The sequence below is a fragment of the Mucor velutinosus genome (assembly GCF_035048745.1).
Source record: "Mucor velutinosus strain NIH1002 chromosome Unknown tig00001553, whole genome shotgun sequence".
NCBI classification, from domain to species: domain Eukaryota; kingdom Fungi; phylum Mucoromycota; class Mucoromycetes; order Mucorales; family Mucoraceae; genus Mucor; species Mucor velutinosus.
Genome location: NW_027041930.1, coordinates 746,450 through 1,225,397, shown reverse-complemented (window position 1 = coordinate 1,225,397; position 478,948 = coordinate 746,450). Strand labels below are relative to the sequence as shown.

The 478,948-nt window shown below is 40.9% G+C and overlaps 173 protein-coding genes and 1 non-coding gene across 174 annotated transcripts; 98 read left to right on the top strand and 76 right to left on the bottom strand.

Moving 5' to 3' along the window:
- Positions 1–1,769: 1,769 nt before the first annotated feature.
- On the bottom strand, positions 1,770–2,763 carry ATC70_007763 (t-SNARE coiled-coil homology domain-containing protein; the record flags this gene model as incomplete). Its single annotated transcript, XM_064827021.1, has 2 exons — positions 1,770–1,997; positions 2,065–2,763. The coding sequence occupies 2 exons, from the start codon at positions 2,761–2,763 to the stop codon at positions 1,770–1,772; spliced, it is 927 nt and encodes a 308-aa protein (XP_064676078.1).
- A 167-nt stretch (positions 2,764–2,930) lies between these two features.
- Positions 2,931–6,491, bottom strand: ATC70_007762 (uncharacterized protein; the record flags this gene model as incomplete). The annotated part of the gene is made up of 11 exons (XM_064827020.1): positions 2,931–3,256; positions 3,317–3,914; positions 3,981–4,187; positions 4,246–4,781; positions 4,841–4,956; positions 5,013–5,315; positions 5,374–5,574; positions 5,630–5,740; positions 5,796–5,888; positions 5,943–6,120; positions 6,182–6,491. 11 exons carry the CDS (start codon positions 6,489–6,491, stop codon positions 2,931–2,933), a joined length of 2,979 nt encoding a protein of 992 aa, XP_064676077.1.
- Positions 6,492–6,720: 229 nt separating this feature from the next.
- Positions 6,721–9,095, top strand: ATC70_007761 (uncharacterized protein; the record flags this gene model as incomplete). The annotated part of the gene is made up of 4 exons (XM_064827019.1): positions 6,721–8,053; positions 8,110–8,395; positions 8,463–8,728; positions 8,788–9,095. The coding sequence occupies 4 exons, from the start codon at positions 6,721–6,723 to the stop codon at positions 9,093–9,095; spliced, it is 2,193 nt and encodes a 730-aa protein (XP_064676076.1).
- Positions 9,096–9,133: 38 nt separating this feature from the next.
- ATC70_007760 (uncharacterized protein) lies at positions 9,134–10,587 on the bottom strand (the record flags this gene model as incomplete). Its single annotated transcript, XM_064827018.1, has 6 exons — positions 9,134–9,339; positions 9,392–9,676; positions 9,731–10,186; positions 10,248–10,366; positions 10,422–10,477; positions 10,534–10,587. The coding sequence occupies 6 exons, from the start codon at positions 10,585–10,587 to the stop codon at positions 9,134–9,136; spliced, it is 1,176 nt and encodes a 391-aa protein (XP_064676075.1).
- A 4,369-nt stretch (positions 10,588–14,956) lies between these two features.
- ATC70_007759 (Plasma membrane ATPase) lies at positions 14,957–17,891 on the bottom strand (the record flags this gene model as incomplete). The annotated part of the gene is made up of 3 exons (XM_064827017.1): positions 14,957–17,182; positions 17,249–17,283; positions 17,345–17,891. The coding sequence occupies 3 exons, from the start codon at positions 17,889–17,891 to the stop codon at positions 14,957–14,959; spliced, it is 2,808 nt and encodes a 935-aa protein (XP_064676074.1).
- Positions 17,892–21,825: 3,934 nt separating this feature from the next.
- Positions 21,826–22,848, top strand: ATC70_007758 (Queuosine salvage protein; the record flags this gene model as incomplete). The annotated part of the gene is made up of 5 exons (XM_064827016.1): positions 21,826–21,956; positions 22,015–22,091; positions 22,148–22,277; positions 22,338–22,686; positions 22,744–22,848. 5 exons carry the CDS (start codon positions 21,826–21,828, stop codon positions 22,846–22,848), a joined length of 792 nt encoding a protein of 263 aa, XP_064676073.1.
- Positions 22,849–22,899: 51 nt separating this feature from the next.
- On the bottom strand, positions 22,900–24,006 carry ORC3 (Origin recognition complex subunit 3; the record flags this gene model as incomplete). Its single annotated transcript, XM_064827015.1, has 3 exons — positions 22,900–23,768; positions 23,825–23,948; positions 23,998–24,006. 3 exons carry the CDS (start codon positions 24,004–24,006, stop codon positions 22,900–22,902), a joined length of 1,002 nt encoding a protein of 333 aa, XP_064676072.1.
- A 1,907-nt stretch (positions 24,007–25,913) lies between these two features.
- img2 (54S ribosomal protein img2, mitochondrial) lies at positions 25,914–28,271 on the top strand (the record flags this gene model as incomplete). Its single annotated transcript, XM_064827014.1, has 9 exons — positions 25,914–26,147; positions 26,201–26,349; positions 26,412–26,460; positions 26,516–26,797; positions 26,866–26,973; positions 27,060–27,099; positions 27,154–27,288; positions 27,347–27,877; positions 27,934–28,271. The coding sequence occupies 9 exons, from the start codon at positions 25,914–25,916 to the stop codon at positions 28,269–28,271; spliced, it is 1,866 nt and encodes a 621-aa protein (XP_064676071.1).
- An 829-nt stretch (positions 28,272–29,100) lies between these two features.
- On the top strand, positions 29,101–30,594 carry SPE1 (Ornithine decarboxylase; the record flags this gene model as incomplete). The annotated part of the gene is made up of 5 exons (XM_064827013.1): positions 29,101–29,149; positions 29,202–29,269; positions 29,328–29,414; positions 29,477–30,350; positions 30,404–30,594. The coding sequence occupies 5 exons, from the start codon at positions 29,101–29,103 to the stop codon at positions 30,592–30,594; spliced, it is 1,269 nt and encodes a 422-aa protein (XP_064676070.1).
- A 398-nt stretch (positions 30,595–30,992) lies between these two features.
- COQ1_2 (coq1 putative hexaprenyl diphosphate synthase) lies at positions 30,993–32,373 on the bottom strand (the record flags this gene model as incomplete). Its single annotated transcript, XM_064827012.1, has 6 exons — positions 30,993–31,484; positions 31,546–31,616; positions 31,678–31,843; positions 31,896–31,945; positions 32,015–32,114; positions 32,173–32,373. 6 exons carry the CDS (start codon positions 32,371–32,373, stop codon positions 30,993–30,995), a joined length of 1,080 nt encoding a protein of 359 aa, XP_064676069.1.
- Positions 32,374–32,589: 216 nt separating this feature from the next.
- On the bottom strand, positions 32,590–34,007 carry ELO2_2 (Fatty acyl-CoA elongase/Polyunsaturated fatty acid specific elongation enzyme; the record flags this gene model as incomplete). Its single annotated transcript, XM_064827011.1, has 4 exons — positions 32,590–33,657; positions 33,723–33,749; positions 33,812–33,871; positions 33,933–34,007. The coding sequence occupies 4 exons, from the start codon at positions 34,005–34,007 to the stop codon at positions 32,590–32,592; spliced, it is 1,230 nt and encodes a 409-aa protein (XP_064676068.1).
- A 319-nt stretch (positions 34,008–34,326) lies between these two features.
- ATC70_007752 (uncharacterized protein) lies at positions 34,327–35,828 on the bottom strand (the record flags this gene model as incomplete). The annotated part of the gene is made up of 3 exons (XM_064827010.1): positions 34,327–35,280; positions 35,344–35,559; positions 35,610–35,828. The coding sequence occupies 3 exons, from the start codon at positions 35,826–35,828 to the stop codon at positions 34,327–34,329; spliced, it is 1,389 nt and encodes a 462-aa protein (XP_064676067.1).
- Positions 35,829–39,232: 3,404 nt separating this feature from the next.
- On the bottom strand, positions 39,233–40,650 carry ATC70_007751 (uncharacterized protein; the record flags this gene model as incomplete). The annotated part of the gene is made up of 5 exons (XM_064827009.1): positions 39,233–39,238; positions 39,303–40,149; positions 40,205–40,297; positions 40,356–40,545; positions 40,611–40,650. The coding sequence occupies 5 exons, from the start codon at positions 40,648–40,650 to the stop codon at positions 39,233–39,235; spliced, it is 1,176 nt and encodes a 391-aa protein (XP_064676066.1).
- Positions 40,651–40,843: 193 nt separating this feature from the next.
- ATC70_007750 (SCP2 domain-containing protein) lies at positions 40,844–43,097 on the top strand (the record flags this gene model as incomplete). The annotated part of the gene is made up of 8 exons (XM_064827008.1): positions 40,844–40,867; positions 40,930–41,244; positions 41,295–41,672; positions 41,726–41,984; positions 42,042–42,100; positions 42,157–42,305; positions 42,361–42,557; positions 42,610–43,097. The coding sequence occupies 8 exons, from the start codon at positions 40,844–40,846 to the stop codon at positions 43,095–43,097; spliced, it is 1,869 nt and encodes a 622-aa protein (XP_064676065.1).
- A 588-nt stretch (positions 43,098–43,685) lies between these two features.
- ATC70_007749 (uncharacterized protein) lies at positions 43,686–44,852 on the top strand (the record flags this gene model as incomplete). Its single annotated transcript, XM_064827007.1, has 4 exons — positions 43,686–44,060; positions 44,128–44,370; positions 44,425–44,518; positions 44,572–44,852. 4 exons carry the CDS (start codon positions 43,686–43,688, stop codon positions 44,850–44,852), a joined length of 993 nt encoding a protein of 330 aa, XP_064676064.1.
- Positions 44,853–45,167: 315 nt separating this feature from the next.
- ATC70_007748 (uncharacterized protein) lies at positions 45,168–45,548 on the top strand (the record flags this gene model as incomplete). The annotated part of the gene is made up of 1 exon (XM_064827006.1): positions 45,168–45,548. The coding sequence occupies one exon, from the start codon at positions 45,168–45,170 to the stop codon at positions 45,546–45,548; it is 381 nt and encodes a 126-aa protein (XP_064676063.1).
- Positions 45,549–51,877: 6,329 nt separating this feature from the next.
- ATC70_007747 (uncharacterized protein) lies at positions 51,878–52,153 on the bottom strand (the record flags this gene model as incomplete). Its single annotated transcript, XM_064827005.1, has 1 exon — positions 51,878–52,153. One exon carries the CDS (start codon positions 52,151–52,153, stop codon positions 51,878–51,880), a length of 276 nt encoding a protein of 91 aa, XP_064676062.1.
- A 930-nt stretch (positions 52,154–53,083) lies between these two features.
- Positions 53,084–53,848, top strand: ATC70_007746 (uncharacterized protein; the record flags this gene model as incomplete). The annotated part of the gene is made up of 2 exons (XM_064827004.1): positions 53,084–53,722; positions 53,780–53,848. 2 exons carry the CDS (start codon positions 53,084–53,086, stop codon positions 53,846–53,848), a joined length of 708 nt encoding a protein of 235 aa, XP_064676061.1.
- A 558-nt stretch (positions 53,849–54,406) lies between these two features.
- On the bottom strand, positions 54,407–55,644 carry EAF6 (chromatin modification- protein eaf6; the record flags this gene model as incomplete). Its single annotated transcript, XM_064827003.1, has 4 exons — positions 54,407–54,603; positions 54,658–54,959; positions 55,019–55,266; positions 55,318–55,644. The coding sequence occupies 4 exons, from the start codon at positions 55,642–55,644 to the stop codon at positions 54,407–54,409; spliced, it is 1,074 nt and encodes a 357-aa protein (XP_064676060.1).
- Positions 55,645–57,913: 2,269 nt separating this feature from the next.
- Positions 57,914–59,514, bottom strand: ATC70_007744 (uncharacterized protein; the record flags this gene model as incomplete). The annotated part of the gene is made up of 5 exons (XM_064827002.1): positions 57,914–58,045; positions 58,099–58,174; positions 58,231–59,045; positions 59,103–59,299; positions 59,358–59,514. The coding sequence occupies 5 exons, from the start codon at positions 59,512–59,514 to the stop codon at positions 57,914–57,916; spliced, it is 1,377 nt and encodes a 458-aa protein (XP_064676059.1).
- A 1,103-nt stretch (positions 59,515–60,617) lies between these two features.
- Positions 60,618–61,769, top strand: ATC70_007743 (uncharacterized protein; the record flags this gene model as incomplete). Its single annotated transcript, XM_064827001.1, has 3 exons — positions 60,618–60,794; positions 60,853–61,195; positions 61,249–61,769. The coding sequence occupies 3 exons, from the start codon at positions 60,618–60,620 to the stop codon at positions 61,767–61,769; spliced, it is 1,041 nt and encodes a 346-aa protein (XP_064676058.1).
- A 272-nt stretch (positions 61,770–62,041) lies between these two features.
- On the top strand, positions 62,042–64,014 carry APL4 (clathrin associated protein complex large subunit; the record flags this gene model as incomplete). The annotated part of the gene is made up of 7 exons (XM_064827000.1): positions 62,042–62,433; positions 62,487–62,811; positions 62,865–63,314; positions 63,380–63,436; positions 63,489–63,798; positions 63,868–63,882; positions 63,947–64,014. 7 exons carry the CDS (start codon positions 62,042–62,044, stop codon positions 64,012–64,014), a joined length of 1,617 nt encoding a protein of 538 aa, XP_064676057.1.
- Positions 64,015–66,175: 2,161 nt separating this feature from the next.
- ATC70_007741 (uncharacterized protein) lies at positions 66,176–67,289 on the top strand (the record flags this gene model as incomplete). Its single annotated transcript, XM_064826999.1, has 3 exons — positions 66,176–66,317; positions 66,383–66,544; positions 66,706–67,289. The coding sequence occupies 3 exons, from the start codon at positions 66,176–66,178 to the stop codon at positions 67,287–67,289; spliced, it is 888 nt and encodes a 295-aa protein (XP_064676056.1).
- A 774-nt stretch (positions 67,290–68,063) lies between these two features.
- Positions 68,064–69,346, top strand: ATC70_007740 (uncharacterized protein; the record flags this gene model as incomplete). The annotated part of the gene is made up of 2 exons (XM_064826998.1): positions 68,064–68,354; positions 68,411–69,346. 2 exons carry the CDS (start codon positions 68,064–68,066, stop codon positions 69,344–69,346), a joined length of 1,227 nt encoding a protein of 408 aa, XP_064676055.1.
- A 261-nt stretch (positions 69,347–69,607) lies between these two features.
- ATC70_007739 (uncharacterized protein) lies at positions 69,608–70,754 on the bottom strand (the record flags this gene model as incomplete). The annotated part of the gene is made up of 5 exons (XM_064826997.1): positions 69,608–70,072; positions 70,151–70,389; positions 70,443–70,556; positions 70,617–70,676; positions 70,736–70,754. 5 exons carry the CDS (start codon positions 70,752–70,754, stop codon positions 69,608–69,610), a joined length of 897 nt encoding a protein of 298 aa, XP_064676054.1.
- A 646-nt stretch (positions 70,755–71,400) lies between these two features.
- On the bottom strand, positions 71,401–71,793 carry ATC70_007738 (uncharacterized protein; the record flags this gene model as incomplete). Its single annotated transcript, XM_064826996.1, has 1 exon — positions 71,401–71,793. The coding sequence occupies one exon, from the start codon at positions 71,791–71,793 to the stop codon at positions 71,401–71,403; it is 393 nt and encodes a 130-aa protein (XP_064676053.1).
- A 612-nt stretch (positions 71,794–72,405) lies between these two features.
- On the bottom strand, positions 72,406–74,297 carry ATC70_007737 (uncharacterized protein; the record flags this gene model as incomplete). The annotated part of the gene is made up of 8 exons (XM_064826995.1): positions 72,406–72,422; positions 72,523–72,976; positions 73,035–73,123; positions 73,184–73,250; positions 73,305–73,414; positions 73,467–73,592; positions 73,653–73,826; positions 73,880–74,297. The coding sequence occupies 8 exons, from the start codon at positions 74,295–74,297 to the stop codon at positions 72,406–72,408; spliced, it is 1,455 nt and encodes a 484-aa protein (XP_064676052.1).
- Positions 74,298–74,413: 116 nt separating this feature from the next.
- Positions 74,414–74,955, bottom strand: ATC70_007736 (uncharacterized protein; the record flags this gene model as incomplete). Its single annotated transcript, XM_064826994.1, has 2 exons — positions 74,414–74,682; positions 74,742–74,955. 2 exons carry the CDS (start codon positions 74,953–74,955, stop codon positions 74,414–74,416), a joined length of 483 nt encoding a protein of 160 aa, XP_064676051.1.
- A 173-nt stretch (positions 74,956–75,128) lies between these two features.
- Positions 75,129–78,942, bottom strand: ATC70_007735 (uncharacterized protein; the record flags this gene model as incomplete). The annotated part of the gene is made up of 9 exons (XM_064826993.1): positions 75,129–75,476; positions 75,534–75,658; positions 75,712–76,992; positions 77,047–77,148; positions 77,196–77,283; positions 77,339–77,476; positions 77,536–78,115; positions 78,166–78,585; positions 78,644–78,942. The coding sequence occupies 9 exons, from the start codon at positions 78,940–78,942 to the stop codon at positions 75,129–75,131; spliced, it is 3,381 nt and encodes a 1,126-aa protein (XP_064676050.1).
- A 221-nt stretch (positions 78,943–79,163) lies between these two features.
- ATC70_007734 (uncharacterized protein) lies at positions 79,164–81,932 on the bottom strand (the record flags this gene model as incomplete). The annotated part of the gene is made up of 5 exons (XM_064826992.1): positions 79,164–80,832; positions 80,896–81,037; positions 81,109–81,312; positions 81,371–81,463; positions 81,521–81,932. 5 exons carry the CDS (start codon positions 81,930–81,932, stop codon positions 79,164–79,166), a joined length of 2,520 nt encoding a protein of 839 aa, XP_064676049.1.
- Positions 81,933–82,655: 723 nt separating this feature from the next.
- ATC70_007733 (uncharacterized protein) lies at positions 82,656–83,699 on the top strand (the record flags this gene model as incomplete). Its single annotated transcript, XM_064826991.1, has 4 exons — positions 82,656–82,721; positions 82,781–83,150; positions 83,212–83,601; positions 83,677–83,699. The coding sequence occupies 4 exons, from the start codon at positions 82,656–82,658 to the stop codon at positions 83,697–83,699; spliced, it is 849 nt and encodes a 282-aa protein (XP_064676048.1).
- Positions 83,700–85,557: 1,858 nt separating this feature from the next.
- Positions 85,558–88,185, top strand: ATC70_007732 (uncharacterized protein; the record flags this gene model as incomplete). Its single annotated transcript, XM_064826990.1, has 7 exons — positions 85,558–85,894; positions 85,952–86,092; positions 86,146–86,271; positions 86,324–86,376; positions 86,443–87,276; positions 87,324–87,715; positions 87,774–88,185. 7 exons carry the CDS (start codon positions 85,558–85,560, stop codon positions 88,183–88,185), a joined length of 2,295 nt encoding a protein of 764 aa, XP_064676047.1.
- A 119-nt stretch (positions 88,186–88,304) lies between these two features.
- On the bottom strand, positions 88,305–89,838 carry RPL33B_2 (60S ribosomal protein L33B; the record flags this gene model as incomplete). Its single annotated transcript, XM_064826989.1, has 9 exons — positions 88,305–88,407; positions 88,460–88,547; positions 88,607–88,953; positions 89,012–89,096; positions 89,158–89,224; positions 89,283–89,392; positions 89,455–89,556; positions 89,617–89,653; positions 89,707–89,838. The coding sequence occupies 9 exons, from the start codon at positions 89,836–89,838 to the stop codon at positions 88,305–88,307; spliced, it is 1,071 nt and encodes a 356-aa protein (XP_064676046.1).
- Positions 89,839–92,873: 3,035 nt separating this feature from the next.
- On the top strand, positions 92,874–94,183 carry GPX2_1 (Glutathione peroxidase 2; the record flags this gene model as incomplete). Its single annotated transcript, XM_064826988.1, has 2 exons — positions 92,874–93,085; positions 93,142–94,183. The coding sequence occupies 2 exons, from the start codon at positions 92,874–92,876 to the stop codon at positions 94,181–94,183; spliced, it is 1,254 nt and encodes a 417-aa protein (XP_064676045.1).
- A 1,538-nt stretch (positions 94,184–95,721) lies between these two features.
- Positions 95,722–97,544, top strand: ATC70_007729 (uncharacterized protein; the record flags this gene model as incomplete). Its single annotated transcript, XM_064826987.1, has 7 exons — positions 95,722–95,907; positions 95,956–96,042; positions 96,098–96,193; positions 96,242–96,420; positions 96,474–96,589; positions 96,641–97,216; positions 97,273–97,544. 7 exons carry the CDS (start codon positions 95,722–95,724, stop codon positions 97,542–97,544), a joined length of 1,512 nt encoding a protein of 503 aa, XP_064676044.1.
- A 3,287-nt stretch (positions 97,545–100,831) lies between these two features.
- ATC70_007728 (uncharacterized protein) lies at positions 100,832–102,351 on the top strand (the record flags this gene model as incomplete). Its single annotated transcript, XM_064826986.1, has 4 exons — positions 100,832–101,000; positions 101,054–101,480; positions 101,534–101,658; positions 101,717–102,351. The coding sequence occupies 4 exons, from the start codon at positions 100,832–100,834 to the stop codon at positions 102,349–102,351; spliced, it is 1,356 nt and encodes a 451-aa protein (XP_064676043.1).
- Positions 102,352–102,571: 220 nt separating this feature from the next.
- On the top strand, positions 102,572–104,841 carry PST1_2 (protoplasts-secreted; the record flags this gene model as incomplete). The annotated part of the gene is made up of 14 exons (XM_064826985.1): positions 102,572–102,602; positions 102,661–102,748; positions 102,814–102,829; positions 102,885–102,900; positions 102,961–102,995; positions 103,047–103,184; positions 103,245–103,471; positions 103,526–103,649; positions 103,701–103,801; positions 103,863–103,904; positions 103,957–104,107; positions 104,164–104,400; positions 104,453–104,655; positions 104,715–104,841. 14 exons carry the CDS (start codon positions 102,572–102,574, stop codon positions 104,839–104,841), a joined length of 1,536 nt encoding a protein of 511 aa, XP_064676042.1.
- Positions 104,842–105,095: 254 nt separating this feature from the next.
- On the bottom strand, positions 105,096–106,795 carry ATC70_007726 (uncharacterized protein; the record flags this gene model as incomplete). Its single annotated transcript, XM_064826984.1, has 3 exons — positions 105,096–106,222; positions 106,288–106,474; positions 106,529–106,795. 3 exons carry the CDS (start codon positions 106,793–106,795, stop codon positions 105,096–105,098), a joined length of 1,581 nt encoding a protein of 526 aa, XP_064676041.1.
- Positions 106,796–106,907: 112 nt separating this feature from the next.
- On the bottom strand, positions 106,908–108,143 carry PHO91_2 (low-affinity phosphate transporter; the record flags this gene model as incomplete). Its single annotated transcript, XM_064826983.1, has 4 exons — positions 106,908–107,618; positions 107,675–107,803; positions 107,865–108,017; positions 108,078–108,143. The coding sequence occupies 4 exons, from the start codon at positions 108,141–108,143 to the stop codon at positions 106,908–106,910; spliced, it is 1,059 nt and encodes a 352-aa protein (XP_064676040.1).
- Positions 108,144–108,893: 750 nt separating this feature from the next.
- Positions 108,894–109,481, top strand: ATC70_007724 (uncharacterized protein; the record flags this gene model as incomplete). The annotated part of the gene is made up of 1 exon (XM_064826982.1): positions 108,894–109,481. One exon carries the CDS (start codon positions 108,894–108,896, stop codon positions 109,479–109,481), a length of 588 nt encoding a protein of 195 aa, XP_064676039.1.
- Positions 109,482–109,509: 28 nt separating this feature from the next.
- On the top strand, positions 109,510–110,010 carry ATC70_007723 (uncharacterized protein; the record flags this gene model as incomplete). Its single annotated transcript, XM_064826981.1, has 1 exon — positions 109,510–110,010. One exon carries the CDS (start codon positions 109,510–109,512, stop codon positions 110,008–110,010), a length of 501 nt encoding a protein of 166 aa, XP_064676038.1.
- A 1,705-nt stretch (positions 110,011–111,715) lies between these two features.
- Positions 111,716–113,179, top strand: ATC70_007722 (uncharacterized protein; the record flags this gene model as incomplete). The annotated part of the gene is made up of 2 exons (XM_064826980.1): positions 111,716–112,231; positions 112,292–113,179. 2 exons carry the CDS (start codon positions 111,716–111,718, stop codon positions 113,177–113,179), a joined length of 1,404 nt encoding a protein of 467 aa, XP_064676037.1.
- A 215-nt stretch (positions 113,180–113,394) lies between these two features.
- ATC70_007721 (uncharacterized protein) lies at positions 113,395–115,687 on the bottom strand (the record flags this gene model as incomplete). The annotated part of the gene is made up of 4 exons (XM_064826979.1): positions 113,395–114,342; positions 114,411–114,597; positions 114,691–114,712; positions 114,790–115,687. The coding sequence occupies 4 exons, from the start codon at positions 115,685–115,687 to the stop codon at positions 113,395–113,397; spliced, it is 2,055 nt and encodes a 684-aa protein (XP_064676036.1).
- Positions 115,688–116,211: 524 nt separating this feature from the next.
- On the bottom strand, positions 116,212–116,917 carry ATC70_007720 (uncharacterized protein; the record flags this gene model as incomplete). Its single annotated transcript, XM_064826978.1, has 2 exons — positions 116,212–116,783; positions 116,851–116,917. The coding sequence occupies 2 exons, from the start codon at positions 116,915–116,917 to the stop codon at positions 116,212–116,214; spliced, it is 639 nt and encodes a 212-aa protein (XP_064676035.1).
- A 470-nt stretch (positions 116,918–117,387) lies between these two features.
- ATC70_007719 (uncharacterized protein) lies at positions 117,388–119,649 on the bottom strand (the record flags this gene model as incomplete). The annotated part of the gene is made up of 6 exons (XM_064826977.1): positions 117,388–118,046; positions 118,100–118,190; positions 118,251–118,296; positions 118,350–119,131; positions 119,259–119,314; positions 119,370–119,649. The coding sequence occupies 6 exons, from the start codon at positions 119,647–119,649 to the stop codon at positions 117,388–117,390; spliced, it is 1,914 nt and encodes a 637-aa protein (XP_064676034.1).
- Positions 119,650–120,815: 1,166 nt separating this feature from the next.
- ATC70_007718 (uncharacterized protein) lies at positions 120,816–122,283 on the top strand (the record flags this gene model as incomplete). Its single annotated transcript, XM_064826976.1, has 5 exons — positions 120,816–120,915; positions 120,973–121,242; positions 121,310–121,362; positions 121,422–121,773; positions 121,829–122,283. 5 exons carry the CDS (start codon positions 120,816–120,818, stop codon positions 122,281–122,283), a joined length of 1,230 nt encoding a protein of 409 aa, XP_064676033.1.
- Positions 122,284–123,088: 805 nt separating this feature from the next.
- Positions 123,089–125,254, top strand: ATC70_007717 (uncharacterized protein; the record flags this gene model as incomplete). Its single annotated transcript, XM_064826975.1, has 1 exon — positions 123,089–125,254. The coding sequence occupies one exon, from the start codon at positions 123,089–123,091 to the stop codon at positions 125,252–125,254; it is 2,166 nt and encodes a 721-aa protein (XP_064676032.1).
- Positions 125,255–125,707: 453 nt separating this feature from the next.
- Positions 125,708–128,342, top strand: ATC70_007716 (uncharacterized protein; the record flags this gene model as incomplete). Its single annotated transcript, XM_064826974.1, has 6 exons — positions 125,708–126,020; positions 126,080–126,442; positions 126,502–127,220; positions 127,289–127,685; positions 127,738–127,931; positions 127,998–128,342. 6 exons carry the CDS (start codon positions 125,708–125,710, stop codon positions 128,340–128,342), a joined length of 2,331 nt encoding a protein of 776 aa, XP_064676031.1.
- Positions 128,343–129,626: 1,284 nt separating this feature from the next.
- Positions 129,627–130,278, top strand: ATC70_007715 (uncharacterized protein; the record flags this gene model as incomplete). Its single annotated transcript, XM_064826973.1, has 2 exons — positions 129,627–129,886; positions 129,942–130,278. 2 exons carry the CDS (start codon positions 129,627–129,629, stop codon positions 130,276–130,278), a joined length of 597 nt encoding a protein of 198 aa, XP_064676030.1.
- A 9-nt stretch (positions 130,279–130,287) lies between these two features.
- Positions 130,288–131,069, bottom strand: ATC70_007714 (uncharacterized protein; the record flags this gene model as incomplete). The annotated part of the gene is made up of 2 exons (XM_064826972.1): positions 130,288–130,970; positions 131,033–131,069. 2 exons carry the CDS (start codon positions 131,067–131,069, stop codon positions 130,288–130,290), a joined length of 720 nt encoding a protein of 239 aa, XP_064676029.1.
- Positions 131,070–131,493: 424 nt separating this feature from the next.
- On the top strand, positions 131,494–135,595 carry ATC70_007713 (uncharacterized protein; the record flags this gene model as incomplete). Its single annotated transcript, XM_064826971.1, has 16 exons — positions 131,494–131,532; positions 131,591–131,779; positions 131,837–131,989; positions 132,043–132,115; positions 132,170–132,485; positions 132,541–132,667; positions 132,724–132,846; positions 132,899–133,006; positions 133,070–133,171; positions 133,231–133,570; positions 133,624–133,781; positions 133,831–134,371; positions 134,423–134,549; positions 134,606–134,750; positions 134,807–135,308; positions 135,363–135,595. The coding sequence occupies 16 exons, from the start codon at positions 131,494–131,496 to the stop codon at positions 135,593–135,595; spliced, it is 3,276 nt and encodes a 1,091-aa protein (XP_064676028.1).
- A 179-nt stretch (positions 135,596–135,774) lies between these two features.
- LEM3_1 (alkylphosphocholine resistance protein lem3) lies at positions 135,775–136,141 on the bottom strand (the record flags this gene model as incomplete). The annotated part of the gene is made up of 3 exons (XM_064826970.1): positions 135,775–135,834; positions 135,889–135,992; positions 136,060–136,141. 3 exons carry the CDS (start codon positions 136,139–136,141, stop codon positions 135,775–135,777), a joined length of 246 nt encoding a protein of 81 aa, XP_064676027.1.
- Positions 136,142–136,789: 648 nt separating this feature from the next.
- On the bottom strand, positions 136,790–139,968 carry ATC70_007711 (uncharacterized protein; the record flags this gene model as incomplete). Its single annotated transcript, XM_064826969.1, has 2 exons — positions 136,790–139,328; positions 139,391–139,968. The coding sequence occupies 2 exons, from the start codon at positions 139,966–139,968 to the stop codon at positions 136,790–136,792; spliced, it is 3,117 nt and encodes a 1,038-aa protein (XP_064676026.1).
- A 509-nt stretch (positions 139,969–140,477) lies between these two features.
- On the bottom strand, positions 140,478–142,049 carry ATC70_007710 (uncharacterized protein; the record flags this gene model as incomplete). The annotated part of the gene is made up of 8 exons (XM_064826968.1): positions 140,478–140,691; positions 140,745–140,821; positions 140,878–141,192; positions 141,255–141,422; positions 141,479–141,622; positions 141,691–141,710; positions 141,776–141,832; positions 141,887–142,049. 8 exons carry the CDS (start codon positions 142,047–142,049, stop codon positions 140,478–140,480), a joined length of 1,158 nt encoding a protein of 385 aa, XP_064676025.1.
- A 190-nt stretch (positions 142,050–142,239) lies between these two features.
- SKY1_1 (serine/threonine protein kinase, CMGC) lies at positions 142,240–143,412 on the top strand (the record flags this gene model as incomplete). Its single annotated transcript, XM_064826967.1, has 8 exons — positions 142,240–142,248; positions 142,302–142,354; positions 142,407–142,576; positions 142,642–142,944; positions 143,003–143,085; positions 143,148–143,189; positions 143,246–143,326; positions 143,386–143,412. 8 exons carry the CDS (start codon positions 142,240–142,242, stop codon positions 143,410–143,412), a joined length of 768 nt encoding a protein of 255 aa, XP_064676024.1.
- Positions 143,413–143,535: 123 nt separating this feature from the next.
- On the bottom strand, positions 143,536–144,039 carry ATC70_007708 (uncharacterized protein; the record flags this gene model as incomplete). Its single annotated transcript, XM_064826966.1, has 1 exon — positions 143,536–144,039. One exon carries the CDS (start codon positions 144,037–144,039, stop codon positions 143,536–143,538), a length of 504 nt encoding a protein of 167 aa, XP_064676023.1.
- A 2,068-nt stretch (positions 144,040–146,107) lies between these two features.
- ATC70_007707 (uncharacterized protein) lies at positions 146,108–146,938 on the top strand (the record flags this gene model as incomplete). Its single annotated transcript, XM_064826965.1, has 2 exons — positions 146,108–146,341; positions 146,390–146,938. 2 exons carry the CDS (start codon positions 146,108–146,110, stop codon positions 146,936–146,938), a joined length of 783 nt encoding a protein of 260 aa, XP_064676022.1.
- Positions 146,939–146,942: 4 nt separating this feature from the next.
- Positions 146,943–147,871, bottom strand: ATC70_007706 (uncharacterized protein; the record flags this gene model as incomplete). The annotated part of the gene is made up of 4 exons (XM_064826964.1): positions 146,943–147,149; positions 147,207–147,633; positions 147,694–147,802; positions 147,862–147,871. 4 exons carry the CDS (start codon positions 147,869–147,871, stop codon positions 146,943–146,945), a joined length of 753 nt encoding a protein of 250 aa, XP_064676021.1.
- A 1,062-nt stretch (positions 147,872–148,933) lies between these two features.
- URG1 (Uracil-regulated protein 1) lies at positions 148,934–149,807 on the top strand (the record flags this gene model as incomplete). Its single annotated transcript, XM_064826963.1, has 2 exons — positions 148,934–149,201; positions 149,254–149,807. The coding sequence occupies 2 exons, from the start codon at positions 148,934–148,936 to the stop codon at positions 149,805–149,807; spliced, it is 822 nt and encodes a 273-aa protein (XP_064676020.1).
- A 1,485-nt stretch (positions 149,808–151,292) lies between these two features.
- On the top strand, positions 151,293–152,381 carry ATC70_007704 (uncharacterized protein; the record flags this gene model as incomplete). The annotated part of the gene is made up of 1 exon (XM_064826962.1): positions 151,293–152,381. The coding sequence occupies one exon, from the start codon at positions 151,293–151,295 to the stop codon at positions 152,379–152,381; it is 1,089 nt and encodes a 362-aa protein (XP_064676019.1).
- A 141-nt stretch (positions 152,382–152,522) lies between these two features.
- ATC70_007703 (uncharacterized protein) lies at positions 152,523–153,135 on the bottom strand (the record flags this gene model as incomplete). Its single annotated transcript, XM_064826961.1, has 3 exons — positions 152,523–152,926; positions 152,975–153,026; positions 153,079–153,135. 3 exons carry the CDS (start codon positions 153,133–153,135, stop codon positions 152,523–152,525), a joined length of 513 nt encoding a protein of 170 aa, XP_064676018.1.
- Positions 153,136–159,375: 6,240 nt separating this feature from the next.
- Positions 159,376–160,130, top strand: RPL20B_3 (60S ribosomal protein L20B; the record flags this gene model as incomplete). The annotated part of the gene is made up of 2 exons (XM_064826960.1): positions 159,376–159,489; positions 159,549–160,130. The coding sequence occupies 2 exons, from the start codon at positions 159,376–159,378 to the stop codon at positions 160,128–160,130; spliced, it is 696 nt and encodes a 231-aa protein (XP_064676017.1).
- A 162-nt stretch (positions 160,131–160,292) lies between these two features.
- On the top strand, positions 160,293–166,404 carry ATC70_007701 (uncharacterized protein; the record flags this gene model as incomplete). The annotated part of the gene is made up of 12 exons (XM_064826959.1): positions 160,293–161,010; positions 161,066–161,584; positions 161,644–162,304; positions 162,375–162,519; positions 162,571–163,473; positions 163,542–163,688; positions 163,749–164,102; positions 164,158–164,382; positions 164,438–164,666; positions 164,723–165,568; positions 165,625–166,087; positions 166,149–166,404. 12 exons carry the CDS (start codon positions 160,293–160,295, stop codon positions 166,402–166,404), a joined length of 5,466 nt encoding a protein of 1,821 aa, XP_064676016.1.
- A 333-nt stretch (positions 166,405–166,737) lies between these two features.
- On the top strand, positions 166,738–166,977 carry SMC4 (Structural maintenance of chromosomes protein 4; the record flags this gene model as incomplete). Its single annotated transcript, XM_064826958.1, has 1 exon — positions 166,738–166,977. One exon carries the CDS (start codon positions 166,738–166,740, stop codon positions 166,975–166,977), a length of 240 nt encoding a protein of 79 aa, XP_064676015.1.
- Positions 166,978–172,381: 5,404 nt separating this feature from the next.
- HOF1_1 (formin-binding protein) lies at positions 172,382–174,123 on the bottom strand (the record flags this gene model as incomplete). The annotated part of the gene is made up of 4 exons (XM_064826957.1): positions 172,382–172,556; positions 173,405–173,507; positions 173,556–173,849; positions 173,907–174,123. The coding sequence occupies 4 exons, from the start codon at positions 174,121–174,123 to the stop codon at positions 172,382–172,384; spliced, it is 789 nt and encodes a 262-aa protein (XP_064676014.1).
- Positions 174,124–174,467: 344 nt separating this feature from the next.
- ATC70_007698 (uncharacterized protein) lies at positions 174,468–174,879 on the top strand (the record flags this gene model as incomplete). The annotated part of the gene is made up of 2 exons (XM_064826956.1): positions 174,468–174,528; positions 174,722–174,879. The coding sequence occupies 2 exons, from the start codon at positions 174,468–174,470 to the stop codon at positions 174,877–174,879; spliced, it is 219 nt and encodes a 72-aa protein (XP_064676013.1).
- Positions 174,880–177,740: 2,861 nt separating this feature from the next.
- TUF1 (translation elongation factor Tu) lies at positions 177,741–178,148 on the top strand (the record flags this gene model as incomplete). Its single annotated transcript, XM_064826955.1, has 1 exon — positions 177,741–178,148. The coding sequence occupies one exon, from the start codon at positions 177,741–177,743 to the stop codon at positions 178,146–178,148; it is 408 nt and encodes a 135-aa protein (XP_064676012.1).
- Positions 178,149–179,023: 875 nt separating this feature from the next.
- ATC70_007696 (uncharacterized protein) lies at positions 179,024–179,764 on the top strand (the record flags this gene model as incomplete). The annotated part of the gene is made up of 1 exon (XM_064826954.1): positions 179,024–179,764. The coding sequence occupies one exon, from the start codon at positions 179,024–179,026 to the stop codon at positions 179,762–179,764; it is 741 nt and encodes a 246-aa protein (XP_064676011.1).
- Positions 179,765–179,971: 207 nt separating this feature from the next.
- On the top strand, positions 179,972–181,051 carry TIM8_2 (Mitochondrial import inner membrane translocase subunit tim8; the record flags this gene model as incomplete). The annotated part of the gene is made up of 1 exon (XM_064826953.1): positions 179,972–181,051. The coding sequence occupies one exon, from the start codon at positions 179,972–179,974 to the stop codon at positions 181,049–181,051; it is 1,080 nt and encodes a 359-aa protein (XP_064676010.1).
- A 90-nt stretch (positions 181,052–181,141) lies between these two features.
- ARE2_2 (Sterol O-acyltransferase 2 (Sterol-ester synthase 2)) lies at positions 181,142–181,684 on the top strand (the record flags this gene model as incomplete). The annotated part of the gene is made up of 1 exon (XM_064826952.1): positions 181,142–181,684. One exon carries the CDS (start codon positions 181,142–181,144, stop codon positions 181,682–181,684), a length of 543 nt encoding a protein of 180 aa, XP_064676009.1.
- A 75-nt stretch (positions 181,685–181,759) lies between these two features.
- GYP7_2 (GTPase activating protein) lies at positions 181,760–182,062 on the top strand (the record flags this gene model as incomplete). Its single annotated transcript, XM_064826951.1, has 1 exon — positions 181,760–182,062. The coding sequence occupies one exon, from the start codon at positions 181,760–181,762 to the stop codon at positions 182,060–182,062; it is 303 nt and encodes a 100-aa protein (XP_064676008.1).
- A 114-nt stretch (positions 182,063–182,176) lies between these two features.
- ATC70_007692 (uncharacterized protein) lies at positions 182,177–183,673 on the top strand (the record flags this gene model as incomplete). Its single annotated transcript, XM_064826950.1, has 1 exon — positions 182,177–183,673. One exon carries the CDS (start codon positions 182,177–182,179, stop codon positions 183,671–183,673), a length of 1,497 nt encoding a protein of 498 aa, XP_064676007.1.
- A 2,678-nt stretch (positions 183,674–186,351) lies between these two features.
- Positions 186,352–188,165, top strand: HOG1_1 (MAPK protein hog1; the record flags this gene model as incomplete). Its single annotated transcript, XM_064826949.1, has 6 exons — positions 186,352–186,592; positions 186,646–186,730; positions 186,793–187,571; positions 187,632–187,734; positions 187,787–187,921; positions 187,979–188,165. The coding sequence occupies 6 exons, from the start codon at positions 186,352–186,354 to the stop codon at positions 188,163–188,165; spliced, it is 1,530 nt and encodes a 509-aa protein (XP_064676006.1).
- A 1,272-nt stretch (positions 188,166–189,437) lies between these two features.
- ATC70_007690 (uncharacterized protein) lies at positions 189,438–190,810 on the top strand (the record flags this gene model as incomplete). The annotated part of the gene is made up of 4 exons (XM_064826948.1): positions 189,438–189,822; positions 189,888–189,908; positions 190,025–190,111; positions 190,173–190,810. 4 exons carry the CDS (start codon positions 189,438–189,440, stop codon positions 190,808–190,810), a joined length of 1,131 nt encoding a protein of 376 aa, XP_064676005.1.
- A 524-nt stretch (positions 190,811–191,334) lies between these two features.
- Positions 191,335–191,610, top strand: ARB1 (ABC transporter ATP-binding protein arb1; the record flags this gene model as incomplete). Its single annotated transcript, XM_064826947.1, has 2 exons — positions 191,335–191,406; positions 191,467–191,610. 2 exons carry the CDS (start codon positions 191,335–191,337, stop codon positions 191,608–191,610), a joined length of 216 nt encoding a protein of 71 aa, XP_064676004.1.
- Positions 191,611–191,906: 296 nt separating this feature from the next.
- ATC70_007688 (uncharacterized protein) lies at positions 191,907–193,695 on the top strand (the record flags this gene model as incomplete). Its single annotated transcript, XM_064826946.1, has 2 exons — positions 191,907–192,048; positions 192,104–193,695. The coding sequence occupies 2 exons, from the start codon at positions 191,907–191,909 to the stop codon at positions 193,693–193,695; spliced, it is 1,734 nt and encodes a 577-aa protein (XP_064676003.1).
- A 449-nt stretch (positions 193,696–194,144) lies between these two features.
- ADK2 (Adenylate kinase 2) lies at positions 194,145–195,823 on the bottom strand (the record flags this gene model as incomplete). The annotated part of the gene is made up of 5 exons (XM_064826945.1): positions 194,145–194,264; positions 194,327–195,143; positions 195,196–195,473; positions 195,525–195,596; positions 195,647–195,823. The coding sequence occupies 5 exons, from the start codon at positions 195,821–195,823 to the stop codon at positions 194,145–194,147; spliced, it is 1,464 nt and encodes a 487-aa protein (XP_064676002.1).
- A 740-nt stretch (positions 195,824–196,563) lies between these two features.
- Positions 196,564–199,288, top strand: ATC70_007686 (uncharacterized protein; the record flags this gene model as incomplete). Its single annotated transcript, XM_064826944.1, has 4 exons — positions 196,564–196,965; positions 197,025–197,204; positions 197,264–198,044; positions 198,126–199,288. The coding sequence occupies 4 exons, from the start codon at positions 196,564–196,566 to the stop codon at positions 199,286–199,288; spliced, it is 2,526 nt and encodes an 841-aa protein (XP_064676001.1).
- Positions 199,289–199,497: 209 nt separating this feature from the next.
- On the top strand, positions 199,498–201,384 carry ATC70_007685 (uncharacterized protein; the record flags this gene model as incomplete). The annotated part of the gene is made up of 3 exons (XM_064826943.1): positions 199,498–199,663; positions 199,710–200,140; positions 200,203–201,384. The coding sequence occupies 3 exons, from the start codon at positions 199,498–199,500 to the stop codon at positions 201,382–201,384; spliced, it is 1,779 nt and encodes a 592-aa protein (XP_064676000.1).
- Positions 201,385–208,038: 6,654 nt separating this feature from the next.
- On the bottom strand, positions 208,039–212,595 carry ATC70_007684 (Mediator of RNA polymerase II transcription subunit 21 (Mediator complex subunit 21); the record flags this gene model as incomplete). Its single annotated transcript, XM_064826942.1, has 1 exon — positions 208,039–212,595. The coding sequence occupies one exon, from the start codon at positions 212,593–212,595 to the stop codon at positions 208,039–208,041; it is 4,557 nt and encodes a 1,518-aa protein (XP_064675999.1).
- A 5,102-nt stretch (positions 212,596–217,697) lies between these two features.
- On the top strand, positions 217,698–220,157 carry ATC70_007683 (uncharacterized protein; the record flags this gene model as incomplete). The annotated part of the gene is made up of 3 exons (XM_064826941.1): positions 217,698–217,860; positions 217,922–219,022; positions 219,079–220,157. 3 exons carry the CDS (start codon positions 217,698–217,700, stop codon positions 220,155–220,157), a joined length of 2,343 nt encoding a protein of 780 aa, XP_064675998.1.
- A 147-nt stretch (positions 220,158–220,304) lies between these two features.
- ATC70_007682 (uncharacterized protein) lies at positions 220,305–222,404 on the top strand (the record flags this gene model as incomplete). The annotated part of the gene is made up of 5 exons (XM_064826940.1): positions 220,305–220,799; positions 220,863–220,971; positions 221,031–221,577; positions 221,677–222,099; positions 222,158–222,404. 5 exons carry the CDS (start codon positions 220,305–220,307, stop codon positions 222,402–222,404), a joined length of 1,821 nt encoding a protein of 606 aa, XP_064675997.1.
- A 1,565-nt stretch (positions 222,405–223,969) lies between these two features.
- ATC70_007681 (uncharacterized protein) lies at positions 223,970–224,785 on the top strand (the record flags this gene model as incomplete). The annotated part of the gene is made up of 1 exon (XM_064826939.1): positions 223,970–224,785. The coding sequence occupies one exon, from the start codon at positions 223,970–223,972 to the stop codon at positions 224,783–224,785; it is 816 nt and encodes a 271-aa protein (XP_064675996.1).
- A 213-nt stretch (positions 224,786–224,998) lies between these two features.
- On the bottom strand, positions 224,999–225,284 carry ATC70_007680 (uncharacterized protein; the record flags this gene model as incomplete). The annotated part of the gene is made up of 2 exons (XM_064826938.1): positions 224,999–225,113; positions 225,172–225,284. The coding sequence occupies 2 exons, from the start codon at positions 225,282–225,284 to the stop codon at positions 224,999–225,001; spliced, it is 228 nt and encodes a 75-aa protein (XP_064675995.1).
- A 903-nt stretch (positions 225,285–226,187) lies between these two features.
- ATC70_007679 (uncharacterized protein) lies at positions 226,188–227,979 on the bottom strand (the record flags this gene model as incomplete). The annotated part of the gene is made up of 6 exons (XM_064826937.1): positions 226,188–226,196; positions 226,262–226,592; positions 226,649–227,625; positions 227,692–227,715; positions 227,777–227,819; positions 227,876–227,979. The coding sequence occupies 6 exons, from the start codon at positions 227,977–227,979 to the stop codon at positions 226,188–226,190; spliced, it is 1,488 nt and encodes a 495-aa protein (XP_064675994.1).
- Positions 227,980–228,249: 270 nt separating this feature from the next.
- Positions 228,250–229,418, bottom strand: ATC70_007678 (uncharacterized protein; the record flags this gene model as incomplete). The annotated part of the gene is made up of 4 exons (XM_064826936.1): positions 228,250–228,349; positions 228,409–228,561; positions 228,622–228,918; positions 228,976–229,418. 4 exons carry the CDS (start codon positions 229,416–229,418, stop codon positions 228,250–228,252), a joined length of 993 nt encoding a protein of 330 aa, XP_064675993.1.
- A 1,015-nt stretch (positions 229,419–230,433) lies between these two features.
- ATC70_007677 (uncharacterized protein) lies at positions 230,434–231,834 on the top strand (the record flags this gene model as incomplete). The annotated part of the gene is made up of 1 exon (XM_064826935.1): positions 230,434–231,834. The coding sequence occupies one exon, from the start codon at positions 230,434–230,436 to the stop codon at positions 231,832–231,834; it is 1,401 nt and encodes a 466-aa protein (XP_064675992.1).
- Positions 231,835–234,748: 2,914 nt separating this feature from the next.
- On the bottom strand, positions 234,749–236,909 carry ATC70_007676 (uncharacterized protein; the record flags this gene model as incomplete). Its single annotated transcript, XM_064826934.1, has 8 exons — positions 234,749–235,638; positions 235,698–235,857; positions 235,916–236,064; positions 236,120–236,200; positions 236,263–236,362; positions 236,419–236,500; positions 236,560–236,703; positions 236,755–236,909. The coding sequence occupies 8 exons, from the start codon at positions 236,907–236,909 to the stop codon at positions 234,749–234,751; spliced, it is 1,761 nt and encodes a 586-aa protein (XP_064675991.1).
- A 486-nt stretch (positions 236,910–237,395) lies between these two features.
- Positions 237,396–238,556, top strand: ATC70_007675 (uncharacterized protein; the record flags this gene model as incomplete). Its single annotated transcript, XM_064826933.1, has 1 exon — positions 237,396–238,556. The coding sequence occupies one exon, from the start codon at positions 237,396–237,398 to the stop codon at positions 238,554–238,556; it is 1,161 nt and encodes a 386-aa protein (XP_064675990.1).
- Positions 238,557–241,105: 2,549 nt separating this feature from the next.
- Positions 241,106–245,527, top strand: ATC70_007674 (uncharacterized protein; the record flags this gene model as incomplete). The annotated part of the gene is made up of 15 exons (XM_064826932.1): positions 241,106–241,479; positions 241,547–241,672; positions 241,726–241,840; positions 241,899–242,190; positions 242,251–242,511; positions 242,568–242,684; positions 242,736–242,839; positions 242,899–243,373; positions 243,436–243,686; positions 243,748–244,424; positions 244,494–244,608; positions 244,660–244,730; positions 244,788–244,838; positions 244,890–244,960; positions 245,016–245,527. The coding sequence occupies 15 exons, from the start codon at positions 241,106–241,108 to the stop codon at positions 245,525–245,527; spliced, it is 3,612 nt and encodes a 1,203-aa protein (XP_064675989.1).
- Positions 245,528–245,646: 119 nt separating this feature from the next.
- ATC70_007673 (uncharacterized protein) lies at positions 245,647–246,279 on the bottom strand (the record flags this gene model as incomplete). The annotated part of the gene is made up of 1 exon (XM_064826931.1): positions 245,647–246,279. One exon carries the CDS (start codon positions 246,277–246,279, stop codon positions 245,647–245,649), a length of 633 nt encoding a protein of 210 aa, XP_064675988.1.
- A 776-nt stretch (positions 246,280–247,055) lies between these two features.
- On the top strand, positions 247,056–249,061 carry ATC70_007672 (uncharacterized protein; the record flags this gene model as incomplete). Its single annotated transcript, XM_064826930.1, has 6 exons — positions 247,056–247,146; positions 247,213–247,397; positions 247,452–247,886; positions 247,945–248,117; positions 248,172–248,950; positions 249,015–249,061. The coding sequence occupies 6 exons, from the start codon at positions 247,056–247,058 to the stop codon at positions 249,059–249,061; spliced, it is 1,710 nt and encodes a 569-aa protein (XP_064675987.1).
- A 35-nt stretch (positions 249,062–249,096) lies between these two features.
- Positions 249,097–249,654, bottom strand: ATC70_007671 (uncharacterized protein; the record flags this gene model as incomplete). Its single annotated transcript, XM_064826929.1, has 2 exons — positions 249,097–249,243; positions 249,295–249,654. The coding sequence occupies 2 exons, from the start codon at positions 249,652–249,654 to the stop codon at positions 249,097–249,099; spliced, it is 507 nt and encodes a 168-aa protein (XP_064675986.1).
- Positions 249,655–249,790: 136 nt separating this feature from the next.
- Positions 249,791–251,851, top strand: ATC70_007670 (uncharacterized protein; the record flags this gene model as incomplete). Its single annotated transcript, XM_064826928.1, has 11 exons — positions 249,791–249,979; positions 250,039–250,240; positions 250,309–250,370; positions 250,429–250,481; positions 250,542–250,626; positions 250,686–250,846; positions 250,903–251,007; positions 251,071–251,225; positions 251,282–251,363; positions 251,417–251,455; positions 251,518–251,851. The coding sequence occupies 11 exons, from the start codon at positions 249,791–249,793 to the stop codon at positions 251,849–251,851; spliced, it is 1,467 nt and encodes a 488-aa protein (XP_064675985.1).
- A 151-nt stretch (positions 251,852–252,002) lies between these two features.
- On the top strand, positions 252,003–253,521 carry GLC7_2 (type 1 serine/threonine-protein phosphatase catalytic subunit glc7; the record flags this gene model as incomplete). The annotated part of the gene is made up of 2 exons (XM_064826927.1): positions 252,003–252,702; positions 252,788–253,521. The coding sequence occupies 2 exons, from the start codon at positions 252,003–252,005 to the stop codon at positions 253,519–253,521; spliced, it is 1,434 nt and encodes a 477-aa protein (XP_064675984.1).
- A 3,079-nt stretch (positions 253,522–256,600) lies between these two features.
- On the top strand, positions 256,601–257,689 carry ATC70_007668 (uncharacterized protein; the record flags this gene model as incomplete). The annotated part of the gene is made up of 2 exons (XM_064826926.1): positions 256,601–257,182; positions 257,231–257,689. 2 exons carry the CDS (start codon positions 256,601–256,603, stop codon positions 257,687–257,689), a joined length of 1,041 nt encoding a protein of 346 aa, XP_064675983.1.
- Positions 257,690–257,792: 103 nt separating this feature from the next.
- On the bottom strand, positions 257,793–259,122 carry PTP4A2 (Protein tyrosine phosphatase type IVA 2; the record flags this gene model as incomplete). The annotated part of the gene is made up of 3 exons (XM_064826925.1): positions 257,793–258,841; positions 258,914–258,995; positions 259,048–259,122. 3 exons carry the CDS (start codon positions 259,120–259,122, stop codon positions 257,793–257,795), a joined length of 1,206 nt encoding a protein of 401 aa, XP_064675982.1.
- Positions 259,123–260,454: 1,332 nt separating this feature from the next.
- ATC70_007666 (uncharacterized protein) lies at positions 260,455–265,325 on the top strand (the record flags this gene model as incomplete). Its single annotated transcript, XM_064826924.1, has 3 exons — positions 260,455–261,237; positions 261,296–262,752; positions 262,805–265,325. 3 exons carry the CDS (start codon positions 260,455–260,457, stop codon positions 265,323–265,325), a joined length of 4,761 nt encoding a protein of 1,586 aa, XP_064675981.1.
- A 143-nt stretch (positions 265,326–265,468) lies between these two features.
- ATC70_007665 (uncharacterized protein) lies at positions 265,469–266,778 on the top strand (the record flags this gene model as incomplete). The annotated part of the gene is made up of 2 exons (XM_064826923.1): positions 265,469–266,063; positions 266,123–266,778. The coding sequence occupies 2 exons, from the start codon at positions 265,469–265,471 to the stop codon at positions 266,776–266,778; spliced, it is 1,251 nt and encodes a 416-aa protein (XP_064675980.1).
- A 3,889-nt stretch (positions 266,779–270,667) lies between these two features.
- Positions 270,668–271,507, top strand: VTS1_3 (Flap-structured DNA-binding and RNA-binding protein; the record flags this gene model as incomplete). The annotated part of the gene is made up of 1 exon (XM_064826922.1): positions 270,668–271,507. One exon carries the CDS (start codon positions 270,668–270,670, stop codon positions 271,505–271,507), a length of 840 nt encoding a protein of 279 aa, XP_064675979.1.
- Positions 271,508–271,916: 409 nt separating this feature from the next.
- Positions 271,917–277,034, top strand: MET13_2 (methylenetetrahydrofolate reductase (NAD(P)H) met13; the record flags this gene model as incomplete). The annotated part of the gene is made up of 1 exon (XM_064826921.1): positions 271,917–277,034. One exon carries the CDS (start codon positions 271,917–271,919, stop codon positions 277,032–277,034), a length of 5,118 nt encoding a protein of 1,705 aa, XP_064675978.1.
- A 1,757-nt stretch (positions 277,035–278,791) lies between these two features.
- Positions 278,792–278,864, bottom strand: ATC70_007662. The gene has a single exon. It is a non-coding gene; the product is annotated as a tRNA-Thr (tRNA).
- A 2,032-nt stretch (positions 278,865–280,896) lies between these two features.
- ATC70_007661 (AMP-binding domain-containing protein) lies at positions 280,897–285,172 on the top strand (the record flags this gene model as incomplete). Its single annotated transcript, XM_064826920.1, has 11 exons — positions 280,897–281,280; positions 281,340–281,454; positions 281,595–282,203; positions 282,252–282,396; positions 282,446–282,554; positions 282,608–282,732; positions 282,787–283,420; positions 283,476–283,592; positions 283,664–283,783; positions 284,626–284,719; positions 284,784–285,172. The coding sequence occupies 11 exons, from the start codon at positions 280,897–280,899 to the stop codon at positions 285,170–285,172; spliced, it is 2,841 nt and encodes a 946-aa protein (XP_064675977.1).
- A 300-nt stretch (positions 285,173–285,472) lies between these two features.
- On the top strand, positions 285,473–286,293 carry ZRT1 (high-affinity Zn(2+) transporter zrt1; the record flags this gene model as incomplete). The annotated part of the gene is made up of 2 exons (XM_064826919.1): positions 285,473–285,594; positions 285,651–286,293. 2 exons carry the CDS (start codon positions 285,473–285,475, stop codon positions 286,291–286,293), a joined length of 765 nt encoding a protein of 254 aa, XP_064675976.1.
- A 2,312-nt stretch (positions 286,294–288,605) lies between these two features.
- ATC70_007659 (uncharacterized protein) lies at positions 288,606–291,153 on the top strand (the record flags this gene model as incomplete). Its single annotated transcript, XM_064826918.1, has 5 exons — positions 288,606–288,734; positions 288,801–288,947; positions 289,018–290,650; positions 290,736–290,863; positions 290,923–291,153. The coding sequence occupies 5 exons, from the start codon at positions 288,606–288,608 to the stop codon at positions 291,151–291,153; spliced, it is 2,268 nt and encodes a 755-aa protein (XP_064675975.1).
- Positions 291,154–291,256: 103 nt separating this feature from the next.
- ATC70_007658 (uncharacterized protein) lies at positions 291,257–292,433 on the bottom strand (the record flags this gene model as incomplete). The annotated part of the gene is made up of 3 exons (XM_064826917.1): positions 291,257–292,185; positions 292,239–292,274; positions 292,337–292,433. The coding sequence occupies 3 exons, from the start codon at positions 292,431–292,433 to the stop codon at positions 291,257–291,259; spliced, it is 1,062 nt and encodes a 353-aa protein (XP_064675974.1).
- Positions 292,434–293,944: 1,511 nt separating this feature from the next.
- ATC70_007657 (uncharacterized protein) lies at positions 293,945–294,295 on the bottom strand (the record flags this gene model as incomplete). The annotated part of the gene is made up of 1 exon (XM_064826916.1): positions 293,945–294,295. One exon carries the CDS (start codon positions 294,293–294,295, stop codon positions 293,945–293,947), a length of 351 nt encoding a protein of 116 aa, XP_064675973.1.
- A 186-nt stretch (positions 294,296–294,481) lies between these two features.
- On the bottom strand, positions 294,482–298,965 carry ATC70_007656 (uncharacterized protein; the record flags this gene model as incomplete). Its single annotated transcript, XM_064826915.1, has 7 exons — positions 294,482–294,540; positions 294,598–294,906; positions 294,972–295,369; positions 295,430–297,863; positions 297,927–297,947; positions 298,005–298,137; positions 298,195–298,965. 7 exons carry the CDS (start codon positions 298,963–298,965, stop codon positions 294,482–294,484), a joined length of 4,125 nt encoding a protein of 1,374 aa, XP_064675972.1.
- Positions 298,966–300,399: 1,434 nt separating this feature from the next.
- ATC70_007655 (uncharacterized protein) lies at positions 300,400–302,121 on the bottom strand (the record flags this gene model as incomplete). Its single annotated transcript, XM_064826914.1, has 1 exon — positions 300,400–302,121. The coding sequence occupies one exon, from the start codon at positions 302,119–302,121 to the stop codon at positions 300,400–300,402; it is 1,722 nt and encodes a 573-aa protein (XP_064675971.1).
- A 1,830-nt stretch (positions 302,122–303,951) lies between these two features.
- On the top strand, positions 303,952–305,418 carry ATC70_007654 (uncharacterized protein; the record flags this gene model as incomplete). The annotated part of the gene is made up of 1 exon (XM_064826913.1): positions 303,952–305,418. One exon carries the CDS (start codon positions 303,952–303,954, stop codon positions 305,416–305,418), a length of 1,467 nt encoding a protein of 488 aa, XP_064675970.1.
- A 191-nt stretch (positions 305,419–305,609) lies between these two features.
- ATC70_007653 (uncharacterized protein) lies at positions 305,610–307,982 on the top strand (the record flags this gene model as incomplete). Its single annotated transcript, XM_064826912.1, has 3 exons — positions 305,610–305,771; positions 305,834–306,080; positions 306,133–307,982. The coding sequence occupies 3 exons, from the start codon at positions 305,610–305,612 to the stop codon at positions 307,980–307,982; spliced, it is 2,259 nt and encodes a 752-aa protein (XP_064675969.1).
- Positions 307,983–308,254: 272 nt separating this feature from the next.
- ATC70_007652 (uncharacterized protein) lies at positions 308,255–309,721 on the top strand (the record flags this gene model as incomplete). The annotated part of the gene is made up of 1 exon (XM_064826911.1): positions 308,255–309,721. The coding sequence occupies one exon, from the start codon at positions 308,255–308,257 to the stop codon at positions 309,719–309,721; it is 1,467 nt and encodes a 488-aa protein (XP_064675968.1).
- A 15-nt stretch (positions 309,722–309,736) lies between these two features.
- On the bottom strand, positions 309,737–310,039 carry ATC70_007651 (uncharacterized protein; the record flags this gene model as incomplete). The annotated part of the gene is made up of 1 exon (XM_064826910.1): positions 309,737–310,039. One exon carries the CDS (start codon positions 310,037–310,039, stop codon positions 309,737–309,739), a length of 303 nt encoding a protein of 100 aa, XP_064675967.1.
- Positions 310,040–310,465: 426 nt separating this feature from the next.
- On the bottom strand, positions 310,466–311,574 carry ATC70_007650 (uncharacterized protein; the record flags this gene model as incomplete). The annotated part of the gene is made up of 4 exons (XM_064826909.1): positions 310,466–310,772; positions 310,837–311,143; positions 311,211–311,318; positions 311,412–311,574. The coding sequence occupies 4 exons, from the start codon at positions 311,572–311,574 to the stop codon at positions 310,466–310,468; spliced, it is 885 nt and encodes a 294-aa protein (XP_064675966.1).
- A 926-nt stretch (positions 311,575–312,500) lies between these two features.
- ATC70_007649 (Aa_trans domain-containing protein) lies at positions 312,501–314,736 on the top strand (the record flags this gene model as incomplete). Its single annotated transcript, XM_064826908.1, has 2 exons — positions 312,501–313,284; positions 313,349–314,736. 2 exons carry the CDS (start codon positions 312,501–312,503, stop codon positions 314,734–314,736), a joined length of 2,172 nt encoding a protein of 723 aa, XP_064675965.1.
- Positions 314,737–317,289: 2,553 nt separating this feature from the next.
- ded1_2 (ATP-dependent RNA helicase ded1) lies at positions 317,290–319,308 on the bottom strand (the record flags this gene model as incomplete). The annotated part of the gene is made up of 5 exons (XM_064826907.1): positions 317,290–317,947; positions 318,005–318,379; positions 318,445–318,687; positions 318,744–319,218; positions 319,278–319,308. The coding sequence occupies 5 exons, from the start codon at positions 319,306–319,308 to the stop codon at positions 317,290–317,292; spliced, it is 1,782 nt and encodes a 593-aa protein (XP_064675964.1).
- A 714-nt stretch (positions 319,309–320,022) lies between these two features.
- Positions 320,023–320,945, bottom strand: ATC70_007647 (uncharacterized protein; the record flags this gene model as incomplete). Its single annotated transcript, XM_064826906.1, has 7 exons — positions 320,023–320,071; positions 320,137–320,162; positions 320,225–320,350; positions 320,406–320,489; positions 320,545–320,604; positions 320,688–320,775; positions 320,836–320,945. 7 exons carry the CDS (start codon positions 320,943–320,945, stop codon positions 320,023–320,025), a joined length of 543 nt encoding a protein of 180 aa, XP_064675963.1.
- Positions 320,946–321,503: 558 nt separating this feature from the next.
- On the bottom strand, positions 321,504–322,314 carry UTR2_2 (putative glycosidase CRH2; the record flags this gene model as incomplete). Its single annotated transcript, XM_064826905.1, has 2 exons — positions 321,504–321,896; positions 322,312–322,314. 2 exons carry the CDS (start codon positions 322,312–322,314, stop codon positions 321,504–321,506), a joined length of 396 nt encoding a protein of 131 aa, XP_064675962.1.
- Positions 322,315–322,600: 286 nt separating this feature from the next.
- ATC70_007645 (uncharacterized protein) lies at positions 322,601–323,706 on the bottom strand (the record flags this gene model as incomplete). The annotated part of the gene is made up of 2 exons (XM_064826904.1): positions 322,601–323,532; positions 323,589–323,706. 2 exons carry the CDS (start codon positions 323,704–323,706, stop codon positions 322,601–322,603), a joined length of 1,050 nt encoding a protein of 349 aa, XP_064675961.1.
- A 2,182-nt stretch (positions 323,707–325,888) lies between these two features.
- Positions 325,889–326,260, bottom strand: SAC7_3 (GTPase activating protein (GAP) for Rho1p; the record flags this gene model as incomplete). Its single annotated transcript, XM_064826903.1, has 2 exons — positions 325,889–326,118; positions 326,185–326,260. The coding sequence occupies 2 exons, from the start codon at positions 326,258–326,260 to the stop codon at positions 325,889–325,891; spliced, it is 306 nt and encodes a 101-aa protein (XP_064675960.1).
- Positions 326,261–327,010: 750 nt separating this feature from the next.
- On the top strand, positions 327,011–327,929 carry ERF2_3 (Eukaryotic peptide chain release factor GTP-binding subunit; the record flags this gene model as incomplete). The annotated part of the gene is made up of 4 exons (XM_064826902.1): positions 327,011–327,040; positions 327,092–327,150; positions 327,217–327,597; positions 327,659–327,929. The coding sequence occupies 4 exons, from the start codon at positions 327,011–327,013 to the stop codon at positions 327,927–327,929; spliced, it is 741 nt and encodes a 246-aa protein (XP_064675959.1).
- Positions 327,930–328,863: 934 nt separating this feature from the next.
- Positions 328,864–329,475, top strand: ATC70_007642 (uncharacterized protein; the record flags this gene model as incomplete). Its single annotated transcript, XM_064826901.1, has 1 exon — positions 328,864–329,475. One exon carries the CDS (start codon positions 328,864–328,866, stop codon positions 329,473–329,475), a length of 612 nt encoding a protein of 203 aa, XP_064675958.1.
- An 842-nt stretch (positions 329,476–330,317) lies between these two features.
- On the top strand, positions 330,318–331,253 carry NOP4 (RNA recognition motif-containing protein; the record flags this gene model as incomplete). Its single annotated transcript, XM_064826900.1, has 5 exons — positions 330,318–330,407; positions 330,465–330,665; positions 330,727–330,843; positions 330,915–330,979; positions 331,046–331,253. The coding sequence occupies 5 exons, from the start codon at positions 330,318–330,320 to the stop codon at positions 331,251–331,253; spliced, it is 681 nt and encodes a 226-aa protein (XP_064675957.1).
- A 369-nt stretch (positions 331,254–331,622) lies between these two features.
- On the top strand, positions 331,623–332,970 carry ATC70_007640 (uncharacterized protein; the record flags this gene model as incomplete). The annotated part of the gene is made up of 6 exons (XM_064826899.1): positions 331,623–331,633; positions 331,686–331,865; positions 331,924–332,177; positions 332,246–332,436; positions 332,493–332,635; positions 332,700–332,970. 6 exons carry the CDS (start codon positions 331,623–331,625, stop codon positions 332,968–332,970), a joined length of 1,050 nt encoding a protein of 349 aa, XP_064675956.1.
- Positions 332,971–339,634: 6,664 nt separating this feature from the next.
- ATC70_007639 (uncharacterized protein) lies at positions 339,635–343,225 on the bottom strand (the record flags this gene model as incomplete). Its single annotated transcript, XM_064826898.1, has 1 exon — positions 339,635–343,225. The coding sequence occupies one exon, from the start codon at positions 343,223–343,225 to the stop codon at positions 339,635–339,637; it is 3,591 nt and encodes a 1,196-aa protein (XP_064675955.1).
- Positions 343,226–348,530: 5,305 nt separating this feature from the next.
- On the bottom strand, positions 348,531–349,073 carry ATC70_007638 (uncharacterized protein; the record flags this gene model as incomplete). The annotated part of the gene is made up of 2 exons (XM_064826897.1): positions 348,531–348,980; positions 349,071–349,073. 2 exons carry the CDS (start codon positions 349,071–349,073, stop codon positions 348,531–348,533), a joined length of 453 nt encoding a protein of 150 aa, XP_064675954.1.
- Positions 349,074–351,129: 2,056 nt separating this feature from the next.
- On the bottom strand, positions 351,130–354,059 carry MYO2_2 (Myosin type-2 heavy chain 1; the record flags this gene model as incomplete). The annotated part of the gene is made up of 5 exons (XM_064826896.1): positions 351,130–351,856; positions 351,919–352,273; positions 352,325–352,612; positions 352,665–352,725; positions 352,782–354,059. The coding sequence occupies 5 exons, from the start codon at positions 354,057–354,059 to the stop codon at positions 351,130–351,132; spliced, it is 2,709 nt and encodes a 902-aa protein (XP_064675953.1).
- A 273-nt stretch (positions 354,060–354,332) lies between these two features.
- Positions 354,333–354,829, top strand: ATC70_007636 (uncharacterized protein; the record flags this gene model as incomplete). The annotated part of the gene is made up of 3 exons (XM_064826895.1): positions 354,333–354,457; positions 354,521–354,636; positions 354,696–354,829. 3 exons carry the CDS (start codon positions 354,333–354,335, stop codon positions 354,827–354,829), a joined length of 375 nt encoding a protein of 124 aa, XP_064675952.1.
- A 1,044-nt stretch (positions 354,830–355,873) lies between these two features.
- Positions 355,874–357,521, top strand: ATC70_007635 (uncharacterized protein; the record flags this gene model as incomplete). Its single annotated transcript, XM_064826894.1, has 5 exons — positions 355,874–356,084; positions 356,138–356,574; positions 356,636–356,878; positions 356,933–357,127; positions 357,186–357,521. The coding sequence occupies 5 exons, from the start codon at positions 355,874–355,876 to the stop codon at positions 357,519–357,521; spliced, it is 1,422 nt and encodes a 473-aa protein (XP_064675951.1).
- Positions 357,522–357,558: 37 nt separating this feature from the next.
- ATC70_007634 (uncharacterized protein) lies at positions 357,559–358,364 on the bottom strand (the record flags this gene model as incomplete). Its single annotated transcript, XM_064826893.1, has 3 exons — positions 357,559–357,815; positions 357,880–358,023; positions 358,085–358,364. 3 exons carry the CDS (start codon positions 358,362–358,364, stop codon positions 357,559–357,561), a joined length of 681 nt encoding a protein of 226 aa, XP_064675950.1.
- A 187-nt stretch (positions 358,365–358,551) lies between these two features.
- On the top strand, positions 358,552–360,062 carry ATC70_007633 (uncharacterized protein; the record flags this gene model as incomplete). The annotated part of the gene is made up of 5 exons (XM_064826892.1): positions 358,552–358,829; positions 358,896–359,015; positions 359,070–359,255; positions 359,314–359,397; positions 359,459–360,062. 5 exons carry the CDS (start codon positions 358,552–358,554, stop codon positions 360,060–360,062), a joined length of 1,272 nt encoding a protein of 423 aa, XP_064675949.1.
- A 127-nt stretch (positions 360,063–360,189) lies between these two features.
- RIB5 (Riboflavin synthase alpha chain) lies at positions 360,190–362,491 on the top strand (the record flags this gene model as incomplete). The annotated part of the gene is made up of 5 exons (XM_064826891.1): positions 360,190–360,315; positions 360,379–360,653; positions 360,706–360,814; positions 360,871–361,354; positions 361,413–362,491. 5 exons carry the CDS (start codon positions 360,190–360,192, stop codon positions 362,489–362,491), a joined length of 2,073 nt encoding a protein of 690 aa, XP_064675948.1.
- Positions 362,492–362,674: 183 nt separating this feature from the next.
- ATC70_007631 (uncharacterized protein) lies at positions 362,675–363,493 on the bottom strand (the record flags this gene model as incomplete). The annotated part of the gene is made up of 3 exons (XM_064826890.1): positions 362,675–363,198; positions 363,254–363,343; positions 363,409–363,493. The coding sequence occupies 3 exons, from the start codon at positions 363,491–363,493 to the stop codon at positions 362,675–362,677; spliced, it is 699 nt and encodes a 232-aa protein (XP_064675947.1).
- Positions 363,494–363,743: 250 nt separating this feature from the next.
- Positions 363,744–364,794, top strand: GLO2_3 (Cytoplasmic glyoxalase II; the record flags this gene model as incomplete). Its single annotated transcript, XM_064826889.1, has 3 exons — positions 363,744–364,500; positions 364,565–364,645; positions 364,703–364,794. 3 exons carry the CDS (start codon positions 363,744–363,746, stop codon positions 364,792–364,794), a joined length of 930 nt encoding a protein of 309 aa, XP_064675946.1.
- Positions 364,795–366,138: 1,344 nt separating this feature from the next.
- On the top strand, positions 366,139–367,614 carry ATC70_007629 (uncharacterized protein; the record flags this gene model as incomplete). The annotated part of the gene is made up of 4 exons (XM_064826888.1): positions 366,139–366,217; positions 366,271–367,334; positions 367,393–367,491; positions 367,552–367,614. The coding sequence occupies 4 exons, from the start codon at positions 366,139–366,141 to the stop codon at positions 367,612–367,614; spliced, it is 1,305 nt and encodes a 434-aa protein (XP_064675945.1).
- Positions 367,615–367,947: 333 nt separating this feature from the next.
- On the bottom strand, positions 367,948–368,780 carry ATC70_007628 (uncharacterized protein; the record flags this gene model as incomplete). The annotated part of the gene is made up of 2 exons (XM_064826887.1): positions 367,948–368,474; positions 368,537–368,780. 2 exons carry the CDS (start codon positions 368,778–368,780, stop codon positions 367,948–367,950), a joined length of 771 nt encoding a protein of 256 aa, XP_064675944.1.
- Positions 368,781–369,325: 545 nt separating this feature from the next.
- ATC70_007627 (uncharacterized protein) lies at positions 369,326–371,128 on the bottom strand (the record flags this gene model as incomplete). Its single annotated transcript, XM_064826886.1, has 4 exons — positions 369,326–369,389; positions 369,443–370,151; positions 370,207–370,361; positions 370,419–371,128. The coding sequence occupies 4 exons, from the start codon at positions 371,126–371,128 to the stop codon at positions 369,326–369,328; spliced, it is 1,638 nt and encodes a 545-aa protein (XP_064675943.1).
- Positions 371,129–371,790: 662 nt separating this feature from the next.
- ATC70_007626 (uncharacterized protein) lies at positions 371,791–373,228 on the bottom strand (the record flags this gene model as incomplete). Its single annotated transcript, XM_064826885.1, has 7 exons — positions 371,791–371,891; positions 371,948–372,035; positions 372,085–372,350; positions 372,411–372,648; positions 372,704–372,865; positions 372,925–373,064; positions 373,117–373,228. The coding sequence occupies 7 exons, from the start codon at positions 373,226–373,228 to the stop codon at positions 371,791–371,793; spliced, it is 1,107 nt and encodes a 368-aa protein (XP_064675942.1).
- A 462-nt stretch (positions 373,229–373,690) lies between these two features.
- On the top strand, positions 373,691–375,180 carry RPS28A_1 (40S ribosomal protein S28; the record flags this gene model as incomplete). The annotated part of the gene is made up of 3 exons (XM_064826884.1): positions 373,691–374,216; positions 374,277–374,486; positions 374,543–375,180. 3 exons carry the CDS (start codon positions 373,691–373,693, stop codon positions 375,178–375,180), a joined length of 1,374 nt encoding a protein of 457 aa, XP_064675941.1.
- A 939-nt stretch (positions 375,181–376,119) lies between these two features.
- Positions 376,120–379,830, bottom strand: TYS1 (Tyrosine--tRNA ligase cytoplasmic; the record flags this gene model as incomplete). Its single annotated transcript, XM_064826883.1, has 1 exon — positions 376,120–379,830. One exon carries the CDS (start codon positions 379,828–379,830, stop codon positions 376,120–376,122), a length of 3,711 nt encoding a protein of 1,236 aa, XP_064675940.1.
- A 169-nt stretch (positions 379,831–379,999) lies between these two features.
- On the bottom strand, positions 380,000–381,553 carry ATC70_007623 (uncharacterized protein; the record flags this gene model as incomplete). Its single annotated transcript, XM_064826882.1, has 1 exon — positions 380,000–381,553. One exon carries the CDS (start codon positions 381,551–381,553, stop codon positions 380,000–380,002), a length of 1,554 nt encoding a protein of 517 aa, XP_064675939.1.
- A 234-nt stretch (positions 381,554–381,787) lies between these two features.
- On the bottom strand, positions 381,788–383,375 carry ATC70_007622 (uncharacterized protein; the record flags this gene model as incomplete). The annotated part of the gene is made up of 2 exons (XM_064826881.1): positions 381,788–383,120; positions 383,170–383,375. The coding sequence occupies 2 exons, from the start codon at positions 383,373–383,375 to the stop codon at positions 381,788–381,790; spliced, it is 1,539 nt and encodes a 512-aa protein (XP_064675938.1).
- Positions 383,376–387,606: 4,231 nt separating this feature from the next.
- ATC70_007621 (uncharacterized protein) lies at positions 387,607–388,240 on the top strand (the record flags this gene model as incomplete). Its single annotated transcript, XM_064826880.1, has 4 exons — positions 387,607–387,675; positions 387,729–387,859; positions 387,914–387,974; positions 388,034–388,240. 4 exons carry the CDS (start codon positions 387,607–387,609, stop codon positions 388,238–388,240), a joined length of 468 nt encoding a protein of 155 aa, XP_064675937.1.
- A 232-nt stretch (positions 388,241–388,472) lies between these two features.
- On the bottom strand, positions 388,473–390,825 carry ATC70_007620 (uncharacterized protein; the record flags this gene model as incomplete). The annotated part of the gene is made up of 6 exons (XM_064826879.1): positions 388,473–389,206; positions 389,261–389,450; positions 389,507–390,178; positions 390,240–390,384; positions 390,437–390,581; positions 390,648–390,825. The coding sequence occupies 6 exons, from the start codon at positions 390,823–390,825 to the stop codon at positions 388,473–388,475; spliced, it is 2,064 nt and encodes a 687-aa protein (XP_064675936.1).
- A 2,913-nt stretch (positions 390,826–393,738) lies between these two features.
- On the top strand, positions 393,739–394,354 carry ATC70_007619 (uncharacterized protein; the record flags this gene model as incomplete). The annotated part of the gene is made up of 2 exons (XM_064826878.1): positions 393,739–393,994; positions 394,161–394,354. 2 exons carry the CDS (start codon positions 393,739–393,741, stop codon positions 394,352–394,354), a joined length of 450 nt encoding a protein of 149 aa, XP_064675935.1.
- A 252-nt stretch (positions 394,355–394,606) lies between these two features.
- Positions 394,607–397,230, top strand: ATC70_007618 (uncharacterized protein; the record flags this gene model as incomplete). Its single annotated transcript, XM_064826877.1, has 5 exons — positions 394,607–395,020; positions 395,076–395,770; positions 395,832–395,991; positions 396,055–396,567; positions 396,631–397,230. 5 exons carry the CDS (start codon positions 394,607–394,609, stop codon positions 397,228–397,230), a joined length of 2,382 nt encoding a protein of 793 aa, XP_064675934.1.
- Positions 397,231–397,857: 627 nt separating this feature from the next.
- Positions 397,858–400,279, top strand: ATC70_007617 (uncharacterized protein; the record flags this gene model as incomplete). Its single annotated transcript, XM_064826876.1, has 9 exons — positions 397,858–397,875; positions 397,938–398,010; positions 398,077–398,100; positions 398,160–398,239; positions 398,296–398,445; positions 398,510–398,574; positions 398,636–399,707; positions 399,767–399,891; positions 399,982–400,279. The coding sequence occupies 9 exons, from the start codon at positions 397,858–397,860 to the stop codon at positions 400,277–400,279; spliced, it is 1,905 nt and encodes a 634-aa protein (XP_064675933.1).
- Positions 400,280–401,569: 1,290 nt separating this feature from the next.
- Positions 401,570–402,085, top strand: ATC70_007616 (uncharacterized protein; the record flags this gene model as incomplete). The annotated part of the gene is made up of 1 exon (XM_064826875.1): positions 401,570–402,085. One exon carries the CDS (start codon positions 401,570–401,572, stop codon positions 402,083–402,085), a length of 516 nt encoding a protein of 171 aa, XP_064675932.1.
- A 3,460-nt stretch (positions 402,086–405,545) lies between these two features.
- ATC70_007615 (uncharacterized protein) lies at positions 405,546–406,182 on the bottom strand (the record flags this gene model as incomplete). The annotated part of the gene is made up of 2 exons (XM_064826874.1): positions 405,546–406,116; positions 406,169–406,182. The coding sequence occupies 2 exons, from the start codon at positions 406,180–406,182 to the stop codon at positions 405,546–405,548; spliced, it is 585 nt and encodes a 194-aa protein (XP_064675931.1).
- Positions 406,183–407,087: 905 nt separating this feature from the next.
- Positions 407,088–407,693, top strand: ATC70_007614 (uncharacterized protein; the record flags this gene model as incomplete). The annotated part of the gene is made up of 1 exon (XM_064826873.1): positions 407,088–407,693. The coding sequence occupies one exon, from the start codon at positions 407,088–407,090 to the stop codon at positions 407,691–407,693; it is 606 nt and encodes a 201-aa protein (XP_064675930.1).
- Positions 407,694–407,711: 18 nt separating this feature from the next.
- On the top strand, positions 407,712–409,511 carry ATC70_007613 (uncharacterized protein; the record flags this gene model as incomplete). The annotated part of the gene is made up of 3 exons (XM_064826872.1): positions 407,712–408,672; positions 408,728–408,902; positions 408,980–409,511. 3 exons carry the CDS (start codon positions 407,712–407,714, stop codon positions 409,509–409,511), a joined length of 1,668 nt encoding a protein of 555 aa, XP_064675929.1.
- A 254-nt stretch (positions 409,512–409,765) lies between these two features.
- On the bottom strand, positions 409,766–411,048 carry ATC70_007612 (uncharacterized protein; the record flags this gene model as incomplete). The annotated part of the gene is made up of 4 exons (XM_064826871.1): positions 409,766–410,090; positions 410,141–410,502; positions 410,549–410,721; positions 411,021–411,048. 4 exons carry the CDS (start codon positions 411,046–411,048, stop codon positions 409,766–409,768), a joined length of 888 nt encoding a protein of 295 aa, XP_064675928.1.
- A 2,145-nt stretch (positions 411,049–413,193) lies between these two features.
- ATC70_007611 (uncharacterized protein) lies at positions 413,194–413,949 on the top strand (the record flags this gene model as incomplete). Its single annotated transcript, XM_064826870.1, has 1 exon — positions 413,194–413,949. One exon carries the CDS (start codon positions 413,194–413,196, stop codon positions 413,947–413,949), a length of 756 nt encoding a protein of 251 aa, XP_064675927.1.
- A 2,381-nt stretch (positions 413,950–416,330) lies between these two features.
- On the top strand, positions 416,331–421,610 carry ATC70_007610 (uncharacterized protein; the record flags this gene model as incomplete). Its single annotated transcript, XM_064826869.1, has 6 exons — positions 416,331–417,890; positions 417,948–418,093; positions 418,149–418,224; positions 418,273–419,113; positions 419,173–420,087; positions 420,148–421,610. 6 exons carry the CDS (start codon positions 416,331–416,333, stop codon positions 421,608–421,610), a joined length of 5,001 nt encoding a protein of 1,666 aa, XP_064675926.1.
- Positions 421,611–422,218: 608 nt separating this feature from the next.
- ATC70_007609 (uncharacterized protein) lies at positions 422,219–424,973 on the top strand (the record flags this gene model as incomplete). Its single annotated transcript, XM_064826868.1, has 10 exons — positions 422,219–422,306; positions 422,372–422,576; positions 422,775–422,842; positions 422,915–423,071; positions 423,151–423,383; positions 423,441–423,494; positions 423,553–423,623; positions 423,692–424,009; positions 424,069–424,208; positions 424,271–424,973. 10 exons carry the CDS (start codon positions 422,219–422,221, stop codon positions 424,971–424,973), a joined length of 2,037 nt encoding a protein of 678 aa, XP_064675925.1.
- Positions 424,974–425,137: 164 nt separating this feature from the next.
- On the bottom strand, positions 425,138–430,041 carry ATC70_007608 (uncharacterized protein; the record flags this gene model as incomplete). The annotated part of the gene is made up of 13 exons (XM_064826867.1): positions 425,138–425,218; positions 425,272–426,312; positions 426,369–426,428; positions 426,482–426,738; positions 426,792–426,880; positions 426,940–427,031; positions 427,098–427,306; positions 427,358–428,834; positions 428,889–429,335; positions 429,397–429,494; positions 429,562–429,849; positions 429,901–429,946; positions 430,003–430,041. The coding sequence occupies 13 exons, from the start codon at positions 430,039–430,041 to the stop codon at positions 425,138–425,140; spliced, it is 4,224 nt and encodes a 1,407-aa protein (XP_064675924.1).
- Positions 430,042–430,467: 426 nt separating this feature from the next.
- ATC70_007607 (Protein kinase domain-containing protein) lies at positions 430,468–431,624 on the bottom strand (the record flags this gene model as incomplete). Its single annotated transcript, XM_064826866.1, has 5 exons — positions 430,468–430,901; positions 430,972–431,131; positions 431,192–431,295; positions 431,354–431,406; positions 431,464–431,624. 5 exons carry the CDS (start codon positions 431,622–431,624, stop codon positions 430,468–430,470), a joined length of 912 nt encoding a protein of 303 aa, XP_064675923.1.
- Positions 431,625–431,799: 175 nt separating this feature from the next.
- On the bottom strand, positions 431,800–434,408 carry ATC70_007606 (uncharacterized protein; the record flags this gene model as incomplete). The annotated part of the gene is made up of 7 exons (XM_064826865.1): positions 431,800–431,807; positions 431,863–433,143; positions 433,201–433,384; positions 433,438–433,534; positions 433,585–434,064; positions 434,122–434,243; positions 434,322–434,408. 7 exons carry the CDS (start codon positions 434,406–434,408, stop codon positions 431,800–431,802), a joined length of 2,259 nt encoding a protein of 752 aa, XP_064675922.1.
- Positions 434,409–434,819: 411 nt separating this feature from the next.
- On the top strand, positions 434,820–435,560 carry ATC70_007605 (uncharacterized protein; the record flags this gene model as incomplete). The annotated part of the gene is made up of 3 exons (XM_064826864.1): positions 434,820–434,877; positions 434,936–435,280; positions 435,526–435,560. The coding sequence occupies 3 exons, from the start codon at positions 434,820–434,822 to the stop codon at positions 435,558–435,560; spliced, it is 438 nt and encodes a 145-aa protein (XP_064675921.1).
- Positions 435,561–437,184: 1,624 nt separating this feature from the next.
- Positions 437,185–441,378, top strand: MCM1_4 (transcription factor of the MADS box; the record flags this gene model as incomplete). The annotated part of the gene is made up of 7 exons (XM_064826863.1): positions 437,185–437,245; positions 437,313–437,318; positions 437,380–437,494; positions 437,558–438,240; positions 438,297–440,565; positions 440,622–441,278; positions 441,360–441,378. The coding sequence occupies 7 exons, from the start codon at positions 437,185–437,187 to the stop codon at positions 441,376–441,378; spliced, it is 3,810 nt and encodes a 1,269-aa protein (XP_064675920.1).
- Positions 441,379–441,596: 218 nt separating this feature from the next.
- ale1_1 (Lysophospholipid acyltransferase) lies at positions 441,597–442,987 on the top strand (the record flags this gene model as incomplete). The annotated part of the gene is made up of 6 exons (XM_064826862.1): positions 441,597–441,637; positions 441,698–441,786; positions 441,852–441,902; positions 441,976–442,024; positions 442,084–442,399; positions 442,451–442,987. The coding sequence occupies 6 exons, from the start codon at positions 441,597–441,599 to the stop codon at positions 442,985–442,987; spliced, it is 1,083 nt and encodes a 360-aa protein (XP_064675919.1).
- A 124-nt stretch (positions 442,988–443,111) lies between these two features.
- Positions 443,112–443,676, top strand: ATC70_007602 (uncharacterized protein; the record flags this gene model as incomplete). The annotated part of the gene is made up of 2 exons (XM_064826861.1): positions 443,112–443,265; positions 443,321–443,676. 2 exons carry the CDS (start codon positions 443,112–443,114, stop codon positions 443,674–443,676), a joined length of 510 nt encoding a protein of 169 aa, XP_064675918.1.
- A 241-nt stretch (positions 443,677–443,917) lies between these two features.
- ATC70_007601 (uncharacterized protein) lies at positions 443,918–445,901 on the bottom strand (the record flags this gene model as incomplete). Its single annotated transcript, XM_064826860.1, has 5 exons — positions 443,918–444,327; positions 444,386–445,005; positions 445,055–445,110; positions 445,167–445,435; positions 445,499–445,901. 5 exons carry the CDS (start codon positions 445,899–445,901, stop codon positions 443,918–443,920), a joined length of 1,758 nt encoding a protein of 585 aa, XP_064675917.1.
- A 609-nt stretch (positions 445,902–446,510) lies between these two features.
- HDA1 (Histone deacetylase hda1) lies at positions 446,511–450,631 on the top strand (the record flags this gene model as incomplete). The annotated part of the gene is made up of 11 exons (XM_064826859.1): positions 446,511–446,816; positions 446,880–446,973; positions 447,031–447,527; positions 447,586–447,616; positions 447,665–448,395; positions 448,449–449,004; positions 449,060–449,292; positions 449,353–449,563; positions 449,618–449,702; positions 449,771–450,241; positions 450,307–450,631. 11 exons carry the CDS (start codon positions 446,511–446,513, stop codon positions 450,629–450,631), a joined length of 3,540 nt encoding a protein of 1,179 aa, XP_064675916.1.
- A 1,024-nt stretch (positions 450,632–451,655) lies between these two features.
- Positions 451,656–452,127, top strand: ATC70_007599 (uncharacterized protein; the record flags this gene model as incomplete). The annotated part of the gene is made up of 2 exons (XM_064826858.1): positions 451,656–451,823; positions 451,906–452,127. 2 exons carry the CDS (start codon positions 451,656–451,658, stop codon positions 452,125–452,127), a joined length of 390 nt encoding a protein of 129 aa, XP_064675915.1.
- Positions 452,128–454,030: 1,903 nt separating this feature from the next.
- On the top strand, positions 454,031–454,871 carry ATC70_007598 (uncharacterized protein; the record flags this gene model as incomplete). The annotated part of the gene is made up of 3 exons (XM_064826857.1): positions 454,031–454,208; positions 454,266–454,367; positions 454,426–454,871. 3 exons carry the CDS (start codon positions 454,031–454,033, stop codon positions 454,869–454,871), a joined length of 726 nt encoding a protein of 241 aa, XP_064675914.1.
- Positions 454,872–454,943: 72 nt separating this feature from the next.
- Positions 454,944–458,680, bottom strand: PRE4 (Proteasome subunit beta type-7; the record flags this gene model as incomplete). The annotated part of the gene is made up of 4 exons (XM_064826856.1): positions 454,944–457,269; positions 457,324–457,656; positions 457,714–457,903; positions 457,978–458,680. The coding sequence occupies 4 exons, from the start codon at positions 458,678–458,680 to the stop codon at positions 454,944–454,946; spliced, it is 3,552 nt and encodes a 1,183-aa protein (XP_064675913.1).
- Positions 458,681–458,840: 160 nt separating this feature from the next.
- Positions 458,841–459,706, bottom strand: ATC70_007596 (Aldo_ket_red domain-containing protein; the record flags this gene model as incomplete). Its single annotated transcript, XM_064826855.1, has 8 exons — positions 458,841–458,858; positions 458,920–458,981; positions 459,035–459,134; positions 459,195–459,236; positions 459,292–459,328; positions 459,382–459,446; positions 459,502–459,570; positions 459,632–459,706. 8 exons carry the CDS (start codon positions 459,704–459,706, stop codon positions 458,841–458,843), a joined length of 468 nt encoding a protein of 155 aa, XP_064675912.1.
- A 255-nt stretch (positions 459,707–459,961) lies between these two features.
- LAP2_2 (Leucyl aminopeptidase yscIV) lies at positions 459,962–460,781 on the bottom strand (the record flags this gene model as incomplete). The annotated part of the gene is made up of 2 exons (XM_064826854.1): positions 459,962–460,617; positions 460,682–460,781. The coding sequence occupies 2 exons, from the start codon at positions 460,779–460,781 to the stop codon at positions 459,962–459,964; spliced, it is 756 nt and encodes a 251-aa protein (XP_064675911.1).
- A 2,735-nt stretch (positions 460,782–463,516) lies between these two features.
- On the top strand, positions 463,517–464,458 carry ATC70_007594 (uncharacterized protein; the record flags this gene model as incomplete). Its single annotated transcript, XM_064826853.1, has 1 exon — positions 463,517–464,458. One exon carries the CDS (start codon positions 463,517–463,519, stop codon positions 464,456–464,458), a length of 942 nt encoding a protein of 313 aa, XP_064675910.1.
- A 2,386-nt stretch (positions 464,459–466,844) lies between these two features.
- On the top strand, positions 466,845–468,128 carry ATC70_007593 (acidPPc domain-containing protein; the record flags this gene model as incomplete). Its single annotated transcript, XM_064826852.1, has 1 exon — positions 466,845–468,128. One exon carries the CDS (start codon positions 466,845–466,847, stop codon positions 468,126–468,128), a length of 1,284 nt encoding a protein of 427 aa, XP_064675909.1.
- Positions 468,129–468,433: 305 nt separating this feature from the next.
- Positions 468,434–469,545, top strand: CWC23 (U2-type spliceosomal complex subunit cwc23; the record flags this gene model as incomplete). The annotated part of the gene is made up of 4 exons (XM_064826851.1): positions 468,434–468,481; positions 468,537–468,621; positions 468,675–469,297; positions 469,360–469,545. The coding sequence occupies 4 exons, from the start codon at positions 468,434–468,436 to the stop codon at positions 469,543–469,545; spliced, it is 942 nt and encodes a 313-aa protein (XP_064675908.1).
- Positions 469,546–469,752: 207 nt separating this feature from the next.
- Positions 469,753–471,362, bottom strand: ATC70_007591 (uncharacterized protein; the record flags this gene model as incomplete). The annotated part of the gene is made up of 6 exons (XM_064826850.1): positions 469,753–469,887; positions 469,939–470,271; positions 470,335–470,780; positions 470,835–470,970; positions 471,032–471,088; positions 471,207–471,362. 6 exons carry the CDS (start codon positions 471,360–471,362, stop codon positions 469,753–469,755), a joined length of 1,263 nt encoding a protein of 420 aa, XP_064675907.1.
- A 155-nt stretch (positions 471,363–471,517) lies between these two features.
- Positions 471,518–474,005, bottom strand: CWC21 (RNA-splicing factor; the record flags this gene model as incomplete). Its single annotated transcript, XM_064826849.1, has 4 exons — positions 471,518–472,721; positions 472,789–472,889; positions 472,951–473,038; positions 473,095–474,005. 4 exons carry the CDS (start codon positions 474,003–474,005, stop codon positions 471,518–471,520), a joined length of 2,304 nt encoding a protein of 767 aa, XP_064675906.1.
- Positions 474,006–478,948: the final 4,943 nt, after the last annotated feature.

The following is a 478,948-nucleotide window of genomic DNA, read 5'->3' as shown; positions in this document are numbered from 1 at the left end:
TAGGCAAAATTAAGCTTTAAAAAAAATCACATGTAAAGTAAACAAAAGGACATGAATTGAAGAGAGATAAGCAAGTAAATGGCCAATTTGTGGTCAAAGAGAGGATATTTTATTAGAAAGTATGTACATCGTTAGAAAGCAAATCGCTTGATGGATCCAATGGTACTATTTTCAGGGTCCAAAGTAAAGTACACATCGCGAAATTCAAAGAACAAAGCCGTGGGATTTCTGAAGTTTTTAAACTAACAACAGGCACTTAACCTTTCTTTTTATTCTCATCTTTTATGCGAAACATCCCTTTGTTTGTACGCTATTCTGTTGCCTTGGATTGGATCAACTACTTCCTATGGCACTAACCCGTTTACAGTTCTCAAGCAATTAGCCAACTGTTCACAGCGGTGGTAATGTGGAGTGACATATCTCTAACCATGCACTTTGGTCGGTGATTTAGTTGATGACAGATGCGATTACGCGAGTACATGGGATGTGTTATTGAATTCCAAATGCATGATTCGAGTTGGCCTTTAAGTAAAATGTATTCATCCTGACTGCCTTTATAGCATATGGTTGCCCAACATGGTCAATCTGCAAGCAGAACCAACTGGTCATATCCCAGCATTGCTTTTTAACTCTATGATTCCCATTTGATCAGCATCGCAACCATCATTGTTATCACTGTCATTATTAGAAAGGCAGTTGGGCCAGCCAGCAGCAGCGCCACCCGCTAAAATTGATTCAAACTCAGTGTTTTTTTCTGTTCAAGATTGGACAGATGTCGTTTTTTTCGACTTCTTTAATCTACTTTGTGATGTTCGACTATATAAGTTGTAATGATCACCCTACGCTTCCTAATACATTCTTGGAGTACTTTTCAAGGCGCATCCAATGGTACCAAGTAATATAGATGTTTTGAATAAACTTATCGAATGATTTATGAAAATATGAAAAGAGGCTTCTGGCAAAAATGTCGAAATTTTACATATCAAAGTCCCACAAAGATGATTTCAGAGATTGCTTTGGATCGATAGAAACATTTTGATTCAAGATATACCATAGTAAAAGTCTTCATTTTCAAGGTGAAAAATGCGATCGTTTGATTTTCGATGAGAAACTATGAGGGGTACCTCATGCTTTTTGGTCGATTTTTGGCCATGTTTTTTTTTTGATCCCCAAAAAGTTGAGCAATAGTGGTAATAAGTAACCGCCAGATGAGAGTAATTGTTTGGTGCTACTCTACGAGCTAAAACAGCCTATAGCACCAGAAAACGCGGCTCAAAAGCTTCCAAATTTCACCGTGTTTTGCGTATATTTGAGAACTGAAAAGTAATGCAAGTACACCGTCTACTCTTATATGGATTGTTTCCGCTGATGTATACGTGGAACATTCCAGGAGGTGTTAGATCTGCCGCTACAACCCGCTTATTATGAAAGGTTCTCATGCGATTTAAAGCCTTAGAATGAGAATAAATGGTCGAAACATATTCTGCGAATGATGCTTATTGTTGAATTCAGAACACCAGACATCCATGACCAATGTGGCCGCAAGAAGGTAGCAGACCACTATTATTATGCAATGCGTTATGTAATACATGCCTACAATGACTGAAAATCTGATTCGATAAATTACGAAAATACATTGTCCAAGCACAGTAACGATAGCATCTTCTGTTCAACCCAACTATACCAACACTATTGTGGACACTTGAAAGATCTAAAGACAGCCGAAAAGCTCTAATAAATAAATACAGGGGTTTTTTTTATTGATGCAATCATGCAAGCTCATTGATTAAATCCAAAGACACTTGACTTTTACGAAGTCCATGCCAGCAGATCATAGGCTTAGTAGCAAGCTCCTTCATTGTATAGGTGGTTTCTCGAGGATGCCAGTCCTCTGGGAAGGATTCATTCAATAGGAACGATTTTAAATGAGGTAAGCTAATGCTTCCATCACGACCGATAATATCCAGCAGCAAGGAGCATTCTGTACTGGAGGCAAACTAAAATGCAAGGTGCAAAGTGATCAGTCTATTTGTTTGGATCAAAGACATGCTGTTTCCTATTTACCTGTGAGAAGAAATTCAAATGCATGTGTCTGTTATCTCGAATAGACTCCATCCATCTCAACTTGCGAGCATCATTCTCATTTTCACGAGTAAATGTTCCCTTCAATTCGCCTTGGTTCTTGGTCTCAGCTAGTCTGATCATTCTCTCTACATATTCAGGTACGACATGAGATGTATCCAAGTGTCCCAGCAGAGTAGAATCAGGTCTTGTGAGTGATACATCATGTTCCAAAACGCCAAATACGGTGAGTCTATCCAGATCCAATGTTTCAAGAGGCTTGAATTGCGCAAACAGCGAGTCTTGAGGGTTGGCTTCTTGTAATTGAAAGTAGACAAAGTTGAGAATGAGGACAGTAACTGTTGGAGGTGCACCCATCAACATGAGAGCATCAAACAGCTCCTCGGACTTGATATTGCGGCCATCTCGGGCGATAAATCCGTGATTGGCAAGTGTGTTCAACATGGGACAAGGAGAACGGAGATCAGTGTCTCTTCGTTGATAGGGATGTTCCTTTATTAACTCTTTCCATTCAGCTGTAGACTTGAGTCCTCGTCTGCCATTGATTTCAATGCGGATGATGGCAGACACCAGATAGGCCGCAATGAGGCCAAGTACCACAGAAATGATGGTGGATGCAGTGGATTTAAACTTCTTTTGAGGAGGAGCTTTCGGGAGTAAGGTTTTGTTCTTTTTAGACATTTTAATATAAGAAAGAGGGTGAAAGAAGAGAAAGAACGCTAAAGAAATTTAAAAGCTCTTTTTATACACCTTTCGAGAAGAAATATGGCCAGTTTTTGTGAGACCTGAGCCACGTCGTACTATTTATTACATGTTGTATAAATGCTCTATAAAGTCTTGACTCAAATCTACTCTCTCTTTGACCAACCACATTCCGCATTGGGGTCCTTGACCATGTCGACTAGTGGAAAGTAATGATTCACCATTTTGACGGAAAGCATGATGGGGACATTATCGAAACTAAGACAACGCACACGAACATAAGTGTTGTCCTCGGCATCTTTCACTGCAGCAATGAGATCATCCAAGGTAACCACCTTTTTCGAATTAATGTGCGTAATCCACATGGTGGGCACTAAACCGTACATGTAGGCAGGGGAGCCCTTTGAACGAGCAGAGATGTAAATCTGTGATGGCAATGTTTTGCTTTGCTGAAGTACGGCCTTATGGGGTTCTAATCAAAATAGGAAATCAGCATTTTTGCAATCCCTGGTGCATTTGAGAATCTTCTTACCATGTAACGCTGCGCCTGCCCAAAAGATGACTCTACTGGTACCATCTCCAGAAACAGGACTTGTCTTGACCTTGACAACCATCTCCTTTTTAGCACGCAGAATGGTCATTTCAATCTCTTCCAAGTCGTATTGCACATCCATTTCATACATGCGAGTAATCACTTTTCCGTTCACGGACAGGATCAAATCAAGCTCCTTCAGCACTTTGGCGCTCTCGGATGCGGCTTCGGTTCGTCTGATCATGAACAACTGATGCTTTGCTGGATTCGCTTGCTCTACTTTACTGATCCAGTCATCAGACAGGCCCATGGCTGCAGCTTGAGCCATTTGAACGGGCATTAGTTCAGCATTGATACTGCGAAGTGCGACGTGTTCTTCTCCGTTTCTCAAACGGTCCAATACAGTGCGCACAGTCGAGATGTGGATGCCAAGGTGGTACTCGTTGTCGTGGCCATTCATGTTGCGCTCACCCAAGAAATTCATCCATAAGCCTTGCACAAGGCCCTCTGCATCTGCCAAAATACCAGAAGAGCATTGGAGCGCTAAGGGCGTGTCGAGTGTGATGGCGTCCATGTTGATACTACGGAAACGAGGAGTCTATCAAGCATAAGAATTAGCATTTCGGATATCGCCATAATAAGGAAGAGGCAGAATATACTTTACACCATTATGTGGGATGGTGACACATGTGACATCGGTTACAACAGTGTTTAAACACACAGGTCTTTGGTTGTGGTTGTGGGCAACCAATGTTACTTTGTGGCCCTGTGATAGCGTCTTATCACTGAATGGTGCACTGAGAACATCTGTCTCGCCTAGAAGCTTGGGATCGTATTGAACAACTGCAAAATTGTGTGTAGGATGCAAAAACTAGGTAAACAATGAGGCGTGTGTTTTTTTTCTGCTATGCCCTGTGAGTTGTACTTACCAGCACCTTGGCTGGGATGACCAGCGAGTCGGCTACATTCAATGTCAAATCACCCATCGATGTAGGCACAATACTGCGGCTGACAATGACAAGGCCCTTTTCCTTATCCACAATAACACCAGTGCCTTGCTTACGACTACGAGGGAAGCCATCTAAACGACAGGGCATGTAAAAGTTGACCTTGACCAAACAACGAATCAAGTTCTTTGCAGGGCCCAGACTATCATCCAGTTGAATAAAATGCTTGGTGGAGGGCTTGAGAGGTTTAGGAGGCAGTGCTTCTCCCAAATCAGTGAAATCCCACAGTCCAGTGTTATCGTTTCTAACGGCTAATCTGAAGCTGGACCAATGTCTCTCTACCTGAACCACAGCAACCAATGTAGTGTGTGTATCTGCAATGGAGTAATACACAACAGGCACGCGAGCACGGTCTGGGATGGTCTTCATGACTTGAATGAATGTGTCGAGGTTGGGTGTGTCCTTGTCGTCTACAGATTTGATGATCCAGCCATTATCAGGTCCATCGAGACGGAACACTACAAGCACCGTTAGGTATTTGCTTTGTACAAGAAACATGGCCTATAAATATACTTACTGCCAGAGGGTTCAGCAACATAGACACCCTTACAAGGGATGCAATAAGCTCTGGCCAATTGATATGACACTTCGTTCAACTTGGAGCCGCCAATTTCAACATAGCGATCAGGGGTACTAATTCACATCACATTAACTACACGGGCCACCAAAACATCCGTCCCGTTACTTACATAGCGTGAAGATCTCCCACCTTGACAGTCATCTCAATAGGCTTTCCTCCTCTTTCAACACAGATAGACACCTCGTTACCGACATTGGAATCAAGCATAGATTCAAAAGGCACAAACTTGGTGATGTATTCGCCATTGATGGTCAGTAAAATATCGCCCTCCTCCAACTTTTTATGTGCAGGACCCTCAGGCAATACGGTTTCTGCTACCAAAAGACCAATCTCGTCGGGATACAGCTTTCTCAACTTTTCCTCGGTTTCTGGACGTAAGCCTAATCGACGTGCTTCATCAAATGGACGGTATCTATGAAATAAAAAGAAATCAATACGAGCCCCATTCTAGATACACAGCATCTACTCACGTAAATTGTGTTTGGATGTCGCCACGAGGCACAATTTCACCTCTTTGAATGAAGCCTAGTGCACGCTTGATTCTATCCAAAGGCAAAAAGAAATCGGTGGCAGCTTTGGTATGGCCGCCTGCTTGCAATGCAACAGCATTACCGTCAATGTCAATAACAGGCGAACCTGAACTTCCGCCACTCGTGCTTGAAGCAGCTTGCCTACAGTAATTATTAGTTGCCGCAGCAGCATATTGATTCTCCATAGCAAACTTACAAGTAGAATGTGTTGAAATCATTGTACGTCAGATCACCGTATTCAGGTGTGTTACGATCCAGTCTCGAAATAGAACCAGCCAAAATACTGAGCTTCTCACCAGCATCGTTACTATGGCATGGCGTCAATTTCTCTTTCACTCTCTATACCAGCCTAGGATGCTTACCCTACAACTCGAATATCCAAACCCACTTTGGCCAATTCAGGTCTCAACTCGACTTGGGATAATGGCATGTACTTGATCTTCTCGGGATTGAACCTGTAGAAATCACTTAGCGTTTGGGATTCGACTGACACATGAATCATACGTTACTTTAAGAAACCAAAATCATGAACGGGATCACGGTAGATGGGGTAGACATCGACTTCTTCATGATCATGGCAGATGGCCTCACCGACAAACGGACCAGCACAAGCAACATGTCGATTTGTCAAAATGATGCCATTCTTTGCATCCACAATGAAACCAGATGCTTCAGACGTCTCAGGGCCTATGTAATTTCATTTGTTTAATGTCTCAGTGCCTTCTTACATATGGATAGTCATATAAACCTTCTGTGTCAAATGCAGCCACCTGGCTGAATCGAATAGAGACAATGGCTTTCACTACATTGTTGATGGTGCCCTGCCATTTGGATGGTTTCAATTCAGGGATGATGGGCAAAGCGTCTGTCATGACAGCATCGTCAGTAGACAACGCGTCTTCCTCTTTGTCTTGGCGAAATGATGATTCCACCTTTCTACGCTTGGCTGGATAGGTTGATGGGGTGGAGGCAGGTGAATCGCCTCCTTCAAAATTGCGATCTTTAGGCAGCAAAGGCAAAGAAGAAGCCTTTTCTGGGGACAATGGAGTATTACTCATGGTTGGCTAATATATGATAGAGAAATATGAAAAAGAAAGAATAAAGTAAAGTATGCTTCATCCATTTTGCTTTGCTTCAGTGCGTTTACTGTCGACATTTGGACCTTTTTCAGAGAGTATTACCGGTCACGAGAAGCAGTTCACTTCCCCTCATCGCGCTTTAACATGTGGAGAGCGTGTTTGGTCTCTCCTCTCATTGTCTTGTAATCCAAAAGAGATACCCTTCGATATGAAAAGAGCGAGCGAAAAAGAAGGAAATTCCATCCACAAGAAAACCAAGAGCGATACCGGTTCATACAGCGTAATGAAATATTCCCAAAAGACCCCTCGCGGTTCATCTGCAAGCAATCCCAAGCCTAATGGAGCAGTAGCATCTCCAACAGCATCTCCAGCATCAGCAGCTTCTAGTAGCGCTCCAGTCGAGACCATCGTCTTGTCGTCCGACGAGGAAACGGATGATTCTGCACGCACATTCAAGTACAAGCCAAAATCACTCAAAACATCATCCGTCAGTGCATCTCCCTCAAGCCAGGATTTAAGGAATATGGGATTCACTGTTTCAAAGCCGACGCCATCTCCATCCAAGCAATCCACCTCAAAGAAGGCATCTCAAGGCCTAGGCGCCATACCAGTCCAATCACCTTCCAATTCGCCTAGCGGCTCAGAGACGAAATCAAACAAGCCTGACAGACAACTGAACGCCACGCTCACATCCAAAATATCGTTCGCTAAAAAGAAGGAGAAGAGCGTAGACCAACCCTTGAGCGACAAGAATAACGATATAGATATTATGTCAAATGAACCACAATCTAACATCAGCATGGGATTGAGCGATGAAGACAAGGAAGAAATTGATGAATTGGAGTCTGATTCCGATGTCGAGGTAGATGCTCAAGCCCAGCAGCAGCAGCAGCAGCTCAGGCACGGCAAGATACTGCCCATCACTACCTTACAGACGCAACCATCACATAGCTTATCCTTCCCTGAAACATCCACACTCAATGAGATCCTTAAGCGCATGGACAAAACCGCTTCTTCTTCCAGATCACCTGAGTCCACCTCTAGCAGCCAACAAAATGACACTCTCGCGAGAACTGTAGCAGCCATGAGAAGACTTCCTGCGCGAGAGAGCCGAAGCAAAGTAACCACTTACAGCGATATAGCTAATTCACTTGATCCCAGTCAATTTGCAGTGGATTATTTATCATCAGCAGACGATGAAAGCGAGGTTGATTTGAGCAGCTATCCCTACACATTTGCGCGCCATCGCGACAACCAGACAGCCACCGTGGTCAAACACAACACACTAGCCAATTTAGCTCGTCCACGCAGATTACTGAAAACAGGCTTTGTGTACGATACGGCCATGTCCTATCATGCGACACCTGATGACACTGAAATTCATCCCGAGGATCCTCGCCGTATTTTCAAAATCTTCAACATCATGGAGCGACATGGATTGTTGACAGAATGCAAACGTATCAAAAGCAGACGCGCTACCAAGGACGAAATTCTGCTTGTACATAACATTACACATTACAGAACATTGAGAAATACGTCAGGTTGGTGGATTCGTCTTGGAGGTAGCGGTAGAGAGGCCTGTCTAACAATGATTTAGATTTGAAAACGAGAGCCGAATACATGAACATGGAGAAGGATTACGATTCAATATACTTGAACTCCAATTCATTCGAAAGCGGTCTGTACGCTGTGGGGAGTCTGTGCAATCTGGTGGAGGCTGTTGCTCGAAACGAAATCAAAAATGCGTTTGCCATCATTCGACCTCCTGGCCATCACGCTGAATCAGATGTGCCAATGGGCTTCTGTCTGTTTAACAATGTTGCTATTGCTACACGATACTGTATGAAAAAGTTGAATGTCAAGAAAACGCTCATCATCGATTGGTAAGTGTGCTTTATATATATATATGTGTGTCCAAGTTGGCGCTTATTCATCAGACCATCAACACAGGGATATTCATTTCGGTAATGGCACACAGAGCATCTTTTCTGATGATCCCAATGTATTGTATATCTCGTTGCATCGATACGAAGACGGCTCGTTCTACCCTAGTGATTTAAAAGGATGCGCCTCCTACACTGGACATAACAAGGGCGTCGGAAAGACCGTGAATATACCTTGGCCCTGTGCAGGCATGACCGACGCAGATTATATTTACGCATTCCGTGAGATTGTCATACCCATTGCCATGGAGTTCGATCCTGACATTGTCATTGGTTAGTGTGCTCATATTGTGCATGAAAGAGACCGTAAGCTCAGCCTTCTTTTGTCATAGTGTCTGCTGGATTCGATGCAGCCATCAACGATCCCATCGGTAAATGCAAAGTGACACCAGCAGGTTATGGACAAATGACACATTTGCTGAAAAGTGTGGCCAACGGCAAACTGGCTATTGCGTTAGAAGGAGGCTATGATTTAAATTCAATTGCTATTTCAGCGCTTGCTTGCATGAATGTGTTACTGGGAGAAGCACCCGAGCCTATTCGACCCGACTTGTTTCCTCAAAAAGCATGCATACAAACAGTCGAAACCGTAAAACAATATCAACGACATCACTGGAAATGTATCTCGGAGCAGTTTTAGCTATAATAATATAGTTTTATCCTGTTTTAATAGTTTTATCAAGCCTTCTTAAAGAAACTCAACAGATTAGATTGACCCGTGGGTTTTTTGGCATTTTTGGCATTTTTGGCATTTTTGCTGTTTGGTGGTTTGTTGGCTACTGCTGCTGCTGTTGAGGGTGTCTTTGATTTGAAGGGTGTGGTAGGCGTTGTTAACTCAACTTGGGCTTCATCAACCACTTCCCAATCCCAATATTCTTCTGTCACTGTTTTTTGGTGTAAGATACCATTGCAGAAATCAGCTACCATCTCTCTTACCTAAATGTCCACGGCTATTCTTGGTAGTTCTCTTCTTGAGTACCTTTCTTCTGGCTTTTCCAAGAGGTGCAGGTACCGAGGGTTCTTCCTGAACAGACTCGTTTTCCTTGACAGATTCAACCACTTCCATATCCTCAACCTCATTGTCTATCTCAACGATGTCCAAATCTTCAGCTGGTTGAGGTTCCTTCATTTGATCCTGTTCCTCCTCTTCCTCTTCTTCGTCATCCGAGAATATATCAGAGGCTTTGATGGACGTCTTGGCCATACGCACATCTAGATCATCTTGATCGGTGTGAGTTCCTTACTATACATGCAGCATGTACCCGTAATTCTTACCTTGCTCGTTCCTGGCCTTCATTTTATTGATGCTCTTCTTGGGCACTGGTTTTGAGACGGGCACTTCACTCTTTGGCGATGCAGTAACGATTTGTTTCTTGGTGGAAGCAGGTCCAAAATTGAGAGCACCCTTTCTTTTGGCAGTCGTAGTGGTGGAGGTTGTTTTAGATGTGCTGTTGGGAGGTGTGATAGGCTTAGTTGATGTATTAGATGTCAAAGATTTGGTATTAGATATAGAGACGCTCTTCTGCTCTCCAGATACTGTGCGGTTTGTGGGAGTGATGTTTCGTGAGACGACATTTGAGTTTCTGAGGATACCGCATTTTACTCGATCTTCGATAGCAAGCTGAGGAGCGTCTTTGCATGCAGTGTAAAAGATGGAGAAATCGTCAGGGTCAAATGAAGTGATGCTGTAAACGTGAATACCAGAAATCTCCTTGTAACCTTTCTTTGCGTCTGATTGAAAATCATTGTTACTATCTGCAAACAAATGCCGTAATGACCTATATTGGCTTACCATCTAATTCAGCATCTTTGACGAGTTGAATAGTGAATTGGTTGCTTTTGAGAGAGGTACCAGTAATACAATAGACAGCTCGAACATTGGATCGAGACTCTGAGAATTCGTATAATGCTCTTACATTCAGAATGAGTCATTGAAAGTCTGCCTTGAGATGAGAAGCATACTTACTGCTTGGCCTTGTTGACATGGATACCAAGGGCTCTCGCTAATGATTTGTAGGTCACCTGTGTGTATTGAGATTAGATGGCATCTTTCAAGCTGTAGAAGTAAACCAACTTACAGGTTTGTTCTCTTGGAGCACTGCAATGTTCAAATACTCATTGTAGTCTGACATGGTTGCTTAAAAAAGAAGCGTTTTAAATACGCGGAATTGGATTCGAATGTTAAATCCGTTTAGATTTCACGCGTTTTGTGACGCTACAAATGAGCATGCATCAAGTTTGAGAATAGATTACACCTGCCAAACTGTATCAGAGTGCTATTCCAACTGTCATGCAGTAGTTAATGACTACAAATAACGAAATAAATTAGCATAGGATGCAATAAGTAGTTTAATTTCTAGTTGAATGCCATTTTCTCGTATTAGGATTGGGACCATTGGTGTCAGGGCTCAAAGACATCATTCGCTCAAAATGCCCCTAATGCTAAACGGATATGATACGGACTACCTAGTAATTTGGACTAGCGAGCTGTAAACCACATATTTCAGCCGATTCTGTAGCATAGTTTTTACTCGGTGATCAATCTTGTTACGCTCGATGACGGCGCCGCACTGCGGGCTCTCGCCGAAGACATTTTAGATCAGAGATAATAAAAATCTGGCATATCAAGTAGGTTTTAAACAATCAATTAACAGTAAAAATAAAGGTTATATCAGAGCCAGGAGGGGGAGGTATTCATTCGCTGATGTTACTCTTGAGATAGCGACATAAAGTTGGCCATGCGTAAATACAGGACGTGTGTAAGATCTACAGCGACTTTTTTAAGAGATTGTCATTGCAAAAGACACCTTCATAGTAAGGAAAAGCTCCCAAGAAAAAAATGTACTCGAGCTAAGCAATCGTCTATACAACTTCACGATATCCACCTAATCAGCATCGCAACAATCGTAATCATCATCATTATTGTGATCATCAGAAATGCATTTGGGTCAGGCAGCAGCAGCGATGCCGTCGCCAAAATTGATTCAAGTTCAGCTTTTTTTTTTTGTTCAAGATTGGACAGATTTCAACTTTTTTCGACTTCTTTAATCTGTTTTGCAATATTCGACTATATAAATTGTAATGATCACCCTACGCTTCCTAATACATTCTTGGAGTACTTTTCAAGGCGTTTCCAATGGTGCCAATTGTAATAGGTGTCTTGAATGCAACTATTGAGTAATCTAATAAACACAAAATGAGGTTTTTAGTGAAAACACCCAGATTTGTACGTGAAGACCTCACAAAAGTGGTTTCAGAGGTTGCTTTGGATCGAGAGAAACATTTTGATTTGATATCATAACATAATAAATGTTCAGTACTTTTGCACTTTACAATCCTAATATGGAACCTGAGTTTCAAGGCATCTATCAGACCTGGCTCATATCATAACATAATAAATGTTCAGTACTTTTGCACTTTACAATCCTAATATGGAACCTGAGTTTCAAGGCATCTATCAGACCTGGCTCATATCATAACATAATAAATGTTCAGTACTTTTGCACTTTACAATCCTAATATGGAACCTGAGTTTCAAGGCATCTATCAGACCTGGCTCATATCATAACATAATAAATGTTCAGTACTTTTGCACTTTACAATCCTAATATGGAACCTGAGTTTCAAGGCATCTATCAGACCTGGCTCATATCATAACATAATAAATGTTCAGTACTTTTGCACTTTACAATCCTAATATGGAACCTGAGTTTCAAGGCATCTATCAGACCTGGCTCATATCATAACATAATAAATGTTCAGTACTTTTGCACTTTACAATCCTAATATGGAACCTGAGTTTCAAGGCATCTATCAGACCTGGCTCATATCATAACATAATAAATGTTCAGTACTTTTGCACTTTACAATCCTAATATGGAACCTGAGTTTCAAGGCATCTATCAGACCTGGCTCATATCATAACATAATAAATGTTCAGTACTTTTGCACTTTACAATCCTAATATGGAACCTGAGTTTCAAGGCATCTATCAGACCTGGCTCATATGAGAATAATGATTTTACAATCAATCAACAAAAACCACTGTAATTTCTACCCTCTTTCCTCTGCTCAGTGCTGTCAATGTTTTATTTGAGCGACGTCTCAGAGCCTCAGAGATTTCATTACTTACTGCAGACATTTTATGCAACCCATGCATTGTCAATGTCCAGACTAACGTTATTAAATATAGAATGCAATAAAATATCATTATGAACGATATAGAAGGCAATAAAATATCATCATAAACGATAGTGCTATGACCTGCCATCTACTTTCTATACGCTTCAAGGGCATTTACTACTGTATTGCCTTATGAAAAGGGCATGAGTTTTCCAGCTGGCCCTACCAGCCAAAATTAATTCAAACCCAGAATCATAGTCTGTTCCAGATTGGACATATTTTGATAATTTTGGACTCGATCGAGCTATTTTTGCAGATTCGACTAAGTGAAGTATGATAATCACCCCATGCTTCCTTAAGCTTTCCTGGAGTACTTTTCAAGGCGCTTCCAATGGTACTAAGTAAAATAGATGTTTTGAATTCACTTATTGAATGATTTGTAAAAATATGAAAAGAGATTTATGGCCAAAATGTCGAAATTTTACATATCAAAGTCCCACAAAGATAATTTCAGAGGTTGCTTTGGATTGATAGAAACATTTTGATTCAAGATATACCATAGTAAAAGTCTCCATTATCAAGATGAAAAATGCGGTCGTTTGATTTTCGATGAAAACCATGAGGGATACCTCATGCTTTTTGGTCGATTTTTGACCATGTTTTTTTGGTCCCCAAAAAGTCGAGCAAAAGTGTCAGAAAGTAACTGCCATATGAAAGCAACCATTTGGGGCTATTCTGACGATCTAAAACGGCCTTGAACGCAAGAAAATTCAGCTCAAATGCATTCATACATTGCTGTATTAGGGACACTAAGGACTAAAAAGTGGGAATACCAGTATGCTGCTTGCCCGTATATGAAGTAGCTACGTGTATATGGATGTAGAACATCACATAAGAATCAGATCCACAGATAATATGAAGGGTTACTATGTGTAAGTGGAGGGTCAAAATGAAAGTAGCAGTATTTTGATAAAATACGCAAGAGCAATCAGTAGCACGAGCTGCCGCTGCGCAGGTTGGTTCTCTACCTTTGCTACGCTTCGGTGAGAACCATCCGAAGCATAAACACTCATACGATTAGTGATTACATATCAATCAACAATCAGGGTTCCTCTTCTAACATTTTAGCTATATTAATTTTGGGATGTTAGCCAAAGGCCCGCGGCAGCGCGAGCCGTTTGAACGTAGGTTGGTTTCCACCGAAGCGAAGCGTAGGTCAGGAAACCACCCGAAGTGCTGAAAGGCTCGTATACCATAGTAAAAGTCTTCATTTTCAAGATGAAAAATGCAATCGTTTGATTTTCGATGAAAACCACGAGGTACCCCTCATGGTTTTCGGTCGAATTTTGGCCATGTTTTTTGGGTCCCTAAAAAGTTGAGCAAAGGTGTCAGGAAGCTATTACTACTCGAATACAATTGTTTGGCACCATTCCGGTGGCTCAGGAAGGTCTACATATCAAGATATGATGGCCCGAAAGCTGTCAAATTTAGCTGTATTCCATACATTTGATTGCCAATAGACGCGTTTTTATTATGATACAAAGGCGTAAAGACATCATATGCATAATCTTGATTCAGAGCATCCTTTTACATCTAAATATTTAGCTGGAAATATTAGGTTGAGTGGCACTGCATCGCATTATCATATCACAGTGATACAGCTTATTAGTGAGGTGATGACGGCTATAAGACACGCGGAACATTTTAGACGTAATTGGTAGTTTACAGCTTCTAATCCTTTTATAATATACTAGAAAACTATGAAAGAAATGTTCCCGTAGACAATCAGATGTCAGAAGTCCCTATCCCAAGAACATGACGTATTTAATTCAAGTGATTTCTTGCCACCTATTTGGCTGTGGATTGAGCGATTTCTGGTTTCAAGGCAGCATTTAGTAACACTGACCTTATTAAGAGGGTAATACAGTAGCCAAGGATTCGTGCAAAACTATAGTATTCAAGCAGTAAGTTTGGTTTCTCCTTGTCATTTTATAAGCTTACCCACAACATAACGCATCAAATTTGCATGAATTAGCTTTACCAAAATCAATATGCCTCCTATTCGAATTAAACATTGCACAGGCTGCAAAACTGCCCTTCCATTAAACTGCAGCTACCAAAGATATGATTTATGCAGCATAAATAAAAACTATAAAGCAAAAATGCAACCAAATTTGACAGCTTTCGGGGCCATCATATCTTGATATGTAGACCTTCCTGAGCCACCGGAATGGTGCCAAACAATTGTATTCGAGTAATAGTAGCTTCCTGACACCTTTGCTCAACTTTTTAGGGACCCAAAAAACATGGCCATGGAATCATTACTTTTTATTTATTGAAAAAATGAGTTAAGTGGCATAAAACTTGTTCACGCCTCGTTTAGATTATAATGCCCTTTTGTCGTCTGAAACTATTCTTTTGGTAGAATCCCTTCTTCTTTTTGATCGTTCTATTATTCTTGCTATAATGTTGCAGCCGAATGTCGCCAGTAGATATATGAGAGGTAGTAGTGGGAGCAATAACACCCTCAGCGTTGTCGTCTGATGCATTTGTGGACAACACAATCACATTTTGCGGTTGATTTGATTGACGTTGGGCTCTTTTGTTGCCTGAGGTAAGGGATTGGAGCCAATGGCTTAATGTCGACTGCTTCATGGCTCTCAGCCATAATTGCTGCTTGGTCTCTTGTCGAACGAGCAACATGAAAGATGTTTCTCGGCTACGTTTTCGAAGCAGATACTCCTCTGGCGTCAGATTAGCGGATGAAGTAGGTGTAGGCTGGCTGTAGCGACTTTTGGGTGTCATGGTGTAAGATCTTGGTTGGCCCGTAGAGGAGCCCTGGTGTATGGGTTGATCATACTCATCGTCATAGTATCGGATGCGACTCGTAGTGTTGGAGGTGGGTGTGGATTGAGCAAATATGTTTCTGTATATGCTTGCATAGACCTCTTGTTTATCCTCAAACTGCTGTTGTATCTTTCGCTTGAAAGCCTCTGCTTCTGTGATCTCGGGCGTTGCAGTAGTATCTCTGATGTTTGCTTCTTTCTTGGGAACCGGGGTCAGTGATCGAGAGAAAGAAGGTGCTGGTGAAGCTGTCCAATCACTGTCATCACCGCTGCTGCCAGAAGGAGAGCTGCCGCTTTGATGATGGTGCTGCTGTGAGTGGTGTGTTTGAAAGCTCTGCATGGGAAGCTTGCCTAATTTCTTTGCGGATAGGACTGGGAGTGGTGGTATGATTTCTTCATTGGACGGTATGGATTTAAGAGATCCCACTGGTGTGCTGTATCGACTATTAGAGTCCATACGTAGATCGATGTTGGCTATTTCAATGGGCACATCGCTTTCGTCTGAATCCTTTTGCAAGTTGTATAGCTTGAGATTGCCATCGAGCCATTGGGATTTCTGGGGTTTGTTTATAAAAGGGGTGAGTATTCTAGGCGATTCTTTGGGTATAGGGTGTGGTGTTCTGGTAGGTACAATGCTGGATATCAGCACATTGTAATTTGTATTAGAGTCCTGTTTTGATGGTGTGTCCTGTACATGGTTTTCTTTTGATGGTTTTGTATCGGTAAATGCTGTATGCTTGGCTGGATGCTCGACTACTGTATCAACTGAAATGTTATCCAGGCTGTTAACGAGCTCTATCTTCCATTGATAATCCACTGTAGTGATTCTGGTGGCATCGACTCCTAATTTCTCCATGAACACATCAGTGCCGTTAAACATGGATTGGCTTGTGATACTGCTGCACCTGTAGTCAGTGATGCTATGCTTGCCGAGCTGTTGGCTACTGAGTGAATTGCAAGTAGGCTGTGTGCTGTTTGATTCAGATCGTTCTGCTGATGAAAAGTTATATCTGTCATCGATGCTCATGATGCTGATGGGTGATTTTTTGAGCATCCCACCTGAACTGTTATTCATTGGGCTATTGCTGTTGGAAATAGGGGAGAATGACGTAAAATGGTGGGAGTCCGTGCGCAAATAGTGTGAGTCTTGGCTCATAATCACGCTATCACCGTCTTTTAAGTAGACCAGACTTGATATCACGTCGTCTATATGGAAGGCACCTGCTTTTTTGCCTGTTTTGAGCGAATACCTAGATGGGTTGATACGCCAGCTGCAGTCATCTCTGTCTTGTTGATAGTCCATCTTGAGGGCATACCTTGAGTTGGATAAAGAGCCTTGTTTAGTCAGAATAGAGTCATTGTTACGGTCTGAACACAAGAGCATCTCAGTTCCTAGAAACACATATGATAATGTGTCTGAATGTGATGAGCCCGTCTCCCGAAGCTTCCACAATGAATGCTCGTTTGTGTCACCCGTACCGCATTGATCGGAAACCATAACTACTGTATCCTCATCATCACCATCAGCCACGGATTGACGGCCCAAGCACTGGTGCGTCCTCATGTTCTTGAGCTTGAACAAAGAGCCATTGAAGACGACAAGTGATGAAATATGACGAATGATATCAGCAATATAGGCTTTTTTGTCGACATGTGTTTCTGGGAAAAATTCGTAAATAGGCCGTAATTTTGTTCTCCAAACAATGGTATACGTCTGTGGGCTGTGCTGCTGTAACTGGTCTTGTGATATTGGCCCTTTCTATCATGATCAGAAAAAGGTACGTTAGTTTCTTGTACAGTGTTTATTGTGCTGATGTCTGCATACATTTTGCATTAAATCATTGTAATTGCGCTTGTAGCCTAGTAGTTCAACCAGCTGGTTAGACTCCATCATTTGAATCTAATCGATGATGCACGTTACCTAAATGTAGTTTTTCTGGCCACAAAAACCCGTATTTATTCCAGATTCGGCACAGCTTGTCCCATGATACCTGCGGGTGTTGAGGCCAGTGCTCTTGAGCCTTGCTTATATCATTCTCGAACTCGGTTGTTAATCTTGCAATGTTGTCCAGCCTTACGCATGCATTGGTAGTGATACTGGTATAGTGGATCTTTGGCTTTTGTTTGGATTGCAGTCGAGTAAAATCCACGTCGTTCCTGAATATCGAGGAACAGATGGCCAGTGATTTCACGGTTGTTGCGTCATTTGGATTGGATGCACCTGATTGTATGAGATTCTCTGTCCATTCGGATCTTGTGATGATGGGTGAGTAGCCATCGATAGCCATGTCAGTGAGCGTAGCACTGTCTCCATCGACTGTGTCTTCTCGAAAGATGTCTGGCACTGCTTGATGAACGAAACTGTGTTCCTGAGCCAGGTTACCATTGGGCGCTATTCCAAAATTCCAATTCTCGATCTGGCCAAGGATGCGGCGTCTTTCAGGCTTGTCGAGTAGTAAACGAACCATTTGATTCAAGTTTGCTTGAGATACGAAAAAGGTGAAAACGCAAAAAAAAGGAAGAGAAAAAAGAAAGAGAGGTTTAAGGTTTTGTGGAGACGGTACAAGCTAATGATAATGGCTATGTGGAACCATCAATGTGACCGGACAAAGCATCGTCTGCGATGTATAACGAGCAAATGTTTGATCTGTTTGAGCCATTTGGCACTGCATTGGACATTTTGATGTCTATAGCCTTGACAGCACTCTTAAAATCTTGATTGCATGTTAATTTACAGCATGGATATCCATCTCTAATGGAACAGCGATGCATTCCAACATTTCATTTTAAAATTGCCTGTGCCACTTAAGATTCAAGCATTCCTATTTCGTATAGAAAAGCTAATAATCACCATCACGGAATACTGATTATGGTAATCCCTTTGATAATCACATTCTTAATATTTAGATAGCTGTTCGCAGTCTGTGAGTTCTATGATCAACAGCAGTAGCCCAAATTAAAAGCACCCATCATCATTAACCCATGACAGTGTACAACGTAAGATGACCATATATCATTTAACTGCAGATAAATACTTGGATCACTAGCAATTTTATTCTCACAAAAACCTGTTTGTGTGTTTGTTTGTCGCTTTTGCTCATGATACTCAAAGCTGCATCATTCATCTTTCTGTCAGCAATCATCAAATATCTATGTAGGCTTTCACTGTAATCGGGAGGTTCAATCGTTTATATATCGTGCTATACTAAGTATTCAGAGGTGATGTCTTTTTCTTTTAAAGTGTGTGATATATTGACATTGCCATCTCTTGATGCCGGACAGGTTTCTTTTAAAAAGACGAATATAAACGGAAGGTAGCGGGAGCATCAATTCAATGCATTCTCGTATGAAAATGCTATCATTCGATCAAGAACATCGAATGCTCATGACGAAACAGCAAGTCGTTTTTTTTTTTTTTTTTTTTTTTTTTTTTTTTTACTAAATCGAGAAGCATTCATTGGGATAGTTCGGTAAATGTCTGTGGCTCCTTTAAATATCATGGATAGTACTTCCACATTAGGATTTAGCCAATAATTATTGATACTAACAATGACTGAATGAGCATTGTAGTATCAACTATCTGGTTATTCAATCATTCAGCAGAGCCATCAAAGCTAGTACTTGCTGTTTTTCTCTTCAATACCTCACATTTGATGACTATAAACCTCACGAGCAAAAAAAAAACAAGGGAAACAATCAACAATCAAGTTTCATCCAATATTTTAGCTATAGATTTTGTATTATTAGCCAAAAGGCCCGCGACAGCGCGAGTCACCTAAACGTAGGTTGGTTTCTACCAAAGCGAAGCGTAGGTCAGAGAACCAACTGAACAGTCGAAATGCTCATCATAATGTAATAAATCTATGGTCACTAGACACTTTCAAAGCCTCAAAAGGGAAAGAAATTGATCTAATAAGTATTTCAATAGACTGGCGTTATTGAATATAGAATTCAAGGAAACAGCATGGCTAACTATCGTGCTATATAATTTGCCACCTACTTTCCATACGCTTCAATAATACCTACTACTGTATTGTTAAAAAGGCATTGAGTTTGCCAGCCAGCCCCACCACACAAAATTAATTCAAACCCAGGCTTACAGTCTGTTCCAGATTGGCCAAATCGCGATGATTCTCGACTCGATTGATTTATTTTAGCAGATTCGACTAAGTAAAATATAATGATCATCCTGTGCATCCTTAAGCTTTCTTGGAGTACTTTTCAAGGCGCATCCAATGGTACCAAGTAGGATAGATGCTTTGAATAAACTTATCGAATAATTTACGGAAATATGAAAAGAGGTTTCTGGCCGAAATGTTGAAACTTTACATATCAAGATCCCACAAAAATGATTTCAGGAGTTACGTTAGGTCAATAGAAACATTTTGATTCAAGATATACCATAGTAAAGGTCTTCATTTTCAAGGTCAAAAATGCGATCGTTTGATTTTCACTGAAAACCATGAGGGGTACCTTATGCTTTTCGGTCGATTTTTGACCATGTTTTTTTGATCCTCAAAAAGTTGAGCAAAGGTGTAAGAAAGTAACTGCCTAATGAGAGCAACTGTTTAGTACTATTCTGACGATCTAAAACGGCCTTGAGCGCGAGAAAACACAGCTCAAATGCTCTCAGATTTTGCTGTATTAGGCACAATCTTGACTAAAAAAGAGATAATATCTGTATGATACTTGCCCGTATATAGAGTAGCTACGTGTGTATGGATGTAAAGCATCACATAAGGACCAGATCCGCTGATAATATGAAGGTTTTCATGTGTAAGCAGAAGGCCAACATGAAAGTAGTAGTTTTTTGATAAGATACGCAAGGGCAATCGGTAGCGCGAGCTGCCGCTGCGCAGATTGGCTCTCACCGAAGCGTAAACACTCATTGGGTAGAATGATTTATCATAAATTGCTAGTCAAATGTCATTTAAGCAAACCCTTCAACATTTGAGTTGAGCATTGCGCTTGAACAATATAGAAATGCTCAATCCAGGGCTAAACATTGTACCTGACTACGATGATTTGAACTACAGCGTGCTACTGCGTCGCGTCAAGCTACTGACTCGCCAATCGCATTAGGTAACCATATGCTAGCATTGGTGCGATGAACGAAACAGTCATGTGGAATGCGATGGAACCTTGTCACAATTTGAAAATTTCCAGCCATGAAAAAGTATAAAAAGGCACTCAAAATGCAGAAACTATTGCATCTTTATCCTCTCAGGCCTTTTGGCTAAGATCAAGTGTAGTATCTGTTCTTTATAGTTTAACAACTATAATGAGGGACAAGTTCCCTCACGTTGTTAATCTAATTTTTTCCGCCCGGAATCCAGAGCTCTGGCTTGCTATCTCTGGAATCCACAGGTGTCCTTTGCCTTACACTACCTGCAAAGTGACGCCGACCCTCTTTTTAATTCAAATGTAAATGAAAAAAAAACAAGAAAAGCTTTTTGGGTTGTATATGCCTTGAAGAAAAGTTTAGATAGTTTTGTCTGATGCGAATAAAGGCCTTTGATTACTGAAGCCCTCTCCAATGTTATAAGTTCATTTGCTATATCGAGTTTTATCAGATTCATGTTGCATGTGGGTACTAAATGTTGTTGTGCATGTTTGCTTGTGCTTTATATGTGTACGATAACCACATGAATGAGAAGATGGATATTGCCAGAGACAACTCTTCAAATTTGGGCTTTTGCTTATGATGTATAGCCTCATCAGCATCATCTGTATAGCAGATGCCCACCTTTTGTCCATTAGACTGATTCCCTTTACATTTTTGGTCATGTTTAGTATCGCCGTGTCATTGATTGCTTAGTTCGTGATAACTGCTCCATAGTTTTACATATATCAGAGTTGTAAATACCATGACAGAGTAGTGGTTCTAAAGTTTCGAATGGCATGTCTTCATTTTTCATTCAAAAGCTTTCGTTCACAATGTTGAGAAGCATGCGCAGATGTTGTAATTGGCCGTCTGTCATAGCTCCAGATATGAAATGGAGGGTTTCCAAGAAGCAGTGTCGTTTGATAGAGAAGAGAAACCAATCATTGATGAATGCGGCCATGCAAATGGCGAGATGTGTGGCTATAGCGCTTGCTTTACAAAGAATGCCCAAGAACTCTGATAGTAACAATCTCTCCTCACAAGGGCAAACTTCTTGAGCAATGTCCATAGACCGTAGTCAAGGCAAGCACAGATTAGAAAGTGTCGCAAGCCCGGCAAATCAAGGCTCAACTCACATGTTTGATTGGCTTGTAGTAGTAGGACGTCATGATCAAGCGCAATAGGGCGACGCGTCAATGTTCTTGAGTGTGTGTGTGCACTATATTACGTTTTTCAACAGCAAAGCACCTTTGCTATTCTTTTTTCTACACTACTCACCAATTTACAACTAAATCATCATGGACCATTTTCCTTCAAACTGGGGCAAATCTCGTTCCGAAAACACAGATGCATACAACACTGTTCCCATGTACCAAACCGTTCCCGATCATCTTGCTGAATCTGCTTATGGACCTATGACGAGAACACAGTAAGATAAGCAAGCCAGTATACATGGATGGCATTGATTAATCGCAGTACATCTCTAGGCAACCCTTGGTCACAGGTACATCTGTTCTTGCTTTCAAGTATAGAGACGGTATCATGATGGCTGCAGATATGCTTGGTACGTGTGTATGCAACTTCAATGGCATGAGCAGGATGATTTATAGGTTTGTACAGGTTCATACGGCTCTTTAGCTCGTTTCCGTGATATCAAAAGACTATATCCTGTTGGAGAGAGCACTATTGTTGGCGCCTCTGGCGATATTTCAGATTATCAATACATTCAGCATCTATTGGATTCCCTCATGTAAATACCTTGAATGAGTATGCAATTACACACATCTACTAATCTGGATGTATCTCATAGGGTCCAAGAGCACTGCGCTGACGATGGGCATGTTTTAGGTACTCCACATATCTACGAATATTTATGGAGAGTCATGTACCAGAGAAGATCCAAGTTCAACCCTCTTTGGAACTCTCTAGTTGTTGGTGGTATCAACAAGGGAGAGAAATTCCTTGGTTATGTTGATTTGAGAGGCACAACCTACCAATCTACTACAATTGCTACTGGATTCGGCGCACATTTAGCACAACCTATTTTGAGAAGAAGAGTTGAGGGAAGAGAAGATGAATTAACAGAGGAAGAGGCTATTGAAATCATGAACGAATGTTTGAAGGTATTGTTTTACAGAGATGCTAGATCCATGAACAAGGTAAATGTCCCGCATACACGCCTACTGCAAATTGTTGTATTGATGAGTGTTTGATAGTTCCAAAGAGCAAAGATCACCGAAAGTGGTTTAGAGATTACTGAACCATACGTTTTGGAGACTGAATGGGCCTTTGCAGAGAGCATTCGTGGCTATGGTGCTTAAAAAAGATATTGATGATAATAAAGAAACGCAACTAAAAACATTTTATTCGATTTAAGCTTTGCATAATTCTTTATCAGTGGGGCTTTGCCATGAGAAGTTCTTATAAGGCTCAAAGTAACTATGAATCTCTTCCAAGATCTTGTCTTCCAGTTCAGAATTCTTGCGGTTTTTGACATCCTTCCAGCAACGGATCGCATCTTGCACTTCAGACTTTCTAGCGAGGCCAATGACAGTAGAGTCCAGTTGGAATTCATCTCTGCCTTGGAAAGAGAAGCGAGATGCCAAATCAGAGATGGATAATCCGTTTTTAGCAGCCAGAGCAGCTGCTTTATCGGCAGCTTCACGAATACCAGCATGAGCAGGATGCCAGTCAGGTGTTTTGGCATCACGCAACAAGGCCATACAAAGAGGAGAAGCATTCATCAAGTACTTGACACCAGCAGCTCTGAATTTAGGAGCATACTCTGCGAAGAGAGTGTTTTGGAGTGTGTAATGGCAGTAAGAGAGAATGATATCCAAAGGTTGGCCCTTGGCGTGTTGGTATTCAGCAACCTTCAACAAAACATCCAAAGGATAGGCAGAACAGCCAACGTACTTGATCTTGCCCTGGGACTTCAGATCGAACAATGCTTCCAATGCTTGGTTGGGACCAACGACTTCTTCAAACTTTACAAACTCAACATCATGGCAGTAAACAACATCGAGATAGTCCGTGTGCAAACGCTTCATACTCTCAGCAACGCTCTCGTATGTCTTCTTTGCGCTGTAGTCCATTTCCTTGACAGTGTAACCAAAACGGCCTGTCTTGGTGGCTAGATAGTAGCTTTCTCTAGGAAATTCATCGCGAATTTTGAGCAAAGCATCGCCGAGGATATACTCGCTTTTGCCATAGTAAGGAGAGGTATCAAATGAGTTGATGCCTACGGGTCTATGCGTTTAGGCAATGGATTTGATCAGAAGCGTGTTTCAAGCTTACCAGATGAGAGAGCTTCTTTACAGGCCTCAACAGTGTCTGATTCAGTAAATTCATCATAGTTGCCTGACAGTGCACCAGCACCAAAGGAGACTTCAGATGGTTCGAATTTGTCTTGATTGACAGGCTACGTAATGGATGAGTGTCATGAAATGATCGAGTTGATAGCAACTTACCTTGGCCATAATGCTTAAATGATGAGAAAGGAAAAGAGAGGGGATATGCGTTGCTTGGAAAATCGCGGAGAGGTAAAAGAACTATGATGCCCATGGGGATGACGGAATATAGTCAACATCTTTGTATTCTCCTTGTTTCCTCGATTGGAGCTGCTTAAAAAAATCCCGGCATAAATCGTCAAGAAGTTTGTACACTATTATGAGAATAGCTTAATTACAGTAGTTGAACTAGTAGAAAGAACTATCACTGCAGGAAACAACGATTTAAGCCGATTGGCCCCCAAATCCAAGACAAAAATCAGCTCTTACGCACTCAACGCTAAGTTTTCTGCGAAACAAAAAATACCAACATAAACTAGACATCAAAGAGTATCCAAAACAAAAGAATGAATATCTATCGTGCTCCAGCTACAGTCAAATCAAGCCTTTGAAATTATCTCAGGGCTTAAAATTTGCGACTTTGGAGGCATATCTTATACATTTTTTGGTCGATCCAAGAGCTCAGAATAGCACCAATTTGCTTTTCAGAGTTGGCAACTGATATCTGATGCATTTTCTGCAAAAAAAAAAACTCCAAAAATCGACCATTTTTCATGAGGGTATACACATCCGGATGGATGGAGAATCCTATTTTCCGAACTTTAGCCCCAAAAACGGCAATTTTTATATAGTATATATTAATCCAAAATATGCGCAAATAATCGAATTTTCACATAGAATTGCTCTTTGAGGCATTTATTATGCAAAAAATACACTTGTGCGCGAAAAACACGATTTCCTTCAGGTGCAAATTATTCCAAATTTTTGGTGACAGAGTTTCACAAAAGTAGTACCATTAAAAGCAAAATCTTATGAAGCACATATTAGCTGCTGGCAACCTCAAAATTTAACATATTAAAAACTGCAGATATCAACCAAAACATGTTAAAACATGTCCCAGAAAGTTCATTTTTTTTTTGTCACGAAAAATTTCAGACTGTATAGAGGAGTTTGAATATTTTGAATAGCAATGCCTATGCAAACTGTGTCTGGAGGGCATGGTGCTCTTTGGTAAGGTCTGTTTGAGTATTTGACGTTTACAGCTGGATGAAATAACGTTTATATTATCCAAATTGATGTATCGAGCTATAAGTAAACAATTTGAAACAGATTCTATTGACTTGAAGCAGTCGATTAGAACGTAAATACCTTTTTGGCGTCGATGCTGTCATCAGATGTTATTTCCTTAAAGCAGCCTCAAGCTGGTACCTTGATCGTCGCCAAATTCAGCGGTCATCATTGCCAATGGCTATTCTGTAACCACTTTTTGAATTAAACAATCCAAGCAAAGATACTATTTTACAAGGACTTGCGGACCAATTGCCCCGCTATTCATTATGAGCCCGTACGATCCAGTGTGGATTGACGGGAAGATTTTGAATCGAGATGGCGCAAACAGCGCAAAAAGTAGATTTGATTGTACAAGTTAGATCAGTGTAACATTCACACCTTGAGAGGAAGATTTTTTGGGGGTACTATACATTACATAAATTTGGTAGAAAATGCCCATTCAGGCACATTCATCTCGTTTCTACAACACACATTGGAGCACTTGTTCATGGCTTTCTCAACCATTCCAAGCCTCGAAAAAGCGAATAAACTACTTGTACCCAAGACTTTACGCCGTTGTGCAATCCGACATTCAATTGCAATATGAATCAAGCCAAGAAAAATATACAGTTGGACATCTCTGTGTAATTTCTAATGTATTTTTTTTTCCACGGCGACCTAAAAGTTTATTCTCACGGGTGATTGAACAAGCCCAAGATAACGAACATTGATAAGTGTTTCAATTGGCTCTTTTTCTATTTTGCACAAAAATTTCTTCCTTCTTTCACATCCTTCTTTCTTTCTTTTTTTCCTTACATTTATTCATCATGGCAGCCACCAACTTTAGCAGCAAAGTCATTGATCCTAGCAGTCTTGCCAATCTCTCAGAAGTGCTCACTCAACATGTTCATTTCGACTGGACCATCTCCTTCATTGAAAAGAAGATCTATGGTCACGTTCTTTTGGATTTGATCACCTTGGTACCTAACGTATCCAAGGTTGTTTTGGATACCAGTTACCTTGATTTGAAGGACGTTTCATTGAATGGAAAATCTCTCAAGGTAAAGTGTGCAAGACATGGGGACGAGTAGGGCAATATTAACGCGTTCTATAGTACACTGTTGCTGAACGCCATTTGAGTCTTGGTTCTGCCTTGACCATTGAGCTCCCCGAGACATTGGCTCAAGTAGGCACCAAATTCCAAATCAAGATTGAGTACTCTACTACTGACAAGTGTACCGCTGTTCAATACTTGGAGCCAGAGTAAGTTTACGGATTGAATGGAATGGTCTACTGTGGATGCTAATGTGCGAGGTTGATGATAGACAGACTGTTGGCAAGAAGCATCCTTACTTGTTCTCTCAATGCCAAGCTGTAAGTTAGATTGGGTACAGGAGAGGGTCGATTTGATTATTAATGGACCTATTAGATCCATGCCAGAGCTTTTGCTCCTCTTCAAGACTCACCATCTGTCAAATTGACCTATTCTGCCTCCGTTACATCTCCTTTGCCTGTGGTCATGTCTGCTCTTTTGTCATCCACTGACGACAACAATGACGGTACCAAGACCTACAACTTTAAGCAGAACACTACTATTCCTTCCTACTTGATTGCCATTGCTGCTGGTAACTTGGCTGGTCGTGAAATCGGTCCCCGTTCCACAGTTTGGTGCGAACCTGAAGTTGTTGAGCAAGCTGCTTGGGAATTCGATGTAAGTAAATTCAAGAGGAGTAACCTTGCTGTTGGATAAGGAATCTCATGTGTCGTTCAATTGTATAGGATACTGAAAGATTCATTGCTACTGGCGAAAGCCTTTTGACTCCTTATGAATGGGGACGCTATGATCTCTTGGTCTTGCCTCCTTCTTTCCCTTACGGTGGCATGGAGGTATGTGGACTATCTAAAGTGTATCCGGTCCGATCCGGTTTGACTTTAAATCGAATGAACAATGAACTGACTTTTATGGTAAAAAGAATCCCTGCTTGACTTTTGTTACACCCACTCTCTTGGCTGGTAAAGTATATCCGTAAGCTGTATTTAGATAATTCATACTAATACGGTCTGCAGGCGACAAGAGTGCTGTTGATGTCGTTGCTCATGAAATTGCTCACAGCTGGATGGGTAACTTGGTCACCACATCGAACTGGGAACATTTCTGGTTGAATGAAGGCTGGACCGTGTTCATCGAGCGTAAAATTGCTGGTAAGTGGGTTGAATGGTTGGATCAAAAAGGAGTTTGCATATTGAAGATGCTTTATAGCTCGTCTCCACGGCGAGCCTGAAAGACAATTCAGTTCCATCATTGGTTGGAAGGCATTGAAGGAGAGCGTCGAGCTCTTTGGTGAGGATTCCCCTGCTACCGTCTTGAAGCCTGATTTGAGTAGTGGCATTGACCCCGATGACTATTTCAGTTCTATTCCTTATGAAAAGGGTTTCAATTTGCTTTATCACATTGAAAAGACTGTTGGTGGCCCTGCCATCTTTGAACCTTACATGAAGGCTCACGTTGAACGTTTTGCCTCCAAGTCTATTACCACCGATGATTGGTTAGCTCACATTCACGAATACATGGAAAAGAACCATGGTCAAGAAGTGCTCGATAAATTGAAGTCTATTGATTTCAACCTCTGGATCAACGGCGCTGGTATGCCTCCTGTTGACCCCAACTTTGACACTAGCCTCGCTGATGCTTGTTATAATCTTGCTGCTCGTTGGGATGCTGCCCGCGACAAGGAAGATCTTTCTGAATTTTCTACCAAGGATGTTGAAAGCTTCACCTCCACTCAAAAGAGTAAGTTGTCTGATCTGCTCCTTTGTTATTGCCATTGAACTAACATGTAACAATAGTCGTCTTCTTGGAGCGCTTGACTGATTGCAAACCATTACCCCACAACTTGCTTAGCAAGATGGACGAACTCTATGAAATGAGCCCTATCCGTAACGCTGATATCCGTTTCCGTTGGGAGCAACTCTGTGTCATGGCTAGCTACGAAAAGATCTACCCTAGTGTTGTCGAGTTCATCACTGAGCAAGGTCGCATGAAGTTTGTTCGCCCTCTTTACCGTTATCTCTACACTGCCAAAAATGGTGCTGAATTAGCTCAACAAACCTTCTTGAAACACAAGCACTTTTACCATCCTATTGCTGCTCAACTCATTGCAAAGGATATCAACTTGAAGCAATAGATTTCTCTCATAATATATTACTCATTCCTTTCATTTATTTGTACCATAATTGTCACTGTTTCCAATGATGGCACTACTGTTTGTATCAATATATGTTTTCTGACAAACATTGGAATCATCGATATTACTATATATGTGCTTGTATCTTCTGCTCTAACGTGTTTATGCTTACAAAGCGCGATTTGACAAGATTTGACAACAATTGACTCAGATTCAAACTGTACTGTATGTTACTGTGATACAAGCTACATTATGACTTTTGAACAAGTGGACAAAAGTTGCTGATTTGTTCGCTCAGAGACACGTCAGTAAGACCTTGCTTTAGAAGGTTCCAAGCGCCGTGGTCAACTGAATTCTTTCCAAGAGCATTGACATTGGAAGTTCAACGTGTGCTTCTGTTTAGAACCCCGTTAGCCTCCCAATGTTGAATAGCCTTGCAATATAGTTGCATTAACCCGTTCAGTCGCTAGATGGAACCGGTGCATTGCCAATTGGAGTCCACTCGTCAAGTGTAGGATGCTCTTCCTGTTATATTTGAGTGCTCATCAAACTCCAGTTTCAGTTCGCAGTGTTTCAACGTCAAAAAGCTCTTAATTGACAGTGGTCCTCTACCAGCTTGGAAGTAGAATTACGGGGCCATACCATTTTGTAGCTATATAGCTTACAAAATCACCAAATGGCTGGATTTCTACCTGCTCATCACATGTGAAATCCCAACTAAAACCCGCCTCACTGTCGTATGCGGACACTGATCTCATAAAGTCGGTGAAACTCTCTCGATTCTATCTCGTTCTCCTTTTCCATTACAATTCTACTTTTTGAAAATATAATGGCTGCTGCTACTACTACTGATTACGACCAGAGAAAATATGACTTGGGTAACATCTCTCTCATTGCAATGGTGAATGATGGCTGATAGATGTTGATTAGTTGTCTTTGGTGCTACTGGATTTACTGGTGCATTGACTTGCGAGTATTTAGCAGAGATTCAAGACAAGGTAAATGGGATATACAACCGACGGCATTCGCCATCATGTGCCAACAAGCATGCAACAGGATCTTAAATGGGCTCTTGCTGGCCGCAACTTGGCTAAACTCGAGAAAGTGAGAGAACGACTTACCGAGCTGGATTCTTCATTAAAGGTAAAACCAATCTACCATTGAAGTGACTAATTCATGCTGATGTAATGATATACAATAACCAGGACATTGATCTCCTCATCGCCGATTCCAGTCAACCTGACACACTGGATCAAGTGCTATCACAAACACGAGTTGTCATCAGCACAGTGGGACCTTTCATAAAATATGGCACGCCTCTTGTCGAGGCTTGTGTTCGTCAAAAGACGCATTATGTAGACACTACTGGCGAGCACCCTTGGATTAAGAGAATTATCGATACTTTGGATGATAAGGCAAAGGAACGTAATGTGATTATTGTGCCTACGTGTGGCTTCGACTCTGTGCCCAGTGATTTAGGTGTCTACATGCTTTCAGAATACGTTCATAACAAGCACAATCTCGATTTGGCCTCAGTAAAGATGAGTGTCACCAAAATCGTTGGAGCTGCTTCTGGTGGTACTATTCAATCCAGCATTGGTGTCTTGATGGATTCTTCCATCACGCGACAACAGCAAATGGATCCTTACTTGCTAGCTACTCATCGTGGTGTTGATAAGCCTGCACTGCCTATCATGAAGCGTGATCACGATTTTGGCAACACATGGCAAGCCTTCTTTGTAATGTCTGCTATTAATGAAAAGGTGGTCAGACGCAGTTGGTCTATTTGGGCTGATCGTGGCAAGAGTTATGGTAATCTGTTCAGCTACAGGGAAACTAGCTCTGCCTCGTTCTTGAAGGCATTCCTTATCACTTCCTTCTTGTATACTGTATTCCCTATCTTTGGTATGTTGCTCAAGGTGCCCTTCTTGCGTAAAAAGATCATCAATGCCTTGCCTGGCTCTGGTGATGGCCCTAATGCTGAGGCTAGAGCCAAAGGCTGTTTCGATTTTGAGTTTGTTGGTATAGCTGAAAGTGAGCCTTATGACGAACCTGTTCGTGTCAGGGGCATTGTAAAAGGTATATGACAGAGAAACGTTTGATTCAACTGTATACTAAGCTACTTCTTACAGGCTTCAGAGATCCTGGTTACGGTGATACTTGTCGTATGGTGGCAGAATCAGCATTATGTATTATCAAATCATTGAAAGATTTACCTGGTAAAGAAGGCGGTATCTTGACACCTGCCACTGCCTTTGGCAATGTCTTGTTGGATCGTTTAAGACATAACAACGGTATGGTCTTTGAGGTCAAAGATATCTAAATACCATTCAAACATCCAATCATTCAATAAAAACATGCCTATTTGCATAAATGAAACACAAAGGTCCATCAAGGACATGCTCAGATTGATGGGTTGTGCTGATAACCTCCTTTTTGTATCTATCACCAGAAGCGGTATATAAGCGAACACTCTTTCTCATACAACAAGACAACGTAGATCACACAGCCATGCTCTTTCTTCAACTTTTCACTCTGATCCAACAACACTGGATGAGCTCTGTTTTGAGTGTCACTGCTGTACAAGACTCTTTCTTCTGGTGTGGTTTCTTCTTGACGCTGACATGCATTTTTTCTCTGGGTCCACTGTCTACAGAAAGAATAGAATTCATGAAAGAGTTCGACGATTTACTGTTATAGAATAAAAAATACAAGCAGCATTTATTGATTTCTCCTTGGTGCACCCGTCAATGGAGATGTGCTATTATTTGAATCCGTATGATTTAACATTAAGTTCTCTGTTGCGTAATCTAGTGGCACATGTTGATGATGGTTGTAATCGGATTGACCTGATGCTTCGCTGTTGAAATCATCCTGTTGATATTTACCTAGATTTTTGGGCATGCCAGGTTGCTTGTGTGATTGCGAGTTGAGTAATGCAATGGTGGAATCAGCTCCGTTGCTGTTGCCGCCGCCTGATTCAAGATCAAAACCTCGCTTGCAGTAGGCCACACGAGTCAAAAACGGGTCTCGGCACGAGTCTTGTGAAAGCCCTGGATAGTATTGTCTATAGGCGAAATAGGCACAGAATGTACCCAATAAGGCTCCAATGGTGACATCTTGCCAGTGATGACGGTAATCTTCTGTGCGAGAAATAGCAACAAGTAGGGCTCCAATGATGGGAAATGCAAACAAGAAACCTTTGTAGGTGTGCTGTAGGGTAGATGGTCAAGATGGGCCCCTCATCAAACGCCACCACACTACGACTACTTACTCCCTTTTCATCAAACATCTTGATCTTACCAGCAATATAAAATGCCAAGTAACCCAAGCCAGCAAACGAAACTACAATTAGAATAGCCATATTAAATGATGCTACATCACGCCTATTGCATATGAAATTTACATGATGAGTGTCCACTAGGAAAACTCTTGAAGCCATCAATCATAGTATGAGAATAAATATCGGTTGTACAAATGTTTACACTAGTTAATCCGAATCTAGGATCGACGGCATCTGCTGGTGGCTGGCAACGAGAAAGCATATCTGGTCTTGGCCTTCCAGCTGTAACCTGTTGTTTTTAGTTAGTAGCTGGGATATGATCAGCATAATCTCCACTGTACCTTGATCACATCTGTCAACATGATTGTCATGGCTAAACCCAAGCAAAGGCCTAATTGTATACTGATTAAATAAGGAGCACACTTGGCAATTAGGGGGAGGGGGGGGGTCTATACAATACCTAATACACCACTATGAAAATCATGAAGACTTCTCCTGTAACCATATCCACTGAGCGAGATGCCAGCTATGACAATAATGGGTGCAACAAAGCAAATAATCTATGACACACTCTACAGTGAGCACGGATGTTTATTGCATATTAGTCATCTTACATACCAGCAACATCCACACTGGCACAGATTCTTTCTCGGCATATGGAAACATGATGGTCTTGTCCTCAAGCGAGAACATTCTATGAAATGGTGTGATTTGATCAATAGCAAAGAATGCTGCTGTCATGATAATCACCAGCACCCAATCCCACAAGTAGGATATCGCAAGTCTTCTTTTGAAAGGATCTTGAAACACTTTCAGCATATTAAAGAGAAAAAGGTAAGCAAAAGCGAAAGAAAGAAGGATGGAATTTACAGGAACCACAACAGCTATAAATAAGTTAAATGGACATGGAAGTTTGGGAACATTTTTTCGGTAGTTTATTAATGGAAGACTGAGGGCAACCAGAGGCTGACAGCCAAAAAAGTACAACACCAGCCTCACAGTGTGTAATGTTGCCAAGGTTTGTTTCTCTGTTTTTTAGTTGTCTGTAATGCGTCTGCTAGAGTGCACACGTGGCTGCTGCTGTGATGAGGCTTGTTCGTTCTCTACATCTTCTTCCATTGGCATAGACGATACAATCAGCATACAGGGGAAGCAACATCCAGTACAGCATAGAACAATGCTCAAAATGATGAACACGGGAATCAGAATCAGCCCTAATTTGATATGCGACGATCCATCCAGACGTCGAATAATCAACCCCAACACGGTGTAAAACAAGACAGCGAGAATACCATACACAATGGAGGCTATCATGACCAGCATTTGTCCTTGTTGCGCTTCTTGTCGCTGAGGATAACTTGCAAACACTCTGTATTGTCTCCACAGCTTGTACGCATAATACAGACCCAAGCAGTAGACGGGTATAAACACAATAGCCCACGATGCCTTGTCAAAAGTCAATTGCAGTAAGATGGCCGTCATTTGCACTACGACAATACTCCTTGAATACCAGCCCTTTCTACCATTGCGGAGTGTGTTGACGAGTTCATACACGTAGAATGGTACAAACACATAGATCATCTTCCATTTTATCACGTAGTCCAATCGTAGTACAACCAAGATTTGAAATAGTGTCAATAGGCAGCAATGAATAAACGGTACGTATTGGTTAATGGCGTGCTGTAATCTGGAAATGTGTTTTGGCGAAGATCCTAATAGTCCATCATGTTCGTCCCTCTCGCCATCCTCATCCTCATCTGCTTGTTGCTGTTGATTGGCGTGTCCATTCAGTTCCTCGTTCTTTTCTGGATCATAGTTCTTCATGCGATACATGGTAGCCCACAATACCAATGCATTCACCAACCACAGTGGGATGAACACCACTGACCAAGGCCAATGTATGGTATCATCTACTCTTAGACACATGAAAATCAGCCATATCAGCACGGATACAATCACAATCGATACGAGACAAAAGAATGCCAACACGATGGCCTCCACTTCTGGATCCAAGAACATGGTGCTTCCCATTGTATCGGCCATATTCAGTCCTACTGAACCATACTTGTCATAGATTCGTCTCTTTTGAGGGTCTGAAAGGATCTATGCTAGACTTTATATGGTTAAATCTCGACCCAATATTATGCTTGGCTCTTTTCTCTTGGTACCTCGTAAGCATGATTGACACTTCGAAACTAAGGGGGGGGGGGGTTTATGTTAGTTGTGTGCATACTATCAAGTATACAGGGTAACTCACTTGGTCTTCGCAATTTGGGTTCTTGTCCGGATGATAACGGAGAGCTAGCTTTCTATAAGCCTGTGGAAGTAAGTGATCAGCTTTTCATGCCTCGGTATCATAGAAATAAGCTGGTGTCTACTTTTTTGATCTCTTGTGGGGTTGCTGATTTGGCTATTTCCAATGTAGTATATAGACTGGTGGTATCTCTTTCCATTATGTGTTGTCCTGTCGAGATGTGGGTAATGAAAAGTGAAAGAAGAGGGAAAAAAGAAGCATCTATTTTAGAGTAAGCAAAGGTCTTTTTATCTTACATGAAAAAATGGCTGGCTGAAAAAACCCCCTACTCCTTCACGTGGTGGCATTTGAATTGGAAATCTTTCCTCTGTGATGTGTGATACCTCGAGCAATCTACTAGGATGAATGGCAGCAGCCGCAACAACAATTAAAGAATGAAACGCACAATGATGACATCTGAGGTAGTATTATATAGATGGGTTTATTCAACAGAATAAGAAAATGCATGATAATAGAGTCTATGGTTTATTCATATTTCCAGAGGGCGCACGTTGATAATCTGGATGCAATGGTGGATGTTGAGGACGAGGCAGTTGCTGTTGATGTTGAGCAGCAATGGGATATTGTTGAGGGCGAGGTGCAGGGCTACGATGACCTTGAGCAGGGTGAGGAGGAAAGGGCTGATTAGTGGGACGATATTGCTGTTGTGGTTGTCCATGAGGAGGATATGCTTGGCCATGTGGAGGGAATTGATGTTGTTGTGGTCTCACAGCGCTTGGATACGGCTGGTGATGTTGTTGCTGTTGCTGTGGTTGTTGAGGGTAGGGTTGGTGCTGTTGATGTGGTACATAGTGTTGCTCTTGTGGAGGCGGACGTTGTGAGGGAGATGGCATGGCCTGACGCTGCTGATATAGTTGAGACGGAGGCACTAGCATGTGTGCGTTATTGGGATTGGGGTTTAACGGTCTATACACTTCTTCCACTGGTGTGCTGTTCTTTGCAGGTGGTGTAATGTCCATTTTACCCAGAGGTGTAGCATTCACATACGAAGGTGGAGGTGGTAACTCATCGTCTGGTAATTCCGTGATTTCGCCCTTCTTTTTGTTCTTCTTCTTGTTCTTTTTCTTTTCCTTCTTCAAAGCGTCCTTTTGCTCCTCCGTCAGTGGCACGCCATTTTCATCGACTAATGGGTCCTCTTCTGCTGAATCCTCCTCTCCGTCAGACTTGTTCTTCTTTTTCTTCTTTTTCTTGTCCTTCTTCTCCTTTTTCTTGCCCTCATCGCTCTCATCGTCGTCTACCTGTTCTCCCATGGCCGCTTCCTTGTTCTTCTTTTTCTTTTCCTTTTTCTCCTTCTTTTTGTCTGTTTGCAGGGATTCTGGATTTGGATGCACAAGAGGACTGAGGCTGGACATGCTGAGTGCATCGTGGATGTAGTTTGCCTTCACTACAAGCACAGCTTCGTCATAGGTAAACTAAATGAGTGTGTATGTGTGTGAACGACCACAAATGCATACAAACAAATACACGAGACTTACCCAACGACGTTCTCTCTTCTTTTGCTCTGGGAACTTCTTGGTCACTTCCTTGATCTCCATTTCATAGATCCAGTGGTGCGCTTTCACACCCGTCTTTGATTTCTCGGCAAACACACCGATATGTCTTGTAATGACGCCTTTTACACCTGCTTCCTCCCATGTCTCTCTCATGGCTGCTTGCTTTTGTGTCTCGTCCTTTTCCCAACCACCTTTAGGCTATGAAGAGAGTTAGCGTGGGGTCCACACACTAGCTTACAAGTACTTACAATCACCCATGCACCAGGATTGCTTGAGGAGGACACCAGCAAGAATCGCTTGTGAATGGGGTCAATGGGCAGACAGCCTGCCACTTGACGCACACCATTCTCATCAAAGATATCTTGAGCATGGCCATGTCTTGGGGTCATGCTATACACCATCTCGGGCTCTTTGGGTGCGCCAGGTGTGCTAGGTGGTGTCTTGCTCTTCTTTTTGAATAATTTCATGTTGATGATAAAAATAGGAAAAGGAAAAAAGAGAAAAGAGGAAATAAATATAGCAATTGCAAAGAATTGGGGGTCTTTTATAGCTTTTTTCCAGAGCCGAGGTAAAAAAAAAAAAAAAAAAAACGAAAAACAACACTAAATAAGGCATGTAAGCATCATGTTTTTCTATCCATCAATGTATTTGCTTTTGTAGATTTACATTGATTTCTTGCCATTCCATCTCTCTGTGCTCGTTCTTTCTAGTGTGCGGATTTCAATACGATATGCCATAAATAGCCATCTTGCTCCTTGTTTTCCTGGACCCTTTCTCTCTTTGCTACCTTTTAAAGAAAGCCAGGCGACCTCACATGTCCTCTGTGTTATACGCAGCATAACACAACATTGGCAAAGTACGCATCTTTCCATAGCATCATTTTGTATACATGCATCTTTGGGATTTCAAGCACCGTAGAGATAAAGCGGGACGCATTGTATGACAAACAAATAGTCAATCTTGCCTATTTATACATTGATTTACGTACTAAGATGTATATAAAAGGCGTCCATGTCCCTCTGGATTTTTTTTTTTTTGCTGGTCGATCATTTCATATTGGACATGTCATTTCTTTTTGTTGAGGTCAACGGAGTGCTATTTTTCTCTTCGGTGAAATAGGCGATGCTTACCGAGATATCTTGAGTCATCAACAAAAAGTCAACAGCCTGGCTGGGATTGCTCAGTACATTTTGCTTGGCAAAAAGATAATACAGCTAGTTTGGAGCCATGCATGCCAGTATGCATGAGGTATGATGGCGCAGTGTCATGATAGCATTGTTGGACAGAAAGCACTATGATATCATCTGTTCACCATCGTTTTGAGTACGGAGTTTATGCCGATGGGGTTCTTTTGACACTTTTATATGTCAAGTTTTTCAATTACATATGGAATATGATGCAGCAAGTAATAATCCTTTAGTAGAACCATACCAATGAGACGATCACCAAATGCCATAGGTGTGATTATTGCCTCTCAATGGACCTCATTGACAGCGCTTTGCATATACACATTGGGACGTCCCTTCTTCCATTGAGATACAACTGTTTGAATCAAATAACTGGAAATCAGCGTTTGACATGTATCAAGAATTCAGGCTATACAATACATCATGCATTGCCAAGGGCACTGCTGTTTAATCACGGGCACGTCTCCTAACAAGCTGAATGACATTCATTTCAGTGGCAACTGGTTTGATGTTATTTTTAGTATCCATGACCAAAAGTAGTATGTCTCTATGCGACGGATTTTGTTGGCTCAGTGAGCCAGCTTTCTACTACCGATATAAAATGTCGCTTTTACTTAATGCTATCCCAATGAGCTATACATTAAATTGCTCGTTCGTTGATCTAATCCAGCATGCGCTCTAAAATTGTGAGCACGTCATTGCAGATACCACTCATTGACATCTACTTGCTCAATACACCGGAATGAGTCATGTCAAACACCTTTTTGACAACGAGATGCTGAAATATATGCCGTATATGACTTAGCTGAGACATTATCTGTCTTAAGTTTGCATCCCCACTCTCTGCTTTGCGTGCGGATGTGATCCAAATTAGTCTATGAACCAAAGGGAAGTGCATGTCTGATGGATGCTAGGTTTTATGGCTGACATCAAACGGCCTGGCAATAATCCTATTAGTGCACTGTCTAACCTACCATTTTCACGTCAGGACCTTCCATTACTGTGAATATTTCTATTATAAGATGCTGTACGTCTGTTTCAATGGGAATAATTCCTATACAGAGCTGCAGTATACTCTGGATTGCCTCTTACTAATCAAAGCACATAAAGCCCAGTGAAATCTAGACATATTTGAAGCATGATTTCTCACGTTAGAAGCTGTTTTGAGCCGCTGGAATGGTGCCAAACACTTGATCTCACCCAGCAGTTGCTTTCTGACACCTTTGCTCAACTTTTTAGGGACCCAAAAAACATGGCCAAAAATCGACCAGAAAGCATGAGGGGTACCTCATGGTTTTCATTATATATCACACGATTGCTTTTTCACCTTAAAAATGAAGACTTTTACTATGGTATGTATTGAATCAAAATGTTTCTATCGATCCAAAGCAAGCTCTGAAATCATCTTTGTGGGACTTTGATATGTAAAATTTCGACATTTTTGCCAGAAACCTCTTTTCATATTTTCATAAATAATTCGATAAGTTTATTCAAAACATCTATATTACTTGGTACCATTGGAAATGCCTTGAAAAGTACTCCAAGAATGTATTAGGAAGCGTAGCGTGATCATCACAGTTTATATAGTCGAATATCGTAAAACAGATTAAAGAAGTCGAAGAAAGACGATATCTGTCCAATCTTGAAGAGAAAAAAATAAGCTGAATTTGAATCAATTTTGGCAGCGGCATTGCTGCTGGCTGACCTATATGCCTTTCTGTTAATGACAATGATAATTGCGATGCTGGTTAAATGGGGATCATGGAATTGAAAGGTCAATTGAATAGCTCAAATGCTTTTTTTGGGAACTTTGCCTCATAAAGATGTCTTTGGCAATAACAATGTCTCAAAAAAAATCGCTGTAGATCTTACACAAACCCTGTATTTACTAATGGCCAGCTTTATGTCGCCATCTTATTAAGAGCATCAGCAGCAATGAATAATATGACAATTCTATTATCAGAAAATGACGATTGTGATATACAAATGCTGCATAAAACTTGGATTTTCTTTCATATCGTCTCAATAATAGGCTTCGTTTGACATCAATGTAAGCAAAAAGAATGCTGAGGGAGATACCTCCTCCTGGTAGCTCTAATATAACCTTTCTTTTTTTTTTTTTTTTTTTTTTTTTTTTTTTTTTTTTTACTAATAATAAATTGTTGATATATCAAACTTTTATTATATCTGATTTAAAATGTCCTTGGCAAAAGCCCACTGGGCGACGCCGACATCGAGCGTAGCGAGATAGATCGGTTAGTTTGTCTCAATATACAGTATAACATCAAAGAAAATCGCGAACGCCGCTTGATTACAGTCTTGCTTCTATAGTTTACACATAGCAATAGAAACCTTTAAGCTGAAGGTAATTGTTGATTTTGAAGGCTTGTGACACATGCCGTATTGTGATTGAGGCAGCTTTATGCATTCTTCAGACGGCCTACAGGGAGCAGCTGCCAGGCGCCGAAGGAGATGTACTGACTCCCTCAACAGCTTTGGGCGATGCCCTGATCCAGCGCTTGACACAGGATAAGAAGATGGTATTTGAAGTCAAGAATATTGAATCATAATAAACATCATATACAATTGGTAATTTATTCTCATATCTTTTTTTACCATGGATAACGTTAAAGAAGTTAAATGACATCTTCTTTACTCCACCTACGTAATTGCATTCAAGAGCCTTAATCCTATATCCAACATATATTAATATTCGCGGCCCTTTTCCATTAAATAAGAGATGGTTTTACTTACACTATAGCTACGGCTACGGCTGCGGCTACGGCTACGACTCTGGCTTGAAAAATCTCTGCTATCGCGACGGCCACGAGATGGAGGTGATCTACTACGACTGTAGCTACGGCTATAGCTACGTCCTCTACGTCGGATAGGTGATCTACTACGACTCATGCTAGATCGAGAAGAACGGCTGAAGCTACGACCACCTCTACGACGCACAGGCGATCTATTACGACTGACACTACTCTGACGACGACGGCGAATGGGTGATCTACTACGGCTGACTGAACGGCTGTAACTTCTACTGCGAGATCTGCGACGAGGACTAGGACTACGGCTGTAGCTAGAACTTTGGCTGCGACTACGACTACGACTACGACTACTATCACTATAACTCGATCGGCTGACACTGCTTCTGCTGCTGCTTCTGCTGCTTGTGCTTCTGCTACGACTGCGACTGTAACTAGGGCTGCGTTTGCGAGATTTGCGAGGAGGTGGAGAATGACTCACATCTCTGGCTCTCTTGGATGTCTTTTTATCATCAATATCCATGGTTTCCTTATCGTCTGTCGATGCACTTGATTTCGCCTTCTCTGATTTACGCTTAGCTGCCTCCTTTTGGCGCTGTTCTTCTTCTTTTCGTCGTTGTCGCTTCTGTTTCTCCAACTTTTCTTGACGAGCAAACTTGGCTTCCAGTTCTGCTTCTCTTCGTGCCTTCTTTTCTTCTTTGATTTGAGCTTGCAAGTCGCGATCAAAAGCAGCGCCTTCAACGTACTCTTTCTTGATATTGAGTGCTCTCTTCATCTTTTCGTTGGCTTTTTCTTTAGCAGCAGCCAACTGATGCGTCTCGTACTCTTTGAAACTGCTTGCCATGACGATGAGTAGGGGGCCATTTCAGATGGAAGAGCGCTACTTACTTTTTGCTATCATTTTGATCTTGCTTTTCAATGTCTGCCATGAGTTGATCTCTCAGTTCTTGCACTTTCTCCTCAATTGCTGCTTCATCCATGCTAGCAGGTATAAGCTATTAAGTCAATTGAGGGAGCATCGCTTGATTGCTCAACTTACCCTTCGTCTTCCAACTTGATTGTGAGCTCCATGCATTTCACTTCCACTTTTCGCTTGCGATCATGATCCAAAATGGCCATGTTGGCCTTCTTTACTTTAGGGTTTGACTTGAAGTCATTGGTGTTTCTTTCTCTGTCGGATGGAGGTGGTTTGACAAAAGACAAGTTGCGAATAACGTAACCGTTGGTACCTGTAATTGTATATCAAGGTCAGTTGAGTACATGGATCGCTGAGTAGCGTATGTAAGCAGCTTACCAGAACCACGAGGAGTGCTCAAGCCAATACCGTTATACATGGTAAATGAGTAAAATGTATATGAAAGGGTAAAACGTGAAAAGCTTTCAATGTGTAAGCCTCTAGCGCTGATATTGCTCCTCAAATCCTAGTCGAACCAGAGTCACGACATGATGGCATAATCATATAAACCCCCTCCTAAATCTACATGAGAGCACTTTTAACCTCTGATTTTTCAATTGGGACCTACAACAATGAATATCGACGATCTATTCAAGGTATGTATATGAAGAGTTACGGGAGTGATTTACCTCTGAAACGCGCGTACCATATGTTGCAGATGCCAGCCATCCCAACTGGCCGTAACAAACGAAAAATGCCTGCTACACCCGATATGCAGTTCTTTGACAAGTACAAGGAGGCATCCACATTGCCTGGCGAGCAAACTGGAGACAACTCTGCTGAAGAGCCCTCGTCTAAGAGAAGAAACATGGGAGGGGATTATGACGATGATGAAGACGCACCCTACACAGCTGAACGGTACCAAGACGAAGACACTGAATTAGATGATGAGGAAGGCCGATTTTTTGGCGGCGGATTGACAAGCGAGCAGAGCAATATTCTTGATCTAGTGGACGAGTACGATGTAGATGAGGTATGTCTGCACATGAAATTGAATGATTTGATGCTGATATCAACACATAGACTGAAGCATTAACAGCAGCCAATGTCAAAAAGATGATTCTCAAGTTTGAAAAGGCCATCAACAAAAACCAAGAGATGCGCGTGCGCTATGCGGATCAACCAGAAAAGTTCATGGAATCAGAGGCAGACTTGGACGAGGAGATCAAGAATCTATTAACATTGACTGAAGCGCCTCACATGTACCCAGAATTCGTGAATCTTGGCAGTGTTGCTTCACTTATGTCACTGTTGAGTCATGAAAACACAGACATTGCCATCGACACGATTGATCTCATTAACGAATTGACAGATGAAGATGTGGGTGTCGGCTCATCTGAAGAGGAGTTGGAGAGATCTGAACAAGTGCAGTCTTGCATCAAAGCCTTTGTGGATGCCATGGTAAGGTCAGAATGCGAACAACTGGCAGACTAAGAAACTCATATCAGAAATAGCTGGAAAATGAACTTTTGCAGCTACTGGTGCAAAACTTGGGTAGATTGAACGAACAGGAAGAATCAGATCGTCAAGGCGTCTTCAAGATCCTAGGTATCTTTGAAAACATCATCTCATTAGAACCAAAGTATGCGGAAGACATTGCGCTAAAGACTGACATCTTGCCTTGGTTACTCAAAAGACTGCAAGTCAAGGGGTTTGATGCCAACATTGGGTACGCTAGTGAAATACTCTCCATTCTTTTGCAGGACAACAGAGGTATGTATACACTGAGTCGTTGGACGAGAAGCTTGTATTAAGTTGTGAGATTGTTAGATATTCGTTTGAAGGTGGGCGAATTGGATGGTGTGGATATTCTTTTAAGGGCACTGTCTGTAAGTAGAATTTAATGATACAAAATTTGTCCTGGGATTGAGTGTTGGAAAATTAGGCATACAGACGCAAAGACGCTGCTTCTGAAGACGAGACAGAAATGGTAGAGAACTTTTTCAATGCCATCTGCTCACTGCTGAATGAACAAGAAAATAAGCAACGCTTCTTGGAGTCAGAGGGTATTGAGTTGATGGTGATTATGCTCAAGTAAGTAGATCCACTCTACAGTCCAAATATGGTTACTCATCATCATGACACACAGAGAAAAGACATTGGCTCGTATCAGAGCTGTCAAGGTGTTAAATTACGCTTTGAGTGGAGAAGAAGGCGGCAGAGACAGATGTATTCGATTTGTGGATGCTTCTGGCCTCAAAGCCTTGTTTCCTCTCTTTATGGGCAAAGGTAACAAGAAGCTCAAGAAATCACATCATTCTGCCTTCAACGAATCTGAAGACGAAGGTAATTACAGCCAGTAGATTGATTTTGCTCTTGACAACTTAAGCCATTCTAGAACACATTTCATGTATCATTTTATCGCTTTTAAGACATCTCACTCAAGAAGACGTACAGCGCATGCGATTATTGCTCAAATTCACCGAGGACGACTATGAAAAGGTGGACCGTCTTGTCGAGATGAAGGAACAATACGAGAACAGGGACGAAGCTGTCAAGAAGGAGCTTGAAGATGCCAGAGGTGTGCTGGATGAAGAGGATTTCGAGGATTTTGAAGCTGATTTCTACGTTCGACGACTGGATGCTGGTTTGTTCACATTGCAGCGCGTGTGTCTACTGATTGCTTCATTAAGCGAGGAAAACAAGGGCGTGCGTGAAAAAGCAAGCATGTTGCTAAAGAGAAAGGGGCAAGACATGCTGAGTGTGTTTAAAATCATTGAGGAAGAAACTGCTCTCATGGCTGATTTTATCTCATTGAGACGCATTGCTAGAGGCGAGATCAAGGCCGAATCTAGTACTACTACTTCTACCACAAAAGAAGAATAAAGATCAGCATGATCTGCCAGATCAATCATATCATCTACACTCGTCGAATTCAGATCATCGCTACAGTAGCTAAGAATGACCAACGTAAATGTGGGAGGTGCAATTGATCAAATGCGTTCGCTGCATTGGTTCCTGCATGACTGACCACCACATCAGATAGTGACTCACGTTTCACGAGTTGATCATCACAATGATTTCCATCTTGATAGTGATCACATTGCTAAGCATATATACCATTGTGTGAATTAATACGCTTTGTAAATGGCCTGGAATCTATGAAATACGTGTCGATAGATGCTACGTCAAATACCGTAATGGCGTTTTCGTACATTCGGTTTCAATCGGACGAAAACCGCGTTTACAATGAGCGTTGTTCAACATTAACTTTACCCCGGAAACTTTGTGTATCTCTAAATTCTGGATCAATTCCTTTATTTGTGCAGTTTTTCCTACTTCGTACCAAACCAAGCATCATGACTCACCCAACTGTCTGTAACGTAAACAAAAAGATCAGCTTTATATATATATATATATATATATAGGCAGATCAAATAGATCTTTAATGTGTAATATAAATCAATATCTACAATGAAGCAAGAGAACCCAAGCACAAACAATGCTCCAGAGATTAACAAAATCGTCGTCGAGGAGGATCGAATTAGCGAAACTGCTACAAATGAAGAAGGTCTATCGTCTTACACTGTCAACAATCAAAAGAAAGGCTATGTCAAGTCAATTGTAGCCAAGGTCTTGGGCGATATCTATTCTTCCGATGATCCGCAGTTGTATTCACCCACGAAAAAGAATACCATTGTGCTTCTGATTGCCCTGATTAGTATCAATGGCTCAATGGCTCAATTGATCTATTTGCCTGGTATCCTCCAAATGGCCGATAATCTGAATGCTTCACTACCAGCTATTGATAGTACTGTCTCCGCCTATGTTGTATTTGCTGGCATTGCCGTGAGTATATAGACCTATGGATACTTTATACATACAAATGACATTTTTCTCTTTGATATTTTTGAAGCCTCTGTTCTGGTCAAGTATGAGCGATGCTTATGGAAGAAAGCCAATGTATATCTACAGCCTGTCTATAGGCATTGTAGCTTCCGTTATCTGTGCTTTTTCAAAGAACATCGTCATGTTGGTCATCTTTCGTGCCGTTCAAGCGTGTGGTGCAACTTCAGGGCAAGCATTGGGTGCCGGCGTCATTTCTGATCTATTTGATGTTACTCGACGAGGAAAAGCCTATGGTGTATTTTTCGTTGGGGTAAGATTGATATTCAAAACGAAGGATTGAAAGCTAATGCAATCTCCATATTAGCCACTTTTTGGCACGGTTGTTGGCCCTACAGTTGGCTCTCTTCTTTGTCAATATCTCGGCTGGCAAGCAACGTTCTACTTCATAGCTATATTTGGTATGAATACCTATTAGCTATTATGTATATATACTCATTACTTTGCTATATAGCTGGACTTCTCTTGATTATGCTGATATTTCTCTTACCTGAAACGCTCCGTAAATCAGCTACTTCTAAAAAGGAGCAATGCAATGGCAGAGAACGCTTTGTTGCTTTGAAAACGATGCGCAATGTATTTTATCCAATGATTACTATGGTCAGAGATCCCACTGTCGTCTTAATTACCTTGTACAATACTGTCATCTACTCTTCGCTGTTCTTTCTTGCAAGTATATATGCGCACCTCAATCGACTCAGTTGTAGTAACTGTATTCGCAGAATCAATCAATGACTGATACATTTCAATCTGTGTATCATTTCGAGCAATGGCAAGTGGGGCTTTGCTATCTCTGCCTTGGCGTCGGCCTTGTTATAAGCTCAATTTTGAGTGGCATGTATGCAGATCGCATTATCAAGAGGCTGCACAAGTTGAAGGGTCCTGAAAATGTTGATCCAGAAATGAGATTGTCGGCTGTAAGGCCTTCATTCTTCTTGATTCCAGCAGGATTCTTGATTTATGGTTGGACAAGTCAAAATGCAGTTGGTGTATATGCTCCTTTGATCGGGATCTTTGTCTGTATGCAAAGAATCTTTTACTACCTTTGCTATGCACAACACTAACTTGCTGTTGTTCCTCAATACGTTAGATGCCCTTGGTCAAATGAACTCGCTTAACCCTACAAATGTATATTTGGTAGACTCCAAGCCTGGTAAATCAGCAAGCGCTATGGCAATCAACAATCTTCGTTCGGTCGCTGCTGCTATTGTTACCATCTTTTCTACATCCATTGTTCGAGCGGCTGGACCAGGCGTTGTATTCAGTATTTTAGCTGGAATCAGTGTTCTCAATAGCATCCCTGTGCTTTTAGTCCAAAGGTATGGCAAACAATGGAGAACCTCTTTCGAGCAGAAAACTGGGTTTCTTTCGGCAATAAGCAATAATAGTGCCAAAGCGGATGCAGTAGCAAGAGAAGATGAAGAGGCCTAATATAAACAAGTATAAATACTGATTGTTGTATACAAGTATTGCATTTAACTCCATCATGGACGTGGTATCATCGACGCAGCATCCTGAACGAAGATGAGTGCTGGATTATCTGATAATTGTACTGTACTTGGATTTTCTTCAAATAGGTAAATGTAAATGTTACAGCGTTTATATCAAAAGCTCTACATTTAGAGTAACATTATTTATGCACCGTATAATAATAAATTTCATTGAGGTATTATAAGCAAAGGTATATCCTATTTCCCTTCTCTTGTCAACTTGTAGTAGCTATCGATGGATTATTGACATACTGATGAGCCATGCTTTCCAAGACTAGATGACAGTAGTAGCTTGTTTTGTTTTTACACCAATAGCCCTTTTAATTGTATACACATTCTTCCAACTTTGATACGCTATCCTCACAATGTCCCTTAACTGACCTAGTACTAGGCCTTACGAATCACCTAGTCTTAAGCGCTTTATGTTGACGGCATGTAAAGGCTTCATATTAGGAAGATTATATGCCCACTTTGAGAGGTTGGTAAACATATAATAAAGGGATCTTTAGTTGCTACATTGGTTGTCCAATAATTAAACGAGTAAAGTATAAAGTAACCATTATATAATAAGAAAACAGTGTTTCAACATTATTATCGGTACAACTGCCAATTCAGCCAGACTTCTTCTCTATTAACTAGATTTTGCTCCCCTGTGTTTGCTCTACAAAATAAGAACTCGTTTGGGCACGTTATGCAATGCTTCCTTTCAGAAATCGATTTTCCAGACCCATATGGGAGTTTACAGTGGCAAAACCACGTTTTCCTTTGATAACAACAACAACAACAGCAAAAAAAAAAAAAAAAAAAAAAAAAACGTCCATACAATGCTCTTTGTGGATCGATTTCGAACAATTTGAGTGGGGTTTTCTTGGGTTTATACAATAATAATGATCAATTCTCTAGGCAAAGTGGCACGGGTTCAGTACATAAACCTCTTAGAGAGCCTCTAAAATATATGGAAAACAAGCTTATCTGTGTACAAGCCATATAGTATCACTTACATCATTTGTTGCACATTTCAATTCTGCACTCGATTCTGGATCGTTTGACAACGTCTCTACCTAAAGGTCGTAAAATACTGAATTTTGAGCAAAACCTTTAAGGGAACGTACATTTGGGGGTTAAAACCTTTACATTGAAACAGATCCAAAGTAGAATCATTGAATAGTTTTTGTTTTATCTAAATATGTTGCGTCTTTCTCAAGATATGACCAATTTTTTTTTCGTGCAAAATTTGGAATCATACCAAATCCGTAAAGCATCTGGAGACATCATTGTCATTTTCAATATACACCTGTTAATGATATTTAGGCAAGCTTATCTTCAAATCACACATTCGACTATAGTCTGTCTCACCATCCACTGTTCTACAATTTTTAAGTAATTCTGAGTTGGACCTTGTTCGAAGCTGTAACTCCAGAATATAAAGCAGTACGATAAAACATCCATCAGCCTAGACATCTATACTACACAAATTTACGCATTCCTGCTTCCTCGCGCTATCTCTCGCTGGCCTTATTTATTTAAATGGATCACCTTCATTGGCAACCTGAAAATCGACTGGTGAGTGGTGAACATCCCAAGATCACTATGTGTAGTGGTCGCATTTTTGAAGCTGTGGTGCTCACATCTGTGTACAATCTCATCTCAATCACCTTTCTCTACAATCTGAGCAATAGATACAGTTTGATTGAGGATAAATCCTTTTCTCTTCTCTGTTTCTTTCTTCTTCCAACTTTTTTATATTCTCTTGTGGTATGCTTGTCTCCTTATTTTTGAAGAACTTACATAGGACATACCAACTAATATTTAGTATTATAGTTGCGTGCAATACCCACTGGTAGTTCGTACATTATCGGCAATGATAGCCTGTGATGCTGCTTACAGTGAGTACTTTTAACTGTTTAGATCCTACTTTGGTATTTTGACGCGTTGCATAGTTATACTGTAGTTGCGTGATTACTCTGGGATCAAACTCGGAATAGCAACCGTGAGACTAGTCTACTTGTATCAGGTTTTGTATATTAAGGTGATGCTTTCATATTGATCGTACTAGTGCATCACCTATCTGCAGCATCTTCTTGGTCAACTTGGCATCTTGATCCCTCATTTCTGGTTGGTATATACCACTGTTTTATGTGCATTTGTCGCAGGTAAGTCTCAACATGATCCTTATTGTGAAGTATATAATACTAACAGAAGTTTTCATAGATGTTGGTCCTGCGAGAGGTAGCAGGAAGCCTCTGGTGTGGTGGAAACCACAACAGACTTTGGGGATAGGGTTAGGATAGCCTTTTCAAGCATGGGGAAAGGGACTCCTGGCTCCCTTTACCACTAACAGCATAGACTATCTGAGTCTGCCCTGAGCTGTCAAATTTTATCCTTCGAAACCCTTTGTACGACACGGAGCGTCGATCTTTTGTTGTCAACGTGATTATGTAACGTTTTTTCGAATAAATTTTGTTGGTTTGATCCTTTAATATTTTTATAAGCTTTCGTTAATTTATGTTTTATATCTGTATCTATTGCCTATGAAGCAGTAGTTTCTCATATTTTGTTTATAGGCGGTACAAATTTGGATGTTACTAAATGTTTCTTATGTTGCGTATATAGCTATCCTTTTTATAATTATCAAATTGATCAACCCATTTTTACAACTTGCCAAACCGTAGACGGTATCATCTTTTGGCTATAGTTTTTCATTAAATCTGCTTTTATTTATTGTTTCAAGGAAAAACTCAACTAAATTCTTGAAACTACCAAGGTTTATGCCCAATTTTTAGCTCTAATTCACAGCTCTAACACAAAGCTCAATTCAAAGCTTGAATCAAAGTAGAATACAAGTAGAAGAAAGAGACAGACTATATGAGAAAGAAGTGAAAAAAAGAGTGCAGCTTTATAGTTTTCAGGATTCGAAAATTGAGTCATTCAGGACCGTTTTAAATGATTGGAACCGTAAATGCTTGATTGTATATATGTGTACATTTGCATCTGTGAATGGATTGAAAATTGGAAGGGGCTCTATCGCATATAGGTTGATACAAACATGACTCTATTATACACAAGCAAAGTAGTTGCTTTACACTTCTGAATATGGCAAACCTCAATACGTAATGCATAAGCCTATAAAGAGAAGCAGTAAAGCAAATAGCATTAAGAAGATGTATCAATATCAAATGCTATGCTGAAAAGACCATCTATTATTTGATTAGCACATCAAATTTCGGACATGGACACAAAGCTCCTTTGGCCCTCTAATCCTCGATCTATAGACCGCTCTACTTTTCTCATGGCATACTATGATTGAACGTGTATACAACCAAGTTATATAGTGTTGCAAAACACTGTTGGCGGCGTGTTGGATGCCTTCAAAGCAAGCCCATCAAAAGCCACATCGTTGGTTCAGAAAATTACCGTAGATGGCCATTCCTAAAACTATAGAGCTGATGCGCATATTCTGTGATAAGGTTGCTAGCTTACAAGAACTGTCTTACAGCTATATCAAATCTCCATCGGTGGCCCAAAGCCACATTGGATGTTACTAGATACGAACTGCTTATTGTTATGATATACATCAGAAATCTCTTTTATAAAGTCGGAAAATAACTAGATATTGACTATCTATTTCGTCTAAATTACCTAGTGTGTCATACAATTGTCACCAACTCAATAAAGAACTGTATCCGTATGCTATGATACAGCAATACATCTGTGCACTCAACCTAGTACTGTATTTCCAGCTGAATACTTGGGTGTAACAGCATACTTTTAGTCTTGATTAATGAGTACAAAATGTATTTACGCCTTTTTATCATAAAAGAACGCGTCTATTGGTAAGCAAATGCATAAAACACACATTTTTGAAGCCTTAATATCTTGACATGTAGGCCTTTCTGAGCCACTGGAATAACGCCAAATGATTGTACTTGAGTAGCAACTACTCCCTAGCACCTTCACTTCGCTTCGGTGATAACTAACCTGCGAAGCGGCAGCTCGTGCTACTGATTGCTCTTCCATATCTTATCAAAATACTGCTACTTTTATTTTGACCCTCCACTTACACATGAAAACACTTTATATTATCTGTAGATTTGATTTTTATATGATGCTCTACATCCATATACACGTAGCTATTTTATATACGGGCAAGTATCCTACAGATATTATCCCTTTTTAGTCAAGAGTATGCATAATACAGCAAAATCTGAGTGCATTTGAGCTGCGTTTTCTCGCGTTCAAAGTCGTTTTAGATCGTCAGAATAGCGCCAGACAGTTGCTCTCATCTGGCAGTTACTTCCTGACAGTTTTGCTCAACTTTTTGTGAATTAAAAAAACATGGCCAAAAATTGGCCAAAAAGCATGAGGTACCCCTCATGGTTTTCATCGAATATCAAACGATCGCTTTTTTTACCTTGAAAATGAAGACTTTTACTATGGTATGTATTGAATCAAAATGTTTCTCTCGATCCAAAGCAACCTCTGAAACCGCTTTTATGAGGTTTTCATTTGCAATATATGGCTATTTTCGCTAAAAACCTCATTTCAAATTTTATTAAATTGCTCAATAATTTCAGTTGAAACATCTATTACAATTAACACCATTGGAAGCGCCTTGAAACGTACTTCAATAATGTATTAGAAAGTGTTTTTTTTTTTTTTTTTGTAGGGGAGTCGAGCTCCAGGTTTTATTTAAAGTCCTTAAAATGTCATGCTGAGGGAAAGAAAAGACTGTTGGTGGACCCAATGTCTGCAATGAAGGGGAATAAGATATTTTGGACTAAGTTGGGAAAGAAATCTACTACTAATAAGGTGCGAAACCTAGAGCCAATGCAATCTTGCGGAAATCGTCAAAAATAGATAATGGATAAGAATACAAAACACCAAACGAGGACATCAGTACTAGGTCAAAAAATCAAACAACTTGCGTTCACCAGGATTTGAACCGGGATCCTCCCGTTGGCATACGGGAGTTTTACCACTTCGCCCTACCACCAGGGGCTGTATTAGAAAGTGTAGGGTGATCATCACAGCTTATATAGTCGAACATTATAAAATAGATGAAAGAAGTCGAAAAAAAAACAAAATCTGTCCAATCTTGAACAGAAAAAAAAAAGATTGAGATTGAATTGATTTTGGCGGCGGCATTGCTGCTGGCTGACCTAAATGCCTTTCAGTTAATAACAATGATGATTGCAATGCTGATCAAATGGGAATCATGGAGTTGAAATGGCAACTGCTTAGCCCAAATGCTTTCTTTTGGGAAGTTTTGCCTTATGAAGGCGTCTTTTGCAATGGCAATACCTCAAAAAATCGCTGTAGGTCTTACACAAGTCCTGTATTTACACATGGCCAGCTTTATGCCTCCATCTTAAGAGCAACATCAGCAGATGGACAATTTTCCCTTCTGACTCTGGTATAGCCTTTTTTTTTTTTTTTTTTTTTTTTTTTTTTTTTTTTTTTTTTTTTTTTTTTTTACTATTAGATGATTGTTTAAAATCTACTTGATATGCCAGATTTTATTATCTATGATTTGAAATGTCTTCGGCGAGAGTCTGCAGGACGACGCCATCATCGAGCGTAGCGAGATTGATTGGCTAGTAGTGATATACTAAACATAGATCTATTAGGTCTGCCTCATAGCACTTTTTCAATGCGAGGATCGCCAAAATGTCCTATATATTAGAACTACTGTGAAGGTCGATAGAGTGATTTCGCTTTTCTCTTGCAGGTATTACGCTTCTCATTAGCTGGTGCTCCGAAATAAACGGTGGTGCCTACACAAATTTATGATGCTCGACATCAAATTTGTTTAATATTGCATCTATAAGGCTTTGAATACATTAGCGACGAGCAACGCCGATATTGCGCACATTTGGCATCCCAATTGGTTGGTCAAAAATTCGCAGTGCTATCTTCAACTCTTTAAAATGCGCGGCATCACGGAGGATCGCTGAACTCTTGTAAATGTCCAAAGATCCCACAGAGAAACGACAGTGAATGCCTCACTTTCCATCTTGCTAGCGATGATAACCCACACAAAAAAAACATCCCCTCCCCCCCCCCCTCTTGATCCTAGCAAATACATGTATTCATACCCGTCATCTCTCCGTCCCTATTCAATCAATTCATAAACTCACATGCAAACCAGCTTTATATCTATTTGACAATTAATAAATACATCGAATTTGCATTTATCCTTTCCAGTTGATAGCTCCAACTCAAGAGCTATAAAGCTGATGACAAATACAAATTTCTTTCCATTTTATTGATTTAGAATTTAGGTGGTGCCTCAACAACCAAGTGTTCGCCTGTGGTATACATTTGACTGATAGCAGCTTGACGCTTCACGACAGCTAATTCTTGCTCGGCCTTTGTGATAAAAGTTGCAATTTTTTCGGGTGATGTTTCTGTCATGTTGGCACGGAAGGCATCTCTTGAACGACGAATGGTGTAGTCTCTAAAATTGTAGGAAGAGAACTTGTTTCCATGGCGGATGAATTTGCGGTAGAGAGAAAGGACTTTTTGTGAAGTAGCTGGAGTGGCCATTTTGATTGTATATAATTGAGAGAAGCAAAATAACTCTTAATAGATGAGGAGGGGTCAAACTTTATAACATGTCCATCTAGGCTGTATTTCCATAACCAATCACCTCTCAGTGACTACGTATATAATAGACTCAAATGACATTAGATTCACACTGGTAGGTTTCTTCCTGTTTTTTTTTTTTTTTTTTTTTTTTTTTTTGTTTTTTTGTTTTCAGGAGAGTCGCATCACTTTTCTTTTTCTTGGCTATGTCTTTTTCATGATAACAAACAAAATGAATACATTGCGTGCTATTCGCTTGCGATTTAACAAGCTTGAAATGTAAACTGATTATGCCTATATCAGTCATGATTTTGGTCCTCAATCGATGGTAAAGCAAAGGTTTGGTTTTCAAACGCACATTTATTGATACATACGTAGCAACTTCATTTTTCGTTACTCTATGGTATATAAAAAGCACCATCTGACCGCCATATGGGTAGCACAGTGCAAATGCACCATTCTAATCAACCATATTCGCCAGCAACAGCAGGAAGGTTCCCAAATCAACTGAATGCAAATTTCATTTTTAAATTTCCATGGCAACTAATTCCTTGCAAACGAAGCATGATATCTCTTTCAATCTTTTACAAATCACATACAAAGCATGAACCGAATCAAAGAGGGCTTTCGATGGCAATACGAATGTGCAGCAAGCCAAGAGCACGCAGCATGTCTCTGATGAAGAGGAATTTTGCAAAAATGTGCAATTTAAACAGTCGTAGACAATCGTATTTCAGAAACCCAACGAATGAAAGATTTTTTTGAGTAATTTCGGTCTATTATTTTCATGTTTGTCTTGATATATATTGTACAGCCTTCCATTCATTCCTTTTTTCCTTTCTTCTCTCTCATTTATCATTTTTGTATATAGTTAAAAATCAATTTGTTTTTATGAAGGACACAATATTCGAAATCAAACAATCAACGGCAAGGGAAAATATTACCTTTCACTTCCAGCCTAATGATCAATTCGATGCTGTTAAAGAAGCCATAGTGAGAAAATTCAACAACAAGCGCAAGCTTTCAACAGCATCCCCAATGGAAGGCTCCTCTCCCATTCACTTACAACAACACATTGGCGGATTGCCTTCACCGCCAGTCGAAGAAAAGAAAGTTATTGCCATCTCAACTTCTCCAAAACGTTTAAAAGAGCAATCATCCTCACCGCCATCATTGACAAGTCAAGAAATACGAGAGAAAATTCAATATTTGAAAGAAGAGAAACACAGTTTGTTTCAATTGATCAAACAAATGATGATGGAAGAAGAAAACAAGAAGCGACAAGCCAAAGCAGAAGAACGAATCTCACAACAACGACAAGCACCTCCTCCTCCTTTACCACCACAATCAGCGCCCGCTCCACCACCTGCACAGCAACAACCTAAAAAGAAAAGTAGGTGGGGAGCACCAACAGCAGCATCAGTAGACACATCTCCTTTCTACAGCAGTAATAGTAATCAATCATCTTACTTTTATCCTCGTCCTACACCACCTTCCTCTCGATATAACTCTAGTCATCCCTATTCGAACGTAAGTAAATATGTATCGAGGTAGTCTTGTCAAAGTCTAATGTTGGGTATTTTATAGCAGCAAAGGCCTAGACAGCATCCATCTCAGCATCACTACTCGCTATCACGACCTCCCTATTCAAGATAAAAGTGAATCAAGCACATCCATGAAATGATCCTTACGCAACGTTGGCCCCTAACGCACCAAACTTCGTGAACTACTGTACAATATATTATTTTTCTACTACTTACTCTCTCGCTCAATTGATCCCACTACATTCTCCCTACTTCCTATAATCTTTAACTTATATATATATTATCTCTCTTCCCCTGCTTATACTTTTTACTTAATGTTTAATATTATACTTACAAATAAAAGAGTCTTTACAACCATTGTTTTAACAGCATAATGTGAACAAAGATGGCAGAACCAATGCAACATGTTTAACAAGCTTTCAACTGGTAAAATTAATTCTGTAGTTGAACGATTTAAGCATATAATAAAAGAGTAAGAAATAAAAGGAGAGAAGGGAGGTAATAAAAGTGGTGGAATACATAAATAAATATAAAGTATATATAATACTAATTCTAACATAAAGTGTGTCTATAATTCTATAAATGAAGGGTTTTACATAGAGACGTTACAAAAGTCTAATCATAATTAAATAGTGGTGTAATAGTTGGGTAAAAATTAAGTAAACGTTGTTTACGATGATGGCTTCTTGGCGATCCAACAGTTGAAGCGAGAAAATCCATGGTAATCCTCAAATTCTGTCAATACTTCTTGCACGGCCAGTTCGTAATCTTCAGGTGCGATTCCCCATTTTGATACATAAAAGCTTTTTCTATTTCTCAGAAATGCCTTTTGAATTTCCTTATTGATAAAGCCGAATTGTTTCAATTCTAAAAAGCCATTGTCAGACAAAGAGGTGGCATGAATTACTAATAGATACATACCAGAATCTTGAGGCCATTCACCGATGGGTATATCTAATGTACGATGATCTAATTCTGAGAATCCAATTGCCTCAAGCTCCTTGTTGATGATGCCTGTAAATGCAAAATCAAGGCCATTCTCTGCGCATTGATTTTGATAAAATTCATCAAATGCTCTTTGCACTGGACCAGGATTATGATGGATCAAATCAGCTTCTACCAGCTCGATTGTTCCTCCAGGCTTCAACACTCGCAGCATTTCGCTCAAGACGTGCGGCCATTGGTCTTTTTGAATACTTTGTCCCATATTACGTTGGAAGATGCTAATAAAGTATCTATTAGTCAACGTCAAATCAGGCAATTCACATAGAAAAAAGCTTACAAATCAACCGAATTGGATTCCAATGGCCATATTTCAGTAATGTCTGCTTCGTAGTAGTTTAGATTCTTTGGCTTTCCCTGCTGTTCGGTAGGAGGTCGCAGATCAAGTCCAATGACTTTGCAGTCCAACAGTTCAGAAGCCATTTCAAGGGCCCAAATCCCATTTCCCGTGCCAACATCCACAATTGTCATTGAACCTTCAATATCACACCATGTGTTTGATTTGCGAGCACTTTTCAACAAATAATGCTATGATGCCATTAACAACCCACACAAATCAAATCAAGCCAGATAGCTTACCAATCTCTGGAGTCTGTCAATTTCTCTAAAATCTTCTTGAGCAAGACTCTTCTTTCTACCAGAGAAGAATTCAGTTATGGATTGGCGTCTAGACTTTGTTGAATTGGGCAAAGGGGGAGGTGTGTGGATCAAAGTTGGATCCTGCTTTTCGTCAATCCAATCATAGTTAGCTTGAACGTTTTTGCTGGCTGCCATGACAAGCGATGAATGAGAACGACCACCCAATGTAATTGTACTTCTGCGGCGATTGCTCTTTGAGTTGCTGTTGATGCGTCTCTCTTTTCTCTCTTTTGACTTTTCAATCACTTTACTTGCTTGATTTCCCATTGTGATTTATATTCTTTTTAGAATTAAAGGAGAAGAAAGAGGAAAGAAAGGCAAAAAAAAAGAGAGCCAGAAGAGAAAGAATTAAATATAAAATAAACGTGTAAATAAGGTTGTAAAAAAGGGTTTTCTCAAGAAAAAGGAAGAAAAAAAAAAGGAGAAAAAAGAGAGAACATCAAACCATTGACTAGAATATAAATATTATATATTATCGGAATAACCAATCCGGACAATGGAAAGTATAATGTCGTACAAAGAAGAAGCTCTAGAAATATGTTTCTTTTGGATATTTCGTTTTGGAGTATTTGGGTACCTTTGGAAGGTCCTTTTTTTCTGATCTGATACATTCTGCATATTTGGCTCGGTTGCCATGGTAACTGAAAAAGATCAACAAGAATTTGATCCGCTACTACTCTTTGTCCCATGCTGTCATGTCAAATGAATAGCCGAAATGCAGATTGAAATGTGATGAACAAACTATACTATAGTAACAATAAATACCCTTTTTTTTTTTTATTATTATTCGGACGACATGGTATATAAATAGCTTATTGCTTTATTTGATCATTGCAATGATCCGAGATTGCGATAAATGATGATATGAATGGTGAATAATTAGCCATTGCGACCCGCCTTTTATGAGTTGAACGCAAATGTATATTTTCCATCACTGGTAGCAATGATGAGAGTATCGCTCATATAGTGTTTCAAAGTAAACTTGAGAGTGCGTCATATAGTAAGAACCAGCTTTGGTTTGCACGTTGGTCTTGCTGTATTTAGGCATTTTCACATCAGAATACATCCAACATCGGGCTGCAATATTTTATAGTATACTTCTTCTACTATTTAGATTGAAACACAAACTTTCTTTCGTCTTGTTATAGTTTTCATAATGGAAAAGGAGAGCAAAGGGAGGAGCGGATCCGAAATGATCGCAATATGTGTATTATATCCGGCTTCATGGACTGTTCTGGGACAAATATGTTTCTCTTACACACAGAGAAGCACGCACACGCACACACGGTTTTTATCTATTATCTTCGCGTGGCATGATCAAAACCTTTTTTTGGTGATACTTGGAAACAAGATCGCCACGTTTAGCAAACAGACATTAGCACTATAAAGAAAAAGTTTTATCAAATTTCATCTGCATCTGACAATGAAGTAAGGTGACACTACTAGTATGATTGTCCTAATACGCAATGTAATTCTATAAGAACACAAATATTGTGTAATCATATCCTTAATTTTGTTCATTGCTGTAGCGGCTTCTCCTTGGATTCTGATGCATCCATTTGACGAACAGTTGCATGCTTTGTTTAAATCTTGATTCCAAATGTGCTGCCGGTATACAATGATGCATCTGGAAATTAAGCTTTATCAAGATGATGCCCAAAAGTGGATATGCGATGAAATATTTGCTGTGCCTCATTATTGCGTCTTGTGGTTACTTGATGTACAGCAGAACGTTTTGTGCCCTACATTCCCTATGCTCAAAGAGGAATAATGAATGAATCCATCAGCTCTTAACATGTGCAATGTTCAGTTTTGTGAAAAAAGAAACCATCCTGCAGCATCAAAGCGGTAAACTTTACATTGCGACTATATATGAAGATGCGCGGAATAGTGCTTTATCAACTTAATTACTGGGCCATTGGAAAATGTAACCATCCTAAAGCATTTATTTGAAGAAAAGGGCATTTCAGGTGATCGACAAGGCATTCCATGCCATGATTTGGTTCACCAACTTGACCAAAACTCCTTCGTATTGCTTTTGCCATGTGGTAACTTTGTATTCCTTAACCACGTTTTTACAAAGAGATTCCAATTTTTTGGGATTTTCACAAACATTCCATAAATAAGTCTGTTTAAAAAACGTGTGCTTTTGTAACGCTACTTGCTTGATTACTATAAACTGCTCTGGCAAACTTTACAGAAAGAAGACCATTTATTTATAGACTATCTCCTCGATACACTGATGATCTCAGCATCCATTGAAGCAACGTCTTTCTTTGCCTCACTTTTGTATATTTGAAGCAAAAGCAACAGCTTAGAGTAATGCAATGCAACGCAATACATCAACCAAGGTCTACATAGCGTTAAAGATTTCCTCCATTTGGGAGTTTTTAATAGATCAGTCAGCAGCAAATACGCTATTATTCTGTAGCTCGATGAGATATCACAATGTCAGCTTGACCAAGTTTTGGCGATTAGCCTTCAAAATGAACATTTATTGAAAAAGAAGGGTATTTCAATCGATTTACAGCGCTATTCAATCCGCATTCTGGTTGAACAGCTTGACTAGAATCTCCTTGTATTGATTTTGCCATGTGTTGTCTTTGTATTCCTTGATCACGCTTTCGCGAAGAGTTTTCAATTTCTTGGGATTTTTCACAAACAATTCCTACACAAAATCTCGTTAGAAATGCGCCCCTTTGGTAACACTTGTTCAATTACCATCAACTGTTCTGATAAATCCTGACTATTCTCAAAGACCAAGCCATTGCCACCATCATGGACCAATTCATTCAAACTGAAAATATGTTCACAATGAGTCATTGCGATCCAATCCTCGTTTTAGCAACTTACCAGGGGAAATTGATAGCACACACAGGAAGGCCGCAGCCAAACATATCCACTACCTTCATTGGGAGATCCATGCCACTGGAGCTTGTATGCAACGAGATGCCCAAGTCAGCACTTCCTAACAATAAAGGGTAATCACCTGTCTCCAGCCACGCAGTGACAATTCTGGTCTTTTTCAAGGTCATTTGCTTGATCTTTTCCTGGTAATACTTCTTCTGGGGCCCATTGCCAGTGATTACAAACAACAATCTTGGATCTGAAGGTTTAGCTGATGCCTCATACAGCTTGACAGCCTCCAGCAAGACTGAAAAATCTTCATCCTCGGTCCAACTGGTGGAGGAGACAATTAATTTGGGTCGATCCTGTCTCCAAATCAAGCCTCCATCATCAGTTGCATCTGTCAAGAGTGTTCCCAGCTTGGGATCGTTGTAGTGCCCCAAGAATTCCTCGCCATCCGCTGTCTTCTTTACCAAATCCTCCACCAATTTGAGCGAAAATGTGAATTGTCGATGCACTTGCTCGATATCCAAACGCTTGAAATCAGATTGAGGTTTATCGCGCACTGTCATGATCTGCCCTTCCACTTGCCAGTTGTTTTGCAACTCTTTGTGCATGGCATCGGTGACACACATGTGAGCGAAAGCGATCTTGCCATAGCGTTGTTCGTACCATTTAGCAAAACGTACAAGTTTATGATTCATGCCCAATTTCATGCCGAGGATGGAGTAACCAAAGTTGTGCCAGTCAATGATGAACCATGCTTTGCGAATGTAGGCAATACCTTTAGCGATAAACAATGTGGGGATTGATGGTGGATTCTACTTGTTGGATGTATTGAGTGTCAGGGAAAGCATTTGGCAGTGATTCTCTGTTACCTGCACAATGATGAAGTCTGGTTTCTGTGAAATGCAGCCCATGATCCAGAACAATTGAATAGATAGAAACAAGGCTTTGAAGGGTGCCCACAGTAGATAAAAGATCTTTGGCATTCCTTTAGGAATAGACCACGCTTGGCGGATAGGTCGAACACGAATATGACGGTTTACATTGATTCTGGCGCCTGGATTTGTCTCTGCGTTCAGCGTGACATGAGCAAGGATCCGCAATTGAAACCTCATTCTTCATCTTACCTGCATAACCGATCAAATCCACAGTGCACCCTGAGTCTGCTAATGAGGTAGCATGGTATCTCATACGTGGTGAGCGGCCAATGTCTCCCAACACAACCACTTGCACCATCAGTCGTCTTCGAAGACCCGTGCTTCCTGTGCTATCGAATATATACATTCCCAATAGTCGACCAAATATGACATAGACACACAATACAGCCATCAAGGCTCCTGTAAGTGTAAAATATTCGCCCTCTAGTATCGCTCCCATCGTGTGTGTGTGTGTGTGTGTGTGTGCGATTGTTGAATAGAGGAACAAAAGAAGAAGAAAGCGTTTTGGTACACGAGTTTACACATTTAATGTATAACCACGCACACACAAACAACAAGATTAAAATCCAGCGTTCATGTTTCCATGATTTGGTGTTGATCCAGGCTCGCTTTTCAATCCTGACGGAAAGTCTATCGTATTCCGACAAGTAGTGGAGTAGATTGATAGCCTCTGATACTCATTCGATAGTATGTGTGCAAGCTAGAAGTCTAATGAAGCAAAACCCAAAGAGATCCTTTTAAATCCGTTGGGCTTACATTCATTCAGCTTTCTACAGAAATGTGCAAAATGGTAACCTTCTCACACTGGTTAGTTTCCGTAGCAAACCAGTTTAAAGAATTACATACAGAGATTCATGCCAGAGCATCAAAGCGTCTAGAGCAATATGTAATCCTAAGCAATCCCGTCTTGATAATCATTGCTGAACGCTTAAATGCTTCCTTACATGTTTCTTGGTCCATGAGCTGATTCCAATGAGCGTTTTGCTCTTTGTGTTTCCTGAATCCAATGAGCACTGTTGTCGCGCAAGTAAAGTGTGTGGTCCCACTGAAATTATCTTCAGTGTACAGCTGTTTTTTTTATTGATGTTGATCAAGTAAATCGACAGCAGTAAGGCCTCTAGTGGTACCTACATGTTTGAATAGCAAGAGGTTAAACTTGAATTATCTCCAAGAGAGTTCGAGCACATCTGTCTGGCTTTGCCGCTCAATGCGTCCCATTCAGTGAATAGATGTACTCACATTTGTTTATTAGCCTCCTGGCAAGGCGCATCTATAATAGTATGTTGACTCAATTGGTCCATCCTCGGTCCATTGGATTCTAATGCTGCATTAATCTCGATCGTACCTGCCTTTTACAGCGTGACCATGCAAATGTGGCTTGACAGTGATAAAAAAATAAATGATCCTTTCAAGCAACAACCTTTTCTCGTATTATACAAACATTCCACTATGCCAATCACTTCTGTGAGAGACGTTGATGAGCCATGCTACCATGAGATTGTCTCTCGCATCTATCTGGGCAGCTGCGAAGCTTTCAAAAAGGACATCATTACTGACAAGAAGATAACACATGTTCTCTCACTGGGCGATTTCGACAACGATTTGGATGTCAAGATTGAATACAAGGTACCGAATGCCAGTATGCGATGAACCACACTGAGCAAAAACATAACCATTCAAGTAGAATATCAGTGTGATGGATGTCGATGAGCAAAACATCATTCAGTATTTTGATGAAACCAATGAATTTATCCAAGAAACATACAAAGCAGGCGGCAGAATCCTCATCCACTGCCAGGCAGGTGTCTCACGAAGTGCTGCTGTGTTGGCTGCTTGTCTGATGAAGTCAAAGAAGATCAGCCGTGATGACGCTCTCGAAATCATCAAACGCAAACGTCCCAGCGTAGCTCCCAATGCTGGATTCATGGAGCAACTTTCACTCTATTTCGATTTGGGGTTTGACGTCGATGCTAAACATGTGGAATACAGACGTTTCTTGGTGGCTAGTATGGCTGAAGAACAAAAGAGTAAGTAAGGCAGACGGCAAGGCTAGCTGTGAGTGTTAAGCCATTCGATATAGACTATGGCTACATTGAGCATGTGGCATTGGCTGCTGATCCAGAGTACACACCTTTAACATCAGCAAGTGACACTAAGAAATTCAAGGCGCTGAGATGCAGAAAGTGTAGACGTATGCTGGTTGGATCAGAGCATGTGGTGGATCACGAAGCAGGACAGGGCCAAGTCTCCTTTTCCTACCACAAGCGTAATTCAGATATCAACATCACCACCAATGCCACATTCACCGGCGACTCAGAAGTCAATGCATCACTGAACAAAGTCAATGCTTCGTTAAACCCTCTGCTAGCATCATTAGCTATCCAAAACAACACATGTTCATCTTATTTCATTGAGCCAATGCAATGGCAGGAGGGCTTGATTGACGATTTACAAGGTAGAATTGACTGTCCAAAGTGTCAGTGCAAGTTGGGTGCTTACAACTGGTCTGGTGATCAATGCTCCTGTGGTCGCTGGATCACACCTACATTCATGTTGCATCGTAACAAGGTGGACGAAGTTAGAAATGTGTTGAGAAAATAAAGCTGGCTGAATCGCTGTACCCTGTATGATGTCAAATGTCTATATCCTGCTTCTTCCGAAGATGCCATGTTGATTTTTACCATCAGAGCCAGTAAAGGGTGCCTGCTGTCAGGGAAGGTTCTGATAGAAGGAATTCAAAATGCGCGCAATCCTGGTACCTAAGGTTGCCAATTAAAACTTACTCATCCAAATTACAATGTGTGGGGTAAACAGAATAAATATACCCAAAAAAAGATGGCCATTTTCCGCATTTCTTCTCTACTTACATTACCATGAAATCTTATACCGTTGAACAAGTGCAAGCTCACAACACACCCAATGACTGCTGGATCATCATTGATGGCAAAGTCTTTGATGTAACTGCCTTCTTGAATGAACATCCCGGTGGCAAGAAAGTGCTGGCTAAAAAAGCAGGCAAAGACTGCTCCAAAGTATTTAAGCAGTTCCACAATGACAGTATCATGCAGCGTGTGGGTCTTGCCATGCAAATTGGTGTCATTGGGTCTGCTCAAGTAGCTGAAGAGAAGGCTGCTGCTGCAGCTCCCAGAGCTCCTACTGCCCTCACTCCTGCTGCTGCGTCTCAAGGTTTGGCAGATAATCAAATTGCTAAATTTGGCGAGGGTATTCCTTACGCTGACCCTTCATGGTATCAAGAAATGAACAGGTACAGTGATTTGCCTTGGTTGCGAGAACAGTGATTTCTTACATGGCACTTAGCCCTTACTACAACGAATCCCACATCCGAGTTCGCAACGCTGTTCGTGAATGGGTGGATAAAGAGATCAGTCCCTTTTGTCATGAATGGAGCGAGAAGAAGGAAATTCCCAAGTCTGTGTTGAAGAGAGCTGCTCAAGTCGGTTTCCTCGCGGCTGTGTCTGGCGCTGCTCTGGATCCCAAGATGGCCCATTTGCTGCCTTACGGATTACCCGGAGGTGTCACACCTGCTGAATTTGACATTTTCCATGAATTCATCTGTATCGATGAATTAGCTCGATGTGGCTCTGGCGGCCTTATTTGGGCTTTGGAAGGCGGTCTTGCCATTGTAAGTTGTACAGCATAATCCTGAATGACTCGATACACTCAACATGATGATAGGGTCTTCCTCCTGTCATGAACTTTGGCACCGACGAATTAAAAAACAGAATCGTTCCTGAATGTCTTGCTGGTGACAAGATCATCTCTTTGTGTATCACTGAGCCCTCTGCTGGCTCTGATGTGGCTAATCTTGCAACCACGGCTCAAGACATGGGCGATCATTTCCTCGTCAATGGCGAAAAGAAGTGGATCACGCAAGGTGCTTATGCTGATTATTATACCGTAGCTGTCAGAACAGGTGATGCACAAGGTATGGCTGGTATCTCTCTCTTGTTGATTGAGCGCACCTTCCCTGGTGTCAATGCAAGAAAGATGGATTGCCAAGGCATGTGGGGTTCTGGCACCTCGTACATCACTTTTGACGATGTCCATGTTCCCAAATCTCATTTAATTGGCAAACTCAACGAAGGATTCAAATATGTGATGCACAACTTCAACCATGAGCGCATTGTTAGGCAAAAAAAATCAACCTTTTTCGTATGTATTGATACTAACTAGCGGCATACATCTGTTAGGGAATCGTAATGCAAGCAAGTCGTCTCTCTCGTGTCTGCATTGAGGAATCACTCAAGGTAAAATATAGTGTGAAATAGCATGAAATCTTGGGGCTGATTGTTTGTATAGTATGCTTTGAAGCGCAAGACATTTGGCCAGCGTCTCGTCGATCATGCTGTCTTGAGAAACAAGTTTGGGCACATGATCCGTCAATGCGAAGCTACTCATGCCTGGTTGGAGTCCATACTGTATCAATACAAGACACTGCCTCATGATACTCAGGCCACTATATTGGCTGGCCCAATTGCTTTGTTGAAAGCACAGTCAACACAAACATTTGAGTACTGTGCTCGTGAAGCTGCTCAGATCTTTGGTGGTTTGGCTTACACTAGAGGTGGCCAAGGTGAAAAGATTGAGAGATTATACAGAGAAGTGAGAGGTCAGTATTGTAGAACAATACTCAATCGACATACTTGTATTAAATTATACTTTTACTCTATTTCAACAGCTTATGCCATTCCAGGTATTTAATTGATTCTGCATCAATATGAATTTCTAGCTTGGCTAACATTGTGTCATATTATTAGGTGGTTCAGAGGAAATCATGTTGGATTTAGGTGTTCGTCAAGCCATCAAAAAGTGCTCCAAGCTGTAAACCATATATAATTGGGTATGATCCAAGGCTATGGAACTGAAGCTTATTATCTCGAATAAATAAAATGTGATGTTATCGGATTTTTGTATGCAAAGACAGATCAAAATGGCGAAAGTGCGCTGCGCATGGTAACTGCTATAAAGTTGAATTTTGCGATAAACCTCTCAATCCTGCTCATTTACAAAACAAAAGATGATCAGACAATTGCTATCTTTTTGCTCTATGTAATGATAGCAAGTTAGCGTTTTCGTATTGCAGAAACGGTCTTTTCACATAGTAATTTCTCAAAGTATTTTATTCTGCAGTCGATTTCGCGTGTTAGTTTTTATTTCGTCAAATAGCAGTTTCAATTCTGTCAGAATTGGTATTAAGGTGCCTGCTTAATGGCAGTATCCATGCAAGTACACGAAGTATTACCTCTTTATTCATGCGACCAGGAGAGAACTCAGGACAAACTCGCCAGCTGAGTAGCTACCGACTACTGCTCCAAAATACGTATACTACAGCAAAATTGTATGAATTTGTCGTGTTTTCTCGTGCTAGAAGCCGTTTTAAACTTCTGGAATAGCACCAAATAATTGCTCTTGTTCGGAACTTGCGTTCTAATACCGTTGCTCAACTTTTTTGGGATTGCCAAAAAATGATCAAAAAAGCATGAGGTACCCCTCATGGTTTTCATCGAAAATCAAATGATCGCGTTTTTCACCTTGAAAATGAAGACTTTTACTATGGTATATCTTGAATCAAAATGTTTCTCTCGATCCAAAGCAACCTCTGAAACCACGTTTATAAGGTTTTCATATGCAAAATATGACTATTTTCGATAAAAATCTCTTTTTTGTATTTCCGTAAACTATTCAATACGTTTATTCAAAATAACTATCTTACTTGGTACCATTAGGTGCGCCTTGAAAAGTGCTACAAGAATGCATTAGAAAGTATTTTTTTTTGTAGGGGAGACGAGCTCCAGGTTTTATTTAAAGTCCTTTAAATGTCATACTGAGTGATAGAAAAGACTGTTGGTGGACCCAATGCCTGCAATGATGAGGAATAAGAGCATTAGAAAGTACGGCGTGATCAACTCACTTTACATAGTCGAATCTGGCAGAATAGGTCGAATCGAGTCCAAAAACTCTAGAAATGAACAAATCAGAACAGAGCACAAAGCGAAGATTACGTCAAAAGGGCTTGTCGCAAGATGAATTATGAAAGCAGCACACTATGAAGCGAACCTCTCTATCAAAAAAGCTGGTACCAACAAAGCAATTCACTGTCATAATCCACGAATATACAGAGACTACATAACTCAAAGAGCGTCTGATTTCATCTAGTTTACAGAGTGTTAGAGGTCTGCAATGTAAGCTAGTACGGTTGTAATTCTTTTGATGCTTGGATTGGAAAAGAATGGTGACATTCTAGAGGGATTCCATCAAATCTGATGATCCTTATGCACAGTAAACTTAAACCAAAGCTTTTATGCATAAATGTAAAACGAAATATCAGTTGGAAAAGGGGGTTGGGGTGGGATGGGAGATACGGCATATCCAAAAGCGTTGATTTTCTGGCCGTTTATTTTAGTTTTTTTTTTTTTTATTTTTTTTTATTTTATTTTTTTTTTTTGCTGATCCTTCTACCCATGATGATTAAATTTGATTATTCCAGAATTGTGGCACGAATAGCTTTGTACAAGGAAACTGAAACAGCATCTCTATAACAGATTGATAACACACACGCAGAAAAGAGAAGGAGGGGGGGGGGGGGACATGTTAGTCGTTGCACAGTGTTTTGCAATGTGGATTGGGAACTCGTTTATAATTAGGCATTAGAACGTCGAAGCCATTAGGTTTAAGATGAGGTTGTGGCAATGTCAAATTGCATTATCGATTCAATGTAGTAAGCTCACGATCGACAGCGGCAACATGTAGTAAATGCCCTTCAAAACATCCATCCTTTAAAGTTTTCCTTAAGCATCCCATCTCTTGTTGAAACAGCGTCTCCCACTGCGCTTTTTGCCTGCAAGATTTCATTGCAAGGCCTAGCTGACGTATTTTTATGGCAGTCCCCCATGTCCATCCATCTTTTTTTTTTTTTCCATTTTCCATATTCCCAGGTTGGGCTGTTTGATTTTTTTTCACTCTAATTCTTATTTATACAATATAATATGGCACAACAAGCTAAGCAAGCTGCTCAAAAGTTAGGAGGCATGTTCCCTCAAGGATCCGGAAAGGGTATCGGTGGTGCTGTCGGTGCCATTGCTGTCCTCGGTGCTCTTGGTTATGGTGTCAACGCATCTCTTTTCAACGGTAATTTTGTGTGCAAATATATATATGTCCGGGGTAGTTGTACTCATGTGTAATATATATATTAGTTGATGGTGGTCATAGAGCTATCAAGTATACTCGTGTTTTCGGTGTCCAAGATACCGTCTACAATGAAGGTACTCATTTCATGATTCCTTGGTTTGAGACCCCCGTCATTTATGATGTCCGTGCAAAGCCTCGCAATGTCGCTTCTTTGACCGGTACCAAAGGTAATTATACCTTATCATGGTGAATTGAAGTGTTGTTTGGAATTCAAAGAGGAGAGCGAGAGAGAGAGAGAGAGAGGCATATGAGAGGTCCTTGGGGAAATGCGTGTGGGGAGCAACATTTGGCATACAAGACGTGGAAAATTAACCTTCAACATTGACAGATTTGCAAATGGTCAACATCACTTGTCGTGTACTTTCAAAGCCTCGTGTCGATCAGCTTGCTACTGTTTATCGTACTCTTGGTCAAGATTATGATGAGCGTATTCTCCCCTCTGTTGTCAACGAAGTTCTCAAGTCTGTTGTTGCTCAATTCACTGCTTCTCAGCTCATTACACAACGTGAGCGTGTGTCTCGTCTTGTCCGTGAAAACTTGGTTCGTCGTGCTTTGCGTTTCAACATTATTTTGGATGATGTCTCCATCACTCATGTTGGTTTCTCTCCCGTTTTCGAGTCTGCAGTTGAAGCCAAGCAAATTGCTCAACAAGATGCTCAACGTGCTGCTTTCATTGTCGACAGAGCTCGCCAAGAGAAGCAATCTATCATTGTTCGTGCTCAAGGTGAGGCTAAATCTGCTGAATTGATTGGTGAAGCCATTGAGAACAAGCCTGGTTTCTTGGAATTGAAGAGAATCGAAGCCGCTCGTGAAATTGCCACTGTCATCTCTAGATCTGGTAACAAGGTCATGCTTGACTCTGATACCTTATTACTCAATGTCAACACACCAAAGCAAAAGCAACAAGAGTAAATGCCAACAGCAACGCAAGACGACTTGTGAGATATAACAATTGTACAAAAATTCGAAAATGCCATTTTGACACATCATGATAATAAAAAAAGAAATAGAATTCAAAGCTAAAATGGGTGTGTGCGTGAGTTTGGTATATAAATGTACATATTAAAGTTGGAGCATATGAGTGTGTGTGTGTGTGTGAAAAGACAACGGATAGGCTAAATAGCACAAAACAACAACATCTGAACCGACGCAATCATGTATGTAACCTCTCACAAAGGGAACCCAAGCCGTCGCACGTACCACTTTAACTAATCTTCGGAACTATATGCTCCTAAAGGCAACAACAACACATCAAGTGGAGCAGCAAGCTAGTATCAGTAGCATGTAGTGTCTATCCATTTGTGCGAATGGCATGAAAACAAGGGGGGGGGGTCATTTCAATATAAACAAAAACCCTCTCCAGTGTCTGTCTGCTGCAAAAAGAAAAAGATCATCCTCACATGTAAACATATCGGTTTCTATTAGAGAAACTGCTGCTATGTGATGCTATATGGTTATAGTAGAAAATAGCTTGGTGTAACTCACCTGGTCTGATAAAGAAGATTCAAGTAGGAAAGATCTTTTTGTTGCAAACGTGTGGTAACCACCCCCAACTTTATAAGATGCCGTTAGGAAGCACAATGCTCGGAACTGCTTATAATTGCTTCCCCCTTTTTTTTTTGTTAGCTTTCTCTCTTTCTCTTTCTTTCTCTTTCTCTCTCTTTTTCAAATACACAATATATCAATATGGAAAAATCAAAAACAATTCGACGTAGACGTAGTGATTGTTCTTGGAAGAAGGAACTCAAAGCCAAATCAAGCATTGAATTAGAAACCGCTCACTATCCAGAGGGTCCAATTGAGATTACATGTTCATGGAATCCAATTGATAGAACAGAGAAACCACCCTACTCGTATGCAACTATTATCGGCCATGCCATACTGACTAGCAAAGAACGAAAGCTGACATTGCATGATATCTATGTCTGGATTACTGAAAACTATCCGTTCTACTCCAATGACACCCAGGGCTGGCAGGTAATTACATCTAGTGAATGACTACACATGGACTCTACTGACATGGACACATGCAGAATTCGATAAGACACAATCTCTCTCTACACAAATCCTTTGTCAAGATTGATCGTGATGGCCATGTCCAAAACCCACCTCGGAAGGGCTGCTTCTGGACAATCCGAGAGGGAAGCGAAAGGCTGTTCATCGATAATTTACAGAAACCTGTTGCTTCAGTAAGACGACAGCAATCATTAACTCATTTAACCGCTGGTATGAAGAGACAACATTTATTACGTCGTACTTCGTCCAACATCCCTCCTTCATTATCCACTACCTCCACGCCCAATACAGCACCATCATCACCTTCAAGGTTATTCAATCACTTTCGTACGACTACCACAACAAGAGATGTTCCGGAAGCCGAACAACATTTATTACCATCATCATTATCATCAGATCTGTTGTCTTCCCCATCCTCGTCTTCTTTATCTGGATCTTCACCTACCACCTATCATCAATTGTTCTATAATGTGCCTGATTCTACCATGTCATACAATGTCTATCCCACCGAGCAAGCCGATCTCTTTAATAATGATTATTACCTTAACTGTAACAGCAGTACCACCGGTAGTCATCCTCCCTCGCTCTCTCCATGTGATGCATACTCGACCACCTCCTCCTACAACAATGACTATCAGTCATTCAGCAGAGGCAGTAATAGATCATCCTTCTCTGGTGCTGCTACGTTGAATTTAGGCTACCCTGTTACGTATGACGCTTCTAGTTACAAAACCAAGAGCAGCGCTTATCCCTTGACCCATCAGTACCATTTAGCATACCAGCAATCATCAGAACAAGAACAGCCCGATACGCTCATGGAAGAATGGAATAAATGGTACCATATCCCTCACGACACCACTGAAAACACACTTGTTCATCTCTCCAGCGATAATAACCATGTGCAACCACCTTCAAGAGACAATTCCATGGGCCTCCATTCATACCATCGGTAAAACGGTGTCTATATAGTCAACCTTGTATAAAAACCCTCCACATTTTATGCCTTTATCCTTTTTTTTCATTTGCATTTTCCCTCTTCTCCCTCTCTCTCTCTCTCTCTCTTTTCCCCCTTCATTTTATGGTTGTAATATGCTCATGTAAACTTCTTGTTTCTATGTATACTTTCTTTTCCTTTTCTTTATATCAATAAAACCGACATCTAAATGGCAGAAGGTTTTACAAGATTATCTGATGCGGCTGTAGGGATATGGTTGCTAATAAAGAGACGATGGCTGCAGCTGTAATGAGCCGCTGCTATGCTGCTGCTGAAGTATAAATCCTGGCTGTTGTTGCTGTATGCTCTTTACTTGATTAGGCTTACTGAACGTATGATCAAAGCTAAAACCACGCGGTGCAGTGCTGCTATCATGCAATGTAGCAGAATCTGACGAAATATCCACATAGATGGGTACGCCATGACCACCGCCATCAGGGGTGGCTCTGACATGGTGGTATTCGTTGGGCGAGTTGATCATATCAAACGTGGCAGAGCTGTATCTCTGATATTCTTTATGTAGATGTGGCAGATTCTTTTGTGTTATCTCATACATGTTGTTGTGATTGTCGGGCTGACACTTGGCCTGTCCTTCTTGTGCAGTTACTTCTGAAGCTGCTGAATGGCGCTTTCTTGCTCTAATCGTATGAATTGCGTAGAGGATGCCTGTAATCAATAGTGCAATCTATAAATGATTTAGAGTTTGGGGTAAGGAAAACAAAACCCTTTATTTAGTTATATGAAATTGTGCAGTGTAACTTACCACAAGGACGGACCCAATGGAGATTCCAATGATGGCTTTATCATTCAAAGTGTTGTGAGGATCAAAGTTATTGTTACTGTTATTGGCACCTGGAACAGAAGAGGAGGATGAGGAGGAGAGCGAGAATGATTTGAGCCATGTTGCGGATCCTTCCAGGCTTAAAAAATACACCTCGTTGGTAATCAGCCCCTTTTGATTGACACCAAACAGGACAAACAGGGTATTGTTGCAGAGAATGGCTTGAACAAACTGGATTAGCATTCGCTTAGTCATACAACCTTTTGTAGTTTACCTGAATGTCCAAACCGTGGCCCTGCGCCTTGGCTTTGCTCGTAATCGTCCACTCGTGTATATTCCAATGTTTTCGAGTCAAACAAATACAGATAGTCGGATACAGCAGAAGGATCTATAAATTTTGGTAAAACATCATGTGCATCATGCTTCAGGTTGGTACGACATTACATACGTTTTTCATTGCCATCATCCGTTGCACCTCCATATATCAGAATCTTTCCTGAATAAGGCACTGAAATAACAATATTAGGTCAAAAATTGTCATCTATTTAGCGTTGTGTTCAGTTTTACAGAGATTAGCCGTGTGCATGTATCTCTGCTGGACATGGTAGGTGCGGAGGGGCTTTGTCTAAGGCTCTAGGTAGCATCCAATGTGTTGTAAGTGAGAATATCGTTCATTGGGATCAGGTTGTAGTAAGGCACAAGGCGAGTTGAATTGTTGCTGATGCTGTCAATCACTGCACTGTTGTTGCTATCGCTGGTCCGTATTCTGCCTCCAGTGTAGAATATACGAATGCCATCTTTGTCCAGTGTGGCTGTATGGCCAAAACGAGTATAGGTGCCTGAGGGTAGCACGCCAGGACAGATGCTCCAGGCAAAAATCTATTTTTGTTTGTACGTATGAGTGTATTTTCCTCTTGTATAAATAGACACACATACTCTATCAATGTGTAGCACTGTAGTAGTGTTGATTAGTTTAGCGTCACGTAAATCATGAATTATACACAACAGAGGGTGTACCTTAGACCACCCCAATAATAGATGCGTTTTTGATTCGGAACACTGACTGCTGTGCCCATGTAGCTGTGGAAAGAAAAAGAGAGAGGTAGGCATACAATGTGTTGAGGCTGCACATTAGCATGTAGATGGGAGAACATTGAGTCGAATGCACATCTTGATTGAATGTTGTTTGTATAGTATACACTATAGCCCATGCTATCATAAACCGGGGATACTTACATGGCACTTGCTAAGCTTCTATTGTCGTTTGGAATGGTGGTCCATAGATCAGTTTTAGAGTCAAATAATCGTGTTACATTTCGAACGGAAGGTGTTCCATTGTATCCGCCGTCCTCAATGTACTGATAGTCGGATATTGGTGTTGCTGTACCTGCGAGTGATCCTTCTGTAACGTAGTGTGTGTTGTCTGGTATCGATACCCATTTTGCCGTTGTCTCATCCAAGACCAAATTTTGCGTCAAGTCGAGGTAATGATGTTCGTCTAATGCTTTTCGCACCACTAAATCTCCTAATGCCACATAGCCGCCTGAATAGCAGTAGATTCTACTGTTCAACCGTGTGCATGCTTTCGCACAAATCTGATGTAGCACTTGCGTTCGTTGCACCATGCTCAGAATTCTTACAAGATTGATAGTTTGGTGTAATCGAAGCCCCATGAACCAACTTGAAAGCGCAATAAATAATAATATAATACAACATTGAAAAATAAAGAGAAATATATTACAAGAACAGAAAAGGAGAGGAAGATCCTGACAATATACCATCCATACAGCATATACTTGGTGAACATAAGCTGTTCTGCACCCAGTGTTGTTTGCTCAACCAAGGGACATGATGCATCGATATGCTTTACAGAGCGTCACAAAGCAGGTACATAATGTAGCGTATAAACAACAACACTGTGTAAACAAATACCATGTCGTTTGTATTAAATGCAATCAACAAAGACACTGCTGCGCTTTTAATGGATCTATTCAGGTTTGACAGCAAGCATAAGCGAGGTCTAGGAATATTTAGTGTCGTATCATTGGCATGTAACGATGGACATTAATGCACCACAACCGCCAGCCTCCTCCACATCATACGTCTTTTAGTTCTCAACAAGGTGGATGTAATTGATGCTTCCGATGAGTTGTCTTACATGTCAAATTTGAGCCTGTCTTCTGAATGTACGGTAGATGGCATCTAGCATTGTATTTATTATGGATTACACGTATGGATTACCTATGAATGGTGACTAAAAAAAAAAAAAAAAAAAAAAAAAAAAAAAAAAAAAACAACAACAACAAAGAGATGAGTTACACCAACAATATTATACAATAAATTACATGTTGTACCTGAATTAAATGATACAAAAGGATCATCATCGTCATCTGTTGGTGGTGGTGTCGTGGGATTGTGTTCCTGCTGTGAGGGTGGTGATAAGGTGTTCTGATGCTTATCATCGATATTCAAGTCAAAACTGATACTTTCTTTGAGACGATTAAAGTGGATACAACGGATGGGATTGTCCTTGTTTGGTATAATGGGTGGTTTCATGTTTCGTAGTAATGCAAAATTGATGGATTTGAAGAATGAATGCGATTTGACTTCACTTGCGCCAGCGCGAGCTCCTAAACGTTTCTTTTCGTTCTTGGTCAAAAGTTTTCGAATGAATGATTTGCAATGGCTGGATAATCCAGGCCCACGATAATAAGGATTGCTGGAGTAATCTGGAAATTCAACGGATTGGCTGAGGATCAGTTCAAATGTGTCGTCTCGAGTGGGCCCTTTGAAGGGTGTGTATCCGCACTACATGTACAAAGAATGAGTCTGTCACTCATACACCATGCCAGGCTCTTGTGCTCACAATCATTTCGTATACTAATATACCCAATGTCCACCAATCGACTGTGCTTGTATGGCCATTTCCTCTTATCACCTCTGGAGCCAAGTATTCTATACAATGCATTGACATGAGCCAGGATACATGGCTAGTGGTAGTAGAAAAAAACCTACCTTCTGTGCCAACAAACGAGTTGGTCCTGAGGTTCATGCATGATCTGGTATCCAGCATAGGTTGCCGCTACGAAATATATGTAAGTGTACCATTTCCCAATATGCTTTATGTCCTTCTTACCGAAAATGGGGAATTAGGTTGTACAAGAGTGGGTGGAGCTGCTGAAGGTGATTGTATAGAAAGATCGAAATCAGATAACATCAAATGGCCAGATTCATGTAGTAAAATATCTAGATCAATCAATTAATGTAGGGTGGGGTGGAAATGCAAAGCTGGTCTTACTCTCTGGCTTGAGATCCCTAAACACAATGCCCATCAGATGCAGGTACTCCAATGCTGCTACCACTTCAGCAGCATAGAATTTAGCGTCATTCTCTTTGAGGATTCGGCCAGGTCTATTCTGCAGAGCTGTTGTTCCCGTGGCGTCAGTATCATTGATTTGCTTGGAGCACAATCATTATAGCCTACCTCGAAAGAACTCACCACCCACACAAAACTCCATGCAAAAATACAGATACTGGTTGCTCTGAAATGAGTGATACAAAGGCACAATGAAAGGATGATTTGCTGTGGATAAGATGGCCTGTTCTGCCATGGCTCGCTTGATCTTGTTTCTTTTAATCATTTCCTTTTTCGATAACACTATGCATATATTAATTGAAAGGAATCTTAGCAAGGAGATGTCAGTGCTTCACCTTTCAAAGCGTACAGCTTTTTGGTTTCCTTGTGTTTGACCAGATAGACTCTCCCAACGTCACCTTTACCCAACAATCTAACCTTTTCAAAATCAGTGGGCCCTACTTGCACAGTGTCCTTTTGAAGCGAGTAGGAAGATCGAAGCGAGGGACGTGGTGATGATGGTGTCGAGTGCACTTGCAGCGGCAGTGGTGGTGCTGGTGGAGCGAGATCGTCTAGCGTCGAGTTACTGGAGCTGCTGCTGCTAATGCTGCTGGAGAAATAATCTGTGGTATTCGGCACGGATGCGACTCTTCGAAGCACATTGCTATGATCTACAGACGAGATAACGTCCAATGCTCTATTACTCAGTTTGACCTTGGATTGAAACACTTTGTCTGGCTGATAACATGGTGCTGGCGAAGAGGGGAGAGACATGATGTGAGAGAAAGAAAGAGAGAGAGAGAGAGAGAGAGAGAGAGAAAGAGGGAAATCCAAAACGAAACTTTATTTTTATAGTGTGGTTGCATTCTTCGATGATTGGTTGCCTAAATTTATTCATCATCTTGCTCAAACGATAGTAAAGAGGATGTTGGTTTTGATTTTGATTTGGTCTTTTTCTTCTTGGTTTTTAGCGATGCTTTGTCTGATTTCTGGATCTCTTCATCGATGATAGATTGCAATTTGCGCTTTGATGAAGCCGCTTGTTTGCGAAACAAGAGGCGGCCGTTTTCATCCACTGCTGGTGCTTCTGGCTCTTTGGATGCCTCCTCTTTTTCATCTTGGTCCTTCTCGTCCTCCTCATCCTGCTTTTTGAACACCTCTTAAACGGCTGTCAACAAGTTTGTCATGTCGATCATTGCCTTTTATTGATAGTTTTACCTCGTCCTTTGGCATCCAGTTCCACTACTTGTGCTCCATCCAGTTCGTCATAATCATCATCGTCTTGGCCATCCTCGTAATTCTCAAATTTCCTAGCTGTCTTTTCCTTTTCCTGATTCTGGTTCTTGAGGCGTGCCAGGAAGGGAGCTTCCTTTTGCACGTAGCTCAGGCTATTTGACAGCTGTTTAGGTGTCAGGTTTCTTTTGGGTGGCATATGTCCAAATGGATAAATGGAAAATCCAACGTTTGGAAATGACTGAAGCAAAAGCTACAGCTCTCATAGTCACACGACTGGTATCAAACGTATTCCAAACTCGTTTGATCTGGCCCTTGCATCTGTGCGCGTACCACAAGAAACCGATAAAGGAGTCAAATTTATTGAGTTAATTAAACAGAGCAGTATTTAAGCATAAGGATCTGCGCCAAGCTCATGGAACCACTGGTAATGTAGATGAGATGCAGGTTGTAGGCAGCCTCTGATTTGAGGTCGAATTCATCGTCCATGTCTTGCTCTAGCTCTTGTTCTTCTTCTTCGCTAATGGGCCATTTGTACACATCCTCCACGGGTCGACGTTCAACAGTGCCGTCAGCTGCTTTTCTCATGGACAAGGCTTTTTCATAATGTGGCACCGCTAAATGAGTCAATCCCAACAGATGAAACGCACGGCCAATGTTGTATTCTGCCTCCTGGTTGTGTTTGGCCAGTTTGGCATACTCAAAGATGAACAACATGCCCTGAAGTAACAGTTATTATCAAGTCTGTCTTTTTTTTTCGGATTTCAAGCTACTTGCCTGCATGATTTGCAAATGTCTGTTTTCTGATTTACGCGTGATGGCTGAATGCAGCAAGGACAAGCCTAAAGAAAGCGTATTCAAACGATCTTTGGGTGCAATGGCATACGACCTCAAAAAGAACACTAGGTTTATCGTTAGTCATAACACGCATGCTTGTCCAACTTACTTTACTTACGAGAAGAAGCCAATACACTCTTGGTCAGACTCACAATGCCTCCAAATACGGTCAGCAGCATAGGACTTAATTGGGTAGGAGCTGCAATGCCCTTCTTTTCAGTGTTGTTGCTAATCATGTTCATGTCGGTTTCCTTGGGTATATCGTAAAAGCGGCTGTAGTGCTGCTCACTGGCAGTGGAGGGGTCCACATTCATGGCTAGAATGGCTTCTTTCAGTTTTAGAATCTCCTCCAAAGCAACAGCATTGTCATTTGAGCCTTCCAATGTCTTGCGTCTGTTAGTGACAAGTGCATCCATCAATCGAATATTTCTCATCAGGTATCTCAGCTGATTATAAGACGCATAGGCCACAGTATCTGAAATGCCTTCATTGAGAACAGACATGAATAGTCTGTAAGGGTCGTTTTGGAACTGATAGTAGTTACAAAGCCAACGAGCGCCCAACTGAATGAAGCTTTCGCTCTTGCCAATGACACCGCAACCTACCATGGCAAGTCGGATGGCCGTCTTTTTCTCCACATTTTGATAAAACACATTGGCATTGGAAAGCTTCTTGAGCACCTCGTAAGCGTCTTCTGTTCGTCTTGTCACAGCCAAGATGAATGCATACCGAAGAAACACGTAGAGCCATTTGTCAAATGAAATGCCACGAAATTGAGTGGCTTGCACGAGCTGTCTGTTCCTTTCCTCCTCTTCTTGGTGCATCTTTGTCTCTTCATCATCCATGTCCTGCGACGGTGCGTCTGCTAGTGTTGTAGAGCCATCCTCGTTCTTGATCTTGACCTTTCGCAGACGATTTGCCATAGTGTGTGCTTCTAAACCAATGTCGGCGTTGTATCTGTACGTTTTTCTTCCTTTTCGCAGAGCATAGAAGCCAGTATATCGATATGATTTTTTGGTTGGATAGAATGCTGACACCGTCGTAAAGTCCTCAAGTAGGTCTCGCGCATTACGCATGTAATCACGCATCAGACCTCTGTCTGCTATTCTCAAGTCGGGGCCCAATTGCTCATCCTGTTCATCCAGCTTTTTGAATATGCTGTGTGTAGCAATCGTCTTTTCATCATCCAAACGTTTATCCTCATTTTTACGCTGACGATAGTACTCTGCTTTACTTTGCTTACTCGTTTCATCAAAGATGGAGGAGGATGGCTTGGCTCTCTTTCTTCGATTTTCCTTCATTTCGTTGAGCCTGTCCTTGGCGGTAGATTCGTCTTGGTCATCGTCCTTGTCCAGGTCAGACCTTTTCTGCTTGCGTGCTTTTCTACCTTGCTCCATCACTAAAGAGAGTGGTTGAGTTGAGCAGCTTTAAACATTCAAAATCTATAGTTTACCATAATCGACTAGTTGCAAAGCTTCTTCCTCTTTTCCTTGCTCTTCGTAGACAGTAGCAAGCGACATCAACACATCCACATTGTCACTTTGCTCCTCCAGCACTGGGCATGGTTAGTTGAATGTCAATAACATCTCACACGTGTCCTACCATTCTTGTAGAATTGCACAGCAGTATCCAAATGGCCAATCTCTTTGAAACAATCACCAGTTTTAATAACCAGATCCGTTTGTACCTCCTGTGGATACGTCTTTAGTATGCAAGTCTAGCCTCTCTAAGGTACGGCCACTTACATCTGACACATCAATAATTCTCTGAAACACTTGCAGCGCTAGATCAAAGTGCCTCTTATCATAGTAGGCATAAGCAATATCTTGATGCAAATCGGGATAGGTAGTAGCAGGGTATTGCAACAAATATTTGAAATGTTCCTATTATGGAGTGTAACTTAATTCTTGGTAATAACAAGAACAAGTAATGCCCAACTTACTGTGCCCAATCTCACTTGATTCATATACACACGACAAACACCCATTCTCACTCGTAATTCAATGGGAAATTCTGTTCTACTTTCATCATCTTCCAGGTATTCATCGTCATCATCACGATCCACCCACCAAGTCTCGTTTTGGCGTTTTTGAATCAGTCTCAAACCGGTTTTGATCGTGTTGAGTGATTTCTTGTAGTCGTTCAGAATCAGGTATAGTTCACTCAACATGTTGATTTCAGAATATCCCAATTTGTTTTTGAAGTCATCTTCTACTCCTTCTTCTTCGTCCTCATCTTCGTCCTCTTCAATGTTGTTTGTATGCCAAACAATCGCGTCCTCGTACATTTGAATCGCTTCCTTGGTTTTGCCTTGGGTTCGGTATAAGTGAGCCAGTTCGTTGATGACCTTGAAGTGATGTGGATAGTGCTCTAGAATAGTTTTAAATCCCTCAATGGCCTTTGTAGTGTCGTCAAGTTGCTTGTAGAGAAATGCACGATCCCAAATAGCATCGACATCTGTTGGATCGTTGCTGATGACTTTGGAGAAACAGTGGATAGCTTGGCGAGTAGCATTGCATTCACTATAATCGTATCAGTACTAGATCAATGGCTCAAACTGCAACAGACTTACATTGATTTCTGTGCCAATTCCTTCCATAGATCATTGTCATTTGTCAAGAGAGCAGCTGTCATACGAAACTGGAGTGATTTCTCTGTATTCCCCAGCTCTTCATGCACTAATCCCAATGTATTCCACGCTGGATAGGCCTGCGGGTTTTCCTTGATGATATTTTGCAGTAGATCCACGGCACTGCCGTAATCTTTTTGGATATATAGCCCGTTGGCTTGACCCAGTACCCGCTTTACTTCATCACTGAGTCTCAACTCGCCTGCTGTAATGCGTTTCTTGGTAGACCTTTTGACACGATTCAGACCAATGCCAGATGTCAATGCTAAATTGTTGTCGAACTCCTCCATCTCCCTTTGGAATTCATCCAAATCACCTGTTTTTAATTTGGAGCGTTGCTCTGCTGATTGATTGAGAAGCGTCCTGTGATGAGCAATTTCTGTCAGTGTCCTGGGCGTATGCTTATAGCGATGTACTGTACGTTATTTCATCATCATCCACTGTCTCGTCCTCGTCGTCTTCTTCCATCCACTCATCAAGCGAGTCTTGGTCATCGTCATCGTCGTCATCGTCCTCCTCAAAGCCCTCTTCTTCTAGTTCCATTTTACTGTCATCTGCTTGTTCGATTTCGTTGATACTGCTGGGATTGGCAAGATCCAAGATGCCTGTACCTTTCATTAGAGCGGATACATCGACATCTTCTGTGTCTGTGTCCCCTGTTGGTATCGCCATTGATGCCTTTCCTTTGCCCTTGTTTCTAGTTTGTCGTTTTGGACCCATTTTGATTGATTTGATAAAAGAGATAAATGCAAAAAAATTACTTTTTTGCTTTGCGTACCGTCACAAAAACACAAAATGCAGACAGCTTGCTGGTCACATGGAGCTGTTCTACATGGCCAAATGTAGACATAGATCACTGAATATCAGTTTGTTTGATATACAAATGATTCATCGTATAATTGAAAAGCAAGATTATGATCTGATTTATTTAAATACAAGTTTTAAAGAGTAGCATTCTTATAATTGACTAGAGCAATACCTTGACCACGGATCAAGACAGTAGCGCTTTCAGGCAAGCTATCACGGAAAGCATTGAAAGCAGGGATCTGTAATTCAGTCCATTCATCGTAAAAACAACTAAAGGTAGCCTTGGGATATCTCTCTTTGGGGTACTCGATTTTGACGTTAACAGGTTGTTCATAATCATTGATATAAGTGATGATGGAAGAGATGTTGCTGGATTTATGCTCTCTGCCATTGACCCAGGCATGTTGAATGGTTTCATAGTCATTTTGAGCTGGATCAAACAGGACACGGCACATCAAACTGTTCTTGGAAGCATAGGTAACAGATGAGATACAAGTGGTCTCTGAGCAAGTCTTCTCCACCTCGGACAACACAAATTCTGACAAGGTATCGTTGCCACCATACTTGGGCAATAGGTCAGTTTGATAGGTACAGCGAGTCAAGTACTTCTTGAAAGGGCTACATTCAACGGTATTGTATTCGTGAGCAGGAATGGAAGACTTGAGGGTAGCTTGCACACCAGTAGCAGATGAGACAATAACAGTGGCCAAGGCATCGCCGGCGTTGTACTCTTGTCTAAAGATGAGCTTGTTGGGAGACCATGAGCCATTGAAGGGTTGCAGAGCAGAGCAAATAGTGAACAAAAAGAAGAAGGCCACAGCAGCAGCGATGGTAACCTTGCGGTAGTTGCCAGCAACATAAACCCAGGGCACGAAGTGTAAAGCAATCAATAAGAGTGGAAGAGCAATGAAGATGTAGACAGCGATTTCAGGAGTACCATCAGCAGTGGCATGACGCAAAGCATCCATGGCCAAGAACTCAATTTCCAACAAAAAGATGAATGGCATGATGGTTTGAGTAAAGAAGATCAAGGGCGAACGGAACTTTTGAGTGGCAGGGACAACAGCTTGAAGCAAGGCAGCCAACGCATTGAACGCCAACAAGTAGACAACAAAGTACAAGCTAGCAATGCTCTTTGAGCCAGCATACATGGCAAGCACGAGGAAAAGAGACCAGAATGAAAGCAAACCATACCAAGCAGCATCCGTGGTAGCGAGGGTTTGCTTGAGTTTCATGGGGAGAACCAATTGAGAGAATTGTATGCCCAAGAAAGCAGCAGCAAAGGTATAAAGGCCAGCGCCATAGACATCACCATAGGTCATGGAAGGGTTGATCTTGCACATGGCAACTACAGCGACACCGATAAACAAGGCAGCAAAAATCACAGCGGAAAAGACAGCAATGACACCTTGAACAAGGAGGCAAAGCTTTTCCTTAATGAGCGATGAAGTGGTCTGTTGAGAAGGCTTGTTTTTTAAGGTCAAGAAGAGGCCCACACCAGGAACAAGCAAAAGAGCAATGACGTTGATAATTTGATAGGTGGTGAAACTGTAGGCAAACATCCAACGACCCAAGATATCAAAGTAGATAAAGAGCTCTTCACCTTTGTTTGTGTTTATCATATCGTTGCTGTTGGCAATTGCCTTGGTAGCAGCCAAGGCCATTTGACCCATATACTGAAGAGCATCAGGAGTCGTGTAAGCCAAGTTATCGCGAGGTGTGTGGTAATGAGAACGAGGAGCATAGAAGGCAATATCTATACCAGGGACACCATCTTGGAGGAACACAGAGTAATCGGTATCACTAATAATATCTTTATGTCAGTTTCCTCCATCTTGCGCCTGTCAGTGTCTACAGCAACTGTACCTCTTAATAATTTGAGCCTTAAACATGTCATTTCCAAGAGGAGAACTATGCAACAATTTGGCGCTAGATCCAGCAAGTTTCTTGACGGCATTTAAGTTGGAGGTTCTAAACATCATGGCTCTTCCACCAGCACCAGCACCCTCTAAAAAAGTTCAGAATGGTTGACATGAGTGAAACAAGCATTTTGCCCAGCATTCATATGGAATACGTTACCAAGGTTGATAAAAAGCTTGACAGGAGCATACCAAGGATGATGGATAAAGGTTTTGCAGCCAAGCAAACCACCTTCTTCAAAATTATTGAACAAAAAGATGACGGTATTGCGAGGAGGATTGTCAATGAAATAGCGCATCATCTCGAGCACTGTGGCAACACCCATACCATTGTCAGTGACACCATTGCTTGTAGGGACACTATCTACTCGAGCCACATCAGTCGCTCAAACTCACCTTTTGCGCAGATTGTAGCAACTTACCATAATGAGCATTGACTAAAAGTGCCTCTTCTCTACCAGAAGTACCATTCAAACGGACAATCACATTGCGAGAGTGGATAAACCAGTGTTCATCTGAATAAAAGCATGGATCAGCATACATACACATCGGGCAATTGTACCAAGACTTACTATCACTGAACCAATCTTGAGGAATAACAACTTCAGAGGTATCATTAGCAATGACATCCATTTGCAGTCCGCGAGCAGTAGCGTCTTTTTGCATCTCGAGAGAGACAGATGCGAGCCAATCTCTCATCGCACCATTTTCACGAGTGTTGGCAGAATGAGGAGCAGTAAAACGGCTCAAATATTCATTGTAAGCATGAATGCCCGAGAAATCATCGAGTTCCTTGGCTTGCGTGTCGGATAAAGGCGTTGGCAATTTGGTTCTGAATGAATGAACAAAGGCAGCAAACAGGAATAAGAAACCGAGCGCCATGCCATAGACATGATAGGATCTCTTGTTGCTCTTGCTCATGGATGGATCCTGACGATGATTCTGTTGAATTAAAGGAGTGCACTCATCGTTGTCAGCACTCATCTTGAGTCAATTGAATGTAAGAGTTACGAAGCAAAATGAGAAAATATAGGCCAAACTCTCTTTATATATAAGGCCATTTTTTTGCATGGAAAAACTATATTTCCCAGCGTGGCATAATCAGTACCTCACGGCCAATTCTTTTGACCTTCCGCATCAGGTTTGTGTTCAGATCAGCACCAAATCTTTTACTGTAAATGGGTTTTCTCACATCGATTTCTTAGTAATTTATATTTGCACTCACTACTAACATGTTTGCAATTGCGTATTGCACTACTTGAATAGTTACTCACGCTCATTGTGTATTCATTTTACAAATTGGCATTGCTCTGGTCCTCAAATGTTGTCCGTCTAGAAGCATAAATATTGAATACAAGACCTTTGAAAGCATTTGGTCCAGTAGATCAGCGTTTGAACGCTATTCTCAATACGTATACACACTGGTATTTATGGAAACCATACGCATTATAGGCCCTCGATAGTGAGATTTTCTATAGAAGTAACATGATCTTGCAACATTTAGAAATATGCGGATCCTGAATAAATGGCCGTTTCAGTTCAAGGCTATTGTAAATTTATGCCATGGCTGTTTGGCATTTCATTCACTCCTTGTTCAGAGTGACCATTTTTCCTCCAATGTCTATCATAGGCACCACCCGTTTACTATGAACCGACAATCAAAATCCGTAGTTCACTTCATCTTTTGAACAAGACCAGTAGATTGACATGCAAGCAATCGCCAGCCATTTGAAAAGAAGTGTCGCAAGGCCTGCCCATCTTCAGAGATTCAATGTAACATCTATCCAAACAATCGCAATGCTAAACCTGTATTCTAAACATTGGGATTTTAGCTACAGCGCAGTGTCACTACCACTCGCTATGTCAAGGTGAGCAAAAAGGAGATTGCCACTCCCTCTGTTGCTGCCCCTGCTACCAAGAATAAATACGAACCCAAGACCACAACTGAAGTGAGTAGCAAGAAGGCATATACTGAACCCAAAGCAGCGACGCCAGTAGTAGCCACACAACCTCAGCATTTCCCTACATCCGATCAATTCGATGCATCACCATCGCTTGAAGTGGATCAAGAAGAAGAACCCAAGGAAGCTGGGCACAATTGGTCCTCTTCATTCTACGGTCTATCCACTGAGAAGTTTCCCAAAGATGTAGCTGATATTTTACTTGAACCTGTCAGTCCTGAGGATATTGAAATCAAGCCAGGTAGATTTGGATTTGGGATGGACTTGCCATTGCGTGAGATTAATCGTAGGATGGTATCTAGATGGTCTGCTCTATCTACCTGAAATCAAATATAGACGTATACTGAACAGAGCATTTGGGCCTGGTGGATGGGGACTAGCACCGCGTGGAGAACACACCATTTCCACAAAGAATATCTCGCGTGAGTACGCATTGATCTGTAGTGGACGTTTTGTATCACAAGCAAGAGGGGAGCAGGATTATTTCGATGTTTCTGGATTACCTACTGCGTCAGAAGGCTGCAAGAGCAATGCGCTTATGCGGTGCTGTAAAGATCTTGGCATTGCATCAGAACTATGGGATCCTGTCTTTATCCGTAAATACAAAAAGAAGTATTGCACTGAAGTATGGGCAGAGCATGTGACGACCAAGAAGAAGAAGAAGTTGTGGCGAAAGAAGGACGATGTCCTGGGTAAGTGCTAAATGGAGAGCATGATGGACAATGTGGATACTAATAGGTGTGTGTGTGTGTGTGTGTGTATTGTAGAATATCCTTATAAAGAGAATTAATAGTGAACAGACAGATTTCACGTGAGGTGTATTATGCATGTAGTGTGATTTAGTATATAAGTACACATCCTTGTTTTCACTCTTTCTCCTCTTTATTACTCTTTCAACTCTTTTTACATATATATCACAATAAAATGGTTCTTCATTCCATCATTCTCTTCCTGGTGTTCCTCAAGTTTGTCACATCCATCATCAAGGACGAGCAAGATCCGCAAGATGAGAAGGCCATCTACTATCATCCAACAAATCCCAGTGCCACTGCGTTGACATGATGGATCAACCATGTCGCTCAAACGTCCATCACCTCTCTCTTTCTCTCTCAAATGTACATAATGTAATTACATCTACCTGGTACGCCATGACAACACTTTTATTAGTACTATACCACCATCATCAGCATTGCACCAATTACGTTGCAGATGTTTGTATCAATCCTCAATGCAATGTTGTCGAAACTTCCATATATTCTCTATACTGCAATATCTCTCTTATTAAAGATCAATAAAGAAGCCCTTGTATGGATTTACTATAGGAACAACATACAAATCCATTTCATTTTAATTTTTCTCAATTTTAATCTTGTATTATCACATGTCAATGATAGTTTCTTGCACACACATTGAAAAAGCATGCAGGAAGTCAAGACTCCCTTATTAAGATGTTGTAGAAACAAACATACACACACCGTCATGCCACATCTGATCATCACGTTATGAAAACAAAAGGGAGGTTTGCTTCCATTTGGTAGTTGAATCTCTGTCTTTCTCCCTCTCCAATGTGAAAATTATGGCCAGTCGTAATGAAAATGAATACTGTAGTTGCAGTAATTCCCAATTCTTTCATGTAGCACCGAAAGTGGTATCATGACCTACAACAGAGTAAAATGGGTCAACAACGCCTATACTCAGACACATTCCGCGGGTTGCTTCTGATGGGGTGAGCTGTTCTTTTGATTATTAGTGTATTTACAGTTCAAATCAAGATGAAGCGTTAAGCTACATTTATAGTGCATATGAATGCAGAATCCCGAGCCTTGAAAAGCGTCTATTATGTTAAAATCCATTTCGTTACCATAGAAACGCTCAAACAGTTGATCATCTATATGAATCAATTCACACACCATGAGATCAGACTTGGTGGTCTATTGATTTTGCCCTATTGCTCAGGCACAAAAAAAAATGGGAGCACTTGATGCTGTGTTCTCATCATTCTAGAGTAAGTGGAATGTGCCTTGGCTAATGTGCTCCGCCATGTATGCAACATGGATTGCTTGTACACTGTATATGACATAATGCTATGTCTTGTTGTACAAAAAACTAGTGGTAATTGCTCAAGACATTATGTAATGAATCATTTATTTTAGCTTTTGATGGCATTTCCCTGGGAAACCTATCCTAGATTGACATTTACCTAATAAAATGCATTCTTGGGTTGATTATCTAAGCATCGGGCCCAGGTTTTCCACTCCATGGGGATTGCTGGGAAAGGTAGCAAGGGTTTCTGGCATCAATGTGCAGTTATTCCGTCTGTATTACATAATACGGAAGGTTTAAAGGTTGATTAACAAGCAGAAGAGATTTGATCTGTACCATCAGTCTATTGTTTGCTTATCCACAAACAATCAAGAGTTAAAGTCTCCTGCAAATGAGCGGATTGCCCACGATAGACACATAAGCAGTAAAAGAACAAGCGAGGCGGCAAATGTAATTGCGAAAAGGCTAAACGTTTCCTAAATTACCTAATCATGGCAAGGTTTAAGGCTGAATGATCTTGTTCTATTCATATAAGAGCGAAAGATAAGATACTGCAATCGTCGCCCTCTCTCTCTCTTTCTTCTTCTACTTTCTCAATTATAATAATGACAGCAAGTGGCATTAAGAAAATCATTCATTGCGTATGTCCATTGAGTACGGATGGCATTCCCATCCCATTCTCAACATACGCATCGGACGATAGGCTACCATCTTCACCACCTACAACGCCAAATCACTTCTCAGCCAAGACACAGACAGTACCATTAAATGTATATTCACCATCAAAAGAGCTGTTTAATGTGCGCTCCAGAGCATCGTGGTACATGATTCACGCAGCTGCCTCGCTATCACTTGCTGGATACGAACAATCCATCTGCATCGACTCTCGGCCTTCTAAGCATGCTTCCGTTGATAAAGATCTATACGCATTTGTCGTGAATGGTAACTTGCAGTTGTACAATCATTCATAAAGTACGAAACTAACAATTAAACATTTAGTGCTTGACCCATTATTTCAAGTGTCGCCTGCGTCGCCATCAAACTGTGATAAAACCATGGCCGGCATGTGGAAGAATTATAGCAGTGTCAACATGGCCTATGCAGAGGCTGTAGCAGCTAGGTATCATACAGGCGATATAGGTATGTTTCAGTTGAAGTGTGTTCTTTTAGATGTCAAGCTGACATTGCCTTAGTTTGGATTCATGATTATCAATTGCTTATGGTGCCTCACTATCTTGGCCAAATCTTGCCAAATGCCAAAATTGGCATGTCCATCTACGCTAATTTTCCCTATTGTGAGCATCTTGCAGCTATTTACGGTACGACTAGCAGATTGTCTCCCTTGCTATATAAATTGAATCATTTTTGTAGAATGCAAATCCATGCTGGAATCCATTTTACTAGCAGATCACATTGGTTTTCAGGTAATAACCCCTTGTTATCGATGGGTGTCCGTTATGACCTGTTTACCAACACTCGCAACCAAATAGACCAAACTAGATACCCGCCATTTCGCTACAGCATGCACCAGACTCTTACACATGGAGTGTTCTTCCTCATCCAAGCACGTAGGTGTATTTCCTAGTGGTGTTGACAATCGATTACTTCTCAAATCTTCTGTTTTGGAGCGTGCAAAGGAGATCAGAGATCTCTTTCCCCACAAACAAATTATCTTTTGCCGCGATACACATGTGGCAAATGTGATTAGAACATTAGCTGCATTCTCCCAGCTATTCTCCAAAGACCGTTATTTGATGAATCACCTCGTTCTCATTCATCTGTGTTCTACTCGTGTCCCCGCAAGTGATTTGAAAGCCATTCCTGAAATCGTGCGCCAGATCAATCAGCTGTACGGCAATACTGATTTTGTGCCTGTTCATTTCTATCATCAAGAACTAGATAGAGAGGAGCGAGAAGCATTGATGGCTGCTGCTGATCTGGGCCTCTTTTTGGGCTCCCATTCCTCCACACTGACCTCTGCCAGGGAATTTGTTTTATCTCAGCATGAACGCCATGCTCCACTCATTATGTCTAAAGATTCATCGCTCGTCATACCAAATGGCATTATCACTGCTGTCGAGGACCCATCCGACATACCCGCTTTAGTCACTGCTCTTCACGATACACTGACCATGCGTTCCATTGATTCTGAAAAGCGTTATGAATCATTGTACCGATTTGTGCTTGAGAATGACGCTACCACTTGCGCGCATCGCTTTATTCAAACTCTGGTGGATCATGAAACTCTTCCTCTGTATACCCAGCAGCTTATTGAAGCCTATGAAGCTGCTTCTGGAAAGAAACTTGTTATTATCTGTGATAGCGTATGTATTGAGAATGGAATTATCGTTTCAGTGCTGACATGAAATAGGACAACCTGACCACGCCAGCTGAAGATGTCGAGTCGGCAAATCCCGCTGTCCAGAAGCTTTTGCCTTATATTGAGACCCTCAGTCAGGACACCATGAACTCTGTATACGTTGTATCTGGAAAAACAGAAGCAGAGCTTGATTTATGGTCAAAAGAAAATCCTCACTCCTTTGGTCTTAGTGCAGAGTATGGTGCATTTGTTCGACAGCCATCTGATGCTTCATGGAAAACTACATCTATCTCATTCACGACAGACAAGAAATTTACAGACTGGAAAAAATTGATCATCAAACTATTCCAAAAATACGTTCAGAAACTGTTGGGCTCTTGTATCGTTGATATCAAAACCATGATTACTCTTGATTTCAGCAAATCATTCAATTCTGACAGAGTGTAAGTTTCTCATCTGAACATGACGTCCAATACAGCGGCCAACATGCTCCTTCAATAGGTCGTACTACTCAAAAATATGCAATGAAGAGCTAGTGAATTTGGTCAACATCGCAGCTACACATGGCCAACAACTAAAGATATTCAAGTCAAAAGCTAGAATTCAAGTGCAAAAATGTTCTTCCTTTTATTCTTCGGGAGGCTATTCCACTTTAATTGAAACTTTGCTTGAAACAATACGACCCAACTTTGTGCTATGTATAGGTAATGCCAACGACCAGGATAGTCCTATGGCATTATGCGAGGAATCCATGTTCTCGACCTTGTATGGTCATGGAATTGACCGAGACCATCTATACACTGTCTCCATGACACTCAAGAAATGCACCATGGCTAATTGGCAATTGAAGGATCCGAAAAACATGGTTGAATTATTTAAGCAGCTTGCTGAAATGAAAACGAAACAAGTTTAATACACTACAATTTGTAAACATAATCATACCATTTGTAAATAAAAATACTTGAGCTTTCAGAGTTTTATTTTTTGTATTTACATGAGAAATGGGTCTAAAAAGAATTAGCATCTCTAAATTTATTTGGTAAGAATTTCACAGCCATTCTCTGTAACAAGTAAGGTATGCTCGAATTGAGCAGAACGCTTGCCATCAGTGGTAACAGCGGTCCAGTTATCGGGCCTGTTCAACATGTCAATCTTACGAACAATATGAGCTACTACTTGCCACTTACCAGATCTCATCTCTCCAACCACCCTCACAAATCATCGGTTCGATGGTGAAACAGTGTCCAGCCTTGATAATACCAACAGCCTTGTTATCTGATTGAATCCACACGCACATTAATACAACCACAATTGACTTTATACTGCCTACTTACTGTTATAATGAGGAACATTGGGAGCACAATGGAAAAGTTGGTTGATACCATGGCCACTGAATGTACGAACAACAGAGAATCCATTCTTCTTGGCGTGTTCTTCAATGACCTTGCCAAAATCACGATATCTGATACCGGGCTTGACCATAGCAATGGACTTTTCCAAACACTCTCTAGCAGTGTCAATCAACTTCTTGCCCTTGGCATCCACATTGCCAACACAATAAGTGGCATTCATGTCACCATGGAAGCCCTTGTAGTAACAAGTGACATCCAGGTTGACAATATCGCCATCTTTCAAAGGACGCTTGTCAGGAATACCATGACAAATAACTTCATTAACAGAACTATGCATACGGATCAATGTCTATTGCTGTGGCGAAATGCTACGTGCAAGGTACTTACGTGCACACCGATTTGGGGAATTTGTAATAGTTTAATGGGGAAGGATAAGCTCCACGTTCGATAGTAGCATTGTGGATAATTTCATCTGCGGCAATGATAAGTGTTTAGTCTACATGCCATAGTGGATTGCCCAACTGTAGGCTTACCAATTTCATCTGTGGTAATTCCAGGGCGAATGGCAGCAGCACCGATATCCAAAACTTCACGAGAAATCTATCAAACAGACATGAATATTCTATTAACTACAGTAATGGACTCCTTTAGACCTTACCTTACAAACTTCACGCATGCCCTGGATTTCTTCATCATTCAAAACTTTGATGGTAGAGCTCATGCGGACACTTTGCTCGGACACAGGGATGCTGCTCTCGGCATAATCAGCTATACAAAAAAAAAACTTCATCAGTACCTACTGTGATTCGGTTCATCACATTATTACTTACGACGCATAATTCCCTCGGGGACTTCACGTCTAGGCGAGAGAGGGTAAACAGCTTGGAGATCACCGGTGTAACGGTAGTTGGGGAAAGGATTGTGAGGTTCACCTAATCATAAAATCACATCTTAGTAAGAATATCAGCATCATACAGCTCAAGTATATGTACTCTCAATCTTGGCCTTATGAACCAACTTGTGTTGACCCTATTGACACTGTTTATTAGAAAAGCAACAGAAGTAAAAATGCCAATGCTTACCCAGTTTTTCTTGAAACAATCTTGAGAACAGAAATAAGATCCTTCAATCTTCAACTTGATACAGGTAGGACACTGCAGAGTAGCAGTTTTGCCACAACCCTCAGTAAGACAAGTATGATCACTGGCAGCCATTTTGGTTATAATTTAATTTGAAGAAACAAAAGTTTTGTATTCCATTTTGCAGATTTTTTCTTATGTATCAGGGAACTCCGTTTAGCTTTAATATGACCACCTAGTAATTTGAGCTGCCATTATGTCACCAATAAGCTGTATTATTGTGCTTTGATACAACGGTTTAACAGTGCCACTCAACCTAATATTTCCAGCTGAATATTTAGATTTAACATAATGCTCTAAGCCTAGATTAATATATACAATGTCTTTACGCCTTGATATCATAACAAAAATTTGCCTATTGACAAGCAAATGTATAAAACACAGCCAAAATTGACAACTTTCAAGCCTTAATATCTCGACATATAGACCTTTCTGAGCCACCAGAAGGACGCGAAGCAATTGTACTCGAGTAGCAGTAACTTCCTAATACCTTTGCTCAACTTTTTGGGCCAAAAAAAAAACATGGCAAAAAATCGACCAAAAAGCATGAGGTACCCCTCATGGTCTTCATCGAAAATCAAACGATCGCGTTTTTTACCTTGATAATGAAGACTTTTACTATGGCATGTATTGAATCAAAATGTTTCTATCGATCTAATGTAACCTCTGAAATCATCTTTGTGGAACCTTGATATGCAAAATTTTGATTTTTTGGCCAGAAACCTCATTTCTTATTTTCATAAATTGCTCAAGAAGTTCAGTCGAAACATTTTGATTTGATATATACCATAGTAAAAGTCTTCATTTTTAAGGTAAAAAATGCGATTGCTTGATTTCGGGTGAAAACCATGAGGGGTACCTCATGGTTTTTGGTCGATTTTTGGCCATATTTTTTTTGGCCCAAAAAGTTGAGCAAATGTGTCAGGAAGTTAATACTACTCCAGTACAATTGCTTGGCGTCATTCCAGTGGCTCATAAAAGTCTACATGTCAAGATATGAAGGCTTGAAAGCTGTCAAATTTGGTTACGTATTGCTTTACAGAGTTTATTTACACGGCATAAATCACATCTTTAGTAGCTGAAGTTTTCTGGAAAGGCAGTTCTGCAGTTTGTGCAACTTCTAATTCGAACAGGAGGCGTATTGATTTTGGTAAGGCTAATTCATGCAAATTTTGATGCCGTATGTTGTTGATAAGCTTATTAACAATGGAAATGAAACTCAAATTTGCTGCTTGAACACTATGGTTTTACACCTTTGCTTGGTTACGGTAAACCCCATAAAGACTAATGTATTACCAAATTCTGAATTAGATGCAATATCGCTACGCTCGATGACGGTGTTGCCCTGCGGGCTGTCGCCGTAGACATTTCAAGTCTGTAATAATAAAGATCTGCTATTTGTTAATTTAGGGAATGAGAAATCAAATTGCTGCTGAATACTATGGTTTTGAACCTTCGCTTCGCTGCGATCAAGCCCTCATATAGATCAATATCACCAAGTATTGGATTAGACGCCTGATTACCATGGCTTTGCACTTTTGTTTCGCTACGGTAAAACTCCCTATAAACCAATGCTACCCAATGTTGGATTAGATGCATTACTAAGTTCCTGGTAGAGGGGCTAAACCCCTCCCCCAAACCCCCTCCCCATTGCCGGCTTCGCCGGTGGTTTTATTCACCTTGTACTGCACTCAATACTACAAAATTTTGAAAGGATATGATGCTACATGATAAGTTGGTCTGTACCTTCCGACTACTGTCTTTTCAATTAAGTTTCAAGCCAAGTTTTTTTCATCCTGTTTTCGAATCAAACATAGTCATTGTTTAAAATCTACTTGATATATCAAATTTTTACTATCTTTGATTTGAAATGTCTTTGGCGAGAGCCCGCAGGACGACGCCATTATTGAGCGTAACGAAATAGATCGGCTAGTCTATGAAAGGTTGAAATCATTCAATACCACATTAAAAGTTGAGCGATCATGAGCGGCTTTGATGGCGTCGATACTGACTTGATTCTATTGTCCTGGGTTATTATTTTGTTAAGCGTACATTGTAGAAATCTGGACGCCTTCGCTTATCAAAATGATGTCAATGCAAGGCTCAGAGATAAGATCAATTAGATAATATCACAAATGACAGATAAGAAACCTTATAAACCTTTCAAGCATATAGGGACAGTGGCTTTATCACTGTTGATCAACAATAAAATTATTCATTCATACTTTCGTATACATTATAGATCTAATTAAAAATGGGGCTTTTTTAGAGAAGAACACAAACGTGTCTGTCAAGCCAAACTTCTGGACATCCAAATATACAACTATAGCTGAATTATTATACAATCAATTTACGTGTAACGTAATATTGCTTTTTTAACAAAGCTAAACAAGCATTTCAGTGTGAACTTCTGTAACGGTTGGAAATGCGTTTATAACTACAAATATTGAAAATGTATTCTGAATCGATACTAGATCAATATAACTCTTACGAAATGCTCATGGCAAGCATCTATTTGCAAGCTTTCATTACAAATGCCTGTCTATTCCACAATCAGATAATTGCAGCAATGATCATCACTATGCTATATGTTGATTTTTTATAGACATTTTAAAGTTGTTTGTATAAAAGAGAATGTGGGTAAAAAACAAAAAGTAGCTTATTGTGGGACCAATGAAACTTTACAAACACATTATAAACGGATTAGCTACCTAATGAGGGAGCGAGTGAAAAATGTCAAAGCTTTGCTGCTCTAGGCTTATAGTGTGTAACTGGAAATTGCAAATATACCCCCTCTAATCAACCAACGCATCTTTTGTGGTTAATTTTCCCACTACAGAAACCAATCACTATTCCATAGTCCTTTGGCTGTTATATTTGTCCGAATTTACCCGTGGATTCCCTTTAGAGGACTTGAGGCATTGCCTTTAGAAGGTCCTGTATTACTGCATAACATTCAGAATGAACCGTTTAGTATATACTTCGGAATGGCAAAAAAAAATGAAAAAGTATATAAATACCATGACCCCTTTTATGATTCAAACTAGTCTTTTTCTTCTTTTCCAACTTATACATCTCGAAACAAATCAATCAAATCAAATTATCAAACAATGAGCCAATCTAAGAAGGGAGTTTTTTCTGTATTCAAGCAAGAAGGCAATAGTAGACAAGCGCCATTCTATTGTCGCTGGACTGAAGAAGAGGATAAGCTGTTATTTGAGGCTGTTGATTTGCATGGTCCTCACAAATGGTCCCTCATTGCTCGCCATATTCCCGGTCGCACACCTGTTCAATGCTCAACTAGATGGCTCGGTGCCTTAAAGTAAGACATCCACATAGCATAGTTGTCAATGCATTGATACTAACATTTGGGCATAGTCCTCATGTTCATAAAGGTCGTTGGTCAAAGGAAGAAGATGAGGCCTTAACATCTGCAGTCAAGCCCTATTTGAATGATGCATCAATGACTGAAGACAATCTACCATGGAGTCGCATTGCACAATACATTCCTAACCGCACTGGTATCCAATGCCAGGCACGCTGGACCGAGGCATTAGATCCTTCTGTGAGAAAAGGGCGCTGGAGAAAAGAAGAAGATGATATGCTCAAAATTGGCGTTGAGAGATTTGGATGTTGTTGGATTCGAGTTGCAGGATCAATCCCGGGTAGAACACAACGCCAATGCAGAACAAGATGGAACCAAATTCAGTCCAAAAGACAAAAGTCTCAAGAAGATGCAACAAAACCAGTTATCATCAAGAAACAGCAGCAAAAGAAAAAGAAGCGCGCTGATGGTGATGTTGTACAATGGAAGCCCTCTTGTCAACAAAAAGCTATCAATGCTTTATCCGCTACTCCTATTCAATTGGCTGTGCCAGATCAAACACCTTACATTCTACTGAGCAAGCAGCAACAAGCCATCGTAATCCCCTCAGAAATCCTCTCTCCTTTGCAATCTCCCTCTTCCTTCTCATCCTCTTCGTCGTCATCTGTGGACGAAGAAGAGGCGGATGACTATTTCTGTACTTCTCCAGCATTAACATGCTCCTCCAGTGATACATTCATCTCCAACAATAACAAGCATTCATCACCCAGCGCTTTGACAGCCATGGATGCCGCTAGCCTCTTGGATGATTTCGATCAATCATTCACCACATATGCAACTGACAAGACCAACGACACCAATAATCACGAAGCATTATTCAACTCTTTGTTCTCTAATGAGCTCTTGAGCCAGTTCGACCCTGATTTGCCATCGCTCATGTTACTCGACGTTCCTTTCAACCACAATCATACACAACAACCACCTCAAGTACAACAGTTAAATGCTACAATCTCGCTGGAGAATTTACTGTTGGATTCTGAGCTTTTCTTGAACTACAGTCCTTCTGCCACCGAAAACACTGCTATATCTGCTTAAATACACCAACTCTTACCGCTACTACTACTACCACTTTTTCTGTAATATATCTTCATTATTTCCTATGTATATGTTAATACTTGTAAAACGTTTAATGTCAATAAATTTATGCTCTTTCTGTACTATAACAAATGACCCTGATGGTTGCAGAATACAATTGGAAATGATTTACAGCTGTATATTTGTATCACCCAATTGTTCTATATTTCGTAGCTTGACCCTCCCCACAACTCTGTACCTAAATTTGGGAAACAAAATCAGAGAGGCAGACAGTAGGAGTAAAGAGTAATTTCCCACCAATATCCTCAGTATATTGGGGTTAATGAAAAAATACCATGTTTAATAAAACCTAAAATACAACGCGTGGAGCACTGTACACAGGCTGAAATATACATGGATCTCTATAAAAACTAGAGGCTAAACTTAAATTGTACCAACAGTGATACAGCAATTCAATATCACTAATGTTAGGGTTTGCCATGTTGGAGACTAACTGCTCATGTAGGTTGAGGCTAGATACTGTTACTCTGGCCTCACTGCTAAATGAAAAATATACAGGTCGCATCATCTGACACTGTTGAAATACATAGAAACTAACCATAACCATGACTTCCGGCAATCGGGCGGTCGCTCCTGTTGGTAACTTGCATTGTGCTCACTAGATCTTGAATATAGCCCTACAGAGTATAAACAAACACAAACACCCTCTTATTGGAAGGGTAGCATTGAGCCACAACTGACTTGATTTGTTTGTTTTGTGGGATTTGGTCAAATATACACGTTTGAATCGTGAGAAACATGTCCGTATGATGATCTTCAAGGAAAGGCAGACCAGCCATGTTTACAAAGTGAATCATTGGTCCTACAGAGTGCGATGGCTATATTCGTTCAAATTCTAAAGATGATCTTGCTCTTGTGACCAAATTATACCATCATAAATGATCATGGTTGCTTTGAGCGATCTCACACGGACAATTTCCCCACAAAGACGAATTTATTTTTATTATACCATGATGCCACAATGGGTATAAACCATCCCTAATGCATGGCATCAACGATAACCCTGTAGTCAACTCTCTGTAAGCATGCCCGAAAAGGAATACTTGATCCGTATATTTGTCCATGTGCTGTTGTCAGTTGAGCGCTAGTAATCCTTTGGAAATGATTCCGCCTTCTGTTGATATTCATATTGGAAGCTGCTTCCATCATAGTCTATATAATACAAATGAATATCATTCATGTTGGCTTCAGCGTTTTTACAGCTCTGAAATAGTAGCCATCTACATCCAGTTGCATCGCATTGATTATCATCTTTGGTGTATAGAGTCCGAGTGCCATCGTTGGCCTCCCCCATGTGCTCAATATGGACTGAAGGCATGCCATTCATATTAGCCATTTGTTTGTTTCGCCATAAACATACCTGCTTTGTTTGTCATTTCACAGAATTCTCCCACTCAGCTAGTAGACAATAAACAAAAACGAACTTACCTTCATGCAATCAATAGTCTCCATCTCTTTCTCTGTTCACACACATAATCATGACAATTATCGATCCTCCAATAAAAGAAACGACTGATTTCTATAAAGCTCTTAATGCTCGGTCGAAAACCCCGTGCGAGGTAACACTATTTGACGATGAATCCGATCTGGTAGTGATGGTGTCAGAAGAAGAGAATGTGAATTGCTCTCGAGAGAAACAAACGCCAGCAGACTATTCGATCAAGGTAGGTGAATGTGATGAACAACCGCCTCTTTCACTAATGCGGCCATAGTACAAGATATCCAGGAAAAAGAAGTGGTTCATTCTATCCATTGTAGCGCTTCAGGGATTCATTGGCCCATTGACAAGCTCTATATATGTACTACAAATGCTATACTTGCAAAAATATTACCTGCTAATAGAATAAGATATAGGTTCCAGCCATTGCACAGGTGAGAGAGTCGTTTAATACTTCAATGACATCCATCAATGCCACTATATCACTATATGTCTTTGTTATGGGGTTTGCTGTACGTTGTATTCATCGCCCATTGAACATGCACTCATCAAATTATTAGCCTCTATTATGGGCATCACTGTCGGAAAGACATGGGCGTCGCGCTGTATATCTGCTATCCACTCTGCTGTATGTGGCATCAACAATTGGATGTGCATTGTCCCATAACATAGGTCTTTTCATTGCTCTGCGAGCATTACAAGCTACGGGTGCAAGTGCTTCGCAGGCTGTTGGTGCAGGGTAAGCTGCAAACCGACCAGACAGCGCACGGAAACACTTACATTTCAACCTAGAACTATAACCGATCTATTTGACGTGCATGAACGGGGAAATGCCATGGGATTATTTCTCCTGGGAGCTCTTATAGGGCCGGTGCTTGGGCCTATATTGGGTGGATTCATCAATGAATGTGAGTATCATATGCCCAAATCAATGATGTGCTCTAACAAGACGTTGTTAGTCATGAGCTGGCGCTTTATATTCTGGTTTTTGTCAATCATGGGTGGTGTCACCTTCTTCTTGATACTGTTCTTCTTGCCAGAGACATCAGCCATCATCCTCAAGAAGCGAGCAGATTATTTAAAATTGAAAAAAGAGTTAAAGCAAGATACAGAAAAGAAACAGCAACTACACATTAAGTTGAGTGATGAACATACTTCAACAAGCATATTGAGGCCCTTCAAGCTGATGGTAAAGCCGGTAGTTATCATTTCAACCACGCCTTACTCGATTGCCTATGGATTCATGTATTTTGTCATTGCAAGTCTGCCGCATCAATTACAATCACAATACAATTTCTCCAGCTATCAAATTGGATTAGCTTATCTAGCGAACGGTATAGGAAATGCATTGGGGGCGTTTGTCTCTGGAAAGCTGGCAGATAAAGCGCTTGCAAAATCAGTGAATAATCGCTTGGAATCAAGATTATCGCCCATGTGGTTTGGTATTTTGCTGCTTCCCGTAGGTCAATTGATGTATGGATGGTGTGTAGAGATAAAGGTACATGTTGCAGCTACTCTGACGGGCTTGTTTTTGCGTAAGTAGAGCAGTACTGTGTTTCATAAAACCATCCTAATACAAATTATTGTATAGTGGGCCTCGGTGTGGGCATTGTACAGACGCCAGCAAATACATATATTGTCGACTCGTATCAGAAGCATTCTGCGTCAGTAATGAGTGCAGCAAATTTGATGAGATGTGTTTCAGCAGGCTGCACGCCACTCGTTGCGCCTACTTTGATAGATCATATAGGAAATGGTTGGTCTTTGACTATTCTAGCGGTAATTAGCTCATTGAGTGGTATATGTGTGTTCCTTGTGCAACGATATGGGCAGCATTGGAGAGAGCAAAGTAGCAGTAAATAGCCAAACACATTGTATAAAATAAAACATCTTTGTTGCATTAGAGCCAAATGAACTATTGGTTAGCGTATTTGGAAAGATGTCGAGAGGAGCGTATAAGCTACTACGTCTTGATTGACTGTATGCCACTGATATACTGTATGTTAATCTTTCAGAATGCAACTTTTGGACAACTGAACATCCAGTAAGGATTCTATACACATTATCATGAATACACTTGGCCTGCTCTATTTGATTTACCATGGTGCTTGGATCGTTAGATATATAATCTATACGAAATTAGAGGACTTACCAACTAATGACAAGCGCTAATACACTGATTCTCAAGTTGATTATGAAAAAATGTGTTTTTGGTGTCTCTGAAGGCTTCAGTCTTCCATCTCAATTGGCAGATTCAGCTGATATTCAACAGTTGTCCATTAGAACTAGGGATATGGAGGATGTTTCTTTACTTTCAATTAGTGTGGATCGCAACACTGGACGTAAAGAAGCTACCTCAAATGACAATAATCATAACATGATAAATTTATAGTCCCTAGACACTTTTATAATCCTAATATGGAAACTGAGTAGCCAGGCATTTGTCAGGCATGGTCCATATATGATTAAAGATGCTATATTAAATTACTATCAATCAACAAACAAGTTTCTTCTAACATTTTAGCTATTATTAATATTGCGATATTAACCGAAGATCCGCGGCAGCACGAGCCACCTGAACGTAGGTTGATTTCCTGACCTACGCTTTGCTTTGATGGAAACCAACCAAAGAAGAGTCGAAATGCCCATCATAACGTAATAGATTTATGGTCTGTAGACACTTTCAAAGTCTCAAAATGGAAAGAAACTGATCTAACAAGTATTTTGATAGACTGGCGTTATTAAATATAGAATACAAGGAAAATAGCATGGCTGGAGATAGTGCTATGTAATGTGTCACCTACTTTCTATACGCTTCAAAAGCATCTATTACTGTATTGCCTTCATGATGAAAAGGGCATTGAGTTTGCCAGCTGGCCCCACAAGCCAAAATTAATTCAAGCCCAGAATCATAGTCTGTTCTAGATTGGACAAATCTTGATAATTTTGGACTTGATTGAGCTATTTTTGCAGATTCAACTAAGTAGAATATAATGATCATCCTGTATTTTCTTTAGCTTTCTTGGAGTATTTTTCAAGGCGCATCCAATGGTACCAAGTAAAATAGATGATTTGAATAAACTTATCAAAAGATTTATGAAAATATGAAAAGAGGTTTCTGGCCAAAATGTCGAAATTTTACATATCAAAGTCCCACAAAGATAATTTCAGAGGTTGCTTTGGATCGATAGGAACATTTTGATTCAAGATATACCATAGTAAAAGTCTCCATTTTCAAGGTGAAAAACGCGGTCGTTTGATTTTTGATGAAAACCATGAGGGGTACCTCATGCTTTTTGGCCATTTTTTGGCCATTTTTTTTTGGTCCCCAAAAAGTTGAGCAATAGTGGCAATAAGTAACTGCCAGATGAGAGCAATTGTTTGGTGCTATTCTGGCAATCTAAGCCGGCCTTGAACGCGAGAAAACGCGGCTTAAATGCACTCAGATTTTGCTGTATCAGGGATACTAAGGACTAAAAAGAGGAAATACCAGTATGCTGCTTGCCCGTATATGAAGTAGCTACGTGTATATGGATGTAGAACATCACATAAGAGTCAGGTCCACAGATAATATCAAGTGTTTTCATGTGTAAGTGGAGGATCAAAATGAAAGTAGCTGTATTTTGATAAGATCCGCAAGGGCAATCGGAAGCGCGAGCTGTCGCTACGCAGGTTGGTTTTCACCGAAGCGAAGCGAAGATAGTAGAGAGCCATCCGAAGCATAAACACTCGTAAAACCATAATAAAATGCTTCTCATTCACTGTTGAGGTGTATTCAAACAACACACGACTCCATTTTCGCAGTGTGCTAGGAACGTTCAAAAATTAGTATAGCAAAGCCTCACTATTGTGTTCAATTACGGTCATGTCTAGTCAAAAAGTATATGAATATTCAATCGACCGTATTGTCAACAAATACACCAGCTTACAGAAGCTATATACAGCTACGTTGGATTTCCATCAGAGCCACTTCGTTTGAAAACTCCAAGAGTAAAGCGCTTGCATTGTCTTCTCTATATTGCTGCAAAATCACAGAGGATTACTATACCAAGCTTTCGTGTCAAATAGGGTATATGGATTGTGTTAAATGTTCAACTTCAAAAGCCCATGAAACCAAATGCAATGAATACAGCGGGAGAAACAGGATTAGAATATTCTTGCCTCATATTGCGGTCAACATAGTAGAGCTACGTCTTGCTGGCTGGTCATTTTACACTATCAAGGCCAGGGAGACGAATAAGTGTATCGTGATGAACGCAAGCCCTTCTCAAACTACATTTGGTACCCGAAGCAGATCTACGACTTGTGAAATTACCATTTACTGCATGGGCGTAAAGCACATACGTGTTTGATTTGAATCAATCAAATTTCCCCGAAGCTTATATCAGCTCTGTACATTAAAATCAGAAATTGCAACTCTCATTGGAATAATTCAGCAACTTGGCTGACTATCTTGATCAATATACGTGTGTTTGTGTGTAATAAACTGTGAATTCGATACTTACAGAAATGGCTGCCCCTAAGCAATCAGTCTCTCAGGGAGACACAGAAGCTAGCAGGGTGATAAGAGTCAGCAATGCAATTTTGCAACGTCCTGTAAGCTTTGTTACCGCCTGTCAATTACATGTAATATTCAAGCACTCGGTTTTCTTGCCTCTTACTGCTACCAGACATATTCCACACTCAAGACTATACAACTTTTGACATTAGAGAGCTCTTGGGCCATATATCAATTGTCTTGTTTTGTGCTGAATCACACCATGTTATCCCGGGCTTGTACGAAGGTAGTTACTATTGACAAGCTACTAGAAGCAAGCGCATGTTTCTTTGTTTGTTTCCGAGGACACTGAACGATTAATTTGAATGTTTGTTGTATTATTAGTAAATGTTTGTTCGCGGTGATATCTAATGTGCGGAGATGGGGCTTTCGAGTGCTTAAAGCTCAGGGAGGGAAATCCGAGCTTGATTTCAGTAAAGCCTTTAGTGTCCTGTAACATTCAAATTATTATGATTCACCACGACATGAACAGAAAAATCAGAAAAAAGAGACGAAACCTTTGGGAAAGGATGTCTTACAGTGAATGAACTATTATAAATAATCAAGGATTTTATTTCTGGAGATTTTCATCCTTCATATTTTCCTCCCTTCAATGAAATCCTTCTTGTCACTTTCCATTGTCTGCCTCTATTTAGGCTCTAATGTTGCAAATGCATTGGTAGTGAGAGAGGATACCGGATTCGTGATTCCAGGTGGCATTGAAAGTCATTTTCCTACCCACATTGTCAAGTTGAAGGCAAGAAACGTTCAGAATATAACCAGTAAGTAGAAGTTGCTGTAAAATGACCCATTGCGCTGACCAGATTTTTACTAGACTTTGAATCAAATGACTTTATCAACCATCACTACAGTACCTTCCAAACCATGCGTGGATCACTTCAAGGCAAGTTCGACATCAAGGGCGCCAGTCTTCACGCAGAATCTGAGGATTTAGAGCCCAGAGCTGTCAAGAATATTGACATTGGAAACGAATTCAAGGCAGTTGTTGGATCATTTAACCCGTCTTTTGTCAACTACCTCAGTCAATTGGAAGATGTAGAATATGTCGAGACAAACCAGGTCTACAAGGCAGCCATTCTTCCAACCGTCTCCAAGCCTCAGCCTTATATCTCCAGTCAAGTGTCATCAAAAAACAAGCGCAACATTATCACCCAAATAAACGTGCCTAGCTGGGGCCTTGCTCGCATCAACCGTAGAAATAAGGATGACATGACAACCTATTCTGTGGACGAATCTGCTGGGTAACTGACCGAATGTTCTATTTTCCATGTAGCATGGCTAATACCATTTGTAGTGGAGGTGTTCATGTGTATGTTTTTGACTCCGGAATTAATGCCGACCATCCTGATTTTGCTGGCCGTGCCAGTATGGAAGCAAGTTTCATTGATTACGAGGATAATGTCGATTATGCTGGTCATGGTAAGCAACGGTCTTTTCATGACATGCCTCTTATCTAATATATTACTATGCGTACCAGGAACCCACGTAGCTGGCACAATTGGAGGTAATTCTTACGGTGTCGCCAAGAATGCCATACTGCATGGTGTCAAGATTCTGGACCGTAATGGTGATGGCACCACCTCCGCTTTAATCCAAGCTATCTCTCATGTCACTCAGATTGCGATTCCCGGTCGTAGCATCATCAACTTATCACTTACTGGACCACGCTCACAAACCATCGACGACGCACTTTCCATGGCGGTTCAACAACACGGTATTCCCATCTTTGTGTCAGCTGGTAATAGTGGAGACAATGCATGCGATTATTCACCATCAGCCAACCCAGATGTGTTTACCGTCGGTGCATCGAATCAAAATGATATTATCCCCAGCTTTTCTTCTTACGGTGAATGTGTACGTATCTATGCGCCTGGAACAAACATTACAAGCAGCTGGTTAGGCAGTGAAAGTCAGACCATGGATGGAACAAGTATGGCCAACCCGCATGTCACTGGTATTGCTGCTATGCTGATGAGCGAGTATGATTTCCACTCTGCCAGCGAACTCTACGAAGCCATCATGAACATTGCTACTGAAAACGTGTTGACCTCTTCCATAGACGATGATGGATCTGAGAGATTACTAGCTTACAATGGTCCCGAGCGTTTTTAATGTGATAAATCCTATATATCATAGAAAATCAAATAGTCTTAATTGTAATCATTATGACCGTATTACCAAATAATTCATGCGTTTCCCCCCCAGTCAATATAGATTTGACACGGAATAAACTCACGTTTGAAACAAGATGCACTTTTTGTACATAAAAGGCTGCTGCTTTTATTTTTCATTTTCTCTTTTGTTTAATCATCAATCAACACAAAATAACAACATGGTCTTTCTTTCTCGCGCTGTATCTAGCAGTAAGTGATTATGCTGACATTTCAATGTGCATTCATTCACAGTAAGTGGCACGCATAGATCAACCTCAAAATGATCAAACAGATCATGATGATGCTACTGAAACTACAATCTATGGTACTCGCTGGGCATCAAGAGATATACCAAGGTATGTTGCAATTTACCGCAAACAGTAGATAAATGCACTCACACCCTAGCTCTCCATTGTGTCAGATATGAAATGCCAGATGTAAGTTCGCATGGTAAACAAAGTTAAGGTTAGACCTAACCATTTCTGTATGTAGGAGGAAATGCCAGCCAGTAAAAGCCAAATGAGTGCATGGATAATCATAATGATGATACTAACATGATATGTATTAGATGTCGCTTATCGTATGATCAAGGATGAGATTGAAGTAAGTCAAGTAGCCTTTTCTTATAGGCACACGTCTAATTCTTCTCCTTAGCTGGACGGAACTCCTGCCTTGAATCTTGCTAGTTTTGTAACCACCTTCATGGAGGATGAAGCTGAGCAATTGATGAAGGAAAACTTGTCCAAGAACTTTATTGACTTTGAAGAGTATCCTCAAACTGCTGAGATTAGTGTGAGTATTCACAGGAGATGCGTACAACAAAAGGGCATACTGACGCCAACGCTCTTCTAGAATCGCTGTGTCAATATCATTGCTCGTCTCTTTCATGCTCCTATGGATAAACCTGAGGCTGAGGCTCTAGGCTGTTCAACGGTAGGCTCTTCTGAGGCTATCATCCTGGCAACATTGGCAATGAAGCGTAGATGGCAAACTGCTAGAAAGGAGAAAGGATTGCCCTACGATAAGCCAAACATGATTATGGGTGCCAATTGTCAAGTGGCATGGCACAAGGCAATGAGGTAAACGATGGGCATGAGCTAATATCACGCAAATGTCTCATATTGCCTCTATAGATATCTGGAAGTTGAATCTCGCGAAGTTCCTTGTACTGAAGACTTGCTTTACATGGACCCCAAGAAGGCTGTTGACTGGGCTGATGAGAATACTATTGGTATTTGTGCCATTTTAGGCTCTACTGTAAGTGCTTAAAGACATTGTTGATATACTGAAACCAACGAACAATGGTAGTACACTGGCCATTATGAAGATGTCAAAACATTGGATTCATTATTGGAAGCCAAATGCAAAGAAAAGGGCTGGGACATTGGTATTCATGTTGACGCTGCCAGGTACATACATTGCATTTGTATACGTAAACTGGCTCATACTCATTCATTTGCTATTGCATAGTGGTGGTTTTGTTGCCCCATTCGTGTATCCTGAGCTTGTTTGGTAAGGCGATAAGAGGCACATTATGAACTTGACTCTTAATATCGATATGTAGGGATTTCCGACTTGAGCGAGTTTATTCCATCAATGTCTCTGGCCACAAGTATGGCCTCACTTATCCTGGTATAGGCTGGGCTTTGTGGAGAAGCAAAAAGTACTTGCCTGAGGATTTGATCTTCAACATCAATTATCTCGGTTCAGATCAGGTACGTTTTTAGCCGTATACATTGGTTTCAACACGATTCACTCACAAGAGCCATAGGCATCATTCACCTTCAACTTTAGTAAAGGCGCTTCCAACATCATTGCACAGTATTATGTTCTTATTCGACTTGGTAAAGTTGGATTCACCCACATCATGAAGAACCTTGTTAGTACTGCTGACTACTTGGCCGACAAGTTGGAAAACACTGGCAAATTTGTCATTCTGAGCGAAAGAGGCGGTAAAGGTGTTCCTCTTGTCGCTTTCCGTCTCAAGGAGAAAAAGCTGTACGACGAGGTAAGTGCACAGTGTGGTTCAAATGCGCAACTTTCGATAACATCTATATTAGTTTGATGTCTCTGCTAAATTACGTGAACGTGGATGGATTGTACCAGCTTACACGATGGCTCATGCAATGGAGCATTTGAAGCTTCTGAGAGTAGTTGTTCGTGAAGATTTCTCTCGTAATCGCTCGGAAATCCTTATTCGTGATATAAATTCTACCATTGCTGCATTGAACCTTTGGGATGAAAAGGAGGCAGAGAATCATCGGTAAGCACAAAATTGAAATCTCAATAGTCAGGCCTTGAATTGACCCTGTTTGATTCTAGTAAATTCCGTAACAGAAGTGCTAGACATAACCACAGATCGAGCTTCAGTCTCGTTCATGGCAAAGTTCAGCCCAACGATAAAGATAGCAAGAGCCACAAAAAGCACGATGCTCCCGGTGTATGCTAAATAGCACAGTTTAATGCTGGTCATTTAATAATAATAAAAAAAAAATGACGTTTCTCCATCTTTCAGTATATGACTCATAGTATAGATACCAAATGTCGCTTCAAAGTGGAAGAGAGCAGTTCAGTGATTAGCTTTCAACAATAGCCAACAAGAATGCTGCATAAAACGAATAATATTTGATTTCGAATGAATGTATTTTATAAACAAGACAGATGCTGGAATGTAATAGAGATGCAATAATAAGTTGACACTGTTTAAGCAGATGTGAAGAGCTTCTTTTCAAATGAATGAAGACCGTGAACACCACCTTCCATTTGAGCAGCGGCAGTTCTCTTTTCAAAGCGAACCTTACCAGCATATACATCCTCATGGAATTGAGTGACAGATTGACAACCAATATCTTGAAGAGAGTGTTGGACACCAGTGATAAGGTAGGAAGCATACTTGCGGACAGAGCCCTTATCAAGCACGTTGCCTACTACACCTTGAGCGACCTTGACAGCATCACCCTCAGAAAAGTAGCGCTTGGTAGCAGCATTGCCATCCTTACCACCAGACCTGTTGTTCATGGCATCAATGGATCCCATACCACGGTAACGCTTGAGACGTTGGCCTTCATGGTAAAAGTAATCACCAGGTGTTTCAGTGGTACCTGCGAGAAGACCACCCATCATGACAGCACTGGCACCCAGAGCCAAAGCCTTGACAATATGGCCCACATTGCCAATACCACCATCCGCAATTGTAGGGACGCCGAAGCGACGACAGAATTCAGAGACACGGTAGACAGCAGTAGCTTGAGGACGACCACAAGCCATGACTTCTTGAGTGATACAAATAGAACCTGAGCCCATACCAATACGAATACCATCAGCACCAGCTTCGATCAAGTTGGCAGCTTGCTCACGGGTCACCACGTTGCCAGCAATGACTTGCAGCTTGGGGTACTTTTCCTTGATGTGGTGAACCATGTCGAGTTGGTAGATGGAGTTACCTTGAGAAGAGTCCAGTACAATGACATCGAGACCAGCGTCCACCAACAAAGCAAGACGATCCTTGTCATCAGGGCGCGTACCAATAGCAGCGCCCACCAGGAGCTGCTTTGAATCAATAGACTTGGAGGCTAATGGGAAGTGAAGGTTCTTGAGAAGGTCAGAGCGAGACAACAGAGACACGAGACGGCCTTCTTGGTCAACAATGGGTAATTTGCCCTTCTTGGAAGAACGAAGGATTTCGTTGGCCTTTTGAAGAGTAACACCCTTCTTGGCAACGACTAAATCCGTGCTCATCACATCCTTGAGCAAGGACTGATCATCTTTATGGAACTGGATATCACGAGCAGTGACGATACCCACCAATTTGCCATTCATGTGTCCGTTTTCTAGTTTGTGTGGACTCGGTTAATTTCAATGTTGCATGAAAAAAAAAACATTCATGCTGTGCTACCTGTGATGGGAATACCGCAAAATCCTCTCTCTTCCTTGATGTGCTTGACCTCAGCGACCGTGTTGGTGGGAGAGAGAACAACGGGATCAACAATGAAGCCATTCTCGAAGGTCTTGACTTTGCGGACCATGTCGGCTTGCGTTTTGGCATCACAGTTGTGGTGAATGATACCAATGCCACCCAGCAACTAGAAAATCGGTTAGCAACACACATCAAATCCACTTTACGCACCCGCACTTACAGCCATGGAGATGGCCATGTCAGTTTCAGTGACAGTGTCCATGGGAGAAGATAGGAATGGGGTTTTGAGTGTAATGTTCTTTGTGATCTTGGAGTCGAGAGAGGCTTTGCTAGCATCGAAATCAATGAAGCCAGGAAGGATCAGAAAATCATTGTAGGTCAAACCACCACTCAATTGCTCGTCCATCAGCGCCTCAATAGCCAAACCATCTCGGTGCTCGTATTCAGATAGATATTGGCTGGCTTTTGAACAATCCAAGGCTGACATGTTTGGGTGTTACTATTGTTGATAAAGAAGAAAGAAAAAGAAGGATGCTGATCACTGCATTATTTTTATAGCTCGAGGGAAAATTTTTTTTTTATTCACAAAAGGTTTCAGTTTACTTCTTTCCACCCTTCTTGGTGGGCTTTTTGCTTGCCTTGACTAGTTTAAACTTTTTGCCATCGTTCTTGGTGGCACGCGTACCTTCTAATCTCTTGGGGCTAGGTATCAGCTTGCCGGATTTGCCAGAAGGTTTGCGGTTCTGAGCATTGTTCTTCTTGCCCTTCTTCTTGACATCTCTGGTACCACCTTCAGATACGGGTATCTTGCAACGTTGAATACGAATCTTGGTTTTGTTGCGGAATTTCTTGTCTGTTAATGCTAATGCAGCATCCACACATTCACGGTCTTTGAACTGCACATAGCCGAATCCCTTGCCAACATTTGTCTTTGCATCTCTGACGGTTCTCACACTTTCAATGTCTCCACAATCCTTGAAAAACTCCCAAAGCTCCTCGTCTTCTGTGTCGAATGGTAATCCGCCCAAGAATACGGATCTCTTGCGGTCATGCTGCTTGTCGTTGGAGGCTCCATCCACACGCAAATGCTTGTCCATAAACACAACACCGTTCAATTTGCAAGCCTTGTCTGCTGATGCCTTTTCCTTAAAGACAATGTAGGCGTTCAAAACATCACGGGATTCGTGAAGCTTGCGAGCAAGAAATGCTGATTTACGGTCCATGGGCTGTGAGAAGGCTACTGATCTGAAACGAATTGACTCGATCTTTCCACATTCTTTGAATCTTGCTTCCAGTTGCTTATAACCCTCCTACATCAGCGTCTCAGTGAACCAGTTCCAAACATGCGTTTATCTCCGGGTCGTACCTTTTCAATGCATTCGACAGGCAAATTACCGACAAAGATGGTTCTCAACTCTTTCTCGGCCAATTCTTCAACGGTCAGCACCTTCTTGGCCTTCTTCTTTGTCTCTGCTTCCAATTCTTCAGCTTTTCTCTATAGGGTGGCAATAAGCGATAAGTGTGTGATCACAGAGCATTCACCAAATCCAAAATACCTTGTTTGTGGCAGCAACTAGTTCTCTAGCCTTCTTGAAACCCAAGAATGCTTTGTTGGCTTCCTTCTTTCCTTGGCTCTTTGTCTTTTTGGTTACATTAGCAACGACTTCCTCGGTCAAGATGGGCTTGACAGCAATTTCACTTTTACCAGCCTACATATCCTTGATTGTCAGCATGTGGATGCAATCCAGACATCTCTCTGATATACTTACGGAATTCTTGAACAGATCATCTAAATGACTATCGACTTTGGGTTGAGTTGACAACAAACCGCTCATGATGTTCTAGTTTATAAACTCAAATGGGATAAAAAGAACTGATTCCCTTCCGGGATTGTCATGCTCTTTCAATATTTCAATTGACAGGAAAGAAAAAAAAATTAATACGGTCACTACTGAATGGGAGATGTGAGATGTGGCTTACAGTGTCAATGGCATGCTTGATATCATGCTATGTTGCATACACTGCTAGGCTTTTCTTGCTATTACCTAAAATATATGCCGTCGGTTGGATAAAGTTATGTATTCAATGAATCATAGATTTGGCTTTGCTGAGGCACTTGAAGGCCCTTCATCCAGGGGATAAGAAGTGTGGATCGAAACGTTTTTTTTTTTTTTTTTTTCTCGTCATGTATGAATTGTAGTAAGCAAACCTGGAGAGCACTATGCCGCCAAAATTCATCGCTATTGCCGTACTTTAGAAGCTGTATCATGATTGTTAGATCTAGGGGCAAGAATCTCTTCAAACATCCGCAATTCCTCATAGTAATGCAAGGTTGGCTATTGCAGCGCCATATAGGCTTTTATCCCTGACCTAATACATTCAGATGATACCGTCTTTAGGACAATGCGTTATGCATATCTTGCCAAGATTGAGCGATTGATATTATTAGGAGAGAATTTACTATTGGCTTAAGCAAAAACTGATTTGACGCTGGAAATTTACCAAGCTATTACACAATATTCAAAATTCGAATTAGTTGTTCAACTATTCTTTTTCTATCCTACTTGCTATTCAAAAAAAAACATATGACAGATTACTCGTTGCCTTCAGAACTGTGGATGAAAGCGTTCTTGTGTGTGGATTCAATGAAAGATCTACAGCAATGCGCCTTGATTTGCACCAAATGGAAGCAGATGGCAGAATCTCACATTTTCTCAAGAAACATCATGGTCAAGGGAAGTTTGCAAACACGAACACTGCAAATGTACCTTATTCGTCACATTGAAAAGAGATGTGCTTTGAAACATATCACGCTTGGCCGTCAAGACCATTTTACTCTAGACATGAAGTATCTAATGCCTGTAGCTATCATCCCATCATTGGAGACATTGGAAGGAACCATCTTGGATGATCAGTTTTTTATCATATTGTTGGAAACCATTGAAAACGGCCAAACAGAATTAATGCTCAAGATTATACCCTCTGCATTGACATACAGTAATACATACGATGCCATTCTTTATCAATTGAAAGAATCACTGGAAGAAGTGCAATTGAATTTTAAGAAATATACAGCAAATACATGGACCACTCTTTACAATTTAGAGCAGATCACCACATTTACGATCATTAAATATTCTATCAAACATTCACACCATCTTGCAAATCGATAGAATACTAACAAAATGCAACCATTTAGAGATGCTCACTATCCATTTGTCATTAGTATCTGGAACGGGCAGAGACAGAGATTTTGTAGCTTGGGTAGCACAAGATGTGGACAGAAATTCTGGCCTCACCACTCTCAAAGTTAGATTTGGCAAAGTCTATGATATCCGATTGATGGATTATTTGACGCACAAGTACCCAAACCTTGAAACAATTGTAGTTGAGAGAATGCCACAAGACGTTTGGAAGACATATAATACAGCAGAGCTGGTATTAGACATGGATGAGATCCCTGCATTGCTGAAGAAGATGGAAACTGTACACACTTATGCCTTGCAATGCATTATTTCAGAGATTGAAGCAACACAGTTGCTCCCATTGTTGAAGCTTTGTGGCTATAACGCATGTTTCGGACGCCAAAGAGCAGTTAATAGCTTTACAACAAAGGAATTGCACGTCAGTTCTGGCCATGCTATTATCGCAAGTGAAATTTGTGGAGCTGTAAAGATTCCCGCTACGTTATACATGGCTTAGATTCTACCTTTTTATAAACTAGCCGATCTATCTCGCCGAAGACATTTTAAATCAGAGATAATAAAAATCTTGTATATCAAGTAGATTTTAAATAATTTATTATTAGCTAGTAAAAGAAAAAAAGAAAGGTTATATTAGAGCCATCAGGAGGAGGAGAGGAGGTATTTCCCTCAGCATCCTTTTTGCTTACGCTGACATCGAACGAAGCCTATTGTTGAGACGATATGAAAGAAAATTCAAGTTTTATACATCATTTGCGCATCACAATCGCCATTTTCTGATAATAGAATTGCCATACCATTCACTGTTGCTGATGCTCTTAATAAGATGGCGACATAAAGCTGGTTATGTGTAGATACAGAGCTTGTGTAAGATCTACAGCGACTTTTTTGAGATATTGTCATTGTAAAAGACGCCTTTATTATGATACAAAGCTCCTCAAAAAAGTATTTGTGCTAAGCAATTGCCCTTTCAATTCCATGATCCCTATTGAATCAGCACTGCAATCATCACTGTCATCAACAGAAAGGCATTTAGGTCAACCGGCAGCAATGCCGCCGCCAAAATCAATTGAAGCTCAGTTTATTTTTTCTGCTCAAGATTGGACAAATTTTGTCTTTTGTCGACTTCTTTAATCTATTCTATGGTATTCGACTATATAAACTGTAATAATCGTCTTCTGCTTCCTAATACATTCTTGGAGTACTTTTCAAGGCGCTTCCAATAGTATTAAGTAAAATAGATGTTTTGAATAAACTTATTGAGCAATTACAGAAAATATGAAATAAGGCTTTAGGCCAAAATGTCAAAATTTTGTATACAAAGACCTCATAAAAGTGGTTTCAGAGGTTGCTTTGGATTGGGAGAAAGATTTTGATCCAATACATATCATAGTAAAAGTCTTCATTTTCAAGGTGAAAAATGCGATCGTTTAATTTTCGTCAAAAACCATGAGGGGTACCTCATCAAAAATATTGAAAATCAAACAATCGCGTTTTCGACCCCCAGAATGAAGACTTTTACTAAGGCATATATTAGATCAACCTGTTTATCTTGATCCATATCAGCCCCTGAAACTTTGTTTGTGAAACCTTGCTATATAAAATCTCTACATTTTGGCAGAAAACATCACTTCACATTTTTGTAAATTTCTCAATAAAGTTATTCAAAATACCAGTTAGAATTAGCACCATTAGATGCGCCTTGAAGAATACTCCTAAAATGCATTAGGAAGTATGGCAAGATTATTACAACTTCCATAGTCAAATCTGGCAAAATAGGTCGAATTGTATCCAAAAAGTTCAGAAATGAACAAATCGGGAGAGAATATCAAGCGGAATTTCAAATAGATTGGGCTGGCAACAACAGCGATGCCTTCCTTACGAAGACAATGGACGCTTTTGAAGCTAACAAAAAGGGGATTGCGGCACAGAAAGTAATAGAAACTGTCTGGCTGTCTATCTTTAATATTGTTACGCATGCCTTTATTTGATATAAAGGTTTAATCATTTAAAGACCACATTTTATACACCTGACATGTAATCAGATTCCATCAGCTGTCAGATCAAAAGCTAATTGGTATTCTCATCAATAGACTTTTTGTGACTCTACAAAAACATGGTCTGACAAAAAACTGAAGAATGCATGAAGGGTAAATGCCAGGCCAGGGCCATTTCGAGACGAAAAAAAATTCTGCCCATCCAACATGTTTCGTCGTTTATTCAGTCAACAAAGCATCTTGTTACGCAAAACCGTCCGCAACAAAACACTCACCTTACTCCCCAAAGCTCTAGCACCCACAGCCCTCCAATACACCATGAGCATCAGCGAGATGCCATCGCTACAACAAGTAAATGCTTTTTCTACGACCAGTGCCCTGGAAAGAAACTTCCCCGTCTCCAAAATCGAAAACTACGATTCAAGCACTTACAAAACGCTCGCCTTCTACAAGTTTCATCCCTTGACAAAGCCTGAGTTAGAGGCTCTGAAAGAGAAGCTTTTGGCAGATTTCGGTGAGTTGGGTATCGTTGGCCGTATCTACATTTCAACCGAAGGCATCAATGCTCAAATTGCTTGCCCTGAAGAGTGCTTGCCCAAGCTGCAAGCGTATCATGATGAGTACCTCAAGCCCATGTTTGATGGTGATTTGATGGATCTCAACATTGGCACTGAGCATGGTAAACGGTCTTTCCGAGCCTTGCATGTCCGCATCCGTAAACAGGTACATATATACATGTCAGACCCACAACACATGAAAGCTTACCTTTGCCTGCTCCTTTAGCTAATTGCAGACGGATTGGATTCTAGCACCTATGACTTGAATAATGTACCATCACACTTATCCCCTGCTGAGTGGCATGAAAAGCTGACCACCTACGAAGAAAAGCACGGAAAGAAGCCTATTTTGATTGACATGCGCAACCACTATGAGAGTAAAATCGGCTTTTTTGATGGCGCCATATGCCCAGACGCAGATACCTACAAAGATAGCATCACAGCCATGAATGAAATCTGCGATAACCTTCCTCGCGATCAAGAAATCTTCATGTATTGTACTGGCGGTATTCGATGCACAAAAGCTGGTGCTATTCTTCAATCAGCATCCGGTTTCGACACAGTTCATCTGGTAGAAGGTGGCATCACATCGTACGGTCGCTGGATTGAGCAACAAGAAGACAAGGAGTCTCTGTTTAGAGGAAAGAACTTTACATTTGATGCTCGTATGGGTGAAAAAATCACGGATGAGCTACTCGGTAAATGTCAGTTGTGTGGCGAGCCTTGCAACAGATATCAAAACTGCTCCCATGCGTCCTGCAATATCCTCATGTTGTGCTGTCCCAGCTGTGCCTCTCAATTCTTGAATACATGTGCTCGTCTTCAATGCTATGATACTGTGCATGAATTTATGGACTCCACCCAAGAACACTACCATCCAGCGGGACCTGTCTTGGTAGACGGTGTGCGTGCCTTTACAAAGCAAGGAGAAAAGAACATGGATGCGACATCGGATCGTGTCGTCATTGGCAAGAAGGGTGTGCGTTGTGATCACGAACACACTCGTCGCACGCGTGCCATTGAGGTGTTGGGCGAGCCTGGAGAAGTACTGAAGGAATGGGCCAAGGCTGGCCGAGATCTCCCACCTAGACCTATTACTGAAATCCATGCCTAGATGACCTGAATAAAGTAGACTTTTTTTTTTTTTTTTTTTTTTTTGTACCTGTATTTTTTTTTTTTTCTTGAGCCAACGTAAAATACGAATCAAAGAGTGATAAACCTCTTTTATTCTTTTTTTCTCTTCAATTGAAAAAGATAAAACGATACAAATAGGTATAAAAAAAAACGAAACAGGAGAAAGAGAAAGAAATAAATAATCTACAATGCAACTTAGTTGTGAGGAGTACAACGAGAAATGGGAGCAGCTGGCTCTCCTTCATGCGTCCAGAGACCGATGGTGATATAAGTAGTGTAGAGCATACAGATAGTACCAAAGGTAATGATGGAGATATCAATGGTCTTGTGTTTCCAGTCCTTGGCACAGGCCTTCAAGTGGAAAAGAGGAGGGAACAAGAAGCAAAGAGGAATACAGAACAGGGAACCGATCAAAGAGACAAACTTATCCAGATCGGTGGAACCCAGGATGGCAACCAAGGCGCTGAACAAGACACCAGCAAATCGAAACATGTTCTTTTGCCACTTGATGATGGGATTGTGCTTGCCAGATTTGGAGAAGAGGCCAGTTTCAATGATACGAATGGCAGGGAAGAGTTGCAATGGAATCGACAAGCAGATGCCCATAGCGTACAAGCCTTGGATGGTGTTGACAAGGGGCGAGACAGGCAAGTTGAGCAAGATGACAGTTTGAACCTTATCACCAAAGGCAAGGTAAGAGAGGAGACCGATGGAGATGAAGAGTAATGTGATGAACAGCATGGTCCAGGACAGGACCTTGGGGAACTTTTTAGGTTCCTTCATGGATTCAGTGATGGGGATGATCAAACCAACGCCTTCAAAGGTGAACACAGCGGTACCAATGAACATGGGGAACGAGGATGTATTCACAAACCATTCTACCTTGCCGATACCTTCCACAGCCAGCATGAGGAAATCATAGTAATACAAATAAACCAAGCCGATCAGAATAAAGGCATCGGCAATCAATGCGAAAACAGACAGTTTTTGGATCTTTCTTATCATAGCCAATGGCACAAAGATGGCAATCTGGACCAAAATCAGGTAATACAAAGGAATATCGGTTTCACAGTGCGAGATGGCTTCAACCAAGGCTTGTAGACTCTGTGCGACAAAGACCATGTAGGCACACACAAAACCGATCTGTCAATGTTATACACAAGTATACCCAATTAGAATCGCCATGACGACATGATGTTTCTTTGTCTTACCTGAGATGTGGTAATGGCAACAAGGACCAGCATTCTCATATGCTTACCAAACAACACACCGCCGATATCAGCAAACGAGGCAGGCACAACGGATCTCGTCTTGACGAGCAGCAAGAAACAGTAGAGAGAAATGCTGGCAATGAACGTCAAAAAGAGTGTGGAGAAGAGCAAACCACCGTTGTAGAAGCTAATAGATTGTTATTAGTTTCTCACGATACACTCTCCAAAGGATAACATCATGTAGATCCTCTTTCAACCTCCTCAAACATGGAATACTTACGCCTTGGGTAAAAACATGACACCTAGATAGCAAGGTATTTAGTTTTTTTTTTTTTTTTACGCATCTTTCAAACCAAATCATCCCACATCTGGTAGTTACCTGTGCCAATGAACGATTTCAGCAACAAAAACACAGCTTTAGTTGGAGAAGCAGTGCCCTCCACAGCATTTGCTCTTGCTTGACGAAGCAAAGCAGTGCGTTCATCAGATCCCTCGGCCAAATCTTCTTCATCATCACTACTCATGCCTTCATCATCACTCAAATCTTCGCCACCAAAATGACCGTACATGGCCAAGAAGTCTACAAAAGAATGTGTGATCCAGCCAGGTGGTTTTTTTCCCTTCTTGACAGCACGATCAATGACATAATGGCGTCTGAATCCTCCTGGATCTTTAAGGTTTACCAAAGCAGGATCAGAAGGTTCGTGGCGTGCAACCATCACAGACTTGGATCGCTTCATTTTGGCTTTACGTTCTTGATCTTCAGTCCATTTATAGATGTCATGCGTAATAGCACCTCCAGGCAATTGGTGGACATTTGAAATAAGGTCCTCGTCTTCATTGTCGCTGTTGTCTTCTCTCCCACGGTGACTATGACGACTAGCAACACTACGACGAGAGGGCGAGGAAGCATTGAGGTATTGGTTGTGAGAGGAAAGAGAGCCAGAAGGAGAAGTGGAAACCAAATGGCGTTTGACGGCTTTAGCGACTTCTTCATCAGGCATATCGACCGAGTGATTATCGCCAAAGGGTGAATGAGGTCTGTTGACAGAGAGGAAATCACTGTTATTTGTGCCATAGTGGGAGTTGGAGTGAGTGTTACGAGCAGGCGAAGTACCGAAATGATGGTGGGAAGGCATGGGAGAGGAGCTCAATCTTGCAGTAGATTCAGCTCTGTCAAAGGATCCAGCCAGTACATTTTCATTGATATGGGACGATGCGTTATCAGGTGAGTCTCTAGATCCTCTTTTTGCGTTCACTGGAAGTGGACTCGACATTTTTTGATTGGAAAAAAAAAAAGAAGAGAGGTGGTTGTGCGAAAAACATTTTTTTTTTCGTAGATTTTAAAACTTTCGGGGGGATGAGTGGCCTTTCGCAACAAACACCCGAGAACATTTTGATTTGCCGTGGCAAAAGTGTGGATCCGCACTGTTGTGCTACAGCCATCCATAAAAGTAACCTTGTTACTGAAATCACAGTCGTTGTCATGGCGCCTGTTTCTGCCGGTTTGCACCCTGAAACTGTATGCTACATAGGCTACTCGGTTATGTCAGTCAGTATCGAATGTGATTCACATTCAAGAATCAGAAATCTTGAACTCAGCGCTTTGTTGCCGGTCAGTCCGGTAAACAACATGGAGGCATTTTACCTCATCCGCTTCGATCAAGGAACGAATTCATGAACGCATAGTGAACAACTGCATGAAACGCAAGCATGAAAGCACGACATTCGAATGAAAATGAGAGGTTTATTTGACTTGTAAGAATGTAATGTATAGGTATCGCAAGTATTATGTCATAATTTACTTTCTCTCAGTAGCAAGGTACTTTTTGAGATTAGGTCTGTTCTCAATAGCATGAATGAAAGCAGACAAGTGGGGCTGAGAGGCAGCATCAATAGCAGAGCCATCATCTTCAATCATATGGTAGAGGGCGAAATCAGCATAAGAGATCTTGTCACCAAGCAAGTAAGGTCCTTCAGTGTCAGACAAGATTTCTTCAAAGGCCTTAAAGTTGTTGACAGCATGCGTCTCCTTGTAGGCCTTTAATTGATCTTCAGTGCCGAAGAGACCAGAAGCCCAACGGAAAGCCCAATCCATGATCATATCAGTGTAAGCATCCAACAATTGGACCTCCTTTTCATTGCTACCTTCGTATTGACCAAGCTTGTGAGAGAGGAAACGCATGATAGGCACAGTCTTGCCATAGTATTCACCATCCACGGTAATGTAAGGCATGGTAGGAGCACGCACCTTGTCAGCGATCAATTGTTGCTTGAGTTCCTTCCATTCATCAGCAGTGTGTCTGAGGTATTCAAAATCAACACCAGCATCCTCCAAGAGCAAACGGACAAACTCACCACGGCCCATTGTGGCTATAAGCATCAAGTGATTTGATTAGTAAACATGCTGCCATTGTGCGTCGTATCGCGCAATACTTACTGGAACCCTTGACCACGGTAAAATAATGAAGCTTGATGTTTTTGAGATCAGAAGTAGCTGAGGCCATTGTTGTTTACTAGTGTTTGGTATTCAAGAAAGAGAAATGTAGGTAAAGACGATAGACGGCCTCAATAGAACTTCTTTATATACCATTCAGAATTTAAATCAAGATGCATTGATTATTAATTCAATGACTTGCGTTGCGTTTGTTATGCAACATGCGTGTCGCGTTCCCAGGCTACACAGAATTAGAATGAATGGGGTATGTTGACAGCGTATGATACTACATGTTGTATAGAAACAATAGTAAAATAAACTTCAATCTTAGCATAGCATCCTCTGTCTGATAGTAAAGCTGACACCTTACATTGCGTTTGATCAATAGCCATCAAGATCTTCTACTACCCTAAATACAAACTGCGATATTTCAATGGCACCTGGCTTACTAATTCGTTTTTCAGGGGCAACAACATGACAAATTCCGTCAAGTGACATTTTTTTCTTCTAGAAGGATTTTTTTTTTTTTTTTTTTTTTATTTACATGTAGCTTTGGTATACGGGCATTAAAGCAAAGGTGAAAAAGACAATCCATGAAACAAACAGCCAAAAGCAAAAGACACCGAGAAACCAGTACGTCTTTGAATCTCGCAACCTGGATCCAATCATGTTGAGAGCGTTCATCTTTTCCCTGTTGACTTGCTCCAATTGATCTTGCGCGGCGTGAAGGTAAAGCGTCTTTTCGTCCTCTTCCTTGGTTTGCACTAGTTCAAGACGACGCTCGCGCTCCTTTTTGTTGGCCTGCAACCAGCCAGAGAGCATGTTTCTATCCATCAGCCAAAAGATACACACCACTAATGTCGATAGTCCAGCCATCGACACGTACAAGATCATGACGCCATCGTATTCTGACTGGAGATCAGTGATGTCGTCGTGAGGGTCGCCATCGTGGTACGTCAAATCCTGCACGTAGCCCACCAGGACAGAGACAATGGTGGTACCAATGTTGTTGGCACATTTGTGAAGGCCCATGCCAGTGCCTGCTAGTTCATGAGGCAGTAACAACGATGTGGAGCTGAGCACAGAAACAGGGCCCAAAGCAAGGGCGAATGAAAAGATGATCATGCCAACGGCAGGAGTGACCCAAGTGTATGCCAAAAGGATCATGGATGTGATCAGGATCAATGTTGCAAAGAATACTAGATAATATGCGTGATGAGACAATGCCACCTCATCCCGGCTATGTACTTACAACTCGTGATGCGTCTACCATATCTATGAACCACAATGCCCATGACTGGAGCGACTACGATGGGTACAACCTGAGTCAAACTACTTTGATACTATGCGATGTCAAGTGAGTCTACATGTTGATTTTAACGTGGATTGATCGCACTACTTACACCAGCCATGACGCTCGTTGTGTTGTATCTGAACTCTACATATTCACTGTACATGGACATTAGCTCATCCAGTGTGCTATAAAAAGACGGTCTACGTACGTTGCAACATCATCAAAACTACTCAACACACTCGACATGGTCAGCTGGATCCATGGAATCATCCAAAAGGTGCTTGGAATATAAAGCAGAATAGAGTAGGACCATTTGAATGAACTACTCTTGTGTGCTGTGTGTTGCGATTGTGGATGCTGGCTGGACAAGTCGTCGGCTGAAATCTGCTCATTGTGGTGATGGGCCTTTTTTTCATCTTGATCTTTATCTTTACACTGTTGCGCATTGAATTCGTTCTTGTAAGAGCCTTCGTACCTGACAATCTCTTTTCCCCAAATCGTAGCTAATCCCTTTCTCCACATGACGATCCAGTACACCATGTTGATAAAGAAGCCAGATGCACAAAAGAGGGTAGCCACGTGGATGGGCCAAGAGTGATCACCCGTGGCATTCAAGATGGGATAAGCTACCATCTTTGCCGCCCACTTGGTTAGCCGAGCAACACACAGCATAATGCCAATGACAACAGCCAACTCTTTGTCTCGAAACCACCGAGACAGGATGCCTTCCTGCATTGTCACAATCATGCCGCCGCCCAGACCATAAATGATTTGACCTGTCATCATACACGGGTAGCTGTTCAAACTGCCGCCAATGGATACCAACAAACTGCCAATAAAGATGATGCAGCTGACAATGGTCGTGGCTCGGATGGAGCCAAGACTGGAAATGTCATCAATAAAGACACCAGCTAATAGCGGTAAAACGGTGTTGACTAGTGTGACGGATGATAGGAGTATACTAAACTGAGTATTATTGATTTGCATTGACTAGAATAGAGAGAGCGATTAATACTCAAATCAAGGCACACACACACGCACACACAGGCAGGGCAAAACGGATAAGCAGAGAATTCCGTTACAGACAGACATCACAGAGTGACACAACTTGACTTACATGCTTTAGTACTGTTTTCAATGTACCCATCGTTGCTTCCAGGTAATGACAGCCCACTGTTATATTTGCTGTTAATACGCTGCATCCTCTGTATACAAACAAGCCATATACCTGGCAAAGACAGCATGCACAGCAAGACCAATGCCTTCATTCGCCATGATGATGTGAGGGTATGTGTGGTATGTTCTGTAGTGTAGATGGACTCCAGAATCGATCTTTGTCGAGAGGATGATGAAGTAGTGTTCTCAATGTAGTTTAAATTGGAGTCCATTGCAGTCGCATTTGAAGGAAAGAGATCGTCGTGAGCTGTATTGACAATGGGCGCAGCATGTTGTGGTGGATGCTCGGCTGCTGCTACAGTGGTAGATGGCATGGGAGTGTTGGAGGACATGGCTACTATGATTACAACATGTACCAAGAAAAAAAAATGGGAAAAGAGAGAAAAGAAGCAGTTTTTCTACATTGATCGAAAAGAATGACCTGTTTTGCCTAATGAATTTAGAAGCGTAAGAAAGGTTTAATGTTTGACGAATTGGCATCAAACCATCTTTTCATGGACTTTTAAATTGAAATGAAGTTCGGTAAAATGGGAACTCAAATAGGCTTGGGATCGTCATTGTTGTGTGAAACTAAGCTGCTGCTTGGGTGGATGGCATACACACGGAAATGTCTATACGCTACTGTACAGTTACAGACACAGATCTGTCAAGAGATCGACATGATGTAGTCTTGACCTCAATTACAATCTACATCTCATTGACCCGAGCATGGAACATGTATGACCGTTGCTCCACTGTGCCTGGTATAAGCAGAATCATCATATGCTGAATTCCTAATGATCCCATCATGATTGCCATTCAAGCGCCAAGCAGGGGTTGTAGACTGATGGATCCAATTTCACGTTTGGAATGCTTTTCTAATGTGTACAAACATTGGCGCTTCAAAGAGTCCATTGATCATTAGAATTGGATGTGATTGAAATCCATACATAGGGCACAGACACCCATCTCGGACATGACCAATCGTGCGTACCTAAATCATCCAGTGGAGTCAGAGGATGAGCAGTGTTGAGAGAATTCAGGAGCATGAGAGATCGACCGGGTTCGTGGCGATCATCTGAATGGACTCGAGAGACCCTACTCGCCCGAAACAAGCAGTGCACATCTTGTAAAAAAAAAAATGTGCTATTTAAGGATAAATTCGACTGAATAGAAAGCGGCTAAATGTCCACGTTTTCACTGGCTTAAAGATCTACTTTGAGAAAGAGTTACAGTAAGCGAACTGAAGCAGATTTCAAGCGGCTAAATGGGGCAATGCAAGATTTTGATGCTTTTCTGTTCAACGCATGTAGGATTATGGGTAGATGAATGCACATATTTACAGCAAAATGGCCAATCCATATAATGAAGCAAGTTAGAAGAAGCTGTTGAAACTCCTGAATACAAAATTAATTCAATCTCGCCTTTATTAATTGAGGGAATTGAGAGGAGGGGTTTGATCAAGTGCAGTGCAATTTTTCTTTTTCTGTATTTCTTTCACCTTTTCACAACCAAAGCTATGGTAGCATTCAGTGTACTGGCACTTTTCGCTGGTGTTGTAACAACAGCAGCTGCATCAAGTATAAAGAATCTCGTAGTATTTGGCGACTCAAATTCGGGTAAGTCCATATTGAGAAGAATCATGCCAGTGCGTCTTGGTTAACCATGATACGCAGATGTTGGAAACAGCCAGCGTTGGTCAAATGGACCTGTATGGAGCGAATACCTGGCAGTTGGATGGAACGCATCATTGTATAGTTTTGCTTATAGTGGATCTGTGTGCGATACTGGCATGTACAACTCGATTGCCAAGGAAGACAGAGTGCCAAGTCTCAGAGATCAACTGGAAGCCTACTACAATCTCAACTTGAATCTGAAACCTGAGGAAACTGTGTATGCCTTCTGGTTTGGCGTACAAGATGTATTTGAAATGTCCAAAAGACACGGTAACTACTCTAAAGGGATTGTTTGTTATTGCGTAGTAAAATGGACACTAACAAATCCATCCTCCAGGTCGTCAAGAACCTGATTATAAGGCTATCACAGACTGTATTGGACAACAACTGGTAAATGAGAGAGACTGAATACACAACGTCATGAGACTGACGAGAGAGCATGAATATAGAGAGCATCTCGTAAGGTATTCTTGTCTGACAGATACCTCGTATTGAATGTGCCTCCTTTGGGACAAATGCCATACTATCAAGAGAGCAATGTTGCTGCAAATAGAAGTCAAGCATCTGTTGATATCAACCGTGCTTTGGAGAAGGATGTGGGCAATCTTAACAAGCATCATCATGCTTTAGAGATGGACTATGTGGATATTCATTCGCTGGTCAGTGATATATCAGTCGATCCCACTGTGTTTGCTTTCCAAAATCCCAATGCTTCCTACTTGGATACGTGCTATGATAACGCCCAATGCAAGCTAAAAGAGTCGGATTACATTTGGTGGGACAAGACTCATTTCACGACAGGTAATGTTTCCATGTAGGCTAATGTAACACACACTCATATACACAAACAAAATAGCATTCCACAAATCGATTGCCAAGAGCATTATTGAAGCCGAATCATATACACCCAAAGTGACACTTACAAAAGAGATTGAAAAGCAGTTAGACGACCCCAAGTCCCAATTCCACAGCAAGACCTATGCAGCACCTCCCTTCAAGGGCCTCATGGATGACAAGGCCAAGCAGTACGATCTTGAGAAATCACAGACTACGATAGAGCCACAACAACCCCCATTGGAAGACGATAGAGCCGATTTTGAGACAAAGGATGCTACATTGGTGCCATCCAAAGAGAATGGTCATGCCTTTGTCGGATTGTTCGTTTTTGTGCTCGTGATTGTTGGTATAATTGTCTGGATCAAATTCCCCACTTGCTCTTTGTTTGCTTGGGTCAGAGCCAAGTTTGCTGCTGTGAGTGGAGGCAGAGATCGCGGTAAATTCACACCTGTTAGAAATGAAGATGAAGCCTAAGATATCCCCCCTCCCACTCCCTTTTGTATATATAAACATTTGAAAATGATCCAGACTTGCGTGGATCATCATATAAAAACTTGACTGGTACTACCACAACCCAATGAGCTTATTTTACGTGCGTGCGTGCATGTGTGTGTGTGTGTGTGTTGAGAGCAAGTAGGGTTGTGAACAGGTTTCAAGCATTTAGCATGCTCATCGTTACAAACTGTCCCAATTTTCATTCATTCAATCTGCTCACGCGCCTGTAGAAAATGTTGCCGTAAACACATGAAAGCACAGAGTAGAGTAGCTCCCCCATTTCCACACTAAAGGATGGGTTTGGGAGGGAGTGCGAGATCAAGTGATCAGGTACAGTGTCCTTGTTTATATTACCTAATTTTAGCCGTGTATAACCCAAAGAAAAAGGGTCTCTTTATACAGCCATTGTCTAAACCCTTCTTTTGTTCGCTATATATGGCATTAGACGTTTATGCTGTAGACTGACATGGCCTGTCAAATGCTTCCAGCATATATAAGGTATGTCGAAAATGAATAGACATGCCAGTTTGATACCTTTTTTGAAATTATACAACAAGGAGTGTATATCCATACCAAGAACCTTCTTAGTCTTACAAAAATAGAACAACACACCTCAAACAGGTAGAGAACATGTAATGACAGTGTAGATTGACATGTAATGGAGATTGATCTACCAAATGAGAATCTCTCTTTCCCCTTATCCGTATGGTATAAGACTGAAAACTAACCGCATCTCTTTCTCTTTGATACAGCTCTATCTTTCTCTTCTTTACTTACTCTTACAATGGATATGCTCATGGATTCTGTCATCTATGACCCCGAAATCATGGTGAAAAGTCAAGTCTCATCATCAAATGACAGTGACATGCATGCCGCACCAAAGCACATGCTGATTCCCAGCAGCTTGAGCTATTATTACTCTTCTACATCATCTGGTGAGTCGAGTGGCTTTAATCCAACGGTTGGTTCTTCTGCAAACCATCATGGTGGTACCCAAATGAGGCATGTTGATGGCTGTGGTGGTGATCCAGTTGACATGTATCCTCCTTCTTCACAAGAAGACACTCTGGACATTAACTTTGATATTGATCTTGATGCTCAAGATGTCCAAGAGCTGTCTCATCCGTCTTCCACCACAATTCTTTTTTTCGAAATGATGCAGGACTTTCCTGATCTATCTTCATTTGTATGCCATCCTGATTTCAACGGTTTCGCTCGCATCTGGCTGGATTATCAGCGTCATATCCATATGGCTCAGCATCCTGAACAACGTCCTGCTGTGTCTGCCTGGCTCAAAATGGCTGCTCTTCAACTCCACTTTTGTTTGGTGACACTCATAAGATCATGCCCTGATAGAAATGAAGAAGCTGCAGGCATGTTTTCGGCCTTTCGACGCCTCAAGGACAGGGTTGAAATCATGCACTCGGTCATCAGCATTGTGGAAAATGGTCGTTTGCTGGGTCAATCTCCTATGGAAGCCATCGCTCCCTTGATGGATCAAGCGGATGAAATCAAGCGCAATATTGATTACTTTGCTCAGGAACAGGATGTGATTCCCGTGCTGAATGAACACACCAATCTGGTGGAACTGAAAGATCCTAATCAAGTCTCCATGTCTCGTCTGTCTAACGATCTTGTCTCTACATACAATCTGATGCCCTATGATGCCGATACATCTGCTCTTGCTACTAATGCCAATACGCCTAGCAACCCTGCTGATGCTATCAATGCTATTCTCTATAAAGTCAATCAAGATGCTCAAGCGCAATTAGCGCTGGATACCGCACTCATGCCTACTGCGACCCCTGGTTTTACTGACTTGACAAGCTTGCAACCAGATGCTACTACGCCTGCTACTGATTTCTCTGCCTCTGTTACTCCAGCCTTCTATGTACCACCTCAACAGAGCACTGCTGCTGCTGCCACTCCAGGCCATAGCATCAACCGCTTCGGGTTCGAGACTCCCTTGACTCAAGACTCTACTGAATCTACACCTATGGCCCAACCTCTTTTATTCTCACACATTGAGCCTTCTTGGATTCACTCTCCTCAAGCCAACTGGCACTCTCTTCCTGTGACACCTTCGGTTGAACACACTACACAAAACTTTCTCTCCTATCCCGGCTCTCCCACGTGCGCACATCAAGATGTTGTAGTAGCTCGAGATAAAGCAAATGAAGAAAAAGCAAAGCAAGAGGCACAGACTATTTGTACTATCCAAGCGCCCTACAACACGGATGAAGAGCTGTCCTCTTTCTCTCCCACGTGCGATTCTCTGACTACTGTCTCCCCCATCAATACACTGAGTGACGATGAAGAAGAGCAGCAAGAACAACAACAAGATGGTTTTGATGCTGATTTGAGACAAAAAGACGATTGCCCAACACCCGACACCGACGATGATGATTACTCTCAATTATCTGAAATGGATGACGACGATGATGAATGGACTGAACTTCGTCCTAACAAGAGGCAGCAGCCAACTACAACCACTACTCCTATCACTGCTGCTCCTTCCACGCCTGTTACTGGCCACCGCAACCGTAAATCAGGACCTAATACCAAGAATCTCCGAAATACGAGAGCAGCAACTCGCACAATCGGCTCCCAAAAGGCTCGTCGCACGGCTACATCTTATGACGCTAAAACCACACATTACCTTAAATCCATCTTTTTCGATATTTACAGCACCAAGGACAAGCTCTCCAAGGATCAGCGTCGCAAGGTACAGCAAGAAACCGGCCTCAAGCCAAGAAACATTACCTATTGGTTTAGCAATCATAAACGTAGATTCCAGCACTCGTTGAATGTATTCAAAAAGACGGTGCAAGAAACTCAGGGCCAAGTCAAGACCTATGACGACTTTTTGATCTATAGACGCTTGCATGGACTGCCTGAAGAAGTGCAGGATACTGAATTCTTGGACGACAATAAAAGCATTAATCTTTAGTTTAGTATAACATTTGTTTTTCCTTTACGTTTTGATATTCCATACTAGATAAAAAAGAGGCCAATAATGTCAATCGGATTAAACTCATGGATCAGCATAAACTAAAAGGATCATATGATACATAGTGCTTAAAGACAAGTAGTGGGGATCTTTATGGGCTTTGGTTGGTGGATAGCGAGGTCAACACATGAATGAGTGTTTGCTGTATTCTGCTCCAACGTTTTCAATTTTACCCTATTTATTGGCAATTTTATGCGTGGGTTTGTGTAATTTTGGGGGTTAGTTTAATCATGGATCAAGTTTAGGAGATCTGCTTCATCATGTGGCGGTAAATGGTGTTGTATGTCGCTCAACCCCCCTTTCAATGTGTATTTATATGGGTTCTTGTCAAGTTGAAGCCATCTATTACTTTCCTATTTTTTGATCTTTTCTCCTCTCCTGGTTTAATCCATCATGAAATTTCAACAAGATATACAGTATTTTCCTGCCTCTGTACGATTGGCATTTGTGCCAATGGCATTGCTCTCCATTTACATTATTCAATCGCAAACGCGTGTCTTTACAGTGTCCAGGAACGAAGCGCACCAAGGGTGGTGGATGGCATGTCTGTATTTCATCACAGCCACCACAGCTCTATGCCTGGTTGCCTGGGATCAGATCCAAGTGCCATTGAAATTCATGTATTCCTGCTTCTTTAAACGTATTGGTAACCATGGCAACGACCAACAGAGCCGCCTTGAATCATTCTACCAAGATCAAGCCAAGAGTAAGTGTATTCTCTTGTACCAAATGCTACCATACATTGACCCCCTTCATTTTTTTAAGTTTATGACAACTCGCGAGGTGCCCTGTTGCGTGGACGCAAGACCATGCTCAAGCTATCTGCTGCTCAGCTCCGAGAACAAATTGCCACTGGCATCACAAACAAGAGACCCATCTGGGTGGATCTCGGTGGAGGCACTGGCTGGAACATTGAAACCATGAATGAATCTTTTCCCATTGAGCAGTTTGAGCAAGTGATATTAGTCGATTTGACCCCCTCGCTTTGTCAAGTGGCTCGCGAGCGCTTTGAAAGTAAGGGATGGAAGAACGTTACTGTGCTTTGTCAAGATGCCTCCTCGTTTCAATTACCTGGTCTTGAAGGCTCATTGGAAGGAAGTGTGAGTCTCGTCACCGTATCGTATGCATGTAAGTGAGTCATCCACACTAAAACGAAAGAAACCTGTTATTAAACCAACTTTAAATAGTATCCATGATGGACCATTTCTACCCCGTTGTTGATCGTATTCAATCCTTACTATCTCCTGAAGGTATTGTTGGTGTAGTTGACTTTTATGTCTCGGGCCGATCCAATGCACCTGCTGAAAAATGGTCTCCTCAACAAAATCGTCAATGCAATTGGTTTACTCGCCATTTCTGGCAGGCTTGGTTTGAGTTGGATCACATTAACTTGCAACCTGGGCGTCGTGATTACTTGGAATACAAGTTTGGTACCATCAAATCTTTGAATCGTCGCAACCATTTCATCATCCCCTACCTCATTCAAATGCCTTATTATATCTGGCTCGGCTGTTCCAGTGCTCGTCAAAATGAGCTGTCGAATCTGGTGGAGATTCCTGATGACACAGACAGCGTCATGAGTGGCCATAGTAATCGGTCGTCCTTTAGCCATGCAAACAGTGCCAACAGTCTCATGGCAAGCCGTCAGACACGTTCCGTCTCCTCGTTCTCCTTCCAGAACAAGCAGTGGCGGTTGGATTACAACCCTTCCTTGTCGTGTCATACTCAGTTCAGATCCTACATTTATGCGTTCACTTGGGAGGATCCACGCGTTGATTTGCAGTATCTGAATATATCCAAAGACGATGTCATGTTTGTCATCACTTCTGCCGGTGACAATGCTTTGGAATATGCCTTGCAAGCACAGCCTAAAAAGATTCACTGTATCGATATGAACCCCTGCCAGGTAAGATATACTATGTAATAAGGACAGTGTGTGTGTGTGTCTCGTATTCATGCCATTTGGTTTGACAGAACCATTTACTGGAACTCAAACTGGCTGGTATTACTGCATTGGAGTACAATGATTTCTGGCGCATGTTTGGCGAGGGCAATCATCCTCACTTTTCAACCTTGTTACATAACATTATATCGCCTCATCTTAGCTCTTATGCTTTCCAATACTGGAACAAGCACAGTGATCGCTTCAGCCACAAGTTTTACAAGACAGGCTACTCGGGATTGGCTCTATCGATTCTCGAGTGGTGGATACGTATGCAAGGACTCGGCAAGGATATTGACGCCATGACAAGTGCTTTGACGATTCAGGAACAGAAAGATATATGGGGCAGCAAAATTAGACCTGCCATCTTTTCGCCCATGATTCAAAAGATCCTTCATAATCCCATGTTTATGTGGAATGCGCTTGGAGGTAACTTGTTTGCTGTGGATATATTGGATGGGTTATTTACTGTTATTTGTAGTGCCTATCAATCAAATGAACATGTTCTTAAAGGAGTGCACAACCCAAGAATACATTGAAAATACCTTGGACCCCATCACATCACACTCACTATTCAGCGACGATCAATACTTTTACTATCTCTGCTTGAAGCAACGTTATACAAAGAAAAGTTGCCCTTCCTATTTGACAAAGGATGGGTTTGAGACACTCAAGGTACCGTAAAGCTGTTATATAACTCAATGTACATACGTATTCACACTCTTGACACACGATCCACAGACGTCGGGCGCACTGAATTCTTTCCGTTTGCACACTGAATCCATCCTGGACGCACTCAAATCCATGGCAGACGGCTACTTGACTCGTCTTGTTGTCATGGATCATATGGACTGGTTTGACCCTGATGCGTGCGAGGAATTGGATAACGAGATTAGGGAAATGAAACGTGCTTTACAGAGAGGAGGTCAAGTTTACTGGAGAAGTGCAGGCACAAAACCTTGGTACAACGCTTTGTTTGAAAAGCACGGATTTGTCAATATCGAGCCGTTGGGAATTCGTAGACCTGGTCAAGCAATTGATCGTGTAAACATGTATGCTAGCTTTTATAGAGCAACAAAGCCTTGATTCCATAATAAAATTAGGAGTCATCACAGTATTACTTGTACATCAGTGGCTGTAGTTTGTAGTGCTTGAGAAGGTCGGGCTGAACTCATAGAACAAAATTGGTAGCACCATCTGGCAATGTTTGGTTTGCATCTGGACCCTATCGCCTGCATGAGCAGTTTGTAGTTGTATATATGACTCCTCTAGGATGCTCTGAATTTGTATCAATGGGAGCCATCCATATACTGGCAGACATATAGTTGTATCGCTTCGCAACTCGCAAAAATATGCAAAGCAGAGCGAAATTTGGATGCATTGAACTTGTGATTTCTCGTGCCAGAAGCCGTTTTAGATTGTCAGAATAGCACCAAACAATTACTCTCATCCAGCAGCTACTTCCACACACCTTTGCTCAACTTTTTGGGGATCAAAAAAACATGGTCAATAATCGACCAAAAAGCATGAGGTACCCCTCATGGTTTCATTGAAAATCAAACGATTGCATTTTTCACCTTGATAATAAAAGCTTTTACTATGGTATATCTTGAATCAAAATGTTCCTATCGATCCAAAACAACCTCTGAAATCATCTTTGTGGGACTTTGATATGTAAAATTTCGACTTTTTGGCTAGAAATCTCTTTTCGTATTTTCATAATTTGCTCAATAAGTTTATTAAAAACATCTATATTACTTGGTACCATTGGATGCGCCTTGAAAAACACTCCAAGAAAGCTTAAGGAAGCATAAGATAATCATCATATTCTACATAGTCGAATCCGGCAAAGTAGTTCAATCGAGTCGAGAATTAGTAAGATTCAGCCAATCTGGAACTGATTATAGTCTGGGTTTGAATTAATTTCGGCTTATGGGTAGGCTGGCAAACTCAATACCCTTTTCATCATGAAGGCAATACAGTAATAGATGCTTTTGAAGCGTATGGAAAATAGGTGGCAAATTACATAGCGCTATCGTTAGTTATGCTATTCTTCTTGCGTTCTATATTTAATAGCGCCAGTTTATTAAAATACTTGTCAGATCAACTTCTTTCCTTTTTGAAGCTCTGAAAGTGTCTAGGGACTGAACATTTATTATGTTATGATGATGATGATATGAGGCAGGCCTGACAGATGCCTAGACCCTCAGTCTCCAAATTAGGGTCTAGGGACTGATATTATGATTCATTCAAATGCAACTGCCATTTGTTCAAGCCACTATGAAAGCGTCACAGGCAGTGTGGATCTATCAAATCCAAATTGAAACGAACGGGCCTGAATTCTTTTTTCTTTTCAATTATACCTCAAACATGACTCAATTCGCTTTGATTGTAGCAGCTACAGAAGAATTGGGCATTGGCTTATTAAGCAACTTGCCATGGCGTATTCCCAAAGATATGGCCTTCTTCAAGCATATCACATCACATGTGCCCAAAGCTTTGCAACAACAATCCAATGTCCAAAACGCAGTAATCATGGGTCGAGTTACTTGGGAGTCTATTCCGCCAAAATTCAGGCCTCTGGACAATAGATACAACATTGTAGTGTCGAGAAACCCTACCTATGATCTGTAAGTGCCAGCTATTATACGAATGGATCTGACATCTAACAATGTAGATTGCTAGATTCCTGGCTAATGCTACACAACAGGGCACAATCCTTGTCGATTCGCTGGAAAGTGCATTCAAAGCAGTGGACCCTGCCAAGCATGCTCGCGTTTTTGTGATTGGAGGCGCACAGATGTACAACTTGGCTATTCAGCATGCCAATTGCTCTCATATCTTGCTGACTCGAGTGATATCCAAGGTGGATTGCGATACATTTTTCCCTACCATTGACGACAAAACGTTTCGCCTAGCCAGCCACCAAGAACTAGAAGATTACGTAGAGCAACAAGTGCCTCAAGGCGTTCAAAAGCACAAGGAACTCGAGTACGAATTTACATTATACATCAAGCAGTGATTTATTTATTCATCTCAGGGTTGCAATACTATCGCCAATGGTATTTAATAAAGTGGGGGCATATTGTTTTACGAGAACAGAGAAGAGAGCGAGAGCAACAGGAGGACCAGCATATTCAAACAACCAAGTGAACGTAGAAGGTCTGAGTCTTTTCGTCATGTTTTTTACTTGAATTTCCAATTGATTCAAATCGCTTGAATTGTCCAACACAATATCCGCTTTAGCCACCTTTTCCGACATTGGCATCTGTGCCTTCATGCGCTGCAATGCTTGTTCTTCCGAGAGATTGTCTCTTTTTCTCAGTCGTTGCAGTTGAAGCACATCTGAGCAGTAGACCACCACTGTAGTGCTCATGAATCGATCCAATTTACTCTCAATCAGCAAAGGCACATCAAATATAACCAGGTCGGCACCTTTGATCCAATAAATAAATGCTTGTTTCAGCATCTCCAGTCTGACATAGGGATGTGTACAGCGGTTTAGTATCTTTCTTTTCTCGGGATCTTGAAAAATGATTTGGCCCAGTTTAGGTCTGTCGAGATGTCCGTCAGGCAGAAAGACTTCATCACCGAAATGCTGTCTGATGAGTTGATTTGCTTTTCTTCCAGGTTCAACAATATCTCTTGCAATTTTGTCGGCATCAATGATGGGAATGTTTTGTTCTTTCAGTAGTGCTGATACAGTTGATTTTCCTGATATCCGAATGAGCTGCTGTTAGTAATGTAACATGATGTGGTCCAAGCGCTATATCTACCTGTGGAGATGCCACCCGTTAATCCAATGAGTTTCATATCGCAAAATTGTTTGAGTGGGAGAAGAGAACAGGCTTCTGTGCAAAAAAAAAAAAAATATATATATATAAATTAGGTTTTGCCCGGGAATTCAATGTCGCAGATGAAGGGAAAAGAGCATGAACGGCTTCATTGGATTGTGGACTGATGTCAGTATATATGACATGTGAATATGAGTGCACCTGAACATATAGCGCCTATCTACCTATATCATTGACACAGAACACTAGTCTGGAATCACACACCAATTGAATAATCATCCAATGTTTCAACATTTAGCCGCAAACAAGGATCCAATATCCAACAGTGTGCAGGTTCACAGTAGTGTTCCTAGTCCATGACGTGGCTCACCATGTACAAAATGCGCGTTCGCCATGGAAATATTGATTGATGCTCATCTTGAAAGGAAACTTTATTACGAATCATGGATAGTAACAATCAATCAATGTCTGATGCTGATAAAGTAAACCAGTTTATTATACTACGTTGGAATCATATACTCATACATCCCTAAACATTAGATTCGTCTCAAGCGTTTAGCAAAGATGCAACAACAGGCATCATCGACACCAGAAGGATCATCATCGGCCTCTTCGCCATCCGCAGCAAAGACAATCGAGCAAAAGCCTAGCATTGCCAGCAAACCAGTACTTCAAACGCTGGATGAGATAGTGCCATTGAAGAAGCCCAAGAAAACTGCAGTTCCTGAGGTACGAGGACTTGGTTGTCCATTTGACATGACACTCATTGCTGCATGATTTATATAGAAACCAGCTTCGTCACCTATACATACACCTAAAACACCTCCTCAACCACAACAGAAATTACAGCAGCAACAACCTATTGTAGTCAAACCAGCCAAGAGCTTTGAAGACTGGCAAGACGATGTTCTTTCTCGCATCTTGCAAGTAACCTTGAATGTAAGTGCTTATCAGGGCCGACAGAAAAGATAGATGTTGACATGGCAGTGCAGCCCGCCAATATGTATAAGCAAGGAAAGTGTGTTTATTTGGCCGGTTTAGTGGACGAACTCATTGAGGAAAAAGGTCAGTGAGAGTGATAGATACAGGGAGAAGAATTCATGCTCATCCGTTATGCAGAGCCTCAACCCAACAAGCTCAATCAACAGTATTTGGATCGCATTATCGTGGCTCGACTCTCCATCGACCCTACTGAACAACACAGTGAACTTCCTCAAGATATTTCAAATACTTTATACACTTTGCATTTCGATTATTTGTTGACTTGTTGGAAGACAGCATTTGAGATTCGTAGAAATACACTTCTGAGAAGCAAAAACCTGGAGAAATCTGTGCTGGACCAGCGATTAGCCGTATTGGATAGTGTTAAGGCATTGATTGTGTCCTACTCTGGATTGGTGCTTCAAATGCCTGACATGTTTCCTCAGATCCAAAAGTAAGTCGACTTGACACATCAGAGATATACAACCACCACTCACATGCATATGTAGTGCTCCTCTTGGTGCCGCAGAACAGCTTGTACCTCGACTCAAATCGCAGCCTGATACACCACAAGGATTGCCCAGTGAATATATCGTTGAATTGGTCAACCGTTTTAATCAAGATGGATTGGATATGGTATGGATATGAGCAAAATGCGACTGGATGAGCTTGATACTGAACTGTGCGTATAGATTCTCGGCCCTGCTTTGGCAGCCATGTCAGGTGAACTTCGCTTGCAAAACATCTTGGGAGATTGCAAGACCGGCATTCAATCGGTATCTTATTTGTGTGAGAACAAGGCTATTGCTATGATGGTAACCCGAGCGAGGATAGAGATATAGCTGTGCATCTAATCGCTGTATATAGGTGGCAGATCTTCCTGAATTCAATCCTTCCAATGCTACAGCTGCAAATATTGAGGAAGTCTCGCTTCTTGGTCCTCTCTTTAGATTAAGCGCCTACCCTGACGCAGCAGTAAGTGCATTAATACTCACATGAGGGCCATGATACTCACACATCAGCGCATGATGGTTGTAGCCAAAAGTCGCTGAATCTTACTTTCAAAATTCAGAAAACAGAAACGCTGCTGATCTCGAGTCATGCAAAAACGGCCTCCGAGGCAGTGTTCAGAATATTCAGGTACAGTGCGCTATAGGGAGAAACGACAATGACAACAGATCTATTGACTCGTATGACAGAGATGCATGTTTGCCACCAGTAATTCTATTGTCAGAGCAGATGCCAGTTCTAGAGACAAGTTACTGCAGTATTTTGGACACATTATCAAGTTGAACGAAAAGAGAGCACAGATGCAAGTAGACATTCAGACAGTATCTTCTGATGGATTCATGCACAATATCGCTGCTGTTCTGTTGTCCTTCTGCGATCCGTTCTTGGACCTGCGTGCCTCCAAGATTGATAAGATTGATCCTGCCTATTTTAGCACAAATAAGCGCCTGGACATCTCTGAAGATACAAAGATCAATGCCACCAAGGAACAATCCGATCAGTACTATGGCGGATCAAAGACGTTGAAGAGTATGTATTGCAATTACGCCAGAGACCAAGTGCTAGAACTAACATGTAGATAGACCACAACTTTATCACTGAGACGTTCTTCATGACTCTTGCATTCATGCACTATGGTCCTATCCGTGCTCTGGTCAATTTCAATGAATTCATGCGTGAATACAATGAGGTCAAAAAGCAGACTGACAAAGCCCAGGCAGATGCTTTGCGTACAGCCAATGTAAGTCGACCTATTTGCGTAGATCCTTCATGCACTGACACTATTATAGACCCCTCAAGGCGTCATGAGCGACTTTGTTGCCAAGCGAATGAAAGCCAAGTTTGAGCAAATGACGACCTACCGTTTAGCTTATGAGACCATGCTCTTGGACCCCGTCTTTTTGACAGAAGCCTTGCGATTCTATGATCTCGTCATGGCATGGATGATTCGTCTGGTGGACCCCAAGCACAAGCATCCCTGGGAAAAGGTCAATTTGCCTTTGCCTGATACTGTGCCTGTAGAGTTTGCTATGCTCCCTGAGTGGATGATTGAAGACATTGTCGAGCTGTTCATCTTTATCGGTAAATACGGTTACGAAACGCGAGTCATGATGCAATGCCCTCATGATGAGCTTGTTACGTTCATCATCACCTTCTTGCGAAGCACCAAATACGTAAAGAACCCCTACTTGAAGGCTAAATTGGTCGAGATCCTGTTCTTCTTTACTTATCCCATCGCCAAGGGAGTTCCTGGTGAACTGGAGTCTATCCTCAACTCGCATCCTTTGGCATTACAACACCTGGTTCCCTCCTTGATGAATTTCTATGTCGGTAAGTCGGGCGACAATCCAGACTCACGCACTTTCTAATGTATATATACAGAGGTCGAGCAAACGGGCGCTAGTTCTCAGTTCTACGACAAGTTTAATATTCGCTACAATATCAGTCATATCATGAAGACCATCTGGAGCCATCCTGCACATCGCGCCAAATTGAGAGAAGAAAGCCAGTAAGATACACACATTGTCTGATACATTGATCAAGTACTGATTGAGATGTTGATAGAAACTCCAATATATTCACTCGCTTTGTAAACATGCTGATGAGTGATGTGACCTATCTCATGGATGAAAGTCTGAGCAAGTTGACTGAGATCCATCAAATTCAATTAGAAATGAAAGACCAAGCAGCCTGGGAGGCACAAACACCTGTGAGTATACAAATAAGCATGGCTGTTCTCGTTGACTAACGCCCCTTTTCCAACAGCAACATCGTCAAGAACGTGAAGGTAGTCTCCCCTCTTTGGAAAGACAAGCTCAATCCTACGTTGCACTCGGCAATGAAACTGTGCACATGCTCAAATACATGACAGCTGAAGTCATTGAGCCCTTCTTGGTGAATGAAATTGTGGATCGATTAGCTGCCATGTTGGATTACAATCTCGTGCAACTGGTGGGACCCAAATGCACTGAACTCAAGGTAGCCAATCCAGAGAAATACCACTTCCAGCCTCGCAAATTACTATCCGAGATCATGGATGTTTATTTGAACTTGAACTCGCCTACTTTTGTGGAAGCTGTTGCTCGTGATGGCAGATCTTACCGTAAGGAATACTTTTCAAAGGCTGCCTCCATCTTGCAAAAGCATGGTCTCAAGTCAACGGATGATATTCGTGCGCTTGAAAAGTTTGTCAATCAAGTTGAATTGGCTATTCAAAGCGGCGTGGAGGAAGAGGAAGAGTTGGGCGAGGTGCCAGATGAATTCTTAGGTAAGTTGCTTTTCAATTCTCGGAAGCTGCCTAAATACTGACTATGCTGTGTAGATCCCATTTTCTTTACCCTGATGGAGGATCCCGTCTTGCTACCTACATCCCAAGTCATTGTCGATCGTGGTACTATCCGTGCTCATTTGTTGGGTGATACTCGTGATCCCTTCAATCGTATGCCGTTATCCATGGACATGGTTGAGCCTGCAACGGAATTGAAGGCCAAGATTGCTGAATGGAAGGCAGAGCAAAAGAAGAAAAAGACAGATGCCATGGATACAAGCCTCTAACGTGTTCATCCTTGATACACACACTAACATCCAGATAAATCACTGAAAAAGAAAACTTGACTATACACAATATTTTCTTTATTAGCTTGCAAATGAACAGTTGTTTGGTTCTCTATTCTTCTATCCATTTGATGTTTCCAGTGATTGAGTGGGTGATTTACAGATATTTCTTTTCTTTTTTAGTTGGTGGCATTCTTTTTGGCTAACACAGGTGTCTTGCGAGAGACATAAGGTCCAAGCTACATAAACTAAGTCAACATGTGTTTTGATCCCAACGAATATTTAATACATACTGTGAATCCCTCGAGGTCGGGTACAACAAAGGTTCTCACCTTGTTCCAATCAACCAAATAGCCTCCATTCTTGGTATGTCTACCCATGGCACCAGAGCCAGTACCTAGAGGAAATGATGGTTCAATTTCTGCAAATGTCTACTACATGTTGCCATTTTACAGTGGCTTTACCTTTATAAAAGTTGTGTCCTTTCTTTGCTGTTAATTGTAAACGGCTTGCACCTCTGGGAATAGATTTAATAACACCAAACATTGTATGATAGTTGTAGAGTTGATCAAGAGAGAAATGGTAATCCTGACATGGCCCGGGGTTGAAATGTCAAAGAAGGAGGGGAAAGGCTATTCTCCCCAGTCACATTGATCATGACATTGGATCACATTTGAGGTTATAGATTCTGTGTTTGAAGGTGCTATCGCTTGAAGAATAGTTCACAGCAAGGCCAATGTGGTTTATGGCATCGATTATTATCAGGAGGCGCACAAAAGATATGATCCCAACTTGAAGCACATGTTTATTCAATGCCCAATGTTGGTGGGTTCAATTAAACCAATTGCATTACCAACATTGCACCCTGTTTGAAATAATAATTGGAGAATTGAAAAAGCAAGATGGATTTTCCTCAATATTGGGTAGATTTCCCTCAATCTAAGATGCTGACCATGGTGACGATGAGTAACTGATTAATGTGGTACATTTCCGAGGCCAAATGCTTATGAATGAATGGGACTTTTTGCTATTTTCCACTAAACGACATGGCCCTCTAAGCTGACATTGTCAACATATTTATTCTATGATTACTATTTCTCAAGACAGAGGAAATCGACGTGCTCTTATATATATATATATATATATATATATGCAAACAGAACCGTAACTATTTGAAAAGATACGAGACTAAATTTACTCTAATGAAGCAGATTGGATCCAATCCTTGGTAGCAGCTTTAAACACATGCTGACCCATTAATCTCGCTACGATATCGCCCATGGCTTCCTGCTCCACCACCACTTCTGTAGAGCCAGCTGCGTACGTATGCCAAAACACCTGATGCTCTGCACTTTCACGATTGGCGATGGATTTTGCAGACATCCTGCACAACAACTCGTAATTCTTCTTCCAGCCCATGGATTGCTTTGTTTGTAGCATGCGTCTTGCCATCTCAGCAGAGGGTAACGAGGCTGGTAAGGACGATTTGGTGCGTAAGGCACAAGCCAATGTATATAGGTAGAGATGTACAGCAGCTGCCATTTCTTTTCGATACGAGTTGACTGGGTTCATGATGGTTTGCCGCACGCTAGTGGTGATGAAAGATTGAGCCTTTTGAATATGTTGGATCCAGTGAAGAATGTTGCGTTCGTGCTCCAGAATCAGTTCGTATTCCTTGATGGGAAACGGGCCTTTGGTCAAGCGTGGTTCATCAGCAGCCAGCATCAACATTTCATGAACCACATACATCTGCTTGGTCAAGACCTTTTGATTGGCTTCGCACTCTTGAAATGTGGATCGGTACCTGTACGAGCTCGTATTCTCTTGACACACCAAAGATACCACACGAGAGTATTGGATACCTGTAGCAATGAGGAGATCAGCCAAAGACGTCCTGAGCTTCTTTCTTGCCCACACTGGCCACACAATTTGATCCACCAGCATGACGACAATGATGGCAAAGAAGGCAGTGATACTGCGCTTCCACACAGGTGCAAAAATGGACTCATCCATTGTGTTTTCGTAGCCAGTAAATGTGATCACAGCCAGCGTTAAAATTGAGATGAAGCCAATACGAGGGTATTTCGTGTCAAACAAAAAGTACCACATGGGGATCTGAAGCACCAACACCATGACGGCAATCACGTAGGGGTTCTCATTTCGATTACCAGCCAACAAGCAAACATAGCCAGCGACTGCACCAATGACGGTAGCAATCACACGGAATATACACTGTAGTGCTGTAGAGCCTACTGTGTAATTAAACACCACCATAGCAGATAAGAGAGCCCATTGGCCGTGATTGTTGTTGTAGAGTGCATTGACACCTTCAATAGGTAGAAATGCCATCAGCGCTAGTAGTTCGCAGGTGATTGTAAATTTGATGGCATATCGCGTGGGGCCGTACTGGAACCACTTTGTCAGCTTGTAGAGCCACCTGTTCCAAATATAACGACCTTTGATTTGCTGCAGGGGCACTGATTCGGCTTCTTCTAGTTCAATCTCCTTTTCGTGCTGCTCTTCTGTTGTCAAAGCATCATCTGAGGCGTCTTGAAGACGGTCTGGATTCGTTTCGATGCGAGACACAATACGGCTAATACGACGGTTCAATGCCAGGCTCCCTTCTTCCTCATCTTCCTCATCGTCTTTGTCTTCTTGTAGTTCAGCAGGACCAGCTACTGTGGATCGTCTACGCATCTCGTGGTTGGTTGTTGTTCTCTGCATATCTCTGAGCTCGTCGTCTTCCAAAATGACCTTTTCTGAGAGTGACTGATCTCCTTTGTGTGTTGAACCTTTACTGAGCCAAGCACTGATGTTGGCATGTGGAAAGTGGATTTGAGATGGCCACCAGCTGTCCTTGTTGCTCTTGAGAATCAATTCATGCACATTGTTCTGCAGTGTGATTAGTTCTTTGCCAAACCCAACCAATGTAAAGATGACTGTAAACACCAAAAAGTGGTCTTCGGTGGGCACATTGCTAGATTGATCGTATTCCTGCTGCAGCATCAGCTCAGTTTCTTTAAACTCTGTCAGAGCTGCGCTCAAATCAATCGTGGAGGTGCTGTGTGTCTTTTGTGGCTGCTTGTTGACAGTAATTGCTTTGTGCTCGACCAGCTCGTTTTCAATCTGATCCAGCGTCAAAATGCAGGTGTTTAAGAAGCGCTTCAGCGATGGCTGAATAGACTGTTGGAGTCGATCAATGTCCTTGTATTCTCTGCCTTGTAACAATGTATCGCCAGATAGCACACTGGCATGTAGCTGGTCATTTGCTTGCAGTGTTAAATGGGCTGAAGCAGTGGTGGGCAAGATGGGTTTGGGTGCTTTCTCTACGAGATGTCTGCCGGATGATACAGCTGTGGCTGGATTTGCAAGCCCATGTCGTTTTCGGAGGCCATTCAGGTGAGCTTTGACCTTTTTCTCCAGCATGATGCGCACTTCTCGTTTGATGGCGAGAGAGAAGCCTAGTAAATCTTGAGACAAAATGTACAGGGAGCGATGCAATGGCTTGTAGTAAGCAGGTTTGTAGTAGGACACAATAATTTCATACTTGGCATCTTGTCTTGCTGCTTTCATGCTGCTAATGTCTTTTTGCAGCTTGTTGTTTAATCCCTGAAGCTTAGTGCTAGCAGACACATCACCTGTCATAACACCAGAATCATCGTTTTTCAGCAAATCTTCATGCACAAACGACAAGACAGTCTTCATGGATTCCATTGTGTTGCCTATAGATCGCCTAGCCAGTCAGTTAGTTGGCTTGATCTCTCTCATGACGAATGCAGGTGCTGTCCAACTTACTCGGCTGCCTTTGCTGCTGTCTCTGGCCATAGCACTAGATTCACAACCAAAGCAATCGCGCCGCCAATCAACACGGGATAGAATGTGTTTACCACATCCAGGACATTGAACTCGGTCTTGTAAGCACCCAGCGTAATGATAAAGAAAGGCATGGTGAAGCCCTGCAATGCTGGTATATAGAGTCGAGGGTACTTGAGTCGGTAATAAGCTGTAACAAAGACGCACATGCCAAATCCAATTGCGGCAATGATGCCAGCGCCGTTACTGTAGAGCTCGGGATGTCCATTCAAGCGAGCATAATTATAGACTGTACACAGCTTCACAATCACACCACTCCAGAAAGCAGCGGGTGCCATGGTCAATACGTTGAGCAACATGCCCATGATCTGGTTGCCGGCGGTTCCGCTTGCGTTGAAAAACAGAGTTCCAAGTGGTACAAGGTAAGGTGGGCTGCCTGCAATTCTATAAAATGCAGGAATCAACACAAGAATAGTGGCAATCTCGTAAGCGATCACACATTTCGTTATGATTTTCCATAATTCTCCTTTGCCTTTAAATAAGAGTAAAGGAGATTTCATGTCAAAATGTGTGTTTGTATGATTGCTAATGGGTAAGAGGAAAAGTGAGAAGCAAAGAGTGAAAGAAGGGTTCAAATCCATCTGCAAATGGAAAGGGTTAAAGTTAGTACGGAAATAGTGACACACGCAGCGTCATTGCCATCCTAATTTACAGCATCCTTTCAGCAAGATGAAATCAGCTTTGTGGTTTCTCATCATTCAGTAATTCAAAGCTGAGAGAACTCGAGCAATATACTACATGTGAAAGTGATATACTGCATAATGCAGATATCTCTCTCTCTCTCTCTCTCTCTCTCTCTCTCTTTCTCTCTCTCTCATCGGCACGGCCCGTGGTCTACACAAACTATTCAACCGAAATCGATAAAACTTTGGCGCATTTGCAAAAAAAAAAAAAAAAAAGAAAATGACATACAGCTGGATCAATCAAACGAAATTTACAAACACTGTGATATTTAATATAAACTATAATACAGTCTACTATGCTATAGCTTTTTTTTCTTTTTTTTCTTTTAATCTTGGTTGGCAGGGACAAATTCAATTGTACCCTTGGAGCCAATTTCAGCATAGTAAGAAGGACGACCATTTGAAGACTTTTGAGCGTATCCAGGATGCTTCTTTTTGATCAAGGGATCAGCGACTTGAGCAGGTGCAGCAGGGAAGATTTCTGTAGATTTCTCAAATAGTTGAGAAGCAGAATCATTGGCAGCAGCAATAGCATTTAATCTAGAAACGTACAGGTGAGTTGTTGGCATGGAACGAGCATTGTAAGTCCTTACAATCTAGACTTTTCAAAGCGAGGCTCAACACGAGAAGCCAAGTAGAAATCACCAGGTCCCTTCAATTTAACAAAATCCTACAATTGCTGTGCCTTAGTCGAGCTGGATCTGTATCATACAAACACAAACTTACAGGAGCACCCAGCATCAGATTGCGAATAGACTTGGATAAGCTGTCCAAATACTGTAACTTGGGTTGAAGAGAAGGACTATCTACAATGTTTCTGATCACCTCGTACTTTCTGAGCTTTGATTTAGGTGAAGGCACCACAGGATGGCGAGCATGAAGTCGAGTAGGCTTTGTGCGCTTATCCCACATGATCAGATTACGAGGATTTGCTTGGTATTCCTCGCCTGCTGCTAGCGAAATGCGATAGATGCCACCGTAATGGCTGAGGGCCAATGTGCCTGGCCCACTGACGGTATGAATCAATTTGTTCAACAAGCCCTATAAGAGACACAGGTCAATGCCAGTCAGTCATGACATCCCACCGCCTTTTCCATCCTTACCGTGTCATCATGATTTACACCCAAATCAAATGTCACTTTTTCTGTCTTTGCCAGAAACGCATCACGTCGCATGATATACTTTGTACTGTTCTTCAATTCAATGGTTGTGATTTCACCCAAGCGTGGAGGGGCTAACAAAATGTCACCAGCTGCACTCTTGGTATAATACTGTATTCAATTGCCATGAGTAGACCAAACCACATCAAGGGACGTTCTGCACTTACCTTTTGGTAAAACATGGGATCACCCACCAACTTTCTACCAACGGATGCTACAGTGCCTTTGTCAAGCGCTAATTTGGAAATGACTTTGGTGGATAAACCCAAAGCTGATCCAGTAGCAGCAGTGATTTCAGTATCAGGGGGTAACTATGCGGCTCAAGTGATTAGCTGTTTACTGTTCATTATGTTGTTGTGTGTGTGGGTGGCAGACTCACTTTGACTAACAATGCTGATCCTATGATAATATATGGAGTTAATTTCAAATGAAGCATAACCAGTGATGATGACATGATGATTTACCAACACCCGCATTGACTACTTCAAAGATGGGCTCTGTCTCGTTCTCCATGTCCACGTCTATATTGCCAATGCGTTAATGTCAGTGAGCTAGCATTCTGTGTGCAGCTGTACCTTTGCCAACTTGAGAAATAGTGCTTGTAGGGCCATTGACAGTGTGCTGAAACGACTTTAATGATCGATCAATAGTGTCACTTTTGTGCGTTTGGTTGAATGCGAGTCCAACATAGGTACGACGAGATGACTTGGCTGTAGCCACTATGAGACGTCTATACATGTTCTACTATAAAATGAAAGAGGATAGAGATAAAAAAAAAAAAAAAAAAAAAAAGAACAAACGAGATGTGGAGCAAAAACAAAATAAGAAAGCATTTGGCTCTTTATAAACCCCGGGGTAGTGTAATTTTCAGAACGGTTGAAAGGAGGCGCGTATTGAATCCTCTTCTCATTGCAACAATACGCAAAACATGGCTAGTGTAAATACCACAACAACATGTCAGCACGGAGAGTAATACTGATGGTTCATTAGCGCCAGCAACAAATAGACAAGGTAAATCAGCTTATAGACTTCACTGGACTGAGGTAGGCCATCAGTTTTATAAAATGGAGGCATGGACTCACATGCAACGCTTAGTGAAAGAGAGTGTGCCCGAATGCTGAAAGCATGCAACTGGGATATCAACATGGCATTGAACCATGTATACGACCAGCAAGCACTACATCGTCAACAACAGCAGCAACAGGGCTCTAAACCATCCAAAGCGTATACCCAGAATATCAATAAACTGTTTGATGCCTACAAAGGTAACATCAGCATTTCATGCCAATCACTAGGATACAGAGACTTACCGGCAAGCGAATATCTATAGACAACCAGAAGCCCGATTTGATCACGGTGGATGGCACCATGCAGCTATGTCAAGATCTCGAGATTGAGCCTACTCAATTGGAGTTTCTGTTAATATCGCATCAATTGGGATCTGAGAGAATGGGTGAATTTACACGCGACGCATTTACAAAGGGATGTCTTGAATTACAGGCTGATACAGTTCAGAAATTAAAGCAAGCACTGGATATAACATTGAAGCAGCAATTTGAGACAGACCAAGGGTTTAGAAAAATCTACAGTTACGCTTTTTTGTTGGGTAGACAAACAGGCCAAAAGAGCTTATGTAAGTGGATAATGTGATGAACGGAAGAGTCGAGGACGCTGATATACGTCGAACTTAGCATTGGAAGCTGCTATTGAACTGTGGAGGCTACTGTTGACAGATAGATTTAGCTTGCTGGAACAATGGATCAAGTTTTTGGAAGTAAGGATCCGATATCTATCAGTAGGAGGGTGAATGACACTGACAATGCCATGCCATACTAGGAAAAGCACGGCAAAGCCATCTCTCGTGATACATGGAACTTGGTACGTACTCTTGCATGCTAGTGTCTGGACATGTGTTGATTGAGATATGTGTTTAGTTTCTTGATTTTGCGAGTCAACAGAACCTAGATATGAAAGCGTACGACTCGGAAGGAGCTTGGCCCATATTGATCGATGAGGTAGGATAAGGTGGATTGCAAAAGGAGTGCTGTTTTACTGATTTCGTTACTATGTATAGTTTGTAGAATACATGCAGCAACAATAAAACATGATTGTGTAGTGTACTTGTCGCCTTTCCACAGCTTTAATGACAGCGCCAGACGGATATGCCTCTGCTGGCGAATACTATGTTCTCGTCTCTGCAAATTCCTCAGCCAGTCTGCGCTTGTTAGTACTTGTTTTGCAGGACCAGACGTTGCACCAGCAAAGAGGCATACGCGGAATCCATGGCATTGGGCACTCCTTGCTTCCATATACCCAAATCATCGAATTCTATTTCAATCTTGATATCGCTAATCTCAACAATGAGACGATCCACAGACACGTACCCCAACCTCAACACTTGGCCGTAGTTACAACACATACGGTCGTCTTGAGACGTTTGCAAGAGAGGTTGAGACGGTCTTGCAAAGAATATTTGATCGACCGGATCAGTACATACATGGAAGAAGACTCCCGGATAATCGTTGGTTGAGTCACCACATGTAATGCCAATGTTGAGAGCCGACTGCTGAGTATGTACATGCGATGTTCTTTGAGGCATACAGCCGTAACCTTCAAATACTTCAAATTTGGTGAGCAATTTACCAACCAAGTGATGTCTGCTACTGTGTGGCATGCTATCCAACCTTTCAAGTCTATCAAGTGTTTGGTGGAATTTATAGTGTCGCATTGTGCAGAAGTGTGCATCTTTCGTGATTCAGCAGAGGGGACGCTCTCTGTGTATGTCACTCTTGGCGCACTCATTTCTCCTTCAGTTTCGCTAACGTCAGGACGCTGGATAGCCAAACCTGAGCATAGATTCAGCAACTTATAGCTTTGAGGTGTAAATCCGTTTTCTGGATATTCACTGTGAATGCTATGCTTCCTGTCTGTCTGGGTCTTGATGCATTTATCTTGAAGGTGGGTACGCGATACCTTGTATAGAAGTTGATTTCAACTGTATTCTTGCAATTTGCAATAATCAAATCTCACAGCAATGTAATAAGACAAAGTAAAAAAGCAACATATGAAGGCAGCGGATTTGGAAGATAGTACGTTTGAACTTGTAATTCTCTTCTTATTAGCTTTACAAACATCTAATTGCCTTCGTGATTCAACTTGCCACAACAAGCCGGATCATTTAAATCTCCGGTTTTCAATCGTCTCTGATTTGTTCCTTTACGAACTTTTTGGATCCAATTCGACCTATTTTGCCGGATTTGACTATATAAGTTGTAATGATCTTGCCATACTTCCTAATGCATTTTACGAGTATTCTTCAAGGCACATCTAATGGTGCTAATTCTAACTGATATTTTAAATAAATTTATTGAGCAATGTACAAAAATTTATAATGATGTTTTCTGCCAAAATGTAGAGATTTTATATAGCAAGATTTCACAAACAAAGTTTCAGAGGCTGATATGGATCAAGAGGAATAGGTTGATCTAATATATGCCTTAGTAAAAGCCTTCATTTGGGGGGGGGGGGGGTCAAAAACGCGATCGTTTGATTTTCGATATTTTTGATGAGGTATCCCTCATGGTTTGGAGTCGCTTTTCGACGATCCCAAAAAAGGTTGAGCAAAGGTGTCAGAAAGTAAGTGCTAGACAAGAGCAATTGTTTGGTGCTATTTTGGCCGCCTAAAACGGCTTCTAGCACGAGAAATCACGACTTTAATGCATCCAAATTTCGCTGTGATATACATGTTTTGGAGCAGTAAACGATAATGCTAATAAGCTGTCTGCCAGTGAATGGCTTGTACTCACTGTTACAGATGTGAACCATCGCAGAAAAGTCAGATCTGACGAGAAATGGGGATTTGAAGACGTAGCTCTAGTATGGCGGTAAAGAATACGAAAAACACTCGCTGTTCCTAGTAATTCATTAATGACCAAAAAGACTGATGGCTTGGTAGGCCAATTACCTCAATGCATGGTACTACTCATAACAGTAGCCGCACGATACCTTTAAAGAGATTATTACATTCATACTGGAGGGCAAAAATAAAGCCAGAAGTTAGGCGCCTCAAACAAGATAACTCTACAACCAAGACCTCAAAGTTCTCGAGTACCTATTCAGTAGAAACTCTCATGAAAGGGACGTGTTGCGTAGTCAACGAAGGATCTATCGCATGATGGCGGTAATTAAATTACAAATGATCTTCTTTGATCTCTTTATGAGATGCTTCTGAAAGGTAACAATGCTGTGCCTGATTGCAGCTCCTTCACAATTGTCCAGCCAAAAAAAAAAAGAGGCATTCGTCATTCCTCGATCCAACTGAGTCGAATGTGTACAACCGTCTTCCGAATAATGATCTGTACACAGTTTCATCCAAGAATTGGATTACACGATCACCTTGTCACAGTTAGACTTGTTGCATGTCTGCGCAATGAACAGCCCCTCAATCGAAATTTCGCAATGCAATCATGCGGCAGTTTAGCAAAGATGTAGTCTTTTATAAAGCAATGGGGAGAGAGCGTTTTTTTTTCTTTCTTTTTCCCCCCCAAATCACAATTAAGGATGGGTGAATATGACATTTAAACTTTTCAAACTGATTCATGTGTATTAATATTTGTTTGTTTGCTTGTTTGTTAGATATCAAGAACAAGGTGATACTGATTACGGGCAAGTAAAGAGATGCTATGGTATCCAGGTGTGTTGTATCCAAAAGCTCATGCATATAATTAGGTGCTAGTGATGGTATCGGCAAAGAAACGGCACTCGGATTAGCTAAAATGGATCCAAAAATGATCATCATGGCATGCCGTGAGTCCGAGAAAGCCAGACAAGCACATCAATTGGTGTGTGAACACCACACGAACAAACAAAGCAATGTGGTTTTGGAGTTTGTGGATTTAGCCGACCTGTCTTCAATTAAGGATCTTGTGGGTCGATTGGGCGATCAGTCAATTACGGTGGATATTTTGATTAATAATGCGGGTGTGATTTTAAACGACAAGCGACAGACAAAAGACGGGTTCGAGATGCAGGTATATCTATGGCCAAAACGACAAAGTCGATATAATAACTCTTTCTAGTTTGGCACCAACTATCTGGGTCACTTTTTACTGACAGAATTGCTGCTGCAAAAATCAATGATCTCACGAGATGAATCGCATCCTGCTCGAATCATTCATTTGTCTAGCCATGCCATGCTATTTGGCCACATCGACTTTGACGACATCCAATTCGAGACACGCAAATACACTAGCTGGAAGGCCTACACGCAATCTAAATTGGCCAATGTCATGTACGCCAATTATCTGGACAGAACGCACAAGGGATTGATTGCCAATTCAGTCCATCCGGGTATGGTGCGCACACAATTCGCAAAAAACTCTGGCATGTTCCATGTATTGGATGTCATGTTCTATCCCGTCTTTTACTTACTGTCCAATTCTCCTGCTCAGGGAGCACAAACTTCCATTTATCTCGCATCAAATCCAGAGATCCAGAGTGGCGGCATGTATTACATGAACAGTAGGCCGTTCACCATATTCAAAAACAAGGAAAGCCAAGATGAGGAAATTCAACAAAAGCTTTATATTTACAGTAAAAACGCAGTAGGAGAGTATCTCACGCAATAAACAATTATTCTACCATGGGTGTGTCAAGCAAAATGCCCTCCTCTTCATCTTCTTCGTCGTTTCTTTCTTGGAATCTGCTGTTTGTCGATGCAACTGCTTCTTTTTCCTCCTCCTCTGCTTCTTCCTCATTATCAGATAGATCGATACCTCCCTCATCGTCTGAAGAAACATATCCCCTCTCCATGTCCGCCAGCTTCTTTTGGTCCTCAGTCTGTCATAAAGCATCGTGAGCAATAGTCATCATAGCCTTGGTGCAGTTGAACCTTACCATATGAGCACGCTCATCTTCCACCGACTTTTGCAAATTCTTTAATGACTCCAACAGCGCTGTCAAGTTGTGTTTGCGATCTTCAAACGTCTTCAGCTTGCTGGCTTTCTCTTTCTCTAGTAATGCAATGTCGTTTTGAAGATCACTGATGGATTCTGCATATGTGTTTCTCGTCTCAAACTTCATGATCTCTCTTGCGACGCGGTCGTATTCTAGCTTCTGATCTCTTGCTTTTTGTGCTTTCACTAAATCCTCCTTCAATGTGACAATATCCGTGCCTGCTTGGCCTTGTATGATGGCTGTCTTTTCCACAATGTCCTTGTATTCCTCTACTTCTTGTGTATTGGCAGCCTGTATACGAGGATGGCGCTCCAGACTTGTTTGATAATTCAGCAAGAGAATCAATAAATGCTCGAGCTGAAATTGACTAGTAATAATGGATGATTAGGCGCTGCTGCTAACTCTGCTCTATCAAATGACAACATACGCCCTTTCTAATGGTTCATCATACAATGTCTGTAAAAAGTTGTAGTATTTCTTTTCCAGTAATTTAACGTGTCTATCGTCTAGCGCTAAACGTTGCTTTAAAAATGCCTCTATTTTAGGCCATGAATTGTCAGCACCAAATGCTCGATAAACGCCTGATGGATAGTACCTTCTTCCATGTTGATGTGTTGTGTCTAGTTGAAGGAAAAATAAAAGAGGGAGGAGAATGAGAATGAAAAATCTTTCGACACATACACACACACACACACACACACACACACACACACGCACTCAATGTGTAGTGTAACAAGACACCCCCTGGTGTATAAAGATTGCAGTGTCGCTGAAAATCGCATGAAATGATGAATATTCAAAACACAAGATCAACCTGCTCTGTCACTCTCTTCTATATGAGTGGAGCAACGTAAATCCAAACTATTATAGACAGATTTCATGGCGATGCCCCTCTTTTTAGGATCGAAATCTAATCAAGAAAATACCAATCAAGGGACATTAATTTTCACCTATTATGGATACCAAATCATTTAGAAAATAAGGTTCGGATATAAGCTGGACTTTGTTATCATCCTTTGGTATATAAATATTGACAATGGGCATTCAGGAGTAATATCAGTAGCCAAGCAAGAAGCGCCCTACCAGCCAAGATGGGGAAGAAACCCCCTTATTTTGCCATTACAAAGACTCCATCCGCCTTCTCTCCTCCTGAACCATCGCTAATCTGGGGCTCTTGTTCTATGTGCAACAAAAGTTCGGATTCCAAATGCGTTGCGCAATGAGCATTTGAGCTATTTTACATTGCTCCGTTTACAAAGAGACAGATTGGCAGACAAAAGCTGGCAAGGCAAACTGGGTGAACGAGGACCCAGAAATACAAGTGTTCTGTGTGGCTCTTATCTGCTACTATCAGTCAAAATATACATACATGGCAACCGGTGCCTTCATTAAGGTGTAACCCATTACTTCATCACGAGTTCTGTGCGTAAATAAAATGTTTTGTTTGTTCTATGTGTGTATCCAAAGCCAATCGTCTAGCGCATGCTATACTCAATGGGGATTGAATTATCTACAAAGAGTTCTAGATGTTTGAATTAGTATAAATACAAAGGGACACCATGTGCAAGTCTGTCTATCTTCTCTCTCTCTCTTCAATTCGACATCTCTTCTTAACATTCGAAACAGTTGCTGGTCAATTGCTCTCTTTACATACATATACACACACAATGTCTCTCTTACCATACATTTTGCTCTTTACATGCGCTTTCTTGATGGCTGTTCAAGGCCTTCAAATCAACTTTAGTTCCACTAAACCTGACATGCTGATCAAGGACACTGCTCAAGCCCATTACGAATCCATCATTGATGACATTCTCAGTCAGCACAACGAGGGTTTATTGACTGAACTCTCCATCGTGATAAAGACGCCTCATGACATGCAAGCCGCCTTGAGACCTCAATCTGAATTGCTGATGGGACACTCCAACATCCAAGGTAAGCACTAATTAATTGATCATGTATAGCAATTTATACTGACTTTTACTAGATGTCTGCGTTGCACAAATGCCAGGAATGATTGCTAATCAAATCCATGAACTCAGCAACGAACTCTATTCAAGCGTTGATGCTATCGTCTCTGAATTTTGGACCACTACCGATATTGAGTATCGTCAGCTTATTCTGAATGCCATCAACAAGGGCCTTTGGGAACAGGAGGTCATGGATGAACTCGTTGCTTCTCTGGAACTGCTCAACATGGATATTGCCGATCACATCATTGCTGCTGTCGACAGATTCGACATTCTCTACAAGGTCAAGATGGCATTGAAGTCATGCCAATCCATCTTTGATCAAGAAAACAATCCCTTTGCTGCCGAGGACAAAGAAAAAACACTGACTGAGAAGGTCTGGAGTGCCATCCTTGTCTCATTCACTAGCACATCTAGCCAAGCATCACCTGGTGTCAGAGAAGCACCTCAACATGGATTCTTGAACAGATACATCTTTGAATTAACATCTGATCTTCAGTCCGAGCTCTACAGCCGCGTCTACGAACTAGCAAGAAGTGTCTACGAGGATCTTGCTTTTGGCTCTGCTTAAAATCTATACACATCTAAATCAAAATACTGTACATAACACTACCAGTCGCTCCTTTTATACATACATTTCTACATATACATACGCTCATTCACTCATTTTCATTCAACAATAATAAAAAAAAAAAAAAAAAAAAAAAGCTCGTACCACACAATTAATTTACCAGGAGTTACCTTTTTCTGATTCACTTGTACTACAAACCCTGTGGTTCAACGTATAGAACAGGCAGAATTCCACTAGCAAATATGTGTATGAAAAAGGAGCGCACATGTCCTTCTTTAAAAAGATCATCTTTTAGCATAAATAGTGTCAGACTCAAGGCATGTACCCAGAGAAAACCGCTCGTTACTTGAATATAATAGGGTATTCAGTTCTTCAGTGGCATTGAAAGCTATTATGCATACATCTACTCGTATTGTTTTATATCTCACAGCAAAAGTTATTTGTCCACTCGCTTGGTGTGAATAGCGATACCCCCCCCAAGAGAATCAAAACTGCCTTGACTAAAAATCGGTAACTTTCGACTGAAACCACAGTGTCGACAAACAAACTCTAATCAACATCATCATCGTGCAATCTTGTTTACTGTTCCTCTTTTCTGGCTTTGCTATTTCATCATAGTGCCTTGAATGTCGCCTACAAAACAAAGCTAACATCACATCCCCATCTACATGTGGGTTTGAAACCAGTCGGAAATCATATGCTTGTATACACACACACACACACACACACACACACACACGCAAGATTATTAATGTCAACAACTGCGCATTGCTGTACTTGTGTAATGTGTGTCGGTTGGCGGAAAATCATGCTCTGTAGTGAATACATAGGAGGTTTTTTCACCGATATTTATGGGTATGATAGTGCAGTATCAGTGAGGTTTATAGTTGATCCGAGATTTAAAAATAGCTGTATAAATAATATTCCTAAAACGTCTCCCATCACTTTAAGGTTGTCTACATATACAATTCATAACAACATGCATGTATGTATGTATGTATGTAAGGGGTGACGGAGAAGTAGCTATCAGTGTAACCACAGTAGATCATGAAAAGAATTTCCGTACCATGGTTCGTCATTTTGTACGCGGCTGGGAGAATAAAAACAGTTACCAGGCACCAATGTTATCCCATTTCCGGCTGTATATATTAAACGTCTTTAAACACACCACATTCAAATGTCCTTTCGTCAATGGGAGATGTATAGAATAGCTTGTCATACAATGCTATTGTTACAAGTTAAAAGTTGATTGTCATACGGGAACTGCAAGATTGTCACCTGTCTTTGTATCCACACAGCAAGGAGATTTCAGTCTGCCAAAGACAATGAATACATTTACATACATGATTCTCTCCGAAATTCTTTGAAAAGTAAGAATAGTTCAAGTCGTAATATGAGAACTGTTCTGACGATTGTCTTTTTGTATAATTTCTGTTGATATGAGACGAGTTCTTTCTCTGGTATTTCTTCGTTCTCCCAAACAACATGCTATCAAACAATCACTCCTTTCGAAAACTCAACTTGCTTGGTGGAAAACGATCCAAAGTAGAGCCCATCACTACCCCGTCCAATGGCAATGTATCCATTGATGATTTAGCCTTTCTGGTAAAGCGATTATCTGTCCAAATTGATGATCTGGAAACCTGGAAAGAAAAGGAATCCGCCAGCAAACAACAAACATCGGAACAGCAATCATTACCACTTTTACCTCAGCAAGAGACCCAACAACAGCAACAACATCCTCACTCGCACACTAAGAGAGACATGAAAAGGCCACCTACACATACCACCATTGATCCCTGGGCTTCCTATGTACCACAAAATTACGGGGCTCTTCTGCAACGATTAGAAGACATTGAGAGTCTTCAAAAATGTCCTAATGAATGTTGTGCAAGCACCGGAACTGTGTCATCTGCGGATGGTGTACCATGGCCAAATCCAATCGAGCCGTTTCAGACCACCCATACAAACAACACATCGTCCTTTATGGGCTCAAACCAGCAATCCTTGAACGAGATGCTGGATACACAGTACACACATTGGTGTACCCTGATGCGCTGTTTACCATTGATGGATCCTGTCACATGTGCACATGTCAAAACTGTTGGACTATACGCTATGAGAGAGATCCTCAAGACAAAGGCAAATCAAAAGAGAGAATTCTTTGACCAGCATCCTATACAACAGCAAACGTGCTGTGCTTCGACCATGCCAACAACAACCAAACTAAGAGAATCTCTCAGTTGCCTCAGTGATAAAGGCACGCCTACGATGGTACCACTATCAACAATAACGCCTGCAAATCAGGACATGCCAGCTTGGATGAGCACATCAGAAACAAAGACGGCCATTGCAGAGATCGCACCCTCACCACCAGCAGTTCCACCTAAAGAAACAGAGACTACAACCACGCCTACACCATCAGGCTTTCCCTCACCTACGTTACTGAATAGAAAGAGATTTCAAAAGTGGGTCAAATACAAGAAATCACAGAGAAAAGCTCACACAGAAACTGCTTCTACGCCAATGGGACAATCTCAAACACTAAGAAAGATTGGATCATGGTTCTTTTAAGAAAATATATTAGACTCGTTGTTTGTCAGATCAAGAATAATTATACATTATCAATAAAGATGAGCATTAGGTAATAATTCAGAGAGAAATTTATTATTATAGAACAATGTCAAGTATTGCTCATTGTGCTCTGATTCTAATTCACAAAGCTTCCAACATAGCTTTGGCTGATGCTTTGGCATCCAATTTTGCGCACACCTTCAAAGCAGCGTCAATGCAAGTCTCCAGAGTAGCTCGTTCATTGATACCAATATCAATAGCAATCTGAAGAATGAGAGGGATATTGACCTCCACACCATTGACAGCAATTTCGAGCTCTTCCTTAACTCTGACACCCAAGTCTACACCAATCTTTGGTAATTCAACATGGACCCATGCTTTCGCTTTGGTCTCTAATTCAGTAACAATATCCAGAAGCTCGATTTCATCTAATAAGCGATTGACACCACAGCTCTTGCGAAGACTGACCTCGAGTTTTTCATAGATATTGGCTTGGATTTTGGCATTCACTTTTACATCGAAAGCAGCTGGGAAATTCTTGACAGCTGCAGATTCAATAGCTTAGACATGGATGTCTTCAACCTTGATAAGACCACCTAGGATATTGGCACGAATCTTGAGTGAAGCAGAAGCCTTTTCGCAAAACTAGAAAGACAAAAGCATTAAAATCACTACCGTCGACCAAAATAGCACTTACATTAGCAGAGATCGAAGCAAATACATTGGCATGAAGATTGGCTTTCAGAGTAGCCATGATTTCAGCAATCAGGGCATCGTTTGTTTTGACCGGATATCTTGTAGATCTCTCTGCAAGATACGAGCATCAAGCAAAGGCACTTCAAAGTGGTCAAGGGCATATTAAAAAGGCGACAGGCGAAGCAGACGCACAAGAAAAGAAGGCAATGACCAGGAGGAAAACAGTAATAATTGAGAATTTCATTAGACAGAAAATAAGAAGCTTTGATGGTGCTAAAAAAAACAGAAAACTAGCTCTGAACTGCTGTATTTATACATTTTTGAAAGGATGATGGATGATGAGCTTTTCTAAAATCCAAGGTCATTTCCGTTTGCAAAATTAGATCAGAAAAAGGGTTAAATCAAGAAGCAAATCTTGAAGTGTTAAATTAAAGAAACGTTTTTCTTATTGTGAAAGAATAAAAATAGGTTATCCATTACAGTAGTTGATATAGCAATAGATAAATTAGGTGTATCTTTACTCTCTCCTTCGATCTTCTTCCTCTCTTCTCCTTCTTTAAAAAAAAAAACATGAAGTCAATTATTTTTAGGCATCCTAACCTCAACTGATTAATTTCTGTATTGCAGAAATCACCAACCTCTTCTCCTCGTTTAAAAATACCATGTTGATTGCTTCACAAACTGGGCCATTCCACTTTCCAATGTCTAGTCTTCAGCCAAACATGGTTTACTTAACATTCAGTTGATCCACCACATATTTTACTTTGGCGAGGTACTGTCCTCTGCCACACATCAAGTAGTGAATTGGCAAAGCCGGTTTTAGCTTTGACTTTTGAAGAATGACAACTATTAAACATTTCATAAGTACATTTTATAGACACACTCGGTAGATCAAACACTTACCAGCTAATTTCTAGCCTTTGAAGAACGCAACAATAAAGCCGCTGATAGGTTGACTGACGCACATGAACAAGAGACCAAATTTCTCACTGGTACCTGTTGGCGAATGAGTAACAGCACGGCTAGTATAAAAAACTACAAAATGCTACCTTCTTAGATCAGCTGAGTGTCAGTAGCCAATCTTGCGGTCAGTGAAGCTTCTTCTGCCTTATCAAGCCAGCCCATGTCTCGGCAAAGAATGGCATGTACATACATAACTCGAATGCGACGCACTTGAAATTCACCAGGCAGCATCATCCAGAAGCAATGTGTTGTATAGACAGCAATCAGAGCACAAGTGCTCATGTACATAAAATTCAATGCAAGTGGATGAATGCCCTTTGTCAGTTCCTCAGTCGCAATTAATGCAAGCCGAAAATTCTGTGAAAGCACGCATCGACCCACTTTTTCAAGTGTTTTTCTATCCAAAGCTTAAACACCAGGCGCCATCAGCCTTTTTTTTTCAAAGAGTCTATCTTTACCATAATGCTGAAATGACATATATTAACTCTGGGCTTTTCAGAGCTGAACCAGGTATCAGGGAGCATCCAATGCTTGTTCCTGGAAATATCCCATAATTCGATTGCTGTCATAATAATAGTGGTGGCAATAAAGTCTTTTTTTTGTTTTCTTTTCTTTTCTTTTCACTCACTTTCACTATTTTGCATTGTGCTTCCTCATCCTTTAGGCGATAGCTCTTCTTAGGTCATACTAATGTCTTCAGACAGGTATCAACGGTGTTATACTACTGGCTATCTTCTTTTCTCTTTCTGGTTTGCTAAAAATCCAACTTACTGCGCGTCTTCTTTGGTCTCTCGAGCTTTGATGGTTTCTTGTCCATTGAATATTTTTTTGTAGGCTAATCTAGATTGTATGGTGTTTTCATTAGGTTATTCCTTCAGCGGCGTGGGTACTCCTCAATGGTAGCCAGTATTAATTAGCGGCAGATTCCATCCTAACGGATTGTGAAGTGGATTTGCTCTCGGCGCAGCTCAATTGTGGTTTGCAATGTTGGAGTGTAGGTTCTCTGTGTATAATCCATAACTACGCAAGATTAGCCATTCATGAGATTTCCCTTGATTAAGCCTTTGTCAATCTACTATAGCGTATCTGCTTCAGTTCGCTGAAATGGCGTTGGTCTTGGAGCGGTCTCATGAATTCTTTTGCTTATTGCTTGAAGGTGTTCACTCTGATAAAGTGACATTCAGGCTGTATTTGTATGGAGAAAATTGGCGTCTGGTGACATTTGGACATCTGGTTTGAACTCACTCTTTCTCTGGTGATACGTGCATCGATCTTTGGTCTCTTTTGGCGTTCGTGTTTTGTTAGTATGTCAACATTCTACTTTACGACGTTGCACGATGCATTATCTGACGGCACCTGTTCTCGCTAATCAATCTGCCCCTGCTTTCTTGACGTAATTAGAAAAAAAATGTCCCAATAAATTGTCGTTTCAAAAAACAATTTCAAAGTGTAGAAATGGCTTTCCTACAGATCCTTAATATCACATAACCTACTAAAATACTATGAAAAAAGTGTCGTCGTAATCAATCGGAAGGATATAAAAACTAAATCATTAAAAACATTGTTCGCAACTACAAGCATGTTCATGAGATCCTGAGTGAAGAAGAAGAAGAACGACAAACCTTAACGAGGATGCTTATATTCGACTTAACCCTCAAATGACACTGGAGCTAACTGTTGATGAAGAAAGGCAGACTCAGAATCTGCCAACTGTCAACCAGATTGCAGCCATCATTCCCAATGTTATTCTGATACAAGTTTTGAAGATATCCTTACCAACACGTCGGAGTAGCTTTCCAGCCAGCGGCAATGATGGTATACTTTAAACAAATCAATGAAACGCATACTGTCTACATGCGATGTTGAAATGCTGCAAATCATGATTAAAAAGTTGGGATTACATGTATTTAGTGGTGATCCAAGCTGACTGACGTTGCCAGATATAAACATGTTCATCAAAAACAAAAAAAAAATATTTGAGCCAAGCAATCAAATTCATAATCCTCGTCATTTAATCAATATCTCAATCATCATTGCCATCATCAGAAAAGCATTTTGATTATCCAGCAGCAGCGTCGCCCGCTACCGTCAAAATGATTCAAACTCAGTTTTTTTTTTTTTTTGCTCAAGATTGGTCAGATCTCGTTCTATTTTCGACTCGATTGAACTATTTGGCAGATTCGACTAAGTAAAATATGATGATCATCCTATGCTTCCTAATACTACATTTTAAGGACTTTAAATAAAACCTGGAGCTCGACTCCCCTACAAAAAAAAAATGCTTCCTAATACTGCTGCCCCTGGTGGTAGGGCGAAGTGGTAGAAACTCCCGTATGCCAACGGGAGGATCCCGGTTCAAATTCTGGTGAACGCAAGTTGTTTGATTTTTTGACGTAGTACTGATGTCCTCGTTTGGTGTTTTGTACTCTTATCCATTATCTATATTTCGACGATTTCCGCAAGACTGTATTGGCTCTAGGAGTCGCACCTTATTAGTAGTAGATTTCTTTCCCAACTTAGTTCAAAAAATATCTTATTCCCCTTCTTTGCAGACATTGGGTCCACCAACAGTCTTTTCTATCCCTCAGTATGACATTTAAAGGACTTTAAATAAAACTTGGAGCTCGACTCCCCTAAAAAAACGCTTCCTAATACATTCTTGGAGTGCTTTTCAGAGCGCATCCAGTGGTGACAAGTAAGATAGATGTTTTGAATAAACTTATTGAGAAACTTATGAAAATATGAAAAGAGGTTTCCGGCCAAAAAATCGAAATTCCACATATTAAGGTTCCACGAAGATGATTTGAAGGGTTACGTTAGGTCGATAGAGACATTTTGACTCAATATTTACCATAGCAAAAGTCTTCATTTTCAAGGTCAAAATCACGATCGTTTGATTTTCAATGAAAACCATGAGGGGTACCTCATTCTTTTTGGTCGAATTTCACCCACGTTTTTTTGATCCCCAAAAAATTGAGCAATAGTGTCAGCAAGTAGCTGCTGGATGAGAGCAATTATTTGGTGCTATTCTGACCATCTAAAACGGCCTTGAACGCAAGAAAACGCAGCTCAAATGCACTCAGATTTTGCTGTATCAGGGACACTAAGGACTAAAAAGGGATAATATTTGTATGATACTTGCCCGTATATGAAATAGCTACGTGTATATGGATGTAGAGTATCAAATAAGAACCAGATCCACAGATAATATGAGGGGGGTTTATGTGTAAGTGGAGGGTCAAAATGAAGGTAGCAGTATGTTGATAGGATACGCAAGAGCAATTAGTAACACAACCTGCCGTTACCGCAGGCTGGTTCTCACCAAAGCGAAGCGAAGGTAGAGAGCCACCCAAAGCATAAACATATTTGTATATTGTAAAGTCTTTATGCAACGCAATGATAACTTCAAAATATCTACACTCAAGCATGAAAGTTTCATATTATTATTGGTATAAGCAACCAAGAGTGCTCTTTTGCAATTACAGTAAGGCATACGTTTACTTGCTGAATAAATCTTGTTTTAATAATGCTCAACACTTACCAGTGAGCTGCTTAGCTGTGCCAGCCATCTGTTCATCCAATCTGTCATCAAGACTATCCACCTTCACGCAAACTGCAACAGGATAACCGTTAGCAATCAATAGCGCCACTCGATCTGCTTCGTTATCCAGCTCATACAAAAATATGCTCACATTGTTAATGACTTGGACTCTCTAAATACATGCGTACGCTCAATGGTGAGCAATAGAAAGCTACACAGTTCTATGCTGTATCTGAAATATGTCTCAGGATGAGCCAGCTTGTTTGGGTAACAAGAAAGTAAGCGTCAAAGTAGCTACAGTAATGATACATCATAAAGGTGTACGCACAGCAAGCAGCACTTGAACTTGACAGAGATTAAAGTACAAAAATTGCCCTTATTATATCGCAGCTTCATGGCTGTCATGCTTACGAGAAAGTCTGTGAATGATTGAACCATATAAGAAGGGCCCAGTTCGTTGAGCAGAGATCCAATCTTAGCATAGAAAAGATCAATTGCAATCGGTCCATTACGTGCATCATCCAGCTGCACGGATTTTCTCTTGTAAACCACCATATGTTTCCTGTGGTTATCTAGAGTTCCTTCCACCCCAAAGGCTTGCAGCATGGAATAGCCAATATTTTAGCCTCTCTCAGCCTTTTGTCCTGAACTGTTCAAGTATGGCATTAACTGATTTGCACAAGAGCTTAGCTAGTGTTGATGCGTGCCACGATCACCAAGTGTTGGCTAATCAAACCAAGCCTTTATGACACAAGATGCTTGTAAGTTTCGTTACTAACGAAACTTTATTAAATGTTCTTTTGGTAATTGATAACAGATGTTTCCATAATGCAAATTCAATGAATGTACTGGGATGCTAGAGCAGCGATTGTTTCGATTGGATGAGAAATGTACCTTGGTTTACCTCCGTTGTTCTTGCTTAGCGTTAAATGTACTATTTGGCAAGAAGAGACAGTATGAGAAATCAAAGCATCTGACAGCATGGACATGCAGTTGTGTATAAAGTGCTATTCAGCAAATCGTCATTTCATCATCACATCTCATCATGTGCACACATTGAGATGCCATTTTTTTTTTTCCTGTTAAATATCGATATTCACATTGGGCGAGTTTTGTCATTGTGTCTTTCAAAGTCTATTTCAAGTATCTCATCAAACTTTGATTGTATATATGAGCCATAAAAGGAATCTCGCCCGAGTTACAGGATCAAAGTCTATTAGATTGCAGTAGGAGACTATACCAGACAAGAACGCAATGCCTCCTTTCCCCCCCCCCCCCGATGATTTGGTCGTGACTCTTGCAGATTCTTAAATGCCCAAATCTCAAATGAAGGTTCTCTCGTTTTCTTACTTCTTTTTTTAACTCTATACTGTAGATGGACGCAGCATCACTTGTACGTTTCGATCAACAAGTAGCAGGGCACGATCAACTCATGGCTTTACCTACAAGCGATCTAATCGTAGTCAAACCGTGCAAAAAGAGAGAACTTGAGTTTTATCAGGATGCTCATAGTTTTCCAGAGTTTCAAGACTTCCTCCCAGAGTGTTATGGTACAGTGAGAGCAGCTACTGAGAACGATCTCAAAATTTTGGATGATTCAGCTCTGGTTGAGAACAAAACGATAAAGATAGACACCAGCGACAGCGAAGATCATATCCTTTTTTGAGCTTTTTACACCAGATCTAGACTTGAACCTTTATGACACTAGACACATCCTTAACCATTTACATACAAAACCTGTGTTTAGAGAATTTACTGCATGGATTTACTCGGCCTTGTATCTTGGATTTAAAAATGGGGTCCCTTTTATACGACAATGAAGCGACAGACGAAAAGCGAAAGAGAATGATACGTCAGTCCATATCAACAACGTCGAGTTCGCTTGGATTGAGGATATGTGGCATGAAGGTAGGGTAGCGCATTACTGTTGCGATCCTGCGCTCGTTGCTAACAATGTACAAAACAAGGTGTATGATCCCATCAACAAACGCTATGCGACATACGAGAAAATATACGGCAAATCACGCACAGCAGACAACACAGTAGAAGCGATTCTTGCCTACCTATTTCCAACGTCATCGTACGGCACACAAACAGAAGACTATAGAACTTACCTTGAAGACAATACCTCCACTAGCACAGCAAAAGAAAAGATACCAACAAAATACTCTCGATGGGTGATAGAGTGTTTCATAGATACCTTAAAGGAGATTCAAGAATCGCTGATAGAACATCCCAATTTGAGACTCATTGGATCTTCTATACTGTTCATGTATGAAGGGGATCGATCTGCTGCAGACAAGACGTGGAAACAGATGCTGGCAGAAGACGAAAAGGGGCTATTGCAAGATCAGGCACAGGACACAGCAACAGTAGAGACCGAGGAAGAATTGCCACCTAAAATGTGTGATTTGAGGTTGATTGATTTTGCGCATTCAGACTGGCACGCAGATAGAAAGAAGCAGGATCCAGAGTTACTGAAAGGTTTTGAGAACATCATCCACATCTTGGAACAATGCCTAGCCATCCAAGGCAAAGAATCCCTATAGAGAAAGAAACGGCTTTCAAATGAAACGCGTGCCTCCAAAGCTGCTTTGCCCTTAAATCGCGCTTGTTCAATGTCTGACAACAATAAAAACGGAAAACAAGAAACGAGATATCGCGTTTCATCTTTTTTTTCATTCTTTTTCTTCAGTTCATAAGTAGTCAATATGGATTCAGGCTCGGATGCTGGCAATTCAAGCAAAGTGTACGACCACATTGATCCGGATGATGTGGTTATTCTGCCTAAAACAAGAAGAAGACCCAAGAGAATCATTCTGGATGACAGCAGTAGCAGTAGCAGCAGCGGCAGTGAAGACGACGAGGATGACATCCCCTTAAATAAGAGAAAAGCTGCCAAAAAGCCAACACCAGAGCCTATCCAGCCGCTCCCACCACAAAAGAGACTAAAGCTAGACGTGCAAGAGCAGTATGAATCGCCTCGCCATATGCTCAATCTCTTCAAACAGACCAAGATACAGCCCCCATTAAGATTCAACTTGCATAAGAAGCCAGCATTGACTCCACCTCCTCCATCTGCAAAGAGCTCCATCAAACAACCAGTCGTCGTTATCAAGAAGATGCCAGCCAGATCATCCAAGAGAGAGAAAGCGGACAAGCAGCCGCCTCCTCCATCCAAGCCTGAATTCAAGGCACCATTGCCTGTCAATCCACCTCCTACTACGCCACCATCCAACAACAAATTCAAAGCTCCATTTCCTGTGCAATCCACCAGCGAATTTAAGGTACCTGCTCCCATGTTCCCCCCTCCTCCCGCTTCGAACGGATTCAAAGCTCCCTTGGCACCAACCTTTAATGAATCCAAAGCACCAATGGCTGTCAAATTCACAAATGGCTTTGCAGCACCCCAAGGGCAATCAACGGATTGTAAGTGGATCAAGCCGTATACTAGATAGATACGGATATTAACAGCATTTGGTAGTGATCACCAGTCGTCTTATGCATTACATTTCCAGCATCTGTCAAGATTTAGACCAGTACAACATGGACAAGATCAAAGCCAAAGATTCCCTGCTGATGTTTCGAGAAACAGACGATTTGCCGACATTAGATATCAGTGTGATGAGGAAATTCACGTCTTTGACAGCAAGCATCATCAAACACTGCAAGAATTTGGACGCATTGGACATGGACAAGTTTGGAAAAGTGATTAAATTAATGGAGAATACAGTGATTGTGTCTACAGACATTGATATCATAGAGCACTATGTTAAAAACACGGCGGAAAACAAGAAAACCACATTCGATATGCTGGATCTGATCAACGACGCTCTGGAAACATGCTCCATGATTTTTGATATATTGACAACCTGCAAATTGGATAAGAAGTTTCTCTCTCAAAACCTTATTACCAACTGTCTGCATTTCATCAAGAACCAGTTGGATTATACCATATACCCCATTATAGATGCCAGCGGTTTTGAGGACGAAGCCATTTCATGTGAGTTTGTAGATCTGGATAATGTAGAAACAGTGTGTGTATACTCATAACTGGTATAGTAACTTCAAATGCGGACTACTTTATCAAGCTGATCATGGAGTCACCAAGGCAGAAGCACCTGATTTCGACATTCATCCCATTGATCATTCGATTCTTTCGACGTGCCTTCACGCTGATTTTGGCAGAGGATTTGGATGACGATGTACTTGTGATTGTTGCTTATATCAGCATGGTACCCTTCTTTCACGATTTTCCAGAATCGGGCACTTCTGTCTTGATGCAAGCGTTGAACCAAGAAACCACATTCAGCCCTTACGAGCAACTCAAATTCTGCGCTTTGGATATATTAAAACACATTTTCAGCCGCTATCCCAAGCACAGACGATGGATATTCGAGGAGATTTTGACCAGTTTGGGATCATTAACCGTGATGGATGGCGCTAGAAAGTACAGATTGCGTGACAATAGATCGATCCATGTAATCAGTGCTTTGTTTATGCAGTTGGTCCAATGCTGTTCTTCCTTGAGTGACTATGCGAGTCATAAGGGTTGGTACAGCAAGTGGTATATCAAGTACCAAAAAACGGTCAAAACGAAAAATTTGGATCAGATCAAGCTGTTGGATGATAAACTTGTGCAGCATGCGGCTGATGCCTGGAGAATGGGTGCTGAAGCTGCTGCCAATAGCGCATCTTTCTTTTTGGAGTTTCTCATGTCAAAGTAAGTGTGCTCTTTAGCTGGTGAGGATGTGTAAGGCTGATTGATCGTGTGTGTGTGTGTGTGTGTGTAGATGTAAATCAAGAAAAATGGATGCCTATTCACTGGCAGAATACAGATCGATTCTGGCTCAAACATTGCAAGACATCATGACAGTGTTCAATGACCCTGAATGGCCTGTTGCCGAGCTCATCATTCGAGTGTTCAGTCGTATTCTGGTAGGTTTAGGCAGCGAGCGGCGCGATGCTTATTCTGACTATGTAATATAGATGACTTTGTTGGCAGAAGATCGCTCAGATCAATTCCTCAAGTCATTAGCAATCGAATGGCTGGGCATCATTTCCTGCAAAATCAAGACAGGATACAATCGACTCTCGGGCGACTTCAAGACATATACCCCTGAATGGATCTGTGAATTGAATGAAACACTTGCCATTAAAGTAGACAAAGACACGCCCATTAAATCATTAGCCTTACTGGATCAATGTCGGAAAAAGCTGCTTGACCATGTCCTTGGAGAACGAGTCAATCCAAACGTAATTCAATTTTATCTGTGCAATTGGGGGTTCATTGAATCAGTTGTCTGGATAAAAGCCAACAAAGGATGGGAGGTCAAACAAAAGAAGCGAGCTAGAAAAACAGTAAAGCCTGTTAATACTGACAATACTGATACTACGCCTAATGCAACAAACGATACTACAACTACCCTCACTGAAGATACTGAAAAAAAGAATGACGGCGATGATTTGGATGATCTCGATGAGGATACCACCATGGTAGAACCTACGACCAACACCACGGACACGCTTACAGAAACAACCGATACCACCACCATGGATACCACCATGGATGAAGATTCCAAGTGGCCCAAGGAGAATGCATTGTTGTTGGGAGATACGTGCAAGTTTTACTGGCTCTCCTGTCTGGGCATAGACTATCCCTTTCCCAACCATGACACAGAGGCAAAGCAATACGAGTTTCCCGAAATGTCGAGATCAGACTACATGTTGTTGACTGAGCTGCTGGCATCAAGACAAACATTATATACCAGCTACAATTTCATTCTGTCAGAAATTCTGTTGTGTTTGGATAAGGATGCTGTGGTATACAGAACAAAAGCACTGAAGGCAATAGGTAAAATTGCCTCGGAAGTACCTGAAATCATGGACGATGTAAGTTGTGTGTGTGTGTGTGTGGTGATACAGTTTAGTAAACAGTTGATATTAACCCTCTTGATTAGGCGCGTACTCGTGCATCAATTGTTCAAAGAATTCATGACGGTTCACCGTCTGTTAGAGATGCTGCTGTGGATGTTGTTGCGAAATATCTTGGTCGTTTGGATCACGTCCCTATGAAATTATACGAGGTTGTCAGTGCTAGAATCATGGTAAGGCGGATTGGCGGTAACGTTTGTGGAATGTATCTTACAAATAAACCTTGCATCTAGGACACTGCTGTAACTGTGCGCAAACGTCTGGTCAAACTGTTACGTGAACTCTACTTTAAGCTGACGGATCGCGACATCAAGATTGACGTTGCATCCAAGTTGATGTTGAGAATTGGTGATAACGAGATCACTATCAGTCAACTGTCATTGAAGGCGACCCAGGAAATACTGTTTTTACCTTTCAAAGACATTGAGAAGGACGGCAATGACTATATGGGCTATTCGTATGCAAATTCACCAAAAGAACGCAAGCGAAAAATCACTGATTTGACATTGGTGATTACGGGAGCTGTATCCAAATTGGATCCCTCTGTTTCTGCACAGAATATAGCACTATCACAGATCATTCAAAAGGTAAGTCTGATTCAGTATATGGAATGGACATGAGCTATGCTAACATTTGTCATAGACCATTGAAGGCGCGGATGATAAATCATTGATATGGTATGAAAAGGTGTTTCAATGGATTGTGGATTCATTGTTCGATCGAATGATCAAACTGGAAGAGGAAAATAACTCGACTGAATTCATCAATTGTCTTGCCACTGTGTACTCCTTTACCAAGTCGTGCCCTAGTTTGCTTCGTGAATCGCATATATCCCTATTACAGCCTTATTTGAATGCTACAGAAGACGTAAGTGTTGTAATTATGAGATGCGTGCACACTTTTCTGATATTACCACAAACAGGCGGAATGGTTAAAGGCTCGTTATGTGCTCAGTATTTACAGAGATGTGCTTCCACAAATGAAATACCATGATCCTGAATTTGTGTCGTCTGTGGAGAGGATTTTGATGCAACTGCTGAGTCGATGTCCTCTCGACTTGATTACAGATGGTATCTCTTGCTTGTGTGTCATTGTGGATACCATCTCGTTGCGCTACAACATCCTTATTAAGATGCTCGGTTCTTGTGTTTGTAAGTACACTGTGCTAGTCAAATATGCATTGTCCTAATGCTCTTGCTTCTATTAGCCAAACTTCGCAAAATTCAACACATGATTTCGAATGGACAAGTTTCAGAAGATTCGTCGTTTGCCGGTGTACTCAAGATGATTTTGATGTGCGGATTGTTATGTCAGAATTTTGAGTTTGACAAGAAAAGAGAGCAAAAGCCTAAAGAGATGGAAGCCCTGAATCTGGTCTACAAGGGGGATATTTGTATGTTGGTGTTTGATGTGTTACAATTCTTCACCGGAGAGTTCATGGACGACTTGAGCGACCAAGGCATGTCGATGCGTATGACAGCACTACAAGGTTTGGGCTACTTTTTCGCCTCTCATCCCACCTACATGATATCCGCCACCAGTACAGAGCTGATGGACAAAATCTTTGAAGAGGGTACCATCGAGCTCAAGATGCAGCTTATGCGCGTGTATCAGGAATTTCTGTCTGCTGAGGAAAAGAGAATCGACAAGCGAGAGGGCTCCACTGGCTCCGTCATATACACCAAAGACATTGATATCAACACATTGCTGGGCAACACAGAGGAATATGCTGAATTGGGTGTAAATGGCTCCTTGATGCAGAGATACTTGCGAAAGATTCTCAAATGTGCCTTGGCAGAGTCCGAGGATCTTCGTTATGCAGCTTTTGAAGTCGTGTCGGCCATCATTCATCAAGGTTTGGCGCATCCCGTGCTTTGTATGCCTGCTATTGTAGCTGCTGAAACGAGCCCTGACTTGATTCTACGCAACAAGGCATTCTACCTGCATAAATATGCGCATGATAAATATGGCAATCTGCTGTACAGTCAAATGAACGAATATCTATTTACATCCTATCAGTACCAAAAGATTTTGTATGGTAGTCAGGTTCAAGGTAAGCAAAACGCTCGTGTATATTTATATCAAATATTTTCTCACACAGCAATAAAGGCTATGGCAAAAGAGGTGGTGATGCGAAAATGGACGCTGTGCTGGGTGTTACTTTCTCGGTCATGAAAGATAAAAAGAAGGCTCGCTTCGATTTCTTTTCTGCGCTCGTCAAGCCATTCAGTTTTGACCTAAAGACAACAACCGCCGATGAGATTGATATTGATTACCTCAAGTATCTAGCAGAGAATGCTATTTCTTTGGATCTGTCCACCACAGAAGAAGTACTGCACATGGTCTATACTATGGATCGCATCTTGATGACGCTTGGTGCTGATTTGCTCTCGTACGTTCATTTTCTGAAAAAGCAAGGTATTGTGGCTACTGTCGAGGATGCATTTACAGATGAAGAAGACGAGAAAGACATGGATGATGATTTTTCCTTGGCAGCCAAGTTGGCGCTGGCGTTGTGCATTTTGATGTACATGAAGAACCTGCTTGTAGAACTGTATGATATTCCTGACGAGTAAGTAATTTCTTCGCTGATGTATTTGTGAAATTCATATTAATCTTCTTTCTAATCTTAGTGAAATCCGTGAATTTAACCCAAATAGCAAGCGCAGGCCCAGAGATGTTACAAAAGACATGGACGTTAAGGATACTATCGATTGGACTGAACTGCTTTACTTCAAGCATGGCAAAAGATTGAACAAACAAACAGCTTCAGATGCTTGTATTCGATTTGAATACTTGATCATGAGTGATACCACTGCAGTCGTCATCGAGGACGTTGCAGACGAAGATGAAGTAGTGGATGAAGATGACTTTGTGGTAGAAGGTTGATTTATATATATATATATATATACATTATATAATTGTAAAGAAAAAGAGTAAAATCAAAATAAAACGTTGCATTAGTATAACCTCACAAGATAACCATCAAAATGCTGCAGGCAATACTTGATGGGCTATGTATTTATACACTAGCAAATATGTTGTCCATCAATTCCACGCATATTCGTTTGTGTACAACTTCTGGGTCTCCTTAATACCTCTTTTGTATAGCATGTAACCTTGGGATCACGTATTTACAGCTAGGGAGAGATTATAAATCTCGTATTTCTACACGCTTGCTTGTTGATTCCACTCTTTCCTTTAATCTCTACTACATCAACTATGGCTAATATTGCTTTGTGGTTCTCCACCATCACTGCTCTGCTGCTGTCTACTGTCGTCATGGCCTCCAAATCAAAAGACAATTCGCGTACTATTGTGCATGGCGGTTTCATGTCTCATAAAATGAACATTGCCCCAGTCAAATACACAGTGAATGATCGTTATATCCCCGTCAAGTTGACCAAAATGCATGTAGCATCGATCCATGAATCACAAAATACGGAAAAAGATTTTGTTTAGTTTTTTAAAGCAAATAAAATCTTTGTGTATTTTTGCAATTGTCTTTGTATTTGCTTCGGATGAAAGATGGTGCCTGAACGATTTGATTGAGCTAAAAGTGCTTTTTTAAGGAGAGCACCATGTGTATATCCTAAACTGGAAGGTTTAATGGAGTGGAAGGAAGCAAGCGACACTTATTTAATCCTAAAAATATGAATTATCAGCATGTCAAGTATTCATCGATAACTTGAAATCAGCTCAACATCTTCCACACATTTGGCTAGGATACCATTATCGAGCTGTCATTGGACCAGTTTTAGATCTGTTATTAGGAACCAGAAGTTATTATTCGCATGACAACATGATGTCGAATACCAGCAACTTCTGATCGCTTTAACTTAACCTTCTGAATAGTAACCATTGTCTCCGGTTTATAGTACATTTGTGCAAAATTGAAATGCGCATCGAATGGTACCAGTCTTGAAAGTTATCCCAAGACTTATATTCAGACAAACCTGCTTTTCAAATATTTTGAAGGGGGTTGTTTTGAAGAACAAATGTACAAGATATGTACAAACTTACTTTTAGTAATACTCATTGCGTAGAACCAAAAAGCATCTATCTTTTAAGATTTTATTTGAAACTATAGCATCAGTTCTCATGGATCTATAGTATCCAGTATGCCAGGCTCAGCCAAATTGTCAAAAAAACGATTGCTCAAGACTAACTATCTTCTATAGTGGCGCATATGAAATCGTTATTGTGTATTGCTATCAGGCATTCTACGCCCAAAGTTTACTTACCAGAGTTGAGCACCGCATAGACGTCTCCGTGCTATTATTAAAGAAAATCGTGTGTTTGCCACTGTCACCTCCAATTGAGGGTAAAAATCGATTTTTACCATAAGACGTGAAAAAGGTATTTCTCCCCCTCCTAGGTGAGATGCGCATCATAGTTTAATACCTTGGCCAAACCACAACGAAGCTAGCTATAACCAAGCCGTTTTCAATACAGCGTTTCCCAACATTGCTTCCATTGATCTATTGCTCGTAACCACTTGTAATCAACAGGTTCTCATAGAAACATGCTACTTTCAAAGCTCTAGCATCAATATTTCAAAATTCCATTTTGGATGGCCTCAACCTCGAAATCGAAACCACGTTTGTTAGGGTGTTATCTTTCTATCGCAGGTAGTATTCCAACATCAAAGCCGCAAATGGTACTACTGTAACTGTCTAACAGATTCATCGTTGGGCTCATACAACCAACAATTTCTCTGCAAGGAGAATGTGAAATTGAATAAATCTATAGCCCTATTATGCATTTATGTCTGACGAATAGGTATATTACTACTCCTTAAAGCATACAATGCTGCACTATAGTTTTCAACAATTAGAAAGATTGTCTGATGATGGGTTGTTGTCCAGAATAATACTGTTGTAGCAGCAACGCAAACGCTGTGTTGAAGTAGTATTATTATATAATTTTCCTTGCACAAATATATTTAAAGGACATTCCTCACGTCGAACTATTATGCAATGAATGCTAAATCAAATGATTACATCTTATCCTATACTTTTAAATAAGGAAGAATTTAAATTATATCTATTTAGATAACCTTTTATTACAAACACAAAGTTATAATACATGACATCAATCTGAAATCAAGTAGTTGTAGAACTTCGTTGCTTCAGCCTCTTAGCCAATCAGATTGCTTGAAAACTCCGCTGACCTAAAAAAAAATTTGCGAGGGTTTCCCCCTGTTTTGATGTGAGGCAAAATTTTAAGCGCCGCTAATATAGCAATGTAGCCGCTGCTATCATCAAACTTCCCTCAGGTGCTAGAGCATGCCTTACTTACACCACCTAGCTTTAGATTCAGGTATTGAGACCCTCAATCATCACTAAAGTAAGTAGCGATAACCAAGTGGAGGCAGCCTATCTATCTCCTGGTGTCGGATAAAGTCTTGTTGAGCTTCAGTGATAGGCACATCCACACAACGTAAAAAAGTTATGCTTCAAAGAAACATAATAATAATAAAAGAAGAAAAGAACATACTACTATAGGAGTATTATAGTAGTATGTAGGCAAAAAAGGGATGCTCACACAAAGTGAGCCAAAGAAAAGTATAACAAACACAACATCAGAGACGTTCAGAACAGCTCGTTGTTGTTGCAACAAAAATTCATACATGAGCACATGCATGGTAATAGTCGGATGTAAAGCAACACAACCAACAAAAGAAGAAGAAAAACGCAAAAAAGTAAACATCATGAATGCATTATCATGAGAAAGAAAGCAACAATACAAGCGTTCAAAGAAGTTTTATATCATTGCGACCAGAAGAAAGAAGATACTTACCACTTATCACCACCGTCGATAATAGACCAGAAGAGGATACGCAATCACCTAATATAGACCAGAGAACGAGCATGTACCAAAGACAGTAGACCAAGAAAGACCATATTAGCAGCAGCAGCAGTAACACCAGCATCATAGACAAACCAAAGTACAAACGCCATCAGCAGAGACTAGACAAAGACCAAAGAAGTCAATTACCACTTACCACCACCGTAGATAGACCAGAGGATACACAATCACCGAATATAGACCAGAGAACGAGCATGAACCAAAGAGAGTAGACCAGGAAAGACCATATTACCACCACCACCAGCAGCAGCAGCAGTAACACCGGCACCATAAACAAACCAAAGTACGAACACCACCAGCAGAGACCAGACAAAGACCAAAGAAGCAACCGCCAGACATGATAAACCAAAGACGCAGACAGCAGAGATACCAGAGAAGTAATGGCAGCAGCACTCACTCAAACAAGCAAAAAATCATTAAAACCTAATAAACTCAATTAGTGTTAATACTACGCCTTCCAGTGCTCGTTATCGAATAGTATCTAATATATTCCACTTTAAAGAAGCAGTATCAAGTTCTTCCAACAGTACAAGACAAAGTTATCGGAAGCTAGAGTGTTATTATCAGTCAAACGGTGTCCAAAACCACCATGGTTTGATACTAGAACGCGTTTTGCAAAAAGGGTAAAAATGGGGGCAGGGAAGAATGAGAGAGCACCCTATCCGACGTCACGACCAGTAGATTTAGTCTCAGTCTTGTACCGTAGCAGCCTTAATTGCGGTAGTTTAATTTGAAATTATGCAGTGGTATTTTCGTGTTCAAACTTGACTTGATCTCACATCCTTTAAACGTTTTTGCTAAATCTGACTATGAAAACTGTCGTTGTCACACCCAACTTTCTAATACATCTCTAAAGAACAAAAGAAGCCGCATCGAATGGTGCTAAGTACTCTCAGCTTTCAGACCAAAAATAATGAGCAATTTCCAAAAATATGAAAACAGGTTTTCTGTGAATATGTCAAAATTTAGCATATAAAAGTCTCATAGAAAGAGTTTCCAATGTTGCATTTCATCTTTACGATCAATTTGATCTAATATGTATTATAAGAAAAGTCTTTACTTTTGACGTGAGAAACGCGATCGTTTGATTTTCAAGAAGTTTCCCTTGCTAATACTCATGGAAAAACGATGATTTTCATGAATTTGCAACAACCCAAAAAAAAAAAATTGAGATAAAGCATCAAGAAGTAAAGCGTGGCCAAGAGGAGGCGTGTGATGCTACTCCAAGCGCTCAAAACGCTTTGTGGCATGAGTTATTCGTGCTTGAAAATGGCTAGATTTGCACAGAATTCGACCTAAAACGACGGCGTAGTGGGCTGCGTTATCAGAAGAGTAAGTAAATTACACTTCTGTCTGATGACCCAGATGCTCTGTATTGTACATTATAAAATCTCTAGTATCACATCAACCCAAAGCGTGGAAAAGCTGTTCGCCCTTCGTGGTGAGATGCATATTATGGCTTAAAACCTTTGCCAAACAACCACAATGTTGCATACAAGCATGCATCTTGGGCTACAACATTCACTTTCTGCTCAAGCCACATTTACAGTATAGCAACATAGGTAATGTTTATCGTATTATATCACATCTATGTTTACAAGTCCAGTGAATTGTGTGTGTACGGATGTCTCAGGAACTACAATAGATTCAACCTCCCCAATGTCAAGATGTAGAGATCTACCTACACTACTACATGAAGTATTATATCGACTTATGTGGTCTCTCAACAATCTATACCGACAATCGATAAGACCCCAGTGGCCTGCTATCTATATAACATCTCAGCGTAGTAGTCATTGACCAGGGATCTATCATATTTAAGCTAGTTGGGTGCCCTGTAATAAAGAAGTTCTTTGCTTTTCGTTTTAGATAGAGTTGACAACTGATTATTATCATCGACTTTCTTATTAAGAATTTATCACAAAACGAAGCAGGTTATCAGTCAACGAGTTTGAATACATTACAACGCTTCCCAGCTTCGCATCTATCGATCTATTACTCGGAATTGCTGGTAATTAACAGGTTTTCATATGAAACTCATTACTCAAAATTGGCCTATCATTTCGAAAATCCTCTTATTCTCAGCAACAACTCTTTGCTAAACCACAACGAAACTAGCTATAACCAAGCGGTTTTCAATGCAGCGTTTCCCAACATTGCTTCCATTGATCTATTACTCGTAACCACTTGTAACCAACAGGTTCTCATAGGAACATGCTACTTTCAAAGCTCTAGCATCAATATTTCAAAATTCCATTTTGGATGGCCTCAGCCTCGAAATCGAAATCACTTTTGTTAGGATGTCTTTCTATCATCGCAGGTAGTACTCCAACACCAATGCCGCAAATGATACAACTGTAATTGTCTAACAGAATCACTGGGCTCATACAGCCAATTTCTTTGCAAGGAGATTGTGCAATCAAATAAATCTATAGCCCTATGCATTTATGGCTGAGGAAAAGATATACTACAACTCCTTATAAGGGATACAATGTTGCACTATAGTTTTCAACAATTAGAAATATTGTCTGGTGGTGAGTTGTCCAGGATAATACTGTTGTAGCAGCAACGCAAACACTGTGTTGAAGTATTATTTATTATATAATTCTCCTTGCATAAATATATTATTTAAAGGACATTCCCCACGTCGAACTATTATGCAATGTGTTGTGCCAGAAGGACTACAACTGTCTATAAAGATTAAGGTATTCTTGATGGGTAGATATGTCTGTGTTGTGCAACAACATGGACAAACTATGATAATTGAAGTGCATCTCAGCTATCTAAATACTGAGGTTCACCAGATGTGATAAGCGTTGTACAAGATAAATTGCTACTTTGGCATTCAGATCTTAGTATAAATAGAATAACTCTTGTCTTCATCAATAAATCTTTAGTTTTTGTGTCTGATCTTATTCAAATACGTCTTTGCTTATTTTTATAATATCGAACATTTTTTATAAGCTACAAATATTAATCCTTTTATTCTTTGTGCTTAACAATTGGTATCAACACTGGCTTCATCATTGGCTTTATAACTGGGTGCAACACTGGCCTCAACACTGACTTCAACACTGGCTTCATCATTGGCTGCAACACTGGCTTCATCATTGGCTTCATAACTGGGTTCAACACTGGCTTCATCATTGGCCTCACCACTGGCCTCAACACTGACTGCAACACTGGAATCATCATTTGTTTAAACACTGGCTTCAACAGTGGCTTTATCTCTGGTATCAGCGCTCTGGACTTTGCTTGTATCTAGTAAGCGTTGGAAGTTAACATGGCAATAACCGTTCGTTTACACCTAATGAGAAATGTGCAATCAATAACTTATTCACATTTGATTTCGGAGTCTAAACGCTTTTATAAAATGCGTGTAACGCGCCCCCGAAGGAGATCGCCATCATTTCTCTTTTTTCTTTTCTTTTCGTTTTCTTTTTGTTTTACTTACATTCAATCGTTGCGATTAGACAGACAATGGTCTTCATCACCAGGGAACAAGCAATTTGCATGTTTTATTGTGAACCTTTCAACAATTAAAACGTTGCTAAGTTTTCCAAAATCATTGATGACATGGAGAACGTTGAAATTTGCTATTGCGAAAATCCAAAAAAGCCATTCGTCTACTCTAAAAAATCATTAGAACTTAAACCTTTGGAATACCAACAATGTCCGGCCGAGTTAAAAAAAAGCGAAACAATGAAAGAGTAAAAATTTATAAAGCTTTGATAAACGTATGGACTAAAAAACCATATTTATAGTAAATAAATTGAATAAAATATACTTTACTAAACGATAGAAGGCAATAAACTTTACTTCGATCGATGATGAAGTTAATTTTGACCATCAAACAGTTGAAGTTTTTCAGGCCATTCAACGGCTTCATCACAATCTACCACATGAATTTCATTTGTGTGAGGAATATTGTCAACGAGAATTTTTTTTACATTTGTATATTCCCTATATTTTAAAAATTAGCTAACTGTTTTGCTTCGATCTTTTTTTTTTTACTTACCGTAAAAATGATAATAAATCATCCTTACTAGTCGTAAGACCTGCGGTATCAAGTGTTGTGACCAAACAAACTTTTTGAGTGGTGGATATAACCTTCAGTAAATCTAATAAATTGATGTCAGTAAGAAACATAAACCAACTAATGGTGTTACCTTGCATATCCCCATCCACGCCTGTCAGCCCATTTAAGATATGGCTTGAGCTCTTTAGATCTCGGTTGGCAATGGGGTCAGACGATTTACAATATACAGACACAAAGACTTTGTCCACCAAAGATCTCGCTTTCAACCTTTCTACCTGTTTCTGTAATAAACGTTGTCGATCGTTGCTGTCTTCACGTGTTTGCTTCGATTTTCTGCAGTAACCAACCATTGTATAGCCTTGATCTTTTAGCTGTTGGATATATTCTTGATATTTAGGAAGACAGTCGGCAATATCGTTTATAGCTTCAGGTAACTCATTATATTAGTAATGACAGACTAAAGGATCATATATCTACTTACTGATATGCTTATCCATCATGACGTAGAGAGAACGAACAGACACTCTCTCATCCATATCATTTTTTTTTCGTTTTGATTGCTGTTCAAGGAACTTTATATTTCTCGTTGAGCACCATTTGTTAAACGATGCAGGGCTCTTCTTATCAGCAAACAAACTCGAATGGCTCCATACTTTTGAAAGGATGTTGTTGATAGTAACCGATTTTTCTTCGTACATTTCTGAGTTTGGATTGTATGGGTGGTAAACCAAGTTTAAAAATTTGACTAATTCTGTCAACGTTTCTTAAGTTGAAAACGTTATTCAAAAGTTAACATGTTTATGTTATTCTGTAAATAAACTTACTTAGCTTAGGGTCTACATTTACTTGTTCGGTTGCTTCATTTGAAATATTTTTGCTTTTATAACGATGATGGTAAATAGAATTCGCGTCGGTTGTTCTTGAACATAACAGCAATGGCTTTTTTGGATTTTCGCAATAACAAATTTCAACGTTCTCCATGTCATCAATGATTTTGGAAAACTTAGCAACGTTTTTATTGTTGAAAGGTTCACAATAAAACATGCAAATTGCTTGTTCCCTGGTGATGAAGACCATTGTCTGTCTAATCGCAACGATTGAATGTAAGTAAAACAAAAAGAAAACGAAAAGAAAAGAAAAAAGAGAAATGATGGCGATCTCCTTCGGGGGCGCGTTACACGCATTTTATAAAAGCGTTTAGACTCCGAAATCAAATGTGAATAAGTTATTGATTGCACATTTCTCATTAGGTGTAAACGAACGGTTATTGCCATGTTACCTTCTAACTGTTACTAGATACAAGCAAAGTCCAAAGCGCTAACAACAGAGATGAAGCCAATAATGAAGCCAATGATGAGGCCAGTGTTAAAGCCAGTGTTAAAGCCAGTGATGAAGCCAGTGATGAAGCCAGTGATGAAGTCAGTGATGAAGCCAGTGATGAAGACGGCGTTTAAACCAGTGTTGATGTCAGCGTTGATGTCAGTGTTGATGACAGCTTTGAATTGTGATTTTTTTTTGTAATTTTTGTATGCTAATAACTTAACATGATAGTAAATATAAGCTTCAGTATTTTTCGAGGAATTTCGGGGAAGTTTTTTTTTGGAGAACTTCAGGTTTATACATGTTGTGGAATTAGATCGAATAGGTCCAACATTAAGAATAGAGGAATAGTAAAATACAATAGAAATAAACTGCAATTCGTTTGTATATAAAATGAACTGAAAATCCTGGAATTGAGTAGAAAAAGAAGAGTATTTATACGTTTGCAACTAGATTGTAGGATTAGTAATGATAGAGAGCAATAGGTGCTGCTATTGCGATATCTGGCAAATGTTGTTGATGTTTGATATAAAGTGGTAACCAATGCAAGAGCACTGGCCATAAGGGTCGATTTGAGTAACCTTGGTGGCTTAGGTGAGCTATCGTCATAACATGATTTAATGTAACAAGGCATCTGTCAGGCCTGGCTCATATGTGATTAATGGTTTACAATCAATCAACAAAAACCACTGTTATTTCTACTCTCTTTCCTCTGCTCAATAATGCTGTCAACGTTTTCTTTGAACGAGGATCCGGAGCCTCAGAGGTTTAGTCAACGGCTGCGATCGAGACAACAAAACGAACTTACTTGACCACTATCGAGAAAAACACGATGTAATAGAAACCTAAGTAACACATTGTGTGGAATACATCCACTATGATCTGCATTCCGACAGTTCATCCAGTTACCAGATTTAGATTTAAACTGTATGTACACTGGATTAGATGTACGATACCGATTTATACTATAAGAAGATATGGACTTCAGATACGCTAGTACTATAAGATTCATACTATATAAGATGTAGGCTATAGATGGCACCACGGACATGGATGGCACTATAGACTTATACTTGTATTCCGACATTGACTACGGATGTTTACCATATCTGGATAGGCACCAAGATTAATGCAATATGAGCTTGTTGCTTCAGATGTGCACTTCATGATCCACGCTATAAGACACATGCTTATATCCGTGATACTAGCTACAGATACTTTATGTACTACAGACTTGTACTATATATGAGACATGCTATAGACATGCCATATATCCAGATACATGCTAAAGATGTATGCTTAGCGATATACACTCAGATATGTACTATTAATATAGACTAAGAAGACTGTACCTATCGGATACATGCTACTAGATCGATATTAATTATCCTTATAGAAAGGATAGATCAGGGTACTTCGGATGAGAGTCTAATTATTCATCCAGACAGAGCTAAATCATGATTAGCTTGCTGGAGTTGTCTTTTAGCATGATTAGACATTAGTTGATCTGAGTTGACTTATTTGTTAATCTAATTAATAGAACTTTTATCCATTGTTATAGTATATAAGAAGGATCATCTACCTGGCCAGTAGAGAGACTTCAGTTTACTTTACACCTGTCAGTTTGATAATAAAACATACCTTTATCAAGTTGACTTTACTGTTTTTTTATTCTTTTTTTTTCCGTGAATTTTAGTCTGTAAAGCCTCAAATTCCACACATTGTTTGAAAAACTAAAGAATGAGGAACTTATGTTTATTTTGTTCCAAAGTTGATATTATTACTGATAATACCCGATTTAACAAAACTGACCATCTCTTTGAGAGAAATGTTGATTATGATCCAAATTCCCCTACTTACTGCAGACATTTTATGCAGCTCATGAATCGTCAATTTCCAGGCTAACGTTACTAAATATAGAATGCAAGAAATAACATGATGAACGATAGTGCTATGGCTTGCCACCTACTTTTCATGCGCTTCAAAATCATCTATTACTGTATTTCCTTCATGATGTTTAAAGGTTTTTATTACTTGCTCCGCGTAAACTATAGTATCAGGACTATAATCAAGCGGCCGGCACAACTTTCTGTGATAATACTGTATATGTTTAGACAAATGTATGAAAACGATTTGAAAGAAGGACAGTTATAGACTGGCATAAATGAGGTCCTCGTCGATCATCTTTTGGATGTCGAGTCGGATACTATTCAACACAGCGGCGGGAGCGAAGGAAGTTTGATCGAAGATAAATCGACAGTGAGCCTTCCAAATGTTAGACATCGCAACGATGACTACCTGATGGGAGGAAGCAGGAGGCCGTTGACTATATCGAATATTGTAAAAGCCGAGAGTAAGGAGAGAATGGCGGATATCATCAATGGTTACCGTGGGCCAGAGGAACTTGGAGATTATTGCCTTCATGATGAAAAGGGCGTCGAGTTTGCCAGCCAGCCCCACCAGTCAAAATTAATTCAAACCCAGACTCATAGTCTGTTTTAGATTGGCCAAATCTTGATGATTCTCGACTCAATTGAACTATTTTTGCAGATTCGACTAGGTAAAATATGATAACCATCATATGCTTCTTTAAGCTTTCTTGGAGTGCTTTTCAAGGCGCATCCAATGGTACTCAATACAATAGATGTTTTGAATAAACTTATTGAATAATTTACGAAAATATGAAAAGAGGTTTCTGGCCAAAATGTCGAGATTTTACATATCAAAGTCCCACAAAGATAATTTCGGGGGTTACGTTGGGTCGATAGAAGCATTTTGATGTAAGATATACCATAGTAAAAGTCTTCGTTATCAAGGTAAAAAATGCGATTGTTTGATTTTCGATGAAAAGTGTGAGTGGTACCTCATGCTCATGGCTCTTTCCGCTAAAAAACAGAAAACAGGTTCAACAACCGAAAGTAGCACCTCCAAGGCTATAAATACCGTTGTTGACGCATCATGGGCAAAGATAACGAAGGGCATCAAGCATACAACGATGACCTTCAATCCAACGATCGTAAAGACACCCATCACACCTTCCACCGCCACCAGTGAATCGAATCAGTCTCTGATGACCGAGGACGCCACCGTCAGCAAAAGTGTGGAAATGGTTCGACCCTTCCTCAAGGGCATTGAAGACAACTCGGTGCTCATCGACATTACTGGGTTGCCTAATCAACAGCTCTTACGAGAGGCTCTGCAAGCATTCAACAAAGATGCTCATCTCAGAAAAGGCTACAACGATTATATCGGCAAAGTATCTCGCACTCGCTCGCAAGTATATGAATCGAGAGATCATGGAAACATGTTGGATCCACGACAGTCCTGGCCACATCGCAATTCTGCAGGGCTTCAATCTGACGGATGGGACCTTTGTCTAGGGTTTCCCCTCTCTTCCAGCTAATGATACTATAGTTAATGTTCGTTTAGACAGACTACCCATGGAGCCAGTTCCTGTCCTGGAATTTTTGATAAAGGATAGACAGTCACATTTTGGAGAAGTCTTGGACTATGGCATCTCCTTCACTCATGGCGACTACGTCGGACAAGGCTATGCCACTCTGAACATCACCCCCAAGCCAGACGAACCGGCGTACACTACGGCCCAATTGATGTTCTCATGAGAACATCGATGTGCTCATATGAGAATTTATTTGATGTTCTCAAATGAGCACATCGATGTTCCCGAAAGGTGAAAAATGCTTTCATATGGGAACATCGGCGTTCCTAAAGATCTATTATAAGTCGGCCGATGTTCTTATGAGAACATCCGAAATGTTCCCATGTGAGCACATCCATATTCTTATATGAGCACATCGATTTTCAGCAATTTGAAAAAAAAAGAATGCTCCTAACGGGGTCGAACCCACAACCTATCGGTTGTGGATCTGACGTTCTTCCCACTAAATCACTCGAGTATCTTATTGAAATATATTCTTTTACTTTAATAAGTAGTTATTAGGTAATTTTAAATTGCCATTTTCTCGTGCAATTTATAATACGTTTAGTAATTTTATGAATCTTACAGATAATAGAAGTCTCTCTGTTGCCTACAATATTATAGTTTAGCTATTAAAACCATTTTATTCTTGTGGAAAACTACACCTTCTCAAATGAAAACATCAATGTGCTCATGAGAACATCGATGTTCCCAAAAGAGCACATCCATGTTCTGTGAGAACACCAGTTGGGCCATAGTGGTATGAATTCTTGGATCGAATTATCTACTTCAGATTGGATAATGGCACCAACCGTCAGGTCCTTCTCAAATGGCAAGATATGCCAGATTTTTGTCGTCTCTGTCAAAAACCGGATCATTGCAAAGCCGATTGTCCTGATGCCAAGAGGTACACGCAATGCTACAACTGCAATCAACATGGACATGTCAGCCGCAACTGCCCTAGACAGGATAACACTGACACCCCCAACAAGAAGCCCACTACAATCCCCAGGAAAGATCGCAAGGTACCTACTCCCATCATTCCCCGAGAGCCCAACCCTCCCATTGGCCCTAGAGTGGTAGTAGCCAAGACCCAGGAAACCACAGACACTGAGTCAGTCAAGAAGCAACAGCAACAGAACAAGTCTGAACCCACCATGGAAGAGGAAGAAGAAGGTACTGATGAGGACAACATGAATATTGATTCTCCCGCTCCTCAACCCAAAAGTAACAATGATGGCGTTACACCAAATGCATATGCTGCGAGCGCACAGACATCTGCCAACAACACGCAAACATTGACATCATCCAATGCAGCTGAATCAACTCTGAATGGACAAGAGCTGATCAAGCAATTTATGCCTGATGACAGTATGAAGGAGCCTCTCATTCAGGAACAACCAGATCTGGAAGATGGCAGAGATGGCAAAAAGCTCAGAACGGAGCAGGAACAGCGCGCCAATCTCACCAGGCGCTTCACCAGAGGCAGTGCAGCCAGCAAATTCAACACCGACACCGACAAGGGCGGCAAAGGAGCTTCAGACGACTCCCAACGGCAGGAAACATCAGAAACTGCTTAGTCCAACCCTCAACACTTAGAATAATATGATGATTAGAGCACCTAATCATTGATTGCGGATTGCGACTCTCAACTGTCGTGGTCTGACACACAAAAACATAAAAAACGCAGAAAAAAATTCATAAAATACCTCAAAACATCAGACATTGATATTCTTGCCATCCAGGAATCTTATGCTGACAAAAAAGATACTCAAGACACTTTAGATATGCAGTTTTCCAGCAAGTCCAGCACCTACACCAAACATTGCGGAATCATATCACTTAACAACAGATACATTATTACACCCATTGACTCTGGCATCAATGGTAGATTTATACTAGCACACGTACATTATGCGACGGAAGAGGAACCAAACTCCTCCAACTCCATAGCCACAATACTCAACATATACGGCAAAGCAGCATCAAGAAAAGACAACGTGGAATTCTACACGGAATTGATGCAACACAGATTTTTGATACACAAGATTACAACTACTATTCAGAACAACATGATTATTTTGGGAGATTTCAACTACAAATATGAGTCTCGCCGATCTAATGGAACAGTCGAAGCAACTACAGTCGAATGGATAGCCTTATTGGAGGAACATTTCATCGATTGCTTTTGGGAAAACAAGAGCGCCACTTTTCATGGATCCAACAATCTCCATTACATCTTGGACTACATCTTCTGCAACAACACTTCCTATGGAACAGTTACAGAGTGTACCCAGGAGTTTATGAACTCGACATGGACAGATCATGAAATGCTGGTCATTACTCTACAACTGCAAAAGGATGCAACACAGGGGCCTGGCGCCTACAAATGCAATCCCTTTTTGGCCAACAACCACAAGTTTCGTCGTGAATTGGTGATCTTCTTGCAAGGTCTACAGCCGCAAGTTGAGCTCAAGACAGCCACCCAATCCCCTCAAGAGATCTGGGACTGGATCAAAGACGAGTTTAAGGAGCATGTCCGACAATTCCAACTGGAAGAAGTCAACTGGCGTAGAAAGGCACTGAAGACGTTACAAGCAAAACGGAATCGGTGTATGCTAGCAAAGAAGAACCGGGGACTGATATTTCAAGGGCTAGACAACATCAACCAACAAATTGGTGCGTTACAAGACTCTATCGCCGAAATTGAAGTCCTCAAATTAGGGAAGTATTGGAGAGAAAATGGAGAGAAAAATGCTGGGTTCTTGAAGAAACTCACCGTATCTAGACAGAATCAACGTCAATTGAAACAACTGAGGCATCCAGTTACTCAAGAATTGCATTCTGATCAAGGTACTATGAGCTAGATCGCTGGCAGCTTTTACACGAATTTGTACACACCAACTCCACCCGATGCCAGATCAATGCGGCTATTGTTGGATCAAATCACACCTGACATGCAACTTGACGGTGAACAGCAATCACTCCTCGAACTACCAGTAGAGCTAGATGATTTGTTGTTTGAATGTAAAAGATCGCCTAAATTTGCGTCTCCCGGCAGCGATGGCATCCCTTACCAACTCCTCCGGCTGATTCTCAAGTTCCCACCCCTCCACTCTCTCGTCACCACGGTCTACAATGATGCCCTCACCAAAGGCATATTTCCTGCGTCTTGGAACGTCTCCCTCATGACAATCCTCTACAAGAAAAATGACCCTAATGACATGGCAAATTATAGACCTATCTCCCTCTGCAACACTGACTACAAACTCTTGACACGTCTGCTTAATCATCGAATGATGGAAGTCGCTAAGCAACTGATCAACGAGAACCAAGCGGGCTTCGTACCAGGGAGGTTCATTGCCCAAAACGCTCTGCGGTGTCAAGTCATAATGGAAGATGCTGAACGAACCATGAACTTAGCAAAGAAGAACAATGTGATACACCAAATGCCCAAAGCAATTGGCCTTTGTCTTGATCAGGAAAAAGCGTACGATTGAGTTAACCTCTCGTACCTTCAAACAGCACTCATTACTTATGGCTTCCCTGCTAATCTTGTCCGCTGCATCATCAACATGATGGGCCAAAATCTCTTGCGCATCAATGTGAATGGTTACTTTACTGATGATATTCCCAAGCTGCGAGGCTTAAAGCAAGGTGACCCCATTTCCTCTATTTTGTACAATTTGGCTATTGAACCCTTTCTGCGGTCTATTCTCAATGATCCATTGTACCACGGCTATCAAATGCAGTATGCAACTGACCATCCCAACTATAATGCTAATGACCCTTTAGTTCATGTGTCAAAAAACCTATGTTACGCTGACGATGCTTTTGTATTTGTTCAAGACCTTCCTGATCTGGCAAGACTCGAGTAGCACTTAGATGTCTAATGCAATGCAATCAATGCCAAGATTAACTACAACAAGGTCGAAGCTATCTCGCTCTCTGGTCAAAACACATGGTCATATTGGCAAGCACGACTCTCAGAAATGAATATCACAAAATTCACATCCAACATGGATTCCAATCCAGTGATCTATCTCGGGTTTCCTCTGCTGCAATCGGTTCAACAACGTGAAGTATTTATCGGTGGTCTTGTCGACAATCTCCGGACAGCTACCAAAATCCACAGTGTAAGAAGTCTCTCCGTGGTTGGCAAAGCTACAGTGCTCAACAGTTTGATTTTGTCCAAATGCTGGTATGTACTACGAGTGACTCCGTTTGCTCAAAGTAATGTCCAAGCTATCCAGTCCATTTGCACCAAGTTTCTACGAAAAGGCATCTTTCCTGTTATCCCCTGGGCCACATGGACCAAGCCGAAGCCATTAGGCGGATTAGGTGTTCTGGATGTTGCTCTGCAGCAATCAGCCCTATACTTTCGTTGGGTTCAACCGTTCCTCCATCCCTCTGACTCGTCCCACATCCTAGATCTCATGCTGGTCATGCTAGTGAATAAGCAAAATCAGAGTGCGCATGTGCAGGTTCCGTTGCTCTTTCCCCTCACACGAACCACCGGTCTCACCAAACAACGCACCAGCACGGTAACAATGATCTACAAATCAGTTGACCGCCTCAAACGCATCCACGAACCAGTTCACATCAACATTGCTACCGCCTCAATCCTACCTGTCAAAGCCATTCTGCAGCCGTCTGTCACTATCTCCAAAATGCCGATTAGGGTCACTCAGTTGCAAGTAAAGGATCTCTATCAACCCAATCCTGACCAACCTCTGCAACTCGAAGCACGAAAAGCACCAACCATCCCAGCTGACATTCGACGCGCTTGCAAGAAAATCCTGAAGCAAATCAACGAGAACAAAGTACATATCCAACCGTACTTTAGCCTCATGCTACAACCCTCTCAGGATGACACCAACCGCACAACCGACATCTCTTTTAAACCGTTCATTGACTCCTATGACTTCAACAGCCAGCAAGGACTCACTCAACAGATTTCAACCAGAACATTCCGCACAGCATGCATCGAGGCTCATATCTTCAGCATCGCCAGGTCCAACTGGAATTTCTTCTGGTCTCTGTCCCTGAACCTTGTCCACCGTAATGTCATTTATCGCTTCCTCACCCACACCATCCCGACCAAACGCCTGCTACACTACTTTGAGATAGCTGAGTCACCTCTCTGCCCGATCTGTGGTAACGAAGAAAATGCTGTACACTTGCTTTTCCTCTGTTCCAGTAAGGCATCCATCTGGAAAGCTATCATCTTTGAATTCTTGTGGCCAACCGTTTCGATTGGTGATATTATCCAAGCCTGTTCCTCTCTTGACTTTGAAAACATCAAGTATGTCTCCAAATCATACACCACTGCTCACATGGTCGTACTGGTAACACTTGGGAACATTTGGCGAGCTCAAGTTCGTAAGATCTTTCACTCGACTCCATTTACATGGATCGATGTGGTCCAGCAGATCAAGAACGAGCTCCTTCAACTACATGCCCAAACTGAAATTCACAAGCAATTGTAATTCTCTAATCACAATTGTCATCTATCATCTGTTCCTGTCATCTATCGCTTTATCCTAAATACAATTGAATATCATATCAATTGCGCCCGCCTCTTGGTAGTGCCCTAGGGACCTACTTACACGGAGCAATCAATAAAAACAATTTAAAAAAAAAGTACCTCATGCTTTTTGGTCGAATTTCGTCCATGTTTTTTTGATCTCCAAAAAGTTGAATAAATGTGTCAGGAAGTAACTGCCAGATGAGAGCAATTGTTTGGTGCTATTCTGATGGCCCAAAACAGCCTTGAACGCGAGAAAACGCAGCTCAAATGCACTCAAATTTTGCTGTATTAGGCACACTCTTGACTAAAAAGGGAAAATATCTGTATGATACTTGCCCGTATATAAAATAGCTATGTATATATGGATGTAGAGCATCACCTAAGAATCAGATCCACATATAATATGAAGGGGTTTCATGTGTAAGTGGATGGCCAAAATGAAAGTAGCAGTATGTTGATAAGATAAACAAGGGCAATCGGTAGCGTGAAATGCCGCTGCGTAGGTTGGCTCGCACCGAAGCGTAGCGAAAGTAGAGAACCATCTGAAGTATAAACACTCGTATATAATAATGTGGAACGCTGCTCTATTATTCCAGATGATCTTTGGAAAGTATGGAAATGTGACAATGACACGGTTAAGGTCGTGTTTTTTGGCATCCTACTGTTAAGCATGTCATTCAGTCATTCGATCAATATATGCTAGAGTTTCACTCTTTCGTCTTCAATTATCATAAGAGAGCCGTTCATAAACTATCTAGAATGTGGAGCTGGCTTCTCAACAATGTTCCACGCTTATATCAATGAAAATAACCAATGTGCGTACAGATAGCATACTTGTATTGCCTCTTAATACCCAGAACTATGCAAAACACAGTGCATTTAAGCCGTGATTTTTCGCGTTAGGAGCTGTTTTAGGCAGCCAGAGTAGCACCAAGCAGTTGTTCTCACCTAGTCGTTACTTACGAACACCTTTGAGCATTTTTTGAGATTATCGAAATTCGACTCCAAACCGTGAGGTACTCCTCATGATTTTCATCCAAAATTAAACGATCGCATTTTTGACCACCAAAATAAAGACTTTTACTATGGTACGAGCCTTTCGACACTTCGAGTTGTTTCCAGACCTACGGCTCGCTTCGGTGGAAACCAACCTACGTTCAAACGGCTCGCGCTGCCGCGGACCTTTGGCTAATAATATCGCAAAATTAATATAGCTAAAATGTTAGAAGAACTCTGATTGTTGATTGGTATAAAATCACTAATCATATGAGTGTTTATGCTTCAGATGGTTCTCTACTTTCGCTACGCTTCGGTGCGAGCCAACCTACGCAGCGGCATTTCACGCTACCGATTGCCCTTGTTTATCTTATCAACATACTGCTACTTTCATTTTGGCCATCCACTTACACATGAAACCCCTTCATATTATATGTGGATCTGATTCTTAGGTGATGCTCTACATCCATATATACATAGCTATTTTATATACGGGCAAGTATCATACAGATATTTTCCCTTTTTAGTCAAGAGTGTGCCTAATACAGCAAAATTTGAGTGCATTTGAGCTGCGTTTTCTCGCGTTCAAGGCTGTTTTGGGCCATCAGAATAGCACCAAACAATTGCTCTCATCTGGCAGTTACTTCCTGACACATTTATTCAACTTTTTGGAGATCAAAAAAACATGGACGAAATTCGACCAAAAAGCATGAGGTACCCCTCACACTTTTCATCGAAAATCAAACAATCGCATTTTTTTCCTTGATAACGAAGACTTTTACTATGGTATATCTTAAATCAAAATGCTTCTATCGACCCAACGTAACCCCCGAAATTATCTTTGTGGGACTTTGATATGTAAAATCTCGACATTTTGGCCAGAAACCTCTTTTCATAGTTTCGTAAATTATTCAATAAGTTTATTCAAAACATCTATTGTATTGGGTACCATTGGATGCGCCTTGAAAAACACTCCCAGAATGCATTAGGAGGTAAGAAGTGATCATGACAGTTTATATAGTCGAGTTTAGAAAATAGGTCGCATCAAGTCCAAAAATTTTAAAAGTTAACAAATCAAGAAAGAATATCGTGCGGAGATCCAACTGATTTTGGCGGCACCGTCTACCGGGGCAATGCCGTGCCATATTAGTAGTGGCATATAAAATGATGATTCTGTAGGTATTTAATCAATATATATACATTAAATGTCTGTTGTAGTGCGCTACAATTTATATGCGCAAGTAAAGAGGCGGTAGTGAAACTCTTCTTCATACGTATCTTGTTTGAAATTCTTTTTAGCCAGAAATGTCAACATCCCATACTCTTCATCGCGAATGCCATTGCAAATTTCTAGCGAGAGTAATTGACGCAATCAGCAAGGATGGGATTGAATGATCAGTTTTTATAACTATGATATACACTTAGTCATGCTCAATGAAAGCATCACTACGTAATAGCGATCGTTTCTCATGTTTAGTGTCCATATTTCCACATGCAACATGAATTGGAAATTCATTACACCTGATGAATTTGAGTTTCAAACGCCTCATACCAATGAATGACACTGCTGAAAGTTTATTAAACAACCCCCTTGATTTTTTATCGTTTTTTCTTCACTCTTTTACTTTCTTTTATGGCAATATGCTTCAGCATCCGTTAGACTCACCTGTTGGACCAACAGACACAGCACAGCACAGGGAGAGCCAGGACAGTTTCGATTCGTTTCCGCCTCTCACAGACGATGATCTCTCCAGTTTTGAACGCAAAGTTTCATCACCAATACAACACAATAACGATGCTATCATTCGTGCTCAAAGCCCGTTTGGCAGACGATATCTAAAGCCTATTAACGGTATTCAGACCAAGGGCTTTGCTCGATCAGGTAAGATGAAGGATAGTTGATCCTGCAGAGCCATACTGATTGATGACATACAGCGCAACGACGATCCTCTGTATTAACCTTGGGATCTATTGAGAGATTGCAAAACTTTTATGCTAAAAGAGACTTGAAAGTAAACAAGTAAGAAACGCGAGTTTGAGGAGTACATATTTCTTCACGACATTCACACATAATATTTTAAGGGGTGGTACATTAGGGTTCCAAAATGGACCTTTAATGGAGGAACCGGATGACATGGATGACCAATTACCTACGCCACGAGAACCACCACCCAGTTGGATTGATTTGGATATCGAAACCGACCTTGATGTGCTATTGGAAATGTGCTTCCAGGATATACAAACCACATTAGCGACATGGTCCATGGTGACAGGGCCCAATCGATCCTCGTCTTCATCCGCATCATCATCACATCCACTAGCTGATGATACAAGTAGCGTTGGTTCATTTCAAATCTTGCCTCTTCTGCAAGTGGTCACCAAAATGCTGAATTCAGTAAAAAACTATACAGTCAATCGGCATGATTTATCGAACGAAGCCATGAGCAAGCTGCGACATGCATCCCTCACTTTATTGGAATCCATGAAGGAGCTAGAAAATCAGCACCGCGTTGAAAATGAAGAAGACGGCGACGAGGACGACGGATCAGAAGCAGGTGGATTCTTGTATCGTTCTTCTGATTTTGATTTGTTGGAGAAGGAGAGACAAGCTATCCACACGTATTTGAATGTGATTGAAACACATGCATTCAATCCGCCTCATCATATCGGTAGTCCACCAGCCATGTTTACACCCGAGATTCAAGCTCTAATGGGAAAAACTCAAATTTTAAGTTTGACAGAAAGCGAGCTCGAGGAACAACAACAAAAACAAACAGTCAGTACCACTGCAACTACTAAACCAACGACACATGGAGTACCAGAATGGCTTGAACGTGGTTCATTTGTAAATGATTCAATGGGTACATATGGAGTATTTGTGCTGACCACGAGTGACATTGACATTAAAATACTTGCAACAGGTAGATACCATGCTCTGATTCTGGACAACCTAGACGGCTCATTCACGCAAGATGACGTTCCAGACCCACATAAAGATGAAGATGCGTTTTTGCAATTTTTAGCGTAAGTAGCTAATCAGCAAAAGGTACGAATAACTGAACTAAATACCCTTTAGAGATGGCATTGTTCTCTGCAATGTTTACAATAGTCTTGTGAAACGCTCCCGAAGACCGTTTGGGTTAATAACCAAGATACATAATGATAGTCGTCGTACGTACAGAGCTATCGAGAATCTGCGTTTCTTTTCTGCGTAAGCGTTAATACGTTTCAATTAGTGCGAACATTGACACTAACATGGTAATATTAGGGCTTGTAAATTCAGATTTGAGATTGTGTTTGATGATTTTGAACCATCTGAAATCGCCAGAAAGACAGACAAAGGACTCAACATGTTGGCTAAATGCTTGACCGCCTTCTGCGATTGCGTTATTCGCGAATTGCGGGAGCAAGTCGACTCTGTGCAAAGATCAGCAAGTATCAACAGGCTCAGATAAAGCACAAGCGCACCGAATACCCTCCTCATCTTATGCAATATTATACAACACTATATCCTATAGCCTTATTCCCCAGAAAATATAAATATACTCTTGCATGTGCTGCCTCTCTTTTTAAAGCATAGACTTTGTCGTGCATGCGATGCCATGGTAATAGGGCAAAAATAACTAGGGCTAAGAGACGTAAAGTTGAGTTTGGTACATTTGTCCAGATTTTCAGAATACTTTACACGCTTTTGCAGACTCTTACATCCAAGATATCAAGTTTACAACCCCTGAGCGGAGGTGATCCTGGGATAGTGCTTGACTATGATTGCATCTGAGCCTTTCGAAGAAATTGCTACACATTTATGGCAAATGTAGACTGTCAATGATGCCAACTGTTACTGAACAATTCGATTGCGAGACACTAACATTCGGATACTAATCCGTTCCTTTGTGGCTACAACATTTGACCAAATCATCGCTGATCATACAAATTCAGCCAGCAGTGGCATGACGCTTAAACAATTTCGAGCCTAAAAGGTCGAATAAATTAGTAAGAATGCTCTCAATATCTCCATGCCCGCATGCCAAGATATAGTGTTCATGCAACTGTATGTAGCACGAGACTGTCAAAGGCACTCCGAAACAGCGATACAAGCCTTTCATCGTATTGGCGACAAGCCCTTGTGTAGTGGCAGGCAAGGGCGAAGACTTTAGTGTCAAAGGTAGAATCTTCAGCCTAATCTGACCCAAATATCAAAAGTGCAATTTCAACAAGACTTCGGTTTGACGCGCCAAAAAAGGAGGCAATGCTCAGAGTCGTATAAATAGACAGCGCATCTTATTACAAAGGTTGGCATTCAATCACAAAGATTGGCATTGATATGAAATTGTCATTGATTGCGACTCTGTATATATTAGATGATAGATACATCTGCAATGTCGTCATGGGAGTGTCGAATTCAAAAAGCGAAACCATGATGGAAGATTCAATCGACTTGAACTTGTCGAATATACAGGAATTGCAACTAGGGAATGGTACTCAAATTACTGTGTAGTATACAACCATTCAGTGTGTTTCAACTAGATGAGAAAAAGGATACTCCAAACGCATCACTAAGATATATCTCAAGATGAAAAAACTTGACACCGTAGCTCAAGGAAAACTCAAAGGGATCATGGGTTTCACCATAACGATTGTCCGCATTTTTGAGTTTCCATTGATATTATGAAGCAACAGAGCAGCAAGCTCTTTCTTCTTCTTCTTTGCTCTTCCATTACTATAGTATGTATAAACTCATTGCATTCATTACGCTGGTGCTTGGTTCCCTTGCATCTGTCACTGACAGCAAAAATGTGACACAGATCAAGAGCTGTCCTGCACTGACTCCTCGACGTGGCGGTCCGCAAAGCGTGCACGACCTTCGTATGGATGACATTAAGGTGGTTGGTGCTCTTGGCGATAGTATTACCGCTGGTTTCGGTATCATGGGTTTTGACACCACCATCAATCCCATCATTGCAGCGCTCAACTCTTACAATGAATACAGAGGCCTTAGCTATAGCATCGGTGGCGATAGAAATGCATTTACTATTCCCAATTATGTCAAGCATTATCAACCCAAAGTCACTGGCTACTCAAAGGGCAAACATATTGGTGAATATTGTAATGGTAAAGTTTATAGTCACTTGCTAGTACTGTAGTATGCTGATGCTAACATTTCACATCTGTTGCAGCTGAGAATTGCTACGCTGAATGTAAATATCAAGTGCCATGACATTTCCCGCTTCCGAAAGTCTAAAAAATGACCAAGCAATGCGGAGCATGTTTAGCCGATCATCTAAGCCATATTGTTGACGTATATTCTACATAGATTCATCTAAACATGACCAGCTCAATGCTGCTCAAAGCGGCGCTATTGCTATGAACTTGGATCACGAACTTGATTACTTGATTCCTCGTAAGCTGTGTAAGGTGTAGTAATATAGAGATCGTGTCACTAAAACGTCAAATCACGATAGAAATGATGTCGATGGAGGATATCGATTTCGAGAATGATTGGAAGATGATCAATATTCAAATCGGTAGCAATGACATGTGTGGTGCCTGCAACAGCAGCTACATGGATGAGGTGACTCCAGACAAGTTTGGCGGTTACGTTGAAGCTGCCATCCAGAGAATTCATGATAGCATCCCCAATGTGCTAGTCAATTTGATCAGCACATTCAATGTATCCGAGCTCTTTCCTATTACCGAAGGACAAGCTTACTGCCGTCCCAAGAACAATGATTCCAGCACCATTGGCAATAGAAAATCATGCTCTTGCGGCAATTCCGAAGAGGGTTTGCAAAAGATGTTTAATCTCACTGCTGCCTACAACAAAAAGTTACATTCCATCTACGAGAAATATCAGCAAAACAAGTCAGATACATTTGCCGTTGTGTATCAGCCTGCTAACCTCAACATCACTGGTTTCCCTCTCGAGTTCTTTAGTAATTTGGATTGTTTTCATCCGAGCTTGATAGGCCATCAATGGGTGTCCAAGATTGTGTGGAATATGCTCTTCTCAAAGCAAAGCATGAAGCCTACCGTGCTCAATTTCAATGCCAATGAAACTATCTACTGCCCTATTGATTCTGATAGAATTGTTACCAATTAATCCCTTGCAGCAATAAATTTACTCGATATTAATTACCTTGAAATGCTGTCAATGGTGTAACAGCAAACATATTACAATAGGTCTGAAACATTGGATGTTGATCTACTACCAATGTCAATATGTGTCTTGGTGGATTTGCCTTTAGGGACTAGTTTGATCTATGCAGTGCACTAAATCACGTTTATTTGTAGCGTATTACCATTTTATTTATAGGAGAGCATGGTGTATAGCCAGTAATAGATGATATTACCTGGGTTGGTGTTACATGCTGGAATGAGCAAAAAGTCGAGTAGAAGCTGAAACACTCTGAATGTGAAAAATAGAATGATATCTTCAGTTACAAGTAAAAATTTGTTTGAGATGACACTCTTTGCATTATTAATCCAATATAAACAAAAGATAGTGAGAAAGATGGCATCTTTTTATGATGAGGTATTGTTTTGTGTGTGTAAAACATGGGATTCACAAACAGAGAAACTTAGTTTTAAAACGATTGCATTAATATAAAGATTGAAATTGAGGACATGGACTATGACGAAGAGGAGGACATCTATACCTATCCTTGTCCATGCGGTGACAAGTTCATTATTAGCTCTGTAAGTGCATATTTGCCCGTGGAGCGCTTCAGAGAGGTTAACAGCTGTGTTGTTGTCTAGGATGAATTGATCGATGGCCTTGACGTTGCACAGTGTCCATCTTGCTCATTAATCATTAAGGTCATTTACGACCCTGATGCTTTCATAGATGAGCAAGATCAAGCAACTACATTTCAGGTGGAAGCTATTAAAGTATCTGCTTGAAAAATGTAAAAATACCTCTACTGCTAGTCTATATTATTACACTTGCAACAAGCAAATGTTACATTAAAATTTAATTCTTGTGTAAGCTCTAATGAAATTAAGATCGTCTAAAAGTCTTGCAAGTTGTACAAATCAATTAGAATAAATACATGCTGGCAAAAGAGTTTCCTTTGGAGTCTCTTTATCCTCTTTTCCATTCACTTTTCTCTCATCTCCTTGTGGAAATATCACAACCTTCCCTTCCTTTCTGAATAATAGCATCTATTATTTTTTTGTGACATTTCCAAATAGAAACCATGTTGATCCCAAAATCATTCATTTTTATTGCAGTCTCGTACTTGACCGCAACTACATCTGCCAACAGCTTGGAACACATCCTGCACTCTGGCAATGGAAACTATATTATTCAATTGAATCAAACCACTTGTATCAAGCATTGTATGTAACTTTGTGCAAAATGTCTTTTACTCTGTCACTAACATGTCGCTCCTAGTTGTGCCTGAATTCATCAATGGTGCCTTCACCATCTTTAGTCAATCTCTCGGTGGACATAACTTGGAAAAGACTCATAATCGTATTGTTCGCAGAGACACACAAGATGATCAAGTGCATGTGTTCGACGCCTATGACATTGGAAGCACGTTCAAGGCCATCAGTGTCAAATTTGAACAACTCGATATTGTCAAAACATTGTTGGCTTTATTCACTGATGATATCATCAAGATTATTCCAGATCAAGACATTCAATTTGATTTACCCACAAGCAAGAGAACTGCTTTAAAGAAGCGTTACTATATCCGTGCTAGTAAAAAGAACCCCCATAGTGAGAGTCGTGAAGGCAACTTTGACTACGACCAGTATGAACATGATGACAACTGTCCATACAATCCTCAAAATCAAATAGCATCTGCTTCTGCTGCTTCTTATCAAGAAGACTCTTCTTCTGATGCCATCAAGAAGGCTTCTGTTACTACTACCAAGAAGAAGACCACCAAAAAGACTACAAAGAAGAAAACTACTGTTAGAAAAGCTGCTACTACCAAAAAGTCTACAACCAAGAAGAAGACCACTACCAAGAAGAAGACTACCACCAAGAAGACTACTACCAAGAAAACCACTACTACCAAGAAGAATATTACCACCAAGAAGACTACTACCAAGAAAACCACTACCACCACCAAGCATGCTGTTTCTGCTGCTAAATACTCTCAACAAACATCTCCCCAATGGAACTTGGCTCGTATCTCTGAACACAAGCGTGATTTAACCAAGCCCTACATCTACGATACTACTGCTGGATCTGGTACCTACGTCTATGTCATTGATGATGGTATGAACGTTGACCACCAAGATTTCGGCGGTCGTGCCAAGTGGGGCTGGTCTGCTTACAAGGGTGTCTCTCCTCTCGGTGAAGGTCACGGTACTCATGTTGCTGGTATCATTGGTGGTAAGACTTATGGTGTTGCCAAAAAGACCAACTTGATTGCCGTTCAAGTCCTCAATGACCAGGGCGTTGGCTCTATCTCCAGTTTGTTGGCTGGTTTGCAATGGGTTACTACTCACGCCAAATCTCACAAGGGTAAGGCCATCATCAACATGTCTCTTGGTATGGAGGTTGCTGGTACTGCCAGTTCTGCCATCAAGGCCTTCAATGCTGCTATCAGTGCTGTTGTGGATTCCGGTGTTCCTCTTATTGCTGCTGCCGGTAACTGGGGCGACGATAGTTGTGGTATCTTGCCTGCTGGCAATCCTGATGTTTACACTGTTGCTGCTTCCGATAAGAATGATAAATTTGCCTACTACAGCTCTTGGGGCAAGTGCGTCTCTATTATTGCTCCCGGTACTGACATCAAGAGCACATTTATTGACTCCAACACTTCTACTGAAGTACTCTCTGGTACCAGTATGGCCTCTCCTCATGTTGCTGGTGTGGCTGCCTTGTTGATCAATAAGCTTGGCAATCCTACTCCTGCCAACCTCTACAAGGAATTGACAAAGCTTGCCACCAAGGATGTCATTACCAGTGTTGTCAATAATACTCCCAATGTCTTGTTGTTTAATGGTCAAACATTGACTACCAACTAATAATTCTGCTACAATAATTTAACTCTTTTAATCAATAACAATACTACTATTAGCCTCTTTCAAATGTCTGTGAGTCTTTATTGAATGTGTGTAGATGGTCCATTGTAAATAGCAAGGCCCAATTGTTCTCGATTGGGGCTTCAAGTAATAAGCTTATTTGTATTGAATGTAGGTATTGACATTGGCATGGCAGTCAACCAAATGGTACACTGCCTCCATAGATAGTCTCCCCCGTAAAGCGCGATACTATCTCATGATGCTTATTAGCAACTACGCCTTTGGCTCTCCTTCTTTGTTGTCATCAAAATAGACCCTTTTATAGTTTTGAAACAAAACAAAAACATTTGTTGTTTACAATCATTGTTGTCAATGAGGTGTATTTGGTACCACGTGTAAATGACAAAAAAAACGTGCAACATGTCAATAATCAAACTTTAATAATGTGTATTTTACAGCATGGTTTTAACAAAGGCAGTTGCTATCTTGACGCCATTTGGCACTTGTCTGTCTAATTTAGCAAACGTTTCATTAGAAACGACTTCAGAATGTTGATGTAGCAAATCCACCTCCTGCAGGCGTCAAGTCAGTCAACATGTTTGGATGCCTAGCTGTAGAATAAAAAAAAACTCACCTTGTGTAGTGCCCTTCTTAGGTTCTCATTCTTTGTAATCACCAATGCCTGTGCCTCCAAATCTCTTTCGCTCGATCTCTGTCCAAAATTAGGGGATCCTATCATAGTAGCTGAAGGCAAAGTATCGTCCGCACCCAAATTCACCCACAATCCCTTTGCATGATACGTCCACCCTGGCCTCTTGTACTCTTCAATCGAGATTTCGGATTGTCTGCCTGCTCTCTTGACTTGTCTATAAAATTGCCGTTCTATAAAGGTATATGCTGGTGGTAAAAACCTGGATACGCCCTTGGAGTTGAAGAATCCGTTGGCTTCGGGTGAGGCTGTCAAGAATCTAAAACGAGCACGAGTTTTTAGAATAAACGCCTTGTATTTCTCGGTGAAATTAAAGTATCCCGACGTGAGATGAATGGTCCAAGGATTGTCTTGCTGACGATTAGCAATGTTGAGCAGCTCCAAAGTGAGTCGTTCGTCTTGGCGAATGTGAAAGGGTCCCATCTGAATCACAGGGAGCACGGCCGTATCCGCGCTGCCATCCTCCTCACAGTGCTCCTTTTCCTCTTGCGCTTGAATAAACTGCTGTAAACGCTGATGCACTTGTCGTCTGTATCGTCTGCTGTCCTTGACTGGATCCGCCGTGTCGTCCTTGATCGTGAGCGAGTAGGATTGCTCCTGACGCTGGGGCAAATTCAATTGATAAGAACAGTCTGACACCAATTTCAACAGGTCATGATAGTAACCGGTCAGTGCTTTCTGATTGTCGAATATCATGTAACGATCCTGGCGGTTGGTAAAGTAATCCGTGCTTAGATTGGCACTATGCGGGATGTTTAGTATCTACTGGTTGTCTTGCAGATTTGCTATTTTACCCGCTCAACATGACAGAGTTGTCAAATCCATACACCTTCAAGTGCATCAAGCCAATGCTCTCATTGAATCTCTGAGGCAACGTCTTTTTCAGAATACCAGTGAGATCAGGCGTATGATACATGGCAATGTTGATTTGATTGGGGTAGTCCTTGATTAATGGCAAAAGTAGGGTTGCAGAGCTCTGTCCTTTGGAAGCTCTTGTTCCTCTAAGGCAATCGATCAACACATCCACTTGAAGCGTGGGTGTCCTTTCCAACGCAAGGCGCAATGTGTCCACCTAAACATGTGTTTAATTATCCAAGGTAGCGAGCTGTCATGGGCTACTTACTAGCTCTTGCTCACTTTGGCCAATATACAAGGCAGCGATGAACACGCGTTCTTTGGCAGACAATATGCTAGACTGTCATCTAATGTTAGTAGCTGATGCTGGAAGGCATGGATTGATTTTACTTTTAGATGCGAGTAGAAATCAGATGGTTGATAGAGCGGTTTTATATTGTCTCCACTCGTATAAAATGTAGGAGCGTACTGTTGCAGAGGTGCTAATACACTGGTAGGCTTGCTGCTGAGGACTGATTTGGTTGTCAGGGTTCGAAAGGATGTCTTGCATATAGCTTTCAATAGCATGTCTGTTAAAAAAAAAATAGAAAGGAGGTTGCAGGGTTGAAATGATCAAGCACAGACTGAACATTTTCCTATTTTGCATGACCACACATTCACACTGCAACACTACGCACATCCAGATGATCAAGGGTGTCTGTTTGCATCTCTACACCATCCTTCTTGACAGTCACCGTCAGATCATGGCATAGTAAGAATGACTATGGCAACAGGTCCTCCTCTCTTTCTTTCTCTCTCCCATCTCATCCCAATGTTGAGCCCCCCCCCCTTTTTGACTTGTTTTTTGTCATGACAGTAAGGATATGTATATAAACGGCAATTCACTCACTTCACTCTCTGTCCATGTTCTCCTATCTTAAACAGCCAAATACACAGAGTCTAAAAAGGTCGGTTGTACAAAATAGTAATGCTATTAAAGATCGTTTCAGTTTCGATTTTTTAGCATAAACCTCGTGGATCTTTTCATATTTGATTGATAAAATGTCAAACTCTAATGAAAAACGTACAGACACGAGGTGCTCTGAGACACACGCTGTGTGCTCAACAGGCTAAAAATTCAGGGCGGTATCCACCTGGTCACTGATAATTTCAACATGTTGACCCAAAAAGAGAGGTCTCAGAATGTATTGGCGGGTGTAACGACGATATAAATTACATTCACTTGCTCTGTTCTCTCTTTTTTCCCTTTTTTTTTTTTTTTTTCTTCTTATACTCTCTCTTTTCTTTCTATACTCCCTACTAAAATAATGATAGAATCACCTATTGCCAATGACTCTATAACCAATAAACAAGCAACCAAAAAGGAATCTATTTACCACACATGTCGTTCAGTACTCAATGCGCTTGAATATGTCGATGGATTTGATAAATTTATGGTGGATATAAACAACCAAGATATCGCAGCGACTGATCCATTAACCAAGCTATGGCACATTTGCAAAGACGGATCCAGCCTATGTTATCTATACAATACCTTGAAACCAGATACTCCTATTACCGTTAGTAAAAATAACTCCTCGGCAGCCAACAAGTCGAAGGCGTGTGTATACCATTTCATTATTGCATGTCGAGATCAACTGCACTTTCCAGAAGACACATTATTTACGGTTACCGAACTATTCCAGAACGATACCAATGGGTTTGTCAAGGTAAGCCATCACTATCAGGATGAGAGGCATGTCAGGCTAACACGGGTTCTGCCCTGAAGGTAGTGAACACAGTCAAGCGTATTTTGGATCTCTTGGAGGAACAGGGCATAATTCATGTCGACACACTGACCGAGAGCACCTGCCTGACATTTGAGTCGCCCAAAGACATGAGAGACAACGTTGTGTTTGAACTACTGTCGACTGAAAGAAAATACGTGCAAGATTTGGAATCATTACAGGTAAATTCTAGACCTCAAAAAGAAATGCTAAAAAACTAATTTCGCTGTTATAAACCCAGAACTACATGCGAGAGGTGTCAGCACAGGAAATACTATCGCAGGACACAATGCACTTTTTGTTTGGCAATCTGAATGCTTTGGTGGACTTCCAGCGACGGTTTTTGATCCAGATCGAGGACCAAGCAGCACATCCATCCAAAGAACAGAGATTCGGTCTTTTGTTCAAGCAATTCGAGGAAGCATTTTCGGTCTATGAACCCTTCTGTGCCAATTTCCAAATTGCACAAGATTTGGTGATACAAGAATCACACAAACTCCAGAAGCTAGCCAACATCATGTCGCCTACTTATGAGCTACCATCGATGCTGATCAAGCCCATTCAGCGTGTGTGCAAATACCCACTTTTACTGCAACAACTGGTCAAAGCGACACCAGAGGATTGGCCGCATTGCAAAGAGAACAAGTCGGGATTAGAGGCAATTCAGCGAGTGACAAAGAAGGTCAATGAGACTAAGCGATTACAAGAGAACCAGCTTGTTGTGCAAGATCTAAAAAAACGCATTGTGGATGACACAACAAGCAGCCCAACCATCATTGTGGAGAGCGCTGGCTCATTATTACTCCATGACAAATTCACGTTACAGCGCCATGACAATGACCACAGCAGGGAAATGCTAGTGTTTTTGTTTCAAAAGGTCATTCTCATCTGCAAGGAAATTAAGGATGTGAACAAGAATGCAATCACAATTAAGAAAAAGAGAAAGGAAGGATCTCTGGTGCTTAGAGGCAAGGTATTTTTATCTCGTATTGAGCATGTTAAAGGATCATCTAGCCAAAATGGTAAGGTTATTACAGCTTTTTTTTTTTTTTTTTTTTTTTTTTTTTTTTTTATGGGTAAAAGACTCATCTCCTTATGTATAGGTCATTACACTCTACATTTGTCTTGGATGGAGGGTGAGGCTCAGAACATATTGCTCAAGTGTCGAAACGACGAGCAGTTGAGGCAGTGGCTGGGTGTCATTATTGAGTTGAAAGAATCCACCACCAAGGTAGACCTGATTTCTGCACCACAGACACCGCGCATGGAGACAAACAACCCTCTGCTCCATTACGATGAGGACGAGGAGGACTACTATGAAGGTGAATTATCACTAAACAACAGCGAAGATGAAGAAAACGCTTCAGCAAATAGTCCCTTATTTATGAGGAATCGATCCTACAGCTACCAACATCACAGGTATCCAAATGAAGTGTCCAGCAGAAAGGCATCTCTCTCCAACAACAGCACGGTTCGTCATTTTATGAATGGTGTGCCTGGAATGACATTACCTCCTTTACCAAGATCACCTACACATGTACCTGCTCCAAGCAATGCAAGTGTATCTACAGTCCATTCGACTGAATCGGCGCTCTATTCCCCATCTAATTTATCCTTCCCATCATCACCGCCTACAAGTTATCCTCCTTCTCCTACATCCAATAATAACACGGATAATAGCAACAACACAGCAAATGGCACAAATGGCATTTTGCCATCAGGAGCACTCTGGCAAAGAAGACAACAGCAACAACAACAGCAACAACTAGACAGCGATGACGCTACAGTCATCTCTAACAACAGTAGCAGCAGCCAGTCTCATCATGTCCGAGCAAGATCGCAAAGCAGCCCCAATATCCAGAGACCCATCCACTACCACAACACAGCACCCGAATTACCTACGTTGAACAGTATTATTCAGGAAAGCAAGAGAAAAAGCAACGGCTATAGATACGAACTACCAACCGCACCCACAACGCCATCTCCCTTATTATCCAACCAGCAGGACATTACAAAGGTAAAGGTGCACTACTTTGGTGCAATTTACGTCGTAGTGGTTCCAACAGACATTGAATTCGAGGAACTCCAACGTCGTATTGAAAGTAAAATTAAGCTGTGCGGTCAGGAATTTGAAACCTCCGTGTTAGGTTTAAAATACGAAGACGAGGATGGTGATCTTATTACTATCAGTTCATCCGAAGATGTGCAAATGGGATTTGAAAACAAAGGACCAAACAATGCAGTGAATCTCTATGTCACATCTTGAATAAATCATTGTTTGCTCGGCCCATTTTATTTGGATTGTAACTGTAGATTTTATTCATGCCATTTTAAGGCTAAGCGTGTGTGCAATCATGCTGAAGCGGACTCTTTCTAAAGACTCTGATTCCTGCCTTAAAAAGAATCTTTCTGCCTTTTTTTTTTTATTATTATTTTCTCTTTCTCTTTTTCGTTTCATACCACATAGCAATCGCCATGGTTTCGCTGGAACAGCAAGAAAAAGTGGTGTTTCTGAATTCACAATACCAAGACAACAGCGAGTTGATTTCGAGGATGCAAGAAACGCTGTTGAAGGACATCGTATTGATGAAATTAACTGTCGATGAATTAAATGACACAAAAGAGTACTTGAGAGATAAAGGTAATCATGATATCATCAGCTCAGTATGGCAACTAGTATACTAAAGCTGGTGCTGCTGCTGCTGCTGCCGTAGTAACTATCTTTCGGTTCTTGAGAGAATGCAAATTCGACTTTGACCAAGCACACGCTCGACTATTAGACACAATTTTATGGAGAGTCGAGTACAAGATTGATCACCTTACTTTCAAGGATGCGATTGAATTTTTTGACCAAAACGGCTTTGTATTCTTTCATGGCACAGACAACACAGCCAGTCATCCGCTTATATTTGTACAACTTCGCTATTTCCCAAAGCAATTCAAGCAGAAAAAATCGCTGACTGAACATATTCGACCATTTGCTTGCTTGATCATGGAGATGGCAAGAAAGCTAACATGGGAAATGACATGTGATAAAGAAAACAAAGGAGAACCAAATGCACTTGTGTCCAGAATGACAGTACTTGTAAATGTCGCAAAGGCTCCACTGATCCCTATCGTAAGTTCAAGATGGCTGTATAAAGAGATCTAATGCATTTTCACTAATTGCCTTTTTTTTAGGATGCTGAATTGATCAAAATGATGAGTGTCATTCTAGACGAGAGGTTCCCGGGATTTGTTAACAATATCAATGTGCTGAATTTCGGCTGGGTGTACCAAGGCGTTTGGTCTTTATTGAAATATTTGCTGAGTGAAGAGGCGAAAGAGAGTATACATTTTACGACCATCCGAGAGCTGCAGCCGATTGTATCAGAGGATCGCATTTTGAAGGATATGGGTGGCACTGACGATTATGTGTGGACCTTTGATTCAGATCAAGTGTTGCAGAAATACGGCTGTGGCTATGAGAAGCGCCGCCAAGAAGCCGAAGTATTACCAAACACACCACCCTTATCAACAGGAGAAGCAGAGGCAGAGGGAGTCAGATCAAGATCAAATTCCGTTAGCAGTATCAGTGATGAAGGCGATGAATTTTTTGACGCCACTGATGTATTATTACCGTCGCCACAACCTGTGCCAACCATACCGCCACCAACCATGCATGAATTACCGCCATTGATCGCCCCTATCCGATCCGATATTATACCACCACCCTCGATCTCATCACCATTCAAGTTACCCATCACACCCACAACTACTACATTGACAAGCTCAACTACTTTGCCTGGCACATCCCTCCATAACTCAAACTCTTATTATGGAAACCTCTCTTCCTGGGCTGGTTTGCGCATGGGTGTCAACTTCTTAACTTCATTCATCGACACAAAACAGCATAGACCGCTGAACAAATCTACCGGGGGGCTACATGCGCTTGAAGACGCAGATAACTCATCCGTGATAGTGGTAGAACCAGCAGCACCAAATACAGCCATCAGTACATCAGCGCTACTCACGATTTCAGCAGAAGCTAGAGCGACTTCAGGTACAATCAGTCATTCCACAGGCCCAACATTTGCATTGGCCAGCAGCACCCAACGTGTACAGCGCATTCAAGCATTCTTCAAACGATTGACGCATCAGCTATTGCAGCTATCATTTGGCCCTAACAAAGGTGTTGTTTACTGGGTTGTTCTGTATCTTTTTCTAAGAGGCCCTGTGGAAACTCTGGTAAGGAAATCCTTGTTACGATCCACTTTGGTGGGCCCCAAAAAGATATCCACAACAACTATTGGGATCACAGCTGCGATTGCCGCTGTTGTGAGTACAAGCGTATCAAGTACACTCGAGAAATTTAGAAAATGATAAGAAGCACTGTAAATAAATTGAATGCTATTCTGTTTTGCGTTTTCGTTATGTAAAGCACCTTTCAATTTCATTCGCAGATGTAGATGCGCGCGCGAATATACATTTGCTCAATCAAGCATTTACAGTTCCCATCATTTAAAGCGGTCCTGAATGACTCGATTTGCGAAACCTGAAAACTATAAAGCAGCACTCTTTTTTTCACTTCTTTCTCATATAGTCTGTCTCTTTCTTCTACTTGTATTCTACTTTGATTCAAGCTTTGAATTGAGCTTTGTGTTAGAGCTAGAAATTAGACATAAATCTTGATAAAGATTTTAGTCTAGTTTTTCCTTGAAACAATAAATAAAAGCAGATTTAGTGAAAAACTAAAGCCAAAAGATGATACCGTCTACGATTTGGCAAACTGTAAAAACGAGTTGATCAATTTGATAATTATAAAAAGGATAGCTATATACGCAACATAAGAAACATTTCGTAATATCCAAATTTGTGTCGCCTAAAAACAAAATATGAGAAAACTACTGCTCCACAGACAATAAATGTTAGTATCCAATACTTTGACAAAGGCTTATAGAAATATTTAAGGATCAAAACAACAAAATTTATTCGAAAAACGTTACATAATCACATTGACAACAAATGATCGACACTCCGTGTCGTACAAAGGGTTTCGAAGGATAAGATTTGACAGCTCATGGCAGACTCAGATAGTCTGTGCTGTTAGTGGTAAAGGGAGCCAGGAACCCCTTTCCCCATGCCTGAAAAGGCTATCCTAACCCTATCCCCAAAGTCTGTTGTGGTTTCCACCACACCAGAGGCTTCCTGCTACCTCTCGCAGGACCAACATCTATAAAAACTCCTATTAGTATTATATACTTCACAATAAGGATTATGTTGAGATTTACCTGCGACAAATGCATATAAAACAGTGGCATATACCAACCAGAAATGAGAGATCAAGATGCCAAGTTGGCCAAAAACAGTTGCTGCAGACAGATGATGCACCAGTTCGGTCAGTATGAAAGCATCACCTTGATATAAAGAACCTGATACAAGTAGACTAGCCTCACAGTTGTTATTCCGAGTTTGATTCCAGAGTAATCACACAACTACAGTATAGCTATGCAACGCGTCAAAATACCAAAGTAGGATCTAAACAGCTAAAAGTACCCACTATAGGCAGCATCACAGGTTATCATTGTCGATAATGTACGAACTACCAGTGGATATTGCACGCAACTATAATACTAAATATTAGTTGGTATGTCCTATGTAAGTTCTTCAAAAAAAAAATAGATGAGCATACCACGAAGAGAATATAGAAACGTTGGAAGAAGAAAGAAAGAGAGAAAAGAAGAGGATTCATCCTCAATCAAACTGTATCTATTGCTCAGATCGTAGAGAAAGGTGATTGAGATGAGATGAGATTGATCTAAAATCAGACTGTGGGAAGCGTATAAGAGCTTCTTGATAGATATCCCTTTTAGTTTACCTAATGTAACCAAACACTATTCGGGTTGAAAAGGATACATCTTTACTCTTCTCAAATTGTCGCCAGTAAGATCCGTCAACGCGTACATATCTCGGATGTCCAAGGTTACATTCCGGCATGTAGAGTCTTTATCGTGGGATTCACTTTCTTCCATCAGATATATCAGTAGCAACCACCGCGGTCGTTAATAGCTGCAGACAGTATAAACAACTTATTTGAGTATATACCATGGCACGTTTTGTTGTAGGCATGCGAATACTCTTCTCTTTTGAACATACCTTGTGGTATCTACTAAATATCCACTGTTGTGTGCGTCGTCGTGTGATGCAACGAATAGCGGAATGAATGTATCCGAAACCCTGTACTTGGAAGTACAGGATGATACCACATTGATAGCCATGTATAATAGGAAGTAAATTATATTTGATGTAAAATATGTACAACCATATAGAAACAAACAAGCTAATGGGAGCTGTACACAGATGTGAGTACCACAGCTTCGAAAATGCGACCGCTACACATAGTGATCCTGGGATGTTCATCACTCACCAGTCGATTTCCAGGTTGCCGATGAAGGTGATCCATTTAAATAAATAGGGCCAGCAAGAGGTAGCATGAGGAAGCAGGAATGCTTAAATTTGTGTAGTAAAGATATCTAGGCTGATGGATGTTTCATCGTACTACTTTATACTCTGGAGTTACAGTTTTAAACGAGGTTCAGCTCAGTGCTAGTTATTTATTATAGAACAGTGGATGGTGCAACATACCACGGTTGTGTGTGCGATCCAAAAGAAACGCTTGCCTAAATATGATTAATAAAGAGAAATATTGATGCTAGAGCTTTGAAAGTAGCATGTTCCTATGAGAACCTGTTGGTTACAAGTGGCTACGAGTAATAGATCAATGGAAGCAATGTTGGGAAACGCTGCATTGAAAACCGCTTGGTTATAGCTAGTTTCGTTGTGGTTTAGCAAAGAGTTGTTGCTGAGAATAAGAGGATTTTCGAAATGATAGGCCAATTTTGAGTAATGAGTTTCATATGAAAACCTGTTAATTACCAGCAATTCCGAGTAATAGATCGATAGATGCGAAGCTGGGAAGCGTTGTAATGTATTCAAACTCGTTGACTGATAACTTGCTTCGTTTTGTGATAAATTCTTAATAAGAAAGTCGATGATAATAATCAGTTGTCAACTCTATCTAAAACGAAAAGCAAAGAACTTCTTTATTACAGGGCACCCAACTAGCTTAAATATGATAGATCCCTGGTCAATGACTACTACGCTGAGATGTTATATAGATAGCAGGCTACTGGGGTCTTATCGATTGTCGGTATAGATTGTTGAGAGACCACATAAGTCGATATAATACTTCATGTAGTAGTGTAGGTAGATCTCTACATCTTGACATTGGGGAGGTTGAATCTATTGTAGTTCCTGAGACATCCGTACACACACAATTCACTGGACTTGTAAACATAGATGTGATATAATACGATAAACATTACCTATGTTGCTATACTGTAAATGTGGCTTGAGCAGAAAGTGAATGTTGTAGCCCAAGATGCATGCTTGTATGCAACATTGTGGTTGTTTGGCAAAGGTTTTAAGCCATAATATGCATCTCACCACGAAGGGCGAACAGCTTTTCCACGCTTTGGGTTGATGTGATACTAGAGATTTTATAATGTACAATACAGAGCATCTGGGTCATCAGACAGAAGTGTAATTTACTTACTCTTCTGATAACGCAGCCCACTACGCCGTCGTTTTAGGTCGAATTCTGTGCAAATCTAGCCATTTTCAAGCACGAATAACTCATGCCACAAAGCGTTTTGAGCGCTTGGAGTAGCATCACACGCCTCCTCTTGGCCACGCTTTACTTCTTGATGCTTTATCTCAATTTTTTTTTGGGTTGTTGCAAATTCATGAAAATCATCGTTTTTCCATGAGTATTAGCAAGGGAAACTTCTTGAAAATCAAACGATAGCGTTTCTCACGTCAAAAGTAAAGACTTTTCTTATAATACATATTAGATCAAATTGATCGTAAAGATGAAATGCAACATTGGAAACTCTTTCTATGAGACTTTTATATGCTAAATTTTGACATATTCACAGAAAACCTGTTTTCATATTTTTGGAAATTGCTCATTATTTTTGGTCTGAAAGCTGAGAGTACTTAGCACCATTCGATGCGGCTTCTTTAGTTCTTTAGAGATGTATTAGAAAGTTGGGTGTGACAACGACAGTTTTCATAGTCAGATTTAGCAAAAACGTTTAAAGGATGTGAGATCAAGTCAAGTTTGAACACGAAAATACCACTGCATAATTTCAAATTAAACTACCGCAATTACGGCTGCTACGGTACAAGACTGAGACTAAATCTACTGGTCGTGACGTCGGATAGGGTGCTCTCTCATTCTTCCCTGCCCCCATTTTTACCCTTTTTGCAAAACGCGTTCTAGTATCAAACCATGGTGGTTTTGGACACCGTTTGACTGATAATAACACTCTAGCTTCCGATAACTTTGTCTTGTACTGTTGGAAGAACTTGATACTGCTTCTTTAAAGTGGAATATATTAGATACTATTCGATAACGAGCACTGGAAGGCGTAGAATTAACACTAATTGAGCTTATTAGGTTTTAATGATTTTTTGCTTGTTTGAGTGAGTACTGCTGCCATTACTTCTCTGGTATCTCTGCTGTCTGCGTCTTTGGTTTATCATGTCTGGCGGTTGTTTCTTTGGTCTTTGTCTGGTCTCTGCTGGTGGTGTTCGTACTTTGGTTTGTTTATGGTGCCGGTGTTACTGCTGCTGCTGCTGGTGGTGGTGGTAATATGGTCTTTCCTGGTCTACTCTCTTTGGTTCATGCTCGTTCTCTGGTCTATATTCGGTGATTGTGTATCCTCTGGTCTATCTACGGTGGTGGTAAGTGGTAATTGACTTCTTTGGTCTTTGTCTAGTCTCTGCTGACGGCGTTTGTACTTTGGTTTGTCTATGATGCTGGTGTTACTGCTGCTAATATGGTCTTTCCAGGTCTACTGTCTTTGGTACTTGCTCGTTCTCTGGTCTATCGACGGTGGTGGTAAGTGGTAATTGACTTCTTTGGTCTTTGTCTGGTCTCTGCTGGTGGTGTTCGTACTTTGGTTTATCTATGATGCTGGTGCTGCTGCTGCTGCTGCTGTTGCTGCTGCTGCTAATATGGTTTTTCCTGCTCTACTATGTCTGGTGCATGCTCGTTCTCTGGTGTCGCTCGTTTTTTTTTTTTTTTTTTTTTTTTTTTTTTTTTTTTTTTTTTTGGTTTGTCTATGGTGCTGGTGTTACTGCTGCTGCTGCTAATATGGTCTTTCTTGGTCTACTGTCTTTGGTACATGCTCGTTCTCTGGTCTATATTAAGTGATTGCGTATCCTCTTCTGGTTTATTATCGACGGTGGTGATAAGTGGTAAGTATCTTCTTTCTTCTGGTCGCAATGATATAAACTTCTTTGAACGTTTGTATTGTTGCTTCCTTTCTCATGATAATGCATTCATGATGTTTACTTTGTAACGTTTTTCTTCTTCTTTTGTTGGTTGTGTTACTTTACATCCGACTATTACCATGCATGTTGCTCATGTATGGATTTTTGTTGCGACAACAACGAGCTGTTCTGAACGTCTTTGATGTTGTGTTTGTTATACTTTTCTTTGACTCACTTTGTGTGAGCATCCCTTTTTTGCCTACGTACTACTATAATACTCCTATAGTAGTATGTTCTTTTCTTCTTTTATTATTATTATGTTTCTTTGAAGCATAACTTTTTTTACGTTGTGTGGATGTGCCTATCACTTGAAGCTCAACAAGACTTTATCCGACACCAGGAGATAGATAGGCTGCCTCCACTTGGTTATCGCTACTTACTTTGGTGATGATTGAGGGTCTCAACGCCAGAATTCTAAGCTAGGTGATGTAAGTAAGGCATGCTCTAGCACCTGGGGGAAGTTTGATGACAGCGCACACTGCTAGATTTGGTATACCTAGCGGCGCTTAAAATTTTGCCTCACATCAAAACAGGGGGAAACTCTCGCAATTTTTTTTTTTAGGTCAGCGGAGTTTTCAAGCGATTTGATTGGCTCAGAGGTACAGGGACCAAAGGATTTTAGCTAGTTGATCTCCTATTGAGCTGTCATCTATAATGAGTTTATATTTGTAATAAAAGGGTAACGAAACAGATACAATTTAAAGCCTTCTTTATTTAAGTGTATGCTAAGGTGCAAGCGTTTAATCTAGCATCCATTGCATAATAGTTCGACGTGGGGAATGTCCTTTAAATAATATATTTATGCAAGGAGAATTATATAATAAATAATACTTCAACACAGTGTTTGCGTTGCTGCTACAACAGTATTATCCTGGACAACTCACCACCAGACAATATTTCCAATTGTTGAAAACTATAGTGCAACATTGTATCCTTTATAAGGAGTAGTAGTATATCTTTTCCTCAGCCATAAATGCATAGGGGGGCTATAGATTTATTTGATTGCACAATCTCCTTGCAAAGAAATTGGCTGTATGAGCCCAGTGATTCTGTTAGGCAATTACAGTTGTATCATTTGCGGCATTGGTGTTGGGGTACTACCTGCGATGATAGAAAGACATCCTAACAAAAGTGATTTCGATTTCGAGGCTGAGGCCATCCAAAATGGAATTTTGAAATATTGATGCTAGAGCTTTGAAAGTAGCATGTTCCTATGAGAACCTGTTGGTTACAAGTGGCTACGAGTAATAGATCAATGGAAGCAATGTTGGGAAACGCTGCATTGAAAACCGCTTGGTTATAGCTAGTTTCGTTGTGGTTTAGCAAAGAGTTGTTGCTGAGAATAAGAGGATTTTCGAAATGATAGGCCAATTTTGAGTAATGAGTTTCATATGAAAACCTGTTAATTACCAGCAATTCCGAGTAATAGATCGACTAGCCGATCTATCTCGCTACGCTCGATGACGGCGTCGCCCTGCGGGCTCTGGCCGAAGACATTTCAAATCAGAGATAATAAAAATTTGGTATATCAAGTAGGTTTTAAACAATGATTATATTCGATTCGAAGATTTTAAAACAAAAAATAGACTTGAAACTTGATTGAGACGACAGGAGTTGGGAGTTACAGACCAACTTTTTTTATACAGCATTTATATTATATAATACTTCTGGGTAGACAACATTCTCTGTCCGAGTCGCATTTTCTGGCAGTAGAATTGTCATACCATTTGCAGATGTTGCTCTCGAGATGGCAACATAGAGTTGGCCATGTGTGAAAACAGGACTCCTGAGGTCTACAGCGACTTTTCTAAGGGATTGCCCCTGAGACTTGTTGATTGTCATCGCAAAAGACACTTTTACAGGGAACTGTTTCCTAGTCAAAATAAATGGTAATGTACCAGGCAATGTTGATAATGTAAAGCGAGGAATCAACTCTACTGCACCTGACCCTCCGAGGATTTTCACCTTGAGGACATACTGTCCAATTTGCTGAATGATCAGCCTTGTACCATTGCACAAACCTCTTTCAGGGTTGAGGTTTCTCAAGAGCATTACAGGAAGACCTACTTTCAACTCCAAAACTGCTGGCGGCAGCCCTGAAGGCGAAAGGGTTTGCAAATACTCTGAGGGATAGGCTTGGGTCTCCGTGTTGGTCAGATCAGACTGAGCTGTGTCAGCAGAGTACAGAGTGACCTTTTCCCCAATCACGTTCTCCATCACCTTGCTGTTAATAGCATCAACGTTGACGTTCTTTGAACAGAGAATAGCTCTTTCCTTGAAGAAATCACTATTTTGCAGAGGACACTGCAGAACATGCTGAGGATAGATATCTTCAATGAACTGATCAAGATCAGTCATCTGCCTCAAAAAAGAGGGCAAAGCAATGCTGCCAATCATGGATGGTTCATACGACATTTTTCCTATCCAATCTGCAAATTGCCTATCTGTGTCATTGGAGTTGGCAAGTCTCATATTCTCAGTCAGGCTCAGCTTTTGTAATTTGGGCCATAATCTTGACGATTTCAGTGAGGCATTGACGATTTCAGGACGGCCACCTTGCCTAACAACAGGTGGAATTTGAGCAAAATCACCGCCAAGAACAACAGGAATACCACCAAAGGTAACTTCATCACCACGACTACAAATATCACGAAGTGTTCGATCAAAAGCTTCAAAGCAATATCGATGCTGCATTGGCACTTCATCCCAAATTATCAATGATGTCTCTCGAATGAGATCAGCAAGATCATCGTTTTTCTTGATTGCACACACAGACTGCTCGTGGATGTTGAGTGGAATGGCAAAGCGAGAGTGCGACGTACGCCCACCAGGAAGTAGCAAAGCAGCAATGCCAGAGGAGGCAACACAGAGAACAATTTTTCCTTGGCTTCTATAAAAGTGACAAAGAGTATTGTAAATGAAGGTTTTGCCAGTGCCAGCTGGACCTTGCAAAAAGAAATGTGAGCTATTGGTGTTGCTGTTGATGGAGGAGGTGATGGTATCAAATACGTGCTTCTGGGTAGCGTTCATTTGAGCGTACTTTTGCTGGTACGAAAAGGCTTCTTGATCTTGGAGATATGACATTTCATTGAGTATCAATGAATTGCGCTGTATGCCAGTCATTCTGCTTATCAAGCCATTCCAGTTGAAGAGAGGCAAAGGCAAATTGAACTGACCTAGAGATCTGTCTTGTGCACCAAGAGATGTTTGCAACAGATATAAGCCGTAATCAAGACTTCGCGTTCCATGGTAAAATTCAGCGTCAGGTTGCACGCTGAGCAGCAGCGAATACCCTTTTTGCACGATTGCATGCTCAAGATCATCACAGAAACTTTCACAGAATTGATCCCAAATCTGAACAGGCGATACCAATGAGTTGAACATGAGCGCAGAGACAAACATTGAACGCATTGCGTAGCCAGAGGCAAAGGTAGCAGCTTCTTCAAAGGCTCTGGTCCATTCTCCATCATCTTCGATCAAATGCAGCATCATACAGGCCTCGCGAAAGGTGGCGTACTCGTGATTATTGACAGTTCTCAGATGAGAAAACGACATGGCTCCTCTGACAACTGTGAGCAGCAGACGCAGATAATACCTCTCGCCGGCAGCAGGATTGCAGTAATACATGCGCCCAATTGACATTCTACTCGAAGACCTAGGCTTCCACTTTTTTGCATTCTGCTGCCAAGTCATATGTTCAGGGAACTCTTGATAAAGCAACGGTCGAAAACCGGGTTTGCCGTGATTTGCATGGTTGTAATGAAAGTAAGCCATCAAAGTAGAGCGACTCTCTCTCAATACTTTGTCAATTTTCTCCTGTGGCCATTGGGGATCAAAATAAACAGGTTGCTCGTTTTCAAGATGCACAGCAAGTGGAGTAACAGATGGGCTTTCCTCATGCATTGGGAATTCAAACAACCTCCATGCAGCTTCAACAGGACTAATATAACGGCCATTTAGATACTTGGCTACTTCGTTATTCTGAGTTGTTGCTGTGGTAGTGGCATTTGCTGTTTCAGTGGCTGTGGTGGTGGCTGTAGTTTTGAGCGTTGTCTGATCAGAGCCTTTGTAAATATACTTGTTGATGTACTTGATTGCCTGGACGCTACCACATACTTCGACATTTACATGGGCATTGTATTTTTTTGACAAATAAGGGTTGTATGGCACCACCCACTCATTCGTCATGTGGAAATCGCGGTAGACACCCAACTTGTCCTTGACGCGCACCTGATGAGAACGACCATCTCTTCTTCTTCTATAAGTAGGATAACCATCAGCACTGGTCACCGTTACTGGCTGGTAGTTTTTGGGAAATTTCTTTGAGCATACATCATTGCCAAAAGCATCTTGTACCATACACGGAGACTTTGAGTTTAGCTCGCCACATGGGCCATGCATCATATTGCGAGTGATGATTGCATGCAATTCAGGTTCTTCTTCAACATTTGGGATCTCAGCGCAAATGATCTGATCAATCCTCTCTGGCGTATCAAATCTATCTGTTTCTGCATCCAAAAACAATAGCATATGACCGTGAGGGAGACCACGCTTTTGATACTCAATAGTCCTTACAATGCCTTTATAACAGCCAAAGACCTTTCTGTCTTTCAAGTCTTTAAGCAGCTCTCGGTGCTTAAGGTTGAATACTCGAGCAACCAAGTCGGGGCGATCAGCGGCTGTTTGGCCTGGCAACAATTCATCTTGGATCTCCCTCCAGTTTGGGTTGGCAGTAAATGTGATGAATAACGTTGGCTTACCAAAGAATCTAGAGATAGCCATTGCATTTTGATATAGCTGCATCATGAATCGCGGTCCACCAGTGAAGCTACTGGGCAAGATGAACGTCTTTCCCACCTGTTCGAGGTCTGAGTCAGCAGCAGAGGTAGCATCAGCAAGTCCTTTATACACATCAGCGCGAAGATTCGTCTGATTGACTTTGATCCAGTTCAGTTTTGTTTGCTCACAGATTGCCCAGGCATCAATCACATATTGTTGAAATAGACGTCTTGACAAAAAAATGATCTTTGACTCGTTGTTTCTAACATGCAATCGAAATCTGTAGAACACGCCCTGGGTAAGTCGGCTATCTGACACTTGTTGTTGTTGTTGTTGCTCTGCTGGTGTCTCATCTTCTTCGCTCTCAATAATCATGGCATCAGCAGTTTGCGCTGACGATTGCAGTCTTTGGCCCCAATTCCACCCATATTCACCTCTAGGAAAAAGCAAAGCATAATGAAGAGGCATATATGCAGCATGCGTCTCATTGATACGCTTAAACTGGCCTTGAGCCCTGGCCGAGGAATTGCTACGATATGTGATCAAAATATCTCTGAAACTCCTGTCAGAACACTCGTTTGGAATGATGGCAGCAATCTCGTTGACAGTTGGCAGATTTTGAGTGCGTCTGTCCTGGCCAACAACCAATTCCATTTGCATCTGAGGACTGAGCCTGATGTGAGCATTCTCGCTAACACCATCTTGAGCTTGCCTCTCCTCTTCTTCTTTCAGGATTTCGTGAGCATGTTTGTAGATGCTTACAAATGGATTGCCACAAACTACAGGATCAGCAATCATTTCACTCAGTTGCTCAATGATCGTGTCGTCCAATCCTTGATTTCTGGGGTCTGCACAGCGAATCGCAGCGGCATACTCTGGGTCGTAAACGTACAGCTGGCTATACTTTGGCACATTGCTCAAATTTAGTGGTGCTTGCAAGTGATAGAGTTCCCCATGAACACGAACCGGCGTGATGCCGCCTCTCATCTCATTCTCTCTATCCCTTTGGAGCTGCTCAGGCGTAGCATCGGTGCCAAATGATGTAAATGCGAACAAAGTGTTGTATTGTCGCATGTGCTGCAAAAAATGAGAGGATCGAGGATGGCTTCCGTTGATCAAGCTATTTAAAGGCTCGGGAGGCTCTTGCAAAAGGGGCAAGACAGCTCTACCTTTTTTGCAGCAAGCATGAAAGCAGTTGTCGTTTACTCGCTGTTGAACAGCCCTCTCTGCGGCCCAATGCAAAGCTCCACATCCATCACATTGGTTGTCCATTCTGCCCAAATCTGAACGTTGTACTCTTCCAAGTTCTGATACAAACGCTGCAGGTGCTCTTGGTGTTCTTCGATTCGCCAATCTTCTTTGCCTGGCGTAATTTCGCGCTCGTTCCTGAATTTGAGTACAAACAAAATAAACCATTGCGTCTCAGGGTTTTATTAGGCGTTAAAAGCCATTTTACTTACTCGACATGAATCACATTTCCGATAAGCATAGTCTACTGGAAGAGCAGCTCTACAGGTCGTGCAGTGTCTTGTTTGAATAGTAGGAGGCATATTATTACGTACGTATAATAACAAAAAGCAATGTATCAAATTTTTTTTTTGGTGCCTTATATTCTTGGTGGAGGGGCTAAGCCCCCTCCCCCAAACCCCCTCCCCATTGCCGGCTTCGCCGGTGGTTATGCCCTCGTTTGTTCTGGCTTTTAATACTATTAAATTTTAAAAGGATATGATTGGCTTGTCTACTTTTTTTGAATGTTTTACAGTATATATATTAGATATATATTAGATAGATGCGAAGCTGGGAAGCGTTGTAATGTATTCAAACTCGTTGACTGATAACTTGCTTCGTTTTGTGATAAATTCTTAATAAGAAAGTCGATGATAATAATCAGTTGTCAACTCTATCTAAAACGAAAAGCAAAGAACTTCTTTATTACAGGGCACCCAACTAGCTTAAATATGATAGATCCCTGGTCAATGACTACTACGCTGAGATGTTATATAGATAGCAGGCTACTGGGGTCTTATCGATTGTCGGTATAGATTGTTGAGAGACCACATAAGTCGATATAATACTTCATGTAGTAGTGTAGGTAGATCTCTACATCTTGACATTGGGGAGGTTGAATCTATTGTAGTTCCTGAGACATCCGTACACACACAATTCACTGGACTTGTAAACATAGATGTGATATAATACGATAAACATTACCTATGTTGCTATACTGTAAATGTGGCTTGAGCAGAAAGTGAATGTTGTAGCCCAAGATGCATGCTTGTATGCAACATTGTGGTTGTTTGGCAAAGGTTTTAAGCCATAATATGCATCTCACCACGAAGGGCGAACAGCTTTTCCACGCTTTGGGTTGATGTGATACTAGAGATTTTATAATGTACAATACAGAGCATCTGGGTCATCAGACAGAAGTGTAATTTACTTACTCTTCTGATAACGCAGCCCACTACGCCGTCGTTTTAGGTCGAATTCTGTGCAAATCTAGCCATTTTCAAGCACGAATAACTCATGCCACAAAGCGTTTTGAGCGCTTGGAGTAGCATCACACGCCTCCTCTTGGCCACGCTTTACTTCTTGATGCTTTATCTCAATTTTTTTTTGGGTTGTTGCAAATTCATGAAAATCATCGTTTTTCCATGAGTATTAGCAAGGGAAACTTCTTGAAAATCAAACGATAGCGTTTCTCACGTCAAAAGTAAAGACTTTTCTTATAATACATATTAGATCAAATTGATCGTAAAGATGAAATGCAACATTGGAAACTCTTTCTATGAGACTTTTATATGCTAAATTTTGACATATTCACAGAAAACCTGTTTTCATATTTTTGGAAATTGCTCATTATTTTTGGTCTGAAAGCTGAGAGTACTTAGCACCATTCGATGCGGCTTCTTTAGTTCTTTAGAGATGTATTAGAAAGTTGGGTGTGACAACGACAGTTTTCATAGTCAGATTTAGCAAAAACGTTTAAAGGATGTGAGATCAAGTCAAGTTTGAACACGAAAATACCACTGCATAATTTCAAATTAAACTACCGCAATTACGGCTGCTACGGTACAAGACTGAGACTAAATCTACTGGTCGTGACGTCGGATAGGGTGCTCTCTCATTCTTCCCTGCCCCCATTTTTACCCTTTTTGCAAAACGCGTTCTAGTATCAAACCATGGTGGTTTTGGACACCGTTTGACTGATAATAACACTCTAGCTTCCGATAACTTTGTCTTGTACTGTTGGAAGAACTTGATACTGCTTCTTTAAAGTGGAATATATTAGATACTATTCGATAACGAGCACTGGAAGGCGTAGAATTAACACTAATTGAGCTTATTAGGTTTTAATGATTTTTTGCTTGTTTGAGTGAGTACTGCTGCCATTACTTCTCTGGTATCTCTGCTGTCTGCGTCTTTGGTTTATCATGTCTGGCGGTTGTTTCTTTGGTCTTTGTCTGGTCTCTGCTGGTGGTGTTCGTACTTTGGTTTGTTTATGGTGCCGGTGTTACTGCTGCTGCTGCTGGTGGTGGTGGTAATATGGTCTTTCCTGGTCTACTCTCTTTGGTTCATGCTCGTTCTCTGGTCTATATTCGGTGATTGTGTATCCTCTGGTCTATCTACGGTGGTGGTAAGTGGTAATTGACTTCTTTGGTCTTTGTCTAGTCTCTGCTGACGGCGTTTGTACTTTGGTTTGTCTATGATGCTGGTGTTACTGCTGCTAATATGGTCTTTCCAGGTCTACTGTCTTTGGTACTTGCTCGTTCTCTGGTCTATCGACGGTGGTGGTAAGTGGTAATTGACTTCTTTGGTCTTTGTCTGGTCTCTGCTGGTGGTGTTCGTACTTTGGTTTATCTATGATGCTGGTGCTGCTGCTGCTGCTGCTGTTGCTGCTGCTGCTAATATGGTTTTTCCTGCTCTACTATGTCTGGTGCATGCTCGTTCTCTGGTGTCGCTCGTTTTTTTTTTTTTTTTTTTTTTTTTTTTTTTTTTTTTTTTTTTTGGTTTGTCTATGGTGCTGGTGTTACTGCTGCTGCTGCTAATATGGTCTTTCTTGGTCTACTGTCTTTGGTACATGCTCGTTCTCTGGTCTATATTAAGTGATTGCGTATCCTCTTCTGGTTTATTATCGACGGTGGTGATAAGTGGTAAGTATCTTCTTTCTTCTGGTCGCAATGATATAAACTTCTTTGAACGTTTGTATTGTTGCTTCCTTTCTCATGATAATGCATTCATGATGTTTACTTTGTAACGTTTTTCTTCTTCTTTTGTTGGTTGTGTTACTTTACATCCGACTATTACCATGCATGTTGCTCATGTATGGATTTTTGTTGCGACAACAACGAGCTGTTCTGAACGTCTTTGATGTTGTGTTTGTTATACTTTTCTTTGACTCACTTTGTGTGAGCATCCCTTTTTTGCCTACGTACTACTATAATACTCCTATAGTAGTATGTTCTTTTCTTCTTTTATTATTATTATGTTTCTTTGAAGCATAACTTTTTTTACGTTGTGTGGATGTGCCTATCACTTGAAGCTCAACAAGACTTTATCCGACACCAGGAGATAGATAGGCTGCCTCCACTTGGTTATCGCTACTTACTTTGGTGATGATTGAGGGTCTCAACGCCAGAATTCTAAGCTAGGTGATGTAAGTAAGGCATGCTCTAGCACCTGGGGGAAGTTTGATGACAGCGCACACTGCTAGATTTGGTATACCTAGCGGCGCTTAAAATTTTGCCTCACATCAAAACAGGGGGAAACTCTCGCAATTTTTTTTTTTAGGTCAGCGGAGTTTTCAAGCGATTTGATTGGCTCAGAGGTACAGGGACCAAAGGATTTTAGCTAGTTGATCTCCTATTGAGCTGTCATCTATAATGAGTTTATATTTGTAATAAAAGGGTAACGAAACAGATACAATTTAAAGCCTTCTTTATTTAAGTGTATGCTAAGGTGCAAGCGTTTAATCTAGCATCCATTGCATAATAGTTCGACGTGGGGAATGTCCTTTAAATAATATATTTATGCAAGGAGAATTATATAATAAATAATACTTCAACACAGTGTTTGCGTTGCTGCTACAACAGTATTATCCTGGACAACTCACCACCAGACAATATTTCCAATTGTTGAAAACTATAGTGCAACATTGTATCCTTTATAAGGAGTAGTAGTATATCTTTTCCTCAGCCATAAATGCATAGGGGGGCTATAGATTTATTTGATTGCACAATCTCCTTGCAAAGAAATTGGCTGTATGAGCCCAGTGATTCTGTTAGGCAATTACAGTTGTATCATTTGCGGCATTGGTGTTGGGGTACTACCTGCGATGATAGAAAGACATCCTAACAAAAGTGATTTCGATTTCGAGGCTGAGGCCATCCAAAATGGAATTTTGAAATATTGATGCTAGAGCTTTGAAAGTAGCATGTTCCTATGAGAACCTGTTGGTTACAAGTGGTTACGAGTAATAGATCAATGGAAGCAATGTTGGGAAACGCTGTATTGAAAACCGCTTGGTTATAGCTAGCTTCGTTGTGGTTTGGCCAAGGTGTTAAACTATGATGCGCATCTCATCTAGGAGGGGGAGAAACACCTTTTTCACGTCTTATGTTAAAAATCGATTTTTTTTTTTACCTACAAATTGGAGATGACAGTGGCAAACACACGTTTATTTTTAATAATAGCACGGAGACGTCCATGCGGTGCTCAACGCTGGTAAGTGATCTTTGGGCGTAGAATGGTTGATAGCAATACACAACAAGGATTTCATATGCCCCACTGTAGCAAACGGTAGCCTTGATAGATCGATTTTCGACTATTTGGGTAGGGTTGACCTAATGGGAACTGCAAATCCACGAGAGCTAATGCTACAGATTCGAGTAAGGCCTGAAGCGAATTCTTGGGTCTGCAGGCTTTCATTTGAAAACCCTTAGGTATCTGATGGAGAGCTGGCTTGTATTTATACAAGCTGTGAAATTGCCATCAAAAGGGGCACCATTGATGGAAAGGCGCGAAAAGTATGAATGGCATTGGTGTCAAGTCAATGTAAGCTCGCGGGCCTCAGATGGAGTCAATGACAGTTTGAGAATGATACCCTGGCCCAATGTGTGGTTGGTGTTGAGCTCCCCGTATGTCATATTCTCCTTGATAAGCTGACAGTGATAGGATAGACCTCATCTCGCATCACATCCGGGCTGCCCATACAATATATATGACAGAACGACAGTAGAGCACAAGTGTATCTCAGATGGATAACGATTTAATTATCTCTGTGATACAAAGAAAGGGAATCAAGCACGTTTTCCGTGTACCAACCTTTTTCTAACTGTCGATCTAAGCTAGCCATGTCGCACGAAATATTAGAATAATTTCTATTAATTTTCTCTGTCTACTATCAACTCTTTTCTTCTTCTTCTTTTGCCCTTTCTTTTGATCATTTGTATATTATACATCCCTTTCAATTTTTCTCTCATATTCATTCCTTTCCATCCACATAAACACACACGCAGACAATGTTTATTAGAATGAAATCCAGCCTATTGGGTGCTTTGGGATCATTTGTTACTGTGGTGTTGATGTATCACATTCTCCAATTGAGCGCACGAGAGACATACGTGAGGTATCTGGATTCTACAGAGCTGACCAACTACACACTACTAGAGTCGTTATTTTCAGGTACGAGGCATACTAGAAAATACATGCCAACATGTTTATTTATAGCCATCATCATCATTAGTGCAATCATATCAGCACAATTTGATTGAACCTGAAAATCCACCACTACTACAAAGCACTCCGACAACGTTAGACCTCCAAGCGTATGATTTGGACAAACTCAAGATGGTATTTACGATACCCATACCTTCCAACATCAGTACTACTGTCATTATAAAGTATGATTCACTGCCACTTGCCACTGCTCAATTGGATGCTCTATTACGTCAATCAATGTCACCAACGACCATCTACATGGTGTGTTCCGAAAAGGAAAGACCTGCAATTAGCAACCTTATACAAGAGAAGGAGCAGCAATTCCGTATCGCCAATGTGATCCAACCTGTCGTCAAGACAAGAGATAATACCACACCTTGGTACAGTCAAGTTCGGCAACACGACATTGCTACTGATTTTGTAGTTCTCCTGGACAGCAACCACGTCTTGCCTGGAAAAGAGTACATTGAGTTTGTAATTCGCCTATTACATTCAGCAACATTCAGAAATACACTTGTCGGCACTGAAAACAGCAACGAGTGCCAGCAAACAAACAACGCGCATTACGTAAAGTTGATACAAGATGTTTGGGTGTTACGCAGAGAGTGGTTCTTGGCATTGTTGTTGTCTCCATCGTCTCCAGTAGGGGATGTATCATTGAATTTATACCAGACATTGCAAATCCCATCCATTGTGATACCAAGCGACGGTGCTTTGGTCGGAAACGCGAATAGAAAGACCAACAGCTGTGTTGACACTTCTTTGTCTGATACGAATGTGGATGGTGCAATGGCATTTTACATGGAGAACCATCCGACAAGTGCAATGGAGGCTTTGATGTGTCAATTTGGGGCTCAACAGACGGTATACATGATGACACATTCAGCTCAAGTTCACCTTCCAGCATGCTCCGCACAAAAGACCAATGTGCAGCGTCAGATGGTATCCTCCAGAAAAGAGTTTGGCGCCATGGTGAATCAATTGGAGGTGCAGGTTATCATCTATCAGGAGAATAACCAGGGGATTTTGCACGAAACAGGCACAGCAACAATGATCCGCTTGCCTGCCTTTGAGCACTATGCCGACATGGCCTGGATGACTACATTGCCACCTGCCACACTCAAACGTAAGGCATTGCCCTTGAGCGTCAGAGCACTAGCCAGCTAACTCTGCGTTATTTAGATTGGAATACACCGTCAGTCAAGTTGATCATCACCACCTCTGGAAGCAAGAAATCAGCACAGGTCAAACGGATATTTAATTCAATCAAGAATGCAGACTATTTAGGAGATCAAGTTGACATATCCATCTTGATGGACGAAAAGAGTGATGGATTGACCAGCAAATTTGTAAATAACCTGCAGTGGAGCATTGGCAGCAAGCAGATTCGTCATCGTATATCAACGGTGCATCCAATGCAAGTGTTTGCAGAGGCTTGGTATCCGTCCAGCGACCACGAATATGCTGTCATGCTAGATGACCGCGTGGAACTATCAAGGTCGTTCTATATCTGGATAAAGTACAACCTGTTAAAGTACCGTTATTCGCAGCAGCAAACAACAAACAAACACATCTTTGGTGTCAGTCTCTATTCACCACGCATCATAGATACCGATCCATCTGGACGCCTCTTATTGCAGTCCACCTCCTCCTCATCGGCCTCCCCTTATTTGATGCAAGTGCCCTGCAGTTCTGGTGCTCTTTATTTCCCTCAACACTGGCGAGAATTTCACGACTACATCACTGCACGATTGACCGATCAGGCCATTGTCAAAAGAGGGTCTGGAAACAAGCATCTGTTCAAGGATTCCCTTCTGACGGTATCCAAAACAAACCGATGGATCAATTCTTGGAGAAAGTACTTTGATGAGATGATTTACATGCGTGGGTACGTCATGCTCTATCCCTCCAGTCAGTCTAGCTACTCGACACTGCACATCAATTGGAACAAGAAGCAAAAGGCCATGTATCCATCAGTCGACTCATTGTACAATGTGCCTCTGAGCCGCACATTGCCAGCCTTACTACCGGATGCTCAAGATTTGCCTGTGCTAGATTTACACGGCAAGTCATCGGATATCGCTACTCTGATCAGCAAGGGACGCACATTGCAACGCAAATTTAGTGCGTGCGAGCCAAGAAACGACACTAGCCAGTACGATGCCTCGGACATGCTGTGTCCATTCAATCAATTGATTCAAATACCTATAGACGAGTCCATTGAAAGTGTTCCTATTCAATCAGTGAACATCTACATGTAAATTATACTACATACACTACCTTCAATTCTTGCATAAATAATAAACTGTTGCATTTTTTTTTTTTCCTTCTCTTCTCTTCCCCTCTTTTAGACACACTCACTCTATATACATTCATCATTCCTTAGATTTTCATTGCGCAGAATTAATATGCCCGTGAACAACGGTGAAGGTTCTGAAGAAGAGCCACAGCGGCAACCACAGGAAAGGAGGCCCATCTTGCCAAAATATGCTACAACCACTCACGCAGACAAGAAGATTGCGCCTGTATCCACCGCTGATTTCAACAAGAACCTCACAGTAGAAAAAGCTCGCTTTGATTCTACTAGCTCGGTTAATATTCCTCATCCTCCTACTGCTAGCAATTCAACACCCATCACTCCATTGGCGCCACTGATAGTAAAGACACCTCCTCCAATTGACGACTCACAGCAAGATACATCTACACATCCGAGTCTCCCTCCACCATTAACTACCTCTGTCACACTACCCGCTGTGGCAACTGTTCAATCATTGAGTGGCGCTTCAACGCCTACTACTACAACTGCCCCTACAATCAACACCATGCCAAGCCAGAGCACCCCATTAATGACTAAATCAACCAAGCCCACAACTGCTGTAGCCACTATGAAAGCCGCCACTGATGTAAATATTAGCTATCAATTGACAGTGCATTTCAAATGACATGATCAAGTAACCTTATTATAGGATCGCCGAAGCACTATCAAGAGGAAAAAGTTACCACCTATGAGTGGTACAGCCACACCGTCAGAAGTGTTTCATAGAAATCTAGTGGATGCCGTGTCCAATGTAGAAGGTTTTGTTGTGTATATATGGTAAAATTAACATTCTGCTTATAACCCCATTGTGTGACAGACTCTGATGAAAACGAGCAATATGTGTATCCTTACAGTGGCAATAACACGGATTCAACCCATCACATGAACTCGACAGACACCATTCACCGCACCACATCGTCCTCTCTGTACAGGCCTCAATCGGCGCGGTCCTTCATCAACAACTCACCTCAGCAGGACCTGTTGCCAACAAAGTCTTCATCCGGCTTTCTGGGCGATCTGCTGCGTCCCATCCTGTTCAAGAGCAAATCAGACTCAAAAGCCATCTACAAACAACAACGAGAGGAACAATTTGCACGCCCAAAGCTTCGAAGTTATGTGATGGATCATCCCTATAACCAGACGACGCAGACAGCCAAAGATTGGTTTGATGGTAAGCACAGTCCTCCCCTATATCAAGGTGGCAGTCGACGTAAGATGTATTCAAACTATGGTTTGGGCGGCAATGACGCGGGATACACTACGGATGATGAAGAGGCTCAGCATTTGCTGGCAACACATCCAACAAGGAGATCACAGCAGCAGCAACAACAACAACAGCATCATAGAAAACAAACAAATGCAAGGTAAAACTCAAAAAGACAAAAAAGGGCAGTGCATGACAACAATACTAACTGCACATTCCCTCTGAAAAAAAAAAATAACACAAAAACAAAAACAAAAAGCTCTCGGTTGATACGGAATAGCTTGGTCTTTTTAATATCGCTTGTCATTATCCTATTTCTGTCCATCACCTATCTAGCAAAACCATTGCAAGAACTGACTGTCGAGATCAGCCGTGTATTGTCATCTGATAAAGAACTGATATTCGATTTGCACATCAGCGCTATCAATTCAAACATTTGGACAGTACATGTAGCCGAAGCAGATATTAGTGTGTTTGCATTCAGTCAGGTAGTTCCCATGAATTCCTTGATTCCTTCGCCCATTGCGCGCGGTGTGGATCCTGCAGAGTATCTGGGAGGCTTTTACCATTTTGACGAGCCACTGTCGTTTCCATCTTCCCTGATATCCAAGCATCCTGTTACTGCCATAAGTCAAATTCGTATTAAATCGCCTGGTGCTGACAAAAGTGGCAATGAACGATGGTATGTATATAGAATAGCAGATGGAGAAGAGAATGGCCTTTGACAATGGACTGCGTAGGTCTCGCATCATTCGGTACCCTTATGGGCTTGTGGTCAGAGGCGTGCTCAAATATAGACCCTTGGCACTCCTGAGTCCATATCCTCAATCCCTTGCTATTTGTGATGTGGTGCGTGTGAACCCGACTACTGACAAGGTATCCGAGGATCCCGATCAAGGTTTTTGCTTGAGTTATAATAACAACCACACAGTTGTTGTAAGAACGGCTGCTGCCAGCCTTGTGAATCAAACAGCCATGGTGTATTGAGTCCATCTCCCACTCAAGTGGCCTCTTTGCACATGAACATTCAATACCATCCCACTTTTGATAGCACACTCTTTTCCTTCTATATACATACCTACATCTCTCTTTATAATAATTGTAAAATAAACATTCCCTTTTTATCATCTCTTAGGTTCGTGGATTCATCAGTTTAGATTCTTCTATTCAGTGGTTGTCATCAGAGGCACTCTCTATCGCGCATGCTACTGGAAAATTTGCTCAACGGCCTACACAAGCTGGTGGGGCAAGTGATGGAGACCCAACGTTGCTTTTCAAAGTATCAACAGGCCATGTATATGCAAGAGCATGATCGCATCTATCCTATGAAAAAAAAAAAAACTAGCAATTGATCAGTAGAGCGTTTTCATTATCGAATGAAACGGGGATATACATCTGAGCCATCCTTGGCAGACATTTTGCTCAAACATCTGAAAAGTGTTCCATTGGCCTTGAGATTAGCATAGTGCTACAAACCCAAAAGTGATTTACGATTTAAAAAAAAAAAAACTTTTTAGTGCCAGTCTTTTAGATTTGTCTGTAGCACAATGCCTCGGCAATCTTGTTTGGTCTGTCGCGTACTCGAAACTTCGTTTTGCCGTCCATTTTCGCCATCTAGTACTCAACATCTGATTACAACATGCAAAGGACTGATTCAGTATACGTTACAGATGTGAAATCCGTGGCAACCACCGCAAAGGCACGTCGTTCTAGTGTCAGTATGGGTTGAGAAAGGGCTCATTGTTCATTTCGATCATTGTCCAGCCCCCCCTCCCCCTATTATCCTTATCATTCATGTCGCAAGAACAATGAAGAAATGAACGCACTTCCTTGTACGACATGGCTACAAACGATGCGCATGTATACAAGCCGACGCTGTTAATTATCTCAATGGTTGTGATCTTCATTCGCGCCAAGATGATGTTAATCATTGATTTAGCGCTAGTTTTAGGTTTGTCTTGCAAGTGTGGAACAAGCATAATACATTTGGTACTTATCCTAGCGGACACGGAGATCCTTGGAAGAATGAGAGGCGATAGACCGGCTCCATCATGGGCTTATAGACTTATGGCCCGGGCAATGGATCCCAAGACAACATAATATTACCCTATATGGCTAATTAATTAAAGAAGACAGAGAGCAACACAGAAAAACAGGGAGGGCTGGAATCATCTTTGTCTGTCTACTAACAAGAGACTTCTTCTTGGGAGGGAGCAGACAACATTTATATTAAAACGTTAGTTTATACAATCGAACGAAATTGCTTCCATCTGATGCATCATAGCATACGTACTCAAATTAGTGCTTGGATGCTTCTATTTAGATCAATTCAATGGCTTCGAATGAGGAAAGACACTCTATATGGAACACGATGGTTGCCAAGGTCGGTGTTCTCTTAATTAAGCGTTTTATTAAACTATTACAATGAACACCACCACCAAACAGAGGGAGAAGGGGTCCAGATCACTCAGTTGGCATATAAATACAAGCACCATTTCATCTCACATTGTGTGTTTTTTTCGTTTATTTTACCTTTCTATCAAACATCCTTCATGCATTCCTCCACAACAGCACCACTGTCAGGCTGGCTGCAGAAGCTGACAAGTACCAATGCATTCGGTGCATCCAGATGGCAATCTCGATACTTTGTATTACTCGATTCTGAAATGCGATACTACAAAGATGAGCATTCTGTTGCTGCTTCAAGAACTGTCAATCTGGGTGACATCTCCAAAGTCATCATGACCAGTTCGCCCAACCATCCTTATAGCTTTCGATTAGAGCCCACACTCTACGCTCAACACTCCAAAAATCAGAAGAAGATTTGGACCATGGAGTGCAAATCAGCAACCGAACTCGAACTGTGGGTGTCTGCCATCAACTACAGATTATGCAAATTGCTTAAGCTAGACGAGGATGATGAACACCAAGAAGAACAAGCTGGTATTGTCTCTCCTACATTGCAACCTTTCTCTACACCCGAGCAAAGGCGTGCTCAACCCCTCATGTCATTGTTTCGCGTATTGACAGCATCTTCCTCTGAATCCTCCAACTCTGTGGAGCAACCCGTCAAACCGCAACCCAGACCCCTTAGAAAACACAATCCATCGATTTCTCGCAGAAGAGGTGTTATCCTATCACCACTTGACATGGAGACTATTCCTGGACTTGAAAACGACATGCTATCATCTTCGTCCTCTCGAGGATCCAGTCTTCCATCACCTAAAACACAGACCATTCTAGATGAGGAGGAGGAAGACGAAGAAGAGTGTCAACACGAAACTAAGGGCCATGCCAACAAGGTTGTTGCACACAATGCGTACGTACTGGATACCTTTGCGCTCTATAAAGAACGTTACCACCTTTAGAACCTCTCTCTCTCTCTCTCTCTCTCTTTCTCTCTCTCTTTCTCTCTCTCTTCATAATGTTGACCATTAATTGTATATTGCTTCATCCACCATCCTGTTCCTACTTGTACAAATAAAAACGCCCCTCTATTCTACATACACAACATTCCATTTGATAAAATTGTTCCTGTTTTATAAAAAGTGTGAAATTGATAAAGAGTTGGGTAATTAAATTTACATGAGAATGCAACCACATCCAGCTGTGGGTTCTGCGAACGGATCAGGATTTCTATTTCCCCATACCGATGGTATCATCATATCTTGGTTTGTCTGACAGTATTCAATGAGTCTGATACGAGAGGTTAGTAAAGAGACATGGCAATGACTCCAGTGACGGATAATCTTACGATCGACTTGCTTCTGAAATAGGTATGCGGGATATTTCCAATTGCTCTTTTAATTTGTCATTTAATTCAAGCAATTTTCGTAATTTAGCTTCTGCAATTGCTTGTCGTGGCATGATAGAGTTAGTTGAAAGTAAAAAGATGCGAATAAAAGGAAAGAAACAAGCAAGAAATCAACTAGTAAGAGTAAGATATATATATATATATATATATAAAGGGGGAAATACGAGGAGTAGGAGGAGAGAGACAGATTACACACACACACACACACACACACACACACACACACACACACACACACACACACACACACACACACAGCCATTTGAGCTTATAAATTGATAGAAAGAATGATTGAATTAATTTTTTAAGGAGTAATTTGTTTTACCAAACGAGATCAAGAAAAAATAAGGGGGTGAAAAGGGTAATGGATGATACGAAGCCGATTTTCACGGTAAAATCCGGTTTGAAGGCAGTTGGTTTATATTGTTGTTTATCCACAGCAGTTTGTGTATATGGAAACAGGGAGATACACTCTGTATATTATCAAGACCTTGATGAGAAGCATCTCCTTATAAGCCGGCTGAGATGGGGAATACACTACTCTTTCTTTTTCTCTGTCTATCTCTCGCTTCACTGATACAATGGCTTACATCTGGTCTTTATTCGAGATAATTAAATCTTACTACACTGCAAGTCTTGTGCTACAACATCAGCAACAACAACAACAAACAGAGGAGAGTGTCAATTTAACATCAATGCCACTGACTCTGAAAAATCAGATGCTGATCAGCAAACCGATTCATGCTCCATCTACCAAGATGACCAACAAAACCCAACTTGTTTCTCAAATGAACATGATCACTTCCTTTTCGCCTATACATTTAGATTACAAACTGTCTCATAGCTAATCATCTTTGATATAAATTTATTAGTAAGCCTATGTATAATAATAAAAATAGTTGAATGGGTGTGTGTGTGTGTGTGTGTGTGTGTACAAAGAATATAATGTTGTTGGGTTAATAATCCTAGTGAATAATAACAAGAGTTAGTGTCCATCTCAACAACAACATCACCACTGTGCTCTACATACGTCAAACCTGTCAGGCATCAAAACAGGTGCAATCAGAGACCACATGTAGATGAGATGACAGATCCATCCTGATACAATCTTGACCCAGACAGCTGTATAACTTTGTCCAATGCGGACCAGATCGCCTCCGTCATGGCCAACACCATCCTTGAACTGAATTGTGTTCCAGTTGGTCAGAACCATTGACACATACATGGCAGCAATGGCGAACACAAAGTGGAAGAACGAGTAGCTGTACAGAGATCCAAATCGCTCATCGTCTTTATCATCGACATTGCTATCCATTTCATCGTCATCATCATCCTCATACAAGACCGAACGAGGCAAAGCACTAGAGCACTGCATTAGGTCACGCCTATCATCCTATGAATACATGGATAGACTTACCCTGCTTCCACAGCTGCAATCAAATGTTCTCTCGCAGTGCCTTGAGTACTCATACGTTGAGCTCCGGCCTCTACTTGGTTAGCCATTAATGGAACAGCGCTGGATGTATCCAAGGGCTCATAGTCATTGAGTCTGGGCCTACCTGCAGACTTGCTAATGAACGCACCATCCTGTGTTGCTGCGCGACTTGTCGAGTAAGCAACAGCCAAGAAGGTGAACACAGCGCCCAAGACGACCGATGTGGTTTGAGGGCCAATGGATTTACGCAGAGGGTTGCATTCCTTGTCATTGGGCTCATTAGCAACAGCAGAAAGTACAAGATATGTGCAGTAAATGACAACAATGGACGCTTGAGAGAGACCGGACCTTGAGTTGCCTTCTTGAATGCGAGGAGATACACAGAGCAAGGTGACCAAAACACACAAGACCAGATTCAAGGTGACAAAGAACTGATTCAGGGAACAACCGTTGGTAGCAAAAAATCCATACATGATTCCCGTCAATGTGATGGCACCAGCAAACATTAATAATGTGCCGATAATCAAGATGTTTTTCCACAGATTCGAATCATTCATCTCGTAGTTTTCCATGCATCGTTCTGTCCAGCTATGAGCAAAATCCACCAACAGCACCAAGCCAAAGAGAATGAAAACAGCTGCTCCAAACAGGGCAAAGTAATTTCCCCACACCATAAAGAACCCACTGGGGATGAAGAAGGAAATGACGAGCAAAATGATCCACACGAGTATCTTGGGTCCCCACCATCCATTCTGTATAGCTGCTCTCTTCTGTCGACTGTCGTGCACACCTATCAACAAGCAGCCCAGTATCGCATGAAACAAGACCAGCGCAAAGGAGACTCGATGCACCCCCATGACACCATAGCAACTGCCCTCTGCACAGTCTAATTTCATGTAATCCAATGTAAGGTGTTCCAATTTCTTGATGGCCCAATTGGATAGCATCAGCCATGCAAGCTATGGTAAAAAAAAAAAAAAATCAATACACTATTTAAGCTTTTCTTGGTGGTCATATTTGCTTACAATCGAGTTGAATAAAAAGATAATCTACGGTGCAATCTGTTAGACAGTGTCGCAACTACAGTGCAGAGTAGGTATGAAGACTTACAGCATAACCAATACGGGTGGCTATCGAGTTATTACAGTTACAACTATAGCATCGATTCAGTACATTTTGTATTCTTTGACTTGACAATGAAGATGTTACCTTTTAAAGGCGAGTGAACAAGCTGCAGCAGAAAAGCAACCTGTAATCCATGTGCCTACAGTTGATAAAGCAGGCAAAGCAAGACAACTTAGAGCTGCTCCCATTGTGTGTGTATAGTTGTGGTATTAAAGAAGAAACAAAAGAAAAAGAGGGAAAAAAAAAAAAAAAAAAAGCAACTGCCTCGGGGTTTGTCCAGTTTCTCAATTTATCTACAATGATGCAATTCGGTTACATGTGCTCAGTCTCTGTTCTGATCCCATTTTAAGCTTATCTCTGCTGATTTGACATGGTTGCTATTTGAGAATTATTGCTATTATTTTGTAATGTAAATGTAAATGATATCTAGGCGGATGTTGTTGTTGTGAATGCTTGGCTTATAAAGCCCAAGGTAAAGGACCATGGTAGAGCGCATTGTTGGAGGGACAGTAGTTGAGTAGTGGAGCCAAGATGGGGCATGAGGTAGCGTAAGGATGTCTATGTAATTCGGCATAATGAGGTACTGTCAGCACATCAGTGGCACCCTTAAGGCTTACCTTCTACGGAATGGGTTTCTATTCATCTTCTTTTGCTTTAATGTGCCATGACAGCCATATAAATCCTTTTCAAATGGTCTGACCGAATTGTTCAACTCTCCTTCTGCTCTGGCTGGATCCTCATCGGTCGGATCAATACCGATGTAATGAAATCTGGTGTGTCATTGCATGTCAATACGGAATCGATGACTGATAGCTCGCACAGCCACTTACTGTTCAACTGGGTATCCTATCGAGTATCTATGTATATCCTCAAATCGCTTTCTTTTGAACTCGAATCCAACGACGGAAATCTGACTTGGGTAGTTGCCTGTCATTTCAGAGAAACGGCAGATGGAATACAGCAAATTTTCATGCGAATCTTTGGCGTATTCTTCAGTGATCATTCTCTCGCTGATGCTTGCTTTCAAATCGACTGATAGACCATCGTCTTGGTGTAATAATGATTGAGCGATATTCCAGTAGGAAAAAGCCTCTGATCTTGGACCAGCGTTGGGTCTTGTTTCACCACTACAAATAGTAGAGAGTGTCAATTAGAGGTATACCAATCCAACATGCAAGGCATACCCGGAAAATATCAAGACGGATTTTTCGTCCTGCTTCAACACATCGATGCCCTTTTGGATGTGCTGTATAAATGTACTCACTTGGCCGCCTTGTTGATACGGTTCTAGTATCCAGTTTTTATCGTTTGTTAATTGCTCCATGGCATCAGGGCCAGTGTAGATAGCGTGTCCTGCTACGATGATAGCGTGGTGATATTCAGTCAGTGGAATAGGAGGTAAAGCGTCGTGGGAGCTGAGTACTTGGAAAGTGGGTGCGTTTCGCTTGTTGTGTTGGATGATGTTTAGAAATAAACTGAAGAACAGGATCGTTAGCAAGATAAAGATGGGTAATTGTCGTTTGTTGAGTCTTCGCCACACGCTATTTTGTGTCTGGCCGCCTGTAAACGATGTTGTGTCTATGTGTAAGGGTAGTATGGTCTTTCTTTTGGAGTTATTCGCATTCATTCTAATACATTCAACAGGTGGAAAAAAGAGCAAGAAAATTTTAATTTACAAAGAAACCTGTGTGTTTCGGTAAACCAAGAGCCCAATGAAATCATTATATTCTACCAATGTTGAGTGGAAGTATCACAATTGCACTAACTTCGCAGTATCAAATAATAGCTACTAGTAGTACCAAAACGCGTATGTAGTATGGGCAGTGTTACCAGTAAAAGCTCAAGTAGAGGCACCCAACTACGCTGTCATCCTCCATACATTGCTTGATCCGTGGAAACTATGTTTTCTTGGAATGATGAGCAAATGTTGAATCTTCAAATCTGGATCACAAACATACTAGGAAGGAAGAGCTTACCACAAAAAGGGGGTGCAAATGGAATAGAGAGCCAGCATCATTATGGCATATTCACATAACGTGAGGAAATTGGTCATTTTTGGTCAGTGCAATGGCCTGACTTTGCAGACTCCCTATGATGGATGACTTCCGAGAGACCAGTCATCTCCAATGTGATAGACGAAATGCGATTGCTCGCAAAGAATCATTCATCCACTGTACAACGGTGATGCCCATGAACGCTACACAGCATGGTCTACTGCCATTCTAAATGTTATTCAGAGCCAATCATAAAGATTTTGCGATACAGAATGGCAGATCAAAGCCGCCTAGCACTAAGCCTTGATTTTGGAGAATAGGAGTGCATCCTTGGGGGGGACATTGTGGTATATCTGGAAGACATACGAATCGCTATAGGAGAGAAATGGTCATACCGATTTCTTTGACTGTATATAAAAAAAAAAAAAAGCTAGGGATCATACTCTGCGTGGTGAAACAAGAGGGTTACCTTTTATAGATCCATGAATTAAGACGTTGAAATGAATAGAACTGAGAATCGAACTTCAATCGTGTCTTACCAGATCTTGATGAAAGCCGACTAGTAGAAATCGAGTATAAATAGAAACCCTAAAATCTGAAAATCCATTGAGCGTTACATTCCTCTTTCTTTCCTCTCATCACTCTACCATGTCTCTCTTATTGAACTGCTCAGTGTGTCAACATCAATTAGTAGATCCTGTGACATTATCGTGCGGTTTCACTGTTTGCTTGAACTGCTTGCCAACTCAAGAGGAATTCCAAAGATCGATATTTGTGTGTCCCGTCAAACAATGCAACAAGGAAACACATTTATTTGGGCCCAATCTATACCTGGACAACTGCATCAGCCAGATCATCAAACTCGAGCACCCTGACGCTCAGCAAATCACCGAGTCATTGCAGTGCTCTATCGGTAACCACTTGCTACAACATCCCATTACGTCGCACTGTGGACACAGTTTCTGCAAGCTGTGTGTCTTGCAATACAAAATTTCCAATGATTCATGCAAAAAGTGTCAAAAGAGATTACCCAGCTATCAATTCATCCAACACCAACCCCCTAATTTCATCCTCCAACAAGTCCTGCTTGCATACAGTCAGTATGAGGCACCTCAAATGGACAATGTCTCTGCAGCAAACCACATCAGCAACATGTCAGTTTCATTTGATCCGTCATCCAACACCTCCTACCAAGCCATCCCCATCCTCCTCACTGATTTCGCCGTCTTGCCTTCTCAAAAGCTTCGTATCCCCATCTATTCCGAGCCACACCGCACGTTCTTCATCAACTCTCTATTGAATTGCAAGGAACTGCAATCGCTCTGCTTTGCTATTATGAGCAGAGACAAGGCGAATCATAAGGGCCGCTTTGGCATCATGGTAAAGATCAGCTCTGTCGAACAAAGATTCAAAGACCTCGTTGTAGATGTTGTTGGCCTTGATCGCTTCCAAGTTACGAGCGTTCTGAAAGAAACAGACGACTTTTTGCAAGCTGATTTGGAGATGAAATTCGAAGACGAGCAAGGCTTACTGTCAGGCTCAAACACGCATTGGATTGATCATCGACAACAAGCCATGGTGAAACAGTTGTCAAAGAATGGCGGCAGTTTACCGCCTTCACCTGATAGCCCTATGGAGGATGTGGTGACTACCACACCCTCTCTGCCTTCGTCTCCACCCGCAGAGCCTGTGATCTACACACCAGCCATGAAGCTATCCAACAGAATACATGACTTCATCAGTGACTTGGCTCACAGCACACCCTCCACATCGTTCTGTAGTGCCATTGAAGGTCTGCTGGGCCCCGTCTGGCTCGAGTCTGTTCAAGGTCTTCATGGTACTCTGCCTGCCGCCGAGAATGCTGTCGCCATGTGTTGGTGGGCTGCTGTTGTCCTGCCAGTCAGCAACGCAGATAGATATCACCTATTGGCCACCGAATCACTAGAAGATCGTCTCGATATCATCTTGTCCTGGATCGATGATCTGAAATCTCAATGGGGCAACTGTAGAAAAACTGCTCTCAACTCTGCCGCCAAAGTTGGACAGTAGCTGATTGCTCCATCATTTTTTTCATTTACATATATACCATGCTCATGCAATCCTCTTTTTTTACTCGATATGAAAAATTCAAAGGACACTTTTTTTTTCATCTTTTCTCTTCGTTTTGCTTTTTATACATACCTTTTTATTTACATATTGAATAAATATACAAAAAAAAAAGCTATCATTTGGCCCAAAAACTAAATCAAAAAAAAGGATCATCTTGCATTTTGCACATATCCCCTTTACGCACATGAATGGCTGCATGTGGCAACCCTGTAAAGTAAAGCGCCTAAAATGTTCTAAAATGCTTTTGCTTACAATTTACGTTGAGACGATCACTGATTCCATGGCGAAATCGCGATCTGGAGAAAGATTCATAATAAAATCTCCTTGATTGTTGACTTGTACATCTCTCTGTTTTGACCGGTGTCCCCAAAATCTGATGGTAAATCCCGCGTTTATTGGTTTATTTGATCTTGAGAGTTATCAAACTCGATTATACTCAATAGGCACTGTATCGTTCTCGATCTGTGTGATTGAAAAAAGGGAATATTATCTGGTTTATGACATGTACGTGAGTCCTTCAGAGGATACCTACCTTGTGTAATGCCTTAGCAAGCATCAGCACACCTATGCTGTATTCAAACGACAATTTGTGATTAGAATGCATCTGTAGGCCTTTTTATTACTGAATCGAGTATAATGAAACTAGCCGATCTACCTCGCTACGCTCGATGTCGGCGTTGCCCCGTGGGCTCTCGCCAAAGACAGTTAAATTAGATATAATAAAATTTTGGTATATCAAGTAGGTTTTAAACAATCCACTATTAGTTATGTCAGAGCCTGGAGGAGGAGGAGAGGAGGTATCTCCCTCAACATCCTTTTTGCTTTTACTGATATCAAACGAAGCCTATTATAGAGACGATATGAAAGAAAATTCAAGTTTTATGCAGCATTTGTACATCACAATCGCCATTTTCTGATAATAGAATTGGCATATCATTCACTGCTGCTGATGCTCTTAATAAGATGGCGACATAAAGCTGGCCATACGTAAATACAGGACGTGTGTAAGATCTACAGTGACTTTTTTGAGATATTGTCATTGAAAAAGACGCCTTCATGAGGCAAGGCATCCCAAAAAAAATTATTTGCACTAAGCAACTGTCCTTTCAATTCCATGATCCCCAGTTAATCAGCATCGCAATCATCATTGTTATCAACAGAAAGGCATTTAGGTCAGCCAGCAGCAATGCCGCCGCCAAAACTGATTCAAACTCAGGTTTTTTTGTGTTCAAGATTGGACAGATTTCGTCCTTTTTCGACCTCTTTAAACTTTTTGTGATATTCGACTATATAAAGTGTGATGATCACCCTACGCTTCCTACTACATTCTTGAAGTACTTTTCAAAGCGCTTACAATGGTACTAATTGTATTAAATACTTTGACTGAACTTATGGTGCAATTTAATAAAATTTGAAATGAGGTTTTTAGCGAAAATAGTCGTACTCTGCATAAGAAAACCTCATAAATGTGGTTTCAGAGATTGCTATGGATCAAGAGAAACATTTTGAATTAATATCATCATAACATAATAAATGTTCAGCCCTTAGACACTTTACAACCCTACTAATATGGAACTTGAGTTTCAAGGCATCTGTCTGGCCTGGCTCATATGAGAATAATGATTTTACAATCAATCAACAAAAACCACCGTTAGCTCTACCCTCTTTCCTCTGCTCAATGCTGTCAACGTTTTATTTGAACGACATCTCGGAACCCCAGAGATTTTACTACTTACTGCAGACATCTTACGCAGCCCATGCATCGTCAATGTCCAGACTAACGTTTTTAAATAGAGAATGCAAGAAAATGTCATTATGAACGATATAGAATGCAATAAAATGTCATTACAAGCGATAGCTTTATGGCCTGCCACCTACTTTTCATACGCTTCAAGAGCATTTACTACTGTATTGCAGTATGAAAAGGGCGTTGAGTTTGCCAGCTGGCCCCACAAGCCAAAATTAATTCAAGCCCAGAATCATAGTCTGTTCTAGATTGGACAAATCTTGATAATTTTGGACTTGATTGATCTATTTTTGCAGATTCAACTAAGTAGAATATAATGATCATCCTCTATTTTCTTAAGCTTTCTTGGAGTATTTTTCAAGGCGCATCCAATGGTACCAAGTAAAATAAATGATTTGAATAAACTTATCAAATAATTTATGAAAATATGAAAAGAGGTTTCTGGCCAAAAAGTCGAAATTTTACATATCAAAGTCCCACAAAGATGATTTCAGAGGTTGCTTTGGATCGATAGAAACATTTTGATTCAAGATATACCATAGTAAAAGTCTTCGTTTTCAAGGTGAAAAATGCGATCGTTTGATTTTTGGTGAAAACCATGAGGCACCCCTCATGCTTTTTGGTCGATTTTTGGCCATGTTTTTTTGGTCCCCAAAAACTTGAGCAAAGGTGTCAGGAAGTTACTACTACTCAAGTACAATTATTTGGTGTCATTTTGGTGGCTCCTAAACGTCTACATGTCAAGATATGAAGGCTTGAAAGCTGTCAAATTTGGTTATGTATTGCTTTATGGCTTTTATTTACACGGCATGAATCACATCTTTGGTAGCTGCGATTTATTAGAAAGGCAGTTCTGCAACCTCTGCAGCTTCTAATTCGAACAGGAGGCATATTGATTTCGGTAAAGCTGATTCATGCAAATTTTGATGCGATGTGTTGCTGATAAGCTTATTAACAATGGAAATGATAACCCGAATCTGTTGCTTGTATATAGTGAAGATTGCTTTTATATGATAAGAGTTCTAATGCGCGTACGCATTGATAAATAAAACCGTATCTTTAAAAGTTAAGAGAATGTAGCTGATATAAGGTAGAATGTGGGCAAGCTTAGCGACTAGGTGGCCTACCCATTCTATCGCGAGTAGTTCTTGCAGGATCGTTATTAGAGTACCACACAATAGCAGCAGCACCGATCAAGAAGGAAATGATACAAGCGGCTAAGGCTCCTTTGCCCTTGGCAGTGAAGCCATCATAAGGCATGTAGATGCCATCAGGTGCACCTTTCAAATCAAGAGCAGCTTTTCCAGCAGCATTACCAGTACCGGGGGTCCCGCCAGCCTCGCACACATCGATAAAGGCTTGAGGCAGAGACATGCGTTCCTGAGCAACATCAGGCGCCTCAACAAAAATAACGGCAAGGCCCGATTCCAAATGCCAATCAATATGACAATGGAAAATCCAGGCACCAGGGTTATCTGCACGGAAGCGAATAATAGAGAACCCTTCAGCATCCACGCGAATAGTATCGCGACGACTGGGATTCTCGTTGAACCACTCGACATTGGAACGATTGCCGTCAAAGACACCAGTACCGCGGCCTACTTCCTGGAACACATGGCCGTGAAGATGGAAAGGATGGTTGTTGGAATCCAGATTGTTCAAAACAACTTCAACCATATCGAGATGATTTAGCACAATGGCATTGGTTTGAGGGCCATAAACAGTAGAGTTGAGAGCATACTCTCCAGTAGTGAACAAAGTGTTTGTAGTTGGGACTTTGGGCTGCAGCCAAGGAATGTAGTTGAACATGCCACGGTTCATGCCATCGTTAGTCACTTGGAAATCAATAGTCAAATTGACTTGGTGATCGTAATCAACTGCTGCTTCAGCATAGAGGGGCACAACAGTGTAGTCATCAAACGTACTAGCCATACCAATGTTGCGGATAGGAGCAAAGTTGGAATGAGAAGAATCATAGTAAATGGAAGCAGTGGCATCTTAAAAATGAAGAGTTCGCTTAGACAAGTATATTTCGCTGATATCTTAGATGACTTACTAGGGTTCAAATCATCTGGAACCGTGTCAAACATGACAGTATCCATGTCGCCGTGCATATAGTAATTGTAGTCTGTTGTATTCTTTGCAGTTACAAGTACGGAGTAGCGTTGGGCTGTGGCCAAATAGAGACTATCCACAGTTTGTCGTTCAGTGTAGATCTACACGTAGAATCTCAAATTAGCGCATAGACAGAATAAAAGTAGAGGATTCACTTACACCATCAACTTCAATGATGTCCATGTCATGGCCATCAATATCAAAATAGAAGGTTGCAAAGCCAGCCATGTTGATCACTCGCAAACGATATGTTTTTTCAGGAGAAAAGTAAAAGGAAGAGTTGTAATTGTCATTGATCAATGCAGCCTCTACCATACACTTGTTAGTCAATTGGATTGAAGATGAATGGACGTAGATACTCACGAGGCACTGGTTCAGCGCCTGTAGGGTTGTATACTGTCATGAAACTAGCCAAATTGTCGTAAGAGCTGTCATGGTACCAATCTAAGCACATATAAAAAAAATCAATTTGACAATGTCATGAGAGATAATGGCAGGAATCATACCAGAGAGAGTAACAATGAGGTCCTCGTCATATTGACCCATGTAGGGATCATCAGGATCAGAGTTAATCAAAGGCATGCGAAGACCGTCCATGTATTGACCCTACATTTGCTATGTTGAATATTCAATGTATTTCGTATATGTATGAAAATACTTGCCATGTAATGACTATGTATCCAATAGCTGCCGTTTTGAGTGATGTTGAATTCATAAGAAAGATCGTAATTAGGAGGAATAGCACTAAAAGACATGTTAGCATCGAGTAACTGCTAAAATAAGCCAAGTGCAAATATGCTTGCCATTGAGTTACACCCACAGGCCCATCCATATAGTTGCTGCCGTTCTGAAATTGACCATGTGCATGCAGAGATGTGGGCTCATTCAGGCTATTGTGGACATTCATGACCAGAGTATCACCGCGAGTGACATTAATAGCAGGGATTCTAGAGACTGGTCAATACAGAGTATATACAAATCAAGCTGGACATACTTACGGCCATTGATTGTTGATACCAACTACCTGACGAGAATGCAAACCATCAGGGTTCACATCATTGACATAAGTAATGTTCATGTCGTATACGACTCGGGCAGCATAGATTGAGTTGAACAAAATCGCAGCTATCAATACAATCAAGAGCACCTGCATTTCTGAAATGTTATCAAAGTGAATAACAAGAAAGAAAAAGGAAGCCTGTTGGATTTTAGATGTGATATTTTATCAGATCTTTGGCCAAAAGAGAGATCCCGTGAAACTGTGATGGGTTAGTGGGGGGGTACCGTCTGTATTTCATAGATCAGTCAATCATGATCAAGTGTTTCTAAGCAAGTCAGCAAAACCGAAGAGGAACCTTGTTAAATGAAGAATAACGATCTGATAAAAATCAACTGCAGGCATCTTATTGTGCAGCCGCGGTTTGTTATTGGTCAGTGTAACTATTTGACAGATAAGATCATGCCATCTTTTTCCGTTTTGAAACATCTGATAAGCACTGACATATCCACAATAGATGTGATTTGAAACAATCAACTGGGAGTTAGGTTTGTTAGGTACATCTACTGCTTGAAGTTTTCATTAAACGAATCAGCTATCTTCTCCATTCTTCTCTTTTCTTTTTCACTTTATTGTTATACAATGGGAGGTCAAGATTTGTTCAATGTGCCCATCTTTTTCATCGTCTTCCGCGAGACGACAGAAGCGTCTATTATTGTATCCGTCTTACTGTCTTTCTTAAAAAAGGTCTTTGAGCCTGATTCTACCATCTTTAAGCGTTTGCGCAAACAAGTCTGGGTCGGTGCTGCATTGGGTCTACTCATTTGTTGCGCAATTGGCGCCGCATTCATTGCTGTATGGTACACTGTGCTTAATGATCTCTGGGGAAATTCTGAAGACATCTGGGAAGGTTGTTTTTCGCTGATTGCTACTATTATGATCACTGTCATGGGTCTGGCTATGCTTCGAACTGAAAGAATGCAAGAGAAATGGAAAGTCAAATTGGCAAAAACCATGGAAGACAAGGGTGAAAAGATTGGCTTCAAGGCCTGGATGCAAAAGTATTCGTTCTTCTTTCTTCCATTCATCACTGTGCTGAGAGAAGGCCTTGAAGCCGTTGTATTTATTGGTGGTGTATCTCTGGATGTTCAGGCAAAGTCAATCCCCATTGCTGCCATCATGGGGTTTCTCTGTGGCTGTGCCGTTGGTTTGGTCATTTACCGCGGTGGAAGTCTGCTGCATTTGCGCTGGTTTTTTATCATCTCTACCATCATCTTGTATCTCGTGGCTGCTGGTTTAATGGCAAAGGCTGTAGGTTACTTTGAACAAAACGCCTGGAATAAAGTAATTGGCGGCGAATCTGCTGATGTGATTAGCTACAAGATGACTACGGCTGTATGGCATGTTTCTTGGGGAGATCCAGAGGCCAACACGGATACAAGCGGTGGCTGGGAGATCTTTAATGCTATTCTTGGCTGGAACAATACAGCTACTATTGGTACCATTGTCAGTTACTGTCTCTACTGGATTGCTGTTGCATTCGCTCTTGTGTACATGAACTGGAAAGAGAGACGCGCTGCTATTGCCAAACTTCAAAACGGTGATTGGGAAGTCGATGGTGATGCTGCTCTTGAGAACGCCAAAGCCTATATTGATCAAGATGGTGTTATTGTAGGCGAAGAAGAAACTGCGCGTGCTACTACATCTACTGATATTACACCTTCCTTAAGCCAAGAGGCAGGCCATCGTCATGTCAATGAAGCGATTGAAATGTCGAATACTTCCTTCAAGGGAAAATATTAAGCATTCATAAATGCCTCTTTAGTTACATTATTTATCCTCGTTGCCTTTGTCAACTTTTTTTTAATTCATTTCATTAATAAACTCTACTTTATTCGTTTTATCATTTCAGATTGATTGATACACTTTTGGTAATTTGCGTCGATTTCATTTGCCTAAATAAATCATACAGATCTTTCGGGTAAATGCTTATCTGATCCATTACTAAATTTGCATGATGTACTCTATTCGATGTTTCATTTATAATCTTGCAGATGTGAAGGAACGTAATACATAAATCTTTCAACAGATGGTATTTATGTCATTGCATTTTGCTTGATTCAAACGCGTTTTTGGCGATGGCAAAAGTTTATGGCCATATACAATTACCACATTTCACATATAGTATGATCGAATTCACTCTTGCTTTAAAGCAACTAAAAATTACCACTATTAAGCAATCAGATTATCTCAGTGCCCCCCCCCCAAAAAAAAAAAAAAAAAAAAAAAAAAAAAAAAAAAAACTTCATGTAAAACACCGTTAGTTTGAAACATGACCTGGGTAACTCTAGTTGGGGCAATATTACCGTAAACAGACATTAAATGGTATCTGATCTTTGATCAACCTCTTTTTCATATCAGAGTTGGAACATCTGCAAACTTGAATCAATGCCATTTTGAGTCATTTCACGTCTTTTGGTTATATTGCTTTCATTTAATGCGATTACCCGGTGCTTATATAGCATTTCAAAACGATGGAAACTGTCTGGCTGTGTGTATATTTATATGTACCAAATGTAGGAGCCATGGAACCCGATAACTCATAAATGGGTAGTTCAAGGGATGTGCTCACGCAGTACTTGCTGTACGTTAGCAAAAGCTATAGTATAAACAGCTTGGTAGGTGTATTGGAATGTTGTAATATTTGATATGTATAAAAGTTTCTCTCGCTAACTGTCTTCCATCATGAGAACCAACCTAGAGCTGTAGATTTGACTCTTTTACGATGCTTTACGTCTGTGGCAACGGGAGCCATTCATGTACGAGCAGGCAGCATACTAGTATCGCCTCTGACTATTCTCATATATGCAAAAAAAACAGCAAAATTTGGATACTTTTGAGCCGTGTTTTCTCGCGTTAGAGGCAGTTTTAGACAGCCAGAATAGTATCAAACAATTGCTCTCATCTGGCACATGCTTTCTAACGCCTTTGCTCAACCTTTTTCGAACCGAAAAAACATCACCAAAAATCGACTCAAAAGCGTGAGGGATACCTCATGATTTTTGCCAAAAATCAAACGATCGCGTTTTTTTCCTCAAAAATGAAGACTTTTACTATAGCACATATGAAACCAAAATGTTTCTATCGATCCAGCGCAGCTGTTGAAATCGCTTTTTTGAGATATTTGTATGCAAAATATCTATATTTTCGCAAAAAACGGCATTTTATATATTCAGATATTGCTCAATAAGTGTATTTTAAACATCTTTTTTAGTTGACACCATTGGATGCGTCTTGAAAAGTACTCCAAGAATGCGTTAGGAAGCATGAGACGATTATCACAATTTACATAGTCGAATCTGTCAAAATAGGTCGAATCATGTTCGAAAAGTTGGCAATTCAGCAAATCATATCAAAACGATAAGTGGAGATTAAATATTTTTTGGCTACTGGCGACGTTAACGCTTTTCATATTATACTGTAGAGACATTCGATGTTCATAAAAGCTCTCAAGAAGGTGATTACGAATTGAAAAGATCGCTGTTGTTCAATATCCTCCTATTTTTTTTGTTTTGTTGCGCATTTTAATCTAAATGCGAGATGCAAAATCATTTGTTGTATTCAAGATTCTATTATACTTCGAGCGTGAGCCTTACTGATATACGCATACCGAGACTTTCCTTTTTGATACTGATCTTATAATCTCTACAGCTATACATGCCTTGAAAGAGTAGAATAGAGCCATGTATCTAATAGCAGTTTATAAAAGTGACGAAAAACCTGGTACCTGTGTAATGCAAGGCTTGTTCTTTTCAACAGAACCTTTATTACAAATCCATGTGCCACAAGTTTTGACAGAAAAAGATAGAGTTTGGATAGTTTTCGTTTTCAAGAAAAAACCCTGCTCTGAAATGTAAAGGCATCACACAAGTAGTTCAACATTTGGTCCGTTCACTAACGATGGCTTTGATTGCGCCTCATATGGATGAACGCTTTATTGTGCATCATGGCTTATGATCCCGATCTGCTGCTTTCAAGATTACTGTAACATCCGAACAGGAACATCTCTCACTAAGATACAGAGAGCCTGTACGACAAAGGATTTCGGGTTTACGATCATAGTGGAGTCATATCATTACACAAACCAACTCTAGTTAAACCGCCGCGTTGTTTTCTTGCACTCATCCCTTCCGAGTTGACAGTCGCAATTTACTGGTGTAGTTTGGTATGAATGTGAGAGTGGTGCAACAAACTGATTCAAAGAGTATATTACACAGATTTAGTTTGCTAATCTTTTTTTTTTCACTCTCTTTTAAACAACAACAAAAAAAAAAAAACCATCTAGTAATAGTATGGCCCATGAAAGCAGACTTAGAAATCAAGTCGAGCTTTCATCTACAGTAGAAGATGAAGAATCCAATCTAATTTCTGAACAACATACGCATTACGGTGCCACCACTGCCTCCTCCATATCCACAAAGCACTATGATGAGCTCCAACAGCCTGCAGGTTCTGATGATAGCAGTGAAGAAATGATTTCAAACGAAAATGTAGCCAACAGAAAAAAAAAGCGACTCAAGAAACATCATCGATCAAAAAGACCCAAGCTAGTATCCACTTTATCGCATATCGTTCGAAGTGCTCGACAATCTGAGGATGAAGATGATTCAAACGATGTAATCGAGATACCATCCACCGACCTTATTATACCCGAATTAGACCCAAAGTAAAATCACTTTCTATGCACACATTACCATTTCATTCAACTGACATACACACACAACCATCATTAGTGCGGATGAAGTCAGAGAGTATGTGCCATCCCCATTAAAACCAGTGGATAGTTGGACATCAAGAAAGTACAAGGTGAATCTAAGTAACATAAGAGAGAATTATCGAGATGCACGTATTCGTGATAGGTAAATCAAGGTTTTTCACTTTGAAAGCAAACAAAACCCTAAATTGTATTTAGAAATGGGAATCTGCCCTTGACTGGTATTGAGAAAGTGAAGAGTATATTCAAATACGATCGCTATGTTTCTGAAGCAAAGAGAATCTTGTTTGCCAATCGTAGTATCATACTATTTGTAAGTGGATGATTGATCTAATTGTTCCCTGCTAAATGTCCCCCCCCCCCTTTACTAGGTTTACATTGATTTGATAGTAGATGTGCTGCTGTGCTTGGCTTATTTAGTGGAGATGAAACAAGAGGCTGATATCAATGCACATCCGCCTTGGATGTACAAGTGGAGATCCTATGACCTGTGGTTCTGTTGCACATTACTGAGTTTATGGAATATGGGTTCATTTGTAATGCGGATCTTTTTGACTGGAAGACCCGTCTCTGTGATGTTTAGTTTCAGGTCCTTGATTGAGGTGTTTACGACATACCCGTTCATTATATCGCTTTTCATTGATAATGGACAATATCTATACGGTAACATGGGTAGTAATAGGGATGGCTGGGAAGCATGAACTCATAGTATCTAATGTATAGTGCCTTACTTCTTAAGAAGTTGGGTTTTACTATTGCGAATCAAGAGTGTGTTGAAAATCAAAACCAATCTGCTGATGACAGATAAGCCTGTGGACCCTCTGAAATCAAAGTTAGTGCATCTCGTGGGTACCTTGGTGGCATTATTGTACAATGGCATGTCTGCATTTCAATACTGTGAAGTGACATTTGGTAACATCAACTACTCGATATTGGAATCACTGTACGTTGTCATGGTTACATTATCAACTGTTGGTTATGGAGGTGAGTTGGTGGACAGACTATTGATGACTGCATGTTTCTTACTGTAGATACATTAGATATTACGCCTCATACTGAGGGCAGTAGAGTGGTGATGATGTTACTCATTGTCATTTCATTGGCTGTGTTACCCAGCTTGCTTGCTGATGCATTAAACACGCTTCGTAAAAGAAACGGTAATCCATCAAAGCCAAGCATATGGCGTATGGCTAATATATTTCATGTAGATTGGGGAGGATACGTGTCTGAATCACACATGCCATTCATTCTGCTCGTTGGCGTCTTTCGACCTGAACAAGTAACTGAAATTTTGGACGGATTCTTGAATACAGTAAGGTGTACCAAAGCAACAATATATCTTCTTGAACCAACATGAGACACACAATACAGGAAAACACAGAACCGCATTTGAATGTGGTATTCTTGGACATTAACAGGCCCAATGAAGAACTCAAATTCCTGGAAAGAAACTCCATGTGGGGACATCGCATTCAATTTATCCATGGATCGGTACTAGACGAACAGACCCTGAAAAGAGTGCAAGCAAGATCAGCAACCGCTATCTTCACACTATCAGATCAACACGCAGCAGACCCTCACAAGGAAGATGAGAGAAACACAGTTCGTTTATGGTCTTTACATTGTTACACTGTAAGCCATAATGTAAATATTTATACCTACAACTTGTCTCCATCTACTGCTATCTATCAAAAAATGGCCAAAGAGATCATTTGTGTGCGTGAATTCAAGCAGTACTTACTAGCCATGAATTGCAGATGCAGAGGTGCTTCCACGCTACTGACAAACTTACTACATCAAAGAAAGCCGATGGATCAGTATCATGAATCTTGGCAAGCTCAATATGGTAAGTTTCATCTTGCTTGGTTGTTGAGAACTCGTGAAACTCACAGACTAGTGGGGTTCTAGACGATGGTTCTTGTAACGAAATCTACATGGACAGACCACCAGAAGCGCTTATCAACTTGACCTTTAAAGAAGCAGCCTGGGTTGTCTATACGGAATGCCAAGTGATCTTGTTTGGTGTCAAAACCATGCTGCAGAATTGCGAGCATCGTGAAATACTGCTGAATCCAGAGAACAACTACGTTATCAAGCCTAGTGACCTCTGTGTTTACATGTGTGAGAGCCCCAGAGAAGTAGAAGATGTAAACAGTCTGGTAAGCATATGTGTGTGAATGATGGCGTTTTGTTGATTGACACATATGTACTATATGCTAGAAATACGACTACGTCAGAGCTAAAGTTGACAATATGAAAGCACGAAGACAAGCCGAAGCTGACATCAAGGCATCCAAAGCTTCAGATCCACCATGCCCATCCACCTCCAGATCGTCCTCGCTTCGTAATGAACTGCTCCACTCACTACGAAACAGCGCCAAATTACAACATCGCATTGAGCATGACACAGTGACATCTGCTCCTGCTTCACCCAACTGTCCAGTGCAAAATACATGTGCCAATAACAGCAATCAAGTAGCTCATCTCGAATTACCACAACCAGCGCTTGCTAGCAATGATATGATGCTATATCCGCCGCCCTCCAGACCTCAATCTCCACCTAATCTTCGCCACTCTACTTCCAACGAATCCAATCGATCTCGCTCTTCCTCTGTCCATCAACCACCACGCCAACAAGCATTTGTATTATCCAAACTGCCCACGCCTCGATTGGCCTTATTGACTGGAAGTCGAAAACTGATCAGTCGATTAGGTCAATTGCCAACGATAACCAACTCAGAGGTGGAGATGGAAACATCGCCCGTGTGCTACCTGCTCACCAAATCTGCTACTTTGCCTGAGTTAACTATTGATTCAGCCGAAAATATGAATGGCCATATACTGGTTTGTATGCATCATAAAGTGTCTAATATCTTCAAGTTTATCTACAATCTTCGGTAGGGTATTTTGTATGCTTCTATACAGTCTAGCTTGACTCATCCTTTTTTTTTTTTTTTTTTTTTTAGATCACCTCAATTAAAGCCAAATGAACTTCAGGATATCGTCTTTTTGTGCACTTCATTGCCAAGTCCCAAAACATTTGATTTAGTATCTCGGTTTCCTAAAGTTTATTTTATGATTGTAAGTATCGACGCTCTTAAAGATGGGGTCAGTATGTTAATGTTATCCTAGGGCGACTGTCAACACCCAGAAGACCTCATCAAAGCAGGCGTCAAGAAGGCAAAGCAAGTGGTAGTCATGAGGTAACTTGGCATAGGTATCTAAGGAAAGCATACTGTATCTAATCGGCTTATCCACAGTGAACGAGAATGTCTGGATCAATATCAACGAAGCTCAGACAGTCCAGCAATGTAAGCAATTTGTATGTCTATTGAGTATGTCATATTAACATCAAAATACAGTATGACAAGCCATTTACTAGACCTTTTGCTACAAGATAAACCTCACGATTCCTCTCGCATTGTAAATCTAGGTAAGGTATATACAGCTGTGGCCCAGTACCGAGTCCTATTGCTCACACCAACTAGTTGAGAAATCCAATATTCGATTCATGCATCTGCTTCAAGGCAAGGACGTTGCTGAGGAGGTCGATGTATTCTACACGCCTGCTTATGCTGCTGGTAACGTAGTCGTGGATAGCTTGCTGAGCAACGTGTTGCTGAGCCAGACCTATTACAAGCCAGACATCGTGTCTGTCATCAAAGCACTCTGTGGCATGCCTGGTCCCTTGTACGATAAAGACACTGCTCACATTCTGAAATGCGGTACCAAAATCCGCTCTCAACTGTACCAAAACTCTCGCCATTTGACATTAGCCGTGATGCCGCCGTGTTTCATTGACAAGAGTTTTGCATTTTTGTTTGAAAATCTCGTCATGGATCATGAGGTGCTTCCATTAGGCATTTTGCGTGCTCCAGACGAAAATATGGGCAATGAACTGTCGTTTGTATACACAAACCCTGTTTCGTCTTTAATCATGAAAAGATCTGATAAGATTTACTTGTTGGCTTCTCCTGGTTGGAGCTACTTTTCTCAATAGAAAGCATCTCTACTTGCACACATGTATTTTTAGCTTCATCATCAATAAAATTTGTAAGAGTTTCTTTTTTTTTTTTTGCAGTAAAAAATACGTTTTATTTTATACTTGGACAGAATCATTTAAACAGAAACAACTGCAAATCTAGCATTGGGATGCTTGGGATGTTCAATTTCATCTACCAAAGCAATAGCATAATCAGCATAGGAAATGTAACTCTCGTTCTTGCTGTTCAAGATGAACTTGTCATCACTCGTCTTGTATTCACCAGTTCTTGCACCCTCGGGATCAAAGAAAGCAGCTGGACTGATAAAAGTCCATTTCAGGTCTGTAGAGGCACGCAGTTCATTCAAGTTTTCACTTTGAGCAGTGGCAGTAGGGACGAACTGCTTGGGGAAGGCTTCCGTTTCCAAAAGACGAATTTTCTTCTCTTCATCCACGTATAAGCTACCAGCGCCACCTACGACAATAAGTCTGGAATTTGTGTTCTTGAGGGCATTGATGAGCACTCTTCCGACCTGAATATGATCATCTTCATGACCAGCGGAAGCACCAAAGGCATTGACAACCACATCAAATTCCTTGAGATCCTCTTGAGTCAGCGATTGGGCCGTTTTTTCAATGACAGGGACATCTTGACTGATCTTGCTCTTGTCTCTGACAACAGCAGTTACCTTGAAGCCACGCGCCAAAGACTCCTTCAAGACAGCTTGTCCAGCTTTACCACTAGCACCGATAATTGCAACGTTGACCATGTTTGTTTATATATATATAAGTGAAGTTGAATTGTTTGTTGAATTAAGAAAATTTATGCAGGAAGATGCTCACTTATTTATATTACTACTTTGGATCGACAAGGCCAAATGTTGATTAATCATCAATGCATAAAATACGGATAAACGTGAAACGGCGATTATCCGATCCGTTTTTTCCATCTGACATTATTGGTTTATGCAAGCTTAGCAAAGATATAGCTTAAATTCGCCATCTCTTACAGGCAGATCAATCGTTTCTATGGCAAAGATGGTATCATTCCATGCATATATCATGAACTACTCTTATTAATCCATCACCTCGGAATGTAAGTCATTCATATCCAGTCATACAAGTTGGAGGCTTCATTATGGGGCGGAAGCAGCTTTTTATGATGTACAAAATCCTGGTGGTTGAACCTGTTTGTCCCAACACCGGTTGCATGTATGATCCCAGATACACTCAATGTAGAGTTATGGTGATATATGTATTTATCATCAAAGATTCAGCCTAAAAATGAAGGCTTAATTGCCAACCGTTTATTTACTAATAGACTCAAAAAGGGAAAACAAAACAGCACAGACCAGAATCAGACTAAGCTATGGTATACTTGCTAAAGCACCCAAATAAGAAGAGATTTTGATAGTCATTGCGAATGTATACTTTCAGGATTACTACTATCCATGAGCATTGCAGAGTTAGTCGCCAAAACTGAGTTCTAAGAAAAAGGATGATAAAATTTTTGTTTAGCATGACTCAACCCTTCTTTTCTACATTCATGTGTGGTATTTTATTTTCATTAACAACTCCAGATCGTCCTGTTGATCAGAATGAATGGGACATTTTGAAAGAACTGAATACGAGAAGAGGTAGCTGAGGGTCACATGCATAACCTATTCGCAATCATTGATCCATTCTTGCTCATGTTTCTCAAGGACCCGATTCACAAAACCTTTACCAAGCACAAGTTTGCGACTGCAGCAATGGTGGCAACTTGGATCTTCAATTCTATTCCACTGTGCTTCATTTGAGAGGAGCAGACGTTGTGCCTCAGCCTCGCTGTGACCAAACTACTGGCAATACCTTATGCTGGAATGGTGAAATATTTGGTGGAGTTGACGTATGTGCTATTTGTCTAATTAGATCTGTTTTATATTGATGACATTAAGAATAGGTAGCATGTGGCGAGAACGATACGCAAGTTTTGATGAATACGCTGGAAAAAGCGTCCACCGAAACCGAGATACTATCAGTACTGCAATCCATTGAAGGACCATTTGCATTTGTGTACTACAGAGCATCCACAAGGAAAGTTTATTTTGGCCGTGATTGCCTTGGACGCAGATCGCTGTTGTGGTTGAGGTCAGAGACAGGTGCTTTCATGTTGAGCTCAGTTGGAAAGGCAAAAACACATCAGGAGGATGCAGATAGTTGGGAGGAAGTGCCTGCAAATGGCTTTTACTGTATTGATCTCAATGTCAATATCGCCAATGCAGATAAACAAGTGAACACTGAGCTGCCCAGAGCGTGCAGTATTCCGCTGCAATTGTTCCCTTGGATATATATGCAAAACAACAATAAACCGGACCTGTTGAGAGAAGGAAAACTGGTAAGATGGCGATCGTGTTGCGAGATGTTCAAATTACTGATACGCCATCAAATGGCAGAGCTTTCCCTTTCCAAGATTGAATGCAACGATACCGGATCTGGAGGTGATTGAGGGAGCAGATGCGGACACAGAACCTGTGATAGATCAAGATATGAAAAGAGCCATTGCAGAATTCAGATCTGTGCTGGGTGAGTCTGTCAAAAAACGAGTTGCTGATATACCCTATTTAGAGTAAGATAATTGTGCTGTATGACCTTGCGTCAATATACTAACTCAAATTCTTAGTACAAAAGGGCAGGCTCGAGTTGCCATCTTGTTTTCAGGAGGGCTGGACTGTATATGTTTGGCTGCCCTAGCAAACGAGTATTTGCCAATGTCAGAATCCATTGATCTGCTGAACGTCGCGTTTGAGAATCCTCGGGCAGAGAAGGCGAAAACACAGCCTCCTAAAAAGTCCAAGAACAGAAAGCCCAAGAAGAGTCAATTGGAAGGAGAACCAGAAGAAAAGCAACTAGTCGAGCAAGAGAAGCGATCCATCTATGATACACCAGACCGCCTCACAGGCAAAGCGGGTGTGGAGGAATTGAGACACATTGCACCTGAGCGAACATGGAATTTTGTGGAAATCAATGTGCCGTATCCAGAAGCCATGGAGTACCGACAACGCATCATTGACAGAATGTTTCCCTTGGATACAGTGATGGATCTGAGTATCGCCATGGCATTTTGGTTCGCATCGCGAGGAAAAGGCATTGTGCGTGTGGATGGCCGCACAGTAGACTATGAAAGCCATGCTCGTGTGCTTATTTCGGGATTAGGTGCTGACGAACAACTGGGAGGATACTCGAGACATCGTGAAGCATATCGACATGGTTGCTGGGAGAGGTTAATACAGGAAACTCAATTAGACGTAGACAGAATCTCCACTCGCAATCTTGGCCGTGATGATCGTATCATGTCAGACCATGGAAAGGAAGTGCGATTCCCATTTCTAAGCACTTATGTTGTCGACTGGTTATGTCAGCAACCCATTCAACTCAAAATGGATCTAAGATACAATAGAGGTATTGGGGAAAAGATTTTATTGAGACATGTGGCTCGAGAATTGGGTCTGGTCAATGCTAGCAGGAACTGGAAGAGAGCTATTCAATTTGGTGCAAAAACAGCCAAGATGACAGGCGAATCAAGGTCTGAAAAGGGACAGCATAAATTACTGCAAGAATGAGTCTATGGCTTGCTTGTATTCCGGATGTATATAATCAGCAAGCTCCTCTTTGGTGAGCCATGCAAAATCAATGATCTCTTTACCGTCAGGCTGACATTGACCATTCAGCCAGTCTGCTCTAAAGAAGGACACCTAGACATAGATTAGACTAATAAAATAACTCTCATTGCATCTCATTATTACTCTGGCACCCACTGAATGATCCCATCGGTTGAATTTGGGTGGAAAATTGTATTGATAGGCACCTACAGGTGATTTGTCTATCAGTTTTACTTTAAGATTGGAGCCACACTCTTCTCTTAGTTCTCTGAGAGCAGCTTCGGATGCCGTTTCACCAGGATCTTGTCCGCCCTGAGGAAATTGATATGCATGATGTTTGCGAGGTTTCTTGACCAACAAGTATAAGATTTCATTGGGTTTACGGAATGTATCTTTAAGATCTGTGGTTGAAGATGTTGCTTCTTTCAGAGGAAGTCGGCGCAAGACAATGCTGGATACTGCACGATAGACTTCTCCTATTTGTTGTTTGGGTATGCTGCTCATTTTGTTGAAAAAGAGAGATTAAATAGACTGAAATCGCCCTTTCAATCAGACGAAATGGATAATTTGTGGTGGCTTGTTGATATCAAACATGTTTGTTGCTTGAACTTTGGGCTCTTGAACCTCTTCACATATTATTATGTCCAAGCAACAAGGCAAGATCAGCAATGAATCCAATGCAGCAGTTGTAGCAGATCCTCAGTCTTTATTTCAACAATTTGCGCCTACACTCTACTTCGAGAAACCAAAGAGTTCGCTCAGAACAGATTGGTATGTCATTGCAGTCCAAGTAGTACCAGCGACTAGAGATGCTTTTTGGGAGACAATTGTAATTTGAGAACCTCATTTTAGCTTACATGCGCACATAATTAATGCACTGCAATTTAGAGACGTTGGACATTAGAGCCACAATTTGTCATTCCACCCATTGAAAAAGCAGAGATCAAGTCCAGTGGCTCAGAATCAAACCATGACCATGATCATGACAGTGCCTCTGATACGCCCATGGATACCATTATAAGAGAATTGATACCGAAACGCAAATCAAAAGATGCTAATCTAGCAGAGAAAGTTGAATATTTTGAGAGTGGTAAATTTGTAAATTGATCAATGTACATGCTAAAAGAATAATCTAAATCAAATCAACGAAACAAAAAGATAAGGAGGCTCGAGTGATTTACGAACCATTAGAATCTAAATTGCCATTTTACTATCCAAAAGTAGCAAGATAAAGCCATAAACGCATGTATCATCAGCACTAACAGCACTGCTATTTAGGTCAAAGCATACAGTTTTGTCTATGAATTAGGCAGTAGCGACACATTTGAACAGTAAATGACCATTTCTGTGTATGCCAAACGAGAATTTAATTAGCCATTTTGGACATGTAGAAATGACGATGAGGAGCAAGGGACATTGCGACTAGAGATTATACCATTAGATACACTTCAGCCATCTGTAGCAGACCCTAAAATGGTATATAATGCTGTGGCCTTCTCATACCAACGCTTAAACTCACAAAAAAAGAACTATAGCAATATGCCCTCAAGACCATCTTGCACAAGCTCTTCAAATGGTGTATTCAAAAGCGATTAGGCTATAAGAAAAAAGCCCATCATGACGTCTTGGTGCCCAAGGATACGTATCAGTCCATGTATCAATACATCAAGGCGAAATATGGCCCTCATCTCGTAGCGTAAGTTGTATATGTGCTGCACTATACAATACCATTAATTTACTGTGCTTCATTAGTAACTGGACTGAGAAAACTGACCCCAAAAAGTTTGTGTATGAAGACTTAGCCATTGCTAGTTACCTGTTGTGTATTTGGAAGGAGGAAGAGAAAAAGACCAAGAGGTAAAGCCTTGGATGCTGATAAGATGGACACTTGCAATATCTGACATGATGCCACCACCACAGAAAGCAGACGTTCATTGATTTAGGTTGTGGAAATGGCTTGCTCACGTTTTTATTATCCAGTGAGGGGTACGAGGGTTATGGCATTGATATTGCAGATCGCAGAATATGGCCAGCATTGAGTGAAATCAACGGCCATAAAAAAGACATATTACGAGGTATTGAAGGAGGCCATGTTCAATGCACTTCACTTATTCACTTTGCATTTGATTAGTTGAAGCACTGTATCCAGCCAAAGTGACATATCCTGGCACTGAGTGGTTGATTGGCAACCATGCAGACGAGCTAGTGCCATGGTAAATCCTTATTTGATTCAATCAAGATGCTTATTTACTGATGTTCAATGCAGGATTCCAATCATTGCATCTAAATCAGGAGATAATTGCAAGTAAGGAGCACTCTTTTTCTAGCGTTGGAGCAACTGTATTCATCGTTTCGCTAAAATAATAGATTTATGGTAATCCCTTGCTGCTTTTATGGTCTCGATGGCACCCGTTCATTATCGCTTCCCTTGTCAGAAACAGTTGGCAAATACAGAGCCTACACCGACTACATCAAAGACATTGCTGTCAAGGCCGGGTTTCATGTGGAAGAAGACTATCTGCGTATTCCTAGCACAAAGAATATTGCCATCATAGGTAGAACCAGACAGCAACATCAGGGTGCTGTTGATTTGAGCCAGTCCATTGATAGAGCTAGCCAAGCATTTGTGCCTCGTAAAACAGACCGGGAAAAGGAAGAGGAAAGGCAGGAGTCTTTAAAGAAGCCAAAATTAGAAAAATGAAAAGGGAATTGCGAGTTAATTAGATGGCAGAAATATGTACCTGAATCAACTTTTTGTATCTTTTCACATTAGAAATAGAGGTTCATCTTGATTGCCCTTCTCTCTCTCTCTCTCTCTCTCTCTCTCTTCACTATTTTATCACTGAATAAATATGAGGATCGCATTTTATCATTCAGTACTGTTTGCTTTGATTCTATTTCAAACAATCTCTTCTGTTCAACCACAATTGCTAAACAATGTATCTCATGTGTTGGAGGGCATTACAGAGCCAAAACCTGCTCCTCCTTCATCGTCTTCGCCATCTTCATCAAAAGATACATCTGCTGCTGCACCGCCTCCACCGCCAACTTCCTCATCCTCATCTCCACCACCGCCTCCTGCTCAAACATCCAGCGCACCGCCTACCACCTCGCATCAAGAGACATCTCCACCTCCAGCTACTCAAAGCACATCCAAAGAGACGCCAGTAGCGCCCACAACATCGCAAAAGCCCTCTGTTGATTCGACCGAGAAAAATAGCACATCACCGCCTACTACAAGCAATCCTCCTCCAGCAACGCCCAACACACCTGCAACCACATCAAACAAGCCAACCACAAACGACAATAACAACATGCCTGCACCACCTACTCAATCCACATCGACTACATCCACCTCCTCAGGGGGAACAAAATCAAAATCTGGAAAGACGACATCGACGACAGACGATGCATCCAACAGTGTCGATCCTTCTTCTGGTGTACCTTCTTCAACGGACGGAATCAATCAATCTGTGGCATCCAATGCTTCCAAGAGCAACGATTCTGGTGCCAAGACAGGCACAATTGTAGGTGCAGTCGTTGGTAGTATTTGTAAGTAATCTCTTCACTTTCTCCCTGCTCTCTCCTATATCTCTATTCTATCAATTTCTAACCCTTTTACTACCTCCTTATTAAGTCGGAGTCGCGTTGATTGGAGGTGCATTGACTTGGATCAATCGACATGGTGGATGTGCAAGACGCAGTAACAAGCGTTCTGAAGATTTTGAGGATTATGGATTAGCAGACACTGATTTCCCTCACAACCATCAGCCTCATATGAGATCACCTGGCATGCAGACCGTAAGCTTGGCTGCCAATGGAGCTGCCATTGGAGGTGGATCTGCAGCAATGACGCCTGCATTAGGTGCTGCTACGACTGCAGCAACATCGCCAACTATTCCACGTTTGAATGATCAGGGCACGTTTCATGGCGCTAGTTCAGTAGATGATCCCTACAACAGCTCTCAACAGCAGTTTATGCCTGTCTATCAGTCTCAATTGGAAAATGGCGCTTCCAATCATCAACAACAAATCATCGATTACAATAACGTTCCCATGGATTACAGTCAGCAACAACAGCAACAACAGCAACAACAACAGCCATACTACTATCAACAGCTTCAGGATTCAAATTTGGGAGTCAGTGGTGGTTATTACGATGAACCTGGTTATTATTATGATGGTAGTACGCAGCAACAGCAAGCTATGCCTGCATCAGGCACTACCGCTAATCACAGCCACAACCCAAGCTATGATATGACGGCTCAATACAACCAACAGTATCCAAACACCAATGCTAACATTCATATAGGGGATCAGTATTATAAGCCTGATCAGGTTGACATAAACTCTCATCATCAACGTATGTAAAGAAGCAGATTGGCCTTTTATTATATCATCTATATATTTACTTTCCTTAATGAACCCATTACATTGTAACACACTACTACTACTACTATTATTATTACTACTCTCTTTATACATTATTATAGTTACTTTCTCCCTCTTTTATTTGGATTTGACATGTGGTGATTGATACAGAAAAAAGCATTAAAAATAAACTTTCTCTTTCTTAAAAGATGCAGCTTGCACATTTTGTTGATTAGCTCCATCTTATCAAGGGGTTTACATCCTTGAGCACAATGTCAAAACCTCGAGTTAGATAAAGGAGAGCCTCAGAAATTACCTTTCAAGTTTGTAGTGACGGTAGAGCCGAAATGCAGTAATCACTGTTACTCTTTGATGTTAGACTTATTTGTATCTTGCTGGTGCTTCAGAACTATCGACCTCTACTAACATCAACAGTGTATTCTCAGCTCTAATTGCGTGCATATTATCTGAACTCGCAGCCTTCAATGTAGCTCAAGAAGCACCCTCATCAAATACGCAATAAAAGTGTATCTAATAATTGACGTATTCAACTGATCCAATATGACCACTTGATGAAAACAGATTGGATATGGTACGGACCACCTAGTGATTTGTGCTACCGAGTTATGGACCACCATATTTCAGCATCTGTAATGTCCAGCGCGCCTTACAACCGCCATCATCTCACTAATAAGCTGTATCACTGTACTATGATACAGCGATATAAAAGTGCCACTCAACCTATTATTTCCAGCTGAATATTTTAATGTAATAACATACTCTAAAACTATATCAATGCATACAATGTCTTTTACGTCTTTGTACCATAACAAAAACGCGCCTCTTGGCAGGCATATGTGTGAAATACAACCAAATTCGACAGCTTTCAGGCCTTAATATCTTGACATGTAAACCTCTCTGAGTCACCGGAATAACGCCAAACAATTGTACTCAAGTAGTAATAAATTCCAGGCACCTTTACTCAACTTTTTGGGGACCAAAAAAAAAATTGCCAAAAATTGACCAAAAATTATGAGGGATACCTCATGGTTTTCATCAAAAATCAAACGATTGCATTTTTTGCCTTGAAAACAAAGACTTTTACTACGGTATATATTGAATCAAAATATTTCTCTCAATCCAATGCAACTTCTGAAACCACTTTTATTAAGTCTTCATATGCAAAATTTCGACATTTTGCCCAAAAACCTTATTTCATATTTTCTGGAATTACTTATTAAGTTCATTCAAAACATCCATTTTACTTGGTATCATTGGAAGCGCCTTGAAAAGTACTCCTAGAATATATTAGGAAGTATTTTTTTTTTTTTGTTTTTTTTTTGTAAGGGAGTCGAGCTCCAGGTTTTATTTAAAGTCCTTTAAATGTCATACTGAGGGATAGAAAAGACTGTTGGTGGACCCAATGTCTGCAATGAAGGGGAATAAGATATTTTTGAACTAAGTTGGGAAAGAAATCTACTACTAATAAGGTGCGACTCCTAGAGCCAATACAGTCTTGCGGAAATCGTCAAAATATAGATCATGGATAAGAGTACAAAACACCAAACGAGGACATCAGTACTACGTCAAAAAATCAAACAACTTGCGTTCACCAGGATTTGAACCGGGGATCCTTCCGTTGGCATACGGGAGTTCTACCACTTCGCCCTACCACCAGGGGCATTGTATTAGGAAGTATTTTTTTTTTTTTTGTAGGGGAGTCGAGCTCCAGGTTTTATTTAAAGTCCTTTAAATGTCATGCTGAGGGATAGAAAAGACTGTTGGTGGACCCAATGTCTGCAAAGAAGGGGAATAAGATATTTTTTGAACTAAGTTGGGAAAGAAATCTACTACTAATAAGGTGCGACTCCTAGAGCCAGTACAGTCTTGCGGAAATCGTCAAAATATAGATCATGGATAAGAGCACAAAACACCAAACGAGGACATCAGTACTACGTCAAAAAAATCAAACAACTTGCGTTCACCAGGATTTGAACCGGGATCCTCCCGTTGGCATACGGGAGTTCTACCACTTCGCCCTACCACCAGGGACTGTATTAGGAAGTATGGGCTGATTAGCACAACTTCTATAGTCGAATCTCTCAGAATAGATTTAAGAAATCGAAAAAACACAAAATCTGTCCAATCTTAAACAGAAAAAGTATATCGGAACTTGAAATGGTTTGGGCGCTGCTGGCTGATCAGCATGCCTTTCTGAAGATGACAATGATGATTGCGATACTGATTAAACAAGGAACATGAATTAGAAAGGACTATCGTTTAGCCTGATTTTTTTTTGGTGCTTTCATATCTGACAATGCCAGTCAGTCTAGCTCACCGCCAAAATATATCTAATCGCAACTCCCTAATCATGATTTGCAGTATTTCAACATGGTATGTAAGCAGTGTGCGCGTTCCATTGACTCGTTTAAAAAGACTATTGCCACTGGCTAAGAATTTATTTCAGTATGTAATGAAGTTATCTTTAAACTACTTTCAGAATATTCATTGGGAATGGTGGCTGCAATCTCGCTGACAGTTGGCATATCCTGAGTGCGCTTACCTTCACCAACAGTTATCTCCAATCTCACTTGAGGGTTGAGTTAAATGTGAGCATCCTCGCTGATATGATTCTGGGCCTGTCGTCCTTCTTATTTACTCAGAACCTCACAAGCATGTCTTTGAAAGCGATTACAGGGTTTTTGAGCCGTGTGCGTTGCTCAATGCTAAAAAGCTGCCTAATATTGGCAAACAACATCTCCATATATACATATGAACAATGTGGAACAATGAAAAGCTAGGTCTCAAGCATGTACGTCGCCATGGAAAGAAACAAATGCGGATGTATAACATTTTGTCTTTTATGAATCAATATACCTGATATTGCGCTCAAGTGCCATAAGTATGGAGTCAGTAGGCGGTCCATTACAATTTTCAAGGTGGTCCTTTTCAAGCCTGAAAAAGATATATGTACATTAATCAAGAACCTGTTTAATTGCTGTCAGTCATGTATACTGGAAAATACAAATAACCTACTGCAAATTTCACTTTTCGACTCTTTTCCCTTTATAAAAGTGACATGTGGAGCCGTTTACCTCAAGAATTACTAATCAAAGTATTTGGCTACATTGACTTAAAATCACAACTAGCAGAATGTCGATTGGTCTGTAAATGCTGGTACTCTCAAGCAGACGCTACCCTACTTGGACAACACATTGTTTTGGAGAATGATGGTGATGTGTTGCAGCTGTGCAAGTTTTTGAATGGAGACCCAGCAAGGGGTGGTTTGTTCAAGCATTTGATGCTTCTCGGAGCACACTTTCACGTTTACTTGATGAGCCAACTAGTGCATTTGGTCTTTACATCTACATTGGAGAAATTTGAAGGAAGACTGGAAGGCTGCGGGTCACATGTCTTGCTTGAAATCAATTCCAATGCGTTCAGTGATACATCTGGCTTTGATAGATTGACAATATTGCCAACACCTCAAGAGTTTACGCTCATGTACTTTATCACACTTTTGAAATTCAAACGAAGCTTGCAATCAATGGCTCTCTATCTTACTGACCTGAATCACAGGCTTGAACAACAATACATTATGAAACATTTGCCAGACTTCAAGGCCCTTGTCGTGCTTGATTTGAAGATCAAAATCAATAATGTAGCCGATGTTGAGGAAGCACTACATCATTTCAATCATTTGGAATAGCTTGAGATAGAGCTCGATACAGAATGCGCCTTTATCATGTCTGAAAAGCGACTTTTAGAATGGACAACAAGCAGTATAGTAGTTGCGGAGAGTCTCAACATCTTGGAGGTCAGAGGATGCTCCTTTGGCGATGTTTTCGAGTACCTTTGCTACAAATATCCCAACGTACATACTATCAAACTGGACATTTCAGAATACACGACACCTTCGCTATTATTTCCAGCTTACAATATGACAGAAGAGCAAATCACCATTCAGTCAACGCGCATATCTAAACAACTCATCAACAAATTCTCTCGTGCAGGAATTCACCTCGCTTTACCTCTACCTGAGACTGACAGTATGAAGCTTGAACGGCTAGCTCTTGTTTTATATCATATCGATGGCACTCAACAACTCAAGTATGATGCAAAACAAAAGCTCATTATTTGTGTCGGCCTAGCAGAGGAATCTGCGTGAACATTGCTCTGACATCTTAAATGATGAAGGATTATGTGAAATTTATTGGCTTGGGGTTAAATGACGAAAAACAAAAAAAAAAATTAACTAAAATGAAAGCGGTTTACTCGGACTCTTCATCAGAAGACTCTTCTTCAGAGGCATTCTCGATCCACTCCAAGAAGGGAGCAGCAGCCTTTTTGATAGCCTTGGAAACATCACGTTCAACATAACGCTTGGAGGGCTTCTCACCCCATTTGATATAGACTTCATCTTCAATAATATCCAAGTCATACAACTTCATCAAGATGGTAGGGACCTTCTTCAAAAGAGCATCCTTGAAATCGTTACCGACAAGACGTTCAATACCACCCAAAGTAGCCTTTTGAGACTTTTCATCAGTGACAAACTTTTCGAGCAACTTGGCACGCTTCGGGATTTGAGAGATGATGTTTTCATCAAAGACACCTTGGATCAACACTTGGCAAGCCTTATATTTACCAAGGACACCCAACTCTTCGGCCTTTTCAATGATGGCATCGTCAGAAGAAGCCTTGTTATCCAACAGCCAGACACCAAATGCCTCATACTTGTTTTCACCACCTTCCTCATCGTCATCATCACCACCAGCAAAGGCACCCGAGCCCTTGACCGAGAGTTCTTTCATACGTTGAGCAACCGCGGCCTCACTGGTATCCTCGGACCAATCCTCAAGTGCTAATTTACTCTCCATATTGAGGCCAGCAGCTTGCTTTTGAATACGTTGAGAAATGATATCATCGTCAGAACCATCATCGCCTTCAGGAGAATTGTTGTTATCGGCATCTTCACCAGTGTTGTTGGCTTGAGCAGTAGCAGCCTTACGCTGCTTGCGCATATTTTTGGAGGCAACGGCAGGAGGGTTCTTTACGATAAAAGTAGAGAGCTTGTGGCGCATATCGCCATTGTTTCTAGCACCACATGCTTTGCAGTCCATCAAGATTTCGTCGTTCTTGATAATGATATCCGTTTCGGGGTTCTTACAAGATTGACACAAGACGTATTTGGTGATGAAACCATCGAGTGTGTTTTGGAGTTTGGTGGCGTCATGATCACCGTTTACAATGTAACGTTCATTCTTGTCATCGCATTTCACTTGAGCACCAAGTTCACAACCGAAATACTTGGTAGGGTCTGGATTATTCATCATATTGAAGGTCAGTTTAATGATGATTTGAATGAAAAATTTTTCCATTGGAAACTTACATGAAGGAGGACGGGATAAAGCACGAGCGATTTCAGCCATGTTGGTGATGACAGTCTTGATACCATTGCCTTTACCTTCAACCTAAGGGAGGTGTTAGTTTTTGCTAGATCCCTTGCTTATTGAGTCATCCTACCTTTGCTGTGAGACGAGGCATCTTGTAACGGTAAAAGGAGTCTTGGACGTCACGTCTTACGTTAATAGCAGCCATGATGAGATAGTAATGTGTTGTTTAGAAGAGAAAAGAGATTTACGATTGATATATTGCAAAGATATAAAGAAATAGTGTTGTATTCTTTATATAGAGTTGAATGTTGTGTGGAAGTGGATAAAATTTTAGGAAAGGGTGTGATGCTTCTTTTTAACTTTTAAAAAACGATGTAATTGATGCTGCTCTATGCTGTCTTTCTGTTCGAATATTCGATTCCAAATCAATGACATGTACAAGTTTATACAACTTTTTTTTAGGCAGAAGAGAGTTTTTTTTTTTAAAAAAAAGTGGAAGAAGGGTGTTCTCTTTTTTTAAAAAAAAAAGTGCTGGTGATGAAGAAGAAGAAGAAGAAGAAGAAGAGTTGAAAGCGTACTGCGGTTGAGATGTTTACTTAATTCCTTTGCCTCCCAATGTGACTAGGGAAAAGGCTTTGATGTGGTCCAATGAGTAAGGCATCCTGTCTGCACATTTCCCTCTGAATGGATCAAATGTTTAGCCATTGAAGCCTTGCCAAAACAGATTTCTTTATTGTCCATAAATATCAAAATGGTACAAACCTAGTGAGCCACGTTGCGCTGATGCGATCCATGCTAAATGCTTCCATGATCTCGGTTGAGAGACATTTAATGGAAATTTCGGCATTTCAAACAGTGATGCCTTGGAAGACGTCTCTACCATCCAAATCAACTGGGTAGAGCACAGAAATGGCATGCTATCATCGAGAACATGCTTCTATTGCTGCAGCGTTAATTTTCTCTGCCAAGTCTATTGAAAAGCGCATTGTGATGGCTGTGGATTTGGAGGCAAAAGGTCACATTTACCCTGGTGTGATACGGCGATGATGCCCTTACATGTTTGGAACCAGGCCTGATCCCATTTATAATGTGGTGAGGATATCCTTTACCGCACATCCTGTTACGGAATTCATTCTAGTGTAACACATTGCTCCGTCCTGGTTTCTACAATACCTATCGATGCATGATGCCCATTACGGAAGGCCCTGAGCGGTCTGATCTGACATGTACACGATAAAGTTTGCGTGCTGGAAACAGAACCGTTTGCTCCAGTAAAGCCTAGATTGCGCATCGAGTTCAATTGACACATTGTACGACATAGCAAAAGTTCCAATTTTTGTTTAATTAGCATTCAAATCACGCACAAAGTTACGACATTCGTATGAAATTGGAAAAAGCGGAGAGTTGCTTACTGTATTAACTTTGTTTCAGGAAGCCAAGATGAGGGTTTTTGGTACCTTTTTTTTTCTTTAGATGATTAAATTAGTTTCTCTCTTCTCTTGTTCTTCTTTCCGCTTTCTTTCACTTTTCTTGAAAAATGGGCAGTTCTACAAGCAAGAACGATTCGACCAGCAACATCATTGTAGATTTATACGCTTCAGAAACCACCAATCAATTATTAAAGACACATTTGACAAATCAAAGAATTGCAGATGTCCTCAAACACCCAACATCGACCATTTCCTCCACCACATCTACCTCTTCTGCCACCATGTCAAACGCCAATGAACACACATCATACTCTAGCCTTGTCAATCGACAATCTATCCCTACACGCGTTTGGGTGGCACAATGTAAGATTTACGGCTTTGGCACCCAGATGAATGTAGCCGAAGGATTCCGAGAATTACTGCAATTGAAAGACGAGAAAGAAGCCTTTTATCCACTAGCATGCTACTACTATGACCAGCAAGACTACGCCGATGCCTACCAGTACTTTCATAAGCTCCGGAAAGACAGCCATTTTGCTCAATATCGAATCGCATTGATGTTGTTTCATGGACAAGGCATTGCTACCGACCATCAAAAGGCATTTCATTATATGAAGCTGGCAGCCAACAATAGCAACAAGTACGCTCAGTTTATTATGGGCTTTTATTATGAACACGGCATACTTGTCAAACAATCAACGCAAACATCCAAAATGTGGTACGAGAGATCTGCAAACCAAGGCTTTGCGGAGGCCCAAACTGCAATGGCTAATTTATTGATCAATGACATTGATGTCGTGGTGGATGACAAGAAGCTCATTGACATTTCAAGTGGCCATCAGTCATTGAAAGATCGAGCCTTAAGCTGGCTATCCAAAGCAATTGAACAAGTAAGAACAGAACGCAGTACTACATGGGACCAAGACGCCGCTAACAGATTTTGGACAGGAAAGCGCAAGTGCGTTGATTCGATTAGGTGCTCTGCATGAAGAAGGCATACTAGTGGAAAAGGATGATAAAAAGACCATTGAATACTACACAAGAGCAGCCAATGCACCCTATGCGTCTACATCTATCCTGTCTTTAGCGCATTACCTAGTGGGCATCAATTACAGACTAGGTGACCTGGGCCTCGAGCAGGATTTTGGATTGGCATTAAAGCATTTGACGCTGTCTGCAGATGCAGGCTATGCTCCAGCACAACGCGCCTTGGGTCTCATGTATGCAGAAGGCATTGGCACACCAAAAGACGACATCAAGGCCACCAGCCTTTTTGAAAAAGCAGCAAATCAAGGTGATATACGATCATTAGGGCTCTTGACAAATCAACGTCAACAACCACAAGCCAGTAATTTGGCTTCTGCCCTCTCTCTTTACGAGAAAGCAGCCAAAGCCGGATCGCTTGCTGCACAACTCTCACTTGCAGAGCTACTACAGCGTACAGGACAGCATGCGTTAGCCTTCAAGTGGTTTGAAACGGCTTCCAAGCATGTGCCTACTTTGAAAAACAAACAACAAAAGATCTCTATTTTGGACTTCAGTGTAGGCTTTGTATCGCAACGCAACTTGGCTCGACTGATGGTGGCACGGTATCGTTATAATGGCTGGGGCAGCGTCAAGCAAGATCGGTTGTGGGCATTTGAGGAGTTTAGAACGCTGTCTATTAATGGATACCCCGATGCGCACTACTGGTTAGCTGCTTGTTACGAAGAAGGTGTACAACAGGAGGTTGATGGTCTTGAGTCATGGATTGTCAAACCGGATTTGGACCTTGCATTTTCACTCTACACAAAAGCTGCAGAAGCCGGTGACATGGATGGTCAGTTCCAAACGGCCTACATGCTGTCGAATGGCATCGGTGTATCCAAGCATGTCGATGCAGCGTTTCCCTGGTATACTAAATCTGCTGAGCAAGGACACAAAACAGCACAATATAGTCTAGGCATGTACTATGAAAATGGGTTGGGTATTCCAGTGGACCTTGACAGGGCCAAGCAGTGGTACGAGCTGGCAGCAGAGGAATTACCTATGGCCATGGTGAGATTAGCAAACGTGTTGATGCGTTTGGATGATAGCAAGGAAACGATCAAGACAGCTATTGGTTGGCTAAAGAGAGCAATCGATCATGGAGATGTAACTGCATTACGTGAGATGGCAACCATGTATAAAAACGGCTTAATTGATTTGGAATCGACTACTACTACCAGCGCCACATCGTTAGATCGGTACCGCATTGCATTCAACTATTTCCAGCAAGCAGCAGACAAAGATGATGCTCTTTCATGGCACGAGCTTTCTAAATTTTATGAAGGCTATTATGATACAGAAGATGAGATGGTGGTGCCTGCGAGTTTCGGGAAGGCTGTCATGTGTCTCAAAAAGGCGGAAGATCTAGGTTATGCACCGTATGTTACATGCACCACACATCCAATGTTAAGTTTTCTCACTCCATCTTAGTGCCGTTCTCGATCTGGCAGATCTGTACTATAGAAACGAAAAGATAGACGAGACCATGCTGATCTACTCTGAACTAGCGATATCTCAAGAAGCGCAGCCAAGCATTATCAAGAAAGCACGTATTGAAGCGGCTAAAATCGTCATATTCGAGAATTATGGAAACGAGCAGGACCAAACCAAAGTGCATTCATGGCTACTGGACATCATTAAGCAGGACAGTATGAGGCATTTGGGCGAGTTATGTGAAGTGCACGAATTGCTTGGCTACTGTGCAGAGAACGGTATTGGAACAGACGTCAACAAGGATGATGCCATCTTATTCTACATGGATTGCGTAAACGAAAGCTGTCAACAAGACCAGCTACAGCAGTACAAGCACTGGGCCAAAGAACGCTCCCTATGTAGACTCGTCTATAGGCACATGGATGACAAGGACTATGCCTCTGCCTTCATGTACTTGCACATGCTGAAGCCAAGTCTCGAAAGAATGGGCCAGCTACTGTCAGCAGACGCTAGCATACAAGCTCGGCGCATGAAGTATTTCCTAGGTTATTTGTACATGCATGGATACGGTGTTGACAAGGACACAGTGGAAGGCTTGAAATGGCTATCAGATGCTGCTGATAAAGGCGATGGTGATGCAGCTTATGAAATTGGTATCCATCTAACAGACAAGCAAGACGATGTGCTCTCACAAGAGATATGTCGACGATTTCAACAAGGCGTTTTGGCTGGACACGCTGGTTGTATGCGGGAACTAGCATGTGTGCTGTTGGCTGAAGAAATGGATCAGTCCTTCCTGGACGAAGATTACGATGGTGGTGCCGAAATTTTGGGTTTACTGCAAACAGCAAGTCAATTAGGCGATGCTAAAGCCATGTATCGATTGGGACAAGCTTACGAACATGGCTTGGGCGACGTGATTCCCGAGAAAGATCTAGACAAGGCCCTTCAGCACTACATAAGTGCTGCCGAAGCCAACCATGAGGAAGCCATGTTGAAAGCGGGTGAGATACTGGGTAGTGCTATAGGTCGACATGAAGAAGCAATTCAATGGTTCCAAAAGGCAGTAGAGGAATTTGACAATATACAGGCAAAAGTCATGCTGATATCATACAGCTTTCAAGGGATGTCTACGGAGAGCAATGAGCAGCAACTCGACTTGGAATCGAATATCAATGACAGCAGGAACTTTGAGCAATTACAAAAACTTGTGGATAGCGAGGTGAATTCAGTCGATCAAAAGACGAGATCAGTAGTCAATACTGGCAATCAAGAAGCACAGACAAAGTCAAAAAGAGATGGCCTGGGTCTCGCATTCTATATACTTGGGCAATGCTTAGAGTTGGGGAGAGGCACGCCTGTCAATCTACCTTTGGCCAAAGAATGGTACCATCGCTCTGTTCACATGTCTGAGAATGTGGACGCCATGTGGAGACTGGGTGTTATATATGGCGAACTAGAAGACGACTACACCAACGCGCTTCAATGGTACCAAAGTGCAGCTGAAAAGGGCAAGCATCGCGAATCACACTTTCAGTTGGGTATCTTTCATTTGCACGGTATAGCTGATGTGGAGGTGAATTTAGCGGTTGCAAAAAAGCATTTCTCCAAGGCAGCAGAGCAGGGACATCCCAAGGCAACTTACGAACTAGGACGTATCGTGTGGTACAAGGACGCTGATCATCTCTATGGCTACGAGCTTTTCAAAGTAGCTGCTCAGCAATTACATGTTCCTGCGGCTTTGCGAGAGTTGGGCAATTTATCACATACTGGTTTTTCTTTACATGGCATTGAGGTGTGTGAGCAAAATCGCAAGGTAGCGTTTGCCTACTACTGTGAAGCTGCTCGGCTAGGAGATCCTATTGCTGCCCTGATGGTTGGCAATTATTTTGAAGAAGGCTATTTGAAAGAAGAACTAGGACAAAACAGTGAACGTGCCTTGCAGTGGTATGAATCAGCGTATCGATTGAATTGTGGTGGCCTTTCCGAACTGGCGATTGGCAAATTAAAGCACACGATTGCGGATACAATACAGGATATCAGAGAAGCGGATGATATGAGGGAAGAAGCGATTGTTTGGTTTGAAAGTGCAGCGCACAATTTACCTGACGGCGCCAACTTTAGTGCTCGCATCATGATTGCTTTGTATCAGCTGAATGGATGGGGTCGAAAAAGACGAGATGCTGAAACAGGGCTTCAAATGTTGTTGGAGATTGTTGAAGCAGGTGGATCAGATGCCATCGTACTTGTAGCGCAGTGTTATGAAGAAGGTATCGGCGCTGACTATGACATGAACAAGGCTTTCGATTACTGGAAAAAGGCAGCAGAGCTAAACAATGCCAGAGCACTACAGAGATTGGGCGATTTTTATGCATTAGGCTTGACCGGGCAAATCGATAAATCATTAGCCAGTGAATACTACCATCAAGCCAAGACACTGACAGAAAATCACTGCAATAAACGGCATAGTGGCTACTCTTTAGAATCATTTGCTTCATCATTATCGACATCCCAATAGACATACCTCCATATCACTCTTGTAAATAGTATCAAATCAAAAAATAAATCATTTAGAAATCTACGCAGCAAAAAAAAAATAAGTTATAAAATGCTTGGCGTTACACGCTTTCCAATCTCCCATCTTTTCTCTCTTTACAAATCATGTCCAAGAAACAACAGCACGACTACTACTATTCATTCATTTCGCCCCCAACAGAGGAACCTGCTTCATCTTCCTCTTCATCTCTACCTCCCAATCCTTCAGCGCCTCCCTCGACATCAGACTCTTTCTTGCCTCCTCCTCCTCCTTCCTATGACGATGCTTTGGTGCCTTCAGCTACTACTGCCTTCCAGCCTGCACCTCCTCCCAATAAACCCAACTATGATGGCTACGTATTAGATGCCTCCAGTCCGCCTTTCAATCCAAACGTCATGCCACTGATGGCTATGCCAGTGCCAGATAACAACAGTAATATACCTCACAATACAAGCGATTATGGTCTGCTCGATCAGGATGATTACAGCAACAGACCTAATGCACCGTTACTTTCAGATACCGAAACAAACTTCAACAATGGTGATGATCCATTTCGTGGAAGACCAGCACCGCCTGGATACTCTCTTTACAGAGCCAAGTATGAAATCGTGCGAGATGGCATTATATCTAGAGACAAACACATTAATCAAGATGGTGAAGCCTTGCTCCAATTCTTGTGTCAACACAACAAGCCACCACGTATGAAGATTCATTTTTATGGTAGGTGTATATTGCTGTGTCACTGTATATGGATCACTACAACTCGAGTCTCTTATTAGGCTACCATGAAGAAACTGTTTGGGTCTCACAGAGTACTCGAAACCAGGATGGAGAGCTTGTTGAGGAGCGTGTGCCATCCACAAGACGCATTGACGATTTTGAATTCGACATTGATTGTAGCAGTAATATTTCAAATGTGTGTCAGGGCATCTATATTTTACCCAACCCAAAAACTGGAGAACAAAAGACGCTTCGACAACTGTGCGATGATTATTGTCATTCCAAAAACAAGCTAAAGGAACTCAAACTGACAAAGCAAGTGGATTGGGATTACAATGGATTGTCGAGGGCCTTAACCAGCGCTATCCGTGATTCTGGATTTTACGAGCATGTTGAGATCACATATGTCATGGAGAATCACGAGATTGTGGTTAAAACTGATTTCAGTATATCTCGATGGGTGGATAATCGTTGGGTCAAGTTGGCCCTGATATTATCTTGCCTTTGGATCATTGTCTATCCACTTGTATGGGTATTCAAGCAGAAATTTGGTCATTCGGATTTGAAAAGTGCTTGGAATATGAACATCTCGGAAAGAGATTGGTATGGTCTGCATATTGAAGATGTTATCAATTCATGTCGTGGTAATTATATCACTGGTGGTCGATTTTTCAAGAAGAGGCCATCATCCTATTCAGTCAATATGAAATTGTAATAAACATGCTAAGGTATTTCAATAGTTTTTGATCTGCCTTCAGTACGGCTCTACCTTAAGCTAGTGATCTGTTTATACCCAAGTTGAAGCAATGACAAGGGACTAATTGCAGCTTTGTTGCGTTCAAAATTTGGAAACAGAGAAGCATGTAAATAATCCATAATGAAATCAAATAAAACTTTCAAATTGAATTACATACGTTTTTTGATTGAATTATCTGATGTAATCTAGCACTCAGTACTTGACGTTTATCGCTATTATGTGTAATATTCAATAACAGATGCCAGACACTTGACACGACAGATTAAGGATCATTCAGACCAACATTGATGATACCTTACGGCATCCTCTACAAAAGAGCATTGTTGAATTATAACCTATGGCAACAATACCAATAAAGCATATAATATGATACATTGAAGATTCCTTAATCAGCTACTACTGGCTGGCACATCAATCTTTATACATTAGCTCTCACTGCTTGGGTTTTAGTAATAAAGGAACGAAAAGCTCCACATCCCTTGCATCGTATACATTTTACTACAAGTTCAATTTTAAGCTGCTCTTTGTCAAATCAACAATGACAGAGGAAATCCCAGCTTTTCCCCTAGCGAGCTCCGTATGTATTACTACTACTGATAAAAACTAATGCATTTATTATTAGAAGCACTTGTATACGTAATATTACCTAAGTTCTAAAGCATATCGTACAGCTTAAAGTATAACACGAAAGTATAGTTTTCCGTAAATCAGTGACCTGTAAATTGTACGTGCCATGCTTCAAAATCTTTTAACAAAACCTTACATATACTGTGTGAGACCTTAATATGTTAGACGGTACATCATCTCCATATGGCAATTTCGAGAAGCAAAAGAGTCATTTCAATTATTTCAAATCCCGATTTCGGAGTTTGTCGATTTGAGACCCCGCTATTGCGTAGAATACGATGGTGCAATTCAAATCTACGTAGGTAGCATGGTTGTTGAGAAAATGGAGATTTTAGAGAACGGTTAATTTTGAATAGATGCTGCTAGTAAAAGTTTTTAAGTTATTATATGAATATGGGATGTATGTGTAGTGAAAGTTGTAGAGGGTGGTTTTTTTGACTAGGACATGTTTAATGTGGGGTTACTGATGTTGAGGATATAGATCATCTCTGAGTGGCAAATGTATTAAGCGTCGTTTATTACATAAGAGGATCTGAGAATGAGCTGAGATGCATAGTAGAAGTGAGAGGTCTTTATTCAAGCAGCACGAAGGAACATGAGTGGTGCCATCAAATGGCTAATCTATATCCTGGTTCCTAGAGAGTGGTAGCCTATGGCCTTTCGTCCCGGGAAGTGGGTTTCAATTCCGACAAATGTTCTTCCGTCAAATCTACTAGAAATACCATTCTATCCTGGATCATTTTTGTTGTTTATCCTTGACTGGTGGTTCATGAGTTCTGATGCAGCACATCCTCGTTACTGGTTCAAGGCTTATACAATTATCTCGCATTCAAGATCAAGGTCCTATTGCTGCGGCACTGTTGTCAAATAACTATAAATACCTTTGATATCTACACTAGTTTTGATCCCTATTCAATCTTGGAATAACATAATAAATATATTCAGTTCTAATTGTATTTACTCTGTCTATATTTCGTTATTCTAAACAACTGAGGGCGGCGATGTCGATGAGTAATGACGGAAAATGTTCCAGAGGACCAATTTTCAAAGGGCCATACGTCTGGATTCTACTAAGTGAACGAGAGCTTCAAGCATAGTAGCTTTTGTTTATTTTTCAATTCTTTATACGATGGTATGGTTATTATAGATAAATAAGTAAAAAGTTGAATATACCCTGCTTGTAGCTCATAAAATATATGACTTTGAGCAAATTTATGAAGGAAACGTACATCTGGTACTTGAAATTCTTATAGCATAATGGACATAATGTAGAGCTATCGAATGGTTTCTGTCTTGTGCGAATCCGGTTAGTATTTGTCGAGGTACGGCCAAAAAAGGGTATCGTGCAAAATCATTGATTTTTCTTCAAAATCTACGTGTGATAGCAAGTAAAAAATCTGGTGACGATTTTTTGGTCAGGACAAGAATGACAATATTTCATGATAGAGTGATGCCAGAGCTTCAAGCAATAACTCATTCGATAGGAATTTTTTTAGTCTACGATGCCTAGTAATGCTTAACAAAATGTTTTGATGACAGATACTGATTATTCTTTTGAAAACAGTCAGAAAATCGCAAAAACAATCGTATCAAATATCAGGTGAACAATGTACCGCAGAGACTTGAAACAAATATCATTGTATTCTCCTTTGAATTTTCTACAAGCTTTATATACGTTTGAAGGGGTGTTTATTATCAAGAAACGCGTAATTTTAAGGTTGATAGATTTCGGAATCCCATGGATCATCATTCAGAATAATAGAAATTGAATCTCCGTTTAGCCTTTGCATGTGTATACGGCACATGTATGAATTTGACCAAGCATTTTAAAAATCGGAGCGTACGAAAAGGGCCATATTAACTTGCTGGTCTCAAGTTATCAATAGATACCTGACATGTTGAAGAATCTTGTTGTCAAGACTAGACAACTGTAGCTTGCTTTATTCAAGAATAATAACTTTTCCAATATAAAATATGTATATTCCCCCGCTTAAAAATAGCATCTCCAATGTCGATTATCTCATGAAGTATGCATTTCCAATATAATGTTTCCACTTAGGATTTGCTCCAATATTATTATTCTACAACATATTTAAGTTTGACGAGATTCTAATTTTTTTACCTACGAGGACCTGGATGTACAAAATGTTTTTTTAATTTTGAGGTTTTCAACTTTTGGACGATCGAAAATCGATTTTCAAAATATTGATGCTAGAGCCTTGAGACTAGCATGTTCCTATAACAGTTTTTTGCGTAGAATACGATGGCGCAATTTAAATCTACGTAGGTAGCATGGTTTTTGAGAAAATGGAGATTTTAAAGAACGGTTAATTTTGAATAGATGGTGCTAGTAAAACTTTTTAAATTATTATATAAATGCATACTTTATTGGCATTATTAGATCCTGTAGGCCCTTAGAAGCTGATTATATTGTTTAAATTACCATCATTGGTGCAATTGTCGTATGTATTGATAAAAATTTTAGAATATATATGGGTAAATGTATACAAAAGAATAAGCAACTGCAGGTCTGTGTGTATCTGACACTAATTAAGCGCTAAAAATAAATCCAGCATGCACCTGTCGTAACTATTTACATCTTTTGTTACACAAGTCAATTAGTATAAATACTGTAGGGGGAAAAACTGTCCCGTTCGTTCAAATAATCTTGACTTTTACCCAGTATATTGCCAAAACTCAGAAAACAAAGCTACCCCATACTGCGTTCGATAGAACAGCCTATAGGGATTACAGCAACATAAAAACCTTATGGCTAGACTATATTTTAATCCCAGTATAACCAGCTAAAGTGAGACGTGGCAAAATTGTTAGGTGGGTAATTCTAGATGATATAAAATGGTTGATATCTTTACTTCCAATAGACGTATTGAAGAAATCTAAAAAACTACCCGCGGTATGCTCAGGATATTTAATATCCCGGGAGCACTCTAAAAGTGTAAAAGAAGCTAGTTTCTTCATGTTTTTTCTTTATTTCTTTGCTTTCTTATTTTTTTTCAAAACTTTCATTTTGCCTGCTCGTTTAACACAAGATTTGCGCAACATTCTCCAATCTTTGCTCCAACGTGGTCTTTCGCTCTCAAAGATAAAGAATTTTTATCCAGGAGTGGGTAACTCTACCCTTACAAGGCTCAGAAAAGTATATTGCCCTGACCCAGCTAGACCTCTTGGCGGAAGACCGAAAAAACTTGATGCTAAAATTATGTCCCTAGTGTCAAGAGGACTTCGATCAGGTGCTTTAGATAATCCCCGAGCAGCACAAGAAATTTTAAGATCGATGGGCCATGATATGTCAATTAATGGCATCCGCAAGTCATTGAGACGAAATGGACTTAAATCTCGTAGAAAAGTAAAGACCAATTTTGTTAGCAAGACAAACAAGCGGCTTCGATTGGTGTGGGCTAAAAAGCATAGGCATCTTACTATTGCTGATTGGCGTCGTTGGGTGTTTTCGGATGAAACAAGAATAAACCTTTGGGGCTCAGATGGTAATTCTTTTTACTGGACGAATGGTGGCCGAATCATGCAGTCGTATCAAGTCAAGTCTCAGTTGCAGGGAAATGACGGTGGGGTCATGTTCTGGAGTTGCATAACAGCGGAGGGGCCTGGTTATGGTACTACCATTATTGAAGACGCAATAAACTCGGGCTTGTATGTCAATATTTCGAAGACATCATTGAACGACACTCTTGAGCACTTTGGGAAGACACCATCTGATGTGCGATTTCAACAAGACAGAGCAACACCGCATACATCGGGCATTACTAAACAATGGTTCACCAACAATGGGTTTAACCTAGTCGAAATCATGGATTGGCCCCCTCAAAGTCCCAATCTTAATCCCATTGAACATGTCTGGCATCTCCTAAAGCTTCATCTTAATAAGTATCCCACTAGGCCCTCTACAAAAGAAGAATTAGAGCGGCGTATTAACATTCAGCGGTACAAAATAACAGAAAAAGAGTGCCAGAAATATATTGATAGTATGCCTGCCCGAATCAAGGCTGTCATCAAGAGCAAAGGTGGTTCAACTCACTATTAATGATTTTTGTTGTGCCAGAAGGGCTACAACTGTCTATAAAGATTAAGGTATTCTTGATGGGTAGATATGTCTGTGTTGTGCAACAACATGGACAAGCTATGATAAGTGAAGTGCATCTCAGCTATCTAAATACTGAGGTTCACCAGATGTGATAAGCGTTGTACAAGATAAATTGCTACTTTGGCATTCAGAACTTAGTATAAATAGAATAACTCTTGTCTTCATCAATAAATCATTAGTTTTTGTGTCTGATCTTATTCAAATAAGTCTTTTCTTGTTTTTATAATATTGAACATTTTTTATAAGCTACAAATAATAATCCTTTTATTCTTTGTGCTTAACATTTTTTAAGATCGTGTAAATCAGAATCTTCCAGATTTTAACCTACCTATCTAATTTAAACCGAAATATGACTATGAATGATTCTACTGTGTCTCTTGCAGAACAGAACAAGAGTTCAGATGTTCAAGCTGTTGGAAGCGAGCTTTCATACGGAGGAGCTGTAGAGCGACTTCGTCAGGAGGTTCATGGGTTGATCGCTGAAGTTGCGAACAGTGGGGACAAGTCGGACGAAGAGGTCGACGCTTTGAAGGCTACCCTGTCAAAGAAGTGCTCTAACTTGGAGGCTATAGAGAAAGCTCTCTCTATGGTCACACCTAACCAGAGTCCTTCCCAAGTAACAGTGGTTAGTCAAGGTGCGGCTAATAGTTCAACTGTACCTGATGATCTTCCTTTGTTCCAATGGTTTGGACGTGTCAAAGATGAAAAAAAGGAAGTTTTTGCCAACATTGAGGAGTGTTGTCGCCGGTTTTCCGATAAGTTGAGCAGTTGCACGCTTGATCTTGACGAACACTGGTATCGTTTGCTTCCTCCTTGTCTTCCCGGCGATCTTCGCAATTGGCTTGATGAGTTTGTGAAAGCATCTGGCTCCACTGTGTCTTGGGCTACCTTGAAGGGAGCTATCATCGGTCGTTTTGGTACACCAAAAGAACAGCTCAGATTCGAAAGAATTAGGGAGTTTCTTCGTTGTACTAAAGGAAACGAAGAATCCGTTGATGGTTTCGTAGAGCGGTTTAAGACGTTGAGAAATAGAGCTGACATCAGTGATAAGGGTGTCGTAGCGATGGTGTTTTTTGACGCTTTCCCCAAGGTTACCGCTAGGTTGCTAATGGTTGCTATGAGTCAGGCACCAGAATCGTCATTTTATGACATTGATTATGTGTCCTCTCTCGTGCGCAAGATGGATATGATGGCTATTGAGACGGGTCAAGAATCTTTGGGCTCTGTTTTTGATGGAAGAAAACGCGCTGCTGACATACCTGTTTCGAACGAAGCAAAGAAGTCTCGGTACGCACCTTCTTCTAGTGGAAACGCTCTGCAAAGTAGCTCTTCGTCGAGATCCAATGGTCCCTCGTCCAACTCTCCACGTTCTAGTGCTAATCGTTTTGGCAAAACATTTGCTGAACATGTTGCTGAAGGGACTTGCTCCAAATGTAACGGTCCTCGACCAAAGGGGCAGATGCATCACTGCAACACTGCTATTCGTACTGGTGGTGGTAACACCCATCAGGGCAATGGTGGTAAAAAAGTTTTGCGTGCCATGACTAAGAAACGTGGTGGCAAACATTCGATGGATGCTGCAATCCAAGCTGCTTTTCTCTCTGCTCGTGTCGATCGTGCGTTAGCTGAGAAAGGTGCTTTTTCCCCTGCTGTCTCCTCTGCTGAACAATCGGTGGATGATGTTGTCCTTGCTCCTTCTTCTGGTGGTAGTGACAATGTTGATGTTGACCAAGATGCTGTGATGAGTGAAGCTCATGGTATCTTTGAGGATACTGACCTGGTGAATCGTGCCCAGTCTATTCTTCTTGAAAAAGAGATGAGTAGCATGTCTGTGGACGACGATACGCTACAAAATATATTTGCTCAGCAATGTAAGTTCGATGCTAGATTTAGTGCTCCACCTACTATGACCACCAATGCTATTTGTGTTCCTATTGTGGTTCAAAATGTCATTTGCTTTGGCTTAGTGGATACGGGTGCTACGTTTTCGTGCGTCACTGACAAGTTCTTTCAATTCTTAGGAGGAACCTCTCTTGCTGGATTTGAGCCTAATGATGATGATGAGAGCTTTGTTCAAATGGCTCATGAAGTAACGACTGTGCCTAGAATAGGTGCGGTACGTTTGCACATTAGCTACAATAAATCAAATAAAAACCATTTGTTTGAAGTATTTCCATTCTATTCTGAGGAAAACGTACCTGTATTGCTTGGTATGGATATTTTGTCCAAGCTTGGCATTGGTCTTACGGGCTTGGTGAGTCAACATGGCTTTCAATCAGGTCCTCGTGTACCAGACCCTATTGATGATGGTATTACTCCAAACGCACATCCTTTTGGTAGTGAGGAAGAGAGACAGCCGTTTCTACTTGCACTAAAGGGGTTATTAGAAGAGAATTCGCGCATTGATATGAAGAATACTCAGTGTAATCTGCCGGATTCGATTATTAAGCTTGATACTAAACCAGGTGCTGTCGCTTGGCGAGCTCAATATCTTTTGCCTGAAGCTTATCGTGATGCTGTTGCCAAACAAATTCAGATATGGCTTGATGAGGGTGTTGTTGAAAGATCTGCTAGTCATACACGTTTCAATCATCCATTGTTGGTTGTAAAGAAAAAGGACGCTGATGGTAATTACACAATGTCTAAGCCTAGAGTGGTGTGTGACGTTCGTAAGTTGAATGCTATCTTGGAAGTGGATGACAAACAACAGTTACCTTTGATCTCTCATATCCATCAGAGCATTGGTACAAAAATGATTCATACTTGTCTCGATATCCATGCTTGCTTTACTAGCTTTGGTTTGGATCCAGAGCAAGCTCATAAAGTGTCATTTACTTGTCCCTTCACGAATATCCAATACACCCATAAAAAGGCTGCTTATGGAATTCGCCATGTCGGATCGGTGGTTGTACGCACATTGCAAACACTGCTCTCTGATTTGAATACAAGCTCTGGTTCTACTTCGTTTCCTACTGATGGTGATCACTCGGTTTCCTGCTATGTAGATGACATCTTATGCAGTAGTAATGGGAGCCTACAAGATCACTATGCGTTGGTTGCTGAGGTAATTCGTCGTTTAACCGATGCTAATTTGGTGCTCAATCCTGAGAAAGTCGTCTTCGCTCAGCGTAGTATTTATCTCTTGGGATGGAGTGTTATTAATGGTAAATTACTGCCTGACGGTAGAAAACTTACCAACATTGCAGATTGGCCGGCTATTACCACTGGTCGTCAATTGGCATCTTTCTTGGGTTTAATGTCGTACTTTCGTGCTGCCATTCCATGTTATTCTCGTCTGACTCGAGATCTTGATAGCTTGAAACAGTACAAAGATCTAACAGATGTTTGGAATGAGTCTCATACAAAAGCGATTGCCGACTTGAAGGATGCACTTACGATGGCACTTGTGCTGTCACCTCCTGATTTTTCGATTCGATTTCACTTGGCTACTGATGCTAGTTTAACTGCTCTTGGCGCGGTTTTATATCAAGTGGTCAACGATGAAATTCGATATGTAGGTCTCGTATCTCGTAAATTGTCTGTTTCTGAGCGTAACTACAGTACTACGAAAAGGGAATTGCTAGGGATTTGCTATGCCTTGGTTAAGTTTCATCGTTTTCTGTATATGCGAGAGTTTACCTTACATACGGACCATAAGAGTCTGATCTACTTGAATACACAGGAAGTCCCCAATGCACTCATGCTTGGATGGTGGGAGACCATTTTTTCTTATACTTTCGATATTGTGCATTTGCCCGGTGTCCTTAACGTAATTCCTGATGCTTTATCTCGACTTTACGAAGATTCGGATGCTGATGCTTCAGCACGACATCTTCTGGGGGGCAGGTACTATGCTGATGGTGGTGAAAGTGTAAAAAGAAAGAAAAAGGGTTCCAAAAACAAACTCAAGGTTGTCACACCTTCGCCTCCAATGAAACGTACTTTGGTCAAGACAACTAAGGCGTTACGATCTAATTCTTTTAGCAACCATGCACGCACTGCGGTAAACGCTACTCTTATCAAAGATGGCACCACCACAGCTGTCTCGCAAAAGCAAAAGGAATTCATATTGCGTACGCTTAGGTTTGCTGACTATATCACTCCTCCTGCTAATGAAAGAGACAATATGATCATTGCTCAGCATCTGGTTGGACATTTTGGGATCAAACATGTTGAAACTGCAATTCATCATGAAGGGTTTCACTGGGTGAACATTCGGAAAGACATAGAAAGAATATTAGCTGATTGTGACGAGTGTAACAGGTACAATATCGCTAGAGAGGGATATCATCCTTTCCGTAGTGTCAATGCAGCCCAACCTTTGGATCATTGGTGCATGGATCTCGGTGATATGGGTGTTACTAGCTCTTTCGGCAGCAACTTTCTATTTGTCCTTACTGATTACTTTACGAGATTTACTGTGATAAGATGCATTCCAGACAAGAAGGCTACGACAATTGCCAGAGAAATGCTTCAAGTTTTCTCACTTTTTGGATGGCCAATCAAGTTGACTTCAGACAGAGGCCTGGAATGGATAAATGAGGTGGTCCGTGCTATGATGGACATCAGTGGGATAGACCATCGCCTGTCATTAGGGTACAATCCATTGGGTAACTCGGTTTCTGAGTCATTTATCAAAATATGTAAGTTAACGACTATCAAGTTGTTAAAAGGTAAGAGGGATCAATGGGAGCACTTCATTCCGTGGGTGAATTACTGCATCAATGTCAAGTATGCTCGGCTACATAAATCTCGTCCGTATACACTTTTGTTTAATCGTCAACCAAATGGTCTGGCTGATTACTCAAAGGTGGACTATTCCAAACGTTTGGAGAAAGCTGATAACAGACTCATTGACAAACGATACCGTTTTGTACAAGATGTTCTTATCCCGGCTATTTCTAAGCGTATTGTGGATACACAAAATGCTGATCATGCTAACTTTGCGAAGAAACATAAGGTCATTGCCGAACCCTATCCTATTGGTAGTAAAGTTATGATTAAAAATGTTCATCGTCAAAATAAGTTAGATGAACGGTATGAAGGACCTTATTTGATTCATAGTATAACCGATAAAGGTTCCTATGTGCTGGCTGACAAGACGGGTGCACTCCTTAGTCGAGATGTGCCTACCCATCATATCAAGTACCAAGTCGCTGCGAATCCTCAGCCAATCACAATTGATGAATTCTCTGCAGAGCATTACGAAATTCAAGCTGTGATTGATCATAGAGGATCTCCTGGTAACTATGAGTATAAGGTAAAATGGAAAGGGTTCGATGATCCTAGTGAAGATACTTGGGAGCCTGTGAAAAACTTTGATTCGGCCAAACACATTGAGCTGTATTGGGCTCGAAGAGAAGGTGCAAAGGCTGCTGGTAAACGTAGGTTAGCTCCTCAAACAGTTAACTGGCGAACTACTACTACTCGCGAAATTGGTCAGAGTGGTAGATCAAACAGGTCTTAAATGGCTACTAGCATGATGGGATCAAGTCTTTTCCTTACATTTTTGTCCTATGAAAGGTTTTTACACAAGGTTTTTACTGATTGATCTCGGATGCAGTGTCATTTGGTAATTATTTATTGGAAAGTGCTTTATGTGCTATATTGTCATGATGTTTTGTAATCTGGGATTACGAAATGTCCACAAGAAGTACCTGAATCTGGGGGGGCAATGTTGTGCCAGAAGGGCTACAACTGTCTATAAAGATTAAGGTATTCTTGATGGGTAGATATGTCTGTGTTGTGCAACAACATGGACAAGCTATGATAATTGAAGTGCATCTCAGCTATCTAAATACTGAGGTTCACCAGATGTGATAAGCGTTGTACAAGATAAATTGCTACTTTGGCATTCAGAACTTAGTATAAATAGAATAACTCTTGTCTTCATCAATAAATCATTAGTTTTTGTGTCTGATCTTATTCAAATAAGTCTTTTCTTGTTTTTATAATATTGAACATTTTTTATAAGCTACAAATAATAATCCTTTTATTCTTTGTGCTTAACAATTTTATAATAAAATGTACATTTTTCTATATTTATTTTTTAACCAATAAAATCATTGGATTTTAGTTTTTGAAAAAGTTATAATTATGTATAGATATCAATACTTTCTCTTATTCAAACGATATATATTTCGACTTTGTATACAAAGAAATGACCAAAAACTTGTGCAAAAAGACAAAATTTTAAACGAACGGGACAGTTTTTCCCCCTACAGTATTAGAGCTAACTGTCAAACTCAATAAACGATGTCTTTTAACCTATAACTGATTTATTATACGTATATTGTTACAGGCGAGTCGGTAGTAGTGGATATAGTTTTGATAAAAAAATATGAAAGAGGTGATAAATTAGCCAAAGCAGATCTAACTATCAAATGAGCACCAGGTTTATAGTTGTCCAACTAGAATAAACAAATAAACAGAAGTAAAAGTAGAGAATAGAAAGTAATACAGAGATGTATATAAAAGAGTTTACAATGAATCGATTATAATATATGATATATATAAAGAACTCAAGGGATCTTACAAATAACAGATGTTTGATATAAAAAAAAAAGTAAATATAACAGCTAATGAGCTTTATAAAAGATGTGTGTTGAAATATTGGTAAAGTATAAGATGATTTTATTAATTGATAGTGAGATTTATGCTTTTTATACTATTTTGCTATTCTTTATATCTGTGATAATATCCTGGTTAACAACGATTGAATTAAAGTTTTATAATATTTCTGTTCTAATGTCCTTTGATGAAAGAGGAATTCCTATTTAATTTACTAGGGTCAATGTATGTTTTCGTATGATTTGGTTATGTAATTGTACTTTTTGGGTTTAAAAAGGAAGGTTTAATATAATGTTGTCCTTTTTGGATACGAGATACGGATGGCATTGCAGCGTTGATCTGGGTCTTTAATTCGTGCCCGCTTGATATGTGGCATTTTGGGTTGAGATGGAGTTGTGTCCAGATTGAAATTTGAACGATAAAATAAGTGATGTGTTTTATTTGTATAATAGGGACAGGCAGATTGTATGATTATATATATGGTGGTAGAAAAAGAAAGTGGATGTTACGACTTGTAACAATATTTTATATCATTATCACGATGTCAGGTACACATAGTCTTTGTGTACACCTGACACTAGTAACGACAGTAAACAAAAATAAGCTCTTAACGTCTCGCAATAATGTGATTTTCACAAAAAAATTAAAAAAAGATGCCTGCTAACAGAATCGAACTGTTGACCTTCTGCTTACTAGGCAGACGCTCTGCCAACTGAGCCAAGAAGGCATTTCTATGTTTTTGTTAGATGCTAATACATAGAAGTAGTATATGCAATCTGAGATCTGATCGAGATATAAATGGACGTAGATATAGAGAGTGTGCAGGAAGATGTTATAGCCTTTTATTTGAATGGATAAAAAGGTGCTTTATTACTATTAGATTTGAACATTGATTTTATCCAATATAGTTTGTGTAATGTTGTGCGCTATCCAGGTTAATCGCTGTTTAATGTTCCTGGTAGCTGGCGCTCTAGGTTTAAACCTGCGCTTCTTATTCTTGTTTGCGTTTAGCCTGTCAATGATATCCTACAGATCTAAATCACTGTCAGAATACCCTTCAACCCTGACATTTTTGTCTTTTGCTAGCATATTTACATACCAAAAAATGCATGATTACGTAATATACTTAAACCTGCGCTTCTTATTCTTGTTTGTATTTAGCTTGTCAGTTATATCCTTCAATCCTGGAAACTTAGTGACTAAACATTTAACAGAATCTAAATTGTTTATTTTTGAGCAGCAGTAGCAGCAATACCTATCATTACGAGTTTGATAGATCAGACACCCTTTATCAAAGCGCCTCTTGATTAACAATCACGTCTTAGAAAGTAAGGTACAACTGTCAAGAAAATCAATTTAGTTTTATGCTGTGTAGAAGAGTGTTTATCCTCTTAATTCTTTTGATAAAGAAAATCAATGCAGCCAGAGTAAACATGTAATACAATTCAATCTACAGTACGTATTGCACTGACAGTCTGAATGGTGTTGCATCAATATAGCATTTGAGAAAAATTCCAAGCAATCGTCCTCTGAAAATGAAAAATATATAAAAATAATATAAGAATCCAGGATCACAATAACTTTGAGTTGTCCTCTTCTTCTCCTCTCTCTCTTTTTTTTTCATCCTGTTCTGCATCAACTTCTATTTTAACAAACAATGGCTTCGTCTCACGAAAAAGTGAATGCTTTAAGTCTGTCTGGCGGCGGTACGCTTGTCTTTATTTATATTTGAATCGTTGAACTAATGCATGTCAAAATTATAAATTGGGCTATCATTTAGATTTACAAGCTGCTGAAAAATTACTGTCTCAATTCAATCAACTAGAGACCATTGGAGCCTATTCGTTTTTTTGGCCCGTCGACAACTTCACCGCACTGAAGAAAGGACGAGTTGAGAGACCTGAATTCAAAACAGATGATTATTATACTTGGTAATTTTTTGATCTGGTCTTACCGTAACGGATACGGGTTGACAAACTCAATTATGAAAAAACAGGAGGCTCGTATTATACCCAGGGAGTACCGCAATCGAGAAAAGCATTGGATTGTTTCTGAAAAATGTAGATTGCAAAAACAAGACATTCTCAAGAGATGCTTGCGCAGCAGTGGCTCTTTGCATCATGGACCCTCAAGATCCTACTAGTTTTTTTCCCAAAGGGTATGTAAAACTTCTGGCATTAGGGGCTGATGTTTTTAATAATCTTTGTACATCAGTTTTCTACAACAGATCCAGTCATCATGAAGCAGATTGAGGATAATACCATGATTTCATAAAATGGCATGTCCTTTTTGATCATGAACAGCCTTATGTGGTCGATAATAAATTAATGGTTGAATGCATCATTCAATTAAAGGATCCTACAGGCGTACTATGGCATAACTTCAAAGTATAAGTATGGATTTGCCGTGTATTAGGATAATCACAATTTATCATCTGTATTGCAGGTATGATTCGAAAAAGACGACTGGATATGTTGGATTGTACAATCAGGGTGCAACTTGCTACATGAACTCATTGTTCCAATCGCTCTTTTTTACAAACATCTTTCGAAAATCAGTGTACCAAATTCCAACCGAAAATGACAATCCGCAAAAAAGTGTGGCGCTAGCACTGCAACGCTTATTCTTCAACCTACAGTTCTCTGAATCCGCAGTGTGTAAGTATATCTGGACCGTGATGGAATGCATGGGCCCTCATCTATGCGAAATAGCAACAGCCGAGATAACAATCATTTGGATGGGATTCGCATGAATCATTTATGCAGCATGACCAAGAATTCAGTCGACTGTCACAAGAGCATATTGAAAGAGACATGTTGAATGCACTAGCTGAAGGCACTATCAAGGATATTTTCATGGGAAAGACAAAGAGCTACATTAGATGCATGAATGTGGATTGTGAATCCTCAAGAAGCGAGGAATTCTACGATATTCAGCTAAACGTCAAGGGATGTCGAAATTTAAAAGAGTCGTTTGAGGAATATATTCGAGAGGAAATATTGGAGAAAGAGAACAAATACATGGCAGAAGGACAAGGCTTACAGGATGCAAAAAAGGGTGTGATATTTGAGGCATTTCCACCTGTATTGCAGATACAACGGAAGAGATTCGATTACGACATGAACAAAAATGCTATGGTCAAGGTAAGTCAAGATTTGTGTGCCTGGGTTTGTGCGTTTAGGATTAATATTCATGTTTGGAGGTCAATGATCGCTATGAGTTTCCTGCCGAAATTGATTTGCAACCATACCACATCTCTAAAAAAAAGAGCAATCTGGGTCGCAGCAAATTTCTTCTTTTAGATATGTACTGCACAGGTAAGCGCATGTCGATAAAATAATGGTCCGCCTATTAAAATCTCTTGATCTCATCTATTAGTGTGTTGGTGCATTCGGGAAGCATAACTAGCGGCCATTACTTTGCATTTGTGAGACCAACCAAGGAAGATCAATTGTAGGACTTCAAATAAGGACAACACAGCAACATACAGCAGCCATGGCTAACAAGAATCATATCAAATTTAGGTTCGAGTTCAATGACGAGAGAGTCACTCCAGCAACCTTGGATGAAGTATTTGAGGCGAACTTTGGAGGGCAATCTGCACATGAAAGCACGTCCAAGGTCAAGAGGGAAACCAATGCTTATATGCTTGTCTATATCCGGGATTCCAGTCAAGATCAAGTCCTTGCACCAGTTACCATAGACGACATTCCTCATCATTTACTAGAGCGCATTGCAAAGGAAAAGAAGATGGCGGAGGCGATTAAAAAACAGAGAGTAAGCCAGCACTTGTACATGACAGTCTATGTTGTTACCGATGATGGGTTCTTGATGAACAGAGGCGTTGGTTTTACTGATCCTCTAGCCCAAAACGAAGATGTTCAATACCAGGACACCCGACTGCTTCGCAACATGTCAGTTGGCGACTTTTTACAGCAATACACAGCAGCGAGCAATAGAAACATGAATGACACAAGAGTGTATATTATTGCTTGTCAATTCCAAACCGCAAAAGGTGTATTTAGACCCGTCCACTTGGTGCCAAGAGAGTATTACGATAGTTATCGTAAGTTAACACTCTTACACACGGATTGCAAATGTACTCATAACATAGAAGCTTTGCAAGAACTCTGTAGTAAAGAAGACTCTTCATGTACACGACTTTATATAGAACATTGGCCCATCCAAGAAGCTCCCACCGATCCCAATGATATTCTTTTGTTTGCCAAATACTATGACCCGGTGACACAAACATTGAGGTATTGAAGTTAGGGTTTGTTTGCGTGCACAAACTGATGTTTCTCTTAGGGGCGTTGGAAAACTGCATGTATCTGAAGGTACTCTTCTCCACACGATTGAAAAAAATTTGAGTGGTATGGTTGGGCTGGAACGAGGAGTGCAATTAGACATGTACCAGGTGAATATCTATATAAATGATGATTATCTTGTATCACCTGGACTAAATTATAGTTGCAATACTGGAAAGAAAATGACATGTACGAACTGAATGAACTGGCCCACTCTTCTTCGTGTCGAGATAGCAATTTCATCAATGGTAGCATTATATGCTTCCAAAGACATCTGACGCATTGGGGGTAAGTTATAACACATGTCTATAACCGTCGATCCACGTTTCCTGATTTGAATAGAGCTCAAGATCTGTTTAGAGCTGGTAAATGCCCTGATGAAATCTCCTACTATCAGATGCTACTCGCAGAAGTCAATGTTTACTTTATGAGAAGCGGCTCTGTATATCATCAAGCATACGACATACCATTCAAATTGGCCTTGAACATCAACATGCCTATTTCAGAAGCGACTATCGCGGTGGCTCGTCATCTGCAGCAAGATTCTGATCACATACAGCTACTGTACTCGACTGACTATGCAAATCCTCTGTTGAAAGGCATTTGTCGCGGCTGGGAATTACGAGATGCTTTACAAATGTGCCCAAACTATAATTCATACGAGAATGAAAAAGACGTACTCTACCTGAAGAAGATAAAGTGGACTCTGTATTACGATGTACTCCCTATGAGCTTAGCTGATGCTCGAGGCAAGAAGATGTATCGAATCAATGTTTGCAACACATTCAATCAGCCACAAACAAAAGTACTCCTACTTTCCAAAAATGCCCTTGTTTCTGAAATGTGCCATCTCATCAGCCCTCGTAAAAAGGTACGTGAATTCAAAGTGAAAGATGGATTGATCGCAGAGGTCGTTGGCAAGCTATGCACTGTGAGCCATTGGCTGAGATCAGATGCTGATAATGTGTATGCGGAGGTAAGTTTGTATGAGAGAGAGAGAAATGCTGAATAGTAATACAATCTTCCATTAGATAACCCCAAAAGAGGAATGCAATATTAGTCAAGAGGAATTCTATATCACAGTGTACCATTATGAAAAGACCTTGACACAAACACATTCTATTCCCTTCAAATTTCTTATAATTAAGGTAATACAGATTAAAAGTTTAAATGAGGTCTGCTGATTTGCAAGTTATATATATTCAACTTGTTTAAATAGGACGAGCCATTTAACCAAACCAAGAGACGCTTGCAAGAAAGAACTGGATTGAATGGCGAGCAGTGGTCTCAAGTCAAGTTTACGACGGCAGTTTCCAGCCACATAAAACACCAGAAGAAGGTATTCATGAAAAAAATCAGATATATAATAGTGCACGGCCCTTTGAACATGTAACTCACATCCCCACGCTTTTTCTCTGTGTTCGCTTGCAGATGATCTCCATACTAGTGATATCTTGAAAAACGAGAGCTATACATTGGGATTAGAATATCCTGATCCAGGTGGACGCTATGCTGTGATGAACAAGAGCGATAGAGGGTTATATATCAAAAATTGAAGACAGACGAAAACAGGCGTTCTACATACTATAGTCATACAATAAAGATTTCCATGTAGCATTTTACACACAAATTGCTAAACTGCCTATAGCTGTTCCTAGAGTATTGTATTATAATCTCACTTTTTCTCTTTCTCTCTCCCTCTCTCTTTTACCCCGTTCCTCTTTGCCTGTGTATACCAATATAAGGCGCATCTCATCTTTGCTCGCTTGCTTCTGGCTCTCCTCTTTTCTACTTAACAACCCCTCCTTTCTTTATACTAATCACACACACCGACAAAATGATGCTCTTCAAGATTGTAGTGCTTGGGGATGGTGGCGTTGGAAAAGTAATTTTTTTTCTTTTCGCAGACTAAAATCCAGGAACTAAATCAGATTTCTTTTACCCTTGATAGACAGCACTGACGATTCAGGTAACGATATATTAATATAAACAGATAAAAACAGAGCATTTATTTATATTACTGCATTCATGAATAGCTATGTTTGAACCACTTTGTTGGTATGTGCATACATTGTGAGTAGCAAATGCTGATCTAATTCTTCTATTCATTCTATTTTAGAGGTACAATGATATTCAATGCAGCCAATCAAAACACTAGTTAAGATTCTTAATCAAATATAGACCTATGATCCAACCATCGAAGATTCGTATCGTAAACAGGTGGTCATTGACGACTATCCATGCGTGCTCGAGGTTTTAGATACAGCTGGTCAAGGTAAAACTCAATGTGTGTGTGTGTGAGCGCAGCCAGAACCTAATCATCATCATCATCATCAAAGAGGAATACACAGCATTGCGTGACCAGTGGATTCGAGACGGCGAGGGATTTCTTATTGTCTACTCCATCACATCTCGCTCAACATACGACCGAGTCAATAAATTCAGAGATCAAATATTTCGAGTCAAGGATCTCACCAAAGTACCGCTTATTCTTGTGGGAAACAAATGCGATAAAGTTACAGACAGAGAGGTTACCAGAGAGGAGGGAGCGATAAAAGCTCGCACGCTCAACTGCGATTTCGTCGAGACATCAGCAAAGACATGTGTCAATGTTGAGAGATCATTCTACTCTGTTGTTCGTTTAATTCGACATGCTCGCGAAGGATTCCAAGATGGATCGCAGAAGAACAAGAAGAACAAAAAGGATAAAAAGTGCAATATCCTTTAAAACAAAACCAATCCATTATTGAGCCTAGAAACTTACATGATCTTGTAGCAGCAGTTATACAATAGCCAGTCGAAACTTTATCCCTATATATATACACACACACGCAAACACATAAATATCCATCTTTTTTATTCGATACCTTACAAATGATGATGCTAAATCATGCAGTGACATGTCATGTTGCATAATTGTCAGCGACACATAAGCATATCGTCCCTATTCCGCATCTTTTGTGTATAAATAGATGCCTCACTTTATGTTCTTGTTCGTTTGTCTTTCTTTTCATTCCTATTTCACAGCATGCTCTCCACTCAAGACATTCAAAAACATCAGCCTCAAGACACCAATTTTCTAAAGGTATTAGGCGCTGGCTTTGGTAGAACTGGTACCAAGAGCTTAAGGAATGCATTGAATTACTTACAGTAAGTAGCTATGCTCATGTTTTGCCTTGTGTATATGCTCAATATCGACTGTTTAGATTTACTACTCATCACATGGAAAATGTGCTCATGGATCCGACGCAAGTGCCTGAAATTTTCGAAGAAGCCTATAAGCACCCCGAAGCTCCTGTTGACTGGACCCGCGCTTATCAAGGTTATGATGCTGCTGTCGATTGGCCATCTACTGCTTTCTTTGATAAACTGTATGCGTTAAATCCCAACGCCAAGGTTATCCTTACTGTCAGAGACCCTGAAAAGTGGCATCATTCAGTGTGCAACACGATTCATGAATGGCCCGCTGTAGATGAAACCTGGCCAAAGCAAATTCTCAGGGCACGCAAAATGGCTCGTGTGGTAGTCAGAGATGGTGAATTAGGCGGTGATGATGTAAAGGGCAGAAAAGAGGAGCTGATTGCTAAATTCCATAAGCATACTGAACATGTCAAGGCCATTGTCAAGCCCGAAAACTTGTTGATTATGGAATTGGGTCAGGGATGGGAAACACTTTGTCCATTTTTGGGTTTGGAAATTCCTAAAGATATCCCGTATCCACATGACAACAAGGGTAAAGATTTCAAGGCCCTTTTGCAACATGTCAAGGACCAAGTAGTAAAGAGCAATGAGGCTACTGCTGCTGCTGAGGCTACCAAATCATTATCTGTTGTTAAGCAACAGGCTTAAACAATGTGGTTTTAAGATTTTCATGGATAGTATCTTGTTATTGCTGAATATATGACTAGTTTATGCATATTTATGTAGTATGAGGTATTTTGGCGATTACGCTAACCATTTTCCCCATGTGAATACGAGCACATTCGTAAATCAATGGCTGTGTGATATTGAGGCGTTTGATGATTAATCATGTACAAATGTATTTCTCATCTCCATTTCAAACCGATATGAAGAAGGGGGACACTGGGTACTGAATATGAGCGCTTAGATTCAATCAAGACGACAATTGATGTTACCGGGAAAGATTGGGGATACATGAGCCTATAACCGGCTAATCTTGAGAATGTCCAGTGAGTGTCATACATTATCCTGCAGCCGAAGAATTGGCGAGTATGACGTCGAGTCTCTCACTTGTTGATAGCTTGATGCTAGTCAGGTAGCTCTATCTCATTGTTCTATATTATTGTATGCAGTAGTGCAATCAATGTTGAGGCCATCGCATCAATGTCAATGTGTATAGTAATCCGTTTGCATTTCGTATTAAAAAAACTGGCATTTGGATGAGCAACTTATCTTAATAATACCTACCACATATATATATAGCGTTATGCATCAGAAATAAGTGAGATTATCCACTTTAAGCTATATTACCTTTTTCTTAGCTATTCTCATCATGGTCGCTTCAAAAGCATTGATGGCTTCAGGAGAAAGGCATATTGCCAGCAGCCAAAAAATTCAATTTTCGCTACATTTTTTATCTTGATTTGTTCAATTTCAAACTTTTTGAACTTGATTTGACCTATTTTGCCAGATTCGACTATGTAAAGTGTGATACTCGTACCGTAATTTCTAATGCAATCTTGGAACTCTTTTCAAGAAGCATCCAATGGTACTAACTTCAATAGGTGTATTGAACGTGGTTATTAAGCAATTTACAAAAATATAAAATGCCGTTTTCTGCGAATATGTTGAGATTTTGCATATCGAGGTCTCACAAACAAGGCCTTCGGGGTTGCGTTGGATCGAGAGAAACATTTTGATTTAATATATACCATAGCAAAAGTCTTCGTTTTGGGGGGTCGAAAACGCGATCGTTTGATTTTCGATAAAAACCATGAGGGGTACCTCATGGTTTTTGATCAATTTTTGGCCATGTTTTTTGGGTCTTCAAAAAGTTGAGCAAAGGTGTCAGTAAGTAACTGCTAGATCAGAGCAAATGCTTGATACTATTCTGGCGATCCAAAACGGGGTTTAACTCGAGAAAACACTGCTCAAATGCTTCCAAATATGCTGTGATTTGCATAAATGAGAGTAGTAAGAGGGGATATTAGTATACTGTTTACCCGTAGATGGATTATTTTCATTGACAGAGAGGAAGCATCCCAAGAGAGCCAGATTCATCACTGCAATTTACTTGTAGGATCTTCACATAATAGTGCAAAGCCAAGAAGTGCAATTTCGGTGTATTTGAGTATGATTTCAAGAACGCATGTTGCAACATATCAAAACTGTATAGAGCTATAAGCTGTATTAGACTCAACTTGTAAAGTCAAACCAAATCATATTTGACCAAAAAGCTTCAAGCCGTTTTGGCGCACGATACAAAGCAGAACCACCAACTTCATCTCTTGCTGCTTTAATATATGAAATCAAAAAACTGGTTAAACGCGTTGCTGTTAAGACTATATGCATCAAGGAGTTGATTATGTCGCTGTCTAAAGATACGAAATAAAGCATTTACTATGAGTGAAATATAAAAATACATGAAAGCTGTCAGTTATGCGAGTGTAACCAGTTTGGACTACTCTCTTGATGAGCTGATCTGCTACTACTTGAGACGTATTGTATTAATTTAAATACATCTCACTGATTTTTCGATATACAACAGCAAAAATAATCTTATTTATAGAAACTTTTTATAAGCAAGCGGATGCCCGAAGACCACTGACTGCAGGGATACAAACAGACCTTGCTTTTCTCTCTCTCTTACAAAGGAAATGTGTCTTGATATTCCATTCACAGCACGCTGCATGCATGAAAAAAGTGTTAAATGTAACCCCCCCCCCCTATTCAGAAAAAAAAAAAACCAAGTTGACCACTCAGTTGTATATATATATATATAAACACTTTATGATCGTGTGTTTTGCCATGATTAGAGTTGCAATAGCAATAAATAGATCGACCTATTCTTGGAATCCAGCTTGTATAAAAGAAACATGTACACTGTGTATAATTGCTTCTTTCTTTTACTTTGTACCTTGTTACTTTTTTGTAGATTTTTTTCGTTCTTTTTACTCTGTATATTTCTATACATACTTGCAATGCTTGTTGATGATATCAAGACGCCTCCTCACCCTCCAATGTCCATGCTGGATCAACGAAGAAAGTCATCTCCTGAATGCTTCTTTCGATTAAAAACAGCTTCTTCGTCCAATCTATTTCCAACTCAAGTAGTATATTTCGAAACTATATCCCCCCTATCATGACCATTGACATAGTGTGCTTCTCCTTAATAGAAAGAATCGAATGCAACGAGTTGGGTGACAGCTGGACAGCAATCCTTCAACAAGGTGCTTCATAGAAACAATTCATCCATATCCACGTCATCCAGCTCCTCTACATCATCCTCTACAGCATCATCCTCGAGTGTTGATTTACCTGTAGTAAGTAAACCAAGGCTAATTTGAATGCATACAAAATAGAGTTTCTGATGAAACGTCCCGTTATGAATAGCATAGTAAAAACAAAAATGTAATTAAAACCTCCTCAGCCTTATCATCAATAGCATTACCGCCAGCGCCCACAATGACAAAAGAGACATCAGCACCACTGATCACTCTGACTCCTCTTTCAGAAATGCCAACGGCAAGGTTTCTCCGTTATTTTTCAGAGGATCCCAATCAACACTCGCCACCCTTTTCTTCTATTTCTTCCTCCATTTCTTCCTATTTCTCTTCTTCTTCTTACGCCAACTCCATCACACTTCCAGCTGCTCCAGTTTTCGGCGGTTCTTCCTTTTCAAGCATCAAAAAGAAGAAAAGATCACTACTTAGAGCTTCAATTGCTAGCTCCTGTTCCGATTTGTTTCAAACCCCTGAGAGCAACACTGATACATCTAACAGCATGATGATGGTAGCATCCAGTCATAGTTCCAACGATCTATCCAGCATCAACAAGGCAAATAACCGCAAAAGCACATCTTCTGATATTGAGCTGGCAACTGAAATTGGCCAGGGCTTGCTCAGCGAAGTGCGACGCATGCAGAGCATCCTTCAAGAAAGACAAGAAACATTAATACATCTGGAGCATGAAAGGACAGATAATCAACAGCGCATTGCAGACCTGGTCAAGCAGCTTCGCTTCAAGAGCGAAACGGAAGAACGACTCAAAGAAGACATTTGGAACCTCGAGCTCACCAAGCAAGATTTGTCACATCAAATACGTCAATTATCTGCCAGCATCCACAAAACACACATGGAACAAGTGCGACGAGAGCGTCAGAAGAACTTGGCGCTTCAGGAGCTAGAGTTGCTGAAAGCAGCACAGCTAAAATGGCAGGAGAAAATGACAAAAACTCAAAACGACAACGAGGCTAAACTGGCTACACTCCACAAATCTCTCTTAAAATTGAAAAGGGAGAAGGAGGCCACTTCATTGCAACCGGAACAACTGCAGCGACAGACAGATGCGCATCTCACCAAAGAGGATGCCACCATGAACCTGCATTGCAAGTCTTCAGAGAAGGAGCTCCAGGCGTTGCAAGCATCACTAGCTGAAGCGCATCATGTCATGGAATCATTGCAACTCGATTTGGAGAATGAAAAGCAAAAGAAATCAGAGGTGGAAGCTTTATTGAGAGAATCTCAGGAGACGATTGAACAGATGCAGCAACAAAAAGCAAATATCAATGCTGATGCTGCAGAACAGTGGTGTCAACAAGATAGTGCTGCTTCCGTACATACAAATGCTTCCCCTGTGTCTGCTGTTACGTCATTGGAAGAAGAGTTGTTGAGTGTAGAGAGGAGACAAACAGAAACAGAAGAATTGCAGCGATATGGGTCCATGCTGATGAACAACCATGAGTCCTACTATCATTCAGAAACACCACAGGAGCAAGATACACCGGTGCACCCGCTGACTATACCCAACCATCTCGGCCACATGGAAGGCTTTGAAAACGTGCTGCCGTTTGTTATGCATACCATGATTGGCGAATGGCTACTGAAATACACACGGTTCAAGGTGAAAAGCGGCATCTCTGATAATGCACATAAGCGTTTCTTTTGGCTTCATCCCTACACAAGGACACTGTACTGGAGTCAACAAGAACCAGGTGTTCAAGGTGGAGAGTACAAGGCAAAGAGTGGTAAGCTACAGTGTTTTGTAAATATTTGTGCATTTCGCTCTCTAACATGATGATGATGCTGTGCATGTGTGCGTACTACTCATAGCATCTATTGAGTCTTTTTATGTTGAACAGCAGCAAAACGAACAAATCCCATTGATTGTTGTCAAATCGCACGCAAGAGATATCAAGCTACAATGCACAAGTAGGGAATCACATGAGAAATGGGTCCAGGCAAGTATTGACATGTAAGACATGGCATGATAGTTTATTAACCTGCACTCTTTTGATAGTCGTTGAACTGCTTGTTCAGAGAAGAGCAGCAAGATAAGCCAGTGAGAAACAAAAGACTTTCTCTGCTGCTGGAGGCGGCCCCACCAGCTACCATCAGGCATAAGAAATCATGGAGAATGTCAGTTGCCAATATTGAAGAGCATCAACCACAGACACAACCTGAGCAAAGAAAACAAAGGCCACATTCTATGATTAGATTTGCTTCATTGAGAATAAAAAAAGTAGTTTAAGCCATGCCAAGTGTAATGTAATATAGAGTTTATTAATTTTAAAGGACATCTATGGATCTACAGCCATGCCTTCAGTTTTACTCTCATCTGCTGATTCACCGTGTTATTGTTGTTGATGTGGAGTTTTAGCAGAGTTGCAGTTGCATTGGCCGGCGTTCATGTCATCATTGATTTGCTGGAATGCAGCATGGATCTCTTCTCTAGTAGCATAAGATTGGTGCAACGTATCCATCATCTTTTGAATCGCAGTACCATTGACATTCTCACTCATGTAGTAATCATCTTTGAACTCATGATAATCTTCAAACATGTCTTTGATTGTCTTTCTCTGCTCTTTCAACATGTCTTCGAATTGCTTCATCTTGGGCTTCATGGTAGAACCACATTCACAACTGTTATTCATAAAGTTGTCTCTCATGACACTAATATATTCCTTCGTGTGTTTGAGTTCCGCTTTGAGAGCACTGATGTCCGTATTGGTGTCCCAAGCAGGAGGAGGATTGCTCATGAGTGTCTTGAGTTCGCCTTCTATCCTGGCCCTGAAAGTATCGCTTGACTTTTGCTGGTTGACAAACTTCATCAAGACATCTTTGAATTGCTTTGTGTTTGTCTCTGCATTCTTCGCCACACTGGTCTTGAGTTCAGCCAGTGCATCATCTATGAGCTGAGTGTCTCTCTTTATACCATTGACGTCGACAAACATGCTGTTGAACTGCTGTGCCAACATGGCTTGATCACCGTTGGTCATCCTCAATCCTTGCTGAAGATCCCTCAGAATGATGACCAGAGCATCCACCAAGCGATTCTTTTCATACATGAATTTGGCAAGTTCCTTGATGGCAGTTTGTTCTTCTTCAACAGTGTTTCTGAGATAGTCAATTTCGCGACCCAACGTTTTATTGGATTCTACCATGGCATCCAGTTGATTTTTTTCAAGCAGGCGCTTGGCAACAGTTTCAGATTGAAGCCGGTCTATCTTTTTGGCAGTTTGATCAACTTGGGTTACTAGTCGCTGGAAAGTTGCGGTTTCACCTTGTAGAACTAATTAGCGTCTGCTTGGTGGCATTATTAAACACAACACTTACTTGCTCTTTGATGCTTTATTTTGACCCCTACAGTGACTGAAAATAAGGAAGCGGGTTAGATATAGGTTGTGCACAATACTCTAAATTGGCCAACTTACAAGACTCCCAAAGGACGGAAAGGAAGGGATAAAGCATAAAGGATACAGTGAGAAGGATATCAAAGTTTTCAAAGATAAAGGGTACGACGGTGTCCATTATTTTATTTTAGAATAGATGTGTAATGTCACCCTTATCACAGAAATTAGGCATGGCATTTATACTCGATTCCAGGAAAGGAGGTTCATTATGCTATATACAGTATGTTCATATTCTCGAGAACAAGTGGACAACAGTACCAGACAAGTATCGTCATTGTTCACGTATTTTTTTGCTGAATGGTAACTCTGCAGCATTTTTCATATAATGTTCAACGGTGAAGACGAAATTACTGTCTTGAAGTAGGCTCGTGAGGCGACGAACTTGTAATTATAAAAGTCAAGAAACTGCCATCTATCAAGCGACATGCCACAATATGGAGCTACTTTGTTGCCCGCTATCTATATTGCTTGGGCTATCAAAGATATCGTTAGAAACATGGATAATACTATTCGAGAAGGGAATAGCACAACAACTATAAAACTGAAGAAAGAAAAATATTGATTGATTAACGCCGGGTGATTAGTGCTTTCTTTAAACATCTGCAATTCTAGAAAGCACTGTTCATCCCTCCAGATGATGCTCAACTTGCCTGGAAAAGCAGTTAAATAGCGATGCATCAAACAGATTCTAATGTGTTTAACGGACTTTGTTCTTTAGAAAGCAACCTATATCAATTACACTAAGCATTTGGCAATAGTAGAGGGATCATCGCCCCCTAGATATTTAAAATGCCGCTATCCGTTTTCGATCTGGTATTCTTGGAAGCGATGTGAAGTCTAGGATCCAGGAACCCTTTTTTAATGTTTCAAAAAATAAGAATAATGAGTCGATATGCTACTGATTGTACAGGCACAAAGAGCGAGTGGCTAGCTCGCCTTGCTCATCTTTTTAAAATACTTTAATGCTTGATAATGTTGCTTCGTTTAGCAGTAAAAAAAAGAAAAAACTTGAATGACCACAACATTGCTGGATGTAACATGTTTGAAACCCAAGTTTGCGGCAACCGCAGCATTTCAAATACATGATCATTGTTTCATTCAAATTAGGACAAACAAAACATGTGTAACAAGATGGTAATTTTTTTTTTAATATATTTCTGTTGAAGAAATTTGGTTCTGTGAAAAACCAAGGATAAGAAAGAGATGCTTTTATTGAAAGGTATGAATTGATTTTAGTCTTTTGGAGGTAGAAAATGGTTGAAATGGCAAGGGTATGTAAATGACTCTCTATCAGCTGAGACAGCTGAAAGGGAACATTGTAGTTTATGTGATAAGTTTAATAAAGAAAATATAAAAAAGATTTGCATCTTTCTGTTATTTACAATCCTCCCCGTGCCTAAAGTCAACCGAAAAAAGAATAAAAAAGTTTACTGAAAAAAAAAAAAAGTTTTTTTTTGTGAGGCTTTTTTTGGTGCTTTTGATGCTTTTTTTGTCGAGTTTTTTCTGGTAAATTTTATATCATTGATTTGGCTGATTGTTTTTTGGAGGGTTTTTTGTTGGATGTGATTTTCTGAATTTTTTTGGGCTTGTTGAAAAAAATGATTAGAGGTTGTTGTAGTCGTTACGAATTTAGACGAGAGTTGCGGGTTTGGGAGCAGCGAAGAATGCATTGGCAGTTGTAAGAGAGCTGGACACAATGGGTTGACATCTTTTAGTGACAACTACACCACGGCGACGGCGATACAAGGGAATCCAGGGATAGGAGGCGGAAGGAGCATTGGAACGCTTGGTGCGCAATAGAGTAGCAGCAGGCAATGATGGCTTTGTCATCGCAGGCTTCTTTTGTTGATTGAGAGTGAGCTGGTTTGTAATGCTAGTCATTTGATCTTTGAGCTGACAAGATTCAGAGCAGTAGAGACTAGAGTCATTCAAGACATCATCTACACGGTTATCACAGATAATACACCAAGAAAGATCCATATTGAAAGATTTAATGTTGACAGAAAATTTTAAAAATGAAAATAAAATTGGCGGCCCTTTAGGTTATATAAAAGAAAAGGAAAGAACCATCAAGGAACCTCAAGGAGGCATGCTATTTATACGTTTGAAAATTTTTTTGACATGGAGTTTTAATGTGTACAGATGGAAAAAGATGGAATATTTTCATTACACGCCATCATTTGTAACAAGAGATAGGATGGCGCTGACTACGCCACTGTGCGAGACTGTAGTAGAGAACATGTTGTTAGCAAACATCTCTATAAAACACATGGCACACTTACCATCTAAATCTGGTTGCTCAATCTTGAATTCTAGCTCTAATTGCAGTAATCGCTTGAGTTGATTCACCAACACACCAATACGAGCCCAGGATTTAAACTTGATCCAACCATCTTCGCCTACTTGCAATCCTCTTCCAAGATGATCTACATCAATTTTCCCGCCAAAAAGCAAAATGCCGTAAGATGGCACTTCCGTTCCGTCTCGAATGAATGTCTTGCTGGTGGTCATTCGAGAGAAATAGGTCAAAAATGATGAATTGTAACTGTTGTTGTCGAACAGTAAGGAGGATGGATGCAAAAACACTCGGCCTGTCAAGATGAATGAAGCATTAGTCATCACGTTGACCCTTCTGAACCACCAACTATATACTTGCCATCGTCTTTTGTGTAGTATTTGATCTCTCGGGCTTCCTTTTCCCTTTCTACTGTGCCACTGAGAATCTTGTCGTACTTCGTATCAGGTAATCGGATCTTGGCGACATTTGGATTGAGGCCAGCAAATAGAATGGACTTTAGCAGGTTGACATTATCCACATTTTGGTTGTAGTCGTCGTGGTTGGATTTCTTGTAGAATCCAATGTCTGATAATGCATCCAAGTACTGTCTTCGAAGATTCTGCACTTCGTTCAATGTAGCAAACGACAGGAAGTGTTCTTCGCAAAAAGTGCGAGCAGCCCTCATGCCCTTTGACTTGATGATTTCGTACCATGCTTCATATGCCTTCATATCTGTCAGCCAATCGCTTTTACTAAAGTTGAACTTTTCTCGTGCTCTGTACATGATAGAGTTAGTGCACCTCGATTTTGTACCCCTTGCTCCAATTCCCACTTACTGTCTCGCCTCCGCTCTCTTTTCCATAGGCGAGGTAAATGGACTCTTGAGTGACATGATCGATGCAATGGTGAGGATAGGATCCAGACACCCAAACACAGACCCAAACAACAACATTTTACTAATGCGTAAATCAGCAGGGATGTTTGCCATGTGTTTACCCAGTGCAGTTAAATCTCCCCTTTCAGTCAGTTCAATGGCTTCTACCTCTCTTAGTGACCGAATAGCGCTATCCATGGCAGCCACCGAGGGCGGATCAATAGCTCGCTGAAGGAACTTGCGCACGTCGTGTTCACCCATCGCCTTGACGGTGAGACACAGTTGTTCCAAGGGCGTTCTCAGAAGCTCAGGTACTTGTTGCGCACGCATTTTGTTTTGATCCGTTTCACGTGTAAATAATTTGAAGCATTTGCCTGGTCTTGTACGACCTGCTCGACCACGACGTTGTTTACATGAAGCACGCGATGCCCACGTTTCAACCAAATGCATCATGTTGTTGGCTGCTGCGAACTGCGTCTCCTTGACGCGACCCGAATCAATGACATAGACGACACCTTCAATCGTAATGGATGTTTCTGCCACGTTGGTAGCTACCACAATCTTGCGCACATGAGCAGGCACCGTCTTGAAGACGCGCGTTTGTTCCTGAGGCGAGAGATTGGCATGAAGGGGCAAAATCTCAAATTCAGATCGGTTGCCCAGCCTGTCTTCTATGGCTTCCACACAGCGTTTAATTTCCATGGCACCAGGCATAAAGATAAGGATAGCAGGCTCTGATCCACCTTCAATCTTGACAGTTTCGTTGTCGACAATGTACTTGACGGCACTGGCTACCAGATCATAATCGATCTTGTCTTGGTTGCGATAACGAGCCAAAGTACGCACAGTGTGCTCTCTGAATCCTTTCTCCAGGTACGGAATTTGCCACTGTGCCCATTCGCCCTTGGGAAGATGACTCCCACTAGCTGTTTCGTCTTCCTCACCCTTCTTTGGGTTCTTCACCATGGGCATATGAGATACATACGATGTCATTTCCAAAATGTCTTCCAAATAAAAATCTTCCACAGGGTGAGTAAAGCCAGGGATTTCGATAGCAGGCGCACCATTGAAATAGCTGCTAAATAGCTCTTGGTTGATGGTGGCAGACATGAGCACCACCTTCAAATCCTTTCTCTTCTTGAGCACTTCTCGCAGAATGATCAGCAAAAAATCACTGTCCACAGATCGTTCGTGTACTTCATCAATCATGACATGACTGACACCGTCCAGCGTGGGGTCACTTTGCAAACGACGCAGCAAGACACCGGTTGTGACAAACTGAAGGCGCGTGTCAGAGGACACCTTGGTCTCACCACGAACAGCATAACCAACAGTTTGGCCAATCTTTTCACAGCGTTCAGAGGCCACACGTTCGGCAACACCAATAGCAGAGATCTTTCTTGGTTGTGTACAAATGATATTGCAAGTAGATCCACGACCCTGCATGATTTCCTCGTCTATAATGAATTGAGGCACTTGCGTCGTCTTACCACAACCTGTCTCACCACTGACAATGGTGACTTGATGACCCAAGACGGTCTTGACAACAGTGGACTTGAAGCCATGCGCAGGCAGATTGGATCGCACTAACCCCATGGACACATATTTTGGTGAGTCATGCAGCGCCACAAGGGCTTCTTTCAGCTTTTGAGAGACAACAGCATCTGGCTTCAAGGCGTGTATGCGATGTCGTTTTTGATGATTGTTGGCCTTTCGTTTGGGCACTGCATCCTTTAACATCTCAAAGCTGCTGAGACGTTCTGACATGTCACGCAATTTGGGTGGATTGGCAATCATAAAATCTAAATGTTCCTGCAGCCATTCGGCACACATGTAGATGAAGGGCATGCCAAAATTTATCTCGGCTTCCTCTATCAGTCCCTTGATTAAGGCCAGTTTCATGTAGCTGGGCAGTCCTTCGCATTCAATGACAAACAGTGGTAATTGGAAGGGATAATACGACCCTTTGGGAATAATGATTTGCAAGACCAGTTTTTGACGCACTTTCTGCTGAGGATCTGTTTTGGCGCTGAAGGGGATGCTGTATACCTTGCGGCCATCTTTGTCTGTTTCCTTTTGGAATCGAGAGGCTTCGTAGATGGATTCGAGTGCTGTAATTTCGTCGAGTCGAGATTGATTGAGCTCATCCATGTCGATCAGTTCGGGATCTACCACAGGCAATTCCTCATCGCCATGAGCTAACCTCCATTGCAGCATTTCAATAGCTTTTGAGTCGTCCTCGTTGGCCAAGGTCAGGGCTTCTTCACAGATGCTTTCGGGATATCCAATACTACTCATACGCTTCAGTAGCCAATCTCTGCCTAGCGATTGTGTAGTGTGTGATATAGTTGTCATGGTGGGATTGTAATTGGCGAGCATGAAATTTGCAGGCAAATCTATCATATTGATGTCAGTTGTCGATGATCTGATTTATGCAACAACTGTATATGTGTATCTACCATCTTCAGGGACATGGAGACCTATTTAATATCGCTCGTTAATACATCATCCTCATTAAAACCGTACTGCAAACTTACACAACCAATCCAATGCACTCGTTTTATCAACTGAATAATCCAGTGCTTCATGAGCATGAGCAGATCGAAATCCCATATTGACCAACTCAGTCACCAACTGTTTGCGTTCCTCTTTGGTGTGTTTTCTAGGCAACTATATATGATACATCAATATCAGCGTTGTGTATTGATACTGATGATGTGTACGTACTGGCTGATAGGCAATCTTTGATCTCTTGACGACTCGTTCCACTAATTCTCGATTTTCTGACCCCATCTGAACAGAAGGGAGACTCTGCCAATATTTGAGCATTTTATCGTCCATCTCTGGCTCCTTTTGTCTCGCTTGATCCATTTTGGCTACTGTTGGCATGGGTACAGCTGAAGCAGCATGCTCTTTGGTGGGTAATTGTCTATTACGTCTAGGTGCTGATATAGGTGCATGCGCATTGAAGGGATCTGGATCGTACTGCCATGCATTTGCCGCAGTTTTTGCTGCATCAAATTGACGCCAGTAATCTCTATGCTCTGGTGGTAGCACACGGTGCAGAGGCATGTGCGACTTGACTCTATGTAAAGCATAAGTAGCTGCCAGATGTTTAGCTTCTATAGATGTAGGTAGGTGTAATTCATCAGGTGGCGTAAAGGCAACGGTCTGCATTTGAGCTGTCTTTTTGTTGCGCATACTGAGCGTCACTGTGCCCAGATAACCATCTTTACGTCGTTTGATGTCGAATTCAGGCTTCTCCCAACCTGCTTTTTGACAATGTTCGTGGAGCAAAGAAACGGGTGTTTTGCCCGTCCACATGCCAAAGATGGAACGTTGAGGGGCTGGCTGTTGATCATCATCATCACGCTTACCACCGGCGTTTCCGTTTTTGACAATGCCTCGTTTACCATTATTGTTGGGTTTTTTATTGGAAGCAGGTGTTGCTGAAGAAGAAGAAGGCTTACTGCTAGCCTTGTTCTTTTTGCCAGACATTGATATTCTAAAAAGTTTATTACTCGAAAAAGAAAAAACTTTTATCTCGCCCATAGTGCATCTCTTATATGGTCGGAAATGTAAATCTCTTATGCTTCGCTTGAACGAGTTACACTCCATTCGCCGTGCCAGATGCATTGCTGTCAGAAATTACACGTTAGTTTCTGTTGTACATGTAGCATGTCTTTTTGCTACCATGCAGATAGTCTGAGATAGCTGGTATAGACTCTATGTTTGATGGCTATTCTTCAAATCATTAGGTACATGCAATAACTTCACCAGAGTAAATGTTTTGCTTTGCGAGTGAAATGAAACATCTTAAGCTCCATTGAAGATATATACCGACATCCTTGCAGGAAATTGCTTTTCCTCAAGTTGCATATCATCATCATTATAAATACTAGAAAACTTGAACACAAAAGCGTCGACGTAGCCAACTAGAGATTAAAAGCCCCTCTCCCAAGAACATAACGCATCTAATTCAAGTGATTTCTTACCTGCTATTTGGCTGTGGATTAAGTGATTTCTGGTTTCAAGGCAGCATTTGGTAACATTGACCTTAAGACCGTAACGAATCAACCGTGCAGAACTATAGTATTTAAGCAGTCAATTTGGCTTTTCATTTTCATTATTAATAAGCCTACCTACAACATAACGCATCAAGATCTGCATGAATTGGCTTTACCAGAATCAATATTCCTTCTATTCAAATTAAAAATTGCTCAAGCTACAGAATTGCCTTTTCCGTAAATTGCAGCTACCAAAGATGTAATGTATGCCCTGTAAATAAAAGCCATAAAGCAAAAATACAACCAAATTGGACGGTTTTCAAGCCTTCATATCTCGACATGTACACTTTTCTGAGCCACCGGAATGATATCAAACAATTGTACTTGAGTAGTAGTAACTTCCTGACACCTTTGCTCAACTTTTTGGGGACCCAAAAAACATGGCCAAAAATCGACCAAAAAGCATGAGGTACCCCTCATGGTTTTCATCGAAAATCAAACGATCGCGTTTTTCACCTTGAAAATGAAGACTTTTACTATGGTATATCTTGAATCAAAATTTTTCTCTCGATCCAAAGCAACCTCTGAACTCATCTTTGTGGGACCTTGATATGTAAAATCTCGATCATTTGGCCAGAAACCTCATTTCACATTTTCATAAATTGCTCAATAAGTTTATTCAAAACATCTATCTTACTTGGTACCATTGGAGGCGCCTACAAAAATGCTTCTAGAATGTATTAAGGAGCATAGGATGATCATCACAATGTATATAGTCGAATACCACAACATAGTTCTGTCAAGTCGAAAAGAAGCACTTTTTTTAGGACAAATAAAATACTTTATTTAAAGTCCTTTAAACGTCACCTAAATAAAGAGAGAGGGGAAAAAGACTAGATAATATATGAATATACAGAGTGTCGATTTAGAGAAGTTGATCTAGGTTTTCCTGGGAATGTAAGGTTGTGGGAGGTTTCTGAAGATATAGAAGGAGAATGGAAGGTAGAAAGGGAATGTTGTTAAAGTGGTGCTGATAGTGGTAATACCATACAGTCTGCAGCATACAAGCAAAGACCTGGTGGACTGAAAGGTCTGGGTATACTGGATGATGTTGTTGAGACGGGTGTTGTTCTAAAAGTAGGAATTTTCTGAAATTGGAGTAAGTATTCTGTGTAACTGAGGATGGCATACACATGTTGAAGGCAGCGGACCATAAGGAGCGTTTGGCAGGACAAGCAAAGAGAAAATGCTCTGTAGTCTCCATGGATGAATTGCATATAGAGCAGATAGGGTCAGAAGGAGTTTTGAGGCGACTCTGTAGCAGTTCTCTAGTAGCGATCTTGCCATGAAGCACGCGGTACCATGTGTTTCTTGCATTCAAGGGAAGGCGTAAGGACCAAAACATTTGCCATTTGGAAGGTGCCAGGATTTTTGGTGGAGTCTTCGAGGGAGATGAGGGAGGAAGGGATTTGAAGCCCTTGGTAGATGGAGGAGCTATCTGGAATTGAAAGGATTGTAAATCAAGGTGACAAGAGACGATTGATGTTAATAAGAAATGGAAGGAATCAGTGGTAGGAGGAGTAGTGATATCTGGTTGCGAGGTGGTAAGGAGGGGTCTGGGGAAATGTAAAATCATGGCTTGGAGGGTGAACATGTTAAAAAGGAGAAAGTGGGATCGGATCATGATAATGGCTCGAGAACTGGAGGTGGGGTGAGGGAGATTGTGTAAGGATTGTTTGAGGTCAAGGGTAAGGGTATTGGGATTGTAATCAAAGATGTCAGAGCCATAAAGATGAAGACGAATGGTGATATGTTCGTGAAGGATGGTGGAGGGAGGGGAGAATGTGGGCGCGAGAGGATTGGAAGGGCGGAGTGAGTGTTGAAGAAGGGAGAGGAAAGGAAGACGTAAGATGGTGGGGATGTCAACGAAACAGTAATTGAAATTTCTTTGGATAGAGTCAACAGCACGGATGATGTTGAAGACAGGACCAATATCAGGAAGACAATTAGGGCGACATGGAGGAAAAAGGAGGGGCCAGTGGTAGGAAGGAAACCGAGTAGAGCCAAGGGAAAAGGAAAGTGTGGACCGAAGGACTGGAAGGGAAGGCATTAATGAGGGCGATGGTTGATCAGGATGAAGAAGTGGTTGGAGCCAACGCCACTGAAGGGCATTGGCTTGCTGGGCAGGATTAAAAAGCCTGAGACCACCCTGGGAACGGGGTAAGGTGAGTGTATCAAAGGCGAAGCGAGTCATCTTGGCATTCCGGTTAACAAAGGAAGAAATGATGGATTGTATGGTTTTAAATTCTGACGGTGTGAAGGTGACCAGGCGTGGGACATGCCATAGTTTGGAAAGAATCAAGGAGTTCAGAACCGTAACACGCCCACGCAGTGTCAGGTTGCGAGTAGAATGTAGTTGGCAGGAGGTACGGATGGTAGAGATAAGAGTGTCAACGAAAGAGGAGCGTTGTTGGCGGTTGATGAAGAGACCGTAACCAAGGTATATCAGTGGTGTCGAGGATGAGTGATCATGCCATGAGGAAATGCCTTTGGAAGCCAAGAATTGAATCCAATGCGGTTGAGGGAGACCTGAAAGAGAAAGCGTTTGTGTCTTGTTGTAGTTGAGCAAAGCATTGGAGGCAGCCATATATCTTTGCAAAAGGCCTTCGAGGGCAGAGAATTCAGATGGGTCGTTCAAGGTGACTAAAGTATCATCAGCATAGGCAAGGATCTTGACTGGAGCAGGGACAGCCCTAGATAGAGGTTCTGAAGGGAATGGAAAGCCTTGGATACGGTCATCGTTGTGGGCTGCTCGCAAAAATGGATCAAACGCGATATTGAAGAGCAAGGGACTTAGTGGGTCACCTTGTCTAAGGCCTCGTAATTATGGCAAAGGAGAGGATAGGAAACCGTTGACATTTGGCTGGATTATGGTGCTCGAAAACAGATTCAAAATAGTGGTAATGAGTGCACTGGGGATGTTAAAGGTCTGCATCATGGCATCAAGGTATGAGAAATGGATGCGATTATACGCTTTTTCTTGATCAAGAAGAAGCGCAATAGAGGGCATTTTGGACTTGGTGGCTTTTTGCTAGATTTTTGGCCATGTTTTTTGGGTCCCCAGAAAGTTGAGCAAAGGTGCCATTAAGTAAAGGCTAGGCGAAAGCAATTGTCTGGTGCTATTCTGGAGGTCTAAAGCGTTTTCTAGCATTAGAAAACATGGTTTAAACGTATCCAAATTTCGCTGTATTTTGCATGTTTATGAGTTGTAAGTGATAACATAATTTATTGTCTATCCATACATGGATTGTTTCTATTGCTACATGTGTGTATCAATGTATAAAAGTCGAATCCGCAGTAACGCAGGGTCCTCGGATGATAGTAAAACGTTACAAAGTCTACACTGATAGAATACCGTTATAGAGTAGCATCTAGATAAACTCAGTAGAGGGATGGGCAGGCATGATGCTAGAGAGATGATATGCACCAGGTACCAGTGGCATGACTTAAGCTTGAAACATCAACAAATCGATTTGCTTTTTATATTGATTGCTTCTCCCAACAATAGCATTGCTTCTTTTTTAGCCATCAGCTTTTCTTTTATCATGTCCACCGTCAACTTGATGCCTTTCGAGGTACTGTACAGTATACTCAACAACGTCAATTGTGTAGTGAAATTGGATGAATACAGAATGTCTTGCAAACAATGAGTTCCAGTAACCGAGGCCATCATTAGTAAAGAAATCAACTCGGTTCAAAGAGCCAGTTTTGTCAAACTACGCAATCGCCCGCTTGAGAAACCTCATCTAGCTAAGCACATCAAGCTTATAAAAGGCGAAATAAACGAAGGCAACAGTGCACCTGTAGTCAACCTATTCAGATTGTCTTTAACGCGAAAGATGGAGGTTCTCTCAATAACAGCACTGCCATGCATAGTGGAGGATAACAACGGGTGCTTGCTTGATGTGGCTAGAAAAGCACCCAATATGAATTACAAACTAAAGAGATTGCCAGATTCCAAAGCGTCCTTTCCAAGCAAACTACACTGCTACCGCGCTAGCGTTCAAAAGCTCTCAACAACACTTGCAAGCCTCATATCTACCCACAGGGCTCTTAACGAATTTGATAGACTTTCCGCATTCAATAGGCTGCTGGTTCTAGAGCTGCATATAGTGATTCCTTCAAAGGCCACCAAGCTCGGTAATTGCCTTCAATCTTTTGAAGAGAATGCATTGTCTTTTCAATCAGAATTAGCAGATTCCATAATTCTATATGCCTGTGATTTTGTGAGACGTGAGATGAAAGATAGATAAGTGCTTGTAGCCCATGAATCATGGAAATGCCAATAGCAATCTCCGATAAAGCACACCATTCTAGATTGCTCAACTCCAGTTGGTTATAAAGATGAGATGTCTACATCTCAATTTCCTTGCTCTTCTTTCTACTTTCCACAACTCAACACTTACGTACACACAACATGTCTGACACAGATACACCCACCACTTACGAAACTATCCAAGGCGGGGGATCACTTGTCGTTGCTTATCAAATCGCAGGTAAAAAAGTACTCATTGTCGGCGGCGGCAATGTCGCTGCTCAACGCATTGTCTCTCTCAAGATCGCAGATGCACAAGTCATCACTGTGTCTCCTGAAGCAGGTCTTCACCCAGAAGTGAAATTCCGCATAGAAAACAAGGAAGTGGAGTGGAGGGATCGCAACTTCATCGACCAGGATATAGAGGGTGTCGATATGGTATTAACAGCTCTGGACGATCATGAAGAATCGCTGCGAATTGGTCACTTGTGTCGAGACAAGCGCATTCCTGTCAATGTGGCTGATGTGCCACCCATGTGCGATTTCTATTTCATGTCTCAGCACCGCGATGGACCTCTTCAAATTGCTGTTTCTACCAACGGCAAGGGACCTAAATTAGCCAACATGGTGCGAGTGGCTGCAGCGAATGCTTTACCAGACCATATGGGAGATACCATCGAGAAGATGGGTAAATTGCGTGCCAAGGTGAGAGAATGGGAGCCTGAGATGAAGAATTCTGGCAAGCGTATGACCTGGGTTACCAAGGTGTGCGATAAATGGGGATTGAAGGGCATGGCTCGTTTGAACGATCTCAAGACACAAGAGCAAGAAGACACTGCTTTCGGCAAATTGAAAGAGTATTTTATTGTGGGCGGCGTGCCTGAAATTGATGCCATTTTGCCATCTGACAAGAAGCCTCGTATCACCTTGATTGGTGGTGGGCCTGGAGATCCAGAGTTGATTACCGTCAAAGCCAAGCGTTTGTTGGAGGAAGCTGATCTCGTCATTAGCGATCGATTGATCCCTAGTCAAATCTTGGACCTCGTGCAAGGCGAGTTACGTATCGCTCGTAAATTCACTGGTAAATCTGACGAAGCACAAGAGGAGTTGATGCAATGGTGTTTGGATGGGCTCAAGAAGGGATTGCATGTGGTCAGACTCAAGATTGGAGATCCATTGTTGTTTGGCAGAGGCGGCGAGGAGATTATCTGGTTCCGTGAACGTGGGTTCGAGCCTGAATTGATTGCTGGTATCTCAAGTGCCTTCTCAGCACCTATGGCTGCTATGATTCCTGTGACATTTAGAGGTGTGTCTGATCAAGTGATCATTACTACTGGCCGAGGTACCAAGGGATCCATGCCTGATTTGCCCGTGTATGGAATAACACAAACCCTGGTTGTGCTAATGGCTGTTGGTAGAGCATCTGAACTGAGATCCATGCTGCTCGATAGACAATACCCTCAAGATGTTCCCATTTGCTGGATCGAAAATGCCAACTGTCCTGAGGAGCGCATTATCTTTGGATCTGTTGACGCCATGGCTAGCTTGGTGGAGGAGAAAGAGATCAAGGCACCAGCCGTGCTTGTTGTTGGCCATGCCATTAGTGTGCTTAACAGTGAACAAGCGTAAACCCCCATAGACATTCAATGTACATAACGAGGATCATTGACATTGATTGGAGAAACATCCCGTTTCAACGGTCACTTTCCTTTCCCGGTGTTCCCCTCCCCCTGTTTGCTTTAATTTGACATGCCCCCACTATTTCTCTCTTTTTTTTTTTCTTTATATTACTCTTATAATAAAATCTTAATATCCGTACCATGTCCTTTGTACGTTCCTTACTTGGAGGTATTCCGGGAAAGGTATCTTTCAAGGCTGCTACTGCTTCATTTGTACAGGCAGCCCCACAAAATACCTATTCTCTGTTACCTATTGGCCTCGGTCGTCGTTGGCAATCATCTGAAGCTGAAGCCAAGGATCTTGTAAGTATAAACACAATGAAAATCATCAACAGCATTGAGGACTGAATGGAATGCAACCCTAGGAACGTCTTCAAAAGCTTCGCAACATTGGTATCTCTGCTCACATTGATTCCGGTAAAACTACCTGTACAGAACGTATTCTTTACTACACTGGCCGTATCAAGGAAATCCACGATGTTCGTGGCCGAGATGGTGTTGGAGCAAAGATGGATTCCATGGATTTAGAGAGAGAAAAGGGTATTACTATCCAATCAGCTGCTACTTATGCTAGTTGGGGTGATAATAATATCAATATTATTGATACGCCAGGTAAGAGAGAAATAGAAGTGGGGGGAAAAAGCGGATACTGATCAATGTACAGGCCACGTTGATTTCACTATTGAGGTGGAACGTGCTTTGCGTGTGTTGGATGGTGCTGTTATGATTTTATGCTCTGTTTCTGGTGTGCAATCTCAAACGATCACTGTGGATCGTCAGATGCGTCGTTATAATGTTCCTCGTATTTCGTTCATCAACAAGATGGATCGTGCTGGTGCCAATCCTTTCCGTATCATTGATCAACTCCGACAAAAGCTTAAATTGACAGCTGCAGCTGTTCAGATCCCCATTGGATCCGAAGATCAGTTCAACGGTGTTGTCGACTTGATTAGATGGAAGGCTTTTTACAATGAAGGTGAAAGTGGTCAGGATTTGATCGAACGTGATATTCCTGAAGATCTGATGCCACTTGCCACTGAGAAGCGTCATGAATTGATTGAACAATTGGCCAATGTTGATGATGAAATTGCTGATATTTATTTGATGGAAGAGGTCCCCACCACTGAACAGTTTATTGATGCTATCCGTCGTGCTACTATTTCTCTCAAGTTTACACCTGTTTTGATGGGTTCTGCTTTCAAGAACACTGCTGTGCAACCCTTATTGAATGCTATTGTCGAATACTTGCCTAATCCCACCGAAGTCACCAACACTGCTTTGGATATCAGCAAGGGCGAAGAGAAGGTCGATTTGAAGCCTTACTCTACCAGTCCTTTTGTCGGTCTCGCTTTCAAGTTAGAAGAAGGTCGTTATGGTCAACTAACTTATATGCGTATTTATCAAGGTTCATTGAAGAAGGGTTCTTTCATCACTAATGTTAAGACTGGCAAGAAGATCAAGGTGCCTCGTCTTGTTCGTATGCATGCTGCTGATATGGAAGATGTGGATGAACTCGGTGCTGGTGAAATTGGTGCCATGTTTGGTGTAGACTGTGCTAGTGGTGATACCTTCACTGATGGCAGTCTCCAATACACCATGACCTCCATGTTTGTTCCTGAACCTGTCATTTCTCTGTCTTTGGTCCCTAAGGGTAAGGAATCTCCCAACTTTTCCAAGGCCTTGAATCGTTTCCAAAAGGAAGATCCTACTTTCCGTGTTCATGTCGATTCCGAGTCTAAGGAAACCATTATCTCTGGTATGGGTGAACTTCATTTGCAAATCTATGTTGAACGTATGAAGCGTGAATATAATGTCGAATGCTTAACTGGTAAACCTCGTGTTGCTTTCCGTGAAACCATCACTCAACCTGCCAAGTTCAACTACACCCACAAGAAACAATCTGGTGGTTCTGGTCAATACGGTCGTGTTGTTGGTCAGCTTGAACCCATGGCTCGTGATGAAGAGACTGGCAAGGATACTGCTTTCGATAACCGTGTTATTGGTGGTAACATTCCTACCAACTTTATTCCTGCTTGTGAAAAGGGTTTCAATGATGCTCTTGATAAGGGTCCTTTGATCGGTCATCCTGTCAACGGTGTTCGTATGGTTTTGGAAGATGGTGCTTCTCACGCTGTTGATTCCAGTGAATTGGCTTTCCGTATTGCTACCAAGAACGCCTTCAGTGAAGCCTTTGCTAAGGCCAAGCCCACCATTTTGGAACCCATCATGAATGTTGCTATTACTGCTCCTCTCGAATTCCAAGGTTCCGTTATTGGTGGTCTTAACAAGCGTAAGGGAACTGTGGTTGACACTGAAATCCAAGAAGATTACTTTAATGTCACTGCTGATGTTCCCCTTAACGACATGTTTGGCTACTCTACCGAGTTGAGATCTGCCACTCAAGGTAAGGGTGAGTTCTCCATGGAATACAAGGACCATCAACCTGTTCAAACTCATGTCCAAGAGGCTCTTATCCAAGAGTACAAGAAGGAAATGGCTGCAAAGTCCAAGTAAATATAATAGATGTCTGTTTCTCTCTCTCTCTCTCTCTTTTTTTTTCTTTTTCTTGCTTTCTTTAATACCAAAAAAAAAAATTAGAATAAAAATTACTACTATTCAAATCTCTGTAAATATCAATCTATGCTATCAAATGCCAAACAATGTTTGGACAACCCCTATATTAGCCAATAATGTGATTACTGTGAATATGGCGGCCTGAGATACGTGTTTTATATTAAAACAAACGTATGTCATTCCTCCCTTTACTCTTTACTCTTTGATACACCATGATTGATTGCCTTCCACTTGAATTACTGCTTCATTGCCTCTCCTATTTGTCCAAAAAGGAGAAGCTCGAGTGTTTGCGAGTCAATAAATCAGCTTACACTGCAATTCAAGCATCCGGTGCCATTCATGAATCTGTCACGATCACTACATTGGACAACTTTGCAGACATGCGCACCCTGTTCACCAAACACAAAGAGCTCGGTAAACTAGTAAAGAAGCTACATGTATCCGAAATTGCCCTGGATGTCTACACGTACATGACATTGCCTGCCCTGTTTCCCAATATCAAAGAGTTCAGCTATCTCAATACAGAACGCCCCCAACGCGACTATGATGACAAGGAAGTGTGTGAAGCATTCAAGCCTTGGGCTGGAACACTTACTTCATTGCAAGAGTTTGGAGCACCTGTCGCTGCCTTTTCATTACTGGCCAATACTGCTTGTCCTCAACTCAAGAACCTCAGTCTCAATCTGATAGGCATGGATGATGAAGAAATGAAGTTTGTATTGTACGACTATCTGAAGAATTGCCCCAATGTCAAGCTACTGGACCTCAAATACATCAATACCACCATTGAGCATATGGAGCAAATACACACACACCTGCCGAACCTAGAGCTTCTCTCTCTTACACAGGTGGGATTGCCATTGGGCAATTACAAAGGAATACCAAAGCACGCCGAGAAACTGGAAACACTGTTTATTGACAATTTCACCGTTGTATCTGATTTCGATCAATGGCTAGTCTACATGTCCAAGAAGTACCCCAATCTAAAGAACCTGGTCATCAGAAACGCAGAAAATATGAACAATGACCAAGTCGTTTATACAGAGACAAGAGGTCTGATCAAGCTCATTAAGCAGGTTCCTAAACTTGAATTTTACAGTACTAACTGCTTCAAGCTGACGCCTGCCGTATTCCAAGCAATGGATAATACTGGGATTCAATTGGAAAAGATAGAGCTAGATTTCTTTGCTGGAGAAGCTTTCAAGCTACTCATGAAATCACAACAAATCCACACATTGACCTCACTAACTGTCTCGAATACATCCTACGAGGGCATGGTATGCAGCGGAGAGAAGAAATTCCTGAAAGCTCTTAGCAACATCAAGCATCTAAAGCACTTGAGAATCAATCAGTCAAAAGAAGAAGTGGATGATCCTAATAGTAATCGTGTGCCATTGGACGACCTTTTGGCATCTGTGCCATTATTGGAATCCATGCAGATGGATTTCTTTACTTTGGTGATCAGTCGAGATACCGAGGCGCCTTTTGATAGCAAGGTGAAAAGGCTTGTGTTGGAGGAATGTCACCTTGAGGCATTGGCGCTGAAAGACCAAGAAGACTGTGAGAGCAAGTCCAAACAACTTTTGCAGAAATTGTTGCCCAACACAGACATTGAATACAGAGAGCTCGATGATACTCCTGACCTCGAGGAATACAGCCATTTATTACAATTTAAATAAATATTACATATGTACCTAGCGATAGTCAAATAAGTTGATCAAATAGCAAGAGTCGCAATCATAGCATTTGCATTTGCCATTTTCATCCAGTCTCTTTTCCTTACAATAGCCATGCTTGCCTTGGCTTTCAAATTGAAAGGTAGATCCAGGGCAGATAGCACCGCCGCGGTAGACGAAACAATCGCATTCATCATAATGCTTGGTTGGAGCCAAGCCGGCTTGCGTATAGACCACATATTGAGTCAGTAAAAGGGCCAAGAGAGCGCTGATACAAGAGATGAATTTCATTTGTGATTGAGATGAGTGACGAGAAAGCATTGTCGCAAGAATTTGATGTGGTCTTTTATACATGCTCTCTAGTTGATTTCATTGTTAATTGACGGTTTTGACCAATCGTTTCAAACACTCAACTCACGATTTGTGTATGCAAACAAATGGAGTCTGGTGTTGATCTTATTGCATTAGATCAACAAGATAACGTCTCACTATTCTTGCTCATGATTTGCAGGGCATGAGGTTTGTATAGATGACAGCAACATTTGGCCGATGCATTATGAGGAGGTCTAAACTTTGCTATTTATTTAGAGAAATAAAAAAAGATGGACAGGTTGTATAGAGATAGAGAGTAAAAAGAAAAAATACAGAATGCAGAATTTAAATCTTCCACATGTTTAATATGAAGTTTGATGAAGTTAGAGTATTTTTGACAGGTGAAAATAGGTAGGGAGGGTATATACAACATATTTATCCAAGTTTGCATTGCTGTGCTGAGAGATCCAACACAGTTTGAACCAAATACTTGCGGTCGTTGACTTCAATGTTGTATGATCCCGTGCTGGATTGGGTAATGTTGCCGAATTGATCTGAGCTGGTGCCTTGTCCAGAACAGAAATCACCCAATTCAATTGTAACGTTGCTATTTTGAATTTCCCAACCATCGCCTCTGGGATCTGTCAAGATGTCTTGGATTTCATGGGAGAAAATAGTGATGGCGGCATCCATGGCAGGTGAGTTGTTGGGTGATGAAGCTTTGTTGACTGAAGGAATGCATCTAGAAAAGAACACAGGATATTAGCGCCACAATGGCTCATCTCCAGATAGGAGTGTGTACATACGTATCAGGACAAATGCCGGGATAGCCAATAAACATGTATTGAAATTCATCACTGTAACCATTGTAGCCGCAATTAACCTTACAGAAATCGTTGTCTGACACATCTGGGCCACCCATAATGATGTAAATGCCATTACTATCCAAACGGTTGACAGGTGAAAGAAAGCCTGAATTGACGGCATCCAAGACAATTTGCTTGTGAATTGTGTTTGTCAAGTTGAGTGTATGACTTCCAGCGTCATTGACAGCAGCAGCTAAATTGAGAGGACCCGTAACAGCTTTTCCGTTCTTGTCTGTATATTGTTTCACTGGAAAGAAATTAAGGAGATTGAGTTACCCGCTATAAATAAATTAGATTCGAGAATTGCCACCTACATAAGCTGAACCAAGGACTGGATGAAATGTTATCGATGAAATTCATAAATATAGTTTGTTCTTGCTGAGCTTCTGTGGAAGACCAATTGCCGTAAAAAATAATGTACACTAGGAATGATTGTTGTTAGGGGTTTGCAAGAGAAAGGAGGGAGGGGAGGGGAGGGGCTGATGCTTTTTTTTTTTTTTTTTTTTTTTTTTTACCATTGACTTTATCATGAAGAACACTTCCACCGGCATTTTTAAATGTACTGCCATATTGTGAAATGACAGCATTTGTGCTTGCGCCACTTTGAACCGTTTGTTGTGCTGACACTAGGCTCAAAGCGACAGAAAATAAGCAAATAACAAGGTTTGTAAACTTCATTTTTGTAAGAGTGAGGAAAAGAAAAAGAAGAGAGAAATAGAGGATTTCAAGCTAAAAGAGCATTTGTGTAAGCAAGCCAATAATGAGTTTCAAACAAGATTAATGAAATGGTTCATTTGATTCGCCTGGTGCTAATTACTATTATATATAGATTTGGTGTAACTGGTCGATACAATGAATAGAGAGGCTCCATCTGATCGTAGTAGCACCTTGGGGCTTTTCTCCTTGTTTGAGTGTTTCTGCAAGCTGCTTGTTAAATGCCGTTTTCGATTAGGCGTTGCAAATACAACAAGATGGCACCCCCCCCCCTATACAATGTATGAATTTCAAACGTCTATTAATAAAATATTGAATGATGACAAGTTGTCAATATTCCATAAAGAAGAAGAAGTTGTTGTATCGCGTATTCTGATATGAATCAAGGAGCATAGAGGATCTCCCCTCACTGGGTGTAATCATAGTTTCCCGCTTCAACTTAACAAGGAGTGCACGGCCAAGCACCCATGTCTATCACAAGAGAAAAGACATGTCGTATCAATGTATTAAAACGTTGACATGTTATATACAGTTTATACGAACAAAAAAGAAAGAAAAGTAAAAGGGGGGCATCAAGAGGAGAGCAAGTAAAAGAAGAAAGGGATCATTCAATCTATATTTGAAAGAGAGGGGAGAAAGTTGAGGAGGAGGAGGAGTTTATCATGATATGAGCAGAAGATTCACAGCAGCAAAACACAAAAGCAGCATCAGCAGCAATAGCAGCAGGTTTGAACAAAGCTCCTTATACAAGACATATCTTTTATAGTGTAAATGAGATATACATTCTTCTATCCCATCCATTTACTCCCCCCAAATCCTTGCTTCCCTTTTTCTTTCTTTCCCTTTTCTTTCTTCATCTTGAACCAACCTTCTAGCAACATCAATTCCATATGGTGGCAACACATTCACACCCAAGACGTCCTTCTGCTGCTGCTGGTTCATTGGGCAGAACATCTGGTAGAACCAAGCGTCGATCTTCGTTACGCAGACAGTCAGAAAAAGTTACGCCCACTGCATCTACCTCTGCAACACGGCATGCCGCAACTCAGAAGCGATCAAAGTCTGTATCGGCAGGTGCTTCAGGCCATCAGCAACAACAACAGCAGCAGAGACAACAGCAGCAAAATCGAAGACCATCAGTACCTGCTGTTGTCATAGAAGACCCACCAAGACTCTCCATAGCAGACCGTTTTATGGCATCAGGCTATTCCAACACCTCGACGCCCGTACTCTCTCAGGCACCACCATTACCTACAACAACAGCTGCACAAAAGTGCTCGCCATCTGTATCCACCTCTTTATCGAATTCCACTCTATCAGACATCCCAACTGCTGGTAGCAACAGTCGTCTTTCTGTAGCGGATCGGTTTATGAACACAAACAACACCAGCTCATCCACTAACTCGATGCAGAGTATCCAGCAATACAGAGAAAGATCCCATTCGTCCTTCTCAGGCAAGACCCTCAATACCACAAATAACAGCAGCATGAGCACAACAGACCCTGTGCCTGGAAGATTGACCATTGCTAGTGCATTTATGAAGTCTTCTAGTACACTCACCCCTACTACGCCAGACACAACTAGATCACGTGCAGCATCCTTTGCGGATGAGCTGGATATGGGAGTGATCAATGGCAATATCAGAGCTACATCAGCCCGAAAGCCTTCACAAGGTAACTATATACATATGCCCTTAGATGCATAAATAAGAGGCATATGCTTAATTGACATACATAGTGCATCCATCGGAACAGCAGACATCAAGATCCACTCTATTTGATGATAACACCACCTCATTTCTCAACCTGGATTTGTCCCTGTCGCCTTCCTCTGCTTCCAGTTCTGTATTGAATAATTTAGGCCCACCACATGGAAGAAACAGTCGACCCTTTGGAAGCCAAGATACGCTGGTACAACACCATATGCAACAGCAACAGCAACAGCAACAGCAACAGCAACAACAAAAGAAACCCATCTATGCGCAATTCATTGAATCAGAAAAGAACGCTACCATCGATCATCGATCCTTTTCGCTGAGTGATTGCTTTGTTGATTCTCCTGTCGCTGATGACAAACGCACCATCACTATGAGCGATGACTACTCGACAAAGCACGGTGGTTATGACGACTATGACGATATCGAAATCGGCCATTATGGTCAAAAGTACTATCAAAATGAACGGCAATGGGGTTACCATAATGACGAGGAGGAAGAGGAGCATGATTACGACGATGAAGAGAAGGCTAGCTACGATACTCGCAACATGAGTCCAGCAGGATCCAGAGCAAAACTCAACAGCAAGAAAAAGCCATCTTCTTCTTCTCCAGCAGAGGATGATGATGATTATGAGCATCGCAGCCGTGGATTCTGGATTGGTTGCTGCTTTGTAAGCTGTGGACAAAGACCCAGTCGTCGCATCATTGAACAGCGCCAAAAGCAAAAACGAGAGAAAGAGATAGAGCAGCAACAGCAACAGCAAGAATCACTTGCCAAGAAGCGAGGTTGTGGTAGGAGGGGCTGGGTCTTCTTTACTTTTCTTAGCTTGATTGTGGCCGTTCTCATTGCTTACTTTTTATGGCCTCGGACGCCACTGATGCGCATTGAAGGTGCCTCACTCACCACTCCCGCCAAAATCACAGAAACCAGACAGGGCGTCATGGTAGGCAATGTTGCATTTGAAAGCGAATGGCTAGTGAATATCACGGTGGATAACCGACAAAACCACGTACCTACACGATTAGTACAAATCCAGGCGTTGGCCAAGGACGCTTTGACTGGCCTGATCATAGGAAAAGGGTTACACAACGATGACCCCAATCCTGAGCATATCGTGCTGGCTCCCAACGCCATTTCTACCATCCAGCTGCCCATCCGTGTCGATTACCAAGCACGAGATAGTACGGATACCACCTTTGTCGATCTCTGTAAAGCGTGTTCTCCGCAGCATATGGTCCCTTTTAATACTCCTGAAAACAGTGTGTCAACAGCAAACACAAATCAAAGAGAAGCGTTGCCATTGCATTTCTGGATCACTTTACATTTCTTTGGTCTCGATTGGTTGGGATATAAACCAACAGTGATTGCTACACCTGCCACTGGCGGCTTTGCTTGTCCTCAGTCTTGAAGTATGTAGAGACATGTCGTTCATGTTGATAATAATCAAGTGTGTATTACTGTATGTAAAATAAAAGTATCATATCAGATGTTCATCGTCTCTATTTCATAATGAAATTGGCCTCCCTTTTTCCAAAAAAAAAAAAGACTACAAGATTGTCTCCTATGTGCTATACCAGTTATATCTGTGCAACATAATATCTGCAATCGAGTATGTAGTAAACTAACCGATCAATCTCGCTACACTTGATAACGGTGTCGCCTTGTGGGCTCTCGTCGTCAAACACATTCCAGATCAAGGATAATAAAAATTTGGCATATCAAGTAGATTCTAAACAACCAATTAATAGTATATTAGAGTCAGAAGGGGAGGTATTCCTCCATGCATCCTTCTCCTTTTGCTTATACACTGGTATCGACGAAAGCTATTATTGAAACGATATGAAAAAGAGTTCAGGTTTTATGCTGCATTCTCCGTTTGCGCCACATTTTTTGGTAGTAGTATTGTCATACCATTTGCTGCTGTTGCTCCTGAGATGGCGACATAAAACTGGCCATGCATAAATACAGGACTTGTATAAGATCTACAATGATTTTTTTGAGATATTGTCATTGCAAAAGACGCCTTTACAGGGAAAATTACCAAGAAAAGCAAAATCTTCGGACTAAACAACTGTTCTTTCAATTCTATGATCCCCATTTAATTAGTATTGCAATCATCATTATTGTCATCATCAGAAAGGTATTTGGGTTAGCCAGCAGCAGCGTCGCCGCCAAAATTAATTCAAACTCAGGTATTTTTTTCTGTTCAAGATTGGACAGATTTTGTCTTTTTTCGACTTGAAAGAACTATTTTGCGAGATTCGACTATATAGATTGTGATGATCACCCAACGCTTCCTAATACATTCTTGGGGTACTTTTTAAGGCGCTTCCAATGGTACTAATTGTAATAGATGTTTTGAATGAAACTATTGAGCAATTTGATAAAATTTGAAATGAGGTTTTTTGCGAAAATAGCCAGATTTTGCATAAGAAAACCTCATAAAAGTGGTTTCAGAGGTTGCTTTGAATTGAGAGAAACATTCTGAATTAATATATGCCGTAGTAAAAGTCTTCATTTTCAAGGTAGAAAACGCGATCGTTTGATTTTCGATGGAGACCATGAGGGGTAGAACCTCATGGTTTTTGGTCGATTTTTGGCCATTTTTTTTTTTTTTTTTTTTTTTTTGGTCCAAAAAGTTGAGCAAAGGTGTCAGGAAGTTACTACTACTCAAGTACAATTGTTTGGCGTCTTTCCGGTGGCTCAGAAAGGTCTACATGTCAAGATATGAAGGCTTAAAAACTATCCAATTTGGTTATGTTTTTCTTTATGGCTTTTGTTTACACGGCATGAATCACATCTTTAGTAGCTTAAGTCTTCTGGAAGGGCAGTTCTGCAGTCTATGTAACTTCTAATTCGAATAGGAGGCCTATTTAATTTTGGTAAAGCCAATTCATGCAAATTTTGATGCGTTATGTTGTTGGTAAGCTTATTAATAATCAAAATGAGAAACCAAATTTACTGCTTGAACACTATAGTTTTTCACCTTTGCTTGGCTACGGTAAACCCCATTAAGACTAATATTACCGAATACTGAATTAGATGCAATCTCGTTACGCTCGTATATATGATTCTTTAGTCTTTGTATGCTCCTCTACTCCAGACTAGCCATTTAACATTATCAATGTAAGGGATGTCGTACTTTAAGCGAATCGTGTTTTCCCGGCCTTTTGACGCCTCCATAAACACGCCAGTTGCTCAAGTCCTCGAAATCGCCACGACGTTAGTTCGTATGCCTTTAGGCTGCTAAGATTTGGCAGAATAACAGTTTTCTGTGCGATGATCAGATTTAGGACGATGAATGTGTTGATATGGGGACACTTGTGTACCAAATAGCGTACCAACTTTGGACCGACTTTGACGTTGAACTGTGCTCCACTTTGAGTTCGAATATTTAGGGATGTTGTAGCCTGGTTTGTCTAAACATTCTTTGCCAACCAGAGCTTTAATTCATTGTCATCCATGAGTGTATAATCCATCGATCTTTTCATCTCAAATGGCAAGAAGGTTTTGAATACATCATCCTCGAATCCAAACGTTCTCAAGTCAATAACCTGGATCAAATGACAGAGGTCAGGAATGTTGGATAGATGCTTGATCAGCTTGAGAAAGCACTCCTCTGCCCAGTCATTGCAGTTTATGCTCATTGATTTGTACAAACACTGGCCCACCAGAGGCTTCAAACTCTTGCAAATCAAGCGGCATTCGGCCATCATTTTCGCGTCATGTATATGGCCAAGCACCACCATCCATATTTCAGCAGGCTGGAGTTGTTTGATACACGACATGTATTGCACAATAAATGAATTCAAGAAAAAAGGGGTTGGCCTCCATATAGAGGTTAACGCGCAGTAACAAGATAGTATGCAGCTTGATACGGAGATTGAGTAACATTTGAATGTAGTTCGAGAATTTACTTTTATTGAAAAGCGAATATCACTGCATGATAAATAAACTGATTCTAATTCCTCAATGGAAGAAAAGGTAGCAGAGGCTTATAAGAGTTTTTTTTGTTAAAGTTACTGTACTTTGCGCTGATCCACTCTTTAACGCCATACAACGACACATGCCCTGTATTTCCGGCAACAGCCTTCTTCCAATCCACCTTGGTATTCAAACGAATCAAAAATTCAGCACCAGTAGTGACACTGAGCGTGGATGGGATGCCCTCGTTTTGGTTTGTATTATTGTTAAAGTTGCCGTATTTCAGGTTCTCTAATGAAAATGTCCAGAACTCAAGTCCCTTTCTGACATGAGGCAGTGTTTGATCCCAAGCGACATCATCTTGAATAAGTTTAGCAACTGAATCGATAACAGGATTGGCTTTGGTAGGATTATAAATCTCATCAGCAATGGTCTTCAAGTTCTTTTCAAACATGGTCTTGAATTCAGGTACATTCAGGAGAGCGATGGTCAAAGGTCTTGTATCGAATCCCTTGAAGCTTGTGTAATCGCCTTGCACCAGACTTTTCATATTCACTGGGCCACTTCCCATCACATAGTCATAATCCCAAGAGATCCACACAAAGCGATTTGTTTCAGGAGACTTGTAGAGAAAGTAGTTGTTTGAGTTTTGCAGATAGCCATCCCAGAAGCCTTGAAGAAACTCGAATGCCATACTATCAACATGTGATGAGTATCCCTATTAGGAGTAGAATGACGTTGGGTCTACTTACGCTACAAGAAAGTTTTCTACATCGAGTTGCTTTTCCCATTCAGATACAGTGGCTGAAATAGCTTCGGCATTAGCAGTTTTTTGGAATTCACGCTGATCATGAATAAACTTGATAAAGGTGGTCAAATCATCCAAGCTTTCAACCCCTAACTTTGACTTTTCTGCAACAGAATATGCAGAAGCATTGTAGGCAGATGGGTTATCTCCTTTATAGGACAAATCAGCTCGCACAGAGTCTTTTCTTCCACCTTCTCCTTCATACAGAATGCCCTGGGGGTATTTGCTTCCGCCAGCATTGAACTCATTAGCAAGCCAATCCTTGTCGTACTTTTCCATCAGCGTGAATAAACCGATGGCTCTATCGTTGATAAACAATCTGCAAATCGATGACTATTAGCGTAAACAAAGTGCCATACACAAGCCAGTGGTCTTGATTTTTACCTGACGTACGATGCCTTGGTTGCAGGCTGATTTGCAGCATAGAGCATTTCTGTTGTTATGAATTCACGCATGTAGCTAGGATCACTGACGGTGGTGCGTAATTTCAGCTTTTGATAACCACTTAAAGTGTCATCATCCTTCTTTTTATCCAGTTTAATGTTGTAGGCAAACTTGGTGAACTGACGAGAAGATCGACCACCAATTTCGAATTTCACGTTACTGAATGTCCTGACCGAGTTGGTACTATACATAGAACATCAGTCTAGATACGACACTGAAATGCCTCAGCAAACAATTACCTAATGTAGGTCATATTCACTTTGACCTCAATGTCTTGCTTGTAATGGTTGTGTATTTTATCAATGTCGGTTTGAGCAGCAATGACATGAATCGTAGGAATTTCTCCAACAGGATGTAATTCATCATCGGCCCGACGGTTAAAGTTTTTAGAGATACTACTAATAGGCTTGAAGGTGGCCATATCTTTGCGATTCCAGTTGCGGTTGAAGAATTCGTTGAGCGTTTGTTTGGCAGAAACTGCAGAACGAGTGAAATTTTCCTGTTTCACAATATTAGTAGTATCTTTTTGAAGCTTGGCATAGAAATAGTTGGCATTGGAGGGAGCCATGCCTTGAAACAAGATGTTGCTGTCAGCAGACGGTTTCAATTTGTAGACATTGTTGTTGATGATGACACCGATATCTAATGTTGGATCATCAGATACAACGCTGTACAATGTGTCAGCAAACACTACGGAACAATAAGCAATAAGGGCTATACCAAAAAGTTGACAGTTAGCCTTTGCTTTGTGTGGACACCATTTTATCACTTACAAAAACCCAGAATTGCTGTGATAGATCTCATATTTGCAATACTCTATATGGATACAGGTATTATTAGGATACGAGAGAGAAAGAGGGAGAAAGGAAAAAATCAAGGCTTTTCTCTTATATAGAACAAATAGGAAAAATCTGCATATACAGAACATTTTGCACTAGTAGTGCTAAGCCAGGTTTAGAAAGTTCTACCTTTACAACCATGCGTCAGGGCCGTTCAGAGACGTGATTGCACGAGGTTTGCCCAAGATGTTTACAGTTCTAGCTTGCAGATCAAATGTGTTCTCCTTGGGTCTCCCCTATTTTTATAATCGTAGATGATTCCATTCACACAGTTTTATTTTGGTTTATTTGACATGATGTGGTACCAATGGGCATCTAGATTGCGGCGATGAATTTTCACTATACCAATTACAATGCTAAAGCACGTGCAATCGTCTGTCTACACCTTTCGGTCATTTGAGTGAGCTTGCATGCCCTCTACTGGTGGTTACTATGACGGCACACTACAGCAGGTGTTTGTATACTGTTTTTGGTGTTTTGCGAGATTTATAGATACGGTAAGCCATTCTATGGAAGAATGGCTCGAAGCATCTACCGTCCAACCCATTTGAAACGTTATTTTGTTGCAGATCAAATGCTCCTTTTCGTCAGCCCTCATCACTGTGTATATGATTCTATTCACACATTTTTTTATCAAATATTAATAATTTTTCTTTCGTTTGACATGTTATTGTACAATTTATGATCCTGCAATCTGTAATACGACCCAATCCAATCCTTCATACAGCCTATAAAAAACAGGGCAAATATAAATTAACATTCACGAAAACTGCCCAATACTCTATATATTTACCCCTCTCCTGTCAATGCAGAACAAGCCTATATTGTTTTTTTTAAGTCAAAACACAGCTCTCATGTGGAATACCCCTTTTGAGATTTACCTGAATGTGCCATTGTCTATCTTTTAATTTACTGAGTCCTAACGCCTCTGAGATCTTTGCTGCACCCAATGAACCCTTCACATCTTGCTTGTTTGCAAATACGAGTAAACTGGCATTTTGTAATTGCTACGGTTCATGGCATTAGCGCATCAGTATCTCTATTCTATCATAATGAACTTACATCGCTCTCCATCATTTGATGCAGTTCTTGTTCCGCCAAATGAAGTCGATTAACATCCGTACTATCAATCACCATAATCACAGCCTAAGCCCATAATTTAATGTTCGGCCGTCTAGTGTATATGGCCATTCCCATTTACCTTTGTATCGATATAGTAGGTCTTCCATGTGCTTCGAAGGGATTCTTGACCGCCTATATCCTAATTTTCATTTCCCAAACAATAAGGATTTTCATTTAATATCTTCATATTAAACCTTCTCCTTGATACTTTGGATACTTTACCCACATAACAAACTTTAGATTCTTGTATTCAACCTCTTCCACGTTACTTCCAATAGTCGGTGTGGTGGTAACTATCTGGTTCATGAGCCTAATCGTGTGTGTCAGCGCTGTACCATATATATATATATATATCTTGACTGGTACTCACAGTTTGTACAGAATCGTCGTTTTGCCTGCATTATCCAAGCCCACAATGATGAGCTTAACTTGAGTCTTGGAGAACAGTTTATTCCATAAATTACTAAACAAGATGCCCATTCTGTCTAGTGTTTGTATTAAGGGGGGAAAAAAAAAGAGAAAGAAGGTGAAATGGAAAAAAAACAGAATGCAGCACCTTTACTCAACACTCCAACAACTGTATTTTAATTGATCATGCTGCTGTTGAAAGTAAAGTAGCTTTGTTCCTAAAAATGCTCGCCATAGCTAGTTCGAAGCTACCAGCTATCAAATACAAAGTTGAAAATTACCAACACACTCAGAGATTCATGCCCTGTCTACATGTATGCACGCTTAATGAATGTAGTAACTGATGGTTTAATAACAAGATGTCTCGACCAGCATTGCTATAAGTGCTTACATTATGCAAGATCCAATGTCTGCTTTCTACTAATCTCTTATATGCGGCTACCGCCTACAATATTCGCTCCTCTTTTACACTCTTCTCTCCATCCGTTTTCTCTAGCATAATTACCATGTGTTTAATTGTATAGTTTTTTAATAATGTTTGGATTTCAAGCAATATAAAAAAGCAAGGACGTAAGGAGAGCGATTGAATTGCAATAAAGAGATTGCATAGAGTCAAACACGATATCAAGTTTACTCCTTTCTGGGCTTCTTGGACTTTCTGACACCACGGAACTTCTTCTCGCGGTTCTTCTTTTCCTTGCGTTGCTTACGGCCACCCTTGGGTGCTTCAGCAAGACCAATACGGACAAGACGGTGCTTGGGCTCAAACTTCTTCAAGGCCTCAACGTTATCGTAGATCAAAGCGAAACCAGTGGTCTTTCCACCACCAAAGTGGGTCTTGAAACCAAAGACAGAGACGACTTCCTTATCAGACTTGTACATCTTACCGATCTTGGTACGGAGTTCGTCCTTGGAGACGTTGGCGAGTCCAGGGTGAATGACATCGACGACCATTTGCTTACGTTGGAGCAAACGGTTAGTAAGGAACTTACGAGTGCGAATGGTGACAGTAGAAGCGTCGGCCTATAATGAGTGAATTGTTAGTCTCTATCGCCTGTTTGTTGCAATGGATTCAAGTAGAAAAGAAATAAAACAAGAGAGATTGCATGAGTGTAGTGATTGCATGAGCCTGTGCATCCGCATGTTGAAAATGCATCCATACATCTCATCCAGCGTGTCACTGTCCATCCGTTGATCCATGCCGAGTTTCTGCCGTATCTATCGATTCAAGGTCTACGATATATCCACAATCCACATGTTGATCTTATCCATCCATCCAATCCATGTTGACATCCATCTCCAAGTACATCCATCCACTAAATCATCTCTCGACACTGATCGACATCCATCCACATTTCAAGACAATAGCAAATCGTTCTCCCATCTATCTCTCTGTCTCTTTCTTTCATTACTCTCATCATCCTATAGTGGTACGCACCATTGTATTGAATAATTAAAAGAAGGATCTCTACTCTGCGTGGCATTGCGACAGCCATATACCGAGCGGGTCTGCCTATCTCTTCCCTTCCGGATGGCATTCAATACCCGATATCCGCTCTCTCATTGGTTGCATAGGATTCAGGAACCAATTGTCCATTTCGATTTACATGATTTGATTTTTTTTATTGATACTCTACATGTATATAGGTGAGAATTCAAAAAAAAGTGTGCAAAATAGAACAAATGTAAGCTTGAATATATATTATTGTACGAGTGAGGAGGGGGTATTAATGGTGATGAGATTCATTCCAAGCAATGCAAGCCATCAATGCCATACCAAATATCATTGCTGCCAATTCCTTGAATGGTTGTAGTTTACTGTTGCTTTTGCTCTCCAATAGTTCAGGAATTACACCCACTGTCGCGATATATAAAAATCCGCCAGCTGTGGCGGGAATAATGAGATCGCCCCATGTCATACTGGTACCTAACAATCCGTGCGAGTGATGATGATCGTGATCGTGCTTGTTATGAGAGGCATTACTGTGAGCCATTTCTTCGATAAAGATACCAATAAATGTGCCAATATAGGCACCAATGGCGGTTGTAAATTGAGCCATCATAGCACGTTTCTTACTGAAGCCGGATTGCAATAGAATTGCGTAATCGCTCACTTCATGAGGAATCTCATGAAAAAAGACAGCAACAGCAGTAGTGGCACCAATGGCTGGTGAAGCATAAAACGAGGCAGCCATAGCGATACCGTCAGTGAGATTGTGCGTGAAATCAGCCAATAGGTTGAGGTAGGTGCTGGCTTTCACATCTGCTGAGGGCGCATGGTGATGGTGATCGTGTTGACGATGATTGTGCTCTGTCTCTTTGGTCTGCTCTTTGTCTTTACTAGGCTTGCGTTGACGCATGCCCTCTCTCACAGCCACTTGATCCACAACATGTTCATCGTGTTTTTTACCATGATCATGTCCATGATCGTGTCCCATCTTTCCAAAATATGCTCTCATAACTTTATCTGCTGCATAAAAGAAGAATAGCCCAGCAAATATACCTGATCCAATCAACACGCTCTTGTGCTCATCATTGCTACCATGCTGAATTGACTTGGTATCGTGGTTGTGGTGGCTATGGTTGCTGTCTTCATGATGCTCATGACTATTAAATGCGTGTGGCAACAAATGCAAAAATACGTCTCCCAGCAAACTACCTACGTGAATGAATCAGAAATGCGTGTGCTGGCAGCCCTGCAACCCTCGTTCTTACCCACTGCGAAATTGACCAGCGTATTTAATGTAGTTGGCTTGATATCGGGAGGAACGAAGTAAAGAAGTAAATTGGGAATAATGGAGATGTAGGACGTGGCTAGCAAAGAGTTGACCATTGCATTTCCTGGAAACAGAAAAGCAAATGTAGACAATGTCTGTGACATGATTCTCTCTTTTGATATGTGAAAGAAAAGAAAAAGGGAATGAAAGAGCAAGATGAAAAAGATGGGGATTACCACCTTTTGTTGTCGTTTATGTAAAACGCCTTGATTGGCTCTAAATGAGGCTTGTTGTTATGTACCAAAAGGATCGCCGTTGCAAATGTGCTTACCAAGTAAATGTATTGCACCGCCCTAAAAGATCGCCAACGCCTTTCACAGTACTTGTTGATGCATCTACACTTGAAGAATACCTTAAAAAAGCGTACGGCAATGTGCAAACAATGCTAGTTTCAGTAGTTTCTGAAAATATCCATTTTGCTGTCTAACAGGATATGAAATTTCATTATTTGAGTGTCTATTATCACGCGTGGATCTTGTATACGGACTGTGGTATCTGTAAATCTGACTCCTCTAGGCTGATCCACGTATGCATCAATAGAAACAATTCATATACGGGCAGACAGGATACCAGCATCGTGTTTTACTATTCAAAAATATGCAAAATGCAGCGAATATTGGATGCATTTGATCCTAGTTTTCTCGTGCTAAAAGCCGCTTTTAGCTGCCAGAAGAACGCCATACTATCACTCTCATCCAGCACTTACTTTCCCATACCTTTGCTCAACATTTTTGGGACCAAAAAAACATGGCTCAAAAAGCATGAGGTATCCCTCATGGATTTTGTTGAAAATCAATTGATTGCGTTTTTGACCTCAAAAATGAAGGATTTTACTACATCATATATTATATCAAAATGTTCCTCTTGATCCAACGCAGCCTCTGAAACCTTATTTGTGGAACATTTGTATGCAAAATCTTGACATTTTTGCCAAAAACCTCATTTTATATTTTCAATCATTGTACAATAAGTTTATTTGAAGCAACTAATTTTCTGTGCACCATTGGATGTGCCTTGAAAAGAGCTTCAAAGAAGCATTAGGAAGTAGTTTTTTTTTTGTTTTTTTTTTTTTTTTGTAGGGAAGTCGAGCTCCAGGTTTTATTTAAAGTCCTTTAAATGTCATGCTGAGGGATAGAAAAGACTGTTGGTGGACCCAATGTCTGCAAAGAAGGGGAATAAGATATTTTTTGAACTAAGTTGGGAAAGAAATCTACTACTAATAAGGTGCGACTCCTAGAGCCAGTACAGTCTTGCGGAAATCGTCAAAATATAGATCATGGATAAGAGCACAAAACACCAAACGAGGACATCAGTACTACGTCAAAAAAATCAAACAACTTGCGTTCACCAGGATTTGAACCGGGATCCTCCCGTTGGCATACGGGAGTTCTACCACTTCGCCCTACCACCAGGGACGCATTAGGAAGTAGGTGATGATCATCACAATTTACATAGTCGAATGTGGCAAAATAGGTCGGATTGTGTCCAAAAATTATGAAAAGCATCAAATCAGAACAAAATGTAAAGCGGGAATTGAAAAATTTCTGACGCCGGCAGCTGGCAAAACCAGTGCTATCATCATCCTCCTCATCATGAAGGTAATTAATGCATTTAAAAGCTTAATTGGGGAGAATTGTCGATAAAGAAAGCAACATGGCTAAAAATTACTAGTTTATTTTTGATTTTGATGCGCAATTTCCTATCTGATCGATCTATTTGTTGTAAAATGCCCATTCAAAATGCAAATTCTAATGCAACATGCAAAGGTGTTAGAGATTGACCTCATTCAAACAAAGCTACACTTTACAATAATATCTCCAGCTTATAAATTATGCCTGATGCTACCAGTAAAAAAACTACTTTACTAAATGATGAAGTCATTTCCTCAGGAAAGAAAAGATAAAGAGCTCCTCTTGCATCTCACCTGAAAAGTCGGGTGTTTTGCATAGCATTGTGCTCGAAAGCTGGCTCACTTTGATAAACAAACCCATTTTGATTCTACAAACACTCACTTTGATTCACATGATAACCAATATACGAGAAATATCCAAAAAAAAAGTACTGTATACACAACTCATGGAGGCGGCATTCTTGATGCGTCTAGTTCCAAGCGGGGATCAAGACCTGAAATGTGTACAAATGTGTCGCAAGATAATGTAACCTTCCCTTCATTTGTGATGTACCGTACTGTGTGAATAAAAAAGGCGTTTGACTTGGGTACCTTTTTTTGCTATTTATTTATCGAAATTGGATATCAAAATCACCAATAGATCCTGTGAGTTCGCCTAAATGTTCGCTATCGGCAGACAGTAGTGAAGCCACAGTGTTCATGACCACTTCACGTTCGATAGCCTCTCCGTTCTTTGCACGAGTCAAAAGGGCTTGAATTTCGGTATTAGTAGTGCTGTCCAACTTTAAGGATTCCAAGAGTTTTAATGTGTCCTGAGCGCTGATATTGGTATCGTCTCCTTCAATGACGCCAATGTTAGAGTCGTTGCACTGTAGTTGTGCGGATCACCAAGAGTGGAGCTTACCTTCAGTGGGTGTATTTACAAAGGGGTTATTGATGGTTTCGTTAGCAGCAGCGTCAGCAGAGGTAGTAGTGGTCATGATGAAAGGTAATTTGTAAAGAAAAAAAAGGAAAAATAAACTGTTGTTGGATAGAGGCAGCATTATTAAATAGAGAAGTATCACATGAAAATGCAGTTTTACTATCTCAGCTCCACACATTAAGGTTATAAATCTTCAGCAGCTTGGACAAACATACAGAAAGATGTACGTACTAGTTTAAAACGGAAAGCAAGCATCATCCCATGTCCGCTTGTGTGTGCACACAAGAATCTGCTTGATTTGAAGGGGCTCAAATGTTGAGAATCATGGCTAGGCTATACACGTCTTGACTAGGAGATTCTCGCTCCAAGCATGGTAGCATCTCGTTTTTGGTATTTCAACATACCGCTGATTTCCTGCCAACAACTACTTTGTAAATGCAATGGCTATGCAGGCAGCTTTGATGGCTCTTCCTTGCGGCGATTCAATAACATCTCATGGATCAGAAAACCTTCTTGTTAATGAGCGTTTATAGACTCGGAACTGTGAGATTGATACTATCAACAAGTACCAGAACACTTTGCTATACCATGCTAAGCGAACGCCATGCTATACCCACCTAAATCCTCACCAAGGCTTTAAACTCTCAGTTGAGAGGGAATGCCCATCTAAATCACGGCAGTAACCAGGCGACTACAAGTCACCGCTATGTCAAGCCACTTGATCTCTTTCAATTCAACTGATATCCCATCAAAATATGAGCACAAGGGAAAAAGCTTTTACTACCACCAAATACCACCTACATCCACTATGTCTGAAGTCGAGGCCAAACTCCCTAGAGTAAGTCTGCTAAGTTTGATTAAAAACTGCTCAACTCATTTATAAATGTAGAAACGTTTCTATCGTCAACGTGCTCATGCCAACCCTTTCTCTGACCATCAATTGGAATAGTAAGTTGACATGATTTCTCTTTCCACATTGACAGCGCAAGACAACTAAACGAACCCATTGAATAGCCCTGCCGAACCCAAATTGATGGATTGGACTAGACATTACCCTCAGTATTATCCTGCCAAAGAAGGAGAGGAACAAAAGAAGGTGGAATTTGCAGATATTGGCTGTGGTTACGGTGGTCTCTTGATTGCTTTAGCACCTCTTTTCCCTGACAAATTGATGCTTGGTATGGAGATCCGTACCAAGGTCGAAGACTACGTATACGAAAGAATCAAGGCACTCCGTATTCAGAAGCCTGGAGATTATCAAAATGTCTCCATCATGCGTATGAATGCCATGAAGTTTTTACCCAACTTTTTCGAAAAGGGTCAACTTTCAAAGGTCTTTTTCTTGTTCCCTGATCCTCACTTTAAACAAAGAAAGCACAAGGCTAGAATCATTAGGTATGTTTTTTTTTTTGCGTGCGAGTGCTTGAAAGTCAATGTATTCATGTCTTGTCTTTAGTTCCACCTTGTTGGCTGAATATGCATATGCTCTTCGCGTAGGTGGTATTTTATACACCATTACTGATGTCAAAGATTTACATTTGTGGATGGTGAAGCATTTGGATGAACATCCTTTATTCGAGAAATTGACAGACGAGGAGTGCGAGAATGATCCTGCTGTTCCTCATGTTCGCACTGCTACAGAGGAGGGTAAGAAGGTTGCCAGAAATCAAGGCGACAAGTACCTCGCATGTTATCGCCGTATTGAAGACCCATTCTACAACAACTAAATTCATGAATCGACTAGTGTATATACAATAAATCAATGGATAGATATTTAAACAGCATATTTTGACATGAAGGGTTGGTTTTTAAGGGCACCTGACGAATCCATTTAAAATCAAACACCTTGCTTGAATGTTTTTAATATGACTGGAAATGTGATTTTAATGATTCGCACCACATAGACATCATAAGCGTGGGCGTGGCTTTTGCCAAGTATCAGTTAATGGCATATGATCAATCAGTATCCTATCTCTCGACGCCACCATGGATTATAGTGGCATCAACAGATAAGCATGTGCGGAAGAGTCAATCTCACATTAGCATCAAAAACAAGAACTGCAGGAGATACCATGATGATTTGTACCTAGCCCCTCTTTCATTCATTATCATGTCAATAGAGCGAACGAGAAGAATGTAGTCTGTTCCTATCAGCCAAGGGAGTTTTCGTACCTAATCTATTTCGTATGTCAAATCAGAAATTCGGAAATCACTAGGTATATAAATACTTCCTTTTTCTCTTCTTAATGGCTATTCAGAGCTTTACTTCCATGTTTTTTGCCCTTAAACTCCATGTATATATGCATTAAATAGCTAAATTCAATCATTAATCCATACCCAACTTTATATCATGTAACATTCAGTCATTTCAACAAGATCAACCAGTACTCATCCAATATCTTCCTAATAAGCGTGGCATTTTCCCGGCCGAATCTCCTCGCTTCATCAACTAACATTAGCTACAACATGCGTCCATTGGCCTCTTTATGAATGTTTGATTGAAATCAATGGATAATTTTTCTCATTATGTGCATAAATATTGAACCAGACAAAAAAGCAGCAGAAATAAACTTATATGATCTCTTTTCCCCATCTCCGAATCATTACTTGTTTTGTGTCTCCATCTACATTTCCCCTGGTGTCTTTACTTTAGCCATTATCATGTTTGAACCCACTATCAAATACAAAAGAGTCAATGACCCACCAAAAGACATCACAAAGTCTTTGGAGGATCTGACAATAAAAGACAAGCAAGTACCCTCATCTAAATCTGAAATTGTAAACAAAACCTCGGAGGAGAATGAGAAAGATAAAGCGCAGGATATGCCTGCCAGCAAGGACGACGACAAAGAAGAAGAAAAAGAAACAGCAGTATTGAAGTCTGAGACCACTGATAGCGCAGCAACAACAGCTACAGCTACAGATCCATACTCATTTACATTCGAAGAAGAGTACGAAGAAAATGATTCTAAAATCGAAGTTGATCCAAACGACAAGGAAAGAATTATTATTACACTTTCAACAGGCAAACAATTTTCAGCAGATAGGTATTGCCCACATGCAGGAGCCGACCTTTCTTATCATGGCAAGGTGGCAGAAGACGACTATCCTCCTGAGATTGGCCCTGTGCTGATGTGTCCTATTCATTACTGGGAATTTGCATTAGAGAAAGAGGGTAAAGGCGGAAGTGGGTTTACATCCATCAACGCTTGTCCCGTTGATGTCGCTGAGAAGTGTGCAGCCTCAGCCGAAAAAAAGAAGCTGGAGTGGTAATAACAGTAGAAAATCTTTAGAATTAGCATACAATAGTAATAAACAATGTACAAATGGCATATCATGGATGGGTCTGATGTTTAGAGCTGCTGCTGATGCGAGATGAATCACGCATTATCGACGACACCAGATTCTTTGCTAATTGAAGATCATGTAGCATCTGTTATATTGGGCCATGATCCGCATATTTGAGAGTTGACGTGGAACTAAGGTTATTTATTGCATTGTTGATGAACGTTTGTATGCAACTTTAAAGTGTGAAGAAGAGGCTAATTTTAATGCGCCAAATCAGCTTCTCATTCAGAGCCTATGCACTCATCGAAATCTTTTAGAACATGTCTGCTTAATCAACGACGTATCCTTCTTCTTAGCCCAGCTGCGACAAGAGTAGATGAAGATACTAACAAGGCCGAAATCACAAGAGACGATGCATGAGCCATGATAATTGCGGTGGTGATAATGTGATGAAAAGAGCAGAAAAAATTCTACATAATGTCCAAGGTTTTATACTTTGAATGACTGGATGCAAACGTTGATACTTTGCACCTCTATCATCATAATAGGACTGTACACTATAAGAGTAAATAAGCATCTCCCAGGGATGCCATTGCTGAATCAACCACATAGCTTGTTTATGTGTGCGTAGGAACAGTTTGTGGGTTACTATAGTTTGATTGAAACCACGCCATGGAAGTTGTGTCTAATTGTCACTCGCCTCGATACTTGGATTCTTTTCTTGAACGCACAATTATACATAAATTATACAGACAGGTAGACACTATGAAGCAGCTGATAGGTAGAGATACAGAACACTAACTATTGCATTTGCTCATTTAATAGCCATGTCGCGTGTATCTTCATTCCTTAGTTGCGTGCTGTTAGCCATTGTGTTTATTTGTCAATTAACCTTGGCACAGCAAACCGAACAACAAGTAAGTCTGTAGTAATAAGTCAAATGCATCCGAATATTCATTGTTGCGATATGGCAGCCCTCTACTACATTATCAGTCTATCACCAAAAGGATGGACAATATATCAAACGTGGCGAGATTGTTGGACTTCCGGGTTATCCTGAATATGTTCCCACCAATAACGAGATTGTCGAATTCAAGAGCAATAAGGATGCTTACTATCAAATCAAGCTTAAAGATGAACGTACAGGCAACATTTTATTGCAATCAGTTCGAATGGTAATTCTGGATTTATGAGCTAAATTCAAACGAACCGATCACTCATTCTTGATTCGTACAGTGTCAAATGGTAGCCAGCAACTGGAGCGACGAGTTTGTTTTGAACTTGGACGAAAACAATGAATTCTACTATTTCAGTTACTATGCCGGCTCAGATTATTGTGAACAAGATATCAAGGTACGGCATTTTGAATCATGTTTTTAAGAAGGTTTTAGTGAGCCATATGTATTTGCGTATGTGGTGTTTAGTATCCTATTGTCACAAAGCCATTCACCAGCTCCATCAAGGTGAGAACACCCATTCCTGGCCCCAAGTAAGTTTAAATGGTGTCGTGTAAATACGTGCAAAATTGTTGATAACTATATTTGCACTATGTTAGGCCTCTGATTGGAAATTTCGCATCTCAAAAGAAGGCTCAACAATCCAAATCAAAGAAACCAACAGCCCAGGTCAATGACGAGATTATCGATGAAAAGGAGATTGAAGAGAAATCATTCTTTCAAAAGTATTGGTATTTCATTTTGGGTGGTGCATTGATGTTGATGACAATGGGAGGCGCACCTGAAGAGCCTGGCGCTAGACGATAGGAATGCTGTTGTAATAAAATCAGAGCTTTGGATAGCTTTTCTATGATTGTTTTTTTCAATGAGTGAGATGAGTAGCTCTAAATCGCTCTCGTTGGTTATTGCTACCCTTTATTAGGCTGCAAGAGCTTGAAACTGTTGCACTGGGCAACTGCTGATACCAACGAATGGTACAAAATGATTCATCCAAGTTGCACAGAAAGCAGGTCCCGTGCTTGCATAAAGTCATCTCAATACAAATACTTCTTGTTGTACTTTCTTCTTTTCATACACTAAATATACCCTTTTCAATGAATGTAAGCCCTTTGTGTAATTCAAACAATATTTTACTGATAATATTGGCAGGATCCATATTCATACTCGCCCTACAAAATGGAAACAAAGTAATACATTACGATTATCGCTGAACGCATCTTGCTAACATGTTGTGGTTAGTGGCCCAACTAGTACAAATCAAATCATGGTAGAATCACCCATCGATAAACCACGAATTCTATTGATGGGGTTACAGAGGAGTGGTAAATCAAGTATACAAAGAGTCGTCTTTGGAAAGATGCCACCACAAGACACTTTGTTGCTTGAGAGCACCACCAAAATTCAGAAAGAAGATGTAACGTAAGTAAGATATGTAGGCACACAGAGAGGAGAAAGGGTGCTGACATGTTTAAACCAGGCGATCGTTTATTGATTTTCAGATTTGGGATTTTCCCGGCCAGGTCAATTACTTTGATGATACAGCATACGATGCAAGAGAGATATTTGATACCGTTGGATCGCTGGTGTTTGTTATTGATGCCCAAGATGATTATTCAAATGCACTGCATAGATTGCAGTATACTATCGTCAAAGTGTGGCAAGTAAATCCGGGAATTACGTTTGAGATCTTAATACACAAAGTAGATGGGTTATCAGACGAATACAGAGATGGTACATACCTTGCAGTATGCGGCATGTTGCCACTAGACTAACAGCATTCTTTTTTTTTTATTGATTAGATGTAAAGATTGATATTATAAGAAAAATGCAAGAATTTCTAGTTGATATCGATCAAGAGGAAAACATTCATCTGTTTTATCACTTGACAAGCATCTACGATAACTCAATCTATGAGGCATTTAGCAAAATTATACAGAAACTAATACGAGAACTGCCAATACTGGAGAAATTGTTGGACATTTTGAGAGCAGTAAGTGTATGTCCTGAAGATTGGCACATATCTAATGCAGTTTACGTTGCGCTTAGAACTCAGGCGTGGAAAAAGCTTATCTCTTTGACACACTGACAAAAATTTACATTGCAACTGACAGCACGCCTGTGGAAATGGATTCTTATGAGCTTTGTTCTGATATGATTGATGTTGTTCTTGACATTGAATGTATATATGGGTAATTATTGCAACATAATGAGTATAAAAGGGTTGAATAGTTTGCTGATAGTACTTTGAAATAGTCCTCAGAGCGGATCCACGCCATGTATCACAGAGGAGCCTGCTGCGACGAATCATACAGGCACGCAAACGTATGATGAGTCTACATTGCGTGATTTGGATGTTGGTGCCACTCATCAAGCTGAGGTTATGAGTACGACAGCAGCAGCAACTACAACGTCCACCTCGCTGGAGCCAGATGCTTCAAGCATCATCAAGTTGAATAATGGTGATGTGTTATACATGAAAGAAATCAATAGGCAGGCGTTGAAAACGAGCTATTCAGAAAGATGAACTAACAACTTTTAAAATAGCTTGCTAGCGTTGATCTGTATGATTAAAAATGACAATTATAAGAAATACGGATTGTTGGATTACAATTTTCAATGCTTCACGGATGCTGTTACGGAAGTATTCAGGTTTTCTCAACAAAAACACAAATCAAAAAAGTAATCAGTATACCTCCTTCACACGCAATATTGTCTTTTGTACTAAAAATAAAAAGCTTAAATTGTAAATAAAATAGACTCATAACTATATTTTTCATCTGTCGTTATTTGCATGATGGCATATCACAGAAGATTACTACACATCATGTTTCTAAACTACTTCTGGAAATGCACAACATATTTAGAAACATTTACTGGAGCCAAGCAAGAGGAGGCACAAGCGTTTAGTCCTAACAGCAAGAGCCATCAACATGGCATTTGTCTGTCAATAAGTGAGCTCTTATTAGCTTGTTGACACCAGTATCATGCGAAATTTCGCCTTTCAATCGCTCAAATAATATATTCTTTTTCGATGGCAACCATTGCATCAAGTCAATAATGAATCTGTAAAGAACTGAATTGCGCACTGAATAGCACCACTCTTGAATAGTTGGTACTGTTTCTATTTCGACGAGCGAGTTTTTAAGATATTCTGAGGTGATTTATCAGAAATAAATTATTTATAAAACGAGTATGAAATTAATCAGGTAAAGAATATCGTTTATTACGTTGGAAATAAGAGGCTTTATATACTATTGGAATTGAGGGATTTGATGCGAGGATAAGGTATTAGATAGGTTGATTTGGGTGATAGGATAATAGATTGGATCTATTATCCTGAACATGCCATGATACGGATCGTAACTGAATCCTGTTTCATGTCAAAGTTTATGATCTGATGTGATGTGTGCTTGAACTGATTGTTTTACGCATTTGGAGATCCGGTTTAAAAATAATACATCATTTCGGATAATCGAACATCAATTTTTTTAAAAAAAAATTATGCTACAGCTTTGAAAGTAGCAAGTTAGTATAGCAGAGTTTTTGAAAAAAAACGACGGCGTAATTGGATTTTAGGTAGGATGAGTTGTGGTTGAGGAAGCTGTAAATTTTGGAATTTGCAAATTTAGAGTAGGTGCTATTAATAAAAGTCATTGGATTACTATGTGAATGTTGGTTGTATGTCTAGTAAAAGCTGTAGAGGGTACTGTGGTTGATTAGGGAATGTTGTATTTGGTTTTGTTGAAAACGATGTCAATGAGTAGTGACGAAAAAGTGTGAAAATGGACAGATTTTAAAGGGCCATACCGTTTGATTTTGCAGTAAAGTTGGGTTTAATAGATTTCACAAAAAAAAATAAAGCAATAGTAAAATACAATAGAAATCAACTGTATTTTATTTTGTGTATAAAATGAACTGAAGATCCTGGAATTGAGTAAAAAAATAAGAGTATTTATACATTTGCAACTAGCTTGTAGGATTAGTGATGATAAAGAGCAATAGATACTGCTATTGCGATATCTGGCAAATGTTGTTGATGTTTGATTTAAAATGGTAATCAATGCAAGAGCGCTGTCCGTAAGGGTCGATTTGAGTAATCTTGATGGGCCTGGATGAACTATCGCCATAGCATAATTATTTAATGTAACCTTGATGTTTTGAAGTGTAATGTTTGTTATTAAAGTATGGAACCCTTTATCTGGGATATTGTGCAACTATGGCAGCAGGGCATAGTTGTCATATTTGAATATGCTTGTTATTGATTTGATTTTATTTGGATATAGATAACATCTCTTATTACGACCATCATGGGTGTGAGTGAATACACTGTGATCAGGAGTGATTCATTCACACGATGTGCGATATAAGCGTGCATCTTTACTTTAGTATGTTTAAATGGCTGTTGATGTACATTTGAGCGCTTTTATTAATAAATCCAAATAGCATGAATTTGAATGAGTGCTATTTGATGAACTTTGGTTTTCAATTAAGTGGCGTTTGGGTGGCTATTTCATTACACCAGCAAAACAACAGTCCGTGAAATTGAAACATGGGAGTCAATGTTAAACGATGTATGTCTGGCAAGGCATATGGCATTGGGATTACTTGGTACTTAGTATAATGCAGCAGCTATATAACTTGTTGTATTCACACATATAACTGTTCCTGAATCATAATGTCGTAGATTGAATTCAGTAATAAACTATGCGCATATGGAGCATATGTAAATAAGCTGTATCAACATGCAAACGATAACCATGATATTCACATAAGCTAAGTTTCAGTAAGCTATTCTCTGTATGTCAAAAGATAGCAGATAAGGAATGTAAGTAATTAACGTTGCCAAGGGCAACTAAAGATATTTAGACTGATCATCTATATCTGAAATAATTACCATTTAGCATAAGTGAGGATTGACACTAAAACTTAGCATGAGGACATCATTCTAGACGGGTGTGTAAGCAATCCATAAATCATACATATAAATAGCAGTAGACATTCGCCCTTTCCTTTTCTCTCCATCTGATTTTACTGAAATAAACTTATATCCATTCTCACGTACTTTCAGACATTCACAACGTAACTTTCCTCATATACAATGAATTTATTTAAAAAATATTCCTCGCATAAAATTGTGTAATAGATACCAGATCGAAAAATTGCACCTTATCTTACTTCTGAATAAAGAAGCATTTAAATTGTATCAGTATTTGAATACATATTTATTACAAACACAAAATTATAATACATGACATCAATCGGAAATCAACTAGTTGTAGACCTTCGTTGTTTCAATTTCTTAGCCAATCAGATTGCTTGAAAACTCCGCTGACCTAAAAAAAAATTGCGAGGGTTTCCCCCTGTTTTGATGTGAGGCAAAATTTTAAGCGCCGCTATAATAGCAATATAGCCACTGCTATCATCAAACTTCCCTCAGGTGCTAGAGCATGCCTTACTTACACCACCTAGCTTTAAATACCGGCATTGAGACCCTCAATCATCACTAAAGTAAGTAGCGATAACCAAGTGGAGGCAGCCTATCTATCTCCTGGCCTCGGATAGAGTCTTGTTGAGCTTCAGTGATAGGCACATCCACACAACGTAGGAAAGATATGCTTCAAAGAAACATAATAAAAGAAAAAAGAATGAAGAAAAGAACATACTACTATAAGAGTATAGTAGTACAAGGGCAAAAAAAGGGATACTCACACAAAGTGAGTCAAAGAAAAGTATAACAAACACAACATCAGAGACGTTCAGAACAGCTCGTTGTTGTTGCAACAAAAATCCATACATGAGCAACGTGCATGGTAGTAATAGTAGGATGTAAAGCAACATGGCACAAATACGCACAACTGCAAAAGCAACAGTGGTATTATAAGTTTGCAATACAACATAATGACTATGTTGTCTCATGTAAAGTTACAGAGGAAACGTTACCAACAAAAGAAAAAGAAAAACATGCAACAAGGCAAACATCATGAATGCTTTATCACGAGAAAGGAAGCAATGATATAAGCGCTCAAAGAGGTTTTATATCATTGCCACCAGAAGAAAGAAGATACTTACCATTTACCGCAGCCACAGATAGACCATAAGAGTATAGGCAATCACCGGAGACAGACCAGAGAACAAGCATGCACGAAATATAGTAGACCAGAAAAGACCAGATTAGCGGCAGCAACACTAGTACCATAGACACACCAAAGAACGAACGCCATTAGCAGAGAGCAGACAAAGACCGAAGAAGTTACCACTTATCACCACCATAGATAGACCAGATATTACGCAATCATCGGATATACACCAGAGAACGAGCATGCACCACATACAGTAGACCAGGAAAGATCAGATTAGCAGCAGCAGTAATGCCAGCGCCATAGAAAAGCCGAAGAATGAACGGCACCAGAGACCGAACAAAGGCTAAAGAAGTAACCACCAGACATGATACACCAAAGAAGCAGACAGTAAGGATAGCAGAGAAGTAATGGCAGTAGCACCCACGTCAAACAGACAAAAAGAATCATCAAAACCTAATAAGTAAATTCATTTAATGTTAATTCTACGTTTTCCAGTGCCCGTTATTGAATGATACTTAATATATTCCTCTTTAATGAAGCAGTATCAAGTACTTCTAACAGTGCACGACAGTGTTATCAGAAGATAGAGTGTTATTATCAATCAAACAGTTTCCAAGACCACCATGGTTTGATACAAAACGCGCTTTGCAAAAGGGAAAAAAGGGGGGCGGTATGGAAGACTTAGAGGCGCCCTATCCGACGTCACGGCTAGTATATTTGGTCTCAGTCTTCTGTCGCGGCAGCCTTAATTGCGGCAATTTAATGTGAATTTGTGCCGTGGATATTTCCGTGTTCAAACTTGTCTTGATCTGACATCTTTTAAAAGTTTTTGCCAAATTTGACTATGAAAACTGCCGTTATCACACCCAACTTTCTAATATAGCTTTACAGGACTAAAGGAACTGCATCGAATGGTGCTCATTACATCCATCTTTCAGACCGAAAATAATGAGCAGTGCAGTGAAATCAGGTTTAAATAGATTTCACAAAAAAAAATAAAGCAATAGTAAAATACAATAGAAATCAACTGTATTTTATTTTGTGTATAAAATGAACTGAAGATCCTGGAATTGAGTAAAAAAATAAGAGTATTTATACATTTGCAACTAGCTTGTAGAATTAGCGATGATAAAGAGCAATAGATACTGCTATTTCGATATCTGACAGATGTTGTTGATGTTTGATTTAAAATGGTAATCAATGCAAGAGCACTGGCCATAAGGGGCGATTTAAGTAATCTTGATGGACCTGGATGAACTATCGCCATAGCATAATTATTTAATGTAACCTTGATGTTTTGAAGTGTAATTGTGGAATTTGAGGCTTTACAGACTAAAATTCACGGAAAAAAAAGAATAAAAAAACAGTAATGTCAACTTGATAAAGGTATATTTTATTATCAAACTGACAGGTGTAAAGTAAAACTGAAGTCTCTCTACTGGCCAGGTAGATGATCCTTCTTATATACTATAACAATGGATAAAAGTTCTATTAATTAGATTGACAAATAAGTCAACTCAGATCAACTAATGTCTAATCATGCTAAAAGACAACTCCAGCAAGCTAATCACGATTTAGCTCTGTCTGGATGAATAATTAGACTCTCATCCGAAGTACCCTGATCTATCCTTTCCATAAGGATAATTAATATCGATCTAGTAGCATGTATCCGATAGGTACAGTCTTCTTAGTCTATATTAATAGTACATATCTGAGTGTATATCGCTAAGCAAACATCTTTAGCATGTATCTGGATATATGGCATGTCTATAGCATATCGTATGCATGTCTATAGCATGTCTCGTATATAGTACAAGTCTGTAGTACATAAAGTATCTGTAGCTAGTATCACGGATATAAGCATGTGTCTTATAGCGTGGATCATGAAGTGCACATCTGAAGCAACAAGCTCATATTGCATTAATCTTGGTGCCTATCCAGATATGGTAAACATCCGTAGTCAATGTCGGAATACAAGTATAAGTCTATAGTGCCATCCATGTCCGTGGTGCCATCTATAGCCTATATCTTATATAGTATGAATCTTATAATACTAGCGTATCTGAAGTCCATATCTTCTCATAGTATAAATCGATATCGTACATCTAATCCAGTGTACATACAGTTTATATCTAAATCTGGTAACTGGATGAACTGTCGGAATGCAGATCATAGTGGATGTATTCCACAGTAATGTTTGTTATTAAAGTATGGAACCCTTTATCTGGGATATTGTGCAACTATGGCAGCAGGGCATAGTTGTCATATTTGAATATGCTTGTTATTGATTTGATTTTATTTGGATATAGATAACATCTCTTATTACGACCATCATGGGTGTGAGTGAATACACTGTGATCAGGAGTGATTCATTCACACGATGTGCGATATAAGCGTGTATCTTTACTTTAGTATTTTTAAATGCTTTTTTGATGTACATTTGAGCGCTGTTAAGCACAAAGAATAAAAGGATTATTATTTGTAGCTTATAATAAATGTTCGATATTATAAAAACAAGAAAAGACTTATTTGAATAAGATCAGACACAAAAACTAAAGATTTATTGATGAAGACAAGAGTTACTCTATTTATACTAAGTTCTGAATGCCAAAGTAGCAATTTATCTTGTACAACGCTTATCATATCTGGTGAACCTCAGTATTTAGATAGCTGAGATGCACTTCACTTGTCATAGCTTGTCCATGTTGTTGCACAACACAGGCATATATACCCATCAAGAATACCTTAATCTTTATAGACAGTTGTAGCCCTTCTGGCACAACAAGCGCTTTCATTAATAGATCCAAATAGCATGAATTTGAATGAGTGCTATTTGATGAACTTTGGTTTTCAATTAAGTTACGTTTGGGTGGCTATTTCATTACAATATGGACTTCAGATACGCTAGTACTATAAGATTCATACTATAGAAGATATAGGCTATAGATGGCATCACGGACATGGATGGCGCTATAGACTTATACTTGTACTAGCCGATCTATCTCGCTACGCTCGATGACGGCGTCGCTCTGCGGGCTTTGACCGATTACAATAAAACTGGTTAAATCAATAGTTATAAAGGGTAAAAAAAAATATAGAGTAGTTATATTAGGTAGTATCTGAAAATAGAACTTCAGGATACACCACATTTTCTGTGTGTTTCATATTTTCGGGTAATAAAATGGTCATGCCATTGGCAGATGTTGCTCTTGACATGGCAACATAGAGTTGACCATGAGTAAATACGGGACTCCTGAGGTCCACGGCAACTTTTCTGAGGGATTGACCCTGCGACTTGTTGATGGTCATTGCGAAAGATACTTTAAACGGGAATTGCTTTCTGGTCAAAATGAATGGCAATGTGCCAGGCAATGTAGACAAAGTAAAGCGAGGAATCAACTCGACAGCACCTGACCCTCCGAGGATTTTCACCTTGAGGACATACTGTCCAATTTGCTGAATGATCAGCCTTGTACCATTGCACAAACCTCTTTCAGGATTGAGGTTTTTCAAGAGCATTACAGGAGGAAGACCTACTTTCAACTCCAAAACTGCTGGCGGCAGCCCTGAAGGCGAAAGGGCTTGCAAATACTCTGAGGGATAGGCTTGGGTCTCAGTGTTGGTCAGATCAGATTGCACCGTGTCAGCAGAGTACAAAGTGACCTTTTCCCCAATCACGTTCTCCATCACCTTGCTGTTAATAGCATCAACGTTGACGTTCTTTGAACAGAGAATAGCTCTTTCCTTGAAGAAATCACTATTTTGCAGAGGACACTGCAGAACATGCTGAGGATAGATATCTTCAATGAACTGATCAAGATCAGTCATCTGCCTCAAAAAAGAGGGCAAAGCAATGCTGCCAATCATGGATGGTTCATACGACATTTTTCCTATCCAATCTGCAAATTGCCTATCTGTGTCATTGGAGTTGGCAAGTCTCATATTCTCAGTCAGGCTCAGCTTTTGTAATTTGGGCCATAATCTTGACGATTTCAGTGAGGCATTGACGATTTCAGGACGGCCACCTTGCCTAACAACAGGTGGAATTTGAGCAAAATCACCGCCAAGAACAACAGGAATATCACCAAAGGTAACTTCATCACCACGACTACAAATATCACGAAGTGTTCGATCAAAAGCTTCAAAGCAATATCGATGCTGCATTGGCACTTCATCCCAAATTATCAATGCTGTCTCTCGAATGAGATCAGCAAGGTCATCGTTCTTCTTGATCGCACACACAGACTGCTCGTGGATGTTGAGTGGAATGGCAAAGCGAGAGTGTGACGTACGCCCACCAGGAAGTAGCAAAGCAGCAATGCCAGAGGAGGCAACACAGAGAACAATTTTTCCTTGCCTTCTATAAAAGTGACAAAGAGTATTGTAAATGAAGGTTTTGCCAGTGCCAGCTGGACCTTGCAAAAAGAAATGTGAGCTGTTGGCGTTGCTGTTGATGGAGGAGGTGATGGTCTCAAATATGTGCTTCTGGGTAGCGTTCATTTGAGCATACTTTTGCTGATACGAAAAGGCTTCTTGATCTTGGAGATATGACATTTCATTGAGTATCAATGAATTGCGTTGTATGCCAGTCATTCTGCTTATCAAGCCATTCCAGTTGAAGAGAGGCAAAGGCAAATTGAACTGACCCAGAGATCTGTCTTGTGCACCAAGAGATGTTTGCAACAGATATAAGCCGTAATCAAGACTTCGCGTTCCATGGTAAAATTCAGCGTCAGGTTGCACGCTGAGCAGCAGCAAATACCCTTTTTGCACGATTGCATGCTCAAGGTCATCACAGAAACTTTCACAGAATTGATTCCAAATCTGAACAGGCGATACCAATGAGTTGAACATGAGCGCAGAGACAAACATTGAACGCATTGCGTAGCCAGAGGCAAAGGTAGCAGCTTCTTCAAAGGCTCTGGTCCATTCTCCATCATCTTCGATCAAATGCAGCATCATACAGGCCTCGCGAAAGGTGGCGTACTCGTGATTATTGACAGTTCTCAGATGAGAAAACGACGTGGCTCCTCTGACAACTGTGAGCAGCAGACGCAGATAATACCTCTCACCGGCAGCAGGGCTACAGTAGTACATGCGGCCGATAGACATGGTATCGGTTCGTCTTGCTTCCCACCTTTTTGGCTTCTTTTCTTTCCAAGTCATATGCTCTGGGAATTGCTGGTAAAGCAATGGTTGAAAACCAGGTTTGTTTTGATTCACGGCATTATAATGAAAGTAACCCATGAGCGTGGTATGACTCTCTCTCAGGACATTATCAATTCTTGATTGAGGCCAGGAAGGATCAAAATATACAGGCTGCTCATTTTCAAGATGAATAGCAAGTGTAGTGACAGGTGGGCTTTCCTCATGCATTGGGAACTCTTTCAACCTCCAGACGGCTTCACACGGGCTGATATAACGGCCATTCAGATATTTGGCACATTCATCATTCTGATACATTGCTGCAGTACCAGCTGTTGCGGTTGTTGTCGCGGTAGTCGTGGTTTTCAGAGTAGTCTGATCAGAACCTTTGTATATATACTTGTTGATGTATTTGATAGCCTGGACACTGGCGCATACTTCCACGTTGATATGAGCGCTGTATCTCTTTGATAGGAATGGATTATACGCTACCACCCATTCATTTGTCATATGAAAGTCGTGGTACACGTTCTGATCATCTTTGATGCGTACTACATGAGAGCGGCCATCCATTCTTCTACGATAGAGTGGATACCCATCATCAGGGACTATGGTTGCTGGCTGATAAGGCTTTGGGAACTTTTTTGAGCAGACGTCGTTACCGAAAGCATCCTTCACCATACAGGGAGATTTCTTGTTATAACCACCACATGGACCGTGCATCATGTTGCGGGTGACAATTGCATGTAGTTCAGGGTCTTGATGAACGTCTGGAATTTCTGTGGAAATAATCTGGTCGATCCTCTCTGCCGTATCAAACCGGTCATTTTGGTTATCCAAGAACAACAGCATATGACTATGCGGGAGGCCGCGCTTCTGGTATTCGATTGTTTTCACAATCCCTTTATAAGCACCAAAGATTTTCTTTTGCTTCAGGTCTTTGAGTAATGCGTCGTGCTTCCGGTTGAATACTTCAGCAACCAAATCTGGGCGATCAGCAGCACTTTGGCCAGGCAACAACTCATCTTGGATCTCCCTCCAGTTTGGGTTTGCAGTAAACGTTATGAATAACGTTGGCTTACCAAAGAATCTAGAAATAGCCATTGCGTTTTGGTACAGCTCTGCCATAAACCGGGGACCACCAGTGAAACTGCTTGGCAAAATAAACGTTCTACCCACCGTTTCAAGATCTGTATCAGAAGCACTGATAGCATCAGCAAGACCTTTGTAGACATCAGCACGGAGAGTCGTTTGATTAGCCTTGATCCAGTTTAACTTGGTTTGTTCACAAACAGCCCAAGCATCGATCAGGTATTGCTGGAATAGACGTCTCGAGAGGAACAGGATTTTGGATTCACCATTCCTGACATGCAATCTAAATCTATAGAAGGCACGCTGGGTAAGCCTGCCTGTTGCTCGACGTTGTCCCTCTTCTTGCGCTTCTTCATTGTCAACATCCATGGCATCAACAGTTGAAGCAGGCAATTGCAAACGAAGGCCCCAATGCCACCCATATTCACCTCTGGGAAAAAGCAAAACGTAATGGAGAGGCATGTAGGCAGCATGCGTCTCTGTTGCATACAAGCATGCATCTTAGGCTACATTCACTTTCTCCTCAAGCCACCTTTTACAGTGTAGCAGCATAGATGATGTTTATCGTATCACATCACATCTATGTTTACAAGTCCAGTCAATTGTGTGTGCACAGGTGCCTCAGGAACTACAATACATTCAATCTCCCCAATGTCAAGATATCGAGATCCACCTACACTACATGAAACATATCGACTTAGGTGGCCTCTCAACAAGCTATACCAACAATCCATAAGGCCCCAGTGGCCTGCTATTTATATACCATCTCAACGTAGTAGTCATTGACCAGGGATCTACCATATTTAAGCAAGCTAGATGCCCTGTAATAAAGAAGCTCTTTGCTTTCGTTTTAGATACAGTTGACAACTGATTATTATCATCGACTTATTATTACGAATTCATCACAAATCATGATTAGCTTGCTGGAGTTTTCTTTTAGCATGATTAGACATTAGTTGATCTGAGTTGACTTATTTGTCAATCTAATTAATAGAACGTTTATCCATTGTTATAGTATATAAGAAGGATCATCTACCTGGCCAGTACAGATACTTCAGTTTACTTTAAACCTGTCAATTTGATAATAAAACATACCTTTATCAAGTTGACTTTATTACTGTTTTTTTTTTATTCTTTTTTTTCCGTGAATTTTAGTCTATAAAGCCTCAAATTCCACAAATTGTTTGTTATTTATATAATATTATTACAGTTTAATGTTTACATGTGTATAACGTTTGTATTGATACAGGCATACATGGATTAATCTTTTATATTATGTTAATAGGGCTCTCAGATGTGAGACACATCTGCTGTATTTCAGCATCGAAATTGACGCCAAAAGCGCTTAAGGCATAAAGTTTGCATTCCAGAAAATGTAGTTTCTATAGATTGTTAAATACAATTCTGGTTTACCTGATACAGCCTCACATTCTTCAGTAACAGGCCAAGCTAGACACAAATGTTGCAGTCTTCTAACACCTATATCTCCTAATACAAGTCTTTTTGAGAGCTTGGAATAGCACCACACACCTCCTCTTGGCCACGCTTTACTTCTTGATGCTTTATCTCAATTTTTTTTTGGGTTGTTGCAAATTCATGAAAATCATCGTTTTTCCATGAGTATTAGCAAGGGAAACTTCTTGAAAATCAAACGATCGCGTTTTTCACGTCAAAAGTGAAGACTTTTCTTATGATACATATTAGATCAAATTGATCGTAAAGATGAAATGCAACATTGGAAACTCTTTCTATAAGACTTTTATATGCTAAATTTTGACATATTCACAGAAAACCTGTTTTCATATTTTTGTAAATTGCTCATTATTTTTGGTCTGAAAGCTGAGAGTACTTAGCACCATTCGATGCGGCTTCTTTAGTTCTTTAGAGACGTATTAGAAAGTTGGGTGTGATAACGACAGTTTTCATAGTCAAATTTAGCAAAAACGTTTAAAGGATGTGAGATCAAGTCAAGTTTGAACACGAAAATACCACTGCATAATTTCAAATTAAACTACCGCAATTACGGCTGCTACGGTACAAGACTGAGACTAAATCTACTGGTCGTGACGTCGGATAGGTTACTCTCTCATTTTTCCCTGCCCCCATTTTTACCCTTTTTGCAAAACGCGTTTTGGTATCAAACCATGGTGGTTTTGGACACCGTTTGACTGATAATAACACTCTAGCTTCCGATAACTTTGTCTTGTACTGTTGGAAGAACTTGATACTGCTTCATTAAAGAGGAATATATTAAGTATCATTCAATAACGGGCACTGGAAGGCGTAGTATTAACACTAATTGAGTTTATTAGGTTTTAATGATTTTTTGCTTGTTTGAGTGAGTGCTGCTGCCATTACTTCTCTGGTATCTCTGCTGTCTGCGTCTTTGGTTTATCATGTCTGGCGGTTGCTTCTTTGGTCTTTGTCTGGTCTCTGCTGGTGGTGTTCGTACTTTGGTTTATCTATGATGCTGGTGCTGGTGCTGCTGCTGGTGCTGCTGCTGGTGCTAATATGGTTTTTCCTGCTCTACTGTGTTTGGTGCATGCTCGTTCTCTGGTGTCGCTCGTTTTTTTTTTGGTTTGTCTATGGTGCTGGTGCTACTGCTGCTGCTGCTAATATGGTCTTTCTTGGTCTACTGTCTTTGGTACATGCTCGTTCTCTGGTTTATATTAAGTGATTGCGTATCCTCTTCTGGTTTATTATCGACGGTGGTGATAAGTGGTAAGTATCTTCTTTCTTCTGGTCGCAATGATATAAACTTCTTTGAACGTTTGTATTGTTGCTTCCTTTCTCATGATAATGCATTCATGATGTTTACTTTTTTGCGTTTTTCTTCTTCTTTTGTTGGTTGTGTTGCTTTACATCCGACTATTACCATGCATGTTGCTCATGTATGGATTTTTGTTGCAACAACAATGAGCTGTTCTGAACGTCTCTGATGTTGTATTTGTTACACTTTTCTTTGACTCACTTTGTGTGAGTATCCCTTTTTTGCCTACGTACTACTATACTCCTATTGTAGTATGTTTCTTTTATTACTATTATGTTTCTTTGAAGCATATCTTTCTTACGTTGTGTGGATGTGCCTATCCCTGAAGCTCAACAAGACTCTGTCCGAGGCTAGGAGGTAGATAGGCTGCCTCCACTTGGTTATCGCTACTTACTTTAGTGATGATTGAGGGTCTCAATGCCAGTATTTAAAGCTAGGTGGTGTAAGTAAGGCATGCTCTAGCACCTGAGGGAAGTTTGATGATAGCAGTGGCTATATTGCTATTATAGCGGCGCTTAAAATTTTGCCTCACATCAAAACAGGGGGAAACCCTCGCAATTTTTTTTAGGTCAGCGGAGTTTTCAAGCAATCTGATTGGCTCAGAGGTTCAGGGATCGAAGGATTCTAGTTAGTTGATTTTTTATTAAGATGTCATTTATAATGAGTTTATGTTTGTAATAAAAGGGTAGCAAAATGGATACAATCTAAAGTCATTAGGATATTTTTGATGGCTGTCCACAGTAGAGGTATCTTATCCAGCCGTAAAACTTAACATAAAGCTTATCCATTGTACTGGAGACTCACCATTAAGAAAAATGGCTAGTGCTGGAAACGCTGAATCTGTATCAGCACTCTGGAGGGTTGGGGAGGAGACAAAAAGCGAAATCTTTTATGAAAGTCGAGCAAATGGAGATTCATGATGCCTTCTACAAATTCTGTGATGCAAGAGCCGGCATCAACAGGTGGTAGTGAAGTCGGACATAGTGGTTTTACCACGGAGCTACACTACCGAAAAGACCAGCTCAAGCCAAGGTATCCAAGATCATTCACTTAAAAGTTACCTTCTGCTACAGTAGTGGCGTTATTGTTTAGGATATAGATCATATCTGAGTGGCAAATGTTTTATTCGTTGTATGATACACTGTAAGGATTGGGCATAAACAGAGATGCGTAAAATATTAAGGCTTCTTTAGTTAGACGCTGCAAAGGGACATGAGTAATAGCATCAAATGGTTAATTTATATCCTGATTCCTGTGCTGTGGTAATAATCTAGATCTTTTGTTCCTGAAAGTGGTGGGCTTCTTCAATTCTGGCAAACGTTCTTTCGTCAAATCTATTACGAAGAGCATTCTTCAATCTTGAATCTTCATCGTTGACCGTACCTGACTGGTGGCCCATCAGCTTTCGGCAGCAAGCATTCGTTAACTGCTTCAAAACTTATACAATTCTCCCTCATTCAAGATTAAGATTCTATTGCTGCTGCGGCACTGCCAAATAGGTATGAGTATATCATCGAAATTTACACTTGTTTTAGTCCTCATTCAATCTTGGAATAACATGATAAATATATTCAGTTCTAATTGTATTTCCTATGTCTATACTTCGTTATTCTGAACACTGTAAACTCCGGTTTTGAGACTGAAAATTTGATTTCAGTAAGAAATCACCGTAGGTGACCAAACGAGGTCTCATTTTGTAGAGCAAACACAGGAGGGGAACAAAAATCAATGAATGGAAAAGTCAGATTGGGTTGACAGTTTATCAAGGAATATCGTTTTAACACTGGTTTTTCTTTAAATAAACGGTGGCGCTCATATGTTTAGCAGCCTTGCAGAATGTGCATACAATGGTCCAGATATAAAGGCTCTAGCATCACCATAAAGCCTTGAATAGTTGTTCTCGCTTTTTCGTAAATTGCGCAGCAAACCTTTGACCCTTTGCTAAACCATAACGAAGCAAGTTATAATCAAGCGGTTTTAAATACGTCGTTTCCCAACAACACCTCATTTAAATATCTGTTAGTCGTATTTAATCGTAATTAACAGGTTGTATTTGAACAAGGAAGCATGTTTAGCAACTAACAAAAGCCGCGCTCGTCTCAAAAAGAAAATAGCCTCAGACTTCATATTGGCTCACAAACAGATTATTTTGAGTCTTGAAGCCATTCATCTTTAAATTTGACAATCTTTCTTTGAGACTATTTCGTGTACAAATACAAAAAAGCTGCATGCAACTAGGGATCCAAGTGAGGATGACACTTCGATTGCTTTTATAACTGGAAACAACTATACTTTGTATTCAGGCTGATGGCTGATATTTTTAAAAGAGCCCGATGTGGCCCTTGAGACGCAGTCGAAAGCTAGAGATGCAATTGATCGCTGCGGTAGTTATTTTCTTGTTTATTCGTGCACTAAAGTGATGATGGTTGTGTCTACAAACCTTTTCAAGCTCATACTACAAAAAAAAAAAAGTAAATGCAAATGCATGCTTTTATGCTTCTCTTAAAAGCTTGATGGCAATGAAGTATGATTGATCGATCACCTCTTGAATCTAGACCTGAATAATCTCCAATGCAAATCTAGCTCATGCTGAATCGAATATCTGTGTGATTGGAGTAATGTTTGCTTCTTTGAAATTCATGCTGGGGAGCAAGACTCTTAGTAATGAAGATGAGTGGTTCTGACCAAATACGCAACAATATCAAACGCACTTTGATAAAGTAGGCCTTTGTCATCTTCAATTTTTGCATGAAGCTTCAAATCATTGTAAATACAAATGATCGCAACTATTTTCAACAATTTTTTTCTATATATGCAAGCTTTGTGTGGATTAAGATGGAACCATTTTGAATGACGTATCCTGGGACAAATGTATCTATAGTTCCCTCAACTTAGTAGTAATATCAATGCAAATGGATAACTTTTTTTTTCTCCTTCAAGCAATGTTAAGATTAGAGCATAAGATGAAAAAGTAAAATAGCAATGAATTTATTTCATTCAAGCAGTTCTTAAAATCAAATGTACACCACTATCAGTCCAAACAGGCTTACTCAATTCACCTACTTGAAGCGCAAAGGTAGCATCTTCAAAAGGCTTTTGCATTTGACCCCTTTCAAAGTAGCCCAAATCACCGCCACGTTTGGCACTTGAGCAATCAGAAAAGTGAGTAGCTAAAGCAGATAATGTCTCTTGACCAGCCTCAATCTTCTTTTGGTATTCTGTCAGAATTTCCAAAGCTTCCTCCTTGGTGCGAGTGATGTTTTCCTCTCTCCATGAACTAGGTCTTCTCGATTCTCTGCTTTTGACTAGTAGATGACTAGCTCTCACTCGATCAATTTCTCCTGCTACTGTAGGAGCATCCCAACGCGATTCCTTTGAAACTGTGTTGAAGTAATAATCCTTGTTGTAGGTACGAGAGTGACGCACAACCCAATTCTCTGGTAAATCCTACAGTATCATATCAATATGGTGCTTTGTTACATGTTTATGTCGCCGCTCTTGAATGTATGTTGATACGCGACTGTAAAATTGACCTACCATTTTATTCTATATACTAATGTGTGTTGCATGTCAGTTCACTGTTTAATTGATTTTATAATTGAGCTCACTTACATTCAAATTAAGTTTATCAGATATCCAGATGTGTAATATCAAATGTTTAATTTGGAAAATAAAGAGTCCAGTGTAAAGAAATGTTTCTGTTGACGATGCAACTCCTTAATTTACGTCGCTTCTTGAAGATGGATGTCGGCATTCCTCCAACTGGTCTCCAGCCAATAAACGCATTTCCTTAATGATGGATCAAGGGCAGTGCAGTCTATAACTCATTGCTCTTTTGGCTGCTACAAACGTGGATATCTGTAAAGAACATCCATTTATAATTACAGTAATAAATTAGAGTGTTTGTATATTTGATTATTGCAGGTAAAACGTGGTTACGGAGACATAAATTTGGCATGCTAATCTGCAACGTTGCAGGTTGCAAAATTTGCAAAACCATACTACACTATGAAATGTACTATCATAACATAATGAATTTATAGTCTATAGACACGTTTGCGGCACTATTATAAAAGCTGAGTTGTCAGGCGTTTGTCAAGTATGGCTCATATATGATTAGAGATTTTATATTAAATTGCTATCAATCAACAACAATCAAGTTTCTTCTAACACTTTAGCTATTACTAATTTTGCAATATTGGACAAAGACCCGTGGCAGCGCGAGCCACCTGAACGCAGTTTGGCTTCCATCAAAGTAAAGTGTATGTCAGGAAACCACCCGAAGAGTCAAAAGGCTCATTGCAACATAATCAATTTATGGTCTCTAGACACTTTTAACGCCTCAAAAAGAAACGAAGTTAATCTAACAAGTATTTTGATAGACTGGCATTATTGAATACAGAATGCAATAAAATAGCATATCTGACGATAGTGCTATGCAATTTGCCACCTACTTTCCATGCGCTTCAAAAGCATCTATTACTGTATTGCCTTCATGGTGGAAAGGGTATTGAGTTTGCCAGCCGGCCCCACCAGCCAAAATTAATTTAAATTCAGACTCTTAGTCTACTCTAGATTGGCCAGATTTTGATTATTTTTCGACTTGATTGAACTATTTTGCCAGAGTCGCCTATAAAAAATATAATAATCATCCCGAGCTTCTTTAAGCTTTCTTGGAGTGCTTCTCAAGGCGCATCCAATGGTGCCAAGTAAGATGGATGTTTTGAATAAGCTTATTGAGCAATTTGTGAAAATATGAAAAGAGGTTTCTGGCCAAAATGTTGAAATTTTACATATCAAAGTCCCACAAAGATGATTTCAGGGTTTACGTTGGATCGATAGAAACACTTTGAATTAATATATACCATAGCAAAAGTCTTCATTATCGAGGTCAAAAACGCGGTCGTTTGATTTTTGATGAAAAGCATGAGGGGTACCTCATGCTTTTTGGTCGAATTTTGACAATGTTTTTTTGGTCCCCAAAAAGTTGAGCAAAGGTGTCTGAAAGTAACTGCCAGATGAGAGCAATTGTTTGGTGCTATTCTTACGATCTAAAACGGCCTTGAACACGAGAAAACACGACTTAAATGCACTCAGATTTCGCTGTATCAGGGACACTAGGAGTTATAAAGGGGAAATACCAGCATGCTGCTTGCCCGTATATGGAGTAGCTACGCGTATATGGATGTAGAGCATCACACAAGAATCAGATCCGCAGATAATATGAAGGGGTTTCATATGTAAGTGGTAGGTTGATAAGATACGCAAGGGCAATCGGTAGCGCGGGCTGCCGCTACGCAGGTTGGTTCTCACCGAAACAAAGCGAAGGTAGAGAGCCATCCGAAGCATAAACACTCGTAATATTAACAAAAAAAAATCGAATATTCATACTACTACAAGCATATCAAGAAGCAGAACGTAATGCAGTATATGTAATACACATCTTCTTCGTCCAGCTTTTCCGAATGCAATGATATGATGAATGGCATGCATTCGAGCTAGCCAACTATTGTTTTAAAGGCTCTCAACGATTAAAATGCTTACTGCATTGCATGGAACATGCTAGGTAGTGTACATTTTATTGACTACTATGGGATCAATCGTCAAAAAATGGATCTAGGTCCACATTATCCAGGGTGCCTCGAGTAGACGCACGAGATCGGTTGGGTGTTCTCTCTGAAGTAGGTGTCAATCGGCGTCTATCAACATCATCTTTGTCTGTAATTTCCACTGCATCATCTTGGTCATCTAAATCAAGCATTAAACTCACATCAGTAGAAAGACGTTCTGCATCCACACGATCATTGTCATCCAATACAGGTATATTCTTGATTTGCTCTTGCGGTGTGGATGTGCCTGATTGCTTTGGTGTTGGTTCACTTTTATCTGGATCCTCAAATAGTGTCAGCTTGGAATGAGGTACAATGGGGGGCCCTCCGGGACTGTCAGGCGAAGCGTCGTGGTCAGCATGTGTGCCTGTTTCTGCAGAGTTACGATGCATGATATTCAAGAGTGTGCGACGCAATGCTGATTCAGTGTTGGTGTGATCTGGGGCTGTGTCATTCATGGGCGGAGACACGAATAATACAGTCGAAGACGCATTGTCGGCTACAATGGCAGATCGAGAAGCACTGGATTTTTGAGCACGATTGACAGCTTTGGTGAAGATGGTATCATAGCAGGTCAATAGATCACGTACAAGTCTCTTAGGATGGCGGTCATGCATATTTATTGAAGACGTTGTTCTTGGTCGTATCAAGATGTAGGCAAACATGGATGTCAGCTGATTGAGCAAGTCTTCGTCGTTGGTTTGTTTCAACAATCTATATATATGTTGTTTAATGGCTATTACACAAGTGTATAAGCTAAAAAAAGTAGTACTTACTTGAATAGATGATGTGATAAAGCCTTCAGTGTATGGTAATTGGGGGACGGTAGAGTGGCTAGCAGTTTACTGACAGACATCAGTCGACTCTCGGTGCCTTGTGGAGTAGCATAAAGAATTTTGACGGGGTCGTACAAGTCAAATGTTAACAAACACTCAGGCAGTTCCAACAGATAGACTCGAATGATGTTGGCGAGTTCATTCAGGTTGAATGTCTCTAGTATCTGCTTCAGTTTAGAGCCTGCTAAACTATCAATTTCATCACACAGTTTGTTCAATTCCTTCATTGGTATCATATTGGACCATATATCCTTGGTAAGCTTAATAAGTTCGTCTTTTTTCTTTAGCGCAAGACCTATTTTAATCAGTTTAAGTCACCTCTTTGTTCACCATTTGACTTGCTTACCTGCATCAATGATTTTGAGGCCCTTGTTGACAATGGGAGGCACGTACGAGCCATAGATTTGAGCTACTTCTTCCAATGGCACACCAAAGATCTGATCAATAGCAGCTCCGTGATAATAGTTTTCATACACCATGGGTCGAGGGCAGTATTCGCCTGTCTTGAACTGTTCTACAATATAATGAATATCTTGCTCGGGTTTCAACGGCTCCTGAAAGAGTGTAATTCGGCTGTAGGCCTCTTTAAACATGGACAGTGTGCCAGTCAATGTAGTTGCCATAGTTATGAAAGCTAAAATAAGCATGAGCACATGTTGCATCAGAAGTCAAAATCAAAATGTTACCGTGCTTGATCGCATTGATTCTATCCATTTCCAGTTGCTGCATTTCATCAAAATGAGTGGCCTATATCATATTATTAATAACTTTGATTAGTTTCAACATATATTTACAGTACATACCAGGCTTTCCTCGAGTGATTTCCTCATTTGATTTACTGCCTTGATTTTCTTTTTGTAAGCATCATCCGCCTCCACCATTTCTGTATGCGCTTTGGTAGTGAGGTCTACAGCAGACTTCTTTCGAGATGAAAAACGGCCAAAGAATCCACTGATAGCATTGGATGTCGCATTGCCGTTTGATGGAGAACGAGACGAAGAGGGCACTTCCAATGTCATGCTCACCTCACCTTCATGTGCTGGTTCCGGCTGGCCATTATCCACACTGCGTCGAATACGGGTCTTGCGCAGATAACGCTCTACCACATTCTGCTGCACTTCGTAGTACTGATCCTGGTTAAATCCACTCTTTTCCTTGGGCACACAGCGCAAGAATTTCAGTGCCACCAGATGTTTGCATATTTCCTGTGATTCCGTGTCCAGCGTCACTTCCTGTTGCTGCGAGGTGTGCGGTGGGGTAGCACAATAGTCTCGAATCCATTCAAAGATGTGCTTTCCTAGGTATTTCTGAGGTGCTGTTGGGCCGGCTTTGGTGCCTTCAATCATCTTTTGCATTCTGTTGACAGCTCTTGCGACATCTCTGTAGGGCAGCACTGTGCATTTGCCTAATCGAACGCCTCCACGATCCACATTGAGTTCTGACGTTACAGAACTGGATCGCTGCCTTCCACCTACAAACTGAGCATCCTTGACATCATCCTCATCACCTTCATTCAGGTCATCATTCTCCTCGTCATCGTCTTCTTGGAATCCAAAAGGGACGGGTGGTCTGAAATCTGGACATGCCAATTCAAGCGCTCGGCATCGAGACCAGTACACGGACCTTGTGAGTAATGCAGATTGAGCAGCATGCTCAAATTCCAAGATATCCTCTTCCAATCTCGACCTTTTGCTCTGCAATTGGTCCTTGAATAAGCGAGAAAAGCTGGCCAATGGTTCCAGAACATCCTGCGCTAACACGTTTGCTCGCATTCGATGGCAACGGGCAGTTTCTGTACTCTCGTGACATACCATGTCAAAGGAGCTCTTCAAGCTAGCGTTCATGGTCGACTCTACAGAGGCAGAGGCAGATGCCATGGCAGATGAGAGGTCAGATAGCATCAAGTCGGCGCACGCGTTCTCCGTATCAATGCGCTTTTGCAAGTAGGTGGTAATGGTATCATTCTCAAGCGCAGATGTGGATAGTTTGTCATGAAGCGCATGTAATCCAATAGTGTAGTTGGGTATTGGCTCTGTGGCGGCTACAGGGGACCAGAAAGCATCTCTAAAGTTGTCTTGCATGATAGTGTAATGGAAAGACGGAAGAAATACTAGCCTCTATTTTTTTTACACTTCCGAGACACAGAAGACGGTTATTTGAATGGCCCCATTTGCATATAGAGAGAACAATAAGCGCCCTTACTGCTTTTTCCCTCTTTTGCTGGTCTAACAACTGCTGTTGCTGTGGTACAAATCACCTTTGCATGACCTGACTTAGCCGTCATATCAACTTGTTCCCAATTACTCGTGACACATAACACACATTCTCTTTTCTTATTTACCATTTCTCACTGAATGTCTGTTGAAGAAAAACGGCCTGCCAAGAGGCGCAGAATACAACATGAACAGGCCATCCAACGACTGGATCTCCAGCGTTTTACACAGTATTTCACGCCAGATGCGGCCATCATCATTGGAAGGTATGTAGATAGTTATCGCCATCTACACGCCGTATATTTTGACTGATTTGTCTGTCCGAACAGCTATGTCAGGGTGATTCTCCATTTTGTAGGTATAGCCATTATTTTATACGTATTGTATCGAACTCTGGAATCATTCACAGTCGAAATTCAAGCACGGTATCACTACGAGATGGATGGTATGGAACAGGTTGACGGATCAAATCATGAGCGAGATTGCTTACATAATACCCTACAGAGTTGGCAGAAAAAGCACGCATTTGCCATCGGAATTATGTGAATCACAATTGTGGACCTCACTTGAAGGGTGCTGTGTGGCAGAGCTTTTGCGATGAATGGGACAGATATCCTTTTTATAATAACTTGATCTGATGTAAACGCTTGTTGGTATTACACTTGATATGGTGCCTTCACTCTTGGATTACATGTAGGCAATTCCAAGCACATACTGTAGGGAAAACAAAGATTGCCGCGCAGGTGTTTGGGGAAGTGACGAATGGATTTGTCGAACCACTGACGTTAAAAGCGATGGTAAGTATGCTGTGCTAGATGCAGAGGAAGGGAGGCTATCTAACTGATGCCATAAGTTGATCATTTGCTTGCTTTTGTTTGGGCTTTTTATTGTGTCAAGCTTGATTGTGGTGTAGCATGAATACTCTATCAGCATGGTATTCCATTCTAGTAGCAGATGTATGTGGTGTCGCTGATGAAATCATCTGTTTATGAATAGCCTAAAGGCTGGTCTCTTCTGAATTGTACAAAACTGTCTCTCTCTTCTTTTCATGTCTGCCTTGAAAGTACTCTTATTTGGTATTGTTTCTCCAACGCTCTTGGTAAATGCTGATCTTGTATGTATGTGCAATGGCTAAACTGATTTTCAAATAAAGATTTCTTCAATGCAATGGGTCATGTCTCTCGTTGCGCTACTTTTACTTCAACACATGTATCAGCTGCTGTGCAATGCCATTCAACATTGGATTTCCAAGGTCCCTACCAAAGATTAAGCAAGTGGTTGTCATGCATGTGCAGTCTTCATCATAGACTGAGACTGCGCTCACAGTTGCTTACAAACGCTAGTTGAAAAATTACACACCTGCCTTCATCTTTTTGCTCATGTCCCTTATTCCTGCTACTCGAAATAAAAGACTCATCAGACCAGAGCAAGATACTTTACAATGGAATCTAACTCAAGGCCATTCTAAAAGACATTGCAGCCTGGCCCTCCATGAAAGACATCAGTCCAATCATTCGATAACAACAAAAGAGATAGCTAGCAAGTTTGTACAGTTTTTATATAATACCAAAGAGGTGTGATTTTGATCATGATAGTGAAAAAAAAAAAAGAAGAGATTACTCACCTATACAATGTTATAGGCAGATATAAAGCTAGCTCAGTTTGCAAAAGACATTACATTTATGTGTCAGAATGTATCATTCTCATCGGTACAGTTCAACCAGATTGTAAGCGAGCAAGCTGTCAATACTGTTCGACTGCTTGAATACTACTACAAGCTCTACATTCGCCTCGAAATACTTGCTTTAAGTCTGCCATCTATTCTTCAACACGTAGAGAACTTGGACGAAACATTGCTTGATTTGATCAGTCAAAATGAAGATGTTGCTAAAGGTAATATTTATGCTTGTGCGCCACAGGAGAGCTTGACACTCACATTGGCGCAGCCTACATACCACACCTGTCCGAAGAACTACTAGACCAATTCTTTGAGAAAGACGGCAGACAACTGACAAGCTGGACAGCCTTGATGACACCCCACACTGCGCAACGACTGCACTTGATACTGGAATACTATGCTGATTGCATGCCGTTTAATCAGCTCAAAGCCATTTTGATCCGCCTAATGAGCTTCCACAAGGTTCGCCCTAAAAATGATGATGAGAACCCCAATATATGCTTTTATCGACAATTGAGACATGTCAAGCAATCTTTGTTCAGCTCGACAATACAGAGACAAACTAAAGCGTACGACTCCTTTCTTGCCAAGAAGTCCATCTACCTGCTGATATCGCAGTGGTTTTTTGAATTCAATGTGGCATCTGAGAACAGCTTAACACAGTTTATAGCTCATATTGCATCCACGGGTTCCAGTCTTGAGAGGGTGGGTATCTTTCGTGAATCACTAGTGTGTATATGATGCTGACGGATGGCTGCTCGACTAGGGATCTGAAGTGATGGACATGTCCGTATTACTCTACTCGTATTTCACGGCTTGCAAAGACTTGAATGCTTCAGGAGGCGATGTGTTACGTATCTTTGATATCATTGAAGCTGTCAATACTGCTGTGAGGCAATCGCTTGAACGAGACGAGTCGAGTGAGTTGGGTGTCATCTTGACATTGACTCAGATCGCATTGGAACACATGCACGCGTCTGTTGGCTACACGTATGCTAGTTGGTTTGAGGTATATTACTGTAATGCTAGATACATACATCAGCTCACCACACGTAAAATGTAGGCAACATTTGTATCAAGTAGCAGTATACTAGACAAACGAACCAGCACAGTATTTATCAAGATTTTGCTTCAAATGACGCTGTATGAACTACCCAGCGTCCTTCAGATACACGGAAAAGCATTGTCCAATTGTTCAACCATTCCAAACTCGCAAGTGTATGTATCTGCTGTGCGTAAACGGCTGTTGGAGTTGGGAGTAAGTGTGCTATACGAACTGGCCTCGGGATACGCTTACCGATTCATTTTGCGTGTAGTTGAATCAACATTTGAAAAATTACCCTACTTCGATAATGACTCCTTTGCGAGCAGAAAGCATCACCGAAACACTGAACATACCCGATGAAGTAGAGGAAGTGCTGCAACAATTCACACAAAAGAACAACACTGTACCAAAAACACTACTACAGGCCTCTGTGTTCCATAGACAATGGTTCGTTTTCACATTTCTACCGAAACTATTCGCTTGGCAGGGCAGACACATGGAGACTCGCAACAATCTCATCATGGCCCTCAAAAAGCTAAACAAGATACCCGATAGTCTGTACAAACCCTTCATGCAACAGCAGCAGCAGAAAATCAAGCGCAAATAAGCAGCATGTATATACTATCCGTTTATTCTACTATCGCCTACAACTCTCGCTTGACATACTTCATAGTCTCGATATCTACAACAATCTTATCACCTTCATTCACAAATTCAGGCACCTGTAATTTAGCGCCGTTGGTTAAATTAGCAGTTTTGTAAACAGTGCCCTTTGCAGCTTGACCAGCACGATCTACAACGGATTGCACTGTGTAAGTGTAGTTGGATGGTAGTTTGAATGTACAGGGTTGTCTGCCCTGTTCTGGTGTAGTCAAGAAACTGACGGCGATAGGCATAGAGTCTAATACAGAGGAGATAATGAGTCATCATGAATGTCAAGCAAAAAGCACAACGTTTTTACATACCTTCCAGCATAGCAACAGATCTGTCGCCACCCTCGCATTTAGAAGCTGTCATTTCGATTTCCTCGAATGTCTCCAAGTTTAATAAATGAATTTGATCACCTTCAGAGTACAAGTATTGATAGGCCTCATCAGCTAAATTCAAGACTGGAAGAAAGCATCTTATTTAGTCAATACGATGCAATAAATTCGAGGCTCTCTTACTCACTTTCCAACGAATCTCCAGACTTGAAACGTTCATTGATCTTGGCAGGCGACAAGATGTCCTGCAATTCCATCTTGACCACAGCACCACCTCTTCCAGTAGACACATGGTCTCTGGTCAACACTCTCCATGGCTTGTCCTTGAATTGAACAATCTGGCCCTTCTTGATGGAGCCTACACTCAACTTATAGAACCGCTTGGCAGACCAACATGTAGCGCGAGGTGCATCATGTGTCCATTGATGAGAGGCTTGCTTTGCTAATCTTGCTAGTGTGTATGACATTGGATGAGTCAAAAAAGAGGCACAGCAGTAAAAAGAAACAAGCGCATTAATTCCAGGCAAGGGGCAAATCAAGTTTAAGCCACTAAAATGTGCCATTCAGCTCCTACTGAATCCCGAGATATAAAAAAAACTGTTACTCATCCATTCATTCAGTGGCAAGACATCTCTTTTCTCTTACTAACAACCAATGGCTGATTTGAGCAAAGACATTCAAGACCTGAAGCTGGAAGGTACAGCTATCAAAGTAGCTCCCGCTGGCGCTGCTGACAATGCTCAACAAAATGTCACACCTTGGGATGTGGAAGGCGCTGTCGTAGATGGTGTTCAACAAGCTATCGATTACAACAAACTCATTGACCAGTTCGGTACAAGGCCTATTGACGATGCTCTGTTGGAACGTTTCGAAAAGTTGACTGGCCGTAAGCCTCACATTTTCTTGAGAAGAGGTACCTTTTTCTCTCACAGGTAAACTCAATGTCTAGTTTGCAATCGAACGGTAGACTGATAAAGTATACGCGAAATCCACTATAGAGAGTTCAACTTGATTCTTGATCGTTACGAACAAAAGAAGCCCTTCTTTTTGTACACGGGCCGTGGTCCTTCCAGTGCATCGATGCATTTGGGACATATGGTCCCTTTTGTCTTCTGTCAGTAAGTAGTGTAGAGGATTGTGAATTATGGAGTGTCTAACATGCGCATGTCAAGATGGTTGCAAGATGTCTTTGATGTCCCTATTGTCATTCAATTGACTGACGATGAAAAGTTCTTGTTCAAGTCTAACTTGACCGTTGAAATGTGTCGTCAATTCGCCATTGATAATGCTACTGATATCATTGCTTGTGGTTTCAACCCTGAAAAGACATTCATCTTCTCCAACTTTGATTTCGTTGGGTAAGTAAGCAACACACCAGAGGAGGGACTATGCAGTGATATTGACACATCTGTTCAGCCAAGAGTTCTATCACAATGTCGTTCGCATTGCTCGCTGCATCACATTGTCCCAATCCAAGGCCACTTTTGGTTTCAATGATAGGTAAGTAACTGGGATTATGTCAGATAGTGCAAGTCTGCTCACATGGGTGTTATGTAACCAGCGATAACATTGGCAAGGCTCACTTTGTCTCTGTCCAAGCTGCCCCTTCCTTCTCCAACTCGTTCCCTCACATCTTTGGCGGCAAGAAGGATATCCCCTGTTTGATTCCCTGTGCTATCGATCAAGACCCTTATTTCCGCTTGACCCGTGATGTGGCAAAGAGATTAAAGTACCCCAAGCCAGCTCTCATTCATGCTAAATTCTTCCCAGCCCTTCAAGGCCCTCAAACCAAGATGAGTGCCTCTGTGGATACATCCGCCATCTTCATGACAGACACTGCCAAGCAAATCAAGAACAAGATCAACAAGCACGCCTTCTCTGGTGGAGGAGCTACTCTTGAGGAACATCAGGCCAACGGTGGTAATCCCGACGTGGATGTAGCCTACCAATACCTCTCCTTCTTCTTGGAGGATGATGAAGAACTGAAAAAGATCCACGATTCTTACAAGTCGGGTGAATTGATGACTGGCGAGCTCAAGAAGATTTGCATCGAGTTGTTGCAAAAGTTTGTTGGTGATTTCCAAGAGAGAAAGAGCAAGATTACACCCGAAACCATTGCCTATTTCATGGACTCTACTAGAAAGATTGATGCCTCTTTGAAATAAATTTTTTTGAGTGTGTACCTGTGTAACCTGCATTTTGATTTGAAGGGGGTGTTTAATAGTTGCGAGGGGTGATGGAGTAGCGTGTGTTTGTTTTACTTGTTTCTTTCCATTCCTCTGCACAAACAGTATGTCTACCAAACGATCAGGCTCAAGGATCCCTTCAGCCGCTTCTCATCGCAACGACACTGCCTCTACATTCTCCACAAACGAATCAACCACTGGCAGCAGACAGCGTCAATCCAAGCGAGATGAGGTAAAGTAGCAGATGTACGCGGAAATTTCAGTTGGCTCATTCGTAACTGGATGTTGCATGTAGGCCATTCGAAAGAAGCTGGAGTCAGAGCTGTCCAAAAAGAAGACTGGATCAAAGCGAGTGCGTCAAACTCGTAAGATTGCAGGCACCGTTTCAGCACTTCGACCTGCTCAAGCACTTACTGTAAAGGAAAACATGTTGGTCATTGAGGCATCTCAACTGATGGCCGCAAAGAGAAGTGATTGTGTGTTGGTGGTAGACGAAGACGACCATCTCAGTGGTATTTTCACTGCCAAAGATCTTGCCTACCGAGTCGTTGCCGAGTCGTTGGATGCAAGGTAAAAGTGACGATGATAGATGTAGGGTCTATGCTAAATGTACCAATTACAGAGATACCACAGTAGCCAAAATTATGACCAAGGGCCCCATGTGTGTCACTTCTGATACATCTGCAACTGATGCCTTGAATCTGATGGTGTCCCGTGGCTTCCGTCACTTGGTAAGTCTACAAGTGCTACTACTGCAGACAAAGGCTCACTCATACTACTTTTATAGCCTGTCTGTAACGAGGAGGGCGACATCTTTGGATTGTTGGATATCACCAAATGCTTGTACGAAGCATTGGACAAGATGGAAAGAGCGTTTGGCTCTTCTCGCAAGTTATACGACGCTTTGGAGGGTGTCGAAAAGGAGTGGTCCAACTCGCCCATTCAGTTGGTGCAATACATGGAGGCTTTGCGTGACAAGATGGAGTGTCCCGACTTGAATTCAGTGCTGGACGGTTTAGCGCCTGCCGAAGTCAGCGTAAAGACCAATGTTCGTGATGTTGCACGTATGATGAAAGAGTATCACACGACTGCTGTCCTGGTTACAGATAGAGATGGTTTAGCTGGTATCTTTACAACAAAGGATGTTGTGCTACGTGTAATTGCTGCTGGCTTGCATCCAGAGAACTGCTCAGTTGTTCGAGTCATGACGCCCCACCCGGATACAGCGTCGCCTCAAATGTCAATTATGGACGCTTTAAGAAAGATGCATGGCAAGTAGTAGAGTAGATGATGTCTCACTGGTAGCCTTGTCTAACCTTGCTTTGATAGATGGCCATTACCTCAACCTCCCAGTCATTGAGGACGGTGATGTGATCGGTATTGTGGATGTCCTGAAGTTGACTTACGCTACGATGGAGCAAATCAACAGTATTCAGGGCAACGACGGCGAAGGTCCCATGTGGGGCCGCTTTTGGGACAGCTTTGGAGCTGCAGATCAGCATGAATCAGAATCACAGCTATCAGATCCCCTTTCCTCACAACTCCTCTCAGCGCATTCACAGAATAGCAATACCAATGGCAATGGCGGCATCGCTCGTGCCATCTCACCAGAGCCATCTGCCTCCTTCTCTCAACTGCAAGGATTCTCTGAAATCACGCCCAACGAATCAGCCAGCATGGTCGCCAATAACGAGGAAAACCGTTCCACCATGTCAGAAGATACCAGAGCCATGGGCAAAGGGGAGGATGTGTTCTCTTTCAAGTTCACCAGTGATGGCGGAAAGACACATCGATTTGCATCTGTGTACAATAGCTATGCGGCACTTTTAGAAGCAGTGCGTCAAAAAGTGATTGGAGAGCATTTGGCTCATCTCGGTGCTAGCCCTGATGATGTGCCTGTTGAATCCTGGTTGAGCATCTCTTACTTGGATGATGAGGAGGATCAAGTGTTGATTACATCAGATGCCGATGTCTTGGATGCTGTCAAATTAGCTCGCAAAATGGGTCAAGACCGTGTCAAATTGTTTGTGCATGATGCCACTGAAAAGGAGGAGGAGATAGTCGTGGCTGAGGAACCCGCAGTGATGGAGCCTCCCGTTGCTGTGGTAGAGGAAAAAGTGTTGGAGTCAGTTGCACCTCCTGCTGTCACTCCTGCTCCACCTACCATCGAAGTAACTGAGCCTCGCCATGAAAAGAAGAGCAAGAGACGCAGCGTCAGAAAGGAAGTCGAGACATCTGATTCAGAAGAGGAGGACACACATGGCAGCAGCAGAGGCCGCAATAAGCAGGAAGGTGCTACAGTGGCAGGCATTCCTCAAGAACTGGTGTTGCCTGCAGCCATCGCCTTTCTGGGTGTTGTCATTGTGGGCGTGTTTGCCTTCTCCAGAGTAAGCTCAAATCACCGTTAAATCATACCGAGACCCATATTAGTAGATCCAAATCACAAGCATGCCCCCATTACTATATCAATATATTTATGTATTTAAGAATAAACAGAACCCTTTTATTTGTAATTACAACGTGATAAAGCATCAGCAGATCAACAATTTATGGTTAAACTGAGGAAGGGGTAAAAACTGATCTGAAAAAGTTTATTTGGCAGCAGCAGACTCTGTACCCTTCTTTTTGGGTGGAGGCGGTATCTTCTTCTTTTTCTTCATGGCTAATGGGTTCACACCTTTCACCTTTCTCTTCTTGGGATATGGCTTGTGCGCATCCGCCTTCTTTTCCTCTTCTTCGTTCGAGAACAAAGCTCTTTTGATTCTCAAGGTATCTTTGTCTAATGGCTTGACTTTTTCCATTTCATGCAACTTCATCACTTGTTTCGACTTGTCCGTCATTGGTTCAAGACCGAGACCTTGCTGTTTAACATTAACATAAATGATGGGCACGCCGGGAATCTTTCTCATACGGTCCTTGAGCTTGGGGTTTTGAGTAGCAACACAAAAATGCTGCTTATTCTCGGTGCCAACGAGGTCTCGAATACATTGATAGCTGGAAACAGGTGTCTCCTTGTGTGGACAACGTCTTGCTTCTGATTTCTTGGCTAGAATGTAGGCACTGGTGAAGTCATGGCCTCTGGATTTGATGTCTTTCAAGATACATTCGGTTACCACTACGTGGATCAGTCAGTACGGCATATACATAGATTATGCCTGTGATTTGCCTACCTAGACGAGTAACATCGCCCATTAAGAGAGGAAGCGCATCTTTGATGTACACCTGCTTTTCTAGAGCCGCTTTACAAAAGTCACCATCCACTAATTCAAAACTGTCAATTATCTCAAAATAACAATGGCATGTTGAGCAATCGTAGGTTACTTACTTAAGATTTGATATGGAGGTCGAAAGCCGAACCCCACTGAATAAGCGTGCACAGTCTTCTTGTTTGATCTTGATGCTTTTGTCATGTTATGTGATTGCTTAAATGTTGAACAGAAAGAGAAAGATCTCCTTACACTATAGAAAATCTTTTTCATTTCACCATGGATGTGACTATTTGGAACAACCGCCTTGACACAAGAGAGAGAGAGGATTGCTGCTGGGGATCAAAAAAAGAAGGTCTGGTTTGTGGAAGGGAGGAGCTTCTTTTCTGTCAAGGGGCCTGTAACTAAAAAACATCTCTCTCCCTCTTTTTTTTTTTGTCCTTCACTTCTTCATATGTCTAACTTATTGAAGCTGGCCCGTATTTTGCCTGCCAATGCGGCTACTCGTGTTGTCAGTCGTCAAATGGCTCCCTCCATGATGAGTGTCACTGCCAAAAGATTTGCCAGCAACTACCACCAACATCAACACCAACAACAACAACAAGATGACATTCTTCAGTACAGAGAAAAGCCCGAATCATTATCTTACTTTACTGGCAACTTCAAGTACAACGATCTCTTGATTGAACTCGATGCACTTTACAAAAAGTTCGAGGGTTGGAAGCCTACAGATCATATTGAAGCCAATGTGCCATCTGACCTTGTTCAAATCACGGATGACAAGGCTTATTCCTGGAAGTTGCGTGACAAAATGTCAGAATTGCTCAGTATCCCTCTCACTACTTCGCAATGGAGAAAAATCACAGCTCATCTCAGCACTCTTGCTTCTCTTCCCAAGCCATTACCTCCATCTGTAGAGAAGATTTTAGAGCCCTATCAAAGATTCGATGCCGCTCATCAAAACAGTGGTGAAGTCAAGTCTCGCACCTTGGATGAAATGGGCCGTGCTTATGCTGTGGGTCGCAGAAAGGAGTCCAGTGCTAGATGCTATCTTGTTGAAGGCGAGGGTAAGGTGCTTGTCAATGGCTTAGAGCTGGAGCAATACTTTCAAAGATCTGTCGACAGAAATGAAGTGACTTTACCATTGGATGTGACAGAACTGAAAGATAAATTCAATGCTTGGATCGTTGTGAAGGGTGGTGGAAGCACAGGTAAATTGAAGCATAGTGAATGCGTCTCGAGTTGATAATTGATTCTCTTGTTGGGTGTCTTCAGGTCAAGCACAAGCTATCAAACTGGGTCTCGGTAAGGCCTTGTTGATCCATAACGGTGAATTAAAGCCTGCTTTGCGTAAAGGTAAGTTGCCATGAAGCATGCAATGCGGCCAGATATTAACTTGCGTCATTCTTATAGCTGGTTGTATTACTCGTGATCCCAGAGTTGTTGAACGTAAGAAGGAAGGTCAAAGAAAGGCTCGTGCAAAGTATACCTGGGTCAAGCGTTAAAGAAGTCTCTGTCTTTTCTACTATGTTGCTGTATATTTGTTTTATATTATAAAAAAGGATAATAAAAAAGAAGCCCTATCATTATTTAGAATTCAACATTGACATCTGCCTCTACATTTATATGGTTTTTTTTTTTTTTTTTTTTTTACCTTGGCTCTCCATTTATCGCTATGGGCTGTGTCGCACATTCCACAAATATAAACCTTTTCGCTTTCCACTATCCAGCGAGGACCCCCGATAAGTGTGAATGTGAGTTTCCTCAAGTGCTCTATGTCTGTGTCAATGGAAGCAACTCGTATACAAATAGGCAACATACATCTATGACCTCCCACCGCTCAAGAATATGCAAATCACAGCAAAATTTGGGTGCATTTGAGCCGTGATTTCTCGTGTTAAAAGCCGGTTTGGATCGCCAGAATAGCACCAAACTAATGCTCTCGTCTCGCACGACCTTTCTGACACCTTTGTTCAACTTTTTCCAGATCGTCGAAAATCGAACAAAAACCATGAGGTATCCCTCATGGTTTCTATCGAAAATCAAACGATCGCTTTTTTGACAGCAAAAATGAAAACTTTTACTAATATACATATCAGATCAAAATGTTTCATTCGATCCAAAGTAACTCTTGAAACTTTGTTTATGAGGTTTTCATATGCAAAATCTCTACATTTTGGCCAAAAACCATATTTTATACTTTCTAATATTTCTCAATAATTCTGTTCAAAACTCTTGACAAGATTAGCACCATCGGATGCGCCTTGAAAAGCACTTGTAGGAAGCTTAAGAGAGCATGGCATGACCACCTCAATTCTCATAGTCGAAATTGATAAAATAATTCAAACAAGTCGAAAATCGTTTGGAATTTCCCGTTTCGAATGGGAAATGTGATGGTCGGACATTTAAATAGATTTGGCTTGCAAAAGGCATTCTCATGAAGGCTATCGATGATTCTGAAGCTAATGTCCCCTATAGTACGATCGCTTTGGTTTGTTGTGTTTATTCTAATTCTGCTTAAGCAACTCAATATATGATATCTCAAGTGAAAAAAGGGATACATCCTACATTTTAGGTGCTTAGTACTTATTGATGAATGAGGACAACATATTCACTCTAGGTAAAGCAATGTCATCTTCACAACCAAGATTAGCGCTACAAAATCTCTTCTCATATTGTTTGTATGGTATACCTGCTGTGGGAGCACTAGTACTGGTCTCTCGGGATGCATACATTGCCCATCAAAATGATAGATCGTGGCAATACTCTATTGACACTCAGATACGTAGATGGATACAAATACTCGAGTCAAGTTTCACTGAGTGTCTTTTCGTATTTCAACATTAAACATGCTATTACAATACCAAAAATTCCAAGACTTGTACGACGCGGTAGCTGAACTACTTGCAGACGAAGCCAACAGGAACGGTAAGATGGTCAAATAAATAGGTACAACCGAAACTCAAAAACAAAACACGCAGATCTCAAAGCCTGTGGACAGTCCGTTTGTTATTTGTTTGAATCGATACTGGAGCAAACATCCACAAGCACATCATTCGAGCAATTGCTGATCAAGGCTAAATCATTAGCAGACTTCTCCAATGAGGCTGTGCTGTTGTACCATTTTAAGGATGTACCTGTTCATTGGCGTCGTATGATGATGGACGCGGGTTTGTTAAAGGTGATGATACAGTTGAAATCTATTTTGGAGTATCAGCAGCAACACCACCAGCAGAAAACTGATTTTAAAGCATTGGAACCACAAGTGCAATCCATTATCAGTGATTTAGATATATGCTCCGTTGTGAGTGGAAGTCCAGGCCCTGACCGTCGCTTCTTGGCCAACATTATATTGGAAGAATTACAAAATTGGCTCACAAATGGACGCTCTGATGATCAACCCACATTCAAAAAGACCAGAATATTAAAGGAACCTATAAATACACATCCAAGACCACAAATTAGTAACCCAATCAAACGATTTACCGAGCCACCTAGCTTCGAGTGGTTCCTGGAACACTGCAACCAAGCTGTACCTACTCCTTTTATCATATCTAAAGGGGTAATCGACCACTGGCCAGCCTTCAACGAACGCCCTTGGTCCTCCATGGAGTATCTCAAGTCTGTCGCAGCAGATAGGGTCGTGCCAGTAGAGATTGGAAGTCAATATACAGACGCAAATTGGAGCCAAAAGATGATGCGATTTTCCGACTTTATCAATCAGCATATTCTTCAGCAAGAGGGAGCACCCGCTTATTTAGCACAGCATGATGTTTTCTACCAGATACGTCGACTAGAGAAGGATATAATCATACCAGACTATTGTTACATTGAGCCTAAATTAAACGAACTGTATACATCTCACGCACACGATGTAATCAAGAATGCATGGTTTGGACCTAAAGGAACTGTATCACCACTTCATCAAGATCCATACCATAATCTTTTATGTCAGGTTGTTGGTAGTAAATATTTGCGACTTATATCACCGTTACAAAGCGATTTAGTGTATCCTCGAGAAGGACTCATGACCAACACAAGCCAGGTATGTCGTACTCGTCTCTGTAAAATGTAATAGACTTGACATATAAACCATTTATTAGGTTGATATTGACCATATTGACTCAAACCAATTTCCTCGGTTTAAAGAAGCTAATTACGTTGATTGCATTCTGGAAGAGGGCCAAGTGCTGTATATACCCGTAAGTGACATACATTAATAGTATATGGCCCTATTAATAAGTATCCCGTTTGATAAACAGCCAAAGTGGTGGCATTATGTTAAATCATTGGAAACAAGTTTTAGTGTAAGCTTGTGGTTCTAAATAGGAAGTGATTTCACATGTAGGCATAGTCATATCGGGCCATCAAGTTGATTAGGATGTTTCCTGTAAAAGGCATTTTGTGTTTAATTGAAATTAATTTACAGTGGTGTAACTAAAGCATGTACTGTTTTACTATAGTAAAGAAACTTTATTGAAAAGACTAGTAGAATATATTGAAATATGGTATGAAAAAAAGAAGAATATTACAAATATACAAACAGATCAAGAAAAACGTCGTGTGATGCTGATTTTTCATTGATCCATGTGTATAACAAAATGGATATGTTCGGAGTTGACTATGTAAAAGGTAGAAGGTATTTGCAAATGGGTATTTTAAACATCAAGAGCTAAACTCTCCATGACAAGTTGAACAGCTTCCTGAGCACGATCATTGAATTCATTTAGTAAATTGATCTCTACAGATGATAATTGACCATAAAGCCATTCAGACTCAGATGTCACATCTTGTTGTTGTTGTTGTTCTTCTTGACGGATAACATTGATTTGGAAGGGTTGACGAAGCTTCCATTCAACAGTAACCACGGTGGGCTTCTCGATTTCAACCTGCTTTGTAATCTGTGTGGTGGCTTGACGCATCAAGATGCTGGATGATTGCTCAGCATTGACAATCAAGCCAAGTTGATGGCTGATCTTTTTGTTCAACGTCATGATGGAGCCAAGTAAGTTTGCCTCAATTTCATCTTGGTTGGTGCGTTCTTGAGTATTATCAATTTGTTGGACAGCGCCTAAGCCTTCGATTAGAGGGATATCAGTAGAGACGAGAGGGTTCACAGATGCTAGTAGACTTGCACGCATAAAGTTAAGATTACGGTTCATTGATTTTTGAGCCAAATGACGAGCTACATGTACAAAAAGGAAATGTCAATCATTTGGCCGATATCAAGCTTAGAGATGAACCTACCTTCAACGTTGCCATGGCTAATAGATTGTGGCAAATAAGTCAGGACATCCTCAGAGACATCCAGCATGACTTGATCTACGATGTTTTCATAGTATTCTGATAAGCTCTCGGTCAAAAGAAAGCCAGCTTCAGAAATGTATGATTTGGATGATGATGGTGATGATGGTGATGGAATAACAGGAGCTGCATTTACAACAGACAGGACAATACAGGAGATTGTGATGATGGAACGAGCAAAAAGCATTTTAGAGTGAGAAACAAAAGAGAGAAAAGAGTGGAAGAGTGTTTATTGATAAAGGAATGAATGGACAGTGTTTATGGTTAAAAAACAACACAAAAAAATTAGCAGAAATGATAAATGAGGGGAAAACATAGCAAAGAAAGCAGATATTTATATTCATTTCAAAAAGAAGGAGTCTGTATTCAATATGGCCTCTGTACAACAAACTAGATTTCTAAGCTTTCCATATAACACATTCGAAGTTTTCAACTGCTTTTTTCTAGTAATTTGATTAAATCATCTCCCTATTCAGAGCATTTTTTTTTTTCCTCTCCTCTTGATTTGTATAGCAAAAAAGCACTCCTCTTGTCTGTTGATAAAAAGTGCAGATTTGAAATCTCCTTCTTTTGCGTGTGTTTTGTTTTAATTGTCTTTTCCTTTTATGCTTTTCCGGTTCTACAATGTTACATCAAGCTCCAGAGCTTGCAAAGATTAAGGTTTTGGTTAAAGGCCAGTTTAAAGGGATTTAATTTATTTGGTGTCTGAGAAAATGAGATGATCGACTTGGGTTACTCGTACTTTTGAGTTTTCAAACGTTTCACATCATTGATCAGAGACTTTTCCTTCCAGAGCCTAATAACCGAGTTAAGATGGCATTTTCGTAGTGACAATGAGCGCCGACTTACATGACGATGGAGACCAGGATAAAGCATACGCCTCCCACTGTGATATGTAGGCCCTTTTCCTTGAGCGTGTACCATCCAAAGTTGTTTTTGGACCAATGGGTCACAAACCAGGCCAAGACAAAAGAAGCAAGCGTTGCAACATGTGGGCTCCATTGACGCACAGAGAGCGTAACATGTTCCCCAAAGTATTTACGAATAAAATGCCAGCTATAACTGATGCGAATTGCAAGATTTACCATATTCGCCAATATCAATCCAGTGGCACCCAGTTTTAAGAGATGCATGAATACAAACCCGGAGGTCATAAAGCACACCGAGAACAAGAGCATGAAATAACTCAATCTGGTCAAATCTTTCTTGCTAGCAACTGCTTGCACGAAACCTTCGGTGATGCCATTGATGCCCATAAAGGGAATATAGATGCAGTACATGGCAAGTACTCCCGGGGCATCACCTTCGCCTACTGACCATTTCTTGCCTACCAGTAAGTCAATCAATGTGGATGTGTAGTTGGTAGCAAAGCAGATGAAAATCAGGCCTAGAAGCACATGGAACTTGATCAGTATCAAGAGGACATTGGCAGCAGTTTGCTCGTTTGCTTGTTTCTTCTTTTCGTCCGTGGTCTCATCTGATGATAATAGTAGCTTCGAAAAGAAAGTTCTGCCAGTCTCTTCTAACGGCTGGAACAAGATTCGAACGATCAGAGAGCCTGTTATCATAACGTATCATTAATCGTCGTCTCTGATAAGGAACACTCGGCTTACCATAGTTTACTACAAACGCATAAATGCCTCTGTCTTGCATTGAGCTTAGCACTGAAATCAGCATCTTGTCTCCCTCTGTCAATACATGTTTCAAAAAAGATTGCTTGGTCATGGTGATACCCAAGTTCAATAGAGTTTTGTCAAACCAATATGAACTAAAAGGCCAAGACGGGGTTATGATACACACAGTGCGCATCCTGCACAATATCTACCTTTTCTTTTCGTCGTCTGTGATCTTCTGCGGTAGCAACTTTTGAATAGATTTCTCCTTGTACATGAAGAATCCCAGGTAGCCCAACATCATGGCCAATCCAAACACAAACTGTGCAATTGCGAAAGCCAAGATACTCAGTTTCTCGTTTCCAGCAAAGTAGAGTGTCAATCCAAATGTAATCAAGCATCTCAAAATGACAGCTACTCCCTCCACAGTGACTCGAAGCTGGAAATACAACTGATTCAATGCCAACACAAACAATGGCTCCACTGCCAATTCCAAAAATGATGCTGCACCGTACAGCATGACAGCCATGCGGTAATAAGGAAACTGTGTCGATTGCTCTTCGGTGATGGTTGACAGGTAGTAAGCGCAGGTAATCAATGTGGTCACCAACCCAAACAGCGTTGGGATGTAGGCCAAGTTGAGGATGGATTGCTGGTTTTTACTGGACCGAATGAGAGCTGAACGGAAGCCTTCTCGAGAGATGAACAGAATGGTGGATGACAAGAGTTCGAGATTGACTGATGCTATACCGAATGTCTCTTTGGATATGTATCTTAGCACGATTTGATTTAGTGAAAATGTCAGCATACGCGATAGAAACTGCAGCAAGATCAAATAGGATGCCCCCTTGGCTGTTGCTGCCAGTAGATTCTCATTTTTTGGTGTAGTTGCAGCTGCTGATTCAGCTTGTTTTTTGTCCATGGATGAAGCGTTGTTGACGAAAAAGGGCGAATGATGTCCTTTTGATATAGGTTATTTATATCAAGAAGAGCTTTGTGTCATTGTTTTGTTGGACAGACGTAATGATTTTTGCAGACCTGATTACAGTGGAGATTTAATTTAGTCGTACCTTCTGCACTGCAGAAGGACAAGCAGCCTTCTGATTGCTTCTATTTACAACATGGACGTTGTCATGTCGAGCATGCGCTTGCTGTCGTCTCTTATTGAAAAAGCTAAAGAAATATGGTGTAGAGAGAATCCGGGTAATCTTGATTTATGCGTGATCATCTTCTGATGCTTTGATTGTGTCAATAACGCACCATCATCTTGAAAATGGGATGCTCTCTGATCAGTTCTGCCCCTGATTCCACATCTTCATTTGTGATGCACAAGACACACTCTCGGAAACAGCTGATCTTATCAATAAAGGGAGTCTCCTACTCTCAAGATCATCACAAACGTGTTGTTGTGGCGTACAAATCTGAAAATGTATTCATGTCATTTTACAAACTATTTCGCATGGTTTTGGCTGATCGTTCCATTCTATTAGGAGACAACAGCACAGTTACTCCCTCATACTCATACACAGTGCAATGTTTATACAAAGTCTTTTACTGATTTATGTATACATGGACGCTTGCAAATCAACCAAATTTCTTTTCAGCAGATGCACTACGTCCAATCGTGAATAGCAATACACACCCAATTACCAGCAATGATCCCACACCCTTAAATGCAGTAAAGCCTAGTTGACAAACGCTTTTGAGTGATCAGGTATCCAAGCATATGTCATCTACTTACACTGAGCAGAGTCTGATTCACAATACCAAGCATCGCTGATAATGTAAATCAACACAGCTCTCAAGCCTTGCAATATACCAGTAGCAACCTACGCAACGGTTAATAAAGCCACAATCAGTTAATGTATCAATATTTACGCTTCCTGTTCTATCAATGAGCTCATAATAGTTCCATGAATGAGAAGCATTAGCTACAACGACAAGTAAGTATATAAACCAAACTGAATCCATGGTGGTTCCTTCCTTGAGGTGGATCAGCTGGTCGAATCGAGGTAGTGTGTACAAACTAATCCAAACGAGTGAGATAATCGATGTATAAATACCAGAGTAGAAGCAAATTCTAGCAGGCAGTGGTGGCGGCTTTTGCTGGCTCATGATATAATCCGAATAAACGTAGACGCAAGCTACATTTGAATGTCCATCTATTAGCGACGAGATATATGCATGTTGCAGATTGCACTTACAGTAAAAGAATGTGCCTCCCAATGTCATCAATGTGCCAAACATGAGTATGGTTGTCTTTGCTGCTGATTGTGCATCTACCTCTGCTGAGGAGGTAAAGTTGTCCATAGAACTAATGGCTAATCCAGCGCTTGTACCGAAAATAGCAATCCATTGCATTGTGGACAGTGTTCGTTTCATGAATAGCCACGTCAAAAGAGCACACCAAATAACCACACTGCTATAGATAACCTGGTACATCTGTATAGACCGCATGCGTTAGTATATGGCGACACATCTTTGATGCCAACCTTACGCCACTGCCAACGATGGCAAATCCAACTGTCACGCAAAAGTTGGCAAATACATCGAGCACAGCTAATTTGATGACTGATTTGTGTGGAATAGGACCTTCTTCGTATTGGGATATAGCTGTAGTGGGTATATGTTCATCTTGGGTAGGATGATTGAGTTGTACCTGAAATTGGCAATAGAGTTTAGTTCCTTCGCATCGGTCAGGCTATACATCTGACTTGCCATATCAATGTCGTGGTCATGCTCCTCTTGATTGATTATGCTGTATTTCTTTTGCTTATTTCTAAGCAGAACTGGGATGATGAGGCCGACCAACACCATGCCAAGATATTGCGCTAATTGAGCTAGATAACTATCGCCGGCTATCGTCCATTAAGTAGATAAATCATGGTTGAAAACAAGCATCCGACTTACTCGCAGCGCCATGATAGAACAGCCACTGGGTTCCTAACGTAGTGCAAAGGCCTGTAATCAAGAACATGACTTGATGAAAGCCAATATACAATGTTTCTCCACTGATGCTCATGGTATAGCTTGAATGATGATTATGGAGAAGACGAAAAGGGCAAATATATACGGGGTTTGGAATCCGTGGAAAGAGGCTCTCCATCAGTTTGATCGAATCGCTTGTCATTGGGCTGTTTCTCTGGTGCTGTAGATCAGTGCTTCGATACAGGCCAATGTCCTTCGAGCAACCCGCAGAGAAAGGCTTTGTAAAGCACATTTAGCTGCCCAAATTCAAGCAGACATGTCAAAAGCGTGAAATTTCATTTGCATAAACATGGCTATTCCAGTTTTCCATCATCCCATTTCGAAATATGGTACGATGTAATTGGCCGTAGCAACCTTAAATGTGACTATTTGACAATGTCTCGTCGTCAAAAGAAACCCTCTCTTTTGGCAAGCTGCCCTGTGTCAATAATTACGGGGTTGTATTGCGAAAAAATAAATTTTTATCTTGTTCTCCATTACAATAGAATATACAGCAATGAATAGAGGTCTAAAGCAAATCATTCCAGCATCTCGCAATCTGTTACGCAGCCAAACCCGTCGCACATCTGCCTGTTTGATCAGCTTGACATCATTGCCGAAAGCACCCAATGCTGCTGCTGTGCAAAAGAGATTTTTGACACAATCTGTGGCTCGCCCTATATCCTTCAAGGGTATCTTTGGTGCCAAGAATGAAGAGCCTGAGAAAAAGCTCGTTTTGGAGCAGGACAACCTCTTTCATGTGCTATCGCAATCGCCATTGCCTGAAATGAAAGACAGAGCTGCCATTGTCAACAAGTATGGTGTTTGTCCAGTTTGTGATACACATCATGAGGAGCATGAAGCCAAGAAGAAGCCCACCTATGACTGCCCTGACTGTGGCTATCCCACGCATTGTAGTGAGGAACACTACCATGAAGGATATCAAGCTCATCATGCTGAGACCTGCGCTATTTTGCGTGAAATCAATGAGGATGATCATGATTTGCGTTCTGGTAGACCCATGCGTGAATTTGAATTTCCAAGTAAGTCGACAAACTCCATAGATGAAGCTATTCTGGGATGTTAAATGGATGAATGTATAGGTGCACAGGGTTTCGATGAAGCTGTCAACATGGCCAATTGGGATGTTTTCTTTTATACCCGTAGTTTTCCATCCATGGATTCTGACAGATCAATGCGTCATGTATCCAAGTTGTTAACTTATCCCATGTCAATTGCGGCTGTGTTGCATCAGTCCAGTCCTTACAAGTATGGCGAACAAGTGACAGCCGAGGGCATGAGATCCATTGCAGGTAAATTGTGCTTGCAAGTCTTGCTTCGATGGGATGACTAATACACACAATGTTAGCTTTGAGAACCATCCTTTATCCTCACAATCAAATCAGCAACGATGCCCAAACACAAATCCGCACTGACACTATCAATGTCTACCTTGTCGGTGCTCGTGCAGAGGCTACTTTACCTTCTCACATTTGGCTGCAATTGGCTTACCTGTTCCCTGCCACTCCATTCCACATTCATTTCATTGGACCCGATGCATTAGCACCCAATCAAGAACCCCACACCAAGTCTGTCAATGAGCGTCTCCTATTCACCTACGACAATGCCATGTATCATGATTACCATGAGACCATTGAAAAGTTTGATCCTTACACTGATTTGTTCTTCTTGTTCTCTCCCGGTATTGGTCATGGTGATGCTCGTGAAGGTTGGAAGACATCCATTGAGAAGGCATTGGAAACCAAGTGCCCTATCTTTGTCACAGGCTATGATGAAGCAGACATGAAGAACGACGTTGAAGCTGTCGAGCAAGATTATAACGGTGAATTCGACTGGGTCTTGAAGCCAACCGTCAACGAATTTAGAAGCTTAAAACGTGATGTCAATCTGATGGATTTGAGACAGAGTATCTTTGCAAATTATGGTATCTGGGGTATCCGTGGTAAACGTTATGATGTTACTCATGATCCTGAGAGCAACGAGTAGATGTCTTTTCTTGATGATTCATTTTTCTATGTACATATATTAAAAAAGCTATATTTTCTCAAAATGTTTGCACCCCTTTCTCTTTGTTTCTCTTTACCCTCTTTTCCTCTTTCCATTTGCGAATTAGACTTAATATTATCACTAATAGACAAAAATAAAATACGAAAATATCTACTGATGAATTATCTGTGAATGTTAACTCTGCCGTGATCTCCCATGTCTTGTTGAATGTAAACAATTTACATGCGGACACATAGCATACTTGCATTGCCTCCTGATGCTCAAAAGTATGCAAAAGACAGCGAAATTTGGGTGCATTCAACCCGTGTTTTCTCGTGTTGTAGGCTGTTTTGGACGTTTGGAATAGCGCCAAACAACTGCTCTTGCCCAGCACTAACTTGCTGATACCTTTGCTCAACTTTTTTGAGATCACCAAAAATCCACCAAAAGCCATGAGAGGTACCTCATGGTTTTCATCAAAAATCAAACGATCGCGTTTTTGACCTTGATAATGATGATTTTTACTATGGTATATATTAATTCAAAATGTTCCTATCAATCTAACGTAGCCCCTGAAATCATCTTTGTGGCATCTTAATATGTACAATTTCGACTTTTGGCCAGAAACCTGTTTTCATATTTTTTTAGGATTACTCGATAAGTTGTTTGAAAACATGTCTTATGATTAATGCTATTAGATTCGCCTTGAAGAGTACTTTAAGCAAGCTTAAGGGAGTAAGAGAAAATCAGCACAATTTATATAGTCAAATTCTCCAGAATAGGTCTTTTTTTTTTTTAAATTTTGTTTATTGATTGAGCCGCGTACACTAGGAGTACTGGGTCGAAGTGAAGAGGCGGGTGCAATTAAAAAAGAGATAATAAAAAGAAGGTGAAATATTAACTAAACTAAACTAAGCAGAACTATCGAAACTATCAAAACTACAAGAGGGAATGGATTTGATCCTCATCCACTGTCTGGCGAACAGTGGAGCGGACATTCACCAGAATCGCCTCAGGGACAAGGATGATGTTGTCAAAAACAAAGCGCATATGGGCTAGCCATATTTGAGACAGGGTGATAAGTAGGATTCTGTAAGGATGGATGCCTTTGACTTGGGAGTACCAGATATCCGAAAAGTCCAGGGACAGAAGAGCCTCTTTGATGTCAGTGATGGACGTCGTGGGCCATAGGAATTCAAAAATGACGCCTAGCCATACCTTTTCTTTGGATGGACAGTCAAAGAGCAGGTGGCTGGCAGTTTCATTGGGAGACAAGCAGACAGGACAATTGTGAGACTCGAAGACTCCAGGCATCATGTAGTGTAACCTGCTTCGAGAAGGGATACAGCCTGTGATGAGCCGGTATATCACATTACGTTGAATGTAGGTAAGAGACAGGGACCAAAAGAATTTCCAATGAGAAGCTGAGACATTCTGCAAGGCCAAGGGTTGTTCCATCGACGACAGCACGGACAGACGAAATGTTTTGGCCGAAGCCTGAGCATTTCCAAGGGGTTGGCCATCGTGTAGACAAAATTGATGCACTAGAGGCGCAAAGGAGACATCAGAATCAACCAGGGGAGCAGGACTACACACTGGATGGAAGTAGGGTTGAAATTTCAGCTGGGCAGACGCAAGACCTTTGAACACTGTAGAAGGAGCACGTTTCCAATTGAGGAGGGAAGGGTCACGAGTATCTTTCCAATGAACAAAGTTGAGCCGAGCATCATATTGAAACACATCAGAAACCATCATCGCTTTGACTCGACGAGGAACCACCAGTGAAGAGGATGGAGGGACATAGAAGGCAGCCTGTAGTGGGAGAGCCATGGCAGTAGCAGTATTGATCCGAGCAGCTTCATACGACTTGGGAAGATAGTCGACTGCACGATATAACATATCGACAGTTCCCGTGCGCTGTGTTTTCAAACCCTGATTGCGACGAGCAAAGGGGAAGAGGAGCGGAATATGGTGATACTGGTATCCATTCATGTTGCGTAGATGGTAACTGAGAAGGTAGGACACCGGGTGGGCATCAATGACAGATTGATCATATACCAGCAACGGATGTAGCCAACGAAAATACAGAGCCGAAGCTTGAGTTTGGATGTCGACAACACCCAGTCCACCTTTGTCTTTTGGGAGAATCCATGTTTTCCAAGGAATGACAGGGAAAATGTTCTTTCTCAAGAAAAGAATTGCCAGTGACCGCAGCTGCTTGACATCGGGCTGGGTGAGAGGAGTAACACGTAGAACGTACCATAACTTGGACAGAAGCAGAGAATTCAGCACAGTGGCCTTTCCAACAACTGACAGGGATCGGACAGAGTGGATCTGGATGGCCGTCTTGATCTTGGTTGTCAGTGCACCCATAAAGTTGACCCGCTGGATCCTGCTTTGTACGAGAGGAAATCCAAGATATATCAAAGGTTCATCATCTTCCACAGAATGCAGATGGGTGATGTGGGCATGCGATAACGGAACTTGCCAAATGTCCCATGTATCCCGACCAGACACCGAAAAGGCTTGCACCTTGTCATAGTTGAATTTGGCGTTGGAAGCAGCACAATAGCGAGACATATGAAGTTGTAAGCGAGACAGGTCCTGTGCGTCATGGACAAATACCAAAGCATCGTCCGCATAACACAATAACTTGGTAGTAGCAGTACCCATCGTGTATCCGTGAAATTGACGATCATGCAAGATTGCCAGTAAAAAGGGTTCGAAGGCCAGGTTGTACAGGATAGGCGAGAGAGGATCTCCTTGCTTGAGTCCACGCAGCTTGGCAACCTCTGTTGACATATGGCCATTCAGATTAATCCGTATGAGATTGTCGCCCATCAGTTTGTATATGCACTTGATGAGGGGACGAGGAAACCCAAACTTTGTCAAGACTTTCTTGAGATAGTCCAAATTCACACGATCGTAGGCCTTTTCTTGATCCAACAAAAGACCGATATCTGCATCCAAGTTGCGAAAGGTGGGGTCGTCATCCTGTTGTTCCGCAATTGTCCATTTCCTTTGAGCATCTTCCATGATCAGTTGACAGATCATGCCATTTTCAGCAATAAAGCGTCCAGGAATAAATCCAAGCTGATGGCGACTAATCAATTGAGAAGAGACAGCCATGATACGACGATTGATGTTGCGAGTGAACAGCTTGTAATCCGAATTGGCCAGAGACAGAGGACGGTAGTTCTTCATTTCAGCCGGATCACCCTTCTTGTAGAGCAAACACATGACAGATTCGTTCCAAGATGGCGGAAACTTACCCTTCGTCAGTGCTTCATTGTAGACTAGGTTGATGAGTGAATGAAATGGTGGGAATTTCATGATCAGGTACAAAATCTCATATGGCAAGCCATCCGGGCCAGGGCTGCTAAGGCGTCGAGTGTGTTTGCTGTCGGCCAAGAGCTCGTCTACATCAATCGGCAACATCAGTTCCTCCTGTTGTTCGCTGCTGATCTTTAAGTGCTGAGGGATGCTTCGAATCACGGTACTGAGTGCTGTTGAATCTAGAGCCTCTGGTGTGAATAATGCAGTGTAAAAATCAGTTGCAATGGCAGATATGCCATCCTGTGCCTGACACATTGAACCCGTAGAGGGGTCTCGCAGCGCCACAATGGACCGACGGTTCTCTCGAGACACCGCAGAGCGCTTGAGGAATCCGGGTGATTTCTCACCATGTTCACGATAGAACTTGCCTGCCTTCAAGATTTCTATTTCTGCAATTGAGTGCTGCAGGGACTGAATTTGCTGGTTGATGGAGTCCAATCCCTGAAATATCAATCCTCGATGCTTCTTATGTCTCATCATCTTGTTCCTCTTTGAAAGCAGTCGATGTAGTTGTTTCTTCCTCCAGTTCAAATCCTCAATTTGATACTGCTTGATGAATAACTTGACCTCTGCTTTGATCCAATCCCATTGTTGTTGGGGAGATGTAAACCGCTTGATACCTGCTCTTCGTTCCTCACTGCCAATGAGGAATTCCGCCAGTGCCTTGCGAAAATCTTTGTTGCGAGCCAAGTAGGGATTAGCCTTCCAGACACCAGGGCCACGACCATTGGAATCTTGAAATTGATAGGAGAACCCCAAAAGCTCATGATCAGTCCACTCCGGAGAGAGGTATTGTTGACTAGTACTAGTTACAAGGTGATGAGCATTGGAGCTACAAAAGATATAATCCAAAATCCCAGCATTTCTGCCACTATGCCAGGTGTTGTGCTTGTCATCCCCAAATACATCAATGTAATAATCATCCAAAAGATCAGTCCATATCACAGGTGCACTGATGAGAGAGCCATCAGTTCGCCGATCCTTGTATTGATAGTTGAAATCGCCCATTATAAAGATAGTGTTTGTTGTATTAGTGATAGTGTCCTTGACAATTGGTATATCAAGTAATTCTGAATAAAATGCTGTGCGTTCGGTGTGAGCTGACGCTCGACCGTAAATGTTGAGTAGAGTTGCTATTGGTGGTGTTGTTGCTAAAAGTTGTACATCTCGAGTAAGGTGAAGGGAGGCCAAAATAAAACGACCGCCATCAATGCCTTCTGAGATGTGTTGAAGTGTATAATTGGTGTTAAGTGATATAATGCCGCAATGTGGAGTCCAAAGACTCGACTTGGTGTTGAATTGTGTATTGAGCATGTCTATAATAGTGGAGTCTGTTGCATGTGTTTCTTGGAACACTAAGATATCATAGCCTAGTGTTCTAAGGTATCTAATAAATTGTTGTCTTTTTTTTGGGTTATCTATTTTTTTGAGGCCACGGCAATTGAGGGTGGCAATTTTCACTGTATGTTGTAAATTCATCATATTAATGTTGAGATGGTGAGGGTGGGCCTGTCAAGCCTTGTTGTTGTCCCTGTGCTGCTGCTGTAACTGCAGCCTGTTGCTTGGCAGAAGTAAAATCATCCGCACCATCAAATTTACCTATTTTCTTCACTGGGTGATCCAGCGCATTCTCGGATGCACTAGTAGGATTGGCAGGAGATTCACCCATTTCAGTATCAGTAGACTCAGTACCAGTGGTATTGTCAGAGTCTTGAGCCAGAGGGAGCTCGTCCATGTCGGCATCCCTATCAGCACCTTGCTTTTGAGCAATGGTTTGGCTATCAGCACCACCTTGTACGCCGCTGTGGACCACATCTTGGGCACCACCTTGGCCATCACCTTGATTGTTACCTGGAACAACACCAGAATCACCACCACCGGGAGACCCACCACCAGCAGTATCACCACCAGGAGTACCAGAACCAGCACCAGCACCAGCAGCTACTGGAGGAGCTTTGGAGACCTTGGGAGCGGCTTTCTTCTTACCAGATGATGTACCGCTCTTTGCCTCCTGAGACACTTTTCGGGGCTTCGAAGCAGCCTTACTGTCTACCGCACGGACTTTGTTTGGACTTGTATTACGGGGACAGTTGTACTCCACATGACCATATTCATCACAGTGGTAGCACTGGATCCACTTCTTGTACTCAGGGCAATCCGCCCTACAATGATCGGCACTATGACAGATACGGCAAAAGTTGGGCATCTTGTCCCATTGCAGCAGAACCATTCGCTGATCGGCTGAACGAGGATCCCAGATCATCACTCGGCTGAGTTTCTCCAGGTGTCGATGACCAGGGCAGGGCTTGTCTTCGGGGTGCAATTCATCACAGGCATAATCAGGGGAGGAAGGCACAGTAAGGTTAAGCGTAGCATAACCTTCACCTTGGAAGATGCCATTAGTTCTTGAGATGCCATGATCCAGGACATCACCATATCGGGAGAGACGAGTCGCCATTTCCTCCTTGAGTTGCAAAGCTGGCAAGAAAGGGAGATTCTGTAATGTCAACTTGACAATGGTGGCATCGCCAGGGTAGGATGGAAAGCCCCTCAAATAGGTACCATCTTCCAGGGTAATGCCGTCGTTGATGAGTGTGGTGCGTCCTACACACTCAGGCAGCCACATTGTCTCGAGAAAAGCATGGCCAAGGTAATGTCTTGGTTTGCTACGGTAACCAAGAAAGTCTTCATAAAGTTCAGAGTTGGTTGTAGCTTCATTGAACTTGAGAAGGGCCTTGTTCAATAGATTACGATCTTTGACAGGTGTCAGATCGATGAAAACCGAATCCTCCTCGATACCCTTGAGGAATGGACGTATGACAGCCATAGGTCCTGAAGAGGCCTCTCCATTGATGGCCTGTTGAGATGCCTCTGCCTCCGTAACTGGTCGTTGGATGAGCGTAGGATTGAAAGAAACAATGGATTGCTGTTTCTTGCTGTTGCCTTTGCGTTTTGAGCCGACTACATGAGTCCACAGCAGAGGGGTCTCAGCGTCGGGTTGAGAGGGAGAATGATGTATATGACTAGTGTCAGACATATTCAAAAGATGATAGGATACAAAATAGATTGCAAAATAGATCGATCCAAAAACGTTTAAAGGATGAGCAGAATAGATTCACAAAAAGTTTGCCAGAATAGGTCGAACTATGTCCAAAATGCTTGAAAATTAACAAATCGGGCGAAAACTTGAATCTTGCGAGTGTAATAAATGACAAATTAGTAAAGCAGTCCCTTGAATAAGCCAGATTGAGCACATTACTATCTTGAAGACTCATGCGTCCGCTAATGCAGCACCGCTGCCGTCCTGTTTCTCGTTTCTGTTGCAGAAAGAGGTGGTCTTGGGAATAATGCCAGTGTTGGATTGACTGGGCTTTGGATTGAATACAGGAAATGGCTGCCTGAATAAGAGAGTGGAAAGCCCAGAGACAGCGATGGCCAAAGCAGATGTCTTGTCTCTACCTTGAATGGCTATGTGATTAAGAACGGATACACAGGCAGGATTTAAGCACAGGAATGCACCATGAATGGACCTCGTCTTGGTCTTACCATCCTTTGATTTGATGGATTGTGTGGGATGAGAGGTGGGACCAAAGCAGTACATGCACGTCTGGGATGTCTTGTGTTCGTTGGTAGTATGCACAGTGGCGACAGATGAATGTAAGCGAGGCTTCCATTTTCCACCATACTTCAAATGACCCTTCAAGCGAGAGCCGACACAAAGACCACGATCTCCAATGAACATTGTAAGTGACGTTTGGGGACGAACACCAGCACAAAAGGATCTTTCACGCGAAGCAAAGCAAGAACGGAAATGCCTGTCAATGTGCTCAGTCTTGTTAGAGAGAGTATTCTGCTTTTTTGAGTGATAGAACGCTCGCAATGCTTGGCCATTGCTTCTGTGTGCATCAAGATTTGATATGACATCCTCTACCTCTTTGGCTCTGAACACACTGGATCTCGGCAAATGTTTCTCGATCTCTTGAACCCTCTTTCCTTCTTCTGCTGTTTTCTTGTCTTTCAAAATGATATTTCGCCTCATGAATTGGCCAGGACCAAAGTCGATATCTTCAGCACGCATCTTGTATGACTCTGGCAGAGGCTCTAATGTTGTTGTCTGACCACAATCATTAGCAGTAGCGCCGGTGTCGCTATCATCACCATTGAGATCTCCATCGCATTTAACACTGCCATCACGAATTTCATGCTTGTCAATAGCGTCTTTCGTAATAACTTGATCAACGCCATTGCCATCGTTACCAGCAGCAGTACCAGTACTATCAGGCAAATTGCCTTCATCAGCATCGAGGTAGGTGAGAGGAGAGAATCTATTATGCAGTAACAAGTGATATTTGTGTTTGATCAGATTCACGCCAATAATTTCCGTCATTACAGTCAGCCCGTTATCAGTACCCGAAAACACCATTGAATCGAGACGTTGGTCAGAAGGAGGAGGCTCGTAACTTGAAACAAGAGGGATATCTTTGTTTCTATATTCAATGGCTTTCCTTGTCAAAAAGGCACGAGTTCTCATGTTGGACAGTTGTTGCTTGGGCCGGTGTAGCTGGGATGGATGCACTTTCACCAGTGAATGTAGACGTAGAGGCCTGAGGCTGTAAAGATACCACAATAGCATCGAAGTGATCCTTGACGTACTCTTCAAAGTACTGAAAGTTTTGCTTAGTACCGTGGTGTTCAAGATGATTTTTCAACTCATCTTTGGCACATTGACAGATCTTCTCAGCAGTAGTAATGACACCTAGGGGGAGCCTCTTCACCGAGAGTAATGTCTTCTTGAGTGCATCCAATTTACTAGGCTTGTCAATGATGGGCCTTGCTTTGTTTTCGGTGATTTCCCTCATTGATTGAAAAAAACTATCCATCAAACGCTGCGGCGAGACACCGAATTACTTGGGCCTTTTGACAACAGGCTGGTAACTTGATGTGGACGTGGCACTTGTGGATGCTACAGCTTCATATTCTCTTTTTTTCCCTTTAGCAACGACATTCTTTCGGGAGGACGACTGGTTTGAGTGCCAGTAAACGGATCTCTTTGCTCTACTTTTGTTCGCACATTAGACATTTGACATAAAAAAATAACTAGACAAGAAAAATGTGAGCATTTGTAATGGTACGGCGATTAACTAGATCAATACATACTGTAACAAGAGTAGTGCTTTATAGATTTGGTTATAAATAAGAGCTTTCAAGACACAAAAATATGACGAGAACTAAGAAATGGCTTTAGATGGTGTTGATGCTACGCAAACAAAGAGTGTAAAGGAACGAGAAAGAGAGGAGAGAAGAGAAATACATACTGAGAATGGCTGCAGCTTTCATGAAGGAATACTTCAAGCGATTTTACAAGTCAGGCATCAATATATCAGATCTAGAACAAATTTGGGGTGCCTTAAATAATGTTGTCAATAGCTGTTTGACAGATGAAGAGATATACCACCGCACATTAGACAACTGTTATTTTTACATTATTCAAATGTTACCTATCATGTCCTGAAGACAAGACACACAAGCTTGATCAATAAAAAATTGTATAAAAAGTAAATATAGCATTGTGCCATTCAGTAAGTACAAATACATCCGCTAACGTTACATTGAAATATTGGAAAAGCGTACACTTACTTTCCAACTGCCCCACAACTGACACCGAGTATCTTCCTGTGAAGCAAGTACTTAATTGCGCCAGAGCTCTGTAAGCTAAGCTGTGCGTTCGTTTGATATTCAGTATATAATAGACTAGCCGATCAATCTCGCTAAGCTGGATGACGATATCGTCCTGCGGGCTCTCACCGAAGACATTTTATATCAGATATAATAAAATTTTGATATATCAAGTAGATTTTAAACAATCAATCATTAGTAAAAGGTTATATAAAAGCCAGGAGGAGAAGAGGAGATATCTCCCTCAGCATCTTTTTGCTTATACACTGATATTAAAACAAAGCCTATTATTGAGACTATGTAAAAGAGAATTCAGGTTTTATGCGACATTTATAAACCACAACCTCCATATTTTGATAGTAGAATTGTTATACCATTTGTTTCTGATGCTCTTAATAAGATGGCGACATAAAGCTGGTCATAAGTAAATACAGGACTTGTGTAAGATCTACAGCGACTTTTTGGAGATATTATAATTGCAAAAGACATCTTCATGAGGCAAAGCTCCCCCCCAAAAAAAAATATTTGCGCTAAGCAATTGTAATTTCAATTTCGTGATCCCCATTTAATCAGCATCGCAACCATCATTGTTATCATCATTGTCATCAACAGAAAGGCATTTAGGTCAGCCAGCAGCCAAATTGATTCAAACTCAGTTTTTTTTTTTTTGTTCAAGATTGGACAGATTCTGTCTTTTTTCGACTTCTTTAATTTATTCTATTATATTCGACTATATAAACTGTAATGATCGCCCCTCGCTTCCTAATATATTCTTGAAGTACTTTTCAAGGCGCTTCCAATGGTACTAAGTAATATAGATGTTTTGAATAAACTTATCGAATGACTTATGAAAATATGAAAAGAGGTTTCTGGCAAAAATGTCGAAATTTTACATATCAAAGTCCCACAAAAATGATATCAGAGGTTGCTTTAAATCGATAGGAACATTTTGATTCAAGACATACCATAGTAAAAGTCTTCATTTTCAAGGTGAAAAATGCGATCGTTTGATTTTTGATGAAAACCATGAGGTACCTCTCATGCTTTTTGGTTGATTTTTGGCCATGTTTCTTTTTGACCCAAAAAGTTGAGCAAAGGTGTCAGAAAGTTACTACTACTCGAGTACAATTGTTTGGCGTTATTCCGGCGGCTCAGGAAGATCTACATGTCAAGATATGAAGGCTTGAAAGCTGTCAAATTTGGTTATGTTTTGCTTTATAGCTTTTATTTACACGGCATGAAGCGTATCCTTGGTAGCTGAAATCTTCTGGAAGGGCAGTTCTGCAGCCTGTGCAACTTCTAATTCCAACAGGAGGCATATTGATTTTGGTAAGACTAATTCATGCAAGTTTTGATGCGATATGTTGTTGATAAGCCTATTAATAATGGAAATGAAAACCTGAATTTGCTGCCTGAATACTATGGTTTTGCACCTTCGCTTCGCTGAGGTAAAACCCCCTTATAGGTCAACGTTACCAAATGTTGAATTAGATGCCAAGTCTCCCTCCCCAGTGCCAGCTTCGCCGGTGGTTTTTTCGAACCTTGTACGGTACTCTGTGCTTTAAATTTTATATATCTCTGATCTCTGATTGGTCATTCCAACGTTTTTTTTACAGTTTTCTGGTAAATATATTAGAGATGATGATGGTTGGCAGATGTCAGACATTATGCTCGCAAGATTCAAGGCATGCCAAATCGGGAGACTCGAAGTTTCAATTAGTTTTGGCGGCGGCTGATCATCAATGTCTTCTTATCACCAAAGGTAATCAATGCTTTGGAGGCCCGCAAGATGAGAATTGCGAATTGAAAGAGTAATATAGCTTAGCCTAACTACCACATTTTACCTTTATTGATTGCATTTGATATATTCAATTGTTTTAAATTGGATTTTCTATCATGAGTAATGATGATGTATAAATTTATCATCCACTGGCTCCATACTCCACAATTCAGTCTATTTTTCATCAAACATAAAAACATGAGGCCAAGATATTGCTAAATCAGATAAAATTTGTTGGCTGTACACGTGTACTCTGTATTCGAATTGATAACCGGGGGTTGTTGTGCAAGTAGTAGTGGTTCTTTTTCTGTACAAAGGGTAGAAATTGGAGTTTCAATGATACATTTGTTGCCTAATTACACAAATGTAAATAAGGAAGGCAAAAGAACCGATCAATGGATTTTACTCCAATCAAACGACATTGACGTAGCTTTTCTCTCGCTGAAGTGGTCAACATTTACCCTTTCAATGAAATTTTGAGTAACATTATAACTCATGTATACAATTCTCATTGAATGAGAAGCTATTTCACTCTAATAATAAAATAATCGACTCATGTGGTTTCACATAAAAATCAAGTTGTTAGCATCATATCATTCATAATCCCCAACGGTTTGATGCAAAATCATTGTGACAATTTGAAAGAATCAAAAAGATCAAAATACTTTAATTTTGTATTTTTAGTTTTTATGGATTTCAATAGATTCTTGATATGTGTTTATAAATAAAAAAAAAAGTAGGCAGGTAATCCTGATGTAAATGTGTACCCACGGGAAACACCGAGAACCGAAGGATTACAGATAGAACACTTTTTCAAATGCAAACTACAAATATATCAACTTCAATAGGAGACCAAGGCCATTTTGTGTTATTAAAAAGAAGCATATAAAGCGCTCTATTTGCTTGATTGCAAGCTCCAAGTATCGGTCTATCCCGTCATGAAGAGTGCAGCATGTTATTTAATAATGCCATAATAAGGCTTTTTCTGTAAGCTGTCCAACATGTGCCAAATATAGTTGCACAATGTGTTACTATCGTAATATGCGTTAGTGCACAGACATTCAGTTGAATTAATGACCAACAAATAGGTGATGGATTTTGGATAATTGAAGTGATTTATTGTGCAATTAATCCAAGTCGCTGATAGGCAAAATGTTGATATCGAGTTTAATTAGCCGTGTTATTGCTCTGCTATCCTCTTAATGCATGCTTTACTGGAGATACTTTTTGTTGTTGGGCGAATTTTTATGACACACATTCCTTTTTTCAGGTTTCAAAGCAAGATGTAATTTACATCACATCCACAACCATTGGAATAGATAAGGGCAAAAATAGCAATAACATTAATAACAGCAACAGCAGCAACAACAACAACAACAACTGCTGCTGCTGCTGCTGCTGCAATCTACTGTTTTCAATTACCTCTAATTATGTGCTGCTTACTTTATATCATTCTCAAACACGAGGAAATGGAAAAGAGAGATTTCTAGATTATGGTATCCGTTTAAAAATGGCTAAAAAATCAGCATCATCATGGTTTTAAAATAGAATCTTTCTCTGTATAAATATCAAATCCATTCAACATTTGAATCTTCTTCTTTATTTCTCTTCTTTTCCACAAATACACATTCATCATGAAATTCTCAACTGTCGCTGTTGCTGCTTTAGCCACTGCTGTTGCATCCGTCTCTGCCAATTTCACTGTAAGTGCCCCTGTTTTCTAAATAGAATTGACATTGACAGCTCCCAATGCTAGATTTCTGAACCTTGGGGAGAAACCACTTGGACAGCTGGTGGAACTGGTGTCGTTGCATGGTCTGCTTCTACCGACCTTCTCCAATCTCTCTGTGAAATTCACCTGTTGACCGGCAATGCCAGTGATGCCACGTAAGTTATATACAGCAATTCATAAAGACTGGGAGAACTGACCAATTCTTTTAGTTTCGTTACCAACTTCACTGCTAACGGTAACTTGGTTCCTTGCAATTATACCAAGGCTAACGTGAGTTTACAGGATACATCTCTTGTACCACTTGTGTACTAAATGTCATCGTTTTATAGCTCCACCCTCTTCCCGACTATGCTTCTGGTCAATACTTTATCCGTATTGGTCCCAATGGTGTTGTTACCGATCAATATGCCTACTCTGGTCTCTTCAACTTTGTTGGTAATGGCACTGTGCTTCCCGATGGCGAGACTCCCGCCTCAACTTCTACTGCTGCTGCTGCCCCTGCTGTCACTGACGCTGCCGCCGAACAGTCAGCTTAAATATATAATCGACACTTCCTTGTTTCGCAATACATTTCTTTTCTCTCCGCAATTGTACAAACTAATCCTTTCCATCGTAAACAGTTTACATCTACCTATTATTACAGACATTGAATAAATCTCAGCTTAACTCATTAGATACAAAGACGGTTTAGGAATGAGAGTAATAACTTTTGAGGATGCTTCAAAGACTTAAACTTGAGCTATGTTTATTATCAATAATCTATCTAAGCTATTGTTGGCCATTAGCAGCATCACTCTTGGTGTATTTTACTGAGACTCTTTCCAATTCCTTTGTGATGTTTGCAAGATATCTCGACTTGATGATTTCTTCATCAGTCCAGCCAGTGAATCCATCAGGTGCGTATTCATCTTCATCATCTTCGCTTTCAAATTCATCAGTTGATTCATAATTCTCACTTGATGCACTCGAAGACTCTGCTTCAATGCAGCTACTACGACGGCGGCTACCAGCGTTACCACTGCCACCTAAGCGATAACGATCACTGCCAGAATCGTCGTCGTAAAACATACCAAAGACCTCATCTTGCATATCCGCAGATGAAGATGAAGTAACAGACGATGAGGATGACGATTTACGGTTGCCGCCATTATGATGGGGAGGTGATTGCTGCTGATGTTGTTGAGCAGTGAATTGCAGAGAGGATGGGTGAGGCGGTGCAGGAGGTGATTGTGTGCCTGAGCGAGACAGAGGGTTGAACCCAGTAGCTCTAGGTGATTGAGAGAGCTGTTGGCTACTATTTGAGCGGCTGCTGGAAGAAAGGTTCTTGTTGTGGTTGCCATTACGCACAGGGTGAGATTCGACTACTGCAAATGACTTTTGGCGTTCGCGCTTATTCCAGTGAAGACAGTTTTGAAGAGAGTTGAACCAATCTGTTGCCTGATCTTCTTTACAAACAGTCGGGAAGGGATATCTTGAGGCTGTTACTTTGATGTGATCACCCTCTGTTAAACATGATTAGTATCAAATCAACTTGAAGTACAGTAAAAATAACTTACGCTTGAGCTCTACTCTTCCACGGCCATCGAAACTAGCCCAAGCAGTGTTTCTAGAGTTGAAGGGAACACAGATACGCAGCTCCATAGAGTCAGGCACCAATGTAGGACGGAATGATAGAGTATGAGGACAAATGGGTGTAATAAGTATAGCGTGGATATCAGGATGAGTAAGCGAACCACCAGCAGAGAGCTATCGAAGAATTAATAAATGAGTATCCAGGGCAAAAATATCACCAAAGATTTTACCGAATATGCAGTACTTCCGGTAGGCGTAGAGATAGCTAAACCATCAGCTTGTACAGTCGTCAAATGCTTATCATCGCCAAACAGCTCCAATAAACTGACATAAGGACTAGGCCCCCTATCAACAACCAAGTCGTTGATAACATGGTACTTTTCTACAGGTATCGTTGTGAAGCAAGGCACTTGACGTTCTTCGCCAACAGGTTGCTGTTGTTGCTGTTGTTGTTGTTGCTGCTGCTGATCGTCTTCAGCTTGCCCCCATTCCTCCTTTTCTTCCTCCTCGACATCATCACCATCCACTTCACCGAATTTCTTCATTTTGCCTTTAAGATTAGCAGCTTGTTGTTGACGCTGCTTCTTCAGTTCTTGACACCATCCGCCCACAGTGAATTTGCCAGTTACAGGATTTCTCACAACATTTCTCAACTGCACGGCTTTTGCTTCCTCGGGAGATTTGCAATCAGGATGAGGCACACGGCGATACACTGTGCATGTCAGACGTCCTCTGAGGTTAATCCGAACACCTCTCTCCATTGCATTGTGTAAATGCTGCTTGTATCTGTCAAAATCAAAAGGAGTCAGGAAGCCAAGCGAACCCAAATGAAAGGGAATGACTGGAGGAATGTAGTTTTGAAACAACCACGAAGAGAACAACACTGTGCCATCTCCACCAAGCTAGATTAAAGCATATTTGGGTTAGAAAAAGTTCTACATCCTACAATGAACATTGACCTACAGTGATGATAAAGTCAAAGGACTTGGGTTGCAAGGCACACAATTCAGGTGTCCAGAATTTAAGCTTTTCGCATGCAATAGGATGGTTTCTAACAATCTTGTCATACTTGAAGCGCTTGGAATTCTTTAGTTTTTCATCGACATAGCTGTCAATGTTTCGGTTAGTTGCTAGAAATAAACATGAGATAGTCCACATACCATGTAATGCCACTTTCTGAACCATAACGAGGCGTCTCTACCAAATACAACGCCATGTCTCGAGTCATGCCAATGAGAGAGCAATCTCCTGGTTTTGTGATTATCATCACTGATTTTGGACTCTCCCATTTTACACGAGTTCTACCTAGATAAAAAAAAAAACGCCATCAATTTATCAGGAGCATGCTCTGTCTCTTCGTATTGCACCTACCCATCTTTTTAGCTACCTCTCTCACAGCATCTGCGGTATCCGTCAGGTAAGACGTATGCTGAGCTCTTGGAATTGTCTTTACAGCACTGTATTTTCTTCCTCCAGGTGATGTGTTCTGCGCCAAGGCAGTCAAAGCATCAGTTAAAGCCGAGCAAGGTATATTAGACATTGGTTCCATAGTAAAAAATTGTAAAGGAAAAGAGAATGATAAGGAAAAGAAATTCGGAAAAAGGGTATTGTACCGTTGCAGTATATTTGTGAAACTTTTTTCATGTACAATGTTTTTTTCATTTGATGGCAACACACATACACACAGCCCTCTTTGCGCTCTCGCTTACGTTCAAAACGTCACAATGCAGTGAAACCACCTCTTCTGGCCATCGACATGCCATCAATTTACATCTTGGATATGTCTCTATAGATATAGATCTTTAGCTTATGAATGTCTCTATTGGAGTCTCGGAGCACTCGCTTCAAAATGATTTGCACTTCAAGCCGTTCTGCCTAACATTATCGAGCCATGGTTGGAAACAATTGCTTAAAAGAGTAAATTACGTAATGCAATGTACAAATCTAATCGGCTCCGCGACGATTGATAGCTATCATCAGCGTAATGAGGCGCCACGGCCCTGACCAACAGAAAAAAAAGTACTCACGGCAAGCACGCTGAACAGATGCTGCGGAATGCAATGTTCTATAGTAGGATTTTGTCAGGTTAACTTAACCAGGAAGCGACGTTTCTTGTTCAAATCCATGTCAATACTTGTATACTGCCACCTCTTTCTCTGACAGGTATTGAATCCAATAATTGATAGCATTGGTTTAATGATGGTTTTACCGTAGCGAAGCAAAGGTTCAAAACCATAGTATTCAGTAGCAAATTCAATTTCTCATTCCCTAAATTAATAATTGATTGTTTGAAATCTAATTATATAGCAAATTTTTATTATTACTGATTTGAAATGTCTACAACGAGAGTCTGCAGGGCAGCACCGTCGTCGAGCGTAGCGAGATTGCATCTAATTCAGCATTTGGTAATATTAGTCTTAATGGGTTTTACCGTAGCCAAGCGAAGGTGCAAAACCATAGTGTTCAAGCAGCAAATTCAGATTTTCATTTCCATTGTTAATAGGCTTACCAGCAACATATCGCATCAAAGCTTGCATGAATTAGTCTTACCAAAATCAATATGCCTCCTATTGGAATTAGAAGTTGCACAGGCTGCAGAACTGCCCTTCCAGAAGATTTCATCTACCAAAGATGTAATTTATGCCGTGTAAATGCACTCTATAAAGCAATACACAGCCCTATTTGACAACTTTCAAGCCTCCATTTCTTGACATGTAGACCTTTCTGAGCCACTGGAATGACGCCAAACAATTGTACTTGAGTAGTAGTAACTTCCTGACACCTTTGCTCAACTTTTTGGGCCAAAAAAAACATGGCCAAAAATCAACCAAAAAGCATGAGGGGTACCTCATGGTTTTCATCAAAAATCAAACGATCGCGTTTTTGACCTCAAAATTGAAGATTTTTGTTATGGTATATATTGATTTATAATCTTCCTCTCCATTCAATGCAGCCTCTGGCTGTTTGCTTGTGTTGCCTTTGTATGCAAAATTTCAACATTTTTGCCAAAACCCTCATTTTATATTTTCATGATTTGCTCAAGAATGTTATTCAAAGCATCTCTTTTATTTAGCACCGTTGGATGCGCCATGAAAAGTACTCTTAGAAAGCTTAAGGAAGTATGGAATTAGCACCACAAGTTCATAGTCGAATCTGGCAAAATAAGGCAAGAAAGTCGAAAGTTAAATGAAAACTTCCATTTCGAGTGAAAAACAAACAAGCCGAAGATTTAACCAATTTTGGCTGGCAAATGCACTGCCATGCGCATTGCGAAGACAATCAATGATATTGAAAGCTAAATTGGATGGCGATTGCGAGTTGAAAGGTTCCATTGCTTAAGCAGATTATTTATTTTTTGAATTTCTTGCGCAATTTCAAGTTTGGCCAATTTAAACATTGCAAAATGCGCATCCATTTGCGAAATGCTATGCAAAATGCAAAATGCAAAATGATTATTTTTGTTCAGCATTGCATATATTATGGTTCTTTGACCGTAAGTTTTGGGATAGATATAAATAATCCGTCATTTTAATGCAATTTCTCAAATGAATCAGTTGTTGATGATGGTATGAAGTACGCCGAGGGTATGGGAGTAATCTCCAACATCGCTCTTAATAGAGTACAATTACTAGTCTTATCACAAACGAGGAGGGAAGAGTGCCTTGCTATCCTTGTTTTTCATGCGTAGTAAACGTAGTAGATCTGTCAAATTGCCTGATAGTTATGATGCTTGATATTATGCAGAAAAGTAAAGTAGCATCCTTGAGGATGTCGCATGGTTCCTGAACCAATGTTCTAGGATGAGTGGTGAGAATGACACTGCTTTCTTCGGGTGAACAGGCAATGGAATATAACACAGCAATGCCATTGCATTTAAGCGAGACAAGGAAGGCATGATGATACCCAAGATGATTGAGACCATTACCTAAGAAAATAAGGAGAGATCAAGCATAACCCAAGTGACACAACACTAAAGTTGGTAATCTGTGCTCTTAATTTTGACACAACTGCCCCAGTCAGGCACTCCTGGGATACTTTTGTTTGTATTAAGGAGTGATTCAACGTACAAAGACCACACGCGAAATTGTGCCATCTAATATCACCAATAGCAAATATTACATGGTGGTACTCCTTCCTCCCGAAGGATTGTTATGTTTGTATGTCCACAGTAATAGTAGTTTGTTTTCGTTTTTTCTTTTCTTTTCTTTATTCTTTTTATCTTGTTTCTCTATTCTGCCATTCAGGTTGCGTAAATGTATACCATGGGCGATACAAATAAAATAGCAGAACTAGATGATCTCGAAACAGAAGAAGAAGCTTACATCAAAGAAACCAAACGAATCATAAAGCAGCTCGAATCCATCATTTTCAAGAGAAACCAAAACGTAATTATACGCAGTGGAATAACTAGAATCTATTTGCAGCTAACCACGGACAAACAAGTATAGTTAGAGGTTTGCCTATGGCGTACATTCGATTCAACAATAGACATCCTATTCATATTTACACCCAAATTAAGCAGCGAAGCAAAAGACGCTATGAAGGATCATGTAACGACTATCATCAATGCATCTACGCTGTTATCCTCTGTCATCAAAGTCCTCCTTTCGAAATTTCAGAGAAACGAGACAACAGTAGTAGAGACCTTGGTAGCAGTGAACCGTCTTACAAGCACTGTCCAAAGAATGAAATTTCTGCTGATGGAGAAAAGTTTAAAGGTACCAAGATCAAAACTAAGCTAGAGAAATAACTCAGGGATTAGAAGTGATCTGTTTTGAGTAGGGGATCTTGAGAGTTGTCGCTTTTTATTAACGTGATACTACTAGTTGGCTATTATACAAAGCCTGTACCAACTGGTGAAATCACTTTTATTTGTATTTTTAGTGAACGAAAAGCAGTGTAGTGGTAGTAGAAAACGACAATCTGCAAAATTGATCACACCCCCTTTAACGCCGGATAGTGTGTCATCCTTTCAGCATCAGCAGCAGCAGCAGCAACAGCAGCAGCAACAGCAGCAACAACAACAGCAGGCTGTAGGTATGTGGACCTGTTATCGTGTCGCTAAAATCAATACCTAAACATTCATTCAGATAAGCATGAGTTTGATTTATCTTTTTATCAGGGAGGAATGCAACATGTAACTCGTGTTAGGACTGACAAAAGGTAATGAATTTCACACATCAACGCACAACCAAAAGAGAGAGAGATTATATCATGTAGTGGAAAAAAAGGGATGTTATGATGGGAAACAACACATTCCAATTTTCCTTTTCTTTTTCTTTTCTCCTTCTCTCAACTTCTATGTCCCATCTCCTTTCTGACACATACTAATGTATATCTTGAAAAATAACAGCAGTGGCAAGATTAAGAGCAACTACACCAACAACAGCAATGCTACAGGTACTGTTTACATCAAATTTCACTTCAACATACTAAACTACCTGCATTTCCTAATATTAGTGGGAAAACGCTTTATTCGCAGCATCTCAACTTTAAAGAAGAATCAAGCAGCAACGGTTGAGAATGAGCTCAATATGTCACAACCAACAAGACAAAAGATTGACCAGGAGCGAGTATTGCTTCAGTCACCAAAAGACTCAGCAGCAGCAGCAGCAGCGAATGCAAATGTACATAAAGGCAGTATGCGCTTATTCTTCACTGGTGGACTGAATAGGAAAGTAAACAAAAACGCGATTTCATCAACAACATCGCATATCAAAGACATATTCGAGATTAACAATGAGGTGAGCTTTCCTTTAGCGATAGGTAAACGATGAACTCACTTCAAACATCATGTAGCTGGACCATTCAAATCAACGAAATTCTGTACAAACATTAAAATCACCATACAAACATAACATACACATACGAACAGATGATGCAATCTGCAGCTCTGATTCAGGTTGCTTTACTACAAACAGCAATTCGACATCTAACATTGTACATACGACCTCTATACAAACAGAATATGCAGAGCCAGTTTTTATCAAGCAGAAACAGATGAAGCCAAACCGCTCTGAGAGTGATCTTCTACAAATACTAAAGCCGTCGACTTCATCATCTTCAACGCAGTGGTTCAGCAGCAAGAAAAAGCAGCTATTGAAGAAATCGTCGTTCCTTGACAAGGAGAAAGAAAATGAAAAACTATACAACATTCCTGTATGCGATGAAGATGACGAAATACTTCGCCACGCCAAAGAAAAGGGTAAAGAAGGATCGATTATACATATTTCTGAAGATGGGCAAGACGTACTTGTGATGGAGATGGCGTCCAATAAATTGCAAGTTCTAGCAGGTACTCTGGAGCGATTATTCATGAAATTGGCAGATGAAACATGTCAAGATTTGGATTACGTGGACACTTACATCCTGAGCCACCTGTTCTTTACTGACTCATTCGAGCTACTGGAAAACTTGATGGCGAGATTTCATCTGGAAGCGTTGCCAGGGGAGGCAAGCTACTTTAAGAAATGGCAACGATGTATTCAAGTAAAGTAAGTGGTTTGATTTCCTATAATAGATAAATATGATTCTTAAAAGCGGCATAACTTGAAGGGTTTTGAATGTCATTTCACGCTGGATCAAATTGCAATTTCAAGACTTTGAGCAGAATCCCATATTAATTACTCGACTGGAGGCATTTCTGAATGGCGATGTAAATCGTGCTGGTTTCACGATTGAAGCAGATATGATTAAAGAAGCACTTGATCGACAGGTAAGCTATTTGTTCAATAGCTAAATGTAGACAGCTCACAAAGTGAAATGCCATGTTTTATAGTCAAGCCAGTCTTGTAAATCCAGACATTCGCTTATCATTCAAATATCAAAATCCCTGGTTTCATTTGGAAATAACAACAGCAATGGTAATAGTACAATTACCAACTCAACGTCAACAAGTGGACTAGGTAGAAGGCCATCTCTCACACCGAGCTTTCTGTCTTTTGTATCGTACTCAACGCCACCAGCATCACCCACTCATCTCTTGCATCAGCAGCTCTACCAGCATCAGCAAGATACATTTCTAACTCTCAACTCAAAAGACATTGCCAAATACCTCACACTAGCTGACTTTTACATCCTGAAATGTATCACAGCGCAAGATTATCTAGCCATGTACCATACCTCCCAAAAACAACATCGAAAACAAAGCCAGGAACAGATCAACTACATTGCAATGATGACTGAAAGAGCCAACAAGCTTAGCAAATGGGTGTTGATGGAGATAACGATACACAAGCTACATAGCAAGCAAAGAAGGATAGTTATCCGCAAGATGATTGAGATTGCAAAGGTAGGCTGCAATCTGCTGGCGCATCTGAATATATAACCAACCAATTTATGTTGACACACACAGGCTTGCTTGAATTGGAACAATTTTCATACAAGTATGGTGATCACAATGGGACTGACGCAATTGCAAGAATTCAAAGGAGGTGGTAGTGGTGGTAATGGTGGCAGTAGTAGCAGTGGCACTCATGGTGGAACAGAAGAAAGTTGGCAACCGTCATCCCTCTTACCAAATCGAGACATTATTACATTCAAAAGCTTATTGAAGTACCTGAATGTGTGCAATAATATGAGCTATTATCGAAACGCATTCAAGAAATCAGCAAAAGCACCGTGTATCCCATTTTTCCCCATCATTCTTAAAGATCTCACTTTTCTGATGGATGGCAATGCCACCAAGAAATCAGATGGTCTGATCAATTTCACCAAGTTTCGTGTCCTGGTCCAGTCTATCCACACCATCCTCAATTACACCATGGAAAACTACTACTTTGCCTCTGAACTGGACCACTTTCCCTTCTTCCCAAATACATCCAGCAGCAGTGCCTCCTTATCATCTGCCTCGTCTCTACCGTTGTCCTCTCCCTTGCTAGATCAAGTTGCTTCCATCATGGAGACACAGATCAATCAGCAACAACAACAGTACGTCACTGCCAATGCCGTGTGACTGAAGCAAAAGGCAATTTGTAGTACTGCACTTTGTTTAGAAGCAAAACGTTCACTCATCTTCGGTCTTTCAACGAGATGCCAAAGGGAGGAGCAGCAAGAAAGAAGGAATTGAAAGCGGGCGCCACCTTGTTTTTTATTTGTTTCTCTTTTCTTTTCTTTTCTTGTACCTTTTTTTTTATACTCTGATATTCTTGTGGGTATTCAATACACATATTAACCAAATATCTCTATAAAATATTGCACGAATCACTCAAAAAGATCAGAAATTTGATACATAAATTTTTTGAGATATCGTCCGTTGTAATTCCATATTCTAATCATTTTTGCACATTTTTTTTGCTCGTAAATATACACATTGGATAAAGGGAATTGAGCATTCACATTTAAACTTACATTTATTCTCACAAAAGCTACCAAAACGTACGGCAAGCACCCAGAGGAAGTATACAGAAATCCCATATTCCACGCACAGCGGTCACCTAAAAACCTAAAAAAAAAACCATCAGACACATCCACAACAAACAGGTAATAATCTACATCAAAACAATCAATCGAATATTATGGGGAAAATCAATAACCAATATATACGTTAGCCTTTTATTCCCTTTTATTACAAATATCGATCATGTCCTCGGAAGAAGAGGTAACAAAAAATCATTAAAACTAGCAAATGTAACATTTACTGAAAATACGTCCAACATTTAGCAAGATGCCTGCAATGTTTGTGAAAGAGATAGTTCTCCCAGTAAAAATCCCATCATGTTTTGTGATGGCAAAGGTAAGGGAGTTGCTCAATTACACAAAAAAAAAAAGTTGCATGTGTCTCATAATTATCTTTTTATAGGTTGCAATATGCCAGTTCATAAGCGTAAGTTTTCTGATCGTGATGTCCTAGGAGCGTAACTAATCATTGTCGCGCTTGCGTAGGTTGCTATGGTTTAAAGCAAGTGCCAGAAGGAGACTGGTTTTGCCAGAGATGCGAGAACAAGAAAAAGAAGAAAGCTACAGTAGGTTATATGAACCTCAAATAGTACAATGGGATTACTCATACATATGCATTTAGAACATCATTTGTTGCCCTGTTCAAACTGGGGCTATTAAAAAGACAAAGCTGCAAGATAAATACATGCACATTGTTTGTGCGCTTTGGAATAAGGACATTGACAATACTGTAGAGCCTTACCCTGTGCCCGAAAGTCGACTCAATAAGCAGGTAAGTGGTTTGCTCCTTTTGACTGATTTGCTGATACTAACAATCGCATTTTTGTATTCCTAAGACCTGTGGATTTTGCCTCAAAAGTGTTGGTTTATGTATCAGTTGTGAAGAACCTGATTGCTCAGAGTAAGTCATTACCCATACATGCTGTTCTGTACTGATCTGTCAAATTCTTGCATCGTTGCAGATGTTGGCATGTAACATGCGCTATCAACAATAACATTATAACCCCCGCTGCATCTGTTCCTGCTAGTTTCTCTGCCAGATGTGTCAAACATGAGATCAAATCAAGCAAAAGCAAAGCATCCTCAACACCACAGAAGAAGAAAGGCAGAAGACTCGTCAAATCAAAGAAAATATCAGATTCAGAAGACTCTGATGAAGATGAAGATGACGACTTTGAAGGCGAAGACGATGAAGACGATGACGAAGACGATGACGAAGAAGAGGAAGAGGACGAGGATGTAGAGATGGAACCTGAAACGACAAAAGATAACAAGGGGAAGGTCTCTTCAAACAAAAAACAAAATGCTGAAGATAGTAATAAGGATAACAAGTCCAAGGATGAGGATGACAGCAGTAGTAACAGCAGCATTGGTGCAAACAGCAGTGCAGTCAACAGCCAAATGCCTACCAAGAAGATCCTCGCTATTGGAAACAAACAACCACCGTCTTCGTCTTCGGTTATATCCTCTAGCCTCGGTACCTCATCTACCATTCGCTCGCCCTCATTGAAGAAGGAAATCCCCATGAAAAGGAGACTCTCTCCCAACTCACTCTTTGGACATGATCAGAGTTCAGATGACAGTGACGATGACATGGGTACTAAAAGCAGACCAAAATCAAGTAACAGCAATGTCAACAGCAATAACAACACCAACAATCATAGCAAATCTCTTGCATCGATATCATCAAAGCATGCCGAAAGAATCGAGGCCAAAAGAAAGAAGTCTGGCTTGGAGTCTGTACCCACATCGTCAACAGCATCAGTACCAGCAAGACCCAGCATATTGGAAGACATGAAGAGACCCTCGGCTAGTCTGACGCCTCCATTGCCCACTGGAACACCAACTAAGCAAAAGCTGCCCAACAAGGCACACCTACTAAATAACACATCCACGTCTACAAATGCATCCAATTCATCTACAAATAGCAATACGCCTTCATCTATATCCAGCAGCGGCAATGGCCAACGTCCTGTCGTTACTCCTCCTATCAAGAAGCAAAACGGGCCAGGCATTATAAAAGATATTGATGAGGTTTGTAGTAATGTTTATCTTACATTTATCCCATCAACTGACATCTCTATTCGTAACAGATTCAAAATGATATCAGAGCTGGTGCCCAGCGCTGGAATAACACATCGAATACGCCACTTCATCATCCTCAACCTACCACACCTCATTCTATATCAACCGCATTTTTCGAAAACGATGGTAAAAGGTAATTGTTAAATGGCAGTCCAAAGCACGCAAATGATTCACATTTTAACCCCTTTTTCAATTTTTTTTGTTTTTATTTTTTTACTTGCAGCAGAATGGACAACAATAGAAAGTCAATGAATGGTGGAGAGAAGGAAGAGCTCATGCGTCTGCGAGAAGAGAGCCGAAGATTGATAGACTTCAAACGCACTGTCACTGAGGTATTGACAAATCTGAACGTTCCTCTACAGTCTGGTCTTCTTCCATCACAAGATGTTGACAATTACGTCGCTCAATTACAAATGTTGCTGAAACGCGTTGGCCCAATCCGCGAAAATGAAAGAGTTCAGATCCAAGAATGTGTAAAAGGCGCATTGCAGCATAATAATAACCAACAGCATCCACAGTAGTCTATTCCCTCTCTTTTCTCTATAGTTGTATATAAATGGCCTTTTGTTTTGCGTTTTCTTACCGAAAAAACTGAAAGCCCAAACCAAATGTTTCCCTGTTCATCAAATAAATTCCAATTGACATCAAGCATGTGATACAAAGAGCAAAGGTTTATAAATAGAGCCCAACTGTTGGACAAAAGGAAATAAACATGTACCCAGGAGGTCACACCAGCTATTGGGAAATTTGCATAAAGATCTTACACTCATTAGAAAGACACTCAATTTTTAAGCTAGTAAAAAATAAAAAGCACTGCATTGATTTCAAGATGCTGGAGTATCATTTCATTCTATCCAATCTACATTTGATAGGCTATTTCCTGGAGTATAAGCACTACAAACTGTTAAATCAAAGTACAACAGTGGAAGCTCCGACATTTGATTGATGTGGATCCTTTCTGCTTGACCCTATATGAACAACTAAGGATTTTTTAAAAAAAAAAAAAAAAAATTGAAGCAACTGTAGATGCTCCTTATTACAAACTTCTAAAATTGTCCAATTCAATGTATATAAATAAACCTAATGATTGAGATATAAAAGTCTGTATAATAGCACTTTTGGAGTCAAGCAGATGTTGTATTGTGCGTAATCAATTGAACATTGGATTGTTCTTCAATGGCATACCAAGAAGTTGCTTTAGTTGTGTGAGTTGAATATGGCATTAGACTTTAGTCGAAGTTGGATTATAATGCGATACGGATTGGCAAACATCAATTTACAAAAGGCAACATCAAATGTTTCTATATTGGGCATAATACGAACGCTATCAATTCTGCCAAGCTTTGTGGAAATTACCAATTTACTGCTGCTGCTGCTAAGATCAGTTAAAGTTTCTATCTATTTAGAAGGTATGATTCATCATATACCATGACATCGAATAAGAACAAGATACGACAAAGAAAAAGACTCTTGCTATCATGGTTCTGGACCAACACAGTTGGAGCTATTTTTACACCCAAGTTTAACTTTAACTGGCTTTTAATAGCAAACGATTTCGCTTTCGCAACCAAGAGAGAGAGAGAGAGAGAGCAACAAAGTGGAAGATGTTTGTGCTTAGCCACGTGAGACGTATATATTCAAAGTGTAAAAATAGATGCTATTTATAAATGTATAGAAATGAGTTGAGTTTGTAACGAAAAACTTGTATATAAACGCACAGCTTCACAGAAGGGTATGATTGTATTACATTTCTTTCTCTTCATCTTCATTTACTTGCGTGTGTCAAAGTATAATAACCAAACACCCTCAAAATGCCATTTAATCCTGATCAAAACAAAGCAGCATTGCCAATTCAATCATGCCTATCATCATCAACATCACTAGTATCTCGCAAGAGAAAAAGAAGCCATAAAACTGTGCAATTTGATATCGAACACATTGTTATTATCGAAACCTATTCACCATCAGATTATGACCGTGGCTATTCTACTTTTCCTTCGTCAGCAAGCATTCAATACAAACTCAATCCTGCCTTGAACATTATACCCACAACAGCAAAACCCACATTATCATTGGAGATACCTTCTTCGCCTTGTGATTCTGAAGCAAGTAGCCCAGATATCGAGACACCCACCACAGATTGCCTCAAGAAGAAAAAACCCAAATTGACTGTAAATACAACAATGTGTGCTGATGGTCCATTATTCTTTACAAAACTGTCCACAAACCATGTCAAATACGGCAGCCTACAAGACGACGATTGCTCCAATGATTACCTTGTCCCAATGACAGCATCAACACCATCAACAGCATTTTTTTCGTACTAGAAAAGAATAGACCTAGCATAAAAAAGTATCCTGTAATTGTTTCCCTTACTAATAGCTCTAATAATAATATCCATCTAATTTTAATTCATTTCCTTGCCACTGCTCCTTATTAAACGCTCTGTTCCTAATCTGCTCCTTTTTCTTTATATATCAACCTCTTGTATTGTATATATGAGTGAAATAAAATACCAATTATTTTGTGCAAATCTGTAAATACAAAGACAAAAAAAAAAAAATAAATAAAATAAAATAAAGTTAAAAATAGAGTAGCCGTTATTGTCTCGAAAACTTGCTAGACACCTTGTTGATGATGAAACATACAATGCGTACATGTATCTTAAGATAGTAGTTAAAAGGGTCTTATGCATGTCGATTATTACATGCAATGTATCCAACTAAACAAACGGATAGTTGGTATTGTGTATTTTTATACATGTATTCAAACAAGAACAATGTTGTTGCAGATCTCTATTTGTATTTTGAAGCTCCATCCTAAATTTATCAAAAAGGCATGTCAAGAGTAAATAGTATTCACAACAAGATGTTCATCCATTGTATTACACCCCTATTTGTATGCACCTTCTCTCCTTAAACTGTTATAAATGCAAAGCATTTTTTATGTAAGTGCCATAACTCAACCTGCTTCGATTGATCATGAATGATTTATTAGTACACATCAAAGCGACATCTTCATTTAAGGCGGCGCAAATCAGTATCTGTTTTAATAACTTTTAGCGTAAATATATTCATTTCATACTTATAGGAGACTGTATTGACTGTTGATATATATATATATACATATATATATATATAGACGAGCTGCCTCTAGTAGACACGTGTTGATATAATTATAGGTAAACTATGTGAAAACACTCATTCTACAATGATGTTTAGAAACAGATGCTGTTGTAACATTGGGATGCTGATCTTCAAAAGAATTAGCAACAGTAGTAATGATTCGATAGATATATTATCTACATTACGGAGCAAACCATCTTGAGCGCATTGAAGTCATACCATCTATACAAAGTGCAATGTGGCACAATATCAAGCCAAGCAGAAATTATCAGAGTAGGGGTGCACGGATCACTAATCAAACAATCAAATACGCAAAGAAACGATGATGCATTTGAGCATAAACCTCGAGCAAAGCTCCTATAAAAAGCAACTCCTCAACCACATTGACAAAGTGCAGTCATTTATAGATTTTTATCAGGTGCGTTTGCTTTGCAGGTGAAGTGTGTGAACGCGCATTTATTGTATTTGTATTCAAGGGATGGCTCTTTTGATGACCAAGTGTGTTTTTAGACCACCGTTTCAAGTATTGGAGAGCATAAAATCAAACTAACGCAATGTAAGAGGCATCTATTTGAGCAATACAACTAATGCTACATTTGATTACTGGCGAAGCATGTATAATCATCTATGATGACCTACACTTGATGGATTGTGCCATCGTGATCTTTTTTTGAGAGTAGGCAGAATTATTATACGTAATTTGTTTAGAAGATTGTAAAGCTTTTGAACAGAGATATTAATAAACGCGTATACAGCACACAAGCAACTGTAGAAACACAGCCATATTTGACAACTTTCAAGCCTCCATTTCTTGACATGTAGGTCTTTCTGTGCCACCGGAATGACGCTAAACAACTGTACTCGAGTAGCAGTAACTTCCTGACACGTTTGCTCAACTTTTTGAGCCAAAAAAAACATGACCAAAAATCGACCAAAAAGCATGAGGGGTACCTCATGGTTTTCATCGAAAATCAAACGATAGCGTTTTTCACTTTGAAAATGGAGACTTTTACTATGATATATATTAATTCAAAACGTTTCTCTCGACCCAACGCAACTCATGGAACCTTGTTTGTGTAACTTTTGCATGCAAAACCTTGACATCTTGGCCAAAAAACCTCATTTCATATTTCAGTGATTTGCTCAATAAGTTTATTCAAAACATGTACTACAATTATCACCATTAAATGCGTCTTAAAAAGTACTCCAGGAAGTTATTAGGAAGTATTTTTTTTTTTTTTTTTGTAGGGGAGTCGAGCTCCAGGTTTTATTTAAAGTCCTTTAAATGTCATACTGAGGGATAGAAAAGACTGTTGGTGGACCCAATGTCTGCAAAGAAGGGGAATAAGATATTTTTGAACTAAGTTGGGAAAGAAATCTACTACTAATAAGGTGCGACTCCTAGAGCCAGTACAGTCTTGCGGAAATCGTCAAAATATAGATCATGGATAAGAGTACAAAAACACCAAACGAGGACATCAGTACTACGTCAAAAAATCCAAACAACTTGCGTTCACCAGGATTTGAACTGGGGATCCTTCCGTTGGCATACGGGAGTTCTACCACTTCGCCCTACCACCAGGGACAGTTATTAGGAAGTATTGAATGATCACCACAATTTATATAGCCGAATCTCGCAAAATAGTTCAACCAAGTCGAAAAAGGCCAATATCTGGCCAATCTTGAACAGAGATATTTATCTGAGTTTGAAACAATTTTGGTGGGTGGCACAGAAAGGCCTACATGTCAAGAAATGGAGGCTTGAAAGTTGTCAAATAGGGCTGTGTATTGCTTTATAGAGTTTATTTACACGGCATAAATCACATCTTTGGTAGATGAAACCTTCTGGAAGGGCAGTTCTGCAGCCTGTTGTATTCAAAGATACAGTATTAACAAATTAAGATAGATTTCAAAAAAGGAAGACTATAAAAAGTAACCAGATACGAAAACTAAAGATTTATTAACTGATTCAAACACATCCTATTTATAAGAGATCATTACTGATGAATCATCAATCTATCTTGTTGTTTCAACTGAGTCAATACATCGTATCCTGTTTATCTAATATCAGTCAATTGAAGGATCCGATTCGCTCAATCAGCCATGATGATACGATCTGTAGCCATCATTATCCTTCACTATCAGAGACTATCATAATCGATTATATGATTCACTTCTGTGTCGAACCTAATGTCCTAATGTAGACAGTGAGAAACAATGTAAATCATGATCCGACTCTTGCTGAGTTACTGAATGTCCACAACTGCTACAGACTCAACACAGCCTATGCAACTTCTAATTCCAACAGGAGGCATATTGATTTTGGTAAAGCTGATTCATGCAAATTTTGATGCGATATGTTGCTGGTAAGCCTATTAACAATAGGAATGAAACCCCGAATCTGCTACTTGAACACTATGGTTTTGCACCTTCGCTTGGCTACGGTAAAACCCATTAAGACTAATATTGCAAAATTATTAATAGCTGTAGTGATTTAATATAAAATCTCTAAACTTATATGAGCCATGCCTGGCAACTCAGTTTCCTATTAGGGTTGTAGGGGCTATACATTTATTACGTTATGATATATAATGATAATGTTGATGATGATGACTACCCGCGTTAGACAGGCTTTTTTTTACTGGGTATTTCATATTACTGATTAAAGTTTACGCTTCTTATTATATACTACATTGAGGGTAAAAGATGGCTGCATAATTAAATGTCTTTGTTTCCCCAAAACTATCTCAGAATCATCATCATCAAGCTTTTGTTTGGCATCTTGCATAATTAGTCTTGCACTGAGAATCATTTTCAACACAGCAGCTAATTGACGGCGAATCTTGCTTTCTGTCATTGGATAGTCAACTGGATTGAAAGCATCGTATCTTGTCACATAGCCTGCAGGACAATCTAAAATCGATAATTTCAACACATTTTGACCAATATAAACGCCACTGATACAGAGTTTGTTCATAACGCCAGGTGATTCCAACACGAGTCTAAACATCATGTCCTTCATGACCTTGGGCATTTTAAACCCACAATCTTGCAACTCTTTGGTGGTATTTACACCAGCAATCAAGCCACATTCACCGCAACCAACTTCAGTTCCTGCATCTCTTGTCTTGAACAAGTAATCCATTTTTCGACCACCATGCTGTCGACTCAAGTCGCTAATACTACGCTTGATGTTGGCTGCATCAGCAGATGCTCTGCTACATTTCTTTCCACTACACAATCAACGTTAGAGATGCAATGCAACAATCAAAGCCAACCATAAACCTTACGCGACACATCGAATCGTAGAAAAATCAAAGTGTTAAGCACAAAGAATAAAAGGATTATTATTTGTAGCTTATAAAAAATGTTCGATATTATAAAAACAAGAAAAGACTTATTTGAATAAGATCAGACACAAAAAAACTAAAGATTTATTGATGAAGACAAGAGTTATTTTATTTATACTAAGTTCTGAATGCCAAAGTAGCAATTTATCTTGTACAACGCTTATCACATCTGGTGAACCTCAGTATTTAGATAGCTGAGATGCACTTCACTTATCATAGCTTGTCCATGTTGTTGCACAACACAGACATATCTACCCATCAAGAATACCTTAATCTTTATAGACAGTTGTAGCCCTTCTGGCACAACACAAAGTATGTATCCAAGCAGGACCAGATTCGCTTACCAATGCCTTGTCTAAAATATATATACTGGAAAACTATGAAAAAAAAAAAAAAATAGACAATCCAATCATATTTTTTTAAAATTTAATAATATTGAAAGCCAGAACAAAGGTGGGCATAACCACCGGCGAAGCCGGCAATGGGGAGGGGGTTTGGGGGAAGGCGCTTAGCCCCTCCACCAAGAACATCAAGCATCACAATTTGCATAAAGTGTATGAAATATCTTTTTGTTAAAATCAAATCGAATTATCATGCCTCCTGTTCAAGCTAGAAACTGTGTAACCTGTAGAGTTGCTCTACCTGAAGATTACAATTTTCGAAAATGTGATTCATGTCGAGTAAATAGAAAAGAAATGAAAAACAAACATTCGAACGAACCTTATATATATATATATATATATATATATATATTGTTTCAGGAACGTGCCCGAAACTACGCCAGACAGAGAGCTGCATTAAGGCCACCTAGAGCACCTAGAGCACCTGCCGCTTTCATATCAGAACTTGGAAGAATGCAACCTCATTATCTGGGAAGAATGGACGTTGTATGTGATGGTTGTGGCGCATTGCATTGGGACGCAGCAAGAACTACTGGTCAAGCCAGAAGCAACAATCTCTTCTACTCTTGCTGTAAAAAAGGAAAGGCCATATTGCCCTTATTGCAAGATCCGCCTGAGCCCTTGAATATGGTGAAGGATGCTTTCGGTAATGACGTCTGCTCAAAAAAGTTCCCAAAGCGTTATCAGCCAGTAACCATAGTCCCTGATGATGGGTATCCACTCTATCGTAGAAGAATGGATGGCTGCTCTCATGTAGTACGCATCAGAGATGATCAGAACGTGTACAACGACTTTCATATGACAAATGAATGGGTGGTAGCGTATAATCCATTCCTATCAAAGAGATACAACGCTCATATCAACGTGGAAGTATGCGCCAGTGTCCAGGCTATCAAATACATCAACAAGTATATATACAAAGGTTCTGATCAGACTACTCTGAAAACCACGACTACCGCGACAACAACCGCAACAGCTGGTACTGCAGCAATGTATCAGAACGATGAATGTGCCAAATATCTAAATGGCCGTTATATCAGCCCGTGTGAAGCCGTCTGAAGGTTGAAAGAGTTCCCAATGCATGAGGAAAGCCCACCTGTCACTACACTTGCTATTCATCTTGAAAATGAGCAGCCTGTATATTTTGATCCTTCCTGGCCTCAATCAAGAATTGATAATGTCCTGAGAGAGAGTCATACCACGCTCATGGGTTACTTTCATTATAATGCCGTGAATCAAAACAAACCTGGTTTTCAACCATTGCTTTACCAGCAATTCCCAGAGCATATGACTTGGAAAGAAAAAAAGCCAAAAAGGTGGGAAGCAAGAAGAACCGATACCATGTCTATCGGCCGCATGTACTACTGTAGCCCTGCTGCCGGCGAGAGGTATTATCTGCGTCTGCTGCTCACAGTTGTCAGAGGAGCCACGTCGTTTTCTCATCTGAGAACTGTCAATAATCACGAGTACGCCACCTTTCGCGAGGCCTGTATGATGCTGCATTTGATCGAAGATGATGGAGAATGGACCAGAGCCTTTGAAGAAGCTGCTACCTTTGCCTCTGGCTACGCAATGCGTTTAATGTTTGTCTCTGCGCTCATGTTCAACTCATTGGTATCGCCTGTTCAGATTTGGAATCAATTCTGTGAAAGTTTCTGTGATGACCTTGAGCATGCAATCGTGCAAAAAGGGTATTTGCTGCTGCTCAGCGTGCAACCTGACGCTGAATTTTACCGTGGAACGCGAAGTCTTGATTACGGCTTATATCTGTTGCAAACATCTCTTGGTGCACAAGACAGATCTCTAGGTCAGTTCAATTTGCCTCTGCCTCTCTTCAACTGGAATGGCTTGATAAGCAGAATGACTGGCATACAGCGCAATTCATTGATACTTAATGAAATGTCATATTTCCAAGATCAAGAAGCCTTTTCGTACCAGCGAAAGTACGCTCAAATGAACGCTACCCAGAAGCACGTATTTGAGACCATCACCTCCTCCATCAACAGCAACACCAACAGCTCACATTTCTTTTTGCAAGGTCCAGCTGGCACTGGCAAAACTTTCATTTACAATACTCTCTGTCATTTTTATAGAAGCCAGGGAAAAATTGTTCTCTGTGTTGCCTCCTCTGGCATTGCTGCTTTGCTACTTCCTGGTGGGCGTACGTCGCACTCTCGCTTTGCCATTCCACTCAACATCCACGAGCAGTCTGTGTGTGCAATCAAGAAAAACGATGATCTTGCTGACCTTATTCGAAACACAGCATTGGTAATTTGGGATGAAGTGCCCATGCAGCATCGTTATTGCTTTGAAGCTTTTGATTGAACACTTCGTGATATTTGTAGTCGTGGTAATGAAGTTACCTTTGGTGGTATTCCTGTTGTTCTTGGCGGTGATTTTGCTCAAATTCCACATGTTGTTAGGCAAGGCGGTCGTCCTGAAATCGTCAATGCCTCACTGAAATCGTCAAGATTATGGCCCAAATTACAAAAGCTAAGGCTCACCGAGAATATGAGACTAGCCAACTCTAATGAAACAGATTGCCAATTTGCAGATTGGATTGGCAGAATGTCTTACGAATCAGCCATGATTGGCAGCATTGCTTTACCCTCTTTTTTGAGGCAGATGACTGATCTTGATCAGTTCATTGAAGACATCTATCCCAAGCATGTTCTGCAGCGTCCTCTGCAAAATAGCAATTTTTTCAAGGAAAGAGCTATTCTCTGCTCAAAAAATATCAATGTCGATGCTATCAATTGCAAGGTGATGGAGAACGTGATTGGTGAAAAGGTCACTTTGTACTCTGCTGACACGGTGCAATCTGATCTGACCAACTCTATGTTGCCATCTCGAGAGCAACATCTGCAAATGGTATAACAATTCTACTGCCAGAAAATGCGACTCGGACAGAGAATGTTGTCTACCCAGAAGTATTATATAATATAAATGCTGTATAAAAAAAGTTGGTCTGTAACTCCCAACTCCTGTCGTCTCAATCAAGTTTCAAGTCTATTTTTTGTTTTAAAATATTCGAATCGAATATAATCATTGTTTAAAACCTACTTGATATACCAAATTTTTATTATCTCTGATTTGAAATGTCTTCGGCCAGAGCCCGCAGGGCGACGCCGTCATCGAGCGTAGCGAGATAGATCGGCTAGTTCAGTAGCATCATTTAAAGGGAAAAATCCACACTTGATCAAGCGAAAGCAGCTGTTGTAGGAATCTTGGATCCATTTGCAATCGGTATTTGGTTCAAACTGAATAGCATTGACTTTGTTGTAGAGACCAGTATTTGATGCTGTAGCTTCCAACTCATCCAAATACGTCTTGACATCATAAGGGAGTACAGGCAACGGGACAGCATTGAACTCTTTGATCTCCTTTAGTTCGGCATCCGTAAAGTAGGGTCCCCAACAATTATCATTGACATCAAGAATCAAAGAATGAGACAAACTACAATCCATGTCAGCATAATAATATACACAATACAATGCCATTCTTACTGTTCATGCTCTCTGTTCAACGCAAACTGCTTCATTTGTTCCTCAACGACAGTACCGGTAGACAGGGTCCACACCTTTGTCTTATCCAGGCCGTCGTACAATGCTTTGATGCTGTTCTTGTCAGTGTCACTGAGTTTAATCGTTTTGATAGGTACGGAATTTACAGACATGTCTTCATTAATTGATGTTGATGTTGATGTTGATGTTGATGTTGATGTTGATGATGCTGGGCTTGATACTTTTGAGAAATCCAAAGCAACCGATGATCTTCTTTTTTTAGTTTGAAACTCATACCCATTTGAGACCAATATGTCAATGATGTTGGCGGTTATGTTCTCCCAATTCGGTTTGGGGGATCTGGGCTATTGTAAATTTAGTAAGGGTTAGGAGCAAAACAACTCAACATACCAATTGCACATCAATAGCTTTAAAGTATTCCACGACACACTGGCTCCAGCTGCTTTTGTAGGTGTTGAACTGAGTACCGTCGTAGTATTGGACAATAGCAGTTTCCAATTGGTCAATTATTTTGGCCAAATCGACAGTACCATCAGCCAGAGAATCGTATGCAGCAGCAATTTCTGTTCAGCGTCAATACATAATACAACGATATGGTCATGTCTACAGTGCCTCTAGTAAATTTTTCATTCATTTCAAAAATGAAGAGTGATAATATTATCACCAAGACATCATTTTATTGAAAACAAAATATTATTTTTTCAAAAACAGTCATGAAATGCTTGCATGCGCATATCCTATCTCCCTTTTGCTCTCTCTCTCTCTCTCTCTCTCTCTCTCTCTCTTCACGTTTTTATATTTTCTTATCCTATTTTTAACTTATGAAAAAGTATTTTCCACCAAAATGTGCTTTGTACCAAACTCTGAATATTCTTGTCAAGAGGATCCATGTGTTATACAAGTGTAAGGCGTTGTTATGGTAAGCCCAGGCAGCGTTGCTTAAGACAGATGATTCTATTGAACGCCACTGTGGATACCTCATTTGCATTAGCGTTTTCTTTCGGGATTAGATCTACTTTCACCTTCTCGTGGTTGATCCTGTCAATAGCAAAGCAAAGTAGCACCAATATTGAACAATACACATGTGTTTAAAATCTGTATTCATTCGCTCTCATAATTCTCACATTGCTGGACATGGTTACTAGAGTCACCAGGAGGAGGAGAGGAGGTATATCCCTCAGCATCCTTTTTGCTTACACTGATGTCAAACGAAGCCTATTATTGGGACAATGTGAAATAAAATTCAAATTTAATGCAGCATCTGTACACCACAATCTCCATTTTGTGATAGTAGATTTATCATATCATTCGCTGCTGCTGATGCCCTTAATAATAAAATGGCGACATAAACCTGGTCGTAGGTAAATACAAGACTTATGTAAGGTCTACAGGGACTTTTTTTTTGAGATATTGTCACTGCAAAAGACAGCTTTATGAGGCAAAACTCCCCCAAAAAAGTGTTTGGGCAAAGCAATTGTCCTTTCAATTCTATGATCACCATTTAATCAGCATCGCAACCATTATTGACATCAGCAGAAAGGCATTTAGGTCAGCCAGCAGCAATGCTGCCACCAAAACCAATTCAAACTCAGTTTATTTTCTCTGTTTAAGATTGGACAGATTATGTCTTTTTTTCGACTTCTTTAATCTATTTCGTGGCATTCGACTATATAAGCTGTAATGATCACCCTACGCTTCCTAATACATTATTAAAGTACTTTTCAAGGCGCTTCCAATAGTATTAGTTGCAATAGATGTTTTGACTGAAGTTATTGAGCAATTTAATAAAATTTGAAATGAGGTTTTTAGCGAAAATAGCCATATTTTGCATAAGAAAATTTCATAACAGTGGTTTCAGAGGCTGCTTTGGATCGAGAGAAACATTTTGAATTAATATATACCATAGTAAAAGTCTCCATTTTTCAAGGTGAAAAACGCTATCGTTTGATTTTCGATGAAAGCCATGAGGTACCCCTCATGCTTTTTGGTCGATTTTTGGCCATGTTTTTTTTTTGGCCCAAAAAGTTGAGTAAAGGTGTCAGGAAGTAACTGCCAGATGAGAGCAATTGTTTGGGGCTATTCTGACGGTCTAAAACGGCCATGAATGCAAGAAAATGCAGCTCAAATGCACTCAAATTTTGCTGTATCAGGTGCACTAAGGATTAAAGCGGGGAAATATCAGTATGCTGCTTGCCCTTATATGAAGTAACTACATGTATATGGATGTAGAGTATCACGTAAGAATCAGATCCACAGACACTATGAAGGTTATTTATGTGTGTAAGTGGAGGATCAAAATGAAAGTAGTACAGTATTTTGATAAGATACGCAGGGGCAATCGGTAGCGCGAGCTGCCATTGCGCAGGTTGGTTCTCACCGAAGCGAAGCGAAGGTAAAGAGCCATTGGAAGCATAAACACTCGTATATAATGATGATGATGATGATGATGATGATGATAAACTGTTACAATCGGAAAAAAATCTATGTAACGAATGTATGAATATAAAAAATCAAGCGTTAAAATGTGTGCTTCGGATTTACGGTTCTTACATAGTATCAAACAGAGTGTGCACGACCTGAGAATATTTATAAACATCTCGGAAACTGCTGACACATCATACTTTATTCTAGTCTTTCTGATGCTCTCCCTCCTGGTATTCACCGCTCTCAAATGAAAAAAGTCGCATGGCTTTATAAGGCTTTGTTTATATTGCTTGCAACCTCCTTCATTATCTCATCTTTTATATAAGCCAAATGTTTACTGAATGAATAATGACGTATAAACACTAAGCATTTGTAATGTTTTAAAAATTTAGGGGCTACACGATGGTCTATATATGGCGACGGAAGGAAAAAATAGTAGTTTTGTATGGTAAGGTGACATTTTCCCGATTTGAAAAGAGTCAGTAACCTAATGCAAATAAAGTGTATATATAAACCTTAAATGGGCTTAGAAAAAGATAGCATCCAAGAGACCATTTGTTTCTTTCTTTCTCTGTTTTCTTTCATTACACATTTACACATCTTTCAAAACTATGATCAGCTCCTTCCCCAGTCGAAGCAGCATAAGTCCATTTCGAAAAAGCTTTAATTTGGACAGAGATGAAGCTGTTACTACGGAGAGTAATACTAAAAAGCCTAAGAGACAATCATTGAGAATCATCACTGGTGTAGATTCTCATCAATCAAACTCATCTATCAGCTCACCCTCTCGTGTTCGTCAAAGACTATCCTCTTTATTCCGTTCATCATCTCCAGTCGTCATGACATTGAAGGAGACATTTAGTAATAGCAACCTCAGTCAAGATCATTCGTGTCAGACAAAGAGACAAGCATCCTTCTCCACTGTATCATTTGCTTCGGTTGCTGAGCAATCGCAAGAACAACCACCGACGCTATTACAATCTCTCGGTGATAACAACTCCAGCACAACGCTTAGCTCTTCATCAGAAGCTTCCGATCACATGCCTGCATCTCCCGCAGATGGGGCTGCTACAACCGCTGCTAATACATTCACCCACCATCATCGCAATAGCAAGAGTATCACAGACCCATCCTTTTGGCAGCCTCATTCTATCAAGAGCAACATGATGTCACTTTCATATGAGGCGCCACCACCTAGCCCTCCGCCTCATAAAGAGCATCAGCCATCATTGGCATACCAAGTACATCAAATCCTGGGTTCAGCATTGGATGAAGTGGATGAGGAAATTGAGCAGGATTGGGAAGATAGCCGTAATAAATTACGCCAATCGCTGCTTTTACCAAAGACGTGTGAACGCATTTACTAGGCTGTTAGGTGAACAGTGAGCGTAGAATTCAACATTCTTCTTTCTTTACCGTATTTACCCATCTTGTGTTCACTTATTTGGTGACACAGTCCCTTTTTCTTACTGATTGATTACACATTACTGTTTCCTATACTATCCACTACTACTACTACTACTACTACTACTACCACATACATACAAACATCTTTACATACGCACATATAACAACTACAAACAAGAATGTAATATCTCACTGCTTTCCTTTAATCTCTGTACCATTAATATACATATATATATATATATCTAGCCACTCGTTTAATCAATAAAATAGCACTTGCTTTATTTTGCGTCTTTCTGATTGATAGAAATTTTGAATGGATTCACAAAATGTCGAGTTAAAAGAAACGTAAAAAAAAAAAGATAACCGGCTAATTTTGAATTATCTAATCTGCTTTCATGAAAAAGCACACAGACAAACTGAAAAGGTTTGTTCTACATTGGATGAAGACTGCTGATAGCATATCTCGTACAAGCAGTTTGAATAGAAGTTGTGTGATAACTGTCTGTATGCCATCGCATGTTACTAAAATCAGATGTTGCCATAAAATAAATGAATCCAGGACTCGACGAATCAATTTATTGCCCTGAAATCAAATAATATTATGCAACTGTTATGGATCAATTGCAAGTAACATGATCAATCCTCAGGGCCAGTGTTTAGTACATCTCAAGACAAGAGCTCAGACCAGCTGGTTTTATTTCCATGCCTGTTTCTTCGTTTGATCAAGGTACATTCATTTTAATAATCTCACTGCATGTCCGCTTTATTCTTCTGACGCGGATTTGGTAATTACCTATGGGTATGAAGAACCTTTGCCATCGCACAACGAACGAAATGTATGGATGTATAATAGCAAGATGCCTAATCCAAAACCTAAGTACCTACCCAATCGTTACAGAATTCATATGCCATAGTAAGGGGGCATCCGATGACAGGTTGAATACCAGCATTTTTGATGAAATACATTTAAGTACGTCAGAATGAAACTAAAAACTAGTAGGACACCTTGGCCAACTGCAACATGGTCTTTGACATTAGATCAATTAATTAATTAATGATGCATGTTTCTACCTGGAAGCTTCTATGCTAAGCAAGACCCTGAAACAGTTCTTTTTTCTTGTTAACAGCGGGCATTTGGTATAGAGACCGTTGAGATTTCCTTGGCAAACATGCTATTTCTGGCTTCAAAGATTAATACAGTTGGACTAGGGTACTACAACATGTCTTCTATCAAATCAAGCCAAGACATTGCTAGAATCACAACGGTTACCAGGTTGCCCTGACAGTTGTAGAAAGCAAAACCCTGGATAGCCAGTGGGCTTGACCCTTGTTTGTTGTTGTTTTCGAATAATGTAGTAAACTTGGAGATATCCAGCGCTTCCATCCTGCTCAATTGGATCTGTTGCATGAATTATAGAGTATTTTCCAGCCACATTATTTTTAGCTTTTTTGTTTCATTTACACTGTGTGGCAATGATGCAGATAATGTCAATGTAACCAGCAGTGTGATGTTGCAAATGTACATCTTGATTGGCGCAGCATTTCTTGTCGCTCAACAATAAGATTTATCTTTCAATTACCTTGGCCCTTTATGCCGTGTATAAGATTATAAACTGGAAAATAACAAGGACAGGTCATAAATAAAAAAGAACGTTCATCGCCATGTTTATCATATCGCTCAAATGTTGCACGAAATATCGCAATGTTTATACGGCCCGTTTAGCGGATGAATGCAGTATCCGAGCAAACTGATAAACTGCTACCCATCCTTGGCATTCGAGCAGAATATCGCAAACACGTGGAGTAACAAAGAAATAGTCTTTTTCTTGTTCAACAAGCTATTGATAGCAACATTCATCCTTACAACTACACTAGACAACTCCGATATTTGATGCTTTCAAAGCTAACAAGCACTGTTGTAATCAGTTAATTAACTCGGTAATTCATTAACCGATCTATCAGATGTGGTAGTGTCAAGAGAGAGGCTTACAAGATGTAAGCGCCAAATGAGTAGTGTTTCGAATGAAGCAAGATACATGAAAACATTGCAGCCCAAAAGAATAAATAAACCATAAGACGAAAAGCCATTTTTAGATGCAAAGAGTAACCCAAGCAATTTATTAAATTTCATCCCCTTATTTGACTCCTCCCATCGCCATGTTCCCCTCTCTCTCAGCTTGAATATCTCCACACACTTGCAATTTCGCATTTACAACACCCGCAATATAAATACGAAACACAAAGAAAAGGATAATTTACACTTTTGATTAACCTGAAAGCAATTAGATCCTTCTCTCTCTCTTTCTTCTCTTCTTTTCTTATCCTTTTTTCTTGTAACCAAATGTCGAGTTTCTTACACAAATTCAAACAGAAAAAGAGTCCGTTCCTTACGGAGCAAGAACGGAAGAAGCAGCAAAAGAGTGCGTTCCCTACTGCCTCCACCGAGCGACGCACAATCTATGTAAATATGGACATCCCAAGCGAAGAACTAGACGACTATGGACAGCCGACAAAAACCTACATATCCAACCAAATCAGAACAGCAAAATACACTTGGTACACATTTCTGCCAAAAAATCTATTCGAGCAATTCAGAGGCATTGCAAATCTATATTTTTTGTTCCTGGTGATCCTTCAGATGTTTCCTTTGTTTAGCTCAGCAGCCTCACCGGTGCTTGTTGTCTTGCCATTGGCTGCCATCCTCGTTTTAACAGGTGCCAAAGATGCAGTGGAAGATAACAAACGACACAAGACAGATGAAAGCGTCAACAAAGCAATCACATATACCCTCACAGCATGGAGAAATGTCAACATTGCTGCTCATCAAGTGCCTCGCTGGAAACGATGGCTGCACTCCATGAAATCCCTCTTTGCTCGCAAGCCAAAAGACAATCAACAATTTGAATTAACTGCAACAAGGGGTGGTGTTCTTAGCCGAGCCAACACTAGTTACAGCACTGCGAGCTACCATGATGAAGATTCCTCACATCTACCAGCATCACCTTCTCTCAGCCTCACATTTAAAAACAAATTGCGCTCCACAACATCGTTTTCAAAGATCCTGGCATCCAAGAGAAAGAGCCGCATGCCCTATCGACCGGGACAAGTGCCACATTCAGTTTTGCGATCCAGCAAATTGGTCAAATCCACATCAGAAGCCGACGACGAAAAGAAGCGCACCAAAGCAGCAGCAGCATCATCCGCTCGACAGCCTCTGGATAAGCGATGGCGTCGGACGCTATGGGAGGATATCAAAGTAGGTGATTTTGTGGTGCTTCGCAATGACGATGCCATCCCTGCAGACATTGTTGTATTATCCAGCTCGGAACCAGATGGACTTTGCTATGTGGAGACGCAGAATTTGGATGGTGAGACGAATCTCAAAATTAAACGCTCGCTGCAAGCTACCAATGAAATCAGTACACCTGAAGATTGTGAACGCAGTAAATTCTACATTGAAAGTGAGCCTCCTCATGCCAATCTGTACTCTTACAATGGCGTGCTCAAGTGGAAAGTGGAGAACAATGATTTGATTCGAACCGAGACGACACGAAGACGCATGAATGGCGATGAAGGATTTGCCATGACAAGTGAATCGTCTGAAGATACAACCGTGGAGCTGGAGACCATCAATGAATCTCGCCGCAATGTGGATCTGGATGACGAGGAGGATGATTTTCACACCATCAGTAGTGATGGCACGGATGATGAAGAGCAGGTGTCGCATGAAAAGACCGAAGCCATCACTGGAAGTTCTGTGCTTTTGCGTGGCTGTGTGCTGAGAAATACCAGTTGGGTCATTGGCATGGTGCTGTTTACTGGTAATGAGACCAAGATCATGCTCAATTCAGGTAAAACACCGAGCAAACGAAGTAAGATGGAGAAGGCTACCAACCCCTATGTAAGTATGCTCATTGGAAACAGTCTGACTCAATGAGCTCACACTTTGAATCTATAGGTTATTGTCAATTTTGTACTCTTGTTGATCTTGTGTTTGATCTGCTCCATCGCTGCTAGTATTGTATACAACAGTGGAACCTCGTCAACTTATTTTGAGAGTAAAGATGCAGAGAGCGGCACCATGGAAGGCTTTATCATGTTCTGGTAGGTAGTTGGTGTAATTGAAGCGATTGAAAGCATTGACTTATCCCCACGACAGGACATCGCTAGTGATTTATCAAAATATTATACCCATTTCACTCTACATTTCCGTTCAGATTGTCAAGACTGCCGCCGTAAGTATACACCCAGATGCCTTGTAAGCACAACTAATCGTTCCCCAGGCCTACTTTATTTACACAGACATTGACATGTACAACGAGCGACTGGATCAGCCTTGCACTCCCAAAACATGGAATATTTCAGACGACCTTGGACAAATTGAATACATCTTTTCAGACAAAACTGGTACTCTGACGCAGAATATCATGGAATTCAGACGATGCACAATCAATGGCGTGTGCTATGGCCTGGGTGACACAGAAGCAGCCGTAGGTGCTCGCTTGAGAGACGGAGATGTCGCCATGGACTCGGCCAAGATATCCAACAAAATTGACCTAGACAAAGCGCGTGCCGAGATGCTACAAAAGCAGCGAGAGCTCTTCAACCACAAATACCTCAATCCAAAGTCGACTTTTGTCGACCCTCAGCTGTTTGACGATATCAGTGCTCAGGACGAGCAATCTCAAAGCGTGGTCCATTTCTTCTCTGCTTTAGCATTGTGTCATACTGTGATTCCAGAAGTGCCCGACCCTGACCATCCCAACAATATTGACTATAAAGCACAATCTCCTGACGAGGCTGCACTGGTTGCAACTGCAAGAGATATGGGATTCACATTCATCGCGAGAGAACAAGATAATGTGGTGGTAGATATCATGGGCGAGCAGCGTAGTATGCATTTGCTGCATGTATTGGAATTCAACTCGACACGAAAGCGTATGAGTGTTATCATGCGATCACCTCAGGATGGAAAGATTGTATTACTTTGTAAAGGTGCTGATTCTGTCATCTACGAGCGACTATCCACTGGCTTGGAGAAGATGGTGGATGACGAAACAAGCCAAAATCAACTCAAGATTAGAGAAGAGACCTTGAATCATTTGAGTGTATTTGCAAACGAAGGTAATTAGGCTGTTCTGAGCTACTTAATAGCGCACATCTAACACTGATGTGTATATTAGGTCTTCGTACATTGTGTATTGCCAGTCGCGTCATTGACGAAGAAGAATACCAGCGTTGGTCAGCCCGCTATAAAGTAGCATCCAACAGCATCAGCAACCGGGAAGAGCAGATTGAAAGTGTCTGTGAAGAGATTGAGAATTCATTGACATTGATTGGTGGAACAGCCATCGAAGACAAGTTACAAGAAGGCGTGCCTGATACGATTGGCGTCTTGGCTGAGGCGGGTATCAAGATATGGGTATTGACAGGCGATAAAGTGGAAACAGCCATCAACATTGGTTTTGCCTGTAATTTGTTAACAAAGGACATGCTACTGATCAGTGTCAATGCCCGTAATGAAGAGGAAACCATGGAGCAGCTGAGAAGATCTATTGAAGAAGTAGAGGAAAAGTCCAAGACTCAGAAATGCGCTCTGGTGATTGATGGTGAGTCGCTCAAGTACGCTTTGGAGCCTCAGTGCAAGCAAGAATTGCTGGACTTGGGTACGCAATGCCGTGCAGTGATCTGTTGCCGTGTCAGTCCAATGCAAAAGGCCAAGGTCGTCAATCTCGTCAAGAAAGGGCTCAAGGTCATGACATTGGCTATTGGCGATGGTGCAAACGATGTGTCCATGATTCAAGAAGCCAATGTAGGTGTCGGTATCTCGGGCGAAGAAGGTAGACAGGCTGTCATGGCGTCTGATTATGCTATTGCTCAATTTAGCTACCTGAGTAAACTGCTACTGGTGCATGGCAGATGGTCGTATCTGCGAACGTCAGAGATGATCCTGACCTTTTTCTACAAGAACATTATGTGGACATTGGTACTTTTCTGGTATCAGCTAATGTGTGGGTTCACTGGCACCATGATGTTTGACTACTCGTACATTACCTTGTACAATTTGGTGTTTACTTCTTTGCCTTGTATTTTTGCTGGTAAAGTATATCATCCTAAGCACTGTCAGCTACATAACAAAGACTAATTTTATGATACAGGCGTCCTTGATCAAGATCTCAAAGCCGAATACTCTTTCAAATTCCCTCAGTTGTATCTGATGGGCATTAGAAACGATAAATTTACTACAACGCGCTTCTTTTTGACTGTGGTAGACGCCATCTATCAATCATGCGTGTGCTTTGGATTGCCGTACATGGTGTTCATTGGACCCAAGCTTAGCAGCGATGGGTACGATACAGAAGGCGTTGTGGAATTGGGCACGTTTATTGCTGGTATTGCTGTTGTCGTGGCCAATGTCCTTGTCGGATTCACTATTTTCAGTTGGACTTGGATCATGTTTCTGTGTATCTTTCTATCCAGTGCTACCTTCTTTATCTGGACAGGTATCTACTCCAACATTATGACATTTACATTTTACGGTGAAGCTATTCTCTTTGGTGAAGGCACGTTTTGGTTGTGTCTGATTTTGACATTTGCCGTGTGTCTTTTACCGCGTTATACTGCCAATTACTACCTGCAAGCTTATCATCCCTACGACAATGATATCATTCGTGAAGTTGTGCTTTGCAACTCTTCTCTTCTTGGATCTTCTGCCCTGAAATTCTTGCGCAGTGGAAAGCAAAAGGAACACTATAGCGATGAAGACGAAGAAGAGCTTAATTTGACACGCACGCGATCTGAATCAGAGCAGCTACGCCATCAACACTTGTTGGAAGATGAAGAAAGCGGCAGTTACGCGTTGAAGAAGCAAAAGAAACGCAGTCGATTTGGCCTGCAAAGAACGCTGACCAACGGATCTACCAAGAGCGAAATCATGTACATGAAGACTGGTAAACGCACATCCTTCATGGGTTTTGCCTATTCCTCAGATGATGCCCACGTATTTGATGAATACAGAAAATCAGTGTATCGCACCAACACAGGGGGCAGCCATCTCTCTCAGGCCAGCCTAGCGCTCAACGCCAAGTCTAGACTGTCCATGATTAGCTTGCCTGGCAAAGAAAACGATCAGGACTGGATGCCTATTGATGGATTCCGCCTGCGACAATATGATACGGAGCCTTCTATTCACTCTAGCAAGAAGGCGCCCAGCAGCTTTGGTAAAAAGATGATGAAAGCTATGAAAAACCGCATGCATAAACAACAACCCCATCAGCCCAGGTTGGATCCCATCACACGAGAATCTTCCATGGATTCATCTAATGCAGACAATTTGATCCTACTGCCATTGACACCTACCAATCAAAACGAGAACTTTGTAGCGCCCATTCCTCCCTCTACACCTTCAACTGAAGAATTGACATATCAGCCTATCACGCATATTCAACCAATTCAACCATTCTTATTACATCAACATCATCAAAGTAGCCACCATGATGCTATTTCGCCTTCAAGCCCTAGTGATCATTTACAGCAACATCAACCATCTCATCTCTCCCACAATCAACACGATGACCGCAATAACCATTCTTCTTCTTCATCCTCTCCAACCCATTATTAAACTATATACATATATACATAAAATCTCTTTCAACTAGACTGTATCATAAATAAAACCCACATTCTTTGACTCATAAAACATAAAAGGCTTCTTCTTGCTTCAAACGATCAGCCGATATCTGTCGTACACTCATGCGATTTGACAGGCATACAACTGAGTGAATGTGCTGATAGGTGAGTATATCTTGAGGATCATGTGAAATGTTGGATCGACTGTAATCAACAAGTATATGAAACGGCGTATATACATCTGAATGCAGGCTTGCGTGCTTTTAGCTTTCTCATCTTATATTTCATCATAAGAGATGGGTCGTTTGCTTATATGAATGGATTTTAGTTCATCCTACAAACCTTACTCATAAAGATAACTTCTCTAATCAGTCGCATCTCATTCGCATTATATAATAAAGATACGGGTCCCTGTTCCTTTGTATCTCCTCCCACATTTTGATAGAATGTAACCCCAAAATGTGACATCAAATTTGAGTAGATGTCAACAAAACTCTTATAATAGAGTATAAAAGGCCCGCTCCGAGGAGAGTCATCTTGATCTATTTTTCTTTCCTTCTTTTCCTTACTTTTTTTTTAAACAAAAAGAAAATATCCAACATGGTTCAAAGTATTGATCAAAGAGCCGTCGACACTGTCCGTTGTCTTGCTGCTGATGTTGTCAAGGGTGCCAACTCTGGCCATCCTGGTAAGTTGGAGATCATATGGATGAGGAAGCATCATAGCATCTAAATGGGATTCGTTTTGATTTAGGTGCTCCCATGGGTTGTGCTCCTATGGCACATGTCTTGTTCAACAAGTTTATGACCTACAACCCCAAGAACCCCAAATTCATCAACCGTGATCGCTTCGTTCTCTCCAATGGCCATGGTTGTGCTCTTCAATACATTATGCTCCACATTGCTGGTTATGACGTCTCTCTCGAGGATTTGAAGCAATTCCGTCAACTCGACTCAAAGTAAGTACCTGAATGAAAAAGCTTAAAGAATCGCGAGTTTTGTTTGTGTGTCGAATTTCGTGCCCTGCTGCTTCGATGACCAATCCAATGGCGGAGATGTCTAATCACAATATAAGAGTCATTATTTCTCAGCGAAAAATTTAAGCTTTTTCAATTTTTAATTCTATTTCATCCGGAAGATTAACTGACATATGATAGGACTCCTGGTCATCCCGAAGTAAACGATACTCCCGGTATTGAAGTCACCACTGGTCCTCTTGGTCAAGGTAAGATATGAGCATACTTGATGTGGCTTTGCATATGTCAAGTATTAAACTGGATGGGTATTTGATGTTTAGGTATCTCCAATGCTGTTGGTTTGGCTGCTGCTGAAGCTCACTATGCCGCTACCTTCAACCGTCCCGGTTATGAGCTCTTCAACAACCACACTTATGTTATTCTCGGTGATGGTTGTCTCCAAGAAGGTGTTTCTGCTGAAGCTATCTCTCTTGCTGGGTAAAATGCTTATTTGATTTAGAGTTTTTATGTGCCTGAAGATCCTGTTGTATTTACCCCTGAACTTCCATTTTTGTAGTCATTGGAAGCTTGGTAAATTAGTTGCTCTCTATGATGATAACAAGATCACCATTGATGGTTCTACCGAAGTCTCTTTCACTGAAGACGTAATCCAGCGTTTTGAATCTTGCGGCTGGCACACTGTCATTGTCGGTGATGGTGATAGTGATTTCGCCTCCATCGAAAAGGCTATCGAGGAAGCCAAGTCTGTCACTGATAAGCCTTCTCTTATCAAGGTCAAGACTACCATCGGTAGGTTGCAAACACAACATCAGTCATGCAATGATGCTCATTCCTAATTTCAAACAGGTTATGGCTCTTTGAACCAAGGTGAGGAGAAGGTTCACGGTTCTCCTCTCTCTGGTAAGTCATTATCAAGCGAGTATTTGAGATACTTGGCTAATGAGATGTAAATCTATAGATGATGATATCAAGCAAGTCAAGCAAAAGTTCGGCTTCAACCCCGAGGAGAAGTATGTTGTCCCTCAAGAGGTAAGATGTTAGAGATGGTGGACGAATACCGTGTATACTTATACGTGTGTACACATCATTGAAAACAGGTCTACGACTTGTACAATGCCCGTGCTGAGCAAGGTGCTAAGGCTGAAGAAGCTTGGAACGCTCTCTTTGCTAAATACAAGGCTGAATTCCCTCAAGAAGGTGCCGAGATCGAACGTCGTTTCTCTGGTAAGTTGCCTGAGGGTTGGGAGAAGGCTCTTCCTCGTTTCACTCCTGCTGATGCTGCTGTCGCTACTCGCAAGTTGTCTGAGGGTGTCTTGACCGCTCTTTCTGAAGTTATCCCCGAATTGTTGGGTGGTTCTGCTGATTTGACTGGTTCTAACCTCACTCGTTGGAAGAAGGCTGTTGATTTCCAACATGTAAGCATATCTTGATTTCCATGGCCATATACAATAAGCACTCACCTACTCTCATTTAGCCCTCTACTAACCTTGGTGACTACAGTGGTCGCTATTTCCGTTATGGTGTCCGTGAACACGGTATGTTTGCCATCATGAACGGTTTGGCTGCCTTTGGTGGTAACATTCCTTTCGGTGGTACTTTCCTCAACTTCCTTACGTAAGATGGTTACAGTATAACCTCGACATGCCACAAATAAGCTAATCTTTATTACCTTACAGATATGGTTGGGGTGCTGCTCGTTTATCAGCTTTATCTCATCTTCGTGTCATCTATGTCATGACCCACGATTCTATTGGTCTTGGTGAAGATGGACCTACTCATCAACCTATTGAGACCTTGGTCTTGACCCGTGCTACACCCAACATGCTCACTTTCCGTCCCGCTGATGGTAACGAGGTGTCTGGTACTTATTTGGTTGCCATTGAGGATCAACATCGCCCCTCTGTCATTGCCCTCTCTCGTCAAAACTTGCCTCAACTTGAAGGTTCTTCTATCGAAGCTGTTCGTCGTGGTGCTTATGTTCTCCAAGATGCTGAGAACGCTCAATTGATCTTGGTCGCTACTGGTTCTGAGGTTTCTTTGGCTGTTGATGCTGCCAAGGAGCTCGCTGCTCAAGGTATTGCTACCCGTGTTGTCTCCATGCCTTGTTCCGAACTCTATGATGAACAACCCGAAGAGTACAAGAAGTCTGTTCTCTCTCCTGGTATCCCCATTGTCTCTATTGAGGCTCTTGGTGTCACTGGTTGGGAACGCTACTCTCATGCTCAAGTTGGTATGAGATCTTTCGGTGCCTCTGCCCCCATCAAGCAATTGTATAACAAGTTTGACATTACTGTTGAAGCCACTGTTGCCAAGTCCAAGAAGGTCATCGAGTACTACCAAAAGGTTGGCTATGTCCCTGAAGTTGGACTTGACTTTTAAGTGTCTCCATCAACATTCTATTTAAGAAATGAAGGCTTGCTGAAACAGCACCTTCTTTTGTTATAAATCTACTATTTTCTCCATTGTAGCATGCAAATTACATATACAAATATAAATTCTACTAGTTTTTACTATATACTATCACTTTGATTTATTGTACAATATTATGTATTAATGACTCGTTGTTCTCTCGCATATTGAAATTCTCTGTAGATACTCTCAACAGCATTGCGCGGTCCATTTTCCTATAGGTTGTCAGCTATACATACTTTTGCCATATTAATAAACAAATGAATACCTTCCGTATAGTCTCTCCTATCTTATTCGCCTTTGCAATCATGGTTTGATTTTGAGTAATCGTCTTGAGCGCGTCCATGAGGTGGTTCTTGGACAGTTTATTTAAACAAATGCCTACTTGCAATTCCTCGATGCGTTGACCCCAAAATCTTTGATCACCAAAAAATGGCTTGATGACAGTGGGTAATCCAGCTCGTAATCCTGCAGCGGTTGTTCCAGCACCGCCGTGATGAACAACACCTTGTATTTGTGGGAACAGCCAGTCGTGGGGCAGAGAATCAATGTGATAAATAGTGCCTGGATACTTATCCAACAACACTTCGCTGTCTTCCTCTTGTTCTGCTTCTTCTTGCTTGATAGACTCCATATCACTGGCAGATCTCGACTTTTTATGCGATACTTTGGCAGTAGGGACACGAGCAGACCAGCCTTTGCAAATGATAGCTCGCACATCTGCTTTCAGCACTGCTTCCACAATGATTCGCGTTGTTTCCACAGCATCCGGGACAATGATGGAGCCAAATCCAATGTATACAATAGGGCGCGTATCATTTGTACTATTCAAAAAATCAACTAAAGCAGCATCAGGCTTCCATTTCATATCTGGATTATCCAGGAACCAGTAGCCGGTGCAATGAATGAAATCAGGCCAATCCTTGGGCGGATGAACCACAGAGGGACTGAAGGAGTAGATGTACGGCACGCGCCACAGCTCTAAACGATCGAGGTTGGTGGAGGGTAGCTCCAGAACATCACGTCGGAACCGATTTACGTATTTGGATGTGCCTGTCCATAACGCCATATCTATCATCACGTAGGTCATGTCATTATAGATGCGGCCACCCGCAGTAGACTGGCTGGCAAATGGATGTGGGAATTTGGCGGTTCTTGTGAATGGGAATGGCATGCTTCGAAAGTACGGCACACCAAGTTTCTCTGCCATATGGACACCTACCATAGCACTTGGGCTTTCAATAATAACATCTGTGCCTTGACATGCCTTGTAAGAAGATGCCAGTAGCGATTCAAACCAGCTGTAAAACTAGGTCAAGTCATTTAAGTACAGTAGCTGTGATTGCTGTTTGACAGAACACTTACAAACTTTGTGCCTTCGCGAATGAACGACACGGACAAAAAGCTGTTGTCAATGCATAGTTTCTAATACTTGAATTAGCGTTTTAAAACGACTTGCTCTACATAGTGTTACGTACCATCAATTCTCCTGGATCGCCGCCAACGGATCTGAATTCAATGCCATGCTGTGTAATCCAAGGCTCGTACTCAGGATGTGTAGCAATACGACATGTATGGCCATCTTTCTGCAGTTCTTTGCACAGAGCGAGATAGGGTTGCACATCTCCTCGAGATCCAATGGTGAGACACGTAAAGTGCAATGGTCTTGCAGGGCGTTTACTGCTTTCAGCTGGTTTGGTGAGTTTGGCTGATGTGGATAAAAGAGGCGGTCCATCTAAAGTCATGTATGAGAGCACGAAGCTGCAGATATCCCGTGTGGTGGCTTACCGTATTCTCTAGGAGGCACTATATGCTCTGGTCTATCTAGCAATAAGCTGCTCAAAGAAAGCGTATTGGATTCTTTGGAGAGTACAGAGCTAGAGTTCATGTGAGTATTGGACGCACACAACACAAAAAAAAAATGCCTCCTGCTTACCATTCATCGCCTGCAAAGTTACTATCAGCCTTGAGCTCACAAATAGAGTAGCAATGATCTCGAAGCTTCACTGAAGCGAAATCAAAATATATCTAAACAGCCATAAAACAAGCCAACAGTAAGACATACAGCACTAGTTTCTCATTAACCCTACCTACCTCATCTGTCATGTCTTTCACAACCATCGTCATTCCGTGCAATAGATAATAGCTTTTCGTCTTGATCTTGTTGACTTGAAGCACATCATGCCAGGGCACAATCAACTTTTGCTGACCAGCCAATATCTTACTATTAAAGCAGAAATAGTGTTCTGTAATGTATATCTTTCCAGAGTAAGGAATTGTGCGCCAAAATGACGCCTTGATAACTGTAGATGTCTGCGTTAGCTCGTCTTAAATACAGCCAGTGTTTCGTTTACCTGCTTCTGTTTCTTCCGTCTTGAGTAACATGGGAAAATTTGCGTTTAAATGCTCATTGACTGTCTGCTGTTCTTCTTGTCGAATGCGGGGATCAGCAACAGCCTTGCTCACCTGGACATCCATAGTAAAGCCGGTTTCTTCTTCTTCCTCTCCTCCATCAGAACTGCTACTACTGGTATTAGATGCAGAGTCAGAGAGACCATTGCAATTAGCTTTTGCTGCTTCTTCCAATGCGTCAATCATCTTGTCACTGAGCCAGATGGGGCCCTTGGGATGTCTGTGCTGACTCTCATTCATGTGCTGCTGGTGAAAATAGTGATCAACGCTCCCAGGTGCTAGTTTACTCCATGTGCCTGAGATCAATGTGGAGCCCATGCTCTTGGCTCGTTGCTTTCTGCTTCTTACAACAGGCTGCTGGGTTGGCTGGATCGACGTCGTTGACAGGGAAGATGAATCCGCATCACTCAGCAAAGATATATCCGTGTTGGCGTTAGTCAAGGACGTGTTGGATATATACGGTGCAGGCAAGGTGCTGGCACTTGTGTTGCCTGTGCTTCCATTAATCTTGCTGTATAAATAGTAAGGTGAGATATGGTGCTTAAAATTGCTCAAGGATGTACTTCGATTTCGACTGCTTGACTTGGTGCTCAAGGTGGATTGGCTTTCTTCTGCAGTGCTACTCGTCGCTGGAGGTTCCTCTATAGCAGGTACACTGGAGCTGCTTGAGGTGGTGGTATCGCTTCGCAGCACTTGATGTTTGATAGCATCTGTTACTGCACGGGGTATCTTTGATAGGGAATAAGAACCTGAATGAGGCCTTTGTTTGGTAATTGTAATTGGCTGCACTTGATACTGTTGTTGCTGATCCTTGTCAGCAGCCCCTCGAAAGTAGTCTTGTGAAGCATTACCTGAGGAGGGCGGTGAGGTGCTGGGAGAGGCGTTTAATGATGCTTCTAGTATTTTGGCGTCCTCTTTGGCGTCCTCTTTGGTGCTACTGTTGGGCTTGCTAAACAACAAGGAATTGCGTTTCAGCCGCGATGCGAGTGATGAAGTGGTCATCTCATTAGGCGAATTCGTCAATGGAGCCGAGTCGTCCCTCTTCTTTGTGCTTCCAGTGTTGCTCATGTAAGGTATCTTTACAGACGATAAAATAGATGAGTTTTGCTGTTTCTGATCGTTTTCCACTGATTCGTTCTCTGCTGATGCGCTGTCGGCAGATGGCTGTTGAAAGACATTGGTGACACTCATCAATTTACCCATCAACATGGTGGGCAAGGCAGCGGGTGAAATATTCTCCAAGAAGCTATCAAAGCTCAAAAAACTGGCACTTCCCGGTGCACCAACTGGCTTACTTCCATTCATGGTCCTCACTGCCACTCTCTTTTGTGTATCACTGTTGGTTGCGCTACTGCTCTTCCAGGTATCCGTAATCACACGATATGCATCTTCAATATCGGGAAAAAACGCAAAGTAATACTATAGGAAAACATTCAACACCATAGCATCAACCTGCAATACGACTACACTTACATCTTCACCTTGATTAGCAGCATTCTCTACCACATCTTCCTGAAACTTGATCCTGATATTAGCAGCAAACTGGAACACCGAGGGTTTGTCCACTGTCATGATTTTTGAAAATGGCAGCACGATGCGAACACTATTTCCAGCATGTTGTGCTACAAAAACACCTTTCCGTAATTCATCCAGCCATTCACGTTGCGAGAGCTCTGAATCAGCAATGATGGTGTGATGGCTGTGCGTGTTGGTGGTTAAACGAATGCCGAATTTCTTTAGTTTGGAAGGTTCAATTTTGACGACGCATTTCAAATCGACACTGTTGAGAGGCGAGTATTTCGTTTCTGCTGATGCATACCATGAGAGAACATGGTTTCGAAGCTCGAAATAGTAGCGATAGGTGCGCGGTGAAGTTAGGTGGTTTTTCTTTGACAGATACCCTGCTTTATGCGGACCTTTCTATTGTTCAATGCAACATTGGGGTTAAACACATTGTATATGCCTATAGCTGATACCATACCTTCTTTCCTGGCAGAGAAGCATAAAAGCAAATGTGGTGTGTGGTGACATACATCCAGCCAGGCAATGTGACTAATCGTATCATGTAGCACGGAAATTCTATTGAGCCGAGTAAAGTGGTTTGTTTATGAATAATCAAACAATAGAAACTCTAATTAAAACCTACCATTGACGAGCGTTTCAGATGCTGGCAGTGCAAAGGCCTTCTTCACTTTGGATTCAATCAAAGCTCGGTTGGATAAGCCATCTTGTACCAGCTCGTCATCCGATACAGAACCGTCGTTCTCGTCGACAGCTGTGCTACACTCGATTGACATTTCTGATAAATTTCGTGCTAATCCTACTGCAGGTCGATGTGTAGCAGTGGTAGTAGCGGGTATTTCGGAGATGGTATCATCGTCGTCTTGCTCAGTTGTGTTGGTATCGTAGTAATCATCATCCATACCGTCTGCATCTAGTGGCATTTAGTCTGTTGAATGTGGAAGAAGATGCCATATGGGATTACCTCGACGTATTGGCAGAGCAGCGTGCTGGTGCACATTCTCTATCATCTGTCAATGCCCATTAAACTAATGTCAATGCAACCAGACTGTCTGCATATATCTACCTCGCTCGGATGGTGGTGGTTGGCAATGTTGGTCATCATCTACACAGATTGTAATATCGATAGTGATAAGTGACAGAAATGCGCATAGAACAAGAAAAAGAAGAGGAAAAAATGCAAGCCGAGCAGTTGGCAAGCTTTTAATATTGCACACACAGGAGCAAGAAAAACTTGTCTCTCTTGATTCTATCGGCTTTGCTATCGGGGCCACTCAATGACGTAAACGTGAGGCAGCACAGATATATTAAACGATCTGTGGCTGATCAATTCTGGTATAGGCTTCTCAGTAGTAGTAGTAGTAGTAGTAGTAGTAGTAGTAGTAGTAGTAGTAGCATCACATGTGATATCTTATTTGAAAGCACAAAAGATTGGGTGTGTAGCTGTTCATCCGACATGTAAGCTTTATAGATGTATTAATGCGATTCTAGATAATAGGAGGAGGAGGGGATATAGTACATATAAGGTAAATCATCGTCTCTTGGGCTTTACAATTAATATAACAATCAGCAGCATAATGATCAGAATTAGCAGCAGCATCAATTTTCGCTTCCGTGTCTTGTTTTGATAGTGAGCGCCCTTGTCTAATTGGATCACTGCTTCCTTGACTTGCACATTAGTTTGCTCGATATTGTAATCAATTCTATCCAGCATGGAGCCTTGGTCAATCACCAGCGTCTGTAAATCTCTAAATATCTCGGCCAATTGATGTATCGATTTTGCAATCTGATTGACTTCCCGTTCTCTTTGATCAATCATCTCATTGTTGGATTCCAGCACTGCCAATTGTGATTCGGTAAAGCCTACTTGGGCATCTTCATCCAGCAGCAATTCGGCTGCTTCATTACTGAGATCATTTTCCAAGCCTAGAATGTCAGCTTTACGATTTTCTTGGCCCTGCATTTCTAATCAAATGGCGTATATATAAGCGGAGAACAATAACCGTGGATCTTTGCATAGTCGGCTTGTGCTTACTCTGTAAATATGAAGATTGCTGTTTTCTGAAACTAGAAGATACATCCTGCACTTTGGTGGCTAAACTGGTTTGGATGTTCCTTGCTAGCATGTCGTCTTGATCTGAATCGTTAGCGCCTACTCGAATGCGCTGGATATCACGCTTAATGCGATAAAATTCCTAACATTTGCTGGTTTTGAGTGTCTCGAGCTCGATTTCAACACAAGAGAGTCATCTTACATCTGTAATTTGCTGTGTGAGGTTGTTGATGGCTGCTTCGTCTGATGTTCTATCATCAAATCCAGGCAATAAATGTTTCCGATGCATGCCTTCCAGCTTGGTGACTAAGACACTCTATGCTCAATATACACAAAAACATCATGCTCTCTTACGGCATCTTACTTTTATCTTTGACTACGTCCAGCGTTTCATCTACTTCATCCACGATATCCACCCTAAATACAATGCTGTCAATTTCTTCCAACGAGTGATAAGTAGTATACTGCACTCACCACTTGGGAGGCAACACCGACATTTCTATTACGTTATCCGAGCTCTCTATCAGACCCTCTGTTTCGGATAAACCAGCAGAGAAATGAGGAGCAGAACCTTGTGTTCTCGCATATGAGTTTCTGTATTGAAGAAACAGCAGTGTTCTACTTCTTGTTGCCATGCGATATATTTATTATTCGAGTTGCTGCTGTTGCAAATTGGAAAGCAAAGAAAAAGAAAGAGAAAAACGAGTGTAATGTTAATTTCACTGCAAATGTAAGACGAGTGACTGTAACATAAAAGCTAATTTATTGTAAATGATATGAGATGAGAGTGTTTATATTGGGTGAGATTGGTTATTTAGCTAAAGAAGCGTGTCAGTCAACTGCAAATTCAATAAAATCAGAGCATCTACTTACCATACTGCAGTTTCCATCCGTTCAATAGTTGGTGATTTTGAACCTCCTCTACGGTTAAAGGAGTGCCATAAGTCAATGGTGCCAAGTAGATGAACATGGCGATTTGCAAGAGGAGAGTAACGCCAACAGCAGCATACACTTTCCATGACACCTCCGCCTTCATGCTAGTTTGACGAGTCAGTTTGCTCTTGCGGCTCAAGAAGGACACAGGGGAATCAATGCCGTCTACAAAGATGAATTGATACATGGCGCCCAGGAGCAGATAGTTGATGGTAGCAGCAGGCAAGTAATGATGAAGGAAGAGAGAGCGGCCCATGAGGAAGAAGGGAAAGTAATGCAAGGCCCAGCCGACAAAGAAGAAACCAGCACTTTGCAATACACGGTGTCTGACAGGCTCTTCAATGGGATCAATGCCTCTACGACGAGCCAACACATCCGCCAACATGATGCCTGCAAAGACAGCGATGCCACCTACAGACAGGTACCAGCCAAACAAGTTGCCGGTCAAGTAGATTTGAGAGCGGGTGTCTTCTTTGGACCAGTAAGAGACACCTCGAATCATGAAGGGCCATGTAATGGGAGTGGATTGGTAGGGATGGGGTTTAGTCAAGCCAGCGTTATGGGACAACATACGACCTTGCAATTCAAAGAACTTTTTCATGAAAGGCATGCGGCCCAATTCCTTTGCATTCTTGCTGGCATTGATCTCGGTAGCATTCTTGCCCTTGATCTCTTGGGCGCTCCAGAAATTGGTCTTGTCAAGCGAGTTCTTGTTGCCATTGACCTCCAACTGTCCCAAACCCCATTCAGGCAACTTTTTGTTGTGCACCCAAACAGCCACCTTGGTGTCCTCATGCACAAGACGGAAGGATGTCATGTGGGTCTCGAATACTTCAGCATCGTCGTCGTCAAACACAATCTTGAACAGGGTTTCCTCGTATCTCGTGTCTAAGGGTACAGTAGTGATTTCCTCATTGGTGGGCATCCAAGGTGAAGCGACATCGTGTGTAAGCAAGTTGGTGCCTGTCACCACATGCTCTAACTGAATGATGTCGCCATTCTTGACGAGACGAGGCTCGTCTTGTTTATCGCCCTCTGATTCAGTGGTGGGCTTGATACGCCAGTAGCAGTTTTCGTTGGGCTCCATGACGGCTGTCACTTGTTGTCCCTTGCTGCTGACACGACCATCCTCATATCTCAACGGGTAATGAAGGTCATGCGAGTGGAGATACGAGTTGGTATCCTTGTGCTTCATGGTGATTTCGTCGCCATAGTGAATTTCTATTGCATGTGCGTGAGCGGATACATACAATCAAGTCAAATTAGCTGTACACTCACCTAAAGCAGACATCTTTAATGGGCTGTTCTTGAGTGTATCTTGGAATCGGGTGGTCATAAATGCATCACCAGGACCAGATTCATTGAGAATGGCGAAATGAACATAGAACCAGAAGAGGTAAATGACGGTAGGAACAAAAATGAGACTGAAAGCACGAGCATAAAAGTGCTTCAAGAATTGATTCTGACAGGCACTTGTCAGTTGGAACCTTCCAAATTGCTGATAACACCACTTACCATGGTCAATCCACGCTTGATGTCCAACAACATCCACAGGTCATAAATGACTGAGAAACCAATCATTGCGACTACAAAAAGACCAACCATCTTGACACTACAACAAATCAATCACCATCTCCTATCCAGTTCCAAATGTCGACTTACCTCACTGTGAATGCCATAAAGACACCTGTTGCCAAGAGCCAACCCCACCACTCTACAGAGAAGGAAGTGTGTCTCAGTTTTCTGAATTGGATGTAACTGTAAATGGTAGCCAAGATGAATACAAGCAACATGCTGTCCAACAAGATCAGTCTGTTTTGAGTGACCATAGCGTTATCAAAAATGTACATGGCAGTTGTCAAGATGCAAATAACCAATGAGTAGCCGGACTCCTTCATGATGCCGTAGATCAGGCCCACGCAAATGACATTGAGTGTGGCAGGCAATGCACGAAGACCAATGTAAGGCACTTGGTGATCAATGTAACTGTCACCAATGTTTGCAAAATCGTATTGACCATCAAATCCTAATAGGTAACCAGCACCTGCAATCATCAGTTTTGCCAATGGAGGATGCACATCAAAATAGTATGTTCTCTTCAAGTAATAGCCAGCAAACTTTCCAAAATGAACTTCATCAAACCTACCCTTTTCCTATGAGATCCCCATCCCTCTTCCTTTCATCATCCATGATACTTACACGACTTCTGCTGGATTCCAAATCTTGTAAAATGTAACAAAGGTAGCAATCACTAAAAGGATACCAAAAGCAGCATAATGACCTTGGGGACAACGCTGGCTAGGTGTAGAATCCTTTCCGTACTAATGTCGCAGTAGGTGTAGATGCGTATGAGATTTTTACAAGGTCAAATCGAATGCTTTACTATAAAGAAGACTCACCTTTTTAGAATCATCAAAGTCAACATCAGAGAGCTTTTCTGAAGCCCCTTCAGACTCGACACGTCTTTGTCGAAGGTTTACAGACATGCAAAAAAGTAAGCAATTTGAAGAAAAAAGGAGAAGAAGAAGAGAAAAAGAATGTGGGTTACAAAATGACTCAAATTAATTTATAAATAAGTAAAAATGCTTTGGCGCGCTTATTGATTTATAGTTGCCTGAAATATAGCATGCAACTCTCATCACACTCACACATTTGTAATTGCCTGATCCCTTGGTTACCATAGTAACTGATTTCGTAATCAAGGCGTTGCTGATCGATTACCTAAATAACAACTCTTATACAGGGCAATGCTTTCTTGCAACACCTGTAAGGTGGCATTGGTGGTGATTTATTTATATGTGGCAATTTGACACAAGTTTAAAAATAAATAAACCTGTTGGCCACTGAAATGAGGCCATGAAACCCTGAGAGCGGCTATCGAAACATCCCAAATACAAATGGCTGAACAATACATCCCATCACCTTTTCTCCTTCTCTCATCCAATTTCTCTCGAGGTAAATCCATCCATCATCCATCTAACATATTCGTCCATCCATCTAACGCATTCTACAGTTCAAGCCATGGCCAAGTCTACTGCTACCCCTCAAAAGCGCTCCACTCTCGCTGATGTCGTTACTCGTGAATACACCATCCACATGCACAAGCATGTCTTTGGTCGTTCTTTGAGAAAGCGTGCTCCTCATGCCATCAAGGCCGTTAAGGCTTTCGCTCAAAAGGCTATGGGTACCAAGGATGTCCGTCTTGATCCCTCTTTGAACAAGGCTGTCTGGTCTCGTGGTGTCAAGCACACTAACCACCGTATTCGTGTTCGTATCGCTCGTAAGCGTAACGATGATGAAGATGCAAAGGAAAAGCTCTACTCTTATGTCACCTTTGTCCCTACTGTTGATTTCAAGGGTAAGTACCACTCTTTTCTTTCCATCTTTTCCTTTGGCAATCCATATCGCTGCGATTCCGTGTAGTTGATGCTTATTCGAATGCTATTCTTGACAAGAATACATATTACAGGCATCAATTTCCGGCCAGTTAGTGTGCGCAAGAGGTTGGAGTATAAATATACCAAGTTGTCTCGCGACCTTGGTTCTCCTATCTGTGAAGCGACCAGTTTTATTAATGATACCATGTTCTTTTGATTTATCTAGGTCTTAACACTGAAGTTGTCGAGGATGAAAACTAAATCATCGTGTCAAGCTCACCCAACTTTTGTAGCAATATTTCATTTTTTTAATAAATTTTTTTCACTGTAAATATCATCCTCATTGCTTTTATTTTATGTCCCTGCCTTTCCTGGCTGGATTCTTGGTTTCCATTGTAACTTGAATGAACACCCAATCAGGTATACACCTGTCAGTTTAATTTGATACTCTTAAAGAATGCATAAAATTCATATTTGCTTGACACATCAGATGCAAAACCGTTTAATAAAAGCAAATATGGCAACAGACAGGCTAGGCTATCCGATCGTAATCCCTTTCTTAAGGGCCTCAAGAAGCATTGTTTCTCACAATTGGAATGGCAGTGCTTCTGCCAGCCGCCGCCACCAAAATTGTTTAAATCACCGCCAGTGTTTTTTCACTCGAAATAGAAATATATTTATTCAATTTTCGACTTGCTTGACCTATTTTGCACGATTTGACTATGTAAATTGTAATAATCATCGCATGCTTCCTTACGCTGTCTTAGAGTACTTCTTAAGGCGCTTCCAGTGACACCAAGTAAGATATATGTTTTGAATAAACTTATTGAATAATTTACGAAATTATCAAAAGAGGTTTCTGGCCAAAATGTTGAAATTTTACATATTAAGGTCCCACAAAGATGATTTCAAAGGTTACGTTAGATCGATAGAATCATTTTGATTCAATATATACTATAGTAAATGTCTTCATTATCGAGGTCAAAAACGCGATCGTTTGATTTTTGATAAAAAGCATGAGGGGCACCTCATGCTTTTGAGTCGATTTTCAGTGATGTTTTTTTGGTCCCAAAAAAGCTGAGCAACGGTGTCGGTAAGGTAGTGCTAGTTGAAAGCAATCATTTGGCGCTGTTTTGAGCGCCTAAAACTGCCTGTATCACGAAAAATCAGAGCTCAAATGCACCCAATTTCACTACACTTTGGCCTATTATAAGCTCAAAACCGACGGCTTAGGTATGGTGTGTAGCTTGAGTATACTGCCTTTGGCCAATCTAGTCGTTATGCATCTTGAAAAATTAAAGGTACGCTCTGCAGATTGACTCTAACGCAAATTAGCAGAGCATGTAGCGCTACCGCTGTTCAAGTATTACACTACAGCCGTATTGAATAGCTCTGTTGATCGCATGTCATGTCTCAGAGAAACTACGCACTAAACGGATTTTATGCTATTAGGCAACGCTATCATAAGTGTGTAACAGGCCATTCAGACCTAAAACTAAAAAGAAATCTGTACAGAGCACCGAAATTTAGGTGATGTATCCATGCTTCCTGAGTTAAACGCAATGCTATCTGCTCTGCGCACAGGACAAGAAATTATATACGTTACTAGAGCTCCTGTTTGAAAACAGAATAATCTAAACGAACAGCAACATGATCTACTACGGCATGGATCACATCATGGTGGCGTTCTATTTAGCATACCGAAACTTATGAAAACACACTGCTAAATCGAGCACAAAACATGCCTAAAAAGGAAACATTCTCACCTATTATTATTGTTGTTGTTGTTGTTGTTGTTGTCATGGTTGCTATAAATTAACCTTTTGTTTCTTGCATTTACCCTTTCTTTCTTCTTTATCAATTATATTATTTTTATACAACATTAATGCAACGCACAACAACATTACCGCCGAATATCACACTCTCAGAAGAAGACGCTGTAGCTGGTACTCATAATGCACAGATATAGACATCACTTTCCAATCATTTGTACTAACTTGATAAATTATGCAGGAACAAGTAAATGGAGAGCAGTAACCCATCAACGAGCTTGTATGATTAACCTTCTGATATCATCTAGACCGTATCAGACTACTCAAAGTAGACCAAACAAAAGATGACCGTCGATGGTTTGACAAGATGAGAAACTTGGTTCAAGTGCATGAATACCTCTGCCATATTGGTGAAGCCATAGAGTAAAGATGACATGCTAGCAAACATCAATAACAAAGTGCCTAATATAGTAATTGTAACACTAGATGGATTGAAAGCTTCTTGAATGAAAAGATTGATAACAACGACGACAGAGAGGCATCCATTGTACAATTAGAGCAAACGCTACATGATGGCGTTGTCTTGGCCAAACTAGCAAGAAGAATCCATCCAGGCATCATCCAAAGCATCACACCAGGGGATGCTAAATTCAAGTTTTTACGATCCAACAACATCAACGCTTTTTTGACAGTCTTGAAAGAGGTTGGATTGCCTTCCATCTTTTGGTTTGAATTTGTGGATTTATACGACGGAAAGAACATGCCCAAGGTCATCTATTGCATTCACGCCCTCAGTCATTTACTGCATTCAAACGATTCAGCACCGAAAATCAAGAATTTGGAGGGTAAATTCAACTTTTCAGACGATGTGCTGATAGCGACACAGAGAAACCTTGAGAAATCTGGCGCCACCATGCCAAATTTCAGCAACCTTGGATCGTCACTACAGAAAGAACTGGATGGAGGATCCAAAAAGCCAGTGTATTCTTTCAAGAAAATCGAGGAACCATTACTCACTCAACATGAACTGGAGCCCAAAATACCACGATTCAGCAAGGCAGCGCCCATCGTAACAGACTTGTATGACTCGGATACAGAATCTAGAACATCTTCCAGTGATGAATTAGAAAGCCCCTCCATACCTACCATGCAACGACTTCAGTTTTTAGGTAAGCTTGCGTCAAAAAGGGAAATGTGTAAACAGACCACTAACAGCTTGATACAGATGCCGCTGCTGACTCCACCATTAGCAGTTCTGATTCTGAAATTGAGTATTATCAAGATGACTTGTCAGGATCTGAATACGATGATACCGAGGAAAGAATAGAGGCATTGGAACAGCACTTTACAAAGCCAGAAAACGAGAGAGTGTTGGTCAGTACACAAGGCTGCATTCGTGCTTTTATGGCCAGAAACAAGCTGCAAAAGATCAAGGATCAGTATCGCTACCAGTCATTCCAGTCCACAGTGCAAAAGATGCAAGCTCGTATCCGCACGGCGTCTATGCGCAGACAGCTTGGAGAGAAAAGACGGGAGTTCTTTTCTTGCCCTGAAGAATGGGTCACTGCGTTACAGGCCATGATTCGCCGTTATCTTGCCATGAAGCATCTGGGCGAGCAGCATCATCAAATTGAAATGCACCACATTCAAAGCGGCAGATTACGAACTGAGGGCAAATTTACAGCGCAATACCATGAAAGGGCCTATCAAAAACTGAAATCTGAAAAGAACCCCTCGATCGGCGTGGTGAAAAGCGTGCTCCACATGCTGAGCAACAATGATGTGGACTTTAACGAAGACTTGATCATTGAGGAGCTTCGACAGAAAGTAGTCGAGTCCATCAGAGACAACAACCAGCTGGATTCGCAAGTCAGCATGATTGACATTCAGATTGCCCTGCTGTTGAAGAACGCTGTAACGCTGGATGAAGTAGTCAAATTGAGCAATGCGTTCTTCAATCCCAACCGCAAGAAGCAACAACAACAGCGGTTCTCTGAACTGCTGTCTTCCAATCCTTCCAACAGCCCTTACGATTTGCGAGGCGTAGACAAGAGCAACAGGGACAAATTGGAACTGTACCAGCAGCTGGTGTTCCTGCTTCAAACGGAACCTATTTACTTGGCTCGTCTCATGTCGATTGCGGGTGGACAAGTACACGGCGAAAAAAAGGGACAGCGCAAGATTGATGCCACTGTATTGGCACTGTTTGGCTACGGTACCAACGCGCGTGAAGAGTGTTTACTGATCAATCTCTGCAAGGCTTCCATTGTCCAAGAAATGAAGCATGTCAAGAGTCCTCAAGAGTTTATGCGTGGCAACTACACATTCATGAAGCTTGTGGTGCAAGTAAACCGAGGTGCCAAAGAAAGAGAGTTCTTTTCTACCTTGTTCCAAAGCTTGCTCGACAAGGTATTGAACAACAATGAATTGGATCTAGAAACCAACCCCATGGTCATCTATCAAAAGTGCATCAGTCAAGAGGAGTCTGCTACTGGCCAGCCTTCCAATCGACCCTTCAACATCAATCAAGCCCAAGCACTGCAATCGCCTGATGTCTTACAAATCCTGTCTGAGCATTTAGAGATGCTGAGAAATATCACTGAAGAGTTCCTGAACGCCATCATCAATGCTCTAGATGTCATGCCTTACGGTATGCGTGTCATTGCAAGAGAGTTGCGCCTGGTCATGGAAGACAACTTTCCAGAGGTGTCTCCCGAAGAGATTAACAAGATTCTCGGCAACTTTGTCTACTATCGCTATCTGAGTCCGGTTATCACTGCTCCTGAGCAGCATATTGCTATTCATCATGAAATATCGTCGCTGCAGAGAAGAAACTTGGCTGAAATCTCAAAGATGTTGCAGCATATCTCCAACGGCAAAGACTTTGATGCCAGAAATATCCAACTGGGCGCTTTAAACGGCTATATCAAGAGCTCCACGGAGAGATTTACACAGTGGTTCATGGATTTGACAGATGTGGAGGATCCTGAACAGCACTTTGGTATGGATCAGCTTTCTGATTACACCAACACGCAAAAGCCCACCGTTTATGTGCACCCCACCGAACTCTATCACATTCATCAGCTGTTGCAAGAGAATGTGGACTTTATTGAACGTCAAAACACCGGTATTCTGCACTCAATTCTCTCAGAATTAGGTGAAGCACCCAGCAATGCTAACATGAGCGTACCTTTGCATGTACTCCGCCTTGAATTGACCGACCGCCGTGATGGCATTCCCTCCGAAGCTGGAGGTGATGTCAAGAAACTGCTTCTCGATACCAAGCGTCTGGTCATCTTGGTCATTCAGGTCCAGTCTGGTCCTTCTCTGGAAGCCATCTTTGAAGAGCCAGTGACTAGCGAACATGAAGCTATTTGGGAAGTTGTACGTGAAGAGGCGTTTCCTTCGGAAGGCACTGAGCAAGAAATTGAGATGGCTATTCGTGAGAGAAATTTCAAGTTTGGCTATCAGAATGCAGCCATGGATGTCAAAAAGTAAGCAACTTCCAGACAATGTCAGTGATCTGTGCATTCACCCTTATTTTCTATAGACTGAGCTTTGCCAAGCTAAAGTCCTTTGCCTCTAGTCTTCACAACCATCTGATGAAACATGGCATCATTCCTGAGAGTCCTGGCTATCAGAGCATCATCAACATGATTGCAGTAGACATCACCAAGAAGGGAGAGCGCCGTAAGCTGCGAAACACAGAAATCAAGAAACTACAAAACATCTTGCAGCATTTGGATGAAAAGAGGCAGTTTTTAATCAGTCAAGGTACCAGCTACAAAGAGTATTTAGATGGCTGCATGAAGAACATGGCTGAACGACGCGGCAAGAAGCAAAAATTTGTGTTTCCCTTCACCCGACAGTATTTCCACATGAAGAACCTGCAGAGGCGCAACCTGGTGCCCAAGTTTGGCTCCTACAAGTATTCTGCAAAGACGCTGTACGATCGTGGCATCATTCTTGACCTGGCTGGTGTGTCCAAGAAGCTATACGCCCGTATCACTATTATTTTGTCGATGGATCGTGCTGGCATCATCACATTTGAAGGATATTTTCCCCTGCTCAATACGCAAGATTTGCATGTGGATGTGCAGTACGAGGATCTGCTGCAAACGCAATACGAGGGTGTGCAGACAATGAAAGTGCTGGACGGCATGGCTACGGTCAATGTCAATTTATTGATTTACTTGATCAACAAAAAGTGAGTTACCTAACTATATATTTATATATATATATATATATATATATATTCTATTTACTAATTGCATTGTTTGCGCACTAGATTTTACCACACTGCTTAGAATCACGTTGAAATGTATATGCTGTAGATAGTTTGTTGTAATAAAATGTATTGCTGAGGCAATTTTCATGCCAAGACTCTCCATATGTCGCTATTTTCGTTGTTGTACAAATGGTGGTGGATTAAGAACGGGATTTCTAAACCGCCACATTATTACCACATCTGGGTTCCTAGATTTCTCGCTTTCCTTTCTTCTTTCTTTCTTTTACCATAAGGCATATGTCGGATTTGGAGCAGAATTACGTTACTTGGAGAAACAAGTGAGTAAACTTACAACCCTGCAAAAAAAAATACACACTGTACCAACTGTATTTTGGCAGGTATTTGAGAAGTTATGAAGATGGTTTGTATGTCTATTACAAGGAGCCCAAGGAAAACTTGAAGGAAATGACCTGCTCTGAGGCGCATGGTAAGTCATGCCTGTGTGCAAAATGGCATGGGCACGAGGGCATTGTTGACGGCTGTGTGGTATAGGTTATGGAATGCTCATCTCGGTGTCAAAACGCAATCAGCAAGATTTTGATGGTATGTAGTATCGTGTAGTACAGCCATGCTCTTTATATGACGCTAACGAGAACCTTAATCTCTGCGTATATAGGTCTCTACAGATACTATGCTCGATTCAGAAACTCAAAGGGATTGATGCAGTAATGTACTTCAATGAGGACATGTAATGACTAAAGAGTTTAACACGTGTGTGTATTAGATGGCAACAAAAGACTGACCGTCATGGCAGATTCGTTCCCGGCGATGAAGGAGGTGAAAACTGTGCAACAGATGGGGATGTTGATATTTGTACAGCCTTATTTGTGGCAGCCAAGGTCTGGGGCAGAGGAGGACCCCATGGAGAAATCGACTACCGTCAAGCAGCAACAGAATTAGCGGGATGCATCTATCAACATTGTATCAATCATCAAACGCACATGCCACTGATTGGCGACTGGGCAGATCCAGGGGACGATGCCTATTTGCTTACAAGACCCAGTGATTTCATTTTGAGTGGCTACTTGATTTTCTACTATGTGAGTCTGTGCAAACGGGTAAATAAGCCGATATACTCATCTGTATTCTAGGAGGATACACAGCGCAAAGACCAATGGGCACAAGTCATTGCTGCTATTGTCAATTGCATTATGGGTCAGCATTCACTCAACCCTCAAACAGGGCTCATTGCAGATTTCCTCAAATTAGATCGAAATAGCGGGCTCTATTATCCTGCACAGGGCGAGGTCTTGGAGAGCGAGCATGACAAAGATTACAACTGGAACTCGTGCCGTGTTCCATGGCGTATCGGCCACTATTACATGTTGACCAAAGACGAGCGCGTGCGACCCATCCTTGAAACTCAGGCACATTTTTTTGCTGGACAGTTGGCTCGCGGTGGAGGTGATGGCGACTGTGGCATTAAGGCAGGCTATCGATTGGACGGATCATGCTATGTGGATTATACAGACATGGCTTTTGTAGCTCCCGCTTGCTTCTTGTTCTGGCTGCTTGGATGGAATTCGCAATTGGATCAGATCCAGAGAGAAATGAAGCAGATGGAAGCCACTTATTTCGGTGAAAGTATTGCAATGCTATGCCTGTTGAATGCCAATGTGCCTCTGTAACTGTTTTTTTTTCCTTGTAACACATGTATTATGTATTTATAGCAAAGATTTTATTGATATTCTTGATTTTCTTTTCCTTTCCTTCTCTCTCTCTCTCTTGTTCAACATTAAACTCATATATACAATGAAGATTTCACTTACAACAGTTTTTGTCTCTTTATTGTCGCTGGCTGTCAACGCTCAAAATGTTGTCAATGTGGATGTACCCAAGGTCAATGAAATGATCTATAACAAGGGGCTCTTGAACATTACATATTCCATCATTGGCACACAGACAAGTAAGATCTCATCGCACTGATACCAACTGAGCAGCCACTGATGTCTTGATATTAGCAAATCCTCCCCTGAACAACTACTATCCAAACTCTCTCAATGTCGACTTTGTGTGGACTGAACATGCCAACACCGCCAATACGCTCTCATTACAAGTTTCAACAGGACTCAACACAAATCCTTACCCAGGAGGCACTCAGAATATCCAGCGCAAAGACACCTTCAGAGTTCCCAACTGTCACTTCTTTTCCAGGTATCCACCCTCCACATTCGACTTTTCGCTGGTATTTACACCCATCTACAACACAATCACTCGAACCAATGGATCCATTGTTGAGCCTACTGGTACACCACAAGACAAAATAATCGTACCTCTGGCCGTTACAGTCGACAACTCGACCTTTCCAAAGTGTTGATATGAATCCATGTCAGTAGAGCTCATTGTTATAAATAGCAAACCGCTCATGTAACACAATAACCTTTATTAAAAAGTGTATGTAATCCAATCATCCAGACAACGTTTCTCTATGCCATCATACAGCGTTTGTTTATACATAACATGTAGATACAGCATGGTACTCGGGATTTTTACAGTCTAATTTTTCATACGTAAACAGAACGTACATGTAGCATGATCTATATGTATAGTTTTGTATATCAGTACATGATCCCCTCCTCTTCTTGCGCAATCTGTAGGCTATAGCGCTTGGAAGTAGACATTGGCTTCTCCTGATCTTGCTCCTCATTGCCTGCTTCATTTTCGCCTAAAATAACCCATTTGATGTCGGCTGACAGCAGAGCATCGCTGTAGTCTGAAGGAAAGTGGTCGTTGATAAAGAAGGGAAGCAAGATGCGGAACAGGATGCGAATGGACGTCTCTAATCTCAATCGCATAATGACATGTTTGTTGAGTAAGCCAGAGAGATGGAGATAAGAGATGCCTCGAAGTGGGATGGGCTCTTGCGTCTTTTGGTTTGGTGGGTATATGGATATCTCGTAAGACGAGTCTATGAACACCAAGGTGCCTGGTGGTGGACTGTACCAATAAGGGATGCGAGGCACAATATCTACATGGATCCTGTTAATCATCTCTGTAATAAGATATGCTTATGATGATGAACCTACCATTGTTGTACACATGGTTAAAGATTTTGCAAGTAATGTCTTGGTTGAAGGCCTTGCTGAAATCTTTATCTCCAATGTTTGGCTGTCCATAAGTATACAGCCCTTCAAAATACTCTAACAAAGGGCTCTCCTTCTGGATCATTTTGGCCAAAAATACGGTGGCGAGAGCGCCTCCCAAGGAATGTCCACAAATGTAGAACCTCTTTTTCTTGCCTACATCCATCACAGCTGCACTTTTAAAGAGCTCTAAAATGTATTCCTCTGATTGTCTATACATGCTTTGGTGGCGGATGATGGCTGAATTGTGTCCAGCCCAGCTAGCGTCAATGGGATCTAGCACATTGGCAAAAATATTGAATGAAAGTGCTTTGATGATACGCACTATGCCAAATACAGACGTGGCAAATGACTGATAGAGCGAAGCACTGCTCAAATTGATGTGTATGTCGGCTTCAGAGGATGACTCTTGAGCGGGCCGCGATGATTCAATGGCTTCTGTTGCTCCCATGGCGTCCCAGAACCCTTTGTGTACCTTGCCCATGTAGTATTTTGGTGAGGATACCTTGGCTAATCCAGCGTCCACATTGGTAACGTAGTTTTGAATATTCAATGGGTTTGTTCTGTTTATATATTAGGCATGCTTACACACACACATGAACGATGACTTACCCTCTAAAGACCAACAAAACATCATTGTTCTTTTCTATAACGTAAGCGCAAACATTCTAAATACAGTCGATCAATAAGACGTTTTCTTCTTTTCATATCCATCAACACTCACCTTGTATCCTATCGCTTTGAATGTATGCTCCACATCGTAACCGGCCTTTTCCAATTCATACTTGACGACAGCAACATCTTCATATGCCAATTTACTTGCCACAGACAATGCATGTGCGACAGACAGCGAATACTGAGGTCGCTTAAAGTCAGGGTTACTCTTTCCATAGCTGGCCAGTTTGTGTGTTTGCTCTTGCTGCTCCTTTGTTGGTGACAGCAGCTCTTCGTGGATTGATTTAAAAAATCGATTATCACCCACGTTGATCAACGCTATGTACACAAAAATGATCAAATCAACACATGAACAATAACACACCATCATATGTAACTTACAGAGATATTGATTAGATGCATGTTGCCCTGCAAATCTACCCATAATGATTCGAATGACATGATCACTCATCATCAAGACCATGAACCACATGAAAAATTGACTTTTGATGAAGATGCTGATGGTTGGACCGAGAATTTTATGATGCGATACATATCGAGCAATGGGCATCAGTCGTTGATTGAGTCGAGTCAATAATCTCATGATGAATGGCATAAAATACTGGATTGTCTTGAAACTAGCGTACAGGACGATAGGTACAGACAGAATAAATACGGATGTCAAGTAGCATAGTAGACTGAGGATCCATCTTCCTTTGTAATTCAAATAATAGCCAACCAAGGCTACTACAAATGATGCGAGGATGGTGATCTCCATCACTAGTTGCTTGCCCTTGGAAGACATTTGAGCGATGTTTAGAGTGATTTAAATAAGGGTATGTAATAGAACAGAGAAAGAGATGCTCTGCTTGGGGGTTTCATATGATTTTTAGCAATTGGTTTCAAGTTCAGTTGATTTCATTGCAACATTAGGTCATACAAACATGTTGAAAGTAGTAAAACACATCTTGAATGACACGTAGCAGTCTTTGGGCACAATTGCCACGTTATATTGCGGTTTCATGGCCATTGAATATAGATCACATGCCATTGTTGTTATGGAAGCTACTCTTGGGATGTCTTGTTGCCATGGCAACTATTCATAGAGACATTGCCATGTGTTGAAAGAGGTCAATGATTGCAAATGAACCTCTGAAATGTGTGTAAATACAGCACTATTTTCTCTGTAAACCTTGTATAGTTATATCAGTCTTACTGGGGTCAATGCTGGTTACTGCGTTGCTCTAATAAAAGACCCTCTGTATTATGCAAATGTCAATGCACACATCCATCCATGGACACTCTAGTCACTCTTTTCAGTCCCACCAACTCCAATAAGCGCGCCGCGTTGAATGCGAAGACTAAACAACGCGCACATATCTGGCAAATTTGTTTTCTTCATCATTTACAAATTATGGCACCCAATCCCTCACTGAAACGGCCTCAACAGCAACAGAGTTCCCTACTCTCTTTCTTTGCTAAAAAACCTTCTGAGAGCGTCATCGAGAAAGAGGTAATGACCGAGCAGTTGGCAGTGAAAGAGACTGCGCCTAAACCTGTCAAACCTGATCAAACAAAGCAGGCCTCTTCAGCATCGCCTTCTATGGCAAAGAATACTGCGCATTCAAGCAAGCCTACAGCAGATGCAATGGAGATAGACGAGGCCATTCAGGAAAATGAAGATGACAGCGAGGATGATAGCCCTCTTGTCTCGAGATTGGTAACACATCATGGCACCTTACTATCCATTGAGATGTGAACTGAATGGATTCCATTGAAATAGGGCCGAAATCGCAAGAGGGTAAGCTACAAGCTTTCAGATTCTGAACCAGAGGATGGAGTGCCTGCAGCTGAAAAAGTAGTAAATCCTTTCGCTCGTAAGTGAATCATCGTGATTCATGTTTCTTGTTATACTCAATCCATGATTTATACAGAGAAAAAGCGACGTCTAGTACGCAAGCTTCATGATGACAGTGATGAAGAGTTTACACCGCCAAAGGAAGAACCGCTGAACGATGAGGAACTGGAGAGCATATTTGATGATGATTTGATGGATGAGGATATACCTGGCTCGCCTGGCAGACAGACAACCACAACCGCAACGCCCAAGAAGCCACCTGTTACACCTTTAGCCGAACGATTTGGACGCATCTCAGTAGAATCACCCATGTACCAGAAACCCTCTGTCAGCGCCTTTGCAAAGATGAACATGACCTCCAAAACAGAAAAGAAGCAGGATCGAAACCAAAAGTTTAAAGAGAAAAATGATGAGCGTTATTACTGGCTTCAAGACCAAAAGGATTTGGACGGTAACCCCATCGGTTCACCCGAATACAATCCTCGTACATTGTACGTGCCTCGATCTGCCTGGGAAAAATTCACCCCTTTTGAAAAGCAATATTGGGAGGTCAAACATACGCATTGGGATACAGTAAGATGTGATGAATCATGGCTAGTCAGATCAGATGTTCTAATTCGCTGTGTATTAGATTGTGTTCTTCAAGAAGGGCAAATTCTATGGTAAGTGCATTCGCTGCTAGTACAACTTGTGCTAATACATTGGTTTAGAATTGTATGAAAAGGATGCAGATATTGGACACAAGTATTTTGATCTCAAGATGACTGATCGTGTCAATATGAGAATGGTCGGCGTTCCTGAGACATCATTCGATTACTGGACAGCCCAATTTATTGCAAAAGGGTACAAGGTCGCCAAGGTAGATCAGATGGAGACAGCCATTGGCAAATCAATGCGTGAGAAGAGCGGTGCCAAATCCAATAAAGCAGACAAGGTCATTCGTCGTGAATTGACATCTGTCTTGACGGCTGGTACGTTGGTGGATTCTGGTCTCTTGACCAACGAATTGGGCACCTACTGTATGTCTATCAAGGAGCATTGCGGCGACGAATCCATGCCTCCTACCTTTGGTATATGCTTTGTGGATACAGCAACCGCAGAGTTCAACCTAGTTCACTTTCAAGATGATGTTCATCGCACCAAGTTTGAAACACTGATCATGCAAATTAAGCCCCGTGAATTGGTGACAGAAAAGGGTAGATTATCCAAGACCACCACCCGTTTGCTCAAGAGTATATTGAACGAGCCTCTTTGGAACATGCTGAAGCCTGATGTTGAGTTCTGGGATGCGCGTATTACAGAAGACGAGATTAGCATTCACGAGTATTTTGGCTCTGAGGGCGAGTTGGCGAATGAACAGCTGACACAGGCTATGACAGAAGCTCGCAAAGACCCCTTGTTGATGTCTGCATTTGGTGGGTTGATATGGTATCTTCGCTCAGTAAGTTGAAATTGGAATTATGCGTAGGCTCGCCTTACTCACTCTCCTGATAGCTTAAATTGGATAAGGAGCTTTTGTCCGCAAAACATGTGTTGATGTATGATCCCATCCGTAATGCTACATCGCTGGTGCTTGATGGACAGACCTTGGCCAACCTCGAAATCTTCCAAAACTCGTATGATGGCAGCACTGAAGGCACCGTCTTCAAATTACTGGCAAACAGCATTACGCCTTTCGGCAAGAGACTCTTCAAGCAGTGGCTTTGCCACCCCTTGCGTCGCATTGAAGATATTAATAGCAGGTTAGATGCAATTGAGGACTTTATGCGTCTGGTGGATTTGCATGAAACTATCTCTAAAGAAATGTACGGCATGCCTGATTTGGAAAGATTGATTTCGCGCATCCATTCGGGAAGAATTCAGGTCAAGGAGTTCCTCGCTGCGTTGGAAGGCTTCAAAACAACACGCCAAATCATCCAGACATTGATCGAAAGCAGGGGCCACTTTAAGTCTGCCTTACTGGGCCAATTGATTGACCAATTCCCTGATATTGGTGGCAAGTTGGACAGCCTGAACGATTCATTCATCACGGCAGAAGTGGATGTCGACTGTAAGTAGACATAATGTCATTGTACATATCATACTGACGCTCTTTGATGCGACAGATCAAAAGATCAGAACCATGATCCCTAAAAACGGCATGAACAAAGAATGGAACAGCATCAATCAACAGATCAAGGACGCAGAAAAGCAATTCGAATCTCATCTGCAGGTCGTCAAGAAAGAGCTCAAATGCTCTTCTATAGTATATCGCGATATGAATAAGGACATCTATCAGATGGAAGTGCCCAAGAACGTCAAAGTGCCTCAAAGCTGGCTTCAAATCTCCACGACAAGCGTAAGGATCAGGCTGTGTATTTGACAAGTGGCCATTACTCAACCTTCCATGTCTTTATAGAAAGTTACCCGTTATTGGGACAACACTGTCAAGAATTTAGTCACTGAATACAGAGAGTTGATGGAGACCAAGAATGCATTTGTAAAGAAATTCGCGCTTGAAGTGTATGCGGCATTTGATGAATCATACGGCATGTGGTTATCTGCTGTGCAAAGCATTGCTGAGCTCGATGCATTGATGGGCTTGGCAAAGGGATCCATGAACATGGGAGGTAAGGCATCTATTTTACAGCTCTCACTCACATACTGACTGCCATCTACAACAGAGCCTGCTTGCAGACCTGTTTTACTGGATCAAGAGAAAAGTGTGGTTGAATTTGAGGAATTGCGACATCCATGCGTTGTACCAGGGTAAACTATCTTAATGTGTAATATAGACTTAGAATCCCCAATGTCTCATCAACATATTGCATTAACAGCGTGGCCACTGATTTCATCCCCAATGATGTTGGTTTAGGTGGAAAGGATGCCAGTGTGATTGTGTTAACGGGCCCCAACATGGGCGGTAAATCCACTTTGCTGAGACAAACCTGTGTTGCTATTATCATGGCTCAATTAGGTGGATATGTACCTGCACGGTCCTGTCGACTTACACCTTGTGATCGTATTTATACTCGTATTGGTGCAAATGATAACATCATGGGAGGCCAATCAACATTCATGGTGGAATTAGCAGAGACTTCCAAGATTTTGAGAGAAGCGACGACTCGCTCCATGGTCATCTTGGACGAGCTTGGAAGAGGTACATCTACATTCGATGGCTATGCTATTGCCTACTCGGTCCTGCACTACTTGTCTACTCATATCGGATGCTTGGGCATGTTTGCTACTCATTATCAGACATTGTGCAAGGAATTTGAGCGCAGCCCTGAGATCAATAATATGCACATGTAAGTACACTCTTCTCAGTTGCACAGTAAGAGGATGGCCTTCTCTTGACTCACTCATTGCTTAGGGGATATATCATGGACGAAGATGAGCAAAATGTCACCTTCTTGTACAAATTGACTCCTGGTATCTGTGAAAAATCGTTTGGTATGAATGTCGCTACTATGGCTGGTATTCCTCCCTCCGTGGTTAGTAGAGCAGCCACAATTGCAGAGGAAACAGAGATTGTACATCACTCCAAGGACACAACATACAAAATGGAAGCGTCTGGCAAGGACGGCATCAATATCACTCCAGCGGTTGTTGCCGACTTGGCTTATTTGATGTCTAACAAGAAAATTAAATTATCAACCGAACGTATTTTGGCTAGTTTCCAAAACATGACTGTATAAGAGCCAACCCCCTATTTCTAATATTCCCTTATGTGTATACATATCATCATGATCATTTTTGCTTGAATAAATAAATCGAATGATACAACTATTAAGTAATCACAAAAAGAGAAGATACTGTATACGATACCTCATCACTCTAAGGGGATGCTGCTTGATTTAGGCAATCCTTCGAATATAGATGAGATTGTATGAGTCAACACCTGCTTTAAGCTTCTTTTTTCGATCCAACTCCGAGTTTTGTTTCTAAAACCATTTACCCCACACTTTCTCGACATGCTTGTATATACATTGCTCACATTGCCAATGGGAAGATGCACTCTTGTTATATTTGATAATTGAAATAAATTACGTTATTTCCTTCTGGATGTTCTTGGAACATAAGAGATTGTTGGCTGTGTCAGAATGTCTCATCCTGCATTAATTGGGTCGGCTCAGGCCATAGTCCTATTCAAACAAACCGAGTATACCCTACTTGAGATGTTATCTGTGTCCGTCTTGACATGCTATTACAATGTCTTGTGGTTGCCATGACAATATGGACAGCAAAGCCTTTTGGAGTCAAACATTCCATTTCGTATAATGATCCAAAATCGGAGATGCCTTGTTGTACAGGAAAATTTTTTTTGGGTTTGCAGTGATTCTCCCATCACTCAATTGCATGTAAAACATACATGTTGACAAAGACAAATGTAATCAAACAGTTTGCTCCTTTTTTCATTCAAACCAATTTCAGTCTAGTTAGAATGTAATTGACAAAAATGTACCAATCATATATAATGAAAAACCTATTTTTGATTCGAAATGCACTAGGACTAAACAAGTTTTTAGGGAAATAGGGTCGAGAACTATGATCTAAATTGGTGCATTTCTTTTCATATGTAACTCAAAGAAAAAAAAAATAAGATGGAAGGTCACGATCGCTTTTGCTTGAATTAAGGATTTCATATAAATAGGGGATCATTTGTTTCCTCATTGATCTCATCATTCGCATGCTCTTCTCTTCTAATTACAAAAACTTATAATGATTTCATCCACATCCATCTCATCTCCAGTCGTCAAGACTACCGCTACATCAGATCAATATACCCCTATTCCTCACTTTCCTGCTTGTTTGGGTGGTGAATGGAAAAACATCATCAAGACACCTTATCTCAAAACTACAATGAAATTTAGGGCTGGTACATCATTGGTAACGTCTAATTCCTTTTTTTTTTTTTTTTTTTTTTTTTTTTTTTTGTCTTGGTCCTTTTGTATTTACTTTATCAATGTAGCCTCCTCACCATTTTCCTACCATGTCTCGTATAACCGTTCTCTCTGGCTCTATTCAGATTGATGATTTACAGACAAGTCAAGCGTACATTTTGCGCGAATCCGAAGATTGTGTTATTCCTGCGTTACTGGTCCATGAAATTCAATTTCTGGAAAATGTCGAATTCGAATTTGAACTAAATTCCAATGACATGATCATCTACTGGGATTTTGAAGAACGTTAATGCTCTTCAACCTCTTTCTTCATTTTGTATATTATTATTCCTGCTCCTTTTTATTATCATTCATACATTTACACTGACACACACTACATGATCCATTATTACACACTACGCTCTCCCTTTCAATAACAGAAAAAAAGAATTATTCTATCTATCATTCTCAAATATGATCTTGTTGAATATGATTTAATTGAATTATGTTCATTTTGCTGTATATTGGTTGTTAAGAATGGCTGAATCAAAGCTTCTGCTGATTGCTTGTCATAAGCCACAGCATACGTTTTGTGTCATTATCATCCAAAATATCATCTACTTTGGTTAATTCCTTCATGTGATCATCTAGAGTGCAATTGGGCTCTCAAGGATTTTTGCATTCCATTTTTTAATATTACCAGTGTTTATGCTTCGGATGGCTCTTACCTTTGCTTGGCTTTGGCGAGAACCCAACCTGCGCAGCGGCAGCTCGCGCTACCGATTGCCCTTGCGTATCTGCTACTTTCATTCTGACCCTTCACTTGCACATGATAACCCTTCATATTATCTGTGGATCTGACTCTTATGTGATGCTCCGCATTCGTATACATGTGAATAGTTTATACACGGGCAAGCAGTATACGGGTATTTATCCTTTTTAGTCCTTAGCGTCCCTGATACAGCAAAATCTGAGTGCATTCAAGGCGCGTTTTCTCGCGTTCAAGACCGTTTTAGATTGTCAGAATAACACCAAACAATTGCTCTCATCTAGCACTTACTGCCTGATACCTTTGCTCAACTTTTTGGGGACCAAAAAAACATGGACAAAATTCGACTAAAAAGCATGAGATACCCCTCATGGTTTTCATCAAAAATCAAACGATCGCGTTTTTCACCTTGATAAGGAAGACTTTTACTATGGTATGTATTGCATCAAAATGTTTCTATCGATCTAACGTAACTCCTGAAATCATCTTTCTGGGGCTTTGATATGTAAAACTTCAACATTTTGGTCAGAAACCTCTTTTCATACTTTCACAAATTGCTCGATAAGCTTACTCAAAACATCCATCTTACTTAGTACCATTGGATGCGCCTTGAAAAGCACTTCAAGAAAGCTTAAAGAAGCACAGGATGATTATTATATTTTACTTGGTCGAACCTGCTAAAGTAGTTCAATCGAGTCGAAAACCATCAAGATTTGGCCAATCTGGAACAGATTATGAATCTGAGTTTGAGTCAATTTTGGCTGGTGAGGCCAGCTGGCAAACTCAATGCCTGGCAGCTCAGTTTTCATGTTAGTAGGGTTGTAAAAGTGTCTAGGGACTGAATATTTATTATGTTATGATGATGGTGATATAACAGCATTCCCACTGCATTTAACCGCCATTTATAGATAAAATTTGGCTCCCTCACTTCAAGATGTGTCCAAGGCCATTTCAATTCATTATTCAGCTCATTATAACTGCTTTCGACATTAGACAATGATACAGCAACAAAATCGCAAGTGCCACTTGAGGGAATGTTATACAGTAATCACTCTACTTTTCGCCTATGGTGTGTCAAGTCGTACTCCCAAGATCGATACGGTGAGTGATGAGGCTTCCATTATCCTTGAGACATTGTATGTGAGAATCTGGAGTAATTTGGTATTTCAATCCATGTTCTCGAGAATCATCTTGAGTTCTGATTGCTTGACACGTTATAAACACGAATAATTGTATGATGTTTGTATTTCTAACGAAAATGAAGCCATTGCGCGTCAAATATCGAATTTTGCCATCGCACAGCTTCCACGAATGTGTCAAAACTGAGATGTGTGGTCCTGGCTTCGCTTTTTGAAAAAATAGTAATCAAATCCATTAGCTAGAGTCTTCTGTATAGTCTTCCTTTCGTTCGCTTTTCAACTTTCATCAAACACGCGTTCACAAACATGACAAAACAACCTAAGCAAAAAAATTGCATTAGAGTAAAACCACCGATATCTGATGCAGTGCCACCATTTAAAAAGGCTCGTAAAGAGTATTCATTGAATAAGTTGCAACAAAAGAGGGTTATGGAGTCGCTGGGCCGTGCCATCTATGAATGTCGTCAGAAAACGAAATCAAAAGGTAATCGTTCCAAGTTGAGGGCTGACAATACACCATCTCACATTGCTATCATACTAGATCCTGTTACTTTAACAGCACTCCCCAAAGGCTATACAGTCGAATACAGTTACAATTATAAATTCAGTGGACATCCTTCCAAATTTCTTTTCTATAGTACAAGTAAAGTAGTCCATGCTGTATCGATCAACAGCAGTTATTCATCAACTTGCTATTTTAGACGCATTCCTAGAACATCTGCTGTGGTTGGAAGCCATGTCCCATCCAGAGAGCATTGAACCAAGACGTAAATGCAAGTGTATACTTTGTACAAAAGCCAGAAGCAAAAAGGAAGCAGACATGCAAACCGATACATCTTATGAGTTGACATCCGACTCACCATCATCCTCTTCAGATATAACATCATCAGCAGAAGCATTCTCGCCTTCGGAAACTGGATCGCCGATGCCTGCTTTACCAGCACCTGCTGCTTCGCCAAAATCGCCAGCATCTAGAGAATCAACGCCAGGCGATCCAGAAGAGATGATCCTCGTATATCCCATGAAGAAGGTCTTGATTGAACAACTTGTAAATCCATACTACTATTACCCAGCAAAATTCACTATACCATTACCAAAGATACAGCAATCTGATGAGAGTATCTTTCTGAAATCACTGCGTTCATAGGGTTGGAAATAAAAGCTATTTATTATGCGAAAAAGAGAAACAGAGTAATAGGTGGTATATTCTATGCAAGTATTATTCTTCGTCCAAAAGGGTCTCCCAGTCATCAGATATATTGGAGTCATCTTCCGTGTCTTGATCTTGTTTGAGAGCCCCGCTTGTAGAAGTCAATGCAACTAGTTTGTCTTTTTCATCCACTCTTTGAATCTCATCCTCGCTACTAAGGCTCAACGCTTGATCCGCATCATTCGAAAAAGAAGCATCGGAAGAAGCAACATCAGGGGTCAGAGAAGGACTCGCACTCTTCTTTGGTGATTCAATCCAGGCGTCCTTGGCAGGTCTATAGGGATTGTCACCGCCCACCTTCATCCAGCCATCATCATCCACCGTCTTGAGAGCATCATATGCATTGACGAATCGATTCTTGCCGTTAAAAGTGCTTGATGATGGACTAACGTCCTTCTTGGGTGCTGATAATTGCTTTTCATTCCATGTCACTTCTCCCTTTTGATTGACCCAACAGCAATCCACACGAGCCGCTTTATTGTCAGCACTGCCATTTGTTGTGATAAAGGCTGATTTCACAAGCTTCTTGAGTTGCCAGATAATGGATTCCTTCTCATCCATGGATATCGAGTCGCTGATGGATGGGATCACGACTGCATCATTTTCATTGACCCATTTACTAGTAAAATGAATAGCGTCATCGCCAATCTTGATAAGAGGTGTCAAGTCAGCATCCAATTCCAGTTTGGTTAATCCAAAAGCCATGTCGGACAGGTACAGTGCGTTGACAGGTTGTCTGTTGGCTGAGCGACCACTTGTATCAGCCTCAATGCCTTGTACTGTAGTAGGCGCGCGATTCAGAGTAGGGTTGCGAGCAGCCTTGGAGAGCAAAATGGGCGGAATTCTGCAGGGACCAAGTGTCTTGCGCATGATGATGGAGCGTTTAGGTTCTTGGTCGATGGCTTCAGTAGCCACATTGAAATGGACAGCATAGCGGTGAATAAAGCGGCGGTATTCACTGCGCATAGGCTTGCAATGGAACGACTTCTTGCCAGTATCTTGCACAAATTCAATCATTGAGTTCTCCATATGTCTACACCACACTGCATTTTCAATGTAAAACTCGCGCAAAGAGTCGTCGTAGTAGCCGAGATCGTCAGACGAGAGTGTTTTGGAATCTATGTTGGAGGTTGCTGATAGCGAAGGCGATGCGGGTGTGCTGAAATCATCGCGCTTAATGTCAAAAGCCATCGCAAGACGTCGATTACGCAGCACCTTCGCACAGAAATCATTGCAGTCCAAATCCTTCTTTGATCCACTGGATTCTGATGTGGCATTGCAAGGGATTTCCAGGGTATTTTGTCCACACTTGCAAGTTGCTTTGATTCTGGCGATACAGGGTTCAGTTTCAGGGCATGGAGTACCGTCGTGGCATTTTTGCTGGCAGGGATGGCCGCAGCTTCCTCTGGCACCACCACACGTCTGTGTACAGCTTTCATCCTGTGCGATACATGGTCCACTATGGCACGTTTTGAGACAGACGTGCTTACCGCAACTCAAGGGCTTTTCACAAGGTCTGCCGCAACGAGGCGATTCACGATAGCAAGGCACGTTCTTGAGTTCAGTTTTACCGCAGAGACAGTGGCGAGTGACCAGAGCAGGACAGGGAGGGCAAGGGTCATCATCAGGATGGCAGTTGTGGTTCAGGAAGCGGATATGGCCACAGGGATTAGGACGAACGCAAGGATAAGGACAAGGAGGCATCTTTGTTCCACAGCGCACAGGAGGTTCCAGACGGGTGCGACCACAGTTACAAGCGACTTCATCAAAGGTGGCCTCTAAACAGGGAAGACACTTGCCCTTATGGCAAGTATCTTGACAGCGATGATTACCGCAAGATAGCAACAAATTACACTTTTCGGGGCAATCATGCAGAAACTCGTACCCAGGCTTCCGTTTACCGTTGACCTTCATGGCAAGACAGCATGCCACACCACACTGATGTCTTGCACAGTTACGCATGGACTTACAGATACGATCACAAAGAGGAGGCTCACCGCCAGTTGCTTCACATACGTTGGCGCAATTGTCTTTGAAGGTGCTGGATTGGCAGCGACAAGGCACATCCACAGCAACTTGGCAGGGCGGACAATCACCCAAATGGCACTTTTGAGGGCAAGGGTGGCCACACTCAGATATTTTGTTGCAGGTGGATTCACAGGTTGGCACAGGTTCAGTACAGGATTCGCGGTTCTTGCCGTTCAGTAATTCCACCACGGTATGGCTTCCACAGGGACAGGTGTTGATGATATTGGGATCGAATGGACAGACTTGAGAATTGGCAGAGCATGGATGGCAGGACTTTTGACAGCGATGTTGGCCACATGCATACGCCCTAACAAGGATATGAATACTAGAGATTTCCTCCAAGATATAAATGTATACTTACGTATCGCACTTTTCTGCACAGCTATAATGACCGATATGGCCACGCAGTTGAACCTGCTTGCCACTGCCGCAACGAGCGGTTCTCTCATGACGTCCACAGTAACATGATTGCACTTCTTGTACTTGGCAAGGAGCACACACGCCCGCATGACAGGGTTGTTCACATCGATGCTTTCCACAACCCAATAATTCATCACATACTTCTTCACATGAAAATCCCTTTGTCGAGTAATCTGTATCCACGCATCTTGCTTGGCGAGTAGTTGTGCCACAGAAACAGGTTGTGACAGGACCCATTAAGCTACAAGGAGGGCAAGGACCTGGATGACAAGGTCTATACAATGGGGTCAATCAATTTATCATTCAATTTATCCTTCAGCATCTCACTTACAAGACACATTCATGAGGACATGATTTATGTCTCTTGCACAATTGGTCGCAGCTATGAGGCGTGTTGTATCTCGAAGTTTCGGGATTACGCTGTTTGCCGCAAAAACAGAGATAGTCCTTGGGAACGACGGTTCTGTTATTTTGACAGCCAGGACATCTCCAACCAGTTACCATCTTGTTGGAAGAGGTATCTATGGATACGCACACGCATATCAGACACTGTCTGCTTTGCTCCCTAACCACACACACACACACAAAAGCTTACCTTTCAATGATCTACCAGCCCACGTTTGCACACAATTCAAGTGAAATACTGCCCAGCAACAATCGCACGACCAGACATGGTGAGCAGGCCTGACCACATCCATACAAATCATACACTCGTAGCTAGATGTCTTTAATTCATGAGATAATAAAGTGGCCATGTCGTGGTTGCCAGGTGGTAATTTGGGTGTATTCTTGCGTGATTTATTGTTGTTGTTTCTCTTTCTAGTGTTGGTATGTTGAGATGTAGAGGCTGCCGTGGATGCTGTATCGCTGTTGGTGTTATTATCCAGTGGTTCAGGATCTTCAGTCAAACGACCTTGAGCTCGATTCTTACTGATGCGAGCCATGGATGGCGACGAAGCATTCTCTGGCGCCTTTGACTTTTTATTATTTCGCTTACGATTGCTGTTGTTACTGGCTGGCTTCTTTACATCGTTTTCAGCAGTAGTAGTGTGGGCGGATTCTTCGGTTTTTGGAGTACCAGCCTCTGTCGCATTCAACACATTGGGATTCTTCTTTTTGCCTCTATGATTTCGTCGTCTATTGTGCTTTTTGTCAGGAGCATCCGATGTTGCTGCTTGTTGTTGTTGTTGTTGTTGTTGAGACTGGGGTTTAGAAGGACCTGCCATCTCATTGTTGTTCTTGCTGTTGGTAGCAGATGCTGCCTTTTGAGGAGCAATCACTTGTTCAGAACTACCCATAAAGTAAGTTTATAAGGAAAAGAGAAGAAAAAAGAAAAGCTCTTCCGAGTTTATCTTTATTTAAACAGTTTCCATCAATCGAAAAGCAACTTGGATAGCACTGGTAGCATCCTTTCGGTGACTGCGGCATAGCTTGATCCTGTTGGTGTTGCTGCGGCTACTATTGCTGCTGCTGCCCCTTTGGAAAAGGCTAAATGTTAGTGCCATGTTTCAGAAAGACCAATCATTCATTTGCTTACTTGATAGAGTCCTGTGTAGTATCCACAGTAGTACCAGGCCATCATTAAATTGGAAAGATCCTCTAAATCGAGATTTAGCATGAGATGCTCCATTTGTTTCTCAATAGCATCATACCCTGATTATTAGATCCACCAGGCATGGCGGGCAACTGAGGGGGTGGTGGCACATGGGTAGTATCATTCGCATGGATGGCTGTATCAATGTCTTTCCGCAGCTGTAGGCTTTCGCATCAATTTCCTCTCCAAATCCGTGTACAAATGTCAATGTTACTTACTGCGGGTTTAGATGCTGGTAAGATCTTCTTTCTCGGTAAGGCCTGTATGGCTATGTTAGGTGCACAATCCCGTACATAAGGCAATGCTATACGCTACCTTGCTTTTAGCTATGTGTCCTTGTTTTGTTTTATGGCTGTTTGCGAGGGTTTGAATATGGGCGGTGGGTCTGCAGATGAAAGAGATTACCTGATTTTTTTCTGATGATATGGCGGATCTACTGTTGAAGATTTGCTCTGACCCAAACATTGCCTCTACAATACCAATGGCTCAATATGCTATTCATGAACGATGTTTATGCCAGTTTACTCTATAGGCTTCCACTGTTCTATCCCAATGATCTATCAACTCGCTGTCGTCCCAGCAATCAGCCTGTTGCTGTATACATGATAGGCTGTTAATTCTGTGTACCTACTTTGGATGCTAATCAACTACGTACTTTGGCATCTCCTGCTGTGAATATAACGGTCCCTATCGCCAGCTCTTCCTGTTCAACCTGTTTGTGTGCGCTCATTTGGCAGAAAATTTGGTAAAAGCGCAAAGAAAAAGGATCGGAACTGAGAAAAATCGTATTTGTATGCTTGAGAACTTTTATTTACATTGGGTTTATTGACGGGAAAAAAGGCTATTGAATGCTTTCAGCTGTAAAGAGAAAGGAGCCATCTATCTATCTATATATAATCAAGCGAGACGGAAGTGTAGGTATTTACAATGATAATAAGAATGGTTGATATACAAGGGGATTAATAAGGTGTAGTAGTGCGATAGTTTAGAGGGAGTTATCAGAATCACGTCTTCCGGGCCTAATGCGAAGACGTTCAGGAGATCCAGCCGTGGTAGGAAGACGGAGCATGAGAGCAACAGGAAGCTCGTTGTGGTTGGCGATGAATACAGTGGCTTCCACCTTGAACCCAAACTGCTCAAAGAACTTGACACTGGCAGGATCAGCAGCCTCCACATATACGGGATGTTTGGCTTCGTCTGCCTTGCTGAGTACATGATTGACAAGAGCGGTACCGTAGCCCTTGTGCTGTTCATGAGGCAATACACCAACATAACCAATAGTGATGAATTTGGGATGATCCATCATAATCTTTCGTCTCATCTTGTCGCACGAAGGGCCAACCTTTGTAACTGCGCGTAAAGCGGATGTCCAGCCGATCAAACGTGCAAGCTTTGCAGTGCTCAAGACACGAGGCCATGAAGAGCCATTGGGGCTGTTGGTCCAAGTCAAAACACCCTTACAGCCTTCTACCTGCAGAGCAAAATCACGGCTTTGCAGAGAGGAGGCATTGATCATGTTTTTGAACAGAGTGTACAAGAATTCATCGTACTTCTTTTGCTCTAAACCACGGATACACCATCCCATGATGGCATCGGTGGTGTAGGCTTCGGTCAATGTATTGGCAGCCTCTTTAAATGCACCTAAACGCAAAGGTCATGTTAATATGCTGTGATTCCTTGAATCCAAAATCAGCATTTTCGCTACCTTTTATGACAGGGCGGACATTAATGGAATGTTGGTTGATGTTGACAGTTAACTTTCTACTGATTCTGCGATCATCCATTGCGCGTGCGGTTAATGACATTCTTATGAGAAACGCTCTGGTAATAAGAAACTAAAGGAGAAATGAAGATATGTAGCGAGTGTAATTTGAATATATATATATAAAAAAAAAAGGGAGAATAAGATCGTTTTGATAGCCCTTTTTATATGGCAATCAATAAATTTTTGTTTTTACAAACGGAGAAGTGTACGGATGAAAGCGATAAAAGTCTGTTAAGGAAATTTATGTCTGGCACTTAAAAGGTGCACATCGAATCATATGATCCATCTAAGAAGCTTATGCTCATTCGATTGGATCTAAAACCATCCTTTTCCATGATTCTTCTGCTCCGTTGTAAATCGAAAAAGAATTATCTTTTGATGAAATCAGAAAAAGAGAGATATCTCGACCATAAATTTCCATTGCTAGTCTATGCATTGCAAAGCTAAATTGGAAAACAAACAAAGTTCCAACTGATAACAGTTTGACACAAACAATCTAGACAAAAAGTTGTGTTTGATACACTCTTGGCGAATATGAGCAATAATTTGATGTCTGCTGGTCTATAAAAAAAAAAAAAAAAAAAACAAAGCAGAAATCTAGACAACCTGAAAAAAAATCTTTTTTTCAGCATGCCAAACATACAGAAAAGCTGAACATGTCGTTCTAGTATCCACCTATTGAACAAGATTGTGCTCATCGAGACAGAGACGTCTCTTTTGCAAGTACAATAGCTTTGTATCATGTAGATTGTATGGCATCCTGTTTGCAAAAGGCTATCATCGCACGATGCTAATGAACATGTGTTGGGATTTGGTTCAAGGCACAAAAAGCCCTCCATTTCCCAAATTAAACTATCGTGATCACTTTCTTTTTCGTATAAAAACAGTTTCTTGCAGCTATCCGTATTGATCGACATAATGACGTGGTATTGCCTTTCAAGCGATCCATCCAAAAGTCTAGACAGCTCTTTCCATCACTAGGTGTGATATCATGTCAGTTAGGTGATGCTAATCAATAACACAAAGTGTCTAGACATGATGTATCGCTTAGGGTAACATATTACGAAACATAGCGTATGTATTGCAGAGCAATAGTCGCTTTACGTCAAGATGAAAAGGCTGAATGAATCTTGGCAGACAAAGCTTTTGCTTTTGGTTTCTGATCATCACAGCATGTCATGAAGGTGTTTTCTTAAAATAAAAATCCTGTTTACTATTGATAGAAACATCGAACCTCCGAAATATTTCCCTTTGTATTTCAACATGTTTGATTTGAAATGGCTAATGTTGGGGTCTGGTGCCGCTTGTATCGATGCAGATCAGTATGGATAAATTTTTTAGGCGTCTTTTTTCATTCTTTGTTATGCTTATCGGGGAGAAAAGGTTCCAGATGATTGCGATATGAACAGGGATCACAAAGCTCTATCATTGATAGAAAAGGGTCTATGCAGAGATTGCAGAAAACACAAGCTAGATTGCAGTCTAGATGCTTAGTCTTGTGCTTCCGTAATCTATTTCCATTCCATCAAGAAAACTCTTTTTTCATGTCAAATGAGTTATAAACAATGAAGAGATGAGCTCCGCTTGTTTCGCTAACTGTCGATTACAATATAAAATCTAATAATCTTTTTCGCAAACATTTCTTGATGGGGTGATTAAACAATGTTGCTTATTGAATATATGGTGTGCTACAAATGTTGTGTGAGTTGAAAGAACGTTACACAATTTAATGAATTGCATAAGCGTCAATGCTCTGGTCAAAGCGATCTGTACTAAAAAAATTCTTTTTGCGTGGAAGAGGTGAGTGTAAAGCTGACATTGGCGTTCAGATCATTGTGCTGTAGGTATATGCAGCTTGCTCATCTTGTCAAAGCACATTACTGAAGCACCAGCTCCCTATTTGAGCCACTCGATTTGAGCAGCAATAAACCTTGCCCCTGAATTATTAATTTTCTGATTTGAAGAAAACTTTCTGGTTCAAATAATTAATCATTGAGAACCTCACTTAAGTTTTTATCAATAGAGTTTGGGGTTTGGCTCAATTGCTTCATCTCAAAAGCAAGAAAGCAGTGCTACTTGATGATGTCTTGGTGAGATTCCTAAAATTTCTATACATTTTCAGTGAGAGTATATCAAGTACCCAAAAGGTCATTATATTCCTTCCCAATAATATACTAAAATTTCACTTTTTTGCACTCTGATAAACTTCTATGAGCGGCTTGTAGTTGTCGGTCTGGCTTTACCAGAATACTCGACATCCGTATCAATGAGGGCAATTCATTCATAGACAGATAGCGTAACAGCAACACGTCTCACTATCCAAAAATGTGTATAGCACAGCCAAATATAGGCGCATTTGACCCGTGATCTCTCGTGCTAGAAGCCGCTTCATTCAGCCAGAGTAACAATAAATAACTGCTCTCATTTGGCAGTAACTTTCTGGCACCTTTGCTCGACTTTTTAGGAATCAAAAAAACATGGCCAAAATTCGACCAAAAAGCATGAGGGGTACCTCATGGTTTTCGTTGGAAATTTCTACCTCGTGATCAAGGCGGGCTAGGCCTGATCGACATTGGAGCACAACAAAAGTCGTTACAGTTTCGATACCTACGAGTCTTACTACTCGGTAACCATGGTCGCCTACCTGGCTTCACATATCAACTGCTCACTCACGCACTTCGTCTCACAAACGACGTCGCTCATCATGCCCTGCCTCTCTTGTTTCCATCTGCTCGCTACAAGAATACGCTGAATGGTCTCCATCCATTCCTATCGATGTTCAATGCCATGGACATCTGCAGCCTTCACAGAGACTGGGATAGACGCCCAACAATCACTACCATCATGAGTCTCCCCCTCCTTGCTGCCTTCAACCCCTTTGCTGTTACAACAGACCTGGAATTCATGACCAAAGATTCGGTTAGGAGAAGTTGTATCCGCGACTTCTTTGCATATGACCTTGCTCAGCATAGCCTCCAGTTTCGACCTCGGTCAGAATGCCCCACACCAACCACCTTGAACAAAGTTCGTCGTGCCCTAGCCAACCATCAGATCTCCTTCCAACGCTTTGTCAACCACAACAATGCCGGTGAGATGGATTTCCTGCCTTTCGTTGAATCCATGATCTACCAACAGCACCCAATCTTCAAACTGCCGAATAGAGAGCTCCGTTTCGTCATGCTAGACATGGCCAACCTCGATGTCGGTAGACATTACAGTAACCAACTCAGCAAACAGCAATGGAAGGCATTCTACAAGAACACGATGCACTACTCAGCTCGCAACCTTTGGTACAGAATGATCCACAAACAAAGCTCAAATCAACTGGCAATGGCCCAACGCAATCTTAAACATGCCGCATCAGACCGCTGTACCCTTTGCAATGAAGTGGAAGACGCTCAACACCTGCTCATCAGTTGCGTCCATAAACTTGATGTCTGGGACTCCTCCTTCAACGAGTTCCTTAGCTACCCCAAAACCGCCGATCCACAACTTATCTACAACTCAATTATGCACTTCAAACTGAAGCATTATTATATCTACAATTATGACTTACACATTACCATATATGACCTCTTTGCCACCATTATGCGTACTATCTGGAGACACCATTATCAACAGTTTTACAACCTCATCCCCTTTAATGCCATCCAAGTCTGTCGCCACATCCGCACAGAACTGTTAAGATTGTCAAATCTTAGGCAACTCTTCCATTAGTTTATTATTCAAGATTTATATATGGCAAGTCACTTTGTCTCCATACACTTGTCCATCTCTTTGATGCATTTGTTTTATTTCTAATTACTATTCTAATAAAATAATATCATCCAAAAAAAAAAAAAAAAAAAGTTTTCGTTGGAAATTAAACGATCGCATTTTTTACCTTGAAAATGAAGGCTTTTATTATGGTATATATTGAATCAAAATGTTTCTATTGATCCAAAGCATCCCCTGAAACCACTTTTGTGGGGTTTTCATATGCAAAATCTGGATATTTTTACTAAAAACCTTATTTCGTATTTTACCTAATCACTCAACAAGTTTATTCAAAACATATATGTTACTTGGTACCATTGGATGCGCCTTGAAAAGCACTTCAAGGAAGCTTAACGAAGCATCGGATGATAACGATAATTTATACAGTCGAATAGCAAAAAAAAAATAGATGAAAGAAGTCGACAAAAAAACAATATTTGGCCAATCTTGAGCATAAAAAGTAAACTGAGCTTGAACTGATTTTGGCGCGCGTCGCTGCTGTTGCTGGCTGGTTCAAATGCCTTTCTGATGATGACAACGACGATGACAATGATGGTTACGATGCTGATTGAATGGGGATCATAAATTTGAAAGAACATTAGATTAGCTTGGAATCTTTTTCTTTAGTTTTATTGGGAATTTTTCCCTATAAAGGTGTCTTTTGCAATGACAACCTATCAAAAAAGTCACTGTAGATCTCATAGAGTCCTGTATTCACGCATGGGCAACTCTGTGTCGCCATCTCAAGAGCAACATCCGTGAATGGTATTACAGTTTTGCAGCTAGAAAATGCGATTCGGACGGAAAACGTAGTGTACCCAGAAGTCTTATATAACATAAATGCTGCATAAAAAAATCTGGTGACCAATGCCTCCCAACTCCTGATTTTTAAATCAAGCTCATCCCATTTTCAAATCGAATATAGTCATTGTTTAAAATATACTTGATATACTACACTTCTATTGTCTCTGATTTGAAATGACTTTGGCCAGAGCCCGCAGGACGACGCCGTCATTGAGCGTAGCGAGATTGATCGGCTACTGTTATATACACAAGCAGCTGTAATAACGCGTAATTATATGCTCAAGAAATACTTGTTTTGATAAGCCCAAGCTTTATCAGTTTGATCTAGCTGGTTAGGCCTAGAGAGATGTTTGGCTTGCTTTTCAAATAACTCAAAGTGACAATGTGATGAAATCCTTGCTAGCCACTTTGAGATACAATTGCCTCAAAACAATCATAAATTGGAATAGATAACATTACTGAAAGCTACATGTGTCATGATTTGTAAAAAAAGGTTTTTGAGCTGTATATAAAGGCGAGAAGCAGCATCTAGGTCGATGAGTAACAAACTGGCATGGAGATTCCATTTGATTTGAGTACACTGTACAAGTACAAATGCTAGCTTTAAAAACTGATGCACTTTCAATTGGGACAATTAATAACGCGTATTGTCTTGTAATTACCATGTAACGTTATAAATACTAAAGTTTGTTTTACGGCGTTACTGATGGTGGTTAGTGGCATTGCCATTCACTTTCATACACGGAGGACGCTTTTGGAATACAATCAGTGCTTTGTTTAAGCAATACATTTATGCGTCATGTATAATCTAGCGAGTTTTTGCATTTTTGACCCCTTACTTTAGCACGTCTTTAGCCATGCAAACACTTGTAGCCATTGTAAATACTGCCCCCCCCCCCCACAAAACACAAACAAAAATGAGCCTGGTTCATTTATTGACATGTAAACAAACCAATGAAAATGGAAAATAATTCGAGTGACATGGAGGATTTGAACACTCGATGGGGAATTCAGCATCTTATTGCCCAAAACCTCACTCATATTGATTTCAGATGCTTAAGAGCAAAAAAAAAATCATCAGGAAATGTGAGATGTTCCATTTATGTATTTATCATTTCTTTGCGTTCTATATAGACTATAGCTCGACTTTATTTCATGATCTGGGTATTTCTCTCGGTGTACCTCATTGATTATCTGTAGATCATTTTTCAGGGAGACATTTTTGGAGAATTACCTTCTCATATATCTTGTAATCCACCCACGAGACCTAGATTTCCGCCAATCACAACAACACGTTCTATCATTGTCGATCGTAATTGGTAAATTGACAGGATTTCCATGATGTCTGTATACCACGCTGCTTCAGTTCTACTATGCTATTGGATTTGATATTGTACGTTTCTTCCTCATGTTCTTTTTCAAACTGTATCTCTCTTTTTTAGCTTTTTATTTCGGCCCCTTTCTTATGAATCAGAGAAATCTTTTTTTTCTTTCCATGTCCACACATAAGCTTATTTCTTGAACCATTTATTCATTAGGATTCATGTCAGACAATAACATTGCTTCTTCTTCTTCTTCTTCTTCTGCCTCTTCCTCTTTGTCGATATCAAATATGCCTCCTCCTCCTCCTAATAAAAAGAGAAAGAAGTCTGTTACAATTGCGCCATCACATCCAACGCAGGTGGCTCTTCCTCCACCGCTTATTCCGTATCCGCCGCCACATCTAATGCCTTCCTATTATCCTGTCTATCATCAACATCCATACTTTCTCTCGGTTGGATCACAGCCTCCAATCTCCCCCAGCTTATCACCTACTTTACCGTCAACATCCTCCACAACAGCTCCAGCTACATCATCAGCAACATCAACAGCTCCAGCAGCTCAAAGAATTTTACCTAAATCACCAACATCTACACCAACGACCGCAGCTACAACAGCAATCTCGCCGCCTACCTTGGCGCCTACTTTCAACTTTTATCCTTATCCTATGCAAATATCTCCTCAACTTCATCCTACACCGGTAGTAGGCAATGCTCCTCCACTCAGTCCAGTTCCATTGGGTATTCGACACAATTCGATGTCGTCCACAACTTCAAATTCCACAGCGGATCAAAGAGAGCAGGCTAGAAAAGTATCCCATAGTGCAATTGAACGTCGTAGAAGAGAAAGGATCAATGACAAGATTCTTCAATTAAAAGATCTCATTCCTTCCTGCTCAGACAGAGAGAATCTCCATAAGATGACCATCCTTCAAAGCGCCATCGACTACATAACCTATCTCAAAAAAGTAATTGAAGACGCTCCCACACTGACAGAGGAAGATCATCCACAGCCGTTGCCAGATCAGCTACAAAAGTCCAACTCGATGCTACCCACAGAAGTAGATCAGTTTACAAATCAATTCTCTGCACATCCACTAAACGCCCAGCCACGATCAGAAGCAACAGCAACATCAGACACTGATGGTACTAAACCAACAAAAGCAGAGGAAGATGTAGAAGTGTTGGAAGAGGAAGAAGACGAAGAAGATTCTTGGTCCATGTCAACATCGAAGATAGACGGATCAAAAACAGTTAATACGAGTATGTCGACTGTTACACCATTGCCATCTTCTGGCCTAAAACCAATGGATGTGATCAAACTCAACAAATCAGCCAATGTTTCTTCTTCGTCTTCGTCCTGCCCCACACCGTCGCCCATTGTCCCTCCTCCCGCTCCACCCAAAATCATAGTCAATTCACAAGAGGTTGTTCATCAAGAAGAGGACACTGCTACTTCTTACAGCCATACAGAACGGAACATGAATCTCGAAAACATCTTGTGCTAGAACGTATACCTCTAATCTCATCTTATTTTATCATTTGTAAATACTTAATAAATATCTATTCTTTACTATTTTTTTTTTTTTTTTTTTTTTTTTTTTTTTTTCCCATGATACCTTGTAGTGTAGTAGCGGATACCCCTCACCCCCCCCCCCGGAGGTCTAAATTTTACACAACCATTATACCATTCGAACTTCTCCACATTTTTGAATCCTACACTAAAAAGAAAAAGTCTTAATATATCTTTCCATTTTCTTTTTTCTGCTGAAACCCTTCTTTTCTCTTTTCACCTCCTTTCAAATACACTGATATGGCCACTGCTCCCAGTACAAAATCATTCACAGGGTCTCCGCACACTGTAAGGATAGGTATCTCATTGTGTAGTATGACTCGTACTCACACCAAATTGACAGGACCAAGCGTTGGCTGGTTTTGGTGCTGGTATGGTATCGACAGCCTTGTTGCATCCTCTGGACCTTATCAAGATTCGATTCCAAGGTAAGATAGTCAGCCAATGTGTCGAGGAAACCAAGCTTGACAAAGATATTCAGTCGACTCTGCACGTTATTCCGAGAAAAGACCTGTTGTTGGCGGCACTATTCGATCATTTAAAGCAATTGTGAAGGACGAGGGCGTTTGGAGAGGTCTATACAGAGGAGTGACACCCAACATGGCAGGAGCCACCTTCAGTTGGGGTTTTTACTTTGGTTGGTATAGTTTGATCAAGAAATACATGAAGAAGGACGACCAAGGCAAGCTATCCGCAGTGCAGCATCTGACAGCATCAGCCGAAGCAGGAGCACTTACAGCCTTGATGGCCAATCCATTGTGGGTTGTCAAAACTCGCATGTGCACTACAACACATAATACCCCTGACGCCTACAATGGTTTGCTGGACGGATTAAAGAGATTGTACTTGGAAGAAGGTGTTCGAGGGTTATACAGAGGCATTGTGCCTGCATTGTTTGGCGTCTCTCACGGTGCTATTCAGTTTATGGTGTACGAAGAGATGAAAAAGAAGAGAAACGAGATCAGACACAAGAACGGGGTTACGTCGACAGAGGAATTGAATGCTCAATTGAGTCAAACTGAGTATTTATTGATGGCATCCACATCCAAGGTCGCTGCTACAGTGGTTACTTATCCTTATCAGGTGCTGAAGAGTAGATTACAGGTAAAATGATGATAACATTTAAATATGTCCATATGGAGTAATCATTAACTGGATGCATGTAGAATCGTGCTACGAGAGACACTTATACTGGTGTGATTGATTGTGGCAAGAAGCTAGTGCAAGCAGAGGGATATATTGGATTCTACAAAGGGTTGGCACCAAACATCTTCCGTGTGTTGCCTGGTACCTGCATCACATTTTTGGTGTATGAAAATCTTACCCAGTACTTTAAAAATCATGCTTCTTGATCAACCCGATATCCTTCAATGGATCTGTATATTATTTTCCTTTATCATAGATTCCCAATTTTCATATAAATGTATTACTATTAAAACAAATTTGCTTCTAAATGAGATGTATATTAGTGTTGTGTTTGTTGGTAAATTTAAAGAGTGGTGAACTCCATTGTAGGGGGGGGGGGGGGTTTTTTTATATGACAAAAATGATGATGTGTTTTAAGCGCTTTTGAAGTAATTGATAAAGATAACGCCAATGAGACCCAGGAGGATAGGTAAAAAGAGGTTGGGCTGTTGTGCCTTTTGAAGGGCCTTGGGAGAAGGTTTGTAGTTGGCAGCAATCCATTGTTCAATCTAAAGATATTGTCAGCATATCGGTTTCATGAAACAGCACGACACACTTACTCTTCCAATGGCCATTGAAATTTCCATAAAGTTGGGATCTGTTGCCTCATTCTTTCTTGAAATCTCAAAAACATAGTGTCTAAAGATGGCGACGACGTTGTCCATGTCTGTACTATCCAAAATCAACTTGACAGCCTCTCCTTTACGGATCTTGATGTTGCGATGGTAGATGTCGAGGTTGTTGAAAACTAAAGCGAGTGTAGAGATGGCCATGACTTGAGGAATAGCACAAAAGTTGAAGACGGATTGATTTCTGAGTTTCGAGAGGTAGGTGAGCACTTGAGGAACATCATCCAGAACATTCAAGACCATATTACTCAAACAATATTGTGCCTAAATCCGGCGTACTTTGTTAAACGAGGCATATTTCCACATCCCAAGCGCATGAACACTTACTTTTGACTTGTTTTCGGGCTGGATGAAATCACTAAATTTGTCAGCGTATTTGCCCCAAATCTCACGAGGCCAGAACTGACGGCCATCATCTAAATCCTCACGATAATCACGGATAATATTGGTCTTTTGTAAAAAGAGGCCCATTGAATTGGACAAAGCCTTGTCCTTTGCGACCTCCTCCGATTCAAGGCCAGAAGCGGCAAAGAGGTCCGAAAGACCATAACCAACAAGACCAGCAACATAATGACAATAGAGATCAAAGTCCTTGATGGTGGCGACAGAGGTATTTTCACGATGCTCGCCAGTAGCGTAGTCTGCCATACCGTTGCCCATCAATTTGGTAATGTTGGCAATCACACTTTGAAATTCAGGCTTGAGACGCAAGAATTCATCGATAACAACGTCGAAATGAACCAATAAAGCACGATCCTTTTCATTTGGGCCATCTAAAAGCTTATCTGAGCATGGATTTCCCCTTACTGCACACATGCAATACCTACTTTCATTGAATGTCCATCCCTTTTTATAAATAATCTGATCAAACGATCTCAGCAATTCGACCTTTCTGTCCAGATCCAAAGTCATGTCATCTTCAATTGTGTCCAGACCACGCAGAACGAGGTAGAATAAGCAGACCTAATAGACATTGTTCTGTTAATGTTTCATTTCAGAGCGAGTTGGTGGTATCGACTTTTACAGCATCTCTTAGTTGGTCGTCTAATTCTTGGATAACAGCAGCGAAACTTCTGGATGTCTAGCACATGTATAAAAAAAAAAAAAAAAAAAAAAAAAAAAAAAAAAAAAAAGTTGGTCTTTGTTATCCCCTTGAAATGGCAAACAAACAAAATGCCCAACATGCAGATGTTCCCTACCATATTCAAAAAGTCATAGCAGCGTTTCTTGGACGCGTCCTTTGCTAATGTCTGCTGGAGACGTCTGGCAGAAGGGGATTTGGGAGCAAACTTGAATTTGTACAAGGCAGCGAGCTCTGATGGCTTTGTGATGGAATCAAGGAAGGCTTGTAACATGTTGTTTGGAAAAGGACACAAAAAGAGAAGAGGGGAAAATTTTGTTTGTGTTGCAACATTTATATTGTTTTTTTTTAAAAAAAAAAAATTAAATGGGCGCTTGGATGGATAAGCGAGCATCATCCACATGCAACCCAAGGCATAAAAGTTACATTTTATTCGTCATCTTCATCACTATCAGGTCCTGCCATATCAATCATCGGCATGTCCATGTCCATGTCCATGTCATCATCCAAATCCACTGTGGATGATGCAGCAGCTTTAGGAGATGCAGCAGCTTTAGGAGATGCAGCAGTAGCAACAGCAGCAGTAGCAGCAACAACAGGAGGCGTGATGGTGACAGATTCAACAATCTCTACCTCTTCTACTGCTACTGGCTCTAATGTTACAGGCTTGATTTCGGCAGTGGGCGTCTTTTCTTTAGCTCCGTTGACGGGGGGTTTCTCACTCACTGCGGGCAAAGTGACAGGTGTGATGGGTAAACTGACAGGCTGAATGGGGGCTGCTTTCTCTTCCTTCTCCTCCACTACTTGCTGGACATTGGCTGCAGCAGGCTTCTTTTCCTCCTCTATGATATCATCAGCAACCTGTTTCTTTGGCTCTTCTGCTTGTTCTTCTTCCTCGTCCACCGACTCTTGAGCTGTAACGACCACCGTAGGGGAGGCCTTGGGCAACACACGCTGAACAGGAGGCAGTCTAGAGTGCATGATGAGATCGCAGACACTCAATCCCTTTTTACAAATGACTTGAAGCTGGTGAGATTGATCATTGATACCAGCAGAAAAAAGGCGAGATGCATGAGGCAGAATACTGGCTTGTGCTTCAATGGGATGTGTTACAGATGAGATTACGCATTGGTAGAGCTCAGCTTTGACAAGAATGACTTCTTCATCCGACATGTCTGTAGGCTGGATCACTTGGATCAGTCTGCTCAGCACAGTACCGTCCACTGCAGATCTTTGTCCGTTCTCCAAGGCGAATCCGAATACTTCTAATAATGTAGCGAGCGTTTGCAAAGCGGCAATTTGAACTTGAGTAGAGGCAGCAGCAACAAGCTTGTTGGTTAGAGCATCCGAATTAGTGACATCTGTTCTTCTCTTTTTGTGCGATTTCTTTTGTTGGTTGTTTGTAGTGGCAAATCCAGCAGCCTTCTTTTCAATGATCTGTAAATCCTCTAAAATGGAGGCAATCAAAGGCTTGTGGATACTTTCAGCAAAGGCGTAACCGCATTTCTCTAAACACAGTGCAATCAATTTGTAGACAGAGGCCTTGAGTGCTCTCTTTTGCTTGTGCTCGCTCAGCAGACGAAGTAAGATTCTAGCGAATAGCTTGCTGTATCGCATCATCTCCTGACCAGAGCTATGTAAGGTGTGTGTGTGTGTGTGTTAGAATACAAATCTTACACAATGGATCAACTGCTAGTTACCAATATAATAAACTAGTAAATAGTTTGCTGGTACTCAAATGGAGGGAAGGAAGGCACATCATCAGTGTGTAGAATTCGCTCTTGTCCTTATAGTCTCTCATCTATCAAAGTGACTCATGTCAGCTGAAAGATCGTTTTGCCTCATCAGGTTTGTTACTTTACCAGTGATCCTTCATATACATTATAGATACGGCAAATGAGATCAACCAAATGAACGACAGGCACACCAACCACAATTGAAGTAGATGTTCTATATCGAATGGATTCAATTAGTATCAAGCCAATTCCCAACAACATGAAGCTTACGTCAAAAAGGTAGAAATACAATCCTGAACAAGTTGAATACGCTTGATCAAAACGGGGAAAGCATCGACGTAGTCTGTTGACACTGGAAGGAAGGGATATGATTTTGGCAATTCGGCTTCTTGCGTTTCTTCATCGATAGTGTCAAAGAGTCTATTCAAGCATTCATGCACAGATCCAATCAATCGAGAAATGCTGTCTTTCCACTGTTCAGCCATCATGGATTTACCGCCTGCAATATACAAGGACACTAAACATTTGTTGGCTTCTTTGAGAGTTTTGTCATTCAGATCTCTTGATCCATCCAGGCATGATAAACACAATTGGAGGCATTGGTCTGAAATGTGTCTAGCAGTAGAGGGAAAGCATTTGACGTTGGCTGTCAATGCAGACAGAACAGTAGCTAGTAGATCTTGTTTGCGGCCCAACTGAAGTAAAAGTTGGTTGTATCGTTGTAAGTTGGGTGTGGCTATCTCTCTCTGTAATTCGGGTTTGTCGATCGTGTATGAGAATAAGAAAGAGAGGGTTTCTATGCACTCCTGGTGAATGGCAACTGGTTCTGTTGTTTTGCCTACAAAGCCTAGCAGTTGTGCACTCCAAGTCTTTGCATTGGCAACGAGTAAATGATGAGAGTTTTCACAAGTGGTTCTGACAAGTGTGATACCGCACCAACGAGCAGCCGCATTCTTGGATTGCAAGAGTGCGTTCAAGCGGACAGTCCATTTTCTATAGACAGCAGACAATTCATCGTTGGGTTCCTCGTTGGAAGATTCGTGAAAGAGACGGTGATTGACAATGATGTCTAGAATAAAGGAGAGGTTTTGATGGATCAAATTGTCATTGGACATGTACAAGCTAATGACACTGCTGAGTAGCTGGGCATTTTTGGTGTTTGACTTTAGCTGGAAAGACATTTGATGTGTTGTAGTGTAGAGTGAATTAGGCGTATGTACTGTCTGTCTATGTGTGTCTATCAAGCAAGTGAAAGTGCAAGAAGAGATTTTTGACGTCGAAAAATAAATTCACTTTGATGTTCCAAAAGCCACAGGGTATGAAAAGCAGTCGATTCTCAATGCTCATCTTGCATTGACGTTCCCCCTATGCAGCGTATATACAGTATATCATGGCCTGGCCCAACAATTCGGGCTTATCAACTAGTTAGATCATTAATGTATTCCATAAGATGATGACTCTGGGGCGCTTTTATTAGGAACTATGGCATCGTATCTTGAGATTTGAAAGGATTGGAGAACCGATTCACACAATTGATCCAATATCAAATCTGAGCCAAATGACTATGAGGCATTTCTCATACGAATCCTCAAAAATCCAAAACTACGGTACCTTCCGGGCATTTATTCTCACAACTAAAGGGCAAACATTGGTGGAAGCCTAAGGAGGAACGCTTTGAATCTGCTTATGGTTTCTGTGTCTCTTTCCCAGAGTGTTTTTAACGCTCATGCCCAAGGTCTGAATGCCATCTGAAAGTGCCTGCTCTTCATGTATCTGAGCAGTAATGATTCAAGATTGGTCACTTGTAAGGTCAACGATTATCACATCAATAATCGGGCTAAACGAATTGATAAAAATAATGAAGAAGAAAGCCCTTGCGGCTACTAGGGCATACCATACTTTGATGGGCATCTCACACAACGAGTATTGCTACAGGTAAGCTGGTACAGATCTAGTATACAGTATGCTTTTCTTTGAAAACCATCAAAATATCTGAAAAACAGGCTTTTCTATATAGAAACTGAGGGATACCTATCAAGAATGGTATCACTTAATACGCATTGTAATTTCATAGAAACTTATTTTGGACTGGCTGTAAAATTTGAGGCTTTATAAGACTAAAATTCACGGAAAAAAAGAATAAAAAAAAAACAGTAAAGTCAACTTGATAAAGGTATGTTTTATTATCAAACTGACAGTTGTAAAGTAAACAACTGAAGTATCTCTACTACTGGCCAGGTAGATGATCCCTCTTATATACTATAGCAATGGATAAAAGTTCTATTAATTAGATTGACAAATAAGTCAACTCAGATCAACTAATGTCTAATCATGCTAAAAGACAACTCCAGCAAGCTGATCATGATTTAGCTTTGCCTGGATGAATAATTAGACTCTCATCCAAAGTACCCTGATCTATCCTTTCTTTAAGAATAATTAAAATCGATCTAGTAGCATGTATCCTATAGGTACAATCTCCTTAGTCTATATCAATAGTACATATCTGAGTGTATATCGCTAAGCATACATCTTTAGGATGTATCTGGATATATGGCACGTCTATAGCATGTCTCATATATAGTACAAGTATGTAGTACATAAAGTATCGGTAGCTAGTATCACGGATATAAGCATGTGTCTTATAGCGTGGATCATAAAGTGCACATCTGAAACAACAAGCACATAGTGCATTAATCTTGGTGCCTATCCAGATATGGTAAACATCCGTAGTCAATGTAGGAATACAAGTATAAGCCTATAGCGCCATCCATGTCCGTGGTGCCATCTATAGCCTATATCTTATATAGTATGAATCTTATAGTACTCGCGTATCTGAAGTCCATATCTTCTTATAGCATAAATCGATATCGTACATCTAATCCAGTGTACATACAGTTTATATCTAAATCTGGTAACTGGATGAACTGTCGGAATGCAGATCATAGTGGATGTATTCCACACTGGCAACAATGCTTACTATTATATAAAATACGTTTACGCGATTGAAGCTTCAAATTTTAGATAATTCAAAATCAAGTTTTGAAGCAAGGCAATTTTGATTAATGAGCTTCCTATAAGAACCTGTTGATTATAAGCAATTACGAGTAATAAATCGATAGACGAGTTGTTGCGAAACGTTGTATTCAAAACTGCTCGTTGTTGGTAATGTCTTGCTTCATTGTGGTGTGGCAAAAGGTTAAAGCTGTGCTGGGCATTTTATCAAGATAGGTGAACAGCTAATCCTAGCCTATGTTGATGCTAGAGACTTCAAAACAAAACGATTATATTCCCATTTTGAGGAGTTGCTAATTAGGATATAAACGAAATTTTAGTCGCTGCATTGGTCGTCAAATGATTAAGCGAGTTTACCATGATGGCGAAAGTATGTCTTTCTTTAATAACAACAGCACAGAAGCGTCCATAGGATGCTTAACAAGTCTATAAAATAAATCCAAGGCGTATATTGACTAATGTTGGCGCGCAACAGAAAACTTATATGCGCAATTACTATAGCAAAAAGTAGCGTTTGAGTGATTGGTTTTGGATAATTTGTCTTTTCGGCAATGTAGCTCTGTGAAGCCATCCCAGCCCAATTTTAATACAGTCTATGGATGTTGTCTCTTGTATCATAGGAATTGTACATATCACGGCTCTCTATTCGCTCCAATTCGAAACAAAATTGCGTTGTTTGCTCCCCCTTCCTTCTCCCCATTGTGCTGACAACGACTTAGCAGCGTGTCAGGTATCAGTCATTTCTCCTGAATTAAAAGTGTCCACCGTTGTGAATAGATTTTAAGCCTAGTTTTACGGCTAGATATGGCATCTTTGTAGTGGACGACCATCAAAAATATCCTGCTAACCTGATGAGCATCTAATTCAATCTGAGCAAGTCATTAGCTTCAAATTTGCATAATATTACTGACGCTCAAGTGTCAAGATTACTGTAATCGCGCATTTCAAAAAGCAAAATCTGAGCCTTGGAATTAGAGTAAAAGCGTCTATTACTTGGAAATTAAGTTCTGTACAATGCAGGACATCTGCGTCATTAGACAGAAGTGTAATTTACTTACTCTTCTGGCAACGCAACCCACTACGCCGTCGTTTTAGGTCAAATTCTGTTCAAATCTAGCCATTTTCAAGCACGAATAACTCATGCCACAAAGCGTTTTGAGCGCTTGGAATAGCATCACACACCTCCTCTTGGCCACGCTTTACTTCTTGATGCTTTATCTCAATTTTTTTTGGGTTGTTGCAAATTCATGAAAATCATCGTTTTTCCATGAGTATTAGCAAGGGAAAATTCTTGAAAATCAAATGATCGCGTTTTTCACGTCAAAAGTGAAGACTTTTCCTATAATACATATAAGATCAAATTGATTGTAAAGGTGAAATGCAACATTGGAAACTCTTTCTAGGAGACTTTCATATGCTAAATTTTGAGATATTCACAGAAAACCTGTTTTCATATTTTTGGAAATTGCTCATTATTTTTGGTCTGAAAGCTGAGAGTATTTAGCACCATTCGATGCGGTTTCTTTAGTTCTCTAGAGATGTATTAGAAAGTTGGGTGTGACAACGACAGTTTTCATAGTCAAATTCAGCAAAAACGTTTAAAGGATGTCAGATCAAGTCAAGTTTGAACACGAAAATACCACTGCATAATTTCAAATTAAACTACCGCAATTACGGCTGCTACGGTACAAGACTGAGACTAAATCTACTGGTCGTGACGTCGGATAGGGTGCTCTCTCATTTTTCCCTGCCCCCATTTTTACCCTTTTTGCAAAACGCGTTCTAGTATCAAACCATGGTGGTTTTGGACACCGTTTGACTGATAATAACACTCTAGCTTCCGATAACTCTGTCTTGTACTGTTGGAAGAACTTGATACTGCTTCTTTGAAGTGGAATATATTGGGTACCATTCGATAACGAGCACTGGAAGGCGTAGAATTATCATTAATTCAGTTTGCTTATTAGGTTTTAATAATTTCTTGCTTGTTTGAGTGAGTGCTGCTGCCATTACTTCTCTGCCATCTCTGCTGCCTGCTTCTTTGGTTTATCATGTCTGGTGATTGCTTCTTTGACCTTCGTCTGGTCTCTGCTACTGGCGTTCGTTCCTCAGTTTATCTATGGTACTGGTGTTGCTGCTACTGCTGCTAATATGGTCTTTCCTGGTCTACTGTCTTTGGTACATGCTCGTTCTCTGGTCTATATTAAGTGATTGCGTATCCTCTTCTGGTCTATTATCGACGGTGGTGATAAGTGGTAAGTATCTTCTTTCTTCTGGTCGCAATGATATAAAACTTCTTTGAACGTTTGTATTGTTGCTTCCTTTCTCATGATAATGCATTCATGATGTTTACTTTGTTGCGTTTTTCTTCTTCTTTTGTTGGTTGTGTTGCTTTACATCCGACTATTACCATGCATGTTGCTCATGTATGGATTTTTGTTGCAACAACAACGAGCTGTTCTGAACGTCTTTGATGTTGTGTGTCTTATACTTTTCTTTGACTCATTTTGTGTGAGCATCCCTTTTTTGCCTACTACGTACTACTATAATACTCCTATAGTAGTATGTTCTTTTCTTTCTTTTATTATTATTACGAGCCTTTCAGCACTTCGGGTGGTTTCCTGACCTACGCTTCGCTTCGGTGGAAACCAACCTACGTTCAAACGGCTCGCGCTGCCGTGGGCCTTTGGCTAATATCCCAAAATTAATATAGCTAAAATGTTAGAAGAGGAACCCTGATTGTTGATTGATATGTAATCACTAATCGTATGAGTGTTTATGCTTCGGATGGTTCTCACCGAAGCGTAGCAAAGGTAGAGAACCAACCTGCGCAGCGGCAGCTCGTGCTACTGATTGCTCTTGCGTATTTTATCAAAATACTGCTACTTTCATTTTGACCCTCCACTTACACATAGTAACCCTTCCTATTATCTGTGGATCTGATTCTTATGTGATGTTCTACATCCATATACACGTAGCTACTTCATATACGGGCAAGCAGCATACTGGTATTCCCACTTTTTAGTCCTTAGTGTCCCTAATACAACAAAATTTGAATGCATTTGAGCTGAATTTTCTTGCGTTCAAGGCCGTTTTAGATCGTCAGAATAGC